The 512,666-nt window shown below is 40.7% G+C and overlaps 5 protein-coding genes and 1 long non-coding RNA gene across 11 annotated transcripts; 3 read left to right on the forward strand and 3 right to left on the reverse strand.

Moving 5' to 3' along the window:
* The first annotated feature begins 20,270 nt into the window (after positions 1-20,270).
* LOC146494951 (uncharacterized) lies at positions 20,271-21,938 on the forward strand. The gene is made up of 2 exons (XM_085147132.1): positions 20,271-20,780; positions 21,131-21,938. Exons 1-2 carry the CDS (start codon positions 20,515-20,517, stop codon positions 21,360-21,362), a joined length of 498 nt encoding a protein of 165 aa, XP_085003258.1. The 5' UTR covers positions 20,271-20,514; the 3' UTR covers positions 21,363-21,938.
* An 88-nt stretch (positions 21,939-22,026) lies between these two features.
* Positions 22,027-24,167, reverse strand: LOC146494952 (transcription factor Adf-1-like). Of its 2 annotated transcripts, XM_085147133.1 has the most exons (3): positions 23,657-24,167; positions 23,267-23,518; positions 22,027-22,673 (listed from the first exon to the last, which is right to left on the reverse strand). In XM_085147133.1, exons 1-3 carry the CDS (start codon positions 23,784-23,786, stop codon positions 22,564-22,566), a joined length of 492 nt encoding a protein of 163 aa, XP_085003259.1. In that variant the 5' UTR covers positions 23,787-24,167; the 3' UTR covers positions 22,027-22,563. The 2 variants fall into 2 exon arrangements, with proteins under 2 accessions (XP_085003259.1, XP_085003260.1); XM_085147134.1 differs by lacking the exon at positions 22,027-22,673 and having other exon boundaries at positions 22,894-23,518; positions 23,657-24,166.
* Positions 24,168-46,619: 22,452 nt separating this feature from the next.
* Positions 46,620-49,181, forward strand: LOC146494953 (uncharacterized). Its single transcript, XM_085147146.1, has 4 exons — positions 46,620-47,147; positions 47,286-47,537; positions 48,113-48,202; positions 48,375-49,181. The coding sequence occupies exons 1-4, from the start codon at positions 47,018-47,020 to the stop codon at positions 48,632-48,634; spliced, it is 732 nt and encodes a 243-aa protein (XP_085003272.1). The 5' UTR covers positions 46,620-47,017; the 3' UTR covers positions 48,635-49,181.
* Positions 49,182-49,292: 111 nt separating this feature from the next.
* Positions 49,293-50,461, reverse strand: LOC146494954 (uncharacterized). The gene is made up of 2 exons (XM_085147147.1): positions 50,109-50,461; positions 49,293-49,548 (listed from the first exon to the last, which is right to left on the reverse strand). Exons 1-2 carry the CDS (start codon positions 50,459-50,461, stop codon positions 49,422-49,424), a joined length of 480 nt encoding a protein of 159 aa, XP_085003273.1. The 3' UTR covers positions 49,293-49,421.
* A 65,050-nt stretch (positions 50,462-115,511) lies between these two features.
* LOC146494955 (uncharacterized) lies at positions 115,512-125,342 on the forward strand. 3 transcript variants are annotated; one of them, XR_014871640.1, is made up of 5 exons: positions 115,512-116,090; positions 123,572-123,645; positions 123,853-124,191; positions 124,278-124,372; positions 124,970-125,342. It is a non-coding gene; the product is annotated as an uncharacterized LOC146494955 (long non-coding RNA). The 3 variants fall into 3 exon arrangements; XR_014871641.1 differs by lacking the exon at positions 115,512-116,090 and having other exon boundaries at positions 122,883-123,645; positions 123,853-123,971; positions 124,064-124,191; XR_014871639.1 differs by lacking the exon at positions 115,512-116,090 and having other exon boundaries at positions 122,883-123,645.
* Positions 125,343-151,795: 26,453 nt separating this feature from the next.
* LOC146494956 (plexin-A1-like) lies at positions 151,796-458,058 on the reverse strand. Of its 3 annotated transcripts, none has more exons than XM_085145283.1 (33): positions 457,832-458,058; positions 412,564-413,935; positions 387,966-388,148; positions 312,844-312,975; positions 298,122-298,222; positions 294,286-294,409; positions 293,842-293,995; positions 290,159-290,258; positions 282,558-282,672; positions 259,204-259,404; positions 246,616-246,712; positions 239,608-239,831; positions 229,770-229,921; positions 227,839-227,959; positions 227,527-227,663; positions 223,986-224,153; positions 212,319-212,412; positions 210,894-211,130; positions 203,779-203,922; positions 195,538-195,772; positions 185,294-185,436; positions 179,648-179,745; positions 179,133-179,291; positions 177,216-177,282; positions 171,331-171,477; positions 170,740-170,899; positions 169,750-169,853; positions 169,549-169,645; positions 166,400-166,590; positions 163,412-163,581; positions 162,540-162,752; positions 158,019-158,169; positions 151,796-156,326 (listed from the first exon to the last, which is right to left on the reverse strand). In XM_085145283.1, the coding sequence occupies exons 2-33, from the start codon at positions 413,737-413,739 to the stop codon at positions 156,231-156,233; spliced, it is 5,691 nt and encodes a 1,896-aa protein (XP_085001409.1). In that variant the 5' UTR covers positions 413,740-413,935; positions 457,832-458,058; the 3' UTR covers positions 151,796-156,230. The 3 variants fall into 3 exon arrangements, with proteins under 3 accessions (XP_085001409.1, XP_085001406.1, XP_085001407.1); XM_085145280.1 differs by having other exon boundaries at positions 185,288-185,436; XM_085145281.1 differs by lacking the exon at positions 457,832-458,058 and adding an exon at positions 457,467-457,825 and having other exon boundaries at positions 185,288-185,436.
* Between the last annotated feature and the right edge of the window lie 54,608 nt (positions 458,059-512,666).

The following is a 512,666-nucleotide window of genomic DNA, read 5'->3' on the forward strand; positions in this document are numbered from 1 at the left end:
GTACTACGGTGGTAACCCAGTTAACATTGACAGTAAGCACAAATAACTTTAAGCAGCTGGCAGAGCTTTAAAGCTGAACTTGCCATTCTAAAGACACTTTTCTTTATCCATTTCTGTTTACTATCTACAACATTACTCATGTAATGCTTCCAGACACCCCAAACTACAGGGACAAGCCAAAGGTCAAAGACCATGTGTTAATCATGCTTCAAAAATAGTGCGTTAGAAGGAATTTAATCCCACAAAAAGCGTTATCATCATGTTAACTTTGAGAGGCCTAATGTAGAGTCTGGAACCTTCTCAAATTGTTCAAATCACATTCTTTAATACTGAAAGGTGTTTTTATAATCAAAGAAATACAAATCATTTTAGTACTTATAAAGAGATATAGATAGACATTATTTATAAAATATGAATACTCAGTTTGACAAGTATTAAACTTCTAGCATGCTAATGTAGGGTGAGGAACATTTACTCTTGGAGGAATAAATCCCATCTCCCACTCTCATGGGAGTGGTCCTTCAGACAACACCACTACAAGTGGAACTGCAGAAGCCAGCAAATGTTTGTAGAACCTGACAGAAGGAAAAAAATATGGAAGTACTGTACATGCTATTAATGCAAATAGTGCATGGGTGTGTGTAAAATTTCCGCTGTTTTTGTGACTGTATCATAGTGTCCAAGAATTCCTTTAGTTTCAGAAGTGCCAATGACTATTATGAAAGAACAGCACTCAGCTTCTTCAATTTCTGCATAAAAAACAAGAAAGATTTTCACAGGCTGTGAAACAATTGGAGGCACCTATATTTGTGTCCCTTTTTAGTAACTATTAAAAGTACAACAATTGAGCTATAAGCCAATCTATCGGATGTACATATTAAGCAAAATGAAATAATGTGCAATACTGCTATAAAATGTGAAGTCTCTGAGACCATATCCTAAGTGCATCATGGGATCTCTTCGAGTAGCTTGAGTAGCACAACAAGGGGATGGTTTGGGGTCACCTGTTCAGGCCCTAAGTATAACCTTTATCTAAAAAGAACATTTTAAGCCTAATTTTAAAAGTACAAAAGTGCCTTATTGGGACGACATGTTAATATGGAGTGCTTTAAATATTTATTCAGGACTTTGTGTCATTACTTGAAATGATGACAGGCCAAAATCCAAGTGGGTTTTTTTGTTTTGGATTTTTTTTTTTTTTTTTTGGGGGGGGGGGGGGGGGGGGGTTCTCTACAAGCAGGTGAGAGAAGAGGCTTCAACACAACACCAAATATTGCTTAGCAGGTAAAAGATGCAGCACAGTGTTGGAAACACTCAGTCTGCTGTTCAACGTCCAGCTCCACATCCATCCAATTCAGCAGTACGAATCTCCCAGGTCATGTTTTATTTATAACATTAATAAATTAGGTGAAACTTTTAAGTTATGACTCAGGATCCTCAGTATTTTCAGCAAGCAGCAATTGAGAGGTAGCAGACTGAATTTCAAGACACATTTAATAAACATTTTATATGTTCTGCTGCTATAAATACAGCTTATGTTGCTGTGCATGCTGAGCATGGTTGGCACGCAACGAGTTGGAGATTGCAATTTGGAGTTGATGTATTTTTTTTTTTGCTGAGATTTAGTGCATCTAATTTTAGAAATAATGATCTCAAACAGCAGTCTTTGAATTTTGTTGACAACAATCACGCTCATTTTATCGCACATCCTTTGTTTGTATGTATGTGACTGACCACATCATGCAGCTGTAGTAAATAATGTGTTAATATTACGTGCAACATGTGTTTCATGTCTGTGTGGCAGCGCGAGGTGAGAATAAAGTAAATACTCTTCAGTTTTAAAAGACAACGCCACTCTGGGAATTTCACCCAGAGAATAATAAGTAACACTAATCACCACGAAGGCAGTTAGGTTTGTTATACTCAGTACAGAGACGAGGTTCAATGTTAAAACAAGTTGACAATTTATTAATAATTATTTAAAACACCGTATAAAAGCACAGTCATAAAAATCCATGTACAAATATGCTTAAAAAGGTATTCAGAGCTGAGGCTTACCAGTGGAGGGGCAGGGATGCCACGCACAAACTCAAAAAAAGAGAACACACACCAAGACACAAGTGCAACACAAAATCACACACTCACACTAATAACTAAACAAGGCAGGTGTGTACACTCAAAGGATCCCACCACCAAGGCACCCTAGTCTCCTCCACGTCGGCACTCCGCATCTGAATAAAAGAAACAAAGAAAATTTTAATATATTACAACAAAACTAGTGTAGCGCTGGGGGATAACCCAACTGCAGGACCACACTGGTGATCTGCAGCTATAAAAAGGGCCTCCCACCAGTGGCGTAACAAAAATCCAAACTACAAATCAAAACAGAAAAACAACATAGAATCTGGATAAAACTTTAAAATCTGGAGCAAACGGAATCGCCGTATTACTCCAACTAGCCGTCTGCCCAACTATAAATTAATCATACGGTCCGTCAATATGTACGCCAGCTGACTCCCATAACCGGCATGCATACGGCCGCTGTCCACGCCGACGTCCACTTTAAAAAGCTGGCAGCAGCAGGAAAAGAAACTTCGCAACGGGAACAGACGGTAAAAGCCAAGCAAAGCAAAGCAGCAGCACCTCAGTTAGCGTGGCGTTGCGTAAAACTAAGGCCCACACTTCCTGCAAAGCATAATAAATAATTACTATAAAACAAACAATAAAAGGCAGGGATCGTAACGAAATTGAATTACGTACCGAGTAAACCCGCGTCATGAAACATGAGCAGGGGCTCATAGAAGGCTTCCACAGCTATGACCTAAAAACAATATCTGTTTACCACCAAGTAAGGTAATGCACACACTACAATGAGTAAAAACCTACCAGCCGCGATGGAGGCTTCCGACTGATCTCTGCAACACCAAGGGGAAGTCAGGTGACCAAAAAGGAGATCACAGGTAAGCGATCCAGGAATGCTCAAATGGCCACTATTTATACTAGCGCCCCCTAATGCGCCAGGCTGAAAGTGGGTTGAACCAAGGAATAACATTCCTCCTGCTACATCTGCATGTCCCCATGTCCATAAGATGTAATATGCAGATTAGTATCTACCTCAGTGTAGCAGTAAAGATACAACTTTTTGTATCTCTCTAACTGGTGCATGCCTGCATGCCTGCACACAGCAGCAGCATCATTTGATTCTGTTTTCAGAGAAAGTGTCTTTACCCTTGTTCATAGCTGGTACCTGCTTTTAGTGTCCAAACCAAGTCTCACTGCAGATTTTTTGGGAGAAACACCGAGAGAGAACAGACAGCGTCACTCTTGCATGAACTGGGCCTTCGTTTCTCTTTCTGGGGCAGGGAACACAGCACACAACATTTGGATAATTGTCATATCGAATCTTGTGTCCATCTAGGCACACAGCTGATTTCAGTAACTAAAGCACCCCTGTTTGGCAGCCCTGTTTCACTTCACAGTGGCTGCAGCTTCATGCTGGAGTTGTTTCTTCTTGCACACTGCCGGCAGTGAAGGTGTCAGTCACTTGCCACAACAAGGACAACCACTTGAAGAGTCCATCCATTAACCATCCATTAACCCACAGCGCACATACATACAGTCCACATCCTTTCTCATATTGCACACTGCTTTGAAAACTAGTAAGTAAAGAATTATGTTTGGTTTTTTTACTGTTATGAAGAATTACTTTAAAATATACTAGATATGACTTTTAGCATTGCTACTCAGCCTTGTGTCCACTTGAGGCAATTGTCTTCTTCTTCAGGTTGTTTCAGACTTTGACTTTCAGCTTTGTTTCCTTTCTTTTAAAGAAATCCTATAATGGCCTAAAATCCAGTTTGAAACAGTGAGTTCAATTGCTTAGAAGCACAGTGAGTATTTAGCGCAGTCTCACCAGAGTGTTAGCACACGGGCCTATAGACTGACGATTGCCTGGCAACCACTAGGAAATAATGTGTATTCCCTGACAGGTTGCTGCGTGGTTGCTGGCAGTCACTAGGTGGAACTGGCAACTTGTTTGCAAACACTTGCCAAGGACTTGCTAGAGTGCCTGAAACCAGAATGCAAACCAGATGCAAACCAGAAACAGATACCTGTTTCTGGTTTGCATCTTCAAATTAAAGGCTGCACCTTTTAAAAGATGTTGGTTACAGGTTATGGTTATGGTTGTGGCCAGTTCATTTTTTTCAGTCTTGATATTGATACCACTGCAATTCTCAAGTTACATGAAGCAAAATATTAAAAAAATATATATGTGGAAAAAAATGCTATGCTTTGCTGTCATTCAATTGTTGTCAGCTGTCCAGTGTTTGTGGTAATAAACTATTGAAAACATATGAAGAAAAACAGAGAAAAGTTGAAATACCTCCAAACTACTGACTATTTGCTGTTAGCCCCCTACTTTCCACTACACACTGAAGCACTTCTGCTGAATGCAGAAACAATGCAGCGCTACAAAGACTTGCATCTCTAGTTTGAGAGGAGTTTGCATTGTGCAGCCATGAAACAAGCTGCCAACTGTAATACATTAGTTTCAAAGCTGTGCTGACTATCACCAAATAACTCATGCTCATAAACATGTATGAATAAAGTGCTTTTTTCATGGCTAGTGAATGTTTTGCTGTGAGACCAGACTATAATGTTTCCTGCTAAACACAGACTTGTAATTATAATCTGTATTATAATCTCTTCTTATAGCCGGCATTAGAAATTACATTAATTTTTTTACAAATTAATGACAAATGCAACATTTTTCTAAACATCATTGAGTTACTTTCATGTTTGTCATTACTGATACAACTGTAACCTTCAGTGATGCTTTCCCCCTCAGAGTAAATCAGATGGGGAGAGAGACGTGTCAGACCACCGTAATCTTTCTATATTCACATCCTCAGCTCCAGTCTCTCTCACTGGGTGTTTACCTTGGCAGAGGCTGTTCTCGGATCAGCTCGGTGTTTCCTTGGCCTCTGCCCCCTCTCTCTACTCTGCCCACTCAGACTGCACTTCTGCCAACCAAACAGGCCTATACCAGTGGCACAGAGAGAGAGGGGGAGCGAGAGAGAGCCAGGATAGATGGAGGATGGAGGGCAAAAACAGCAGAAAGCAAACAACATCCGGTAGGAAAAAAGTTTTTGATTCAGTGGGAGGAAAACTCAAACTTGGGAAGATACTGGCCACGGGAAAAGTAGTTTACCCAACTAGCTCCCGTCACGCCAAGTTTGGACCAACTTTTGAAGAGTCACAAAAAATAAAATAACTGTTCTTCCCCATCTGGACAAAGCCAGTACATATTGTAGGCTTTCTGAAAAAAAGAGTAAATAACAAAAAATTCTTTCCAACAAACATATGAGTGAGAAAAGCATCTTTCAGAGGCTGATTATTATTGGCTAAGGTGTTATTTTTCAGGCTGCAGCTGCTGTTGGTTCACATTTCATGCTGCCCGAACATAAAAGAAACCCACTGGGTGACATTTTACTGTACCAACTAATGACCTTATAATAACAAATGACATCCAACTAAGGTTTCAGAAAGCAAAGACTTTGCAGCTATGAGAGAAAAACGTACATAATACACCTCCAGGAGGACACAGCTATTACTGGCAAGAATGTAAATACATTCAAATAATAATAGCTCAGTTCGAGGGAGTCGGCTTTTGTTACTGAATTTTCACACTGTGTGACTTCTTTTTTCTTTTTTTTTTAATTATAAATGTCTCATGCTGAGCTACATATTCATCCATTTATGGTATGTGCTGCTTTTCAAATGAGATCCAATTGGCTGGTGCTTACATTACACGTTTAAAGAGAAGAAATCAGAGTAATTGGTTGGTGTTGTTAAAATCATCACGAACTTGCAGCTGGAACAGTAGTTTAAAGCCACTGACTTTCCACAGTTTGAATGATGATATGTTGGATATTAACTTTTTATGACAAACAACCTGGCTTGTAAAACAGACACTGGGGCCATGCAACAACCACCTGTAAAAAAACAAAATCAGTTTTTATGCTGTTTAGTAGTGGTGCAACGGATCACGGTTGATCCGAAATCCTAACCGATCCCACTCCACGGTTCGGTACACACATGATCCGAAGATTCGAAAAAGAAAAAAAAGTATGTGTACGGTGCGCGTGGTGGGTCTGTCAAGCGATAGTTATGACCAGCGCTAGCGGTCCAAGTGGAGGAGCAGAGGAGTTTGCGGCATTTAAGCAGCCCTTTGCTGCCCAGTCCGACCGGGCTAAAGCTATTACAAAAGCTAATGGGGTGTTTAGGTGCAGACGGGAGGCTGTATTCCGTTTAGGGCTGCATATCGTCACTGATTTCTAGAATCGATTTGATTCTGATTCACAAGGTCCTGAATCAATTCGATCCACGATTCGATTCGATTCGATTTGATTTGAATCAAGGAAATTTTGCCTCAGTCAGAAATATTATAATTCAGATCAGTACATTTACATATTTTTATATCTATAAAAAGAAAGCTGACACTTTCGAGACTTTATCAAAGGTGTAAGCATCACAGCAGATGCCTTTGTGTAGCTGAAGTAGCTGAAGATAAAACACAGAAAAACATGAAGGTGATTTTCCTGACCTGGGATTTTATAAAAAATATTCCACAGTACATCAAAACGAAAGAAAACCATTAATCAACATATGAACATTACCTCTGAAGTTACAGCGGTTTTATTAGAGACACAGCTAAGCGTTTTGCATTTTGCATATTTTTAAAAAGTTTAAATTTGTTCAGAAGCCTATTGAACGGCAGAAATTAGGTTTTCTTTTCGGAAGTAAGTAAAAGGAAAAAAAAAACATCATCCGACAGCGCTGTAAATAACGGTAGACTTGTGCGTAACAAGCAAGCGAATAATGCAGAAAACAGATTTCGGGGATAGACAGGAAACTCTTCTTGAAGTATACAGAGAAAGAGAGAGAGAGAGCTGTGCATGAAGTGTGATTTTATTGGGGTGGAAGCAAAACAGCAAAAGTCAGAGTGAATTCATGACAATGTTTATGTGAAGCATAGTTTGGATCTTCTTTTGCTGCTGGTTCGGTCAATATTGTTTGGAGAGAGATAAAACTAACAGCTTTAGAATCAGTAGTGATGTGTCGTTTGCGAACGAAATGGCTCTTAGAGCCGACTCTTTGAAGTGAACGACGCAAGCCGTGAGGGTTTTTTTTCTTTCTTTCTCTCACCCTCTCTCTCGCCCTTTTTTCCGCTAAACTCCGCACGCGCGGCCTGTACTTTGCGCTGGGAAGAGGGGGGAGGGGCGTTAGTTACACTGGCAGTAGCACAGGAACAGAGCCAGAGAGAAAGAGAGCGAGGGACAACAACGTCACATTAGAAAGGTATGGTAATCATCCACTATTTTCAGTTGCAGATGATAAAGGATTCAGAAATCATGCAGACCCGTATGACAGAGAATGTGCATCTTCTTCTTTGTTTTAATATTTTAATTTATATTTAATTGTGTTGTGGTTTGCAGTGTTTTGTGTTGTTTCACATTAAATTTGTTTAAAAGGAAAAGCTGAAAATTTAAATAGTTAAAAGTTTAAAATGTAAATAGTTGTTTTTTGTATTATATGATTTATTTATTACATTTTATGTGGAGTGAATAAATAAAGTATATTTATGGTGGCCCTTAGAGACAAAGCACGTACGAACTCCAAAACACATACAAACTCCTAAGCATGTACAAACCCCGAAGCATGTACAAACTCCAAAATACGTAAAAACTCAGAAGCACGTACAAACTCAGAATCACATACAAAACACAACAGAAGTGTTCCAGAATGCTGGGCGCAGTGTTGAGCTTTTGTTACCTAGTGGCTACACAAGCCAGATTTGGTGTGTGGTAGTAACAGGTAAATGAACTTTTTTTTTTAAAATTATTTGAATAAATATGAGTGCTTGTCTATAAATACACAAACACACACATGCTTTCAATTGTGTAATTTAAGTGATCTGGGTAGCTCGGTTTTGTTAACGCTAGAAATGTGTTTTGGAGTTTGTACGTGCTTTTTGGAGTTTGTATATGCTTTAGAGTTTGTTTGTGCTTTGTCTCTAGGGGCCATATATAAACATATATAAATAAAACCACTTTTTTTACATTAGTAATTCATTTTCTGCATAATTTTATATTATTGTTAATGATAAATTAACTAAAGCAACAAAACAACCTGAAGAGCCGGTTCGGAGCCGAAAGAGCCGGCCCTTTTTAGTGATCCGAGCCGGATCTCTAAAAAGAGCCGGAAATCCCATCACTAAGAATCAGCGCAAAAAGGGCATAAACACAAAGTGCAGACCCATCAAAAGATCAGAATCAGCGAGCTGTCGGCTTTCAGCTTCGACTGTGTCCGTGCCGTCGGGTGAAAAAGGCGACATCTCACTGATTCTGATCCGTCGGCAGGTCCGCGCTTTGTGTTTACGTCTTTGTGCAGAAGCCGTGTACGTGCTCTCATTTACTGTTTTAGCTGTTTGGTGGTTGTCAAAATTTTGTGACGTTTCACCTGAGCTTCTGGATTTTCGGGCAAAATACATTTATATTAAAAAATCGATTCAGGATTTTAATGAATCGATATCAGGTTATTCAAGCCAGAATCGATTTTAATCGATGAATCGATTATTAAAACCCACCCCTAATTCCGTTGTGCAAAACAAGGAGTTTAAACTATGATGAACGTGCTTGAGCCACGCTATGATATCTCATTGCGCGTCCACTTCAGTGTGACAAGACAGTTCCAAGCATGTATGAGCAGGAAAAGTTTAAAATTATGGCTGAACTGTCCCAGGCATCTTCTGTTGCCCTAACTACAAATGGGTGCACCTCCAGGGCAAAGGAAAGCCACGTGACCGTGACTGTGACCGCTCATTATATCACAGTGGAATGGTAGATACAAAGCCCTGTACTGCCCTATAGATTACATTAGATTAGATGAAACTTTATGTATCCCTCGGGAAATTCAGTTTCAGTTACCATATATACACATATATAAATACAGAGTATACTCACTCTATTGCACAGTGAAAAGGCACTACAGCTTACTTGTTCCCCCCTCCTTTGTCCCAGTTTCCCCTCCCTCTCCCCTCCAGCCAGGAGTTAAACAGTTTGATGGCGTGTGGGACAAAGGACTTTTTAAGTCTGCTGGTCCTTGACTTTGGGAGAAGCAACCTGTCACTGAACAGACTCCTCTGGTTGTCTATGGCCATGTGCAGAGGATGCAGAGGATGATGTCCATGATGTCCATATTGCACCTTAATTTGTTTTTATATAAGTGTGTGGAATGAGTCTTCAGTTGAATGTTTTTTAATAGGCAAAAAATACTTAGATAAGTAAATGGCGAGTCGAGTTTTTGTCTTTTTTTTTTTCTATTTTTGCTGATCCGAAAATTGATCCGATCCGTGACTTAAAACCGTGATCCGATCCTAGGAGATTTTTGATCCGTTGCACCACTACTGTTTAGCATAACAAACATTTGATATCACGTCAGTTGAATTGTATTTGAGTTTAAATGTATTTGAGTCTGAAATATTAAATCATAATCTGGATTAGCTCCTCCTAGCATAGTTTTAGCTGTGACATGTAGCAATAGAGCAGCACATGCGAAAAGAAATTCAATGACAATCAGTTAAGCTTGTTTCAAATGTAGGCATGTAGACATAGTCAATTCAACCGACCATCAGAAAGGAGAAGAAAGGTGATTTAGTACTGCAGAAAATGTCACAGGCCTCCAGTCTCCTGTGACAATGTAACAATGACAGAAAATTGGACAGAGAAGCTCCAACAAAAAGAAAATGTCCAGTGAGCAGCATTTAAATGCTTTTTAAAGGGAAAATGCTTCATTGACGCCCGAGATTAGAGAACAGCCAGACTGCTTTGAGCTGATAGCAAGACACCAGGAACTCAAAAAACACATATTACAGCCAAGGTATGCAGAAAATGAAATTTGAACACATAACATTTTGAACCTGAAGCAGATGTGATACAGCTGCAGAAGACCACACGGAGTGAAACTGAGGCTATAGTGGCCTGGTCTAATGAGTCTAAATTTCTGCTGCAATGGTTGAATACTATTTGATGTAAAAAGAAAAACATGAAAGCCTAAATTCAGTCTGCCTTGTATCTTCACTTCAGGCTGGATGCTATAGCCTAATGCTGAGAGGGGTGTTTTCTTAGCACACTTTGGGCACTGTTAGCATTAGCTGAACATCACTTACACACCACAGCCCATCTCTTTATAGCCACAGTGTACCCATCTTCTGATGCTTCTACCAGGATAATGAACCATGCCATGCTCAAATCATCTCAAAAAGGTTTGTTGATGATCAAAATGCATTCACTGCATGCAAATGGCCTCCACAGCCACCTTTGGGATGTGGTTATTGAGAGTTTGACATCATGGATGTGCAGCTGAAATCCATGAATCCAAATATTTTAGGCATGTTTCTAGCATCTCTTGAGAAGAAGTGGCCCTACTTTGTGCTCCTGTGTACATTAAGCCATTTTATTGCATTTTATTCCACCCACTATACCAGAGGTCAGAGGAGAAAAGTGCCTACAACACTTTACATCACTTTAAAGCCATCTGATATCTGCTCTGTTGTTTTTACTACAGTTCAGGAAGACATTTCAAATTCTGTCTTACTTTGATTGTTGAGTTTCAGACATTTTACATAGTATAATTATATAATATTAGTACTCAGTATTTTAATAGCCAATTTTTTTTTCAGTTACTCTCAGTTGTTACTGGAATTAAAACTTCCTGCTGTCCTAACTAGCAGAGTAGCATATACACAGTATACAGAAGGCTGGATTTTTAGTGTATGTAATTATAGAGTGAGACAGACACACTGGTGCCAATTAGGCCTATTATTTTGTGACAGCAGCTTTGCTGTGTGATTGGCTTTATTCACATTAAAAACTGACACTCTGTCCATAGTCTAACAGGCAATCTTTGAACGCTGGTGAAGACTATATAAAAACACAGACAGCAGCACATCCTGTCCTCCTGGAGTGGATTCCACATCCAATATCAGCATTTATAAATGAGGAAATGGCATTTTTCTAAAACTGTGCTGATGCCTTTTTACATACGCTAAACACCAAACATGAACGAAACACAGATGCAAAGTGCTTTAAACAACATAAATGTTAAGTGTTCATAACAGATTATCAACAACTATTGCCACAAAATAAAAAGACCCATCCAAACTTCATCTCGTTAAACATGCTAGTCATAAATCTACAATTCACCATTACATTTTGTGTTCTGCATAACTGGTTTCTCATTTTTTAAAAATATTTTATATCAAATTAAATGATAAATATGTTATGAAAAAATAGCCGTTAATATCTCTTTCAGAATCCTTCAATGATCTTGTGGGATGATAAGTGCAGACACCAATGGATATGAAGACTTTTCTGGCTTAGTTGTTGCTGGCTGAGAGGTCAGTTCATTATTCAGAACAATGTGTTCACTTTTCTGTTTGTTATCTTGCCACAGTTTTAACAAAGCAACTGACAGTAATAAAAAATGGCCAACTGTCGCAGTCACAAGTTGTTTCATGTTTGATTGCTTGCCAGCTTGCTAGGGAAGAGAGTGAAAGGAGACAGCGTGAAACATTTTGGTTTGGTTTCTAACTGTCTGTTTGCTAACTTGCACGGATTGGATCCAGTGACAAGGTGACACAAGAAGATAGACCGTATATCTCTGACTCATACTTATACTAGTGGAGGATAGCTGAATTAATGAAGGTATCTGTCCACAGTGCTCAAATATCAAAATAACAGCAGCTTTATCGTTGCCTGTGATGACCAGAAAACTGAGTTACACTTTAAACGCTAGCACACACACCCACACATATCCACAGACACAAAGGACATCACTAGTGATGGCACAAAACTTGACATCAGAGGCTACAGAGCATTTTCATATTCATAAGAGTGAAATATAAATGAGCTCTGCACGCATGAATACTATGGCACAGTTACAGATTCAAATAAATTAAACATTAATATTTACATTTGCAACAAAGTGGATATTGCGCTTCCACTAACATTAAATATTGTATAAAGGGCATTTGTGCTCATGCACACATTGATTTGGTTTGAAAATGAAGGGTGTTGTTTTCAAAGGCTTTGAAATGCTGTAAAAACCTTATACTGTGAGAATAGCTGCAAGGTTTCTACTCTGATGTAGCGCAAAATGACATTCGACTGTGTACAAATGCAAATCCTCTGTTTTCTTGCTAACTGTCGTTATTGCTAGTATAGTTGATGATGCTGGCAAACAGTTTATATTGAACGTGTTTATAGTCCCGAAAATTATACATGCAAATCTTTGAACTCCTGTTAAGAAAGATCTGTCACTTGTTACACAAGATATTGTGATCACACACTGACCTTTTACTGGCAAGTTTTATGACAACCAAAAGAAGTGGCCCTACATCATTTTCACAACTGATTTCACTAGTACTTATAATAAAAATGATAATGATGCTTGAGGTTCACATCATAACTTGATAATCACAAAATCCAGATGTTTTTGCACAGTGTGTTGCACTATGAATGTAAAGTCAAATGAAGAGAATTGGCGTTTTGTTCATCAATCATGTTCCATCAATCCTTGTTTTAGATATATTAATTTTGCTGTGGTCCTTTACATTTGAGGTCAGATGCGGCTTTTTTCCTTTGATAATTACAGAGATTGTCTAAACCAGAGTAGCCTAAAAAGTAAACCAGAACCACCAGGACATGAGTTAGCAAAAGAATAAAAGAATCAGCCAAGAAACTAGTGTCATGGTTGGCTGTGTGGCAGGCAGGCAGGAGTGGTGGACCCAAAATGCAGGACTCTTTGGAGACGAGATTTAAACTGAAAACGCAGCTTTATTGCTGGGCAAACTTCTACAGAAAATAAGACTCACAAAAGCAAATAAAACTCTAAACTGAGGTGCTGGAGGACTGGAAATCATGAACACAGCAAGTTGTAGGTACGACGCAACAGGGAGCACAGGAAAACACAGGGCTTATATACACAGGGAGTAATCCGGGAATGGGCAACAGGAGGGAGACACAGCTGGGAGAAATCAGGCAAACGAGACAGGGGAGAGGTAAAACTGAACGCACTGACATGAGACATGAACTTTCAAAGTAAAACAGGAAACCAGAAACCATCACACACAGACTCAACACTGAGAGGCAGACAGAAAATAACGCATGGAACCCAAACTATACATGAGGCAACAAATCCTTAAACATGAATAAACAGAAACCTAGAATTCCATTAACAATCAAAGCACAAGAGTATCAAAGGGCAGCCCAAAAATAAACCAAAACATCAGAAACTCAAAATGCTGGGTCGAACCGACCCAGAACCGTGACAACTAGGACTATGTTTAGGGACGTGAATAAGAATCCAGACTCAAATGTTCAGAAGGTTTAACTTGGAAACTTTAATAAATGCTAGTAGAGCCTTACAATATCATCACATCACTAATTTGAGCCTAAGCTAACTTACTTTGTTACTGCTACCAAGTTTAGCCTCCTTTAGTAGACAGAGGTGTGTTAACACTATCCCTCAATACTGTATAGAAAATGCCAACTTGTCTTCTTGTCTTGGGTTAAAACTTAATAAACTATAAAAACTCTGAAAAACTCTGATTTATTACCGTTTCCTACATCTTTGACAACTTTTTTTTCTTTCCCCTGTTTGTTATTTTGTCCTTATTTTACACTTTTTCTAAAAAACTTTTTCTTCTACTTTCTTTTTGTATCAAAACAGTTGTGATTTTTATTTATTTATTTTTGTATTTTTAAAAAAAGATGCATGGCATAGAAAGCGTATCTTTGTAAAAGGGTTTTTTGATCAGGATGTTGAACGTTGTGAAAAATAGCCCGAGAGAGTCCAGACGCAGAATCAGGATCGGCATAGAGTCGAGCTCATGGGTAGATTTCAAAAGAAATTCATGATTCTTAGAATTTCCACTGAAGATTTTTGAGAAAATGTGCTTTTCGTGAGTTGATATAAAATGTAAAAAAGTCATTTTTAGATGATAACTTCATAATATGGGATGCTTACCTGAGGCATTTACAGGATTTTCTTCAGTGATATGGCAAGAAAAGAATATTTGATCACAAAAATGAATCCTCAACTACCTGATACCTAAAAAGTTGCAAAACAATTATATGCTCTGTGTGTGTGTGTGTGTGTGTGTGTGTGTGTGTGTGTGTGTGTGTGTGTGTGTGTGTTTTCCACTAATATTTTTTTTCAAGTATTTTCAAGTATTTAAGATTAAGTTTAGATTTTATTTTTTTTATGATGGTAAAATTGATTTTAGAACCTATTAATTAACAAACTGGAAAATTAACAACACAATACCTCCACAGTTGCTTGCAGCCTCTCTTTTTCACTGTTCACACTGCTCTGCCTCAGTTTGCTGCTCTGCTCCAGATTTTATTCTTTATTTGCTCAGATTACATCTCCACACTCTTGACTCTCTGCTCAGTTCAGCTGTGGTATCCCTGCTGCTCTGCACAGCCAGCAACTCTCCCAGCTCTCCATGTGTCCGTAATCCGCTCTCTCAAGGCGCAATATTCCATTCGTGACCCATTTAACCAGCAACATTTTCTTCCTTTTATCAAACTAGAGTCCTTTAGCTCATTCATTAATAGCAACAGATGGCAAATGTGGCCATTGGGTAACTCTAATCATTAAAGGCTAATGTTAACACATGCTTTGTCCAGGTAACTACTGTTAGTGAGGGCAGGAGCTGTTAGTGAGGGCAGGAGCTGTCAGTGCAACATGAAATTGTGTGTCAGCTGGAGAAGGCAAAGACAGCACTGTTTATATCAATAGATATACATGAAGGTTACATGAAGTATAAGGATGTTAAAACTGTACTTTAGTAAAGTACTTGAGTTTTTTCCAGTACGTACTTGGTTTCACTTGACTCGACTTGCTTTTGGTCATTTTCCATTACAATTGAGCAACACCTAATCTGAATGGGGTTGTTTTAGCAACACGGCCAAAAGTCCAGTGACGTCATTTGAATGCAACACAAACACAACACAACAATGGAAGACATTGAGGTGATGATATATCTTCTGCTCAGTCTACGGCTTTTTGTCAGACTTCGGGGACACCAGTGTTTTGTGTAGTCGTCATTTAAAATAATGGCGGTTTTGATTTTTGTGAAGCAATCTCACAACTCATCGAGTGATGCCACTGACTGCTCAATCAGTGGCATGGAGTCCGCTGACCACATATTTTCTGAACAACTCAGCTGGCTTGGAACCTCTGCTAAGCAGATACTAAAAAAGTACCAACTACCAGGTTCTACCACCTAATGGAAAACCCTAAAAACCGAGTCAAGTAGGCTCTGGTGGGCAATACAGTAAGTTATCTTCCACCAATGGTCACATTACTGGTATGATTAGCAGTACTGTAGTTTAGTGGCAGTGGGGCAGGACAACAGGGGCACCAATCATATTTCATGTAGGGGTCATGCTCCCCGGCCTCTGTACATGCCTCTATTATTTAAATTTTTGCTAATTATATGACATGTAATTAATTACTTTGGAATAAAGCAGAGACACTGTACCGAATAGTAAGTTCTCCATGTGGAAACTTTTGCTGCAAAAGCCCTACTTTGAAATAATGCCGCCCCAGTGGTTCCTCCCATCATGAACAAGCTGCTTGACTGTGCAGACAGATGGATGCAGTCAAAGGGGGCCTGTGAAATAAAGAAAAAAACATCGCAAGTCATATTATTCATTGCTAGAGTGGTGCCATCACTTGCTCAGTCTCAGTCTGTGAAGATGTGTGCTGGACGTCTTCTTGAGGTCATTCTGTTTGAGACAGCTCTGAAAAACGACTCTCTGCAAGGATATTGTGAAACAGCTAAAACAGCATATGATATCATTCTATTATTCTCCAAAAAGGCTTCCCCGTTTTTTTCGCCTTCTCTGGATGCTCCCTCTGGCTTCTAACATCATCCTCTGAAGATAAAGCCTGACTTCAGTAATTACAGTGATATTTTACTGCAGTTCAACTTCTTCCTTTGAAGTGCACTTATCTAGCACAACTTCATTTTCTATGAAACGACAGAATTGTCTTCATTTTGTATTCAGCAGTGGCATGCAGGCCTTCCCCTCCACGGCTCACTTCATTAATAATTAAATGAGGAAACACACTATGTGAAAAGTGATCTACAGACCAAGGGGAAACAGGCAACCTGATTCACTGGCTAAAGAGCTTCTTTTGGATGTATGTGGAGAGGCTCACGTGATATTAAAGGTTGTATTAGAATAAAATACTTTGTCCAAAGCAGGGGCGATTCTAGGATCAGAGCTTTGGGGGTGCTGAGCACCCAGAGAGATGCCCAGCCAGGCAAGATAAACTTTACATGTCACGATGAGACGTCTTCCCTGTCTCTGTTAGTCCCTGCATCCTTAAATGTCTCCAGTTGTCCCGAGTTGTCTCTGAATGTCTCCTTGGTGCTTTTAAACCCCTGTTTCTCCCTGTCCTCATCGTCTGTTATCTTTGTCTCCGCTATCAGTCATCATAATTTTACCATCTCTGTGAAAGTCTGCAAATTTCTTTATTAAATCATAAGATTCTTAAATTCATCACGTCTCTCTGTGCCTGGGTCCTCGTCACAAAACACGACATCACTGTTTTGCACATTTAAACACAATTTAACCCCCACATTTGTGAAAGAAATGCAAAACACTTTTTTGAAAAGTCTGTATCAAAACCATCAAATCTGATCAAGGTTATTTAAATGCTGCAAAAGAAGAAAGGATTGGAAGAAAAAGAATACATATCCTAACCTTAATTACTGGGGGAGAATAATGAATGATGCTCATAGTGAGTAAAAAGTAAACTGAGTGCATTTTTTGGATACAAACAAAAACACTCCCAAAACATCATAAATTATTACAAATAAATGATTACAAAAATATTAATTTAAAAAAACTCTAAAAATGGAGGCAACTTTGCCTGTGGTAGAATGTATAAAATGTTTGAAAAAATCTTTACTGCAGATGCAAATTTTACTAATTTAATAATATTAATTTTGTGTTGTAAGATTTATGACTTTCATGCTTTCATAGTGGTACTTAGGAGAGCTTGACATTATCAGGTGGTACACACTGTAAAAAGTGTGAGAAAACCACATAAGTGTATGTGTGCTTTTGGAAAACATTTAAAGCTGCTGTACAGAATCTTTGAAACAAGCTTAAAACATTTTTAGAATATAAACAGCACTCTGCTTCTCTTTACAGCTCCTCACTCCACCAGGGCTGTTTGGCAGTTTCTGATAGTGTGCAAATGTGATGTATGTACTGCGGCAGTCATGCAGACAACTGGACGGTCCAAAAGTTGGCCTACCTATTACTGGCTGAGGTTTTAGAAGAGTTGTGGCTGAACCACATAAAAAAATATCATTAATTATAATCTCCCCAATCAATTATAATGTTATGTTGGAATGTTGTTAAAGAGGTGTTAAACAGGTTTAACAGTGTTAAACCTGTCACTGTTCCCTGTCTGTTTTCTTACCTGGTTCTTCCTGACCTTGTACTTTCTCCTCACATTACCCTCTTTCCTCTCTCACTCTTTGGACTGACAATCTTACACAAATAGATTTTATTCAATTCGATGAAAAATTAAATTAATATGAAAAAACACTATTAAGATCACTAACAAAAAGTCCTCTCTCAGTGTACTTTCAACCAAAAGGCAAATAACCAAACCACATGTACATCTAATAAAAGATATAAATATTGAAACACTGATCCAATATTATCTGTGGGGGTGCTTTGATTCAAAAATGGGCGAAAATCGCCCCTGGTCCAAAGAAATGAAACACTTTTAAGGTTAAAAACATACTCGTTAGAAAAATAGACAATTAATCAGCAACACAGTTTATGTGATTATTTGGTGTTAATTTGTATTCCGCGATCTCTATAAAAGGTGACTGGACTTCATCTGAAAATCTCAGTCACAGAGTAAAAACAGCTAATGGTGGGGAAAATGGTGGTTGTATCAGGGCAACTAATTTGATTACACAGGTCACCAGGTTTAAGGCAACCTGTCTCCAAAGAACCACAGTCTGACTTGGACTGGCTACAATCACTCTTAGACAAATTGGCAAGTAACTGCTATCTAATGTATAAACAGTGACAGACTGCCAACACACTGTAATCAACCTGAGTCTGTTCAAAATGGGATTCAACTCAACAGGTTGCCAATTACTTGTCCTATACAAAAGCAATGCTGCAAATCACTTACGTCACTCTGTTGAAGTTGAATCACTGTTCTGCTGCTGCAACTACGTCAGTATTCGTGGAGGAATTTCTGATTTTCAGCTTCAGGTCTTTGAGGTTCTGGCTGGATTCTAAATGTAATTACTTCATTTGAATTTCAGTTTAATGGAACCTTCAGATTTGCAACAGATGTCAGCAGATTTTATAGCAGTTAATTGCTACAATATCACAGTTTTCATTTTATTAGCCAACTAGGCCCGATCTAAACGTGAAGTGATTTGACAGACAGGAAACTGGCTTGGTACACCAAAGTCCCTTTGACGATAACAGTGGACTGACTGATCGTTGATTGTGCATAAAATCACAATCATTTTTGGCCATACTTTCTGGTTTCCCTGGTGTAACTGTAGCAATAAACGATGCACAATAACTTTTGTACACTAACTAAAATCACTGGACACTGTTGCCAATATCTTCCACAAAACTGCCTGCTGAAAAGTTCAAACTCTGAGTGTGAGTATGCAGACAGAAAATGATTTCTGATGTAAATATTTGATCAAAGTTTGTATCAAAGAAAATTCTTAAACACTCCACACTCTTAGTAATACATGCTTATGCAGTTTAACCCAGACTGTTTGTATTTCACAGCCAAGGCTATAAAGTGAAATCTAATAAAATCATGCAGTTTAACCACTTAATGCTAAGCACTCATTGTTGTGTGAATCCTCACGTTGATTGTAAATGTTAAGGGTGAGTTCTATTCTCTAATGATAATGAAGCTGCAGCAATTAGTTGATTATAGTTGACTCACAAAAATGTCATCGCCTTTTTCACACAGTAATTTTGATCATGTTTAAAGGGGTAACATGTTTCCTCATCATCACGCAAACATTGGACTGCACAGTGTAGTGGCTGGAGAGTAATGACATCATCAGCCAACAAAGGAGGATAACACTTTTGCTTGTCCTGGTGTGTGTCAGTAATTTCCCCAGGCAGGCAAAGAAATTATGGTAATTGTTTTATAAGAACAAAAGTAACAGCATAAACTTTACTTGGCAGTGGAAAGAGAGCCATGTTGCTAGTGATGGCCCTTAGGCCACTTGCTGGTTTTTCTTTTTTTGTTTATTTGTTTGGGGGGTTGCAGTTGCATGGATGTGGTTTACTCTGAATAATGGCCGACACAGACTGAGCAGCATGGGACTGTAAGACACCCTCTCTCCTTCAGTTTAACTGGTTTAGTGAACCTTGAAAGAGGGAGAGTGACTAAAACAGGACTGAACATCTGACGGGTGTTTATCTGGACCCAAACCTAAGGCCTGAATGAGTTTAAAGCAACACTGAGTTGACAGTACTTCTGCTACATCAGTAAGTAATGGAATTTCACCTAATTATTAACCGAATACAGCCTAATAATGCAAGGTTATTAACCTGTATTAGGTTAGAAGGATTATATTCTATTGCCACCAAAAGCATAAATGCCAAAGTTTGTGTGGGTCTAGCTTCTAGCATTAGTGAGCTTTTCCATGGGTTAAATAAGTTGCATAAGCATAAGTTGAATTGTGTTCATCAAAAACACTCACAATAACCAATTAACCCCTGGTGGACTAGAGCTGCTTCTAGATCTACTGCTGTCAGCACACACTGCACAAGCACAAATCCTGCAGTCACCAACAAAGGCTGAAGACACGAACAGGAGCCGTCAGAGTCCAAGTTTCACAGTTAGTCCTATGATTAACACCTGTCTTTGAGACTGAGGCAGTTAATATCAGCCGGAGCCACAGACTGACAGTGATTGAATCAAAATCACACATCCATTGTAGATTGGCAGTGCATTAGCTTGCAAATGAGGCTTTCAGAATTTCTTTTCCGACACGGAAAAAGTTGCAGTGAGTGGCAGCAATTCTGCCTCGACATCATCTCAATATTTTTCCTCCTCTAGTGGTTTTCAAATGGTCCTGCTTAAATAAGACCTTGTGCTGCTTTATCATACTAACGGTGTGTTCACACCGAACGCGATGGACGCGAACAAAAACGCCCCAAACGCCCCTAATTTGACGCGTGCACATTCGCGTCTCAACGCGTGTCCAAGAAAAATCCAACGCGCTTCAAAATATGATATTTTGACGCGCGTGAACCGGAAATGTGGGAGGGATGTGGGAGGAAGTTGTGCCAGACCGGTATCTTTGCAAGATGGCAGCTGTCGAGTTAGCGCTTGAAGAGAGAGTCTCCCTTCTGTATGTACTGTGGAGAGCAGAGCAGCGGCGTAAAAGACGCCCTCGCTGTACCTGGGTCCATCAGGTCCTCCAGAGGCGTGAGCAGTTTGGTGAGTTTCACCATTTGCTCCAGGAGCTCCGCCTGGATGACGGCCGATTTCAGCGATATCACCGTCTTTCACTCGGCCATTGAGGACCTGCTTTCCCGCGTCGGTCCCAGAATCGCCCGCCTAGACACCAACTACAGGCGCTCAATCCCACCTGCAGAGCGCCTGTCCATCTGCCTGAGGTTAGTAAAAGTATTTAATATGGTAGTCCTTTATTGATACCTGTGCTAATATATGCTAAACTATCCATTTATACACTGCTAACGTGGATGTGCTATGCTAACAGTGAATGCTCGGTTTTTACTGAAAGCAAACTGTGGTACGGAGACGACTGTTTATAATATTTCTAGTGATACTCAGAAGGTCTCATCATGTCCCGATTTAATTCGATTTATGCTGTTATCAGTGTTTGCAATGATAGCATGGCTGTGGTGTCATATCAATGTATGCGCTCGGTGTTTGCTGATATCAAACTGGAGCATTAGGACCACTGAGTTAACCTTTGTAGTGATACTCACTCCTTTTTATTTAGACGGAGCGGAGAAGTGTGTGAAGGCAACTTGTGTTCTCCACAATTTTCTGCGCTGTGTGGACGAGAGAGGGGCACCTGCTGTGGTGGAGCCGTTGCAAGGCCTGGGTCGTATGGCAGCAAACAACTCCTCCAGAGAGGCTGTCCTGGTGAGGGAGAAATTCATGGCTCACTTCTCGGCGGAGGGAGCTGTGTCTTGGCAACCAAAGGAGTAGCCTGTTTGAAGTCCGAGTGACTTCCCCACAACGGCTCTTTTAAGAGCCACCCACAAACCTCTAAAGAGTGTTCCTGTCCTTTTAATTTTTTCTTAATAAATGGAGCTCTACTCCAAAATAAACGAACCTATTTTTACTCTCTTAAGTAACTTGTCTTCACTATGTTCCTGTATACAGTGGTGCACAAGTTTGGGCAACCTTATTAATAGTCATTATTTTCCTGTATGAATCACTGTTACAATGAAAAATGTCACTTACATATATCATATAGGAGACACACACATTGATATACACTAAATATTTATTTCATTTCTCTTTTTTTGTGTTGCCAATTTATGCACCTGCTTGATTTAAACAGTTATTGCACACTTTCTGTAAACTGCATTTCACTTCTCAAATATCACTGTGTGTGTCTCCTATATGATATTTAACTGACTATTTTTATTGTGACAACCAATGATTTGTACAAGAAAATAATTACTTTTCACAATGTTGCCCAAACTTTTGCATCCCACTGTATTAGTATGTTTTGTCATTAGTATAATATGAAATAAATTCTACTTGTGTCAAGTCGGGTGCCAATATTTGCTGTGTAGTAGAACAGAGACATTTTGTCATTATAAATGTTTATTTGAAAAAATATAAATTCATTAACAAAAACATTTATCATAAATATATGAAATGTAACTATTTACAGAGAGACAGGAATAAAAAGGACCCAGCTTGGAGTGGAAGAGCCTCAGGGAGAAGGAGGAGAAAAATAAGAACATTGTTTCTGCCCTGGAGAGCTGCTGCCTCATCAGAAAACTACTGATCATTAGGGTCCAATGTTTCCAAATTTAACACAGCTGTGCTGTTTTCAAAAACTAATTTATAAATTTGAAATTTCACGAATTCTCGTGTCTGAGGCGGCATGCTCTCCAGAGCAGGAACAAGGCCGAGGAGGAAATGTTCAGTTGGAGACGGGCGTGGCCTCTTTAGGGACTCCAGGATGGCCAGCTCCACCGCCGATGGACCGTCCTGGGACCCGTCCCTCGCCCGCCTTCGAGCTGTCCTCCGCTGTGGGCCTGTAAAACACAGCACAAAACAACACAAAGTAATGAGAAGGCTGCTACTAGATTTTCATTTTCAAAATTGAAAAAAAAAAACAGGATATAAACTGATTGGTTGTAGATATTTAGTAAAGGTGATCACAAGGGAATTCAAGCAAGTAAAAAGCTGTCAGTGCTTGATGTTCATACCTGTGGGTGCAGCAGCAGGAGCTGAGGGACCAGGGACTGGAGAGCCAGGAGAAGAGACAGCTGAGGACTCTGCTGCATGATTACTTGACTCTATGAAGACAATATTAAATGTTAATATTATTATTAATGTTAATATAGGTTGAAGACAACAGTCATAGAGAATATTATATTATTATATACTTATATACTTATTATTATATACAGTGGTCTCATTTATTGCAGCACATGAACAGTAGTCACAGTTCTCACAAGTTGATTCTCAAAGTGAAAACCTTTGTCGATTTTAAAACGTAAAAGTATTATGCCGCGCTTTTTCTCCGTCTGCGGCGCCACTTTTGTGCGCCTTTTTTGCTCCCGGTGCAGGTGTGTATTTCCGAATGAGGGTCATAGTTATGAGTGTTTTTGTGCTGTTTTTTTCTATTGGACGTGATGGTTATCAAAACCAAACATGATAAGTTTGGCAAGCGCAGGAGACACGACACGGAGGAGATTTGTCATTTGGGCTGCAGAATGCAATGCGCATCGTTGAAAGCTGTACGGTGCCATAAAAAAAATCAGCGAAAAGGCAGGCAGTGACGGATGAACAGCGGGACTACTGTATACTGTTTATTAATAAACAAAATATGTTCCTGTATGACAACACGCATAAATTAACTGCCTACATTAACTCAATGTAAACATACCTTCTGACTGACACTCCCCTGCTGCCTCTTCGGGCTGTCCCTGGTCCTCGGGGGAGAAGTTCTCCACGGTCCGCACCATATTACCGCTAGTCTCCCGCGGGGTGAGGAAGGGGTCCAGAAACCCCATGACCGCGAAGAACTTCCATTTTCTCCCCGATCCTGCTGCAGACCCACTCCTCTTCTCCTTCTCTGCCTTCTTCTCCTTATTATATGTGTCCCTGAGGCTCTTCCACTTTCTCCTGCAGATGTCCTCTGAATAAACGCATTATCTTGTTAGCGGAAAGGTATTTGTACATCAGTGGGAAAATAGCGGGACAGTAGGCGGGCTTGCTAGCTTTTGCGCGGGTTCATCGGGTCAGTCTGAAAATTAAAAAGAAGGAATGAACTTACCAGGTTGCCCGATCTCCTCACTTATGTGTCTCCAAGCTAGGTCCTTTTTATTCCTGTCTCGGTAAAAGTAGTAGCTAGCATCGTACAGCTCCGGGTGATTAGCCACGGCACTGATTAGCTTTTCCTCCATACTGAATGAAGAATGAATTCGGGCTTTGGCTGGACCTGCCCCTTTGACCTAGGTCAGAGCCACGTCACCAGGCCCCTGATTGGTTGTCGCGGCGCGATTTGACGCTGGAGTTCAGATTTTTCCAACTCGAGCGGTAGACGCGAAACGCGCGTATGCACAAAATGCAACACAAAAACTCACGCGCGTGGTTTTATTCGCGAGTCAAACGCGCCAGACGTGCTACACTGACGCGCGTTTCACGAGTTTTGGCGTTTTCGCGACGCAAATCTGCTTCCGAATTTTCGCGGGACCCGCAATCGCGCGTCATCGCGCTTTTCCATTGACTTTACATGTAAACCTGACGCTCTATTCGCGTCCATCGCGTTCGGTGTGAACACACCGTAAGTGTTGCAGTGGTGTCTGACAAGAAAGGGCATTTTCTGTTGAAGTCGCTGAGTGCTTGCCGCCAGCCAAGTCCGGTATATGTGCACAAAGCACATAAACCACGTTTGACTTTTTTCCCCGCCACAGCTGGGTTTTTTGATTTAGCGCCCAAGTGTCATCAACATGTGGCAGCTATTGTTATTCTTAAATCTCGCTTGAGCGTTCCATTAAAAATACAGGGCTGGAGCTGTCTGCTCTGTTAGGCGTCTGAATCACTAACAGGATGTCATCACTTTGTTTGGAGGAAACAAAATTCTGACACCTTCAGAGAAGAGTGGCTGCGTGCTGTCGATCTCCGGAGAGACGTTTTTCTGGAAAAAGGAAGATACTGTCAAAATGCATGCACGCGCGCGCACAGATAAACAAGATGGCTGACAATTTGGGCACACAGACAGGCTCAGAGAAACAACACATCCACACACCCACGTGGAGACACAAAAGATTTTAACAGTAGGTAAGATTCGGGCGGTGCTTTCACACCTCTCTGTCTTCTTCATGTCTCACGTCCCTCTTTTACAATGACAGCACCCACTGGGAGAATTGTGTAAAGGACATGATGGAGGGAAGCTGTTAACATGTGTGTGTGTGTGTGTGTGTGTGTGTGTGTGTGTGTGTGTGTGTGTGTGGGAAGTGCTCAGAATGTGTGTAAACCAGCACTTACTGAAAGACAATTTTTTAAAAAGACGCAGCATTTTATTTTAGAATGGGCTCATTATGCCCGTCGTTCTTACCCATGGGAACAGCACCACACATCAAGAGTGATGTCACATCCACTGGCACAAGCCCTGCTTTGGTTTCGTTTCAGCCGATCATGCATCTCTCAGTTTCCGTAACCTCACGCTGGTGCCAGGGCTAACACTACCCGGTTAAAGGCACGAGTGTATGATCATGTTGATTTTTACCACCAGTTTAATAATATATCAGTGCAGAGACTCAGTTTTGACTTCTTTGTCTCCTCCTATACCAGCACTGATGTGGAAATTTTGTATAAATGCTGACACCTATCATTCATCACTGGTAATTGGTAAATTGACTGGTTCTTATACAGTGCTTCTCTACTCTGAGCACACAAAACACTTTACACAACTTGCCTCATTCACCCATTCACACTCTTCCACGCAAGCACATTTTTCTATGCATGTGCTTTCCATCTAACATTCACACGCATTCATACTCCAGTGGATTGAATGTCATAACAAAAGCCATAACCACTCTGAACTCACACATGCACTGGTAAACACAGTTCCACACCCCCCGTTACAAGGATTTCCCTCTATAAACCACCACTGTGCAATACTTAATTCCACATGTAATAACCCAAACTGTATATACATAACTTTATTTACATATTTATTTCCTTTTGTAATTGTTTTATTTGTACATTTTATTTTTATTTTTTTCTCTAAATACTGTTCATACGTATATAGTGCTGCAGAAACTGTGCATTACCTAATGCACCTAATGCAGCAATACCAGTAGCCCAGCACAGCTAACAGCCTATCTTCCCCGTATGGAACCCTGTCCACTCCATCAGTACAGTTTGAATTCATTGATCAGTGACATCCATCTCAAAACATCAACAAACACAGAGTTCCATTTGAAGAGCTCACATGTTGCACTGCCTCAGGGTTACAGTTCAGAAGTTTGCTTTAATAACACAATAATAAACTACTATATTTAACTACTCTTTAGAATATTGCAACAAATCTGAATTATTCTTAATTTTTTTTATTTATCAGTTATGACACATAGCTCATTGTTACAGCACTATGTCCTTGAACACTTACTGTTGGTCCAACCTAGTATAACAGCAAAGCGTGTAATATACATTCTGGTCCACTGTGTGTATGTCACGCGTTGTCTCTCCAAAGAGTGATATGGACATGTATATGTATGCAGAAGCTTCAGTTTATGTCCATTTTGGTCACATATGTCCAAATGATATTTTTCTGTAAGCCTTGTATTTTTTTCAGATGCAGTTTTGCAAACCTAAGTTGTGCTGCTTACCCTTCCAAACAAGACATACTTGTTCAGCCTTTTTCTAATTGTACTCTCCAGAACTGTTTGCCCTCAGCCATATAAGCAGACCTCTGACTGGCTGAACCAGCAACTTGTTTGAGTTTGAAAGAAAGACACTATTTCTATTTGTAATATAAAGTCTAAAGGTTTCTTTCTTGATAAAGCGTAAAGTTATGGTTGGGTCAGGTGACCCTGAACCATCCCTTAGTTATGCTGTTATAAGCTCAGGCTGATGGAGAATTACTGTCACTTCTGCATGTCATGAAATTTTGTCTTCTGTCTTTGTGTTTTGCCTCGTTTGTTGTTTATGCTCGCTCCGTGCTTTCCTTTTGTCTTATTTCTTTCCCATCACACCTCGCCAGCTTGCAGATGGCCCTGAGTGGTGTTCTATGGGAGGTTTCTTCCTGTAAAGGAGTTTTTCCTCCCCACCATCACTAAGTGCTTGCTTACCGAAAATAATCTCAGCATTGTGCTTCTCTCTCTGATATTGTGGAGTCTTTACAATAAGAAGCTTGTGTTCACTGATTTTGTGAACTTGTTACACATTTTATTTGAAACGTTTTGTGATTTTTCAGTTTGTCTTATATTTGTTAGAATCTAAACTCAGAAAATCTAAATTTGGATTTTGACCAGATCCTCTGTGGTGTCCCTGCAACTGACATCCTGCTGGCTCCATCTGCTTGTGCAGCTTGATGAGGCTCCCATGAAAACTGACTAGGAGTATATTTTTAGTGGAGCAGAGTGAAGAGCAGCTTCTGCAATCCATCCCGTTGTGTCTCAGTGTTGACAGTCTTATCAATAAAGACACAGGCCTCTAATACCTGCCCACATTAGAGCTGTACGCTTATAATTAAACTGAAGAATTCAAATCCTTAAGTAAAAAAAATTCTTAACTAAAACTAAAAAGAGGAAAAACAGGAAAAAAGCCAGAGGTGATATACATTGTTTTTTAAAAATTCTTTTTTAACTGATTTTTTTTTAACTAAATTACATTTTTTGAAAAACAAATCTATATATGTGTGTTTGTCTTTTTAATAGATTTTTCAACTATCTTTATGCTAAATTTCTCAATTTTGTTGCATATTTATATTTTGCTACAAAAAAAAAGGAAATAGGTGCAGATTCATCTTAAAGCGTTAATGGAGTGTATAAGGCAAAAAGTCACCCCAATCGGTCGCAGCAGATGACCGCCCCTCCCTGAGCCTGGTTATGCTGGAGGTCTCCTCCTGTTAAAAGGGAGTTTTTCCTTCCCACTGTTGCCAAGTGCTTGCTCATAGGGGGTCATGTGATTGTTGGGTTTTTCTCAGTATGTACTATTGTAGGGTCTGCTTTACAATATAAAGCACCTTGAGGTGACTGTTGTTGTGATTTGGTGTGGATAAATACAATTTAATGTAATTTAATTGAAAGGGAGTTTTTACAATTCCAACAAGCCTGAAAGTCAAAACTTATACAATTGCCTTTATTATTTTTTTAGCACACCCTGAACTCTTCAGGAATAGTTCACTAAGCTTCCTGAAGGATGTTTAACAGCTCCTCTTTAGATGTTGATTTTTTTTTCTTGATCGCTGTTAAAATAATCCCACACTGCTTCAAAATGTTCAGGTCAGGGCTCTATGGAGGCCAATCCATGACTGATTTTTTTTTAGTGTGTGTTTTTCTATCCAGTTATGGTTTTATGGCACTGGCAGTCTGTTTGGGTTGATTATCATGCTAAAAAAAATGAAGCTGTTGCCAACGAGACACTTTCCAGATTGTCCTGGAAGGTGAATAAAATCTCTGGTGATATTTTTGTTAACAAATCCATTAGCTATGACAAGATACCCAACAGCACTGGATGAAATGTAGCCACAAACCATGACAGAGACTCCACCGTGTTTTGCAGATGGCAACAGACACTCATTCATGTACCTCTCTCCTCCATACATACTGTCAATAATTTGAACCAAAAAGAGACTCCACCATGTTGTACCTCTGCACACAGCTGATTTGAACAAAATCCAATTTCAACAAGTTCCAATTTGGAGTCATCACTTCATGAGACCTGTTGCCACTCATTTTTAGTGAGTCCTTGACTAACCTCAGCCTTTTCTGCGTTCCACAACCACACCGAGACCATTTCTAATTAGGTTTCAGTGAACAATAGATGGATTAACTGAAGGTCCTCTCTCAGGTCCTTTGTCAAGTCTGCGTGAGTGTTTGCTATTTCTCAAGGACATGACTTTCAGATATTGTTCATCGTCATAGATTTTCAGCCGTGCTATTTCTTCTTTTGTCCTCAACTTCCCACTTTCATCACATTTTGTAATGACACACTGCACATCACACATCAGGTTTTTGGCTAACAGCTCTTTGGGAATCACCTGATGTGTGCAAAAATACTATTTATGTCTGACTCTCAAACTATCTTGTCTTTGGTATTTTTCTAGAGTCAACAAAAAAAGGAGCAAATTAAGTTCCTTTTGCTAATAGGAAGTAATAAAATAAATTGTTTCTTTGCTAAGTTGTCTCTTACATGTCAACACAACATCCGGTCATCTCCTGAGATAGATGCCGTTGTTGTGCTTGAATGATTCACAGGTCAGTGTTAAGTGGCTTTACAAATAAAACAACATTCCTCTGAAAATGGTTGAGTACAAGGACTCGATAGAAAAGGAATGAAAAAACAGCCAAGGCCCAAAGAATAACTTTGAAAGATCTTCAGAAAACCCTGGAAAACTTTTTTCAATACAATTTTTTTTATCAAAAAAGAAGGGAAAAATTAAGGGTAGGGTTAGCAGTATAGTATAACATATTATTGTATTTCAATACATACATGCAGTTAAACAGGCTGGAGTCTAGCTTGATGTAGTCTTAGATCTGTATTATCTGAGTGACAACAGATATTCCTCACATGACCCTGGCCCTGAAGGGCAAGCGATCAAAATAAACTTGACTTAAAGAAAGAGTGGCCTTAAAGATGTCAGACACTGGATTAAATGAACTCTGCAGCAAGGCCCAGGCATAGATTAGGATTATTTTAAACCGTGACTCATGCAAAGCTGCTCTAGTAGAGTACAAAAACCAAAACTCTGAATCTGGAAATGAGCATAACAGATCCCCTTTTGGCAATTAGGTCTTGTTTCCTGCTCTGAATGAGTAAGTGTTTGTGTCTGTGAGGCCAAGTTCACATATTCAAGTGCACTTTCATGTTTGCACAGTGTATTTGCATCTGTATACGTGACAGGTGTCGACAGTTTAGCATTTAACACCTGTATGCCAGCGTCACCTCAGAGCCTCTCAGCCACTCACTACCTCTGCAAGACGCCACTTTCTTCAACAGGCTGAAAATAGAGTTGACTCCAGCTGAGTCCCCATGAGAGTACACACCATGGGTCTGCAGGGAGTGTATTTCAACACTCCACATGAATAATAGCAGCACTTTGTATTGAGGGAAATGTTTTTCTACCCTCCGTCTCTCACCTCTCTCTGGCTCCCCAGAGACCTTGGCAGCTTTCCGCACAGGGACATTTCTTTAAAGTAAAGATGTTGACCTTTACAAATAGAGGTGGACCACAGCCAAGACTGCTGCTCACTATCTGTGTATCACCATATGGGAAAGATGCATTTGTGCTGCAAATAGCACAGAAGGCAGGCTAAATGGATTCACATGTTGTTGTTTTTTTGGTTTAAATTTTCATCATCCTGTATTTTCCAGCAGTCTTCCTGAAAGTGGTGGAAATTGGCAAAGAGAGTTTGATGATGCACGCTCAAACTTTTCATAACGTAAACAGCAGATGATGAAAAACACTTGAGTCGTGCTTGAAATTTATAAAAAAGGGCCTTTCTATGGAGTGTGAAACTGAATAGCATTGGTAAATGTCTGCCTGATAGCGAAACTGCTGCAGAACAGCAGAGAAGCACTGCCAAGCTCCCCAAAGTGGAACATTACATAAACATTTCACAAATACGCATGGAGTTAGGCTGCATATTAATATTTAAAAATTAACCTCTGATTTAATGAAAAACAATTAAAACTCATCTGACATCTGCCTGTAATGAACCTTCTCATGCATCAAAACTTACAGGCAATAACTTTAAGTTCATGTGAGAAACATCAATGACAGGAAATAGGAGAAGACAGACAAAACTCTATGTTTACTGTAGAGATCCACAACTAGAATTAACGTTTCATTTATATGTGGGCTATGAAATATTCTCTTAGCTCTTGTGTGATGTAAGTCATCTTTTCATAAGGGATTTCCACAATCAGGAGATTTAGTGTAACAGGCAGGACATGAGGTTCAGGAGAACAGAGTAAAAGAAGAAAGCGAATGGCTTCCCCTTGGGAAATTAAACAGGAGGCCCATTAGGTTAATTTAAGTCAAAAATCATAACTCTTATCATAAGCCAGCATCATTTTGAAATAAATACACAAACTATCAAGGTGTGACTGAGCTTGAAAAATGTGTGCTGGTATGGATTGTTTCATCATCGCCATTGGTACAAGGGAAAACAAAAAGAAAAACAGAAAACAAAACACATTTTTTTCATTTACATAAAATAATGTTTAAATAATAAGTTTAAACAATAAGCGGGAGGGTAATTTTCAGTGTAAAAGTTGCAGCAAAAAAATGCCTTTTTAATTTATTGTAGCCATCTTTGATCTGTGTGAGCCCAACATGGTAATGCTCAACTGACCAATATGTCAATAAAACAATAGTTTTGGTTGCAGGGGTGTCCAGCCATGGGACTAGAGGATTGTTAATCTTACAGTCCCAGATACCGCTCGATGAGAGCACGGATAAGACCATTTCGAACCTGAGTACATTCACTCAAGTATTTCACTCAGATTGAATGTACTTTATTTCTGTACTTTCATGCACACTCTGTTTTTAATGCAATTATTGCACTTCATAAATCATACTATTTATTTTAAGGCTTTAGTTACATTTTATTTTGCCAGTTAATTGCATTATTATAGGTTAAGCAATATATACGTAATTAAAATTAATAACAGTTACAACATAAATCTGCAGCAGGCTGCAGGACTGCATATGAGCTAAAAAAAAATGGTTTGTACACAAGCTTTGACCCCTTATGAATGAAAAATTCTAATTTCCTGTACCCCAGCCTGCTGCATGGTCCTCCCTGTGCCACCCCATTTTTAAAATTCTGGAAACACCCATGGTGGGTTGTTCTATACCTTAAAGTGTACTAATATAATGTTTTTAAAAAATAAATGAATAAAAGTAATCTGTTCTTAATGAATAGAACAAACATTGCCCTAGACACCTAAAATTGGTCTAATGATCTAGTGCTGGATCCTAAATACACTGTACTACCTAAATTCATTCTCAATTGTACCACATGATGTTGGACTTTACATTTATAATGGTGAGATGAAACACTAAGAAAAGTACAGCTTGTTATGTCTTATTAGTGTACCATAGCATAAAGTTTGGCCTCCATGGACACTGTAAGTTAAGATATCACAACATGTAGACAGTGTTAAATACTGGCACATTTTGCTTCCACCTTTCAAGGCTGAGCCGACAATCATGCTCCAGCTGATGGAAAACAACTGGTGCTGTGCTCAAATGTTCCAGGAAAGCTTACAGAATTTCTGGCAGCAATTGTTTTTCTCGAGGGTGTACCAAACCAAGGAAGGACATGAAGCACATTCATCTGACTCAGTGTGAGTTACACTTGCTGATGATATCATTACCATTTTTTATTGTCAAAAAATGGAAAAAATGGAACATCTTGATGCATTCTCAATCATCCAGGAAAATAAATCTCCAAAAGTTGATTCTGTTCATCTGGACATAGCGTTTTCTGGGAGAAACGTTTCGTCACTCATCCAAGTGACTTCTTCAGTCTCAGCTGACTGCAGGTTTTCCCAATCTTATAAACAGTACATTTGCATAATGACTGAAACCAGCCCACTGAAGGAACAATGGGCTGTGAGGTCAGTTCCTTAATCATAATTATGCAAATTCTCATGACCATTGATCAACAACCACAGACCAAAACCCACTGATCAAAGACCACTGATCAATGGCCATGAGTACCATTCACAGAGAGTTGGGGGATGGCTGCAATCACAGCATTGTATGATGGCAAAAGATGGACCCTTAGGCCCCCTCCTCGATTCAGAGATGGTCTTTCCCTTTTCACAGAAATGGCCTCCTTGACTCCACGCTCAAACCAGCGTTCTTCCCTGTCCAGGATGTATACATCCATAATCACCTTTTAATTTCTTAAATATGTATTTATTCTTAAATATGTATTTATTCATTCATTTATTGATTTTAGTTTGCTTAGTCAGTATCAAAGTAGCCCAGTGTTAGCTGTATATCTGTGGGTGCATCACAAATGAATAGTGCTGTTAGCTATTAAGGTAACTACAAAGTTGTGAAATGTAAACAAATATGGAGTGCATGCTAAATAAATTAGCAGGAGGACCAGTGAGTTACTGGAGAAATTGAAGATAATTAAATTATTTTTATTTATTTATTTTTTTGAGTGACATCATGATTTCCCGTGACCCTGACGAGGATAAGCGCAAGAAATTGGATGAATGGACAACATGATTTGCCTTGAGTCTTCTTTAAGAAACCCGAATCTACTCGTGAAATTTAGGGCCCATTAGGTTTTGAAATTTTTAAACTCAGGTGATCAGCAACAAAGCATGTAATTTCAGGGCTCGCAAAATTTCAAAATCCCTGGTAGCCCTTCGGGCAGGGACTCTTCAGTTTTTGGTAGCCCAAAATAAATTTAAGTAGCCTGAATAAAAAAGAGAGCAGTTTTTTGATTGATGCTTTGTTTCCTGTTTTGCTTCCTTTACAATATTATACATTAAAGTATAATATTGTATTGTATTATACATTAAAGTATAATATTGTAATGGAAACAAAACATTAATCAAAAAATTGTTGAAACACAAATTACAACATTGTATAAAAATTACAATCATCAACTCAAATACTTGGTTCTAATCGAACAGAAATTTCTATGAACTTGTAAGAACTGTGTAGGACATGAATCAGTCTGTGTCAGATCCTGAATTTGAAATTTCCACTGAAGTCACGGGTAAGAGGCAAGTGGAACCAAGATCTAGGACATTTGCTTTTTTTTTTAAGTTTGCAAAGACTGCTAAATTTTGCCAGTGGTAGTTCACTCTTTGCAACATAGTACACTGTTCTAAACAGATTTTTCAGGTTTAATTTTAGTATGTTATTTGCAATTGGTGTTTGTTCCGGGAAAGATATTGCAGACTGAGCAATAATGCATTTCTTGCATTTCTCATGGGTTCTAATTACTGGTGCCAGTAACAAAGGCGCTTGTCGACTCAAAAATCGAGGGAAAACCAACAACACACCCGGCAGAACATTGTGTTATTTACACGGGTGCACATAAGTGGCCTGCATGTGCGCATTCGCTGTCAAAATAAAAGACGCGCACCAGATAAGAAGTTGCAACGCGCACACCAAAGAAAATCTTATGTACGCAAACACGCGTTGCAACTTCTTATCTTGTGCGCTCTTTTTATTTTGACAGCGAATGCGCACCTGCGGACCAATTATGTGCACCCCTGGTTATTTAGCTCGTCATATTGCAGCCATAGAAATTCCTTTGTCCATGAAACCATAAAGCTGCACTTTATTTTTGCCTTATAGTCTGATTTCTCATAACTTTTCCGTTTTGTGGTAAGCTTTTCTTTGGCTATCACTTCTTCACGCTGACCTGTCTTATTTGGCTCAGCAGAACTAAAATATATATCCTGCTGCTTTTACACACGCACTCACATAACGCTCAGCGATTCTCTGCGCGATCAACCTCTCACATGTTTAAGCTTGCTGCGGGAGATTTCACTTGTCATGTTTGCATAGTAAGCTAACGATTGATAAGACGTTGTCAGAGGAATTGGTGCGCAAATTATCGTCACTCACCAATCAGTACTGTCGCTCTCTATACACAGTTCACGCAAAAAACAAGTGCAAATTCTGGCTCACCGATGCCAATGACATAATTACCCAGCTACATTTCCGAAAGAATGCAAAAGCATTGACATATATTTTTCCTTTCTATGATAGCCCGATGGGCAGGGCAGAGATAGATTGTGGTAGCCCGACTGGAAAAAGCGCTAGCCCCGGGACGTCGGGCTAGCAATTTTGCGAGCCCTGAATTTCATAGTATTCCTGTGTACTAGCTCTCCAGACTTTATGTTTTTCTTTGGATATTGGCTGGTTTTTTTCACTCATTAGCCATTAGCTATTTGGAAAAAGAGCCATTTACCCAGGTTTTGGCAATGGCTCTTGGGCGTGGTATCTTGGCATGACATGCAGTGTGTGGACAAGTAAAGGACAAAAGAAGAAGCAGCAGGCCTAAGAAACTATCTACAGCCGATGAACTGTATGTGACACTCATATCCTTAAGAACTATGAAAAAAAAATATAGCAAAGACCTGACACAGGACCCAAGAGATACAGCTGGCTCTTCTATTGTTCACCAATTCCTCATCAGAAGTGGTCTCATTTGAAGGGTGGCTGTCAAGAAGCCATTGTTAAGCAAGACAAACGCTGAGGCATGCGACATGGCACAAAAACTGGACTGAAGATCAGTGGCAACGGGTCTTATGGAGTGATGAATCCAAATTCAGGAGAGAGGTACAACAGTGAACCGGTTCAGTTGTCTCGAAGCTCTGTCACAATTTAGGGCTGCATTTGAACCAGTGGTGCTGGGGTGTCATAACTCACAGACTCAAAAAAGTACCATCAGATTTTGATGCACTGTGTAATACCATCTGGGAGGCATCTTGTTAATTATTTAGCATGACAATGATCCCAAACACACTGCCAACACATAAAAAAGTCACGGATCGGTCTGGACCTCCACATTAATGAATGAAGCAGTGTGGCATCATCTTCAATGAGAATGGAACAAAAGGCAGCCAACGTCAAAGCAAGCAGGGCTTTGAATGTCCTTCAAGAAGCCTGGAGAAATATTCCTGAGAAATCTTATAGGAGGATTCAGACTGTATTAAAGACAAAAGTGTTCAAGGACTAAATATTGACTTTTAAGCTTTTTAGAATTGTAGAAATTCAGTTGTTGTTTTTTTGTTTTGTTTTTTTGCCTTATACACTGCAAATAAGGGCTGGCTCGAGACTTTTTCACAATGCTATACTTTTAGAAGCACTGAAAAAAAAGAAATTAACTGCCTCCAATAAAATCAGCAATATTCTTCTCTCTAACCTGAACTAATCTCAGGTAAATTGGAGAGAAATTGATGTTACACTAAATAACTTTTCTAGTATAGCAGTACATAAAAGTATTGAACTCTCCCTTAAGGGGTTCTGCTTTTTGGCCAAAAAGAGGTCACTAGCTGTTGCTTGAGATACAAACCAGTCGATGTTAATATGGCGGTATACGGAGAAGAGGAGAAACAAAACCACATCAAAGAGAAGGCCACTTCTCTTACCTCGACCTCTCTTTTATCTGTGTCACTCTGAAATGTTTTCTCTTTCCAGCCTGTCTCTTCTTTTGCATTCAAGATGTAGAGCACACACATTTTCACATTTCTCTTTTTATGCTTATTCTGAACACTTTTTAAAGCCCAATAGTTGATCCCCCCTTTCGTTTCTCCATTCTCTGTCCCCTTCTTTTCTTTCCATTCTTTTCTGCATTCAGCAGCGATCCCATCTTTCTCTCAGGGGAAATGGGGATAGAAGACAGTGGGCGCCTCTCCAGGGTGTCCTTTGGATTCGGGTGAACCACCTGGGCTCCCAGCACTTCACAGTAGAAAGACGAGACACACTCACCCAGACATACTAAAAGTGAGAGGAATAGGCCAGCTGGTTAGAGTGTGCGTGCGTGCGTGTGTGTGTGTGATGAGATATGCAAAGCTCCTCACGCTTTTCCCAGTGGGTTTCCTATCACAACACATTACACATTTCTACCTCTCACCTCATCTAAACCATCTTTCTCATTTAAACACACATTTTTTTAATGTGTGCACACTCATCTGCAACATCAGACCACACGCACACACACACACTCTCACGCACATACACACACTGGCCTGTGTGCTGCTGTGGCTGAGTAACTGTCATCGACAAAGTGCAGTGGGAGGTTTGGAAGCTGTCCCAGTGTTTATTGGGGAAGAGGAGCAATGCAGAGAACCCACTCTTCATCCCACATGACAACCTCTGCTCTACACACTTAAAAGGAAAGCTTTGAAGTTATGGTGTTGCGCAAAAATCTTGAGTCACCATTTATTTCTTTATATTTCGCTTCTAAGGATTCCAACTTTTTTTGGAATTTTTTTTAAGTGGTCTTAAGCTATAGTTTGCAGGTGTTCAAAGTTTTTCTTTGGACATTAGCTACTTCACTCAGTCTCAGTCCAGTCCTTGTACCTGATCATTTTCAGAGCAATGTTGTTTGTTTCTTAAGCAACTTAAAACTGATCTAGAATTCATTCAAGCATGAAAAAACACACCTGAGTGAACTTAGCAAATTGTGCACTCAGGTACTAGCAGACAGTTGCAAAAAAATCATTTGTTCCAATTTCTGTAGGTGAAGCTACAAAAAATGCCAAAGATAACATAGTTTGACAGACACAGTAATAGTATTTCTTGCACAAGCAAGCTGCTTTCCAAAGCACTATTAGCCAAAACCCTGACATAGCTACACACGGTGTGCAGCAGGTTATTAAAGAAAAAAATGAAGACACTGGATGACAGGAGGACAAATAAAGTGGCAGGCCTAAAAAGCAGATCAACAGTATCAGACTGAAAATCATCTCCTTAAGAAATAAGGAAAACAATCCAGTATAAACATTACACAGGATCTGAGAAATACACCTGCAACTTCCTCTCTTCACCAGTACATCATCAGCATGGTCTCAATGGAAGGCTGCCTGTCAAGAAGGCATTCTTAAGGGGGAGAAACAAGGAGAAAAGGCTGAGGTAAGTCACATTACACAAGAAGTGGACTGAACATCAGTGCCAACAGGTCTTATGGAGTGATAAATCCAAATCTAAACTTTCTGGTTCAAATTGTCACCAGTTTATATATATAGAGGAACCCAGGAGCGCTACAACAGTGACTGTCCTACAGCCTGATGGACAACATGTAAAGAAGAGCTTTGAATTCAAGAAGACTGGAGAGCTAGTCGTAAAGACTACTTAAAGAAATGACAAGAAAAGCTTCCCTTCAGAGTTCAGACTGTGTTGAAGAATAAAGGTCATAAACAATACTGACTTTCAGGCTTTTTAGAATTGTACACATTATGTTTTACTGTATACACTGTATATATACTGTAAGGCAAATTTATGTTTGGACATGTTTCAATAAATTACTGCACCTATTTCCCAATTTCCAACCAAAATATAAGGAAATGAGGAGGTGCTCGAGACTGTTGCACAGCGCTGTACACCTTAATGAAAGTTAAACAGAATTTCAACAAGGCTACTTAGGAGATTTTTTTTGTCTCGCTACTTATTAATTTCAGAAAACAGAAACTCTGACCTGCAGTTCATTATTTAAGGGCAGCAGAATAATTTCACATCATCTTCTGTTGATATTGAGGGAAATTCTATCATGATAATGTGATGAGTTTTGATTTAGTCTCCCATCTTTCTCTTTGGCAAGTTAATTAGAACTAGAAGCAATTCAAATTCAAATTTAGTGACTAATATGGGTTAGACATGCAAAAACTGTTTGGTGCAATGTGACTTTGTGCCCCTGATACACTACTCAATAATATTACAGTAACACTTTGAAAACACATCAGATCTCAAACGTGTTAGATATCTATATTGATATGGAGTGGGTCATGTGATAGAAACAAATGCCACATTGTTTTAAATCTAAGACACCTCAAAAATCAAAGTGAAAAAAGGATGTGGCGGCCTAGTACTTTTTAACCAAAATTTCATTATAGCAACTCAAAATGGTACTCAGTAGTTCGTATGACCCACAGATGCTTATACGTATCACTGATCCACCACCAAACCAATCATGCTTAATGACGTTACAGGCAGGATTATGCTCTCCACAGCTTCTCCAGACTGTCACATGTGCTCAGGGTGAACCTGCTCTCACCTGTGAAAAGCACAGGGTGCCAGTGGTGGACTTGCCAACTCTGTTATTCTATGGAAAATGCTAACTAAGCAGCGATGCCAGGCAGTGAGCACAGGGCCTACTAGAAGACGCTGGGCGTTGAATCCGCTATTGTAACAGTGTAAATATCTAAAAGAATATAAGGAAAGGCACGGTTGGTCCATTTCAAATAAAAATGTGCTTGAGTTCAATGTATTTTTGAATTTGTCCTAGTACAATACAAAGTAAATGTACAGCGACAGCACAAAAATAAAGCACAATATTAAAACACTACAATATTATTGAATAGAGTTTAAATAGAAATGAACCAATGACCTTCTATGAGCAAGCACTTGAGCACAGAGGGGAGCAAAAAAAAAAAAAAAACCTCAGGCAGAACCAGACTCCGGGAGAGCAGCCATCTGCTGGGACCAGTTAGGGTGCTGGGAAGGGAGAAGATGAAAAAAGAGCATAAACAGACAACAAACAATATGACACTAAACACTTGGCAGGTAGTGAGGGCCAGTAACTGCAGATCAGAAACACACAGCACAGCTCTGCACCACAGATACCTGCAGGAAGGTAAAGGGAGCAAAGACAGAGAGGACAAAGCACAAACTATGGGAATGCGAAAACATAAATGCATGAGGAGTGAAAGAGAGGAGAGAAGAGGAGAGAGGTGCTTAATGCATTATGGGAGGTCCCTCAGCAGGCTGAAGCAGAATATCTACAGGATGGATCAGGACTACATATGCTAGGTAGAGTAAAAAAAAAAACCGACATCCCACTTTCCGAATGCGGCAGACCCCCTATGCTGACACTGCATTGGTCACATGACACCCAGACACTGACGTCTGTAGTAGACAGATTACAGGACGCTGAATTCAACAAATGCAGATCATTTGTGGTAGTTATAGTTTCACAAGTTTGCGGTTTGAGTTTTTTCTTTTTTTTTTGTTTAGGACCTTGTGGGCTGGATTGAGACAGTTCACATCTTTTTCAGCCTGATGTCTTATGCCACATGTGCCACATTAAATATAGAAGTTATCAATCAGTTTCAGGATATATCAATTCTAATCAATTCCATTTTATTTATACAGCGCCAAATCACAACAACAGTCACCTCAAGGCGCTTTATATTGTAAGGTAGACCCTACACTAATACATATAGACAAAAACCCAACAATCACATGACCCCCTATGAGCAATCACTTTGGCGACAGTGGGAAGGAAAAACTCCCTTTTAACAGGAAGAAACCTCTGGCAGTGCCAGGCTCAGGGAGGGGTGGGGCCATCTGCTGCGACCGGTTGGGGCGAGAGAAGGAAGACAGGATAAAAGGCACGAACTCTGCCATCGTCACAGCTAGCTATCATACGTTTTTATTATTATAATATATACAAGATATTATTATTATGTATATATACAAGATATGGGTGGGAGCCTTTATAAGTCTTCTAGGGACAGATTTACCAACCAGGGCAAAACAGCATGTTAGTGAAGTCCCCCTGTAGGAGCGGTTAGTTTCACAGATAAATTGCAAAAGTTGTGCTGTTTTCTTAAACCCAGGTGCAGTCAAGTCATTTCAGTATGAAATGCAAAAAAGTAAGATGTGATTAAGTAAACACCATCATTGAAACTGCCCAAATACTTGAAAGGGCTGGAATAGTTTTAGAAACAATTGGCAGAAAAATATTCATGGTATTAGATATACAAGCATCTAAATATGTGAGATCCATCAAAGATGACACAAACTTCCAAAAGGAACCAGAAACGTCTCCTTTCCATTACTACTTGAGTGTTTCACAATCACATCCGTCAAAGGGTTGGTGGTTTTCAAGCGCTCTGCTAGCAACTACAGCTGTCATCCTAATGTGATTGATTTTTATGAAATGCCTCCTGCAAGATTAAGAAGAGGTACTGGAGCAGTCAAGGGCCATACACCATGGACGTCCATCTAAATTCTCCTCTGCTTTCACTCCACTTAATTTCAAACTCTTTTCAAAATTCTAATTTATGTTGATGAAGTTTGCATACACCCAGTGAAGTAGCCAAACACTGACCCACTGGTTGACCCTGATGCTTTTAATATTTCTGTAATTAATTCCAGGCATGCCCTCAGAAAGAGGAGGGCAGTGGGGGGGTTGGCTGGCTCATGTTGGGAAGAGTCATCTCACCTTAGGGCAGATCTTGGGGTTAACGTGAGGATCCCGAGTCTGACAGGGTGTCAATACAAAGCAATTTACGGGACCCCATGAAGAATCGACCCCCTAGATAACAGGCAATTTCTCTGCTCTGCTGGTCACCACGGCCTGCAGAAGACCAAATCAGAGCAGAGAGGGGTAAGCAGAGACCAAGAGAGAAAGAGAGAGGTTGGGAGAAACAAGCGAGGAGCTGTGATTAGGAGCATATACCACACAGTATCAACGCATGCCTACAGTGATGCCCCGAGTACTTCTGCTCTTATACACAACCTTTACCTAGACTTCAGCACACTCTCAGAGTGCTGCATATGCAGCGAGCGAGCAGTTGTACACAGATTAACATTTCTGCACTGACACACAAAAACTGTGGCTTGCACGCCCACACGGAGCGCAACCACCAACATCGCTGAAATGGAAACGGCTCAGAAGAGAGGGCATGGGCAAGCAGCATTATGCTATGGAGACAGAGGCGAGAACATTAAAAAAGGAGAGGCTTGCACTGATCTCTTTTTAAACTAAAAGAGAGACCAAATCATTCCAAATACATGTAACTTGCGAGGAAAAATTAACCACCTGAGTTCTTTAGTTGAGGGTTTAAATGATTTATTTCGAGTGTATATACTCTGACAATAACAAAATATTATTATGGCTCCCTTCGAATCCACTCCGTTCGGTCCGGCCTCACCTCGTATCTGCTCCTCAGTTGATTCTAAGGCCCACTTCAGGACAACTGGTTCTGACCTAGATACTTATTCTAACCATTATCAGTGTATGTGTAAGCATGCAGCAAGTCCGCTCTTTAATATTTCAATATTTCAGCCCAGTCATAGCGCCAGGTGAAGCTCATGACCCTCAAAACATGGAGCGCCAACTTGGTTATGAGCACATTTGCATTGTGTATAAATAAAATAATAAAACAGCTTTATTTAATAATTTAAATCAAAAAAAATTTCAACCCTAACAACAGCACTGTGAGTCCCCACTTTTTTTTCTTTTTTTTCATATTTTGCTTCCAAGGCCAGACTCTCGATTCACAGTTCTCCTGTGTTTTCCAAGTCTTTCAATGTTTTCTTTGGACATTTGTTACCTTTTCATTCATTTTCAGACCAGTCGTTGTACCTGACCGTTTTCAGAGGAATGTTTGCTTCTTTGAAATAGGAAAGAATCTAGCAAAGACCTAACAGAGGACCTAAACGATATTTGGATCTTCATTTGATCCATCAACCCTTTTGTCAGAAATCTTCATCAGTATGTATAGAGGAGGTCAGAGAGTTACGACAGTGTCTACAACCTTTAGTAAAGCATGGTGGAGGTACTGTCATGGTTTAGGGCTGCATTTCATCAAGTAATGTTTGGGATCTTGCCAATTCCGAATGTCCATACACATCATTCGATTTTCATCCACCGCCGAATATTATATGGAATGCGTCTGACTGGAAGCTGTTTCATTTTTCAGCATTGCAATGATCCCAAATGTCCTGCCAGTGCAGTAAAAACACACCTGTATAGAAAAACTCCCAGTGGAACACTAAGTCCCCCAGGTGAGTAAACATAAGTCATAGATTAGTCTTTCCAGAATCAAGACTTAAACATTATTGAACCAGTGTGGCAAGTATTTCGACAAAGACCAGAACAAAAGGCAGCCAACTTCCAATGAAGAGCTTTGAAGAAGCCTGGAGAACTATTACTTCAAGAAATTAGAGGAAAGCTTGCCTAAGAGAGTTCCGGCTCTAAAGTGTGGACTGTACTTCCATGTATGTTGCTGCATGTTTAAACTAACTGCGACACCTATTTCCTATTTTTCTAGCAAATTATAAAGAAATGAGAAAAGGCTCGGGACCGTTCATTGTTCCCATTGTTGCTGAATGTCATTGAATTTCAATGGTCTCTTGTTGCCACATTGCTGCTTTCAGCATGTAGGCCCCTTAATAGCCTCCATCTCATTAGCTGCAATTTCTTTTTTTCCTTTTTTTTTTTTTTGCAGTAGCTGCAGCAGAAAAAGGACCACAGTGGCCTTTGAGACAGCTCAATGACACATATGATGGCACAATACTGAATTGGCCAGCCTACAGGTACGGAGGGCATGAGATAGGAAGGGACAGCTAGCTGGGTACCAGTGACGTCACTTTCAAAATAAAACGCATAAAGCACCCTTTAAATAGAAAAAACACATTTTGGAATAGCAAGTGTTAGCCTTAGCTGCTAATACTTATGCTGATGAATACTGTTTTCAGTCTGCACACATAGGCTGTGTCCCATTTCAGGGTCTGCACGCTTGAAGTACCCACACTACGCGTACTACATACGGTGCGTACTATAAGTACGAGAAGTGTGGAAGTGAGAGGCGTGTGAAATGGGATGGTATATGCTTCATTGCGCTGTTCAGGTTGCCTAGCAACCATGATACTAACCACGAGACACGTTACATACAGCTTTGTTTTGTTGGTCAATCATTTTTGTCATGACATCACTTTGATTAGTTGAGTATCTGAGGCTGAGACCACAGGACTGTAAAACATGATTCAAGGGCTTTATTTCTGTACTGAACAGTCATTTAAGATTAGCTAGTAAATAATAATTAGTTAATGTTGTTCATGAGACTAAAGTCATCTCACTATGGTAATGTAAATATAATATGGCCAATATTATAGTATTGTCAGATTATTATGATATATATATATATATATATATATATATATATATATATATATATATATATATATATATATCACTGACTTTCAGCTTGTTGTGTTTGTGGATATATGACTGACTTTAATTATCCATAAAATCATCAGATTCTCTGTGAGATTAAGGTCTACTATATGTATATTTAGAAGTAGAGGCTTTAAAACCAAGTTAATGCTGAAAGTACAAACATCACTAGTGTCACATAACTTTGCCGACATGTGGCCAACAGCAATGTTTTAATGTTCTTCATTATTAAACATTCGCACATGAATAAGTGACGTCATATTCAGTACGTCTTTTGACAGTTCACTTTTCGGCCGCTCCCTTCTGCCGTATTTTGTGGCAAAATTATCCACACCCACCGCCGCGCTATGAACCACGAAGCGTGCACCGGACCACGCTTGATATTTGGGGAAATCGACGGCGCATTTGGAGTATGCATTTCAAGTACACTTCGAATTGGGACAGCCGTCTGTCGCGTGGCGGTGACGTAACCGCACTTAAAATGCGTACTTCAAGCGTGCAGACCCTGAAATGGGACACAGCGATAGTGTCTCTGTTTCTATGGTATCACAGTATATTTTGTTGAAACATGCTGCTCTGATTAATGTGAAATGTATCATCATGTTCCCTAAAGCATACCAGGTCTTATGATTTATTATATAAAATCACTCATTTCCTCTGATGCTGCTTTGCTTAAATCAAGGTGAGGTACCTAAACTGTATCACTCACTGTCCCCTGTGCTCAAAGCACATCCTGTAAAGAATTATTCTTGTCTAGCTTGACACCTGATCTCAACCCCCATCCAGCAGCTTTAGGATGAATTCAAATGAGCCTGGCCTTATCCTCCAACACCAGCGTTGGATCTCGCTAATGCTCTTGGGGCTGAATAGGAGCAAATCACTGCAGCCAGGTTCCAAAATCTGATACAGAGCCTTCACAGAAGAGTGGAGGCTTTGTAGCAGCATGTTTATGTCCATGGAATGATGTTCAGCAATGATATATGGGTGTAATGTTCAGGTGCTCACACACCTTTGGCTATATATTACATATAATCTGATTTACAGAGCTGCAGTGAAGAAATGATCCTCCTTCTGAGGACTACAAAGCATGAAAGTCAAGTTAAGAGTGTCCAGGATGACACAGTGAAGGTGTGTGTGTAGGAGAGAGCAAAAAAGTCTTATACACGGAAAATTACGGACAAAGCGGTGAGGGAGAGGGAGGGAAAGAAAACATACAGCATGTATATGGGCTCAAATTGTGGTCATAAATATTTTGTACTTGTAAATCAGGATTTGTACGTGTAAAAAGAATTTGTGTGTGTGTAAAAAAGATTTGTGTGTGGAGTTAGCCAAAAAATACGTGTGAAACTCTGCACGCAAGTTTTAAGTAACAAGTACGAATTTTGACCCTGTTTTTCTTCCTTTCATCTGATTGGCCAATGTCATGTCAACCACAAATTTAACTATCCAATCAGAGAACAGATGGGTTTGGCTGTCGGAGGGGCGCTTTATGGCGCTTTATATTGGGCAAACACTAGGAATAAAGAATTCTGGGTTTTCAGATTAACATCTGAACTCTGTTAGAAAGAGGATAGTAAAGCAGCTAGTCTTCCCAAAATAAATAAAAACTGTCATTTTAGCAGTTTTTCATTTTTGTTGTGCCTTTTTAAGGTGGTGGGGAGGAAATCTCCCTTTTACAAAGTTTGAAATGGCCATGAAATATCTGAGTGGGCTGACAGGATTTGTGGATCCAACACCAATGACTCGAGTCAAAAAGAAATGTGGACACTTTCTGCATTTGAAATTCCACATCCAAATTCTGTTCTGGGTAATAAAAAAAAAAAGGGGGGGGGGGGGGTAAATTCAACATACTAGCTGCTAACTGTTATGGGTGTACTTCAGTAAGCATTTGAAGAAATTGAAATTGAAATTCTGAAATTCTGACTGTGCCTGAGCCAGATTTCATGGTAATAAATCCAACAGTTCATAAAATTTCATTCAAAACATCAAATATGCCACGGTGGATAAATAGGAACTCGCAGCAGATCACCAAAATTACCAAGTTGTGTTCAGGGAGGGAAATAACTTTTTTTTAAATGGAATCATCTACCAGCCAATACCATTAATGTTCAAATGTTCAAATTTAACAACCACTCTTTGAAAATCATTATTTTTGGTCTACCAGCTCCTTATTACAAGAATTTGGCTAGTGGCCGGTGAGCATTTTTCCAATCTGGATACATCTTCAGTGACCAAAGCAGGTGTGTACGCAAACATTTGAGATCACATTTGATAAGGGGATTTTTTTATGACATGTTAGTCTGGATCAAGTTGGTAGAATGACACCCTGATATCAACGTGCACACCATTCTTAAAATTCAGAGTGCCAAATACTCACATTTTGTCTTAGTTGCTGATGTGTGTCATAGACGGGATTTATGACACCTCACCTCCAGCTCATCTAATGAAGTCACTTTTCTGAAGCCCCAGTTGTCACATTTAAACCAAATATCATGATGATTTATTTTTCAACATGCCATGAATAGTTTTCAGTGTAAATGCTTGTATTTCAACTCAAACCATAAACTTTTTCTATACCTAACCAAGTTGGTTTGATACCCAAACTGTTTATGTTTTGGTCGCTAAACCAAAGAGGGAGTTCAAACACAAGTAAAAGGAAAGGGGAAAGTAACCACAGCCTTTGGTTACACACCAATCAGTGAAAACGTTATGAGCACTAATACTGTCTGCCTTGTGTTGTCAAAACAGCCCTAACCCATTGAGGCCTCACTAGACCCCTGAAGGTGTGCTGTGGTATCTGACACCAGGATGTTAGCAACAGATTCTTTAAGTCATGTAGGACCCCATGGGTGCTCCTGAATCCATTCCTGAACCATTTTTTGCTTTGTGGCATGACGTTTCCATGAAAGGGTGTATATCAGGAGTGGGGGAAGGCCAGGCCTGAAGGGCCAGTGTGCTGCAGGTTATAGATGTGCCCTTGATCCAACACAGCTGATTCAAATTACCTCCTCAGCATGTCTTGAAGTTCTCCACGGGCCTGCTCTCCACGGGCCTGGGTCAGCACTTGATTCAGGTGCTGACCCTGAGTGATATCTAAAACATGCAGGTCACCAGGCCTTGAGACTTGGAGTTCCCCACCTGGAGTGCCAGGGAAGTGATGCACGCACACCCGGCCATTAACGTGATGTAAAAAAAAAAAAGAAGAAAAAAGAGATTCACCAGACCACCTTCTTCCATTATTCTGTGGTCCATGTCAGACGGACATGTGCCCACCCCCAACAAGATGTGATGCACTGTGTATTCTGACCAGTGTTGGGACTAACGCGTTATTAACTAACGCGTTACAGTAACTACGTTATTTTGTGGTAACGAGCACGGTAACTAGTTATTATGCCAAAATCAGGAACGCGTTACGGTGTGTTCACACCGAACGCGATGGACGCGAATAGAGCGTCAGGTTTACATGTAAAGTCAATGGAAAAGCGCGATGACGCGCGATTGCGGGTCCCGCGAAAATTCGGAAGCAGATTTGCGTCGCGAAAACGCCAAAACGCGTGAAACGCGCGTCAGTGTAGCGCGTCTGGCGCGTTTGACTCGCGAATAAAACCACGCGCGTGAGTTTTTGTGTTGCATTTTGTGCATACGCGCGTTTCGCGTCTACCGCTCGAGTTGGAAAAATCTGAACTCCAGCGTCAAATCGCGCCGCGACAACCAATCAGGAGCCTGGTGACGTGGCTCTGACCTAGGTCAAAGGGGCAGATCCAGCCAAAGCCCTTCATTCTTCATTCAGTATGGAGGAAAAGCTAATCAGTGCCGTGGCTAATCACCCGGAGCTATACGATGCTAGCTACTACTTTTACCGAGACAGGAATAAAAAGGACCTAGCTTGGAGACACATAAGTGAGGAGATCGGGCAACCTGGTAAGTTCATTCCTTCTTTTTAATTTTCAGACTGACCCGATGAACCCGCGCAAAAGCTAGCAAGCCCGCCTACTGTCCCGCTATTTTCCCACTGATGTACAAATACCTTTCCGCTAACAAGATAATGCGTTTATTCAGAGGACATCTGCAGGAGAAAGTGGAAGAGCCTCAGGGACACTTATAATAAGGAGAAGAAGGCAGAGAAGGAGAAGAGGAGTGGGTCTGCAGCAGGATCGGGGAGAAGATGGAAGTTCTTCGCGGTCATGGGGTTTCTGGACCCCTTCCTCACCCCGCGGGAGACTAGCGGTAATATGGTGCGGACCGTGGAGAACTTCTCCCCCGAGGACCAGGGACAGCCCGAAGAGGCAGCAGGGGAGTGTCAGTCAGAAGGTATGTTTACATTGAGTTAATGTAGGCAGTTAATTTATGCGTGTTGTCATACAGGAACATATTTTGTTTATTAATAAACAGTATACAGTAGTCCCGCTGTTCATCCGTCACTGCCTCGCCTTTTCGCTGAGTTTTTTTTATTGCACCGTACAGCTTTCAACAATGCGCATTGCATTCTGCAGCCCAAATGACAAATCTCCTCCATGTCGTGTCTCCTGCGCTTGCCAAACTTATCATGTTTGGTTTTGATAACCATCACGTCCAATAGAAAAAAACAGCACAAAAACACTCATAACTATGAGCCTCATTCGGAAATACACACCTGCACCGGGAGCAAAAAAGGCGCACAAAAGTGGCGCCGCAGACGGAGAAAAAGCGCGGCATAATACTTTTACGTTTTAAAATCGACAAAGGTTTTCACTTTGAGAATCAACTTGTGAGAACTGTGACTACTGTTCATGTGCTGCAATAAATGAGAGACCACTGTATATAATAATAATAATAAGTATATAATAATATAATATTGTCTATGACTATTGTCTTCAACCTGTTAACATCTAATATTGTCTTGATAGAGTCAAGTAATCATGCAGCAGAGTCCTCAGCTGTCTCTTCTCCTGGCTCCCCAGTCCCTGGTCCCTCAGCTCCTGCTGCTGCACCCACAGGTATGAACATCAAGCACTGACAGCTTTTTACTTGCTTGAATTCCCTTGTGATCACCTTTACTAAATATCTACAACCAATCTGTTTATATCATGTTTTTTTTTCAATTTTAAAAATGAAAATCTAGTAGCAGCCTTCTCATTACTTTGTGTTGTTTTGTGCTGTGTTTTACAGGCCCACAGAGGAGGACAGCTCGAAGGCGGGCGAGGGACGGGTCCCAGGACGGTCCATCGGCGGTGGAGCTGGCCATCCTGGAGTCCCTAAAGAGGCCACGCCCGTCTCCAACTGAACATTTCCTCCTCGGCCTTGTTCCTGCTCTGGAGAGCATGCCGCCTCAGACACGAGAATTCGTGAAATTTCAAATTTATAAATTAGTTTTTGAAAACAGCACAGCTGTGTTAAATTTGGAAACATTGGACCCTAATGATCAGTAGTTTTCTGATGAGGCAGCAGCTCTCCAGGGCAGAAACAATGTTCTTATTTTTCTCCTCCTTCTCCCTGAGGCTCTTCCACTCCAAGCTGGGTCCTTTTTATTCCTGTCTCTCTGTAAATAGTTACATTTCATATATTTATGATAAATGTTTTTGTTAATGAATTTATATTTTTTCAAATAAACATTTATAATGACAAAATGTCTCTGTTCTACTACACAGCAAATATTGGCACCCGACTTGACACAAGTAGAATTTATTTCATATTATACTAATGACAAAACATACTAATACAGTGGGATGCAAAAGTTTGGGCAACATTGTGAAAAGTAATTATTTTCTTGTACAAATCATTGGTTGTCACAATAAAAATAGTCAAATATATCATATAGGAGACACACACAGTGATATTTGAGAAGTGAAATGCAGTTTAGAGAAAGTGTGCAATAACTGTTTAAATCAAGCAGGTGCATAAATTGGCAACACAAAAAAAGAGAAATGAAATAAATATTTAGTGTATATCAATGTGTGTGTCTCCTATATGATATATGTAAGTGACATTTTTCATTGTAACAGCGATTCATACAGGAAAATAATGACTATTAATAAGGTTGCCCAAACTTTTGCACCACACTGTATATAGGAACATAGTGAAGACAAGTTATTTAAGAGAGTAAAAAGAGGTTAGTTTATTTTGGAGTAGAGCTCCATTTATTAAGAAAAATTTAAAAAGACAGGAACACTCTTTAGAGGTTTGTGGGTGGCTCTTAAAAGAGCCGTTGTGGGGAAGTCACTCGGACTTCAAACAGGCTACTCCTTTGGTTGCCAAGACACAGCTCCCTCCACCGAGAAGTGAGCCATGAATTTCTCCCTCACCAGGACAGCCTCTCTGGAGGAGTTGTTTGCTGGCAAGGAACCTGGACAAAATTGTTTAAAATGAGTATTATGTGTACTGCAGTTACAAAATACATTATTGAAATTCCAAAATTACAAATTGCAAAACATAAATCTTACATAAAACCTTTTGTAATTATAAGGATAATTACATGATATATATTAGATATAATCTAAAACAGTCTGCGGTGATTATATACAAATATTCAACTATCCCAGAATTAAACCAGGTCTAAATAAAAAGGAGTGAGCATCACTACAAAGGTTAACTCAGTGGTCCTAATGCTACAGTTTGATATCAGCAAACACCGAGCGCATACATTGATATGACACCACAGCCATGCTATCATTCAAACACTGATAACAGCATAAATCGAATTAAATCGGGACTTGATGAGACCTTCTGAGTATCACTAGAAATATTATAAACAGTCGTCTCCGTACCACAGTTTGCTATCAGTAAAAACCGAGAGCATTCACTGTTAGCATAGCACATCCATGTTAGCAGTGTATAAATGGATGGTTTAGCATGTATTAGCACAGGTATCAATAAAGGACTACCGTATTAAATACTTTTACTAACCTCAGGCAGATGGACAGGCGCTCTGCAGGTGGGATTGAGCGCCTGTAATTGGTGTCTAGGCGGGCGGTTCTGGGACCGACCCGGGGAAGCAGGTCCTCAAACTGGCCGAGTGAAAGACGGTGATGTCGCTGGAATCGGCCGTCATCCAGGCGCAGCTCCTGGAGCAAATGGTGAAACTCACCAAACTGCTCATGCCTCTGGAGGACCTGATGGACCCAGGTAGGGCGAGGGCGTCTTTTACGCCGCTGCTCTGCTCTCCACAGTACATAGAGAAGGGAGACTCTCTCTTCAAGCGCTAACTCGACAGCTGCCATCTTGCAAAGATACCGGTCTGGCACAACTTCCTCCCACATCCCTCCCACATTTCCGGTTCACGCGCGTCAAAATATCATATTTTGAAGCGCGATGGATTTTTCTTGGACACGCGTTGAGACGCGAATGTGCACGAGTCAAATTAGGGGCGTTTGGGGCGTTTTTGTTCACGTCCATCGCGTTCGGTGTGAACACACCGTTAGTCGTTACTGGAATTTAGATAGGGTTGTTACTCGTTACTTCGTGTGGTGGCTATCGCGGAGCTTCCACAGATTCAGTAACATTAGCAAGTGGTGGAGGCCAGCAGGTGGATGAGGGAAAGGGGACGCAGAAGGAAAAGAGACCCGAGGCGGCCGCCTGGTCCAAGTGTGAACTGAACTTCAGGTAAGAAGTTATGACCTGCAGTCTATCTGGGTCAGATATAAACCAAGTTTAGGTGGAGTTTATTTTCGTTATGCTGACTTTTTCCGTACTGCGTACTAGCTAGCATGACGGAGTTTCTATACAGCTGGGTGGGTGCTATGATGTTAACGATGTTAAACTTTATTTTGTTCATAAGTTATTAGAGTTGCCAACCGTCCTGTCTGGTATTCAGAGAAAATATTACGCGTTTGTTATTGAGGTGAAAAGGGACAGTTTGTCCCGTAATTCAGCTACAATGAAAAAGACACAAAGCTGGAGTTATTCTGTGTTTGCTGCACAGCTGCCTCTTCTTCTTTCATTCTCCCCCCTCCCTCTCCTGTTCCTACTTCAATCATGAAAACTGATCAATGATCAGCTGATCGGCTTTTCTCTCTTGTTTGTTCATCGCCAACTTTGCGCCAGAAAGAGGAAACCAGCCGATGTCGCGTTAAACATCAGCAGCATGTTTAAGCTTGATCAACTGTTGTTAGAATTTATTTAATATTAATTTCTAGTATCAGCTGATGTTTGCTGGAGCCACAGCTGCAAAAAAGCTGCTGGTCATGATGTCGGTTTGGATATGTGGTGAGAGGGAAACATGAAGATGAAACCAGGAGATGTCCTTACTGAATCATCAGAGCTGAACAGGTGATGGAGAAACAGGTTTACCTTTTAGGTGACATGAATGAGTTGAAGTTATGAACTGTTTCTGAGAGACAAATAACACCAGGATCTTTTTTTTACATAGCTGACAGCTGGTAACTGTGCAGGGGCGGATCTAGCAAAGTTTTGCCAGGGGGACCAGGTAGGGCATTAACAGGGAGAGGGGGGCACAAGGAAATACTTTTCTTTCTTATTCTCATTTAAAATGACTAGCTTTTAAAAAGTAATTATCTGAATCTTACAACAAACGATTGATAGATTGATGCATATATACCATCAAGACAGTGAACATCACTGTCACAACAGCGTTTGTTTTCATTCAAAGGCTTTATGAGTTTTCCTATAATGGTGGGCCGGTCTCTAGTCAAACTCCCCGGGCCAATTTTTTGTCCCAGTCCAGCCCAGTATGCAGCTCATCTGCAGTCTGGTGTTACCTACATCTTCCTATTCAGAAGGCAGAATTTCAGAGTTCTGAGTACAATCGAAAGCACCACGACTGCAGTTTTTGTGTTGGATGTAAAAGGCGCACGTGACGCTGTGACGTAGGCTAGAACCATGGCAGCAGTCAATGACGGTCCAGGCGTGGGATTTCTCTCGTGGAAATATGCACATTATCTTTTCCTTTCTATTGGTAGGTGGCACAGTGCACTTGTGGCAAGTAAGCAAGCTAGAAGACTGGCAAAGTTAGGGAAGCAACACATTAACAAGAGAATTCTGAGTAAAACCAAAGTTACTTTCCCTAGTAACTAGTTACTTTGAAAGTAACGAGTAACTTGAAGTAACTGAGTTACTTTTGATAGAAGTAACTAGTAATGTAACTAAGTTACTAATTTAAAGTAACTTACCCAACACTGATTCTGACACCTGTCTATCAGGACCAGCATCAACTCTTTTGACAATCTAAACTACAGCAGCTCATCTATTGGGTCAGACCACACAGGCCAGCCGTTGCTCCATGCCCATTACCCTGTTGCTGGTTCACAACTGTTCCTCCCTTCGACCCCTTTTGATTGATAGTATACTGATATTGTCAAAGTCTATTTTTGCTTTGAGGACAAAACATTCACCAGCACCCTGAAATATCCCACCCACAAACAGGTGCTATGATGAACAAACAGTCAGTATTACTCACCTATAAGTGGCCATAATGTTACACGTGATTGGTATGCACCTTTTAGCCTCTGCCTAACTTCACTCATTTCTTCTGCCTAAAATGACTGTGTAAATCAGGGGTCTCCAACTCCAGGCCTCGAGGGCCGGTGTCCTGCAGGTTTTAGATGTGTCCTTGATCCAACACAGCTGATTTAAATGGCTAAATGACCTCTTCAACATGTCTTGTAGTTCTCCAGAGGCCTGGTAATGAACTAATCATTTGATTCAGGTGTGTTGACCCAGGGTGAGATCTAAAACCTGCAGGACACCGGCCCTCGAGGCCTGGAGTTGGAGACCCCTGTTGTAAATAAATGTATGTCTCCCATAAAATAAGTTTACGGAAACTGAAGGAGCATATAACCCCAGTATTGGCCTCCCTACACTAGCTTCCTGTTACTTACAGGAATTTAAAATGTTACTTTTGTTTTTAAATAACTAAATGGCTGAGCCATGAGGTGCAGTTCAAAACTAATCTTGTGGCGACAGAGCCTTGTCTGTGGCAGGTCCAAGACTCTGGAGTAGTCAGCGTCTAAATATTACATCTGCACAGACACGGGAACATTTTAAATCTTTACTGAAGACACCTTTTTATTGACTGGCTTTTAGTACGTGTTGACCCAGACATTTTTTGATTTAACAGCCTTAGTCCTTGTTGTTGTGGGGGTTTATTTAAATTTTCTTATTGTATTACTCTTTCTCTATTATATTTTTATTGCATCACTGTTGTGCACTGTTACTTATTTTGGTTGTATTTTAGTTTGTAAAGCCCTTTGTGCAGCATGAGCTGTTGGAAATGTGCTATATAAATAAACTTGACCTTGACTTTAGAAGTGACACCGATTAAAAAAAGAACATCAGTGGCCCATGACTTGTGAAAGGTATTCAATCCATTGAGGCTAAAAGAATACATGTTACTATACGAGTGCTAAACTTTTATCATTGAAATGTTAATTATCTTTATTGAGATCCAAAGTACTCAGTGTGGGGATGTTTCTTGAGAAGACTAACCAGTAAATTCTTCATTTTCCTGAAGTAGTTCTATTTTTCTTTTCTGTTTACACAAGATTCAAATTCTTCCTATAAATCAACACCTTTAAACAGCAAGGCATCATTTTTTTCATGTTTTCAAAGAAGGCTTATTAGTAAGCAAGAGTGCAAGCAGACTAGCAGGAATAGGCAGAGTACAGCTGTCAGAATGACTGAGCTGTTGCTTTATCTTCCTCTACTTTGATCCTACTCTTACCTTTTTCATTTCTGTTATCTGTTTCTGCCCTGAACTATAAGAGTATGAAACAAAGCAGGAGCAACCAGGTGAATGTGCTGTCACTCTGTTACTATGGAGACACAGGTAGCAACTCCCAAGGTGAGGCTGTATTTAGAGACCTGCCATGCAAACAGACAAGATGTGCTTTTGATGTTACTGCACAGTCACATTGTGGCAATACTTTGATTCATAGGTGACGTGTGTGAGATAGTCCAGAAAGATTGGAGTCCAATGAAATTGTAGTCCAAAATGTAAATTTTTGGGGTTGAGTTTTTTACTTGTGGAAATTTTATGTTTTTAGTGGAATTAGTTGGGACAACATAAAGTTGGCATAGCGTTCTCAGTGTTTGCTCCCATCCTGCCTCTTTGCTGAACATCACGTTCCTCCACATCTTCAGTGTGTTGTCAACATGAGACCAGAGATTGGCTGTGTCCAGTCTGTTCCACATTGTCTGGGTAGAGTAGGACCGACTCCAGATAATGTTGCAGCTTGATGATGCAGAAAACCAATTTGAAGTCATCCTATGGACATCATAGTCCATAGAGTGACTGGTACCCAAGGTGCTGTGCTAAAGTAAACATAAAACAGTATATATACACATGAGAGCAATTAGAAGAAGCGGATACAGGAGGGTAACAAAATGCAGTTGATAATAATTAAGCACAAGAGAAAAAAGGGGACGCAAAAACACCAAACGCAAGTGACCACCAAAATAAAACAGGAAATGAGATCCATAACTAAATGGGGAAATAGGGCACATGAAAGAACTTAACATAGGAGAAGTGACACAGGAGGATAGGACATTTTCTTGGCACTTGTTGGACCCCTTAGTATCAAAGGAGCATCTGTTGTTGCCAACTAGCATTCTTTTAATTCAGCTTTAGACATATAATCAAGTGTATTAACTATGGCAAATGATTGTGAAAAGTTTTAAATATTTTAGATTCTTTCAGTTCTATCATCTATTCGATTTGAGTTTGCTTGTTCAAGCTTTTGTTCAAGCTTTTGTTCAAGCTTTCTTGTTCAAGCTCTTTCAGAAAGAGGAGCATGTTGAACTGCAACCACCATTCACTAACTGCTTTGAGAAGTTTTTGCTTTTGTGCTTCATCCCTGTTTTTTCTGAACTCATTTGGCTTTGGAGCATATCAAACTACATTAACAACAAAAAACAATCTTGTTCCTCCTCTGCATAATTGCTTGATGATGTGCTGACCTGTTATGCAGACTGAGACGAGTATTACAGCAGGCTGTTATCTCTCAACTAATTTAGCGAGATTATATGGCTATAAAAAAGATAAGGCTAAAAACAGATAATAATTTTATTTAGTCTGTGATTTTCATCCCTTTTTGGACACAACAAACAAAAACTATGAGGAACATGTCAAAGACTTATGGCTATACTGTTTTATATGAATGTAATTACTAGGGGTGCAAAGCTACACAAAATCCACGGTTCGGTTCGATACTTTGGTGTCATGGTTGGATATTTTTTCGATACAAAAAAATGTTCATGCTTTTTTAATTTGTCATTTATTAAAATTCTAAATATATATTTTAACTCAAAAGTACAGTTTTTAAATTTAGTGTTGCTGAAACAACAAAGTAATAAAAAATAAATCTATCTGATTGAGAAATCACTCATCTTTGGAAAAGAGAGTTTATTACAGAGAAATGGCTCTTTCCAAAATAAAAGCTATACTATACGCTTCTTCTGGGCTATATTCTCAGCAGCATATTAAACATATCAGGTCCCCATAAGGAGAATCATGTGCTAACGGCTGTCTAAATGACTCGGGTAAAGTTTGTAGCATGCGTGCTTGTTGTTTTTGTCTGCTTCCACTTGTCTTTGCACTAGGATGATGTCGGCGTAAATGTGCAGTCATATTCATTTTGTTCCCACTAGTGCTGTCAGCGTTATTCTGATATGATGTTAACGCAAATCTCCGTTAACAAGCTACTGCAGATCACCCCGTGCGTGGGGCTGGACGGCGTCAACACGTTAACGAGCAAACTGCGCTAACGCAGTAGTTCCCACCAATGTAATTGAGCATTGCGTGGCACATCCGTCATACTGTTTTACTTTTGTCCATGACGCGTTTACCTTACTAGACACATTACAAAAAATAAACTTGGATTTGCCTGTATGCAGCAACTGCTATAACTGAGATTTTCTGGCCTCAAAGTGGAACTATTATATTTGCTCTGAAGTTATCACATAAACTTTTTATGAGAAAACTCTGACTCTACCTCTGACTTTGAATAGAGGTATTACAATGAGCTATTCCTTTAGTAATAGCTAGTTGTAATAGTTGTGATTTAAAGAATTTAAAAGAGTAATCATAACAGGTGAGCACTGATCTTCAGATGAATGGTTTTACTGAAGCGCTTGGGTCAGGAGTGCATCGTAGCTAGTGAAGGTTATGAGTGATCTTTTGATGATTTCTGACAGCAGACTGACCTTTGTGCTTGTTCTACTAGAACTCACTACAGCATTCGTGAACAGCCACTGATCACTATTTTTTTCTGCAGAGATTAGAACATGCCATTGGTACAAAAGGAATTGCCCTTTGATGATTTAAAACATATCTGACAGATTCCAGTTTGGGCATGTAAATGGGAAGTATTCTTCAAACAAAAACGTTAGGTATGGAGTTCCACAGGGTTCTGTGCTGGGACCAGTACTCTTGTCATGATCTCACATCTGAGGAGGTAGAAAAATCATTTCACAGAGAGAAATAAGAAATATCTTACTTTAAAAAAAAAAAAAAAAAAAGTAACGTCCCCTACACAATATACTTATTACTGACTAGTTACTAGAAGAATGCATACTGGACTGGAAAATAAATGCATTAATGGAAAGTGAGCCCCTACCCATGACTGGACCGACTGTGATATGGAATATCCATTTTTGTATTTTAAACTTACAACTCTTTAACACTTTATAGTGCAACGGATCATCAATGGAAGCAAAACCAAAACCTGCCATTTTGCTTTTCCTGTGTTATTTTGATATTCACTGAGGAGTGGCGATGAAGAGGTGGGAAGAGAGAGGAAAACAGGTGAGAGCAAAAACTCCGAAATCCTTTTATAACCACTTGGATAACAATAATTTCCTCCTAACATGTTTTCACACTGCGTTGCTGTACCTACGTGAACCACAAGTGCACCTGGAGCCAAGGTCTTCCTGAAACGTACTGCTTTGTGCTTAGCTGTTGCACTAAGCACAATTAAAACAGAGCCTGAGAGTTTTAAGTTCCCAGGAAGGGATAATCCATTTACCAAACACAGTGAAGCTCAGACAGCCGGCTATGGCAGAGTCACTCTGCCAGTCAAGACGGTCAGCAGACAGAGCTGTATGCTACTCTGTTAGATTTGTCTCCTACATTGTCCTTCTTGCTGCCCCTATTCTTCTTTTCTTGCTCCTAAAATCTCTTGAAATCTGCAGTCTAATCAGGTCTTGACATATGGCTCATTAATACAGTAAGGTAAAGATATTGGATTAAAAGCAGATTAAAGATGATTAGTGCTGCATAATGAGGACTAATCTGGAGCTCCTCTGTTCCACTCTGTGTTTTAATATGTGTTTTTCTCTGCCCCTCCTCGCTGGTTGAGTCATCTGCCTCTAGATACAGCTGCTGAAATATACATGAGATGTTGGTTTACCAAAATAAACAAGATCTGTTCAAAAACACAGGGGATGTTCAAAAAGGAAGAGTTTCTTGTCTCTTAAATACAGCTGAAGTAAATTGTCAGACAATTCATTAGAGCCAAAAACCACACTACAGACTCAGATTCTTGAGTTCAAGTGACAAATAGGCGCATGCTGTTAAAATGTAATGCTTAAGTGCTTAAAGACACACAGACACTCAGTCTATGCCCTTGAACAGTGCAAGGAGAGCGAGAAGGTCACAGACAATCATTCCAGGGTCCTCTGAGGCCTCTCAGCATCCGGGACGCCACCTTTGGGAGTCCCACTCCTTCCTCGCCCCCTCTTTTCTCTCTTTCCCCCTGCCTATCACTTTCTTTATTCTCATCGTTTCTTCTCCTCTTTGCTCTATACTTCCTTGTACATATGATCAGTTTCAGGCAAATAAATAAAATAATTAATTACCTTACACATCCTATAGAATTCTGAAATTTTAAAGTGCTACAATGATAAAATCTTAATGCATTTAACTACATTTTCAATAACTTTATAAAAGCACAGGTCATTTGTTCAGGTGCCTTTAAAGTTTATAGTGAAGAAACTGTTTCTCGGTTCATCCGACTGTCAAGAGAAGGCAGCAGCAAGCAGAATTTCACGGTTTGATCCAGCATTTGAAGCTGTATCATGGCCACTTTTGTACATATTTCAGTGGGGCAGTTTGAGCTCGTGTTAGCAGAGTTTGAGCCACTTCTGAGGAGGCAGAGAAATCATTTCACAGAGAGAAATGTGTAATACCTTACTTTTTTAGCAATGTTCCCTACACTATATACTATAATACATATAATGCATACTGGACTGGAAAATATGTGCATTAAACTTAAGAGTGAGCCCCTAACCGTGACTGGACAGACTGTGATATGGGATATCCTGTTTGTATTTTTATATATTATTATTATATATTACTATTATTAAAATTACAGTCAAGACATTGGTCTTGACTGTAATTTTTTAAAGGAACATTATGGGATAAAAACTACCGAAACAACATGAAAGAGATCGTACATCAGCGGTCGTGTTTTCATAAACTTTACAATCTCACTGCAAAAGTCGCCCCCTGCTGGCTATTACAAAGAATGCAGGTGACTCTGGTTAGACCAGGAAGCTACTACTCCGTCAATCTTTTATGTATAGTAATAGTTATATAAAGTCTGTAAGTATAAACTCTCCTTTCTCTGGTTTATGTTTTGGGTTATATTCTATTGCATTCAGTATTTCTTAAATCTCTCGAGTGTCAGTGATGTTTCAGTTTCCTGCTCAGACAGCAACAAGCAGCCTGGAAACACAAAAATCAATCAGATAAACAACAGAAGTACTGAGCGCTGCCTGACAACTAAGGATTTTTAACCTGGCAGGTCAAGGGTCAGACAAGCCACTCAAAGGTCTACATTATTTTATATCATTATATAGTCTGGACGTTGACAGCAATTAAGATATTTCTGAGGACAAATATGTTTGAAAAACTTTTTTAAAAATTCTTCTGACTGATGAAACCTGTGTTGTGTCGAAGGCTGTTATTAGATGAAATATGTTGTGGCCGGATTCTTATCTTTTTAAAAGAAAGTGAAAGGATGGGTCTATTGTGATGATTTCAAATGATGGTTTTGATCAATTAGTCACTTTTTGCTTCTTTCAAGGACTGCCCTGTTATTTGCTGGAAACAGAACTTCCTAACAAAAACTCTGAAAAATCTTGATTTCATAATTGCAAGTTTTTGAATTAAATTGCCCTTTTCATTCTTCCCCCCTCCACCTTCTCTGCCCTTCCATTTCCCACTCTGCTTTATTCTCCCAAAGTCCCAATTCCACAATTCCTTCCCAATCACAGACTCTCTGAGGATTTGAGGCCCTCTCTAGTCACCGACGCCCCCACCTCCCTGCCCCCGTGAGACAAACACACACAAAAATGGCACATCCCAATTCATACTACACACTCACACTCACATAAACACCAATCTCTCTGGCTCATCCCTTTATCCTCCATCACCATCCCTATCCCAGATGTGACCCTTCCCAGGAGAGAATCCCCCATCAGCCCAAAATAATAAAATAAAATCCCAACGCCTCACCCCCCAGAACCCTCCAGCACCTTCCTGAAGGAGGGGAAGACGTGCTGATGAATGTGATGGGATAGATGTGGATGAGAGGAGAGCAATTAAAATCTTCTATGCTCTCCTTTTCTTGCCAGATCCAGAGGGAAAACTGGGAGACAGAGATTGTGTCTGGCATGAAAAAAAATCTATCTCATCTCAATCAAAGAAACCTATTTTGAAGCCTGAATAAAGACAAAGAACCAGTTGCTGGGACCCCTCACATGATGGATGGAGGACAGAATGGCATAGACACTAATGCAAAAACAAACATTTTATGGACAACTTTAGTGTACTCTTTATATACTCTTTATTTAGTGTACAATTATACACATTTGAATATTATTACTTTTACTCTTAGACATGTGTCAGGAATCAAGCACATGCTAGAACATGCTATGAATTTTGTATGGAAGTCCATGCAGAGAGTGCACACATTTAGTGTAAATTCATGCACATTGATATGATTCCGAGGGTGGGCTGATGTAGGGTTTTTCACACAATACTAATCTTTTCATCCATGCTGAGTGGTATGAGTATGACTGCTATGGATGGCAAGGCTTCAATAACGGGTAGACATCCAACTGCTCTACAAAAATAGAACCAAAATTGTGGGACGCTGTGTAAAATGTAAATAAAAACACAACACAACAATTGTCATATTTTATTCACAATAAAACAGAAAATCTTTCAAATATGTAACCTAAGACATTTTACAAAAAAATATTGTCTCATTTTGAATTTCATGGTACTTATCTGTCTCAGAAAAGTTGGGATGGGGGCAACAAAGGCTGGAAAAGTAAGTGGTAGTAAAAAGGAACAACTGGAGGAGCATTTTGCAGCTAATTAGGTTAATGCAGTGATATTTGCAAACCATTGTGTCGGTTTTAATTACATTTGACACAGCATCACAATTCTTTTTGGAGCTGGGGTTGTAAAAGGTCACAGAACAAGCAATGGATCATACAATATACTGTGCAGTCATGAAGCTAATGACATTCTCGTCAGCACTGAAATGTCACATCCTGTGCCTTTTATGTGCATGTGTGTGTAAATGAGTGGTTGTTCCAAGCATCTCAGAAAACTTGTGAAAATTCTTCTGTGGGTGTAGGGCGTTTCATCGTCTTTTGTGCCGTCCTGTAATCTCAGACTGGACCCCATGATACTAAAATCTGAGGGCTCCGAGGGGAACCTACAATCTGTTACAGGACTGCTTAGTATTCCAACTCAATTTGCAGAAACACACCCCTAACCTTGCAAAGAACATCATCTTCCCTCCACTCCTGTCTCCAGACACTCATCCTTGTAGTACTCTCCTGTCCTTTGGCAATCATGCAGCCAAATATTTCATTATCCCCATATTTCATATTGAGACTCAATCTCACTGAATATCTCTGAAAGTAATGGTTTTCTAGCAAAATGCATTACTGGGCCCAACAAGTGTCTTTAATGCATTTCCGTGTTCACACTTTGTAAACACAATATATATTAAATGTGTTTGGCCCATAGCACCACTTGTGATCAGATTAATTAATTCATTTAAAAAAAATTTAATCCACAGCAAAGCTTTAGGTTTAGCATCTACAGGGTGGGCCATTTATATGGATACACTGTAATAACATGAGAATGGTTGGAGATATTAAAGTCCTGTTTGTGGCACATTAGTATATGTGAGGGGGCAAACTCCTCAAGATGGGCGGTGACCATGGTGGCCATTTAGAAGTCGGCCATCTTGGATACAACTTTTGTTTTTTTCAATAGGAAGAGGGCCATGTGACACATCATACTTGTTGGTAATGTCACAAGAAAAACAATGGTGTGCTTGGTTTCAACGTAACTTTATTCTTTCATGAGTTATTTACAAGTTTCTCTTTGTTCACAGCCATTGACATGTCGAAGAGGTTAACACGTGAGGAGCGGACCAAAATTCTGTTGATATCTGGTGAACGCACCAACCGGGTCATTGCAGCAGATTTCAATGCAAGACACCCTACGAGACCACCCATCTCCCATGCTACAGTTAGCAAACAGCTTGTAAGACCAAATAACTGCACTGAGTTGAGTTGGGATTTTAATTTAAACATTAACCAAATCATTTCATAAATCTTTCTTTTTATGTTCACCTTTACTCATGAGTGAATTCTTTAATGCATTTATGTATACCGCTTATATTCAATTCAGTTTTATTTATATAGCACCATATTACAGTAACAGTCACCTCAAGGTAATTTATATTGTTAGGTAAAGACCCTACGATAATACAGAAAAAACTTCCAACTTCCCCCAGTGAGCAAGCAGTGGCAACAGTGGGAAGGAAAAACTCTTTTAACAGGAAGATGCTTGTTAAAGAAACCATGCTCAGGGAGGGGCAACCATCTGCTGTGACCAGCTGGGGTGTTATTAGTAAAGCATTATTATGACGCACTGACTATCCTATATTTCCACTGCCCCCCATTTGGGTTGTAGAGCGAGACGTCAGCCAAAAGCAGTTGAGAGTCAAGAACCTCCCCCAATAATTTAAAAGGAGTTCATACGTTTAAAAAAGCCTAAAACTATAAGCTCAAACAGCTTGTGAAAACAAGTCAAGATGAAATTGCATATATGCAACTATGAAGCGAAGGGGAAAAAAAATACTGAAATAGAATTGAGAGTCTACACTTTTTATTTGTTGAGGTGCACAGGCCATGATGAGTCCCACTGAAGAGACACATCCAAATTATAAAATGCACGACAAAGAAAATTACCAACAATTTCAAAGGGTTTTTATTTTTCACAAGGTATCTCTACAACACAACTCAAGCTTCTCTGAAGATCAGAAGCAAACTCATCGCTATCTCTCCCATCTGAAAAACCCAATGATATTTGCTTTTTACAATCACTTGGTGTATCATTTTTAAGTGAAGTAGCTACCACCCTCCCACATGATAAACAAACTACTGAGGCTGGGTTTTAGACAGAAACTTTATTTATGTATTTTTTTTTTAATCGAAGAACTCAGCCCAGTTCCTGGTAAATATTTGTCCGACCACATTCCATCATCTTCAAACACTCCAATCAGCGCAATCAGTCAAGACCAGTGCAATCACCATGCCCAACAAGCACAGCTAAAATGATTGGTTCAGACTGTCAGCGTCCTGCAGAATTGCTATAGTCTCAAAAGAAACTATAAAAAACAACTTCTTCTCAGTACTACTTGATTTTTATTCCACTGGCAATAGCTGGTTTCTCTGGGGTTGTAATGATACGTCTAAGATGCTGAGATGCACATTGCTTTTAAAGTTTCTAAGTTTGGATTTTCTTCAGCGGTGCTTTTGGGATGTTTGTACTTTTCAGCTTCCTCAAAAATACTTCAGTCATGTCATGCAGTTTTACGAAGGTGGAAACACTTTTTTGCAGGGGGTGAATCGACAGATTATTTCCACTGTCGGACCAATTAGTCTCATGTTATACAAGTACATACATATGTCAGAAGAAAACCATAAATGAAATGGTAATAAAATCAAATAAAATGCAAGTTTCTGGATTCTAACTGAACCCAGTTGCTCCGTCTGGTAAACGTTGGGTAATTTCATCTGTGAAGTACTTCCACATGAAGAACTTTAAACAGAAATTAATAAACCATGTAAGGAACCCAGAGTACTATACTGTCTCTATAGGATGAGCACATACTGTATGTGTGGAACCTTTAACTCAAGCAATTACAATTTTGATTAATGATGGCGGGTAAAAAAAAAATGTACAGCAAATTTGAGAGCAATTCATTAAGTAGTTGTGAAACGTCTTGCTTAGAAAATAGATGTGAACCCCACGGTGGCACTAGGAAAAACGCCATTGGGCATCTCTGCTTCTGTCCATTACCAGCTTTTTCATTTTGCACAAATCTGACCAACTCTTCCAAGTTTGTTTGTTTTTGCCCTCTCACCATCTCTTTAATATCCTTTTACTTATCATAACACTGTGTTTATGTGCTTAAAGAGAAATCATTTCCTCCTAAAATCAATTCTAACGTACGATTTCACTAACTCATCTGAATAGCAGGCGTGGCAGTTGTTTGACTTGAAACAACTTTAATCGCCACATTTGACTTTATTCTCAAAATGAGCAATAATATCTAAATTTTGCTGCATGACTAATTGTGATGTTCTTGAAGTGCTTTAGTAAAACTCAGAGGATCACCAAAGTTTGTACAATTCATCCTTTTAAAACAAATAGAAATGAGATGTTAATAGATCCAATGATGTTAATGGATGTTAATAGATTCATTCAGATGTTAATAGATTCATTATTAGCTTTATAATTAGTTAAATATCTCCACACATATCTACCCTGTGCTGATGTTTGAGAAAAAGTTAGAAGATAACTAAGGAGTGTAAAACATTTCCTTCAGGACCTGGAACATCAGTTCCAAAATCCAAGGCGAGAAGGCAAAGCGGTGGACCAACATGCAGACCGACCTCTTGTGGTGTTTATAGTATGGTGAATGGTGAATGATCAAAGATGGGGCAGTGGCTCCTAGAAGGTGACTTACTAGGTTACCAGGTTACCAGGGCGTGGCTGTCTGATTCATGACACAATCATGATTTTACACCTGCAGGGGAAGAAGTAGGTTTGTTGTGGGGTTAGAAATGTCTCTCCTTTAGTACTTTAGCTTGCTATACTATCTCTTCACTTAGTGTCTTCTTCTTTGTTGTCTATGTGCATACTTTTTCAGCTTGCCCCTCTTCCAGTTTTCTTAACAGCACTAATGGTGAAAGTCTCATTGTTCTGGAGGTGTAAAGGACGCTCTGCCCTACACTTTGCTGCATGCCGTGCTCTTTCTCCCTTCCTGCACCTCGTTCTCCCCCACAAAACAACCCTACCTCCCTCCCAGTAGGGGACTAGTGCCATGTGGTGATGAATAGTCAGATGTGAGGCAGGAGGACGCACAATGTAGGTCGAGCTCCAGGGGTTGTCGTCTACTGGTGCGTGCATGTGTATTTATATATATATATTTATATGTGTGCATGTGTCTCTGTTTTAAAGCACTTGGTGAGGCACCTGGGTGCACGCTGCTCTCCAGTGTAAGGTGGTGCTGGGTGTGGATTGGGGGGGATGAGGCGGGGGTGATGAAGAGTGCACATACCTGCTACAGAATGATATATGGGGTGTCCGTACCCCCTTATATACCTGTTCCCGTTGCCTATTCTGTCTCTGCCTGGCACACAATGATGCACACACACTTACAAACACACACCACCCCCGCACCCCCACCCCGAGACATGGTGTGGATAATCAGCTCATTTGCTATGGTGCGGTTAGATTAGTGTATGAACATATGCACGATGATGAACTGCACTGCACCAGAGCGTCAACCTTGTTCGGTGAGACCGCAAAGTCGCGCACACAGAGAAGAATGGCCTAACAAATGACAGTGAACTGAAGTTCAATGACTTTGGGGTCAGAGGAAGCTGGGATGCAGTGCGGATGTGAAGTTGGGATGTGGAAGAGGTCGCAAATTAAATGGGCTATAAGCCTGCTTGATGTCACAATTCACATCTGGTATCTGTGGTGAGCATTTTCCATGTACCTTCTAAGTACAACTTCATAAACTTAGAACAAAAAGGAAGTAGATTTGTGTATGGTGGATTATTTCTTTATTTTAACCATGCTTCTTGGCAATAATACTATTGGAATCCACAGTCAGTATAAAGAGTTGACAGCTGGCATTTGTAGAGATGATTTAGCAGTTTTTCATGGGCACGACTGAAATATTCAACCCTGCTGTTCAACCCACAAATGCATTTTCCTTACAAATGTGGGACCATTTAAGGGGAAATAAACAGGCTTTCCAGAGGTATTAGATTAATTGCCAAGAGGCATTTTTACAACAAAGAAATAACAGACCAAGCAGAAAATTTATGCTAAGTTTAGTTACGCCAGTTTTAGGGTTTGTAACAATGTAGAAACCTGTAACATCATGTATAAAAGTTTAGGAAGGGACAGACCGACTTAATCTGACATCAATAACAAGAAGCTGGTTTAGACGTCTGGATGCTTGCTCAATAATCAAAGTAAGAAAATCTCCTAAAGTTGATTCTTTTTGTGTAGATGCAGCATTTTTCAGTTGGAGGAATATTTCATCCATAAACCAAGTAACTTGTTGAGCTTCAACTGACTGCAGATCAGTTCACAATCATGAAACTGATTGTGGCACACTATTAGGCAATGATGTTAGCTTTGGTGGTTAAAAGACTAAGGGAAACCCGCAGTCAGCTTATACCGAAGTGATGAAATGAATTAGAGATTTTTTTTTATTTTGTATGAGCTATATATGTGAACTCACTGAAGAGTTTTTGTCAGATCATAGCTAGTAGGTGCTATAGTTACTCAGTGCTGAAACCAGCAAAAGTAAGTGAATCCTTTCTAAAAGTGTCAATTTACACTTCTGTGTACTGGTGTTTGAAGCACGGCTGTAAAAGTTTTCTTTTCTTTTTAAAGAAATACCATTCTATGCCTTGGTCAAGAAGTCTCTCTAAATCTTAACTGTAGAATCACCAGTTAAGCTAAGATGTATGTCTTTGCAGGAGGAAACATAAGAACCCAGAGGAAACCCATGCAGGCACAAACTCTTCCAACCTTCTAGCAGCGGTACTAGCCACTGTATGACTATGTCACCCAAAAGGAGCAAAATGTGTGTTCTTGTGCTCACTTTAAGTGAAACCGCCTTTTCCTTCTCTTTAATCTTCTTTAAATTGCTCTGAATAAAAAAATACTGGTAGCCACCAGCGCCACCCCTCAGCCTCGTAGCTGTAGGATCATTAGGTGGCACAAATCCCCTGGAGTACAAGTTCTAGAACACATAATTATTAGTCTCTGTAGATCTTAATTTGGTGCATACGAGCCTTAGTGACTTTATTCCCCATTTCTATTCAAGAGCAAGTGGCTATGGAAGTACCAGAAATAAGAAATTCTAAAATTATAATAAGTACCACAGAGACTACTGTCACTTTCTGTGAGTGCCATTATTATGGTAAGAACTATAGTTGGACCTTCCTTCACGACCATAGGGATTTTTCACTAATATTCTACTCAACTTGATAACATGTTAGCTTTTTATACTTTATATGTCATGGAAATAAGATTTTCTCCATCACAAAGATTCTGTTTGTTTGGAAGTTAAACACCTTTTTGATGCTGTTTTTGCTGGGTGGTAATATAATGAAAAGATAATGAACTTGTAACAAGATTTCCAGTAAACTCGACCTCTGACCTTTGACATAATTTGTAGTAGATTTTTAGTAGATACATCTGTGGAATCAATTTGAACATCCTAGGCAACTTCTTTCCTTAATTATCATGTTCAAAAGAATCTCGGCTGGTTCTTTAATAGCACTTTTCTACTTTACTTGAGCATTCAAAGTACTTTATACAACTGGCTTCATTCACCAACTCACATAAGTTCTTTTTTTCTATCTAACATTCACACACATCCAAAAATCAACTTGGGGTTGAGTATCTTCTCAAGGAGTATCAGGCATGTAGACTGGAGCACCCATTAATCAAACCAGTAACCTTTAGTAGATGACCTGCAATACTTCCTGAGCTAGGGCAGGAACAGGATTTTTACTTGATTTCAATTTGAAAATCCTGCATCGTCTTATTCTTGAGTTATTGTGTTCACAAACACGGGCAGACCACCCAATGGGGTGATGACAAGAGCCCAAACCTTTCAGGATGAGGGGTAAAAAAGTTACATATTAGCAAGACAACACGTGCTGCTAGGGTTAGCACTGGGCTTTGGTTTGGTTCAAAGTTTATTCTAAAGACTGAGTTTAACAAAGACCAGCTTAGCAGCACATTTATATCTTCCTGTAGACAGTGACATACTTTAATGTTCCTTTTATTATTACTCTCAGTCCAACAACAGCAAAAAAAAGACCTGCATGCAACTGCAGCGCATTCACGCTGAGTCCTCTTAGTCTTTCAGTTTTTCTTAGTCTCTCGTCACCAGCCACCACTTTTTGGCCTGGAACATTTTACAGCAGTTTGTCTTACTTTTAAGAACATCCCACACTCTTTCTCCTCGCTCTTCTTTCTATATCCCTGTTCTTAGTCAAACACAGTATTGAAACAGCAGGAATGTGCCCCAATGCCTCTTCATCTTCGCTCACTCTCTCACTCTCATCTGCCTCTCTTGTGTAACGACCTCAATCTGTCTGTCTCTGTTAGCTATCGTCTGCGACAATAATTCTGTAATACACTCAAGTGGGAAAACCTTGAAGTGGTGCCTTTTTTCTCTGCTCTCTCAGTCAATTCGCTGGGTTTTTTTTATTGGCAGAGCTGTTTATCAAAAACAATTTTGCCAAAGCAACGTTCAAAATAAGCAACGGGGGTGTGAAACAGAGTACAGACATATGCGGTATAATTTAGCAGTGATACATGCGAGCAATGTGTGTGCTCGCCTATATAAGCAACTCTGCATCTCCCAGTCCGTATTTGGTTGTGTGTCTTTTTTCTTTTATGGTTTTCACTCCAGTATCTGAGCCTCTGCCGGCCTCGCAACACAACAAAACGAAACAAAACAGAGCAGAGCAGATCTGCGCTATCATCCCCAGGCAGGCCACCGCTCCCTGTCTCTGCGCACCGTTACCTGTTGGTCCTCATATAATTACAGCAGCCACCCTCATCCATCACAGTATTGTTGTGGTGTTCGCAGGGCCCATTCTCTCTCTGGCTCAGCAGCGTTACATAAAGAAACAATAACAAAGTCTAAACAAGCACCATCCACCAAAAGGAGGGGAACAACAGAGGGAAGGACATAGTGCAGAAAAAAACACAAACACACACACAAACAGGGTTATTACAGTACAATGTTTGGTTGTTTCTTCTTCTTTTTTTTTGCCTGGTTGGAAGTTTGTGCTGACGACTGATGCACAGCGAAGTGGAGAATGAAACAGTAGATACTCTTTTTTCTGCAAAAAAGGAACCTGCACTGAATTCACTTTCAAATCTGTTTTACCGGTGAAGCTGAAACAAAGGCAGGAGACTAAAGGGGGATTTTTACTCCTACAAAGGGCTGAGGTAAGATCTGTGTAATACAGGAGGGGGACGGCGTTGGCTGTGAATATAAAGACAGATTCAAACACTAATGCTCTTTAGGGACAATTATGTTTAAGTGCTAAATTTTCAACCCGTTTTTTACCTCCATAAGCAAAGATGGAGCCAGATCGCACCCAAATCTTTTTTTTTTGTGTGTCATTCACTGTCATTCTCTATTTCCTTTTTTATTTTAATTTTTTTAATGACGCTGTTGACATATAACTTTGGCGAAATTATGAACCATTTTTTCACGCTACAACAAGCACTTTCAGTGGTTCTTTTCAGTTTGTGCAAATGACGAAGCACAGAAGTGACACAAGTGAATTTAACATAAATTCATTTTAGTGTTTAATATGAAGTCACTGAGATTATTTCTATGCAATAAACCTCTTTCAAGAATTTAATGCCCATCATATTTTTTGGTCATAAACATGGACACAATATCTTGATGCATACTCAATCATCCAGGTAAGTAAATCCCGAAAGGTTGATTCTGTTCATCTGCACTCATCCAAGTGACTTCTTCAGTCTCAGCTGACTGTGGGTTTCCCCAGCCTTATACCAGTATCTTTGCACAATGACTGAAACCAGCCCACTGAATGAACAATGGGCTGTGAGGTCAGTTCCTTGATCGTTAATATGCAAAATGCCATTGATCATTGATTGCCATTGATCAACAACCACTGATCAAAGCCCATTGAGCATGCGAGCATTACGTGAAAAGGGAAAGACCATCCCTGAATTGAGGAGGGGGCATCTTACAATGCTGTGATTGCAGCCATTCCCCAGCTCTCTGTGAATGGTACTCATGGACATTGATTAGTGGTTGTTGATCAGTGATCAAGTTTGCTGTGATGCTCTTGTTCATATATCTGTAGATGGACATAGTCTGGGTGACATCGCCCACTTGCTGGAACATAGAGTGGCCTTCTCCGAGTTTTCTCAAGTTTTTTCTTTGAAAATTGGAAACTTGTGCAATCATTTTCAGTACAGTCCTCGTACCTGACCATTTTCAGAGGTATGTTTTGTCTACCTAATTGTTTCTGTTGTTGTTGTTAAACACTGAACTACACTACACTGCTTATAGCCTGTCAGAAAAACACATCATTCATTCATTTCTTAAGATGAATCTATAAAAAATGCCAAAGATAACACAGTTTGAAAGGCATAAAACAGTATTTTTGCACCAAAAAGGTTATTCCCAAAGGTATGTCCTTAAAAACTTTAGGAAATTGGACAAGTAGAAGACAAAAAATGTAGTGGCAGACCCCCCCCCCCCCCCCCCCCCAAAAAAAAAAAAAAAAAAAACTGTCTGTAGGAGATGACCAGTATCTAAAAGTAATTTTCTTAAGAAATAGGCAAACAGTGCTGTAAAGACCTGACACAGGACCTGAGAGATGCATCTACTGTTCAGAATCAGAATCGTGTTTATTGGCCAAGTATATGCGCAGACACAAGGAATTTGGTTCCGGTAGATGGAGGCTCTCAAGCACAGCAATGTAAATCACACGCACATATAAACACACACACACGTGTCTATATATACAGTACACATGCATACACATGCATACACAAAGCTGTGTAAACAAACTATAAATAACCAATCTAAACTACATAGAATACAGAAATGAAATGAAGTGGAATGAATACTACAGAATGTACATAAGGTGCAGTTGTAGTCTGGCAGTGGGAGCAGTGTGACAGGTCAACTGTTTAGAAGGGAGATGGCGAGGGGAAAGAAACTGTTCCTATGTCGGGTGGTCCTGGTCTGGAGGCTTCTGTACCGTCTGCCAGAGGCCAGCAGATCAGGGTCCAGGGTGTGAGGGGTCTGTGATGATTTCCCCTGCCCGTTTCCTGGTTCTTGACAGGTACAGATCCTGGATGGAGGGCAGGGGGGCGCCAATGACCCTTTCTGCTGCCCGTACAGTCCGCTGCAGTCTGCTCCTGTCCTGTTTAGTGGCTGCACCATACCAGACTGTGATGGAGGAGCACAGGACGGACTCAATGTCCGCAGTGTAGAACTGGATCAGCAGCTCCTGTGGTGAAGCTTCAACACATATGGTCTCAGTGGAACAGTGGCTGTCAAGAGGAAAATCTTAAGGAAGGGAAACAGGGAAAAAAGGCTAATATATGCAAAAATCATCAAAGCAATTTGGTTTAAACTGTCATCACCATGTACAGAAGTGGTCAGGAGAGAAGTAGAGGGTGAAACAGGGTGGAGGCTCTGCAATGGTTTGGGGCTGCATTTCAGCTGGTGGTTCAGGATGGAATTACAAATACGGAAAAGTACTGCCACATTTTGACCCACTATGCAAATCTAGATTGCCAACAGCTTAATTTTTTAGTTTGACAATGACCCCAAATGCACTGCCAGTACAGTAAAAGTGGACATACAAATACACAATGGAATACTATCAGTCATGGATTGGCTTTCCACAGGCTTTTGGAATGTGCTTTCAGAAGTCTGGATAACTATTCGTAAAGACTGCTTAAATTACAAGAAGCTTCCCTAAGGCAGTTCAGCCCAAGTTGAAGAATTAAAGTGCTCATACCTAATACTGACTTTCAAACAGAAATTGCAAAATCTATTTTTGCCACATAAACTGTATTTCCTTATATGTTTGTTATATATATATTATACAATTTAGCATGAAATGTAAACTATACTTAATGAGATATTTTTATATATGTCTTTTGTATTTTGACATACATTTTAAAAATATCTCATTAAGTATAGTTTACTAAGATACATTTCATGCTATATTGTATAAGTTAGGCAGTATGTTTCATGCCTCTATGCACTCTGAGGGGATGGATAAGCCATAATATTAATATAACTGCCGCTGGACTTCATGTGGTGAACAATGATAGACAGGTAGAGAGAACAAGCCAAAGAGAAAGCTATTCCAAAAATCCCCAAATGGGTGATTTGAAATGAAATCTTTGACTTCTAGGACTTTTCGCTTCTGTACAGTAGCAATACTTTTTATTACAAAGTTTGTTATTCTTGCTTGGGGTTTTCTGTGTTCGTGTTGGTTTATACAATGTGGCAGGGTGCATGTTTTAAGCATAGCTGCCTATCAGCATGCATCCTTTCAGAAGATGACTAAAACAATCTGACATCTCACTAGTCCAACATGCCAGGGGAGAGACCTTGACTTTACCAGCAACACAAAGTATCTCCAAAAAAAATTAATAAATAAATAAACTAAATGAAAACAAGATGCGATAATCACAGAATAGTGCCCAGTGTTCTTTAACAGTATTGCAGATTTTGGTAACTATCCGACGCCAAGTAATTACAGGGCCATTATTACCAATACCAATACCAGCACCAATACTTTTAATCTATAAAGGCAGCTTATGTGAGGGAGAGCAGTGCATTTTCCCCCTAGCTAAGCTGGTGGAGAGAAAAAAATCAATCTAGGTAACCCATTTCAAACCACTCCATAGATCACTGATAACACTTTTAAAATTAATGCTTAACAATTCCATTCTCCACCTGCCCCATACCTGTATGAGCTCTTTAAGTAAATCACAGAATCTCAATACTAAAACTATGAGTTTGTGTAATTTTACCTTGTAACATTATAGGCTTGATAATAAGTTTGATAATAATTTTTCATAGTGCGTGTTTCAGGTATGTTTCTCTTTTCCCAAAGAAAAAAAATTATGTAAGACAATTCAATTAGCTACATACTGAACTTAGAGGGCAGAAACAAAGTATCGATTCTGTCTCATTAGTATCAATCCAGTACTATCATCAGCATATTTGGGAATGTTTTAATGGACAGTACGGATGTGAGGAATCATATCTGTTTCAGTGCAGATATTAGTAGGCATCATAACATATTGTTCTGTGGACTCTCATTTTAAAGGCCAAGAAATTCGGTCACTGCAACAGGAAAAGCACAGACACTACTGAGTCATATCACAGCAAGTCGCCAATTATGAGGCAGCCCTGTCCTAAAGCAGCTATAGGGCCTACACTGCTTTATCATCTTCGCTACTCTAAACGGGACAATGTCATACAAATTGAATGTCAGGACTGATATCACAAATTCAAGTGGTGCTAGTTTCAGTCACTATGCAAATGTACTGTTTATACTCAATCATCTAAGTAAGTAAATCCCGAAAGGTTGATTGAGTATGAAAAGTTTAGGGTTCTTATCATATAGGATTTTTCTTCTTTCTGTCATGGTTACGCTGAGTGGCAGGCAGAAGGAAGGACGCAAATGCAGGACTCGTACACAGAAACGTAACTTAAAACACAAGCTTTATTGGTGGGAAAAACACTCCATTAAATAAATTCATGACAAGCAAACCAAAACCCCGAACATGGAAACTAAGAATTAACACTGGGAAACTACAAACTGAAAACACTAGGAAACAGGGTGCACGGAGACAGCACACAGCATTATGAGGGTACGGCGCAACAACAAGCAGGGGAAGACTGAAGACTGAACACAGCTGGGACTAATCAGACATAAAGAGACTAGAGGAAGCAAAACTAGACACACTAACACAGCACACAAGACAAAGTAAAATAAGAAACAAGAGACAGTTACAAAGACGTGGACTAGACACTGGGACATGACTGACTGGCGAGACAGAGGGAACATGGAGACAAGTGATTAAATGTGGAACGTGGGACACGGGAAAAGTACCGAGTAAACATGGGAACACAGGCTAAGGAAGGACTCCAATCACTAAGAACATAAGAAATAAAGATAACAAAAAACCAGGAATAACAATAGTCGGAATATTAAATCAGAATCTGAAACACAGATACTGGATCTCACCTTTCTTCTTTTTTTCTTTGCAACCAAAGAATCTGCTCCCTGGTGGCCACTAGTAAGCATGCAGGTTTAAGATACTGGTGCAATGGCTTCATCATTCAGCCCATATGTTATACTGTATACAGTCTGTGCATTATATGCATTAACTTACCCTGTAAGCAATTTCAGCAGATTTTTGTAAATTCCCCTCCTACTCAGTCGACTCTCGCAGTATCACCTGAAAAGATAACTTGTCTGTTCCCGTTAAACTCACTGTGACACTGCCAGAGCAAGCAAGCTCTCTGGATTTATTCTAACTGTTAAGATATTTCCAGATCAGCCTAAATGTAGCCAGTGAAGAGTTTTTTTTAACCGATCTGAAAAAGATACAAAGAATTATTGATCTGTTTCTTTACTCATTAACTCTAAAGTTTGCATAAAGGTACAGTTATAAAGAAATACAAACAGGAGCTTTGGTGAAACACCTGTTTCACTTCTGCATTGCTTCTACTGTACGTTAATTACAACACACATACGTGCACGCACAGACACACACACAGGAGAAATTTTTGCGCCCTGGGATCTACCCCAATTTAGACCAGACATTAATAACATCCATTTTTGTTCTCTGTCAACACAGATGCTGTAATTAAAAGCAGCAGATGTATTCTGACTGAACTGAGAATGGCCATAACAATGCAGATGAAAAATGGGACAGATGAGTGGAAGGACTCAGAAGGCACAAATAAAGGGGGGAGGTTAATCGAATAAACCCTCCTTTAGACAAGCTTTAGGAATACTTTTTTTTAAAGGACATTTGTCTTATTTCTGACATCTTAATCCTATTAAAATGAATCAGATTTTTAAAATTATATAGCTTTGATAAATAATTTGGTGAAGGATGAAAATGCATGATTACATCCAAAACAGGCCACAAATGTGGAACTGCACTGTTTTATCATTCCTTGTATAGCCAGGCCTGGGGGGGCAAACAGAGTCTGCAACGGTTTCTTTTCTTCAAGTAAGTCATTGATATAGCACAAAAAGACAAGAATGACTCAATCTGATGCACTGGCTTTTGAAAAACCAGGTAATTATCATAAATGCAAGGGGTTGCAAAACCCTGTTCTGTTAACAGAGTTATTTTGCAGCAAATCTGTCATTCCAAACTCTTAAATTGCCTCATTATTTACAGAATCAAAGCTAGGGTGTACATCCTACCATTTGGGCATTTAAAATGTCATTTTATTAGGGGAACAAAAGCCTGGCAGTTGAATGTCTTCAGTCCATTTCCAGCTCATGGACTTGCTTTATTGTGCTTTGAAGAGGAGAGGAAAGATTTAGATTTTTTATGTCGGTAAAGCTAACGGTGAACAGAGAATTAGAAATTCTGAGTTTGAGCAGAATAATGAGTAATGGTATGAGGTCCTCTGTAGCCTGCAGGGCATGGTGTTTATTGTCCATCTTTTATAGTCATTGTAAATGTTGCAACATCACAGGGGGGAACATCGTAAAGAAGAAATTTCTCCAAATAAGTAACTGTTGTCTTCTTCTTTATGAATACACAGAGAGATCTCTTATATGTGGATTGTCACATGTCCACTAATGAAGTTTACCCATATTTATCCACATTTTATGTATTAATATGTCAGTTAATTCACACTGTACATAGAGCTAATAGAAAATAAACCAATAGCAATCTTAGTAATAACAGATCTTTTTTATTACTGTGCTGGCAGGTACTGAGTACGTCATTGTTTTTCCTTTTTGATATACTCTCCACTTGTTTTCATCCACCACAGACTGGGATTTCCAAGCTCACACTGGAACAGAAACAAATCAGAACAACTGTGAGCGTAGGATTTTTTTTTTTTTTTTACCTTGAATTATGCAAACAAAGCAAGTAATGAGTGGAAAATGTTATAATTATCCCAAGGAGTAAAATTCTCACTTAGCCCACAGTGGCTAATAACTATTATTTCAGCACTTTACAGAGGTGGTGATGACTTCACACAGCCGATGGAGGAAAAGGCACATTTACTATAGTTATGTGTTTGAGGCTGCTTGAGAAAGTCATGTTCACTCGCTGGGCCCACGTCCTCATTTGAGGTTTGACAACGTTTTAGTAGGTAAAGGTGAATGGCTTGGACATGAACTGAAGAGGACTGGTGGTGGCTCCCGGGCCTGGCAGATCTCCATGTACTAAATAGATGAAGAAGTTAAAGAATTGAAAAGGGAAGGGAGGGAACAGCTTGTAGAACTGGGGGAACATATATAGATGAGAGTGTGTTTGGAGGTGTGGTCCCATTCCTGAAATTCAGATAGTTTATCTCCAAATAAGTTGTGTGTACAAAAGTTTGCTGATCAATTCAGCATCTGTTTAAATGTCTAGCTAACTGAATTAATGATATACACATTTGTGGAATGCTTTTTTTTCCAAAGAGAAAATGCAAACCTTCGGATATACCACAGTATATCCACAATGTTGTAAATTTTAAGGGAATAGCAATCGCTGTTTAAGCCTCCTCTCCACATTCCTCTTAGCTCAAACATTATGTGACTTGTTTTGACATTGTTACAGGTAATCCTGATTTTCATGTGTTGTAATATTATAGTACATCTATATAGGTGATTTGTCACTTGTTATTCATAGTTCTGAATGAAGTGGGCCCTAGACTAATCCCTAAACTAACCCTATCCTGTTAAACTGCCTATGGATGAGTAGCTTGCTAACAGTAGCCTGAACGATAACAGTCAGTTGAATTTGGTTTTATTTGTATAGCACAAAATCACAACAACAGTCACCTCAAGGAGCTTAAATAATAATGATATAAATTTTACGTGATTAAAAAAAGTGATATAGCAATGCCATGCATTTACATTCCCACGCACAGCAGTCGCATATGGAAACAGGAGCAGCGTGTAAGCCACCAGTGACATTATATTACCAACAAAGCTCAATAGTTTGCAACATATGCAAGAAAACTGTATAAATGCATCAGTAAGTACAGCAAGGTTATGAAGCTACACGAACAAGCAAACAAATTACTAAACAGGGCATCGCTAGAGAACTTGGTAGATGCACTCAGTATGACAGGAAGAGTAAACAATGGATGACAATTACTGATGTGATTACATGAGGAGGGAGGACTTTAAGCATCTTTAAGCTTGATAATGTCCCAGATAGAAAACACTTAATTTCCAACTTTCTATCAGAACCAGCAGTTACTTTTTCAGTTGTTGGATCAGACCACACGGGCCAGCCTTCACTCCACACATGCTTCATTTAGCTTTGGTCACCCGTGACTGGTTCACAACTGTTTGTGGGAATAGCCCACAAGAGCTGCAGTTTTGGAGATGGTCTGACTCACTCATCCAGCCATCCCAATTTGGCCCCAAACTGGCTGAAATCCTCACGTGCCCATTTTTCCTTCTTTTAACACATCAACTTTGAGGACAAAAAGTTCACTTACATCCTAATATATCCCACCCACTAACGGGTGCTATGATGAAGAGATATTCAGCGTTCATAATCAGTGTTATTGACTTCACCTATCAGTGGTCAGAATGTTGTATCTGATCAGTATAGAGTTCTACTTAAGTTCTACCTAATTCTACTACTGAATTAGGTAGTCTGTCATCAGTGACAATAGTTCACTGGAAGAGAATGAAAAATGTCCTGCTCCAATCACAACAAATACATTGATCAGCATTATAAGCATCTCAATATGATCATTATGAGTATAATTACAGGAAATGACCTTGAAATATCACAATTTAAAGCTGCTAAAACACACACAATATGCAGATTTCATCATGGTAGCAGTGTAAGGGGAAGAATTCTCCATAAAACATTGCCAAAGCGACGACTCTGGAAGGGTCATTGCTGTTTTAAGTGGAATAAATGCAGTGGCTTCTGTCTCTGGATTGCAAGTGCCAAAAACATGCTTTTTGTTCACATTTATTTGTTTTTCTCCTTTTATAAGCTGATCAAAATGTTTCTGGATTGAAACAGATGGAAAATCGACAGGCCTGTGCTGCAGTTCCGTGGTGTTGGCCGGCGTGTTGGAACTGTGTTCTGCCCTCCAGGTCTCTGCTGCTCCTCAGCGTGCCATATTTTCTAACCACAGCAAAATGTCTGTCAAATGTGACACAGAAAATTCACATGCAATTTATTTTGTACTGGTTCTATCATGCTGCTGTAAACACTGAAGATACTATGGGTTACCAGCAATTACGGACTAATCTACATAAGTAAAGTAAAAAAGTAAACCTAAAAGAAAATCTAAAAGTAATAAAAACTTAAAAGAAGTTAGCTGTCCTCTCTAAATCATCTTTATCTTATATTTCCTAAGAAATCCATCTGTCTATAGAATAGCATTTTTCTAAGAGAGTGCTAGTGTGATGTTTCTTTTCTATATACCTTTAAAACAGGAACTGAAAAGTTGTATTCAAAGTAGACTGGCAGCCTGTCCAGGATGTACCTCGCCTCTCGCCCTATGGTAGCTGACATAGGCTCCAGCGTATGATAAGGATAAGCAGAAGAGAATGGATGGATGGAAAAACAAAAACAGTGATAAAGTGCATCTGTAACATATAGCCCAGTATGTTGGTTTTAAAACTGGCTGCACATTAAATGTGGTCAGTGAATATGGAGATAGCGAGATACATAAACTGCATGGGTGAAAAAGACAGATACATATTGGCTAATTAGTCGTAAGTAGTAGTTTTATAGTATTATAAAATGCTAGAATTCTACCGAAAACTTCTTGAACAGTCAATATCACACAGTTAGCTATAATATTAGTTATATAACTCCATTAAAATGATCCAATAGTAACTCCAGTTCAGTGACTGGCATCTGCCACAATGAGCTACAGCTGCCTGTGGCAGGACGCCTGTCAATCAAATGGCCACTCTAGCATAGAGGTAGTGAAGAAAAACTTCACTGTACTCAGAGTTTTTATGAAGGTGCAAATATCCATGGAGGCCAAAACCGTTTTTGTACCAGGCTGCAAAGATGCATTTATGCAAATATGTACATATGCTTTTTAATGCTGTAAAGTTGGACATTTCAACATGGAAGTATGTGAAAGTATCGAAACTGGACTCCTGCTAACTTATTGTGAGGTTGTACGTAGAACCGCTTGGATTTCTCCCAGCCAATCAGCAAAACATGCCAGAGAGAGACAGTATTGCATCTGACCAATTAGTAATGGCCTGGAGGACGTCAGACTTCAGTGTTCTTCCAAAATTGGGAACCTTGGGTTTTTTTCTTGCCTACCTTCAACCCCACTGGTAGACATAACATGTAAACCTGCTGAAAGTTATTATACAGTTCAATTGTTGTTCTAAATGTTGAGATATGTGTTGTCTGTGTTGGTATTTGGAGATTGCGGCATAAAACTGGTGGCACCATATTTGATCATATGCACTAAACTTCACACTAAAGCACCACCTCAAAGGGAAAACATCTGACACTATCCATTTTTGAATTAGGCTACTCATTTTGAAAGCTCTCTCAAAACTGTATATACATGTGATGGTGCTTATTTAATTCACCATATACAATTAACCTTTCTGGGGTAACCATTTTATATATATACACAGTAAATATAAAGGACTACACATCAGACTGTGTGCTTAATGTCTAATTAACTCTGTGACCTGTTTATTCTCCATTGTGCTACATGCACCTCTAGGACGGCTGCTGCATCTGCAGTTTAATAAGTAGCTAATCAACAACTCATTGAACAGGGAGAGTTCAGGATAAACCGGTGTTGTCAGCAAACAGAAGTTTCTCTTTGAAAATCTGTAATTTATTCCCCGGACAAAAAGAAAGGCATGATATGTACATGGTGTTTACTGACGGTACAGGGGTATGCATAGTCTAACCTTATGTGCATCCTGAATATCAAAGGTAAAAATCAAACATGCCACTATTACATATCCCGAGATAGAAATGGGAGAGTTGACAGTTTGATTGCTGAAGTTTCTGTAGCCCTGGCCTTTACAATAGCTGCATGCCATCATTTCAGTCTGCCTGGAATGAGCGCTGCTGTGAAGGGTGAATACAGATCAGCCTTGACTTGATGTGATTATGGAAGTGCCAACCAGAGCAGATTTTTTTTTTAAAGTCATAAATGGTAAGTGATAAACATCTCTGTAATTGCTCAACGTCTTATGTCGGGAAGTGAAAATAGGTACTTGGCAATGTCCTAGATGTCTTCACAACGCATCTAATTTCTCCCTTTTATGTGCTACAAGGGAAATAAAAATTATATCATTATAGCTGTAAGAATGTATTTGCTTAATTTACAATTTGACCTATACAAGTTCCACGTTCCCCGTGTAACGGCGACTGTCGAATCCAAGCAGGATGCAGTCATAATTTAATAAACCACATTAAGGTGTATTCATTTTCAGACAAATCTCATTGATGGTAGGATTAGGCTAAGTAGAGCACGCTCTCATCCATTTGCACCCTAATATCAGGAGGTGCTGAATTGAATCTCTGAACTTGTGATGTTCTTGATATTGTCCTTCATCTCTCTGTCTCAGTTCTTTTTTGTCAGTGTTTCTTAACCGAGCTGATAATGAACGAGTACAGCAGCCTTGAGCTCTATCTTGTCATGTTAGTCAGTTGATGTTGACTGTTTTTATTCTCAGACTTCTTTCATTTTAATAACTGATAATTGGCTGAAAGACTTCTTATTGTTTTGAAAAAAGAATTCTTTTTCTTGAAAGCACATTGATGGATTGGTTTTTAGATTATGCTGTCTGACTTATTGGTCCTTTGGGTGCATGTAAGACACATCACAGTGAGGTGAATGATGAAATGCAGAACACAATCAGCCATCACGAGAGAAGCAAGTGCATAAGTAGGCTTAGCACCCACTGCTGTTCCTTTTCATTAGGAATTGTTACTAGTTCAAAGGTTTTTGTGATTTTGGCAAAACTGAATTCCAATGAGCATGCATACTTGTGCACTACTTGTGATAATGGTTGCTTTCACCTTTGTGGGAAAGTTGTGAAAGGCCCCTTGCTTTTTTAATACTGTCAGGCTGTTTGCGTAATATTCTAGGGTCTCTTTTATAATTCCGTTTGTTTCTTCTTCTGTGTTCCTCCTCACTGTTTTGTCTACAAGAGTTTGTTTTTTCACTTTCACTTAACTTTATGTTTTATTCTCAAGGTTAACTATAAACAGTGGAGTCCTTAGTGTTTCTTTAGAATTTGCTTCATTTGTACCCTGTCTGCATCTTTGGTTGTATATTTTTGGATAATGGTAAATTGATAGTTAACTAAACTTTATTAAATATGTTTTCATTTTAACACAAAATTAAATGAATAATGCTTACAAATCAATAGTAATATTGTAACACGTGTTCGCACGTTCATACTTTGTATGATTTCAAAAAATATTTTATGTCAGAGCAGCTCAGTGTCTTATGATATATCCAATAGCACTGTGATAGTGAGATGAGTGTCAGTCGTAAGTTCTCCCACCATTGTATCTTAGTTATCAATGCATTCAATCTAATAGTATACACACAATCCACTTTTCAGGATAGTTACTGCCAAATTGTGACTGCTTTGCAATCCAGTGTCTGTTGTTTACAGGTAGAGGATGATGGGAGGTTTATCAGGTGTGAGAAAGAAAAATAAATAAACACAAAAATCCAGATTCTGGGATAGTGCCAAGAAATCACACTGTAAGTGATTCTTTCAGGAAAGACATTTCATTTTAATGAAAAATAAGATCAATTTAATATGGGATTTAAAATTATACTTACATTAAAAGATTAAAGATCCATTCCATTCAGCATTTTTTATTTTTTGCATGGAATTTAAATTTTCATTCTTTTCTCTAATTGTAATTCTGAGCATTTTACTGCTTGTGGTGTTTTAGAAAACTCTACATAATGACCAAAGGCCAATACAAATAACACATTTATTAATTAATTATTAATAATAATGGATTGAATTTATATAGCGCTTTTCTAGGCACCCAAAGCACTTTACAATTCCACTATTCATTCACACACTGGTGGAGGCAAACCACAGTTGTAGCCACAGCTGCCCTGGGGCAGACTGACAGAAGCGAGGCTGCCATATCGCGCCATCATCATCATCACCAGTAAGCGGTAGGATAAAGTGTCTTGCCCAAGTGTCTTGCACAACAACCAGGACGGAAAGAGCTGGGGGATCGAATCGGCAACCTTCCGGTTACAGATGAGCTTCCCAACCCCCTGAACCACAGTCGTCCATGACTTAGTAATACTACTAACAGTGGTAGCAATGGAAGCAGTAGTGTTATAGGGCTCATAGAGCACACTCAGCGATATTTAAGTAGCAAGCACTAACATGAAATTATACTCACTTATAAGAAATGGGCACAAGAACATCTTATTAGAGGAAAAATTGGATTTTAGGGCCAGAGACAAGTTTTAGGAACAGTTTGATGATCAAACATGTGTGATCTGTATGGCTAAGCAATAGTGTGTGTGTGGAATTGATGATGTTTGTCCATGTGTGTGTTGGTGTCAGGAAAAAGCTGTAAAGTAGCAGGATGCAATAACGTTCCTAAAAAGTCAAAAGACAGAAATGCCATGTTTGCCTCTGTTTCATGAAGCCCCAAACAGACTAATTAGCAATGTATGTGTTTCTGTGTTTCCATGCACAAACAGGAAAAACACACAGTTATTTGCTTGTTGAATTAAATGTTTTCTTCTAAATCTATTACTTGAGCATCTGTAGAAAACTGTGACATTTTGGTCTTACAGCACATTGTTTTCCTGAGGCAGCAAAGCAATTTCTTGGAGGACAAATTTGTTGACTGATAAGTTCCCAAAATGTAGGGTGAAATATTTTTCCTCCAAAACACTAAAAGTCACACCATAGAGGGTTAAGAAGTGTTACCCTTTCTCTTCACAACATCAGTTCTTAAAATTGAAATATTTAATTCTATAGACATTCCATCTCTGATGGCATCTGCTATTCGGTTGACACCTGGTCATTACCTCACAGCATGACAAACATGGCGGTGGCTTGAAGTACAAAGTTGGACTTTGGAAATACTAAGAATTGTACCCTCACAGCTAAGCTTCATGCAAAATAACCGATACACACAACAACGCAGCATCTTATATATTTATTACTCATTCATTACATTCATGTTTTGATTCTCTCACCTTAGTTGCCTCTATGTTCACCTCTTCATTGTTTATCTCCAGTGTTTCCATATGACAATCTTGGCATGACAGCATTTCCCCTTTTTCTTGCTACAGCATAGACTAGATGAGTGGGCTCTGGTGGGTGTCTAATGTCAAATAACTGAAGGGTGACCAGAGGATGTATTCAAGGGCAAAAACCATCCCCTTACCACACACAAAAATACATACATTTGTATCAGTGTTTTTGTGTGTCTCTGTATTTTTGTTTAATATCTGTTTTTAATGTGTAAATTTTGAGTTGCATCTTTATTGTACAATATAAAAAGTGATAGATAGATAAAGTTTTGATAGACTTTTTTTCATCAAACCTTTACTCAACATCATTGGATAACCATTCTGAATCCACAGGGTTTAGTATGATTTTAGCTCTTCTGGGAAGGCTTTCCAAAAGGTTTAGAAGCACTTACCCACATAGCAGACAGGTCTGGCCCGGATCTGGTGTCAAGCCAGCACTGCTGGCTGACTTCTGGCATGGTAAGTGGTATGTCATCCAGATGTGGGGCAGGCCTGGTGTAGATGGCACTGTTTATGTGATGGTATGCCACATCTGGCCCGATTGTGGTTTGGTTTATGTAGACCGGGCTCATAGAAAACAGGTTGTCCCCAGATCCGGCATCAAGCTGGCACTTCTGACTGACTGGTGTCATGGCAGGGTGTATGTCAACCAGATGTGGGCCAGATCTGGCAATATTTATGTTCCTATTTTCCTATTTTAGTTAGAAGACCCAAATGCCATGTTGAAATACTATTCTGCTATGGTTGCCAACGTTTCAAATGCAGGTTTGACAGGTACAGTGGGGCAAAAAAGTATTTAGTCAGCCACCGATTGTGCAAGTTCCCCCACTTAAAATGATGACAGAGGTCAGTAATTTGCACCAGAGGTACACTTCAACTGTGAGAGACAGAATGTGAAAAAAAAATCCATGAATTCACATGGTAGGATTTGTAAAGAATTTATTCGTAAATCAGGGTGGAAAATAAGTATTTGGTCACCTCAAACAAGGAAAATCCCTGGCTCTCACAGACCTGTAACGTCTTCTGTAAGAAGCTTTTCTGTCCCCCACTCGTTACCTGTATGAATGGCACCTGTTTGACCTCATCATCTGTATAAAAGACACCTGTCCACAGCCTCAACCAGTCAGACTCCAAACTCCGCCATGGCCAAGACCAAAGAGCTTTCGAAGGACACCAGGAAAAGAATTGTAGACCTGCACCAGACTGGGAAGAGTGAATCTACAATAGGCAAGCAGCTTGGTGTGAAAAAATCAACTGTGGGAGCAATCATCAGAAAATGGAAGACATACAAGACCACTGATAATCTCCCTCGATCTGGGGCTCCACGCAAGATCTCATCCCGTGGGGTCAAAATGATCATGAGAACGGTGAGCAAAGATCCCAGAACCACACGGGGGGACCTGGTGAATGACCTGCAGAGAGCTGGGACCAAAGTAACAAAGGTCACCATCAGTAACACACTACAACGGCAGGGAATCAAATCCCGCAGTGCCAGACGTGTTCCGCTGCTGAAGCCAGTGCATGTCCAGGCCCGTCTGAAGTTTGCCAGAGAGCACATGGATGATATAGCAGAGGATTGGGAGAATGTCATGTGGTCAGATGAAACCAAAGTAGAACTTTTTGGTATAAACTCAACTCGTCGTGTTTGGAGGAAGAAGAATACTGAGTTGCATCCCAAGAACACCATACCTACTGTGAAGCATGGGGGTGGAAACATCATGCTATGGGGCTGTTTTTCTGCCAAGGGGACAGGACAACTGATCCGTGTTAAGGACAGAATGAATGGGGCCAAGTATCGTGAGATTTTGAGCCAAAACCTCCTTCCATCAGTGAGAACTTTGAAGATGAAACGAGGCTGGGTCTTCCAACATGACAATGATCCAAAACACACCGCCCGGGCAACAAAGGAGCGGCTCCGTAAGAAGCATTTGAAAGTCCTGGAGTGGCCTAGCCAGTCTCCAGACCTCAACCCCATAGAAAATCTGTGGCGGGAGTTGAAAGTCCGTGTTGCTCGGCGACAGCCCCAAAACATCACTGCTCTTGAGAAGATCTGCATGGAGGAATGGGCCAAAATACCAGCTACTGTGTGTGCAAACCTGGTAAAGACCTATAGTAAACGTTTGACCTCTGTTATTGCCAACAAAGGTTATGTTACAAAGTATTGAGTTGTATTTTTGTTATTGACCAAATACTTATTTTCCACCCTGATTTACGAATAAATTCTTTACAAATCCTACCATGTGAATTCATGGATTTTTTTTTCACATTCTGTCTCTCACAGTTGAAGTGTACCTCTGGTGCAAATTACTGACCTCTGTCATCATTTTAAGTGGGTGAATTTGCACAATCGGTGGCTGACTAAATACTTTTTTGCCCCACTGTATGTGAGTAAAACCTAGTGAGGGTTTACTCATGTTTATCACTGGGTGGCTGTAGCTCAGGAGGTAGAGCAGGTCATCTACTGATCGGAAGGTTAGTGGTTCGATCACGTCAAGTTTAATGCATGTCAAGAGTCTGAATGTGTATGAATGTAGTTAGGAAGCACTCAGTTTAGAGAAAGTGTGTGATTGGGTGAATGTTGTATAGAGCACTTTGAGTGATCCAGGAGAGTAAAAAAAGCACTATTTAATAATCTGTCCATTCACTGTCTGAACAGAGTTTTGTCATGTTACTTTTGCACTATCTTGTTCCGGCACATGTTGTTATTACATGGCTTGATTAAAGTACACATTAGGCTGACATCTGGGGCCAGAGCTGAAACTGTTCTGGGCCAGATCAGGTTTGCCAGAGGTAATCCACACATGGGCCAGCACAGGACCACCAGTGTGTCTGCAACTGGCCTTGTGCTGGCCCATGTGTGGGCCACCTCCGGAAAACCAGATCGGGGCCACCAAAGGGCCGTCATTCTTTGCGGTATGTGGGCCATGCATAAGCACATTGTGTAGGCCAGATCCGGGCCATACCAATGTTGCTATGTGGGTATGGGATTTTTGACCATTTTTCTATAAGCACATTTGTGATGTCAGACACTGATGTTGGATGAGAGCCTGACTCACAGTCTGGACTTTATTTGATCCCGGAGGTGTTTTATCGGGTTGAGGTCAGGACTCTGTGCAGGCCAGTCAAGTTCTTCCACACCAAATTCATCCATTTCATTACGGACCTCGCTTTATGTACTGATGTGCAGTCTTGTTGGAACAGGCATGGAAGTGACTGAAACTCCTGAATTCATTTGAATGTGTATGTTTACAGCTGAATGAGAAAAAAAATAAAAATTAGAACCCAGGTTTATAAATGTTGTAAAAGAAAGGTGTACACCAGGCGGTTATGCAGTGAGGTTATGTACATGTACGATGTATGGGAATCACAAATTCAGCTCTTAGATTGTTGGATACTGAACTCTGCACTTTTTAAGCTCAGTACCGAATAATGCTGGTATTGCAGAGTACTGATTTATGCTAAATCAGTCAGTGCCAAATTCTGGAACCAGGTTACATCTGGGTTAGAAGAACAAAGAGAACACGGGAAAAATAGGTGTGGTTACACTCCCTGAGCCTGGTTCTGTCAGAGGGAGTTTTACCTTCCCACTGTCAGCAAGCACTTGCTCACAGGGGGTTGTTTGATTGTTTGGGGTTTTCGCTCTATTATTGTAGGGTTTCTATCTTACAATACATACTGTGCCTTAAGGTGGCTGCTGTTGTGTCTTTGTATAAATAACATTAAACTTAAATTGAATTGAACTGAAGCAACACTAGCTACAACATTTCCAGTGTGGAATGCCAAGGAACCCTATAAGATTAGGAATCTACAGATGATGATGCTGAAAAAAAATTATAGAAAATTGCTGCTTTACTACAGTGATGTGATGATAATCAGTCACAGTACAAGGATTAAAGCCTTTCAGTTTGATTTAAGCTATTTGTATTAAATCATTAGTAAAAGTGTACCAACCTTTTGTTGAGAACAATGTTGTAAATGTTACAGGTTATTTTTACTGGGCTTGTACAACAAGTGAAATAGCAGGATTTGTACTGGCACATCTAGACAGTTGGAAGAAATCTGACAGATTTGACTATAATGTCAGGCATGTTATGGCTATTATTATGTTACCCTACTTTCCTTCGAGTTCACTCTATTTCTCTTCTCTGGGTAGTGTGAACCCATCCAGAGACTAATTACTGAGAGGAGCTGGTGAGTATTGCTGATGACATACTGGTCTGAAAAGTGTTTTTGTTGGCCCATTTTCTGGTCTCAGACAAAACATAGCATATATCCTGACAGGAGACATTGGGTGCACACACACACGTGCACCCACACTCCAAGTCTACTGTTCCGAATTCACAATAGAAGCCATCTTTGTTCCATAATGCATAGGAAGTCTTTCATATTTTTCCTCCACATGCACTATACATTACAGCAGAGGATAGCTGATGAGGGAATAGTTACAGGATTATTTCAAGGTTACAGTTTCACACTGGCTGTCTGTGGCTCACATGTACTGATCTACACAGCACAGGGCCCCTGTGTAACCTCACTCCTGCACAGTCTGTACAGTGTGGAGGGGCTGCAGACTGATGCAGACTGAATGAAGGAGCAGGGGGGAAAAATTGAAAAGGGAATAGAAGGAGAACATGACAGCCGGCTGATGCGAGCGGTCAATAGCACAGACTTAATTATAGCAGACGGACGAGATATCTTTGGAATTAAATTTCAAGTGCTTACATTCTCATTAATTTAAAGTGATACAGGTAAATATCCTTTTTGCATTTGAAAAGAGGCCCTCCGTATTGATTCCCTGTCATTCAGCAGCCTATGGCTGATGCCATGCCATCATTTATAGACAAGGTGCACAGCTTATCATGCCCTGAAGCCACCATTACATTCAAGATTAGACTATGAATGATTAAAATGAACCAAGGTTGGGATATCGATTGAAATCAGGAAACTTAAAGCATGCTGCGTTTGCTTCAGATGCATTTATGGATTTAGCTTTGTTTTGCCCCATAGGGCACACTCAGCAAGCACCTGAGCAAGACTGCATAAAAAACCTACTCCAGCACAACTTTCAAGGAAGGATAAAAACTTACAGAAAATTAACCAACCGTAGAAAATACCTCGGTCATGCTGGAATTGCTATTTGAAGCGGCGGTTGATAACATTTTATTGTAATTAAGGCAGAACAAATGAGCTGCATAGACAACAAATCGTTTAAAGAAAGACAAAGTGTGATGAGGAGGCATTACATGGCATCAAAAATACTCAGAAATGCATGTCATAGGAAGCCGAGATTTGCTGATAGGCTTTCAAATTGCCAATCAAGGTGAGCAATTTAGCCGGGTGTCATTCAAGTGCAAATTTGTCTACGCATTGCCGTGTCAGCCAACAGGTGCAGCAGCAACATAATGTAAATGGGTAAAATGACAAACATGCTTGTAGTAAGAGATAAATTCAATTTCTCTGGCTGACAGATTGTGATTGGAATGTGTAGGTGGGTTTATTTGCAGCAACAAAACTAAGACTGCTACAACTTTGGTTCCTCTTCGGCAGGTCAGCCAGTTCAGGGCCGGGAGGACAAGTAAGAGGGGTGGATGGAGGAAAAGAGGAAGTTGAGGATAGCAAGTTCACACATGCACAGGCACTCATAATACCCAGCAGCCACACGCTGGGGAGTATCGAGCTGCTTATAAGACAGTGTAGCTAACAGTGACCCTGGTCGACTCAGTGGAAATCCAGCTGAGAGATTTAGTCTGGAGAAGAACGAAGGATATAGGAGCAAGGATATTAGTTTACAAGATTTTGTTTTGTTAAGTAATAAACTAAAATCTTTCACTTCTTAAAAATAACAAATATGTCTTTCTACATCTAACCAGCTACCAAAACCACACAAAAATGCAATTTTTTTAAAAGTAATGGAACTACATAGGTGAATATAAAATTTTACATACAAGTGCTGGTGAATGTAATTAACACTTTAAATTCAGATTGTTCTTTTTGATACACCTTCCATATTGCACACTGTCAAGGAAGACCATATGACAAACAATATTTTTTATTACTGAAAAACTAATGTATTAATTGCTTTTGATTATTTAGTCTGCTGCATGTTAACAACTTGTTAAAAATAATAACAAAAGAAAAGGTGGCTCGCCGTACTGGTTTAATACATTTCCAGGCTCCAGACATCCAGAGACCCTCAGAGCACAAGAGACCAAGGAAGACCAACAGAGGGGCAACTGTGCCACTCTTCCGGAAAGAGCTGAGGAGAGCCCCAGATGAGGGGTCACTCAGCAGCTGCGGAGCAGAAGCCAGGGGGGGTTGCAGTGATGTGCCTGTGAGCTCCGCCAGCAGCCAGCTGTGCCAGACTGACCGAGGCCCAGGCCCAGAGGATGGGGGCACCCCACTCCCCGAAGGGGCCAGAGCAAGCCCAGGCTCCAGGCCCCAACAAACAGCCACCAGGAGTGAGCCCGGTGCGTACCTGAATGCCCATCCCTGGACACCAAGAACTACCAATGCACCGATGTCTGAGGGCGATTTCTGTTACTGGAGATGATTTGATGTTAAGTTTAAATATTGAAGAATGTTATAATGTCACAGTGAAGTTGATCTTTTTCTTTCCTGTTTAGCCATTTGAAATTGTTTATTAATTAGCTAATAAATTCTTGAGTTATGCCCGATAACACATTTCATGACGTCACAGTGACATTTAAAAAAGAAATTTTGGATGACAAAAATCACATTTTTAAGTGATTTGCTTTGACAAGAACAAGGTGACTGAATAGAAGGAAAACAGTGCCTCTGGTCATGGCTGACCATGTGTAAATGTCTGTGTGTAGAAGCTAGCACCAGACAATACCTTTAAAGATCCAATTTCAAATAAATTATTTTAAATAAAAAGCAGACTAATTATTGATTATTTGAACATTTTATATTGTACATTTTGCAGTGAGGTCTATGTAACAATGTAACATAAGTACCACCAGAACATTGCATTGTAAGGACAAGATCAGTGTTATTCACTTCATTTATCAGTGGTTTTCATGTCTGTGTAATTTCCTCCTGATTAATTAATCATGTCTGTGGGAACCTTCTGCCTCATGCCACCCTCTGTTTTAGTGTTAACTGCATGCACTGACAGCCAAATAGCATTCTTGTTTATTTAGGGAATACACCAATTACCACAGTTCAGCAATGAGTAGCTAATGACATGTCTGCCCAGTTTTGGTGTACAAATATGCATTTGCAAAAACTATTTTCTGAACCCAGCTGAATTCAATTTCTGCATCAATTCGATCCATAAACAGATTACATTTAGTGGTAACTAGCATTAACTTTAATCTGTTTTCTCAACAAAGCTAAAGCTAACTTTCTTTTTGTGGTCCCATCCTGTGGTGAAATGGCTACTTTTGTCTTTTTAAGCCAAGTTCCATGTCATGTCTTGTGGTTTTTCCTTCGCATTACATTCTCTTCTATGGCGAATCCTCACAGGCTGACCACTCTGGCTTCTCTACTGTACACAGGCCTGTGCTACAGTAGAGCTACAGAGGAGACGATGGGGGTTTCAAACTAAAAAGCCGTAAATGGTTCCAGCTGTCATCATGGGAAATGTGAGATGTTGGGACAAAAAGACTGACAAGCCTGGTGAGCTGATAAGACCTAGAGAGAATACTGAGCGTAGTAAGAAGTTTTTCATGGAGAATAGATATTACCCACACTTTCCAGATCACAGTATGACTATGTGGTCATATTGTGAAAGAAAAGGAACATTAGCTGTGTAGCTAAAAAGAAATGCATGCAGAAATAACATTACAGGAAAATTACTGTGCACAATTTGGCATAAAATGCTTTCAGTATTTGAAACTCCAGAGGCTGGACATTTTTACAATGACTGTTAACAAGGTAAGACTTTATTTTTTTCAGATAACGCAAACTATGCTTGCCTTTATGAATACTCTTACTGTCAAATTATACACATTTGACCATGTTGACTTTAGTCTGAAATTCCTCAGAAGCAATGTGCATACAGGTTTACATAGCAAATAATACTGTTTGTTTCAATCTCATTTCCTGGATGGAGCCCTTACACCATTGGTAGGCAGTAATAAGTTGAAATCTCTTTATAAAACTGCTTCTGAAAACAGTAGATGTCACAATTAGGCAATGATAATGACATTTTAAATCTATTGCAGTTTTTCTTGTAGTTTAATTACTTTATCTGTAGATTTTTAATTAGGATTTTTTTTCCTTGTTCAGTTAGACATGCAGTGTGTTTAGGGTTTGAACAAATGCGTTAAAAGTTGGTGTCTGAGGTGTAAATGTGAAGGACAGTCAGATTAACAGAAAATGCAAAATAACATATATTCTGCATCTGAAAGCTGTTGAAGGTCGTTGCCTTTTCTCTCACAAAACTCTTACTGTTCTCAGGTCCTCACTTTTATTAGCACTTCACCCAGGGTGAGCCACCATCAAAATTCAAATTCTAATGTGACTTCCCACGTTATATTGTGGTGTTATTGTATATTTGCAGAATTGATGACATTCTCATCAGTGTGTCACGGGGTGGAAAGGGACAAGTTTCTAGGGTTTTTTTTAATGCATGTTTTGCCGTGTTTTACCTTTTTTAATATTTTAATATTGTACATTGGTTTATTTTTATGAGTTTTACTGCATGTTTTTATGGTATTTATTTGGTGACTTGTCCTGGAAAGACTCCGCCCCTACCTGATTACAAACCTAATCACACCTGGGAGGTCCCAGAGGCCAATAAGAGGGCCTGGCAGACCACACAAAAAGAGGCTTGAGGAACACTGCTTGGAAAGAGGCTTGGGAGACGGGCGGGCGTGAGTGGTGTCAGGCGGCGGCGCCTGCAAGCCCGGAGGGCTGGTGGAGCTTGGTGTCAGGACAGAGGAGGATACAGCGCCGGCAACCAGAGACGCAGAGCGAGCGGTCCGATTGCTGCAGCAACAGGAGGCCAGAGTACGCGTCTGCAGGGAATTGGAGGCGACGAGACGGGCCGGTGCCGAGTGGCAGTTACAAAGAAGCGGCGGGCGGAGTTGAGAGCTCTGCCCACCCGGGCGCACAGGGGCGCAGAACGTGGAGAGGAAGGCGAGGACGCCGCCGGGTTCCCCTCCTGCATCGCTCCGCTGGATTTTTAACTTTTAGTGACTCTTATATTGTGGCGGACGCCACCGGACTTTTAATGTTGTGTTTTATTGATTTTTATTGTGTTGTCCCCTGGCCAGGGTTGTTTTAATCCATTTTACATTTTTAACTATTTAAATATAATAAATATTATATTAATTTTACAGTTTTAAATTCGTGTGCTTTCCCTTGGCGGCTCCACTGCTCTGTCCGTTTTGGAGGAAGGTTTCCCCTCCTTTAAACGAACACTGTAAGAAAAACATCACCTTCGCTCCGTTACAAGTGTTTCCTGTTTTGTTTTTTTTGTGTGTGTTTTGGGCTAATTTGCAACTCAATTACAATGTCAGTGTAAGGATGATCAGTTTAACAACATCATATTAATACTGTCACTGTGAGCATGTTTGCAAGCCATAACTGGGCCTTAGCTTTGTGAGGATGACCTCGTGTCTGTTACACAGTCAAACTTCACAGCTTACTAATATTAATGAGCTCTTCCTTGTTATTAGTTATTACCAAATGTTGTAGCTGTGGGGATTTTAATGAGCTTTTACATACAAATCAGAATACAGGCACCTGTGTTTATCAGCAAATTGAAAAGCTTTCAGGAACCTACCATACATTGCCTCTGTTAATGTGCACTTTCTGTACTTCTTGTACTGCCAAGAATTACCAGCTTCTCCTGCTAAGTTGAAGCGAGACTTGTGTGCTTTTTTTCCATGCATGCATGTGCACCTGTGTGAGTGTGTATCCGTGCGTGCACACTGTCAGTACACTCACTTGTGTGTGCAGGCAGCAGGAGGAAGAGTAGTGAGCCTGATAGGCGATGAGAGGACCACCGCCAGCGAGTGTCTGACTTAACAGAGATAAGAGGTAGGGTCAGCCAGAACACCCGGGCGCCGGTAGGGAGGGGAAATGGCTGCTGGGCAGTCCCTGACCCCAGATCAGAGTCGGTGGGGCCAGCAAGAAATGAGACGTGACTAATGGAGACACTGCAGCCTGACCCCTGATCAGTCGAGAGCAGGAAGAGAAGGGGCGGCGTGCGGGTGGGAGTGCAGGAAGGACAGGGGAGGAGGAAAAGTACGTGCGCTGAATGAGGTGAAGCAGATTGAAGTTTAGAAGTGGTGGTTCAAGGTGTGCGTGCGGATGTGTGTCTGCGTGGTTTTATTTGCGGTACATATCAGATGCCACAGCTAAGATGAGATAAAGAAAAGGCTGAGGTGATGTTTGTTTGGAAATGTGTTTTTGAAGAGTGCCGTGCACGGGTTCCAGGTGTGTCAGGTCCCCTGCAGTTACAGATGCAGTTTATATTCTTTGACACAGAAGGGAAGAAAACACAAAAAGAGAGAACAGAAGCACAGAGTAAAGAGGGGCTAAGCAGGAGAAACATGGCAGCGAGGTACATGAGGTATATCACTGGGGACTGCAAGATTCCAAGCTTATAAAAACACAAAAGTAAAACTTTCTAGAGGTGACTGGATCAGCATTTAATTAGTTGATTTAACTTAATACGGACAAAGTTTGTACTGGAATTTATGTAAAAATGCACAATAATAAATAACAATAGAATATAAAGGAAAAAAGAAAGTAATAAATGAGCAATTATGGATTTACAGACACACAAAAAGCAGTACAATACAGAAGAGTCATTAGCAGAATAAGATAACTCAACATATATATCTATATAAAGTTTACAGCAGAGCAGGTGGGTACACAGTCATAAGGAAACATCTGGCTTGCATTGCAGATTACAGGGGTTTTCAGGAACAGCCTCATACTGTCATAAGCCATGGAGAGTCTGTGCAAGATGCCTTTTTTTTTTACATCACAGATGGGCCGTAAACAGGAGGTTATAAAAAGCATTAAAAGGAGTATTTCACAATCGCAGCACACCAGCTAAATTTACGAGCCAACATATTTGGTTGCGCTATAGATGTCCTTACCATCTGAAAGAGCACTGCTTATGTAATGTCCTAAATATTTAATCTCATTAACCACACCTTAAGAGCAGTACCAGACAGAAGAAAAAATTGGGAAAAAAAGGGTTTCTCCAAAATCACTTCTAAGAAACCTATTTGCATGATATGTGTTGGTACAATGTGAAACAGACTGCATGACTCAAAGACAAGTGAAGACTAGCACTACATGGAGAGAATATCATTATATCATCTAAATACGTGAGGAGATTCAAGACAACAACAACATACACCAGGTCACACATTTACAGAAAGTATCAAATATGGATGCAGCCACCATGACACTATCAAATGGTTTTCAAATCCAAATTTTTAACCCTTTGTGTTAAAAATGCTGGTTTTAAGGTGCAAGTGATTACCATGTTTTGTTAGCACTCGCTAGCTTGGTTAGCGAGCTGCATTCATAAACTGTTCAGATGAACTTCACACATGTAGATATCAGTTAATTAGTGCTAATTAGCAGACTAATAGTAGTCCACACACCAAAACAATACAAAGTATGCCATATTATTTGTCAGACATTTCCATTAAAAATCCCCCAAAAGGCATCAATAACAAAAACACCATGTGGAAGTCCAGTTCAACTGATGCTATTTAATAGTGGTGAGGCCTTGCAGACGCCAGTAAAAAGTGGCCATGACTCTGAATGACATATATTTGTGACGGAGGGGGAAACTACACAGAGGCCGAAACTGTTTTTTGTACCAGTCTGTAAATGTGCTTTTTAGTGCTGTGACGTTGAGCAGTTTAACATGACAGACTATGGCAGTGTTTCCCAAATTTTTGGAGTCACGGCACTTATTTCACATCAGAAAAATCACACGGCACACAACCAAATAAAAATGTCACAAAAAGCATATTGATAATTTTTCCCCGTGCACCAGATATACCGGAATTGGCTCGGTTTGTCCCCAGTATACCTTTTTTGCTTTCTTCTGACCACTACTCATGCTAGGGCCTTCATCTGGATTGAAATTCTCTCCAGAACCCAGGTCAGACTGACTACTTTTTCTTTTCAAATATTTATCTATTACTATTACCCGCTGCATCCTCTCACAGCATGACTATTATGTATTTTCTTCTTCGTTTTCTTCTGTTTTACTGCCAGTTGGCAACCCATTTAATTAGAGCAGGTAGTTGTACTGCCCTCTAGAGGAAGAGAATGTAATTGTTCTGCCCGTTACTTACACAGATTGCTTAGACATACTAATCAGGTGGAACCAGATAATCTTCCACGGCACACCTGATCATTTCTCAAAACACACCTATGTGCCACTGCACAGTGGTTGGGAAACACTGGACTATGGTGAGGGACTTCCTTTTGAAGGGGAACCTGCACTTCATTTTTTAGCTCTGGAGGTTGCCACTAGGTCGACTCTATATTCAAAAGTAGCATATATAAATATTAAACAATAAAAAAAAAAAGATATGCCACCCTACTTATTTCAAAATCTGGATCCATTTCTACATTGTATCGATATTTTATGATGCAAGTGATAGAAACTTCAGAAAATTCAGAAACACTTCTTAGAAAGAAATAATTAATTATTCCATCCATCCAATTCAAGGAGGCTTTCTGCCCTGTGTTGGCCTGGCAATGCTTGTTCTTGGACTTGTTACCAGTCCATCACAAAGCTAAAGCAGACAACCATTCAAAGGAAAGAAGCAAGTGTTCCAGGGGACCCTGTAAAACAAGTAGCAAACAAAATCTAATACTTTTTTTTTAATGTAAGTTATACAACTCTACTTCCAAAACTGTTGGGTTGCCATATAAAAGGTTATTGAAACTATGCACTGGTTTGCAAATCATATACAGCCCATAATAATTTAAATTAAAATAAAGCTGATGTATTCCAAACTATTTTATTGTGGATTTATTAGACATTCAATACAGACAGGATCATGTTGAGCAGTGTGTTTTATTAGTACTTCTTGAGTTTGAGAATTGCTAAGGAAATCTGTGCATGAACAGAACTTTAAAAAGAAATTGTCTGGTTGGTAGTGAATGTTTCTGTGAGGCACTATCTATTATACATGTTTACCTGTGTGTAAGCCCAACTCTGATAGCTTTTAGGTACCTGTGCCATGTGCAATAATGCTAAAAAGCTCCTTTGTAGCCCAGAGGATTTAGAGTCCAGGTTTCCAAAAAGTATTTTTAACATTTTGTTGGACTGCAGAACAGTTTTTCTTTTCACCTTATTCCACCCTAAATTTCTTTCTCTTGTTCAACTATTTTTTCTTACTTGGTTGTGGAAGAACCCAAAAACTGCAGGCATTCAATATGAGGTTTTGGCCTCTGCATACTTTACCAGATTCTCTGAATCTTTTAGTCATACATATTATGCACTGCAAATGATTAAGTCTCTCAATTATTGAAAGGCCGTGCAGTCTTTTCACAGAACAGTGACCCCCTTCCCATTGTTACTTCTGAATGACTCAGCCTCACTGTGACGGTCTTTTTATACTCAATCATGTTACTAATTGACCTAATTAATTGTTAGATGTTTCATCTGGTGTTTTATGCACAAATGAGTACACATTTAAAAAGTCAGTTTTAAAATTTGATATGTTGTCTTCGTGTTTGAATCTTTGTATTAATTTATATTTTACACACTGTCCCACATTCTTTGGAGACAAAGCGAGCTTCTATTCCACGTGCCTCATTATCACAGAAGTTTGAGAAGTTGCAAACTGCAGGCTGTTTCTCAACCACACCCTCATTTTATTCCACTGCATGTGTCACAGTTACCTCCACTATAATGTGATTCAAAATCGTGCACGATAAAAGACATTTTCCAACTGATTTTCATCTAGTTATCAAATATAAGAGCTTTAACGGAAGTTGACAACCCCTACCACTTGTGCAGTAAAAAAAAAAAAAAAGGTTTATAATAACTATTTAGGGAGTAACTTGCACAAAATATGAAGTTAAAATATATGCAAATGTCATAAAAAAAAAGAACAGAACTTAAAATTCAAAGATGTTTAAAGACAGGGCTTCAAATTTATCATTGGCTATAAAAAAGTTGTAATACCATCAAAAACATTAACCTCGACATCCCCAGAGACATTCTGTTGCAGTTTGAGTGGACCTGGTGTTCACTTTGCACCAGATCTTAAGCTCAGCTTGATGCCGGGACACTTAGTGCTTCAAGGCATTTTATCTCATTCTGTGGTTTGTAAGCACAGATGCCCACAACTACAGCCAATTTCTAGACTTTAATAAGACTGCAGTCTTTATAGATACTGTAAGAAACGGAGAACCTTTAATATATATATTTTTTTGCCTCTTTTTTTTTTTTTTTTTATCTTTTTCACCAGCAGGTAAGTTGCTCAGAGCCACCTTTGGGTGGATGTGGCATCCACACACAGTTTTTGTCATTTCATCCTAAATCCACTTTGCATTCTCCTTTTTAAAACTTGCTGTGGAAACAATAAACTTATAGATGAAATACACTGTTTCTGTTTTTTTCCTTTGAAAGCTTTACTTAGCATCTGTCGTTTCAGGTATTATCAACTTCAAGTCGGGCCAAAGCCTTTAATCTCTGAATATAGGTGTGTGTTTTGCCACAGGTGTATCAAATCAAGCCCGTAGCCATGTTTTGAGAAAGAATGGGTTGTTCTAAAGCGCTTACTGAATTCAAGTGTGGTATTGTCATAGGATGCCACCGTTGGAGTTAATATCAGAACAAGTCCATGCGCAAGGAGCGTCATGGCATGGGTATATATGGCCAAGCAGCGACTGTAGAGGTAATATATAAATGACCCAGTCCTTTTAAGCACATAGTCTTGTTCGGAGAGTTGGCATCCATTTCACTTTGTTATGAGTCGCTGTGTGGCAGGCAGGAGTTGGACCCAAAATGCAGGCACTCAGGCATGAGGTTTAAACACAAAAATCTCAGCTTTATTTGCTGGCAGGGGAAATTCATTAAAAAAAGCAAACTAAACTGGAAACTCATAAACAAAACTCACAGAGATACACAGGGAGATCCACACAGCATGAGGGACGAAGCGACACTGACTCAGAGAAACACAGGGTTTAAATACACTGGGAAGTAACGAGGGGAATGAGACACAGAAGGAGAGCACAGCTGGGGGAAATCAGAACTGACGAGACAAGGAAGCGTAAACTGAACACACTGAGATAAGACAGAGACCTTCAAAGTAAAACAGGAAACACATAACACAGACTGAACAAAAGACACAGACTCACATGCAGGCACTACAACAGAGGGAACAGAGACGTGGGACCAGGGCAGACACAGACACTGACTGGACACGGGGATATAGCGGACAGGGGAGACAGCAACTAAGGATTACACAGAGACAAACCATAAGACATAACTCTAACAAAGAAACCAAAGACTAGAATTATAAATAATATAATAAACTCAAAAACCCTGGGTCAACGACCCAGGCATCCTAACACACTTTGGATGGAGCAGCTTTCATTTCTGGCCAGATTTACTAAAAACAACCCATGACTATGAAGACCTGGAGGGCTCTCTGCAGCTTCCCTCCTCCTGCCTCCAAAACTCCATCCCCATAGAGTCTTTGTCACAGCGAAAGAATAATGCAACAACCTCAACTACACCAAAGAGTGAAACAGTTAAATGTGCACTACTAAACATTAGGTCTCTCTCCTCTAAGTCACTTTTAGTAAATGATGTAATCCTAACCCTAACCTGTTTGTAAAACCGTGAATTCATTACTTTAAGTGAATCACCACCTTAACTCTCTGAATTGAAACTGTTGCAGTTTAAAGACTTTTTGGATTCCTCCTTCAGCTGAGAAGCAGAGGTCATCCAAGTGGCTGTGGCTTCTACACTGACTAAACTAGTTAGTATGTAAATAAAAGCAAATCATCGTGTGATGCTCATTATGGTTAATAGAATCAAATTTTAAGTTTCAGACTTAAGTGCCTACTTCTTCAAAAACTTGGCAATGCATGTTTGTCTTTATAATATGGATTGTTCGCTTGTGCCCAGACAACAATTCCAGATTCTGATTTTGGACAAGCAGAGTAATTTGGTCAGGGCCTTGTAATTACAAAGGTTTGTAATATTTTTAAGGCTACAGCTTCTATTTATCACAGCGCAAATTAAGAAATCAATATCCAACCTATCATTATTTTTGTAATATAGGTTATCTATTCACTATTCACTTCAACGCTGCAATTTAAATTTGAAGCATTACTGTCAGAGATGGAAAAGAGAGAGAAAGAAAAAGAGTGCTGGGTGAGCTACACTGACTTATATCAGCAGAGATAGAGCAGTGCACTGTGCTGTAAATTCATTAACTTATCTCAAAAGATACCACCTATGCTCTCAAGGAAAAAATAAAACAGGTACAAATTTTAAGCACTGGAGTCTTTTCTCTTGGTTTTCTACTTCCAAGAGAAAAGATATTAGGGACTTCATCGCCACACTCACCAACACAGCCAGGAAAAAAACATGTCAACATCTAAATAAAAATGAAGGAAAAACCACATCCATTAATTGCAGGTGATCTGTCAGAATTCTCCCGACTGATTAGGGCTACATCCACACTAATGAGTATTTGTTTGAAAACGCATCATTTTCTCTCTGTTTTGGCCTCCCATGCACACTGAGACGGCGTTTTCACTGAAGGAAAGCGCAGCGTTTTGAAAACGCTCTCGAAAACGCATACATTTGAAAACGGTGCTTTCGCGTTGAAGTGTGGACAGCGCAAACTGAGACTTTTTGAAAACGATGACACATTTTAGTCATGTGATGCAGTCAAGTGACCAGTTAAACTAAGATAACGGAGGGCATTATACAGCAGTTGTTTTGTTTGCTCTCAATTTTGACAGCCCTATTAAAGATTAATATCAGTCTGTACACGCTCTAGATATCTTTTCTTTAAATTCTTTAATTCTCCCTCAGTTTTGCAACTTTGTACTTTTGTGTTACTTGCAGCAACAACTCCACCTCATTGTTAGTCCATTTAAAAACCATTTTGCTGCGACATTTCAAAGAGCTGGAAAGTCAATAAACGGCAGACAGAAAAGAAGCAGGTGGAATCGTCTTACTGGAACATAAGCGTTTTTGGCCGTTTCAATGTGAACGCACAACTCTGTGAAAACGACTGAAAACAATAGTGTGGACACGGAGCGTTTTCAGACAAAAACACCATTTTCAAATCTATCCGGGCTAGTGTGGGCGTAGCCTAGGTTCCCCGCCTAAAGTAAAAAGCCACGCAGGCCCAGACTCAAACTAAGTAAAACATTGTGCTCTTGTCACCAGATATGACATCCATGACCAAAGTTTCTTTATCCTCTCCTGAACAACCTTTGAACTGTAACATACTGCTCATATTTAACTGGTTTTCGTCACTGTGAAGTGGCCTTTTTTGTTAACCGATCAGAATTTTCTGAAAACCTGTCAACTCAATAAATGTTGCCTTCTACTTGTTTGGGAAGGAAAATACATTTAATTCACTGGTTCACTTAAATGTTTAGTTTTTAATTAATTGAAAATTAAACCTGAGAAAATACTTCTGGGCGCTCAGCATGGACCTGACATGGGTGGGCCCTGGCCCCTTAAACACATGTAGCTGTAAGATTTATTTCACAACCCCCCCTTAAAATGAGATTTATTTGGAGTTTAATTAAACTGCATGTTTTAATTAGGCAAGCTTAGCTTTCAATTGAAAGCTAACTTATGTCTCATATTTCCTCAGGCTGACATAAGTAAAAAAAAAATAAAAAAGGCTCATCTTCCTAAACTCCGTTCTTCTTCTTCTATCCTCTAAAAATTAGCTGTGAGTGTGTGGGCTTTTCCTGTACCACGTCTCAGTTCAGCAAAGGAGAACGTTATTAGTGAGTAGCTCCACTTCTTTTCTGTTATTTGGGATGGGCAGTCTAAACAGGTATTGAGAAGGCAAAGGCAAGAAGTTGAATTAGTGCTACTGTTACTCTAACTCACATCCACTTTATCAGTGGAATATAAATGAAATACTGCAGAGTGAATATTCAAATTGATGTTATGAGGACAAAGCTTTTTTTATATATAAAGCAATGGAAACAATGGATTCTGATTGATTGGAAGGTGTGGACTGCCGATATACAAGTGTGGGAAGACAGCCAAGCCTTGTTAAAGATGTGGAAGCTATCATTTTTGGCCCTTCCCAGTACATTGCTATTTTGTTAAGTGTAGATTTTTCTGTTCATTTTTCCTTTTCATTCACAACACAGATCAATGAAAATTGAAATTTTGAATGAAAATTTTCAGAAATTTAATTACTGTGGTTATATGTTGACAAGGAAAACAACAATTCCTTTCGTGCATTAAATATGTGTACTATTATTGGAGTCTTCTGATTGGACAAGATTTCTATAGGTTAGGATTAGCATGCAGCCTGCCATGCTATGCTATCCCTGCAATCAAAAGCATGTCAATGCATGCTCTTAATCAGTGTTGGTCAAGTTATTTGAAAAAAGTAATCAGTAACTAATTACCAATTACGTCCCAAAAAAGTAATCCCGTTACTTTACTGATTACTTATTTTCAAAAGTAATTAATTACTTAGTTACTTTTTAAAAACACGATTTACAACCTGAATAGGTGATAAAGCGATAGATCTTTCAGCCCAATTCTACTTTTTCTGCATAATCCATCATACAAAATGTAATCAAATGGAAAAGTCTCTTTTTAAAACTTGTTTTATTTGTTTTAACCTTTTAACTTTATGCATCAAGCAAAAATTTAATTATATGCAACATTCTCTGACTGGAAGAAATTTGTTTTAACATTTAAACCTATTTTCTGCACATTCCAGCACATAAAATAATTTTTTTGTGTGTTTACACTCACTCTTTCAAATAGATGCAAGTAAAACACAGCAGAAAATAAATAACATCAAAGACTAACGGTCCTGTTGCTCTATTTTCACCTGTAAAGCTGGAGTGGCGTAGGCGGAGGTTTGCCCTGGTGCAGGTGAGCCGCAGCAGTCAGTAGAAGAATCCGCGAGTTTCTCTGTGAGTTTCCCATTACGCGGTAGCGCACTCCCGGTGCTTGCTTGGAAGTTTAGGGGGGTTTTTTCGCTGTAAAAAGAAGTTTTCTTCCCACGCACAACGGACACTAATGTTTTTGTCACTTTTTATGGAAACTCAAAGTAAGGTCAGTACTTCCACGCTTTAAACGCTGCACACTCATACTCTCTCCCGCACTCGATATATTATCCATTGTTGATCTGCACACAGCTGTTGTCACAAAGGTGGCACTTGCTTACGTCACTGTCATGAGACATTCTCGCAAAAAAAATCACGGTTTTAGTAACGCAGTAATGCAGCATTCCTATGGGAAAGTAACGGTAATCTAATTACCGTTTTTGTAACGCGTTACTGCCCATCTCTGCTCTTAATAGCTTGGCACTTGACATGATTTCTTTTTTCTTTTTTTTCAAAACTAAAGTGGAAAAATTCTCATTTTAAAAAAACATCCATGTGTAGATATAGCTTTGTTTAACTAAAGAGGATCTTGTTAGTGGAAACAGGAGAATAGTAGTTTAGGTTTACAAAAAAGCAGCAGGATATCCACCCCTCCTAGAATGACATCCTCCTTACTATGAACCCTTAGCCTCAAACACCTAATATATTATTACTGCAGCTGGAGTTAGTCCCAAATAGCACATTACATTAAACCATCCTGGTTTCCTTTAAATGTGCTATAATGAGAGTTAAAACTAAAAGAGGCAATGCAGCCACTATCTACTACTATCTACTTGGCATCATTTCTAGTTGCACTGGCAGTTAAATGCAGTCTCCCTGAAGCTGTAACTTTATTTATTTGTTAATAAAAACAAAAATCTATAGACAGCTAATCTTATCAATTGATTGTTTGGAACTTTTGGCCTGTTAAGTTGAACAAAACCTGCCATTTATGTTTACTAGGCACATGTCTAGACTCTTTTTCCTCAGGAAATTTGTGTCCTTTAAGGTCAGTAAAAAAGCTTGGCATCTGAAGTTTGCACAAGGCTTTACAAAGTTTTGGAGGGTTTTTTTTTTGTTTGTATCTGAATCTGAATCTGCAGTGGGAAGCAGAGACATTATAAGTGTGCATTTAGAAAGTTAACGGCTATTTAGCTGTATTAAAAAGTTTTACTCTTTCATGAGACTTTGTGCTCACTTATTTCACTGTAACAAATGTATGAAATATGAAGTAATGTGCCATCTTTTATGAATATAGCTGAAAATGGTGAATGTGGTGCCTCTGAGGAGAAAAAATATATTAAAAAAAACAAATAAACAGCAGACTACTGTGAAATTTTGTGGTGTAACTTTTTCTTTTTTGGTCAAACTTGAGTTGACTTGATGTTGCATGGAGGCTCAGGTTATGGCCAGTTATAGGACTGTGAAATACATTGGATTATGAAATAAAAATGCCTATGATTTCATATTATGCGCTACTAGTTTTTTTCATGGTGGTGCAAAATCCACTGTTTATGGCAATATTTCTTCATTATCTGGATGACAGTTTACAATCTTACAAAGCGCCACATGGGTGCAGGCAGAAATGCAAATACCGGAATGTCGAGTGAAGGTGAAACAGAAACTGGTAGCTCCAAGCAGGAGATGGAGCAGCCACAACAAATTGAGGAGCTCATACCTAAACAAGTGGCTACATCTGTAAGAAATGAAGCTTATGTATAAGTTCACTAACACAGATCTACAGTCACACATCTGTTTTCTTCACGGGTGTTTGGTGGGTAATCTATGCCTTACATCACTTCTACTTTCCCACACTGTCCAGCTCACTGCTGACATCACAGCACTAGCCCAATTATCTTCCTGCCCACCTTCTTCAGGCCAGTCATCCTCCACTCCACAAACTTTAAATCTCACTGCTCATCTGTCGGTCTCCCTTTGTGCAACCCATGTCCGCCCCATCGCGACCTTTCCCATGTTACTCAGGCTCCACCCAAGCCTTCATCTTCATCCACAACCCCAGCGTCTAGACCACAGGTGTCGAACTCCAGGCCTCGAGGGCCGGTGTCCTGCAGGTTTTAGATGTGTCCTTGATGCAACACAGCTGATTTAAATGTCTAAATTACCTCCTCAACATGCCTTGAAGTTCTCCAGAGGCCTGGTAATGAACTAATCATTTGATTCAGGTGTGTAGACCCAGGGTGATATCCCCTGGTCTAGACTCCAGCCCTCATCCCTGTCACTGCCGGAAAACCAATCTGCTGTGACGGACCATCAGATTCTAATCACCAAATTGCTTAACTGAATTCTGTCTATCAATAAATCACGTTCAGTTCTTTCCAATGATCTCTACTTATTGAAATAATAGTAATTATAACAAATCACAACAACAGTCATCTCAAGGCCCTTTATATTGGAAGGTAAAGACTCTACAATAATTGATAGAAACCCCCAACAATCAAATGAGCAAGGACTTAGTGACAGTGTGAAGGAAAAACTCCCTTATAACAGGAAGTGGTCTTTGCAATACTAATACATACATTTCCTTAAGGATTAATAAAGTTTTCTGATTCTGACTGCTGGAGTGGAGGATGATAGGACAAAGAACATGCTGTGGAAGAGATTAGCAATAACTAATGGTGTATAAATACACAGGGAATGAAAGAAGTAGAGTGAAGAAGGAACATGTATAGAAAGCCACCGGTAGCACAACTAAGGGAGGATTCAGGGTCACCCGATCTATTCTACAGCATATACAGTCCACACAGTTCAGTATTGTATCTTTTTACAGTAGAAACTGTTGTTTTATATGCAGTTGGTTCACTAGTTCAACAGTGAATAATTAAAAGCTAGTGAATACAGATTGCTTCAATTGCTTTCTCCAATTGTTCTTTCCAAAAAACAAAGTAAAAAGACTTTTCACAAGTCAACAATTCCAAATTATACTCCCCTCTGAGAAGCAACTTCAAAGAATTGCTGACTGTAAAATATGTGTTACGCCGACGACCACTGAAAAGGAAGAAAACTAATAACAATGTAGACAAATTTAACAGGCTCAACAGGAAACTGATCCTTAAAAAGTAGACAATAATATCCGTGGTAATGTGAGTGCAACAGTGCATTGAGAAGCGAATGGTAAACAATGTTCTCATAACAAACTAATTATCCCGGGACTGAATTAGGCCTTAATATGCTGCTGAACCTTTGTTAAAAGATTAATTGAACAGACTCAGTTTGTCCTCCGTGTGTTGCCACAACCAGCTGCCATAACAAGCCAGAAGAAGGGTCGTATAGCCACTTTATCCACGTTAATTGACAGATTACCTGCGCGCAGCAATACGCAATATCACTGCCCAGTACCTAAGCATGATTCCTTATTCTTCTTTAATGATTACAAACCACAAAGTTAGAGGGTTCTGTTTATTTGAATTTCATTGCAATATTTTGTCTTTTTTCCTTTCAATATGTTATAGTAAGTAAATAAGATGAGGTACTACTTAATCGCAAAGATATGTAGGTCAAAATAATATGTTTTCAATAAGGTTTTACTAAAAAGTATCTCTAATCCTGTAATCCCAATCCATGTGCAATGTAACTTTCTGGTAAAATTGTAGTGTAGCAGCTATTATCGATAAGCTAAAGGCAGGCTGTCATGCTTTGAGTAGCTTCTTTTTAGATTCATTCAACCTAATTTTCTCCTTTCTTTCATCCACTTGAGTGTCTTTTCTGCCCTCGCTGTCTCCTCAAAATGAAACGCCATTCTGCATTAGGGAGCGAATTGGTGAGACTGATGGTTTTTGAGGGCTTCGGGAGATAGCTTAGTTGAGAGTGAAAGAATGTGTGGTGGGGCGTGCGAGATTCTGTTTGTGTGTCCGCGAAGGTGAGAGGCAAAGGGAGCGAGAGAGGCAGAGAGAGCTCGTCAGCCAACACGGGTCATGAAAAATGCATGGAGGTTGTGGTGTCAGTTTGTTGGAGCGAAAGCTGCAGAAAAAAAAAAAGAGCAGAGACAGGGTTTTCTGAACTCTGCAACTCTCGCTGTCTGGACTCTCACTCACCCAGCCAGCCAGCCTCTGCCTTTCATACCCTACAGCTTACTTCATTAGTCCTGCTCGCCTCACAGCCGCATGCACTTTATACACGCTGTCTTCAGGTTTTACTGTGCGGTTGGTGCTTGTTGTAAATATACTTTTTCTAGCCCACAATTTAATCTTTATGGAGCTGTCCCTACGTGCCTAATATATAACACAAAGAGAAAAAGATATTGTTTGCTCAGTGTTGGGATTCACTGGAAGTCTACATCTGTTTTGCCTGCACTGAAGGATTATAGGTCAATCGATCAATTGTTAAATACAAGGAACAGAGAAATCCAAAGTTTTATATGAAGAACTTTCCATGACTTTCCTGAATTAAGTGGAGCAAAAAAGGTACGTTTTTACATGCCAGTCTAAAAGTGCAAACACAGAGTAAACTGAGCAATAACTTCAGAGAACTCCAACAATCATGGTCCCGACGATGATGATGGGCAGCACATAATACGTACTTGTTGAGAGGATTCAGTCACATTTTTATTCTACCACATATTTTTGTCTGTTTCTTGGCAGGCACTAATACAGCTCGTTTAACCAGTATTTGTAAGCCAAATAGCCATAAGCCATTTTCCACACTACTGTATATGAGCTACGTAATTTTTGACTGAGCTGAATGAGAGATTAATGTAATGGTCTTCATCCTGTCAGCCAGTTGTCCAGGAGCTTCACAGCAAGTGAGTGGGCATCATGTATCCGGCCTCCTGCATGCTCTACCCAGGCCGAACTCTCATCTAAGCCAACTGATTATTTCCTCTTGTAAGAAACTGGACTCTCTCTTTAGCTGTGTGTAAAAGACAGTGCTTCTCCCTGCACTGTTTGGCACTCATTGAAAAATGGCTGCACTGTGTTGCAGAACAACAGACATAGAACTAAGCATTCATTCACTAAAGGGCTGAGCTGCACACAGTATTATTAAAATGATCAACGTGTAACAGAAAGTTGTACCAATCAAAATGGCAATAAGGGGAAATCAAAACTGGACTTCAGTCAGGACCACTGGACACACACGAGACCTCAAGAAAGACTGCTTTTTCATTCTGGAGTAATTTATATTAGACATGGCTCCAGTCTTACGTGTCAGCAGCTAGATCGGCACAGAACACAGCAGCAATCAGTAACGACAGACATGACTTTGATTAAGTCAGCACGAAAGGAAGCGAGTCTGCACTGTCACAAAAAACAGGCAGCCCCAATTGATTTCCACACAAACCCTAGTACTCACTATCTGATGAGTCAAGTGGGCCCACCGGACTCAAGGATGCAGAAATTATAATCAAGGCTTAAAACAGCTTAAACAGCATGCCCTGTATTATATTTGCCAGTTGGATATGTTGTAAACCATCTCAGTGTCAGCTCCACAGCTGATCTGACTGGACTGTGGTTGAGTTCAACGTTTTGGCCTGCATGAAGAAACACTACAAGTGGATTTAAATCCCAAATACTGCCTAATGCTGTATACCCTGGTGATATTGTGGGAAGATATGAAGGTATGAACAAAAAAGTCACCATCCAAGCCTCAGTGGGACTAATCCCACTGAAATGAGATACTACTGGTAGCGTTTAGGTGTGTCATTCTGTGTGTCTGTAAACACGATAGATAGAAGTTTCAAACAAATTCTGATTGAACTTTGTAGAGGTGTAGAATGAGGTCATGTTGACATTCAAATTTGCCTTATATCCACTGAGTTCTTCAAGGTCAACTCAGTGATTTGTTGGTCGAAAATTGAGGAAAAAAAGCCTTAAAACTTCTCACAAGTGTGGTGTGCTTTGTATAATATATAAACAGTACAGAATACATTTGGCTTTTGACCTCTGATCTCTCTATCAAGGTCAATAGAATGATCTGAAGATCTAAGTGCAAATAATGCTATTTGGAGCTATTTAAAATGACAAAAGGTTTTTCAGACTGACAAGAACATGTTGACATGAGATACGTTTTTAATGTAGTTGATTGTTTTATTTATTTATGACTTTGTTATGTACATTACAGTATCAGATTGTAACCATATAAATACATGGCAATTTGAACACATGTAAACTTAATATTTTTTTATACATTTACTGAACAATGAAAGGAGTGCTATGTGTGTATTACTCTGTATACACACATAAGAAAATAAAAAAATCAACTCAAAACAATGACAAGTACATTGAAAATTGTTTCAACAGGGCAAATAAGAAAAGCCTGCACTTTGTCTCTGCTTTTACTTCACTACAAACAAAGAAAAAAGGAAATAAAATGAATATAAACATAGTACAATACTCTTTCCTTAGAAGTAAATACTGCCCAGAGAGTGAGCTGCCTTGGCGGAGGTTTGTGTTCTCTGAGTGCTTCTTGTTAAAGGTGTGTCAGTCACTCCTCACATGACGTAAAAAACATTTAGAAATGTGGCATTTATGGTTTAATATGTTTTAATATTTGATCTGATGTTTATGTTATGGGCGATAATTGTTGGTTTAACAGGGTAACTCTATTCACGTTCACACTAATATTTGAAACATTGATAAAACGAGTAACGTAAGCAACAAATTTCCTCTTTTTATAGTCCTTGAAATGGTTTCCTTTCAAAGTGTGTTTGTCTTGATTCCATCAGCGTATCACCCAGAGTGCAGAGACGTCGGTCTGACTGACAAGGTGGGCTTTGGTATGGCATTTTTGCTTAGGACAAAAGCAGACTGAAAACAAAGAAGCATTTCCACACTAATAACAATAACAAACTGAAAAGAAAACTGAAATGAAAATGCTTTCTCTTCATTTGCCCTGCCACTCAAATCTATTATGCATCTAACCTTGTTTTGCTGCAAATTACACTCCTCAGGAGCTTTTCTTTTCACGACAAAGTTATTAATTTTCATTCCAAAATGCTGCAACATGCCCTCAACCAAGGTTGCAGTCGCCTCCTACTCGCTGCCTCGCAGAAAAGAGCAGCGGAGAACGAAAAGAAAGCTGCTGCTGTGTCTGTCAACTCGGTATACATTAAGATGGCTTTTATATGCTTGTTGACACAGCCGGGCTTAATGGACTTTGTGTGTAAAACATCATCAATGAATGGAAGCTGAACAATAAATAATTAAATATAGTCCCGTGTTGCTTTATTCAGATACAATAGCTCCCAGCATCCTGGAAGCCTGAGCTGAAGTTAGAGCCTTTACACAAAGTTCTGGCAGGAGGCCTGTCTTTGAGTATACTATGCATCAATATAGGACCTTTAACTGCAAACCCTTCTCACTGTGCACCACCTGTGGTTGGATACCTTTGTCTTTACTTGATTTAGCCCTGATTTGTGTGACCCATGGCAGCGGACAAGCATGGCAGCGAGGAATCACGCGTACCGTAGTGTTATATCTGCTTGATTCCCGCAGTGCTGTGTTTGTATACTGTATGCTGCCAGCCAGTCAGCTCCAGGCAAGAGAGGAGCTCAGCAATGAGTCAGTGTCTCTCCACACGCACTGCATATGTCACATGGAGATGCTTGTGCTTTATACATATGCATATCCTGTGTGTTTGCTGCTCAAACATCTTTATTTTTAGATATTACTTCAAACTGTAGCGTGGGTTTGGCTTAGTCTATGTATATGCGCAGAAGAGTGAAGGATTCATAAACGAGTCGAGCCGTATAGTTCCTGCCCCACTTTCATAAAATGTTTCACTTATTCTGCCACTTTGATGTTGGTGATGAACCCGTTTTGAAAGAAAAGAAATATCAAAGAGATATCAAAGCTTCTAACGTCCTTCAGCAGCAACTTATGCGAGTGGATACTTAGGTGTTGCAATGTATGTGTAACAGGTTGAGCATGGTGAAATTTTATATACATTAAGGTAAAGACCCTGCAATACTGCAGAGACAACCCCAACAATCAGACGACCCCCTGCAAAAAAGCACTTTGGCAACAGTGGAAGGAAAAAAAAAACCTTTAACAGGAAGAAACTTCTGGCAGAAAACAGGACAAAAGATACACGTCTCCTTTTCCTGAAAAAGGCCAACTGTGTGACTGAATTGAAGCACGATTTATAAACAAACAATAGAATTGTGGTTTGTCAGAAAATATGATGCATCGAGCAGAAACCGAAAGCATAAAACATTAAGAGCTGCACTGGAGATCCACGTTATCCAGAGCTTCTCACCATGGTTATAGTTTATATGCCCATCAGCTCACAGAGGCTACAGAACAGAATGACTACCATCAGCAGCTGCATCCAGGGTAGAGGTGGAATTCAGCCACAAGATGAGAGACTCACTTAAGTATCAGATGATTCATTTGCTCAGTTATTTATTCCTCGCAAAGTACTCACAAATAAAACAAAAGGAGTAACTTATTAGCCTGGATCACTATAGTAAAAAGAAGATGCGTTTTTTCAGATCAAATGCACCCCAACAGTAGTGGTACTTTTGGTTTGTATATAGGTTACATGTCAAGTTTGCATCTGGAAAATTCGAGTTCAAGTCCTCGGATCTTTCTGTGTGGAGTTTGCATGTACATATAACTGTTTTTGGTGAGACAGTAACGTGACGAAATGACAAGCTAACAGTAAACTGCTAATAGCAACAATGTAGCTACAGTATTATATGATCATCCAATTAAAATGCATACCTTAGATATTTTTCACAAGATGAATCGCTTCTTTTCAAGCATGTCTCAGAGTGATCGTTCACATCGTTCTAATAGTTATTGTCTACCCCAAAAAGCTTAACGCTGCTTTTTGTGCAAGTTTGTTTGTTTGTGCTTCCATTGTGTTTTATTAAACTTCTGTTTTGTTTTATTTTGTGTGCTTTTGCAACATTTTACTGTTTCCTGGTGTCTTCTTAAGTTGCAGTGCACTTGATTTCTCTGGGCCACCGTAGCTGTAATTGTTCTGCTCTATGAAAATGCACCTTCCCACTCTTATATAGAAAGCTGGATGCAAGGGCAGTAGCAGCCAAAACCAACGCAGAACATCAGACACAACTTTAAGTCAGATACAACATTAGAGAATAAGCTGGGTTGGAGGTGGGTTGCAAAGCGGTTTGCACAAAAGCAGCAAAAGTCTAAAGCAATTTCTACAGTGTGTTTAAAACTTAGTATGGCATCAACAGAAACAAACATTTGTATGATTTTTACTAAAGCAAGACAAAATATAGTAATTAGCATGTCTAATATAATGAAGTTAACGTTGCTTTTTTAACCATTTGCTTAAATTGTTTGGCTGGCGAGCAAGGCCACAAGCTGAGTCACCAGCAGGTGCAGGGGTGCAGCTGTTTATCTATCTCCTTACTGTTAAGGAGGGCAACATAAAAGAGACTAGAAGATAAAAATGCTTTACCTTTAGTGTCTACGTTATTTTTTTAAGGCAAATAAAATGCTCAAAGTATTTGTGCGTTTCATTGCACAAAAATATAAATTTTTGATTTGATTTTATTGATTAGCATTCAAATGTCTCAATGAATACAGAACAAAGATCTACCACAAAGCAAGAAAGCATGAGACAAGGAAGCTGAAGCATTTGCTTATTACGCCAACCCTTTTAACAAAAGATCTTTTTGCATACAGCTCCTGTACACAGGGCTCAAAGCAAAGAATAAAACAAAGCAAAGCAAAAACAAACAAACAAACAAAAAAACTTTCCACCTTAGATAAGTAACTACATCAAAGCAAAACAATCAAGAGTTTCAGTATTATTATTTTTGCTCTTTTCATTCTTGATTTATATATTTTTCTAATACTCTATTTTTAAACATGTTTTTAAACAAGGAAAATGAACTACACCTTTTTAAATCACTGTCATAACTATAGGTTAACTCCTCTAACAGAAACACATCTCTGCTTTATATTTGTCCTTATCTTGTTTATTTTTTTTTTTAAAGAAATCTGTTCCGCTTAAGTCATATTGACTCTCTCTGACTTTAAACAGCTTCTGAGTACTGCAGCAAAGCAAGTTATTTTGTGCTTTATACATTATCTGTGCCATTTTATATTCAACTAAATCATAAAATTTCAGGGTATTCACATTAATAAACAAAATGTTAGTTGGTTCTATATAGTTTACTAAACTTTATTCAGTTCAGCTAGTTAAAAACAATATATCCCTACAAGCAATCCTTCTCTTTCTCCCAACAGTATTTTGTAACACTGTGCCTTTTCCTCACACACCACAAACTGAGCTTTATTCTTTATGCCTAGGCAAGCGTAGCTTATTACTTGCAACCCTCCAAAGTAATTTCCAAATAATGTGTCACCTTCTCTGTATGTTTGTACTATACAGTTTGCCATCTACCTAACTGTCAGCATAACTTTTCCCCACCTCTCTTTCTGTCTATCTACCTACCTCGCTGTCTGCACTTTCTTTATGGAAGGAAGAATTGTCTGTCTGTCCCATGTTTAGTTTGCCTGGCTTGCATTGTGTCCTGTCAGACTTACTGTCATTACCCATAGTATCTGACAGCCACACCTGTCTGCTAAGAACTAACCAGTGTTTCTCTTGTCTATCTCTGTTTGTGTAGTTTGCAGTGCACAAGTCTGTAGAGCTGGTCGGCAGCGCTGTTGCACTGCGTCGGATAATCAATGCGACACATACAGACCCTCAGTGCCTTGACCTTGTCTAGTGCAGTGAAGCTGTCTCTAACAACATTCTCCTCTGCCCTGCTTACAGCTCTGCTGGCTGTATTTGTGAATGCACATACTCTTTGTAGATAAATGAGAGAATGATTCAAGGTTTCTGACACATATAGACTAGTTTATTTTAACAGTGAAGGCTCAAAATACAAGCTCCAATCATCCTCTGAGAGAACCGCAACAGATTTGAAGCTCAACACACTGAAATATTCTCTTTTCACCTTTACATGCAGGGCTCGCAAAATTGCTAGCCCGACGTCCCGGGGCTAGCGATTTTTCCAGTCGGGCTACCAAAATCTATCTCTGCCCTGCCCGTCGGGCTATCGTAGGAAGGAAAAATATATGTCGATGCTTTTGCATTCTTTCGGAAATGTAGCTGGGTAATTATGTCATTGGCATCGGTGAGCCAGAATTTGCGCTTGTTTTTTGCTTTCACTTTGCAATCCCGCGAACTGTGTATAGAGAGCGACAGTACTGTTATATATATATATATATACATACATATATATATATATATATATATATATATACACACATATATATATATATATATATATATGTATATATATACACACATATATATATATATACATGTATATATATATATATATATATATTAGGGGTGCAACGATACACATTCACGGTTCGGTTCGATACTTTGGTGTCACGGTTCGATATTTTTTCGATACAAAAAAATGTTCATGCCTTTTTATTAATTTGTCATTTATTAAAATTTCACGGCACATTTTGCACCACATCTCTGTGCGTTCATCATTTGTTTAAAGCCAGCTCACCTCCTGCAACCACTTTTCCGAGAATACGCGCTTCTTTTGTGGTTCGGACTCCTTCTGACATTTCTTTGGAGGTGGAGGAACATCACAGTAATTGCTTAAAGGAGCTTCTTCGACATCTTTAAGAGTTCTAAACAAATGTCTGTCCTCCTCCAGAAAATCTTATGTATGCAAACACGCGTTGCAACTTCTTATCTTGTGCGCGTTTTTTATTTTGACAGCGAATGCGCACCTGCGGACCACTTATGTGCACCCTTGGTTATTTAGCTCGTCATATTGCAGCCACAGAAATTCTTTTGTCCATGAAACCATAAAGCTGCACTTTGTTTTTGCCTTATAGTCTGATTTCTCATAACTTTTCCGTTTTGTGGTAAGCTTTTCTTTGGCTGTCACTTCTTCATCCTGACCTGTCTTATTTGGCTCAGCAGAACTAAAATATATATCCTGCTGCTTTTACACACGCACTCACATAACGCTCAGCGATTCTCTGCGCGATCAACCTCTCACATGTTTAAGCTTGCTGCAGGAGATTTCACTTGTCATGTTTGCATAGTAAGCTAACGATTGATAAGACGATGTCAGAGGAATTGGTGCGCAAATTATCGTCACTCACCAATCAGTACTGTCGCTCTCTATACACAGTTCGCACGATTGCAAAGTGAAAGCAAAAAACAAGCGCAAATTCAAACCCGATTTCAATATGTCACATATTGACAGTGGCTCACCGATGCCAATGACATAATTACCCAGCTACATTTCCGAAAGAATGCAAAAGCATTGACATATATTTTTCCTTCCTACGATAGGCCGACGGGCAGGGCTGGGCAGCCCGACTGGAAAAATCGCTAACCGGGACGTCGGGCTAGCGATTTTGCGAGCCCTGTATCTGATTGAGGAATCACTCATCTTTGGAAAAGAGAGTTTATTACAGAGAAATGGCTCTTTCCAAAATAAAAGCTATATTATACGCTTCTTCTGGGCTATATTCTCAGCAGCATATTAAACATATCAGGTCCCCATAAGGAGAATCATGTGCTAACCGCTGTCTAAATGACTCGGCTAAAGTTTGTACACTGCAAATTTCTTGTAGCTTAACAAGATTTATTGTCTTAAATTTAGCCAGATTATCTTGTCCATCTTGTTTTGAACATTACAAACTAGTTTCCAGTCTCATGTGTTAGATGATTAGACTTGTTTTAAGTATATATTCCTTTTTTTTCTTATTTAGTCTGTAAATCTAAAAATGAACCATTTCACCTTTATTTCAAGCAAAAATAGCTTTTAGATAGAGTGTAAAACAAAAAATTATCTTAAAATAAGAAACATTCACCTTTTTCCTTGAAATAAGAAAGTCAATCATTGGAAGGTATATTTAGACCTGAGACGTGTCACAGATGTATTTGTTACCATGTAAAATAAGCCACTTTACTCTAACGGCATAATGTATAGCATCTTCAATCACCAAAAACTCCATATTAGCAACCTCTGATACAGGACCTAGTCCTTTCTCATTTACAAATATTGGATGCTCAGTTCCTGCTTCACTTTGACAACACTCCAGCAGCTGATTGTGGTTTACAAGAGACTTGCACACATTCTTAAAGTTTAATTTGGCTGACCATTGTTTTTTTTTAAAAACTGCGTTTAGACTCTATTTCATACACGTATGACAAATTACAGGTCCCAGGGCAATAATCTGAGAGGGAAGATGCAGCATGTAATCTTCTATCATTTTTTTAATTTGGACACAGTTTGTAAAGACACAACTGGGGCAAAAAGTATTTTAACAATTTCAATTAAATCCAAAATAAATTTGATAAAAGAATGGCAAAATCTTGATCAATATAAGCATTTGTCCATGCTAAAGTAGCATTAAATTTTTTTTTATGAATTATAGAACATTTTTTGAGACATTTTATTAAATTCGATGAATTTATATTCCAAAATCTCTTTTTCCCAAAGTCTGTTTTTGTTTCATAATGGGGTTTTTCATAATGGTCTATTTATTTGAGGTCATTTAACAACTGAATTTCTTATTCAGGCAATCAGGGTGGGACCTGAACGCTCATTGGCTGCTGCTTGAACAGGTGCTTAAAATTAAAGTGTCTCAAAATGTTTCTATTATTACAAAAAAGAATCGTAGTGAAATAAATATTTAATAAAATATTATAAAAATACACAATGTAAAATAAAAATTTAATGACACGTTTTAACACTTTGGTGTTCCATAGTCTAGTTCATATTAAAAAGTTAAATAATGTATTAGCACTAGATTAGGTTCCTGTATTCCTCGGTACAACCATCCCACATATCACACAAAAGTCTGGACTACTGCTATGAACTGTATTAATATGGCTCAAAAGAGACTTTACTGTTAAGGCAACAAAAACAAAACAAATCCCACACCTCCAACACGCCATCTTGTTTGGGGAAAAGACCTGAAAGAAGTTCTTGGCGGGCAGAGTAGTAGAGGTCAATACCAAGTTTGAAGGGGTAGTTTATACCAAGTCTGCATTTAACTTGTGTAGTAATGTAATTGTAAAGACGACTACAACAGTCATAGTAATTGATGGGTTATTTGTTAAAATTAGTTTTTCGAATGCAGGTTCATTATGCATGTTATGTTCACGTTTTACAAGCTTTACACAGACGAAAATGTGTAACACTACCTCCCCCCTGGCTGCCCTCAAGTGGCTCTGTCCATTATCTCACTGTTTGAATCGGAGGACAAGAGGGAGCAGGTTCGGACTGGATTCTGTTGAGGTAATTAACTTTTGCTTACAAACATTTCGGGTTCTTTTAGCTTTGACTTACTGTAGTAACATCAGTCGTGGTCAAATATTAAGTTTTACCGAGGCAGTATTATCAGTTCACTACCAATGGGTAGTTAGCCAAAACTGCCAGCCAGCTAGCTAGCTTAGTTCATTCAGTATGCTGAATTGTTAGCATGCAGTGATAGTTTAAAATTATTAATGGTGCTAGTTGGGTAAATTTAGTTTCGTGTTCAATATACTTAACATAGCTATATGACAAAAGAACTACAGTTGATATCTGCCTTTGCAAAAGTCCGTTTTGTGTTTCCCACCCACGGAAAATAAAAAGCTGCAGTGTAGTTTTTTTTCCTTCTTAAGCCGTGTGCTACGGTGGCCCTGAGAGGCCAAACGGACTGCAACTTCAGAAAACACTTGCAAAAAGAAAAATGCTGCAAAAAGAAAAACACTTGCAAAAAGAAAAACACTTGCAAAAAGAAAAACACTTGCAAAAAGAAAAACGCTGCAAAAAGAAAAAACACTTGCAAAAAGAAAAGCGCTGCAAAAAGAAAAACACTTGCAAAAAGAAAAATGCTGCAAAAAGAAAAACACTTGCAAAAAGAAAAGCGCTGCAAAAAGAAAAACACTTGCAAAAAGAAAAGCGCTGCAAAAAGAAAAACACTTGCAAAAAGAAAAATGCTGCAAAAAGAAAAACACTTGCAAAAAGAAAAACACTTGCAAAAAGAAAAATGCTGCAAAAAGAAAAACACATGCAAAAAGAAAAGCGCTGCAAAAAGAAAAACACTTGCAAAAAGAAAAGCGCTGCAAAAAGAAAAGCGCTGCAAAAAGAAAAGCGCTGCAAAAGCACACACAACACAACGGAAATAGGAAAAAACACTACGGAAATGTTTCTGGGGAGACAATAACCGGACGGACCAGTTGACCAAAACATGCTAACAAGTGCACTGGGACTGGGAGACACTTCAACGAAGTGGAAGCGGAGCGGAGCGGAGCGGCCAAAGAGTAAACTTTCAAAAGTAAGTTCTGAATATTATGTCACTTATTTATGTGCAAATGTTTAATAACGAGGAACATTAAAACATTACTGTTGGCCACATGCCGGCAAAGTTATGTGACATTAGCGATGTTTGTACTTTCAGCGTTTACTTTGTTTTAAAGTCTTTACTTTATACGCCGTTAGATAGTCGACCTTAATCTTACAGAGAATGTGATGATTTTGTGGATAATTAAAGTCAGTCATATATCCACAAACACAACAGGCTGAAAGTCAGTGATGCTGCTCGGTTTGCAGTCCTGAATATCACGGCACAAGCAGGATTCACTGCACTGTTAATGTTAACTATGTTATATTGCTGCCTCTGTTCGGTGGTGTTGAGCCAAACGGACTTTAACGTGTGTTTGAACGAGCTGACGGTTCACTCACTGTAGCGACTTCCACAGTCGCTAGAGCCCGGGGATGGAGCCCGCCTATTTGCCTGACGCGCTGTCAACTTTAGCAATAATGCGAGAGGTGGAATTGTTTGCTTGTTTATTAAAGTGTTTACAGAGTAATGTCATCTCGAGATTTGGACTCTTACAACGTCACAGGCTCTAATGTAACAAGACGAAACATGTTGTGCAGCGGTCAACAAAAACTACGGCTACCCAGCCCTCCTCTCTGTCAAAATCAAAACCAGTGAATGACAGACTGACAACGCCCTCTTAATGTCACCGCTAGCACCCACGTGACTCCCATTACACATCACCATAGCAACCAAACAAATGAAAACCCAGTGATCATCAAAAAATTCAATACATTTAATTGTGGTTCCTACACTCATTAAGCTGAAAGAAAGATGCTTTAATCACAGCAGTCACACATGTGTCCACTGTACCAGCTGGGAACTCTTCTTGTTTAGCACTCGTAATAACACTAAATCCTTCTGTTTGTAGCAGTGTATACACCTGAGACTGTCACCTGTATGTCTGTCCTGCACTCTCTCTCTGTTTCTTTCTCTCTGATTGTGGAATAAAAGTATGAACATGTATTTATAAGTTACACTTGTGTTTGAATCCTGCAGCTTATCACACATTTGATTTCCATGTGTGACGACTGCAAGTGTCCAGAGTGAGGACAGACTGAGGGACCCACTGCTGCACATCATCTGTGAGGCTTTGCATCCCCAATGATCCAGCAGGACAAACTCAGCAGTGTGTGAGGAAGAGGAGGAGGAAGAGCCAGCAGCAGCTGACAGATGGAGAGAATAGACAGACTGTTCCCTGTTTGTGAATGTCTGTTAGGAAAGTTTAGAATAACTAATTGTCTGTCCTGAATCAGTCTTATTAGGTAATGTTCAAATAATTTTATCATCCCAGTGTTTGCAGTGTGGGAGAAAGTACTCAGGGCCTTCAAGTTACACACTATGAAAGGGAGCAACAAGTTTAATGTTCAGAAACCTAAAGTATGTATCAGCAGCAGAATGGAGCTAAAAATAATTGTTTGTTTCAGTTCTATGAAGCTTTGAGTATTTTGGATCAGTAGTACTGCTGTGTTTGTTGCATCATATTGCTGTAATTGTTTATATGCTTTATATATTCTGAGGTAAGTTGATCTATAGTGTTACATCATATTCTATAAGGATGTTATGTGTTTGTAGACTTTCTGCCCAGTTTGACCCATTTAGCAGAAGTCAGCCTTTTTAAGGCTCTGATATCTATTCTGTATGACTTAAAGCAGTTATGACATGGTCTGATTTTCTCACCCAATAAAGGAATATTTCATATATCAGTCTACTCTTCATTCTATCAGAAACAGTTATCACAGCTCGTACATTTGCTTCTTCTACACATATATGTAAGCATTGAGCCAAATTTAGTAATGCCAACATATTAAAAGAACAATATTTGTCTCTTATATATAATACATCTATATATACACTGTCACAGATACTTGAGTGTCTTTAAGGGAAGATTTAAGGTCATAGGAAATATAAATAAATGCAACTTGAATCTTTACTGAAGCTCAGTGTTTGACACAGAGTTCACTCACATGTGCTGTACCAGTGTACCTGCACATGTGATGTGACAATAGAAGTGATTTGATTTGAGAGTTCAAGCTCACTGCTGTAATAACTTATAATGATTAATATAATAACTATAATATTGGCCATCTCATATTTACACTGACTTTAGTCTCATGAACAACATTAGCTAATTGTTATTTACTAGCTAATCTTATATGACTGTTCAGTACAGATATGAAGCCCAACAATCATGTTTTACAGTCCTGTGGTCTCAGCCTCAGATACTTATTAAATCACACAAAGCTCGTGTAGAAACAAACAAACGAACAAAATATGTTCTCCTTCATTTCTGTCAAACAAAGCTGTATGAAACGTTTTCAGCTGTTAGTATCATGGTTGCTAGGCAACCATGATACTAAGAGCTGGAAACGTTTACATCATGCATACATCATGGTTGCTAGGCAACCTGGGCAGCGCGACGGAAGCTAGACCGTCACCTTTCAGACCCTGAATTGGGAAACAGTCCCTGAATTGCTGTATCCCAATTCAGGGTCTGCAGCCTTAAAGTACGCAGCCTCAACGGTCCTCAAGGGCCGCGTACTCAAAGACCGCTAAGGCCGGAAGTGTGAGGCTTGTGAAATGGGACGGTCTAGCCTCCGTCGCGCTGCCCAGGTTGCCTAGCAACCATGATACTAACAGCTGGAAACATATTTTGTTTGTTTGTTTGTTTCTACACGAGCTCTGTGTGATTTGATAAGTATCTGAGGCTGAGACCACAGGACTGTAAAACATGATTGTTGGGCTTCATATCTGTACTGAACAGTCATTTAAGATTAGCTAGTAAATAACAAATAGTTAATGTTGTTCATGAGACTAAAGTCAGTGTAAATATGAGATGGCCGATATTATAGTTATTATATTAATCATTATAAGTTATTACAGCAGTGAGCTTGAACTCTCAAATCAAATCACTTCTATTGTCACATCACATGTGCAGGTACACTGGTACAGCACATGTGAGTGAACTCTGTGTCAAACACTGAGCTTCAGTAAAGATTCAAGTTGCATTTATTTATATTTCCTATGACCTTAAATCTTCCCTTAAAGACACTCAAGTATCTGTGACAGTGTATATATAGATGTATTATATATAAGAGACAAATATTGTTCTTTTAATATGTTGGCATTACTAAATTTGGCTCAATGCTTACATATATGTGTGGAAGAAGCAAATTTAGGAGCTGTGATAACTGTTTCTGATAGAATGAAGAGTAGACTGATATATGAAATATTCCTTTATTGGGTGAGAAAATCAGACCATGTCATAACTGCTTTAAGTCATACAGAATAGATATCAGAGCCTTAAACAGGCTGACTTCTGCTATATGGGTCAAACTGGGCAGAAAGTCTACAAACACATAACATCCTTATAGAATATGATGTAACACTATAGATCAACTTACCTCAGAATATATAAAGCATATAAACAATTACAGCAATATGATGCAACAAACACAGCAGTACTACTGATCCAAAATACTCAAAGCTTCATAGAACTGAAACAAACAATTATTTTTAGCTCCATTCTGCTGCTGATACATACTTTAGGTTTCTGAACATTAAACTTGTTGCTCCCTTTCATAGTGTGTAACTTGAAGGCCCTGAGTACTTTCTCCCACACTGCAAACACTGGGATGATAACATTATTTGAACATTACCTAATAAGACTGATTCAGGACAGACAATTAGTTATTCTAAACTTTCCTAGCAGTCCTTCACAAACAGGGAACAGTCTGTCTATTCTCTCCATCTGTCAGCTGCTGCTGGCTCTTCCTCCTCCTCTTCCTCACACACTGCTGAGTTTCTCCTGCTGGATCATTGGGGATGCAAAGCCTCACAGATGATGTGCAGCAGTGGGTCCCTCAGTCTGTCCTCACACTGGACACTTGCAGTCGTCACACATGGAAATCAAATGTGTGATAAGCTGCAGGATTCAAACACAAGTGTAACTTATAAATACATGTTCATACTTTTATTCCACAATCAGAGAGAAAGAAACAGAGAGAGAGTGCAGGACAGACACACAGGTGACAGTCTCAGGTGTATACACTGCTACAAACAGAAGGATTTAGTGTTATTACGAGTGCTAAACAAGAAGAGTTCCCAGCTGGTACAGTGGACACATGTGTGACTGCTGTGATTAAAGCATCTTTCTTTCAGCTTAATGAGTGTAGGAACCATAATTAAATGTATTGAATTTTTTGATGATCACTGGGTTTTCATTTGTTTGGTTGCTATGGTGATGTGTAATGGGAGTCACGTGGGTGCTAGCGGTGACATTAAGAGGGCGTTGTCAGTCTGTCATTCACTGGTTTTGATTTTGACAGAGAGGAGGGCTGGGTAGCCGTAGTTTTTGTTGACCGCTGCACAACATGTTTCGTCTTGTTACATTAGAGCCTTTGACGTTATAAGAGTCCAAATCTCGAGATGACATTACTCTGTAAACACTTTAATAAACAAGCAAACAATTCCACCTCTCGCATTATTGCTAAAGTTGACAGCGCGTCAGGCAAATAGGCGGGCTCCATCCCCGGGCTCTAGCGACTGTGGAAGTCGCTACAGTGAGTGAACCGTCAGCTCGTTCAAACACACGTTAAAGTCCGTTTGGCTCAACACCACCGAACAGAGGCAGCAATATAACATAGTTAACATTAACAGTGCAGTGAATCCTGCTTGTGCCGTGATATTCAGGACTGCAAACCGAGCAGCATCACTGACTTTCAGCCTGTTGTGTTTGTGGATATATGACTGACTTTAATTATCCACAAAATCATCACATTCTCTGTAAGATTAAGGTCGACTATCTAACGGCGTATAAAGTAAAGACTTTAAAACAAAGTAAACGCTGAAAGTACAAACATCGCTAATGTCACATAACTTTGCAGGCATGTGGCCAACAGTAATGTTTTAATGTTCCTCGTTATTAAACATTTGCACATAAATAAGTGACATAATATTCAGAACTTACTTTTGAAAGTTTACTCTTTGGCCGCTCCGCTCCGCTTCCACTTCGTTGAAGTGTCTCCCAGTCCCAGTGCACTTGTTAGCATGTTTTGGTCAACTGGTCCATCCGGTTATTGTCTCCCCAGAAACATTTCCGTTGTGTTTTTTCCTATTTCCGTTGTGTTGTGTGTGCTTTTGCAGCGCTTTTCTTTTTGCAGCGCTTTTCTTTTTGCAGCGCTTTTCTTTTTGCAAGTGTTTTTCTTTTTGCAGCGCTTTTCTTTTTGCAAGTGTTTTTCTTTTTGCAGCCCTTTTCTTTTTGCAAGTGTTTTTCTTTTTGCAGCCCTTTTCTTTTTGCAAGTGTTTTTCTTTTTGCAGCGCTTTTCTTTTTGCAAGTGTTTTTCTTTTTGCAGCATTTTTCTTTTTGCAAGTGTTTTTTCTTTTTGCAGCATTTTTCTTTTTGCAAGTGTTTTTCTTTTTGCAAGTGTTTTTCTTTTTGCAAGTGTTTTTCTTTTTGCAGCATTTTTCTTTTTGCAAGTGTTTTTTCTTTTTGCAGCATTTTTCTTTTTGCAAGTGTTTTTCTTTTTGCAGGTGTTTTTCTTTTTGCAGCATTTTTCTTTTTGCAGCATTTTTCTTTTTGCAAGTGTTTTCTGAAGTTGCAGTCCGTTTGGCCTCTCAGGACACCGTAGTGTGCTCTCTGTCTGCACTGTGCTTGGTGTGTTTGTGTGTGCAACTTGGGAGGACCGATAGTGGTTTGAGACAAATCTTACAATCGTGCTCATAACTTTACAATGCTGTTTTTTGTTATGGAAAAAGACAGGGGTGTTGGACAGATCTATATTTAACTTAAATGAGGATTTACTTAAGTCATCAAGAGTTAACTGTTTTATGACCAAAATTACATTTAACCAACATGAGTTTATTCAAATTTTATTATTTTACTATTTTTTGCAAGTCCAGTTTGGGTAATGAAATTAAAGATAACACAAGGGAATAAAATAATGCACATTTATGAAAGACATCCTTACCTATAGATTTACTTTAAGCCTCATTTCCGACAGATTATGATTAATCATATAAACTTGTAAGTTGGAGAAGATGTGAACTTGCTTCCAATTATTTATGTTGTAAACTATTAATATCAATCAGGTCACTTTAACCTTGCTGAACCGAGGTAACATTTTTTCTTATGGATGAAGTGGCCTAATCTGAGCTGTGGTCATTTGTTGAATGATTTGACAAGCAGTTGGGCACTATTAGTTTTAGTTTGAAAACTAGTTTGGAATAGCCTTGTCATAAATTTTAAGTGAGCAATTTTATAAGACTTAACCATTGAATTAACACAGGCTCTACTTGGTCTGTCTTTTGCACCTTATCCATGTGTCTGATTGCATAGACTTTGGATCCATGGCAGGTGGTGTCTTGCCTCAGTTTTTCTTTTTGACCCAAACATATGTTTTTCTTTCCTCAGGGAAAAGTTCTGACAAAAGCTACACCAGTAAATCATGGAGGGTTTGGATGATTGCAGCCTTTCGGTTCTAAATGGTAGGCCAAGCATATGCATATTTATGAAAATTAATGTCTAAATGAATTTTGTGTTGCACACACTGACAGTGATCGTACATAGAATCAGTTTTATGTTGTCAGATCAATAAAATATTTAAATTACATTTAATTGTATTTGACAAAATGACAATTTGGAATTGTTGTACAACTTTTACATTTCTGAAAGTTACTGACTTTTATATACAGCTGCAGACATAGATGAGGTCTTGCTCCACACCCTCAGTAGGGACGATTTAAGGGACCTGCTTCCAGGGCCTGAAAATGTTATGAGGAGGAAACAGTTGTGGGCTCAAGTTCACAAAGAGGCAAGTTTTGCCGCTTTTGATTTAAAAACACTTAGCACGACACATTTTGTTTAGGACTCCTGTAATATAACTATTTTCGTTTTCTTATTTAGGATGAGACTAAAGAAAAGGCGTCTCATGGACATCTCACCATGTGACCAGGGAGAAGATTATGATGCAGATTCAAGTGGTGGATCAAACATGCTTTTGCCACCAAGGAGCAGTTCTGGTGACAACAGTTGTAAGTGAAAGATTACAATTATGGCAACAATATTGAATATTGAACTGAAATTTGATTTAGTTCTTTCTTTCCTGTTCTGTTCATAGCCCTGTTCAGGACACTACCAACTTTCTTCCCATCACAAGTTGCACCACCCAAGAAGATGGGACATGCCAGTGAAGCACTGATTGATGTCCTTCAGGTCTGTGTTTCTTCATATTTGTTATCAAATAATGCCCGTAAAGCCTTCACTTTAACAGTTTATTTGGCATATGGCCTTTTTATCCATGCCAAGTCCTCCAACAATGTAGTTTATATTTGGAAAAGGTGTGCAGAAATCTGAAATGGCACAAACACTGAGATAAAAAAAAATTCAATAAAAATAATAAAGAAAATCATAAAGAAATTAAAAACAAAATGGAAATAATTACATATTTAACTATCACAGGTGCAGTATCTTTGTCATTTCCTAAAGTGTGTAAAGACATAATCCTAACGGTGATGAGGCAGAATTTATTACATTTTTCAATGGCATGAATATATATATTTTTTTTTTCTTTTTTTTTTCTATACAGTATTTGTCAATCTAAAGAAAAATAACATTAATATGGTCTATAGCGCATCTGATCTATGGTTGTCATCATTCATGTATCACCCGAAGGGTGCACCCCAAAGGGATCAATAAAGTGAAGTCCAAGTCTAATACATACTTGTGGTTAAGTATTTGAACTACCCTGATAGCTTTGGAGTTTCTCCGTACATTGTACAATTTTTGTCTTTGTTTTTCTTTTGCCAACAGAAGATCCAGCGTCAGCCCCGTTCTGCTCTTTGAAGGGTCCCGTTGTCTTATTGCAGTTGGAACCACTCTCATCACCACATTTGACCACAGATGACCTTGGAGAAGGTTTGCTGTATCTTATGGCATACTACTACACCCTGCATCTCACCTATCCTAAATGTGTGGCAACACTTCTGTCTGTCATTTAGACTGAAGTGTTAAAGGACAAAATCCATGAGCAAGACACCACAGGCTCATACAAAAAAGTCATGGCAGGCTGTAGGAATGTTTATTGAAACGTAGAGCTGTTTGAGCAAGATGTAACTTAGGTCTGTGTTGGAAGGTTTGGGCCTGATAGCTTTGAAGTTGCAATTTACACTTGAATTCTTTTTTTTTATTCTTATTAATGTAATACAAAGTACTTTTTTCTTTAAACACATCTGTTCTGCAAATTGTGTTTAAAATTGCAAATGCTCTTTTTATTACATTTTATATGTTGAGTAGCTAACTGGTTTAGCACTTCTAAAAGGAACACAAAATAACAATGTTACACTTACAATGTGTCTTTAAATTTTTGTGTACTATGATTCACTGAAATGGAGAGTTTGGAGAGTTTGTTTCCAATAAAGGTCATGTACACAGTATACTTTGCCTGCTTTAATTTGGCTTTATCTTTCTTATTTTGAGAATTCTTATCAAGTGTAATTATCTTACTGCACTGGCAGATTATTTCACTGAATTTAAGAAGATTTAGACTACAATCTATTATTTTTAACTTATTTTAAGATCTTTAAAATGATTTAATGTACTAGTTTTTAGATTATTTGCCTGATTTGTTCCTTAGAATAAGTGTTTTATGCCTATTTTCAGATTTAATTTCTTCAACATTTTGCTTAGAACAAGTGGTTAAATCTTATTTTAGGTTTCAATTGCCATGATTGGTTGCTTGGAATAAGTGTGTAAGGCTTATTTTAAGATTTAACTATCTAATTGTTCCCTAGAATAAGTGGTTAAAGCTTATTTTAAGTTTCAATGTTCTGATTTGTTGCCTGGAATAAGTGTAAAATACTTATTTTTAGCTTTATTTAAATCTGGATATTGTTCTTATTTCAAGAAATCTTAATAAGAAAAAAACACTTACCCCACTGGCAGATAATTTTACTTGTTTTAAGCAAAACTTCACCAAAAATAAGTGTATTTATCTAGTATTAAGGAGGTGGGTTTTTGCAGTGTAGCATGCGTGCTTGTTGTTTTTGTCTGCTTCCACTTGTCTTTGCACTAGGATGATGTCGGCGTAAATGTGCAGTTATATTCGTTGTGTTCCCACTAGTGCTGTCAGCGTTAATCTGAAATGAGGTTAACGCCACAACACGGCAAATCTCCGTTACTGAGCTACTGAGCTTACTCCGTTACTGAGCTTGCCCCGTGCGTGGGGCTGGACGGCCAATACGTTAACGAGCTAACTGCGCTAACACACTAGTTCCCACCCATGTAATTGAGCATTGCTGGCACATCCAACATACTGTTTTACTTTAGTCCATGACGTGCTTACCTTCAGGGTCATACGTCACATGAAAACCAAAATAGTTCCAAACGCCAAATCTGAATGAGGGTGGGGGAGGTTCAATTTGACATGTTGCAAGGAGAGCTTAACTTCTGTCTCGCTAGCTTGCCCTGCGCTCAATGAATCTGTGTTTGACTACTCCGCCTAGGCTGCACTGTCGAGCGCAGATCCACTGAGCGCTCAACACAGACAGCACCGTCAGAAGGAAAGTTGCTAAAATAAATTAAAAATGCTGTATTGTTCGATACATATGCGTACCGAACCGAAAGCACTGTATCGAACGGTTCAATATCGATACGAGTATTGTTGCACCCCTAATATATATATATATATATATATATATATATATATATATATATATATATATATATATATATATACATATATATATGTATATATATATGTATGTAACTAGCGTAACTAGCATATATATATACACATATATATATATATATATATATATATACACATACATATATATATGTATATATATATATATATCTATATATACATATATACATATATACATATACATATATATATATGCTAGTTACGATAGTTACACTTTTCTACTCTTTAACCTCTTTGTTAAAACCCTGCACTAAAAAGCAAATTTGCCTCTTTCTTCTTGGTATTTTGAATTTCTTTAGAAGCAGAGAGCCTAGAAAAAGACATGAAGCACAGGCTATGAGAAAGAGAAGTATGACAAGCAATAGCAAGCCTCAGCAAGCCCTGAGGCAAAGGGCCAAACCATCCATAACACACACTTTATGTTAATGCAGTATGTACCCTAAACCAAAGGTCACCAGACAACTCAGCATCTCTGTCAAAAAGTCAAAATATTCTTTTTGGTTTTAAGCTGTTTTCTCTTTGGCTGGCATTTCATCCTCCAGAGTAAAATACATTACAAATTCTATAAATAATCCATTACTTTTACTCAAACACTGAGGGGATATTTGTGAAAAATGTGTATTCACTTATCTTTTCAGATGTCAGATCCTTTAAAAAGTGTTCTATAAGAAAGACAGCGTAATCCATTCCTGCTATACTAGCTTCAAGAAAGAAAAGGCTGTGGTGGCTGGTAGTCTGGCAGTCTTTAGTAAGTCTTTGCAATAGTTGTGTACACTGAAGATTTCATCACTCTTCCTTTTAGCTATGATTTTTTACAAAACACTAAAAGAATGGTGTCTAGGGAATCTTGTCTGGTACAAGGCTCATATGAAACTAACAGCTCATAAATGTTGGCCATGCTAGGCCAGCAGAAGCCTCAAAGCTGATCTGCAAAATTTATATTAAAATTCCCCAATGTATACAAGCTAAAGCAGAGCAAACAAAGACAGATTCTTCAAAATTACTTCACAATCCATGTGGCAGGCTTAACAGCTGGGGAAAACAAATAGCTGAAATTTTCAGCTTCACTTTAATCTCACTATTGCTGTGAGTTTAGGTGAGTAAGACACTCGGGCTTTCCTCCATGGCTGTCAACCTATTTTAGAAGGAAGCACGTAACTTATATCTAAGTTGCCAGGAAGTTGTCTTTTGGTTGGAAGTAATGGTGCCACCAACTTCCCTTCACCAGCTGTTAGCTATCATTTACTTTCTATGGGCTCTGATCGCAACATTACTGTGGCTGAGTTAGTACACAGCTTAAAGAACAGTATGGCGCCATGTGGGACACCAAATTCAGAGCACAGTGTATTGATTATCAGGATGGGTTCCATGTTACACTAAACATTTTGTTGTGTCTAAAATAAGAAAAAAAAAGAAGTCCAAATAAATACTTAATCAAACTCTTTCTATAACTACAAGGGCAGCAAAACATGACCGCATGGAAGGTTGATTACAGGGTTATTCATGTTGTGCATGTGACAGTAAGTGAATGTGATACCTACAAACAAACCATAAATAGAAGACAATGACGGCACAAGGTTCCTCAAACAAAACATTTTCTGCACCATAGTGACATTTAATGCACTAGTTTGCATTGTTTTAGTGCAGTGTTTTGCATTGGTTATAAGTGGAAGTTACTAGACGCTTTGAATGGCAAGATTTCTGCTTATGTTCAAAGCTTTTGGCATATCTGTGTTTTGGGATGTTCTTTTCTTAGATATAGTTGGGCTCACTTCAATGAATAGCTTGGACTCTAGAACCAGTCTCCTGGAAAAGGCCAGGACTCTATTCTAGTCTGGAATTGCCCCTCGTGACAGGCAGCAGGCTAAGGTGGGTATCTGAGCATCCCCTCAGCTTGCTGCCTGTGCTTTTTTCCCTGTGGATGAAAGTGTTGGTTCCCTGTGCTTTCGGGTTGGGGAATGGGTCCTGATTGTCATCTGCGCTTACTCAATGAACAACAGTTCAGAGTAACCGGCCTTCTTTGAGTCCCTGGGTGGGGTGCTCGAAGGTGCTCCACCTGAAGACTCTGTTATCCTACTGGGAGACTTCAACACTCATGTCAACAACAACGAGGTGGCGTGGCGTGATTGTATGGCTGATCTGAACCCAAGTGGAGTTTTGTTACTGATGTCCATAACCCGTCCATAACCTGTCCATAACTGATTTTGTAATCTAATCATGAGATCTGCAGCTTTATGTTCTGAACACTGGGATGAAGAGAGGGTTGAGCTGCCCGCTGACCAATGCCTGGATTAGGTGGCGGAAGAGGATGCTGGATAGACCTGGGGCACCTAAACGTATAGTGAGGGTGTGCTGGAAACACCTGGCAGAGGCCCCAGTCTTTCTTGGAGATCTTCAACTCCCACCTCTGACAGAGCTTCAACAGCATTCCGTGGGAGGCTGGGAAACTCAACTCCGGCTGGACTATGTTCAGCACCAGCATACCTGATTTAAAGCAGTCGTACTCACTGTTTACACCTATTTAGGTCTCATACACCCACTTACACCATCACACGCACCCAACAGGCCACCATTAAAGTGGGGAGTTCTTCCTATATCCCTGTTTTCTGCACCCTGTCCAGGGCGGAGTTCGGCTGATGGGGGTGCCAGTGTCATTCGAGTGTCTTGAGCATGTAACAAAAGCTCTTATTTTCCACAATGCTGTATAGACACAGGTTGTTGCACAATAATTAGGCAATGAATTGTGCCATATTTTTTTTTGTAACTCACTCTGAGTTGGGTGGTATCTGTCCTTGTCCATGTCCTTCTGAAAGTGCTGGAACTAAGTTGTAACTATGTTTAAGGATATAATGCAGCCACTGTTATTATCAGAGGGTGGCTGTAGCTCTGGTGCAGGTCATTTAATCTATATACTCTATCACCAGAAGGTTGGTGGTTCCCTGATGCTACAGCATCCAGTCTGCATGCATAAGTAGTCATCTTTCCTTGAGAAAGATACTGAACCCCAAGTTGCTCTCACACAGTCATTGGGGCATCACTGTGTGTGAATGTTAGATAGAAAGCATGAAGGATGGAAGAAAAAAGTGCCTTTAGGAATGGGCGGGAATCTGTGAATAAGGCATGTTGAATAAGCTCGAGTAGAGTAGAATCAGTCCATTTACCACTCTTCAATGCTGACAAAGTACTGAGCAGGTACCTAAAACTCTACTCCCACAGACTTGATTACCTTGTTCACTCCCTGTGTTGTTATACCACTCTACATGTCTCTTGTCCTGTCTTCCTCCCATCACCCCCAGCTGGCCCTGGCAAATGGCTGCTCCTCCCTGAGCCTAGTTCTTCTGAGGTTTCTTTCAGTTAAAAAAGAGTTTTCACTGTCACAAAGTTCTTGCTCATGAAAGGATCATCTGATTATTGGGGTTTTCTCTGTATTATTGTAGGTTAATTGAATTGCTTTCTGATGTCTGTCTATTTTTACTTCCACCTTGGTTTTATCAACTTTTTTCCTCATGCTGATGCCGCCTCTGCTGTAAAAAAAAAAAAAAAAAAAAAAAACCTCCAAAAAGCTCAAAAGCATTTTCTCAGAACAGTTTATTTTGTTTTCCTACAAGTTTCATTTCTATTTGCATAATAATATAATATTAATAGTTGATGTCCCCATATGAATATAGTATTGCTGCACAAAATATGGATTTTTTTTGCCTCACCCATAGTACATAAACAGCCATATTCTTGCTTATTATTTGAAACATTCTTGTAACAACTATTTTAAATAATAACTATAATATAATAATAATAATTAAATAATATAGACACCCATTCCTCCCTGATTAAATCTTGATAAGATGAAGGCCTAACTAATCTATAGACTTCTCCTCATAGAAATTAAAAAAAGAAAGTCTGACAAGCCACACGTTTAAAATCACTAACTTGATTAAAACAACTGTAATGTGCAATCATACTGCATAATGCATAAACCTATAATTTATCACAGCAGACTGATTGACTTGTCATAGCTGGAAAAGCGCAGCTGTTACTAAACAGCATTAACATTTGCCATCAAAGTAGGCCATGACACTGAGCCAATATACACAATACCAGCATCTTAGATGAAATGAGCTAAATAGAATTCAACCGTCATTAATTTGATGAATTAACTGTGCACTTTTTCTACTGTTAAATCCAGAAAATGAGAAATAGGAATCATTTCACATTCCAAAAATACAATCCTATTTTCACACGCCATTACTATAGTTTATTGGAAAAGTCCAAATATACACAAATATAGAAATAATCTTTGTTACCATATCCTGGATCTCTACGTCTCAACACTTTAGAGAAAAGCCTAAACATGGCAGTCTGCACTTACTGTTTAACAGAGGAGACAGATACAACTGGACATCCTAAGCACCTGTACAGTTTCAGTACAGGTGCAGCTATTTGCTGTGTTCACATGAGCAAATAAAACCAGAGTGTAATGCTACAGATGGCCCCTAATCTCATGATTTGTCCATCAACAAGCACGGAAATATATGATTAACCTGATTCCTGATTTCTTAGTTTGTTTCATATTCTGCACTTTTAAATGCTTCAGATCATTGAACAAATTTTTAATGTCAGACAACAATGATATAAGTAAATACAAAATGCAGGTTTTTAAACGATTTATTAAGGGAAAAGGGTCACCTAAGTCTACATACACCTATGTGAAAAAGTAATTGCCCGCTAAACCTAATAAGAGGTTTTCCTGCCCTTGTCATCAAGAACTGCAATCACACATTTGCAATAACTTGCAGTGAGTCTTTCACATCACTCTGGAGGAATTTTGACCCACTATTCTTTGCAAAAATGTTTTAATTCAGACAAATTACAGGGGTTGAAGATCAAATTAAGGTCATGCCAAAGAATCTCAATCAGATTTAAGTCTGGAATCAGCCAATCTAAAATCCCCCTTTTGTTTTGTTTATTGTTCTTGCTGGTGTGTTTAGGATCATTGTCCTGCTGCATAACTCAAGCACACTTGAGCTTCAGGGCATGAATTGATGGCTGGAAATTCTCCTTCAGATTTTCTGGTAGAGAGCAGAATACATGGTTCCATCCAATCATCCAGGTCTTGAAGCATCAAGCAGCCCAGATCATCACCCTACCGCCACAATATTTGCTTGTTGGTATGATGTTCTATTCATGGACTGCTTTGTTAGTTTTGTCCTAATGAAATTGGAACATTTTCCCTTTTTTTGGCAAATGTGAGATGAGCCTTCCTGCTCTTTTTGGTCAGCAGTGGTTTTCTCCTTGTAACTAGATGCCATTTTTTCCCAGTTTCTGTCTCACTGTTGAATCATGAACTCTGACCTTAAATGAGCCAAGTTAGGCCAGCAGTTATTTAAATGATGTTCTGGGTTCTTTTGTGACTTCCTGGATGAGTTGTCAATGCTCTTCGAGTAAGTTTGGTAGGCCGACCACTCCTGGGAAGGTTCACCGGGAGTTTCAAGTTTTCTCTAGTTGTGGATAATGGCTCTAGTTTTGACTTTGTAGCCCTTTCCACACTGATAGATGTCAGTGACTTTGTTTCTCTGCTATTTTTTTTAATTTGTGGCATGATGTGTTGCTTTTTAAGATCTTTTAGCCTTCTTCATTTGGTCAGAGAGACTCTATTGAAGGGATTTCTTGATTCAGTAGGTATGGCCAGCGTGAGTATAGTTAAATTAAACTCAGTTTTAAAAAGAAAAAAGTTGGGGGTTTTTTTCATTAATAAATTAAATAATTACCCAACAACCTAAGAAAACAGGAAGGGGCCAAATAATTTCCATTGGTTTATTTATAAAATAACATAATAGCGCTAATGGATAACGTTAAAGTTTACTCAGCATGTTCAGGTCTAATACTCTTCCACTGTCATGTCATAGACATGACAAAACACTTTAGTTTTTCATCAGGTCAGAATTAAATTGGCAATAAATACCCTACTGCTGTAACTGATCAAGTCTGTAAACTGTACTCTATTAGCTGCAATTCCAGCAGTGTAAAAGCGACTTGGCTGCATTAGGTTCAAGCAGAAGGACATTTATAGATCTTCTGCATTGGCAAGTTAATATATAGAAATTCTAGGGAAAGAGCAACACCAAACAGCTGTTTTTCACTCTGTTTCTTCTGCAGCGAATGTATATAGGACAAAAAGCAAAAAGTGTGAATTTTAAAAAAAAAACACAGTGACACTTGCTAAATTGTAAACCACTCTTAACATAATCTGCTGGTGACTAAGATATGTGTTAAGCATAGGCCACCACAGTGGTTTTAAACAAGTGTAGCTCTGAAAAAGCATTCTACTCCATTTTTAAGCCAGCTAGTTACATAGCTATGTAGCAAGGCCAGGGAGGCAATAAACTTAAGCCAAGTTCAATTTCATATATCTTATTAGTTATTTTTAATACCCTAGAAGCTCAAAACACAAACTGTAAATTTATACATTTTAAAAATTTTGCATTAAATCTTTATCCAAATGAATAATTAACAATTTTTTTAACAACTGCTCCTATAGTAAAGCTGATTTAAGCTACACAGATTACACATTATCTAACCAGTATCCATTATATCAATTATGCATTACCATTTAAATAAATCCATCCAGGCGCTTCATATCTGGCACCTAATTCAAGGTTCACTCAGTTGTCTCCCACACGATGAGATTATTACATTAATTTAACAAAAATTATCTTTGGCAGCAAAGACCCGACCTTGCCACTCCCTACAGTGATAAACTAAGCTTGGCACAGGAGAGACTGGGGAGTGACAATAACAACTTTGACAAATTGCCTGACATATTTCAGGGGTTGAGGTGGAACATTTAAGATTAAATATTAAAAATAGAAGAAAGGAGCTAAAGGCTACAAACGGTGTCGTACTGCTTCGAATGTCCTTTAATTGTACAGCAGGTAAAGGTGCTGTCTAACAATAGCACGCTGAAGTATTTAAAGTGACATCAAAATAACGCCTGACTGGCCAAATTAGCCCTGATTCTCACCTGCCTCTTAAACTGTATTCTAATAGTGAAGAAGCACAGAAGTCTTAATGATATTGGGACTATTCAGTGGCCCTAAAGCCTGTATATCCAGTTATGTTGACTACAGTGGTGCATAAAACTTTGCAGCTGCTTGAGTCAATTCTCACCAGCCACGGCCTCAAACGTTTTTGATGAAATACATTTGAGGTGAAAGAAAATATTGGTGTCACCTTCTGTATCTCAGGGAGCATTATCCTCAGGCAAGACGATCTCGACAGAAACTTGAAAGAATACGGGGCACAGTAGAAGTTTCCACTGTTACATATTAATGCAAGCATTTGGGAGTACGGTATATGAGCTAAAACAAAGACAGGACTTCAATTTGCCGTTTGTTTGCTTTCCATACTTTCCATTTCTCAACTCCAAATTTAAGTTAGTTCAATTTAGTCCTTTATTATAAGCATGCACCATGAATATATGAGAGGATGAGAGGAGATAGATTAAACTATTCAGTAGTCAAAGCCACAGCTCAGTGTATAATTTAATGCAATTCATCTGTGTTATAATTTACAGCCTTTAAAAAGACCATGAATTTCAAACAACACAAAATAGCTTTAAGAAAAAGTACAAAATAAAACAATCATAAAAGACAGACCTTGTTAGGGTCTTTAGCTTTAACGAAGTCTGTTTGATAAATGAGTAGTGAAATGTCTATAAATGTAAAGAAAATAAGGCAAAAAGAAAAGAAAAAAGATTAAAGATTTTTTACTAAAGTTTCAGTTTCAGTTTGGCACTGTTTAATTAAATTGAACTGAATTGTATTTTCCAATATTGTCACAATTTCTTGTTGTCAGCAGTTTAGACATGCAACCCTCCCGTCTCTATTACCCAGGTAATATCATAAAACTACTAGCCCATACAGCTAAATTCCACCAAGCAAGGGCCAATGCACAACTTAACCACATCACGAACATTTAGGTATATGAGCAGCTCAGTCAACAGTAAAGCAGCAGAGGGTGAAAGGGGTTTACTTCTTCAGTACATTAGCAGTTGCGGAATTAATCACCTTTCATTCTGATGCTTGGTTTGAACTTCAGCAGGTTGCCTTGGCCATGTCTACATACCTAAACGCACTGAGTCACTTCCATGTGATTGGCTGATTAGATATCTGCCTCAACAACCACCTGAACATGCGTACCTAACAGTGTGTACATAGTCGCAGTTGTTGAGAGACTGACCATGTGGTTGACCTTCATGAATTTTCATGAATAAAAATTGTAACCGCAGCTATAGAAACTACTCACTGAAAAGAAGAACATTTCATCAAACATGAAATAAAATTCTTGTAACTTCCATTTAGAAAACTCAGGCCAGAGTTATCAGCATTGACATCTCATTTATCTGAGGCTCCTGTCACTTTTTGGTTAGGTTTAAATAAAAGCCGTAGTTTAGTTGTTTAGCAAGTTTGGCAATTACAGAAAATTTTGTTAAAAAATACTAATTGTGTTAAAAGGGGAAGCATCAATTGGCTTGGATTGGCTCTTAAACGTAATACCTTAATACTTAGTACCAATGTGTACTTTGTACACTGTGCCAAATTATTTTATAGTCCAACTTAATTCTAGAAATATTTTAGAGCAAAGTTAGCTCAGTTGTCTTCCCTTTGACTCAAGGTGTCTGAGGCCAAGTGCTCAGCTTCCCTACTCTATCATCTGACTTTCTTTGTAAACCTTTCCAGACCAAAGTGCTAAGATGCTTTTCGGAAGCTGGGCTTAGCTCTGCTTAGTACCAGATGACTCCTCAAGCCCCATGCTGCTTCCAATACTGCAGCACTGCCTTCAGCCAAGCCATAAGTGATACAGAAAGAGAAAGGGAAAGCTGGAGCTGGAAGAAGAGAGATGGAAAGAGAGGAAGGGGGTAGATGAGAGGTCGGAAGAGATAAAAGGATGACAGGGGAAGCAGAAGAGTGACAGAAGGGTATGAAGAGGCAAGCGAGAGAGAAGAGACGGGTGGGGGGGCTGAGATGACTCGTTCGTCTAGTCAGGTTTGTTCTCCTCTGTCAGCCTTCCCAAGCATCCGTCCATCCTGCTGAGACAAAAAGAGATGAAAGTATGAGGATAGCTCAGCGGCTACTGAGAGGAAAGGTGAAGAGAGCTCCTGCAGGGATGGCAAGGAGCAAAGCAGGCAGGGGGTTAGAACTGGTGAAAATAGCCTGAGCTGAACTACAAGCTGAATCCCTAATGCCACATTTGCTTTTCATTGGCTCTGGTGGTCTGTCATCTGCCGCTTGCCAGAGAAGCACTTACAATCAGACCTCTAGTATTATAGGAACTCCCCGGTGCTATTCTGGAATTCATTGATCTGGCTTGGTGCAATGAAAGTCGATTTTACATGAGTTCAGTCTCAGAAAATAACTTTTCAGATAGTAACCGGTACAGCTGGTAGACAGTCCTTTGGTAAAATTGCACTTGCATGTTACATTTTTCATCTGCTTTAATGGTGCTAACATGCTAACACCTACACAGAAGCCAGGTAAAGAAAGCAGAATTAGCTATTACAGTAGATATTTTTACTGAAGGAAACTTAGAAATGTATAATGTACTATAATTAAAATACATTTATTTCCCATCAATACCAGAACTAATTATTTTTTAGAGAATTGTATGTTTCACTGAATGTAAAAATATGTGCTTCATGTATGCATGTAGCTAATATTATTGCTATTCATGGAGTTTTAGCCATGCTAGCATCTCTATCAAGCAATACCTTTAGCCAAATGCTAATGTCATTATGCTAACATGCAGTAAGAAGTTATAATTAAATGTTCATATTTAGCAGGTTTGAAATAGTAGGTTGGCTCAATATAAAGCTAACAGTGCTAATTAGCACTGAAGACAAAAGGCAGCTCAGGGTCATAGAATTTGGGCTGGAAGAAACTGAGTCTGGGCGTCACCAAATTTATTAAGTTTTCTCCTGGGGGGGAATACAATACCTCTACCAAGTTTTTGGCAATCCAATCGACATTTCACTCCAAACCACTTTTGTCAAAATCATAGTGAAACTGCAAGGAAAGTCAGGTGGCCTCCAAAGTCATTAGAATGTATCCTCTGGGCAAAATGGAGTTCTTTACTATTTCACTGCAGTTTATCCAGTAGCTGTTAAAAGTGCAGAAAGGAAAAGTGGTTACTATTGTGGCTGTTTGTTAATTCCAACTCCATTTCAACAAATACATTTTGAATCAACACTAAATCAAGAAGTTTCTCCTAAAATGGCAAAAGGTTAGTCCACTGGTTGATTGTCATGTGCTATCATGAGTATCACTGAACAGCGTTTTTACAAAACTAACTGATACCTTGTGAAAGAAGGAATGAGTATGGCTGTCCTTTGTTACAACAGATATCCAAAAGTATCAAGTGCAGGAAGTTTCATGAGTCACAGCTCAAATACTAACAAAACATATTGTCTAAAACTAGTAAGCCCACTTGGTTGTGCTAACGAGTTTTCATGCTTCAGATTCTATAAGTAGCAGGATCCCCACCTACACTCTTTTCTTATTTACATGAAGGAATTGGTGAAATCAGTTACGATTTCAGTTGACAAGAAAAAGAATAAGATTATTTAAGGTGGTGCATGCATGCTAGCGTCGTGATGCATTCTCAATCATCCAGGTAAGTAAATCTCCAAAAGTTGATTCTGTTCATCTGGATGTAACGCTTTCAGTGGGACAGTTTTGGAGACTGAAGAAGTCACTTGGATGAGTGATGAAATGTTTCTCCCACTGAAAACGCTACGTCCAGATGAACAGAATCAACGTAGAAAACACTAAGTCCAGATTAACAGAATCAACTTTTGGAGACATACAAAAGTTGGCCTATTTATAACTAATTTAAGCTAAGATGCTAGCAACGCAGTTGAAGGGTAGGTAACATTTACCTTTGTCTAACACAGTCATGCCTTTATTAACAAAACACAGTTGCATAATTCTGTTCATAGTGGACTGCCTCCAACAGTTCTGAGTCTAATAATAAGGTGGTGAACAGTTAATTCACAAGCTTACAATTTTTGCCATGACTTTTTTTCGCTCCAAACCTGCTGTTTTAGTAACTTAACTGTTAACTTCTTAATATTTTACAAATCAGCCCTTTTGACAGTTTGCAGTTGTCCCATATTTGTTTTCTTAGGCCACAAGGTTTCTGTGTTTATCATACAAAAGAAGATTATTGGCTTCAGGGCCGTGCAGAGAGGTTTAAAGGGGCGGGTGCTCAAAGTTAAAAAGGGGCACATTGAACCAGGCTGAATAACAACAACAGACATTCATCAAGAATCTAATATGGGAAGGGCAGGGCTGTGCTGATCTGAGACTGTAGACATTAAAAAGTCCACAGGAGAGATGGTAGCTGATTAAACAAGTGTCATGAGATAATAACAAAATGCAAAGATTGGTGACAGCGCTTGGAACCATAAGGCAACAAAAAACTGTGAGAAATAATTTAGGCTCTGCCTGTGAATCACTCTTTGCTTCTCTTCTTCCATCCCATCATCTCATATATCACTCTCCACTTGCTGTCTATCTGAGAACAAGGCACAACTTGCTATTGCAATAAACTATAATCTAATTATCCACACCTAACAACTCTTGCACTTAATCTATAATAAAATGATGACAGAAAAATGTTATAGCCCTGCCTTTAGTAGCCTCACACAGCTCTACTGTTTCCTCCTCATGTCCTTACCAGCCATGTCTGGACAATGTTATATCATGGGTAATATATTTTTTTTTTAATCTATCTAAATAAAACACACACATGCACGCACACACAGTGACATTTTAGACCTTCTTCAGAATACTGTATATACTATCATGCCATCACGGTGCTGATCCAGAATCCTTACATTATTATTTATTACTAGAGCTACAATAATAAAGCAATGAGGAGGGGGAAGTAATAAATATGAAATAATGTCATTATGATGATTCCATTTGTTTCACTATCCACTCTGTGCAGGGGCAAAGCTTATTACATTTTTAAACTGTAGAGATACAATAATTTTACTGCTGTAAAATCCAAATTTTGTCTTATTTAAAATATAAATCTAATATAATCTGCTTCTTAATGTATGTTCTTTAAAATACAGCGTGTGTTTTTTAATATATTATAATAATGCATAATTATGTGGACATGCATATTAGATTGTTTTTAGTGAAATATAATCCCTCCAGAAAGGCAGGAAAAGCCCAGAAACTTACTTCAAAACTAAATATGTTCCCTAAAACGGTGACAGAGATACAGACCCATGGCAGCCTTACACAGGTAGCCAGCAGCTATGACCAGCACTACATGTGCAGTTAATAAAAGGACAGGTAATGTTTGTCATGCTGTTGCACGCACAGCACGCTCGTTTGTTTCAGTTCAACAGTTGCAACAAGACAGCTTACCAACGTGTACATAATAAGCTAACACTCCTGTGTGCTATACACTACACTGTACGCTGTACACCTGCTTACTGGTTTTGTCGCATCAGTCTGTGTCTCTGAGTTAACTTGTGTTTCTCCTACAGCTCCGGACTACAAAAAATGCACGTGCTCTTTGTGAGCTCGTTCCCGGCTCGTGACCAGCGCGTTCTGCTGTCAAGAGCGATCATTGGTTAAATGTGATCATGTGACTGATGCAAGCCAGATCCTTTTATTTAGCAAAACTGTGATTAATAGTTAAATATTATTGTTGAGGGGCACAGACAGGACTCCGCACGCACACACACATTAAAAAAAAAAATAATAATTTAAAAAAGTTGCCTCAACAAAAGGGCACTTTGGGCACCCATCAGGAAAGGGGCGGGTGCTCAAGCCCCTCTGGCCCCCCCCCTCTGCACGTGCCTGATTGGCTTACTAGCTTTCAAGAGTGAGAAAATCTAATAAAAGTATAAAGGCATTAAGTGCGCCACATTCAGTGTTAAAAGGCAATTAAAGACTCATTAGGTCCCAAACACAACTATTTTTAGACCTTAATGCTTTCTTAATGGATCAACTATCCACGCAGGATTAAAGTGAAATGTAAGTCCCACATTTACTGTCTAAAAAGGTATGCTGCAAAAGAGGAATTTGTGTATTATCTTCTAACTTTAATCACTCAAAAGTTAATGTGGAAAGGTGTAACAGTGAGAGCTCATTCAGATTGCAGCCTTCTGAATCTTTATTCAAAACACATGGGAAATTAAAAAGAATCCACCGGTTCCCGATCACTAAATGTTAGTCATACCAGCCAAAACAACAGCTGGAGACTGCAGCAAGACCAAACTTAGTGCAGCTGCGTGGAATAAACGGGATCATGCTGTCTTTGAAATGGTTGCATTGAAGATGGGGACCAGATCTCTGGCCATCAAGACATCACATATTTGCAAAAGTGCTCGTTTTCAGAGACGTCTGTTACCCACCAGCTCAATAGCAAGCTGGGGCGAGAACAGCGAACTGCCCGCACATCGTTTTCAAACCCCCTGCGGTCTTTTGCTACTTAGGTTATGATATATATATATATTACTTATATAATTTAAAAATGGTATTGCTTGGCTTTTTTCAGTGTTTTATTTGTTCCTGAGTAAATCAGTTTGGCTGTGATTAAAGTTATAGTTTTCACACAGCTGAATAAACATCAAACAGAAAACTGATTAAACAGAAGTGTAAAATGAGCGACAATTTACGCCAGTATCCTGTTATATTTTAGATAGCAAGGAGCAGACGGCTGAGTTTATTAAATTCCACTGAGACAGTTGGTGACGCAAAACTGAAGGCTAGACCGTCCAAACAATTCCAGCCTACCCGGCCTTCAGAGGACCCAGCCCACTTAGGCCGCGAAAGCCGGGTCCTCAGGAGGATGCAGCCTATAAATTTGGACACTGTAGGTTTGCTTATAATAATCAGTCCGCTGTAACTGTATGCCAGGCGTTTGATAGCAGCCAACATGAACGTCTGTACACTCGTAACAGGAAGTACACATAACCCCCTAGAGAGAACCACAGCGACACCTGCTGGAACTCTCCATAACAGCAGCAACAGGAGGCAGTATGGACAAACATAACATTGCTGTTATCTACATCTCCCTTTTCAGTTTTTTTTTTCTTATTAGTTTTGCACTTTTCAGGCAAACCCAAATCAAACAACACCACCGTAATGGAAGAACTTATCAGGTTATGGATTACACAACAAAATGAAGGTTCAAATATCAAATGAAATTCACAGTAATCATTGTCATAACTGCGACAAGTATGCAATAACATAACACGAGATAAAACACATTTCAAAACAGAAGATACAGCACCAGCAGTGGCGGTCCTAGCCTGTTTGGCGCCCTGGGCGAACACTCCCTCTGACGCCCCCCCCCCCCCCCCCCCCCCCCCACACACACACACACACAAAAAACATATTAAGGATTGTACATTAACATAAAACTGTTGTACACACACATATGAAGAAAGAGAGAGTGCATAGTATGCAAACAGCTACCAAACAGCCATCATAATTCCTCATACAATGAGAACAGGACAAATCAACAATTGACAATGACTAATTAATATTAAAATCTGTAACATAATGTATTGTTTGGAGTTTAGTCTGTTACTGTTGCTATTTTTACCATTTCTTCTTGGAGCAACTGTAATCCACATTATTTCCTTAGGGATTAATAAAGTATTCTGATTCTGATTGTTTCAGGATGACCTGCCATTATCCAATCACACATCTGCTTACCTGCATCTTTTGCTCGTTTCTCCTCCTCTTCTTTTCTCTTTTTTCTAAACTGAGGACCTAATGGCTTTGAACTTTTCTTGTCCATCTTCCATTGGTTTGAATTTTGCACTCCAGTATGAACACCCATCCCTCAACCCGAGGATCACCACAACATAACCTAATAGACCTACACCTTAGTTCACAGATTCACTTTGTCTAGGGTGTATTTCTGAGATTTCACACAACCCAGGATTCAAATCATGAATCCATAATGGGCTTGGATTTACATCATTATAAATGAAATGTGCTCTATTTGGAAGCAGCAGGCCCCCCCCCCCTCCCCTTTCGACGGCTTGTGTGAGACTTTAAATCATCAAACTGTAAATTTTAAATTTTAAATTGTTATTGATCCCTTTACCCCGAGTCCTAAAGTGTATATTTATTTTCTTACTCTTCTTATATATATTGTTTGTTTACTTGCACTGCTTTAACTGGAGCCTCGTCGTCTCGTCTCTCTATATACTGGACTGTATGTAGCGGAGATGACAATAAAGTTTACTTTGACTTCAGCAGGCGCACTGAGGGCTCTCGCGCTCACTTTTCGCGTATAGAATTTTGAAAAAACATCGGTGCAAATTATAAGTCTGTATCATGATGTCTGGTGTTTTTGTGTTTGTTGTTTTGTTTTTATTTTGTGTTATTTTGCGAGTTGGTTATTAGACGCTGCTGTCAGAGAATCCCCCGCCGCCCCACCCTCTCCTCTCTGCGCCGCAAGCAGCAGGCGCACCTCGCAAACGGAGGGCGCCCTTACTCCCAGCAAATGGGCGATAGAAAACCGATCGGTGCTTATGACATTCCCAATATGCGCTGGCTGACGTCGGGGCAGCTTGAGTACGAGCATTTTTTTTTTTTTGCCGATGCCGGTAATGCCGCCCCCACCACGATGCCGCCCCGGGCAATCGCCCGTGTCGCCCGTATCTAAAACCGCTACTGAGCACCAGTGTGCTTTTAATCCACGTATTTGCTATTCGGTTTAGACACTCTACCAGATCTGGTTCGGTACAAGTTGTCATCAGAGCGTACTTGGCATTGTGTAGGTGTTATCACCTGTTCTGACTGTTTTGTGCCATGTTGTGGTGGGTCGAGTTGAACTTGAATTGTTACATGTTTGTTGGTTTGTGTTTCATGTGTCCAGTTCATCTTGTGTTGTAGCGAGCTTTTCGGGTTGAGGCTCGCTCACAGGCAGAAGATGTTGTCTGTTGCGCCTGTATTCTTTTCCACCCGACTCAACGACATAAGAGCGAGGTTCAGCACATACCTTACTTACAACGCCAATCTTGTCATGTCCTCTCTGTGTTTGTAATCTTACCACCTCGTTTGGTGTTAATGGACTGAGCAGCTTGCTGGACTTGTCGTAGTGCTGTTTTTGAGTTTTACGCTTTTTTGTGAGTTGAGTTTTGATAGTGGTTGTCACTTTTGCTGTTGGTGTTAGCAGTTTTTTGCATACAGGAAGGGTTGACCGCGTTCGTCTTGATAGCAGCCTCTGTGCTGGTGAGCCAAGAATGTTGTCTCGTGGCGTGTTGCGTAGATGTAACAGGTTCAAATAGAAATCAGTTCCATCTCTTTTTGATGTTTCAAGGAGTCTTTTAGCACTCCGGACAGCTCTTTCACTGAGTCCATTTGACTGAGGGAACTCAGGGCTGCTTGTGACATGTGTGAACTCCCAGTGTGTGGCAAACTCACGAAAGGTCTGGCTGGTAAACTGGGTGCCATTGTCTGAGTACAGTTTCTGTGGTATCCCATGTACTGAGAAGTGGTGTTTGAGTTTGTTAATGACTGAGGCAGATGTTACGTTTTCAAGTTTATCTATTTCAAACCATCCAGAATACGAATCCACGAGCACGAGGTAGTGGCGGTTGTCCCATTCGAATATGTCTGTGGCTGTGATGGACCAGGGAAGATCAGGAATTTGGTGTAGTTTCAGGGGTTGTTTTTTTTGGTGAGGCTTTAGACTGTTGCAAATGCTGCATGATTTGACTTTGTTCTCAATGTCAGAGTTTATTGTCAGCCAGAATACACTGTCCCTTGCTCTCCTTTTTGTAGACTCCATGCCTGGATGTCCCTTGTGTAGTTCCTGCAGATAGGTTTCATGTAGTGATGCTGGAACGATGGCTCTGTTGCCTTTCATAATGACATTGTTGTCGATGATTAGTTCATCGTGGTAGCTGAAGAATGGTTTTATTTCTATAGGCACACTACTTGCTTGTTTTGGCCACCCCTGCTGGATGTAGCGAGCAAGTGTCTGTAGGGTAGCGTCCTTCGAGGTGTGTTCGGTGAGCTCTTGTAGGCGTTTTGGTGAGATGAGCTGAAGTGACATTACCTCGAAGTCGCGCCCCTCTTCCTCTAGAGGTTGCTCATCCAGCGTTGGTGTGCGAGAGAGTGTGTCTGCGATGTAAAGGTGTTTGCCTTTCTTGTACACCAGAGTCAAGTTGAACTTTTGTAATCGTAGCATCATGCGCTGTAGCCGTGCCGGGACTGTGCGGAAAGGTTTGTTTTGGATTGTGACCAAAGGCTGGTGGTCAGTTTCAATCACCACTGCCTTCCGTAGATGTAGTCGTAAAACCTGTAACATGCGAACACTACAGCTAGTAACTCCTTCTCTATCTGAGCGTACCTTCTCTCCGTTGGAGTTAAAGTTCTTGATGCATATGCCACAGGTTTGTCGTCCTGAAGGCATGCAGCCCCTAGACCATGCTGGGAAGCGTCACATGTGAGAGTCACTGGCTTATGCATGTCATAGTATTGAAGTACTGGTGGGCTAGTGAGGCATGTTTTAAGTTTGTTGAAAGCATCCTGCTGATGTTGAGTCCAGCTCCACACCACATCCTTGTGAAGCAACTGACGAAGTGGTGCTGACAGTTCACTTAAGTTTGGGATGAACTTGCCCAGGTAGTTGATCACTCCCAGGAAACGTTGGAGAGACGTCTTGTCCTCTGGTGGTGGCATTTCATTGATCGCGGAGATTTTAGTTGGATCTGCTTTTAGTCCTTCGTCAGTGAATATGTGTCCCACGTAGCTCACTTCTTTAAGTCTGAACTTGCACTTTTTTGGATTCAGTTTGAGTTTTACTTGTCTGGCCCACTCCAGAACCTTTTTTAAATTTTTGTCATGCTCCTCTATTCCTTTGCCTCCCACTATGATGTCGTCCACAATCACTGCGCATGGATATCCCATGAATATTTGTTCCATGGCTCTCTGGAAGACTTCAGAAGCGGTGTTGATGCCAAAGGGCATCCTCAGGAATTTGAATCTGCCGAAAGGTGTTGCAAATGTAGTGAGAAGAGATGAGGCAGGATCTAGTTTGATTTGCCAGAAGGAGCTCTTTGCATCCAGAACTGAGAAGATGGTTGCTCCCGACATCTGAGCAGCTACTTCCTCCACAGTTCGCATGGGATGGTGAGGTCGCATTAGTGCCTTGTTCAGATCCCTTGGATCAATGCAGATACGAACATCATCTGTATTCTTTTTGTGTGTTGCAACCATGTTAGATACCCATTCCGTGGGCTCCTCCACTGGTTCTATTACTCCCAGGGCCTGCATTCTTTGGAGTTCCTCTTTAACTCTTTTCTGCATAGGAACAGGAACGCGTCTTAGAGGGTTGACGACAGGTGACACGTTTGGAGTGAGTTTCATTGAGTAAGTTACAGGTAAGTCACCGACTTCATCTTTAAACAGGTCTGTGTATTCATGAAACACTTTCTGCGCCAGTGTCTCATCCTGATCTGTGTCAACCTGGTAGACTTCCTTGCTGAAACTAACCAGTTTCATTCGCACGCTGTCCTTTAATCCGATGATGGGTTGCACATCGTGTTTTACAACTTGGAATTGCAGGTCATACAACTGTCCAGCTAGCTTGCACTTGAGAGTAACTGTGCCTGTGGTCTTGATCTTCGTGCCTCCGAAAGCAACGAGATTTACCTGTTTTTGTGACTTGAGTAGGGTTTCGTTGTTGCCGATCTTTCTGTAAGTGTCTAGTGAGATTACGTTGCACTTTGCCCCAGTGTCTACTTTTAGTTTGAGGGCCTTATCAAAAACTTTGACTGTGCAGTATCCTTCTTTGTTGTGATTGTTCTCGCCCTCCATTGTTAGGTGCTCAATGCAAAATGTCTCATCACTGTCTGGGTCAGCATCCTCTGAAATTTGGTTCACTTGCTTGCCTCTGTGATGTGGTTTTGCTGATCTGCATTGTTTTTTGTAATGATTGTATTTTTTGCAGACGTGACACTGTTGTCCGAAAGCAGGACATTGCTCCCGTTTGTCTGGATGCGAACCGCCACAGTTTCTGCAATTTTGAATGTTCGTTAGAAGTTTATTTGTTTTCCTTTTGAACTTGCCATGTTTAATCTGTACAGTGTCCACAATGGCAGATGTAATATGCTTTGGTGTAGAGAGGGCTTTGCTATGTTGATCTGTGAGCTCGCTTATTTGGCATATACGCGCCGCCTTGGCAAGAGTGAGTTCCGTCTCTTTAAGAAGGGAACGTCTGACGCTGTCACTGGTTATACCACATACTAATCTGTCTCTGATTAACTCGTCTTGTAGTGCACCAAAGCTGCAGGTTCTGGCCATGTTCTTTAACGTGCTCACATATGCTTCAATGGTTTCACCGGGTTTCTGTTGTCTTTTGTTAAAGTTATGCCTCTCCATTATGACATTGGTCTCTGGGTTGCAGATCTCCCTGAACTTTCTCTTTAGACATGCGGGGTCTTCCCTCGATTCCGCGGTGACTTCTACTATGCCTTCAGCTGATATGACTGCGGGGGCATACGTGAATGATCGCTCTCTTTCAATGGCCTCTGGTCCCGCCAGATTGAGGAGTATATAGGCCTTAGTCTTAGCATTTTTGTCACTGTGGGCAGCGGCGATAAAGATGTCATATTCGCGCTCGAACTTACGCCAGTTTTCAGCGACGTTGCCGTCAAAGATGAGAGGATCTGGGCGCCGGAATCCGTCCGCCATGTTGTGCGGTGATTGCTTTTTTCGTCGTCCTTACCGGCTCCCCTTTTCTTCTTGGACTGTGCAGGCTTTCTAATATATCCCACTTCTGACACCATGTAGGTTTGCTTATAATAATCAGTCCGCTGTAACTGTATGCCAGGCGTTTATTAGCAGCCAACATGAACGTCTGTACACTCGTAACAGGAAGTACACATAACCCCCTAGAGAGAACCACAGCGACACCTGCTGGAACTCTCCATAACAGCAGCAACAGGAGGCAGTATGGACAAACATAACATTGCTGTTATCTACAGACACCACTAGCCGGGGTGCTGCAGGACAATGATTTAACAGCAAAATAACACAGGCGCTCAAGCAGCCTTTGCTTTTATATAGAAACATAACCAAAATACAAGTAGTTGACAACCAGCTGAGTCAAGTCCCCTATTGCAAAAACACATCGCACACAAGTTGCACTTCAGATTGATTGCACCATAAATTTGACGTCAGTTATTTGCAAATCTTCACTCATCTGTCTGAGAGCATAAATCAAAGTCAGACCACGATCGCTTGGACATAGGTTCCTCATAGTCAGCAAGCTTGCAATCGGAAGCAGTCGTCAATAGTTTGAGGGACACTCAGATTCTGTGTATGGCAGCCATTTGGTCACCGCAACTACTTGCAGTTGGTGGCGAAATGCGACACAAATTCAATGCAGTCACTGGGCAACCACACTTTTTTCCTAGTCACAAGGAATTTGCCATCCTATTTTTATTCTATGTGACAGAGCCATAATAGACCTGCTGCTTCTGACGATGGAAGTCAGAGATAGATGCCATGGCGACGAGTGGTCACATTAGATTATTCAAGCTGACTTTGGCTACTCTTTGCTTGTGCATCGGCACATTCAGAAGTGTGCCCACGCAGCCACAATTTAGCACTGCATTTAATTCAGCTTTGACAGAGAGGAAGCAGCCAGGACAGACATGACTCTGTCTGCTACTCTGATTCTGCTCCATCATCTTATTTCCCCTGCTGGTCGTCACTTATTGGAGCTTCATAAAGACAAAATGAGTCAGATTTCAGCCTGGCAGTATTAACTGTCCGTGTGCCATCCTTCGAGAAAACCAAAGTCAACTATCTTTTTCCTGCTCTCCCTTTCTACACTTCTCCCCTTTCTACGCCCTTATTTCCACTTGTTGCTTTTTGTCTTATCTTTTCTTCCTTTGATCCTCCCTTGCTCTCTCCTTCTCTCTGGAGAAAGAGAGGAGTCTTATCGCAGTTTAATCTCCTGCTGAGAGTCGGCAGTGTGGGGCCCAAGCCAATGTGACTTTGTCGTTTATTCTGTGTCGAGGCATCTTAGCAGACGGTCGAGTGTTTGTGTTGAGAGCGGTCGGGGTGATTGAATTGCCTGAGTAGCCTCCAGGCGCAAAATAAAGGAGAGAGAGAAGAAGAAAATAAAAGAGAAAAAGAGAGGAAGAGTGATTTTTCACAACAAGCGCAATTCAAACATGGTAATCTGATGCCCTTAGATATTTGAACACATAGCCAGACAGAGGGGGCTGCAGGCAATGGGAGGTGGCGTCTACTCTCTACGTGAGTTTGTGCACCCAGTAGCTAGTCTAAGCACTGCTGTGCTCTGCCTACTGTGACAAGAGCTACAGCAGGGAATCTACATAATATGTAAGAGGCATATTAAAGTAAAGGATGGGGAGACAAAGAGGAGTGTGGGGGGGGGGGGGGGGAGCAGAGGGATCAGAGGGGCCTACAGGTGAAGGAAAATACATGAAAAAAAGAACATGTTTTAACATTAGAGGTCACTCCCGTACAGAACAAAGACCAGGTATCTGTGATATCCAGGTCAGATCCTCTCCAGAGGTCTGAATCACTCCTCTTTATGTATTCAAATTGGACTTTTTAATTTGAGTGATGGGCTACCAGTCAAATCCCAGAGTTCTCAAGGGGAGGGCTTTAAAGGGGAGAGTTTTAAATGCCACATTTTAAACTAGTAATAGGTATTCTGGATTTGAGAGATGGAAAAAAAGCACTATTTGGTCCTTTCCTGTAGGCAGAAGGATAAAAAAAATGAGGAAAGCAGTATATGTTTGCCTATCTAGATAACAAACACTCTGAGCATCAATGTCCAACTCACCAGAATATTCTTTAAGCATCCTTTTCCAACGTAAATGGTCTGGTCTATATAACATTCGGTCTCTGATAAAAGCATTAGGGAGCAAACTTGTACTTGAGTATGCTTCCAAAGAAATGAACCACCAACCGTCACAATTAATAGATAACTTGCTTTACCTCCTGAGTGTTTTCTGTCCTGTTTGGTTAGGTCACCCCTAACTGGTCACTGCAGTTGTCTTCCCCTCCTGGAGCTTGGCCATACAGGAGGTTTCTTCCTTTTAAAAGGGAGTTTTTTGTTCCCACTGTTGTCAAGTGCTTGCTCACAGGGGGTTGTCTGATTGTTATAGTTTTCACTCTGTTATTGTAGCGTCTTTACCATACAATAAAAACCAACTTGAGTGAACTGAACAAACGTAACTGGACAAACCAACTTAGTTTCAGATATGATTGTTTTGAATACTTGGATGAAAATACTTTGCAGTCCATGAATACTAGAAGTTTACAAAGCATCACCATATGCTGTGTTTGCTCCCTTGGTATTTTCTGCTAAGGATTTATTGTTCGCAGGTCTTTTTGCATTCAGCTTTGTATGTAATGATGGAAAAGTATGATCTGCGGGGGTTTAGATTAGGTGACTTGCCCATTTAATAATATTTAATTTCTTGGCTTTAAGAAACGTATAAGTTGCTCTTACAGTATGATTTGGGTCTTTATCCATTTGAGTCTGACTATGCACTTCAGAATTCAGTCTTCTATTATCAATACCAGTTACAGCCAGACAAACCCACGTCATTACAGTGGCCCCACCATGTTCAACGATTGATGTGCTGTGCTTCAGATCACAAGGTGTTTTAAACATATTGTCCTTTGTAGATTCATGATAATCTTGCCATTCAAGAAAAAAACAAAGAAGATTTATACTATAAACAAATTCAATGGCACTGGGAGATTCAAAGGCACATTTTCCACCAGGTCATTACTGCAACACAGCACTCATGTCTGACAGTGTCATTTGAGGATTCACTGGTCTGACACTCACTGGGATAATTTCAGTCTTTTCACATGAATGGGAAAGTGACTAGATATGGATGGATGGATGATTGTACTCTTGAAACTGAGCTTTGCATCTTCATGACTCACATCAGTAAGAGATTTCTGACAGTAAAGTCTGCAAAGTAAAGGCTTATCATCATCAGTTTCAATGTCCTCCTCAACATCGGTGCAGTAAAACAGAGGGGGAACGAGTCAAAGGCAGCAGTTTTTGCTCTACCAGAGTACAATAATACTGTATTTAAATCTCACATGTGCCGCTTTTGATCTTCTGTGTTCTCTCGTGACGACGAGCACTTGAGATAAACCAAAAACTTGTTACAACTTTCAAATCCGCAACTTTGAAGGTACGTAGGGATATGGAAGAGCAATAAAAACATCAGACGAGCCAGATTTAGCAAAAAACATGTTTAATCTCTCCTTGATGCGTGTCTATTTACACGTAATAAATCTGCAAAATAGGAAAGAGCAGGATATTTACACGGGCGTGAAACAGCCAAAACCTGTCACAGCAGCTTCAAGTCTGAAACTCTTAAAAAGGTATCAGAATTCATAAAGTATTAAAACTCTTTAAGGTATTTTTTTCTTTCTACCTCTCTCCTCTTTAATCTGTGTGTGAAGTTATTTTATGTCCTCTGCTCCGTCTCTCAGATGTACTTTAATCAAAGTGAACTCAGCAGGCGAGGAAGCTGGAACTGCTGGGTTGAAAAACCCACGAGTGCTGCTGTTGGGGGTTAGAAATGGCAGATGAGGGCAAGTTTAAATGTTGTGTGGCGATGTTTCGTCCAATGGAGGGTGCATCCCATATGGGCAAATAGATACATTTGACATATTTTCATAAAATGGCTGAAAAAGTACAAGAAATGAAATTGGTTCCTGGATTTTATTTTTCTAAAAAAGGCGCTGTTCTTTTCTCAATAAAATAACAGTGTTAGGTTAGAAGATTGATACCACTCTCATGTAATTTATACCAATCTTAACTTTAGCATAAAGAAGGGGAAACGTCTAGTGCGCTATAATCCTTGCATCTTTAAATCAAGGTCCTTTACACTGGCTTTTATGCCTGGACTATTAATAATGAACAGATACCCATTCTTGGCTAACAAAATCCACTAATTATATGTCATGTTGTTGTAAATATTTCGTCAAATTGGATGACGTTTTTAATGAAATGCAATCTACATTCAAAATGAAACATGAACTTAATGAACATTAAAAGTTGGAAAAACCTTTCAATAAAACTCTGAAGCTTTGCTTTTTATCATCTTTACTTAAGACAGACCCTCATATGAAGCTGGAAGATATTTCATCTTCAAATCTGTACACAAGCAAATTCAAAATAGCTGACTTCTGGTTAGACTATGGGTATAGCCACAAGTTGGGGTTTTTTATAGGCCCACACGATGGCTAATTTTGTAGGGGCCGTTATTATGCCATCTATATCTTACATCCATGCACAAGAGCCATAAAACATGAATATGTAAGTTCTGGTGTGTCTGCAAAGCTTTGTTAATTACTAATCACGTTTAGTGCTGTTGTTTGAAATAATATTTGAACAAAATCTTCATCAAGCTGTTTATATTCTAATTGGCTAGCTAGGCTACCCGTTTGTTTTATCTTATCTCTTCAGGGCTCTGTGCTAAACTAAGCTAACCATCTGCTAGCTCTGCCTTCTCATACAAAAAAGTAATGTCAAAGTTGTAATAATTCTCTCCTTAAAGTGAGAAAAACCAAGAAAGCAAATAAGCACATTTAGTCTATTACTTTGAGAAAAAGACTTTAAACAGCAACCTCAGGCTAAAAGCTGCCTACAGACATTTCATGTAATTAGCTTACTTTAATCTTGTCTTAATATTAGCATGAAAACAAACAATAGCCTCAATCAAAATAAAGCAACCCTAATAATATACATCAACAAAAGAGATGTAATTTATCATTTTAGAGGGATTTTTGTGTCAAATCTTCTTAATTACATTCACTGTTTGCTGGATACACTCCCCCCATAACACACACCCTTAGATAGCATATTATTTTCACCACACTGTCTCCAATTAAATGGATGCAGTTTTTTACATAGCCATCTTTGAGGGAGTTATCATGCCTAGTTAGCTCTTGGCTACTTTAGTATAAGCTAGGCTAGATGACACATGACTGGTATCAGTCTAGTAATCTCACATTTAAAAGGACATATATATTTACATATATTGTATTTGTTTGTCAATTTCTGACATGGACATTGAACAAAATAGGAATCATGTACATGGAAAAAAGCATATCATTTTCCATGTGGGTAGAGGCTGACAAGGCACAGCAAAAACCTATGTGTCTGTCAATCGCCAGGAGAATCTCTTTCACCACCTCTTTTCTTTTTCCACTCCACCCTCCTTTTTGACTGTGTTTTTCTACATGAAAAGAGGGGGAAAAACAACCCAGATGTGATGGAATGGACAATGAAGCGGTACCGTGGCCTTCAAAGCACTTCCTCTTCCTTGCCTGAGTCTTTTCATCTTTTACCTCAACAAGTGCTGTAGCAGAAAACAAGAAGCACAAAACTAAGAAACAAAAGCATCAAAAACCAAATGGGCCTTATCTCACCATCTCTATTTTTTTTCTTTTTTTACTCCCTACAAAATGATCCTAGGGTCACTAACAACGACTTTCAGTATCACAAAAATCATTTTTTACAAGTCTTCAACTGAGCAAGTGAACACCAGTCAATCATCAATGTAAGAGTCCACATCCTCAGATTGTTTCATTCATTCAATTTGAACAAAACGTGTTAATGAACGCCTGTACATGGAAGTAGCATTGCCTCATTCATCAAGGATAAAGACGGAGGCTGCTTTTAAATCACTAAAACTGAGCACTAAAAGTTTCTTGTGGAATAAGTGAAAACGGGAAAGAAAAGTCTCTTATCACAGAGCTGTGCTCGGGTTGCAGATGCATAAAGCTTTGGTCAGTCTCTCTGTATGTTATGTTACCCTGTGCAGATCAGTGGTTCAAGTATTTAAGAACATACAGTACGTTGTCATCCAATCCAGACGCACATTTGTGCTGTCAGATAAAAACATGGTGTGTTGGTTTGAGAGGCTAGCATTCAGATTAGAGATTCGAATGTACACTGGGCTTTTAAAGGGTCCGTGTCTTATTCTATTATTCTTTGTTTTAGAGCTTTTACTTGACAGCAGCAATATGTGTTTGGTTTGGTGGCATCTGGCTTGGTACAGGTCTGGTAATTATATGTGGGAAAAATACTTAACTCCCTGACAATATGGACAAAGGAAGAAGTCAAAAGGCTAAAGACTGGACAACTTGCACATTAGCATAAAACTTGTGCTAATGGTTTGAAGTAAAAAAAAAAAAGAGAGAGAGAGCTCACCCTTGATTTCTCTGTGAATTGATTGTTTAAGGTAGCATGTAACAAGCACGAACTAATTGCCAACAGCCGGCTCGCATGCAGCGACTGCCTCACAATAACGAGGAAACGACTGCGCCGACTTCGACTTCTTGCCAATACTTCTTTAGGATTTGTCCGTGTGACAAAGCCTTAGACTGGAAGGACTGCTGCTCAAATATAAAATCCCAAAGAGACAAATGTGTGACTGAATGCTTTAAACTTAAGTAGCTGAAACACCAGTCGCACCAAATGTGAAAGTCACACTTTCAGTTCAAGCTGTAGAACAGCTGTGACACTGAATTATCACTTGGGGAATTCATCAGTTTGCGGTCCGTCTGGTGCGTTTTAAGGTGTTCACACACTTTTTAGTCCACTAGCTGCTAATCTTCGTTCTTCACAGCTTAGGAACAAACAAAATAATTATTTCATTGTAACTTTGAATTACATTAGAGCCTCGACTGTAAATGTTCATTTTTAGATTAAACGTTTAGCAACTGGAGCACTGAAACGGCTGCGTATCGTATTTATATTACATATTAGACAGGTTTCTTTTCCAGGGTAATCTGTCACTAACATATAATATACCTAAGTAAGTGTCTTGTGCAGGTATGCATATGGTTACATTAACTTCCAGTTACGAAAGAGATTCTGGTTTGTGAGGCTCGTGATGCAACGCAAAGCTCTTCAAAGCCATCTGAACTGGTCTGAGAACCCTACTGTTATCTGGTTACAAGGTCTCCACTCGATGAAAAAAAAAAACTCTGAGGGAAGCACTGCTGAAGAGGAAGCGAACATAAGCAATTTTGATGCAACTGTTTTCTTTGAAGTTACAGTGTCCTAAATGGTGCATTTAACCCTACTCTTTTACACTATTTTTTCCCATTTATTATCAAAGCAAACACATGTAGAGAAGATTTTTTTTCAGCTCATCCGTGTGATCTGGGTGTTGATATGTCTTATCTGGTGGTCTGAAATTCATGATACGCTTTTACAGGATGAAAGAACATATATACATCACCTTGGTTTGTATCTTCTGGCCTTGATAAGTAGCTGTGTACACTCCTAGGGAAGAGGAATGTTTCTGAATGTTAACGCGGAGCAGCGCATGGTGCAAGGAGAACATTTGCACTGTTTTTTTCTCTTCTTTTTTTTTTTAACCCTACAAAACCACAGAACAAAATAAAAGAGAGAGAAAGGCCTTCAACTTGTACAAAAAAAAACCCCCACTCATATAAATCAAGCTACATTTCATTATCTTTTTTCATAAACCACATTCACATTTTCAAAAAACGGACCCTTTAGCTTTACCGTCGTCACTTCGGAGTAGAAAACAACAAAAACAAATAATAAAACCAAGAAATATTAGACAACATCTGCACAGCAAAGACTAGCCTTCATTTTTGGATGGCACACCTTATAGAAAAAAATGTGTTTCAGACAAGCGGGGAAGTCTAGAAAACAAGATCGGGAAGCTGTAAAGCACAGTGTGCCAGGGATCAGCTTAAAGGACTGCTTGGTTGCCTCTGCGGTCTGCTAACGCAGCATGAGGCTGGCTTCCACACAAGTGACTTTTGTCTCATCTAAATCAGCTGACTGGGCCTTGTGTTGTATTTGGTTTCTCTAAAAAACAAACACAAAAGCACTGCAGGTTGGTTTGCTCGTAGGCGGCCTCCAGACATCATTTGCCTTTTTGCTATCTTCAGAGCCAAAGATGTAGCACGCAATGGCCCCGAGACCTCACAAAATATAGAAAGTGTCTGCGTATGATATATTTATATATATATATATTTGCCATTTACCTATTTTTAAACTTTCAGTCACTAAGCATGACAACATTTTCATCGTAGCACGTTTCATCTAAACGGGAAAAAAAAGAAGTCTTTTCGCACTAAACAACATTCAAAGTAAAACATGGCACAGGATGACTTTTTCCTCGTGTTTTTCATAATTTTTCATCTTGGAAATATCAAATCTTCGTCTCAAACGGATCTTTTGTACATTGAAATGAAAAACAGTTTGTTTTTTTCCCCAGTATTTCATTTGTTTTAAAAACGAAAGGTTTGTATTTATATCTATCTATCTATCTATATATATATATATATATATATAGATATTCATATATCCTCTACTCTTCTCTTTTGATTTAGCTTTGTTGTGCAAATTCAGCAGTAACACAAGAAGTGGCACAGCACTGGGGAGAGTAGGCAGTTGGACGGGCAGAATCAAATGCAGTAACAAATCAAATACAGAGTTATGAAACTGACAGCATCCTTTGTTCGACTACAGTGGAATTCATGTCGATGGAGTGTTGGAAAGTCAGTACTGGAGGAAGAGTTTCCCTGCAAAGTCCTTCCTCCCGGTTGCCACTCTACCGAAGAGTCTTGAGCAACACGCTGAATCTCTACCTGTTCTGTGGCTGCTGCTCTGTAGCTGTCCCTGACCTTTGACCTCCTTGTGGAGGAGAGCAACAGTAAAGAAAGAGAAATTTCTCACAGGAATCAAGTATTCTGGATTTTTTTTTTAATTTTTTATAGGCTCAGAGTCAGAACTGCAGCTCTGGCTGTGAAAAGATACTAGCTCTGGGCTTGTTTCAGGTCCAGCTTGATGAGTTTCTGGTCACCACTGTGCATGTACCATTCCTGATTGTGGCCAAAGCTGCTCCCGTGTAACTGTAGACGTGATGAGGGACTTGATGAAAATAAACGCTCTCCTGAGCTGAGGTCCAAAATCGGCTGAGGTTGGGGACGCACTTGATTTGGTTGTTATGGCAGGCTCAGAGAAGAAGAAGAAGAAAAAGAAAGGCAATGGGGGTGGGGGTAAAAGTCAACCCGGCTGCCGGGACTTTAATTCCAAACTCTGCTGTCTCTCTCGAGTGTGCTGCTGCTTGCTGGGTGCTTGTGTTCTTGCAGTCCTTTCTGCTGCTGTAGATTGTTGTTTGTGACGGCGATGGCGACAGACTTTAAACGTCAAGGGTTAAAACGGCGAGGAATGGGGGAGAGGGGGTCAAAGTTGTCGGGGAAAGGCGTGTTGGTTAGCCAGTTCTCCTGCCAGCTGAGGCGCTCCATTGGCTGATCCTCAGCTAGATAGAGCCATGGTGTCGATGACCTGTTCCAGCTTGCCGCGTAGTCGCTGTCTGCGTGACTGTTCGTCCTTCTGTAGCGCTGACAGGATCTAGACACACGGAAGGAAACAGATTAGAGAGACGCCTTTAAAACCTCGAGCATGCGGCAGTGCAGCGTGGGCGCCGCTGTTATGCTCCTTAGCCATAAATTCACAGCTACATGAGCCAAAGGAGCACTCTGTTGCTAATTTCCCTTTTAGTGGTTAGCGACTAAAATTGCACTCAAGCTGACAACACGAGCAGGGCCGACAGGGCAGGTGTTATGGCCAGTGGAATGTCTTGTGATTGGATGTTAATGGCTACTGAGAATGACCAACTATTTTTCATGATGAGAGTGGGGAACGGAGGATGTGGTATGAGTGTGAGGACGTGTGCATTTCATCTTTATTTTTTAATGCGTCTGTCTTAGCGCATTTGTTAGACGATGGGGGCCGTGCAGCTGTCTACATCTGGATAATAGGTCATAATGAAGGGGAGCAGTTGGTTTAAATACAGCCAGCTGCAAACAGCCAGCTTAACTACCGTCATACTGCTGGTATGGAAGAATGGAAACAAGGAAAAGTGGGGGCGTAGCTCTCGCCAATTAAAAGCATACTAAAGGTTGAGGAGGGAGAGGTGTGTAGTATAGATATAAGGCTCTATTTTTAAAACAGCACATTCCATGCAAGCATATTTCAGCAGCTCACATGTTTGGAGAAGGAAATAACACAAATATAAAGAAAATGCACAGAAAAATTAACCATACATTTGTTGGCTTATTTATATATATATATATGGCCATCACCCACCGGGAACGAGTCCAACTTATTGCCGGCAATGCAAACCAAGCTCTTGCAACGGTTGTATAGGGATCGAATGGCCTGTAGCAATGGGCCAGACACCCTGTGTATAATATCATGTATTTATAGATATGCTATATTGAAAATTCCTTGGGAAAATTTTGAGAAAAACTTAATAATGTTGTCCTCATCTGTATTTGTATGAACCTGGAAGGTCAAAACTAACTGTTCCCACATGGCAGTGCAGCACGATGGCGTAGCGGTTAGATCCTCATAGGTTGTGGGTTTGAATCTGCGGGCTGTGCTGATGATGACGAGACGCCTTTTTTTAAATCTAAATGTAGCTGTCCCGGGACGTCTTATGAACATCCTGAGACGAGCCTTTTAACATTCACTTTTTTCTTCATTAAATACCGTGTGCTACTTTTTTAAGCAAAGCGTAAAATGAGTGATGATGGTGTTGGAGAACTTCTCATCAGACACACACTATGAACATGATGGCACGTGGGTATATAGGATTTAGCGGTTTAAATCCCAATAAGTGCATTTAATGTCTTGCTTGAGACTCTGCTGGTTGTTCGTAATTTGTTTTCTTAACTGTGAATGCTTATTCAATACAATGAATAAGCATCCTTAAAATGTGCCACTATTTCATTAACGCATTCTTGAGTTTTAATCAGCTGGTAGCAGCAAAGGATACTGTGCAAGCAGGTCTTTAAAAAAAAAAATCACCTAAATTCTGTTAAGCTCCATTAAGTTCATAATGTGCTGAGCTCATGCCTTAATGTGCATCCTTAATGGTGGTAATACCTTCCAGCTTGTACCGATGTGGACTGGTTATCAGTGTTATTGAATAAAAATGACCTCGTGGTATTAGTCAAAACAAGTAAAGGGAGGCAGAGCGCGAATAATTACAACATTCTTCCCTTCTTCTATATTTAGTGCTGGGCAGTGGGAGCTTACCTCATCTTTGTATTTGACGATGTAGGAGTAGATCTCGTGCAGCGCTGACATGCTGTTGAACTGGCTGAGGTGCAGCCGGGACTGCTCCGCTAGGTAGGCACTCATGTCCTGATCGCTGATGGCTGGCATGCGGGAGATATCGGAGTAATACCTAGACAAGAGTTCAGGCAGAGTTTCGTGTCATGCCACCTTTGTGTCCATTCAGACCTTGACTTACTGCCTCGATGTAAGCTTCCCATTGAAGGATTAATGCAGCTTAATACAATTTCTTTGCTGATGGTTAGCACCTTGTTAGAGCACACATTGACCTACTTTGCCATTTAATTGAAAAATAATGAGATTAGTAAAATAAGAGACGACTCAATTCAACTCAGTTTTATTTATATAGCACCTAAAGTCACCTAAGGGCGCTTCTGCTACAATAACCAAACAATTAGACAATCCCCTATGAGCAAGCACTTCGCAACAGTGGGAAGGAAAAACTCCCTTTTGAAAGGAAGAAACCTCTGCTAGAATCAATCTCAGGGACAGGCAAGCGTCTGATGGGACCGTGGGGGTGAGGGGAACACAGGAAAACAAAGCCAAATTCAGTTTTTTCAGATGCCCACCTGCTTATGTAACACGGGAATTGATGGCTTCGTTGTCATGGTTGATGTTAGGGCCCTGGGTCGTTCTTTCCCCCTTATGTAACAAAACTGCTTAGCATTCCCTTTGCAAGCCCCAGCTCCTGATCGGTGCATACACGTGCTCTTTATTTTGCCCCCCTCACCTGACTGTTTCTCCTGTCTCCCTCTTACTGCCATCTTTGACTGGTTAGGGCTGTCAGACTGTCATTCAGGGCTGATGTGATCAGTGAGTAGCCTGCTCCGTACATTCTTGCTAACTGCTACGAAAGGGTACCTGTTACTGATCCTTTTATAAAGTACCTTGCATGTATAATGTTCTGCAGGCTTCTTGCCTGCCAGCTTTTGATTATATAACCTGTTTGTTTAGTCCTGTCAGGGGCATTAAAACACTGGGATGCAGGGCCAGGAAGCAGCGATTAGCACACTCGCACAGTTAGTTGACTTCCTTTGTAAGATACTCACTTACAGACGTGCTATTTATTCTGTAATGTTTGTTTTCGAAAGGAAAGCCAGTGAGCCTAGCATTTCTTTTCTTTTCTTTTTTAAACAGAACAGTTTGATTTGGCTCTTACATTTCAGTTCTAAATCCAATTATATTTTATCCATCCTACTCTCTGTAAGCTTTTTGGTGACTACTTTGTGACTCTTTTATGGATATTGACGGGAACCTAGCTGGGTTTGTAACAGCTGATTCATCCTTTACTCATTCATATTTCATTCATATTTCATTTTTGAGATGGTGGGAGGTAAAACAGGTGATGCTCTCAGTGAAACAACAACCTTAGTATTATCGACTCAGTGTTGCTGGCTGCACTGGGAGAGTGAAAGGTCCGTAGAAAGTGAGGCAGGTAAAAACACAGTATATTAAGAAAATATCCCAATACTGAGCTGTACCTGGATCTGTGTGCACGATCCATATCTCGGCTATCTCAAGGTTTACTGCAGCAGGGCAGCGCTGGGAGGAGAGTGTAGGTTTGGAGGCATAATGGAAGCAAGGTTCAACTGCACCCAGTTAAATCTCACCTATAAATCCTTATCTCACGCTGCCTCCAAAAGTTCTGTGGAAGCTGCACTACTTCCTGCAGCATATTCAATTCAAGCTGCTTAACATAAAGAAATACACAGCGGTTTTCCCACAGATTTAGACTCTGTGGCAGGAGAGTGCACATGCATTTATGTGCAGGAAAGATTTCTTAAGTATTATTATACATTATATGTTATCAGTTTCTGCACCGCAAATATTTTTACATGTCCTGACTTTGCAACAAACAACTGAGAAGACAAGCACTCGCTCTCCACAGTCTCTCATCCAGTGGATTAACTCCAGCTCCACTATTGTGGATTGTGGCCGTCTACAGCAGGCAGTGCTGTGATCTGCTGCATCGACCATCTTGGTCCTGTGAATGAACCAGCTCGAGACCTGCTGCAGGTTCAGGTTAGAGTTTGCAGTAGATCTTCAGAGCAGAACAAAGACTAGTTTATCCAGCCACAGTTCAGGATGGCAGAGATGGATTATGTCTCACCCTGGGACAAGATTCTCTGAAGAAGGAGCTGAATAATACTGAGAAACTGCCACAACAGCTACTCACTGTAGAAACATATAAAGGAGAGCACCGGGTCTAGCTCAGCTTTCAAAAGAAAAGAAATAGGATTGCCCACTAACAAACTGATTATCGATCGTGTCATTTTTTTTTAGGGATGCACCGATACCGATACTGGTATCGGGTATCGGGGCCGATACTGTAAAATGTGGTATCGGTTAACTCGTAAAAGTTAACCGATACCATGAACCGATACTAACTTATGCCATTAATCAGAGGGTGGATTGTCATTTTTGTTGTAGATTTTTAGATTGGCCACTAGGGGGACATCCCGCGCTAAACAGGCACAGGGTTAGGCGAGTGAGACTGGCAGCTCCAGATAAAAAAGAGAGAAACTGGAGGCTGCTGTAGCTAGGCTAAACAAAATGTCAGCAGTGTGGACTGGAACAGCCAACTTTAACTCAGGTTTTGGAAAAGCGATGAAAAATGTCAAGAGAAAATCCACGGGCAGTTAAAATAACAGAGGCTCTGACTCATTTTATCGCTCTGGATGACCAGCCAATGCCGGTCGTGGAAAACATAGGATCGCACCGTCTTCTCAGCATACTCGAGCTGCGATATGAAATTCCCAGCCGCCCACACATCAGGGAGATAATGGTGCCAAAACTTTCTAAAGAGGTAAAGACAAGCAGTGTGTGCGATGTCAGTCCTTGGTTTAACGGCACAGTGGACTGATGATCCACGGGCAGATGGGGAGTTCGTTCGTCAATGCCAAATACTTTCGTTATTTTGTTTGTTTGTTTATAATATGGACACTCTGCAATAATTTAAAAGTTTATTTTATTCTCAAACCTAATTTGTATTTATTTTATTCCAAACAGAAGTGTTTATTTATTATTCTGAAAGCTCGAGACAGTGCCAATAGTTCAGTGATATTTTGTTAAATTACAATGTGGAGACTCTGCAATAATTTAACAGAAGTGCTTATTTTTCACTTGAAATTTTTTTGTGGTCATTTTTATTAAGATATTATTTATTATCAGCAGAGAATAAATAAAACCTGTCTTCCAATTCATTGCATTTGTGTGTGTGTGTGTGTGTGTGTGTGTGGTAGAAGTATCGGTTTTTGTACTCTGTATCCGCAAGTACTCAGATCCAAGTATCAGTATTGTATCGGTTTGAAAAAATTGGTATTGTTGCATCCCTAATTTTTTTAGATTTAAAAAAAAATGCTAAGTGAGATTATGAATGTACTTAGGTGGGCATTATATTTAGGCAGGTATCAAACAATGTACTCTACCAGAATGGTGTTTGTTATCAGCCCTTCTGTTTTACCATTAGCAGTGAAAAACCCGGAAATCTAAAAAGGATTAAAAATCAACATTATATATATATATATATATATACATATATATACATACACACACACACACACACACACACGTATCACCCCCATGTCATACTGTGTATGGTTGTGTGTGTGTGTGTGTGACAAATAAAATTTGAATTTGAATTTGAATATATATGTATGTAGAGGTGGTGTAATGCACGCTGCTGAGCAGCAGATAGCTGCCCCTCCCTAAGCCTGGTTCTGCTGAGGTTCCTTCCTGTTAAAAAGGAGTTTTGCCTCCCCACTGTTGCCAAGTCCGAGCTTACAGGAAATCATCTAATTCGTTTTTCTTTCTAATATTATGGGGACTTTACCTAACTAATATAATATACTAATATAAAGCACCTTAAGGTAACTGTTCTTGAGATTTGGTGCTATATAAAAAAACTAAATTGAATTGAATTCAGGTAAATTTAATTACACAAAATTTGAATGAATTGAAGGAGAAACATGAACAGAGCGCCTCTTGCCCCTAAAGTGGAACCGCAGGTGGTGCGATCACTTAAACATCCTGGAGTTGGGCAGAAGATTAAGAGGCTATGGCTGCTTTTTAGCAAAATCCAGTGAAACCTTTGTCTTCTTCTTTCTTTTTGTCTTAGAACTGATCCACATGGAGCAGCTCTCACTGTAATTTTACTCACTCTGTATAGTACACTGTATTATATAGTGATCGAGACAGCTGTAATTACTGCAGAGTGGTTTCTTTGCAGTAATTTAATCCAACTATTATGCTTTAAATGCCAGTACCAGATAAAGTTCAGCCTGTAATGTTGCTACAGTCTTACAGCTGTTTTTAGCTTAATAGTTTAATAGTGTAATTAACTTTGATTATAACGCTCCAACTCATTTTTCTCTCACAGCTCATGAGGAACTTTTAACATTTAAACTGCGGATACAAAAGGTGTCCTCCCATCAAACATAGCTGTTCTCAAAGTCTTTGCATTTGGGTTAAACTCTGACTCACCTCTCGACCCAGTTCTTGTAGTTGGGGATGTCTTTAGCGTAGAGAAGCTTATTTGAAGGCGAGTCTTTGCCTAGTTTGTGCTCCGATGTTGAACAGGAGTCCATGAAGGTCTGGGCCACCACGGACAGACAAGCATCTGTGATGCTGTTCTTATGAATGTCGAATACAAACTGTGGGTTCTTAATCACGTTCACCCAGAACCGGAGAGGGAGACTGGAGAGAAAGCAAGAGAATAAAACCCAAAAAGGTTTATTTCGATATAAACATCGTGTGATTAAGTGCTTTCCGTTACTAGCTTAATTCCACTTGTAGTTCTGTTTTTTCTGATTAGTTCACAGTGTGCATTAAAGCCAGCTTTAATGCACACAGGCAGTGCCGGGGTCCTCGGGGATCGTAGCAGCTGTGTGGCTGGAGACGAATGCTCTTCATTGCTACGGAAACGCAATGATAAAAAAAATTTTATTAAATAATTTATGAATTACAAACACTGCAAATCTAGTCTGAAGATCTTATTATAGGAAGCACCCAACACAGCATTTTTTACATTTTTCTATACATTTTGCAGACTTGGATGTATCGATTTAATTCAGTGCAGCATTGTTTACAAGGATATTTACTTTGCAGACACTGCGATTATTACTATATTTTGGCATCCATTCAAATCTCTTTGAAATGCACTTTGATTGCAGTCATTTTCAGCGAGATATAGACTCCAGCGCACATGTCACCAGGGCCAAACGTGAAAAGCGACTGAAGATCTCATTACGCTGGAGGTGAAATTTGATTGAACCCAACAGGGTTAAATCCGGTTTCGAGAACACTTTACATTTAAGGGGAATTAGTTTTTCAGCGGCTACAGATTTCTGACTCACCAGTTGCTCTTCCAGGTATGTCGTACATCATAGTCTGTGATGGAGTGTTTGTCAGCCTGCTCGTCCAGAAAGTCAAACATATACTTGATGGCCAGGGGCAACGCGCTACCTCTGTGGGCTGTGCTGAAGATGGTCTCAAACAGGTCATCCACAAACTTCTGTAATGTACCCTAAATGAAGGAAATCAAGGTGTACTTTAAAAAAGAAATGTAAGGAATATTTTAACAGTAATTTTAGCTGTAATATCAACTGTTTTAATGTTTTCGAGAGATTATTACAGACCAACAAACTGACTAAACTTCTGCTAAAATAGAGGTGCTCACACTTGCTGATGATCAAACATCTGGCTGCTACTTTTAATTTCTATGGAAACAGTAGGGATGTACTTAGTTGTTGTTTTTTTTCATTTTTCCCAACAGTTTCACTACACTGTCGGGTTGTTTTTAGTCTATAGGCAATCACTGAAAGTCTTATTTAAATGTTGCTGTGATTCCCACAATACCGGTCAAAATGGCTTAGAGGTCTTTGATATTAATGATGATTATATACAAGCATAAGCTGCACTCTTATGTTGAACAAGCATTCTGACATTTTAGTACAGGTGGTGTTCCCATATTATGGTAATCGCTCTGACCTTTTTGATATTTCTGTCAGAACCACTTTAGTCACAAGAGGACTGTTATTTTAGTGGCTGTAATTTATATATGGAAGTGTGCCTCTGTTCTGGGACCTCCTCACCGCTCTAAACTCATACACAGAAAGCCAAAAGGCAAGGAGAGCAGTGCAGCAGTCAGTAAGAGTGAACATGACTTGAAATAGAGGAGCTGGGGTGGAAGTGGCTTGCAGAGTGGGTTAATAACACTTTTCATATAAGCCATCAGCAGATCTGTATGAAGAGCTGGATCAGGTAACTCTACGCTCAATGTTTGTTTTGGGGGTTTTTTTCTAACTGATTCTCTACATATGTGTGCAATAATTTCTTAGGATTAAAAACATTCCCACATATGCTTCCCTTTCAAATCAGCCTGACTATTTCATTTCATTTCATTTCATTTATTTATTTATTTCACACTTGGTACTATTAATTAGAAAGGAGGAATATCTCAGAGCTCAGGAAGCCAGCGTCAACATAAGCAGTTTCATGGCACTGTGAAGCAGAATATAATGTACCATTTCCAGCTACTTGTATCCACAGCACCTGAATGGGCCTCGAGCGTGTACATTGTTACTATGAATGGCCCCAGTGGGAATCACAGCGATAACTCTGGCTGTGAGACTTACTTGCTCTGCTGACTAAGCGCTGCAGAATCACAAACCAGAACCCCGGCTCTTGGATTTGGATAGCGCTTTCCTCCAATGACAATGCCTCAACATAATTACCTCAAATGTAGCTAAATTAATTTCCCTAACACCACATTTGTCACCCCGACTTCTCCATCTGGCAGAATCTATTACTGAGGAAATATATGTCGGGATCATATTTAGTCAGCCGCTGCAAAATGGAGCAGGAATTATTCCTGCAACGCTTGTGAATGAAAGCAGGTAGATCTGCATAGACGAGACGCCGGGGCAAACGGGTTTGGAAAGGCAGCCATAAGAGAGACAAGGACAAGATGAGCTTCTGAATTGCATTTGCCTCTCTGTTTTTTTTTCATCATGCATCGCCAAATCTTCAATCCCTCAACAAATTACTCGTCTCCTGACACCTTGTGTATCTGCCTCCCTACCCTCTGCACCACAAGCCCACCTTTTTATTAATCTGTTTTTTCTTATTACCACTGGAAATTGAAAAGCCAGCTTGCTTGTAACTGCTGCCCATTGCTACATTTCCCTCCCCCCTCCTACAATTAGAAAGGAGAAGGTGAACTGAAAGACAATGAAGGAGAGGGGCAAAGACAGGCGGCCTGTTTTGTAATGCAAGATTCCAAGATGGAGGGAATGGTTACGAGTATGTTTAGCTTCACCGGTGACACATTTAGTCAGTACATTTCGCTTGCTTCATGTACAATAAAGGCTTTGAAGCAATCTCGCCCAATGTAAAGACTCAGAGTTATTCAGGAGAGACTACATACATGCCTACTAATATTCTATCAAAACTCTTCTCGGAAAACACTGGCGTACCACAAGGATGGGTGCTTGGTCCCCCTACTCTTGTCTGACGATACCCAGCTATTTGTACCTTCCTAACGAGCTGTCTCACAGCACACCTCAGCCCATCCAAACACCATGATGGATGACTACCTTCGGCTCAACTTCTCTAAGACTGATAGGGGACCATCTGTTCAACCCGGCGTTATGTTTTGTCTACACAGAAAGCATTTCAGCTGTGTTTTCCCCCCCCTGTTGTCTGTCTATTCTCTACTGGAACAGATAAGCTCCTATCTTAATAAATCCATCTGTCTACACAGGCTGTGTAATGTCTCAGATTTTACTCTTTACTGTATCCCCAAACCCAAAGCATATTTCCACTTTTGGAGTATATGTTCTTACTCGTTATGTGTGTAACAAGAGTGGCTGTATACTGGGTTCTCAGTGCCTCCAGACACTGATATAAGTATTCATCCCCTCGCCAACCATTGTCTCCTGCGTGGGCTTGCAAAAAGCCTTCTAATTTCCTACCTTGTGGGTCTGTTCTGTGAAGTTTGAATCTGTGAATGTAGTGGGTCTTTGACCTGATCTCCTGTGATGTCAAACCAATTGCTAGTTGCATAAATATTCTCATCAATGTCTGTGATGATGTAATTTGATAAAGATAAAGACCCCTCAAAGATGTGGGGACACGCTGTATTAGAAGCTTCCTCTCCTTTTAAATAGGTGAGGTGAATCAGTCTGCACGAAAGAGCTGAAAATGCTGAAGAAGAGTTTTACTATTAGGTTTTAGTGTCCCCCTGATGGTTTCAAGTGCTGTTTAAGAGGTTTTTCCACTCTGACTAGAATCAATATATATATAAAAAAGAAGAGAGTGCTGTTTACACCCCTGCCCCTTACTTTTGTAGCCAGCAGCCTGGTCAGGTAGATCTCAGAGACCATCTTGCTTCCCCGGTCGCCCTCCCTCTGGTCTGAGTGGTCGTGGTTTTTCACCAGGTGCCACAGTTTGGTTCCGCTCTCCAAATCGGGGGTGATCATGGGCGTTCGAGAACGTAGGCTGTCTGGACTACTGGCCGTCCTCAGCATACTCTCTAAATGAGACAAAAACAGAATTACTGTAGAATTACTGAAAATACTCATAATGCGGCAGGTAAATAATCAACTAACAGTGCATATTATGTTAGCGCGATCTGCCTTATTACAAAACCTGCCATTACTGTGTGCTGCATTTAGGTGACCATGATGAGAGAGACAGACAGAGTCTGGCTCAGATGCTGGCAGTTCTCACTGCAGTCTACCGGTAGCGTCTCCTTTCAGGCCAGGATAGACGAATGTCACCGAGCAGTGACTAAGTTTGTGGTCAAAGGCTTGCACCCATCTGCCACAGCAGATGCCCCGATTTTCGGTAAGTGAATGTGTTTAATTGTAGGCAGGGACATTACTGGATATTCTTGTGTAATTGCTACAGAATAATTTATGTTATACTTTGTTATTGTTACAGAAGAATATTTATTTTATTATTTTACATTTACAATTTTTTTCCCCGGGGACCCTGTGACACCCCATTGAAGAGACATAGGCTGGATCTCTTAAGATCTCACTGTTGGGTTTGTAAGGCCATGTTACTCCTAAATTTCTATCTTGTTCAAAGAGAAGATATAAAACAAAGTTCTAAGATAATCAACCTTAGTGTTCTCCTTTTTTTAAAAAAAATTGATAAGAGAATCGATAAAGAATCGAATCGTTAAACAGAATCGAAAATGGAATCGGAATGGTGAAAATCTTATCAATACCCATCCCTATGTGCCAGGGAGGTAAGGTGCACAATATCTGCTGAATATCTCTTGTCTCTGGGGTAGAAAGCTGGACTGGAGAGAAGAGGTGGCAAGACCAAAGATGCTGATGTGTGTAACCATCCACATGCTTGGTGAAAAGACAGTAAGGAGTGTGGATGATAGAGGAGAAGTAAATATATGGGGAGGGGGGTGACGGGGAAAAAAAGGGGGGGGGAGTGGGCGAGCGAAATGGATGGAGAGTCAAAAAGGTCAGGAGAGAGGGGTGAAATGGAGAGTAATGGGAGTGCATGGGATAGAAGAGTGAATGAGGCTGAGTGGGATGGTGTAGAGCGCTGCTGTTGCTTTTGCCAGTGGGGTGCTGAGTGGCTTTGATTCCAAGCTCATCATGACCATTGGTGGCCAACAATTTTGCCTGTTCTAATAACACCCCGCTACATGCACACATTCATGCACGAGGCACACCAACAGGATCATAATAACAAACAAAAGGGACACAGTCAAAGAGACTTTTTAACCAAACTTTTTTTCACAGTGGAGCAAAATAGCTTGCAGCAGTGTGAGATAGTTCACTACAAGAGAGGTTCAGAAATGAAACAGGTCCTCAATAATGCCATTCTCAAACAGTGTAGGTGTTGTGTGGTGCACTGATTAAACCATTTATTTTGTTCCAAGTAGAATCAATAGAAATGGGCATATTTGCAGTGAGAAAGAATTTTTAGTCTGTACTCCCGTATTTCAGTTAATCATACTTCTACTTCCATATAATATAGGCCACTTGTGCTGTTAAACCCTCGGTAATATCTATCAGCTTATCGAGTTTTGTGGTTGTGTTGATTTTCTCCATAGCTAACAGATGCTGTAAAAATGCCCTGCAAAAAACACATTTCTACACCTGCCAACATGTAGCTTTGAATAGTACTGGATTTAGAAGTTAAAGGTCAAATATTTCTATCAGCAGGTGAAGACTCTGAGCTGCAAGGAGGGTGAATATTGGACATGCATTCATCAGGTGGCAAGAAATATGACTCCAAGGAGACAGAATGCTGGTGTGTAAACAGGCAGCAGTTTTCTACTGCTATTTATTTGCCTTAAAAGCATAAAATACAATTTCAGATAAGGAGTCAGTTTAAACGACGTGTGGAATCCTGACAACAGTGTGTTTAAGTTGATGATATATTAACCTTTCAAACATACAAAATAGGCATCCCACCAGGCTCCAAACTGGGACCACTTTTTTTGATGTGACGTAAAAGGGTTACATCTTGGATAAGTTGTTATGACAGCCGGGTGAAATATATGAAGTAAATACGAAGTATGAATAAATACAATGAATGCTTCATATTAAATAATAAGAAGTTTGCTGATGCTCAATAAAATAATTGTTGGGAGTTGGGCATGAATCTTTTTTAGCTTTTTCATTTTGGAATGAGGTATGCTAGAAATACAGTTTGAGAACAGCTGTCATGGGAGAGCATTGAAAATAAACACTTTGACCAGCACAATTTTTTCTGAATGCTAGATTTGAGGGGAAAAGGACACATCTGACTTTTCCACTATTTTCAGGTCTCGCAATTGACATCAGAGTCGACATTCAGCAGAAAAACTAGCATGTCAATTTTCCATTTCCATATAAAACACACACACACACACAAAAAATAATAAAAAAATTCAAATTCTAACCTAAACATTTCATTTTTTGGCACAGGCGTTTTTGGAGAAGAGCCACACTGATTTGGGGCTACAGCAGATCAGTGGCAATGATAGCAGCTGTGCATGTGTGAGGGTTAATACCCACTCAGCATCAGATGAGGGTTCAGTTTTTTTTTCTCACCTCAGAGTAATTTATCCTCTAAATGGTTTAATTTTCCAGTGGAAAATACCATACTGTTGCTGGGGCTCTGTCTATCTGACTGCTACGTGTCCTCTCGCTCTCTCTCCATCTCTTTTTCACTCTGTCAGCTGGGGATCGAGGTGTCTACTTTAATGCCTGTCATTTATGGACTGCTTGGAAATAGCCGTGGAATAGCCTTGGCCTGCGCTGATGGCAGTGGATAAAAAGGATTGCCATTCACTCAGATGGAGGGGAAAAAAAAGGGAAAAAAAAGGACCCCAATCATGGCCATGACAAACAAAGACAAAGACTGAATGAGAGAGAGTTAGAGGCTCTGAGGGGAGGCGAGCGGTCAGAGAAATGGGGATCATTGACAGACTGATTTAAACAGGATCGAGGCACGATGGGAATGGGAGCTGTACCGTATCTGCTGAGGCTCTTGGTGAAGGTGGAGGAGTTGGAGATGTTGTAGGCAGAGTTCTGCTTTGGCACCAGGGCAATCACTGAACCATCTGTTACCTGCACAACAAAAACAATACACACACACACCACCAAAATATTCAGTGTATTACTCTTGCTGAGTAGCTGGCTCTTGATGTCTGTCCTGCTTTGTGCTCGTGTACCTGATAGTGAGCCAGCGTGTTGAGTCTTTTCCAGTCGTTGTCAATCTTAGTTGTGACATCTTCATCCTGCAGGATGATTCTGGCTATCCGACCTTGACGCCATTCTTTGAAAAGAGGAAAGCCGAGTTGATGGCAAAAAGCACAAACACAAATTGCATGTGTGTGTCATGAAACTGTGTAGCACTTGCCATCATTTTGCATTTGTGTTTTTCAATGAAAAATAGGTAGTTAGTAGGTTTATTAAATTTTACACTGCAAAATTACATTAAAGCAACTAACAATTGATCAAAAGCCTGTATCCAATGTGAGAAAAGTCCCTGGACTTAACATTCCCGAGAACAACAGAGAATTGATACTCTGTCGTTTGCCTCATTTCCACAGAGCAGTTTATTCTCTTTAAGCTTATTGTTTTTTCTTACTGAGTGGCTATTTGCAACATTAAAAGTCCAGATAATGATGCCGCATGCTTACTCTGCAGTATCATGCAGCAAGCAAGCAACGTTAGCAGCAACCCGAGTCACTGAGGGAGGGGCTAAAATGAGAGCAGGGCTCTTTATGGTAAAAGCTCGAGATATTTTAATCTGTTGGATCAATAAACTGCTGTCACACCAAAAATAATACTAACTACTGAGTTAGTCATTTTAAGTTTCCGCAAAATGGACTAGCCTGCTGGATCACTTTTATTTCCATCAAACAATGTGGCATCCTTTCATTCCTAACACATCACTAAGTCCATATACAGATATCAGTTTTTTCCCATTAAGATCTGATCTATGCATGTCTTTTATCCTGTCTTTCTTCTCTTACTCCAACCGTTCACAGCGGATGGCCCTGCCCCGCCCTGAGCTTGGTGTTGCTGGAGGTTTCTTCCTGTTAAAAGGGAATTTTTCCTTCCCGCAGTCGCCAAAGTGCTTGCTCATAGGGTTTTTTTCTCTGTATGTATTATTGTAGGGGCTACCTTACAATATAAAGTGCCTTGAGGTGACTTACCCAGGTCCATATCAGAAGCCTTTGGCCTTTGCGAATAGGGGCTGCCTTTGTAAACGGCATCGAGCAGCTTCTCTTTGACCTGAGTGATAGTGTCGCAGTTGAGACACTTGACTGTCACCTCCGGGGCGTTCTCATTCTCTGGATTTACACAGTGCAGCGTCTGGAAACATTTTTAAAAAAGCATAAAAATGGAAGAAAAATGGAAAAGACAAAAGAACACCCAGTTTGTTTACAGCAGCTCATTTTCACACATGGACACACTGGACACATCCCTCGTCTATTTAGGCAGTTTGAGAACATAATAACTCGGCATTTGCACTTGGGAGCGGACCAAAACAACTGTAGCAGACCCCGCTGATGAGTAGGTTTGCCTGCATGTTTCCAAGCTAGACCTGAATAGTTCTGTTTTGTTAACACTGGGCAGCGAATGGGACGGTCCACGGCCAACTCCCTCCAAATGCACCGCACGCTTTAACAACCCGCATTTCAGCAGCTGACTGTTTAGACTCTTATGTGACTAAAACTTAACAAATCAAATGATTCGGTCCCGAGCAGATGAAACGGGCCTCGAGACACAGTGAGTTTACTGACCAGTGTTTTGTAGTCAATCTGTTGTCTGATGAGCTTGTCCTCACTAAGGGAGTAGCGGGCTTCTCCTGTGATGGCGTCGATGGGTCCCTTCTCCATCTGCTGCTTGATGGCACAGTAAAGCATGAAAAGAGGCTCCCCGGCACACTCCTGGCGAGAGACGAGGCAGAAACAGATGAGTTATCTGGAGATCAAACAGCGCGATTTTTCTCTTTTATGTCAGAAACAGTCCTAAAGAGGGAAAACTGCCCAATAATTCAAAAATTCCCCCAAAATTTAAAATGAAAATAAACAAAACCCCTAACAGAACTTAATAAACACAGCGATTCAATTGAAATCTGGTTCCTAAGAACGTTTGCTACTCTGAAGCCACTGGGAATACTTAAATGTGTAAATTAATAACAGCGATGCAAAATGCTGTGTGTAGTAAGGCACTCACATAAATGAGTAAATGAGGTAAGTGTGTGTTTTTGCAAGTGTCTGGAGAGCAATTAAAGACAACAAAAACTGGTTAGAATTTACGCTCAGTGGCCACTTCATTAGATACACGTTCCCAGTAGTGGGTTGTTGGGGTTTTTTGGCCTACAGAACTGCCTCAATCCTTTGTGGCATACATTCAACATTCCTCAGAGATTTTGGCCCATGTTGACATGACAGCATCACACAGAATACATCCATGGTGGGAAATCTTCTATTCCACCAAATCCCAGACATTTGGGTTGAGTGGACTGATCAGGTGGACCATTCTGGACCTGAGATTGTTGTGTGGCACCAACAACCACGTCAAAGTCACTTTTCTTCCTCCTTCTGATGCTCTCTTTGAACTTTAGCAGTTTATTCTACTGTGTGACTAGCTGATTAAATATTTGTGTTAATGAGCAGCTGAAAAGGTGTACCTAATGAACACTTTTGGAATCGTGACTTATCCGTTCATCTTTCAAGAAGAGGGTGACAAAATACATGAATAATTAAAGAGCTTGACAGTGAAAACTTACAAAAAAAAACATGATTCATTTGCTCAAACTGGAGATGGAATATTTCTGTAACTGTGTGCAGAGTAACATCCAAGTTAATGCATCACGGACCGCGCTGACCGGCGACTGACATGGCTGGAAAACTGCGTGAAAAAGAATTCTTCACAGTCACGTTTCCCTCTCACTCCCCCCCTTTATAGCCTCTCTGTCCGTGTGCGTCCGATAAAACGGCACCATGGATTTTACATTTGGTTTCCCCAGACGTTCAAATTCAGATGCAATTTTCTGTGCCGTGGTGAGCAGTCAGAGGCGATAAATTAGGTGCGGCAGCTGCTTTTCTCCCTCTTTGTTGTCATACGGTTCTTCCCGTATTTTCTACCTCTGAATAAGGAATGCCTCAAAATGTTTACAGCGTGAAATCAAAAAAGCAACTTTTAGAGATTCCCCAATTATGCAAAACACACATCATCATCATCAAAAAAAAGAACTTTAGTTAAATTAGTTACTAGTGATTGAATTTCTGGCTTTCTTTAACAAATTCTGGCAATTTCTAACACTGTCAATGATCTGTAAACGAACGAGATGAAATTTCAGACCTACCCGGAATGACGTCTCAAGATGTGAAGGACACAGTAGTGTTATGTAAACATCTTTCCTTTTTTTTGTTCCAGAGGGAGGCTGAAAGCAGTGTTACGTAAATCTTTTCAGCCTTCTCTCGGAGCCGAGCTTATGCGACCAGACATAGATGTTATAAATATGTTGCCCACTCTCCGCTCCATCAAAGACACTTGCCAATCAATAGTGTCATTAGTCATCACTTGGGCCCAAGGAAAAACACTTGCGAATGAAGTAGCGGCAGTTTAGAGGAGAGAGAGAGGACACATCACAGCCAATACTCATCCTGACGAGAGTTTAATGATCGACCGCGCAGTGCTCAGGGAGACACTTCAGACTGTGTGCGCGTGTGCGTCTGCTAGAGATGCATGAGGTCCAGCTGAGAGCAGGGGAAAGTACTAATTTATCCGTCTCACCTTCAAGCACACTTAACAACTCGCTTTTTCTTTCTAGCGCATGCATTACTCCCTTGCGTCCTTTTTTCCTTCTTTTCCACCTTAATAAAAATCCTCAGTTCTTTATTGTTACACCATCTTCCTTCTTTACTTTGTCATCTATTTCCCTCATATATATTCACACATTACATTGCAAAGTCCAGTGTAAAAAATAAAAGGAATAGGAGGTTTGTCTTCAATACAGTGGCTAAAATGGCCATCGTCGTTCCACCTAATTGTGTTTTTTTACGTGGCCACATGTGTAGTACACCAAAGGTAGAGGCGAAGAGAACCGGTAGGTGTTTTAATCAGCGTCTGCACTTTCAAACTCAAGATATGAAGGATCGTACCTATGTTTTATAATCTGAGAGGCGTCCACCAAAGAAGCGAAAGAGATAACGGAACCTGCATCTGGATAAAATGCCACACATCAAGCTTCTTAAACTGAAGTCAGAGCATTAATACATGGGAATACAAATAAACATCCTTAGTTATTCCCAATACTGTCACAATTATTTACTGTCAGCAGATTAAACATGTGACCCTCCCTTCTCCAAACAGTTGCCAACTAGCCAGCTAAAACAACAACAGCTGCTTATGTTGATTGAGCGTCCAAGTCCACCAATGCTAGATCTAGCCCACTAACAGCCACTAACAGCAGCAAAAACAGCAGCGCTTACCAACAGAAAAGTTCAGAATATCCTCAACAACTCGGATCAGCATCGCTGTCATCAGACAGAATTCATATCAGAGTCCTATTACAAAGTTTTACAGCCTCCTCCAGAAACTATGACTCATAATAACATCTGACATAAACAGTCGACTAACTGATCGTGTACTTGAACTGGGAGGTACTTTAAATTCAGTTGACGGCAATCTGTGAACTACTGACATCTAGTGGTCATATTTACCACCAGTGTTGGGAAGGTTACTTTTAAAATGTATTCCATTACAGAATACAGAATACATGTCCCAAAATGTATTCTGTAACGTATTCCGTTACGTTACTCAATGAGAGTAACGTATTCTGAATACTTTGGATTACTTAATATATTATCATGCTGTTTACAACTACGTGAATGTACTATTGCTGTGATTTATTACTGTTACTGAAGGTCCGCAGCTCCGAACCGTAGTAAAGGGATCTCTGGCTAATACGGTGGGTTCTGTGTCAGGCTCATAGCTGAAAACTAGCTTTACTTTGTTGTCTGGGTCAACTTTGCTAGCGAGAGACAGAGAGAGGCGTTGAAAGGCTGCTCCAACGGGACTTATTGTTTCAGAGGAAAACACGAACACGGTGTACAGTCGAGTCTTAATAGCTTACTTACAGCTGGGCTCGTCAGGCACTCTTCTTGGCTGCAGTGGTTATTATTATATTTACATGCTTCCAGCTCCCGTTTTTGCTGGATGACAGCTTGTACTTTTCCTTTTTCTCCCTCCCTCGCTCACAAACACATAACGTGTATGGCAGTCCATTCTCCCTGCAGCACGGACTACACTGCCTATGATGCTACATTCTTTAGAGCTATACCGGTAGCATTCTGTCTATTAGCTTAGCACAACAACAACAAAAAGGCCTCTCTCACCCAGGAAACACGCAGAGCGAGAGGTCACCCTGTAACCATGGCAACCGTAACGCTGCCGCCTGGAACAACAGAACATAGCTGTCTAACAAAACCCAAACAGTCCTGACCCGCCACAATATGAAACAGGGAAGTACCGCCGTGTAATCCATTTATTTCAACAAAGTAACTGTATTCTAAATACCACCTTTTTAAACGGTAACTGTAACGGAATACAGTTACTCATATTTTGTATTTTAAATACGTAACGGCGGTACATGTATTCCGTTACTCCCCAACACTGTTTACCACACTGTACCTTTAAAGTCAGAAGCCCGCATCATTCTCTCAGTGTTACAAAAAGGTTTCAACAAGTAAGACAGACGACAATCGTGCCAGCAGCACGTGGTTCTGCAGTACTTCAATCTAAAAAAAATCCACCTCAGCATGAAGGCTGTGACAAAGCAAGCTAGAATATAACCACTCTGTGTGAGCAAAGGGCCATCATGTTCTGCTTTTGCCAGTGTCGCTAACGTTAGCCATGCTTTGCAAACTGATGTGACATGGAGTGTGTGGGATTTTATGCGTGGTTCCACATTTTGGCGATATTTGGAAGACTTTTTATAGAAGGATGTGATTCATGGCATCAAACCGGTCTTAAATACACACAAATGGTTATTGCTTAACTTAGTTCATTAGCTTGTTCTAAAATTAAACTGTTTTCTGACTGATAAGATGGGTCAGGTTTTTTGCTTCTAACTTGGACAAATTAGGAAACTAAATTATCAGTCAGCAACATCTGTACTCTTTACTCCCAATTTTCTCAGCTTTTTTTTAAAAACTTTCTTTTGCAATTTATTCTCATTTTATTCACTCGCACTTCAAAAATTTGCTCCTGCTTCCTGTCATCCTTATCTTTCATTGCTTTCCCCTTTCTCTGCCCTCTTTTCACATCTTTGCCCTGCCTTTCTCTTTAACTCCTTGCTCCTTTCTCTTCACCTCTCTATTTTCCTAACTCCTAATTGTCACCCGCAACCTCCATTCATCTCCCCTCTCTCCGCCACCTCCGATGCCCATTTCTGACCTCTCCCTCTCCTCTTCTCTCCCTCATTCCATTGCCGCACGCTTTAAGAAGCTCGTTAGCATCTGGGCCAATTAGGTGGGCAGCTGCTAACGAGACAGAGCGAGCATACATTACAGCGTTACGCTTCGGCTTTCTGCCTCCGTTGCTCAGCCGCTGCATGCTTGTCTATGAAATTTGCCTTTACTCCGCACGCTGCCTTCATTAGGGCTGCCTAATTGTATCCTGACATTTACATTTTAGGGGTATAATGACGGCTCTGGCTGTACAGGGAGAGGAAGAGGCTCACATTCCTACATTGCATTGAATGCTGTGTATTTATTAGTTTCCAGATTTAGAGATTTTATAGAAATAAAAATAATATTAATTATGATGACAATGAAAGCAGTTCAGGTAATTACGGGTGTTTGTTTTGGTAGAATTTAAGGACTTATTCCTGTAATATTCCTGTTATTGATTAATCACAATGAGAGATTAATGCGCAATTTAACACCATCTTCTACACAGTCCACCCCCTCTTTCCCAAAATTACTCAACTTTCTTTTCTGCTGTGACTCCAATAATTATCACATTGCACTCTTAATATGATTAGGATTATAATGGCATATGAGGACAGCTCCAAGTCTTCCCGTATGTAATTAAAGTGTGGAAAGGAGAAGGGGAAACCCAATGAGAAGGACGAGAGAAGCATTAAAGAAAAAAAGAAAATCGCCTCACTCGGCTGTACAATAGCGAGAGTAGGGGATGACGGACGGGAGAAGATAAAGGGAAAGGGCGACGCGCGAGGACGACGCGACCGACATCCCGCCCCCTGGTGAGGCGAACGACCTCAAGGCAGAAAGGAGACTGACAGCAGAGCAATGACAACAAGAAACGAGTCAGATGAAAGGGAGATCAGAGGAAGAGAAGATGTGAGCTAAAAGAACAACAGAAAAGATCAGTGGAGAGGATGTGTCAGCTACACGAGTAAAATTACGTGAGGGGAGAAGATCTGTGGGCTTACCAAAAGAAAAAAAAGTCATTAAAAACAGAGAAGAAAAGGGTGCTGCTTAGAGGCTTTGATGATTTACTCTTATGTGTTCTGCACTGCTGAGGGAAGAAAACATGAAGGCCAAACAAGAAAAGCTTTTAAATAAAAACACACTGAGGTAAACGGAATAAAGAATTAATATAAGTCGGGAGCATTAAATTAAGACTATTATTGCGAGTGATCATTCCTTACCTTTAGGAACTTATACAAGAGGAATGTGAACCAGTTGGTCAGCATCTTCTCAGCAACAGACTCGGTTCTGATGCAAACAGAGAAAAGAAGGCAGAAACACGATGCTTGAAAACAGACGTTTAAAGGAAACAACAACAGACCAACAGAGCTCTGATATCTCTGATAAAAGAAAAGATTCTCAGCCCTCATAAACATGAAGCAATTCTTTTATTAAAGGTTTTATTTATTCAAATAAGTAATAATTAAAGAAAATATACTCAGTGGATACTAAATGGATGTCAATCAAGTTCATTTCATTTCACCAGAGTCCATTAAAGTTAATGTGTTACATTATTACATTGTGACAAAATCACGTGGAAACTTTTCAAATCTGTACTGCAACTTAAGAAAACACCAGCAAACAGAAACACGCTGCAAAAGCATGTGAAACACTACAGAAGTTAAATAAACAAATGGAAGTTTTTCGGAAGACAATAATGTGACGGAACAGCTGCAGAAGTGACAGAAAGCAAAAGGATCGCAGCGAGACACGCTTCAAAGAAGAGGAGGATTCATCGCGTCGTGATGGAGATAAAAAGGTTGTTCGCATTATATAATATTGAGACAGTATCGTAGATCCTATAAGCCTTTAAGTTGCTTACTCTTAGCTTTTCACTTCCGCAGCTGGTCCGTCACATTATTGTCTTCCGAAAAACTTCCATTTGTTTCTTTTGTGGCATTTTTTCTGGCAGCATTTTTGTATTTGCTGTACGTTTGAACTCTCTGAAGAAAGAATGACATCATATGGTACTCATTACAAAAGCAGTATTTAAGTCTGGTTGGAGTGAAGGAGCTGCTCTTGATTTCCAAAGAATTGTCCGAAAAAACTGACATGGACATGAGGATTTTTGTCTTTTCTAAAAACAGTTTAACGAAATACAAGTATATCCCCGTAGACAATAGAGTGCTTATCAAATTGATTAGAGCATCTGTCACGGAAACAAGAAAACACAAATATTTTAGAAATTTGCGAAAAATTCATTGAAAATTGAAAACTACTCAATTCACATCTTTGTACCCAAATTTGAGCCACACTGAAACTTCTCTGAGAAGTCAGAAATTAATCAAGCATAAAGTTTAACCGGTGAAACTGATTTTCTGTTTAAGAATGCAAGTAAATATCTGTCATTTAGCATCTTAATCAAAAATGAATCATGCGTTTTTGTAAAACAGCCCATGAACATTCGTGGATCGCAGTAGTTCTATTTCAGAATGAAAAATATCACCATTTTGATAAAGAACTTGCACATACATCTGGTACACCCAGAGAACTGCCGCTCACTGAATATTTTCTTGCTTTTGGACTGTTTTCTGCAAACCCGAGAGATGCTTGTGTGGGAAAGTCCCAGCAAATCAGCAGTTTCTCAAACTCACAATCACCTTTCCTTCACATTCTGATGCTCACTTTAAACTTCTGCAGGTCGTCTCGCCCATGTCTACATGCCTAAGCGCTCTGAGCTGATCCATGTGATCAGATATTACATGTCAGCATTAATAAAGTGGTGCGTGAGTGTATAAAGCTAGCTAACCATGAGTGGTTAAAAACTACGATTTCCTGCAGGTTAAGACGTTAACCTGTGGTATTCTGCTGATTTCCAGCTTTCAGAAGGTGGACTGTCAAAACTGAACACTTAGTTCAGACATCCACAGATTTTCCTACTGTCCGTTATGCTAATATTGCTTTGCTGGAAGATGATGATGATTTTAATGAGCAAAGTGAGCAGAAATATAGATTCGGTCCATTCGCAGTCAAAGTTTGATATAAACTAATACTTGGAAATACTTAAATAAAAAAGTAAAATTAGACAAAAGAAAACAGAAACATTAAAGAGATATCCCTTTTTAAATAATATGTTTATGCTGGCTTTACTTCCTCACCTCCTTAGCAGCAGTTTGGGATGGTTTTTGCTCTCCAGGTTTCTGTCTATCAGGTCGGATAACAGCTGTTTCAGGACCCCGGTGGCATACTCCATCTCCCCCTGCAGGGCCGTCATGATCAGAGACGCCACATTGCCTCGATCCCGCATTGAAAATGACCTACAAATACATTCAATGTTTTAGAAAAGGATCCTTTACAAGTGATAGACCTTGTTTTTGTTTTGGCCCCATCTGAATTGTTCCTTGAAATACGTACGCGCCGTTAACCTCATAGCAATTCATTTAAATATTAATGCACATTTTATCTTAATTAAACTGTTTAGTCATAAAACATTTGGCTAAGTGCCTTACAGTAACTGTAGAGCTCCTAAAATGTGTTACTGCTTTCATAAACATACCTTTGCTTTTCTTTTCTTTTTTTCTTGATGCATTCATGTTTGTAAAAGCACACGTTCCCACCATATTACCAAAGATGGAAGAACACTTATGAAATAAACGAGTAAATAATGACAAACCTCTGGGCCTCCAGGGTTCGTATGAACGTCAGCAGGAAGTGCTTCTTTGTCAGCAGCTGGCCGAACAGGGTGAGCGCCTTCTCAACATTGGCAGGGACCTGGAGACGTTGGGTGTTGTAGACAGGGTTAAAGGGCTGCTTCATGAGAGGTCACTTCAAATAATGAGGTCAGAGGTATGTGAAAGTAATAGCGGTGAGGCAAAGGCTCAGGCTTCAGGATGCTCTGATTCCAAGACTTTTTAAAATGAGTAGATCTGTATGATATCAGTGAATATTCCGTATATGGTCCCAGGAACATAGCGCTGGCTGTGAGCACAGAAGCTCACAACCTACTATTTAAGTCTTGTGTTGATGAGGGGCAGCCAATCAGAAAGCAGCTGGCTTAAAAGGGAAGGGGTGCTGAAACAGCTTGTTTCAGACAGTGAATGTACTCAGGGGCTATTTTTGAATTGTGAAAGACTGAAAGCTGCTCTAGTAGTCCAAAAAGGAAAACATACAATCACCAATAAGCATAATAGGACTCCTTAAGCTTTGGATTCCTTAAACAATATCACAAAGGATTGCGATACGCACAGTACAAGTAATGAATCTATGACTCACTCTGGGCAAAGAGAGATTCCGAACACGTCTGCAAGCAGACATATGATGAGCTCAGACTGGCTTGTTAAACAGTGAGGTAAGGCTGATTGGCTACTCTCCTCTCCTGCTGTGCTGCCGTGCGGCGTGTTCCACTTCAGATGATTTCAGCGGACAATTTTGACACGATTGTCTTCTTGACATCGGGGTCTGGGGTGTGTGCGTGTGGCTCAAAGCATCCTCCAGTTGAATATCGATAAGACGAGAATTTGAATTTACGGTCCTGAGCTTTAGCCATCTTACGCGTTATCTCTGTCTGCGATGTTAGCGGTTAAACTCTACTTGTTTGGTATAATCACACCTGCTAGTGGGCTGAATGTGTTATACTACTTAAACGCCCTTAACTGAATCTTTTAATAACCCGCTGTCACATGGGGAACTCTAGCTTTTTATCAGTTTAAGGAACTTTCTTAGAATGTCGAAAGTCTAATCAGACCAGCCTGAACCAGCCGAGCATGAGAAGGAGTCCTCTGTCAAAAAGAGCGGGAGGGGAAAGATGGAGAGGAGTACAAGGAAGGATGAAGCATTAGGGCATAGCAGCATTGCGTATGTGTGTGTGTGTCAGTGTTGGGTACAGAGGTGCACCCTGCTTGTTCCACTGGCTGGCACCTGTCACTACTTATCAACAACACTGAAGATGCCTTTCTGACGCTCACTCGCTCCATCTTCCTCGTCGCTTTAATTCTCTCTCTCGCACTTATTTTTGACTGTTTCACATCATTGGGCTCTCTCTCTCTCTTGTTTTAATTTCTCCCTCTCTCTTTGGTTTTGTGTGTCATCCTTGCACACACACACACACACACACACACACACATACACACACACATCACATCTACCACTCCCCCTCTCTCTCCTACTTTCTGTCGTCATCCTTTTGTACCACTGTAACATCTATTCTTTCTCTCCTCCGACATGCAATAATAAAGTGTCTGGGCCTCTCTGTAAAGTGCTAAATGAGATTCTCGGCCTCCAGGGTGGATGGTGAGTGCGATGTGTGCGCATGTGTGTGCGTGTTGGAAAAAAGAGGGAGTGTGAGCGAGATAGAATGAGATTAGACAGATGGAGATGCATGTACTGTACATACTGCGCAGGCAGGGTCTTCACCAATTTTTCCAAGATAGATTTAAGGTTTGTAGATTCACAAATCTGCAAGACTGTGTGTGTATGCTTGGATGTGTGTGTGTAGGTGTGTCACGTGGCTGTCAAGCTTAGGGGAGAGAGCAGTCACGCAGTGCAATAAAGCTAGGAGCATTGGTTTACCCAAGTCATTGGATTACAGCGGCAACCCCTGGGGGCAATACAGACGGTTACGGAAGGAAGTCTAGACATAACAATAAAATACGTAAGCACCTTTTACCTCTGTGCCTGCCTGACACCCAAAGTTAAAGGTGTACTCACACTTTTGGGATTTTGGATTATGGAAAACAGAGTTTAAACATGTTCTGTTTGTGATGTAATCCTAAAACAATGTACAGTAAATCTAACTGCGATGAGCATACGTACACATACAAATCACATTAGGACAGCTGCTTTCAGAGAGACTGTCGGCAGGGGAAAGTTAAGTTCTTAATTTTATACAAATATAAAATTTTCCATATTCTATTGAGATCCTGGAAGCTATTGTATCCTAATATGATAATATATGCATACGGCTGATTGGTTGGTCAAACAGACTAGGCCTGTTTTTTAATGAAGAAAAATAAAATAAAACCCACAGACTGTATATAAAATATGGATTATGCCACTGATTGTCACCCATTGAGCCCACAGATGGTATAAAAACAAAGACGCAACTTCCTCGTTGGAAAAATGAAGCCAATGTGCTAGTGCCTTAAACCTGCATTCTGGCTGACCACCAGATGGCGATAGCTGTTCCAAGAAGTTGCAAAAAGACTTCTGGTTCTATAGAACCAGTGCTGTGACACATAGGTGCGCCATGAGAAATGATCAGGTGTGCCGTGAAAGATTATCCGGCTCCACCTGATTAGTACTCTAAGCGATCGGGCAGAACAATTACATTCTCCTCCACTAGAGGGCAGTACAACTACCTGCTCTAATTAAATGGGTTGTCAACTGCCAGTAAAACAGAAGAAGACAAAGAAGAAATTGCATAATAGTCATGCCGTGAGACGACGCAGTGTGTAATAGCAATAGATAAATATTTTAAAAGAAAAAGTAGTCAGTCTGACCTGAGTCCGGGACAAAATTCTGACCCAGATGAAGGCCCCAGCATGAGAATGGTCAGAAGAAAGCAAAAAAAGTATAATGGAGACAACCTGAGCCAATTCCACTACACCTGGTGCGCGGGTTAATATGGTCTTTGTGACATTTTTGTTTGGTGGTGTGCCTTGTGATTTTTCTAATGTGAAATATGTGCCGTGGCTCCAAAAGGTTGAGAAACAGTGCTATAGAGGTCCATGGGATCACAGCCCTCTGCCTTTATGGTAAATGGTAAATGGCCTGTATTTGTATAGCGCTTTACTAATCCCTAAGGACCCCAAAGCGCTTTACACATTCAGTCATTCACACACACATTCACACACTGGTGATGGCAAGCTACATTGTAGCCACAGCCGCCCTGGGGCGCACTGACAGAGGCGAGGCTGCCGGACACTGGCGCCACCGGGCCCTCTGACCACCACCAGTAGGCAACGGGTGAAGTGTCTTGCCCAAGGACACAACGACCGAGACTGTCGGAGCTGGGGCTCGAACCGGCAACCTTCTGATTACAAGATTACAATGTAAATGCTTTCCTGATGAGTTTATGGACTAACTTTTGGGAGATGTTAAAATTAAAAAAATATAAAAATGGAGGATTATCCATGGTCTAATGACTTGTTATTGAAAAGTCATTAGTTAATGGTAAATGGCCTGTATTTGTATAGCACTTTACTAGTCCCTAAGGACCCCAAAGCGCTTTACACATCCAGTCATCCACCCATTCACACACACATTCACACACATAGTTAATGAGCAAGTCGATTCACAGTCAGACCTGCCTATCTTCAACGGCAGAAATGCTCATCTTGAAGCTTCCTAACGGAACTTCAGAAAACAGCAGATGATGTCACTGTCCATCTTTTATACTCTGGTCTACGGTGAAATGTTGGCGAGAAGCCTCAAGCTGAGCACTTTTGTCATCAAGGTGTATTGCGATGGGAGGAGTGGCTCTCATATAGAAAACAAAGGACTCTACACACTCCTGTGGCAGGAACTTGTCAATCAATATGTTCACTATAATTTAGAAATGTGAGAAAGAAAATCACAAGAAAGAATGCAGGTTTTGGCATGGCCTCACTTCCAGATCTGGAGAGTCCATGAGTGAAAAATAGAAACACTGGAATATTAGCCCTTATAGTAGCAAAGTGGGTTTTCAGAAATTGCAATCTGTGTAGCGGCTCGGTTCCAATAACTGATTCCATTTTGGATCTGGTTTGCTTCCTTCAAAATACCTGGATTTATTAAGCTCTGATGAAGATAAATCTCTCATCTAACCTCACTGCCAGGGATTATGACAGTTAACGGCTGTTAATTCCATCATGGGCATAATGAAACACATTGCTGTGTCTTAATAAAATGCTCTGTTAAGCCTAAATTGAACCAAAGATAATTTCATATATTCAAATCATATATATACAGACACACACACACACACACACACACACACACACACACACACATATATATTTTTTTAATCAACATCTATGTTAGGCTGCTCTTTCAATACAAATAACACTAGGACAAAAGAAAATGATTTTCAACCTAATTAAATTTCTGACTTGGAACTAATTTAGATTTGTTAAACTGTCTTGTTAAAGAAACACAAAGGGAAAGCAAAGAAGGAAAAAAAAAGAAAGTAAGTACATTTCCATCTACTACATTCCTGTTGTTCTAGATGCTCTAAGGACTCTGTTCGTTCAGATTTAACATTATCTGTAGTTTGTAAATACAGATTGATAGTCTGCGCTCATAGCCAAAATTGTTGCCTTATAAAAATAACTCGGGGTGAATCACAGAAAGGAATAAAAAAAGAGATACCAATGACAGCTATGACACCACCCAGGGGGATTTTACTTCTAACAATATGAATCAACGTTCTGGATTAGAGCGATTAAATTAAGCTGTAAAAGGTCAAACAAATTACTCTTTGACTCCAAAAAGTCAGCGCTCCAATCAAAGCCAATGGAGCAGCACCAGATTCTACATCTTAATGATACTGCTGATTGCAAACTTGGCTCTCTGGTTTTTAGTTTTGGAGGGGAGTAGTTTATGTTGACATACTATTAATTCTCCTTCCCTTGGTCTCAGCGGTAAGATGTCTTTATAAATCAGGTTCACTATTTCAATTTGGCTGTGTTGGCAAGGAGTTTGCATATACTGGTTCATTTAATAACTTTACAGTGATTTATAATGCCAACAACAATCCTAGGAACTGTGAATCTTATTTTCTTTTTGCTTTGTTCCCTTTGCCTTTCCTGCATCTTTTTTAACGTATCTTACATAACATTCTTTTTCAGTCAATTCAAAGCAATATTTACTGTATAACTCTTTTTATCTACATCAAAAGAATAAGGTGAGTTTCTGTCCCTTGAGATCTGACTAATGATGATACTATGGCTCTTGAAAATTCATTCCCATTCATTGAGACAAGCTGAATACATTAAGACGAAGTAGGTAAAATATAGGTTATGTGATTGCTTTAAGGTGTTCAGCGTCTGGAGTTCTTGTCACATCTCAGGCTTTTTAAGAGTCCTTCCTTTGATGAAACGTGTCATGGAATAATGGCTACATAAGTTTCCAGCAGTAAAGCTAGTGGGACAGTTTTAATACCGATAAACAGAACTTTCAGAATACTTCTAGGGCAAACTTTTGTCAAACTTCTTTAAGTAAAGCAGCAGCTGTATGTGTCCATGTTTGGTGTTAGTTTGTTAGTAAAGCCTCTACTGTAGCTGATTATACATTGTTAGTTTGTTTCAGTCTCAAGTTTGGTCGGTGGTGTACTGACCCGTACCTCCATCTCCTTGAGCACAGGATGGTCCTCAATCCCAGGGAAAAGAACTCTCATTGCATAGGTCCGATAGTCTAGGAAGGGAATCCCAGCTCCATCCAGCTCCTGGGTTAGTTCATGGATGTCTGTCTGTAGCTCAGCGAAAGCTATAGATGGAGAAGAGATAATTGGTTATTATCTGTATGACTGAGCAGCAGCACTGCCTTGATGTTTCATCATGTGTTAAGTTGCCCAGTTAGCAGAACAACAAATGATCTGTCTCTGTAGCTAGTCTTAACTGCTCACTCATACTAACACTTGAGCCGGTGAAATTTACAATAAGATCACTTCATTTCATGGTAACTACCACAATGAGTGAAATAAACCCAAGCTTTTGTAAATATAATTTTGCAATGTAAAAGCAAACATTATGGAAGTGAAAAGGTTGACTTTTTATCAATCAATAAGTTTGCTTCCTCAATTAAAGGCCGTAGCATAACCTTTTTACCTATGTTGCTACAGGTTTATTTAAATATCCAGTGGGAGAATGTAAATTAGATTTCACTGTAAGGAGACAAGGGCCCTTTCTCATTTCTCAAGTACGCGAGTCCTTACTTGCTGAGAACATGAGCACGGACTCGCGATTTGTACAATTGGAACACCAGCGTACTTGATGATGTCACAGGTCCGGAGTTTTTACTGCCGTCCCCTCCTAATTTAACTGTGATTAATATGTTATGAACCTTAACTTTAATCTCCGCCAAACCGATTTACTCTATTAATAAAAATAGTGTACATGTATCCCTTAATAAAAACAAGCAGGTGAGAAATGAGAACGCTTTTATTTTTACTTTAGTAGACACTCAAAAGTTACAACAGACAGCTGCTGGAGATTGGAGGAGAACTGAACAAATATTTAAAATATAATCTGATCATTTTGAAGCAGCCTTCAGAATCTCCACGTATTAACATGCTGTTTTTGTTCCCGGTGAAAATGTTTCCTCCTGAATTGAATTACATCTCAGCCAAACCGATTTACTCAGGAACAAATAAAACACTGAAATAAACCAAAAATTAACATTTTGAAGTTATCTAAGAGACTTATATATCATGTTTAACCTGAGTAGCGAAAGACTGCGTGTGTGTGTGTGTGTGTGTGTGTGTGTGTGTGTGTGTGTGTGTGTGTGTGTGTGTGTTCAACACGATGTGCCGGGAGTCTGCTGCTCTCGCTGGCTCTAGTGATCCTCGACCTCCCCAGCTATGGAGCTGGTGGGTAACAGACGTTTGGAAATATATGATACCTTGATAAATCTAGCAGATATTTGAAGCTTACACAGCTACATTCTCGCTTGAAAATAACTTAAAAGTTTATTTCGTGACCCAGAGAGAGTAATATTTAAAAGTTTTTAGCCGCGCTCCTCTGCCATTGCCGCATTTGGGTTTTGAACGAAATGCATTCTGGGATATTTAGCTGTACCAAGTACACACAAGTACACATATTGAGACAGGCCCAAGGATTTCAGACAGCACAAATACATGTTTTGAATGAACAGTGTAAAATTCATAGTCAGAATTTATGCTGCTAATGGAAAGTCAGTTTCTTAGCCATTAGCTTAAAATGTACTTTTCAGTGGCTAATTGGTTCTGGCTTGAAACAGCTCAGGAGCTAGAGCTGTTCAACAGCAATGCCACCAAGACGATAAGCCTCATACTTTATACCACCAAATGTGAATATACTATTAATGTTAGCATCCATGATTACATGGGTATGTATTGATGTATGTGTATGTATTTTAAAGAAAACAATATTTTATTATCACGTTGCTGCTGAAGCTCAGCGAGTAGCCATTAGTAAGACTATTGTAAGAGTGAACAATCATAAAATTGATGGTTGTGAGTTATATTCATGAAAACTGTTGTAAAAGTGTATAATTTAACCTATAGCAGGATCTTCTACGAAACTTAACCTGTAGTTTGGTAGCAAGTGAAATATTGGCCCTGGCCAATGGATGAAAGTCCTTTTATCTTTTAATCAAGAACACTAATATCAGGTGATTTTCACCCACGTGTAAGGATAGTGTTACAAAACTCCCATTAGTGTTCTAGGGTAAAAACTCTGACTAACTTTACACGTGTAACAGTCTAACTGATAGAGTCATAACAGTGATCAAAAAACACTGAGTGTAAGGATAGTCACACAGATGATTCTGTGCTATAGATATCTATATATGGGTCAGATGAGGTGCCTGCCAGAGGCAAAGAAGGGAAAGCATTTCAGAAAGACAGCACAACTGCTGCAGAGATTTCAGGTAGAAACCTTAGAAAAAAGAGCCAGACATCTGGATTGAGAATTAAAAGTCAGCAATGATTTTTTTTAAAAAGATGCTTGCAAAGGAAGTAAATGAGGACCAAAATGCAGAATCACAAGAATATACAGACACTAAGTCATGATAAGACACAGACACAATCAGCAATTTAGTTATATTCAATAAAGGGCACGTTATTATGTGTGGGTGAGAAAGCATAAAATAATGGTATGATTCTATGTGTAACTAAGTGCATTCAGGTATACATAGATCTGAAGATAACACTAAACTATATATTTAACTTGCAGACAGGGCTAAAAACCTAGTTAACCAAATCCATTCCTTGGAGTCGTGGTCCTGACAATGTCAGCCTTTACTTATCCAGAAAAAAGGCCCGAAAACAATGAATCTCAAATGGAAATCCTGCTTGGGGAGAGAGAAAAGCAGAAACAGGAGACAGAAAACAAAGTTCCTGGAAAGGAAAGTCAATTAATTGCATGAGTGGATAATTATTAAGAGAGCAACGGATGAGTTTTCGTGCATAATTTCCCCCAGCTGTTATTGGACTGTTTGGTCCACAAGAGAAATAGAGAAGAGAGGAAGCAGAGAAGATGAAGGAAAGAAAGGGAAAGACGAAGAAAGATCAGGCAGTAAAGAACTGAGAATGGAAAGCAGACATTGGATTGAGGGTATAAGTAATTGGGAATAAGGGTAAAAGACAAAAAAAGGCAGCACTGGAGACACAGCATGAAAGATAAAGGCAAAGGAGAGAATGACAAGAAGACAGGGAAGGAAAATGGCTTGAAAAATAGTCAAGGAGACACAAATTAGATGTAGGTTTTCTTTCAAGTCCTCACTTCATTTTCCACTCCACTTCTTCTCTCTTCTATCTATTAATCAGGCTCTTATTTACTGGCCAAAGGGTAAATCTGCTTAAAAGCATCTTAGCAGGCAGCCCTAGCGAAAATACGCTTTCAAAAAATATCCTCCTGATCAGCTGATATAAAACAAGACATAACAAAACCTCAAGCGCAGTTCAAAGCAGGGCCATAACCTTTCCTCGGCTGCAGCCATGACCGTGAACGGCTCTTGAACTATGACGGACCCATCAGCCTGTACTGTGCAGTGTGTTTATTTCTTGTGAAATGCTCATCCTTTACACGCTAAAATGTGTGTTATACGACAAGCACAAGTAGCACAAGAGATAAAATGTCAGTGTTGCTAATAGAAATATCCCGACTCTGAATATTGTATTGGATTTTTTTTGTAAATCAGTATCGAGGATAATTTAGAAACTTTTTTTTGTTGGTTTTCACTGATGAAAATTAAAGTGCAGCATTTGTTCAGAGAGGCCACAAAGTCAAACTCAGCTGTAATCCCACCAGATCATCAAACCTAAATGGCAACCTGCCATCAGCTGATGACTTCCAGAAATCAAATCAGCAAATCTCATCTAGGGCGCTTTTTAAGATTCTTGAGCAATGACCACAGATGCAGCCCATCTGCAACATCCACCCCAGCGCCCCACTTCAACCTCTCTGACCTAATGTCATATACACTCACTGTTCACTTTATTAGGTACACGTGCTGAACTGCTCATTAAAGCAAAGATATAATCAGCTAATCACAAGGCAGCAACTCGCATTTGGGAGTGCATTCACGGTCAAGACAGCTTGTTGACGATTGGATCCATGGATCCATGATGCCTGGTATCATTGGTTCAGGATGGTATTAGTGGTGTAAAGGTGCTGGGGATGGTTTCTGCTGCTGCTGACCATGTCCATCTCCTTATGAGCACAGTGTACCCATTGTTTGATGATTGCTTCCAAGGGGATAACACACTGTGGCGGAGGTGTGGTCCCGGGTGCGGCTGCAGGGGAGGGGTGGTGCGGTGAGCTCAACGGGGCGGTGCTGGAAACGCAGGTGAAAACAGCTGATGGCGTTTTGGACTGATGATGCTTTCCTTACCCTTTATAGTGAGACGGGAGAGGAGCGGAGGTGTGCTGGAGATCAGCTGTGACCGACAGCTGTCAGACTGTGGTCGGTCATCACGAACAACAAGAAATAAAGTTGGTGTCTGAAAACAAAGACCTGTGCCTGTGTGTGCCTGTGTGTAGTGCATTCCACACACACTTTTTCACAAAGCCCAAATTATCTCAAGAGGATTTCTTGAACATGGTAATAAGTTCAGTGTACCCAAATGGTTTGCACACTCCATCAGACCTCAATTTAACAGAGCATCTTTGGGATTATGTGGAAATTTGCATTATGGAAGTGTAGCCAATAAATCGGCTACAAAAATGCATGATGCTTTCATGTCAGTATGGACCAAGATCTCTGCAGAATGATCTAGCATCTTGCTGAATGAAGAATTGAAGCTATTCTGAGAAAAGGAAAAAGGGGTATCTGACTTGGCCAGTGAGTACATCTTGTTTTTGATGCCTCCTGTACTCTGTGCTGAGTCTACCTGCTGCACTCTCTGGTTTATGTTTTCCACATATGCACATTTGGAAGGTTGAGAAGGTCCGTAAACAGAGCCATGCTGCCAAATCTAAATTAATGCAGGCAGAAATATTAATCTCCTTTTGACTGTAGTGGTCCCGACTAAACTAATTTAACCACAGGTAAAATTTTGACAACCTAAAATATAGCTTTTTGATTTGTGCTGTTTTATTATTATTATTATTAAACGTGTTGTGAGATTTTGTGACTGCAGGGTATGGTGTTCAAATAATCTGATATTTTATGTCTATATAAAAAATGCAGCTCAGTTCCAATTTTCTGCTCTGTTGCATCTAAAAGTGTATTTTTTCTGCAAGAAGACAATATTTACTGCAGCTGACAATAAATGAGGGCTTTATGCCAAAGAGAGTGCTCAGGATGTTTCACTTGATATAATGTGATGAGAAAAATGGAGAGAATATTTTTGTTTACCAACATCACACTAATATTTCAATATATTATGATCTCTATCTACAACACGAAAGGTAGCTGTAGTGTCGTCCAAATAGAGCTATCCATTGGAGCCGAAACACACCTCCATTATGCAAAACTGGAGCACTTCGCTGTCTGACTAGTAGTTTACTTGTGGTTCCTAGGGTATTTAAAAGTAGAATGGGAGGCAGAGCCTTCAGCTTTCAGGCCCCTCTTCTGTGGAACCAGCTCCCAGTTTGGATTTCAGAAACAAACACTCTGTAATTATAATTACAGTAATTATTGCAATCCGTTATTATCAGGTTGTCCTAAAAACTCCCTTCAGAAATGCTCAAAATGCTGTTGTAAGATTACTGACAGGGACTACACAGACAGCATATTTCTCCCAGCTTAGCTTATTTTCATATGGTCCCTGTTAGAATAAATTTAACCCCCCTCCTCATATAGGATGTCTTAAATAATCAGGCCCCATTTTATCTTATAGTAACACTCATAGCAGTCGTATCACTCAAGCAGAGCACTTTGCTCTCAGAATGCAGGCTTACTTGTGGTTCCTAGCGTATTTAAAAGTAGAATGGGAGGTTCAGCCTTCAGCTTTCAGGCCCCTCTTCTGTGGACCAGCTCCCAGTTTGACTTCAAGAGACAAACTCCCTCTCTACTTTTAACATTAGGCTTAAAACGTTCCTTTTTGATAAAGCTTTTAGTTAGGACTGTCTGTCTATGTCTTTCCTGGGAAAATGCTCATGTGTTTCTGATGAGTAAACACACACACACAGAAACACACACAAAAGACCCCAGTCAACACAAAGTCTGGGAAGTGAAGTGTAAAAATGCCACAGCATTGAGTGTGCTCAAAGGAGCATGTAAACAATGCCTTACCATGAATTGGTTTGAAAGTTCATTTGCATTTTCTTGCCTATATACTTTATACGGGACTCTTTAACAGATCGTTTAACCCATAGAAGTGCTGCTTCCCGGTCAGCAGTTGGGTTCGTAATGTGTGTATGCATGATGGCAAATACAGTACACTATAGCTGTGTACAGTGTGATATCCACCTCTTACAGATGACTGATCCAAAACGTCCTGCCCCCCCCCCCCCAAGACTGTTAGAAGCCTGCCTCACACATATACACTTCCTTTTGCAATCACAGCGATAGTCGACCGCCCACTTCATCTGCTCCTCCGCCCATGTGCGCTGTCTTGCCTCTATAGGCCAGCTGGGAGTGCAGCAGGCGGGGCGGGGTGCTTTCAGGGTGGGTGGGAACGAGACCATGCTTCACTTCCTAGGAAAACCAAGCGCTGTTGACTTCCCGTTGACTTCAACACTCGCCTGTCGGCCTACTGTTGTAAATAGCGGAACTTTCTCCAGTCGTGTTTCGTGAAAATCACAAATGACAACATCTTAAACTGAGGCGACGCGACAAGGAAGAAACATGTACCTGGAAATGTCACCGCAGTCAGGATTGCGTGTGCAATGATCAGCCTGAGAATGTTGCACTTTGAAAAACAACACTCGTGTAGTTTTGTTTGACAGCTGCTCCCTGGCAGGTGTTGCGACTTTGTGTCATGACCGCAGTGTAATCGTATCATAACTCTGTAGCGTGGCTGCGTGTGCCCGTGTTATTAGATTGAGTGTAAACACCTGGATTGTCCACACATCAGTCATCCACACTCTGCCGCTGACTCTCGCTCTTTTAACCCAGTTTCTGTGTGTCGGTTTCTCACTCACAATATTTTCTCACTCCTCTGCAAATAATCCCCTTGTTAGCTTGACCTCAGATAGGCCTCTCACACTATCTACTTTCCAGCCGTGTGTGTGCTCTCCATCTTTCTGACAGTCTTGCTGTTGAGTTGTGTTTTCACTCGGAGTTACGGACAGATGACTGACACGTTAGACTGTGCTCTCCACCACCATCATTATCAAAACAGGTGTCCATTCCTCCAGTGGAGACCCAGATGCCAATCCATGCCGAGAAGCACTGGAGCTGTGCTGTGAGGCTTGCGGTGGAACAACTTCTTGCTGAGATGCTTTACAGTGGTTTCCCTATAATTGACAGGCATCTGTGTGCTGTTTACAGTTTCACCTTTGAGTATCAGTAGAGCCGAACACCTCGTGCTATCCATACAGCACGATTTGCTTCTGCTTAATTGTTCTGTAAAATACTGAACATTACATCATTTTCTGTTGCCCTTCTGTGCTTCCTATTGGCATATTTCATCTCTCCCAGAACACCGTCATACCGCCAAATATAAATGACTACAGATAAAATAACAAACTTGCTTTGACCCTGGCAGAAATATCCTTTAACACTGCTCAGCATGCACATTTCCTATTATTAAACTTCAAAGCCATTTTCAGGAAGCGCTGTTGTATACTCACTCAGCTCAGCAGACTCCAACACTGTGATCAATGTCATTGCCAGTTGCTGACCTTTAAAACAAGTTTACTCAGGCAGTGAGCAGGTACAAATAGATTAAGAAAGTCTAAAGTGCTTTGAGTGGCAAATGTGTAATTTATCTAGTCTGTGACGACCATCTACTTTAACCAGATGAACGGCTTATTAGATACTTGGAAAAAATATGGAGACAAAAAATCTAAATCACTCCTCCCTCGCCTCCCATTGATTTAGTTTCTTTTTGTGGCAGTGTTTAGGGGTTTACATAATTCAATTCAAGCTTTATCAAAAAGAAAAGTTTTAAGCCTAATCTTAAAAGTAGAGAGGGTGTCTCTCTCCTTCGAATTCAGGCTCAAAGCTGAAACTCTGCCTCCCATTCTACTTTTAAATATTGTAGGACCAACAAGTAAGCCAGTGATCTGAGAGCAAAGTGCTCTATTGGGGTATTATGGTAATCCGAGGTCAATAAGATAAGATGGGGCCTGATTATTCAAGACCTTGTATATGAGGAGCAGGATTGTAAATTCAGTTCTGGATTTAACAGGGAGCCAATGAAGAGAAGCCAACATGGGAGAAATATGCTCTCTCTTTCTAGTCCCCATCTGTACTCTCGCTGCAGCATTTTGGTTCAACTGAAGGCTTTTCAGGGAGTATTTAAGATGGCCTGATAATAATGAATTACAATATTCCAGCCTAGAAGTGATAAATAAAGAATTTTCAATAATTCTTATCATTTTCAGCTTTACTTTGAGACAGGATGTTTCTAGTCAGTGGCGGTCCTAGCCTGTTTTATGAATGAAATGTGCTCTATTTGGAAGCAGCCGGCCCCCCTCCCCTTTCGACAGGTTGTGTGAGAGACTTTAAATCATCAAACTGTAAATTATAAATTTTAAATTGTTATTGATCCCTTTACCCCTGGTCCTAAAGTGTACATTTATTTTCTTACTCTTCTTATATTTATTGTTTGTTTACTTGCACTGCTGTAACTGGAGCCTCGTCGTCTCGTCTCTCTATATACTGTACTGTATGTAGCGGAGATGACAATAAAGTTTACTTTGACTTCAGCAGCGAGCAGGCGCACCGAGGGCTCTCGCGCTCACTTTTCGCGTATAGAATTTCGAAAAAACATCGGTCTGTGTCATAATGTGTGGTGTTTTCGTGTTTGCTGGTTTGTTTTTATTTTGTTTTATTTTGCAAGTTGGTTATTAGATGCTGCTCCAGCCAGCCAGAGAATCCCCCGCCACCCCGCCCTCTCCTCCCTGTACCGCAAGCAGCAGGCGCACCTCACAAACGGAGGGCGCCCTTACTCCCAGCAAATGGGCGATAGAAAACCGATCGGTGCCTATGCCAGTCCCAATATGCGCTGGCTGATGTCGGGGCAGCATGAGTACGAGCAATTTTTTATTTTTTTTTTGCCGATGCCCGTGATGCCCCCCACCACGATGCCGCCCCGGGCAACCGCCCGTGTCGCCCGTATCAAAAAACGCTACTGTTTCTAGTTTTAGAGATATTGTGCAAATGTGATAATTTTCTGCAGTAATAATTTTCTGCAAATACAAATAATCAAACTACATACTCTGCTTCACCTGCAGCGAATCTCACAGCTTGAAGATTAACTTCAATAACTTCAATAATAATATATTTTTAGACTGGCCACGATAGTCCTTGTTCTACGCTTCAGTCAAAGGGAGTTTGGAGTTCTCCATCTGCTCCAGGATATGGGAAGAATACTGCTTCAGCTCATACTAGATCCAGAGCAACAAAGGGACTAGCATAGCTAGCTGCAACCAAGGTGCTGAAATCAGAGTATGTGACACCGTGGAATGAACTCTTCTCTGGGTAAGTAGGTGAACAAAATCCTCCACAACAGCAATCTGACCAGCAATCCAACCAGTAGGGGAGACACAAGAGAGTCTAAGTTAAGAGCTAAGAAAGCAGGGAGCATTGATAGACCATAGATGTCATCTTCCTCACATATTGATAAAAACAAGTAAAATAAAAATAAACCACTAAAATAAACCAACAAATATACTTCTGACAGCTGCTAATACCACTGGACAGTACACCCAAACGCAGTTTGGGAAACACTGTACATGCTAATACACAAGCAGGAAATTAGCTTAAAATAGTAGTACTAGTAACATATAAAACATTAACCAGTATACTTTGCCTGTTTTATGATAACTGTATAGTTTCCAGGCAACCAACGGAGAAACCAGCGAGCCATGGTAGTCACGCAAGAAAATTAAACCCCCATTAAACATCTCATCTGTGCACTACAGCTTCGAGCTACTGAACAAACAAGGTAGGAAATGTTCATTTGTGAAGTTTAGAGAGCATGTAGGCAGGTTTCATTAGATACACTTTAGATAAATGCAAGCTGTATATAACTAAAATATCATACTACTCATTTATCATTCTGAAGATGATGAAACACATTGAGTTACCGTAATAAAATTTGATTTCTATTCAAATTGGAGTTTAAAAACCTTTTTAACTGTAGTGGATTATTTTATATTTTATCCTATTTCTGCTGAAAGATCCCCATCTTTTTTCTTTCTTTTTTTTGGTCTTGGTACTTTCCAATAGTGCAAGGGTAAAAGCTGGATCCACACTGCTTCTACAGCCTACCTTCTTTACACTCCAGGGCCACTCTGGACTCCAGGTTGTCCATTTGAAGCTGTAGACGTTTCAGGGTGCGGTCAGCGTCCCTCGACTTCCTCTTATAGGCTATCAGCACGGCAATGATGACCAGCAGCAGCAAGCCGCCACCCCCTCCGATGCCGATGATGGCGGGAAGCGTTAGCAGGCTGTCAGAGTAGATGTGAAGCGTCCCGGGAGAGTACTCAAACCCACCCGCACGGATCTGAACACACACAAGTGATAAGTGGTCAGAGAAAGAAACAGAAATCATCACCATGCCCCCCACTCCCTCCCACATATTGACGCTTGTTCACAAGAGAGCTGCTCAGTAAAACCTGTGTTCTTCTGGCGGCCACCAAATAGCTGCACTGTTGGAGGCGAGTGTTTAGCGCATTGCTCAAAGGTAGAGCCAAGGCAGTTGTTAAGAGCTGAGAAATTCCTACTGACTTGCTTTCCCCTACACAGTCTGGGGATTTGCACTAGCACCTCAGCGCAGAGAGCGAGAAAGAGAGAAAACAACCGGCGGTCATTTCTGCAGAAGCAGATGGCTTGAGAATAGACGAGGTGGTCTGAATAGATCAAAAGTTGCTGGTCTGATGAAAGAGAAGCTGCTTGACCCAATTTCTTCAACAACGATCATTAAAGTTTGATCCGTTCTGTACTCGGACTAAACAGTCAGATCTCTGACAGGCTTTTACTGTGGAGGCTTACATCACCATCGCTGCTCTGAACATTTCGTGTAGGAAAGGTTTTCGATTCTTGCCTTTAGGGGAGAAGCTTCAGAGGGCTTTGATAATGAAGATCTCACAAGTTAGCTCGCTCCTTTGCTTTAATGCGGCGTTATCCGCAGACTCGATGTTTGGGTTAGATATTTTGTTGTTTATGTCCTTGTTTATCACCGTAAACTTTAATAAGCTGATAGAGGTTAGAGCACATATACATCGAGACTTTTAAAGCAGCGCGGTAGTGGTTGATGCAGACAGTGTTAAAGTCACACACATCCACTCATAAAACAACCGTAACACACTTCCAGGGCCCACACACTTATATACTGCATGCGTACGCGCGCACACAGTATAAGTAATCAAACAAAGTAATCACCAGCATTTAAATCCCTCCCCAAGGAACCATGGTAATTATGGGAAGTCAAACATTTCTTTTTTTTTATGACTAACTACATTTACATAAGCACAGTGTGTCTCATTGAAAAAAAAATACATATACACACACAGGACCGGAATTCATCAAATCAAGCAATCCACCAGGGGGGTTGATAACAGATTCAAATGAGGTGCGATTATGCACTTTGAAGTTCTTGTAAGTGCACTTTCATGTTAACATTATCAAAGTGTGATAAAAAAAATAATAAAATAGAGAAGCTGTTGTATCAATAGCAGCGTAGTCAATACCCACAAATTAAATGTGCAGTAGTAAAGACAATTAGACTGGCTTTGTATAAGATTATGCGGCCCAATTAGTTGTGTGGACACGATCGGTTTGCAAAGGAGACTGAGCTAAATTAACTTAAGCAGGAGTTGGGATTAGTTACCTGGGAGAGAGAGGAGTTTAAACATATTTAATATTTTTGATAATAACAATGTGCTCCATAGTGTGACAGGAGTTAGTCAAAGTAATGAACACACAGACAATTAATAGTGCATATGTGCATTTATTCCCCTTTTGGTTCAACGGAGCATTTATTGTCTTGTTTCCAATTCTCTTTAACATTTTGATTCCTGCAGCTCTCATAACTGCTTTCCTGCACGATGGGGATTCATTTTTCTGTGGCCAAGTTCTAATGTAACTGCCCAGCACCAAACAGCAGACAGCTAAATTGGCAACCAGCTGGTGGACACAGCAAACCTGCACTATGGAGAGTGTGAATGTAATTTTTATTGCGCAATAGCAATGTTTTCACATGTCGCTACTAGCCATTAGCGGTCAATTACCATGGCTGTGAGATTAAAATAAATAAATAAATAAACTTTAGCATTTACCGGTTGGAAATTATCACCTGTAAAGACAGGTATGACTATACAGCACCTAAGGCTAACAATAAGGCCCTATTTTCTTAGCAGCTGTATGCAAGTCGATTAGGTAGCAATGGGGCAATTTTGCTTTTTGTATATTTTAAGTCAGCAGTTTAAAGTGTTGTTCCACATAATCAAAAGTGATAAAGCTAGAGCTTAAAACACTGCATTTATGGGTCAGTAGCACTAGCTCAATATTTTCAACTGGAACGCCCCCTCACATTAGGATTTGAACTCTCAATGTTGGACTCAACCCCGACTTCACAGTTGGGATTTTTAACTACCCCGGAGTTAGACTGTCAGAGCAGCAGTAGTAACCGTAACTTCACAACACGGCAGTGCAAGTAAACTGTAGCAAAACTGTAAAAGCTGTAATCCATACAGCCAATGCTGTGTGTTTGTGATTAGCTACATATGAGGAGCAGGATTCTGCCTTGCTCTTGAGCAAAAACAAAGCCTGTTTTCTTTTCTTTTCTAATTTCACAACTCTGCATGGAGTTTGCATGTTCTCCCTGTGTTTACGTGGGTTCTCTCCAGCTACTCTGGTTTCCTCCCACAGTCCAAAGACATGCAGTTAGTGGGGTTTGGTTAGTTGGTGTCTGTCTCTATGTGTTAGCCCTGCATCAGATTGCCAGCTTCCCAAGTATGACAAGTCCAAACGTCAGCTGTGAAGAAGGCCTCTAACCACAATAACAAATTCCCATAACTCTTTGAAACTGTTATTTTATGCAGCGACTTAACATAAAACTGAATCCTCCAGGACACTTAATTTAAATATTAATGACTCTTCACATGTTTATTTTGGGGAAACGGCATTGAATGCCAGTATCTTGCCAGTATATACTTTTTAGAATCTAAGACAGCTAATCTGAAATATGTGCTCATATATTTTACATCATGCTTTGAATCCAAAACGCATGAAAAATACATAAGAAACGGCTGCTCTGTTACCCTTCCAATCGTCAGCTGCTGTTATCTAATCTGAGGTCATTTGTATGTATAAAAGAATGAACCAGGATGGACCGTATCCTCAGACTACACAAATGTGGCATCAGTTTAAGCAATATTAAGGTGGTGACACATTTGCGAGGCATTTGTCTATTTTTATTCTCCTGTCAGACTGAAGGACTGGGGGAGGAACTTAGAAAGCTGAAGGCCAAAACAACAAACAAGTTTCTTCGAAAACTCAAGGGAGGCACACAGCTGCCAACACACAGCTGAGCATCTGAGGGGACACACAAAGACACACTGACGAACGCGGACGACTTTCCTTACAGTATGCCCACTCGTGCACACGCAACACACAACAAGCCCGGTAAGTCTGGACACCTACTGGGTTCCTCTGTATGTAGGTCATTCTACATGGGGAACATTATTGTGCCACAGCTGTGTCCTTCTCTGCAGCATTCCGCTGCGCGGCACGCACAAGAACAACAAGGGGGGAAAAGGGTTGATGCGCACATAAACACACCAAAAACAAGCCACTCACTGTAGTCACTCACACACGCGTGCGTGCGTGCATGGGAGAAGAGATAGGAACGGACAGCTCTATTTTTCTTCGGCTATTGTCAGACGAAGGACTAACTCCACCACCCCCCGCCAACACGTCGCATTGCTCCGAGATTCAACATGACATTTCGTTCAAAAAAGAGAAAAGGAGGGATAAAAAAGAAAAAGAAAAACCCAAGCGAGATCCACCTTGGAGCTGGCTGGTTCCATTGAGAGCTATCATATTGAATTACATGGATGTGCTGTCAGTGGCTTTCTAGGTATATTGGTTGTAGCTAGCAGGGAGTAAATGTCATAAAGATATAGTGAAATGACTGTGAAAGGACGATGGTGATAAGTTTAAAAAAGGGGTGGAAGGAGGGGAGGGCTTCTGAGTGGGTGTGCTGTCGGGATATTCAGACAAACATCCAAATATATTCGCAGTGAGTGCTGCGTCGCCTGGTTGACGTTTGACCTTCTTCCACACAGATGCTCCGGGAGCTGCGCTGTGATTCTGAAAGTCTGCTCCAGTCAGAGTGAATCAGGACTTTCAGTCTGGAGTCTGCTGACAGCTGAACGCTTTGGACAAGTAAAGCCGATGACTGCCGCAGGACGCGCTTGGAGGCGCGTTCTCAGAGTTTTCCCCGACACTTGCTTTTCTGCTGTATCATTATTCTGCAAATACGAAACACTTGAAATGAAAGTGACATCAGCAGCACTCACACCACGGCTGTTGGTGGAGAAGAAAAAAACAGTTGCGGCTTGAGACGTGACCGTGACTTTTAAAAACAAGCTGCTTTTGCTTGGATTTCCTGTTGCACCAAAATTTGCACATCAGAAAGGTTTATACACAAACAAGGTTCCTGGATTAGAGCTTAGAGACAAGCTTAATGTCTTCATATCAGCAGCATCCTGGAGAAACAATTCTATTCTTAATACTACTTTTTATGTTTTCGGCATGGCTCTGAGACTGAGCCTTGTCATGGATATAAACTGTAGCAAACTTGCATAACTTACCTAATATGTCACTTCTAGTTTAGTTTTTTTGTTGCATCCTCTAGTCACATAAAAAAACCCTCCTAATACCAGATGCTCAGATGACAGGAGTCCTCTCCTGCTCAGCAGAGCAGGACGACATACTGACAGTTACCTGACCAAGACAGCGAGCAACTCACAAAATACCTATATAGACGTACAGAGGTCCATCAGCAGTCATCAGGCGTGTGTTTTAATGGAACGCTGTGCTCTATAATGTGAGTTTATCATCCTAAAAAGCTAATTGGGCATTCAAAAACCATTTTTTCAATTATGGTGGCACAGCTGAAAACTGCTCTGCTGATTAAAGAAGCAATGCATTTGGACAACTTAATGTGTCTGGAGCATCAGACTTTATTAAAATAAATAAATACATTTCAGAGAAATGAAGGTAAGTCCATGCAGGAAGTCACCAAACCACTTTGTACAACAATGTGTGCTAGTTTCTTGACAGAGCAGTAAAAACTGGCTCTAACCGAAACAGCTGAAGAAGTGTCAGTATGAACAGTGAAGAGGTGACTAAAGGACGATTGTTATTTCCCACTGCAGTCGTGTATATTTCATAGCATGACTTCTTGGATACTCATTTGGTAACTAATTCAAGCCGTTGCAACCGATGGGCAGCCACTTTCAGATGACAGGTGATTGCACAGATTGCCTGGTTTAGGGTAACCTCTCTTCAAACATTTCCAGTCTGACTCTGAGTGCCTGCAATCACCAGACAGGTAGCCAACATGTTGGCAACTCATCTGTGACTGATCTCTTTGCAATAGGGGACTGACTTAAAAGCTTTGTAGTTGGCAATAGATTTGCAACTGATAGCAACCTTGACCGCAATAAATTGCAACGTGGATCGCAAACTGACTTCAACTTACTGCTGTTTTATCATCGTCTTGACGCACCAAAGCTGATTTGAAAATCGCAATTGACTGCACATTGTCGCAGAACCTGATCCTTGTCCTTTGAAACAGTCACTTCGAAGTAGGGCTGCCACGATTAGTCGACTAGTCACGATTACGTCGACTATCAAAATAGTCTACTAACTGATTTAATAGTCGACGCGTCGTTTGAAGCTTTGTAAGAATCACAAAAGATGCAGGGATAAGTAGTAGGATTTAAGAGTGTAATAACGGACTGGAAACAGAAGATGGCAGCACTGCATGTACAAGGATGCCAGCTGCCGTTAAACCCCCGAAGAAGAAGAAGAAGCCGTGTCCCAGAATTTCATAGCGCAGCCCAGGCTCAGTTTCCAACAATGGTGGCAGCTAGTTAGTTTTAATATTACTCTTATTATTCTTTCTGGGTCACAAAATAAACATATTTTCAGACGAGAATGTAGCTGTGTAAACCTCAAATATCTGCTCAGTTTATCAAGACACCACATATTTTCAAAAGCGCTCCGACGTTTTCGGAGACGTCTGTTACCCACCAGCTCGATAGCTAGCCGGGGGCAAGGCTCACTAGAGCCGGTGAAGAACACCGGACTCTCCGGCAATATCGTTTTCAAAAACCACACCGTCTTTCGCTACTCAGGTTAAACATGATATATAAGTCACTTAGATAACTTAAAAATGTTATTGTTTGGCTTTTTTTAGTATTTATTTGTTCCTGAGTAAATCGGTTTGGCTGAGAGATTAAAGTTATAGTTTTTACACAGCTGAATAAACGTCAAGCAGACAAACTGATTATCAGAAGTGTGAGATGCTAGAGAATATACTCCAGTGTCCCCGTTATAATTTTCGATAGCAAGGAGCAGAACGGCTGAGTTTTATTAAACTTCACCGAAACAATCTTGCAAATTTCATTAAAATTTAATAAACTATCATATTGTCCTTATTTTTAGTTAGCACATACCTCAAACACTTAAAGCTGTAAGCTAATGATAGTTATATAAGAGCAGATGCATGCTTGTGCAGTAAGCTGTACGTTTTACCTCCAATGGATGCATGATCTGATTAGTCGACTAATCGCAAAAATAATCTGTGACTAGTCGACTATCAAAATAATCATTTGTGGCAGCCCTACTTCGAAGCCAACGATACTGCAGTTTCATTGCACACAGTCGCAGTAATTTTGATCGTGCTGCAATCTCCAACCACTGTTTTTCCTAGTGTGACTTTAGCATTAGTAATTTCCTTTACATAAAAAAGTGTGAAGCTTTCACAGCTCCTGAGCAAGGCCTGCAAACTCAAGTGAGAAAGATGACTGAAGCTGACACCGTGCTGATGAGTGTTGCTTAAAGGCAGTTTTAACAGTACCTGTCAATCAGCAAACTATGAAATTAAGTCTTTTTCAGTGCAGTGACGACTATTCAGTTAGACAACAGGTAGACAATGATCCTGGCAATCTGTTCATTACTTTAGCATGTTTGGATCTGGGACAATTGTTATTATCATGTTTGGATAAAAAAAAAAACCCATAAAGACTTTTTTTGTTGGCTTTGGGAAATCACAGAGTTTTTTCAAGTGTTAATGGAGTTTTTTGAGACTAAACAACTGATAGACTGAGAACCTTCATTGTAAAAGGCTAAAAGCCAAAGTGTCTGCTGTAGAAAAAACAGACCTGTGACAGAGTTGGTGCTCTCTGTTCACCTAAGTGTGAATCCACGAAGATATGAGGAGTATGGCGCAGGAAAGATGAGTGTTGCTTTGATTAGAGATGAGTGTAGGCGGAGGACTGGCTGGCTGTGGATTTACTGCGGGTTAGGTACATTATATTCCGTGTACTATTAAATGTCTATGCCATCACAGTAAAGTGAAGCTAATAAAAAAAATACATGAAAAATGGAAAAAAGGGCACAGAGGGACTCTCAAATCTAAAGCCAGCAGCGCCTGCAGCGGAGAAGTGCTGATGCTTGCACAGCTGTTGATGTGGATACGCTTCGGTGGAGAGAAAGAAACACGGCTTTGCGTCTGCAGACACGTCTAAAGGTTCAACGTGGTCGTGTTGAGTGCATTATGTGAACAAGTGAACGACTTCCCTGTGAGCAGCACTACTTAATGGATCTGACTCAAGAGTAAAAGCACTGCAGTGGCTGAAAGCGTGCCGGTCGACGCTTTAGATTGTCACTGTTCTGGTTCTTGGGGGGTTAAAAAACAAAAAGAGTAAACTTCCACCACCTTTTTTTTTGTTTCCACCAACAGTGTAGCTGATATGAAGGCCAATAAAGATCAACATGTTAATTAAGCGTAACATATTTAACAGCAGCCTTGTTGTGCAAGCTCACCGAAGCACATCCTGGATCTGTCAGAGGAAACTGTTTAGAAAAGACACGAGGGGCTATTCACACAACTCAACAACAAGGTTAGAGTGACATTACAGGCTGAGATTGTCAGACCAGAATATTTCCATATTCATCAACAGGAATTACTGGGTCAGTGTGGACACACCAGGAACAGCTTGTTATATTTTCTGGCCTTTTTTAAAAAAAATAAATTGCTTCTTGTCAAAGAATCCTGCAACACCAAAAGCTGGCCCAGTAATTATATTAGGAAAGAAGTCTACCATGAAGGTCCCAGCCCATAATATTGAGCAACTTCCGTTTTTATATACCACCCCCCTTCGATGGCGCTGATAATGCAGGACAGAAAAGTCAAGCAATTTAGTAAACCAAAGTTGCGTCAGGTCATCGTGCCTGGCGGGGACAGAGATGAAGAGGCAGGAGCTGTGATCTGACCGTGACTTTGTGCTGTCCAGTGAGGTTGGGCCATTCACAGAGCAGCTGGCTCTCAGACAGGGTGAGGATGCAGGGAGTCTCTCCAATCAGCACCGTATAGTTCAGGCGACTGTTGCCCGGAGCCGCTGGGATCAGGTTACGGCCCTAAAAAACACACACAGGGAGAAAAGTAATGAGGACAGGCACTCGGCTCATCGTCAGGACACTTTACTTGCAGTCCCCAAAATATGATTTCTTTCTTTCAATGAACTCCAACGTGAGAAAAATGTAACCATGAGCTTTTCTTTTTACATTACTTTTATTTATCCACCCTTTCTTGACGGCTTACAATGAACTTGTTCAGAACATTTTTCTGCTAATGATATGATTTTCACATCTGATAAAAATCACTCCAGTTTCAGCATAACTGACAAGAAAGTCAGTGACAATAAATTTGCTAATTTAATATCCCTTAAAGGACAAAACTGGTGATTCGCCATACTCTTCACCTAACAAATGCCATTGACAACATGACGCATATACAAGGTCAAATATTTACAATGTCATAAAAAACACTCATCTTCAACGACAGCTAGGTCCTGCGATTTCTTGACGTTATTACTTGAAATCAAGCAAACGTGTGAAGCTGTTTCTGTTGTCTTTATCGCTGTGAAGGAACATTTAACCAAGGGAGATATAAAGGGTTAGGTTGTTGATATTTCGGCTTTTATTTCTATTTGATTTTCTGTCAAATAGGCGCCTCTAATTTCACAATACAAATCAACTGTGGACTGAGGGAGTTTCATGGAATTTGAATCATTAAATCATTAAAAAGGGTTGTTTTTGTCATCAGACAATGTGAAGCCTTTTGAAGCTTCATCATCAGTGACAAGTAAACCCCAACGCTGTGCTAATATGGGACTTTTGAGTTTTTAAAATTGCTGTTCCAATTATTGAAAGGGGTAAAAAAATCTAATAAACATAAGTTACTATGAAAAACTCACAACCCCAAAGTTTTTCTTTGGACATTGGCTGTTTTATCACTCATTTTCAATCCTGTCTTTTTATCTGACCATTTTCATTTTTAAGACACTTAACACTGACCTACCTATGAATTATTCATAAAAAAGTCACTATTAGTCAAAGGAAGAAACAGTGTTTCTACGCATAACAGACAACTGCAAAAAATGTTACACACACATTTTTTGCAAAGCACAAAGACTGTGAAAAATACCAAAGATAACAGTCGGACAGACATTAAATTATATTTCTTGTACTGACAAATTCCCAAAGAGCTATTAGCCAAAAACGTGGCATATCTCGACAGGTCATGCAGTGTGTCCTTAAAGAATTAGAAGAAAGGTGTCAAGTGGAAGACAAAAGAATAAGTGGCAGAACTAAAAAGCTGTCTGCAACGGATAAACAGCATCTGAAAGTCATGTCCTTAAGACCTGACACAAAACCATTAACTGGACTATCAACATGGACTATCATCAGCTGAAGGGCAAGCATCAAATCCTTCACCTCTGTTTACAGTTTTCCGAAGCCTCGTTAGACATAGTCTCAATGGAAGAATGGCTGAAGGAAAACAGAGAGAAAAGGCTGAGGTATGGAAAGATATCAAATTACACAAGAACTGGGCTGAAAATCAGTGGTGACAGGTCTTATGTAGTAGTTGGGTCAAATCATTGTAAATGTGTATGGAACACATCGGGACAGAGGTACAACAGTGAGGGTCTACAGCCATCTGTAAAACATGGTGGAGGCCATCTGGAAAGTGTCTGATTGGCAATGGCTTCATTTTTTAGGATTAAAAAATTACAAGCATCCTTGGATAGAAAAAAAAACAACACTATGAGTCATGGATTGGCCTCCCCAGAGCTCGGAATTCACCATTAGTGAAGAAGTGTGGGATCATCTTGTCAGAGAACAATAAAAACAGGAAGTCAACATCCAAAAAAGAGCTTTGAATGTCCTTTAAGAAGCCTGGAGATCTATCCTGAAGACTAGAAAGCTTGCCAAACAAAGTTCAGTGTTGAAGAATAACGGTGCACATACCAAATGTTGACTTTTCAATTTCCTTTCCAAATTGTAAAAAGTCTGTTTTTGCCTTATATACTGCCTTAAATCACTGCACCTTTTCCTATTTTGAAGCAAAATGTAAAGAAATGAAGGAATGGCTTAGTGGCTTTGCACATTACTGCATAAACCCAGTCATTTTTCTCCCAAATCCTTTGATTATCCTAAAAAAAACAGGTTCAGGGTTACAGTTGCTTTTCATCATTAGTAATATCTTAGACCTCACAGATTACTGCAGCAGTTTCCAAGCATGAGTTGGTGCTTGTAACTGATACTCCAGATAGAGCGCTTTTTTTTGGATAGTTCTAATTCTGTTTTTCTTGGACTTGGACATTACTTTCAAGCCAAACACTCAGGAAATAAGTGAGATATAAGTTTAGCAAACCCTACTGTATGTATACTAGAGGAAATAATATTACTGGGGAGGCATACAAACCCACACAGATTGGTTTTTTTCTTATGTCCTGTACTCAACACAAAGTCTGCACCCTCAAGGTGTGTAAATTCTAACATTTGTCAATTTCCGTTCCAGTCTTTCATTTCAATATCTAGTGCGATTTGATATACACTCTGCCTGTGATGGAAAGAGGAGGCAGTTAGTGGTGTGAAAAGAAGGAACCGTTAACAGCAAGAAAACATGGAAGAAAAAAAAACAAATACAGGGGGAGAGACGAATACAAAGAAAACAAGGCTGATAGGAAATGTGGTGAGAAAAGGCACAAGCGGAGAAAGAGATTTCGAGAGAGGTAGGAAAAGATGAAAGGGGCGCGCTCGAAAATGAGAAAGAAAGGGAACGAACGTGAAAACAGAGCGAGCGAGTCAGACAGACAGAGGACAGGAGTGAGAGAGGAGATAGCTGTGGCGTCTCCCGCTGGCTTAGCAGTGGGTCACAGAGACAGACTCCGTTTTCCAATCCCATCGTCTCTGCAGGCCGCCACCCAGCCCCGCTCTGCAACCCTGTAAACATGCATCCCATTCCATCTCGCAAACACACACACGTGCGCTCACAGCTTCCTGGCCACATACAGGCAGAGTTCATGCCAAACAAGCACTGGAGTTGCAGCCACACACAGAGCTGTTGCCACACATAAAGACAACAGGCAAGAAGCATCATGCAGGGACACGCTCTCAAAATCACACAAGCACACACATCGAAGCACTCACAAAGCACTGTGTTTATTTTTTTATTTCTCTTTCTCCTCCTTCTTCTTTCTCTCTCCGTCTCACTAACATTACCTCAGTAAAAACACACCCGACACTACAGATGAGAAATTAATTGCGTGACAGGCGCAGTGCACGCATCTGAGGAACGCTACCCCCACATCCCATCTCGCCAAATTGCATTTTTGTCCATCTCATCAGTGCTTCCAGTGGGTAGGCAGTTTCACCAACAAGCCAAGCAGGAGATTTGGCAATTACTGAGAGGCTCACTGCTAATAAATTATCATTTAAGAAATAAATTACGGCGGGTACGCCGCTTTCAATCTCTTTATGGAAATAAACAGCGTAGCGCACTCTCTCTGTGATAACATAAGAGATAGTCAAGGCACATTCGAGCCAAAGCTACAGCACATCGGCGTGACACTGATCTTTAAAGAAATGTATTCTGCTTTGTGTCTTTACAGTATGTGCGCTCTCCGTAGAGCTTACTTACGCTTTAAAGCCCATATTTTAAAGGACGGAGTGCACCTTTTGTCTCAACCCGGCTCAGTTTTTTCTCCACCGATTATTTTACTATCACAAATATATTCTCTCCGAAACAGCCGCGTTAATTCCTTTTCAGCTACTCTCGGGCTAAACATTTCAGGTGAGCTGGGTGAGATAATGCAATGAGGCATACGCACAACTCAGAAAGTCCCAATTAATTTCCCATACTTATATCCAATCACAGTTAATGAAAAAAAAAAATAAATAAATGAAAACCAATGTAATCCAAACCTCTAGGCCTGTGCGTTTCCATACTGGCCTTTCAGCTCCAAAGAATTAATTACACAAATTGAAAGAACTGCTATTTAACAGACCTCGAGGCTGTGGGCGAGGACGGTAGTCAGTGAAGCTGCTGTTACTTACTGAAGGACGGATTCTGGCCTTGGTGTGTGTGGACATTTGCTTTCACCTGTCAATTATGAATTTGTGAAGGGGTTTTTTAAAATTATTTTTACCAAAAGACACTTGAAAGTTTTTTCTTTTTTCTGTAAGAGCAAAAACAGCTTGTGAGAGCGTGTTTATGTGTGTCCCTCAAAGCTGGTTTAGCCATTATTAACAGAAGACAAGTTCAGTATGTTTGAAACTTTTGTGGTTAATATGAGAGTAAAAAACCTTGGTAAAAATGAAATGAATGGTTTAAATTAAAAAACAAAAATATAGTTCTTTGGTTTATTTTTGTGTTCTACAGAGTTCTTCCTTTACAGAAAGTAACTGTCACTCATAACACCCTCCGTCAACGCCAGTTGTCAAATCAGAGCAAAGCAATCGAGCTAGCCATGGCAGGCCTGTCAAGCTTTGAAATTCCTGCACATGAGCCTCTGGGAGACATGCTGACCTTTAACAAGCCTAGAGAGTGCCGTCCTTTGTTGACTTTCATCAACCAAAAGTATAAACACAGAAGTGTAAGATATGGCTAAAGCAAAGGCCCTCTTTAATCTGGTCTAATATAAAGCACAACCTTTAGCATACACAACCTAGTTAGCTATTTAGCTTTAGCTTGTTAGCTTACTACTTACAAAGATACCTCAAAGTTTCTGTCAGGGTTTAGTACAAATTTTAGTTTTTCTCCTTGGCTCAGAGTGATTGTTGACATGAACTTCGCCAAAAACATGGATTAATCGTTGCTCTAAAAGCCTGTTCTCCTAACATGCTAACGCGTGATAACGTGCCAATTGAAATGCTGTCATTTTAATGAAGTTAATTCTTTTGAGGCTCTTGCACTCTGTCACCTTGTAAGGGGATTTGCATGGATTTAGATCTAAATGGTGATATTTATCAAAGCTAATCAATTATCATATTTAAGTAAGTTGTGTGATAGCTTAGAACAGTGATGCCCAAAGTGTGGTGGGCCACAAAGGTACATAAGGTGGACAGAAATAACAGGATCAGTGTTGCCAACTCCGCAGTAAGGAAAATCGCTACTGGCTGTCCTAAAAGTCGCTAGAAGTCGCTGAATGACGTCATCACCTAATTTGCATAATTGGTCATGCTAATATAATTGCAACCTACGTTGTAGGAGAGAGAAATAACATCGTGGAAGACACATAAAGTGAGCAAAAAACGCCCTAAATGCATTTAGAATTTATTTAGAACTACAAATTAAATTTCTTTTAGCAATTATTGTTTTTTAATGTCACAATTCCAACCCTGCTCCTTTATCCGGGCTTCGACCGGCAAAAGTGACCCGAAATAGGCACTCTGGTGGAGTTACTTTATGTGTGTGTGTGTGTGTGTGTTTATAAGTAGTTTTAAACGTTGTGATCCACAAAACAGCATAACAGTAAAAGAAGAACTGACTGCGTTACAGTCAGTGCGGGAGCAGCGGCTTCGCCCATGCGCGATTCATTTGCAGTTTGGACGCACAGGTGTGAACATGTCCTGCAGATGGGGGAGGACTATCCTCCGCCCGTGAGTGCTTTAGCACGGGTGAGGTGCCCACGGCAGCACCCGCTGCTTGTTGAGAGTAAGAGCAACACGCTCTTTCACGTCAAAAAGTCGTCATAAATAAGTCTCCAATAACACCAGAAAAAGTCGCCAGATTTGTCGCTAGTCGCTTTTTAGAAAAAAAAGTCGCTAAGGGGGTCTGAAAACTCGCTAAATATAGCGACAAAGTCGCTAAGTTGGCAACACTGAACAGGATTTGAGTATGTATAGTTACATAGTGATATAAAGGTATCTATTTATATAAAAAGAAAACTAAAAGTGGTAACAGGAGGTAGCTGGTTTATGATATTACTATTTTTAAATGCATTGTTCTTGCACTGAAGTTTGTTTCCCAGTGGCAGGTGGGTCACACATTGGCCTTAACACTTTGTATATGACTGGGTAGCTTTAGCAATTTATAACTGACAGCCCGTGTTGTTTATGATTTTTTAATACACATTTCAAGGAAGCATATCACTTTGTCTTTTATTTTGATTGAAGTAAATATTTAAGATTGGCTGGGATTTTCTTCTGCTTGTTTTCTTTTTTCTTTCTCAACAGGTGATCCAGGTGATTGATATATGTATTTTTTTTTGTCTGCTTATTTAGTTGGTTTTTGGGTTTTTTGCCCTTTATCCCCATCCCTCTTCTCCGCTGTTTTCCCCCCCTCTTCCTTTCTCCCTTTTCTTTTCCTCATTCAAGTCTGTCCCGTATCTAGCAAGTGAAAATAAAAAATAAAATAAAATAAACAATAAAAGGTGAATCAAATAGACCATCACGGCAAGGCTGGGATGGTCAATTTGGTAAAGTAAATCCTTCTTTCCTCGCCTTTAGACAATAATTCTGATGGCAAAAGAACCAAACGGGACAGGCAAAAAAAAAGATTGGCTGGGATTTCATGGTTTTTAAGTGGGCCGCTTGACCTCGGGAATGGCTGGTTTAGAACAACAACCATCTAACAATTTTCGGTATCATACTTACAAACCAGAGTAACATACAAAGTAACGTACAGTAACATGTCATATAAGGCAACACTGTTTAAGTGTTACTAAATAAATGTTCTCTTTCTACTTCCCACTGCATGAAAGTCTTTCATATAAAGAGTCAAGTGAAAGAAAAACACCTCTTTATACACCTCCAACCAAAGAAAGCGGCAACTTTTAATTCTGTGTAGGTGTCAAAAGCCTTATTCCCATTCCACTTAAAGGTAAGTAAAAGGTGTCCAAAGGTAACATTAATGTGTACTTGAATCTCTTTTATCTTCACAGCTGCATTATGTGTATGTGTCCCTGACAAGTTAAAAAGTATATACGAAGCCTGCTAGTACAGTGCCAATGCTAGACAGTGTTAGACAAAAACCTCAGATCAAGCAGACCGAGGAAATAAGATGAATGGTACAGCCAGCTGGAGAAGTGTTCCTTTCTGACCTTGAGAATAAGTGGCGATGTGGGTTTGAGCTCCAGTATCCCAGAGGGACTCAACGGTTCAAACACCGGGTCAGGGTAGTAGCTGAATGTCTCGTTGACCACCACCAGAGCGTTCACGTTGTCCATGTAGAACCCAATCTCATCGGGACCGGTGCCAGTCTCGGAAAAACCAAGCTCAGAGTCCGCCACTGACGGAGCGAGGCACACCATGACTGAATTGTTATACACTGTGCAGTTCTGAAAGTGAGACATGAAAGAGAAATGTTTTTAGTCCTGCTGTGCAGCTACCATACACAGTCGAATCTAGATTGGGACAAATCCCAAACACTTAAATTGCTAAACACTTAAACACTAATGTTGTTCTAGTTTTATTTACAAGGTGGTTACATGCTGAGTAAAAAAAAGGCAGAATTGCCTCTTTTAGAAATAACCCGCAGGCTATAATTTTCTTTTCAAATGGATCTGTTGGGCATAATAACCCATCCTTTTTAAAGTCAATGCCCTGTGAAACTACAATGCTGTTAGGCCTATTGGAAATGTAAATTGGTTGCAAATTTATGATCAACTGTTAATAACGGGCAATGTGCGCCGTGCCTTTGCTTGTACCTGAGAGTGTATTTACACCATTGCTTTGGAGAATACATGAATACATGATGTCATGGCCGTGTTTGCATTAATTTATAAGACTGCTTGGCTACTACGGTCTTAGATGCAATACATTTTATTATTAAATGTAACAGCAAAGTTTAAATTATGCCTTTTTTCCTTGTAATGGATTGCATATCATACGTATGTCGGCAGTCTTGCAAATAGCAACCCAATCCTGGACTGGAAGTAAGAAAAATGTAACTGTGATTTGTTGTTCAAAAGTCCTTTAAGAGCAAAGCAGCGCTTTGATAAACAGCTGTTTGAGATGCATCCTGTAGGCTGTGTCCCCTCCATAAATGGCAGCTTTATCTGCAGATTGAAGTGCATTAGTGTTGTTTGTGGTTTAGTCCTTAACCCTGACAACTACAAAGACTCAACTCATACTGACAATCACTAAAGTCCTTTGCCAACATTGTTAATAGAAGGGACAAAATTCCTCAGCTCTTCAAATAAAGCATGCGTAGCCTCTGATGCTGTCTCTTTTTTTTTCTGTAAAACTCTGCACAGTGAGGTGACATTTGAAAAGCTTTATGGCCCGGGGTAGCGTTAGATGTCTGAAGCTGGAGCTGCCGAACGAGGAGTCGTGAGCAACACTCAGAGACAAACTGTCTGCCACCTTCAGCGGCACATAGAAGAAGCTTTTTGGAAATGTGCTGTTGTACACAGAGAGGTCTGTTTCAGAGTATTTGTCAGTTAATGTATGTATCTAGTTGTATATCTGAATAATGTATACTGTAAACACTCCGCAGCTGGTGTGTCAGTCACATCAGTACTCACATGAAAGGACTCTGCCTGTCCATACTTGGCCCTGATCTTTGGCTCTCGGATGGTTGCGAGGTTGGTCCCGCTCACTGTCAGCAGAGTTCCACCACTGTGAAACAAGAAGCGAGCAGATATATATTATCTGCCTCAATCACATGAAGATTACTGCAGTGAGCAGTCACGTTCATATGATTCATTGAAATGAAGTGATATATGCTGGATAGATGGATGATAGTCACCCAGAGGTTTAGACAACAGATAGAATGCTGAATGGACAGGTTCTTACATGCCGTTTTTCTATTCTATCCGAGCACTCAAAGCACTTTATACAACTTGCCTCATTCAAAAACGCACTTTTTTAATGCAAGTGCTTACTATCACATTCACAGAGCAACCAGGGTTAGTATCTTGCCTAAGGATATTTGGAATGTAGACTGGAGCAGCTAGAAATCAAACCACCAACCTTCTTCTCAGCAGATGACCTGCTCTACCTCTTGAGCTACAGACTCTCCTGGTTGAATAGTGAGAAACTTAAAGTGACTTCTGCTCTCTTAAAGCAAGACCACAATCCATAACGTTAACTATATTCTACCACAAATATGTTGTTTTGAATAGCTGCTCATTTGTTTATATTTTGCTATATAAAGAAAAATCTTGTCATTTTTAAAGTGGTCTTGATAGTATACCTGATCAGTTTACCCATTTAACTCTGTTGTATGAATAATTCAAGAATAAAAAAGGCACCTAACTCAAGGGATTAACTAACATTGTGTCTAAACATAAAAATGAGCAATTTAATTTTTAAATTATATCTTTAGCTGATTCTCTATCTACTGTTTGCTGTTGTAGCTCAGGAACAACAGCAAGGGTCCACAGCTGTGTTTAAAACACAGTGGATGCTCTGTCAGGTTTGGGGCTGCCTTTCAGCCAATGGTGTTGGACATCTTGTCAAAATCAATTGAGTTATAAAAGCAGAAAACATCAGATTTTGATCCATCAAACAATAAAATTGGAAAAGCTATCACTAAACACTATCACTCATGAATTGACCTCCACCTAATGTTGAACCCTGGACTTCATTGTTATTAAAGAAGCGCGGGATCATCTTTACAGAAGATGGAACAAAAGGCAGCTGACATCCAAAGAAAGGTCCTTTGAGAAGCGTGACGAACCACTTAAAGAAAAGATAAGGAAGCTTGCCTAAGAGAGTTCACACTGTGTTGAAGAATTGGGCCCAAACCATTGTTTGGGACTTTACTAGTTTAATGACGGTACACATTACAGTGAACACTTTACAGAGACACGGTGCAGCAAGACTGTATTTTGCTAATTGGAAGTTTAAATTATTCAACAAATGTTTTTCATGATGTTCAAAGAAAGTGTATCCCAGGCAACACACTGCTTAATCCAAAAATATATTTATTTTCACTTATTACTATGATGTTAGTCTAATTCCTTCAAGGCAAATTTGATTAACATGAAAAATTATTTAAGGAGCAGAATTAATACTGACATTTGCAGGAACATTTTTTTCCCCTCCCTTCTTAAAACGGTGCAGTTCGGCACCACTTTCCAGCTTTTTTGTTAAACACTTCGAAAGCTTTCATGAAATGTTGGAACAGTTTGACTACTTTCTATTAATTACAGAAAGTTTGCTCCAAGCTTAGGGTAGAGTACCATGGGCACCAGGGAGGATTTCGAAAAACATCTTTATAGGGGAATTTACAACACAAAATTAAAAAAGGAGAAACAGAATTTAAGATCCACTATAGCAGGGGTGGGGAACTAAAGGCCTCGAGGGCCGGTGTCCTGCAGGTTTTAGATGTGTCCTTGATCCAACACAGCTCATTTAAATGGCTAAATGACCTCCTCAACATGTCTTGAAGTTCTCCAGAGCCCTGGCAATGCCAAAACTAATCATTTGATTCAGGTGTGTTGACCCAGGGTGAGATCTAAAACCTGCAGGACACCGGCCCTTGAGGCCTGGAGTTTCCCACCCCTGTACTATACATACAAATCTATCTACAGTCACAGTGTTTGCCTTGAGCAGGTGTACTGGACTGAATACAGTAAATCGCCATGGCAGAATTTAGCTGAACTGCCAGGCGTAATTTTTGATACTGTCGGTGCAGTTTCCTGTTTAAGAAATGTTTGTTAAGTTTAAGTTATTTTAAAAATTCTTTATTTTTCGCCATGTCTGACGATGCTTGTTGGTGTCAAGCAATGTCTATCTGGTGGCCAATATTCAACTGCATCTCTTTTTGCTGTTATCCAAAGTGATTGGTGGTCTTCTCGTGATGACCCTCAATGCGAGAGAGTCATGAAGTTCATGGAAAATATAAAACCTTTATCACAGAGGGCTCTTGCCACCTGTAAAGGGAATGGAGTTAGCCTTACATTTTCACAGCTACGCTTAAATTGGATTTAGAAGGTTTTTTCAAATCTTTCTTACCTTCTCAACGCTCACCTTGTTTTGCAGTTGCAGTTTGTGCACCTGTGTGCTGTCTTCCTCTAGAAGATCAGCGCTTTCACCGCTGCTGGGCTATCTGTGCTACTGAGAGATATTTTTTCTAAGACCCACTATCATGTGTCTTTCTACAAGATTCTCACAGTCTAGAGGGGTTTGTATTGTAGTTCCTATCACTGCTGTCTGAAATAAAAGGCTGGAATAAAACCATGTATTTTGAAGAAATCACAAACATCGTATACCTCCCTAACCACACATGGATGCTAAGGTATTTTTGCAAACCCAAAAACACAGATATCCACAGGATATTTCTATACCATGGTGAATTCTCTAGTTCAACTAGCCAGTGATAAAAGTAAAAACTTCTCAGGGTCTTTTTGTGTGGCTGGCTTGTTGCAGAATCTAATACACCTAATTCTCTCACTCAGAGATTCCCAAGCCTCACTGCTGCCTCTGCTATCTACACCTAAAAGACAAGTGTTTTTCAGATTTACTCTCTGTTGCTTGGGAATATTTGGTGGTATCAACTCTGTCGGGGGAAACTGCTGAGGAAGGGATTTGCTTCATTGCCCCTACACTCTTTTCCCCCTGTTCTTCGATCTTGGAAAGATTTAACCCAAAGAACAACTTGAAACAAAGATATTTTGGTGTGTCTTGATCAGTCGTCTTTGCAGACTTATAAGCCCTGGGGTTTTAGCAGCAGATGGCCAATAAAACTGTAAGGCTTTCCCTGTTCCTTCTCCCATTACCCTTGCTATCTTACTGCAAATCTTCCATGATCCAAGGTAACGGTTGGTTTTCACAAATCCAAAGATTTTGTGAGTACTCAAGGTGATGAGCTTCTCACAATAAATATCCTTTTGACTTTTTATTATTTGACAAGAAGAGAAGGAATATATTCACTAATTTTAGCTTTTGACGGTGACTTTAAACTCTCAGTGCATGCTAAGATGACAATCTTTCCCGTCTCTGAACCAGACAACATGCAACATTTTCCATGTCCTGTGTACCCACTAAGGAAGGCAGGATCTTGTCTATCTAGATTCTTAGCCATCTAAATCATGGTAGTTTTGAGAGCTTGAAGAGAATGTAACAGGACTTCTTTAGTTTTTTGTTTGCTTTAAGACATTTCCCACTAGATGGAACGTGACTCCTAGAACTTTCTGCTATGCCTACTACAAGGTAATAGGGGTTTATTACCCTGAAGTCTCCACCAGTTGTTTTAGAACTGAAGAAGTCTCTTGAATGAGAGGTGAAGCTCTGAAGGCAGGCTCTTCCTATGTTAGTATGAACAGCAGTTCAGTGAGGGGAAGTTAAGGGCTTCCTGCAGGATTAGACAATTGATCATGGCAGCACATCCACAGGATATAATAAATACCATATAGCCAGACACAAATTCTGTCATAGTGTTACAGAATTCACTGAGGCATTGGACAAACCTTAGTCCCTCGCCTCGAGTACTTGAGTGCACGCTCCACCATGCACCAGAGCACATTTCATCTGGTGGGTTACCACATATTAACATTGATTTCTGCAATACCAAGGTGTTTTTTTCAAAGTCAGCATTAAACTGACACTTATCCAGAATGACTTGGCGTACAAGCACCAACAGCAGAATGAACAACACGGTGAAAAGAAGCAGAGACAGAACCTGTTAATATCTTAGGACGACAGTCTGGCTGGCTAACAAGAGACATTCATCTCTCACTCTAATCCAGCGAGACTTACAATAGCGGCAAACGGTAATGATAGGGTGAGACAGGGAGTAAATGATAAAGGTAGACGTACCATCTCTTGCATTGTAGGTATATAAAAGGCTTCGAGCCTGGCTATTCTTCTCAGCTTCTCAGAGTCTTTTTTTCTCTTTTGGCAGGTTGCCCATTACTCGCTTAGGATACCTGATCTCATCCATTCTTTGGATAACACTATCATGTTTAATACGCGATTATAGGTGTTATGGGAAGCATAAAGCCTCTGACTTGTATTTTGACAGCTGACAAAGGTACCAATATTTTTCTGATTGCTCACACTTTTACAAAGAATTCACATTAACTCTTTTTTTCGTAATCCAGTATTCGTGTCATTTCTTCTACAGCACTGTACTCTTCAAGAGCCAAATTCGTCTTAAGTAACTGGAAGCGAGACACTTCAATTCACTATGGATGGGTGCCATGAAACTCTGAAACTCTGCCAGTGTAGTAAAATTAATTTTGTACAAATCAAGTTTGTTCTGTTGAGCAGACTCTAATTAATGTTAAAAAATTTAAGTAGGAAACTTCCATCTAACCTATTTTAATGATTTTTTTTAATCTTCTTCATTCCACTTTGAATAGAAATTAGTTTCTGTGTCACGGCCACAGACTGATCTCTCAGCATATTGGTTTGGACAACTGCTTTACAGTTAAATGATTAATGTTGTTGTGTCATATATTAATATATTTTCTATATTATATATTTATTTATGTTTAGCTTAAGACCTCATGAATGCAAGATAGTCCAAAGCATCATAATAATCTGGGGCTCTGAAACACTGTTGCATAAGCAGTGCCCCAGTACCTTCAGTATACATTATATATAACATGAACCACGCTTAGCTAACATAAGGAACAAGTGACCTGGCATATTATTACTGTGGTCTTTACAAGGCAGATGAAGACACCTAAGAAAGGAGCCCAGAGGATATTCAAAGAAGCAGATTTTTTTAATTAGCTGTTAAAGTTTGTGCTACAAATGCAGCACAGGAGCAGACAGACTGCACTTCTGTCCTCCCCTCTCCTCTGCTGCCGTCCTCTTCAGCTTGATGTGTATTTGCTCTGAAGCCTTCTGTCCCTGTTGCTCCTATCTTTGTCTAAGTGAGTCTCTTTAGCTCAGGTACATGCTTCGGGGAACAGACAACAAGACCATCAGAATAAACTCCCACAGGTAGCTTGGGAAATCCAGCTACTGCGGTTAGTCTTTCTCTCTGCCTGTTCATCCTTCTCTTGTTTTCTCTGGACTCCTTTCCTTTTTGACTACTTTTCATTTTCTCTAGCATTTTCTGTCACTGTCCGGCAGTAAGGGGAGGATCGGAACAGTTTTTCAAGATTTTGTTTGTGCAGCAGTAAATGATTTTTTCAAACTTGTTTGCAAGTTGAAACTGAACACTGAAGCACACGTGTAAGGCTCAGTCAAGCTACTCTGTAACGGTAAGTTAACAGAGAGTCAAATGGAGAAATCTGCTAAATTTTATTGTGTTGAACAATCCATTTTTGCTAACCCTCCTATGTTGGGTAAATGTACCTGGAAAAGGTCGCCTTCGTTTACAGCAGACTGCAGTCGATGGTATACATACGCCTCTGTGCACCGTGCATGCACCTCTCAGTAAACTACAGCTTAGTGGTGATTTAGTGAGTGTTAGCCGATCAGCCTGCTTCTTCCCTGAAAACTGTGGAAATCTGTTAGTTACCAGACCAATCACAAGATTTTCAGTGCAGCACTGTATACCTCTTTGCTGCTCTTTGCCAGTTTATCCTAGTGATTGCCAGCAACCTGCAGCAACCACTGGCCAACCAGCTAAGGAATACAGCTTTCTCTAGCAACCAGTCATTTGCAGGAAGTCGCCCAATGGTCTCTGTGTGGCTGGGAAAAAATGTGCAACTGGTAGCAAATGTTACTGACTGACTAAAACACCATACAAACCCAAGAAGAAAAAGTAAAAGCAATTAAAGATCCACTGCTCCTAACTAGTATAAAATTTCAAAAGTGTGCACAATCAGTCCTACAAGAGTTTGTAGAAAATAGCAAAATAGCCTCAGGTAGCTTTCAGGATTCTGATTTTTGAGTCCTTCCAACAAGATAGTTGAGCGCTTGCACTTTTGAGAATTCCCAACAAGTGCTCTTCTTGACTTTATACACACAAGTGACATTTTACAAATGCTCACCTCGCAGCCCGGCTGCTGTGCTGGTGGCTTGGCATGGACAAACTTTGGCGTGCTACTTCCTGGTGTGACCTTTTTGCTCGTAATTAAGTTGTTGACTAAGCACACACACGTTTAGCCTTGACAGCTACCACTTTCCACAGTTACCATGAAGCAGCTATATTGGAGTAGAAGTGCTCATCAGTTTTGCTCAAAGGCACAGTGGCAGTACTCGATGAAGGAGTGGCAAGCCTCCGAGCCATCTGCTGTATTTACTCTCTGTTTGAGAAAGAAATCTGAATATTTTGTTCCAAAATTGCTTCTCTAACCTCTACCACTACCCAAATAAATCTCCCCCAGTATCCCAGATGAGTACTCATTGATTTATTTTTGAAGTGCTCTGTCTTTGTCCTAAATGGAATATCATCAGCCAAGCACAATGGTAATGCACTCTCTCTCTCTGCACCCCTGCTCTCTTTCTCTTTTATCCACTCTCGCTATCATCTCCCAAGCACAATGATAATGCTCCCCAGGCGTGCATGTAGCCGCACAAAGGCAGACAATAAGGCAGATACGAACGGATATACTATCACATCTTACTGGTTCTTTTTACTTTCTACCTAAAGCGACACGTGACGCCGATCGCTGGCTGAAATTCATCAGTCAAATTAAAGCTCCTACTGGTTGGAAGCGCCACACGCACTTTTGTCTATCGCAGTTTGCTTGCTGTTTCCGAGGTGCATGAGTTGTTTTGTGGTTTTCTGAACCAGATGGAGGAGGGATCTGGGGCCAAACATCAGGGACTCTGGGAATCAGCGGGGCGTCTGCGTGTATGTGTGCGCGCACGCCTCTTGTTTGCGTGGGATCATCACTCCTGAGTGAGCTTGCTGAAGTAGAACCCCCGTTTTGAGCTTTTACACACACATTCACAGAGGCACCCTCGCAGTGGGTGGGAAGGGCAGTGATTGGGCCTCAGCTGCTTCCTTGGCTGGCCCTACTGGGCAAAAGGGAACCGGGCAGGATTCATCAACACTTTTCTCTAACAAGCTCTGCATCTATCTCCTACAATCTGCTGATGAGTAACAACAGGGAAGGAAGGGAGGAGCACAGAAGGAGCAAGAGACAAGAACAGGTAAAAAAAAAAAAAAAAAGGGGGTAAAAAAAAAAGAAAAAAGGCATCACTGCTGCCTATTTAAATATCAAAATGAATTTCAATCAAAGAGAATGAGAAAATGTTGCTCAGCACTGACTGGACATAAAGGAACAGGGCTTTGTGAAAGGAAATAAAGTACTACCTTATAAAGTTTAACCACAGCCAAAAAACAGGTTATTTTTAACTGACCGTTTTTAACCACACAGCTCTCAGAGTTAAACTGCACAAAAACCCAGTAAGTGCCATTCATCAGTGTGTATTTCGGCTGGCGATAAAAATCGGCACAATATGCTTCCCACATAGGATTAAAAACCTGTGATTAGTTCAAGTAACACCAAACTCAAACAACCTCCCACAGAGAAATAAATCTTAGCTGTAGGGCTGCCACGATTAGTCGACTAGTGACGATTACGGCGACTATCAAAATCGTCGACGACCGATTTAATAGTTGATGCGTAGTTTGAAGCTTTGTAAGATCCAAACAAAAGACGCAGGAATAAGTAGTAGGATTTAAGAGTGTAATAACGGACTGAAACAGAAGATGGCAGCACTGCATGTACAAGGATGCCAGCTGCCGTTAAAACCCCGAAGAAGAAGAAGTAGCTCTGTCCCAGAATTCATAGCGCAGCCCAGCTCAGTTTCCAACAATGGCGGCAGCTAGTTAGTTTTAATATTACTCTTATTATTCTTTCTGGGTCACAAAATAAACATATTTGCAGGCGAGAATGTAGCTGTGTAGACCTCAAATATCTGCTCAGTTTATCAAGACACCACATATTTTCAAAAGCGCTCTGACGTTTTCGGAGACGTCTGTTACCCACTAGCTCGATAGCTAGCCGGTGGCAGATCGTTTTCAAACCCACCGCCGTCTTTTGCTACTCAGGTTAAGCATATATAAGTCACTTAGATAACTTCAAAATGGTATTGTTTGGCTTTTTTTTGGTATATTATTTGTTCCTGAGTAAATCGGTTTAGGGCTGTTCGATATAACGATATATATAAGTTTCGTATAAGTATATACGAAACTTATATCGTATATATATATATATATACGATATAAGTTCTCTCTTTCTCTTATATTTAATATAACCACACTACAGACAGACAAGCGCCTGTTTTTATGCGTTGTGGTTACTAGTGATGGGTCGTTCGCGAACGAAATGGCTCTTAGAGCCGACTCTTTGAAGTGAACGACGCGAGCCGGCTCCTTATTGGGAGCCGTGAGTTTTTTTTTTTTCTTTCTCTCACCCTCTCTCTCGCCCTTTTTTCCGCTTAACTCCGCATGCGCGGCCTGTACTTTGCGCTGGGCAGAGGGGGGGAGGGGCGTTAGTTACACTCGCAGTAGCACAGGAGCAGAGCCAGAGAGAAAGAGAGTGAGGGACAACAACGTCACATTAGAAAGGTATAGTAATCATCCACTATTTTCAGTTGCAGATGATAAAGGATTCAGAAATCATGCAGGCCCGTATGACAGAGAATGTGCATCTTCTTTTTGTTTTAATATTTTAATTTATATTTAATTGTGTTGTGGTTTGCAGTGTTTTGTGTTGTTTCACGTTAAATTTGTTTAAAAGGAAAAAGCTGAAAATTTAAATAGTTAAAAGTTTAAAATGTAAATAGTTGTTTTTTGTATTATATGATGTATTATTACATTTTATGTGGAGTGAATAAATAAAGTATATTTATGGTGGACCTTAGAGACAAAGCACGTACAAACTCCAAACACGTACAAACTCCTAAGTATGTACAAACTCCAAAATGCGTAAAAAATCCAAAACACGTAAAAACTCAGAAGCGCGTACAAACTCCAAAACACGTAAAAACTCAGAAGCACGTACAAACTCCAAAACACGTAAAAACTCAGAAGCATGTACAAACTCCAAAACATGTAAAAACTCAGAAGCACGTACAAACTCCAAAACACGTAAAAACTCAGAAGCATGTACAAACTCCAAAACATGTAAAAACTCAGAAGCACGTACAAACTCCAAAACACGTACAAATGACAACAGAAGTGCTCCAGGTTTCTAGGGTGCAGTGTTGAGGTTTTGTTACCTAGTGGCTACACAAGCCAGGAAGTATTAACAACCGGATTTGGTGTGTGGTAGTAACAGGTAAATTAACTTTTTTTGTTAAATTATTTGAATAAATATGAGTGCTTGTCTATAACTACACAAACAATACACACATGTTTTCAATTGTGTAATTTAAGTGATCTGGGTAGCTCTGTTTTGGAAGTTCAGTAAACGCTAGAAATGTGTTTTGGAGTTTGTATATGCTTTAGAGTTTGTACGTGCTTTGTCTCTAGGGGCCATATATAAACATATATAAATAAAACCACTTTTTTTACATTAGTAATTCCTTTTCTGCATAATTTTATATTATTGTTAATGATTAAATAATTAAAGCAACAAAACAACCTGAAGAGCCGGTTCGGAGCCGAAAGAGCCGGCTCTTTTTAGTGAGCCGAGCCGAAAGAGCCGGATCTCTAAAAAGAGCCGGAAATCCCATCACTAGTGGTTACTGGTTAGCAACAACGACGGTAACACCATCACGTGTCCGCTTGTTTATGTTCCACATAAACCTTTCACAATAAAGCTCAAGATCCTGTTGAGACTTTTCAAAATAAACTGAATCACGCGAAAGAGCAGATTATTTACGGATGAGAAATAAAAAAGAGCCACCAGGTGCTAAAAATAAACCTAAACTCAAACGTTAGAACAGGCTTTTCCCCGCAGCACGGCGTGTAATAAATGCTCACAAAGAAAACGGTGGCCGTTACAACTTATGTCTAAAAATGTATAATTTCATGCATCGGTTAAAACACTCGACTCCAGCTGCATGACGCGCAGCTGAAAACACTTCCCGCAAGTCGAGCTGCCAGAGATTCACAGAATTTACAGAAAATGTTACATTTTTGTGATTTATATCGTTATCAGGACGATAGATTTCTTATATCGGGATATGAGATTTTAGTCATATCGCACAGCCCTAAATGGGTTTGGTTGAGATTAAAGTTATAGTTTTTACACAGCTGAATAAACGTCAAGCAGACAACTGATTAACAGAAGTGTGAGATGCTCGAGAATATACGCCGGTTTCCAGTTATATTTTAGATAGCAAGGAGTTTATTAAACTTCACCGAAACAATCTGCAAATTTCATTAAAATTTTATAAACTATCATCTTGTCTTTATTTTTAGTTAGCACATACTAATGATAGTTATATAAGAGCAGATGCATGCTGGTGCAATAAGCTGTACGTTGTACGTCCAATGGATGAGTGATCTGATTAGTCGACTAATCGCAAAAATAATCGGTGACTAGTCGACTATCAAAATAATTGTTTGTGGCAGCCCTACTTAGCTGTAATGGAGTTCCGGAAAAACCACAAGGGTGAGAGTGAGTTGTTTCTACTAGCCTAAGTATCCATCATAAAACCCAATAAGTGCATGTGTCTGCCCCGTTTGACAGTAAATCTACTTTAATGTGAAATGGTTTGCTTGTGTGCATCTTCCCCAGCGATGCTGCTGTCATGTTCAGTGCCGAGTAGTGGAGCAGAGTCTTTATTTATTTAGCCGCTGTGTGAAAGGCTGTGGAAATCTGCGCATCGTTTGCATTACTTCTCACTCATCGTTAGCAGATAAGTATTAGACGCCACTTCAATCAACCAATCAAAATCAAGCCATTAATGACCCACTTTACACGATGAGCTTAAACTCTTCTGTTTTTAGATAAACCGTGCTGCCGCTGCCTCGCTCGAGCCAGATGAAAAACCTCCGGAGGCACCGTCAATTTACCTCCATCTAAACTAGCTGTCAGAGCTCTCATCCTGCATTTAACTCTGCTCCGACTGCTTCGAGAACACTTCCTCAAATTTGCCAGCGCGATGCTTCTGGAGCACAGGAGTAGTGCAAAAAGCCAAACTGTAATTTCTTTCAGCTGCTAGCTGCTGAGATTATCCAGCCAACATTTATTCGGGATCTGAACTAGACAAAAGTCCAGCATGAAAAAATATTTAGGATCAGTTTTATTATTAATGTCCCCACAGGACCTCTTCGGAACCACTTGGATATATTCTAGGAGCAACATCTTTGTTTCTATCCCTTGAAAAAAAAATGCTGCTTACTCAAATTGTAAACTTACAAACACAACACATTAGCTTACCTGGCAATGCTCCAGTCAGGTTCAATCTTCAGAACAGTGGGGTCTTCTGTGTAGTTAAACTTGACTTCTGGATTTCTGAGCTCTGCGTCATCGATGTCCACCAAGACTGGGGCACTGCCCGAGGCCAGTCCAGCTGGTGTAACGCATACTATCTCACGGGCATTCCTCCTGGACGGACAGAAGGAGGAAAAGCTGACGGAAATCGATTCCAGCCCAAGGACAAGTCTCAGCAAAGTAGAGAGCAAATTATATAACTAATGTCAACATGCTCAAATCAAGGGCTGTATTTTCACATTTCCATTTGCCAGGCTCTGAAAAGATAAAACCTATTTCACCAGAAAAGGTGGCAACCCTTCTTCTGACAGAATAAAGTTTCCGATTGCAGGAATTTTCTAATTAATAAAGAATTATTGGACAAGAACACATATAGAGGGAATAAAAGAGAAGTAAAATTAGGTTTGAGAAGGAAAGTATTCACATCTAACAGGGGAAAAATCTTAGCAGCACCCTAGCAAGCAGCTAGAAGTGCCTAATCACTCAGAACTATAGAATAAAGAATTGTAATAATGAAGAGGCAATGATTTCTTTCTTGTGCCAGGACATTTATTTCATACCGAGGTTCGAGCAGAAGAGATGACATATTAAATGACTTTTTCTTCTAATTACCAATGTCTGTCCTGTGAAGCCAATTAATCTCATGCTCTTTAACTCATCTTGTAAACTGCCTGATTAGATCATTCTGCTTATAACTAGAGCACTTCAGCTCACAAAATAAGCCAAGTCCTGCTGTTTGATCATCTTGACGGCCTCCTGGAACACACGAATCAGAGTTCACAACTTGAGCTTTTATGTGTGAGGCCAAGACAGAGCAAATGTATAGTTGGAACTATCTGTTGCCACTGACACAACTGGGATTAAAGACTGTATGTCAGTCTATCAAGTGGCAACCTACAGGGCTAAAAAAAAAAAAAAGCTAACACTTAAGTGTCAAAAACGACAGCTCCTTTGAGAATGGCCACTTGAGAAAAGCTCAATAAGCAGGTCAATCCGCATAGAGTCACATTACAAAAATGCCTAACTTAACAGCAGAAATTAAATAACTACAGTCTGGATAGAATAAAAATCTTTGTCTCTTTAGCTGATTTGCTAAAGACTGCATGGTTGGTGGGGGTGGTATTAAAGTTATACTTTAATACAAATAACAGACTGAGTGGGCAGGCTGAGTTATAAGTGGTTGCTGAAAGAGTCAGGCTATAGCTGCTAACTGTCTGCTAGGCCTCACCTCACTTAATCTGAGGTGTTTGTATTGTTGGAGCAGTTATTTAACTAATAACATGGCATAGGATGTGGTCTATTATTTTAACAGCACGGGTCGAAAAACTTTGTAGTGTGTCTAATTCTAGTGTTTTATTCATATGTTCTGTATGTAGCTTGCTAACATTAGCTAACTTAGCACGCCACCCTCTTATTTATGATATATTTACACTAAAGGATAAACAGTGGCTGTAAACAAAATTATTCCAAACTTGTGCAATGAACTTGTGTTCTTGTTAACTTAGAACAGCTGCTCCAAAGACTGGGACCAGATCTACGAGCACTCGCAGTCAGGTGCTGTTAAAGGTGTTGCACACTCAGCTGATCAGCTGGTTGCCGCAGCTACTTGCAGTCAATCGCCAAATGAAAGAAAAAAAAAATCTGAATAAAAAAAAAAAAATCAATGCAATTACCAGGCAACAAAGGATTTTTTTTTCTTAGTCCAGTGTCTTAAAAGGACCTGCCTTCCCGGTACATTTATCGGTAGTGGCACACCAAAACTCCAGGGTCAATTACCCAAGTCAATAAGCAGCAGTAGCACAAAACTTCTTAGTTTCCCCAATTTACTTTGTCATGCCAGCAAATATGTACCTTCATGGAAGCATAACAAGAAGGCCAAAATGTTGGCATGTTTGTTGGCATAACAAAATAAATAGCGGAAAGTGAGATTTGTCACTATATGCTGGAATATTCATAGTCAGAAGGAGGATGCTGTTCTATTTTTATTTTAATATGACAGAGCCGTTAAATATTCTCATTTGTCATTTAAAACCCCCCAAAAAACTACAACTGACATTTCAAACGGTCTACATGACTACAAAATTTGGTGATGTTATGTATGTCCATCCTTTATATACAGCCTGTCTGAAGACAGCATTTAGGTAACTGCAACAACTCTGTGAGTCCTTACCCTTGGTATTTGCACTGCTTTATTTTAGTCCTGTTGGAAATACGATCAGATCTTGTGGCTCGTGGAAGTGCAGTTGACTTCAAGCGACAAGGGAAACGATAGCACAGATAATGCCTCCATTCAGGGCGGATTTTTTTCTTCCTTCTGTGTGGACTGCACTTGTACTTGGGTGCAATCTGATCAACCACCTCCCTCATCCAGATGATACACCCAGATTTAGATTATTATTACTAGATTATTAGTAGATTATGATTATTATTATGTTTAAGACTAACTAAAGCACCTACTTTTTTTACATTTAAAAAAATGATCTCAACAATCAATAGTACCAGTGACGAACACTACAATCCAAAATATTATTTTAAAGCCAAAATAACACTTTGGATTGCAGCCTCGTGCAGTCCTCAGTAGATACATTATCTAATATGTATTTAGCACAGTTAAGCGGTGGCTGCTTTTGTACAGTACAGTACACGTGTATAAGAAAGTATGTGAGCGCACTTCAATTTGGTGTTGCAGAATCTATTGTGCCTCTTTATATCTCAGCAGCCACACAGGGAGGGAGAGTGTGAGGAAAAAGAAAAAAAAGGATAGAGAATCTACGATATCCAGTCTCCTGAGTCCCCCGGCCTGTAACCATAGCAACCCCATTCAGAAAGAACCCATGCCCCAGCAATCTTCACAAGATGCCACAAACACGGTCCCACAGTTAGGGTGTGACAGATAAAGACAGAGTTGAGGTGAGCAAACAGTCGCGGTGAAGTGGAGTCTGCGGGATTACCGTGAGGACGAAGCGACTGGTGTGACATCAAAGCTAGCGTACGCTCGCTTCAATAGAGATTAGCTATTTGAGGCTAATCCATACATTTGACATGCAAGCAACTGTGGTGATAGTTTGGACGTTTTTTTTCTCTCCATGCAGTAGATTAAGGAAAGCCTGCGTGAGCGCAGACAAAGAGCTGCTGAGTGTCTGCGAGCAACAAGCATGCACACACGCTTAATACAACACACACACACAGAAATAAACCCAGTCTGACATACTGGTTACATGTTTGCACGTGCATGTAATATCTTTATGATAATGCTATTTTTTTTTCTTTTGCAATACACCACAAAACAAATCTTCAGACAGAGAATGCTTATTTATGCACATATTTCCTTTAAGCTTTATCTGTTTGTTTTTCCCATCATCCTCAGCATTTTCAGCTCAGAGTGTAAATTTATTTTTACCACGTTAAGCATCACTCAGTTTTCCTTAGGGGGTTAGTTTAATACATTTTAAATTTATAGCAACAATAAAAAAAAAAGGAGTCTTACTTTTTGAACTGGCATGGCAGCGGTCCTATGCTGACAGATACGTAGCTGCCCGCATTGAGGTAGCTCCCCTCGATGGTGACACGAGTTCCCCCTGAAATGGGCCCCTGGGACGGCTGGATACGTGTGAAAAAGGGAGTCTGCAAAGAAGAGAGGGAAAAAAATTCAATATAAATATTCTAGTTTTTATCAACTCATTTAGTCCACTATTTAATTGTGTTTCAGCAGTGGGAGCATCTCTTAACTTGTCACGGCCCTCATGGAGCGGCTAACATAACAAAAGAGTTATTGAAGTCTCCTCGCCAGGATCCTTACCACAAAGGTGAACGGCCGCGGCGACAGGGCTCTGTAGTCGTTGACGCAGTCTCTCACACACACCTCCACCTGAGCCTCTTGGACCCTGTAGCCGGTTGCGTCGTTCAGCAGACACACTATTCTGTTCACAGAGAGAGAAGTTGAAGCAGATGCTTCTTTATTCCTCATTTTGTCACATATTCACAGTATGTAGTGCAGTGCAGTGCAAAAACAAGTGAATGGTCAGTCACGTGGTCACAGTAGGCTTTATGCAGACACCAAAATGCTTCAGACAATAGATCTCAATCTACAGTTCAGGAGTGGTGAAAGACAGTAAAAAAAGGGAAAAATGTATCTGACTAGGGAGTGGTGCAGAGATGTCAGGAATAATATGTAGAATAACTGATGTGTGTGTAATATTTGAATAGAGATGCCCTCTATCTCAACATGCATCATTTCCCAACTAACTGCACTTCAGAGAGACTGTTTGATCTGCATGAACTCAATTCCTCAGCCGTGTAGGACCCTGCAGAGGAGTAAATGTCAGTATAGAGGGATGAGAAAAATAAAGGAAAGCGCATATGTAGAGAGTAATGGAGAGGAACGACAGATGGAATTTACAAACGCAAAAAAAAAGAAAGCCTGATGTCACTATCTTTTCAGCTGCTGAACGCGGATGCACCTATACACAAATGTGTTCTGGTTGACATTTTTTCCTGTCCTTTGATTGGGCAGGATCAGAGAGGCACAAGCTGCAGCTTCCTCTTTGTGCGTGTCCTTGGAATTATGTTTGATTCTGTGAGAGAGGCATTTAGGCCGTCCGCATGCTGCAAATGTATTGATCTGTGTTTAAAGGCTTCGTGAGCTTAGTTGCACTATATTGCCAAAAGTATTCACTGGTCTGCTTTCGCACACATATGAACTTGAGCTACATTCCATTCTTAATCCACAGGGTTTAATATGATGTTGTCCCACTATTTGCAGCTATAGCAGCTTTGTGTTGTCTGGGAAGGCTTGCAGTCTCCGCTCTAATTTATCCCAAAAATGTTACATTGAGTTGAGGTCAGGAGTCTGTGCAGGCCAGTCACGTTCTTCCACACTAAACTCGCTCATCCATGTTTTTATGGCCTTTGCTTTTTGCGCTGGCAGCAGTCACGTCGGAACAAGAAAGGGCCATCCCCAAACTGTTCTCACAAAGTTGGGAGCATCAAATTGTCCAAAATGTCTTGGTATGCTGAAGCATGAAGCGTCCCTTTCACTGGAACTAAGGAGAAGAGCCTAACTCCTGAAAAACAAACCCACATCATAATTTAACCCCCCCCATCAAACTCTACACTTGCTACAATGCAGTCAGACAAGTACTGTTCTCCTGGCATCCACCAAACCATCATCCATCAGATTGCCAGACAGAGAAGCGTGATTCATTATGTCGCCAGTGCTCTAGAGTTCAGTGGTGCCGGAAACCCACTCCATGAAGCTCTCTGTGCGCTGTTCCTGAGCTGATCTGAAGGCCACATGAAGTTTGGAGGTCTGTAATGATTGACTCTGCAGAAAGTTTGCGGCCTCCATTCCTCAGCTTCTGCTGCCTCTGCTCTGTGATTTTACCTGAACTAGCACTTCGTGGCTAAGTTTCTGTCATTCTCAGTCACATCCACTTTGTTATAGTACCACTAACAGCTGGAATATGTTAGTAATGAAGAAATTTAACGACTGGACTTGTTGCACAGTTGCCGTCCCCTCATGGTACTACGCTGGAACTCACTGAGCTCCTGAGAGCGACCCATTCTTTCACACATGTTTGTAGAAGCAGTCTGCATGCCTGGTGCTTGATTTTACACTATGGTCATGAATACTTTTGGCAATATAGTGTACATGTATGCCTTTTTACACCTATTTTTGTCTGATTACGCATGCATGGTTACTGTGTGCGTGCATTCTGCCTCTCAACTTACCTTTCGGCACTCACGTACTCGTCTTCAACGGGAACACAGGGCACCTTCCCCAATTTGACGCCCGTCTGGATGTCTCTGAATTGCAGACCCAGGTTTTCTCCCCAGATGGTCACCCTGGTTCCGCCTTGTCGAGGCCCCGTCTCAGGGAATAACTGCACAGACAAGACAATGGGGGACAGATATCAGAAAGGATGAAGTGATTTTTTTTTTGTTTCTCTCCATTCTAAATTTACAATTGTCCCCAAAATGGTCCTCTAAGACTACATCAGGGCATAAATGGATATGAAAAAACCCCCACAAATATGTGCACACTTTAAACTGAGTCATCCACATCTGTGGATTTAGTTTTGATGAAGAAGAATCACCCTCTTGGCTTTGAAAAGCACAGAAAATTTGTTAAAGAGAGGGCATAAAACCCATAAACACCGGTATACAGAAGCAAACCAGCATCATCTCTGCTTAATTGAAACTTATTATAGCAGCTTGGCGCCGTCCACGGGGCTGCGGCAGTGTAACGCTCAGTCGCGTAGACGAACCGTAATGTGATTTATCTAGCCAGATTATGGCGTGTAACGGGGACAGGTGTGGTGTGACAAAACAAATATGGTGACTGATGGACGGCAGTTGTCACCGACACACACACTCACACACATCAGTAGCAGACACGCACACGCAAACCTAATCCCTAACAAGCATCACGAGGTAATTATGTGTAATCTGTCCATTGCCCGGTTCTCCTGCAGTGCTTGGCTGAGCACATAGCGCGGTGTGGAAAAGCAAACTCAGGGTACGTCATGGCTGCACGGCATTATTATACTACAAACAGTAACCGACAACAGACCTTGACAAATGGAGATTTTAGCAGCATGGGGGATGAACAATTTGTCTTCCCAGACACTTAAGATTTAATTCTAAATGTTTACATGGAGCAAATCAACTGAGATCTAAATCCTTTCTCGTACCGTTCTTCAGAAAGAAAAAAAAAAATCAGCAAATGAAAATCAAAGGCAGAACAGCTGGAGTTTAAATGCCTTGCTCAAGGGTAGCATTCCAATTATTGATGCAGGGAATTCTTTCACATTCTGTACACTTAAAGTTACTAAATTGTTCAGGGCTTGCATTAAACAACACTCAGAGAGTGAGTTGCCTTAGCAGTGGTCTGCAGTCCTGGAACGCTTCTTGTTTAATATGGCCTGAGGTGATGTGGGAAACTGGCCTGTGGTCATCTTCCACTCAAAAGTGAAATTTCAGTGGTATAGCAATGCATTAGTGTAAACACGAGGGCTCCACAACATTTACACGATTTGAAAAAATACATGTTGTCATCCAGACATCTTGTTCAGGAAACTCCTGGCTTATTTCATGAAGACGCTGCCAAACCTGTGTGGCTGTGACCTGTCACCACATAAAATCCATTCCATATTATGAAATAAAAAAATAAAACATGGGGCGCATTGAACTGGTGAGCAGCTGAGCTGATGTCCTACACAAAGAAAGAATGTAAAAATACATTCCATGTCTAAAACTACCACGGTTGGTGTCCACAGTTCCCAAAAACATACATATAGCTGTTAAATGAGATGATGCAGCTTTTTAACATGCGTTGCTTGTGTCGATCTCTTAGTTTTAAAATCTGACATACTGTTTTTTAACTAGAAACATTTAAAGTTTTGCATATGATTTTTAACTTATCACATTCTGGCTTTCCCCCAACATTTTAAAAGCCTTTCATCATTTTTTTTAAGCTAATCTAATTACCTATTGACTCTTTTAAATTAAAGATATCAGATGAAAGATAAGCAGGCAAGCCACACTTTGGAACCAAAGGGAAAATCACAATACCATTGGCAGTGTTATTCTATAATATAAAGAGACATAATCACAATGCGTAAACACACCATCAGCAAAAAATATACATTTATTGCAACTGAGATCCCGTGTTTAAGAAAAATAAACAGAATGCATCTTTATGATGACCAGAAACGGGATGATTGCATGTTTGGGTTTGTAAATGGATCCTTTACATGCTGCGAGAAAGAAACAAAAAAGTAAACTGAGGGAGTAAGAAAGAGAATATTCCCGCTGCTTACTATTTGGAAGCTTACTCATGCTGGAACCTCAGGCGCCAGCGGAGCCTCTGCACTTTGGTTCCACAAACACGAGAGCTGGTAAACACTGACCAGAGTGAGTAGCCATCAAGCTCCAGGGTATGATATGGACAACAGATGCCGGGGTGTGGAAATGGGCCTTCAGATGGTTTTGGAAGAATGGAGCTATGATACCACAAAACACAATATCAGCTAGCCACCCAGCCCTGGGATATAAACACTGGCAGGGCCACAGACAGAGAAGCAACAGAGAGAAAGAAAGAAGAGTGCTTTTAAAGGGATTTCCACCATTATGAGGGGGTGGTATTCAGAAAGGGACCAGTGATGACTATGGGGCCATATACTATGACACCGTAAACACACATAATGGTCATAATGGCCATGGCAAAAACCTTGCATGGGAACATAATTTTAACTAATAGTATCCAAGAAAGTGGTGTTCCCCCAGAATTTTCTATCTGTTTGTCTGAATTCCTCTAAAATACAGCTTTTATATGTAATAACACCTAAAGTGAAGGTGGACAGACATTCACAGTACTATATATCCATACAGAGTATGGACTTGAGTAAGAGACGCAGAGGGGGTTAGAGATAGAGCAAATCACAGCAGCTTATGCACCAATTCTGAACAATTTGCAACCACAATAGTGTAGCTGTATCTTGTAGAGGCTAATATGTATATATGTTTCCATGTGTAGCTTTATTAGTAAAGGCACTGATAGTGACGAGAACTTAAGTGAAACTTTAACCCAACTCGTCTTGGAGTTAGGAGAGAGTGTTAGGGAATCTGCATACACTGAGCTTTATGAGTTCCTCAGAAAGGAAAACATCAACAAAGCCACGGAACTGGTATACCCAGCTGTATCTAAAGCAGTGGACCAATATTGGACCGATTGTTCCATGACTTATATTCTACCATAGGCCTCTGTCGCATCGGCCTAAAGAGGGTTTGGCAACAAGCTGGGAAAGTCTCGCTGTTAGGGAAAACTATATTCCCCAACTGGTTGGCAAGTGGTTGCTGGTTGTTGCTAGGTGAAATCAGTTGCAAGTTGCACTTCCCGTGGAGTCACTTAGAGTCTGGTCTCTAAGCCTGAGTGAATTGGGCTTTAGCCATTAATTCATAGCAACTGCCAGTAACCACCTGTCAATCGTTCTGGGAAAAGAGTTTTACCCTAGCAACTGGTAGTTGCCAGATGGTCACGACTGGTTTCTACGCCTGTGTGACTGGGACCTTAGGTGCTTCATAGAACAGACTTCAGTAAGTTTAGGAGTTTTGCCTCAGATGAACTATATTAGGATATGTATATGAGTACTATACCTTTAAGCTAGTATAAATGAAAGAATGCAGTGGATCTTATATTTATTTAGTTGTCCACCGTTATAAAATTTCCTCTGACATGGAAGAATGAATTTCTATTGGAAGCTCTGAAAATATCTTAGTATAAAAGCGTGGCAACACATAAAATGATAACCAGTGCTCACTGAGCCTCTGGGCATGCAGAGATGCCACAGTGTGGAAATGGGACCTCAGGCAGATTTGGACTCATGTTTGCAGTGATTTGACACAACACGACTGCATTCAGAGGTGCATAACCCCCGGTCCCTGGGTTATGTAAAGCACAGACACCACGAAGTTGAAAACGTACCTCAGGCGTTTTGGATTCTTTAAGAAAGTAATCTGATATAACAGAACTACATTTGTGCTGTAACACACAAGCCTTAAGTCATAACTGCAAAAGACTAGCAGATGTAATTGTTCCACATGAGAAACCAGACTGAGGTTTGACTGAGATCGAGGAACACAAACACTAGAGGATGCATACTACTAAAACATAGAGTCTGCCAGCTTCTAACCACTAACCACTGAATGCTGGAGTTGGTCAGCTAATAGTCTAACATTCAATCTGAACAGCTTTGCTATGTCCCCATTATGCAGTCTGACATTGTTTCATACTGTTTGAATTTTCTCTGACTCTGAGTGGCAGCCTTGAATGGGAATGTGGAATTTGAGTTTTGACAATGATGAAAAGCATCACAGCTAATAAAGAACCATTGCATTAGACCATTATATTGCACTGTTGGTCATATAACATATTATATACTGTAACATGGATGGAAAACAATCTACTAAATCTTATTGCACATTTTTCTTCTTTTGCTTGGCCACTTCTTTTAAGTACCACTGAGCGGGAATCACTTGGTGGTAAAGTACTGGGGCATCACTCTGTGGTGATGTGACCTTTTATATTACAGGCCTAACCACAGTGTAGCCACATCAAATCATCAGTATTACAGCAGTGGTTTCCTCGTAATCTGTCATCCGGCATCTACAAACATTTTATTTGTGGGCACAATCCTGCTGTGGGCTGAATGGTAACCAATAGCACATGGGAGCCATGGAAGGGCAGATAGAAACTGGGAAAGTTATTTATGTGGTCAGAAAATGGTTCGAGAGTTCTGGTAACTAAACTGTCTGAGACAAATATTATTGAAATATTTATCATTGTTCAGCGCTTCCAAACAGAATATGAATTGTGTTCAGATTCAGATTACAATAACATTAAAAGGCTTTTATTTTTAGGGGCATCACCTTTATATTCAGAGACTTTGAACACTTACCTGGTGATACTATGAAGATGCACCAAAACACCTGCCTTAAATAGTGAAAGCAGTGTTGGTTTGGAAAGACTGATTTCTAGAATAAAGTGTTATTTTAAAATGACAGTGTGACAACTTTAGTGTTTATAATCACAGACACTAAGAAACTGTTTGACATTAAAATGCAAAAATATAAAAATCTATTTTTAACCCTCAACTGCATGAAGTTTGTGAAGCTTTGAATGTTTAAAACGCAGCTTTTGCTGTGTGTCCAATTTAACCCTTTAATAAAATATCTTGGCTATTTTTTGAAATTCCCACCTCGATAAATACAAAACTGAGCCACTGTTGAGTCAAAAATTGAATCTTAATTTTAAGATTAGACTTAACTGACTGTTACGGGGTCATTGGATCAGATTGGGTTTGCCGTGTAATCTCGCCCTTCGGTGAGCTGGGACATCGCAGAATACATGCTGTCATGCCGGCCATGCTTGCTGTCTTTTTTGAGATCTTGCAGTTCCAGCAAGAGAATGTAAACAGATGCAGGCAATCAAAGTGGTGCATATAACTACATGCTCCATTCCACTTAGCCACCCTAACAACATCTTTTTTCATATTTATGGTAGAAAAAACAAAAAAACATTTAGTGGTAAGTGTCAGTGACATTCCACGGTCTCCTTTTGCTACATAGCTGTCAGTGTCTTCTTGTGTGGTCACCCCTCCTAGACTCAGCATTGGTTTTATACTGTTAAGATTTTGTGCATGGCCCCCATCAGTGTGAAATTGTGTGATGTGAATAGAGCCATCCCCCCAAAAAATTGCTAATCAGATAGGAATCAATGCTAAAACGTAATTTTGGGTTAGACATTTATTTGCAACGGCATCCATGTCAACATCTGCTGGTAACACAGGTTAACAGGTAACACAGTTATACTACATATGTCTAAAAACTGCTATGTTGCTCGTAAAGTTCCAGAAATAAGCTGAGAAAAACTGCTAAGAAGTAGACAGGAACAGTGGCAGCCTACCTTACCAACTCTGTTTGATTAGCAACAAAGTATTGTGCCAGACCAGAAGAGAAAACAAGAGACGGAGCTAAGCACGGCTTTTTGCATAGACCATCACTGTTCTAATCTAATGAGCTTCATGTTGTATTGCAAAGAAAATATATATTTTCTTACTTCCTTTATGTGTAGTTATTAGGTTTTGTTGCACTGATGTAACCGGAGCCTTGTCGTCTCGTCTCTCTATATGCTGCACTGGATATAGCAGAGATGACAATAAGAAGTTTACTTTGACTTTGATGTTATTGATGTATTTTTTCTTGTCACCTCCGGCTGAAAACAGCTAAATAAAAGGACAGTGATCACAAAAACGTCATAGTGTTATCCTTAGTTATGCTGCAATAGGTGTAGGCTGCCGGGGGATTCCCATGATGCACTGAGCATTTCTTCTTCAGTCACCTTTCTCAATCACTATGTGTTAATAGACTTCATACTTCCACAGCATGTCTTTTGTTCTGTCTTCCTTCTCTCACCCCAACCGGTTGTAGCAGATGGCTGCCCCACCCCCCCGAGCCTGGTTGTGCCGGAGGTTTCTTTCTGTTAAAAGGGAGTTTGTCCTTCCTACTGTTGCCAAAGTCCTTGCTCATCTTTGGGATTGTTGGGTTTTTCTCTGTATGTATTATTGTAGGGTCTACAATATAAAGCGCCTTGAGGCAAATGTTGTTGTGATTCGGTGCTGTATAAATAAAACTGAATTGAACTGAGTAGAGACCAATGAACCTTTTTTACATTAAAATTATTATGACCAAAAACTTAAATCCTCTATTTATTGAAGCTTCAAGTAAGAACGGCCAGTCCACATAGCCTGTTTTCACTGACATATGTAACAATCAACTGTCATATATTGAACACTGCACGGTTTAGCTAATGAGCCGCTTTTTGCCGACGTGTTAATTACACTATTCAAGTCAACAAAATGACTTTCAGTGAGCAGAAGTAGGAATTACAATAACAGATACACCTGAAAAAAACAGAGACTCTAAAGTTATCACCCATGTTAAAAGTAATATCTGCTACAGGCAGAAAGCTTGTGTGAATGAAGAGAAATAAAGACATCTGATATTGTCTCCCTCTCTTTCCTTATCATAGAAATAACAGCGAGATATAAAAGTTTCTACTTTTATATCTTGTTAGACATTCATTAGTCTGTTTCACACAACCTGGACCATTACCATAATATGAAAACACATCACTCACGCACCCTCTCCTTCACATTTATGGCAACATAAAACAAACATGCTGTAAGCGTCCGCATTCACAAACAGGCTGACTCAAATACAGACGGAAGAATACATCCACACAGCACTAATGATGTCTGAACACACCAATTGTTACTATTAAAGTCAGACCGAGTTGTGAATGAATCATACTATAAAAACTGAAACGTTCCTCGAACTGAGACTTTAATAAGCCTCACGTCTCTGAAAACATATGCAAATAGATAATGGATGATAATGAGTTAGGGGACAAAGATTTAACAACTGATATCAAGAAAGTGTCACCAGTTTCATTTGTACTTCATAGCCATTTGAGTTTCGCACAGAAAATTCATTATTTTTGTCAAAATTAAAAGATAAGACGCATATTAACCAAACCTCCACAGTACTACATGTAACGGCAGCGGCATACAAAAAGCACCATAACTAAAAGACAGTTTTAAAAAAGAAGAAAAAGCCAAACAAAGTTTTACGTGGCTCTCTCGCGCTCTCTCTTCCTGGAGTAGCGGTTTGATGTAATAGTGAGTAATAACACCATTTCTGTGCCAAGGGCAGGCGCAAGGTCCCATCATGTGTGCGTTTTAATAGCAACACATTAAAATGGAGCAGCTTTCATTCTGGGTTCAGGACACGTAGGGCTTTCGTGACCACAGGGGCTTCAACAAAGGGAGCTGACGCAACGGCCTATCAAAGTTTGCCGTGCCTTGGATCTCCACAGGTGACACGACTGTCTTCACGAGTTGACAAGATTATGCTCAAAGAAGCCGCGCTGCTTTTATTCGCAGGCGATTTTAGAAACTGTATATCACTTGGAGGCAGTTTCAATCAGAAGACTTTCTTTTGGCTGTTGCTGGTTGCGGCTGGTTGGCATTGGAGGCTTCTCACCCCTTGTGTTTCCAGTGATGTCTCGTGCAGCACTGCGTGTGCTTATCCTTACTTACTTTGAAGCCTCACATTTGCATCGGTGGAATCAGTGGACTTAATTATCTTCAGAGCAGAGTTACATTTCAGTTCAAACAGCAAGTGAAAGATAAAAGTTTTAGTAAATGTTTTTTCGCCTACTGTACACCTCAGGAAATAACGTGAGAAACTACAGATCTCTCTGCTGCTGCTTTGACAAAAAGCATTATGACCATCAATGAGTCAAAAGTGTAGTTTCCACAGTTCCTCCCCTCAGAAGCTTTTGTCTTTAATTCTATAAAAAATGTGAAATAAGTACTTGTAATTCTAATGGATTGAAGATCATTAAAGACCGAGTGCGTTGCAAACAACACAAAATTCCGGATTTTTCCAATGCAAACTTGTTGTGTAACGTATACACACATCAAAAGCGTTGTGGGTTTTTTTTTTTCTGAATAATATCATCTCCAAGAAACACGGGGTGAAAAAATGAGTTTGAGGCAGGGACCCAACACTTTCTCACTCCCAAACCGTAACATTTTACGCTAAGTGACAAATCGTTGATATGTTACACTTCTGGGCACCCGACACGTCCATATATTACGAGATCAGAAAAATCAGGAAACAGGAAACTGCTTGGAATGAATACAGAAGAGGATTAGGGCCACTGGAAAAAAAAGTGGGAACGTCTTTTTTTTTTCTTCTTTTACAGAATTCTGAGAAAAGAGTCAGAGTTCTAGAAAAGAAGAAAAAAACTAGATGTCCCACAGTCCCATAACCCGGCGTGTAGCATAAGAACGCGGACGGTCACCTTTCGCGTTCCTCAGGAATGCCGCGGGACTAGACAAATTGTCACTGTATTACGCCTCGGGAGTGAGAACGTGCTGAGAGACCACATCTCAGGAGGTGGAGAGATCCTTTCAGAGACCCAGAGCGACGTCTACCTCTGTATCTAAGGTAAACTAGTATTATTTTACTATTGCCATATCATTGTATATTTAGCACGGGAATGTCTTGAGCCACAGCACACCTGTAAATCGCAGCGGTCTGACTGGTCAGATCTGTTTATTCCGATTGGAAAAATCAAGCTTTTTAAAAAAATTATTATATAAATTTAATAAATTATATAAATTATATAAATGCAGCAAATTTGTCCATTTAATCCAAAGATGCAAAAACAGGTGAGTTCAAAGATTATTTTAAAAACACAAACTTGCGTCCTTTTTAAGCTATAATGTATTATTTATATATTAGATTCATTAAAACACTGCTACACAATGAAAATTCAAAAATGAGGGCTAAATCATGTTATCACGCTTAAAATTCTCCTCAATTAAGGTGCTTTGATACGAGACCACAACTCAACCAGTTTAAAGAACTCACTTCTTTAATAAGGGAAAAATCATCAGAGGTGGTTTCTATTAATTTCCAATGCAGCATCATTGTTTAGTTAGTCATATTAAAAATGTTTCTGTTATTTGGAGTACACTGAGACTCATGTGAAAGGTCACCATCTCATTCCTGTCTTTCCATGAACCTGGAAACTTTTTCACATTAACTGCAGAAAATGTGACGAATGAGTCTGAGTGTGTTGCATTTTATTTCAGTTTTGATGCATTCGTGTGGGAGGGTGTCAGAAAAAAAGGCTGAATGCTTTTAATTATGTGTGTTACTCACACAGAGTGGATCAGACACCTGTAGAGTAATAGATGCCATTTACTCTCACATTCTACACTACAAAATGCTAAATGACCCAGTACTCCACAGTCAAGTACAAAGTGACAACTGTCAAAAAGCAGCTACACACAGAACAGCCGCACAAGCATCTGAAAGTATCCTAGCATGCTCTCTCACACATACACTATCTGTATATCTCAAAGCCTGTCATGTTCACAGTGGGTGGTACCAACTTTTAAGTGTGCAGCCTTAACAGGCAGACACACTTACTTACCTTGGTGATCTTGGGGTGGGTGCAGCGGCTGTTTCCAGATGTGGCGTGCATCCACCCTCCACCTTCTGCCAGCTGGAGGGGGAGGTGGGAATTGCCTCCTCCGGTGCACTCCTGCCTGAGGGAACACTTCCTGTCCTGAACACACCAACCGCACTCAAACCTGGGGTTGGCCTTCAGGCACATACCACAGCTGTCCCGCAATGCCCTGCACTTGTACAGGTGAGCTGGTGGAGAGACGGAAAGAGGCGGAGAGAGTCAACATATGCAATAGGATTTGAGCTGTAATCAAACATTATTAACAGTCATAGTAATGGCTACCTTTGCTTGGTAGGAATTAATTTATGGCTATGGCATGTAAAAGTTTACACAAATGGCATGCTAGTCACCCAGTTTCCAAAATCAGTGTGAAAATGACGTTCTGTTGTCATTTTTGCTCGTGTGTTTGAGATCATTATCTTGTTGCATGACCTACTTTAGGTAAGTGTAACTGTCAGACAGATGGCTTAACATCTGACACGAGAATACTGTGAACAGAGGGTTTATGGTCAACTCAGCAGCTGCAAGGTGCCCAGGTTCTGTGGCTGCAGAACACCACCGAGCTTGACAGAGGGTATGAGCTGTTTGTGCTGATGTGTTGTGTTTGAGTATTCAGGCCAAATATCTCCACTTTGGGCTCGCCTGTCCAATGGACGTTGTTCTAAAAGGCCTTTGGCTTTGTCAAATGCAATTTTGCAAAGTTAAGCCATGGTGACATGGTCTTTATCTTGGAAACCCCCCAGAAAAGCTAGATTTTTTGTTCTTTTTCTAATTGCGCTGTCTTGGATATTAAAATCTAAATTCTAATGAAGGCATAACCCTTCTCAGACTACAGCAACAGTTGCTTCTTTAAGATGATTGCTGATGGTAACGCATACCACAATGCTCCAGACCAGCAAACTACCAAAACTCCTTTTTATTTTTAACATACATTTGCTAGTGATTTGCACCATGTGGCTACTTAGCCTTAGACTGTAAAGATGTTTTTCTTTTTTTCTTTTCTTTTTTTTATATACACGGATATATTCCGCTTGCTTCAGCCTAACCCATTGCCTTAAAAAAAAAAACATTGACTAACAATTTTAGCTTGTTTGAATTAATAGAAAAATATCTTTTAGCGCCAAGCTAGCTCACAGCCTGGTTTACAGGCTTTTATGCTAGGCTAAGCTAACTAACCACTGCCAAATTCTTCATTTAGCAAAGGCAGTCTTTACCTAATTTTTTAATTTAAGGAGAAAGCACTCCAGCAGACTTCCAAAAACAATAAATAAATGCTTCGTTTATGTATTCAAGTACCCTACATTTATCTTATTGAGCAGGCTATCTGTCATGTTTCAAATTTTGAGAAATGTTATATTCTGCATGATGTTCATGAAATATTTGATGAACAGAAAGTTTTGTAAGTTTTTTTTTTTTTCATTTGAAAGAAAGCAGCAGTGGCAAGAAAAAAAAGCAATCAGGAGTGTCTGTGTATGAGGAAGAGAAAGAGCAAAGGAACAGCATAAATGAATGTTAATCACCCACACAACACCTAAAACCTTCAGTAGGTGATTATTACCACTCCGAGGCTGTGCCGATGAGAAAATAACTGTTTCCGCAGATAAATGGAGGGAAAAAAATTAACAAGCCACCAAGAGGGATATCACAGAAATTAATTCAACAGGTAATGTCTTCAAACGCCAATAGGGAATTGATAATTTGTTGTGTTAAAAAAAAACAACACATTCCTCCCCAAACTCTGCAGAGTGGGGAAAAAAGTCATTAAAAGTAAAACTGAATAAATAAATAGATAAATAAATAAATTAAAACCTCAAACACCTAAGAAGTTGGAGGAGAGGGAGATGAAAGGAAGCAGGGAGGAGGGGGGAGGATAAATTTTAGCTGTGCTTGTTAACAAAACAGCAACAAGGATTGTTATGAATTTAAAGATGGTGTGAGGCCCCGCGAGGCCGAGAGAATCGGAGAGAACACAGCAAGCCAAAAACAGGGAGAGGAAATGAGAGAGACCTTATTCAACAGAGAGTGTGAGAGTCCATGCAAACAAGACAGCTGAACGTACCAGAAATGTTTTTTTGGTTTTCTTTTACTTCTGTTTTGTCATCTGCTTATCACTATCATAATCATCTCAGTCGCTGCAACATTGTCAAAACCTGCCAGCAGGTTTGTTTGCCGTCACACCAGTTAAACAGATGAAGTGGGAAAACAGAGATGGGTGAGGGGGGGGAGAAAAAGCACGAGAACATGTAACAAGCTCTTCCCGCCTCCTACTTTCTGTCAGACAGACAGCAGCCGGACTTCAAAGCGAGCCTCTTCCGTATTCATCTGCCCGCCTCGGGCCTCGGCTCGGCCTAATCTGATTAGCTACGGCTCGTCTTAAAAGTAGCGCGACGCTAATTAATCTGAACCAAATGAATGATTTAATTAACATTAACATCTCCACTTTACACCGGGGCAAATCTGGGCCGGCGCCGAGCGGCTCTGCCTCAGACGAATGACACGGCTCTGATTCAGGAAGAGGAAGACGGGGATGGAACTGGGAGGGATTATTAGAGGACGGAGAGAAGAAGAAGGGAAAAAAGGAGGAGAACGCCTTTATGAAGACTGTATGAATGAGGATGGATTTAGAAAGCACGCTTTTAAGAAGCGCGCTGATGTTTGTGTTGTGTTTGAAGAGCAAACCGTTACCTTTGGATGCCTGCCTGCACGGATTCTCGCCAGGCACCACCACCTCGAAGTCGCAACAACAGGAACATTTGTGTCGAGTTCACACTGACACCTACACCGCGTCGAAGATCCTTGGATTTCACACTCTCGGAGAAAAACGCCACTCCGTGTTATGCAAAGTACTCGCTGTGGCACACAGTCCCTGGGGCCCGATTCACAAGAGTTACCTGGATAATGTTTGCCATATCCTCAAAGCTGAATAAATGGATGTCAGAAACCCTATTATGAGTTTTATTCCAGGTTAAACCTGTAGAAACTTGTTTAAAAAAAAAAGAAAAAAAGTGTGCTATGTTCATAATTTGCAAAAATGACCCCCTCCCCCCTCCAAATTCTTCACAGCTCACACCTGTGAAGTGTTTATTTTCAAAGAATCAACCGTGAGCTGTGAGGAAATGTGGGAATTAAAGCTAATAATGGATTCTGTAACAAAAGCAGAGATTCTAACCCTTAAATAGTAAAAGCAATGTTACATTTCAGTCCTTTCTATAATTGTATATATTTCCCACCACTCTAGTTTATTTCAGACTTGTGTATTTCTTCCTCTTGCTGTGGCGTTGTGGATCATGCTTTTTGCACTATAGACCTCAGTTGAAAACTGTAAACCAGGGCTAAAAAAAGCACAAGCTCCCTGCAGCACTCTAAGAAGTTATATTACATTATATTAATCATCTTTAAAAGTTTGTCTTTTCACTGACAGAAAACAGAATTTAGCCTTCGAGAAATGGACTTTTTGCTAACTGCATTAGGGATCTCCATCCGGCTACTTGCCCGCTGGCCTTGTTACCCTCTGAATTTAACCGCACACGCTGGTTTATGTGAAGCTGGACTTCTTCATTGTCATCCACTGCTGAATGATGCAGTGAAAGGAAACACACAAGCAGATTTGATTTAAGGCACCAGAAACACTGTGTACCAAAGAACCTGAAGAAGTATTTTAATCTCTCCAAAGTTTATTACCGAGGCCTTTCAAATCCAAACAGCAACAGCTGCCTAGAAAAAAACATGGAATAAAACAATATTTCTAAGAGAGGATCTGTCATACTAATTTCCAGCATCATCTTTTTACTGTGGGTGGCTGAGGCTGGCTCAGGAGGAAGAGTAGGGCATCTAATCAGGAGGTTAGTGGTTTGTTCCCTGGCAGCTCCAGTCTGCATGCCAAAGTATCCTTGGGGTAAAAAAGTGCTTGTGTGAATGAGAGACGCTGTGTAAAGCTGTTAAGCAGAGTTGAAAAATAATAACCAGTCCATTTACTCTTAGACTCAACTAGAGTTGCTTTGCATGAGGCACAGTTCTAATTATCTTTGTGTTACAGTGAGCTTTACCAGAGCCCCTCAACTCATGCCTCTCCCTGTAAGGCCAACCAGCTTTAAATCCACGTGAGCATCTACCAGTGTAAGAATATGCTGTACTAACACATCTGAAACAATTAGAACATGGTGAAGTTCATTGTTTTGTCATTTAATTCAAAAAGTTTAAAAAAAAAACCACTTTAAAAACGTATTAATAAATTCTGTAGTCTACTTTATAACTAATCAAATTCAGGCTTGTGACAATCAGAAATCCTGTAGCTTCAATTATCACAGTATATGTTATACGAATAATTCCTAAGATCAATCAATATGGGGCAGGGATAGCTCAGTAGGTAGTGTGGTCGCCCCATGATCGGAAAGCCGAGGGTTTGAAACGGCTACCCTGAGGTACCCCTGAGCAAGGTACCGTCCCTACACACTGCCCCCCGGGCGCCTGATTGGTGGCTGCCCACTTCTTCACTGAGTGAATGGGTTAAATGCAGAGAGAGTATTTTCCCCACTGGGATCAATAAAGTATACATTATTATTAAAAAAGGCCTTACAACGATGTCCATCTCCTGAAAAGTATGTTTCTGTACTTGGTTGGAGCATCAGTGCACTCCTACCTTCTTCTAAGCTCTTGAATAGACTTTATTGGAACGAAGGCTGCAGCCCTCCCTGTTGCTTGGATACCTTGCTTGGATCACATCACACTTTTAACTTCCAGTAAACTTCATATTAATATACAAATATTCATATTAATATACAAATGCACTAGTATATGACAGAAATAACAAAAAGCATACCGGATCCATTTTAGCATCTATGCAATTATATAATTGTGGCTTAAAAACATTTACAATACATTTAGAGTCAAATTTCAGGCAGCACACGCGATCAAATATTTCACCTATAACCTTCCCAAAATCATGCAACTCCAGCGGTGAATACCCAAAGGTAACAGGTAACACAAACACAAAACTCTGATAGTTTGACAAATCTTAAATACACATATTGGTTTGGCCATGCCAACAAACATGCTAACACTGCGGCCTTGCACAAACACAGAACCATCAGAGTTTTGTGTTACCTGTTACCTTTTCAATGCTGGATTTACTATCAGCCCTTAGGATACATATATTACTGTAAATTCCTAAAAAAAACAACTCATGTCCAATGCTTAAAAATGTCAAAAACTTGTGTAAAACTAAAAGTCATTAAGCAAATAATCTGAATTTATACCCAAAATTTGAGCCAGCACAGCGAAGTAAAAAAGAAATTAATCAAGCATAATGTTCAACAACTAAAACAAATTTTTCCATTCAGGAATGGAAGTAAAAAACTGTAATTTGGCATCGCAATTAAAAAATAATAATAATGTGCTTTACTATTTTACATTTACTATTTTTTTCACCGCTTTGTTGTAAAACGGCGACATTTGAAAATCCATAGATAACAACAGTAATTATATTTTAGCATTCAAAATGTAATTTCAGTTAAAGAGTGTGCTCATACTGGTGGATTAACCACGACACAAACATAACAAATTATTTTGGTGATTACCAGTACAGTTAATTTAGATTTAGATTTGGCATAACCATACATCGGTTAATACTATATCCTACAAACTCCTACTGTGTTTGACACCTCATCTTAGTTTTATTGCTGTAGTGACTGTTAGTGGTAGCAAATGTCATTATTACATTGTCTCAACAATGTTTATTATTTGATGGGGTAGCTCATTGCTCAAAGCGCAGCACCTGCAGATTCTCTGATAAATGTGGGTCTGTATTGCTTGCCTGACACTCTTCACAGTTAAAAAGTCATTAAATCTACAGTTAAAAATTACAGCAATGACTCCATCAAGCTGATTGGATAAAAATGCGATCATTTAGTTCATCGCGACAGCTACAATATTGCGCTGCACGTGCCAAACGCAGCAGGTTTAATCCCCGAGGAGGATGTCTCGGCACAGGCGGAAAACCTTAAAAGAGGAAATTTTAAACAAAAAAACATGGCACGGGCAGGAGAATTAGGTCATGACCAATATGCAGCTAATTTCCGAGCCATCTGAAAGTGAATGGCACGTCTAACATCTGTCAAAATGAGGTCAGATACAGCACAAAGGCTGCCAGATTAAAATGTGCAAGGGTGTCAGTTTTTAAGAGCGAAAACAAAACGCGAGAAAGCAACAGAGAGTAGGAAGGGTTCGTTCATCTGAGGCTGCACGTGCATCCGCAGCCAAAGACTGTATGACACACTTGAGAGCAAGACTTTTATTATCTTGTGTAATGGGACGTCTAAAATCATTAGCCTCTACCACCCAATATATTACACTTGATAAAGAATTTAGAATTGGTAATTGTTTTCCACTTCATGCACAAATAGCGATTAAAAATAATAAATCCCATCCCTCCATGTCGCTTTCTGTTTTTCTTTATCAATCCCTTTACTCACATCTACACCACCACACCCACACCCCGCCATTACGTAGCGCATTTATCAACCTGTCATCCACCCATCGCTCTTCCTCTTCATCCTTTCTTCTGCCTATTGCGTTCTCCATTTGTTTATCTTCCTCTCTAACATCCATCCCTATTAATTTCTGCGTTGGGATGTTTGTTTGTTATCATCGCTATCCATCAATCACTCCCTCTGCCCCTCTTTTCTTCTTTTAAATCCCTAACTCGTGAACAGTGTTTTGCCAAACCACTGGTACACTTTCACCTTTCTCCCTGACGGTCTGTCAAAAATGAAATTGCAGATTTCTTACGGAGGAGGACAGCTGCGCACGCTTGTTGTTGCTTCGCAGAAAATCATTACAAGCAAATAAACAAGCAGGGCCGATTCGCCTTCTCTTTTTTTTTCTTGGAGTAACAATGCTTACATGCTTCCCCGAGGGGAGATGACAATAAAGAAGGAGGCGTCAGAGAAGCACAAAGAAGAGAAAGCTCTCTACCTTGAATGTTGAACGGGTTGTCGATGACAAAGTTTCCATTCCACACCACAGACAGGTCAACCGGCAGGTCGCTGATGTCGCTGCCCTCGTAGTCGTACTGCAGGGAAGAGAAAAACAAGACCAGGAACGCGTGAGAAATTGTTCTTCTATAATGGATTGAATGCAAATTGCGAATTGTGTGGGATATAGTGTCATCTGCATAGTGATTCAGCCAGACTTGCTCGTTGCAGGCAGGGAAAGAGCGAAAGAACGCACGCGAGCGGAATTCCATATCCGCCAAAACAGACACATTTCATGGATGCACGTAGAGAAAAACAAAAAACAGATGGGTTACAGTTGAACGGGCATGGAAGAATGCAGGCGGACGAGGGGAGGGAGATAGGCGATGCGGAAAAGGAGAGGTGGTCAAAGACGGCAAGGGAGCCAGAAATCAAAGAGTGCTATGTGTGTGAGAGGACCTTATTCATTTACACATGAGCTAAGTGGTGGGATGAGGGTAAGCGAAAGATAAGATACGGAGCGGTGTAAAGTGAAATTGGCATTTCCAATTTGCTCACTGACACACTGGATTTGGTAGATGGAGCTCAGGCATGCTGTATGGGCAATGGGGCCTGAGACATGCACACACACAGACACACACACACTTGTGATACAAACTGAACTTTTCTCCACTACTGTGGAGTTGATCTGCTATTGTTGTTCACATCTGCTGTACAAAGTTAATAAACTCCTTTTTCTTAACCCCCCCAATTGGAATTGTGATTACTTTTAGCATCTGTTTTATTCCAATTCAGGACCTCATACTTGCTGTGGGAAGGAGGTTGAAGGAAATAATAATGTGATACTTGAGTGTTTTAAAATAAGAATAAAAATGCTGTTTTGTCACGAAGAGCAGTTTTTTTTTTGCTACTGTCATTTTTAAACCTTCTCAATCCCCAAAATTCTCTCCATCAAGGAAATGCTTGTCTGGGCTTCGCTCTTGATCTTGATATCTAGTGTCCTTCTTCTCCATCTCTGGCCACAGGATTCCTTTTCTTCTGCTCACTTATAGACAGTTACTCCAGTTGTTCCGCTGCCTATGACTTCATCTACTTGGGGAAAGCTGCCAGAAGTCACCAGCCTTTTTCCAGATTTGGTTGTACAACCCACTATTCACATTTGTATCCCAAGGCTGACAGAACTGCAGAGTGAAAGCAATTAAAAGCTTATGGCGAATGCGCCCTTGTTCTATAGCCACAACACTACATTGTACAGTCAATGATACAAACTTCCCTAGTGTCCATTTAAGGCAGGCTAAAGACTGTAGGCATGAATTTTGGGGTTATATGACTGCTTTACATTTACCTCTCAAAGATAATCTTTTATAAAGAGTAAAATCATTAACATACAAACATACTAACCTTTGAAATAAACAGATTTGCTTTGATAAAGTAGTCACACCTTCAGTTATGCTTCTAATGAAAAAGATGAAATACATGGACAAGTTGAGGAAAAAGACAAACACAAACACGGGGGGAAAAAATCTAAGGGAACATTGTAAGCAGCCAGAGAAGAAAAAATGTGGGATTCCTGGATCTTTATTGAGACAATATGATAACGTGATGAACAATGAACCAATGAAACCACAGGATTCTGGGAGGTCAACAGCTTCAGAGAGGAGGGCTTCAACCAGAAGCACTTCTGCCACAAAGAAAAGGCTGACTGAACGTATTCCCTTCCCACTAGTTCAATGTGACCCTGACGCACCATGCATGAGGTAGGCTGTTGACTTTATTAGTAACACTATTACATCCCACTGGTTGAAGGACTGTCTATGGAAACCCAATGAAACCACACGGCCCACTCGCACACACATCCCCACACACTACCTTTCTTCTCTCTGCGGCGTGGCCCCCATTAAACTTTAAGAGTTTCGACTTGTCCGCCTTCCCCAAAACACTGGGCAGGCTTGTTCCCTTGTCAGTCTCTGCCCACCCCGCTGCCCGCCACATCATGCTTTATTCATGCTGTCACATGATTTAAAATGCTGACACAAACCACATTGTGACACCGTGCCACCCAGTCACACTGAGCATCACCCACTGTCTAACTCGCTTCCTGGGGGACCAGAAGTGAGTTCCCAGAAAAATGGTAAGCTGATTTAACGCTGAAAAAATAAGACAGGAGGGGAGATGGAAGCCAGGGGAGAAGAGGAAACACAAAGAGACAGAAGCAGCAGTGGAGGAAGCTAAAACCACTTTAGAAATAAAGTCATTAAACAACAGGTATGCCAAGGGCCTGCAAAGCTGAAGTTCAAAAAAATTTAGTAAATCAAAATCCGATCATGCACATTTTGCAATTTTAAAAACTGCAATTTAGCATTACTCACACACCCACACTGTAAAGCTAATGTCAATCCTGATATGATGTTTACAATATGAGGTTACCATGCTCAAATAAATAATGATATTTACTCGTTAGACACTGAAGATAAAGTAGAGCTGAATTTGATGGGATTGTCATCAGGTTCACAGACACGTGTTACGGTGGAAAAGCAGTGGACCAGTTCTATTTTGGCCTGCTGATTGGACTAGATCGTTAATCAGGGGAGTTCTTAGGATTCATTGTTAGAGGAATGTAAATCAAATCAAATCAATGCTACGCTGGTCACAGCTTTTCTCTGCGGTTACGTGGCGTAACCTGACAAACTGCCACTGCGTCACGATACTACTGGGATCAAAGTTGGAACCAGTGATGTCAGTGGTTATGGGAGGGGCTACAACAGAAACTGACGCTTGTTCTATCCTTCATGATGTTCTTCCTGTAGAATACAAGCCGGGTGATGCATCGGCCTGTGTTAGCTATTTGCTGATATATCAGTAGCAACATTTATAATAGCCGATAAAATATATTTTTAAAAAGGACAGAAGAGATGTGAGAAACACCCTTCAACTTTGCTATGAATGTTGCATAGTTTATCCACCAGAGGGCACAATGCAACTTCCTTGGTGGTAACATGCATTTCATTTTCGAACACCACAAATGCAACAAGCAGCTGAGCTGGGCAGAAAGTAAATGAGTAATCGTGAATAATTGCACATATTAAATGTTGAAGGTAATCAATTTTTTTTTTAAATGCCTCCATCGAAATATCAAATACTTAAATCACCAAATATCAATATCAGTTGTAATATACTACATCACCTTGGCTCGTCTACAAAATTTATTGCCACATAATGTTTGATTGTCACTGTCTATATGTAGGCTGCCATCAAGGAAGAACTGGCAACCAGGCTGCACCACAGTAAAAACCAGTAAAAAGAATAACTTAATAAGAAATTGGTTTTATAACCTAATAAACATGTTTTTCCTCAGATAAATCAAAATGCTTGATTAACAACAAAAAAAAGAATGTCAGAAGTTAACCTGCCCTCCAAATGACTGTTTTTTACTTGTTGGCAAAACATCACATTAATTTTATCATAATTCTTACAAAAAAAATCAAAACCACATTCTTGGCTTCACGAGGAATGATTGTTGTCTTTTGTTCTCGTGGTTATCAAGTTCTCCTGAATTCAATCATTCTTTTGTGTCTTGGCCATGCTGCTCTGAAGAACTTCTTCATTCTTCAGTCTAATTTAATCACCGAGTGCAGCGATATACTTCAGACTGAAAAGTTGTCTCTTACTTAATAGAAATGTACACAGTCAGATTATTTAAGTACCATGAGATAAGGTTTAAGCATGTAGCTGACTCTTCCATCTCAGATTGGTGGTACTGCTGCTGCCAGAAACACTGGTGTACTGGTGGAACCCCATATGTGAAAGTTGCTCTTTCCCTACTGAGAGGCCCCTCTGCTGGCCTACTGTCCCGCCTTTCCTCCCCTGAGTGCACAGAGCTGCTGGAGATGAGTAATCAGACTCATTACTAAAGCCTCTGGCCAGCTCCTTCATGTCACTGCATGTAATTAATCTACCTGAGACAACTCTCAGTGTAGGTCCCCCTAGGGAGGAGAGCAGAGGAGAGGAGGCAAAAAGAGGATGTAGTAGATGAAAGTTAGGTGGATGGAGAGAAGCTAAAGAGCAGATAAGGGGAAAGTGAGAGGAGTGGTATTAGCAACGGAGAGCGGGGATTAACAAGGACACAAGGGCAGCAATGTAGAGGCAAAGAATAAAGAGAGGAAAGGCGATGAGAGTCAGTATGGGATGACAAGTAGAGGAAAAGAAGAACAGGTGGGGGAGTAAGAGGGAGAGAACAGGGGCAAAAAGAAAAAAAATTAGTAGAGGACAGTGGTGGGAAGAGAAGTTTAACCATGGAGGAGATAAGGGACAAGAGAGGCATAGAGAGGAGGATGGGCGATGAGAGGGGACAAGGGAGGGAGGGAGGGGAGGTGACAAGAGGAGAAAAAAGAAGAGGGAAGGGGAGGAGGTGTAAAAAGTACAAGGTGAGCACAAAGCCGTCCCTGGCCTCATTACAGTAACACACCAGCCTGGCTCAGGTTCATTCGTTATCTGCTTCTGCACTCATTTATTCTCTCGCTACATGAATCGTCTCCATGGATTGCATGTCTCTATGGATTGTATGAATAGATATGGGCTGTGTGTGTGTGTGTGTGTGAGAGAGAGGGAGAGAGAGAGAGGGAGACCAAGGGAGCATGCGAGCGTCTGAGGAACCGAAAAGTGCCGATGTTAACGAAACAGAGCAGCTGGCTGGTGAGGGGGGCAGAGCTAGAAAAGCAAGACATGCACACATTTATGTGTGTGTGTCTGTGTCCATGTGCAGGTCACATTCATGTAATTAGTCATGTTGAAGGATACCTGAGTATGTGTTAAAAATATACTACTAGTGCACACACACATAGACACATACACACTCAGCAAGTACTCCTTTACAGTTCTACCCAATTTAATACAGGATTATCAAATAATAATAAACTGCATATGTTTAATTTTGGCTTTTGCACCGAAGAAAATAGATACCGCATCCCCTTTAATGGATGATACAACTAATTTCCCCAGTATTAAGATCACAGAGAATGTATGGTATACAGGCTACTGTAAACACTGTGTGCATGGAAGTGCAGTTAATTAGCGTCAGCAAACACGTTTTATCACAAATGTAATGGTGACCTGATTACATGCAGAACAAGAACAAAGTAAATGTAGGCTACTTAAGAGAGAGAGAATACACAGGAACAACAGTTATACCCAGCAACCTGACAAAGAGCGAAGCAGAAAACACAGACTAAATAATCACTAAAGGAAGATGGATAATAAGGCACAGGAGAACTCAGTCAAGACCATAATGAGGGTCGGGAAAGGAACTAAGCAGGTATGTAAAAGCAAAGAGAGCCACCTTCAAAATAAAACAGGAAGAAACTGAATGACAAAGTCAGTTTAGACAAACCGTTGAATGCAGATAGTGGGATCGCAGAAGGCACTGAGAAAAAGTAACCAAAACTGTAACTCAAAGGGAGAAAAAAGCTAAGGATTATAACAGAAACTATGGATAATATCTTAGACCTTGAAAGTGAAGACTGCTCATCACTGCCTTTGTCCACTTTTAAGGCTCTGGCTGTCGGGCTACCCATGTCCATGTTGTGCTAATGTTCTTTCTGGCTCGAAATTACTTTAAATCATTCATGAGATATTTTTAAGATATTTTTGACAGATTTATGGCCAACAAGTCATTTGCAAAAGGTTAAATATGGCCAACAGTTTTTTGGCAATTACTGAAAATCACTTCATGGCACAACTATTGCTTTAACATCACGCTGGGTTCTTTGCTAGCTTTGTGTTAGCATGCTGCCTGTGCAGATGCTTGCAAATAGTTGCTGTTGTGTTAGCAGGATAACGTGGTCCTTTCTGTCATTGAGCCAGTTTGCACTTTTTTTTCATAGTTTGCTTGTTTTTTCATGCAATAAAAAAAACAAAAAACAACAGTAACATCTAGATAGCCACTCCCAAAAAGTTTAAGACCCCTCCACCATTGTTGTCCTCCCTCCACATAAACTGAAACCAGCTTGTTGTAGCCCAAGTGTGCGGGAAGGAAAAGACACTTTTGGTGTTTTTTGTTTCTTCCGACCCACTTGCCATGTAGGTAACTGTCTTGCAAGTAACGACATAATTGTAACTAAAGTGTGATTACTGAACAAAACATGTATATGTGTGTGTGTTCATATATATATATATATATATATATATATATATATATGTATGTGTGTGTGTGTGTGTGTGTGCGCATATATATATGAGGTACTGTACATATATTGAGGTTAAAATAGCGATATTACCAATATAAATTCAAGTTTGTATCCGTACAGTGAATTGTTTAGTTGTCATCTTTATTTAAAAAGTATTTCTCCTCAAAACACAAGACATTGTGCATTTTTTCTTTATCAAGGTGTTTTTATGTAGCCAAACTAAGCTTTTTAGGCATACTCGGGCAACAAACAATATGTTGTTTAATTTATTTTGTAGCAACATAATAAGTGGGAGGAACTGCCAACTAGATGAATATTTTCACTGCTTGGAACATTAACTTTTACAATAAAAACAATATTACTGAGCACAGAATCATAGTAATGTCCTGCTGTCAACTGTTATAGCCTGGAGTTTACAATACTTATTGTAGGATCCTGAGGGGTGCATATCAAGGAGGTTTGTGGGGGCTCAGTAGCCAGTCCCATGGAGCTGTGTTTTTCAGTTAAACTGCACCGTTTGTTTAATCACACAGTGCTTTACTCTTAGTTAAGCATGGACAATTGGGTGTTTTAATGTTAAATTATTTTACCTGTGACAACATGGGTGCAGTAGGTTTACAGATTGTTGGTTTACTCATTACTGAAGTGGGGGTTTTACACAAAGCCCTGCCATCTTGCTGAACTTTGTCAAGTGTAACTCTCCTCTTTATCGTTTTCATTCAAGTTGAAAGTCAGAAGTGATCCAATTTGTTTTTCACTGCATCCAGCACAATAACTTGAGCTGCAACTGCCAATTATGGATCTCACTTAATGTTATGTGAAAATTAAGAAGTTAAATAGGTGTTTGTTAAATTTGAAACTTTTGTAAGTGAAGTAGATCTAACTCCAAAAAAATAATCAGAAAAAGATTAAAAATAAAACTTTACTTGCATTTCTTTTTACTGAACCCCAAAGTGGTTTAAAATAATATAGAGATCTAAATAACAATATATAATCTGCAAAAATGAACAAACTAAGTAAGCAGTAAGTTAATCACATACAAATACTTTATTTTGGAGTACTTTATACTTATCAGTTTTAAATAGGAGGTAGTTTTTAAAAATCTTTTATTATATTCCATATACATATATGCATGTATATTCTTACTTAAAACATAGCATGTATTGTTATTGATTAGACCAGGCACTACTTGTCGAAAAATTGACTACTGTATATAAAGCAATAAGTACTGTATGGAGTGATATAATGGTATTAGCAATAATGAGACAATTTTTTCTGATATAGGACTTTTATTTTTGATTTAAGCATGTTTTACTATTTTACCTGTGTGAGATATTCAGCGCAAGTTTTTAGGTTGAAACGGTTTATTTCCATACTGCAGTATCACTACTACTAAAACACCTACTCTGCCACTCCTTATAGTCCTCTGTGAATGAAGGACACACCCATTACTTTTCCAAAATGTGATTAGCTTAGCAAATTAGTTTTTTATTTCAAAAATATTTTTATGATATACCACTGCAGGACGAAATCATTACACTACATTGCACTGCAAAGGTATTAGCTGTGCACTCTATAACAGGTTTGTGAAAGTTAGGAAAAGTCTCCCCCTCTCTTACGGCTAGCCCAATTTGTGGACCGTGAACATTCAGTTGAACACAGTCTGTCATCCTCCCAAAATTTACTGTGCTGCTCAGAACTGTGCCAGATGCATATACTTATAGCAGGAAGATAATACACACAGCTATACACACACAACATTTGATAGCCTATGTGTGTCAGTGTAATAAATCATGTAAAGCAGGTTGCTGGTTGTTGCTGATGCTACAGTCTCTGTCTGCTCCACATGATTAGGAAGAGGATCATGTGGAGAATCTCCATATGTCTGCTTCACGTTAGGCTTGCAAACCCCTGGGGAGGCTCTGTGTGTGCATGCGTGGGTGTGTGTGTGTTTGCCCATGAACAAACCAGTAGGTATCCCAGCAGCCTGCATGCGTTGCACCTGTGTGCGAATGTGCACGCCACCATGTGTTTTCCTGTGAATATTTCAATGTGCACCAACGCATACTGCAGGTCCCTCATGTATTTGAGTATGCAAGTTCAATGTTTCAGTGTTTGGTGTGGGGCTAAATAATTCACAAAGAGACAGTAAGATTGAATGGATGAGTGTACATCTACTGCTGGCTAATTTTCTCTGTGATTTATTACCCTCTACTATCCCAGTCACAGGCAGCTGTGATACATATACACAAAATCCCTACAGAGAATACTGGAGACAATGCTAGCCGGAGTGCAGGTTCTCAATCACAGATAGATCTTCTGTTTGGTGATTCTCTCTATTTATGTTTCCATTCTCATTTTTTTCTATGCAAAAAATATCACAGTAAAGTAAACCCCACACACCTGGAACAAAGACAACACCTGTGTGTTTATAAGTTATTAATCTCATGAAAGTTGTACCACGACATATTTCATTATTAAAATATATCAAATGACTTTATGTGTTGTGAAGGAAAAGCCACAGATCTCCCCAGTTATGTGCACTTTAGCTGAGCCTTTTTACTGTCTTTCAGCATGTTGTTTTAGTTCTACGCTTCTGTTTTGGTTCAGCCCCTGTGCATTAATCAGCTGTACCTTTAGTAATGAGATGGCTTGCCACTGGTGCAGTACCCTGAAACTCCTCAGTCACACAAGAAAAACAGGATAGCAACTTCTTTGCGACTAAGAAAAATCAGTGATTGCCATGCCGGTACTGCCAATGTAACACTAACAGAGGGTATTGACACTGCTTTTGCTTTGCAATGGTAATTGCAGTTTGTAAATGTGAATATCATTGTAGAACAACTGATCAATTCAATCTACACTCACATGGGAATAGACTGGATTTTGTAAAGCTATTCTAGCCTTAAAACAACTCAGAGCTCTTTCTATCTTAAATCTGGAGCTACAGTCAGTCAACTTCAAATCAATAACTAACCTAACATGCATGTCTTTGGACTGTAGGAGGAAGCCGGAGAAAACCCAGCGGGCAACTGGAGAACAAAAGGATCAGGAAGACTGAAGGCTGTCCTTTATCCCTATATCTAAGAGTGTAAGCATGCAGATATTTTACTAAGGCTATATATAGTTTGCCATACCAGTTTTGCAATGACTTATTTTGTCAAAGTGAGTTTGTGACGTTTAAACTGCCACAGCTCCTTAAACAGTTAACACAGCTGTGTGAGTACAGTACTGTTGAGCTGAATAGATATGTCTGAAAACCAGCCCTGCATGGCTGAACAACTTTGTAACCAATCCCTATTGTCCCAGATGTCCTTCCACCTTCTGCTGTTCTAGTTACTCTCAGGAGTTTCACTTTTTCACGCCTCATGATTTCCTTTTCTTTCAGAATTACTTTCTCAAACATGCACATCTTTTATATTCCAAATACATCCTGTCTCCATCTGTTTCTCCCTCATTTGTTTGTTTCCCTTTAGTCTGCGTGCTGAGCTTAGTCCTCCGTCTCTCTTTATTCTTCTCGCTCCCCTCTTTTCACTTCCTCCATCAAACTCTTTGTTGCATCGTCATTGTCTCCCCCTAATTCCCTCACCTCCTCTTTGGCTCCCTCATTCTTTGTCTTTTTGCTTCCTTCTTTTTCCGTTTGCCGGGCCGGCGCATGTGTGTTTGAGTGTGTGCGTATGTTTGTGTCCGTCAGTCTACCGCACCACTGCAATTCATCATCATTTTATCTACAGCTCCCTTAATTGGATCCTATCACAGTCCCACCTGACGAGCAGAGAGGCGGGGGGGAGGTGGAGAAATGGAGGATTCCTCACTAGGCGCGCACACACACACACACACACAGAGTTCGGCCTCCTATGTCTAGCTTCATCAACAGCTGCAAAGTTGTGTTGAGACCTGTATTTTCCTATGCTTCCTGACTCTTGCAGAGATAACATTGAGATTTTTACAACACATTAAAGTGCACCGAGGAGTGAAAAAATAAATGCATGTGGATAAGCGTTACTTGTGTGTATGTTCGCGTGTGTATATCCATGTGGTTTTGCCAGTGAATCATAGTTTTGCTGAGGAAGGTCTCTGTCCTCCAGAATCAGCAACTCTCAGCAGCAGCAGTAGTGGTGTAGTAATGAATGTATCCGAGTCTATCAAACACTAGGGATGCAAACTGCTATTTCCTGGAGTAAGTGCTGGTTTCAGAGGTGTGGGAGGCTTTCAGAACACAGAGTGAACAGAAAAACCATAACAGATATCCATCCTATTTGAACAACAAAGAGCAGCGATGTTTATTAGAGCTAAAAATGTGAAAATAGTGGGGTCAAAAGTTGAAGTGTGTACCAGGCAATTACCCAAGTACTAACCAAGTAATAGCTCGGTACATTAGGTAAAGGTAATATTAGACTGAAATTTATGTACAAATGGCCAGTAACACACGGTAACAGGGAAACAAATTTAAAGATACTAATAAGGGAAACCTGTTTAGCAACAGGATGTTACACACTAACCAGCAAAGTAATTTCATGGTGACAGCAGATAAACTCAAACATCAAAAGTCATAATCGTTATGTGAGAATACTTAAACGTTTGAAAATATATAAAGTACAAGGCCTGATTACATGTTTATATATGCTAAATACTTACATTTAATAACCATGAAACAGGCTGCAAACAATCTGTATCCACTGCATTTGATAGAAATATTATGTTCAATAAAAAAGGTAATGTAAAATGTATTTGGTGCTGTGTAAAAGTCTTGAGCCACGCCTCATTTCCTTTCCTTCCTTGGAGCCAGACTTTGTTTTGATCAATAGTTCTCCAGATTCTCTGAAGGTCCTTTGAAGGTTTTCTTTGGACACTGCCGGCTTTTTCTTTCATTTTCTTCCGTTTTTTTCTTTTGTTTTCTTTAATCACAGAACTGAACTGAAAATGAGTGGCAACAGATTTTCTAGTGAATCCAAAAATAAACGGAGGAGTTCAGGACAGAGGTACAACAGTGAGTATCTACAGGCATCTGTAAAGCACAGTGAAAGCTCTGTCCTGGTTTGTGATGCATTTCAGTTGTTGGTGTTGGGAATTTTTTTTAAATGATGGAGTTACGAATGCAGATTTTGATACCAACCAAATGTCTGGCTTAGCTACCCTAGCTCGATGTTGAATCTTGTATCATTAATCCTCTGAAAACAAATTACTGCTGTAAAAAGATATTATTTTACTTTTTATTTTTCATTAATATATTGATGACAGAATTTTGTGGGGTAATATTTATTATTTAGCTGAACATGAAAAGTAAAAATAATCACCATTATACATATAACACATTTTTAGATATAAATGTCTTATAATGTCAACAATAGAAGTCTCAACTCATTCCAAGAAATGTAAAAGTAATTTCAAAATGAATTTGAATCCAAAAGAAAGCTTCTGACATTGACCAGGTCATTTAAATATTCAAGCAGACACACAGCAATTAGTATTTTTGCTCATGCTCTATTCAATAGGCTTTCAACTATCGGGTCACCGAGGACAAATCTGCCAGAAACCAGTAATAACGACTCAAAAAGCAAAATCTAAAAGAACCTCACTTGCATGAAGCAATTATAGAGACACAAGTGACTATATAAGCGCAAATTACCTTTCCACAGCACAAAAGAACTGTAGGAGGCATCATTACGATCTGCAAATCAACTTCAATACTATACCCCAGAACTATTTTTTGTGTCACCATCCAACATCAGAGGCAGACCGATTTCCAGGATCACAGCACTGAAGCTCAATCTCTTCCCTTTGTGGAGAGAAAGTGGGCGACGCTGTATAGTTCAAAAACAGCAAGCGGCCGCAAATCAGCGTCGCGTTTCGAGCCCAGTGGCTATGGAGAAGTCGGCAAATGACCCGCAGCCGCTGACAAGTGTGTGACAGGCTGAAAAAAAGGCAGCCCCGCAAAGCTGCCAGCGCCGCACGCCCGCTCCTGCTGCCTTTTTAACGGAGAGGACTCGCTATTGGACCTATCAGCGTGAGTGAGTGAGTGCCGCGGCGAGCTCTTTGCATGTTAATCATATGTCTCGTTAAGTTAAGTCATAATTGGTGTCGTTAAAAACGCCTCCCCTCTGCCTCCTGCCCTGATTGGAGCCCGGGAAATTAACAGCACCGGAGCGGTCGCTCCCCTTTTAGTGCTGACAGTTTGACTGAAGGCTAAGAGGCTGGAGTGAGGAGTGGGAATGAAGAGAGAGTGGTTTTTGCGACAGTCAGTCCCTGTGGCCATATGCCTCAGTTCAGCTCTCTGCTCTACCAGTCTATTACTGCCAGTCTTCCTGCCCCACATCGCTGGTTTACAGCAGCACGGACTGTCCAGAAATGAGTGTTGGGAAACTTCGCCTCCCCACATGCGAATGTGCGTGTGCTTCAATGCTTACCATGGTCTTCTGACACTGTATGCTCGTGCTGTTAAACCTCAGAGCCGGGACGCTGTGCGTGTTGCCCTGGATGTGAAAGATGCACTCGTAATTTCTCTGTCCAGACTGAGGCTGGGGCAGGTTCTGGGCCAGCAGGGTGATCGGCCTCATAACTCCAGCAGGGATGTAGATCTGGGTGGAGGGCAGGATCTGAGGGCATTCCTGGAGGTGAGGAAAAAAGGAGTTACAAAGACAATAATAAGCAGAGAATGTGACAGAACATTTTAGTTAAATTGCAGATCTGGGTGAAACACATTGCTGCTGCACAGATCCAGAGAAAAAAAAAAGCTGTTAAGTAATGGCAAAAAACTCCCCAAAAACGACATACTGAACATGATCCATGATATGGAAAATTACTCTTTATTGCAATCAAAACTATGAATTAGAAATGGCATCAGGATCTGTCACAACTCCCTGATGACCGTAATTATGAAACCTTTTCTTTTTCTCGCTAAGAGCACCCAACCCCGTTAGACACGATTCCACATGCAGCCCGGCCTCCTTTGTTCTCACTGAAAATTCACCAGCCTAAAATCTCCACTTACAAATTAGCAACACTCCTGAGGATCCCTCTCCTCCTCCCACCACCACCACCACACCATTTATGAAACACAGAATATTGAACGTAGCAGTTACTTGTCATAAAGAGTACCATTTTGGAACCAACCACCATCCCCATATTAATGAGGCTTTTATGGATATTAGGCATGTGTTTTTGCCGGAAAAAGAATCCACCAAAGGATATTCTAAATCTTTCTGTGTGGACAAAATTGAGAGCCGGAGGCAGCGTCTCCCAGGAACACGGACATTACTAATTCCACCATGCTGCACTGTAAAACACACTAAGGTCTAACAGATTACAGAGGGGACATGACTGTGAGGCTGTATGTATGTATTTCAATTAGTTTTTATCGGTTTGAGTTTAAATGAGATCCAGTTATGTCGTCATATCCAAATTTGAGGACCGGTGCCACTTCATTTGCTTCTAAGCCACGTGCTCCATCACTAGGACACTTTCCTACCCGATGAAAGCAGCTTGCTAAAAATGCTAAAGTGATTCAACTATAATATACTGTTCTAACATGCTGAAAAAGCTCTGACTTGTTAAGACACTGTGTGCAGTGTGAAAGGCTAAAAAAGTGCTTTTGCAAAATCATAAAGTCTGTAATTACATTTAAAGTACTTATACCTTCTAATGTGTTCGGTATTCATCCGGCGATGGGGGTAAATAATAATAAGGCCATCCAAAAACCCAACTACAATGTCTAAATGAAATTTTATTCCAGTTTAAACGCCATCGAGCGAGCTATAATTTTCCTATTAGGATGGCAAACGTTTATATGTGCGCTGATAAATCAGTGGGAGCTGCATGCTATTTTAAACCAGGGATGAATAGTCGAAGTGAAAGCACACTGGCAGCCTCAATGTCTGTAGAGTAATCTCAGTATGAGTTTGCTCTGTGCTGGGGCACTGTCTAATGGAACACCAGTAATGACTTGCAGATTGGCCTGGGAACGACAGAGAGGATGCTGAAAGAGGAGAGAAATTTGGACATAATGGCACCAAGAGACTCTTCAGCTCCCTTCACAAAAATATGGCGCACACTCAAAGCCAGAGGTGACTCGCGCCAACTCCATACGGGCTTGTGCTGAGTGAATCTACAGCGCATTCATCGCACATGTAGTTCAAAATTCAAAAGAGTCCAAAGAGCGGATAAAACACTCAGAAGCGAACAAGAAAGCTGAACGATGCAGAAAAGAAGATGACAAGAAACGAGGAAAGCATAAAGTAATTATGACCCGCTGTACTACTTCTCAGTGTAACTCTGAAAGGCATTATGTTGTGTCGTTAATAACGCTCTTAAAGCTGCCGTAAAATTTATTTTGCAGTGAATGAAATGACTAGGTGTTATTGGGTACGTCACGCACAGCAAGAAAGTGTGTTTACATTCAAAAGCGCTGAGCTTTTAGCGGGCTGGAGCTAATTGTTTTGGTTTTTCTCCCGTACTGTAAATTACTTTCTAATCAAAGTCATCTCCAGTGACTGAAAAATGAAGCCACCACAGAAGTGCCAAAAAAGTTCTTTTAGACTGGCTCTAAAGGTTAGTCACACAAACACATGTCAACATTTCCAACACTGTTTTTACGGTTTTTACAACTAAGTTCCCCACTCATCACAACTGAACTAGGAGATTGTGATGACTATGGTATTAGGGCTTTTTGCACACTCCATCATCTAAATATTTACTTAAAGAATAATGTCACCCAGTAAACTCAAGGTTGTTATCATATACATCTTTCTCAAACTACAACAAGTAGCCATTTTAAGCAAAAACCTCTATTATCTGTGCTACATGTTCTTACTGGAGATAATTTATAATAATACAATATTAGGTACACTTATTCAACTACTTCTTGGAGATATCTTATCAGCCTATCACATGGCAGCAACATTTAGGCATGGAGACATGGTCAAGACTACCTGCTGATTGGCAGAATGAGGAAGAAAGGCGATTTAAAGGTGATTTAAATGACTTTGGTTGTTGGCTGGTCTGAGTATTTCAGAAACTGGGATTTACCTGTGCAACCATCTCTAGGGTTTACAGAGAATGAACCGAAAATATAACAATATCTAGCAGCAGTTCTCTCGAGTCCAAACGAGACTTGAACAAAAAGAAAGGTAACATGACTCAAAGAACCACTGTTGCAACCAAGGTATGTAGAAGAGTGTCTCTGAACACACAGCACATCTGACCTTAAAGCAGGTGGGCTACAGCAAGGGAACACAATATGGTGCCACACGTATCAGGTAAGAACAGGAAACTTAGGGATGAGCTCACCGGAACTTAACAATAAACAGTTGTTATTTTCTACTGCGATTTTTGGATGGCAGCGTGACAATTTGTTGTAAATAACATGAAATCATGGATCCATCCTGCCTTGGATCGGTAGTTCAGTTGCTGGTGCTGGTATAATGGAGTCAGGGGATGCAAAGGGGCACATTGTGGGTCCCTTTAGTACCAAGAGACCATGACTTAAACATTAAAGCCTATCTGTTTAATGGATAGTATCCATAGTTTTCAGTCATGTGACTGACTCCCTACCCAAGGGGCAAAACATCACTCCGTAATGGCCAATAGTGGGCAGTTGGTAGAACTGCAAGATTAGAAACTATGAATTTTGTTGACTTGTGAGTCATATTCTGCCCTGACAGCTTTATTGAAATCCCTGAAACTGGTGACGTCTTTCCCAAAGTTCCAGTTCGGTGACATCTACGTATCTCGTAGAGAACTCTTCACCATACACGGCTACATGACAGATACATTTGATCTGGATGGGTAAATAACACCGCCATGTGGGAGGCAAAGAACAAGAAATTGTTCATCGTTAAAGCAAACGCAAGTGTTACATAGCTAGATTACACAAACTACCACACTTAAATGCTAAGTTTTGTTGACTGGGACATTTAGAGTGTAGTGCCATAAAAGCTCCGGTAGCATTAATTTGTCACATTGTCTTGTGATAACAGTAAAGTTGACCAAGTATTTTTCCAATGTCAGAATAAATGAGCCACCACTGACAGCCTGGGTTGCTGTGGAGAAGCAGGGACTGGTGTGATTTGGTCTGTAAGGCAAGGTTCGAAGAATTGTGCTCACAGTTTGGTGCCATACTCTACAGCCTTCTGGCAGCTGTAAATAAATGTTGATTAGTGCATCGTGCACAGTAACTATCTGCATTTTAACTATCTGTTAAATTTGAAGATCTTCAAATGATGGCTGGAGAGCAAAGGACTCCAGTACTGTTTTTGCCCACCGGGTGGCCGTGTCCCAGTAGTTCAGATGTCATGTGTAAAGCATGAATTGCTGCTGACCATTTGTGGTCCTTTTATGGCCACAGTATCCCCATCTTGGTGTGGCTGGTTCAAACAGGATATACTACTTAAAGCCTGGCAGGAGACGGGGACGAACAGGTTTTTTTCCCCCTCCAGACAGGGAACATTTGGAAAGAAATCAGAAAGGGAGAAGACAGAGAATCTGCTATGGAGCCCAGTAAAGCAGGCTGTCATTTAGTCAGGCGGACAGTTGTAATTTTAAGCATTCATACATAGTGACTGGCTGCTAATGAACTCCTGCTCAAATCTAATAAAACTTAAAAAGAGAAAAAGGAAGTAGTGTATTTTGGGGTTGGACTAGATGAAACAAGAGTCATTGTCATCATCATAAGGATCACAATCAGGCATCTGTTCCAATCTTTACAAACACACACATAACCACACACACAAATGCATGCCACTTCACATCTGTGCCTCCCTGCTGCCCTCACTGGTCCCTATTGCTTCAGCAACACACACACACACACACACACACACACACACACACACACACACGCACACGCACACACACACACACACAAACTCTCTCTCTTGAGGTCTGTTCCTTATTGCTGATGCACCAGAGTCAGACTAAAAAGCACAGCGCAACATTTCTCTGAGGAACAGATACGCACACACATCCCTCAGCAAACATACAAAGGCATTCCCCACATAGGGTCTACATATAGAATACAAAGACGCACAATTGCACAAACCAAAAAAGAAAAAAAAGAGAGGGAAACACGCACAAAGGAGGGCGGGAATGAACAAAAGATTGGAGAGCAGAGGATTGTGGGAGCTGTTTCATTAGGAGTGGTGACAGGTGTCAGAGCTGAGTCTGCATCAGATAGCGGAGCGGTTCTACACAATGAGACACAACAATCTCTCTACCTGGGGGATTCCTCTAATCCCTCTCCTTCTCTCCTCTCTTTTCTTTCTTCCTGTCGCTCACACTTGATCTTTAGGTTCTCTGTAGCGCTCTCTCTCCCTTTGTTGCTTTGTTTCTCAGCCTTTGATTGTGTTGCTGGCGAAACGGTTGAACTGTACATCCATCAGGCAATCTTTATTTAAACCAATCACAAATGCAATTTTCAGACAAAAATTGGAGGCATAAATGGATCAGAAAACTAGGCCTAACAGCCTATAATAGGTGCTGCAAACAGACTGGAAAGTATCAGTAAATTAAGCTTTAGACGGCAGTAATTTACTGTTAACAAGCATTGAAGTTTAGATCAGTAGTTTGCGCGATAAAAATAATTACTTTAGGAATTATACGCAACCTATCATAGCCAGTGTCGAGGTTGTTAATCAGAAAAAGTAAATTATCAAGTAAGACACTGTGATACTTTATTACCAGTCAGCAACAAAAGTTTCATGCTATAGTTCTACACTGACACAAATGTGCTACTCTAATGTGGACCAGCACAGCAGCACAAAGAGTGCAACGCGGGAAACGGTTACAGGTGCAGGCTGCGACACTGCAACCCCTACTGCTCATCACTGTGGTTGTTGCCTCTTACATTGTTTCTGGACTCATTTTCACCCCACGCTGGTGTCCTTTTATAGCCAACAAATAACAAAATGAAAGTGATGTTCATGTCACCACTCATCTAAAGTTGCAGATCGATGTGCTACGTGTCTGAAAAATGGTTGGCTGATTGCTGTGCAGGAAATAGGCACGTTTGATGATTTTTCATCCATCCTCCCATCAGCACTACAGAGAAATCGAACGTGATTTACAATAATGGGTCACTTTGGGACACTCAGCACTGATAAAACACAACAACAGCTATATATATTCTGAGGACAATTATACACCTAAAATTTTAGACAATACAATGTGCAACTGTTACTTCCCCCAGTTTGCATGCGTGCTATCAAACACGAAAACTCAGAAAAGTTTTGAATGGATTCTGATAAAACCTTGCAGGGGTGTAGAGTGAGCTCATCTTAACAATCTATTAAAAATTTGGCTTACATCCACCAAGGTCTTCAAGGTCAACTTACTGATTTACTGGTTGAAAATTGACTAAAAGCCTTAACATAAAAACTATGATTCTCACAAGTGTGGTGCGTGTTGTCAATATCATCTCACATTTGACCTCTGACCTCAAATAAGGTCAAACAGTCAAATAAGATGTATTTTATCTTTACAACTGTGGTTTAAATTCCACTACCTTTGGTTGTATTGGCAACATTTCAGAAATGATACCGGCATGTGTGGATTCTCAATATCACGTCATAGCTTATATCCAAATATCATGTCACATTTGACCTTTGACCTCACTTTTACATTTAACACAAGTCTTTCCTTCAAGTTGACCCCAAAGTGCATGATCAGTGTTGTCAATTAAAATTGACAAATAACAAAAGCCTTCACTTTCCATGTGCTTTTACTGTATGTAAATATGTTTGAAAAGAACAAAGAAAATAAAATGAATATATACAAAATACAAAACTGTTCCCTTAACAGTAAATGCTGCCCAGAGAGTGAGCTGCCTTGGCAGAGGTTTGCACTGTGTCAGAGGTTCTTGTTCCTAAGGATTTCTAAATAATATCATGATATAGTTATTAAAGTTCATTACTGATGAGTGATTCAGTCCTCATTCCTAAATATTGCTGTTATTATTGCTTTGGCGTTGGTTCCATGATGCACGTGGAGCAGCAAGAGTCAAACAGTCTCATTCACACAAGCAGCCTGCATCTTTTTCTAAACCATAAGCAACTTATTTAGCCTAAATCTGACTGAATGGTGAAAGATGAAAGGACGAGGACAAACCATGTTCACAGTCTGATGGACTCACCAATCACCTGTGTCCATATACGCTCTTTAAAACAGCTTTTACACATGCGTCTTATCAGGGCTATGATAAACTAGTTCATAATCATTTACACTTTTTTTCTATAAACAGTTTAATCTTTACAGTTACACCCCAATAAATGATAAAACTAATTAAACAAAGCCAATTAGACAAGCTTTATTAATTAACTGTTGACTCTAAAACTATTAAGCAAAGTTTAATCAACTACCAAGTTACAATTTATTAATAATCCTTATTAAAAAGTGTTACTAAACTAGATCTTTTTACACGTAATGCACACTAAGAACAAGAAACAGATGAACACTGTAAAAAGTAATGTGAAGTACTTACTAGACGATTAGTACATGTTAATAATGTTAATATAATGGGCTAAAAAAAGCATTACAATGACCATCAGTGTAGTGTTGATGGATACTTGAAAGGATCAAGAAAATAAATAATGATTTAAAAAAACATGAATGAAAATGTCAAATATTTAACACTTAAAGAAAGTGTTATTTTTTTTTTAGAATATTCATAAAACTGCGTATCAGTACTAAAAAAACAACTAGAGAAATGCCTTGTTGAGATCCAAATTTACTGCACCGAAAGCCGGCGAAGAACGGTGATGCAAAGGACGAGCAGTGATAAACCACTGGATAAGAAAGGGTGAGGGAGGTGAAGTTAAAAGGAAGGAGGGGAGGAGATATGGAGGCGAGACGAGGTCTTGGGAGCCATACACTCGTTTATTAAAGTGGGAGATGAGAGTCAAGGAGGTCAAGTTCCCAGCAGAGCGAGGCAGGGGAGGAGCTCTGCAACATGGGAGTTGTACACAGCGCTTATATCTTTCCAAACTAATTCCCAGACTGGTAATACAGACACACAGAGACACAGGCTGCGTTACATCTAGATGAATATGCACTAAATACACACATACACACACATTTATCATCTCACTCACTCTCTCACACGCACAAACTGATCCAAAGCTAAATCTTGCCCTCTGGCTCTGTTCAGTAAGCTACTGCTTCGGCCTGTGGAGTGTTTTACAGTAGCCTTGGGGCCAAATACACAGATACTATGATCAAAGGTGGGAAGGTAAGCCTTCAGAAAGAAATTAATCTGAGTTCCTCTTCCATATCAACAGTGTGAAATCTCTATTACGTCTCTGTCAGCTGCATCTGTAGGCCCACAGACTTTAAATTTTCTTTTTTTTTAAAGTTGCAAAACTTATTTTAGGAAGAACATTAACCAAGTTTTTAAATATATTTGATTTAACAGGTAGACATATGGGAGGAAGTATATAGATAAAAACTAGCAGAAGTTGAAGTTTGTCCTTATTAAAGGACAAAAACCACCAATGACATCACTGCCTACATTTTACTGCCACAGCAGAAAAAGTACTGCTGTAAATAATGACGATATTGATGTCTGCCATCATTTTAGCACAGTTTATTTCGGCATTCAAGATAAAAAAAAAAAAATCGTGGCTGAAAATCATGAATAAAGGAGAGCCATCAATAAACATTTCCATGAGAATTAAAAAGCTATAACAGTCCGGGAACTGTTATGTTGTTATAACTCTAATAGTAAAGCCAAGGTTCAGTTATATAGTCCAAACTTACGTATGATAGTCTCAACGTGCTTTGATTCAATTCAGTCCATCACTTTTATTCACATAACACCAACTCACTCCAACAGATGCCTCAAGGTGCTTTATATTTTAAGGCAAAGACCCAAATCCAAAGAAAACTCCAACAATCAAACGACCCATTTTGAGCAAGCACTTGGCGACAGTAGGAAGGAAAAACTCCCTTTTAACAGGAAGAAGCCCCTCTTCCCTGAACCGGTCATCTACTGTGATTGGTTGAGGGGTGAAGAGAAGGAGGCTGGACAAGAGACACACTTCACAAAATGCATATGACAACATACTATACTTAGTCACACATAATATATTTATCCATTAAGTATAAAATTAACAACTTCCACAAACACTTTCAATTAAACTGCAATGAAAAATAGCAACATTTTAAAACTTTAAAAATTTGCAAAGACTGCAAAGTGTTAGCCGGCAAACTAAAAAGGTGTATAATTAGCAAATGCTAAAGAGCTTAGAGACAGATTTATGCAGTGTGATCACAGAGCATGAGAAGGCAGATAAGGCTGACAAAAGCCAAATATGATACGTGGTGATCTGTCATTTCAGAGGAAATACTAAATCTTCAATCAATGTAGAATCGACCAATTTGGTGGTCAAATGACCTTGACCTTTGACCACTAAATTCTACTCCAGTCAATGTGACTGTTTGTGCTAAATTTGAATAAAATCCCTGAACGTGTTCTTTAGAAATCGTGCTTAAGAATAATGAACATACCGAAAACCCCACAACTTACCTGCCGTAACGAGTGTAATTGCATAAAATACAGAAAACATTCGTAGTTTTGGTCTGAGTTGGAACTATAGATTCTGCAGAGTCTTAAGATATCACCATTTTTTCTTGGGATTTAGCTCTAGGCCCTGTATAATTAAAGCCACAAGGGTTTAGATGCACTTGTTTTATCCAAGGTCGTGTTTATTTCCCAGTGGCTTAGTCACACATCATTTTCTCTTTCAATCCCAACCCCACTATTGTCTCCTAGTCTCTTTCAACCTCACTTTCCTCTTCTGTTCCTGATATCTTCCAAGGAACTGATCCGCCCACCCGCCACTTTCTACCTGCTCTGTGGTTTATTGAAACACGATGATGCCTGCAGTCATGAACTCCAGCTGTCTACGATGCTTCGCTGCATTTTCCTATTGACTTTTCCTCTTCTCCGCAGCCTTCCTTTGCTTGTTTTCTATATACTCTGCTATCCTCTATCTGTCTCTCGCACTCCTCATTGGCTGCTGGGGTAAGATGTCTTAAGGGTGAAACACTTGGAAGATCGCGCAGGCTCCCAAAACAAACACGGTGATGTGGATACAGAGAAGAATGAGAAACACCAAGCACGTATTTATAATGTTTAATTACCCTGTTGCTTTAGAAACAGTAAAACTAAAAAAACAAAGAAGGGATGAAACCTGTAATAAAGTTGATATTTGTTTTACTATATTCAGCCCGAACAATATAGTGTGTTTCGTAAACTTTCTTTTTTTCCTCACTTCTAATTGGTTTTATCAGGATGGAAACATCTACAGTGATGTCAGAGATGAGGCGAGAGCCCCGATTGGCTGCTGGCTGTCACCAATGAGGTCACCTCTCGGAGGCGCAGACAGCCACCGAGTATGATGGATGAGGGAGCCTGTGTGTTTGTCTATGTGTGTGAGTGTTGGGAGGGGGTCATCGCGGTGTAGAGGGTCCCAGCGGATTAGCGTTACAGTCCAATGAACCATTTCAGAAAGGAAGGGGCGAGACCCCATCGACCAGCGCTCTTACACACACATACGGAAAGAAAGAAAAAGGACCTGATATGATGACCGCATGTCCCAGGGAAGGGAGAGGAAGAGTCATCTGTTGAGCAATGTCTCAGTTTTAGACACTAATATAGTTAAGTCCTTAGAGAGTAACACAAAGTAACACACTTGCTCACCAGCTGTGCAATGGATCCTGTTTGTAATCCCAACAGATCTTTTTCTATCCCACAGATGCACAAACAGTTCACGAGGCCTCATTTTGAAACTGCCACTTTCTCACTATTAACAAAGCTTTTTTTTAATGTATCTTTATCAAAAAGACAGATCAAAATGTATTCATAGAGCACACGATATACTAAGACAACCTGAGGCCACATGTGCACCGAATGCTGCAGCTCTCCTTTTGTAAAAAAACCAAAGACGAAGGTGAAACAAAGGCCAGAAACAAAATGATATCTATGGACACATCTATCAGCACAGCTGCTCTACAATACCATTCATGGGCTTTGTCACTCCAGAATAATAACGTATGCTGTGCAGATGGAGCAGGCAATTTGATTTAGTGTGTATTCTGATATGTGCAGCACCTGCATTTTTCAGCAATGTAACACTTGGACTTTTACTGTCTGCTTTATTCAGCAGTGGTATCTGGGAAATATTTGGCTAATTAATTTTGAAGATGATGTTTCTTTTTTTTTTTTTTGCACTGCACTTCCTTGTCACTAGTCACCTTAACCCCTCTTGCTCTGCTGTTCCAAACAATAGTTGATTCCCTGGAAAGGACGCAGGCAAGAGTGTGCAGCTACTGAAGCTCACATTAACTTGTGCTAACCTGGCAGGAAGCACCAAGAAGCTGTCGTTAAGAAGAAAGAAGCAGCAAAACACAAATAATCTTATTAGTCTATTATATCGTTGTAACACCTAGTGATTATTATCCCTTATAAGTCACATTAGAGAAGAAGTAGGGCAGGAACTTCCTTGAGATTATTAAATAAGTGGTTGCTGGAGACTGTATGGAGTTTTTTTCTGTATAAAAGTAGTTGCTAAGAGTTTGAGTGTGCACAGGTCACCTGGTGGGAGGCAACCTTTCTCCAAACAGTTGTGGTCCAACTTGGTTTGACTGCAATCACTCACACATAAACTTTTGAAGGTTTGCAAATAGTTTTAGTCAAGTTCATCCAAGTTCATGTGTGAATGGGTGAATAAGGCAAGTTGCATAAAGTGCTCTGAATGCTCGGCTACATAAGAACCAGTTCATTTACCATTTACAGATATTCCTGTATACTACACCAGCCACTTGGTTATACAGTGGCTTGCAAAAGTATTCGGCCCCCTTGAACTTTTCCACATTTTGTCACATTACAGCCACAAACATGAATCAATTTTATTGGAATTCCACGTGAAGGACCAATACAAAGTGGTGTACACGTGAGAAGTGGAACGAAAATCATACATGATTCCAAACATTTTTTACAAATAAATAACTGAAAAGTGAGGTGTGCGTAATTATTCAGCCCCCTGAGTCAATACTTTGTAGAACCACCTTTTGCTGAAATTACAGCTGCCAGTCTTTTAGGGTATGTCTCTACCAGCTTTGCACATCTACAGACTGAAATCCTTGCCCATTCTTCTTTGCAAAACAGCTCCAGCTCAGTCAGATTAGATGGACAGCGTTTGTGAGCAGCAGTTTTCAGAGTTTGCCACAGATTCTCGATTGGATTTAGACACCAGACAGGTCAGGGATAAAGTTATTGAGAAATTTAAAGCAGGCTTAGGCTACAAAAAGATTTCCCAAGCCTTGAACATCCCACGGAGCACTGTTCAAGCCATCATTCAGAAATGGAAGGAGTCTGGCACAACTGTAAACCTACCAAGATAAGGCCGTGCACCTAAACTCACAGGCCGAACAAGGAGAGCGCTGATCGGAAATGCAGCCAAGAGTGCCATGGTGACTCTGGACGAGCTGCAGAGATCTACAGCTCAGGTGGGGGAATCTGTCCATAGGACAACTGTTAGTCGTGCACTGCACAAAGTTGGCCTTTATGGAAGAGTGGCAAGAAGAAAGCCATTGTTAACAGCAAACCATAAGAAGTCCCGTTTGCAGTTTCCCACAAGCCATGTGGGGGACACAGCAAACATGTGGAAGAAGGTGCTCTGGTCAGATGAGACCAAAGTGGAACTTTTTGGCCAAAATGCAAAACGCTGTGTGGCAGAAAACTAACACTGCACATCACTCTGAACACACCATCCCCACTGTCAAATATGGTGGTGGCAGCATCATGCTCTGGGGTGCTTCTCTTCAGCAGGGACAGGGAAGCTGGTCAGAGTTGATGGGAAGATGGATGGAGCCAAATACAGGGCAATCTTGGAAGAAAACCTCTTGGAGTCTGCAAAAGACTTGAAACTGGGGCGGAGGTTCACCTTCCAGCAGGACAACGACCCTAAACATAAAGCCAGGGCAACAATGGAATGGTTTAAAACAAAACATATCCATGTGTTAGAATGGCCCAGTCAAAGTCCAGATCTAATTCCAATCGAGAATCTGTGGCAAGATCTGAAAACTGCTGTTCACAAACGCTGTCCATCTAATCTGACTGAGCTGGAGCTGTTTTGCAAAGAAGAATGGGATAATTACGATAATTAAGAATAATTACGCACACCCCACTTTTCAGTTATTTATTTGTAAAAAATTTTCGGAATCATGTATGATTTTCGTTCCACTTCTCACGTGTACACCACTTTGCATTGGCCTTTCACGTGGAATTCCAATAAAATTGATTCATGTTTGGGGCTGTAATGTGACAAAATGTGGGAAAGTTCAAGGGGGCCAAATACTTTTGCAAGCCACTGTATTGTTTTTGTGCTGGACTGTCTCGGGGCATCTTTGCACAGCCTACACCTGGGGTCTGGCCTCGTGTGGTAGACAGCAGCCTCTATGGATCTGCTTAGAGCTTGTTCCTCTGCTGCCATGATTGGTGCCTCTGTATTCATATATATATATGTACACATATCATTTTTTAAACTCCAGCTTGTTTTTTTTCTTCCGAAAACAAAAAACAACCTGCAGATATTGCAGCATATTGCGTTTGCTTGTAAAAGAGCTCTACCCCAGTAACTGCACAAGGCTCTTCCTCACATGTCTCCATTAGAATAGCAGTGTCCTGTGTGCTATCTCTGATGACCAAGTGTGATTGTGTGTCTATCAGGATGCTATCAAGTCCGGATGGTCAAAGAGGAGGATGTAGATGATAAGCATCAGCTAGTGGATCAATAGGAGCCTGTAAAAAAAAAGACCCACAAACTCTCTGTTTGAGTGTTTGCGCACGCGCGCGTGTGTGTGTGTGTGTGTGTGTGACACAGTGGATACATGACAGATAACAAGAAGTGATCAGGATGGCCTCACTAAGTACAGCCTTGTGTTCTCTCTCCCTCGCTGTCTCTCTCTCTTAGCCCTCAGGATCAAAATTTGATGAATTTTGTTTCATCTTATGAAAAGAAAATGACAAAGTGCTCCATGCCATGTGGGAACCAACCAAAAACTGACTTACAACCCCTTTTTTTAGACTGTGACCCAGTGAATAATAAGTGATTTCTGTGACCCATCTGAGAATCATCCAAACCTTTCAAGGTCACCAGAAAAGCCCGTGATGCAAACCTTCCTGAGAGTTTATTTCCTCCGTTTGTCTTTGGACGAGGGAATGCATTTCTCAGGTCCCCCAAGGTCCCGGGTCGGAAAAGTTTAAGCAATACACAACGCAGCAAACTTCGCAACAAAAGATACTGCGGTATCTCGTATGCAAATTCACTGGGGCCAGAAAAAGTTTTAAAAGCGATCGCTCCTCTTTGCCAGACCTGTTTCATCTTTTATTCTAGATTTGCGACTCATCCCCCTGTGCTTCATTTCAACAGGAAAACTTTTCATCTATTTTGCTCAAATGAACCAAGTTCCTCAGACGTAGTCTCAGGTGGAAGGAGGGCAGGCACTCCATCGCACCAGCCTAGGAGCTCTTCTGTTCAATAAAAGACACTTTGAACTGTGTTGGAAGCCTTTTGGTGTGTCCACCCACTCGCAGCCCTTTACTACAGGGGATATGGGGGCATGTACAGGAAGAGGTAAAAAGAAAGAGATCGACTTCACTGTTATGAAGTGAAATTCCGATACTTAAATAAATGCATGAACATAAGTCACACCTTGGGTTCATTACGGCTCCATCAATGAGGAATTTCCTAGTTTTACTTTCCCACCAAAAACCCAAAACCCAGCTGTATTACCACCTTTACCTTTAATCAAACCAACTTATTACCTCTCTCTTCTCACCTCAAGGGAAACCTGCAGTCAGACACTAAAGAGGAGTTTGTACTGCTACACTGTATTAACAGCAAATCCCGTGTAGTTTTGCTGCACAATGCGGCACACCACGGCAGAACCTTACATCCATCTTGCAAGATTAAAAGACAGACTGCTCTGAACTGGTTGAACTTGAGTGCCCTCGGGTGCGATTAGCATTACCATTCAAGACCAAGAATGTGTTCATCAGACGTTTTTTTAGTGAATGATGAAGACCTCACAGTACTGTATGACCCAAATAAAGCACATTGCTCTGCTTGTGGTTCCTAGAGTATTTAAGAGTAGAATGGGAAGCAGAGCCTTCGACTTTCAGGCCCCTCTTCTTTGAAACCAGCTCCCAGTTTGGATTCAGACACCCTCTCCACATAAAAAGGCTTAGAACTTTACTTTTTTAATAAAGATTATAGTTATTCCTGAATCAGGTGACCCATAGTTACACTGCAATAGTCCTATGATACTGGGGGCTTCCCATGATGCACTCTGTTTCTTCCTCACTCACCTCTTTTCATACATTATGTGTTTACACAGCACTCTGCATTTAATCTTTAGTTATTATTCATCTCTGGCTCTCTTCCACAGACCCTTCACCCTAAACCAATCACAGCAGATGGTTGCCCCTGCCTGAGCCTTGTTCTGCCAGAGGTTTCTTCCTGTTAAAAGGGAGTTTTTCCTTTCCACTGTTACCAAGTGCTTGTTCAGAGGGGGTCGTCCGATTGTTGGGGTTTTATCTGTATCATTGTACAATATGAAGTGCCAATTCAATTCAATTCAGTTTTATTTATATAGCGCTAAATCACAACAGTCACCTCAAGGCGCTAAATTGTAAGGTAGACCCTACAATAATACATACAGAGACAAAAAACAACAATTATATGACCCCCTATGAGCAAGCAGTTTGGCGACACTGGGAAGGAAAAACTCCCTTTTAACACGATGAAACCTCCAGCAGCACCAGGCTCAGGGAGGGGCGGGGCCATCTGCTGCGACCGGTTGGGGCAAGAGAAGGAAGACAGGACAAAAGGCATGCTATGGAAGAGAGACAGAGATTAATAACAAGTGTGATTCAGCAGAGAGAGCCTTGAGGTGACTATTGCTGTGATTTGGTGCTATATAAATAAAACTGATCTGAATCAAGTTTCTTTGAACTATGTTTGGTCCACTTTGGCAGATCTGTCAAAGGTGAAATCAATATAACCACAGGCTACCTGCTGTAAACTGGACTGCTTCTACATTAAACATGTGGCTCCCCTCGGCTAAAACCTCATTTTGAAGTTGTTTTAAAAAAGCAAAAAGATGTTTTAAAAGAATCTTTTTTTTGCTCATAGCTAAAAACGTCGGTTAGCATAGAATAATGGGACTGAACAGTAGCGATACCCCTGTTAATTGCTCTCTTTCTACTCCTCATTGCACCATTCAACAGTCTGATGGCCATTAAATTTACCCACTGAGACTGGGCACTGTCAAAATTCTTTCACAACCAATTTCGCACATGTGATTACTCGGGTGCCTTCAAAACAATAGTGGAGTGAGGTTCATTAAGCCTTTGGCATGAAGGAGTAGTGAGGTCAGATGAGAAAAAAAACAACACAGGAAAGTAGTTCAGTTTGGTTTGGACTGCAAAATAAATGAGTGCTGCAAACTGTTTATCTACTTCTCTCGCTTTGTACCCCTGTGGATTTGTCAGGCTTAGTTCATTAAACAAAATACAAAATTTAACTCGAGAAAAACAATGAGCAGACGTCAGACATGTGCCTAAGTAGCTATGAATCCTCCGTGACTTAATCAGTGACATCTCAGCATTTCCCGTTCAAGCTTTGAAGACAAACGTAAGCAAATGCTGTAAAGTTCTTACACAGTTAAGTCATTTTAAGCAGCCCAGCTTCAAGCAAAGATTAAAGTAGGCCAGAGAGATAAATGACATAGAATTATTGAGTAGATACTAAGGAGACACAAGCCATGGGTGGTGTCACGACCCTCACGTATCCTTTCATCTCCTGAATGGTTAAGCATCTCTCGCGTCGTCCTGCTCCCACTCCACTGTGTTTCTCGTCCTTTCATCGAATGCTAACGCTGCTCCTTCAGCAACGTCTGCCATTTGTGTCTTTTTCATTTTCCTTCCCTGTGCATATCTTTAACCTTCCACTTCCACTGTCCGTCTTCTTTCTTTTACCCCGCCTTTTGCAACCCAACCGAAAAACAGCCCAAAATCCCACAACACAATCCCACTGTCGACAGTTTCGCCTTGAGCAATATGGACAAATGGGATTTCTAATCTGTCATTTTTCAGGCATATCAAGACAGTTAAAACAAGCAAATACCATAACTACCTAATTAAAAGTGAATCTCACTCTAACTTCTGACCTCTTCTTCTACATCAGTCCATATTTTGAGGATTTCTCGTTCTTTCGTATTCTGTTTAGTTCACTTATGCTTGAGGGACATCCTCACACAGCTTCCAGAGGCATGACCAGAAGCAGTGTATTCCATTTATATGCAATAACTATTATGTGCTGTGAACAGGCTAATAGAATCTAGCACTAAGGAAGGTTTAGTTTTAGGTTAGGTTTTAGTTTGCATTTTTTGTCAAGTGTGCACATAATTTCTTAAATGTGGTGCTTGGTTGGATTAGAAAGCATGTTCCTTTCTCACAACTAGGCCACAGCCACACTCCCCCACTTATGTTTTATTGTGGATGCTCCACCTTTCGCTTCTCATCTCATCTGTCTCTCTCCATTAAACACGCCACCGATCAGAGAGGCATCTGGAGATGCATCTTTAAGCTTTAATACACTTTGAATAATTAACACATGTGTACATGTACACACACACACACACACACACACACACACACACACACACACACACACACACACACAAACAGTCGAGTCTCTCAGTGGCAGGCAGCTCCCCTCAGCCAGAGAGAGACCCAGAGGGAGTAGGGAGGCTTACTCAGTGCCAGCTTCAGAACCTCCGAGCTGGGCAGCTCAGAGCTGTGCACCAGCCTGAGTTTGAGCAAGCAGAAACAAAGGAAAGACAGCTGTAACCGTGACACCCTTAGCTGCGAGACAAAAAGAGATGGGTGTCTGCATCCTGCTAATTGACTTGTTGAGGGAATGAGGGAGTGGGTGAACAAGAGAAAAGAGCTTAGAGATCAAAGAGAGATACTTGTATGGAGATGGCTGCCGAGATGCATTTTTTATGCAGGAATACTATGGGAATACATGCACAGAACGGCTGGCTTATGGCTATATGCCCATATGAACCTTCATGCATGCATCCCTATTGTTGTGCTTTCTGCAGCAACGTGGAAACTTGACAGAAACATTCGACCATCTGACCAATTGACTCATCATGTTGATGCATCCGCTCATTACCGGCATGAAGGCCAACGCTGATTCACATATCTATAAACTTTTCCTACATCTGGAGCCTAAAACAACTTGCGAATAATTATCAGCCAGGCTAAAAAAAAACCCACTGGTGCACTCCCCTGGGAGACAGCGAAGCATCGTAGACTTACTGAGTTTCACTAAGCTAAAGGAGGTCAGGCTTCCAGGAAGAGGAGAAGACACGAGAGATAAGGGATGAAAGAAAAAGAAAAAAATATATACGAACAGGCAAAGGTTGTGAGTTCCAGTTGCAGAGTGACTGATGCAGAACATGACATCACTCAGGTAGCGTCTTAAGAAATACATCGGGCTTAAATTAAAATAGACTAGAAGCTACACAAAGTGTTTGTTCTCTGGTTCACATTTCCAGTAGCAGGTGGAACAGAGATGTCCTGGTTGCTCAAACTTCCTCTGGCTCCTCCTGGGGGAATCCACAGACACTCCCAGGTCAGCTGGAAGACAGAATCCCTCCAGCATCTTGTGCCCAGCTGGCTGTGCCTGGCAGAGCTGTAAAGGGAGGCAACCAGGGAGCGTCCTTTGCAAGTGCCTGAACTACTTAAATTGTTTCATTTCAGTGTGGGAGAAGCAGCGGGTCTACTTTGAGTTCTTCTTCTCTTTCCAATCTTCTCACCACATCTGAGAGAGTAAGCCTTTCCACCCTGCAGAGAAAACATCTCCAACCCACGTATATTAGGGTCATCTCCCATTACCCTACCATTACCTTTTATTACCATAGGTGCGGACAGAATCACTGTCCCGGTGAAAACTGAAGAGTTTTGACTTATAAAATAGATATAAATATAAGTAAATATAAATACAACAAGATAATGATAAACAGACTGGTTCTTACATAGTGCTTTTCTACTCTACTTGAGCACCCAAAGCACCTATTACAGCACCTTATACAGCTTGTCTCATTCACTCATTTATACGAGCATTTTTTTATATGTCTAACTGCTTCCTATCTAACATTTGTACTCACACTCCGAAAAATACACCAGGAACGACTCTGGGTTTGGTATCTTGGCTAAGGAAAGTTTGGCATACAGCCTGCACGCCAAAACTAAACCACAGGCACCTTCAAAGAGAGAGAGGACAAAAAAAGCAAAACACTGCATGGTAATAAAGGTAAATGTCTGCAGTTGTGGACGTGTGTTCAAGGTACTGGTGAGATATAAAGGAAGACGAGTGTAAAGATCCCCTGCATAGTGGTTTGTTTACTAAATGGATCAGGCATAACATTACGACCACCCACCTAATATTATCTTGGCTCAAAACAGCCCTGACCTGTCGAGGCATGGACTCCACTATACCTCTGAAGGTGCTGTGGACAGATCCTTTAAGTCATGGAAGTTGCGAGGGGGTGATGCTTTGTGGTGCATTATCCTGCTGAGAGAGCCCCACAACCAGCAGGGAATACAATAATGCTTGGGTTGGTGGTATGTTATAAATTAACATCCACGTAGATGGCAGGACCCAATGTTTTCTAGCAAAACTGTCAGGACAAGCATAACTTTATCATCAATATGAGCTACAGCAGCTTGTTTGCTGGATCCGACCGCCCACCCACAACCCTGTGGCTGGTTCCCCACCGTTCCTTTTGATAGATACTGACCACTGCAGTAGCTATCAGCTCACAAGAGGTGCAGTTTTGCACATGCTCTGTTACAGCCGTCTAGCCATCACAATTTAGCTCTTGTCCAACTCGCTCAAATCCTTACGCTAGCCCATTTTTCCTGCTTCAAAGTCATCAACTTTGAGGACAAAATGATCACTTACTTCCTAATATACCCCACCCACTAACAGGAGTCATGATGAAGAGATAATCAGTCTGATTCAATTTGCCTGTCAGTGGTAAGAATGATATGCTGAATTGCGTATATTGTGCAATGTATTATAAAAACCTTCCAACATACATGATAAGGCTGCGCGTGGCCACAATACTTGCAAATTCATAAACAGCCTGATTAGACATAAAAAAAAGCCTTTATAAGTTCAATATGAGTTTACTCATTTGTTACCCCAGTGGTGCGTGCACTGCACACATTTATGACGAATCCAACAACACAAAGCCAATAAAAAGGTATAATCAATAACGAGTACCTCGGGTCACGGCTGAGGATGAAACTGTTGTTTTATGGAGCATTTTACACACACACACAAGAGAAAGATAAGTCTCTTCCTGTCAAAGCTCCCATCAGAGGATGTTATTTGGCAGCTATTTTCTGTCTTTGCTGCCAGTCATGTACTGCATTAATTCATTTGTGGGACATGAAGTATCCTGAGTGAAAAGCACATGCAAAATGAATGAATGGCTTAATTAACAAGCGGGCAAATTGCAATCAATAAATGAATAAGAAGGCAAGCGTGTAGACAGGAAAATAAATGCAAACAAACCTGTTTTTCTATTACATTTTTTTCCATGTTCATTTTTTATTATTGTCTTATTTTTCCTGTTTTCTTGAATCGAAATGAAGTCATTTCAACCTAAACCCTGGGGCCCGGCGTCGACCCAGTCGGCTCAACCGGACCGATGCTGGGATTCATCGGAGCAGAGCAAATTTGTTTGTCTCTGTGTTTGTTTGTACTGGTGTTTGTTTCTCTCATTGTTTGTGTTTATATGCATTTCTGTTGATGGCCTTCTCAAGTGTTTCTCCAACTCTGGCAATTTTCTGCCTGGTCGCCCCTAATGTGCTTCTCTGTTTATCTGCTGTCACAACACAGCTGATTTATATATATTTACAAATCCAGGAAGTGACAGCAGAGAATTATATTTACTTTAAAGGAAATTATACATTACTGGTTATCTGTTGTGAATGTGAATTTTTTTGTGTGTGTGCGCGCGTGTGTGATTTACCTATGCCGCAGCTTCACATAACACATGCTATGACTTTTATCAGATATGAAGTCAAGTCAGCCTCAAGAAATATGACAAATGCCTTTGGGAAGATAACCAGTGTAGTGTGAATTCAATCACTTTGGCAACTGACTGCTAATGACACAGGGGGAAACTTTTCCAGGCAGCGGTGATGGGCAATATTGCTTTTAGCAGGGGCTACGAACTGGCAAATTGGAACAAAATCGTGGCTAGAAGAGATAAACACTTAACGACGGAAAAAAAAGGCGCTGTTGGCCCAAATGAGCCTATGCATTACTTCAAATTGTTACCGATCCATGAGAGAGAGAGCCAGAGAGAGGAAACATAAGGCTACGTGGTAACAAACTGATTTAAATATATAGGATTTTTCATAGTAATGTATTATCTTTGTGAATCTTTACTGACCATTTTCTAAACTTTTACGATCTATTCACCTTTTTTTTCTCTCTTTAGTATACGTGTATGACACATTTAAACTTTAATTGTCAGGGATGTGACTAATGATAGCTAGTTAATAGCTAAGGACTGCAAGCTCCTCACAACCAGTAAAAACTAATGGTTGCCCAATGATCGCGATGAATTTTTTCCACATTAGACAACTTATAGCTAGTAGTCTGGTCAACCACGTTTTATTGCAGTGGGACCGCACAAGTTTCCTCTCACCAAATAATCACGTCCGACTCAGACTGACTGCAGTCACTCTCAGACTGACTGCTCAAAGTTTACAAATGACTGCTGTCTCATTTCTAAACACAGACAGAATGCCAACATGTTGCAATCAATCAGTCTGACTGATTGACTGCGACTGATGAGTCAGTCTGAGAGCAATGCATCAATTTGCAATAGGGAACTCGACTCAACTGGTTGCTATCTGGTGGTATTCGGGCTATATTCCTATATAAAAGAAAGGTTAATGATCACCTATGTCATTCTGCAGTGCAAACACTGTCCTGCAGCAGCTACGTCACTATTTGTGGAGGAATTGCTGTTTCAGATCTATGAGATCTATCAAGTTCATTGCTCAAGTCATGATGGGTGCATGGCGGTGCTGGTCTCCAACCAACGTTATCACTCGTGTGATAGTAATATAAGTCAACATCTGCAGTAAGAAGGCATAGGCGTACTGTAAAATTGGCAAATTTAGCTGCTAGTGTTTTATTTAACAGGGTTAGGTAAGATTTCCTTACAGTGGACACCAGCACACATGCATCCCTCACAATAAAAATAAAGATGTATCTGTACTCTATGTGCTGTTAATGACAACAAAAACCCATGTAAGGATGTGGGGTTGGAACAAATGTGTGTGCATGTGTGTTTTTGTGTCTATCAAAATTCAACAAACCCCTGCTGACATTCAAAGGGCTTGGTAACCATGGCGATGCCTGCACCAAATAAAAAAAACAAGGGAAAAAGGAGTATATCAAAAGAAAAAAAAATAGGAAGAGAAGAAAAAATAAAAGATGAATTGGTGTAGCTCTGTGAAGTAGATAAGGTTGGATGTCAGCCTGGTATTTACAGGAGGGCGTAACTTGTGATGGCAGGCTGTGTGGAGTCAAGTGTTATCCTCCCCGCACCCACACCCCCGTCTCCCTTTCCACTCACTCTCCAATGCCTGAAACTGCAGCACCGTTCATACACTTAAAATTCTAATACACGATTACCTCACTGTCTTAAGTTAAAGACACACCAATATGCAGTGAAAGATTCACACAACAAACACGTTCCCTTAAAGATACATAGGTGTGTAAACCTGTGTATATCTAAATATGTGAATGTACATTATACCCATCTACGCTGTGCACACCCAGCTGAATGTTTTAGTTTTGATATGATATCCTTTCAACAACTGAGGCTTTATGAGAGGATGGAGAGAGTGATGAAGAGAGGAGCGAGAGATCAAATAAAAGGCTGAGCATGCTTGCTTCCAGCACGCAGTTACTCAGAGTAAAGAAACAAGCAAAGAAAGAAGAAAAAAAGAGGGAAAAGGTTACAAACAAGAATGAGAGGAAAAGAGTGTGGGGGGAGGGGTGCACATCAAAACTCTTTGCCTGAAATAGAGGCAAAGTTAGAGCGAAGGTGTCTGGGTGTTAAGTACAACTTTCTGAAGGCACTGAAGTTTCTTTTTTTTTGTGTGTTTGTCAGAGCGAATTTCTGCATTTGCGAGCGAGCCGGTTAGAATTAGAGGAGCTTGACAGAGACACGGGGACTGCGAGAGCGAGTCGGCTCATGGATAGATGAGGGTTTTCATGCAAATATAACATTTGGGACGTTAGTGCGCTCTGCCATTTGCATACCCATTCACCCCGACTTGTTTATAAGTGAATAAATCCAGTGCTGCTTAGAGTACAACAGCTGCTGCTGGGCCACTCTCAGCAGCACTCATTCATATACTCATATACACACACTCGGATGGCATACAGGCCACAGCTGCACCCTTGGCATTACTATGCCACCATACTTCCTTGTGTGTGTGTGTGTGTGTGTGTGTGTTTGTGTGTATGCAAATCCATTGATACTCATTAATGTATCCATGTGTTGCTTTGATAGGCCATCTTCTGAATCTGTCTTTTATAGAGGATGTATAACTACGTGTGCTCAGCAGCACTTGTGTGTGTGCACATGCTCAAAGCCATACCTCTGAGGTGTTGACTCGTCCCTCCTGGAAGGAGCAGTCGCTGGCATCCTGTGTGCACATGTGGCGATATTTGCACCAGTGGCAGGGGAAGTTTCCATTGACACAGGACAGGCACCTGCAGCAAGCCAGAACAGGAGAGAGAAAGGATGAGGTTTACATGATTTATGTATTTATTTCACTCATGTCTTTTTGTGTCTACATCCTTGAATGTCCTTTGATGGAGTTTGAGTTTCCTGATCCTGCCACAGTGGCTTCCAGGCTGACAAGCTACAATGAAGAACATAAAAAAATGTAACTGTAAAGAAGAAAAACTGAACATTTGGCATTTTAATTTACAGGTTGCTGCCCCGTGACAGACTCAACGTTGCTCCGTCTGCTAATGTAATGCTTATGAGTTCAAAATGAATATTTGCAGGCATGTGACAGACCTCAGTCTCATAATTTTGAGCTCCTATGATGCCCAAGGAAGTGGAAACAGGCAGAAACTAGGAGAAACTGTGGCCAGCGGTGAGTTATTTGGATGTGGGGAAAACCAGTGGAAAAACAAGTATATACATTATACTTTGCTTTGTCACAACATCCAGTTTACATTTAAGGATAATTGTACACCACCAGAAAGACGAATTACACTTTTATGCTATAGGTTCTAAAGATGCATAAGAAGATTTGCACTGACAGATAGATGCTAGTTCCTTACTACAATCACAGCTTTCCCTTAATGAGAGAGTGAAAGGCAAAGAAATAGAGCTGACTTTGTTGGTCGTTTCAGATACTGAAGTCTCTCATTATTTCAAGTGCCAAAAACATACCAAGGATGGTATGTACAAGGAGGGTACATTTTGATTCAATGACTTTTGACACCATGTCAGAGCCTCCACTGCAATGACGTCTTATATACAGATTGACAATTATAATTTGAAGTATATAAAAGTTCAAATTAGCCACTGAGTCTAGTTCATGCCAAGTTTGGCATATCTCAACCTTTTATCCATGTTTTCCTTCCTTAAAAATGGTGACTTGACAGCCACCTTTCCACTGAGACCATTTCTGATGAAGCTTCAGAGTGAACCATTGATGGATCAGCATGAGAGCTGGATGCATCCGTCAGCCCCAGTATCAGGTTTTTCAGCTTATCAGCTAATAGCTCTTTGGGAATCACATTGCTGGCACAAAATGATTTTATGGCATTTTTCATGGATTCCAATAAACAAAACAAAATGTGGGACAAACTATGTGATAATGCGAGAGGTGGTTAGCAACAAAGTGCCTAAAGATATCATTTAAAACTGGTTCTTTGCTATGTTTTCTGTTAGGTGTAGACACAACCCTGGTTAGGTGCATTTGTAATGCCTTAATTCATAGATCACTGTTAAGAGGCTTAACAAGAAAAAACAAACAAACATGAAAAAGAAAACAAAAAACATTCTCTAGTCAGGTACAATGACTGGACTGAAATGTAATGTCTAAAGAAAAACTTTAAAGCACCTTCACAGACTTTGGAGAACTATTGATCAAGACCAATTTTTAAAAACTGAGAAGAAAGTCTTTGAAAGGAAAAAAAAAGTGGGGTGGCTTAAGACTTTTGCACAACTGAATTTAGCAACATTTGAGCCAAAGAGACAATCCAAAATTTCTATACCGGAGAATTCTAAGCATAAAATGCACCAAAGGAAGTCCAGCTACTATGACCTGTATTCTTTGCAGATTATGGACATGTGTAGGTGCATTTGAAATATCAACACGACTTATCACACCGTGGCAGCCCAGCACTGACTTGCATCAACATAGTAGCACAAAATTTCCAAGAAGCACAACTGCAGCTTCCTTCATTAAGACTTTATTTGAGCTGTCAGCAAGGCCAGAGGGCGGGTTACTGAAAACAGCCAGGAGGAGAGAGCAGGAAGGAATCCTTGGTGATCCACTCCTCCCTTCGTATTCTCCATGCTTGGAGGCTTAAAGTTAAACTAAGCTGGCAGACCAAGATAAGCCAGTTTTTCTATAACTTTAGGAAGAAAAAAAAAGAATGCATACACATTCAAACATGGATTACCAGACAAAGACGAGGCTATCATGGTCACTACAAAGAAGCAGCGGAAGGGAAAATGCCATGGCTAGTAATGCTGTTAATATGAGAAGTTTCAAAGTTGTTCAATTACTTTTTGGCTCTGAAGTCTCTACTTGATCACTTTCCTCAAGTGATTTCACATCAGCGGTGTATTAAATTACACTCTGCTTTCTGTTAATCATCTGACACCCACAGGAGCAAAGAGAAAGTGTTCACTTCATAAACATGTTGCAGAGAGAACGCTTAAATTCAAGCTCGCTGTCAAGGAAAAATACAAAAATTAAAAAATACAGAATGACAGAAGTAGAAATGTTCAGTAAATCCCCCCCAAAAAATTCTTTCAATTAAAACAAGTCATAGCTATGCAGTCTTTACACCGCTTCTAAACTAAATGTCACTTAACTGGCTTGAGAAAAGCAAGCTCTAATTACATGTCCTGTCAGTCCTCACTCCCATATGCTGTCACTGTACTCAATCAGACCTCCGATAACACCCACATCCACCAGAGGAACTGACTGAGAACCTGCGGGGTCTTTTTTTCATTATTGTTTTTTATTTATTTAACCAGCATCTGGTTATTACTGCCACCTCCAACTTCATCGTGAAACGAGTTTCTTGATAGCGCTGTCTTTCTAAGCCTATGTTACTTTCTTGTTGTGGTTGTTCGTTATATAGAACCAAGATTTTCTGCTCAGGTATATCTTGAGCTAAAAGACCAAAACAAATAAACAAAACAAGAAATAAAAAGTAAAACATAATTAAAACGAGTATTTTATGGCACCTTTGAAGCCAAATTCACCGGGTTCACTTTAAAGGATTGGAAAGTGAAAAAAAGCTCGTACTTAGTTGGGAAAAAAGCTTCAAGAGATATAAAAACCTCAGCAGTAAAGTCAAAGGAGAAATAAATCACAATACCACCTTCTTAGTTTGACTGACAAGCGATCTTTGATAAGTCTAGTTCAAGAACACCACAGTAACGCAAACCAGGTACACCAAGCTGAAGGACAATTGTTCCGCTGACAATGCCACCCTGCTGCCGGAAACACTGACTTTAAATTGGATCTCAGCCTAATCCTCTTTCTGTCTTCGGGTCTATGTCCTTGGTTTTTTAGATTTTCGAGGGTTAACTCTTAAATCGCCCGCGCCGGAGTACCAAAGCAACGGCAAAGGCTTCATATAGCCAGAGATAAGCTGGTGAGACTAGACTGAACTGCGGCGTGAGGTTTTTAATCAATGCCAGTGGATTTCCATGGAGGGAAGGGTGGACTGAGGTTATGCTAACAGTCTGATGTTTGTTAACAGAGCTGGTGAGCCAGTTCCTCCTCACTATTAACTCCGGGCTTGATCGATTTCCCATTGCAGGTCAGTGCGCGCGCACATTCACAAGCAACGAGCGTGAGAGCTCAGACTACAACATCGAGCTAAGGCAAACTTATGCACGCAAGTCATCACCCGTGCTGACATCGAGGCATTCCTCCTGGGTCACCTGGGCAGTGGAGACTTGTCCTACAGTAGAGCTGTCAATGCCTGGACAACCGGCTTGGGTAAGTGGCGGCGCTGCTGCAGTGCAGTCAATAAAGTCCCCTGCTATTTAACAAGGCCCAGCAACAGCTCCGGGTCAAACGCCTTTTCATCTTCTCCAAGCTTTTGTTCGAGGGAGGATGGATCGATGGAACAAAGCTGTTGATGTGCGTGCAACGGCCCCGCTCAAGCATATATGAAAGGAGGGAACGATCATATCCTCATTTAAATCTGGTCAATGAGGATAAAGTCACGGATAAAACTGCAATTCTGTCTTAATTTGCAGGCTATGCCTTTATCTGCAGCTCAAACAAACATGTCAGCATGTGGTGGGCCAAAAAGCGACCCATTTGAGGCATGAAGCTGAAAGCTTTTAACGCCGTAATCAGTACTCGAAGCAGCTATAAGCGCAGCGTGATTTTGATTTAGAACCTCTGATTGGTTTGATAATGTATCTCGCAGATATCTGCCTGTGCTTCATGTGCACGGTGCTGCTTGGAACCCGGGGTAGGCTGGCTGTGCTATGTGATCTATAAATAGGCCTCTTTGTGTTTTATCCAATAAAGCTCCAAAGTGAGCGGCAATAAAATGATGCATACATCATTAAGTTATACAGCAGCACGGCAGCCAAATGAGAAGTTTAGATTTTCACCAGGGGACTCAGACTCATTATACGGTATTATTGCATCTTGTCACGGCAATGTCCAAAAGCAGTAAGTCTGCGAGTCTCAACCCTCAGTTTAATTAAACCAGGTCACATTCACTTAAAACCCAGACCAACAACTTATTGTCTTAATATCAACAAGTAATGATGTAATGACAGAAAAGTTTGACTATAAACTTTTTTTTCTAGCAGTGGATAAAGAGTGGGGCGACGGGGAATGATGGGCCTCAGAATAAGAGCCCTTTCCAGGGGCTGGAGTGTGAGCCGGTCCCCCTCCCTGGAGTGCTTCTTTTCACTGCATAGATTTTAGCCCTTTCATATTGTAATGGTCATGGTGGCCTGAGGCTGTGGCGCTAACCTTTTAGCTGTGTGGGACGCATTATTCCCGACACAATGGGCACAATTTCTGTTTCGTTCAGCAACACTCGGCTTTATCTCTCTCTCTTTTCCTCTTGAAGACTTCTTTCTCGCTCGTCTTTTCCCGTCTCCAGCTCTCCCAGAATGTGAATTTCCTTCCCCCTCCAGCACCCTGCCACCTGTTTGTTTCTATGCCTCTCTATATATTATTCCTCCTCCCGCACGCTCAATTAAACTATTCCAAACTTCTTTTTTTAATGCAAATTTCGGATATTGTATATGTAAACACCTCACAGCGCAATACACCCGCGCCAAGTACTGTGGCTTCTGTCTGCGTGCGCTCCCTCTGACTGTGCGTGCACCTGTTTTGTGTGTTTGCATGAGCGTGTGCACTGCTGGTGAAGCTGGTGCCCGCATCCAACTTTGAGCCCGTCTGGGCGCTCGCCTGCAGGCCCGCTCTGCTTGTGCATCTGTGCTGATACAGTACCACTGTTGTGCGTTTGCTGTTGTGCTTCTACGCTGGGCTTTCATCCGCCCATCGCGCCCACAAGGATGACTCGATTACAGTCCCCTGAAAGCAGCGACTTCTTTACCCCGCTCCCTGCAGGCGGAGGTGGTTGTTGGGCGGGTCAAAGATTTTGAGGTGAAAGGTGAAGAGTATTGCATGACACGCGGGTTTGTGTTACAGCTGCAGTGGCAGTAACAGCGCTGTATTTTTATTATTTAACAGTCCAGCAGAGTCCTGAGGGGGCCCTGCAAAGCCAACATCAAAGGCTTAAACAACAGCATGCCTGTTTATGCTCCAAAGAGAGCGCGACTAGGCGGGCTAGTTAATCAGGGGTACGCAGCATAAACACACACCCACACACATTAGTAAACATGTCCTGCATGCATACAAATATGCATAAATAGGCACTCTGGTGCTCTTTTTTGCAGTTACTTTGACACATCCTGCATGCTCTTTAACAAACGGAAAACTACACACACACGTATTCACAAAAAAAAAAAAAGAATCAAAGCCATTCAAGTAGGCCTGGAGGCCCCGAGAAGTGGCCCAGGTGAGCGCTCTCTCCAAGCCCACTCCATTATGACCATCTCCACACAGGCACCTCAGCTAGAGCTAATTAACGGCCTATTACTATGCAGATATATGCAGGGCCGAGAGCAGAGCGCGAGCAATAAATGGGCTTGATGAACGAGAGAGAGGCAAGGAATGGGAGGTGTGCAGGGGGCAGAAACGGGTTGGGGCCAGGCGACAGAGAGATGGGCAAAGTGATGAATGGGAGAGGAGAAGTCAAAAGGCAGACAAGAGGACAGTGGGACAGTAGGAAAGGAAAAGAGAGCTGTAGGCTGCAGGGAGTGAGGATCGGATGGTAGCGGGACAAGGACGCTTATAATGCTGGTGAATCAGTAATTAAAAGCTACTGTCATGACTTAACATATTAAACCCTCATACAGCCCACATACAGTAAAAAAAAAAAAGACAATTCTGCACATGTTTACATGTAAGAATCATTTTCAGGATGCCCCTAATTCTTTTAAAATATAAAACAGGTGTAAACACTGAGAGAGGAAGTGATTCTTCAGTCAATCATTGCCAAGAGAAACAATAAATCTACTTTAGTTATACTACAAATGCTTTTTTCATTTCAGGTTTATTGATGCAACTGGGAGTCTGTGCCAGGTGGAAGTGAATCGAATGCGAGAAAGAGAGGAAAAGTGTGTGCGAAGTCCGAGCACTGACTTCAGGGGGAGCAGCCAAGACTCATTTAGCAAATGACATTTTATTTATTTTCATTTAACCTTTATTTAACAAGGCAGGACAATTAGGAACACATTCTTTCATTCATTATCAGGATGATCTCAGTACTCTGTCACTCTCTCTAATAACCCCTAGTCCCCCCCCTTCCTGTGTACGCACAGAAAGACAAAAAAAAAGAAGAGTGTCATGTAGAAATTGTTTTTGATAGAAATTTAGTGACAAAAGAAAAAAGTTTTTCCTTCCCACTTTCGCCAAGTGCTTGCCTAAACTGAGTCAGTGATTTTGGAGGTTTTCACTGTATTATTGTAGAGTCTTTACCTTACAATATAAAGCACCTTGAGGCAACTGCTGTTGTGATTTGGCGCTGTATAAGTAAAATACAATAGAATTGAATTGAAAAGACCGTTTACCTCTCCTTGTTTCCTGTCTTGCACCTTCTTTTTAAGCAACAGACACAAACATGCATATAAAAACCTGCTTTCAGAACACTGTTGAAAAGTCTACCAGTATTCCTATACTTAAATTAGGGATAATATGTTTCCCGGGAACATGAGTGACGTCTTTTTCCTCCCAAGCTTGGCTGCTCTTCAAAGTCTTCCATGGTTAAGAATCGATTTATTATTTCACTCACCAGTAGTCCCTTCAGTGCTTTAGATTTAATTAACTAATTGATTTGTAAAAAGCTTGAACAGATTGAATACTGAATTAGAAACGGCTGCATGGTTTTCTCTTGATTCCTGTATTAAACCAGCTATTTGCAGTATTTTAGCACTTTTTTCTTTTAAAACTTCAGCCACTCGTTGATTTTCATCTTGCATCTGACCGGCAGTATGATCTTTGTATTGAGGTTTTGGAGACATCTGTCAAGTAACTGTGTGATGTTAACTTTTTGGATGTGTGACAATCATGGTGACGATGAAAGATCAAGTAAATAAAGGTCCAGTTACACAGGCCAGGACCATCTGGCACCCAGCAATCTGAATTCTGTATTTCTGGACAGGTTCTGAACCGGCAACATTCAAAAAGCACTGTCAATCAGTAAAGAAATATGCATTTTTCCCTAGCAACCAACATCCAATATGGATGACAACTCTTGAGCAATGAATGATGTCATTGAGAAACCTCAATAGCTATTTAAAAGAGTGTTAAAGCAATTTAACAGAGAAACTAAACACAAACTGATATTTTTCTCCTTTCGCCCCATCCTACTTAGCAACAAGCTCTCAACTTACGATTGGTGGACGCTGCAGTTGTAGAAGACAAAATCCACACTGGCAAACTTCTTCCCAGTTTCCTTCGACTTTAGATACAACTTTATTATGCGTCGGTCACCTACAAAGTCAAACATAACAAACACATTGTGTTTTATTAGTGTTTTTCTTTACAAAGAATGTCAAGTGGCAAAGACAAGTAAAACCCACTGCATAATAACCGATCCAAATGAAGGAATCCACATTCTTTAAATATTACGAAGGTGTGCATTAACGTTTAAAGATCTGTGGAGCTTTACAGGCACAAACTCAACAACAGTGTTTTACATTTTAGTTCTTTGAACAGGATCAAAAGGTACTCTTTCATACAACAACACTGGTATCATCACACTAGGAGCAGCAATGCATTGTACTGGTAAATTTGAATTATTAACGCCTTTTCTGCAATCTTCACATCAGTGGGCGTGATTGGACCCTCTGCTGAGACAGTTCTGACCTCCCTTCTCTATACTCCACTCTATATTTCCATAGTCCATCTATAACAGTTCGTATATGGAAAATGTTTCATGGCCCCAGGATCAACCTGGTCCTAATCAATGTATACGCTTTCACTGTTCCTGTAAAACTGCAGTTTTGGAGACAGCACTTCTGCTGGAGAGTAAAAAGAGCTCTGAGCAAAATCTATTTATTAGAGTTACTCAGTGGCAAAAACACTTACAGCTGTCTATATACATTCATGGGCTTTCAGCGGTATGTTTATAAATGTGCTCATTCTAATTTTGATAATCGAGAGGCAGTGGGTGAAGCCGAAGAGAAAAATGTCTTGTGTCTCACACAGCTGAATAAACTGTCAAATTAAGCAAACAATTCATATTTAGCATCGAGCAAAACTGTTCAGCTGAAAAGCCCGTCATGGTCTCCCCAAACAAAAGTTTGTTAGAGGGCTGAAATGTACAAATGCAAAAAGTGACACTGTGTGATCTAATAATGTATGTCCAACTGAAAGCAGGACTAAATTACTGCAGCAGATTTGAGAAAGCTTCACACAGTGAACATGACTGAAATCCTGATGTGGCGTGGGTGTGGTCACTGGCCAGCTGCAGAGGAGGGGTGACGCAGTGAGCTCCCGGGGCGGCGCAGGGGCGGGGCGAACAGGTGTGCTGGGATCTGACAGTGATTGTGTCTCTTTATATGTTGGCAGTGACAGTCGGAGGGGGAGCGGACGTGACAGCAGAGAGAGAGCGGGAGTGTCTGTGTCCCAGTCAAGAAACCACAGTATTAAATAAAAGTTCTGCTGTCAACATATTCACCCCAGCGTATGTTTCTTGGGTCCAACGTTACACCTGATATCATTTTTCTGGTCAAAACTGGTTACCATTCGACCGCAAGAACTGAACTGTAGATGGACAGATGTTGATATTGCTTTCATGGAGAACAGAGGTCTAGTCAGACAAATTCTTAGAAAGTGATAAATATAGATCAGACTATTGCAAAGGAGAAATTAAAAACATATCTTCATATAATAATAATAATAATGGATTGCATTTATATAGCGCTTTTCGAGACCCTCAAAGCGCTTTACAATACCACTATTCATTCACTCTCACATTCACACACTGGTGGAGGCAAGCTACAGTTGTAGCCACAGCTGCCCTGGGGCAGACTGACAGTAGCGAGGCTGCCGTATCGTACCATCGGCCCCTCTGGCCATCACCAGTAGGTGAAGTGTCTTGCCCAAGGACACAACGACCGAGACTGTCCAAGCCGGGGCTGGAACCGGCAACCTTCCGATTACAAGACAAACTGCCAACTCTTGAGCCACGATCGCCCCACAATATCTTTCTAACATAGCTTTTCCAAAACAAGGACAACTAATCTGGTTAATGCATGGCTATGAATAGATGGCCACACCTCTTCTAGACTAGTTTTACCGGACCAATACTTTAAAGACTGTCTCATTTGTTGCACTGTGAAGTGAATTTGTCAGACTGCTACTGTACATGCGTTGGCTTTCTACCTATGATGTTAGCATCACACATCCAGAGATGCAACTGCTTTAGAGCAGATCAGTACAAATGGTCCCAAAAGGCTGAGAACACGAGTTTGAGAAATTACCTGAGTGCATTTTTTAATTTTATGGACAGGATTTCTAGGCGCAGCCAAGTGGCAGAGGGCTTTCACTTCGGTGGCCTCAGAATCTCATCTCTGCTTTTCGTGGATGATGTGGTTCTGTTGGCTTCAACGGGTGATGGCCTCCAGCTCGCACTGGAACAGTTCGCAGCCAAGTGTGAAGCAGCGGGAATGAGGATCAGCACCTCCAAATCTGAGGCCATGGTTCTCAGCCGGAAAAGGGTGGAGTACCCACTCCAGGTGGGGGATGAGTTCCTGCCCCAAGTGGAGGAGTTCAAGTATCTTGGGGTCTTGTTTGCGAGTGATGGGAGAAGGGAGCCGGTGATCGACAGACGTACCGGTGCTGCGGCCGCAGTGTTGCGGACGCTGCACCAGTCCGTCGTGGTGAAGAGGGAGCTGAGTGTAAAAGCGAAGCTCTCAATTTACCGGTCAATCTACGTCCCTACCCTCACCTATGGTCACGAGCTGTGGGTAGTGACCGAAAGAACAACATTGCGGATACAAGCGGCAGAAATGAGCTTCCTCCGAAGGGTGGTTAGAGATAGGGTGAGAAGTTCAGCCATCTGGGAGGTGGTTCGGGCATCTGACAAGGATGCCTTCTGGGTACCTCCTGGGTGAGGTGTTCCGGGCATGTCCCACCGAGAGGAGGCCCCGGGGCAGACCCAGGACACGCTGGAGAGATTATATCTCTTGGCTGGCCTGGGAACGCCTTGGTGTTAGATGCTAGAGCTAGAGGAGGTGGCTGGGGAGAGGGAGGTCTGGGCTTCTCTGCTTAGGCTGCTGCCCCTGCGACCCGGCCCCAGATAAAGCGGAAGAAGATAGATGGATGGATGGCATTTTTTCATCTCATTGTTACTGTTCACAATATTGTATTTAATTCTACACTTACTGATAAAAAAATATTGATAAAAAAGCTTTTTTTTAATAGGGTAAAACCTTTCGCTTGGAAGGATGTCCAGGCTACATGTGTTAAACGTTAAGCCAAGAGCTGCTCACACGGGCACTTTATTACTATGAATCACTTACGTAGCCTCAGAATAGTTTAACACAGTTGTAACCCAAGCTAACAGGAGCTAGTGTCAAAATAGTAGCAGTTTTTGAATTTGCTAGCTTACAGTATATGGTTGGCTGTAAGAGGAGGAGGTCGTGAAAAATTTGTTATGTTTCAAATGCAAGTGCTGTATTTTCATGATGCAGTTTGCTGAAAAGGTAAGAAATGTGACAACTAGGTCTGTTTTTCATCTGAATAAAAGCCTTTTTTGTGTTGCTGCCCAGAATCTGTGTCAAAGTACATCAGTGGAAGAAAAAAAACCCTAAGGCAGCTACTCCCAGCTGGCATTTTCCATTACAAAAAAAATAGCTGGACTCAGACACCAGTAATGAATCTACTTTTAAAAAGTTCTCAGTTTTCTTCATGTGATAATTATGATATGAAATTACATTTCTTTTTCACTTTAACAGATAAATAAGATTATTGTTTAAATGATCTGGGCTTTCATTTTGAAAGCAAAAGCCAGACATTTGTGAAGTCTACGTGAACTCCAACGTCATATCTTTTCTGACTTATTGTCTACCTTGGTCTCGCGTGATGGGAGCGATTTCTTTCGTCGAAGGAGACAGGCAATAGATGCGTCCGCCGTAGATGCGCCCTTCCGTTTCTACGTAGTCCTCAAAGGAGCAGTTCACTCCAGCAGAAAGACTCGGCACATTCTGTGTCTGAAGCACAAGCTAGCGAGAAAAAAAGACAGAAAGCAGAAAGATGAGACACAGCAGAAATTTAAATCAATACACTTCATTAGTAATGGCCCAAAGCAGAAAATGCTGCTCAGACGTGCGGCTCAAAACGCACTTTTCAGCTCATACTCAAAATGACTGTTAGCTACAACACAAAACAAGCTTTATTTAGTCTCATTTCACATTTGCCTTATTCATTTTTCCCAGCCATTAACGACGTACAAATTCACGAAGCCTCTATAGAGTAGCTGAACAGATACACAAGGTCAGACAGTGCGCTGTACCTGCACTTCTGACATGGTGACGGAGACGGTGTCTGGCTGGATGGAAAGTCGGACACACTGTTCAACTCTGGTGGTGAAACGCTGAGGCTCTTCTGCTCGTTTGCAGCGATCCTTCCTCGAACATCTAGAGACAAAAAATATGCTCACATAAGCAATAAATGAGCAATAAATACCTGTGTTGTACATAAAATCCACACCAGTCTTGATTCCTTGTTGTGCTTGTATATGTAGAGTACATTTTACTAAGTATCACAGCTAAAGGCATTTGGTCCAAATGTGGCTTTTAAGCACTTCTCAGTTGGGAAGAGAAAAAACAGCGAGATCACTGATTTATTGGATAACCCACAGGATGTTGAGTTTCAGACACCGACTTTGTTCATTAGTGAGTGCATAGATGCATGGAAATTAGAAGTAAATTGCAAAGGGACATATAAACAACCTATGCAGTTACAAGTTTAACACAGGAGAAACAGGAGTATGCGTTAATGATAACATGACAACCACACATTCAGCACTTTCTTAATAGCAACAGAACCATAGTGTGGTCATCAGTATGCCTATTTGTACTTATAAAGCAAGCATTGAGTTAATCAGAGCTACGGTTTAGCAAAGTCTATGAGGACTGATTACCGTGAAGACTGACCATGCATAAGAGTCAAACATAAAGCCCAAAAGAGCAATAAACACATAGAGCAAGGCATTAGTTCGGGCAGAGCACTGAATGTACTTGGATTCACTGACTGGCACCAGCTGCTCATTCATGCTTCACCATCAGCGGCTCATTCATCAGCTGCTTGGCTACCAGCTGACCAGAATTTCCCAATCATATTAACACTGGTGTACATGCTGTCCTTTACAACTTAACACTTTTCACCATTGCTCCGCTGAAACCTGGATGTCAGATGTGGCACAGCTTTTTTTCTTTTTTTTTGGTTGTTTTTTAACCCCAGCATCCTCCTTATGTGCTAAACATTTGGTAATGTTGCCTTAATTAAGCTTTAATGTCAAATTACTGCACGTATTTGTGAAGGGGAATTGGATCTCCCAACCGAATCCTCACTGCCTTTTGCATTCTTTTAGTGCTCTCTTAGAGAGCAGAACCTTTTCCACTAAATCAAACAATATAATTAGCTATAAATGGTCAATTCCTATAAGCAAGTGTTTCTGACCAAATTAGCAGAACACGTTTTTAGAAAGTGGGTACTGAAGAGAAAAGGCCAATTACCTTGGGCTGCAATTATATCCTCAGAAAATGAGTTTAATATTGAAGCTAATGTAGGCTGTGGGGGGCCAGTTTGAGGATGCTGGAATCTAAAGGTCTGTTTTTGACTAGCCAGGTGGGGAAAGGTGAGAAAGTGTCAGATTTTGACTTCCTTTGCCAGATGTACAGATAATTACAACACCAGGAGTGAATGGAAGGAGAGACTCTTCAAAGCTACAATAACTTTTTTCTTCAACACATTATAGACTGTTCAAAAAAAAATATTAAAGGGACACATTTAATCAAGAGTTTAGCATCAAGTCAATTAAATTTCTGGGATATTGATCTGGTCAGTTAAGTAGACGAGAGGGTTGCTAATCAGTTTCAGCAGCAAAATGAGACAACCCCCAAAACAGGAGCGCTTTCAAAGTAGATACCACCGACATTCTTCCTTCCTCATCTCACTAGGGTCAGCATTAGTACTGGTAGTGTGAGGCGATACCTGGACCTTACAGAGGATGCACAGGTAGTCCAACTCCTCCAGGATGGCACATCAATACATGGCATTGCCAGGAGGTTTGCTGTATCTCCCAGCACAGTGTCATGATTGTGGAGGAGACTCCATAAGACAGACAGTTAATCTAGGAGAGCTGGACAGGACCGTAGAAGATCCTTAACCCATCAGCAGGACCAGTGTCTGCTCCTTTGTGCAAGGAGGAACAGGATGAGCACTGCCAAGGCTCTAAAAATGACCTCTAATAGAGATTGAAAATGTGACATCATTCAGGGGTAAACCCGCAAAGGATTCTGGGAACTCGTGGCAAGAGGTACTAGCGCACGCAGGCTTTCAATTGAAATTACATTACACAGCGATAAAAAGAAGCACAAAAAATGGCAAGAAGCTGTTGTATTATTAACTGCAATAGCCGGTCGCATGACAGCCACGGGAAGCCGACGGGTAAAGAGATCGGTTGTTATCGGATTACGTCATTGAAGAGAAATTGTTCGAGCCATGTTTCCGAAGTAACAAAGAGGCGACAGATGGCCTGGATTGCAGCCATTCAAAGACCAAATATAACGTCCCAGAACACTCCAGCACACATGTTAGTCTGCTCCAAGCATTCCCACAAAGGTCAGTGTTTTGTTGTAGTTAATACGTCATTTTTCATAACATAATTGGTGATATAGGTTACAAGCACGTCTGGCGCTGAACAGAAATGGTCGCGCTATGCTCCTTTGTTTATTGTGCATAAATAGTGAATTGTCCTGACAGAATATTGCATTTCGCTTCTGTTATTACCATGGTACATTGACAAAAAAATATACTTTTATTCACAGGATAAAACAGGTTTTTTTGTATCGCTAATTGCCCAGTAGGATTACAGCATACAATATTATTGTCACTGCTACATTTCTGTAATGCGAACCAGAAATTATTTCCCACTACTGATTAATTACCGTTGAGCTTAAAGGTCCTATTAATAAACGTGTAACGAATGTGTATTTATGAAGCCGATTTGTGAGACTGGTAAACTTTTGATACGGACGATGGTCTTTCGTTCTACACGGTGCATTTCAAGGTCCTGTACCCATCCGTCGGTAAACTGTACCTGGGGTTGTTGCAGTGACCTGAAGTTACTAAACTTCATGAGTGTATGCACTCACTCCAAGAACCGTATAATTATAAATATGAGCGTGGTGAAAGTTGGGCAGCACGCTAACGTATTTTGTCCACTCTGTGTGCTCGTAAGGGTCTGACCCTTTCACTCCTTTGATTTTTTCCTCGTATCTTTTCTTTGACTTTTCATCAAGTCTGTCTTTGTACGGACCGGCATTGTTCTCCTTCGTTTTGTACATAACTTTTTGGGGGGACAAAGAAAAAGCAAGAAGGTATTGGAACCAGAGAATGAACGTTTTGCGGTGCTGCAAATGCTTGCATTTGATGCGGTACTTGGATTGTTTTGCCACGAGTTCCCGGCATGCAATGCGCGAAAGTCACGTGGTCTGTCAATCTCTATAGGACACTGGTGTGAAAGTCTCTGACCAAACAATCAGAAACAGACTTCATGAGGGTGGCCTGAGGGCCCCACATCCTCTATTGGGCCCTGTGCTGTTCACAGATGAGAGCAGGTTCACCCTGAGCACATGTGACAGACGTGACAGGGTCTGGAGAATGTTGTAATTTGTAATATTGTTCAGTATTTACCATTACCTGTAGGTTGATAACACACTCCCCACCGAGATTTGATGTGCTTTCAAAGTGTTGCTTTATAGTAAAATAGTAAAATGAGAGCATTCATACCATGTTTATGAATAAGTCACAGGTCTAAGCCTCAGTGTAGGTGACACTGAGTGACACATTTTTGTCAATTATTGATCCAAGAAAAAACAGATACACTTATATAAATACAATTTTCAAAAGAAAGTCATTATATAAGGTGTTAAATCACGGCATTTGTTGTGTTAGAACACACTGACAAATGCAGTGCCAAAACAGGTTCACATAATGTGGTTACCATGAGCATAAACAGGCAGAACTCACAACTCTATTGAAGTGACAGACTGTAATTAAGTGCAGAACACCCACTGAGCAACCACCGGAACAACTACATACGACACAGTAAAGAGTACTTACACATTATGCAGCACACACCAGCCACAGTGAGGGTCTCCTGATCCCAGACAGGCTCCACAGGAAGTGTACTGCTCACAGCTCTCCACTGGTACACGGGTGACCTAGGAAGAAGAAGAAGAAAAAAAAAAAACACGCACATAAGCACGCATTCGGCAAACACACTTGGTTAAAGCTGCACAGAAACCCTGTTTACACCACCTTCAAACAGCTTGTACTATATAGGGTTGGTATAAACAGGATCTACTGGAGGTGTCCTGCGTCTGGAACATGAGATTAAAGGAACAAGCCCACTGTGACTATCACAGATAAACAGCTCTGAAAGTGCTGCTTACAACTCCATACTGCTGCATATAAAGGTAGCTAGAGGGAGAAAAGTAGAGGTCTACAAACATGTAAACACACCCTCTGAAGAACTTATCTCTGTAATACATATACTCTGTGCTGCCCACAGTTCTGATGCAAGCAAACAATTTATGTATTTTTAGGCATTGATAATTTCTCATTGTCGCGTGCCGAAGAATAAAACTCGGTTGCAATTTATTCAAAGCAAAAAGATCTAAGAGCACTGCGCAGATTGTATGCATCAAAAATCAGCTTAGCCCCTCAGGATTAGAGGTGCTAATCTGATCATCAAGATCAGATTCACACTCCCCATAAAGACTGCTGTTCAGCCAATGATGACGAGCTATAACTAGACACATATAGCAAGTTTAGGCACATTGCTTTGTGCAATCGTCAGTGTAGTCGTCGTTTGGTTGGGTAGTGGATTCAAGGATCAATATTGGAAGGATTGTTGTGGAATTTGACGCTAAAGGGTCTAAATCAACCTGCTGATGTGGCAATCGCATAAGAATTCCTCTAGCCTGACCAAGAGTTTCATTTTTTTGGCTTCAACTAGGATTATCTCAGCTAAAAATATTCGAAATTGCCAGTTGACAAGTTTCATATAGGGTGCACTAAGTACTCGCCTGCCTACAGTTGCTGTGCAAGCACTTTGCAAACCACATCCACCCCACCATTCCTTATCATACTGTATCTAACTCAATCAAGGTTGTATGACACATGTTGCCACTGCTCTAGAAGGGCAGTGAGGTGGGCCTTTCCTGCATTATGCTCTTTCCTATCTGGTTATGGAAAGGCAGGAAAGTCCAAGAATAAAATAAACAAGCCGGTTTTATATTTTCTGAGTCCGCTAGGGTCCTCTTGGGTCCTTGTGATGTAAATTTGAAGATCAGACAGTGAGTGCGAGGTCCACGCACACATCCGCAGAGAATTCACTTTACAATGCACCAACTATGCATACGTCCAGGCAGCAGACTTCAAAGAAGTGCAACGGTAATGACAACTCGGTCATTGGGTCTCGAGCTGTCCGTGTCTGCAGCTGAGTATAATCCAGGCTTCATTCCACCAAATATGAATTACTGTAGTAGAGAGCAATCTTCTTTTGGCTATAGTGCTCTAGACTTAAATGGGAGCTACAGAGTTTTAGTGTGTTTAAAGCAAAGAAGCAATCATGGTGAATTAGTGTAGGTTGCAGCCTTTTTTTACCTTGACCCACATTAAGTCTGTCTGTCTTTGTCTTTACTATGTTAATTTTGACGATTCTTTTCTTATTGAGTCCCTTACAACTCTCCCAAACTAATGGGTGTACATTCAAAATTAGCTAGCGTAAAGCTGTAAGGCCTTTTCTGCAGCTACATCACTTACTCCAAAAACTACATAAACCAGCTTTGTGCAGCACTCCAGTGAAAAATAAGCAATAACCAAATGCACGATACTGTGGTACTGTACTTAACACCATTAAAATAAACATCGAGGATTACTCCTTTTGTCTCCTAAATCTGTCCTAGCTGCCATTTGTGTCTCTGCATGACTGCACTAAGATGAAACCTGATCTCTTGCATAGGAACTGGGGAACCTCTCTATCAACAAGGACATCAAACAACATTGCCCAAATGTATCAGTCTCTTAAAGCGCAACTGAAGATGTATCTGAACATCAGGCCACGGTGAAACTTGCAGGAATCAACAGATGGCTGCAATTATTATTGAACATGCATGTTGTATACTGCTGCCTTCACCATCTGTTTGCAAGATAATCGGGAAGGACAAGTTACACTGGATTATACCCAAAGTGTAGAAGAAGTTGACTAATTAACCCTTGCAAAATGCTTTAATCACACCTGTGCACATTCAGGTTTAATCTTTTTCTTTTATAAATCCGTAATCTGCAGCGTATAGGAATCTGTGTATTTTATCTGAACTTATTGGATGCTGTTTGGCAGTGACAGGTAGACTGGCAGACAGGAAACTGTCTCAGGCAAGCACACGCCAGTGAGAAAGTTACTCTCTGGACTAAATTGAGAGTTTGAGACAAGTTTTCTGGGGCAGTTGTTAAATTCTTAAATACATCACTGACCACCCAGGATGCATCCACACACGAGAACGTGCACGCACACCTCCTGCTTCCTCAGATAGGCGAGGTACGACATCAATAACACTGCAGAGGCAGGAGGCACACCAGGTGAGCTGGAAGGTGGTGAGGATGAATTCTAATGGCAGCTGCAGACGCAGCAGTGGAAAAAGCTTCAAAGAAGAAACCCCACCTTCACCGCACCGTTTTTCAACTTATTAAACTTCAAATGTTGAATCATGCTCTTTTCATGTCTTATGCTTGATTGATCAGACATTGCATATGTTGGTTTTAATGTCAACATACTTTAAAGAAAAAAATCCCAATTTCCCGTACTCTCTGTTGCTCTGCTTACAGCACCTTCCGCTGCTCAAAATCTTCCCCATTCACATGATTCTCACCTCCCAAAGCAGCCTCTGATGGCCACCAGAAGAGCATTTGGGTAGGAGCTGCTCAAGTTGTAGATAGTATGGGGAAAACAGTGTGTCTGTCTCAACTTAACAATGAACTCAATCTGCTTTGATGAACCCTACATGAGTGTCAGGTCTATCCTTTAATATTGTCATGGCTACAGTAAAAATGGGACGATAACCTCCTTGCAAACTGGAGAAAAAATCTGTGGTTGCCAGGTGACTGCACTGAATTTTTTCACATTTGGTGACTGACTGCGAGTATTTGAAGCAACCAACCGGTCACCCAGAGGTTCACCATACAACACCCTTTACTTCTGGGCGACCGGTGATCTTTGCAAAAAGATCCGTCTAAATAACTGCTGCATGACTCAAACTCACTGCAACCACTCTCAGACAGATTGGTGAAGGTTTGCAAATAATTGCAGTCTAACTTATAAGTGCAGGACTGGATTAAAGTATAATGGGAAACTCCATTCCTTATATGAGCCAATTGCACATTACATCCCAAGACAGCTTTAATACAAACAGCAAATACCGCAACTAGATGTCAGTAATCCTGGCATCTCTTGCGCGGTCTGTACATATCCTCCTCCTGTGTCACTCTAATGTACAGTTGGACACAATAGCTTATGGCAGATTCATAACATGGTAATAGTAACCTGTGCCTGGTAACTATTATAATGCTACCATTACAAGGCCCAGGCCCCTTACAGGACATCAAATAGCAGCAAATTGCAGTCATTACTTGCGCCTGGACAAATACCACGCTAGTAATACAGCCTATCTGATAAAGGGAGGACGGAAAGAAAAAACATGTCATGCTCAAGCACAATAGCCAGGGAGAGAAGTTTATTCAATGGGATTTTGTGATAGTGGGCCAGATGATGTATTCCATTGGAACAGTTCAATTATTGAGTTTTAGAAAACAGATAATGGGATGGGAAACGGGAGATGCTCAGCCAAAGACTCTTTGTCTTACTGAGGTGGCTGGGGAGAATTGGCGTGTGTGTGTGTGTATGTGAGCGAGACAGTACATAAGTGAGCACCACCTATTTATATTAAATATGGCATTTTCATCCGTGGCCTATTTGCTGCTGCCGAGGGGAAACACATTCATCTGTGGACAGTGGCGGGAGGTGAGGCTGGGGGAGGACAGGGGAATTAGGAGAAGAGGTTGTGGAAGACAGAAAGAATGAGATCACGGAGGGAAAATGTCCATTTTAAACATTCATTTTAGTCTTCAAATGATAATGGACAGTGTTTGAAAGGGGGGGGGGTGGAATATCCCCAGCAGCATTCAGATGCTTTTTCTCTTTCTTTTTTGCCATGTTTCCAGAGTGGAGGGTAGAGAGAGAGCAGAGCAGAGGAGATGACTGGGGGGAGAGTTTATTACAAATAAATAACTGCTACAAATGAGCCTCTCTCATTTGGGTCATGATAGAGAGCCTCTTAATTTGCCTAGTGGCAGATGAGAGGAAGGAGGAGGGTGGCGGTTGTGGGGTGGGGGAGGTGGATTAGATGGAGGAGGGTGGAAATGAGGAATACAGGGAAGGATAGATGAGAAAGACACACAAATGTAATTGCGACTGATGTTTCATTCCACATATGGGGCCCTTTTGGTCCCAAGCTAGCTGCCGCTATAGGCCTAGCTGTAATTGCCCCATCTGTATAATATGGCGAGGAATATAAGGCGCTATCGCTACACAATAGGCTGATGGATGAGCCCAATTCTAAGACTACTGCACAAATGCACACATGTTACCAGCAACTAAGTGCATGCAAATATGCTATCTGTGGTAATGTAAGCATGCTGAGGTGCAGTGTATGAGTGTACAACTTCAAAACGCTGTTGTAAATTACACTTTAAATTATGTGCAAAGGATACACCGAAACGATGCTGGATGACTTATAAACACAAAAATAATGGACAGTCCGAATATCAGTTTCAGTAGTGCTTGTTTAAGAAAAAAAAATAAAGTCTCATAACCATCCCCCTGTTCTCTGCCTTTCTATCTTTCTGATATGCCCTCATCTGTCATGAATTTGGCTGGACAGACCAAAAACACACCAAATGAGGCCATAGATCACAAGTAGCCACTGCGAGACACAAACTTGGGCAGAAACAGGTAGAGAGAGGGGAACAATACAGAGCTTAGCAAGAAAACAACCTCTTGTAGAGTCAACCCTTTAAAAGTGCATTCTTCCTTGCATAAGTTCACGTAGTACTCACATTCCCAAGATGGCAATAAAGGGAAACACTGGGTTGAGTCTGTGTTGAGAAACTCAACACCCTACTGTTTGTACACCCTGTTTCCAGTATTTATGCTAAGCTAAGTTGATTATTTACTATTTGCAGTAGAGCGTTAGCATGTGCAAGATGAAAGAGATGAAAAGATCTATATAAATAAACCTATAAAACAAACATATTATTTTACATATATTGTCTTCTTAGCCACAGATATGATTCATGGCACCAGAAATCTGCACGAGCAATGAAACTAAAATGATCTAGTCTCTTTATCTCACGCTCTCAGTCACTGAGATTTTACAAATCAGCTGCAGTCTGTTTCTTTTTTTTTTTAAACCCAAGTCACGCTGTTGCTCCCAACCACATTAAGACTTCTCCATCGCTCTCCGTTTCACTGTCTGTCTCTTTGACTGTCTCACAAATCACATTCTGATCAGCCGATCAGTCTTCTCTCTGCCTTCGCTGACAGACAGCAAGGATGTGTGCGCATCCGTGTTTGTGTGTCGGTGAGGAGAAAGATATGTCATCTGAAAAGATCCCAGTGCAATTTTTTTAAATATGTAAATGCACGCCGTCAAGTCTTTCAGATATACAATTAAATTCAAGATTTCAAAAGTTCTCATTCATTTTTTAAAGGTTTTAGACATCAGTACTGCCATCAGTGTTCAAAAGTCTTAAGCCACACCTCTTATCTTTATATTTTCCTTCCAAGGAGCTTGACTTTATTGCCATTTCTATAGTGTTCTTGAGAAATAGGATTTCTGAAGGTCTTTCAAAGCTTTTTTATGGACATTTGCAGTTTATTCATTAATTTTAGTCCAGTCTACATGCCTGAAAAATTTGAAAGTAACATTTTTTTGTTTGTTAAACCATTTAACTCTGGCCAATCAAACATAAAAAAGGCCCCTAACACACAGGATGAACCAGTGTTGAACCAATTTTAAAGCACTTGTTTTTTTTTACTAGCCGCCAGTCGCATAATTACATAAATTGTTCCCATTTCTTGATTTGAATCAATTACCAAACATAACACCGTTTGACAAGCACAAAATAGCTTTTTTTTTGCAGCAACAAATTTATTTCAAAAACTTGCTAATAGCTAAAACCTTGGCATATCTCAGCACGGTGTGCATCATGTCCTTATAAAATGTGATTAAACGGGTAGGGTGTATTTTGAAAGAAGAAGCAGCAGGACTAAAATACTATCTACAGCAGATGAACAATGTCTGAAAGTCATGTCCTTGAGAAACAGGAGACCTGACATAAGGACCTGAGAGATATATCTGGCCCTTCAGTTGATCCATCTACCGTTTGCTAAAGTCTTACCAGAAATGGTCTCCGTAGAAGGGTCGCTGTCAAGAATCCATTCTTTCCCAAGGAAGGGAAACAGGGAGAAAAGAGTGAGATATGCTAAATTACACAAGAACTGGACTGAAAATGAGTGGAGGAGTGGAGGTCTTAACAGAGGTACAGCAGTAAGTGTCCATGGCCATCTGCAAAACATGGTGGAAGCTCTGTCGTGATGTGGGCTGTGTTTCAGCAAGTGGTGTTGGGGATCTTGCCAAAAGCGATGCCACTAGATTTGCAAAAAACTACCCTCACATTTTGATCCACCACACAATATCATCTGGAAAACATCTGATCAACAATAGCTTAATTTTTGCATGACAATGATCCGAAACATAGTGCCAATGGAGTGAAATGGATTGGCCTCCCCAGAAGCCAGAACTTAACGTTAACGAATCAATGTTGAAGCTTCTTGAACTGAACAAAAGGCAGCCAACATCCAAGAACAAGAGCTTTGAATGACCTTTAAGAAGCCTGAAGAACTATTAATGAAGACTACTTAATGAAATGACAAGAAAGACTAAATACTACTTTCATACTGACTTTCAAACTCTTTAAAATACTGTATTTCCATGCATTTTCTCTTCTTTCGCACATTTATAAAACAGGGTTTGGAGATTTAATTTTGATAGTGACGTGTACTTTCTACTTTTTAGTTTCATTACATGTCCAACCTATAACATATCCAGTGGGCTTCACGCAGACTGTTAATGAGCACAGGAGCAACCGCCATCAACACTTCGAGCAGCACTTCCTCTCCTGTTGTCAACGTTTGAAACAGTCTTTTTTTCAGCTGTATATGTGTGATGTGAAACCAATTATATGTCAAAAAAGATATTTTTTAAAAAGGGTGTTTTTTAAAAGCTTATTCATGGATAAATCCTGAAGCAATTCATAGTTTAGTTGAAGCATTACACTTGAACTTGAGAGCCCAGCACACCAGAAGGGCTTCGATGTCACACTCAGAGACAACATTTAAATAATATTCAGCATTAAAAAAATAAATAAACCTCCTTGTCACCAATTTCAATTCGCCCATGCAAACAAATGCAAAGGCATGCTCCAAAACTCAACTCAACCAATTAGCTGACAGGGCCAAGGGCATTTCTAGTAGATTTCCTCATCTCATTATTTTTCCTGTACATGTCTTCAATAACACTTTTTTAGCCACTTCAAAGTTGGAAAAACACCAGGGAAAGTGTCATAAAAGAAGCACACAGCACTCTTTTCTGCATGACCTCCAAGTACAGTAAATGCTGAGTGAATTGAATATGAACCTTGTCTGATGTGGTGCCAGGGGTAGGGTTTCTGTACTGTGCAGTACAGTACAGCTCAGTACATTTCTGTACTGTAGCAAAATCGATACACGGAGGTACATCATTGGACCGTTATGCCACTGTCTGAGAGGCTTCGCAGGGGAAGGAGGGGGCGAGGCCATTCGCTGCTAACGTGCGGCTTAATGAAGCTGTTTTACAAGCGCAATGGCGTGACCTTGCCCTTTGAGTTCAATAGTGCAAATCTGGTCATGATGTTACTACATAGCAAAGATCAGAGACTGGGTGCTGTCTGCATCAATACTAGAAGTAGATCAAAAATCCTCAGGCTGTATTTGTCCGGCTGAAAATAAAAGAATAGCTCATTATCACGGGAATTAATGAAAAGGAAGCTGCACGTTAGAATCAGGGTGGATAATTATATGATAAGTAAGTCCTTTGGCGCAAAGGTACAGTAGAAATCAATAGATTATGAGCTGTAATCCACTTAGTCACTTACTTTCAAGCAGTTAGGTGATGTCATCCATAGGGACACGCAGGGAAAAAGAAATATCTGTCTTGGTGACGTCATCGACAGAGGGTGATGACAGTATGAAAAATCTCCCTTTAGCACGCGGCTTTTATTAGATCAGAACAATTTGAACATGTAACGAGGAAACAACAGCAATGATAAAAATTGATTTAGTGCCGCTGCTTGTTTTTATGAGCACAAAAATGATGCGATATCACTGAAAAGACAGAGACGGACCCAAAGCTGGAGGCAGACAAAGATACATGGAGTGAAAGAACACCGTGAGGCTGTGTGTGTGTGCGTGTGTAGGAGTGTGTGTCTCACAAAGACACAAAAGGAGCCGTGTATAAATCCATCGCTCGCTAATCGAAAACTCTCCTCTCGCGGTGAATCAGTTTTATGTTTTTGCACTCTACATTCGCGAGCCTTCTTATATGTGACTCACTGCTGCTATACAGATATGCGGTCTATACGCTGCAGTCCAATCCACTACTTTTAATTATGTGCGAGTGAATATGGGAAAAGGTAAATTGCTCTGTCAAGCTGGGAAATGGGCTTTTTGATGTTTGAGCTCTCATCACTTGGCATTTCTATTATTCAACAAGGAGAGAAAAATGAAGGGATGAAGAGGAGGAAGAGAGGAGGAGGAGAGGACAAACAACGCCAAGGTACACCTCACTCCTGAATGCGACTGTCACAGAGTGTGCATGCACATGAGCCAGTAGGGTGGAGTATCGCTGATCATCTTGTAGCGGAAAGTTGTCTCTCATTGATGCAGATCAAGCGCACCCTATATTGCAAAAGCACTCCCATGTTTGGTTTAAATAAGTGAAAAAAACTTTCATCAAATCAAAAACACACCATGTTTCGATATAAAGGCGACTGGCTGCCAGCATATAACGACTTTACACATTGATAATGTCAGTAATTTGTTTTCAGCATGTGCTGCTCCCCTCGAGAGGCCGAAAACGCCAAAGTAAAACAATGCTGACACATATTTACATCCTCAGGCTGACTTGGACTTCTGCAGTGAATCTTTGTAGAGCCTATGTGATTATTTGCTAATTACCTTGTGGTCATGTACCGGTGTTATATAGGCAGTGCGACCATGATAGAAGTCTTTCTACTTCTTATACAGTCTCATACGGTCTCCCTCCAGGAATATACTGACATTTGGGAATCCTTATGATGATGATATGATTATTATTCCTTATATTGAGATGATTATTGGTATTTGCTCACTGATAAATTCAAAAACTGTAGGGAAAAAAGTAGCTGGAAATGCACAGGAGGAATTGACAGTACTGAACAGGCCAAACGCAATAGCTGCAAGCTGTTGCGTTTGGGTAGGTTAGGTTTCGTTATAGGGCAGGGGTGGGCAACTCCAGGCCGTGAGGGCTGGTGTCCTGCAGGTTTTAGATCTTACCCTGGGTCACCACATCTGAATCAAATAATCAGTTCATTACCAGGCTTCTGGAGAACTATTAAGATATGTTGAGGAGGTAATTTAGCCATTTAAATCAGCTGTGTTCATCAAGGATCAAGGACACATCTATAACCTGCAGGACACCGGCCCTGGAGTTGCCCACCCCTGTCATAGGGTCTCAGAGGAGCTTGCAGTTATGATATAACTATGGTGTAGATTTCCCCCTAGTTTTGGCCCAAACCGTATAAATAGGACGGCTGCATCAGGAAGGGCATCCACCATAAAAATCTGCGCCAAATCATACTGCATATTATATATGAAACAGGTGTTTGTTAAAATAATTAACAAATACAGTTTATGTCTGGCACAATAAAGTCATTACAGTGTGATTCCCCACCTTACCTCGGGATCCTACTGGACATGGACTACCATCTGGGAGTGTCTGAGTAACTTTCGAGATGCCAGAAGTCTGAATTCTAACCTGTTACTCAATCTTTGAGTAACAGTTCTATTCAGAGCCCCGGAAAAAAATACAGTTTTTCTTGGCTTGAAAAAAATGCAGAAGTTTATACATCCCAAGGCTTGGCGAGCGACCTTAAACCTTAACACATTAACTAGTGTCCAAGCACCCTCTGGCTAGGAAGAGACTCGTCATCGGCAGGCCAAGAAGGCTATGCACACACTCTGATCCTTTATTGTCTGGAACACAAGTTCACATGCAGCGGTGAGGGGCAATCCTCATTCTACTCTCTATGCTCTGTAAAGCCACCAGTGGGAGAGCAGTTACCACACAAACTCACTCTGACTAAGAGAGACTGACATGCGAACCCTAAAAGAATATTGCAAATACGAAGCAGGAAGAGTTAGACAAAGGAACAGAGCATATTCTCCAAACCAATTATATTTTCCCACCTTCTCAGCTCTCACCCACTCTCGCTCCCTCCTTTTCTGCTTCATTCTCTGGCTGGACTGTAAATTTGGTCAGTGGTGAAGCTCTGGAAGTGAAAGGCCATTATCTGCTCTCCTAGGGGTTGGTCAGTCCATTTTGTCTTCTCTGTCAATTAGTGTGATTCTGACTTTCATAGGAACAAAATTACACAGGCAGAGAATATGCAATTTAAAAAAAAAAAAATTCCACTGCGGCATCGGTCTCTAGCAAAAATGAGCTAACGCGTCATGTAATTCTGTCAACATTCAAAATGTTGACAGATGGATATGGATGGCGCTCAGTATAACTGAATGCAACATCAACAGGAAATTAGCTAAGGTTTAAACAGAGGGAAACAACAAGTGTGTCTCCCTACCAGCACCAAATTAGCATACCTTGACTGTTGTTCTTACTATGAAGTTAACCGTCATTCAACAAACTCTCCAGGAAGTCACTATGTTCCAGAAACCTCTTGTATAACTGCACCTTGTTGTTTTTGTGTTTCTGTGTGGATTTCATGAGCAAAATTACGAAAATAGAAACATAATGTACCTTTGAGATCTCCTAAAGCTAGCTTGCGCTTGCTAGCTCTTAATATTTGATATTGGAGTGGCACTAGTCATTATTTTTACTTTACCCGACCCTGGATTCGTAATAATAATCTGCTCCTCGGGTTTCAAAACAATTCCTCTTTAAAGTGCAGCAAAAAGAATCCTCCATGTGAATGCCTGCACTTCTTCACTGGCTACATTAGTAAAATGTAACGGATCAACTTGGATCGTGTCATAGAGGAAGCATTGCAAATTCAACAAGGCTTCTCTCCTAGCAGCTGACCTCCTACTGTCACTGCACTAACATGCAGCAGACATATCAGTGCTCATCAAAAATAAAACACTACCTTTAATAATTGAAAATTACTTTCTGGTAGCAATAGCAGTTGCAGATGAAAGGAATTAGAAGGGAAAATCTGCAAATGCTCTCAGCATGGACTTTCTTCATCCTGCTGAGCAGCTGCTAAGCACTGCTGGCTGAAGCAGTGAGTTGTTGGACAGAGGCCTAAAGTTGTATTTGATATCATTTAGAGTGTCTTTTCACAGATGAATATTCTTTGTAATCCTCAAGGTAACCCAGAGCAATGTATAGTGCTAAAAAATTAAGGGAACACTTGAGCAATTTTTTAACTTTGACTTTTGTGACGTTTGGTGGGATTTTGAATCCAGTCTTCAAAGGGTTGAGGATTATAGTTTCCAGTGAACGTTATTATATCATTTTGCCCTCATAAATTACATAGCTGGGCTGAGACCTGACCTACTGTACTTGTGTTACAAAGGCTCTTTAGTTATCTGAATGCTGGGTAGATAGAAAAGAAATACAGCAGCAACACAGTTTTCTTTTCTCCCTGCGTCCTCGTGCTACATTCACATAATTTCAGGCAGATGCTGTACAGCTTTTGAAGAATCAAATATTTATTTTTATTTTATTGCATGAAAGGACAAGATCACGATGGTAAAGTACAGGCTGAATCCAGAAGAGAAAAAGAACATACTATACTGTTAACAGAACTTAGGCTTTTGCAAGCGTCTGGACAGACAGCATGCTAACACAAAGCTCGCCAAGAACCCAGAGTGATATTAAAGCCAAGTGTCCCAACCCTGAGAAGTCAGGGTTGAAGCTTGAATTCTCTCTGCTGGTTCATGTTTTTGTGTCGATCACTTTGAATTCTTTTTGTCCATTTTTCCTTGTGTTGTCAGCTTTGTATTCATATGTAAGCACTAAAAGAAAGATCCTCTATGTGTCCTCTTTGGGATGATGACGTTTGTGTTGGTGTGTCGGACTGTAGCTTAAGGTTACAATTGTTAACTGGTAATTATTAGACAACGCATTTCAGGTCATTTTACAAAGTAACAAGAACGCAATGTAATGATTAGTGTAACATAATTACTTTCTCCGGGTAATTAAGTAACATATTGCATTCGATTCAAAGAAAGTAACAAGTGTAATACATTGTCTTTTTTTGAATAACAACTCCAACAGTCGACTTAATCAGCTATTTTCTAAGGCACCCTCAGTTCCCAAAACCAAACAAGCACCAAGCTGAAGGTTAAAAACAGTTCAAATTCTTTTAACTGCAATAAGGTCATCAGTATACATTTTCTGACAGGTGTCTGCATCCCTTCCATCCAGAAAAAAAAGAGGTAGACGGGTATAAACTGTTAGCAGTTAGCGAGCAAGGTAGAAAGTGAACATCTAAAATTATTCTGGTTGAGGTTATTAAAAACCATAAATGTACCAAAATGTCTTAGACAGATCAAGCCAAGCAAAAAACAAACGACGTTTGGAACATAATAATGTGCCACTGGATTATCATAGCGGTATCACAATCAATCAATCTGCTAAGGTCTAAGTGCTGTAAACGTTATAATCAGATGGTAAGCACACGTAATCGGATGAGAAAGTAAGAGGCAGACATTAATAATGAATATGTTGCTGCATGTTTTGTTTTATTTTCTATCAAAAAAGCATGCTCTTGACTCTTCTTTCTACACTAACATGTTATTCTTTTTCAGAGAGTTAGCCTAAAGATGTGCTATACTTGAACAGCACTAATAAAAATATATATAGAATAATGAGTGAATTATTGTTAAAGGACTTGTGTCTATTCAGAAAAAAATGAAATACTAAAAAGCATGTGAGCCATCTTAACAGAACAGGGCCCAGACACGGGGTTGATACATGGTTACTTTACAAGCTGCTTAGATTTTAAAAGAAATTCGTCCTTTTCCTGTGTGCAGTGTTAAAAATGTAGGCGGTCACACACATTCTGCTGCATTTAATTGTGTTAATGTTGTAACTGGACCTGGAGCATAACTATAAATAATTTGGGCACTGAAATTACATTATGAATCAACTCTATCTTCGTGTGCATACATAATTCAGCGCAAGTTTCCAAAATCAGCACGTGTGTCCCCGACTCAGTGTAATTCAATATGCATTTAGGCATTTTCCCTTTAGAGTACATTTCAGCTTCCTGGACCGATCCACGATCAGAGCGCCTTATTCCCTCCGTCACATCAACAACTACGACGTCCATTTGTATCAGTTACACTCCACGTCCTCCGCGTGCTTATTCAGACACGTGGAAGTCAATTAAGTCTAATCGCTGGTAAATTACACAGCACTTACACGCCGGTTACCATCTACGTAGCGAGGAAGTCTCGTTGAAGGTTATCACATCAAGGTCATTAACCATTATGAGATAAGAGTCGTGCAGGTAAAGAAGGGATGAGCGGGAGAGTGGCGACTGCTGTATCAAACTCTCGTGGATAAAGGCATTTCGAGATAATGACACGTACACGCCAGGATTTGATCGTGCATATCATAATGCTGTGCAGATGAGGTCAGTGTGGGAAAATGAGAGGCCACGGAGTTTAACCAATTTAACGTCACAAGCCTGTGTATAATAATACTTATCATCTTTTCAGTTCTGTTCACTTGCTGCAATGGCTAAACTGTAATTTTCTGTTGTTGATCAGGTGTTTTTTAGATGGAGAACCAAGGATTTTTGTGAGGAATATCCTGAAGTAAACATTCAAGGGTTGCGTGTAATGTGTATCCCTGGTGGAAAGAAGGTATGCACGGCTTCATCCTATATGGTGCATTTTAAAATTCATGACATTAATTAGCACCTAAAACTGTGCATGTGTGTGGAACACTGCTTAAGCTGCAAATGTGTTCATGCCCAGTATGTGGTACTATATGTGAGTAATTACCTTGATTGCTCACTCCCCCCGTGTATATTTTTAATATATTTTTCCTCATCAGCTTTTAATAGTGCTCTTCAAGTGTCTCCATTTTCTTCCTCTTCCTCTCTCTTCCCAGCCTTCACTTATTTGTGTGTGCGTGTATGTGTGTGTGTGTCTTTCAGTATGCCAGCAAGTGTACATGTACATAAAAACAGCTGTGAAGCTGTACATTATTGTTCTGTCACTTATCACTGAACCCATCCCTAAAATTGTTCCATATAAAAATGACTATTGATTTTGATTCATAATTTCCTCAGTGTGCCAATGGCAACAAAAGGCTCCTAACAGTGCTCATCTCTAGTTTAGACGTGGTCTTCTGGAGTGTTTGTGTATGTGCGTGTGTGCGCGCACGTCTCCTACCTGTTTATCAGTGAGGGCATATAAGTACTGATGATCTGGGCTGAAGAGCAAATCTCGCAGGATCGGGCTCCCGTTGCTCACCACAACATTTTCATACAACACGGCAGGCTGGGAAATGGAGTTCACCAGTATCTGTAAGAGAACAGAGGAAAACGGTAAAGCCACGCTTATAATGCAGTCATAGATGATCGTTTTACAACTGTGTGAAAAAGAGAAGCCGCGATGCTCGTCTTTGTTGCTACAAAAACGAATCCAAAGAGCTCACAGTTTTTAGTCAAGTGTAGAAATAAAAAAGTTCAGCATCTCAATCAAAGTTGCACATTCTGATTAGATGCAACGGAAGCTATTCATGGCGAGGTGGCGCCCAGAAACCTTAGAAAGTAAATAATACTTTGCAAATTTAAGAGACTACGGGAGAAATAACTATTGGCAATGAACGACTGAAGAGACTACCAGTGACAGTGATGAATACTGTTGATTGGCGTATGACTTAAAACCGTGGTCATTAGAAGAACACCTCGGCAAATGGAGCCAACAATGTCTCCTCGCGATCAGCTGACAGCTCCAATGCAATGAACGAATGTTTACGTGCCTTTAGGGTTACGATTGGAGTTGTCACAAATGATCACTTTGACCTCACAGGATTAAGCCTGTGAGTCATTACTGAGGACAACCCTTAACTGTGTTAACTGTAATGTGTACAGTTTTGTATATGTATGTGCATATTTGCATGTACATTAAATGCTATATACTCTTACATGTCTTACAATTCTTTTTTTTTAAATGTTTTCTTTCTATTTTAATTATTTTATTATATTATCCCTCTGTTCAGCACTTTGGCCGACACTTGATGTCTTTTAAATGTGCTATATAAATAAAGATGACTTGACTTGACTTGAACTCTACGCTTGGCAATCTTTGGTTCATCCAAGTTTCTAAGCCTTTCTCCATAATATAGGGTTGGTGTAGGCCTCAGCAATGATAGGTTAGACCTGATGGGGTTAAAGGATGTGCCTTTGCGCATCTATAGAGTGCTTCCAGCTTCCAGCTGCTATTTCTAAGTTGATGTATGGAACATGTGTGACTCCACCAAGTACCCCAAACTCCAAACATAAACTCCTGCCTCAAACTGACCCAATGTTCATGTTGAGAAGCATCACCATCGATGAGACCTAACAACAGTTCAAAAGTCCACAAAGTCAAACCCAAAAGTAAGCACATCAGGTTAGAAGTGCAACCAGGACAATGTTTTTTCTCCTCAACATTAACAGGGTTGTGCACCATCAAATTATCCCCCAGGGTCAAATCATTAATGTAGACATCTACCGTACCATCCTGATATAACTCCCTGCGACTTCCTGTCCTATAATTCATTTGCTGTTTGCTGTTTTGACACATGCAGGAGCTCCAATGAGCGTCAAAGAAGAAGAAGTATACGTTTTCAGACTGGGGGCAATCTAACAGTAGTGCAACACTGCCCAGACAAATGACCTTGAAGAAGACGTCATGTTCAGGATGGTTTTGACAATCTGACTATTTGACTATATCGTGCAACGCTATTATTCATTTTCTCATCCAATACGTGGAAATTAAAATGATGCATTCACTTCCACCTCATGTAACCGCAGCCTTTTCATCTAGTGAAACACTTCAGAGGTTTCCTTAAAATGTTGCCATCAGGCGAAAAAATGCTACTAAAAGCGACAGATTACAATTGAAGTATCTTTATTTCAAACTTGCAATTCTAATATTTGTTATGTTGCCACTGTACTCAGGGTGTACCAACAACATGCAGCTATATGATGGTTCTTTGGTTGCCGGTGTTTAGTCTCCTGACAAAATTACAGAGTTATGAGGGTCACTCCTCCTGCAGCAGCAAGTAAATCTTTTTCAGCTTCCCTCTTTCCTTCTATGTCTGGATCTTTCTCTTTCTAATTTCCGAGCCTCCATCTGCTCATCGATCACCTGACAGAAGTATAGTCTGCTGAAACTTTTTCTGTTTCTCTCCACTCGCTCCACCAGCTCTCTCTGTCTTTCTCTCTTTTTTTTTTTGATTTCTTTCTCCTCCTCCTCAGTCTCAACAGTCTCTGTGGTTATTATCTGCCAAATCACTACCAGAGTTTCCTTAATCTTTCTCTGAACAGAAGGTTCATTAACAGACAGGCTGTCATCGCTGTATGTGCTTTTGATGCTTAAGAGGAGGAAGCGGCTTTGGTTAAAAGTCAAGTGCTCTGGTAAATCAGCTTTGAGGAGATACTCAGTGGGATAAAAGTAGACTGAAACGGGAAATAAGAGGTAAGTCTACAGCAGTGAGAAACTGTTTTCTTGCCTAATTTTGGCGAAGCAAGTGGAATGCTATCTGCATAAGAAGCGACCTGTGTAGCAGACTGTGTCTGAGAGTTGTGATCTGATCAGAGAAATTGCAAATTGCATAACTTTTGTTGACTTTTAAAGAGCCTTCTCCCCGCTTGTGCTATTGTTGTTCTGTGTGAAGGAGGTGCATCGCACTAGTTACTGTGCAAAGGTCATTTGTTTCAGCAGCCCCCACCACCCCTGCGTCGCACCCACACGATAACGCACTAACACAAACAGACACACAAACCGTAACTTTTATTGACATCGAGCGAGCGTGGCCTTTCGTCCGCTTGTTTTTCTGGCTCTGATGATTTTCGCTCTCTCTCCCTGTCTCTTTCTGTGTGTCAACAACGGTGTAGGAAAGCACACAGTCGCACACTCGCACATTTGCACGCAGACACGGTAAGGAAAAGAGAGAGAAAGCTTATTTGATGATTCTAAAACTGCTACTCGTCCTAGGCTGCGGGATCATTCCTGATGAGCAAAGAACCGTGGCGGAACGGGGAGGGGGCAAGAGCAAAGAGCGTGCTCTGCCCTACAGCTCGGGGCAGAGGGCAGTTGGAGTGGGATTCAGGTCAGCTGGCACAGAGGAGACCGCAAACGGAAACAAGTGACTGTAGATTCTCATCGAGTCTACCAGCCCGCAGGTTCTTTTGCTCTTCTTCCGTGACCTTTGCACTCGGGAAGTTACTGTGTTCAAACAGAGACTCCATGCTGATGAAGTGGCAGCACTTAAAACCCTACAATAATCTTCCTCTGCACATTACATGGATCACTCTGCTGCACAGGTTCATGTAGAACTGATAAGAGTGGCGAGCTATTTTACAGGAGCTTCTCTAACATGGCATGTGCATACCTACATACGCATAAATTTTCTTTTCAGTGTCATCTGTGCTCAACTAAATAAATAAATAAAAGCAACACCGGGGGCATCTGGAGTTCCTTTATGGTCCTGTTTTGTCCAGTTTCTCACTTTCTGGAACTTATTATAACAGCGAGCCCCAGCTATAAGATAAAAGCAGCGTTCCTCTTAGAAAAAAAAGAAAAAGCTCCTACCTGTTTTCAAAGGCACTTATTAAATATGCTTTTACAACCACTCCCAGGATGATTATAAAAAAAAGCAACCCATAAAGCCTACTGCTTTGATGTTACTGACAGCTTATGAGTCATTAAAACAGACTGTGTAAGTGTGTCTGTGTGGTTTTTTACTGATTAGTTTACCTCTTTAGAACGAGACAATCATGCATATTTTTAAAAATCTTGCTCAGCGGTGCCATTCACCGACGCATTAATTGCTGCTATTTGCATTCTAATTATCCACCAATCAATTTGTTTTAATGCATTAAAAAAAGAAAGAATAAAGTGGCATATCAATGCGGCGACTCAAAGTGTAGCTGAAGGGCCGTGCGGAGCGGGGATTGCTGCACTGCTCAGAGGTCCATTTATATTCCAAGCATGCAGTTAATGCTCTTTTCTCAGGTGATGTACATTGAAGAAGCTGGAACAGGTTGCGCGTCGCGGTTAAGGACAGCACAATAAGACATACATCATGTCTTCGACCTTTCCGATGAGGGATGGTCTCTTTATTTTGGGTTCTGAATGGAAGTTAAAGGTGACTTTTCCTGATGAGTTTGCAGCCCACGTGCTGACTTTGGTGGCACATCCGCTACTTTTCCATCCCTTCGTGTTCCACTCTCAGACCTCAGTGTCTCTCTCTGTCCTCCTGGGATTAGACTCATTACCAAACCAATGGCGATATTAAGGACATTGTAACCCTTAAATGCACACAAACACTGCTCAGGTAGACAAAAAATACACACACTAATATTTAGAGCGTGCAAGTGAATGTCAGCGGCAGTTGTCGGTGCCATCTGAGGCCATTACAAGTGAAAGTGATTCATGATCAGATTCCAGCAGCTGCTGCTATGGTTAAAGTACCTGCCACTCACAACATCTTCACTGTGAAAAATGATGCGTGTTCAGAGTTTGATAAAAGAGTTTCTTTGGCTTCAAAGCGGATTGTTTTACTGAGCTCACCTCAGCTTACAAGGCCTGAACGTGTGACGTGGATTTATGATGTCACGAGCTAATGAAACATTTACAGAGCTGAGATGTGCAAATTTGAAAACTGAACCTGGTTCTTCCTGTTAAAAGGGAGTTTTTCCTTCTCACTGTCACCAAGTGCTCACTCTGATTGTTGGGTTTGCTCTGTATTATTGTAGGATCTTTACCTTGGTATGATCTTCAAACGAGCCTGAAGGGGAATGTTAAGCCTCATTTGGGTTCAGGCTGAACAACCTTTTTGGTTTCTGCTACAGGAAAACAAATGTGACTCTTTGAAACATGGTATGAAAATGTCAAAGCCTCATGCTTTTGTGACTGATCCACAAGGTTTTGTCTCCTATAACAGTGTCATACTTTTCTCAATTTTCAATTTCAGCGGGAGACAAAAAAAATCCAATTGCTAACAAAGGTCCTCTCCTTGAAGATCTCTGTCTCAATTTGTGTAACAACCTATAGCCAGATGTGGCAGACAAAGAGTCTCGTAGGAAATGAATCAAAGTTTTCAAGTCTTACATTTTAAATATTTAGCTAATAGTTAAAATGCCAGAGTAGAAATATCCGTTATACGGGTGATACCGTTAGCACTGCTCCCTCACAGCAAGAAGTGGGTATCTAGTGGTGTTATGCTAATTGATGATACTAATATAGGGGACTTCTTGCAGTCATGGATCCGTACAGTCTTTGTTGGTGTTGTCCAGCACAGTGTCATGCCAAAGCGTGACAACAGACCTGCTGCTGCACTGTCACATTTTCAGTGCCTTGCCTTTAATACTCTCTGCCTGCAGAGCGGGAGATATCACAACACCACTACTATGTTCCACTCCGCAATAATTTGTCAGTGTCACATTTTGCTTCGCAAAGGTATGGTAATGGAGGTTTGTTCAACAAATATATTCAACAGTCTTCTGAGTGAGCATACAGCAAACGATTTCACTGAATGCAGAACTTTAAAGCTTTCAGCATCCGACACCACCTAAAGCTTCAACTACCCATAGCTACGGGAGTGTTAACAGGCTCCTATCATTCAAAGTGTTTGTAATTTAGTTTGCTTAGACCAGATGAATGTAAGTATAATCTTTCATTTCAGTTTTAGATTTTATAATCAGCTCTAAAGGGAAATATGTTTAATTGCTTCATGTTTTCTGGTCTGCTTTTTCAGAAGGTTTTCATTGAAACTAGATGCCTGCAGTTGTAAGACAACACTGTGAGGGCAGCGAGAGTGAACCGAAACAGTAAAGGTTGCAAGTCCACAAAATCCTGAGAGTTTGTTTTTTGTTGTTCTCTCTTACAGGCAGATTAAGCCTGATGTCATATCATTAGCTGAAATAAAGACAACTAGCTGGTAACATTTTCCTGCATATTTTGATCTGTGAACCGTTTGTCAATTATTTAACGTGCTTGTGACGTCGGTCCTTTTCACAGATTACACTGTCATACTGTAGCTTTGAGAGGTCAAATGCATTAAACTTGAGAAAACACCAGCAAAGAGAAAAAGGCAGCAAAAGCACTCAAAACACAAAGGAAGTGATATAAATTTCCAATTTAATTCAATTCAATTGTATTTACATATAGCACCAAATCACAAGAGCAGTAACCTCAAAGTGCTTTATATTGTAACCTGCAATAATACAGCAACAACAATAACAATCAAATGTCCCCCTATGAGCAAGCACTTGGCGACGGTGGGAAGGAAAAACTTCCTTTTAGCAGGAAGAAACCTCCAGCAGAACCAGGGAGGGGAAGCAATTTGTTAGCATTAATAGAAAATATTTATTGACAGTATTATACAAATATTCTCCCTGACAAAAGCGATAAATCCTCTGCTTCTTTAAAGCGTGTCTTAGTGCAGTCCTTGCACACTTTGGCTTCTGTCACTTCTGTGCAGCTGTTCCATCAAATTATTGTCTCTCCAAAAATACTTCTGTTGTGTTTTGTGAGTTTTTCTTTCGGAGCTTTTGCAGCATTTTGTTTTATTTCCATTGTGCTTTCATCCATTTCTATTGTGTTCTGTGCTTTTGCAGTGTTTTTCTATTTCCTGGTGTTTTCCTAAATTGCAGTGCATTTGGCCTCACAGGGCCACCGTACCATGAGGGTTAAATATTTGATTGATTAGCACCAGGTTCGATCAATCAACAAACTGTTCTACCTGTTAATATTTTTTTAATAGCCATCAAAACTATAATCACCCAAATTGGGCAAGCTGCTACACGTTACCGTTTTGTAGCACAAGAGGAGATGCACCCACAGACTGGCTTCGGTTTGAGATGTGATGGAGACAGATAGCGCAGGGTGAAGGTGGGAGGTGTAGCGCAACAGAGAGAGGGACGCTCAGTGTGTGCGCATGCAAGTGTGTCAGGAGTGTGTAGAGGAGGACAAGGTAATAAAAGTGAACAAAGGGGAGTAATGAGGTTTGGCTGGAGTACTGCAGTGATTAATACCATGCTGGGTTCAAACACCGGTCACACCTTTGGGTCAGGTTGACTGGGAGAACACAATCACACGCTATCAATTATTCCTGTCTTCCTGTTCTCTGACCCATCTTTCATTTATTTAAAACTTCCTTTACTCTTCTTTTTTTCTTCCAGTCACTTCCTTTCCTCCATCTTCCAATTCCTTTCTCCTCCATTACTTACTTATTCCTGCTAATATTTTTCCTTGCCTCGCTTCTTTCTTCGTTCACCATACCCTGTCATTCATTTCTTCACTTCATTTCATTCCCATATCTCTCCCTCCTCACCCTGCTTCCTTCAGCTTCCTTCCCCGCTGCTTTTTGAGATTTCTCCTCTCCTTCTTTTCTCTGATTCAGGCCTTCCCCTTGTCCTTTCGGTTCCCCCACAGACACAGACCTCTCTCTCTCTCAACTGTGTGTCTGTGCAGGCGCCGGTTTGTGTCCAGACATGGCAGTGCCCTGTCCAACCTCAGCTGTTAAACATCTAGCTAATTATATGGTTGGACAAAGGCAAAGGAAGAGGAAGAAAAGGGAGAAAGGGAATCAGAGATGGGGGTGGAGGGGGCGAAAAGAGCTCAGTAACACTGTTAGCATTTCTCGCTGAAACCGAAGTCACAACGGTGCGGCGAGGACAAGCCGTAACCCACTGTCCTAAATGTTTAAGTCTCCCTTTGATGGCGCATGGAACAGAGAGAAGAGTAAAAGGCATTTCCTTAATGAAATCTACAGCAGTGAACGTGTGTGTATGTGTGAAACAGCTCCTCATTGTATTCATGATCCCTAATGAAATTGATTTTGGGCTCATCTGCTGAGAGGTTGGCCTACACACACACACACACACACACACACACACACACACACACACACACACACACACACAGAAAGACACACAAGCACACTAATAACTCTGACACCAAGGTTCTCTTTGCAAAAGAACTGCCAGCAGTCAGTGAGAGTTTGAGAAAATACTGTCAAAAAAATACAATAAAAGTAAGAAAATGAGGGATGAACTCGAGCTGGCGGGACGGATGCATACAGCAGTTGTCTCAGTTATGGAATACGTATGTGTCTGTCTGTGTGTGCGTGTCTGTGTGTGTCTGACCCTGGCTGGAGGGCATTCAACATATCACAGCACACCTGCTGACTAAACAGTCTACGTCTAGGTCTCTCTCGCGCTCTCTCTCCCACACACACACACACACACACACACACACACACACACGAGTGTGCACACAGCTTGGTAGAGTCACATAAGCGAGACAGGTTACTCGGAGTGAAATTAATCATCGTTCTTTTGTCGCACCACTGCTCTCACAACAGGAGTCCGGGCCCCAGGTGACACACACACGTGCACGCACACACAGCCACACACACAAAGAGTGACAGCCAGACAGCTGGTTGGTGACAGCATGCCACTATGAAGCTGTTTTGCTAACAGCTAACATTAGTTGGCTCTGGTTAAAAGAGAACAAACAGTGCCGAGGTGCGGTCAAGAGAACGTACAGTAGACACCGAGCGTCTTGATTTCAGTCCAATACACAATTTTTTAATTAATTTTTTAAAAAATATTAATGTGCTGTCAAATCACTTTAAATTAGAACAAAGGCCAAATGATTACGCGTAACTTTAAATTGTGGCTGGATAAAAAGGTTTGGAGGCTGATCGTGCTTCCTTGAACACTAGCACGTTTGTTGCTTCAAAATAACGGACACACGTTTTTCTCTCTTTTGATGCTTTCAACTTTGGAGAAAACTCCCCAAAAAATCTCAGAGAAGATTATTTTAAATGCCTTTCAATGGATTCCTTTAAAATGGTGAAGAGCCCTCTTAAACCACTGTCTGCTTTCTCTTATTTCATCTTTAAAGCCCAGGCATTTCCAAAAAGTGGCTCCACCCAGACACTCCATCAGCCCTTTTTTTTTTTTTAAAATGCCCACCGTTTCACCTAATATTGAACTGAGCATTCTCTTCCTGCCTGTGATAGTTGCATTATTTTAATCCAGATCAAAGGCGAAGCTTCTAAAATTTTAAATCTGTAAATGTAAAATTACTTCTCACTCTAAAAAAAAGAAAAAAAGTGTGTTAACGTTAACGTTTAACCAGGAAGTGACACTGTTAAGATGCAGAATCTATTTTGGGAGTGTCCTGGGTCCAGATACACTACATGGACAAAAGTATTAGATTAAAAATCTAATTTCCAAGACAGAGCTGACATCAGTACAATATCTAAGTCAGTATATAATACAATACCAGAGACTTTAACCTGTCAGAGACTGACAGAGAATTCCTGGATACCATGTGATGTGTAAAGTTGGGACCCATGGTAAACATTTGCTGAATAACTATTTCCATGTATTGAAGCAGCATACGCAGCACTAAGTGCTTTTGATTGGAGTCCGCTAAGGCATTATGGACAGCCCCATTGAAATCAGTGTCATGAATTGCACTGATATATTACTTCAAGTCAAACTAATACAGTTTGATAATGAAAAAAATCAAACACTCCTTTTGCCAATAACTTAAAGGCAGAGAGCAGACGGGCCTGTGTAGGTCAAACTTTGGGACCCTCGTGTCGTGAAACAAAACACAGGTTTTTTTTTTTATCAGCTGTGCAGATAGTTTAACAGCAAAAAAGGGGAAAAACTTTATAACTTCGGCTACATTTCTCTATTATGTGTGTATAGCTATGCTTATGCATAGCTGTGTAGTTTTAACATTTGTTAAAACTTTGCTTGTTCCGGTCATCTGGACAGAAAAGTAGGTTAGGGACATAAAAGCTGAATTGTTTAATTGAGTATTTAGGACATCCTGACTGAGATAAGTGAGACTGAAGTAAAATAGGATTTCTAAAAATAGGTACTATACCTGGAAAACCAAATTGGGAAAATTCCGTCTTAATTTGAGACCCAGTTTTTGTAATACGTTCCCTGACCTTCATGTGACAGTTAAGGTTTGTCTGTCGAAATTCACCTTTGTCAATACTGTGATGGCTCCAGAACTCATTAGCGTGGTGACTAAATCCAAAAAAGTGTGATCCACCTTCTAAAGAAAGAAAAAAAAAGTTTGGAACAAATTAAATCATGCAACAACTCAAAATTTAGAGCTGATTCGGAGCACCGAAATGCTCTGTGCTGGCACTTGTTTTGAGCAGCGGGGTAGCATTTTCGCTTTAATCTGCCACTACTTGCCATAAGTTGACAGGGGTGGCTAAGTAAGCAAGACCAATTAGATACTGTCACACTAAAAATAATAAAATAATAAAAAAAGGTTTTAACCTGACAACAGTTTGAATTATACTGAGTTTACGGTTGTACCCCGAAACCTTGGCACGGGTTATTAGCACTTATAGCACTGTGAGGATTTCTCATGGAGACTGCAGGCCGCTGGGAGCGTCAAAATGTCACCATATCCCTTTGACTTACATCCCAGATGGGGATCGCGTGCTATAAAGTGACACTTTATGACCAGGAGATACTAAGAGGAGATGTCTCTTTCCATTCAAGGACCACACAGATAAGAAGACTTTTTTGTCTGCTGTCTTGACTTCATTTTAAACTTCCTCCCTCAATAACATCATCTGACTGCTCTTGTAGCGAGGCAGAAATAAGCAAATAAATTATAAACGCAACAAAAAAAAAAAAGAAATCACCTGTAACTGAACTTAATCTAGCCTCATATTAAGCCTCATTTCTTTAAAACAAGTGAACAATTCTGCTAGTGGGGGTCTATAAAAGAGCCCTTAATTCAGGGATGAGTGTCATTATTATGAAACAAGGTGGAATAATGCAAATCACTCAACTGGCATGAAAAAAGACAGCATATTCGCTTAGACTGTCAATATGACTCGATTTGCATTGAAATCGCGTGGAATCACCTTGACAATGGCACTTTAAGACAAATTAAGTGACTGGCTAGGACTGTTTTTTGGAAGATTTCTCTTCCCTCACCTCTCCCATCCCTATGTGCCATGGCACCTCTGGAAGGGCTTCTGACATCACTGGGTCTGGCTGTGGCTGGCTTGTAACAGTGTGGTTTGGACCCACTGCTGAAATGTGGGTAAGGCAGACTGTTTCATATGCTTTCTGTATATGAGTAGAAATGCAATCATACAATGCTTCTAAATATTCATATCATGCCAAATCACAACAGTAACCTCAGGTTGATTTATACTGTAAGGGAAAGACCCTATAATAATACAGAGAAAGCCAACACTCAGAAAACCCAGTATGAGCAAGCACTTGTCAACAGTAGGAAGGAAAATCTCCCTTTTAACAGGAAGAAATTCCCAGCATCCATCTGGCACGACTGGATGGAGTTGAACCAGCGTATTCACGTTGCCTGAGTTCCAACAGAAGTGAGTGAACTGAATGCCGTCAGCTTACATACGCCACCTAATGCTGCCTCGAATGCCACGACTCAACAGTTCATACAATAACATGACTTAACAAGTGATATGAGTGGCATCTTCAGTACCTTTTGACTGTCACTAAGGAAACATTTGGAGTGTAGTTGATACAAAGGATAGCTCCTAGTATTTCTACCCGTCTGGGGATGCCCTCCACAAAAGCATGTGAGACTGAGGACTTCAAGGTGAAACCATGAGCTCGGGTCGATGGAGAGGAGGACGATGAGGCCAGAGAATGCATTCTTGCACCAAATATAACTGCTGGCCCTGAGCTATTGTTTTCACACTCCCACCATAATAGTTTTATCTTGACAGCTCCGAGATGAGGACAAGTGAGGACAAATCTTCATCTCTACAGCTCCATCGGTGATGTGTGTTTGTGAGTCTGTATTTGCATCGACGCAGCGTTTCACTTCTGATTTGGCACCACCGTCCCTCTCGCTCTCTCCTCAGAGCTTTAGAAACAATTTCTTTTCCCTTTTTTTTGTTTCCCTCTGCCTTTCTCTATCCATCTGTCCCTCTCTCATCCCACGCTCTCTTGTCACACTCCCTCCCTCTCTTTTGCTTCCCCTCCCTTGATGTACCAGCTCAGCTGACACACATGAGCAGCCAAGCAGAACACACCGGTGTATAGCGCAGCCTAGCAGTATGTGTAGGTGCCACTGTGTGTACGTTCGCATATATGCGTGTGTGTGCTGCCCTGCAGTGAGTAGTGAAACTACTGCTAAACTACATCAATTTGTCAAGAGCAGAGGGGTGTGGGCCTTGAGGACCGCTGCTCCACCGTCTGCAAGGTAAACAGACGAGTACGGATTTAAAAGAAAAGTATTTTAAGGCTATAAATTCCAACTGAAACTACATGTAAACTTTTTTTTACGTACACAAAAACACATTTATGTTTCCTTTGGATCAGCCTGACTGGAGCAAACACCAGGAGGATGGGACACTTCATCACTGCCACTCCTTCAGTGTGTGTGTGCCTATGTTGACTTTGACAAAGAGCGGTCAAGACCTCACTGTTGACGGTGTGTTTTATGTGCGTTGGAGTGCGTGTGTGTGTAAACAGAAGCCTGCCCCACCTCGAGAACGCAACGCCTCATTATCAAAGGGGGAGTGCGTATAAATTATCAGCTTCTGGCCCCGAATGAACTAAATAAAGAAAACAATGTCACAGCGCGGTCACGGGGCGAACGTCTACTGAACAAATGATAAATGTCTCTCTCGTTCTGTTTGCTCTCCTCTTCTGGCCTGTTGCCACGGCGATTAATTCTGGGATGCGCACACACAGAAAAAAGAGAGTGAGAGAAAGAAGGAGAGATGGGAATGACACATTTTGGACGGCATTGCTTCAAAAGCATCACGCTTATCACAGCTACACACACACAGACGCGATTAATCCAATACCCCCCGAGCACTGTCTCACTCACAAACACACACATACATGAATTCCCATGCAGCCACACCCAAAGTTACAGGTGAGTGTACGTGAAGGTGTGTGTCTGTTCGGAATTTTTAAAGGGGGTTCCTTGTGAGGTGACGGTGCATTAAGAAGAAGCAATTAAAGTGAAAGAAGAGGCGTGAATTATTAATTTGTGCCGGTAAGATAATAAAAAATGCAGGACAATATTCAAAAACAAAGTGACCTTCTTTCCTACTCTGTAATCCATCTCTGACACAGCAGCTTTCACACTCAGTTTTGATACAAAGCTTTCCCTCCTATCTCCCTCCCCCCCCCCCCCCCGTCCTCATCTTCTCCCTTTCTCACTCGGAGTGACAGCGAATCATCAAACTTACTTTAGCTGGCCTTAAATAGGATAAGAGGTGTGGGAAACCAGCAGTGACACACAGATCACCAGTGATCACATCTGCTGTCGCTGGGAAAACTGGCTTAATGAGACTTGTAAGCGCTGGCAGAATCATTTTGGAGAGGTCCTGGACAGAGACTGTATATAAAAGAAGAAATACGTCCCTGGTGTGTTTAGCCTCTCAATTGCTAGGTTCAATTTTTATTCATCATATTGCAATGTTCTTTTGTAAACTACAGAAGCATTTAGAGTAAAACAGACCTTGTGTGTATCGAGTCACTAACACATGTGTGTGTGCAAAGTCAGGAAACATCACTCCTCCCTAAGGTATCATACACCTCAGCTGGAGGATAACCTGCTGCCAAACACTTCCTGTATAACACAGTACAGCAAAGAGAGTTACAGTCCTGGGATTTGATGTTGTGGAAGTTGGAAGTTATCACTTTCTAACAACTGTAATGCACTGAGTATTATTTTAAAAATGTAAAAATGCACTGAGTAATGCACTCAAGTGTTGTGATAATATCATATCATAGGTGGCTGGTGATTCCCACCTCTACAGATTGAATGCATTTGATGGTTACTGGCATATCCACATGCCTAGCTTGAGTTTATGCTTTTCTGTTATTAACGATTGGTCACAGTCTACACAGCAAATTCAAAAGTGTTAAATGTTTTGGTGTTAGTAGTCTTAGAGTTAATTTTACTCTAAGTAGAGTCACATTCTTTTAATGTAACTCTGAGGTGTAAAATGATAGTAGTTAAAATCGAGTGTTAAAAATTAGTGTTTCTATTTCAAATCTGGAGGTGTTACAATGGAAACATTAACTCTTGACCTCTTAACTCTGAACTCCTACAGGGGATACGACACTAATAGAGTAAATTCACAGACTCCGCCCCCAGCACGGCTCCAATCGAAGCTGAAGTGAAGCCGTTTCAGAACATTTTGCTCTACATATTTGAGTTGTTTGCCATGCTTGGCAAGTCATTTTTTCAAAGATTGTTTCAATTATTATTATTAGCTTTTACTTCTGTGGCTCTTTGGAGTTGAGACAAAGCTGTGTGAAAGGCATTAGCCGTGTTGCTCGCTGATAGCATAATATTCTGTTTTAGCTAGCTAAAAGGTATTGTTTGCGGGCAAATACCACAGCCTTGAAAAAAAGCTTGCATGTGAATTTTCAGTTAAATTTTTTGGTCAAATACACCTAAAACAATGTCTAGAATGTGAAATGTTGGTATAATGGTGCTACTTGAAGCCTGAAAATGATCTCCCATAAAAAAAAAACAAAAACGAGCAAACAGCAGTAGCAGACGTCCTGACTGAGTTCTACGTTAGCACTTAGATCCCTCCAGAGTTTTGTGCACACGGTTTAGGTAAAAATGAAAAAGGTTGAGGTTTTACATTTAGTTCAGTATTACCTGTTGCCTGTGTCCTTGTCTTTTGGGAAAATACTTTACACAAGTAATGGCTCAAAGGATTCCTTTTTTTTTTTACTGTGCTGCAATTGATTTGTGCCATTAATTAGTGTCAACTAATTTTGTTTTCAATCTCCACATAGGATATGCTTGTGAAGATGGAATATGGGGGAGAGCAAGAGTGCGTTGAAGTTCCACAAAGTGATGAATGAAGGACATGCATATTGTATTTTGTATTGAAGAAATAAGTGATGAGAATGCTGTTATTTGCATTTACCAGCTCACCTATGTCAGACCTTTTGATAAACGAAATTCTAATGAAAGTGAGAACATGTACACTGTTACATCTTTCAGAAAATGTTTTGAAATTGTGGTGCACAGTTCAGAATAAATGTTTTTCAAAAACCATTGCATCTTTTTAGTAAATGTTTATTTCCAAAATAAATTTCTAGAAGTTCAGAAACAGTAAAATTCACGCTTTTTAGAATTAATTAGAAGATAACTCTTTCGTAGTTAAACTAAAATACTCTTTGAGAGTTAATATATAAACTCTTAACACCAAGTGTTAAATTATCAACTCCAGACAGATTTGGTGTTTAACACTAAATCAGAGTTAACATACCAACTCTCCAAAAACAGTTAAATTAACACTCTCTGGAGTGGACCCATATAGACACTTTGCTGTGTACATACAGCCAAGACCTTTACCTGGACCATGCCCCGCCCCCTTGAGATGACCCTTGTGGCATCATCAAGGTTAATGACTTATGAGGTCTGTTGCTGCAACACACTCTCACTCCCGAGGCGTAATATTTTACGCTAGGTGACAAATAGTCAACATGTCACGCTTTCCGGGCACCCAACACATTCCCAAATGACAAGATTGGAAGAAGGAGGAAACATGAGAACCGTTTGGAATCAATCCACATGTTTGTTCATTTTCCTCAAATTGCTTTGGAAAACACTATTTAACGTCATTAAAGTGCTGGTTAAGGATAGGGATAAGGTTATGGTTAGGGCTGGAATACATGGCTGGAATGTGTTTTACCGCAGGACCCTCATTCCACTGTATTTAACCCATGGCCTGGTGAGTACCATGAGAACGCCGAAGGTCGCCTTTGGCGTTCCTCAGGAACGCCGCGGGACGTGACAAATCGTCAGGATGTTACGGCTTGGGAGTAAGATCGGGGTCACAGGACATCTAGAACTCTCCATAGGCTTAAAGTAGTGGAATTATGCCACAGTTTGTTCATCACAGTTCATTTTATCACATTTAGCAAACTTAAAATAAGATAAATCAAAGTCATTTTGAAAAAGCAAAAACACAAAGAAAGTGAACAGTTAGCTGCACATGAAGATAGCTTAACTTTCATCAGTGAACTCAAACAAAAGCTACTCACTAACGAAGAGATGCTGTAGCTAACGAGCTTTGTTTGAGACAGATAGTGTCTGTGAGGGTTACAGAATGATTTCATTGCTATGTTCTTCCTGTTTTCCTGCATTTCATCCCTCCTCTTTCCCCACTTTCTTGTCTTGGGAGCAGAGAAGAGAAGTGGACAGTCAGATTAATGACCTCGGCCTCTAACACACTCAGTCTTCCTCTTTATGTCTATCTGCTGCTGTGCGAGAGCCTCATGACTGCACTGGGAAGAGACACACGGGAGAGAAGCTCTGGCAAAGGAACAGCGGCGCTCATATTTCTGGGCTGTCTGTTCTCCTGCCGCGCTGTCATTTATCTCCAATTTTGCATATTTGTTGCAGCTGTTGACATGAAAAGTAAAAGTCACTTCCTCCGGCAAACAGGCAGAAAGTCAGCTCACTAAAGGAGCTTTAGCGCGTTAGCACAGGTGGCAAATGTGCACGTCGACGCTTGCGCGCCTTCCCCGTGTCTGCGCATCTGTCTGCGCTTGTGTCTGCTTGTGTGTGCGCGCGTGTCTGTCGCCCTGCTCGGATCTGTAATTACAAAGGAGAGACGATAAGCCACTTTTTTCCTCTCCTGTGGGAGCTCACAGCTAATTATAGAGCCAGCGGTGCTTCAAATTGCCATTTAAAACAGCCATACGGTGGGAGACAATAACACGCACCCGCGGTGGTGTCTGCATGGAGGTATCTCAGAAGAAGAGATAGCAGTACTGGCAGTGTTGGTGGGAAGGGAAAAAAAGAAAAAGCACCCCACAGCCCTGCTGGGAAGAAAAAGACTGATTCCCTGAACAGGAAGCCATTTTTTAGCAGCTAAGAAGTCTGTGAATTTTACAGTAAAAAGCAGCTGTAGGGGCAGATTAGGAAGAGTGATTCAGGTTGATTTGAAGGGGTCAACGAGCAGGATAAGCCCATAAAGTCAAGATCATTTAACAGGTATGTGTCTTTCTTGCATTTTTATTGTTTTCTTTTATTCATTTAATGCCTGTGAACAGCTCCAAAGCCTCCATAACCAAACACACTGATTTCCACTTTAAACCATACAGCACTGTGCCAAGAGAAACCCCTAGCCACTCAGCTGAGGAAGAGTCCGAAACAGACAAAATTCTAGGCTTTAATTAATATAAAAACTAGTATGAAAAAAAAAAACCACGAGAGAAAAGAAAGGAAAGATGGAAAAGAGAAAGAAGAAAGATGCTGAGAGTTGCAGTTGCAGAAAAATGGAGAGAGGGAAAGAGAGAATGAGGAAAGCTAGAGAAAAGACAAGGAGGGATTTTGTGGTCTGCGGTGGAATGCGCTTTGAGGAAACGAACACTGCCAATACACACATGCACACACACGTGCACACAAATGAAACAATCTCCCTTTGCCTGTGGCCGTCCTCTTCACACACACACACAGGAATCCCATCATACCCTCTCTTGCTCTTTCTCACCCACATAAACAGTGAAGCCGCAAAAAATGAAGAGACCTTGCAAAAATACGTGTGCTGTACATTCCTTATAAGCATGTGCATAGCACGGAGTAATTTGTGTGCATATCCCAATTACTTGGGCTCATGTACACACACACAGAGTTGTGAATACACTCTACTTTGCTCCTGCACGTGCGGCGCACACGCACAGATGGATAATATACCTGCAGGTGGTACTGTAGCAGGATAAGATGAGAAACCACTAATGAGTCATCATTCAATTTGTGTTCATTATGAACACTATTAAAAGGGTGTGTGTGTGTGTGTGTGTGTGTGTGTGTGTGTGTGTGTGTGTGTGTGTAATGGGAGAGCAGATGCATTTGCTCTGTACATATACAGTATCTATATGAGATCACGGCTTCCTGTGGACCCGGGTGTGCATATGTGGAATCTTTATTGGCATCTTCTCTGACAACACTCCCTTGGGTTTACACAAAGCATAACTCCTGTGTCAATTAATTATCAGCTTGTGTGAATGTGAGCTAGGGTTACAGTCCATCAGCATAATGAGTGTAAGAAGAGCTGTAACCAGACACCGGTCCTATCTGTAACTAACACCAGGTTAGACACAGGCAGATATCAGTAGCAGAGGCGCAGGGTCTGCTATCCACTACGTGTTTGCAGTGACTGACATAAAGAATTATGGAAACTCGCCCAAAAACACACAATTTTGTCTTCACACAAATGTTGCTTAAGGTTATTGTAGGATGTCCTTTTTTCCTCCTCCTTCTTTCGGCCGCTCCCTTTGGGGGTTGCCACATGTGGATCATCCCCCGTTTTAGGTTGCATCCGGCCGCCAAAAATCAGAGTATTTTCCAATCCATAGCTTGTCTGTGACTATATCCTGGAGGACTTCCAAGCAATATAAAAGTAATACACAAGCAGTAACTGCTATGGTGAAAGATGAATCCAACAGTGAAACTCCAAAAGTTTCCCCACTGCCCGCATGACACAGGCTCCAATTTAAAAATGCCTAACGTCAGCGATGCAATGAACATGTTTACCTCGTTATACAACTAAACAAAACCCCTTTGGCTCCACGGCTAATGTCCCCCTTCATAATAACTGTACACACCTCATCTCTTTGGATTTTTTTAAGGCTCAAACCTGTGGGCTTAAAGTAGCTGCTGGCTAATCTAGTTCATTAGCCTTATCTGACAACCTAGTAATTTAGTCTTTTGTCCAAATATGGTCATAACCTTTGTGTGACACTGTACTAATCCTGGATACAAATCAGTGAGAGTTACATAAGATGAAACTTATCCCATCCCTGTAACCAAAGACCCAATCAACAGGTTTGCTAGAAGACATACGAACCAAAAAAGAACTCAAAGGCCTTTCTTACCAAACATTTAGGCTTTTAAAACAAGATTTGACTGCTAATATAAGGTATCATCTCACAATTCATTTAGATACATGCAACAAAATATCTCTTTTATTTGTTTATTTTGTGAGACTTTTTTTGTAGAACAACTTGCATTTATAGAAGGTTTTATGAGATTTTACGAAATTTAAAGTATGCATAAAAACTGGATGAAAGTCCATCAACTGTCTTAACTTTTAACTTCATGAATTAGCTGCCAATGGAAATCCAGTTAGACATTGTACTCAACATTACTCTGATGTAAAAGTCACAGGATGACCAAAGTCGGTAGACCTCGGTACTCTTGTGACTGAATGTCTGTACAAAAGTTCATGACAATCCAAAGTTAAGGTTCTTAAGGCATTTCAGTCTGGACTAAAGTGGCCAACCAACCAACTAATAAACTGACCCTTCCATCCACAGAACTGTGATGCTTAAAATCACCTGAGTAATCAGTCTGTCCAACCAAATATGTCGCCCAAAAGCATAAAACGGGTTCACAAGACTACACAGTCACACGCTTCCATCACCATACACTAGGAGAGCTTTTCCCATGACCTCGTTACAGTGCCTGGCAGTAACATGTACACATACCTGCCACAGCCCACTGAACTTTCTGACTCCTCACCCTCATGTTTCACGGCTGCTAGTTATACTATTAAATTAACCAACAACTCACAGGCTTTCCATCTCCATCTTACATAACGATTAAAACTTTTATGGACCGAGACAACAAACAGGACGGCAAGCCACAACAAAAGAGTTCTGAAGTGTAAAACCACACTAAACCCCAAGTGCCATTTTTAAGAGTGCAGAACAGTGTTTACTAACCTTTAACAACCTTTCCAAGATGATAAAGATTTTTACGATGTGAATTCAGAGCGAACATTATAGTGAGCAGCATCAAAGTGAAAGAAGTTATTGTAGGATGGGATTTGTTTCAGGGCCAAATATAAACCAGTGGGTTTGTGCAAATGTAATTGATTTTTGTTTATATAGCTGATTATGCCTTTAGGTCGTGCCTTAGTTTATTCACCTTTTTATGAACCACAGCATCTCTGCAGATAATGCGTGGCTGTAAATTTCAGCTCTTGTGCCACATGACTAGAGGCTATGAAAGGTCTCATCCTTCCCATTATCGCTCAAACTGTATTTATGGATATAGGCTTTTGCTTCTATAGACGACTCAGTTCAGAGCTGGTGGTTAAAGCAAAAGCCACAAAACACAAAAACAGCCACCCAGTGTACACCCATTACAAAACCAACTCTACCAAACCACGTCATCTAGCTAGCTAGCTAGCTAGCTATCCTCCCCCCCAATGACAACCTGTCATTGTACTTTTTTAGTGTACTGCTCATCTATCCTTGGTTACAGCTCTCTGTGTCTCTTCTTACCTCTGTTTTTCTTTGGATGGAAAGTCAACTACATAGCTTTAAAAGCAGAGATGTGGTTCTGAAAGACAAAACGATGTAATGATGAGAGAAGAATAAGGAGAAACGTGAGATGTGTGTAACCAAGAGTTTGGAGTATCTTCTGTCAATCAACCAATATATTTCTAGCCACCAATTACGGAGGTGGCGACAGCACCAATTTGATCTTCCATTATGTACTAATGAGATCTGGATGAATAAATGGATGATGGCATGAGGCAAAAGAGGAAGGAGAGACGTGTTTTTTTGACTGTAATATCTGCACAGGAACAAAAACTGAATTATTATTACCAGTAATAATGTTTATAGCATAACTGATACAGGATTTTTATGACCAATACAGATGCAGATGCGAGGCTCCTGACTACAGTAGACATAATGCTCCGACAATCCATGAAGCGGTGTGGCTTTGTAGCTTACCAAAGTCATACTAAAACATTTTCTGACAGATTTTTAGCGCCATGTACCACATGAAATCGGTTCAAGGTCAGTAGGCACAATCAGAATTCATACTTAAGGCGCACTGTCGATTTTTGAGATAATTAAAGGGTTTTAAGCACGCCTTATAATGCGAAAAAATACGTTATGTATTGCCAACAGGCAATTTGCAGAGCGCCTTCTGGTGCACAAACATGATCAACTCCCATCTTGTCTTTATGTTTTACATTTTCATTTATCAGTCATTATAATACACATACCTGAATGATCAGCAAACAGCTGATATCAGTCAGGCTCTAGTAAACATGTCAGTAGAGAAGCTGAAATACTTTATTACTATTAGATATTAACAGAGACAGTGCATGCTTGCTTTCTGAAGGGAAGTTAAGTGAATGGAAGAAAAGAGAATCAAATCAGAAAAAAAGAAAACTTATGTCTGAATTTTAAGTCTCCTCAGGCTGCTCTTTCTAAAAACTCCCAACACCTCCGCCATGACAGAGCCAGGGTGCTGTCTGCATCATGCCTGCTGACAGAGCACTATCCCGGGGCTGATCTCCCGTCACACCCCCAAACCTCTAATTCCTTTTCAGTTCTGGGTTGGGAATAAAAAGGTGTCACTTCAAATGTTGGCTGCTGTAGAAATGACAGCGTCATCATTTGAATGTGACCTAAGGGCCCAACCGGCAGTACGAGAGCGTTAGGTTGTGTGGGGGGTGCGGGGCAGAAAACTGTCAGCCTCAAATGTGGGGTCTGTCAATAGTCATTTGTGTGCTTGTGGGAGTACATTTGTGTTTTCAAGGAGACGAGTTTCTCTGTTTGTGTAAACTGCAGAACTGCAGCCAGCAATAAAAAAAAACACTTTTAAAACAACTTTGACAGGTTTAACCTCACTTTGAACCAAAAGAAAAACTTCAAGTCAAACTCGAGTATAGCTCTGTCAGACGGCCCACCATCGAAATGAGTGATTTTTTTTTTTTTTTTTTACAGCAGGGGAATATCTTCTGAGCTCATCGCTCCCTCCCTATACATTATAAATTTAGGGAGTGATGAGTAAATATCCCCAGGGAAGGGCAGCAATGGCACTGTTAGAGGGAGGCATGGGAAATTATGCAGTGTAAATACAGTGCCAAATAGTGAATATTATATGAGGATGGTAAGGCATGCTATGTGTGAATGACACAATGCAGCATGAGCTGACTGCTTGAACTAGATCTAGTGTGTTTTACCAGTAACCGTATGAGGTCTAAGTCATTGTTAGTGATGACCCTGACTCTAGCTCCAAACACTAAACATATCCCTATGTTTTAGAGTCAATGAAAAATGATTTTTGCAGATACAAGGTTAAGGTCATTACTGAAGGTGATAAAAAGGAAGGTCTTTCTTCCCCCCTGTACCAAGTGCTTGCTCATAGGGGGATCGTACTCTTGTTAAAGAGGCTTTACAATTCTTGAGATAATAGTTATTGTAATTTGGCATTACACAGTATCCTTGTGCACTGTAACTAGCAGTATAAGTCAAATATATGTTTGGCTCATTCTATCTATCCACTTCAATCAAATATTCTGCTTTTTTCCTTAATGCTATATGTTCAATCTCCTCCTAGCATCAGTATCTAATGCTGACGTCTGTTTTGCTGCATTCTGTCAGCTCATGCTTCTAAACTGGTAGGTACAGGCCAGATAAAGGATGCAGACAGAGGATGTGTAGGTGGCTCTGTTTACACTGCATTGGCTGTTTGCATATATGCTAGTGTAACACTATGTCTGTCAATATGCGCTGCCCAGGTGGTCCTTTGCTGACAATACCCAGACGGCAGCTTTTAAATCATGTCGACTGTACAGGCCTTCGGAATGAGAAAATTAAAATGAAGCATTGTTTCTCTGTTTGATTTTTGACAATGCTCTCAACTGGCTGTGGAACTGTATATGCTTCAAAAGGACGGTTTGTAGTTGTTTCTTTCGGGTCCTTGAGACTAAAGACACTGGGGCACAATGACGACAATTTAGTGCTTAGATTACTGTGCAAATTCAGCGCAGTACAGACATTCTCCCCACTGCTATCTGATCAGAAGCTCCACATGTGCTGATTGTTTGGAACACACCACAGACCCTTCAGATTTACTGGAATTTGGGGATCTTTTTTTTGCATTGTATAAGTTATGTGCATAATCTTTAATTTCAATATGAAGTCTGCAAGTGCGTAACTGGTTCTGAAAAGCGGTCACATGTGTTTGAATCTATGCATGGTTATACAGGGAGAACAACACATTTGTTAAACACTGTGCATGCCTATGGTAACTGTGGTTAAATGCCAATCCAGGTCAGAGGGCTCTAATCCTTCCATCCTGCCAATATTTCTTCTTCACCAGATCTTTTATTTTTCTGGCTCTCATTTTGTCTGTGTGCACGTTCCTACTGCAAGAGTGAAATTGGCAAAAAGAAACAAAGAACTGAAAAAAAGAATTCAGTGTGTGAATGAGGGAAGGTGTGTGAAGAGGTTTTGCCCTACAGAGACAGGAAGTTAAGCGCCAGCAGAGCTGAACGGAGATACAGAAAGTGCGGGCAGAAGACAGAGTGAGTAGAGATGGAAGCGACCCAGTGGAAACCATGATGTCATGATTGGTGAGGTGCGACCATCCTGCAGTCACTTTGGCACCACATGGACACTAGTGGAAACACACACACACACACTTCTCTGTCTCTAACCGATCACAGCTGCTGCTAGAAACAATGCAGCCATTGTCATACTTTAACTTCTTTATGTGCTTGCACACACACACACACACACACACACACACACACACACACACACACACACACACAGCGGATCAGTACTGAAACATTCTGATACTTCAAATCTTTCCAAAGTGTGATGTTGGTTGGCAAAACCACTGAAAGCTCCTGTGAGTAAAATACTTTTGGAAAAGTGGAAAAGATCTACATCTTACATCACCTGAACATAGCGCTGTCATAAACTGGCTTAATGCTGTAATGATGTGATCTTCTGGACAGATTTACAGGTCAAAATACTACAAAGGATTAATTTTCTTTGTATGCAACACATTAACTAAAAGCCTGAGTCAGGTTTCAGCGCACTTTTTCCATTCTATTATTAATCCTGCAGAAATACTACGCATGCTGATTAAAGCCAAAACTGGCGGCTCTGAATGAGGTATTTTCTCAGCCCCGTGGGACTCGCCGAGAAGAGAGAAAACAAGCTATGTGGGTGGGAAGACTAAACACGAGCTAACGGGCTGACGCTCGTAACTAAAGAACGACAAGTTAACTCATTAAAGATCAATTATGGGGAGGGGGTGGATGAAAAACGACGGAGAAATGAGGAGGATTATGGGAGTGGGGGGCTGGAAAAGTGGTGGAAAACATTCCGCAAGCGTCTCTGGCGAAAAGAGAAACAACTTGTATCAACTTGGTTAGCCATGCAAGCTGCAAAAGCATGAGTACTATTAGAAGACAGTGAAACAGCATGAAGGCTTGTCATAACCACATGATCTTTATCACATGAATTTCCTCAGCTGCTGAAGTCTGCCTCGGCAGGGGCTTTAATGCGCTTCCAAGTTCACCATCCTCACATTCTCAGAAATGCTGTTTTGCAACAAGCATCATTTGTAAATGGTGGTTTCGTGTAAAACGCCACTTCGTTAGAGAACAATGGCGGTCACGGCTTAAAAGAAAACAACAACAAAACCAGACGTTTTGCCGAGGCACGTGACCGCAGGTTCGCCCAACACGCCGTGACTCCCCCCATCCTCTTTAGATCTGATTTTAATGCTTGTTAGTGCACACGGTCTTTTGTTACCCTGCAAAAGAGAACCACATGCGCATTCGTGTATCGGGGCCGTGGGGGGCAAAGTATCTGATGGACCTGAACTTTAGCACATTTTGTTAAAAGCATGAATTCCCTGAGAATTAAATAAAAGCAGCCGAGGGGAAGAGCATCCCATTTGCATCAAAATTGCTTTTGTGTTAAAAGCATATTCTCATTTTCTAATATGCTGTGTCAATGAGGAGTCTGTCAGATGTTTGCATCACTGTGCATTTTTTAGTGGGAGTTAACAGATGCGGCTTCTTTTTTTATTCTGGCTGCAAAGAGGAGAGAAAAAATCCAAATACACTGAAATTTGCATCACATTTGCCTTTCATTAAAGCTCTTAATGTTTCTATATTTTTCTAATAAAATGGCCTGTTTTGATAAAACCGAGCCCTACATCAATTAGATGCTACTTAACTCGACGCATGCTGTAAAGTTGCGTTTATGGAAATTGATGCAGGTTTTAAAAGTTTGGTAAACTCTGCTGTGCGGAGTGAAAGGTGTGTAAACAGGTCACGGATCAGTGGTGCTCTCGCAGCAGCACATGCTCATTAGGACGGCTGACAGAGAAAAAGACAGCAGACCGGAAACATGTACTGACCCTCAATCTGGAGAAACAAATGAAATCCAGCATGATGGGCAGCCTGAGGAAGAGAAACTCTTTTTGAAATTACAGACAAAAATGAAAGGGTAGCATAGCCCGCTGCTATGTTTAGATGGAAGGTCCGTAACATCCCAGTGACCCATTCTCACTCCCTACTCGTCGCAGACTGATGTTCGTCACCAACAGTCCTGTGCAAAATCTTGACTCATCTTTCATTTCTTTATATTTTGCTAGAAGAATGATGCAGTGATTCAGTCAAACATATGCAAGAAAAACATATACATATCAGCCAATAAGTCTTTATGAGGCCAATCTATGACTGACCGTGTTCCATTGTGTGTTGTCCTATCCAGCTGCAGGTTTACTATTTTATTGGCAGTCATGCTGAAAATGAAGTTGTTGCCAATCAGATGCTTTGTATTGCAAAGACCATAGAAAAAAGTGCTTGTTCAAATGGGTGTGAATGGGTGAATGACGCAAGTTGTGTAAAGCACCTTGAGTGCTCAGATAGCGTGGCCCCAAAGATGACACGTTTTACAGATGGTTGTAGACACCATCCTCTGTACAGACTCATTAGAACCAAATTTGGATTCAATACTCCTTTAACATATGTTATATAACATATATTAATCCAATTCATTTCAAGTTTATTTATATAGCGCCAAATTACAACAACACTCGATAATACAGCGGCCAGTCCAGTTCTTGTGTGATTTGGCATGCCTCAGCAATTTCTCTGTTTTCCTTCCTTGAGAATGTCTTCTTGACAGCCCCCCTTCCACTGAGATCATTTCTGATGAGACTTTAGTGAACAACAGACGGATCGGCTGAAGGGCCAGATGCATCTCTCAGGTATTGTGTCAGGTTGTTGCTGGATTTCTTTTCCCTATTTCTTAAGAACATGACTTTCAGATACAGTAGAGAGTTAGAGAGCTGCCACTTCTTCTATTGTCCTCCACTTGTGGTCCAGTTTCCTCAGTTTTTTTAAGGACACACTGCACACCATGCCAAGATATGTCAAATTTTTGGGGCTAATTGCCTTTTGGCAGTCATCTTGTTGGTGTAAACATGCAATTTTACTCCTGACAAAACTGGTTCTTTGCTAATGTGGAGGCACATCTCTAAAGTTTTATAAAGCACTTTAAGTGCTCAGGTTGAGTAGAAAAGCATTATATGAGAGGCAGTCAATCTTCCATTGACTTCCATTGACACTATTTCATCCAGTGTTGTAAATGGAAAACCTCTGGATTGAAGATGAATGAAAGAACATCCAATGTCCAAAGATAGACTTTGGCAGGCCTTTAGAAAGCGTGGAGGACTATTGCTCAAGAGCACCGTTCAAGACTTTAGAAAATGAGAAGAAAGTCTGGTTCCCTGGAAGCAAAATATAAAGAAATAGATCAAGATTTTTGCACAGTACTATATGTGTCACATTGGAATTGTCATAGTTTCAATAGGACTCATGAGACTGCAGGCCAAGGTGTTCTGCCTCTGTTGTCATATCTCCCTGATAACCAGGCGAGCTTTACTGTCTTAAATAGAAGAAGTTTGCCTTTTAACATGTTTCTCACACTGTGAAAGACTGTATTTCAACCCAAACTATGATTTATTACACTGAACCTAACCAGACAGTCTTAGTGGCTAAACCAAACTAAAGAGCGACAAAAAAAACCCCAAAGCCAATAACCAAAAATAAGATAAAAGTACCAAAAAAGGAGGCTGTCCCAGGGAGGGCTTGAACTTGAGGCAGTCATGTGATTGTGTCACCCAAAAGTCTGCCACCCTTTCCTCTGTGAAGGTTTTAATTCCTTCTCATGTTGTGAAATGATTCTACTGGTGCGCTGGAAAACAACTAAAGGGGAAAATGACACTGTTCATTAAAATATGACAGCAAAGGGTTCCCGCTCGGGTTGGTAGTGAGAATGTGTTGAAAGAGTGTCCAAGCCGGTTTATAGAGATGCAGTGTGGTTGGAAGGTGGATGAAGGAGACAAAGTGAAGCAGTAATCATTGTGGTTTTGATATGTTCCTTTGTAATGAATGCAATTTCATTTTGGTCATAGTCTGTGTCAGCAAAGTGTGGACTCGCAGCGTCATGCCAATAAAGCTCCCGGTGAATTCATGTGGAAAAAAAAAAGATAGACAGAGCAAGTGAGGCAGTCTTTGTATTTTCCCATTATTCTGAAGATGAAAAAGCTGCAGCAGAGCTGTCCACCGACCGATGCCAGCACTCCTCACAGGAACACGCTCATTAATACAGGAAGCTCGACTGAGTTGAAACCTCCTGCTACTTTGTGCTAACAAACAAGAGAACCAGCCGAACACCTGCTTCATATTCTCAACGGAGTAATGAGAAATACTCAGTTGCCAGCTCGCTCGGCGTCCCTCCGTATCTCTCTCTGGTCGTTCGATTCAATCAACGTGCTGAGAGAGACAGATGAGATCAGAGCTTTGACCTCTACTCATGAGCAGTCATCTCAGAAAAACACACACACACACACACACACACACATACACATTTCAAGACAACGGCCCTATTTGAGGAAATGACATCATCATCAGCCCGTGGTGTCGCTGGGGGTCAAGGCTGGCTGGAACCTGTCTCATCACGGAGATTATCCCAGCGAGTGGTTATTACACACCATATGAGGGATTGCTACGACGAGGGTAACTACAGAGACGGCCCCGCCCCACACGCACCCTCATCCCCACCACCATCCAAGTTGGATTGATAGCGCAGCCCATTACTGATAGATGGATGAAGCAGATTACGGAACGCTCCATTAGTGTCACCTCATATAGGCGGGCAAGATGTGTGTGTCTGCAGCACACGGGGTTGTGCAGGAGAAGATGAGGTGTCTGGAACAACCTGGCACTTGTCTCTGATTGTAGTGGAGGCAGTATGGATTCTTAAAGGTTATCTGCAGCATAATCTATTGTCACGAAAGCCATCGGAATATGAATCCGAGATATTTTAAGCCAATGCAAAATTAACATTTAATGTGATGTGTAGATATATCACATGTTAAATTTGTACTTTTGTAGCAACTTAACCTTTCGCACTGGATTTATTTTATACTGGTCTTTAGAGTTACGACCAATTTTACTTATGGATCAGTCTAACGGAATTTAGACCATTTGACAACAATTAAGACAAATTTTAATGAAGAACACAAACTTTACCTTTAGCTCACAATCAAACCTCATGGCACTACTGTAACAATCACTGACTAACAATAAGGGGCTAAGTCTTAACTTTGTGTCCACAGTCAAACAGGCCAAAAAATTGGTTGGCGGTCGCCTGGCGACCATCGCCGTGAAAAAGTATGCATTCCCTGACCGATTGTGTGTCGTTGCCCAGCCCCAGTTATACTGTAAATCCCTAAAAGCGTCGTAATCCTTGGTAATCAGCAGTTTTTTGGGAAAATGTATTTTCCAGTTTATTGGTGAGTGACTGAGGGAGCTTAACTGCTGTTTCTTGATAAAATTGGTCACAATGACGTACATAGTGCTGCACTAAAAGCCTCTTTGCAGTTGCTTTGATCACCAGCAGTTGATCATGGGCACCCATAGTTTGCATAAAAGATTCCAACTTGTCTGCAAACACTTGCAAACTACTTGCAAAGCGGTTGTGAAACTGTAAAGAATGCAAGACAAAGTAAAAGTTCTGCCTTTACCACTGGAACCAACATTTTCCAAAAGGTGCAACTTTTCTTGTCAAGTAGAACAGTCACCATTTTTCGTTTTGCGTCACACTTTTTGCAGCTCCAGCAATTTGCAATCACAAGGAGATTTTTCATGCTGCACCTTGACCAATCTGACCAAGCGACAGCCAGCAATCACTGACTGGAGCCTCGGGGTTGCAGACAGGTCTCTAGGCCTGTGTGATTTTGACCTTAAGCTAAGATTTAAGGTGTAGCGTTTTAGCACCAGTTGTTGATTATGGTTCGTGCCTTATAATAGCAGAGCTGTGCTAATGGCTTCCTGGGGTAATGTTATAACATAACATGTGATAACAATTGCAATGTTAAGACTATCAATTCGTAGACTGACAATGTACAATTTTGAGTGTGTTATAAAGCTAGCCTTGGTATTAAACACAAAGTAATATTGAATAAATGGCCATTAGTTTCGTATCTATTTGGTCACAAATAAAAGTACTGAAGGACAAGATAAAAAAAAACACTATTTTCTGAGCCAAATGAACCGAATTAAGCTGTTAGTGGTTTGGTTGCCAAGAGAATTCACTAAATGCCAACAATCTCAATATTTCCATATGTAGCAGGTGGACACTATTCATACTACTACATAGTTCCTGTGAATTTTTCTAGAATACAAATTTTGGATTTCGACCATTCAAATAAAATGGACTTAATTGGCTGGCCATCCCACAGAAGAATGGATATTGAGTGGGTGGTGTTCATTAGCTGCCTGGCTGCTCCTTTATGTCACACCCGAATACAAGACAACATGCATGAATGAACACAAATACACACACACCACATGTGTACCCAATGATACACTCCAAAGACGGTGACCATGGCCCCCGTTTGCCTGTGTTTCATTATGAGCTGTCGCCACACCCACCCACCTTGACCTGAGACGACAATGATCCAGTACAAGGCTCTCTTTTTCTCCTCTTCTCTCTTCCCATCTCATTCCCTAGATGAGAGTATTATTAACCCCTATGGAACCGGCGGGAAGGTGATTCACCTCCTTTACGATAATGTCACCCATCCTCACCTCATCTGTTGGCTAATGGAGCCTGGAGGGCTGGTTGAGTTGGGCGGTGTGGATATTTAATCTTGGGACAAAATTACTCATCGTTAGAAATTAAAAAAAAGGAAAGAAACGAGTTATTTAAAGATTCAAGAAAGACTTTTTTTTATGTCCGGTTGTGTTTCATAAATTAAATAATATGCATGTTATGCTGCTAATATCTCTGTATATATTTTGATATATAAACCACAAAGCTACATTTGCATTTATGTGTGAAAAAAAAGATTATTGGAAATAACTGCATTAAATATATTTTAACTCCATAACTATAATTTATACGCTCTTAGAATTTAAATATAAGATATAATGGAGCTCATTTTATGACCTAAGGTTGCTCCTGTCATTAGTTGACGCTCTAAATGGATTGTGGGAGTTGGAGTTTTCTATCAGGGCGAGCACTGGGTCTTTTTAGCCTGTGGTGACCTGTGATCGATGGAGACCTGGCAGAGTTTTAGCCGTTAACGCTGCTGTTTTAAAGCTGCTAGCACAGACCACCCCTCTGCTTTCATCGCTCCTTTCATTCCACACTTTCTCTCTCTCTCTCTCTCCTTCTCTCTTGCCAGTGTCCCTCTGTCACATTTCTCATCTGCTCCCTAGCTCCGGCATCCACCGTTCCCTTCCTCTCTCCTGGCTCCACCATCCTCACTTCCTCTCTCTGTCTCATCCATCTGTCTGCTTTTAATCTCTCCCTCTCCCCATGTCTTCTGCTCTCCTCCCAGCTCACTTTCATCCCTCTCTCTCGCTCGGTGCTGTTGAGTGACAGCGCAGTTAAACTGTTATTGGCTTCTGCAGAGGAAGCAAAGCAGCGGCACAAAGAGAGGCAAGTGTGTTTGTATGTGCTGTTGCAAAGTCGAATATGAAAGCATACGGTTCAACGTGGTTACCTCTGAACGCTGGAAAAGTTTTAAGGAAGCGAAGGAAGGTGGTTAGAGTGGGGCGAGGAGCAGAAGAAAAATATAAGGGGCTCCAATGAAAATACAGCATACAGCAATGTTATTACAGAGCGATAGCATCACTCAGTAATTACACACAGAAGAATACAAATGTACTGTTTTCAGTTCAGCGCTGCAGCTTAACAAACACTTTGTAGGTTACTGACCCCCAGTAGTGAAATGTTCCCTAAATGTTCGGTTTCATTTCATCATGAAGTAGTTGTCTTTGGTTGTAGCCAGGATGTAATATTGCAATTAAGTACCCTGGCTTGTGTAGACTAACAGACTGCCTGGAAATGATACCAATATGTGAGAATTAAATCCATACCCAACAATGAAGCAAAGAGAGAAGTTAGCTGATATTAAAAATACTTCTTTTTTTTTTACCCCAATTTACCTATTTCAATAAAACCGGTAATTTAACACATCTTGTTACAATATATTACAGTATATCTCATACACCCTCCTAACTGCTTCTTGTTAAATTCAACAGAATACAATACCACTGTTAGGAAAATTGACAGATAAAAGAATGCTGAAGTATACTTGCTTTCAGTCTCCCACCACTTTGAATGTCAGAATGACTGCAAAGCAGCTTCAAAGATTCGGTGATTTCACAGAAATTTCAGCTTCACTTTTAGACAGCTGGTAAATAGCCACAAAGAGGAAGTCATCGCAGTTGTCCCTACTAATCAATCTGGTTGGGTGATAGTTCCATAGCTGATGCTTTTCTAGTCTGACTGTGTTGCTTTTGAGTCACAAAAAACTAAAAGAGAAGCTGCTTATCCATGTATCTATCAGTGCTTATTTAGACCAAAGTCACAAAGGCCTAGAGACCAGTTGGCAAACCCGTGGCTAGAAAAAAATATGTATTTCCCAATCAGTTGGCAAGCTGGCTGTTTCTGAAATAAATAAGTCCCCATAGCAACTTGTGGTAAAACTGTGCATTCCCTGAGCAGGGAGTAGTCAGTAACAGGTTATAGCAGGTTTTGCCTAGTCTACATGGAAGACACAAGTCTGCAAACACAATTGCCAACTGTTTGCTGAGCAACAGTGAAACTTCTTCTTTTGACTGCTTCCTTGAGGGTTGCCAAAAGGGCCCATTTGCCTTCATCTCACTCTATCCCTCAGCATGTCCTCCATGACTACATCCATAAACTTTCTCTGTGGTCTTCCTCTTTGCCTCCTGCCTGGCAGCTTCCACTATCCCTCCTCAGCACATGTCCTTAGCCTTATCTCTCTCCAAATCACTCAAACTGAGCTGTCCCTCTGATATACTCACGTCACCCCAACCGGTCATAGCAGATGGCCGCCCATCCCTGAGCCTGGTTCTACCGGATGTTTCTTCCTGTTAAAAGGGAGTTTTTCCTTCCCACTGTCGCCAAAGTGCTTGCCCACAGTGAGTCATATGACTGTTGGGTTTCTTCTCTCAATGTATTATTTTAAGGTCTACCCTACAATATAAAGCGCCTTGAGGCGACTGTTGTTGTGATTTGGCGCTGTATAAATGAAATTGAATTGAACTGAATTGAATGTCTAATCATGTCCCTCCTTTTAAAACCCCAGGGTTTTGAGCTGGCATGTTTTTCCAATGCTTGTGCTGGGTAAAGTACCTATGTTTGCACTTCTGAACCCACCACTAGTAGTTCATCCTGATTACTCAATAGCTTATGTTCTGCATTTGTTCACTATAACGGATCTTTGATATGATTGCTTCCTTTAAGTCCTTCAAACTGCTTGCTTTATACAGTAGGAAACAAAATCAATCCCAAATAGGGGATGTGTGTGGATGCTGGTACAAGTGGGTTATATGCTCCATGAATATGTCAGGAATCGTCAGTTGTTGGAGACAATAGACGTCGGTCATAAAACATGAAACATAAAAGATGTGGTTTGAATCAACCTCACCTCTCGCCTTAGCAGAGAAATTATGCTCCTTTCAAACTCTCTGTTGGCTACATTAGGTTGCAGATGCTGACATAGGCCCCCAGCTTTATGACACAGTATGAGTCAGCTCTCTGCCAGAGTGACACAGATAACACACATAAACCAACGCTCAGTCTCACTCCACTCCAAAAAGTCATGTCTGACTGAATACGCTTGCTTTCACCCGTGTCATAAATTGATACAGCGACAGGTTTATTCTCTTCCCTCCTGCACGTGTGCAAGTGTACATATCCTTGCGCACGGCAGGGCATTTTCACCATCTCGCTCCGTCACAAATTACCTCATTAAATTTCATTGCATTAAAGCCACTTTTATGAATTTAGCGTAGTCCCAGGCCCATTGTTCGCCTGCAAATGAGATTAAAGCAACATTTTCCTTTCTCCCCGCTTTCAATTATATTTCTGGAAGGACAGTTCGGGCACAGCGCCTTAATGAGGAGAGATGAAAAAAAGGGAGAGGGAGAGAGAGCGGTGCATTTATGGACATTTTCGGAATTAAGACAACAGGGCAACACATTTGGGAAATTCTAATTTTCCTTTCACTGTAGTTGCTGTTAAGGTTATTATGATTATTATTTCATTTCTTGTGTCAGTGGTTTCTGCCTTTGTCTGGAGAATCTGCTGTTTGTTGTTGTTGTCTCTAACACACAGAGCAAAAAACGGCATCTAAATAAAACGCAGCGAGTGGTTTTATCCACCCATTCAGATTAATTATGTATATCTATGTGTGTGTTTTCCTGTAATCAGCACTGTGTACCGCTGTGGTGTCTGTTATCATGTCCCCCTATAGGGATGCAGCACAATAAAGTAGAATGAGCTGAGGTTAAGCCTAAGACTCCCTTTACACAATGCAGATTACAACAAGTCCCAGCAAAAACACACACACACACACACACGCGCGCGCACACACACACACACGCAGGAGCTGATGGTCAATGGGATCATGTTGCTAGGCAACAGATTCAACTCCTGGCAGTAAAATGCTAGTTTTTGGCACTGCTGAAGAACCTTTACTCCAGGACGTATAACTTAAAATACTGGAGGCTTGAATATATTCTAAAACATCTGAGTGTGATAAGGCTTAACACCCTCAGCAACCAGAATGTCGCTGAGGTTTTATTTTCTTTTGCTTTGTACTGGCATAATCATTTATACAATTTCTAACAATCCAAGATTATAAATCTGTTGTGTGAAAAGGTACAGTGTTGTATTCTGCAGTCTAGCATGGATGCACTGTTATTCCTCATGAAACTGATAAACCTGCTGAACCACTAACATGGTACTTAGTGTACTTGAGGAAGCAATCAGCATGTGAACATAGCTGGAAACAGTAAGGCCTTTTACTACACCTGTCTCACAGTTATCACTTCAGCTGTAGCAATTAGTTGATTAACTCAAGCCTCAGTCACACAGCCCTAGAGACCAGTTAGGGACCATCTGGTGAGCATATATAGTCCCTGAATGCCTGTGAAATCAGTTGTCAGTTGCCATGAAATAGATTGCTAAATTCCCATTCAGGTCTAGAAACTGGTCCGTGACCCTCTAGCAACCACCCGTTACTAAGTAAAAAAGTCTTTTCCGTGACTGGTTGGCAAGCAATTCCTGGTTGCTGGCAGTCGCTTAAGTGAAACAGAATGAAAAAAGTATGCAGTGTTGGATTTCAAACCTCGCCATAGCTTTGTTCACTAGCACACTGCAACAGTCGCCTGTACTTTGCATAGCAGACTGTCATGGCTAGTAGTGGCAAGCAGGTATAGAAGCCAAAGGCTAGGGATGGGTACCGGTGTCCGGTGCCATGATGGCACCGGTTCTGACATAAACGGTAGTAACCAGACCGAAAAGCAGCGCACATTTCGGTGCTTTATTTCGGTGCTTTTTTTTTCCTGAGATGTGATACACTTCGAATTGTAGCCAATCATTTTACGTTTCCGGGGATAGTAGGCGGGTCCAGGTACGTACGTTCTTTTAGAGCAGAGCTACAGATTAAAAATGTCCAAGACGAAGCGGTCAGAAGTCTGGCTGTACTTCACAGCAAAATATGCAAACTCAGCAGCCTGCAACAAGTGCTTTAAGCTGATACTGTGGAAAGGAGGTAACACCTGAAATCCGATGAAACACCTGGCGACGCATAGCGTCTTTTTTTAAAAGCCGAGAAATGCGCCGTATTTGATAGCTTGCTGCGAGACCTCACACCGAGCGCATCTACTGCAGGTGTGGTGCCTGTTATCGGACCCAGAGTTAGCAACATCCCCCAAAAAGCTGAAGAGTAGAGTCCTGGCCCCTAGCCCTGCCAGTGTAGCAGAAATGATGAGGATGACGATGGCAGCAGCAGCCGTTCTTCTCTGCGTGAGTAGCTTAATGTTGTTCGTGTTTAATTTACGTTGAGTAGGCTAACCACGTTATTAAATTAATGCATGTAAGGTGAACTAGCAAACATCATCATAGCTACATGCGGCTGCCTTCTTGTTTGATGGCAGATACTCCCTTCACCCTGGCCAAAAAGGCTAAAATGACCAAAGAAAAAGTGGGAAACAGTTAAACATGAGAGGTTTTTGGACAAATTTGTGTTTTTTCCATTGTTTAAGCACTGCTTCCAGCCAAGAGTGATACCATATATGCCCTATAGCTGCAGAAAAGGCTAACATTGTTATCTTTTTACAAAAAAACAGCTGAACATGAGAGGTTTTTGGACAAAGCTTGTGTTCTCCATTCTTTAAGCACCGGTTCGAGCACCGTTTAAGCACCGGCACCGTTTCAAAAGTACCGGTTTGGCACCGGTATCAGATAAAACCTAAACGATACCCATCCCTACCAAAGGCACACCCCCGGAAACAGCATGTAAACTCAAAAACCAGCTTTATTTGCTGTATGGTGATACAGAACAAAACAAAACTAGACTGGGGAAGATATAAACTAAAAATACATAGAGCTATGAGGGACGACACCACGACGAGCAGGGGAAGACGCAGACACTAAATACAAGAGGTGAACAGGACCAAGAGGAAACAGCTGACACTGATTACACAGACGAGACGGGGGAAGAGCAAACAGAACATTACGCACACAGACCGAAGACTACCAAAGTAAAACAGGAAGTACACTGAACTTTACAGACACAGACTCATGAGCAGACACTGTGACATTGCGGACAAGTGAGGGAACACAACACAGCGAAATAATCAGAACCTAACCCATAATACAGAATCATACCAAAACATAGGAAACTCAAAATGCTGGGCCAAAATGACCCAGAACTGCGACACAGACGGCTGACTTCCAGATTCAGAAACTGAGATATGCTATATTGTTTGTAATCACACTTGGACAATGAGTGTGGGATATCACAACAGTTTCGAAGGAAGGGACTCGCATCCACCACAATCCACGATCTTTTACATGCTGGCCCAGGACTAAAGTGTCTGCACTGGGTCCCAGTCAGGTTTAGGTATCAGTTTAAAACTCTGGTTCTTACTTTCATGGGCACACTTACGTCGTTAATCTGTTAATTGCCATTCTCTACATCGGATCCTCACGTCCGCATTTAGAGTTCTAAATGTGATCTCACGTGCATGAAAACTAATATTAAAGGGATTGCGTATTCCAAACTGTAACTGTGGAGCAGCTTAACTCTGTCTTCAAGCCCTTGACTCTTTAGGATCCTTTGAAAAAAACACCTTGAAGCATAACTTTTCTGAAAGGCGATTGGTTAATGTCTTATTTGGTTCATTATGACCTGGCCATATAAATAAATTTTACCAAGTAGAATAACTGAAACTTTTTAACCTTCAAATTCTTCTGAATTTGAAGGTTGGACTGGTATGTGACAGTTCTAATGTAATAATAGATCAGGACTAGCAAATTTGCGTTGCGTTTTTCCATATTAAACATGTCACTTCTCAACTGCAGGAACTGTTTGGTTTTTTGGTGGAAAGACTGACAGCCTTACAACATGTTATCATTACACTAACCATCTAATATCAAGATAATAACTGCAGAAATTAAAAAAATCATTGAATAAAAATTTTCCAATCAGCAACGTCCCTCTCAGAATGAACGTTTGTTTTACGTCTTAAAAATGGACAATCAGCCGCGATCCACAGAAACAAAATAGTAATCCTAATTTTAACAAAATGTCCAAACCTGACTGCAGAAACCTCGGACGGCTTCTTTACAGCTTTCACTCAACTAGATTAAATGGGGGCCCTCAACTTGTCAGCCGAGTCAACAGCCACAGAAGCCAGTGAACATTGTATTGACAGAAAGGAGCTGGTGGCCAATCAGCTGACTATACAGGACAAGTGGGTTTTGTTGGCTGGTTTGAAGACTATAGCAGGTCCGATGTGAAAGCCTGTCTGAAGAGGCTTATATGGCTGATCTGCATGTGAAAAACATGAGGGCTTCACATATGCATAATACAAGGCTTTGACCCTCTCAGAGAAATGGATTCAACCCATGCACGCACAAACGCACACACAGGCACTCGAACAGCAAACAAGAGCAAAGGGAGGCGAGGAGTGAAGGGAAGGCGAGCGCTGGCCCACGATGAAAAAAAAAACAAAAAAACAAAAAAACAAGAAAGAAAGATAATCGTATTCATTGAGAGTTTGGCAACATTACACGCTAGCTCTCTTATTGATTTTCAATCCAAGGTTTCAAATTAATGAAATTAATCTGCTCATAGTTCATGCTTTTTGCAGGTCTTGACAATTTATGCAATTTCTGCAGTGCACCAGGATTAAAAAAAAGAAAAGCGGACCACCTACGGCATCAAGGACCACAATAAACAGCGAGGGAGACTTGTGCGACCATAGAATCCCAATTTGTTCTCTGTTGTTGCACCAGCCAGAGTGCTACTGATAGAGACTGCTACTATTATTGTGTGTGTGTGTGTATGTGTTTTTTTTTTCCTTTAACAGAATGGCACTGGTCCTTTTTTACATCTGCAAATTCAAACTCATCTGTATTCGTCAAGGCTGCGGTAGCTCTCGCAGCCAAATCCTACTCCTGTGGTGTTCCCTCTCAACGCCCTCCAGCTCTTTCACCAAAAATTCTTTTAAAAGGAAATAAAGAAATTCACCCGCTGCCCTTCCATTGTTCCTTAAACAATAAAATAATAATATTAACATTATTGTAAATTCTCAGTTTATATCTTTCTGTTGGTTTTGTGTCAGAATCTTCCTCATTTCTTTTTTTCAGTAAATGCTCTTTCCTCACAGCTTCTGTTGATTACCATTACCACCCCTCGCCTCATCTCTTCATTGTATTTAATGTGTAAATGTATATATGTATACACTTTGCTCTGTTTTAAATATTATATGTGAGCAGTATGTGTGTGATGCTGGCATGTGTGGGAGAGAATACGCACACCGCTCCCTGCACGTCTAGAAAGTGTGAGGCCAAGCAGGCGTCTGGGGAGTGTCAGACGTTTGTGTGTCATTTGTGCAGGTAGAAAATGTGCGAGTAAACGTGTGCATGCAGCATGCATTGGCGTCCGTATCAATATACGCGCGCATCTGCGTCTTCGTGCATGCACGTGTGTGCGTTTGATAAGGTGGAAGGATGGCAGATATGACACACCTCATCTTCCTTTTTTCTTAGGCCTCTGTTTTAATCTTCCAAAACAGCCTGTGGATGTAATGACCTTTAGAAAGGGTGAAGATAAGTAGATGAGGCTGACTGTGTGGAGTGTTGAGTTACTGTATAGAAGAGCCAGGGCTGAAATAAGGGGCCGGATGACAGAGGGAGGAAGATAAATGGATGAGGGGAAGGGATAAAAGTGGAGCATTTAAGGAGATGTGTGCAGACAGAGGGCTGGGAAATTGGGGGATGACACTTGAATCTTAAACCAAAGGGATCCAAACCTACACTTCCACATCTTCATGCAACTGGCTGCATTTCTGAAAAAGTTTATATTACTGTAGCTGACGTCTCAGTCAGCTAAACCTTTACTGCTATGAAAACCTGAGTGAAACACTTTTCATCAAGGGTTATACCCCTTATCAGAGTAACGACCACAATACTGCTGCTGCTGCTGAAATTTTCCAGCAACCAGAGAAAGACAGTTCTCCCCACACACAGACTTTACTTGGGTGGGCCTGACCTGATCACCATTTTGAAGCTGTGTCATTCTGCTCCACTGTAGCTGATGAACTCAAACTCCACCACTGTGGACTACACTGGCAATGATAGTCCTTATTTACAGTAACAAGATGAAGACCCTGCAGCACATAAAGAACTGGTTCATGTACTTCTACACTGACTTTACTAAAGCTCCAGAGGATGATACTGATGTTGAATGAGAAGGCTTCTCCTCTTATTCATCCCACAGGTGTTCTGTTGGGTTGAGGTCAGGACTCTGTGCAGGCCAGTCAAGTTCTTCCACACCAAACTCGCTCATCCATGGATTTATGCTGTCAGGGCTCTGTGTGCGGGCAGGCGGAGATGAGGATCCAAACGCAGGACTCGGACACTGGATTGCCACTCAAAAACAAAACATGAACTGAGCAATGATACTGAACACAGAAACACACAGGGTGAACGAAGTTAGACACAATGACATAAGCCATAACCCTTCAAAATAAAACAGGAAACCATTCACAAAGACGCAGACTAAGAAACGCGGACTTGCACAGAACTAAAGTTATACTAAACATGAGGGTACCAGAACAAAACCCTTAACACAACCATAGACTAAGAATAATGATAATAATAATAATCATCAACAAGACACAACCAGAGATTAAGAATAACCCATAATACAAAATCAAACCAAAACATAAGAAACTCAAAATGCTGGGTCGAAACGACCCAGGACCGTGACATATGCACTGTGCTCTGTGCACTGGTGTGCAGTCATGTTGGAACAGGAAGGAGCCATACCCAAACTGTTCCCACAAAGTCGGGAGGTTGTCTCGGTATTCTCAAGCATTAACAGTTCCTTTCACTGGAACTAAGGGGCCAACTCCTGAAAAGCAACTCCACAACATAATCCTCCCTCCACCAAACTTTACACTTGCAGTCAGACAAGTGGTAACTGCTGAACCCAGACAGAGAAGCATGATTCATCACTCCAGAGAACACGTCTCTACTGCTCTAGAATCCAGTGGCGGCTTGCTTTACACCACTGTGCCCAATGCTTTGTATTGCGCTTGGTCATGTAAGGCTTGGTTGCGGCTGGGCCATGGAAACCCATTCCAGTTCTCTACACACTGTTCTTGAGCTAATCTAAAGGCCACATGAAGTTTGGAGATCTGTAGTGATTGACTCTCCAGAAAGTTGGCAACCTCAAGTGAGGAAATTTCACAACTGGATTGGACAGGCGGCATCCTATCATGGTACCACACTGGAATTCACTGAGCTGAGAGTGACCCATTCTAGTTTGTAGAAGCGGTCTGCAAGCCCAGGTGCTTGATTTTATTCACCTGTGGCCATAGAAGTGATGGGAACACCTGAATTCAATCATTTGGATGGGTGACATTTGACATCAAAAGGGGGTTAACAGTTGCTGGTATGGAGTATAAATGACAAAAGCCTTAGTGAACGCCACTTTGTATGCACTTCTGCTATTAGGACATCAACACTGTAAACCTCCACACCTTAAAGCTGTAGTACTGCCCTACACCCAAAACCCTTTCTTGCTCTTAATTGCTTTTCCAGGTACTTTGCCTTTATCTGGTTGGTCAGTTTTCATAGGGATATCAAACTTTTCTGAGACACACGCACCCACCTACACACACACATGCACAGACAGGATGTCTAAACGTTGATATGCTCTGTATCTGAGAACTGTAGTCCACCCAGGCAATAGCTTGTAATTCCAAGCTGCTGAGTTAAATGCCTACAATGCAGAGGGTAATGATAAGGATAAGTGTAAGAGGATGAGGTCAGGGGGATGAATGGAAGTGCAGGGTGAGAACGGGGAACTGAGTGGCGGTAAAGAGATTGAGGGAAGGATAGAGGGATAAGGGGGAAAGCTTGAGAGTTCAAGGGGACTAAAGGAGGCTGAGGAGAAGGAAGGATGAGGAGGAGTATAGTGGGCCAAGAAGCAGAGGGATGATGGGATGAGGAGGTGAGACACAACAGGGGCATGAGGGGGGGGGCCCTGATTATACTAATCTTGGTGGACCCCCCTAGTAGCAGATTAGCGCCTGTACACATGCACACATACACATACACACAAAAAGCAGACACACACACCTTCTGTTACCCCAGCACATGTTTATTTGCCCCGCTCTCTGGCACCCCGTGGTTACATCCAAATCCCTCACAGACTGGGCAAAAGAAGAGCCAGGACAGAGGAGGAACGTGGTGAAGTCACAATTGCTCTCAAGCACGACATGCTTCAGCTCACAGCTTCCAATCAATTCCACAAGTTTTGTTTGACTAAAACTTTCCAAAACCTCAAACTACCTTCAAGACATCATGAATGAACTTTACCCAATTTGTGGTCACTGTGTACATTACTTTTAATTACTGTTTAAGTCATTCTACTGGATTCTACTCTACCAGAATACAGAAGAGCTGTTGCATTTAAGCACCTTTTTAGTTTACCGTTACGATGTCCTCACGTAAAGTTTTTTTTTTTTACCATGAGTCAGTTCTTTTTCTAACTTCGCTCGGTGTTTCACTATGGGAATCGCCTCAGCGTGACCAACCACGGAAGAAAGCGAGAAGAAACGTACGAAGTAATCCAAAGTATTCAGAATACGTTACTCTCATTAAGTAATGTAACAGAATACGTCACAAAATACATTTTGGGGCATGTATTCTGTAATCTGTAGTGGAATACATTTTAAAAGTAACCTTCCCAACACTGTCAGTACTGAGGTTGAAACAAAAAACAAACAAACAATACAGCTTATTAGTTGTGTTCTTCGCTTGATTGTCAAATCATCATCAATGCTTACAGTGAGAAATAATCCAGTTTAAGCCTTCCATTACTGAGGCTCTGGTTGTCTCTGCCTGAAATTAGTAGGCTAATAACAATCATTCTAAAGGTTAGCAACAATCCTCACAGTGAGTTAAGAAATGCAACCTGAGCTAGCTTATGCTTATGCTATCTTCACTTTGTGTGCTGAAACAACAGGAGTTTCTCATAGTTGTACAGAGTTCATACTTGGGCTGATTGGGACCTGATGAATGTAAAAACAAAGATTTTTTTTTTACCTGATTTTTGTTTCTGAGAAAAATGAGATCCACATATGAGGACATTCGTTTTAAATTTTGATAGAACAGTGGCACTATAATGTCCTCGTAAGGGGATATCAGGCCCTTATAGAGCAAAATTAAGTATTTTGGTCTAGATAACCCAAAATGTAATGTCCACACATGTGGACGCCAGGTCCTAGGAGGTTAAAGGTTTGAAACCTAAGCACATTAGGAAATTACGGCACAAGTGACGATCTGCATCAGCCATGTTTAAAGCATCAGCAGTCCGTGTCTCTTTGAATTGTGGGACGGGAATATTGCCTTTCCTTTTGGAAATGACGGGCATATAGAGCTTCTGCTAAAGGAGGTAAAAAAAAAAAAAAGAAGAAATGAAATAATTTTGCTTTGAGAGACTTCGACCAGCTCTTATTATGGTTTCCCGGTTAAAAGTTTTTGGTTAGTTCACTCTTTTAGGAACATTTCAAAGCAAAAAGCACTTTTTTCCTCAACCAGAACCTGGATTTACAGTATATGTAAACATGGTTCTTTTGCCTCTTTTTTCCCCCATGCCAGCTGAGCAATCAAAGCAAAATGAGCTTTTGGGCAGCAGGCTTTAAAGAGCCAGGAGCTAATGCAAAACATTACACACAGCTGCAATGTAACCTCCACAGAGTGACAAAAATCAGGTCTTTTTAACAATAAAACTAGTTTAAAATCCTCTAAAATAAAATAAAATAATAAGTGGCTATAGACTAGCATCTTTATTATGTTTACTAAATTAATTTGCACTGTAAACAATCTTGTGCTTCTGAAGTTTTGATTTCCAAGTTTCCAATTTAAGCTCCAACCAGGCACTGAACCACTTTAACTAAAGTTCTGTAGTTCACATGGCATTGCTGAAGAAAATCAGGGGGCTGTTGTATAATAGAAGATGTGTGATCAGCAAACATTTCCTGTAAAAAAAATGCAGGAGACAGATTGTGTCACAGTAAGCTACTAGTCAAGGAGGTAAAGAAGAAGGCTGAATGGCAGGATATGCTTAATGTCAGCCAGATTGCACAGTGCAGCACTTCTCACGGCAAATGACACCAAAAGGATGAAGACGGATTAGAGAACACAGCATGAAGTATGCTCAAGAAGAGTTACCGGCTAACCGAAGCAGTCTTCTAAAAGTCACGAATTTTCTGCACTGATACCCAACATCCTTTAAACACATCTACAAATCACACTCTTTGTCAGGCGTGTTTTCCCTGCAAATGTCACAGAGGATAAACAACACTTAAAGCATCTTTTTTTTCTCCTTTGAATGAATACACCCATGGATGCTTCATGCTCTCAGCCTTCCTTTACAAGTGTGACTAGCTGTAGACACAAATGTCATTGCGTGCTGTGTTTAGTCTGTTTCTCCTTCTACGTCTGTCTCCGTGTCACAGGTTAGCCGGACAAATACGGACCTCCCCGTGTTTCTCGCACACGGGTCATCCAATACTCCCTCTGCAAATATTAAATCTGCTTTAGCTTCCACTGAGGAAACAAACCGAGAGGTTGGAAAGGCTGCGGAAGACAAAGAGGTGACAGAGAGGAAGAGAGACTTGGCATGTTTTCGCCATTTTTTCAAGTTGTCTATTTTTTAGTGATAAGCGTTCATTGCTGTGGACTCTACTTTGCCCCTGAGACTAGGAGTTTATCTTGTACTTTGACATCTTTTTTCTTTGCATTTCCTTTTGAAGAGTTCACAAAGCTCAGTTATTCCTAACTGCTAAGCTGTAGGATGTATTCAGCTGGTGCTACTGAAAACAAAGCACAGTGTACTGCACTAGATGACATTTTCAAAATGAAGTTTAGGACAAAAAACAAGTCTTGAAAAACTGCGACTTTTCACATTTAACATAAAAGTTAGTTTTCGGAAGTAAAGATAAACCTGCTGTGAATTCCTCACCTGGCAAATACAGATAAAAACACTTGTATAGAATTTTTTAAATATGAGTTTAACAAAGTTAGAAGAAACTTTCAGTAACAGTGGCTAATGGCTAGCAGCAGCTAATGGCTAACAGCAGCTAACAGAGGCTAACAGTGACATTACGTGAACAGCAGCGATTACTGATTGTTTAGAATCAGTAATAGATTCTATACAATCAAAATGACATGGGTAAATAGACTGTTGAATGATAGATATTACCTTGAGGAACAGAGAAAACATTTTAAAAAGCAACGGTACTCACTGAAAATGGCCACTTTTTCCTTTTTCATCTTTTTCACAACATAAAAATGATTAGATATGAATCAAGCAAACATTATTTTTAGCTCTAACTGCCACATATAGTGGGAGTCGTGTGCTGCGTGCTAGTCAGCCTCTTCACATCTACAAAGTGCTATGATTGCATGCACACAATACAACATTCTTATTGTAATTGCTGACAACACTCAAACTAAATATGAGCATTTAAGAGTTGCTATTTCTGATCCCGTCTGCAGAGAAAAGGTTTCACTTGTGTTTTTTTAGTCTCTCTTCAGGAAACGAACAGGGTTTCAGTTTATTCAATCAAACCGACTACATGTGTATTTTTAAACCCTGATGGATTTTTTTTTTTTTTTTACAAACAAAAACTGTTTTCATCTCTGAGTGCTGTCAAATCCAGGTGAACTACAGTCAATAGTGTGCCTGAACGCAACTCATTCAGATACAGATGAAGCTGTTGCATCTCTGCCAAAGTGCTGCTCAAGCTCTGCCTACTGTCTGGATACAGCGTTACAGCCTACAGGAACCACGATGATGATCATTTAATCCCACCCACAATGTACTAATTGGTGAATTGTTTCTCCGACCGGCAAAAAAAGCAGCAGTCAGTGCAACAACCGTTCTATGCAAATGAGCGATGCAGGTGGTAATTCATAGATCTGGAACGAGATTAGGGAAGATTGGCTTAATTACAAACAACAGGGATTGGGAACTACTGCCCAGTATTTGAGCAGTGGTTTGTGCTGAAGATCAGCACTGGAACACAGAACACTCGCAGAGGAAACAACATGGGGCGAATAACAATGACATAACTTTCCTGCCCTTTATGCCATTTTTGTGCACTAATTCCCCCAAACTTGGCCTGCGTCGCATCTATTTCTCCACATTCCCCGACACACCCACAGCAACAGTGCGCAGATTTTGAACTTAAGTAGGTCATCCATACGGGAGGTAATCAGTTCGTCATCACCCACCACAGCTCCTCCATCTGCATAACATTAAAAATGTCGACATTAAACACTTTGTGGTGCCAAAAAGAAGGTTGGAAGCCCTTGGCTGGAAAAGGCAAAGGCGTTGTGTTGTGACAGAATGATAATGAGTGAAAAAAAATAAAATTCAGGAAGACACAGGTAGATTAAAAGCTTAACCACTAAGAAAATTGTTAAGGTTGCTATAAACTCACTCGTGACTAACGGAATGGTTCCAAGTCTCAGAAGGAAGCATTTTCCTTTGATCTCTAGGGAATGTCTCAGTCTGTTTATATTTTTGGGATAAAGTTCCTAAAACAGGGTTAGCAAAGTGATCCTTCAAATTCAAGTAAAAAAAAACAAGACAAACACCCCCCACGCACACACACACACACACACACACCAAACACTGTCACCACAGCTCTCAGATGCTGGCCCTCTTGCAGCCATTCCGCTCGGTGACTTTCCGTGGCTGATTGAATTAATGTTGCATCTGCTAGTGTTGACATGGGAACCCTGCAGTGATATTTTGGTGCTGTCGGATTCTGTTGGGTCTCCAAGCCAGGACACTCACAGTATCAGGCAGCGTGGCCTGGCCTGGTTTATTTTTTTGTGTATATAGCTATGTGTGCGACTGTGTGTGTGTCTGTGCGGGGAGGGCTTGTGTTAACTCCTAGGCCACATGGCTAGAGGGTAATCATGTTAGCAACTGGGTTGATAAGTTCACGTCCGCCAAGCACACACACACACGTACATACATAAACATGTTGTGGCCAGATCGCCCCGTTTCCCTCGCTGTTCACTCATCTGAACTTCCTTAAATGGATTTAATAGGAAATGTTCTTAAAGAGATTTATTCGTTGCCTCCAAGTAAAACGCTCAATCAAATTAGACCGCAGCGGAGTAAGAAGCAGGCTCTGAATACAAGATGACAAAAAATAAATACATTAAATAAATTAAAATACCAACCAACCAATTTTTATTAGACCAAACATGGGATAATGAAAATGCTACTGGGTCTTTGTTTGTCAAAAATATTATATGCAGATTATTATTCAGCATAAAGAGAATTATGAAGAAGAATCTGAAAACTCCACCAGTACTTTTTTTCCTTTTTTAAAAAACCACAAATGAATGCTTATTCAGGGCTTTAGAAAGAATTCATTGTTGTGGGGGCATTTTCAGCTTTGCGGTGCATGCTTAAAGGCTTGTTTTTCATTCTTTAGTTCAAACTCAAGATTTATCGGGCGGCGGTGACTCTCGCAGTGCTTGTAATGCTGTCAGGGTATATCACCAAATCAAATATTAATTCATCAAGCAGATTCACTCGACCAGTGCGAATCTGACTTAAAGACTTGGAAGGGAAAAAAAGCACGCATCTGTGCATCAGGAGGCAGTAAGCACAGCAGAGTGAAAAGAGGAAAGAGATCTGCAAGGGAGTCAATAAAGCTGACGGCTTTTTTCGCCAGGAAGGTAACAGACGTGTGCGGTCTGTCAGATTTGTCATAGAAACTAAAATGCATTTGTGTGGTTGTTTTCTTTACTTTTTTATTGTAAAAAAATAGTAAACCAAGCGATATTAAAGGGGACTTATTATGCTCATTTGCAGCTCCCTATTTTCATTCTTGAGCTGTGCTAAAGCAGCTTTGCATGATTCATACTGTCCAAAACAAGCCGTTGCACCCACTCCCAACTTTTGTCCGCTGGCTCGCTGTAATAAAAAGAAGGCTTTAAAATCAGATGGATGCTGACAGCAGTTGTTGTGCCTGAGACCGTATCAGGAATATTCCTTCTCTCTGACATCATCCAGAGCAAAGAAGCGAAAAAATCCGTCTGAAACGGCATCTTTTATAGCAACATGTATTCAGCAGAGAATGAAGAAAGTAATAATAGTTCCCCCGCGTTCCCCTGCTTTGTCTCCAGCTGTAAAAATCATCTCTAGTTTATGTTTAAACCCTTTTTGTTCCTCACATCACCCACAAGCTAACTAACACTGGGCTGACTGATCCAACATTTTGCATCACCTCACATCTTCATAGTTGCACTTCAACAAATGCAAGTGCTGATGGGTCGCCCGGTTAGTGGAATCAGCCTTGGAATATGGCCGATTCTGTGATGATCTGACTTTTTCTAATGTGTGATTTGTTTTCCTGATAACACTAACATTAGTTGTTGGACATTTTTCAGAGCCAGCTACTAAAACGATCAGCCCAGCTCTCTTGACACTGATTGCACAAAGAATCAGAAGCTAAGCACAGCGACACTATCGCTAACTAGTGCTTTGGAAGGCTAACAATCCATCAACACAGAAGTAAAAATGGCAGATACAGTGAATATATTGCCCTTATTGGAGGATATTTTTTTGTATTTGACAAATAATGATCAGTAAGTAAATTTAAAAGCTTTTCACATAACATCAATCGCCCACAGTATAGCATAGCCGCCCTGTCGCCCTGTTTTCGCACTCACTTGAATCTGACTTGCACAGAGTTTGTTTGGAAATGGACCGAGACACCGCTTTGAAGGCTCTCTACACACAGGCATTTTATGGCATATGGCACAGGCAAAGAGCCCAAAATGCCGAACATCAAAACAAAATACTGCACGGCGACTGAATTACAATCGGGACCTTTGTCTCCCTGGTGGATGTTGATAACAGCTCTCTCCCATCTCTCGGTCTCACACTTTCTCTCTGTCAGCCTGCATCTGTCTCCTCTCTCTTCCCCTCCAGTTTCTGCATCCGTTCTCTTCACTCTGCCTTCTTCCAGTGCACTTCAGCTAAAATCAGAACTGCTTTGCTGGCCTGGCATGAAAGGCAAAGCAGCGCAGTATTAAGGGACCTAATATTATCCACGCTGCTCTTTTTGTCTCTCCGTATCTGTCAGTCTAAAGCTTTTACACTACTGGAACTTGACATCCTATTGAGAAGAGTCTTCAAAGTGCTTTTTTTTTAAAAAAAAATGGAGCAAAAGTCAAATAAATCTCAAGTTTTAATGATGTAGTTTTAGTAGCCAAAGTTTGGTGCGCACTTTGAACGTCTGTCAGTAAACCTTGGAGTCTGGACACCAACACTGCCACAAATGTCTGGTCACAAATGTTCTTAGGTTCCTCAAGAGAAAGTGCCATCATGCTGTCTGTCTAGACACTGTTGCCTTGGAGTCGTGCCGGGGAGGGGACAGGCATCACGTGCGCTCCGATGCATGTGCAGTAGGGCCATGGGGAAAGAAAGGCGACAAGCAACCCAGCTGTAATTAGCTAGTGGTGCTAGCAGGCTTTCTGTGATGCCCACTGAATGAGAATGGAGTCAAGTTCAGGACAAGGTCACAAGTTCAGCAAGTGCCTCATACATGAATAAATTACACATGCATGCAGTTCGTACGCACAGACTCACACAGATAGTACACATTTCCTGCGATGCATATACATGTAACACACAAACAGAAAGTTGGGGTGTCTGGAGAGTGTCACTGTAGGCGAATGGAAACACTGATAGCTTTATAGCCAACTAAAGGCCTTTGTTCCTCAAAGTGGTCTCACACTGGCCTCCCTGTATACTTTCTGTAGCAAGTATTGAGCAGAAGCACTGGTCTGTACATTGGTTTACATCACCTACAGTATACAGAAACACAAAATTTGGTCATCGGTAACGTGTTTCGCTTACCAAGTCCAAATACCTTTTTTGTCCTGAATCAAATAAAACTGATCTCAGGTGGATCACAGCTGCCTGATGTCAGTTCTCTTTCACAGGGTAGACAGACACAATTGTTCAAAAAGGATAAAGACCAGATTTTTTAAAAAAGTTTTCTTTTGGTCTTTGACTAAGTTCTTTAATGACTTTAACATTTCTAAGCAACACTTCTCTAATTTCCCAGTGGTGACATTTGTCTTTTGAATTGATGAAAATGATGATGAGCACCAGTGAAAAATGTTACAATTAACAAAAAAAAAAAAACTGTAAAAACTGTGTCTGCGTCAGAGTCCAGGCATTTTGGCAAACTGGACCACAATTCAAATGTTCAAATGTTTTTAATTACTAAAAGGTTAAGTATATATGACCTTTAAATACTTTATGTATATCAGTGGGGTGCAAAGGCAAAGATCGTAGCTTTAAGTGTTTTCAAAGACAGTCGAAAGAAGTATTGAGTTGCAACAAAATCCTGCAAAATGTCACTCCACTGAACTTAAAAGCAGTTTTTATGTGAGAACTCTGATTTTGTTAAACCTGGTTCCAGGCTCCAGGTTTTGTGTTCCAGAAAGAGATTTAACTTAAACTCTGAGTCAGTTGAAGCTAACCTATATGCCTAAGCTGCTGGTGGCTTCCCAGGGTCTGTTTCTTCTTCGCTCATCTCGTTCCGCTCTCTGTGTTCATACATCGCTCTGCATTTAATTATGAGTTATTATTCATCTCTGGGTCGCTTCCACAATGCGTCTTTTGTCCCGTGTCCCTCTCCTCACCTTCAAGTGGTCCCAGCAGTGTCACAGGTGATTATTAAAATTTGTGGTACGGTCATTTCACTTCAGGATCAAGCATCTTAGGAAAAGAACTTCTTATTTATCCCACCTCTTAGAGGAAATTTTGTCACGGCAAATGCCAAATGCGTTAGCTTATCCAGCCCTATTTGTGATGTAAAAGCTACATTTTGGTTTGTTTGTTTTAAGATGAACACTGGCACATTCCGTTTTTTTATTTACCCATTGCTATGGTGAGTCTTGACGTTCCACTCATGATGGCTTTTATCATTAGTCACACATACACTTAACTCGGCATGAATATACTCAGTGTGGACTGAAGTAAGTGGAAACCCACGCTGTCTCAGAGTTACTCAGCTCGGAGCTCAAAGCTGGACTGAGTTCTCTGGGACACGGCCACCGTCGTGTTATCTGAGTGATGTGTACTGCCTTTTTATTACAGCAGCGTTTCCATGGGTAAAACATCTGATTGATCCATTGATTCATCGCAGGAAGAGAAGCAAAGCTTTGTGTATATATGTTCTAGTTCTGTAGGCAGTGAGTTGTTGTGAGTTGGCACTATAATAATAGAACTGAAGTGACTCCTAACAACTGATTATACTGATTGCAGCGTCCCGTGACATTTGTTTTTCCTCCTGTTCATTTCATGGTTTTGTTTTTTGGTTTTTTTTGGTGTGTTTTTGTGTTTTTTTCATGACGAATGAATTTGTGATTTATTGGCCTTCACCTGTCATCTCGCTCTTTTGCCATGGTTTCTGAGCCAGGATGTGACACAATAAAGATGGAGGGAAGGAAAAAAAGAAGAAGAAGAAGATGGAGGGGGAGTGACAGCTCAATGCATTCCTCAGCATCCATCCCCTCTGCAGCCATCACTCCTTACCGTCTCTATAAACATTATGCAAATGTCTGTGCTGCCGTGCAGTGCGCTATAATGTGATGTTGGCGGTAACAGTAAGCAGTAATCATGTTTAAGGAGTATGGGTGGAGAAATCAAACAAGGGTATTTATTATCCGGCGATCCCTAATCCGATAAGCTGTCATCACTTCACTCTGCAGCGATGCCTTCAAAAACGGCAGGGAAAAAACACAAGAACCATCCCTGCTGCAAAGGAAAGAGAGAGAGAGAGCCTGCCTAAACTCTCTCTCTCCCACCCTCTCTTTCCTTCGAGCCCAGACAAATCTGGATTTAGCACTGTTATTGTGTCTGTCTAGTTGTGGGTAATTAAATGTAGCTGATAATTTGATCTTTTTGTCTTCTCTCTTTTTGTTCCTTTCTCACAGTCACGGTGGGAGATTACGCTGTAGTGTGTGTGTGTGTGTGTGTGTGTGTGCGATCCGGTTTGTGATGCCATAAAGGACTGTGCGCTCCTGCTAAATGTCTCCCAGTTAGAAGGTTCAACAATGGAATGTGTTGAATAACCGCTTTATCCCGCAGGAGATAGAAAAAGAAAAGGATAGAGAGATACGGATGGACCCGACTCACACACACACACACACACACACACACACACACACACACACACACTGTAACCACTCTGTCTGATTTGCCCTTTCCTGTGTTCTGAATGATTTTATTGACACCTATCCTGAGTTTTACAACACCTCACATTACTCTGATATTGGGGATTATTTACTGCTGTGGAATAAAAGTCTTAAAGCCAGATAATTTATCAAACGGTCTGACTTGTGAGGTTTTTTTTCTCTATTTTATACACTGCTATGGCAACGTACTTTCTAATAAACAACCATTTAAGACAGTGACATGGACAGAGTAGCCCAGCAGTAGAAAGGGATGAGAGAATGGAGAGAGCAGACTGGGACAGAGACAGGAAACAATCAATCAAATGTCTTCCCGCCATTCGTATCTCACCCTCCCTTTCTTTATTAAACTTCCCTTCTGTTGACCTTTGACCCGGCTGTTCCCAGCTCTCCACGAGCTCCAAAAGTGAAGCTTTTCGCCTTTTGAACCCAGTTTACAGGCTCTGGCCCTGAGGCAAACTGATGATTTAAGAATGTTTCACAGCGCTCCTTTTTTTCCTTCTTCATCCAGAAGTAAACAATTCTCAATGGCCGATCAACCAAGGAGGAAAACTGCAGTTTGCTGCCGCCTTACAAATCAAGCTCGCTATGCACTTTTGGTCTTGTCCTTTACTTTTACAAAATAATATAGCAATAGCCGTGCACAAACCATATACAAGCAAATACAAGTGTGACCTTTAGCACAAAGTAAGTAAAGCCTGCTTTGTTTCCGTTTGGGTTACCTGCTTCACAACATCTAACTCACATGGGTTTTTCAATTTAGCTCTAAAAGTTAAAGTGAAAGCGTGAGCACTTTTTGCTCCTAGCTAAAACCATAAGAGGGGATACATGGCATAAAACTGTAGCACAGTATAAAAGGACTAATACGATATATTATTATTTTATTCAAATACTAATGTGAATATTAAATATATTACATTCATTGTCCACAGTGACACTTTTTCTTCATGATGACCAAACTATTATGAAAAAATTGAAATCAGCATAATTATCATGAAGCAATAGCTATCATTATGTTATTAGTATGGTGAGCTATAATTCATTTCTTTGTAAGACGTCTTGCTTTAGTCCAAAAACATATCTCAGAGATAATTAACATGGTTAGTGAGCTGCTTCTGCTCACCGTTAAAAATTGCCCATTAATAATAAATGTATCATTTATATCACCATCGGGATTCTGTAAGAACCATGACTACATGATACAACAGTGAATACAGCCCACAGCGTTGTGTGCAGAGTGTGATATGGTACTACATTAGAACATTTCACCAGGTTTTCGGACAAACAGCTCTGTTACATCTATTAAACATCAAAATTCAGTTAAGGACTAAGATGAATTCTAACAGGAAACAAACAACAGTTTTCTGTGTTTCCTTTACCCATCCATCCACCCCAATCTCCTCCCTCCAATGACTTTATGGCTCTGTGGCCACATCACCTCAATTACCAACACCTAATTACAATTACCACTAAAGGTCATTATCACAATGACAGTATAGTAGGACAGTCTAGGACTTTACACCCACTGGTAACAAAATAACTGCTGATAAAGGCCATACGTCTGCATTCATGCAAACATAACATAAGCTACTGTACAGAATGTAGATATAACAATACATATCGGTCTATTGCCTGTAACAATTCTGTAATTCTACACAGCAAAATACAGCATGTGTGTTTTCCACCTAAAAGGTTTATATTGTGGTAGTTTTTTGAGTTGGCATAATGCTTAAGTATTCTCATATCTCTCGCCCTCGGTCCTGCAGGGTCGATGATGTGAATCATCAACCTGCATGCTGGCAAGCCAGTGGGGTCTGGTCGAGTGTCCGTATGAGATTCAGGAATGAGTCCAGTCTCAACATCGCAGCAACGCAAGGGCACCTGCTTTGAGAGAACCTTAGCATCTGAGGCCCTAGAAATGAGGATGGGTTCCACAAACACACACACCAGCACAAAAAATCTCCAAAAGTTAACAAAGCGATGGCGTTCCAGAAGCCGTTATCCTTCCATCTCCATGAGTCTCTCCTCTCTAATCCCTCTCTCCACATTCTGTCATCAGTCTGGCAGAGAGGGGGAGAAAGAAAGAATGAGAGAGAAAGAGAGAGAGATGACGAGACTTTTGGCTGGCTTGCAAGCTGTTTGGACAGATACAGGAGGATGTGGAGAGCCCTCTCATCCCTAATCTCTCCACTTTTTTCTCCTCCGTCTCTATTTCCTCATCGACCACTTTCCATCAGTCCAGTCTAACTCAACTTCTTCCTTAGTTGCTGTGCTTTAATGAGATCTGTAATTCTCGTGCTACTCAATGAAGTAATCAAAACCTCATCTATCTAGGGTGACACAGGCCAGATATGAGTGCATGTTGGTTACTCTTCTTTAGAACCAAAATAATAGCCATAGAAAGTCCAAAGGACCTTTACATACCTTTTTAAATAGTCAAGAATATTAACTAATTTGCTGACACTAAAAATTAAGTGATACATCTGCTGCCTTTATGTACAGAATGAGAAGACTTTGCTGATGTCATATACTCTCTTATCCAGTGACTTTTCAACTGGACACTGGAGACAATAAACGGGGGGCCCTGCAAGTGCATTAGCAGACCCCCAAGGATAATGTTGTTTAACTGAGCATAAATTGTGACCATATTGTTACTCAAGGGTATCTCTGCTGTAGGCCACCCAGACAGTCCAACCCTACAGTCTCTGGCCAAATCAATAAAAGAACATGCTTCATGGTATAACCGCATGGGAAATGTAAGATAAGTACATCTTGTGCCGTTATCGTTAAAATAACAGGAGCTCGCTTTAACCGGTGTCCCATCGGGGGCTCTTGTTTCTTACTGTGTGATTAAGTCATATGGTGTGGTATTCACTGTGTGGTCCAGGGACCTGGTTAGAAGTCTCAAAGGTCTCATGACTCCATTTAGCGCTAGCGTGACTTGCTCATGGCTTAAAGGTCACAGCATGGGGTCAGCCCAAAATGTCAACACTTACCATTTAAAAGAGACCTGCCTCACCAGAGCATTTTTTTTAAATGATGTAATTTCACATCTTTTTAAATCTTACCATTTCTAACAGTTTCTTTCACCACCTGTGGCACGATCTTTAACATCAGTGCAAGTTTTACCCTGGGCACAGACCAGATTTGGCATTTTGATTAATCCTCATTCTTTCATTTATTAATACTGAAGCTAAAATGCGAATACACACTTTTCAAGGCAATCCAATTGTTCTGGAGGTGAACACAGCAGACAAATTACCTGCTATTCAAACTTTTTGTTTGCAAAGGCCACCCAATTAGAAGGAGGGGGATAAAATAGAAACAGCACACTCCAGAAGGTAGATCAGACTTTGTTTTTGGTGCATTGACTCGCTATTGGATTAATACAACTTAACAAATAAATAAAGTGCGGGGAAGGTCAAAAAGAATCACCTGATTTCAAAAGGCTATAACAGACATAGAAGCTTGCAGTGAATGTTAAAATACATGTGTAAGTATACAGTTTCATATCCAAAACTTAAAACTGCCCCCCCCCCCCCCCCCAACGCACAGCATATCTTCATATGATAGTCAAACGCAAAAGCATTTCTGAAGTCATTTAAACCACTACTGTAATGCTACTATAATACTGTAATACTATGATAAATATAAAAATGTGAAATATAAAAAACACCCTAACATATTCTAACATACATGTAAGATTATAGGAAAAAACTTTTATACTTATATATACACTCTTATATATAGATATAAGAGTAAAAAAACTGTACCTAATATTTGAAATAAGTAAATATATTATACAGCAATATAACAGCAAAAACCAGTATACATCATGATTCCATGATCCCCTTTAAACTTGCATTGTTTACTTTCGATACTTCTACCCATTTATTATTTCTCTGCCTACTGATGTGTGTTTATTCTTTAAATGAATTTATCCTCACAGTACAACTTTATCTCACTGTGTCTTTTTCCTGCTGTTTGTACTATCTGGTTAGATGTTAAACCTATATTTCACTGTAGTAGTGTTTGTGTGCTATTGCAATAAAGCCCCTATCTTATCTAATACATTCTCCTACTCTATTTCCCTGAAATGATACGGTGTTAAAACTGAGATGTATGTTTTATAGCAATAATGCTACCCAGAAGGTACTTTTTCTACATTTGGTCCCACACGAAATTACTTGTTTGTGCCCTTCTGTGTAATGAAAATGCATCAGAGGAAAAACAGGGATATTGGAGGCATTTAATTTTTAACCACTAATCTTAGTCATGTCCCTGCAAGTACAAAATTGGCCATGGCCAACCTGCTCAGTGTTTAGTGTATTTTTACTGAGAAACTAGCGGGCAAGTAGACAGCCAAAAAAAAAAGTGCTAAATCCACTTTATCAGTCCTTGATCCCTTAACTTCTATCGCGCTCCACCACCCGCCCATCCCATTATTCTAGTCGTCATCTCTTTGCCATAATCTCCCATTCAGCCTTCCCTGGTGCATTGTAATCTGCTGTAATCTGATGGATTAACCTTTCTGCTTTGGCTCATCAGCCGATGTTCTGTTCAATGCTGCGGCTTTAACCATCACTGCTCAGTTCTGCTTTTTTGCTTGTATCTGTATATGTGTGCACAGCACTGCAATGTAAACTAAATAAAAGGGAGAGGAGGTAGATGAAAGCCATGACTGCAGAGATGTAGAATATATGAAACACAGTGATACGATAAGAAGAAAAAAATACCCCAAACTGACACCAAAAAAGATAACTTAAATATATCAGAAAAATAAACTAAAGAAAAAAATAAACTCATTAGGCTAACCAAGAAAAAAAACTTATACAATGAACACAATGAATTTTGTGCTACTACCTATCGTCTATTTTTAATGCTGTGCATGTACAGCACAAAGAAACCCCTCATTATACAACGTAACTTTAACACCTCTAACAAGCAGTTTCAAGAGTTTTGGCATGAGTGTAAATGGTGCTCACAACACACATACGCAGACTCTAACTAAATGCCTGATGCTTTCAAAAGGGCTAATTGACTCGTGCTCAGCTCGGCAGGTGATCAGGAGCACAATACCAAATCCTGCGTGCACGCATACACACACACACACACACACTTTGGAAAGAGACAAGCCTGTTTGGATTAAGTCTTCTCATTTTGGAGATGGGGTGTTAATTTGTGTATGTACACGTGTGCATGTGTTACGCTGAACACCCGAAACAAAGACTGACATCATGTCCACACCTTACCACTGCAAAAAAGTCAGCAGTTGGAAAAGTGTGACACATAACTGATGGATACGGTAAAGGCACTTAGAGCCTGATTGCCACAATTTGCATCAACAGTCTTACTCTTTTAAGAAGCAAGCCTAATCCGAACACACATGAATAATACATGTATTTTAGATTGTCAATTGTCCATTGAGAATAAGCCCTCGTAGAAATCACGGGGGGAAAAATGTCCCTAATAGCTGCAGAACCTGTCTGAATCATGAAATATTTAAGTTTTGTTTAGTATCAAAGAAACGCAGCGACATTTATCTGCACACCTGTGGGAGCACCGTGAACTGACACTGCTAAGCTAGTTGAGAATGCCTTTTTGCCTCATTTTTTCAGAGGAGGGGTCCACGTCTTTGACGATGCCCATGATGACTTCATGATTATTTCATTTTGCTTTCATAAAAAAGATAAAAGCTATATCCTTATGAAATATATGCCTGAGCCATTCAGATATACTGTACATCTCCAGACATACCAAGTAATATCCAATGTTGTTCCATCAAGGATAGACTGACTGCACTGCTGGCTGTTGCACATTTTTATTCTCCTCTATCCTCCACCGCCTCCACCCATTATTCTATCTTGTTTTTCCCTCAATTTCTCTCCCATCAGTGCTTTCAACAAATCATCCATCCTTCCCTTTAAATACACCCCCTCCCATCCCTCTCTCTTTTCTTTCTCTGTCTCGTTCTCTCTCCTTCACATCCCTTCATATGACTATGTAACATCAGGCAGGCTGCCAATTCACTGTACACCTCAATTAGAGGGGAGCCCTCCACACACACACACACACACACACACACACACACACACACACACACACACACACACAAACCAACGATGGACTGCTGTCTTCTAGCTGAAGGCTTTGTATGCTACCCAGCGCAAACCAAAAGGCTCCAGAGAGAGAGAGCGAGAGAGTGAGCATGTGTGCAGGGCTGGCAGTTGGAGCGTGTCCGTGAGTGTGGCTTTGATATCAGTCTTGGTAATCTAAGTCATTCTCTCCACCGTATCAAGATACAAGAGACGTAAGCGCACAAACACATACAGACGCACGCAAACACACACCAGATGGCTGAACAACACCAGGTCTTTGTCCTCCATTCTCTCGCCATCAACCTGTCTGCTCGTCTACTTTTCTCTGTTTAATGTTTGAATGTCGGCTTTTTCCACACTTCAAAGACTTCATAATTAGATTAGTCTTTGAAAACATTAAGAAAACAAAGAAAAGAAAATTCTTTGGGCTTTTGCTCGTGCAGTGGATCAGTAAATCATTCTGTAATGATTGTAACATACGCACGTCTGTTTGTATGCTCCCATCTACTCCTAGACGAATGGACCAATCTTGATGCTTGCTGATTACTGATCAAGTTGTCGAAATAAGCTATTATAAAAAAAACCCTTAAAGTCCAGAAGTAGCACAGCAGAGCAGAAAACAACAATGCAGGGACAAGAAGACAACATTTCGGTGACCATTGTCTTGCCATGAAGCAAGAAAAAATGAAAACTTACATATCTATAACTTCCACGTACACCATATTATATAATCATATTTGCAATGTTTAACAGGATAAGGTGATGACAGTTCATGTAAGATTTTAAAATGAAAAACCGAAACGTTTGATGTGATTGCGAGTAAGAAAAAGTAATTATAGTTTTCTATAATATAATATAGATATAATATAATATATAATATAATATAGTTTGTTGACTTAACACCAAAGCGAAGACCCACCCGTAGTGCGGAGGTTTGCTAGTGGGAATAACAGGGAAAAATGAAGGAGGAATAACAGCTTGAAGAGACACAAGCAAAAAAAAAATTAACCTGCCTAACTCTGTATTAGAAGTTAGAGTTAGAAATATGGCCGTTGTCATCACAAGTGGACAAAGACTAGACAAAGACGAGACACTCCTTACACTTTGAAAATGTTGTGCACCAAATTTTCTTTGTTCTCTAAAAAAGTAAAGCATATCTGTTTGACCTCTCTTCATCTCTACATGTTCAAAATATATCTACCACTAGTTTTTTTTCCAAAAACAGCAGGTTTTATTCATATCAAGGAATGCGCATTTCAATCATGTCAACTTCAAAGTAAAATGTGCTAGATCCGAGACACATCCTTAGATAGGCACGCAAGCACGCATGTGCATGTGGGAGCTGAAGTGATGGAGACAGAGGGAGAGTTTGCAAAGAGTTAAGGGTCATTGTTCTTGATTGCAGAGGCCACTCGAGACATTAGATGTTCTTGCTGCAATCACATTGTTCACAAGTGTCCAAATCAGAAATCAGGATGCTTCTGGAGAGCAGGCAATCAATATCATAAACACCATCAAGGACAACCCTCGACTCCCGATCTCTGAGTCTCTGTCTCTCAATCTCAACCTTATTTTCTATTTCATTATATCCCCTTGACCTCAAACAACTCTCAAGGTTCTTCATCTGTCTCTTTCTACCTCATTAACATACGGTTGCAGAGCCACCCGATGTCCTTGTGCCTGGCCGGCAAGCCAGTTGGACTAAAAAAACATGCAGGGAAACCAAGAATGTAGGACAACGAATGGGCAAAAACAACAATGCACTGAACAAATGAAAGCAAACTACTAAACACACAGCAAAATGGAACAAATCTGAACCCGAAAATAAAAACGGGCAGACTCTCCTTTTAAAAAGACTTGGAAGAATTTTGATAATCACACTGAAACAGAGTGTTATGACTTTCTGGAAGAACAGCTGCAGAGCTAATCTAATATAGCACACAACTTGGCCAGTGTGATATAATTTCATACTATATAATCTTTTTAGAGCCTGACTGATGCTTTTTTGGCCTATTACAGATAAATAGGTATCAGTGTACATATACAGTTTGATGTGAGCTGATCTGAAAACTTTTATTGTAGAACAAAGTGCAGAAAAAGATGCCTGGGGTAATTTAGAAGTGATGTCACCACACAGATTACCCAGCAGAGCAGCTCCAATTCTATTATTTAAATACTCTCAGCAGTGTGAGGCAGATAAAGTGCTTTTAATAACGTGCTGTATGAATGTATGGGTAAATACTGCTTGTAGAGTAATGTGCTTTGAGTAGTCAGTAATTCTAGGAAAGTGCTCTTTAAATGCCAGTCCATTTTCATTCCCAGTTCCACTGTCTGCAGTACATGTAGCAGAGTACACATTACAGCTGAGGAGACGGTGGTGCGGAGTCAGGCAGGATCTTCATTTTAAATTGCTAACTGCATGTTAAATGCAACCAAATAAACTATGATTGAGTTTCCTTTTATAATACTACAGTATTAACAAATCGTACATAAACTCGTAATGGCCATTTCGAGTAAAAATACTATTCCATAATTTATGGAAGCTATTCAGCCTTTCTAATCAATTCTCATTACTTCCCACATGCTCTTTAATGTCTTCCCAGGAGCCTTCCCACTGGATCTACTTCAATTTTTGTTTTGTTTTTTTGCATTCCACAAAGTTTGACGGCTCTGGTAGTTTTTAGATTTGCCCATTTTGCCCATTTTTACAGCATACCTTGGCTACTGCACCACACACAATTTACCAGATGAACTCGAACAGACAAACAGGCGTATGCAAAGAAAATAGTGAAAACAGTGTCCAGTACATAAAGAATGTTGGCATGTGTAAACCTGTCCTAAATATTGGTATTGGTTCAAAAAAATCAAATATGGGTTTAGCTATAGTTCATATGCATACAGCCAGTTCTTAGTTTGAAATTAAATGGAAAATCATACAGCGCACAAGCACTCAACACCAAGGGTGGGTAAAATTATATGAAGACCTTTCAAGGAGATTTGCCATAATGATATTTATGACAAGACAGAGAACAATGTTTTATCAGTGCATGCAGCTTGTGCAGGCGGCAGCATTTATTGGTGAAAAAAATGAAGGACATTTTACATCCTTCTTTTCCAATGAGCTCCTGTCATTGGTGACAGACTACCTAATTCAAAGGGTGAATCTATTGATACGAGGTGCCAACAGCAGCAGCGGAAGCAGTAGCTTTATAGTGCAATAGTAGTGACACAGCATTATGTAGAATGAAACAGCATAATTCAAATTTAGGTAGCCTAAACAGTGTTTAGGCTACTTTGTTGAGGTTGTTGAAGTAGCTCCGCTTTTAGGTACTAAATCATGATCGGATACTGACCCACGGCTCTCCCTCTCAGACATTTTTGGGCTTCTATCATTATTGTGCACAATAGGGAATATAAACACATGCCACGGCTATATCAAATCTGCCATTTTTATCACATAATACTCATTTCAATATTATCACAGACAAAGCCAGATGGCATGACAAAGTTGGTGTGGATTTCGTGGTGAAGTGTGAAGGAATGTTTGCTCATTTCGAGAGCCATAAAAAGGTCATCTTTTAAGATACAGCTCTAATAGTCGCCTCTCATGTCTGCCCATCCACAATCAGGCGACTAAGCAGAATTCGTTGGGAAGTGAGACCCTACGTTGGAGAATGGAGACCTGATCAGACTCCTGCAGACCTTAATTAGGTCTACTGTTTGCAGTAAAAACTTCCAGCTCAAGGTCTTTGCATATTCTTTTGCCTGGCCTTGCAGACTCCAGAGTAGCAGACCATCACTTGCCCCTTGCATCCACTGAAAAAAAACGAAGACTTTGATGTCTTGGGACATCAAGTATCTGCTGTATTTCCGCGCCTTCTCAGTATCTGCCTCTGCTAGAGTGTCGATGGAGACCTCTTATTATCAATTATGAGCCCTCTAGAGCCCTTGATCATAACCAACTTCGGAACTCCCACTATACCATCCGGGCCAATCAGGTGAGGTTCCCGGTTCGACCAACCATCGACTTGCCCACTCCTGCCAAAGAGTCACAAACTTTGTTGTGACTTTTCTTTCGATTTGGTTTGAGCATTGGACATTTACCAACCAGGTGTCATGATCAACTTACATTTTTCACTAACACGTTACTGTACTAAATTTGGTAATTATAAAAATTACAATTAAATTATGTCATAACTTCCGTTACAAAGGTTCTTCGGTTATGTAAATGCTGGGCAGATAGAGAGAAGAAAAAATCCAGCAAATATGTTTTTTTTTCTTCCTGCGCACTTCCACAACAGTCAGCTGATTTCAGTTTGTGTGCAGGAGAAGGAAATTGGTGGAGCGGTACCACAAAACAGCTTTTCAGGAGCAGAGATATGGACATTACTTTTATCGATTTTTACTTATTTTTACTGTCAGGGATGTGATGGTAAAGTGCAAACTGCATCCAGGACAGAAACAACCGCATTACACTGCTATACTTTGGCCCATTGCAACCATCTGCACAGACAGCATGCTAACGCAAAACCTAGCTAAAAATCCAGAGTGAGACCTCACCCCAGCAGCCAGGAGCTGATCTTCAACAGGTAACAAACTGGTAATTATCTGTCCCGTTCAAAAACCTGATGAGGGAATATCTTTTGGTGCTTATATGTTCAGCTCCTAGAAACTTTAACTCCTTTGGCTCCATCTCTAACTCCAACTTCTACAGAAAATGAGACACACGGTGCTTCATGGTGTCATACATAGTGGACCAAAACACGCATTTTCCCCACGGAAGACATCCAAGAACAAGCATCATTGTCGTGACAGACCCTGCTGAGTGTGAAGTACGCCATGTGTGACTGATAAGACAACAGAAGGACCGTGTGTATGCATTAGTGTATGGGTGTGTGTATTAATGGATAGACAGATGGGATAGTCTAGGGGAACAGTTGATAAAGGCTTTATACTGCAGCTGCCCCTTTCTCTTCCCCTCTGCAGCGAGCACACACTCAAGAGACAACAAAAAAATCTCCACTGGCACCATTTGAGTGAGTGTGTGTGTATGTGAGAGAGTGTGTGTAAGTGCTGTGGGCTGTTTGTGTGGCAGCTGCCCTGGCATCAGGTGGGCAGCTCCTATTATACATGTAGAAAGCACAGCTGCTGTAATATGTAAACGCACATTACTTCCTACTCCAAACACAGAACGCACTGATGAAGATGAACACACACACACAGAGTGAGATTCCCTATAATCTAAGGATCAGTATCTCTCAGAGACCCACATTTACACACAAACAAATGGGAAATCGACCCTCTGCAATCTCATTACGCACACACACACACAGCCTGCATCCTTTCCTTCATGCGCCCTCTAATCAGATGCACATGTATACACACACCCACGAAGGCTGCATCTTTCCCTAGATGTGAAACAGATTAACATAACGCACAGTGAAATGTTTTTTTTGTTTCTTTTTTTTCTGCTCACTAATCAGACAAGCGCACACATCCATCCAGAAGGTATCTCCACCTTGCTGCCGAAGGTGACGAAAAAACACACCTGCTAATCTGCATCTTTTCTACATTCTGGTACAAGATGCCCGAGACTTCTGTGTGTCAAGCAAACCGGCATAGACACAAATCAAAACACACACCAGACCCACCCAACGTGCCAGTTGTTCTCCAGATGCACGCCAGATACGCAGACAAATGTCCGCCCATCACCTCCTGTATCTGTGCAGACACATGTTGTGATGTGAAGAGGTCGGCCAGCTCGAATCAGGCCACTGGCACCTGACAGCAGTCGTCAGCTCAACAGCTGTCCGAGCGCATCGCTGGCTGTTGCTGAACATCCTACATATGCGTGTGTTTGTCTGGACTCGTGGCCGTACGTGCTCTATCAGCAGGGACATTCTAAGTCAGTGCTGGGACTGGTGATGTCCCAGGGACCCTGATTTATGAGGTCAAAGGGTTAACACTGCTTTTTTTAAATCTTTTCTTTTTTTGAACTTGGTACACATTTTACATTTCCAGTCAACAGATGTTGTGTTCATACTGTGGCCACATGTGAATTACATCATAAAGGCCTTACTGGAAGAGGGAAACTGGAACACATTACTTAATTTAACTGTTTTCGTGAAATGTATTAATATTAGTAATATGTCCACCAGGTTGCAGAATTCAATTAGACGAGGCCAAGGCAGTTTGGTGGCAATTCATCTATTGATTTGTGTCCATGAGCACAGTAAGAGAAGTTTTTCCAACGTTAGAGGTCAATGGATTGTTTCGACAAAGCCAGAAACAGTCCACTAGTCCACTGAACACTAGTGTGGTTAATGGTGACATAATCATTTTGTCACTCACACCAGAGACCACAGTTTTTGTCCCTTTTTCTTGACTAACTTTAGGCCATTATTCTATTCTGAGAAAAATGATTCACAGGACAAAGAGCCAGCTAAAAACTGGAGACCCCAGGACGACAAAGTCAAACTGTGCAATGCTCCGAGAAGCTACAAATAACCCCGGAGCTACATCTTAGAATCTACAGCCCTCAGTTAGCATGTTAACATGTCTGTACAACTAGAACAAGACTGATCAAGTATTTGGTGTTTGAAAAGGTTGCCAGGAGAATGGCTCTAAAGAACATGACAGCACAGCTTAGGTTTCCAAAGGTGCATCTGAATAAACCACACGACTTGTGCAACAATGTTCTTTGGACAGATGAGACCAAAGTCGATTTATTTGGCTATAATGCACAGCATATCAGCAGAAAGACCTTGGGTACAACCAAACTGTCAACTACATTTGTGGAGGACTGAAGATTTGGGCCATGAATTCTTCTGTATTCCAAAGTATTTCAGAGTCAGACATGAGGTTGTCTATCTAACAGCTAAAAGTTGGCTGAAACAATTATGCATCAGGGCAATGATCCTAAACATAGCAGGAAATCGACATCAGAATGGCTGAAAAAAGAAAAGAAACAACATGTTGCAATGCCCCAGTCAATGTCCAGACCTCAACGCAACTGAAATGCTGTGGTGGGACTTTGAGAGAGCTGTGCATAAATGAATGCCCACAAACCTCAATAAACTGAACTCTGTAAAGAAGAGCGGTCTAAATTCCCTCTGCAACAATCTCAGACAGATAAAATCATACAGAAAAAGTTATTTGACCCAAAGCTGGCTTTACAAACTACTGGGGTGTGCTTAGTTTTTCATACAACACTTCTGCATTTTGCCTCAGTTCACATTAAATTCAGTTCAGATTTATTTATACAGCGCTAAATTACAATAACAAGGTGCTTTTTATTGTAAGGTAAAGACTCTACAATAATACAGAACCCCAACTATCAGATGACCCCCTATGACCTAACATTTGGTTACAGTGGGAAGAAAAAACTCCCTTTTAACAGGAAGAAACCTTGAGCAGAACTGGCTTCAGGGATGGGCAGCTATCTGTTGGCGGTAATAGGAGGGAGACAGTAAATAATGACACAGTGTTAATATGTCATGTGTTGTTGTTCATCTGAGACTGTATTTAAATAATTTAGTATATGCTAAGGAACAGATGATTTTTTATTTTCTATCCTCTAAACTAAAATGAATAAATAAAACACTTTTTGCAGTATAATCTCCAAAACACTAGCAATCCCCCCTCTTTCCCAGAGTGCTTTGCCACGTCAAACCAACACACACATAGCCATGCCCCACAATGGCAATCCCAATGTCAGATGCCGCAAAGACTTTATGTGAATAAAAGCCATCTCGCAGTTGATAGGTTCAGCTGTAATCTTTCCTTTTGTCTCTTGACACCCACAAAGCCTTCCCACTTATCAAAGATTCATTAGCTCACTAATATATCCATCTAGCTCTCCATGCACATCGCCCGTCCATTAATGCCGAGCCATATTCCTCCAGAGGGAATGCTGAGATAATGCCCTGCTCAAGGACATAGGGGGTAATACATATGAAGTGATAGCCCACCTGGGAATTGAACCTACAACCACAATGGCACATTAGCAGCGACTGCCTCTGATAAGTGATGCAGAACAGTATCATATCAGTCTCCGTCCCGGCAAACATCCTGCTGTTGTATTTCAGATCAGTCTGCCAGCACCAGCGTGCTTCTGGATCACTCCATCCTCATGTCATGCTGCACTGCCTTTGAAGAAAATGGTTTCTCCCCTCTATTTTTCCCCACCTATCGTCTATTTGTCTCAGGTGGAAGCCATTCTAACGCACTGTCCCATTGACTAATTTTCAAACTAATGCACCATCCTTTCAATTTGGTAGTAAAAAAAAGACAGAAAGAAGAAAGTGCTGCCTGTCTCCCTCGAAATACAGTATATAGATGGATACTGTATTTGTTATTTTGAACACTCCATTCTGTTTTCAATATCACGTCCTCTAAATATTTGGCTGGAACATCTCCATTTCTAAGTCTTCTGAAGAACTGGAAAATTGTCTAACATTTTTGATAGACTTCAAAGTTTGCCCTGTCTATTAAGTATCCTTTGTTTGCATTTAAAAATGCCTCATTTAGCTTCATTAAAACTCTTGTCTGTCAAACACATAATCCTGACCTAATCAAATGAAAACTAATACGAAAACTTGTATTAAACCTTTAATCACTCCAAAAGGAGCTGCTCTTAGCCTGACAGAATATGGTTGGGACTGAAGACTACACATTTCACAGAAACATGCTCATTTCTAACAACATATTATATATTCTTGGATGCTTTTGGCTTAATGTGATTCACGGTGCAAAATAATCCATTTCATTTCATTTATACAGCGCCAAAACACAACAATAGTCGCCTCAAGGTGCTTTATATTGTAAGTTAAAGAGTAATACAAAAAAATGCTAAATAAGATTATCACTGCTCCAGCAATAGCTATACTGTAGGCCCAAAGATGCAATAACCAGTAGTTGCATTAAAACAATTACATTTCAAATAACATCAGCTGGTGCTCGAGTTGCACTACAGACAGTGTAAGCATCAAGTTTCAGTAGTTCTACTTTGTTTTCATTATAGCTAGATGCTAAATTAATAGATATCTAATATGTTAAATGATATATATATATACTGCAAAGACATTACAAATAAAGTGTAATTCATTTAACCAGCCTGCCTTAACCTAAGCAAACACACCTCTAAAGCAGATGCACAATCAGGTCATATAAGTACGAGCTGATGTATGGCTCACTGTTTTATCAGCCTTGTATGTCTTTGAATCTATCTCTGTCTCCTGCTCATAAAAGGCACAACAGAGACAGCTTTTTTTTTCTTTTTTTTTGCAGGCTGACGTATACTAATGTACTAATGGATAGAGGAGATAGAGAGGCTGAGGGAGTGGACTGAGGGAATAGGGAGCAGAGGAGAGAAGGACACACACACACATATGCATGCACACACAGATGAGGTGGGACATTCTCATGGGAGGCAGATTTGCGGGCATCCAGCCCACCTCGGTTAGGAGAAAGAGAGCTGAAGGTGACATATAAGCAAGAAGGACAGGGAGCGGAGGGGAAGAGAAAAAGAGAGAGACGGTTGTTGTTGGCAGACAAAGCATAAGGCCCGAAGACAAGGACAGCAGGAAAGTACGGCTCGGAGAATCCAATGATAATTCACTCAAACACTAGCAGCCCTTACAGCAGTAATATTATCTCTGAAGGATTTACACACTAGTCTTCCCTCAACAGGCTCTAACAGCAGCTCCACACATGCATTTACAGGGACTAGCACACTGCAGCACAAAACACCCATGTATTGACACATTGATGTACCCTTTCATATATATCATGGCAACAAGTTCACACATACACACACACAAACCTAGAGTGTGAATACCGAACTGCTGTTTCAGAAACTCACAAATAAATCATGAATATGGATCTAAACAATGTAATTGTGTATATTTGTGCCACTTTGAGACAGTAGACGGCAGACGCTATAGATGAATGAATGAATTCTTTAACACACACACACACACACACGCACACACACGAGGCTTGAGGAAAATCCTGTTGTGTATTCTGAGAAACTAATAGGAATTTATTCCACTAACTTCTACTTAATGGGATAAAGATGGAATTAGAGTGTTCAGGTGTTGTGCTCATCTGCTCATTATGAGTTTGCATCGGAGGGAAGAGGAAAGTGTAATCCGCTCACACGCAAACGGGGGGAAAACAGACAGCGGCACGACCCGAAGATTATCAATCATCTCTACCAGCCTGGTGTTTTTGCCATTTAACCAGCCCGAGCAGCCGATGCGCTGCTTCAATCATCGTCTGCCAGTCTAAATGCTAGTGCTAATTAGCATTCACATGCTAAATTACCTCCCATCCCATGTTTCTTGATTAGGCTTAATCATTCTGACAGCTATAGTTTTACCGCTAAGCTTGAAGAGCCAATACATCCGCGGCCATCTCAAACTCTAGGAAGGGGTCCACGGTGCTCTTGTTCACTGAATGCTGGTAGGTGAAGAGCGGATAATGGGCTAACGACTTTTCCTGTGCTTTATAAACTATATTGCCAAAAGTATTCGCTCGTCTGGCTTCACACTCATATGGACTTGAGTAACATTGCATTGTTAATCCATAGGGTTTAAGATGATGTCAGCCCATCCTTTGCAGCTATAACAGCTTCAACTCTTCTGGGAAGGCTTTCCACAAGGTTTAGGAGTGTGTTTATGGGAATTTGTGACCATTTGTTCAGAAGTACATTTGTGAGGTCAGACACTGATATTGGACAAAAAGACCTGGATCACAGTCTCCACTCTGATTCATCCCAATTTGATTGGATTGAGGTCAGGACTTTGCGCAGGCCAGTCAAGTTTTTCCAAACCACTGAATGTCGCGATTGAATCACCAGAAAGTTGACGAGCTCTGTGCTCTATGCACCTCAGTATTCACCAATCCCGCACTGTGATTTTTAACACTTCACCAATCCCTTCCACGTTGTTATAATACCACTAACAGTTGACTGTGGAATATTTAGTAGTCAGAAAATTTCATGACTGTGACGTGTTGCACAGGTGCCAACCCATCACAGTACCACACTGGAATTCACTGAGCTCCTGAGAGGAACCCATTCTAGTTTGTAGAAGCAGTCTACATGCCTAGGTGCCTGATTTTATACACCTGTGGCCATGGAAATGATGGGAACACCTGAATGAAATGATTTAGATGGGTAAGTGAATACTTTGGGCAATATAATGTATGCTTGATTTAAATAGCTTAATTTAAATAGTTTAAATGTATTTTCTCCAATCACTGCTGTTTCCATAAAACACCAGCCTCCACTAAAATAATTATACAGAAAGGAAATCATTCTGCTGGGGGCTGTTCAGAATTGGAGCACTCAAGAGTCTTAAGTTGTAAAAATAATACACCAGTGTAAACACACCCCATTAAAAGACAGTTTTTCTGCATTGTTAATTTTTTGCAGAACTACTAATGATTGGTCATTCATTATCAGCTATCAGCGATTATTTGTGGGTGGCTGTGGCTCATCAGATGGAGTTGACTGCGGGTTGTAGAGGTTGGTGGTTCGCTTCCTCTTTCGAATTGTCAATGTGAAAAGACACGGTACTTAGGTTAAGAAAAGGGACTTGAATGAATGTGTGTGCTTGGGTAAATGAGACTAGCAGGAAAGTGCCATACAAGTACCAGTCCATTTACCATTGCTTATCTTTCTTTATAGCACAATTGTAAAACAATAACTAAACAATCAGTGATTCCAAAATCGTTTGGCCTTTATTTTGATAGGTTCAGTGAAGAATTGACAGAAAAGGAGAGGGAGAAAGAGGGGGGAAGACATGCAAAGGGTGGCGGGTCGGACTTGAACCTGGGCCGGCCGCTCGTAGCCATCCTGGCATGTGGTCGCCTGCTCATCGCACTGAGCTCATCTTTTTGACCTATGATCCATTTACTGTCAGAAGGTATTTCTTGGTGCCACTCCTGTTATTATAATTCACTGGTGACAGCCATGTGTGACTCACATGCAGAATTGATGATGACTGGTGCTGATGGTGGAGGATGATCTAAAAGAAGAACTGAATGATCTAAAAACAATTTAAAAAAACTGTTTCCTGGAAGGAAGACAGAAAAGCACACCTTTTCCAAAGACTTTCCAAAAGCTTTCCTAGGACTTTGGAAAGATCACAACTTTATATGAAATGTTTGAAACTTTGTTTTGTTTGTGTTGTTGTAGACATTTGGGCATATACACTCTTTGGGAATGATACCCTTTGTCTGTTTTCTGGTCTTTTTACATCTATCTTCCTAAATGTAAAAAGGAAGGCACCACTTTTTAAAGACATGATAAGTCCCACGGTTTGGAAAGCGCTTGTTATATCTTTATTAATTTATATCACAACTTTTACTATAAAACCTTGATTTGAAATTCAATACAGCTGGCACAACTACAGTGGAGAACAAAAGCACAGGGTCTTATTGAGAAATGCATTAGAGCAGAAATGTAAACTGGCACAAAGTATACAACAGCATGAAAGTAGCCTCCAGTAAAAGCTGCTTAGGATGCTGTGCAGTGTTAGCCACACTACATAAGAGATGGTGGGCAGATTATGACTCAATTCACGCAGTATACTGCTTATTTATTATCTTCTTAAAGGGTCGATGCCGTTAAGGGGGTGGAATGCTGTTAGCTGGGAGGAGTGAAAAAGTGGACAGGATAGGGTCGTGCACGGTACGTCACCGTCGCATACTGAAAGAGAGCCGAGCACCGTGGAGCATCTCGCTCTAGAGTTGCTTGGGTAATGTCTGAGTGGGACAGATGTAGGATCAAAAGAGCAATGCGGGTGAACTTCTGGTCCACCTCACCAGCTCTGAGATGCCCTGAAGCCTAACCAGTCTCACTTGTCTCCCTGTCTGAAAGCAGTGAAGTGCCAGTGTTATGTCAATCAACTGGTTGGCACAGTTGCCTCGGTAGCGCTGTACTCCAATCAGTCCTGTCACTCAGGCTATCTTCCAAGATAGAAAGGAAAAGGGAAAAGTAATTGGATTTGCTGCTAGCAAGGAAATGATGAAATGACATGAAACCATACCCCTTCACCCACCACACACGTCTGCACACCTATACATTGCTGTGAGTAAATCTCCCTCTTTCTTCCCCTCTCTCTCTCTCCATCTGTCTAGCTTCATCTTTTTGTTTCTAAAATCTGGAAATACTTCAGGCTGTAGAGAGTTTCTTTTCATCTTACCTGATGCGGCAGGAGCACCTTGTTCTCCCAGGTAGACAAAAGAGGAGACGAAATGAGAGGAATGAAAGGATTTCCAGGTTTTTACTGAGATCTGAAGACGGGGTTTTTTAGGATGTTTCTGGCAAACGACGCAGAAGGCAGCCGATAGTGCAATTTCGTGCTGTTAAAAACTCAGTGTCCCACCTACACTTTGTCTGCCAACAAAGCAATGTACAGTGGTGTTTAAAAGAAGAGGGTAATCATGTGTGGCTTTGAGGTACAGAGCAAGGACCAAGAACATATACTGCATAAACGCAGTGTGCTGCTGCTAACTGACAGGCCTGGGAGAGGTGAACAGCAGATAGCCAGACTGTCACCATAAAAAAAGACTGCCTCCTATACACAGTATTATATCGCACTGTTTGTTCTGTATCCTAAATCCCACTTTCATTGTGTATCAGACACTGTCTCTCATATCTTTCTTATTGCAACCCTGATAACATACAGTAAGTATGGCCATGGTCACTGTATAAGAGCTATGAAATCAAATGAGCATCAAATGTAATTATTGCAGTCACTTTTGTTCTTCTATGTTTTATTTAGTTTTTTACTATTATTTCATTTTACATTTTATTTTATTCTCTTCTTCAAAGTAAACCGAAGCCTGTGTTTCTTTAATGACACCGCAGTAAGTTGCATTACAGTAATCAAATCTGGGGGGTAATATCTGTGTGGATGACCTTTGCTAAAGCTGAATGAAATGAAAGAATAGTTTTAACCTCAGAGCTCAGCTTAAATTGAACAGAATAAGATGGCATGACGTATCAAAAAAAACGTGTTTATTAATTAATAAGATCAAACTGAGATCAAGTGACTGACACTGTGATGAGGGCAAGGAGGAGTAAATAAAAGGCAATAATTATTGAGGCAAGACAATATGGAAAGTGTAGTCATTCTGCTTGGCTTTAGTGAGATATGCACTCACTGGCCTCTTTGTTAGGAACATACACTTGCTGTTAAAGCACATATCTGATCAGCCAATCACATGGCAGCATCTCAATACATTTAGGTATGTAGATAGGATCAAGATAAGCTGCTTAAGTTCATCAGAATGGAGAAGAAAGGTGATTCAAGTAACCTTGTTGGTACCAGAGGTCAGAATGGGCAGACTGCTTTGAGCTGAGAGGAAGACAACAGTAACTCAAATAAATACTCGTTACAGCCAAGGTATGCAGAAGAGCATCTCTGAACACATGACACATCAAGCGTAGAAGCAGATGACCTACAGCAGGACAAGACCACGCTGGGTGCCACTGCTGTCGGCTAACAACAGTACCAACTGAGCATCATTTAAATACTGCAGCCCCCCACATCCATCTCATTGTGACCACAGTGCACACATCACAAAGCTCAATTCATCCCAAATTGGTTTCTTCACCATGACGAGTTCACTACTCAAATGACCTCCACAGTCACCAGATCTCAATCTAATAGAGCACCTTTGACATTTTGTGGAAAGGGAGATTCCTATCATGGATGTCCAACAGATAAAGCTGCAGCAACTGTGTAATGCTTTCATGTAAATATGGACCACAAATCTCCAAGGGATGTTTCCAGCACTATGTTGAATGGATGCCATAAATAATTAAGGCAGTTCTGCAGGAAAATGGGGTACTGTTTGATATTAGAGAAGTGTACCTGTGTCATCAGCGTAGCCATGGAAGTTCTTGATGTTACTTAGACCCAGTGGAAACATGGAAAACAGGAAATGACACTGGGCCCAGAATGGGTTCCTGTGGAACGCCAGATAATTCCAGGTCCTTTAGAAAAAAAGCTTTTCTGATTGTGCCAGAAGCTGAGCTAACGTGGAGAGGAGATCATTCTCAGTGCTATGAAGAGTAGCATTTAGTAAATCAGTCAAAAAAAGATATGTTTCAATAAAAACACAGCTAGTTCAGCCAGAGCCTGGTCTGAAATGACTTAATACACTCAGGCTGAGGGAGGGACCTTCAAAACATTAAGAACCTAATCACGGTCCCACAGCTCCATTAAGTATCAAAGAGAGCTTTCACTTTGACACACGGCCCTTAATCAGCGGTTCACTTCCATCAAAAATATTCTATATAAATACGTCTCAAAGGTGAAAACCGGAGTCAGCAAGGTCGGCTAATAAAGCAGAGTTAGTTCTTACAGGCACAGTCAGAACCTGTAAAGAAGAAAGCCAGCGGCCCACGAGCAAGGCTACTGTTTTTTTTTTGGTTTTTTTTACACATACATGCCACGTGTTTAGCCAGTCATGACATTTTGATTAGTTTTGCTGATGAAAGGCAGCATAGATTAACCCTGGCTTATGTCATAGCTCTCTTTCTCCCTCACACACACACAAACCTGTTCCAACGCTTATCCAATGAACTGGCTCCATTTAAGATCTACACTACTGATTATATATTCATAGATCAATCAATACAGAGTCTAGCAGCCGGGACACGTCCACGGAGGCAGACACACACACAACAACAGTCACACTGCAGGAATTTTAATGAGCAGGAGCGTGTGTGTATGTGCGTGCATGCGTGTGTGTGTGTGTGCGTGTGTGTGTGTGTACATCAATACAATGCAGCTTTACATTTCATTAGGCCAAGGAGCACAGTTTAACTTCCAATGAATAGCAATAAAACCACACGGCCTGTAACCATCTCTCTCCATCTGCTGCCTCAGCTTCGCTTTCTTTCCCTCCCTCGTTCTAATCCCAGTCCTATTCCCCTCTCCCTCGCCCCAGAATTTATTTTTGCACAAATCAAGTTCAGCCATTAAACAGCTGTTCTCCAATTTAGCCAAAAAGACCTTATTTAAACCTAAAACGAATCACTTCCTGTGCGAGGAAAGCCTTAGCGGGCACGGGCTAATGAAAAAGCCCAATAACCCGGCTGTAGCTTGAATTGCTGTTGATTTATAGTGATTGTCATCCCGTCTCGCCATTATCCCGCTCATATAGACAACAGCATTTTAATGCAGCATCTGCATTGATCTGTGTGCGAGGACACTGGCAGCCTCCACCCCGCCGTATTCACCTTCCTTCCTCCATCCCCAAAGCACAGGAAGACACGGCGGCTGAGAGGAAATGGGATTCCGATCAGCGGGATATCATCCAGGATCTGCTGATCCCCACAGTCTCAGCGCACATACAAATCATCTGTCTGCACAACCGCAGACACAGTCCAAGGGGTCAGGCTGCAAGGACTAGCGGGCTAGGTTTCAGTCGACTTAGCAAAACTCAAGTGACAGGAAGCTGTGTAAGGAGGCGTGTGTGGGTCTGTTTGAGAGTGTGCGCATAGTATCAAAGCCTATATAAAAGCAGTCGACAGCAGCGTCGCAAAGGCTGTTCCACAGGCTGCGGAAACACACAGGCCTCCTGCTTAAGCTGTCAAATATGTGTCTAAAACTGCAGCAGCTGAATCTTTAAAATATCTGAGCTGAGCTTAATGGGATGCGACAAAAAGTAAAATGCAAACTTAAAGACGTCGCCCACTGAAATAAAAGTAAAAAAATAGACATCAGCAGCTGCAAAATGATGCTTGTCTACTAAAAGAAATGTCTGAATCTTCATAAAGCTCAATGCGACGCAGAGTGAAATGCCGATCTAACATTTCTTTTCATTTACTTTGTGTGTGTATGCACTTTTTATCTTCACCTGAGTGTATTTATTCAGCCTCAGTAGTATTGGTGACACAGACGCACTCCTATGAGGAGCAGGGGGAGAAAAGAGAAAGTATAGCTAAGGCTCAGGAGCAGCTGACTGGCACACGCACCATGCAATCCACTCCACATGGGTACTTCAGGAGCACACATATTATAGACCCACAGGTGCACGCACACACGTACACAAAGAAATAGCGTGGTTCTTATGCTGAACACGGCAGGAAATTACTGCTAGCCTGTGACTGAGCACAGGCACACGCAAAGCACAGGTTTCCTTCATCCGTCCCTTCACCAGAGGTACTCAGGAGACACATAAAAATCATCTGCACCCACCTTATAGCCACTCAGACACTCTCACTGGCTTTTGACAATCCTGTGACTAGACCACAAAAGAACACTCAGCAAGATAAAAACCACACAGCTCCAGTTTGTCTAGCAGTACGAGCTCCACTCTGTACATCCTCCACAAAGACACACACACACAAACTCGCTCTGCAGGAGAAAACTCACTTCTCCAGAAACTGCTGTTTTACTTTTTTTTTTTTTTATGTATATGTCTTATTTGGTATGTCTCAAAAGAAAAATAAATAAATAAATATATATATATATATATATATATATATATATATATATATACACTGAGCGCTGATGATAAAACCATTTGTCAGCGATGCCAAAACCAATGACCACTGAAAATACATCAGAAAATGACAGAAAATTGCTTCAGAGTGAAAATGCTTTTCTATAGTCCATGAAACACGCATACTCATGCAGTATACACACACACACACACACACACACACACACACAAGCCCTGCACTCTTACCAGAGCCTTTAAATCCCCGTTTTAGTCACATTTTGTTAGTTTCCTTTCACACCACACCACTGTCAGGTGAAATGTTTGTATCTGATCGTTTTTTTTCTTTATATAGAATGCATATGTGGTGAGACCTGAAAAGCTTTGAGCCAAATCACACTGAAGCATCACTGAGTTTTGTCTTTGCGAAGAGTCTCTGTGTTAAACGGATCTGCGAGGATGCAAAAGTGCTTCGGAAACTCCAGCCTACCTTCTTTATGCGTCCGCTACGAGTGCCCGTGAACGCCACTGTGTTGCCGCGGTAATCATAAGCAGCCACGGAGGTCATGCCGTCGTCCTTGTCCACATAAAGCGGGATGCCCTCGATGGCGGTGGTGCCCCCTAGAGGCTGGTTGAAGTCCTGGCCGCAGAAGTTGTCGTTTATCTGTAACGGCTGTGCAGAGAGGGGGGGTGGAGAGGGAGAGAAAGCCATTAACTCAACCATTAACACTTTCTAAATCCCTTCTCTTGTTAAACTAACATTAATTCTTAAAGAAGGAGGAGGATTTCAATCCCTCCAGCACTTAGCAGAAATTTTATGGTTCCTGGAGTGAAGCCAAGCCATGGCAGATTTACTGAGAAAATGGTATAAAATTATTGGATGTCACTGGAGAAATTGACTCCAGTTTCCTGAACTTCTCTTTTTTTTGTTTTGAGATGTTGTTGTAAGTGGCAGACACAAGGCTGACAGGGATGTTTGTATCTCATTAAGGGCAAAAAGCCACACAAAGCCAGTTCATGCCTCTGTGTTTGGTGTGTTTCCTTCCATTACAGGCTTTGATTATTTCATTGTATGTGATGTCAAACTAAGTAATTAAGTATCTCAGTACGGCCTGAATGGATGAACAGTTGATTGCTAATGTTTAAAATATTGATCTCTTACTGCTTTGCCAGTGTTGTTTCTATCAGTAGACAAGCCAATACAACAAGTAAATCAAATGGAGTAAGCATAAACACGGAGGGGAGGGTGAATACATGAGCAGGACACTGGAGGAGGGAAATGACAGGAAGTAAATTATAGGTCAGATTAGCATATCATAATCAATGTGTCTTGTATAGCCTCGTCGCTACACTGATATGTTGATATGCCAAGCCTGATTTATGAATACGGCGCAAGTGGAAAGGTGAGTGTGTGTAACAGGCATGTCATTAAAACCATGTGTCACATCACAAGGTTCACCTTATTCTGACATGCGTAACGGTGATGATCAGCATATGCACCACTACTGTAACATCACACGCGCTGAGAAACACGCTGAGAAAGACACACACACACACACATCTAGACAGAAGTTCATCTTAAAAAAACCCACTATTCAGTTCAATTCAGTTTTATTGATAAAGCGTCAAATCACAACAACAGTCACCTCAGCGTGCTTTATACTTTATACTTGGCGACAGTGGGAACGAAGAACTCCTATATGCTGCAACTGGTGGAGGGGGAAGTAATGCTAGAAACAATGCACCAACCAAAAACATTGGTGCACTTTGGAGGAATGTAATGCAAGTATCTGGCAGCTAATAATTTTCTGTGTGGCTAAATGTATTCGTTTGTATTCCAATTACTAGCACTAATTAGTAGGTATCTGTCAGTGATGCACCTAAACTGTCTATGGATACTAACCAAGCCTGCCAATATTACCTCATTAATCTTGTTCATTTTTGACCCAATTCTTCACAGCTTCCTGTGTCTCTGAAGGGACAGCATGAATAAAAGTAAGAACATATTCGCTTTTCTTCTCTCACCCATGGGTTTGTCTTACTTTATACAAGACGCTGTTAGCTAGATCCAGGTACTCTGGCTTCCTTTCACAGTCCAAACACGTGCAGTTAGTGGAGTTAGTGGAGTTGTACTGCTGGGGACATGTCTACCGTGTACCCCCCACCCCCATGATCCTGAATTGTATAACCCTTTCACGCATAGTTGTCACTACAGTGGACAGCTATTCAAAGGCTGTTTTCTGCACATAAACCACTACATTGGACACTGATGTGTCACTCCATACCCTGCCACCCACTCCAAAGGTGATGTTGTCCACCTAATTGGACATGTAAAAAAACTCTTTGAAAAGTACATGTTTAAAAAATTAAGTTCAAAAATCTTTTTTCATGCCTAAAGATGAATAGAAATACTTAAGAAAAAAATCTGGATTGAGGTTGTCATAATTCATGCATGAAAGGGATAATTAGAAAAAAAATGGATATACGGATGTTAGCTAGTTATTTGCTTCTGCTACTTGTACATTTTTGTCCAGATAGCCAGCCTCATCAGTATCATGGATGTGCAACTGAACCACCAGGCATCTGCCCTTGACTGCCACCCAACACGCATCACACCTGAGCCCTACACCACCTCCTGTGGTTGATGAGCCCACAGAGGATGGCTGGGGAGAGGCAGGTCTGAGCTTCTCTGCTTAGGCTGCTGGACCTGCGACCTGGTCACAGGATGAGCATCAGAAAATAGGCAGATGAAAGGATGGATGTCCACTTTTGGGTACACAAAGTATAATCATTTGCCTAAAAACATGTAAAAACCTCTGGTGATATTTAAATCATCCTGCCTCAAAACACAGAGGGACATACTGACAGTGACGCACGGATGTAATGCACTGTGTACACGCACAGACCTAACTGAACACAAGAACAATAATAAAAGAGAAGAAAAAAGCAATATATCAATACATGCACAAAGAAGAACAATGCGCACACTCTCACACATAAACACACACGATGACGATTAAGCCTCCCACACCACACAAATTAACATGCCAGCTTTCTCTTGTTCATTACAAGACGTATCGTCTCTATAGAGACTAATCAATCAACCCCACCCCTCCAAAACAGCAAAGCTGTCAGGGAGCGTGCGTTTGTGTGTGAGGTAGCGAGGTTAAAAAGAAAAAAGAAAAAAGGGGGGCTGAGAAAAATGCCTGTGGCGGTCATTGTCTGCCTTCTACCAGACTTTCAAAGGCAGCCAGAAACATGGCAAAGTTTAACTTCAGTGAACAAAGACACAAAGTGACAAAGTGAGTGAGAGAAGGGAGAGAGGGAGGGACACATACAACAGCTTTGGCTTTTGTATGATTTACATAAACATGTTCTCAATTTTGGAGCTGCTCTGTGAGAAAAAGAGGGCAAAGAGAGACAAACAGGATGAAGAAAAGGGAAAAGGAAAAAAGCAAGCGAGGCGATGCAGAGAAGATGAAGACAGATATGAAGGTGCGGGAGAGAAGGAAATTAAAAAAGGAGAAGTGAATTACAGAGGGGGACAGAGGGGGAAGTGGCAGGAGGAGAGGGAAGAAGGAGAAAGAGAGAATGGACACAGACGGTCACGGCTCAGTGACAGTGTGAACCCTGGCCTTGGGTCTCTGCCACACAGTTTGCCCTGATAAAGACAGCAGAACTAGACCTCCATTCATTTCTTTCACTCACTTCCTTTTTTCCTTTTTTTCTTTTCCTCTATTCTAGTTTCTCCTCACCCTGCTTATCCTCCTCTGCTTCCCTCTTGTCCCTTATCTTCCTTCAAATACTTCGTAGCTACCCTCGTAGCTTTTCTTTTTACAGGAACTGGCCTTTGGGAAATCTTGTCTGTCTCTGAAGGATGCCCCCCCCCCCCCCCCTTCACAAGCCTGCAGCTTTTCGAGACCACATATTCTTCCTTCTTTCCTGTAACAGCATTATCAGAACGATGATCCACTGTTACAATAATTAACTGAATGCACTTGTAAAGGGTCAGAGGAATGACCTATGTGTCAGAAGCAGTGCTAGTAAATAGTAACACATATTAAAACCATCAGCTATCTTTCGCGCAAGCCCAAAGTTTAACCTGATGCCCATGTAGGAACTGTTTATCATAGCAGCTTATAATAGCATCATTTAGTCTGGATTTATTTATGCTGGGCGGCCCATACTTGTAAACTAATCTGATGAATTCCCAGTGTCTGTCAAGCTCGCGCACACAGAAGCGAGATCACCATCTTCCCAGCGCTGTTGTCGGCATGCTGAGGACGCTAATGGTTTGTTATGTTTAGCTTGACTTGCATCATTACCATAGAGTCAACAGCTCAGATTGAGGCACAGTGGAGCGTTCAGTCGACGTGTTTTCACTGCAGACAAATGTGGCCTCACACAGACCTGACATCTGCTAGCTGTTGTGTGCCTTGTAGACATGTAATTCCTATAGTCTGCCTACTTTATCATTCCTCCACAGCTACTCATTAAGGGGAAGCCGAAGCATTTCCAGCCACCAATATGAAAGTGACTTAAGAGCCTAATTAAAGCATAATAATGCGCATGTTACAACACCACGAGGGAAGAAAAAGAGAAATCCTCACACACATTTAATTATTTAGACTTCAGTCGTTAATGCTACAGAGCATACTGTGACTCCATTCATACTAAGCTAAAAGTCTCTTTAATCGATATAGTTATGTATCGGGTGTCGGTGCATCATCAGTTTTTCAAACTGTAACTAATCAAAGGTCAACAGAAATGCTAGCTTACAGGGTCTGTCCGCTATGAGGGTTTCATGGCTTCACATTATGATGGAAATGAGTCTGATGTTCATATTTAAATGATCGTCTGCTTGTACCCACCAATACATTAACAGTAGAAGCTATCAGTAAAGAGCAACACTGTGCTGCTTTGCAGCTGATGGATGCCAAGCTTATAAAAAATGCCTTTTTAAAAAGAGTGAAACACAACACAACTAAGATTGTCACTGTCCTCCATACATGCAGTGGATCTTTCATGTTTAACTTCATGTTAATTTAGGTTTAATCTGCTATCCCTACCTGGACAATTACACCACACTTTGTGTAAATCAGTGCAACGATCCTTCACTTGTGCCTAACATAAGGTGACCTGCTGTAGTCTTTTATTAGTGCGTTTATAGGCTCTGTATAGCTTGTCCCTGTTGGCCTGGTGGACCTCTGACCATGCTATTAATATTACTAGCTATAGCTCATACTCGGGACACTGTACATAGCATTATTACACACAAGCACACACCTTTGTTCTATTTCCAGGGGGTTAGACAAGGACAGAGTCCCCTGTGTTGTCCTTACCAAAGACCTCTGCTGTACACAGGCACTCGCTGGCCCCTGGCAACGCGCACACACACAGACCCCTGCCAAACTCTTGCTGCGTGAATGATGATGGGGTGAAGAGGGAAAGAGTGGAGCAAGTGAGATAAGGGGGAAAGGAAAGGAGATGGAGAGAGGGGGGAAAAGGACAGAAGAGGGAAGATAGGGAGGAGAGACATGGGGGACGGCTCAGGGGTCAACAGCACTCTTGTCGCCACTAATGAGCCTCAAGCCAGGAAGACAGACACAGAGAAAGTTTAGATTCAGCCCTGTAAACTGCCTATTAACTATGGGAGAGAGAAAAAAAATCAGCAGAGACCATACTGTGGTTCGAAAGTATGCAGCACTGGGAAGAACATGTTACCAACTTCACCACAGCTACAGTGAACCCATCCACCCCCCGACCACACACACACACACACACACACACACACACACACACACACACAATCACGAATTGTAAAACAACTATTCCACTTCTGTTTGTCGTTTGCCTTTTTTTCCTGACTCCTCACTTACAAGTACTTTGTCTGCAGACTCAAGGCTGCAGCATCTGCTTTGGCTCAAATACTTGTATTTAAAATGTGTATTTCAATGTCACACATAGTGAAAAATATCTGGCAAGCATATTTTATTTTATTTTATTTATCGATTTTGAAGATCAAACAAAAATTGATGCGGGGTGTAGGTATATTTGTTCTTTTAGGTCTGCTTCTACAGCAGCAGGTTCTGTGTAATTCACAGTGGACATAGCAGGATCACTATATGCAACATAATCAGCGCAATGTGCTTTCTCCTTCCTGAAGAAGCCTGTCCTGAAGCTTTTCCCTCAAATATGTTAGAATGAGATTCACATTGCAGTGGTAAACAGTCGGCTCTCCTATAGAGAAAATAGGGATTCTTAAAAAACTCATTTTACAACTTTTATTACTGTGCCAATGGTACTTTCAGATTCCTGATAGACTCTTGTAACAATTTACATGAATAAAAAAAGAAAAGAAAATCCATCTACTGCTTAACAAAAAGACTCTTATTACATGTCTCTTTCCTGTCTAGGTAGTAATTGGCAACAATCTTTGTTTGGATGAAAAAAAGAAACAAGTTCAAAAAGTAATATTTATCTTGTGCAGCAGACTGAGTAGTTTCTGAAATTACCTTCAGAATAACTACGTTTTGTTAAATAAACTTTAAACTGGGTTTTTCAAAAGTTGCGAGGAGAAAAAAAAAAGTATTTGCCGTTCGGAGAAATGCATGTTTATAGATTTGGAATGCTAATAAATGAGAAGCAGCAGTCAGGGTGAGCTACAGCCAACCTCTGAAGCATGGAGAACAGCTCCTTTGCTATGACTTTCCATTGATTTACTCTAAGGAAATTTTTATTCGCAGCTGGTCATTAAGTGCCGGGGGAATGTGCTGCGCTAGGCTTAGGTTTTTCTCTATTTGTGCCTGTTTGGGTTGACCAGCATTTGAATGTGTCGTCTACATAGCTGGCTCAATTTCAGCCACGTGCCGACCCTTTTAAGCTAAATCTGAAAGCAGGCGCATGGGTAATTGTTTTTCCCATAGACTGTAAATAAACAACGGACACAGCTCACTCACTGGTTAGCGAAGTCGTGTTGCAAAACGTCAAGCTGAGCGTTTTTGCCACTGAACTGACTAAAGCGACGGAGTCCTTAAGAAATGTTTCTTGATGTCATAGGTCAAGTGAGTTGTAGTATTGTTTTCCCTTTAACTTCTATATTTGTAGGCTTCTTTTTGCAACCCCACGACTGCCCTCTGCTGTCCATTACAACAATTCAGTTTTGAGGAACTTTCACATTGGATTTACTTCCCCAGAAGCGACATCCATCTTTTATATATAGTCTAATCCCGGTCTTCCAAGAATCTGTTTAAGGTGAGGAAACTTTGTTTACTGATGGTGTGTTAAATATGTGCACTAGTCTCCTCCCCACTCTCTCTCACGCTCTTTAGTTCTCTGAGTAACATACTGAGGCTATGTCCACACGTACCCGGGTATTTTTGAAAACGCAGATTTTTCTATGCGTTTGCACCTTTCGTCCACACGTAAACGGCGTTTTCGGTCACTGAAAACGGAGATTTTAAAAACTACGGCCAGGATGGATATTTTTGAAAACTCCATTTTTGCATTTACATGTGGACGAGAAAAACGGAGAAAACGCAGAAAACGCAGCATCACACTGTGCGCCACGTTATTGTTTCAGTGAAATGAATTTCTACAATACTATTACTGTTAATTGTACTCTCTGCAGTGTTTAAATGCTTACATATACACACACAGTTACTGTCCCTCCACACATACGACTCGGTTCTGCTTCTATGCCCCAGCTTTGTTTACTTTTTCCCACCGAGGCTTCTAGACTTCTGATTGGCCAACATTTCTACACGGTTTCTACACCTGTTGCTTTGGCATGTTCCTAGCAGCGTTTTCCTTCATTTCTGCCTTTACGTGTGGACGGGATTATTTTTTAAAACGAAAACAGAAAATCTCAGTTTTCAAAAATACCCGTGTACGTGTGGACGTAGCCTGAGAGTGAAAGAGTCAACCGTCTAATCAACTTAAATTGTGAGCAGATTGTCTTTTTCCAATTTGACTCATTTGCAGAGATGTAAGGGAGCACTAAAAAAATCTCATCACAACGAGAGGATAGGAGAAGGAAGTGAGCGAGGGAGAGACAGTGATTGAGGTAAACTGGAGGAGAGAAGGGAGAAAAAGAGAGAGAGAGAAAGATGTTGTCAACATGCTCTCCAGAGAGCCTAATGCCTCAAGCATCTCCTCATCCAACAGTGGCATAAACACACCGCTCCAATCCCGCGGAGAACACGCGAGTGTGTGCATGTGTTTCTGCATGTATATGTTAAACACAGTTCGTGCCTCTTTCCCATGTGAGAACGATAATGTCGAAGCGAGAGTTGTACTACAGAGACGCGCTGGCTGATGCAATGAACAACAAGACTTGCAGAGGCGAAAAGAACGCATTTAATTATGCGGGGTTAGCGTGTCTCTGTCTTTTTTAATAAAGAAAGGGGATGAGATGCGACTGCCAAACTTCGAAACCAGAAGTAAACAACACTCACACACACACACACACACACTACCCTGGCCTATATCCAGGTATTTGTTGTGACTTGGCGTTGGAAGCGGAGGACAGCAATGGTTGGCCTTTCGGTTTCCCCACTGAGCCAATATCTGCTCTCTAATTGGTTGTTAATGAGTCAGAGTGCATGTGTGTGTGTGTTTTTCAGTGCATATGACAAACAAGCAGAGAGAAAGACAGTGTGTATTCGTGTGACAGTGGAGGGGGGGGTGCAGTGGGGATCTTAAACATCTGTCTAACAGACTGGAACACTTGAAGGCTTGACCTGTTTATGCACAAATACACAGACAAAACCTATACACACATATCCTTTGTAGCTAAATGTGCATTTGTATGTGCTATAGTATGTGTTATAGTGTGTGTGTGTGTGTGTGTGTGTGTGTGTGTGTGCGCGCGCGTGCGCGCGCACGGTTGTCTTGCAGAGGCAATACGTTCCTTGCCATCACACACACACACACACACACACACAAAGTGGACTTAGTGCAGACATCTGGCAGAGCAGTCTGCTCTAATGGCAACAGAACTACGAGCATCTGCATCTCACACCCACACACACATGTGCATGCTGTCACATGCACATAAAGACGGAATATTACTGCAGTTGGTGTAACAACTAATCTAATTAGATAAGCACAAGATACCAAAGACTAATTTGTCACAAGTAGTTTTTGTGCCAATGTTCCAAAAACCCTGAGAAAACGCTGACGCTCAGCCTTGAGAATTTTTGAATGGTGTATTCTGACAACAACCTAATTTAGGGATTTAGCCATGACACTGCAATATGGAACAGTTATAAAAAAAGACACACAAATGAGTTCTCTCTATTCATCTCCCACCAAGGTATTCTTTTGGGGAAGGAGCTGGATTAATTAAGCAGCAACCTTTTGGGCAGACAAAAACTTCAGTTGCTTGAACGGCCACTTGAGGCTAGCTCCAACAGTGAGTCAGTCCCCATATAATCTAATGTAAGATAATAATGATAATGATAATCATATTTATAACTCATATTTCATTCCAACTTTGGTATTATTAAAGCCTAGCTAACATGGCTAGCTTGGCTGTGCTCTAGTTCTTGTGAGTGAAATTCTAGTATTTTACATGCATATTATTTACAGGAGACTGAAGAAGTCACTTGAATGAGGGTCAAAGTGTTTCTCCCACTGAAAACGCTACATCCGGATGAGCAGAATCAACTTTTTGGGATTTCCTCACCTGGATGATTGAGCAGGCATCCAGACGTTATTTACTGTAGCACTTTCTAGCCGCTATCCAGCTGTGCGCTCTACCCACAAAGTGTATGGATAGCACATCCTCTCAGCTTTCAGGCCTCTCCTCTGTGGAACTTCTGTGTGTTTATGCAACACTTTGCATTCAATATTTACTTATTGTTAATCTCTCACTCCCACTGTATGTGTTTTATCCTCTCATCCTCCCATCACCCTTAATCAGTCGCAGCAGGTGGCCGCCCCTCCTTGAGCCTGGTTCTGCTGGAGGTTTCTTCCTGATAAAAGGGAGTTTTTCGTTCCCACTGTCGCCAAGTGCTTGCTCACAGGGGGTCGTGTGATTGTTGGGGTTTTCCCTGTATTATTTTAGGGTCTTTATCTTACAATATAAAGCGCCTTGAGGAAGCTGTTGTTGGGATTTGGTGCTATATAAATGAAATGAATTCAATTGAACTGTTTGCAGATTTTGCTATAGTAGCCTTTGGGAAGAAATGCCAAGAAATAGAGAGATGTAAGTGAAATTGTAAATATATGTAAATATAGATGCTTCATGGCTTTAAAAATAACTGCCATCCCAAATATTTATTGAAAATTCAATTCAATTCAATTCAATTCAATTTTATTTATATAGCGCCAAATCACAACAAAAGTCGCCTCAAGGCGCTTCATAGATACAGAGAAAAGCCCAACAATCATATGACCCCCTATGAGCAAGCACTTTGGCGACAGTGGGAAGGAAAAACTCCCTTTTAACAGGAAGAAACCGGCAGAACCAGGCTCAGGGAGGGGCGGCCATCTGCTGCGACCGGTTGGGGTGAGAGAAGGAAGACAGGATAAAGACATGCTGTGGAAGAGAGACAGAGATTAATAACAGATACGATTCAATACAGAGAGGTCTGTTAATACATAGTGAGTGAGAAAGGTGACTGGAAAGGAAAAACTCAATGCATCATGGGAATCCCCCGGCAGCCTACATCTATTGCAGCATAACTAAGGGAGGATTCAGGGTCACCTGGTCCAGCCCTAACTATATGCTTTAGCAAAAAGGAAAGTTTTAAGCCTAATCTTAAAAGTAGAGATAGTGTCTGTCTCCTGAATCCAAACTGGAAGCTGGTTCCACAGAAGAGGGGCCTGAAAACTGAAGGCTCTCCCTCCCATTCTACTTTTAAATACTCTAGGAACAACAAGTAGGCCTGCAGAGCGAGAGCGAAGTGCTCTAATAGGGTGATATGGTACTACAAGGTCATTAAGATAAGATGGGGCCTGATTATTTAAGACCTTGTATGTGAGGAGCAGGATTTTGAATTCAATTCTGGATTTAACAGGAAGCCAATGAAGGGAAGCCAAAACAGGAGAAATATGCTCTCAGTCTATGGGAAAAGAACGCTGAATTCACTTGTCTTTTTTTTTGTATATACAAGCACTCACAGATGTTTAGTTAAGGGCCAGTTAAGGGTTTTTCTTTCAGGTTCAGTGATTCACTACTGGAAACTAATACAAACTAATACCACTGTAATAGATGTTGCCAGTCTTGGAAAAATAAAAAAAGGGAGAACCATTTCTGTTATCTGCCAGATTATTTGCAAAAAGCGCTCCAAACTAAACCATGCTGAGTCATCCACTACACACTAACACAGCAGCTGGAGAAAAACACGAAAAAAAAAAAACTGTTCAAAAAATGTTAACGTGTCAACGAACTGTTAACTTTAGTTTAACAAATAAAAAAAGGCAGATCATTTACATGGCATCCTCGTTATTACATCCAGAACGAGGTGTCAGTGGCTTTTTATGTGGAAAATATAAATAAATAAATTTTACAAATTAAATATGCTTTCTCTTTTTTTTCCCTCCACTATTCTGCGAGTTCACGGGTGGAGGGAAGACACTTCGACATTTCAGCATCTGTTGTTTTGGCTTGGATGAAATGAGGAGTATTAATGGAGGGATGTAGGGAGAGCCTGGCAGCATGGAGATGTGCTCTGGTGGAACGAAAAGCTGCAGGCTAAAAAGGGAGAGAGAGCGAAACTTCAGCCTCAGAGGTGAGAGTCAGTGGAATAGCTGTGATGCCAAGAGATCAACATTTATTTCACAGCTAGATTTATTCTGCACAGTTTTCTTGCACTCTGCTGGTTCATTGTTCTGCTCCTGAACTTAAATCTTGTGCGCGTCTCTTGTCGTTTTGGCTCGATTTCTTTCACCCTCAACGTCTCAACTAAAAACAGTCAAAGGAGTTGAAACATAACTCACATAAAAACACATAACACTTGACTGACCTGCGATGTGTAAACTTGTTGAAGATGTATTTGTCTGTGCATGACACTGCAGCGTGTTTTGCACTCTGTCACTCACATCAACCCCCAATTTCCCACTTCTTTATTGTATTTTTGCACTCTATTCCCCTTAAAAACAGCATCTGCACAACATGCGCAAGTATAAAAACACCATAGAGTAAATTTGGAATTATCTGAACAGCTCTTGAAATAACCCACTGTCTAACTTCCTAACTAAAGCCATCCCTTCTTCCATTTTTCCACTCCTTGGTGCAGGAATCCACGCATGTAGGATGCCTCATCGAGTTCAGTGTTTATGGCACTCAATGTACTTTAAAACGCCTTGAAACACACTTTTGGGTTAATTAGTTTTAATTGCCGACTTTCAAACGGAGAGGATGAATCACGAATGCGGGTCCTGTTGCTTTAAGTGGCGCCCTGGTGAATTCCAAAACAAGGTGGAGCACATTTGAAATCCCTGTTAGTCTCTGCAATTGTGAAGAACTGATCCCCACTGGGAAACTTTTCTGGGTCATAAATTCATGAAGGTGTGAAGCAAAACAAAACACACAAAGCAGAGAAATCCCTAGAGGCTGAGGGAAGAGAGGGCTAGAATCCAACACTTGAGTGTCAGTTGGCCATATAGGTTAATGTGCCACAGTGGAACAGCAGCTCGCTTTACCCCAGATAGCCTCTGCCATCAACTGAGCTAATTCCACATGGAAAGTTCCAGTCTGCCATGTCGGGGCTTTTTTTTCTTGGCACAGTAGATTTGTTGACAGCAGTCATACATATTTTCAACACTGCCTGCTGGAAAAATGTCTATTTTCATCTTCACATTAGTGAAATTTGTACTGTAACACAACATGTAATCATGACTTACGTTCATCTACATTAAGATTCAGAATTTTAACGAATACAGTTTTACTGTATTGAACATCAACGCTTAAAGCTATGTCTCTTAGCCGCATTTGATGTCAGAGTCCTGGACGTTTGAATTTCGTTTTTTTTATATTTTCTTTATCGTTTATTCTTTATGGCATTTTGAGTTTTGTCCTAAGCAGGTATCTCCCGGTTGGTTTCCTTATGTTATATTCTCAGGCCTTCTTAGTTTTAGTTTTGCTGTCTAGGATATCTTCACGGTTATAGTCAGTGTTGGGGGTTAATGTAATCACATTACATTTTTCAGTAATGCATTGCTGTGCTAGATTCAATAATCACTTACAGTTGGGGGTACTTGTTCCCCCCTTTTAGAGAAACTGCTGTAGTTGATACAGCGTTGAATGCCAACATCCTTTTTGAGCTTGCCATCAGCATTTTGTTGCAAAGCTGTATTCCTTCAGAACAGCAGCTTCACTCAACAACTTTAGTGACTCTAAGTCCACACACCTGAAATGAAATGACATACAGATTGTCTAAAGTCTGAAATCAAAGAGATGCTTTAAGCACTTAAGACGGTGACCGCTGGCAGATCATTTCAGCTGCTGCTAATTAGCATAAATTCTGTGGGATGTTTGTGTGCTCTGTGCAGGCAGCTGAATTTTCAGTTTCAGGAATGAAATACACCGACTTAATACTTTTGAAACATGACCTTCAACGCTTGGATCAGTAGGGTACACCTATTCTCTGTATGTGTGAGATAATAATCAATATTTCTCAAAAGTTTTCAGCACAATAATATATTTATATTCTCTCGTTTTTAAGCTTGAGACTGGGCAGGTGTACCGAGCTGTGCTGAGGTATATATAGTTTCAGGTTGGATAAGTACTGGCTGGTATCTACTGTAATATTTAAGGATTTTAAGGGCCAGAAAATTTTATTAGGACATCACAGACATCTAGACTGACACAGATACACGGATACAGAAACACTTTTGGTTTCCAGAACGCATCTGCTACTCTTGGCCTACATTTACCAAATGTAGGCAAACATCACGTCTGTGATTTTGCCAAAATGCACTTTCTATGTAACATGAGCCAGATGATGCTCTTTAAGCTATTCTGTCCATCTGAGCACTGCACACTAAAATCTGTGTAATCTGAACTAAAGCCTTCCCTGACAGCCATAATCCAATTATTACAGACCTCTACAGAAATTCACCCAAATATGAGAGGCTGTAAAATACTACGGGGCTGTACGGTGAGAGTGGCAGGCACAGAGTGACACAGAGCAACACAAGCTGAAAATACAGGCATGCAGCTTCAACTCCATGCATTCATGCACACTGCGGTGCAACCAGACTGAAATCAAATGGCATGCTATGCGCAATTTAACAGGATTACAAGTGGCTGACTTACAAAATTCACACACACATACATATATGTATTGTAAGAAAACATGTAAAAAGGTAGCACATCACAAACTTTGGAGTCAGCAAGGACGAATTACTCGCTTTGACTCAAATCATAGCAGGAATACATTTCTGCACTGCAGCACGGAGTCTTTACGTGAGCTATACAAACTGATCCAAAATGCTTTTCACAGGGACCAGTCAACAGTGCATCATTAGAAGAACTGAATACAACAACGTCTGCACTGATCATCTTGCAGATATGAGCAGAAACTACAAATACAAATACAATGCTTTATTTCCTTCACTAAAGACGTTATGTTGTTGGTAGTGTGTACGTGTGTGCGTGTCATTCTGCCTGTGAACACGATAGTTCGAAAAATCTTTGGATGATGATCGGATAAAACTTCGCAGGGTTGTACAGTGGGGTCATGTTAACAATCTATTAAAATTTGGCTTACATCCACAAAGGTCTTCAAGGTCAACTTAATTATTTATTGGTCAAAAATTGACAAAAAGCCTTAGAACTTAGAAGCTATGATTCTAGGTAAAGATAAAATAAAGATTAAATAAAGATAAAAAAAAAAATATCACATCACATTTGACCTCTGACCTCCTCTTCAAGATCAATAGAATGATCTTAAGGTTAAAGTGCTAATAATGCTACATGGAGCTATTTAAAACTATGTTTCTTACTCTGACTGACTGTATTGACAACATATAGACATATAGGGAATAATATATGGGATTTAAATAATAATAATTTAATGGGTTTTCTTTGGGAAAACATATTAAAATTGTGATTAAAGACTGATCATATTCAGGATCAGAGTTTCTCTTCAACTTGAAGTGCTGTTGTATTATACTTTATGCTGCATACAATGGGGGCTACATAAGATGCAATAATGCATTTGGGAAAAGTGACTGTTTCAGTCCTTAGCTGTGTACTAACCCTGCCCTAGTGTATATATGTAAATTAATTTTATATATCTAGCATAAACGTACTACGATGTAAACAAACCCAGAAAACAGATGCATTTGGGCCTAATTTGGGATCCGGCTGGCATTTATGCCTCAGATACGGCACTGGCAATTACTGTTCAGACCCGATGTGGCCCAAATGTTATGCGCCGGGGCTTGACACGGGTTACAGCAGGTGTTGAGTGGGCCTCATGTGACCGATAGGTCATAGGATGGCGCTGACACGAGAAGCCCCAAATGTTTGGTGTGCCAAAAGAGGCCTGGATGTCGCGTCATAGCCTCATCCTGATATCTACCACTCAAAGCTAAACGTGACACACGGAAAACTGCAGATGTCAGCCGCATCTGAGTGAAATACTGCTATCTGGGGGAAAAAGAAGGTGACTCATTGTTGACTGCAAAGTTTGTGCTGTTCAACAGTTCTTATTAGTTCCTATGTTGTCGTGCAACCTTTTTTTCTTCAACACATTGTTCCAGTGAAAAATCAAACATATTTCTAAGACATGTTGGTAGTGAAATGTTTAAGATACATAAAGTAAAAACTGAATCGCTGCAGGCAAAATGTATTTCAGACCTGCGTATGCGTATCCATATCCAGACTGAAAAAAAGAGGACGCCAAGGGACGTCTTTAAGTTTTATCTCGCCTTGCAGAGCCTGCTGAGTAGCAGGCAGGAGAACCCAAACGAAGCTGGGACAAACGTGTACATTTGCTGTAAACCTGCACATGCACGAATATACCCCTTCCATTTCCACGTACAGTATATGAATAACTGAAGGAACAAATATGCATTAATTAATGAATACGGCCGCGCTAACACACATGCGTGCACAGATCTCTGTGATAAACCCGTGCAAACACGAGAAAGCATAAACGCCCATCAATAAATAATTACACTCTTCATTAGATGCTGCAGGTCAGCATTTTGTGAATGTGCTGCATTGATTTGTGGCCTGGACGACCACCAGAGGCTCGTAGTGAAAGGGGGAGGAAGCTGTTGACTTTTTGACCCAGTTAAATAGCTAATAGGAGAATTGTTTTTCTTCTATTTGGTGAAGTTACACCAGCTCCAGACTTTTTTTTCAGCCTAATAGAGAAGGACTATTCATTTTAAAAAGCGATTCTTAAACTGCGCTCTTGCTGTTGATATTTCTGTTCAGCGTCAACTCGGAAATCTGCTGCTGAGTTTCTGAGAAAAAGGTCACTTCAGATCCAACTCAAACAGCTTTAAGGCTAAGCAGTCACAAGCTCCAAACACTCCAAATCCGTAACAAGCTCACACTCTCATGAGTGCCACTGCAGCCATTAATCCACTTTGTCATGTGGTACACTTAACAATGAACACCACTGTGCATTAAGTTTAGTTAACAGGCACCATTCCATTCATACTGGATCGGAGAATTTCCGTGTTTTGAATTAATATAAATTAGGAGATTTCGATATGAAGAGGAGGTGAGGGGGGCTTATGTGACTCACCCTGGAGCAGAAAATATCACGACACAAAAACATATGGGGAAGTATTACGGCTGAATTCATTAAAATGCCTCGAGGTATCTAACATTTCGCTGTGTCATGCATCAAAACGTCTTTAAAAGGCAGGAGCGAAAAGTGCACCTCATCAAAAAGTACTTCCCCCCCAATGGGCTGTATTCTAGACAGCATCTGACAGCAATTCACCCCTATGCTGCATGTATTTATCACAGCGCTGTAAAAGAATCTCTTTCCAAGTCACTTAGTCTCCAGCAGAGTCATAAAAAACTTGAGTTTTTTAATACAAAGGGGAAGTTCCCGCTCTAGCCTCAGATAACACAGCCTGCTTTCAGTGCTATCACCTGCTCTTTTAGAAACAGTGTCAACAGTAGCAAAATAAGGCAAGGCAATGTACAGATCATAGGTTGAGTGCCTCTTTTTTGGGGGAGAACACATTTATGCCCCATTACTTTGGAACAGCTCATAATGCAGAACTGCATTACTGTACTTCATTTATTCACTTGCAGCGCAGACACAATGGTGAACCACCTACAGTTGAAACCGTGATAAATCCTGAATCTGAATAATTTATCCATCATCAATCTTAAGTTTCTTAAGTGTAGTAGTTGCTGGCAAAAGCTGGGGTGCCACTCAGAATGAAAGTCAGACTTTTTTTTTCTTCCCTACCCATCCAACAAACGAATTAACTCTTAGTCCAATCCCTTGAAAGCAGGAAGTCCACAGTACACATAAGACATCAGGGAAAACACAAGAAAAATGAAATTCTGTGCTGTTTCTAACTGCAATCAACTATCACACACATTGCTCCTTTTCCACTCAGCAGTCACAAAGCCAAATGTTCAGCCTCTCCAGCTATGCTACAATAGTCCTACAACAGTTACAACAGCTCCCAATGAAAAGCATCTGACGAGTTAAATTTGGACAAATTTGGTCCTTTGACTTTTCTATGTAGTGGTTGCTATCACTATGACACTTTGTCTAAGCTTTCTGGGGTGGTTGTAGTTCAGGTGGTAGAGCAGGTCATATATTAATTGGGAGGTTGGTGGTTCAATCCCTGGCTGCTTCAGTCTGCATGCTGAACTTCAAGTTACTGTCCAATGTATCCAGTGTGAGTGTTAGATAGAAAACATATGGAACGAAAGTGCCGGTGAAAATGAATAAGGCATGCAGGCAGGATATAGAAGAATGGCAGTCTATGGACCTGTCAATACCTTGACATGTGAACATGTCAAGGCAAAAGACACTTGGACAGATTTGGCTGGTAACAATTGAAAGGTAGATTATAACATAATTTTAGTTTTGAGTACCTCTAAAATTTAGCTAATACAACTCTACAGCTAGTGTTATGAGTATTTCTCACCACTGTAAACTCCCATTTGAAAGCTCCCTGAAAACCCAAGTAATAAACACGATTGTAAAAAACACTGAGTATCTTTATGTGTCTTGTTTTGTGCTTTGAGCATTTTGGTTGAGTCTAGCTAGTCTCGTAGCTCTTCAACAGACTGCTGTTTAGTAGCATACTCTCTCTATGGTGCTTTGCTTGGAGCCAGTTAGCTAAATTAGCTTGAACTAGCTGGAGGCTAATTGATAAGAAAACAGTTGTGTCACAATACATGATTAATTTTAATTACTAAGGTTATTTAATTCTGCCTCATTCATCCAAAATAAACTAACGGGAATAAAATTCTGATTGCTGTATGTATTACAGATTGCTACTTAACTCTTTAGCTTTAACTCACTATTAATAGTGCACACAAGGGAATTTTTAGCTTAGTGAAGCTTTCTTTTTCAGCTAAATGCCTTCTTTGGGACTCATAGAAGTAATCTCTTTTCACGTATGTACACAGAATTCCAGGCTTTTCTAATAACATTCAGATAATAATGCCATCACCTAATTGTTTAACCAGGACCAAATCAAAGTGTTCCAAGTAAAAGAAAACCTTATTTGCTTAAAATGAATAGAACGTCTACCACTGTTAGAGTTCCCACTTCACTCCTACTGCATTGTGCTTGCGCTGATAATTGTATATTTTACTTTAAGATAAATGATCAAGCTTCTTCATCAAATATTAAGAAAATGGTAATATAAGTTCAGCCATTGAAGCCTTCAAATTCCCCACCCAGCAGGCCCAAAGAGTAATGCAATGTAGATGAGACCCATCACTAATGAGACTAAAGACACAATGGCGAGATCAGGAAAGAATGAAGTCGTGAATGGACACAAATACATATGCACGCACTTAGTCACCAGACGCCTGGAAGACAGAATACAAAATGCCACAGAAATAGACTATAATCCTGGCCAGCAGTGATCAACACTGATAAATATTAATAAACACTATTATGCTCAGAGAAAAATAGAGACAGAGCAAGCAAGAGAGGGAGAAAAGATAGAGGCAGAGTCAGGCAGAGAGAGGGAGCAGTAACAATAGAGGAATCTTCTTGCTCTCTGCAGGCAATTTTCCCACTGACGTCCACCTTGTTTTGTGCAAACAGTGCGGACTCACATGCACGAACACTTGCACGCTCTTATTATCAGGCCATTTTCCTCTGTTTGTTTTCACCGTTGTTTTGTCCTGCTTCTTTGGAGGCCAGGATAAGAGGTGGGCACACACACACACAAATGAGAAGTATACAAAGTGGGGAAGAGGCAGAAAAAAATGGAGATAAAGTGAGCCTTAAACACACACACATATATACACACAGAGGATAGTATCTCACCCATTCTCTGCCTGAATCAGTCTCATTAGTCATGCTAAGGCTGTAGTGTTGCTGGGTCGGGCTGCTCGCAGAGCTGTGGAGCTGGACTCCAGCCCACAGCCAGAGAAGGTCACCCACCACTCAGTTTAACTCCCGCAGGACCAACGCTGGCCTCTTCCTGATAATAAGCGGACATCACGATGCACGGGGAGAGACCTGCAATCCCAGACACACCTAATCTGGTGTAGAGCTATGGGACAAGACGACCCACACAAATCAGATCTTTTTAGTTTTATAATGTTGCATGATTTAAAGTTTAAAATAATTCTTGTGCATTTCTTATACCAGGCTGTGCTCGACCTGCTCTCTGAAAACAGTCATCTGAATTCCCTTCCTTTTACATTTAAGTAATGTTTCTTCTGATTGGAGTTGACCTTATCATAATTATCCATTCTCACTAACGTACAGATCCAATGGTGGCCCAATGGATCAATGGAAGCCTGACCTTTCAGCGTATAGGGATTACTTGCACATAAGCTGATCTCATTATTTGAAACTCTTATTAAAAGTCAAAGTATAACAGAAAATCACAGTAGGTCCCCTTTAAAAAAAACTGGGTGAATACAGCATTAGCCATAGAGCATAAAAATATTTTAATTAAAAAATATTAATTTCATAGAAAGAGAAAAAGTTCTAAATGGCCCTTTAAAACACATGTTTGGATGACACCCTTTTAAAGGACATGCCAAAATCATCACTGCTGCTGCCAGCAGCTTTTGGAAGCCACATAATTATTTAAATAGTGGATGGTGTGTAGTCAAGGGGGTTTTAGCTGATTGTAACATAAATATACCGATGCTATCTGAAAGGTTCGACTTTTAGTGAGCCAGTCTGGTGGAAAAATCGACACCATGAGGACAAAGGAGCACAAACTCAGCTAAAAAACAGTGATTGAAAAGCTCAGGTCAGCGCAGTGATAGAAGGACACTTCCAAGTAAGTGAACATGCCATAGAGTCCAGTTAAAGGAATCATCATAAAAACCGAAAGAGTTTGGCGCTGCTGTAAATCTGTGTTTGGAACTGGCCGGCTGATCGTCCAAGAAGAAGAGTAAAAATAGATCTGCCAACAAAGAGACCGGCATTAACTACATTCTGATAAATGTGGGTGTGTTAAGTCTTTTGTACTTCTATACTGACCACATTTTGATGTCATCACACCTACAAGGCAAAGAGGAAAGGTATACGAACTGTAGCTTCAAATGAATGGGAGTAAACATTTTGAGTCCTGCTCATTCAGAGAGGTTAACATTGATTGTACAGTTTTTCACCTTTGCTGGCAGCCTGTGAGCATCACCTGACACCTGTTTTATTTCCTCACATCACACTTCCCTGCTTCAAGTTCTCGTTCACACTGTAACCACTGAAGTATGATCGGCCCACATTAGGGAAAAAAGAAACTACTACGAAGTCTCTTTTTATATCATTTCTAAGCAATTTTAAGAATTGGGATAACATTCACTGTTACTGTTCTGGGCAGAGTTAAGAAACCTTTGTCCATCTGTCTCTCCATTGTTGTGTTTATCTCTCCCTTTCCCTATCACTGTTTTCCTAACTATGTTCCCTGATACTATATGTTCATTCTACCATTACTGACCCCCGGGCAAGCAGGCAAGCAAACTGAGCAAACAAACCTCTCTGAAATGTGGTAGGACGTTTGAGTACAAACACAGGACAGAAATTCCCTCCAGTTGGTCCTGTTGCTCTCTTAGCTTAAAGATTTCATGATCTACTTGTGCACACTATACTCTGTGCTTTAATAGACGTCCCAAATCTCTCAACTCACTGGATAAATTACATCATACAGACTCTGAAAAACAAACATCATCGATGATTACCCAAACTTTTATATTATACCACCTAAGCTGCCAGAGGAAATTTGGAAGTTTTAGAGTGTGAGGTTGGGCACATATAAAACTGTGACCTGTTTTTTTTTTTTTTGTTACAATAACCCAAAAAGTGCTTAATAGTAAGATTTCGCGTCAGACAAAGTGATTAACTTTGATAGAGTTCAGGTAGACATTACTGTTCGAATAACCTGACCTTGTCTTTTCAAATGAGCCTGTGCTGATAGTTTCCACATGACACTCACGCAAAAGCAACGAGCTGTCACCGCTCACATCAGGAAACTATGAACATGCCTGTACAAGATGATGAATTTGTCACAGCGCTATCCCAGAGCGAGCTCCACCAACACAACCTTGATCGATAGCGGGGAGAACGACAGATGGCCATAAAGGACGATCGTGTAACTGTATGCTCATTAGCATAATCGCCTGCATACCTATACAGTAAACTCACAATGGCCTTGTGAGTTTACTGTATAGGTGCGCAGCTTGCACACCACCAGCGGGCTTGTGACAGAGATGTTGTTTCTGTCTTGCACCAAGCTGTGACACTTTAAAGAAGAAAAGTCAATGACCAATTATAACATGCTCAACATAACAGGGATATTTGAAAATCTGTATTGTGTTCAAGTAAAGGCAAATTCTTTCATATCACAAGCGTGTACATTTTACTCAACATGAGTGCAAGGGTCCAGACCAAAAAACATAATAATGCAGAAACGTGGCTGCACAAACCCAAATTTCTGCAGGTCTAGTTTATGTTTTTATTATAGTCAGATAATATTAATTGGCTAAAATTGGCTGTGTGAAGCATTTATCCCTTGTAGCACCATATAAAAACAATCTACCCTTCTTTATTTCATGATAATAACATCTAATGTATCGCTACAAAAGCTGACTTACACATCGTATATTATAACGTCACCAAGTAGTTAATCAACCACCAAGAAATGGCTGAAATGAACCATTTTTAGCATTTATGGACCTCATTTTCGTTTAATGGTCAACAGCTCAAACAGACATGTACTAGCATAAATAAAGCACAATATGGTAGTGCAATGCTAAAATTGCTAATAATATTATTAGAATCAACAAATTAATTTAACATTGTGCAGCATATTTAAGTAACCTTTCTTCTCTGGGTGCAAAGTGGCACATTAATCAGCTGCCTCTGTCAACAACTGAATGTTCAATAAAGCAGGCTTACATGCTTACTGTAACAATGCTGCAAAAGTAATGCTTTCCATATATAATATTGACCACGTTAGCAATTACAGTTTAACATGTTTAGCAAGCTAACACTTACTAATTAGCCATTCTCAAAAAGCACAGCAAATACTTATGGGACTGCCAACAGTTTTGCAGTGCTAATGATTGCCACCTATAATGTGCACTATGTCAACTGTCGCAGATTAACATGTTTAGCTAATACCTGCTAATTAACCTTTCCCAAAAATTACAGATAGGGCTGATGGGAATGCAGTCTGCGTTAATCTGAATATGGGACTGAATAAGAATTCAACGAGGCGTTTATGAAGGTTTTCTTCCAATGCTAAATGAATATATGTATTTATTTATTTTATCTGCTTACAGTAAGATCAGAGGATCTGATCTTCTCTGAAGACTATATCCTTGAATGACCACAAATGTTTGCACATTTTTTGGCAATGCATCCAGCAGTTTTGCCATAATTGGACTGACTGACATATCTAGAGCTGCTAGTGTAGCTAAAAAGATCTGCTAGTTAGCCTTCTATGTCTTCTGCCTTCCTTTATCTCTAACATTTTTTAATTAATTCCTGTTCTCTACGACCAGGCTTCGGTCACACTTTTCTTCACACCTTCCCTTCTGTCTTTGCTACCTCCTTTTTTGTCTTCCTTCCTAGCAGTCCATGCGGCCACCTTCCATAAAACCCACCACTCTGACTTTCTGTCATTCTTCATCACTCTCCTCCCCTTTATCGCTGCATCGTCTGTTCTATCCGCATTGTATTTTCAGATCACATCCAGACTCTGGCTTTACACACTAAGTCACTCTATACCTCATCACTCAGAGGAAAGTCAAGGAGAGGGCAGAGAGAGATGGTGAAAGAGCAAAGGCTTGAGAAAAAGGGGAATGAGACAGAAGAAGCTGAAGGCAACCAAAAGAAACAAGATTGCAAAAAAAAAGGGAAAGTGGGGGGGTTACAGGTCAAAAATTAAAGACAAAGAAAAAAGGTCAAGAAGAAGAGTTGCGGAGGGGAATAAGAAAGAAGAAGATAAAAGAAGAAGCAGAGGGAGAGCGGGGTTAGCAAATGAAAGAAGCCCTTATGCTAATGATGGGACTAGAGTAAAGACGTAGGAGCGAAAGAGAAGATGGAATAGCAGAGAGGGGAAGAGGAAATGGAGACAGGGAGGTGGAGAGTAGTTCAGAGATTTATGGCAGGGTGTTATGGAGCACCGACTAAATAACAGAAGGTGAGACCAGGTGAATTATTCATGAGGATACTGGGCTGTGAGTGTGTGTGACATGTGGGTGACAGGAGCAGGTGAAACACACACACACACACACACACACACACACACACACACACGTGTCTCTAAGACACCCTTAGGCCAGCTCATCTATGAGTATGAGCAAAGACGAGCCATCCACTACCTGTAGATGAAATTATTTAAAAAAAAACAAAACCAACAACAACACAAAATCTCAGCAAGACAGCTGTTGTGTGCTCAGACTAAAGAAATATGGGGACATTTTAACAAAATGAAAAACTAATTTGGGATGCATGAAAGTTTTGATCCCTCTAGCTCATGCCCGTGTTGGTACTTCTCTCGGCACTTGACAACCAGAAGTCAATTCATTCTAATTTAGGTCTTTTAGTTCCACATCTGGTGCTTTCACATGGATCATTAGACACTTTATGGAAGTTTGGCTACTGTGCTGCAGGTAGACTGGATGTTCTGCTTTATAACAAACAGCTTCTTTCTTAAAAAGATCGTGTAAACACATTCTCCCACTATGTTAAAATGCTGTTCTTATAATAACATTTATTCCATGTGGCACAAAATGTGGAATTGTGCCTACACTTTGATTGCCCAAACCAAAATGGAAAACATCACTTTGCCATGTTTGAGGATATGCTGACATTCTTTTGGAGTATGGATAGGAGTATGGAGAGGAGTATGGATCTCCCTTTTTCTGGAAAAGCAGAAACCTGGCCCCTTTGACATGATACTGACACTTTAAATACTACGATAACAAGAATCCAAAAGCACTTATAATAACTATAGATGCATAATGAGTTGTTACGTTAAAGACTCTATTTACTCACATGGCTTACAGTGGTTTACCTCACTCCCTACCTCGCTCACGCCCACTAGAGGTGTGTTTTCGGGTTGTTGGTTCTTCTACCAACTTTTCCAAGTAGATGCCTCACTATGATCATGTGTTGATGATGAAAAACCTCTAATTAATCTATTAAAATCGCTTCAATGACTGGACAGAACCTTCTCAGACACGGCTGGTATTGGCACAACCTGAACCTGTGATCACTTCAGTGCTTTGGGAAAGGTGCGAGCTAATGAGGCTATCAGCCAAATAAAAGCTGTAACCAAGCTTCAATAAACAACAAAAAAGACATAATTTTTCCTTTTCCGGGGTTAAAAAATGCAAAATTCAAGGTTGCACAATCATAGGAGGAAACAATCCACACAGGTACGGATGATCACAAGCAAAGAAAACACTTCTGGGAGTTACTGTCTCAAACACTCACCGAGTTGATGCAGGCCAGCTCCTTGTTGAGCAGCCAGGGCAGGGAGAGTTTCCCCTCTCCTCTGTAGCACGACTGAATCCTCTCTTTAATCTTCTCCTTTATCTGCCTCATTGTGAACAGGCACAAAGCTGACTCCTTCGGCGGCTTGGCTCTGTTCTTCTGACCCTGCGCAAACACAGTAAATAGAACCTCCTCGTGCTCCTGAATACCAAGCGAACGTGCCAACCGGCTCCCCGGCCGGGCTAAATAAGCATCCTGAACTAGGCGGTACTCCACTCCGTCCTTGGTGCAGCCGATGGGGAACTCAACGTAGGAGTAGAACTTGGGATCGTCAACACACAGGCGGACAATCTTAGAGGTGAAGAACTGCTCGCTGGCCGCATCTGGGGAAGTGAGCTGGGTGTCGAGCTGTAAGGTGAGGTAGTACACAAACTGCTCGCTGTTGAAGCCGTAGATGTAGTAAATGTCGAACGCGGGGAACTTTGAGAGCGTGTCTGAGGGAATCTTGAGCTGGGAAGAGACAAACTCATCCTGGTACACGAAGCTGAACATGTCAGCGTTTTCCTCGTTGGACATCAGCTTGCGACTAGACAGCGTGGGGAAGTACTCAGACTTGCCATCGATAGGAGTGCCGACAAAGAGCTTCCCTCCGCCTCCAAAAATATCCGGGGAAATCACGACGCCCGACATGGTGCCCGCCTCGGCCACACTGGATAGATAATGCTCTTTGCGATGGTGGGGTTCGCCCAGCTTGAACAAATCATCCAGACGCAGGAACTGGCATATTCCCTGGGAAGTACTTCCACATGCAATCAAGCGGTTGTGGGCAGCATCGAGCAGAAGGAGTTTATTGACATTAGACGTCTGCACCAGCTCGTGGGGGCAGGACTGTACACCAGGTGGAGGGTAACAGCGAGGGTTGTCTGTGACAGGACCGGTGACGTGGCTTCGTAGCTTGGTGACGTTGCTGGAGAGCTTATAGATCCAGTTGACGGCACCCAGGTAGACCTCGCCGGTTTTGTTGTTGACCACCAAATGTGTCAGGCCTCCTTCAGGAGGGGAGAAGGAGAGAAAGGGGGACGCGGAAGGAGTAGTAGAGGTAGAAGCCATGGAGAGAGGATGTACAAGGAAGAGGATGGGGAGGATGAGAAGGGGAGGGTTAAGGTGGGAAGACATGGTGGTGAAGAGGGGAGGGGGGTGTGAATGTGTAATCCTTTACAGGGTCAGTCAATGCCTTAGAGGAGCGCGGGGTGCAAAAGATGCAAAGGAGGAGTTTCCGAGCAACTGGCTTCCCCCGTCCTTTATTCCTCCTATCTCTGCTGTCGTTTCTATAACCTCATCCCCTGATCCTCAGCCTTGTCTGCCACCATCCCTGCAAAAAAAGGAAAAACAACGAAAACTGTCAATATATAGTTGTACACTTCCAGAGAACTGCCAACAATTATTCATTTGACTACATCAAAATGACAAGCCACTAAATATTACTCTGACTCAGACTCTGAGGACCAGATGCTGCAAGCAGAAACCAAAAAAAGAAAAAAGAAAAAATACAAATGAGGGCACTATCGGCTTTGTTTTATTGACTTCTCGACTCTTGGCTCGCACCACTTGGTGGAGTGCATCTTTTAAAAGAAGACAGAGGCCGAGCATTGCTCTTCTGCTTATTGATTGTCTGGAGGTATTAAAGGATTCAGCGGACAGGGTGCACTTTCACACACATAAATACATAAACACCTCAAAACCCTGTAGATGTGCTCATAAGCAGACATATAGAAAGGAGGCTTGCTATACGTATACAAAAAAAAACCTAAACTAAAACACACACACACCCAGGGCCAGCCACTGATGTGTGATAGCAGGTAAACACCCATAAATTACAAGCAGAGCTGCATGAGAGTCCTAAAGTATATTTACTACAGGGAAACAGAGCAGAGAAATACAGGCAGCCTGCCTTCTGAAAAAGAAAGGCGGAGGGAGGAACTGGTCAAAGCAGATAAAGCAGAAGAGACGGTGAGAGGGAGAGAAGTGAAAGCTATTTGGCTTCATACCAGTGGAAGTGGAGATGACTGGAAAGATTGCTATAAATGAAAACTAGGGAAAATAGTAAGGAAAGAGAAAAGCGGATGGACCATTCATCTATATTCCATTACTTTCATTTTATATTCACTTTTATTGTTTAGGGTCATGGGAAGCTTGAGATTATCCCAAAATGCACTTTGCACTGGAGCCTACCAAGGTGACACTGGACAGGGCCAGAGACACAGCACATCCTGGATAGGGCACGCCTGCAAGCTGCACCACATCAACCAAATCAATTTCATGAAGGTGAAATTGACTTGGTAGATTTGAAGGTGAAGCATTTTTCTAACCAAAAAGATTTTGGCATATAAGCGCTAATTCATTTGGCTATAAGCAACCTCTTTTTGCTATGTGAATAAAAAGCCTTTTATTTGGGCAAAAAAGTATCCATGTCTACAAGTTAACAAACCCTGAAGCCACCAATTTAGAGCTTTCCTCTTCCTCTCTGTGTAACTTCACTGGAAATGATTGGTGTGGTTCAAGAAGGGATACGCTTGTAGTGCTTGACGGCACTGCAGAGTCAGCTTACTGCCAGTTTTGTCATAGTGGTCAAACGGGATGCTGTAAAAAAAAAAAATCCATGTTGCCCCAGCAACACTGTGCTCATACAAAATATAAGTGACATATCAAACCCTGCAAAAAGCACAGAAGCGATAGGAGAAGTGACAATTCATGGCCGCACAAAGTACAAGCAAACTGCAAAATGAAACCACAGCAGAAGTTTTAAAAAAAATTGCAAAGTTCTTCCACTGGTCAACTGAGGTTTGTTCCAAAAGGAGAAGTTTAAACGTTCTACCAAAAAACCCCCAAAAAAACCCCAACCTCAAAACAAACCCCAACATGGTTTCAGCCTGCTAGAAAACTCAATTTGGTCTCTATAGATAATTTCCCTATTAATTCACATTGTAGGAGATTAAATTTTAATGTAATTGATCAGTTTAAAATTTATTAAGGTAGCTCAAAATGTTTTGAGTTCTGATAAAACTTTGTGGTGGTCATGGGGTCATGTTAACAATCCATAAAAATTTGCCTTACATCCAAGAAAGTTCTTTAAGGTCAACTTAATAAGTTGAAACAGCCAAAAAAAGGTGTCACATGTATTTTCAACACAACACATCCATTATTTTTATTATCCATTACTACTTTTTTGCTAGCTATCTTATTAAAATCACAGTGAATCACACGGTTGCTTTGCTAACCACACTAGCTAGCTAATGCTAGCATTAGCAGGTAACTGAGCATAACCCCTCCAAGCAACGTCAGAGAAAACCCAAGATGAGGCCAGTTTAGATCCCAAGCTTGGAGCATTATAACTGTAGCCCTCAAGCCAATAAGGGGTATGGATATGGATATGCAATGTCTGTCAAACTAACCAGCACAAAAACAAAATAGCGGTTCAAAGGCTAACCACATACAGTACTGTTCAATTTTCTTTTCATTAGTTCACGCAGAGAACAAAGCGAAGGCTTGTTTCATAATGGAGTTTGGACAGCAAACTATTCTCGTCTCCTGTTTCTGCCGCTGTTCCTTATTTCTCCCTTTCATTACATTCCTCTCCCTCTCTCTCTCTTCTCTCAGACACTTCTTGTCAATATTGTCTTTCATCTCCTGCCCAGCCATGATTACAGTGGCCCAGATGACGATGCTGTTGCCTGTCCCATCAGGACAATAAACCCACTGTTAGCATCTTGGACACATAAAAAAAAAAATGTGAACATATAACACACACATACAGTACGCGGTCAAAAGCATTTCTAAACCCTATCACAGACCTCATTGACTTCATCGTGCCGCATACCCTCACACATGTAAACTTAAGTGACATAAAACGGACCTTCCCACATGCAGTCAGGCACCGCGCGTGCACTTTATCATAATACACAAACACTTTAAGAGAAAGGAGAAGACTTGGATGCTACTATGCTAATAAATGACAACATAAGAATGTGCGGTTATTGTTGAACATTTTTGTCTCACCTTCTCTGATGTACTTTACACATTCTATTAATAAGTGAAAACCACATAGCACACGTGAACCCTGTGGCCGTATTGCTTCAATAGCCCTGAGTGCTGATGATTACAGGCGCTGTTTGACTAAACTGGGACAAAGAGATGAGAGGAAAGAGGAACACATGAACTGAAAAACACAAGGTAGTGATTTGAAAGTATTTTCTTTTATGTTGGAATTAGATCAAAAGAAGAAAATAGCTGTCATTATGAGGCAAGTTTGCTAGAAATGTGAATATGGATTCACAAATGATGAAAGAAAAATGCGACAGAGTAAACTGATGTGCCTCCCAATTCACGTCTCTGTCACTCTTTTATATGGTTATTGTATTTTGTGAATGTTTATTTTTCACAGATTTTACAATTTTGATTTTTGCACTTATTTTATAGATTTAAGCTGCACATGTCTGTTTACATGTCTGACTGAAATGTTTGCCAGCATTTCAGTCAGGTTGAGGTCTGAACTTTGACTGAGCCATTGCAGCACAATGTTCCTTTTCTTTTTTAGCCATTATGTTGTAGATTTGCTGATGTGCTTAGAACCATTGTCCTGTTGGCTAGGGTAGGGCAATATGGCCCAAAATATTTATCATGATACATTTGAAAATTTGCGATAAAGATATAACTCGCACGAGACAAAATACTTTACAACTCCACAACTCTATTAGTGCAAAAAACCCATCACTTTATGCGCCTGCGCGTTTTACCCATATTCTATTGCGATATTTCATTTTGTTATCATTGCTTAAAATTGTACCGGTATTACTGTGAAAGGTATAATATGGCCCAGCCCTACCATTGACCCAATTTGGCTGAATTTGGAGCACAGAAGAGTTCATGATTCTGTGGATGGAAAACAAGCCCAAATTATTACACCTCCACCACCGTGCTTAGTAGGTAATAAAGCAGTTAGTCTGATATGCTGCATTTGGTTTTCACCAAACAGAGTTCAGTGCATTAAGGCCAAACATCTCCACTTTAGTAGCACCCAATCAAAGGACATTGTTCCAGAAGTGGTGGTTTGTTCACATGTAACGTTGCAAACCTAAGCTATGTTACTGTGTTCTTTTTAGATCTCCTGGTAACGCTGTACAGTAAATTAGTTTTAACATTTAATGTGCTTTAAGTGAAGTCGGTAGAGCCTGAGGTGCAGCTCTGGGGCTTTTTTGTATTTTCTCTGAGCATTGCACAGTCTGACCTTGGGGTAAACTTGCTGGGACATCCACACCTGGGGAAATTAAAAGCTTAAGACCAACAAACTTGTACAGAGTGTTTATCGACACTGCCTGTGCATCACTGCAGTCTGCTGGCAAAAGGCATTTGCAACTCCATACTAAAGCCCAAGCTTCTAAAGTGATGCAAAATACTATCTGGTGTTCTTGTTGTTCATCATTTAAAGCCACCTCTAATCAGGAAAATATGGCACTTGATATATCACCTGATATATCGCATCATTAATTCTTTGAAGCTGATCAGCATCTCATCTGATAAAGGCCTTCACCTCTAAACGTGCGCGCGTGTTTGTGTCAGGGCTATCCCCAAGCCCACCTGCCACGTCAGATGAAGCTGTTGAGGCATTCAGGTCTGCCCCGAGCTGATTTATTGCTGTTGGCACATCGATTGCACACACAGCCACAGACCTAAGCCAAACACTTAAGCAAATTTATACACACCACTTCTTCAGCATGGAGCTCACATTCATGCCTGCCGGCCTCGCTTGGTGCGAGTCTGTTTGTATACGTGTGAGTTTATTCTGCATCTGGTCCATCTTAATTACTTGTCAAACAGTCATCCACACGCGTCAGCTTATATGTGAACTGTACAATACGTACACAAGGCATACATAATGAAACTTTGAAAACCGCAGGCAAAGTATAAACATTTATACAGATACCGTTTCCAATTTAAACACTTTTTTTCTGGACAAAGAGCCATAGAGAAAGAAAACGTTGGAGTTGGACTGAGCTGCTTGGAAACTTGACCTACATTTATTACCTTGTTGATTAAAGGACGTGAGCCCAGAGGTTTGGATTTCAACTTATAATCACGTCACCATAATCGTGTTGCTACAGCTTAAATGGGGTTTACGTCTAACTCCAAAAAGTTTCATTCACTTTTACACCTGAAGTTATTTGGAATTTAGCTTTCATAGAGTTCGGAGCTAATCAAGACGTTTAACCTGGAGAACCTGAAGAGGACCTAATTAGGAGAGACTTTGTTCAACCTAACTCACAAATTATGAGTAGGCAACCACTTTGATGCAGGAGGAGCTGTTTTTCTGGCTTGTGGGGGGCACAGACCACAGTGTCTGGGCTAAGTGAAGAGTAGACTTTTCTTGAACAGTTTCTCATGCTAATATTCACATTAACAGATCTCAACTTGCTGCTTTAAATTTGACGAGTGAGACAACAATTGCTGCAGTAATATTACACAAGTCTGGAGGTTTCTACTGTCAAATATAGAACTTCCTATCCCATGAACACAGTTTTTCTAGTTCCCTTTCCCCATAAATGATGTAACCACAGTAATGTCACCTATTCTTTAGTAAAGTTCCTTTGTGAAACTTTGAGCGAAGGCCTGAGGAGAAACAGTGGATGCTGTTGTTAATCAAAGGATAAAACATACCCAGCTGTTTTGTTTCCCTTTGACTTTAAAGGGGGTTTAATTTTCATCTCTGATTGGATAAGACTTGAAAAAAATTGAGGCCACAAACTCAACAGAAAACTGTTTACCGTGGTCACACACAAGAGAGCTAATGTGGGAATTTTCCATTGCAATCCTAAATAACCAGCCATCCTAAGGTGTTGCCCCGTATGGGACAATAGAAATAGAACTTGTTTAAGGTATTTTTTTAAATCTCGTATATACATTTTTTGTGAAAAAGTAAGTCATTTGATGTCAGTTGTACACTTCATATATGGAGGCTGAAATGAATGATGAAAGATGCCTCATCCAAATGAGTTGCACTGCTAAGACTTGATGTAATTAATTATTAAACAATAAAATATAATGCGAGCTCCATGCAGCAAATAAAAAGATGCTAGTGATTTCACTCTGAAGTGAAATCAGATTTTATGCCAAAGCGATAGTATTTAATATAGAAGATTCCTGGTTTAATTCCAAGAGGAGACACAGAGCCAATCTCAGGAATTCATACGGTTGTGTACTCCTAGTTTCAGCCCCAAGACCGGATAAATGTGAGGGTTGTGTCAGGAAGGACAGTCGGCATAAAATCTCTGGAAAATCAAACATGTAGACACATCTGCTGTGGTGACCTCTTGTGAATAAGGGAGCCCCCTTAATAAATACCTGACAGTACTTAAAGTACTGACGATGTGAACCGGTATGTCATATGCAAAAGTCAATGGTAAGCCATCATAAATGAGCACACCAACTGATTTTCTTTTAGATATGTCAAGGTAGACACAATCAGCCTATGCTTAGAAAATCTGATGGGATCTTTTCAAGTAAAAAAACAAAAACAAAAAAACTGCAGCTTACTGCAACAGATGGTAGCAAAATTACAGTCACAGTACAGGTCAGGTAAGGACAACAGAGGAGGAGATGTGAGAAGAGGGATAGGAGACGGACACACTCGTGAACGTGAGGAGATTTCTATTTGGAATCCATTTTCCAAAAGTCGTAATATTGACAAGTACTAATACTGCAGACTGTAGTCGACTCACATCCTCCTCTCCTGGTTTTCAACAGATGAACAGATATAAAGAAAGACCAGTAGGAAGGGAGGGAGTTAGCCATGTATTCCACTGAACAGTATTTATTGGTAATGTTGTTTTCTCTCCATGTGCCACTGCTATATCTGCCAGTAATAATAACTGTGATTGCAGAAATGAAACCAAACATAGGATAAAAAGAATAAATCTCGTGTTTTGTTTCGTATGAAAAAAACAAATGGATGATGCCAAAACCAGTACTACTGTATATGTCATGATATCTAAAATATTTAGATCAAGCATTGTATTGGATGTCATTATAATACAGAATCAAATTGCTGGATTTGCCTCACAGCAAGAAAGTTCTGGATTCGAATCCACCTTTCTGTGTGAAGTTTGCATGCTCTCCCTGTGCTTTTGTGGGTTCTCTTCTTGTAAACTGGACTCAAACAGTCCAAACACATACATGTTAGAGGAAATGGTGACTCTAAATTAGTCATAGTCGTGAATGGGAACACGAATGGTTCTCTATGCGTTAGCCATATGACAGACTGGTGACCTACCAAGGGTGTACACCGGCTCTTGCTCTATTACAGGCCCACCGTGACCCTGAATTGGATAAGCGGAGAAATTGGGTGGATGGATGGATGGATGGTACTGGGCACTGGCTAATATAAGATAATCTAACTGTTCCAGGACTGCAAAACCTAGATTCATACATGAATTCCCCCAAAAGACGTGTTTGTGTGAGTATAAAGAGAATGTGGGTCAGACTCTGTGTGTGTGTATGTGCACATGTGGGCTGCTGCACCATGCAGTGGGGACACAGTGGTTCATTTACAGCCGCATTCCACAACAGACACACTGACCTCACAGACAGCTGCATGCACACACACAACACAAAATAAGGCAAACCAATAGAGAGGTAGCTTCACACTGCACACGCACATTAACATCCTTTAGTTATATAGAAATCAATTAAAAATGAAGAAAATACATCTCTGTGGTTTAACACAGTTTATTACATACGCACACACACAGAAAATTTGATTCTAACTATCTAAATGAGATGACGAGAAGGATGAAGCAGGCAGCGCAGTAATTTGACTTCATTCATAAAAAGCTGTTCACGCACACATGGAAACAGAAGCTTAGGTAAAAGTTGCATTCTAAGTATACATTTTTTTAGGGACTACACACAAACACACAGGCACACTCAGACAGACGCAGGAAGGCATAAATCTCCTGGGGAAAAAACACACACTTGCATAAACACAGCCAGAGATACAGGCAGACAAACTCCCGCTTGCACGCCCACAGATACAACGACTCGCTCACACGCGCTTATTTTTCAAGCTGACAGGTGCAGATCAGCCATCACTCTTTCAGAAAGTGCAGTGGGAATCCACAGCGAGCAGAGCTGAGTGGATGAGCCTTAATCATTCTTAATCTGACTGAGTCTCGCCTACAATACACTCGCTCTGTCTCCCCCAAGCTCACCAGAATGGAAAGGGTTTAAGGATTTTTCGAGATAAAACGAAATCCTGACAACTGTTCCACACTTTTGTTCAAAAGGAGCAAACGCGCAAATCACCTCAGATACATTTATATAAATTCTGCCCACAATAACTTGCACAAAGTTATACCTTAAACACCAAAGATTTTAAAAAAATGCTGTATGTAAGCAGAGTAATATTAAAAAGCCCTCTTTACATTTTTTTGTGGTGTGAATTTTATTTCAACCTGTGTCATTTGTGAGTGGATTGCTACTCTCACTGGGCCAGACACACACCCATTAAGGGAAGCACTCACTATTAATTTTATACATGTCAGTGGGGTGGGTGATGATGAGTGTAGCAATGCAGTGAGTGTTTTCCCAGTCAAGGGGAAAGGTGGGTCATGCCTCTCAAATTAAAACACCTATTATAAAGCTGTGAGTTGGGGGGAAAAATGTTACCTATGCTTTTTACGGTTGTTTTCTGAACATTAGTGTAACCCGATAAAGGAGAGGACATGCTCTATTGTTTTGATTAAAGTACATAATGCATTAGTTTACAGCTGGCCATAAAATTACTGCAGGCCCGGAGGGGGAAAAATGAACCGTAATGGTTGTTTGGTGACATGCAGCTCATCCATTAAAATGATTTAGAGTAAAATATGTTTTATTAAACATTGTTGAGTTTCTGATTGTCATGTCACACATCCCTCAGAAAACAATAAAAAAATAATAATAATACAAAAACACTACAATCTACTCCACTACAACAACATGAAAAGTCAATGTTTTCTTTTTTTTTTTATGGCTTCTTGCAGAAATGTCAACAGCAACTTTTTGCCCGTGGAAGGTACGAGTGTGTCGACACCTCTTTGTTGTTAAAAACATTCAGATCCATCAACTGGTACCTGATGTTTGTACGCGAGTGTTTCCCCGCACTAGTTTTCTAGTACTGTCCTTGAAACAAAAAGGTGGAGGGTAGAAGCGGAGCAGCAATTCAAACTACTTACACACAAGTACAAACAAACAAAAAAAGCAGTTTTTTTTTGGGGGGGGGGGGGGGGGGGGTTTGTTATTTTTGTGTTGATTTGTTTTTCATAGATCTCGCCTCTGTTGTTGAGGTCATGTGCATGGGCTGGATCACAAAGATAATGCATAGCTAATGAGGAGAAACTACACAGTCTTTTAAAAAAATGATAAAATCTTCCTCTAGGCTTTTAAGCATTATTATATTTTGCATAAATTACAAACCCTTTAAATTGTCTTTTCTAGTTATTACTCATACTTGGCCCCAGCGGTTAAGGTTCAGTCCAGTTCAGTTTCTCTTAAGTTAAGCAAGACAGCTGATACCACCATGTTGGTGTTGTTCCTGCAACATTAAAATAATGCTGGCTCATGATGATTGTTGCATAGCACAGCATAGAAAGACATGTCTTTGTTTACAAATAAACAAATCGTAAGCATTGCAGTTGTTTTATTTATTAATTTGTACAACATAATAAATATATGATTAAGCTAGGCTTTCTGTTAGCCAAATGTACTTTTTAATAAATTTGCTAACTTATTGGCTAATGCTAACTGAATGCTTAGATATCATTTATCAGTTGCAATGTTGATCCTGGAGGAGCATCAATATGATGATTTAGCACATATTTACACAGGGCTATTAGATCATGCCTGATACCCCGTATCTGTTGGAGGTCAGCTCTGATGGTTAGTTTGGCTTAAAAAAAATCATCTCAAACAATTAGAATATCAATGCAAAATTCTTTGTATTTTTTCATATATTCTATATTCACTGCATTTTAAAGTGAAAATGCCATTTTTGTGTTAACTTTGACGGTTATTGCTTAAACAGTATGAATATTCTGTATCTCTCACTCCATTTTATCACAAATAACCACAACATAGGTAAAACTGCTGACTTGTCGCTTGCCCAGATGGTGATCACTGACACCATCCAAAAAGGGGACATGCCGCAGGTCTTTGCTGAAAAAGGCAGGCTGTTTGCAGAGTGCTATATCGAATCAGGTTAAAAAATGTGGCAGGAAAATGTGCAGATGGGACAGGGATGACCGCAGCTTTGAGATCAACAAATCAACAAATGTTCGATTCCAGAATTTGGGAGAGCTTCACAAAAGATGGACTGAGGCTGGTGTCATTTGTCTGTGTATGTTCTTACTCATCCAGTCACGGTAGACTTAAAAGCTTGAAAAGAGATAGCAACTGGACTTCTTCAAGTTTGTGAAGATGTTTTGCCCCTCGTCCAAGAGGCTTCCTCAGTTCTAAAAGCAAAATAGTGTAGAGTCCCAGGTATTTAACCCCTGGTGGGGGTTGTCCCCTTTGGAGGTGGTCCTGAGGGTCATTGACCCACTATATCATGTTGACGCATTAACCAAAGTTTGAAAAAAGACAGGGGTCATTACCATCACCAGGGATTAAAGGTAAAACCATTGTGAGATTGACCCCACCCTATCATGTGACCTATTGAGGTCACCTAGAGTAAGATGTGAATGGAGGTTAGGTTGTCTTCAGGAAAGGGACTAAAATGGTCAGATTCCTAATATCAAAATTTAAGTCAGAAGAGCTATACCTGGGATAAGAAGAAATAGAACTGGGTTGTTTCTCAGTGGTTTAAAATTCTCTTTTCAAATGAAAGAAAACCTGGCACTTCATTTGGAAATCAAGGCTTTAGATTCAGGGTCCAAGAATCCAAGGTGTTTGAAGCCCATATGAAGTAACTGGACTCTGTGATGCTCTGTCATGTGCTGGCATTGGTGGTGGTGCAAAGTCAACGCAGTCATTTACCAGGAGATTTTAGGTCACTTCATGCTTCCATCTATGGACAACCTTTTTGGAAGAGGCGATTTCCTTTTCCAGCAGGACTTTGCACCAGTGCCAAAACTACTAACAAATGGTTTGGTGACCATGTTATTACTGTGCTTGATTATCCAGCTAAAGGCTACTATTAAAGCAACCTGGGCTTCTTTGAGGAAATGACACATCCTGTCCTTTTTGTTAAGATTACGGTCTCCTTTAATACAAAACACCAACATTTCCTCTCTTGTGAACAGAAAATAATTCTAGCATGACCTGGCATCCTACAGCAGACACACAGACTACTGTCCAGCAGCAGGGTATTAACAGATGCTTGAGTGGATAGAAATGTCAGAGAGAGCAAGAAACAGGTATTTTTATGTGCTGACAAGCCTTTAATAATAGAAAAAAGAAAAGAAAAAGAAAATAAATGACTCTGCAGTTGGATTATTCCCACGATGGGTGTTGAAATCACTGCATGGAGTGTGTGTATGTGTATGTTTATAGTCTCCAAAGAGGGGACCCTGCAGCTAAAGCCATTTAGAGGGGCTTTAAGGGCTTGAATAGGCCCAGAAACACTGTTCTTTATCAGAGAATTTGCCGCAGATAATCGAAGCTGGCTCCCAACCGCAGAACAGCAATTTTGCAGTTTAAGAAAATGAGCAGGAGGGAGCTATGAAGGATTGAGATGGGGGGAAAGAGAAAACAAAAGAAAGAAACTGCACGGGCTCAACTCTGAAAATCAGTGCACTTGAGTGTGTGTATGTGTATGTACATGCATGTAGAAATAAAGGACAGACTACAGAAACAACGGCATAAGGAAAATCGAAGAAGGAAGAAAACGTTATACAAAGTTGCTAATGGGTCTATGTATAGGGAGGCAGATGGGAAAGTATGTGCGTACTGTAGTTTTATATCCAGAGGCAAGATGGATATCACCATCCATCCTGGTTGAGAGACTTTATTTCCAAACTGCAATAGAAACCTGTTTTATTGTTGCGGCAGTGCCGTAACACCTGCAATAAACTGGGGTTGTTAGTATAAATGTTCAGTTGCCATTAGCAGGGCAGAAATGTAAACACGATGATGTGGCAACACCTGTTCTGTATGAGTCCGAGAATAATATTAATAATAATGATAACAATCATTATCAAAGTATATTTTCATTTTAAGGACTTTGAACGTAAATACTCTGATACCATTAACTATAATTACATAATGCACCAAAGCACAGGTGCAATTATTATCACAGTTATGCTATAGACGCGGTCTTTCTAGCCTATTTTGCTCAACCAGTGCATGCTTACTATATATTTATAATACTGGAATTACTGTGACAGACAGGGTTAAACATAATGTTGTTTTTGTTTCCGATCCAATAATCCCATATTAGCTGTCCTCCGAGCTCTGTTTTCGGTTTCCAGTAATATGTTAGAGTGCTGAAAGCATCCCCTCACTTCTGCAAAGCTAAGCGGAGCTGCAGTGTTAGATGGCAGATAGATTCATGAGCAAGTGTCACATTGTCCTGTTGTTTGAATATCTTCAGTTGATTCACTGCCATAAAAATCGGCATTTTAGACTCTCTTTAAACCATAACTGCGAGTATACAACCATGCTAAAGGCTCTGCACACTTAACCACAGTGGTGCTTTGAAATACATGCTATAGTCAGAAAGCTAAAATCCTCACAATGGCAAACAGGCCCATGTTAATCAGTTTTTGGGGATTGGGGGGGGGGGCAATCACATTCACCATCAACCTAAAGGTGACACTGATTATTCATAGTCTTTAGTGTGCAGGTCATAAAACACGAGTACTTGCAACTAGCTTAGCTAGCTTACTTAGCTTACAGTATTACAGTACAACTTTCAAATTCACTGAAATCTTTAGAATAAACTGTTTTTATCTCAAATGTTTGTAATGGCATATTAAATTACTAGGTGCCTGACTTTATTTACCTGTGACAATGGGACTGAAAGGGCCTAAAACATACAGAGAAGTGGCTCAGAACCTTTGTCCATGCAGTGCACTTGTTGAGACCAGAAATGTCATTGTTGGCAACCACAAATGTCCACCTGAAGCTTAATGAGAATCTAACCAGAAGTTGTTGAGACATGTCTAATAAATATACCAATCCTACAATATTACCAGCAGCTGAAGAACCAAAACCAAACTCTGTGACTGATGTAATACTGTTTGCCCAAGTGTGCACACGGTTTCTTTTAAGCTGCTGCAGTTTGATCATTTATAGGCTCTGTGACCTTAGCTGCACGCTCACTGTGACCATAGAGATGCGTTAAGCTGTCCGTTGTGTACGAGCTAATTTACAGAGAAGTCAAACTCGCACGCCGGTGCTTCTGTTTTTACTGTAAGCCTAAATTCCATCTCTCTGACAGTTCCCCTGGCATACCCCTGCAGATGATGGAGGTGGTTTCTCCAGCTCTACCTTGTCAGCTTTACTGTATCAGCACATGGTCAATCTTTCTAAATTTCCAGTGACGTCTTAAGTGTTTTGGAAAAATAATATTTTAATATGTAAAACCCCAGGACACCAACCATCCAATCTGTCAGCTCTGCATTATTGTGGCACAGCAGTCTGAGCGCACTGCTCTGCACTAAAAACTCTTACAAACATCAGTATCTATAAGTTGATCATCAATGCTGAGATTTTATACGTGAGGCTTCAAATGCAGGCGATAACAGCCTCATCTTCATGGAAATAACAGAATATGAGTGCTGTGACTTGACAGTGAACCTATCTATGGGTTCAATCATAACGTAATGGCCAATTGAAGTAGCACGTCCACTTTGCTTTCAGAGCTGCTCTGAACACAGTCAGAATGCTTCAATCATTTAAAGAGGTGCTAAGAGGTTAAAATAACTGCTGCTGCTGATAATCACGATAAAAGCCTTTTGGCTGCGAAGAATAGTTACTTGAAAAATTAACAGCAGCAATGAGCCAAATACTGGTAAATTTTGATAATTACCTACTCCATCAGCCACTCTGGCAGGTCACTAACCACCCTTTGAATGTCCTTTATGCTCCTAAAAAGAAAATCAAGCTGATGAATAAAACTGCGAAAAATAGCAGATAGATTTTGGAGATGTCCTGCAGCAGCAGCTGCTGTCCTGCAGACTAAAGAGAAAGTTTTCATATCACCGCTTTATTGTGGCTTTCTCTCTGCTTTATGGTTTTACACATAATCAGATCTGGAACCCAAACTACAGTATTTCTTTATGTTTAGGCCAAGACAAAACGCCTGTCTTATTCACCTCATGCAATACTGCACTTCTGGCTTATACCTTTTTTTAAGCAAGTCTCTTTAAGTTAGGTACTAAATTCCCTTCTGTTCTGCAGCTAACTACGACTTAAGAGCAAAAATAAGGCCAGCAAATGATTACAGTCCTGTCATGATTACACTGCTTGGCCTACTGATATTGTATAAGTCTCCATCTATAAGTTCCTTCTTAGTCTTCACTCACACAGGCCTAAAGATCAGTCAGCGACTGTTACGACCCGGCTCTGCTAGGGGACATGGGAGGTAACATAAACGACCCACACGAGGGAGATCAGTCAGGGCACAGTTTTATCTACAGGTGAAGAAAGAAAATAACAGGTTCGCGTACGAGTAGAAAATAAAGCTAGGCTCACGGGCAGTAACACAACTAAACGCTATTAAAAAAATTCCACACCTTAAACAGTTTCACAAGCAAGGCTCACAGACAGAAGCATGCGAGTCAAACTGATTGGTCCTTTTCCCTGGAGGTGCAACCCCCCGGGTCCCCAGCCAGCCAATCGTCTGTGGGTCCTGGCACGCTTGGATTTCCTTAAAGGAAGGCCGGCTGACTTCCTCCGAGGCCAGAGGCCGTAACAGCGACGTCTCTCTACCCCCACCATGGCAAATAAATATGGACCGATGCAAAGGGTAAGAAAGGACGTTCCTGGTGGTGATCGAAGCAATGGGACACAAGGCCGAATTTAACTTACATTTTCCCTTTTATTAGAGAAGTCACGAAAATTTCCGATTGCACCTTTTTAAATGATTAAGAACTTCTATCATAAGGATAGTTAATATTGCACATATCCATTCTGAAGAGCCACAATTATATACCCACGCACAGGCAGGAAATAGTGTGATCCTAACTGGTATAACGTGTCAACTACTCGCCCAAACGGAAAAGTTATTTTATTTCATTTTACACGGCACAAACAAGCCGCACACTTCATCACGTAAGAGGGCTCTCACACCCACTAACTGGAAGGAAGTTATTTGGGGATAGGTTTATGTATATGTGCGCTCTCGCTGTCATTTCTGTTGCTATTTATGATTCTAATCCTGTCTTCAAAGCCTGTATGTGTAGACAGCGAGATTTCTTTGACTGCATTCTGGTTTTTCATCTCATAATATGATCGAATGCTGCATAGGCCTACAAAAACCAGCGGAATGACAGTCATAGACTCATGAAAGAAAAAAAAAATCCTATGAGCACCACACACACCACAGGAGATAATTTATCTGCTCTTTCTGCTGCCTACACTGCAGATGCCAAGCTTAGAGAGGAGGAATATCACACTTGATTAAACACTGCCACTTGGAGCAGCCACTCACACACCTACACATACCTACACCTACACACACACCACACACACTCAAAGACATATGCATACCTTAGGGCAAAACACACTAGCAGCCACAGCCAAAGCTGTCTCCATCTGAGAATGTGGCTGTGTGTGTCTCGCTGTAGATGTTTGGCAGATGCGGACGGCAGTATGTGCGTGAACGTCATGTGTGCATGAGTGTGTCATCTATCCGTATGTCATCTCTCCTCTGATGTGACCTTTACACACAGATATTTTCTTCCCGCCCTGCCAGCAACACAGCTAACACAATTACACTAGGCTAATGAACAGAGGACCTTGATAAAGCGGTGCACACACATACACACATACACTCGCACACTTCCTCCATTGCATATCAATCTCCCTGTAAAGGCTACATTTGCATCTTTAATATAAATGAAAGTGCTTATTAAAGTGCACACAGCAGTTCAGATCAGATGGAGGAAGAGCTCATCTAAATCTAGACCGTTTAACCCCTCGCGCGCCTCCTTCGCGTTAGTAAATCCAAACTTTCATCTTCTTCCATCTGCACAAACACACACACACATACAAACACACAGACATGTCAGCATATGGCACTTTAATTGTAACTGAACCCAAAGTGGCAGATTTAAATTAGTTGCTGTGTCTTACAAAAAAAACAGTCTGAATATACAGTCTTATATACTATATGGTGGTTCTGACTTCACTGTATTCATTTTAAAAACATTACAGTAATACTGCTTCACGACCAACACTGCAACTGACCAATCACATTTCAGGGTTGTCACAGCACTGCTGCGAAAGACACCAACACTTTTATTCCACATGAGACCAAAAATAAATATGAAGTTTTTGTTTGAGTTACACTTTACTTTGGTTTAGTCCAAAAATCTGCTAAAACCCTTTTTTTGTTAGCCAGGGCAGATGGTGGATTTAAACCCAGGATCTTCTTGCTGTGAGGCAGTGGTGCAAACCACCACGCCACCCAGAAAACATTACCCAGTAAAATAGACTCTTTAACAACATAATCATGTACTGAAAAGCCTTTCTAGCCTGGCTTTCTGGCTGAAAACCCCAAAGGCAAATTGGTCCCATAAGTGGTTTATTCCCTTAAATTGCTATGACATCACAAAAACATGACTGGTCAGGCCGTGATGGTGCGGGGAGATTTATCCTAAAGTTATAGGAACAACACCAACACGGCTTTATTATGCACAACTACATCGCTGTTCTAAAAGCGTGAATTATCATTTAGCTTCTCAGGTTAATTTTTGAATGACGTTACGTTGACGTCTGGAGTATATTTTATGGAGGATATAAAAGTACTAAAAGCTATTATCAGTCATCACCCAAACTATTAATCCTACAGTATTTCCACATTTAGTAGAGCTAGTTTGAGATGCTGCAGTGTACCAACTGGCGGTCTCAAGGAGACTGAGAAGCACTTAACCTAAGATGATCCCCGTGTGACATTTTGATTAGATATCACACCAGTGTGAATACATTTGTTTCATTAGTACTACCACTCATATTTAAAGAAGGAACTCACAGTAATACAAAAAGAGGGCTGTTTAGGCTGGTTTGGAAGTTTTCCTGTTTGTTTTTTTTCCTTTCCTTTTTGCAAGCAGAGGCATTCGAGAGAGACAAAGTCGATCTCTAAATAAAAAAATCTTTAAATCCAAAGGCATTTCTTAAATCTCAAACACAAATCAATCACTACCATCGATGCTACTTCAATACAAATATTAAACAGACAGACCAATGTGGAAAGTGATGTCCAAGCTGTAAACTGAGGCGAATATTATGTCTCCCAGCTTTCTGTCCCAGTCACAAAAAAAGAAAAAATTCAAGTGGCTCCAGACAAAAAAAAAAATCATTCAGTGAATGTTTTTCTATGATTAGTGTCCACAAAGAATATTTCTAACCCGCCCTCACTTCCCGTCGTAATAAATTGCGATGCGGTGGCTGCCAAAGTGGTTCCAGTGATGCCCTGACGAGCGAGAGCCAAGGGCTCTGTGTCAGAACGGTGAAAAACTCAGCAGTGCTATAAGTGAATTCCAATTGGAAAATTGATTCTCTTCATGTGAAAATTTCCACACCACCCATCTTCTCATTTACATTTTGGACAAGCAGACAATACACTTCATTCACATTTGACACTAAATCCACAACAGACCTCTTTTCCTTGAGAGATTCCTGGGAAATAATCTCATCAAACAGAGGGCTGGGGCCTAATTTGCTTTGACTTGGAGGACTCTTACAAAGAAACACTGAAAGCGTCTGCTACAATTCCACTGCTAATCAAATCTGGAGCTACATTTCTTGACGTGAGGTTACAGTCACAGAGGAAGAGGGGCGAATTCTTGAGGCGTTGCTTTAACTTGATTGCGATTGGACGGGATCCTGGCTTGCCGAATCTGGTTCTGATTATAACGTCTAAGACCTGACAACATTCCAGCGCTGCTGCTAGGGCCACAGCTTAGCAGGGAAACAGATTAAACCATTGTGTGAACGTTCTTTTCATTCTCATTTAATTGGAAAGAACGAAAGAGGAACTGATATTGGTGTGAATGACAGTCCAGGATGACGATCTCCAGTTGAAGACTAAATCATTAAGAACCCACTGGTGAAATCGCTCCACAGCTGCTGTTCTGTAGCTGAACTTCACCTCTGACCTTTCTGCGGTTAAGTAAAATAATAATTTTCCTAAATAAAGTATCATTGTGGATATTACTGCTGTCTGATGACTGGGACAGTGAAACAAATGACAGAGAAGATATTCAAACCTAGGTCATGAGCAGTCCAAGATTTATAGCTGGAGGTTTTTACACTTACAACTGTAGATGATGTGTATCCATTTGTCTCATTAAAGTATACAGACAAACAAAAAGGGCTAAAAGAAAAAAAGAAAAAAAAAAAGTAAATGAAGAATTTAAAAATGACTCTTGGAATTTGTTACTCTTGCAACAGATTTGAACTTTGGCAGCCCGATCATACATAGCAGTCCAGCAGTACTTTCCCTTTGGGTCTTTCTTTTTAAAGTTCGTTTGTCATTTTTGTAAGATACTAATCATATTCTATAAAATGCTCAATAGCATGTTTAAATTAATTTAATTAAATTAACGTCACCTCAATTTAATTTGATTTTCTTTATATAACGCCAAATCACAACTCATCTCACAGCTCGTCTCAAGGCTCTTAATATTATAAATATTAAAGTAATAATAATAAGAAAATCCCAACAATCAGACGACCCCCTAGCAGCAAGCACTTGGTGACAGTGGGAAAGAAGAACTCCCTTTTAACAGGAAGAAACCTCGAGCAGAACCAGAGAGAGGAGGGGCAATTGGTTTGGGGTGAGAGACAGCACATCTACACACAGGCTTGTGAAATTAGGTATATTAATTGCTGCTCAGTTAGACGTCAGAAGTCATTTGTTAAATTACCATTTATTATCTGACATGCAAATATTTTGGGAGTTCAGTGGTTGCAACCTCGTCTCACGTTTTCTGTAGAGTCTGAGATGTGAACATAAACCGTCTCGGACTCCACCTGGCAAAGGTTGTCCTACTGCTCAGGAGATCCACTCTACTGTAACATAAACCTGCAGGCATGTGAGGAACTGGTTTACCTGCTGCTAGTCCAAGCCCCCACAAGTTGCAAAGCAGAATAAGTACAACTGTTGCATGTTTCTTGGCAGTATTAGACACAGAGAAGTAGATGATTTTTTTCCAGCTATTCATTTGTTACAAAGCATGTGTAATTTTTTTTCCATATTATTCAACAATTATGGTTCCACAGTGGCAGCATGCTGGCAGTCTGCTGTGACTGTGTGGACAGCCCATCTACCTGCAGAGAGAATCTACATGGTACAACCGGTGTGTGGGATACTTTTACTGCTTTTGCTGGCTGCCAAGAATGGCAGTCATAGCATACTTTTTTTCTTGCTTCTTCCATTCCTGGTGAACACCGCTACCCCTCGCTTTCCTGTTCTGGCCCACTTGTCGACCAATCAATATTCAACTGATGCACAGCATCATCTACACAGGATTTCAGAGTACTGCAAGGAAGCATGTTTGCAGTGGTTGAAACCCCCTTTCCGTACGCCATCTAAAGGGAAATACATATGCAAATGGACACAACTGCAAGTGAGCACGTGCCTCTCGCCCACCACGAATAGAATCTAAATCTGTGCGAATCACTGAATTTAGAACGTAGATTAGAATTTCAGCAGTCCAGACTGCAGATAACACTATGACTATAAAGAAATCCTTATCCTAATCGTAGCAGCACATGGACTTTACACAGTCTCACAAATGTAGTTCAAGCTCCCCTGCAACAAATTTGATTTCTCACCACAATCTGAAGTTGTTGTTGTCTTAACCCAAAGCCTCCGCGCCATCCTCTGACTGTATGTTTATCTAGAGGACCTGAAGGCCAGCAGCTTGTTGCACTTCTGTAACACAGCTATAGATATTCATGACTTGCTCCTGTTAACCTTTAAGCCATATTTTAGATTGGTGCAGCAGTGCGGCGTAGATTCTGGCAGACACAAGCCCATAGGGGTTCATAAATAATCAACCACATATGTTAGCTGCCCTCGTTGAAAGCAGCGATGTACTGGAACTCACCTTCGATTTGCTTTTCCTTTAAGTGCGGAAAACATAATTCTAGCACGCACAAACCCCCCCAAAAACACTTTCAGTCAAATTATAAGGTACAGACTGTTGTTACTGTTGCTTGCCCTTCTTTAAGCAATTATAATAATAACAAGCTTTCTTCTTTAAGCAGTTAACACAGTGATAAGTGCACATGAGACAACATAATAAAGACAGAAAGCAGAAAGGAGAGTCAAGGCAAACTTTCTAAAAGGCTTTTTCCAAAGTAATTCTAGCTTTTTGAAAGTACTGATAAAGAGGGTCAGTGTGGAAAAAACACACACACCCTAGGCACTGTTAATGTTGACCAGTTGGTACGGCTCCTGCCAGGAGCACATTGGGAAAATGAAAATAGTGTTCAGCAGCAAAATGACAGGGTTGCTCTTATCATCCATCCACAGAAAGCGACCTGCTGCTGCTGTATAAATATTCAGTCAGGCTATGTTACAGCTAGCGTCCTCGCAATACTGCTGTTAAACTGTTTTTCCTTCAGGCATGCGGAGAGGACTCCCCTGGGCCTTAGGGTCAGAGAGGGCGTGAGATCATGAAAAAGGCCTTGATGGGAGAGAGACGGGGAAGAAGGAGGAGGGTGGGGGACAGAGACTGAAGGGATTGTGTCTCGTGGACCTCCTCCAAGGGAGCAATCCAATACTGTAAACATGCCACCTACTCTTAACCTGGAAAGGACGACTCCCTGAGGCACTGAGAGACGGTTTTAACAGAGGAGTTCATGAGGTTAGAGTCCACTCGAACAAGTTGTTTTTGGAACTCTTAAAGAGATACCTAATTCTCTATAATTAGATATCTTCTTATGAATATGCAAAACCTGTAGTTAAGGGACGTTTTTGGGATCTGCGCTACCTGAAGTTTTCTTGGTTTATCAACCAATGTTGTCTGCATGTCACCATGTGGTGAAAAAGCGGGGATGGCATTTGGTGATATTTGGTCATTTGGTACATTTGGTATCTTCTGATGAGTCTCGCATGTGTTGAAAAACGACAACACAGACAACATCCCGACCTGAATCTTCCACCACTCAGGGTCAAGCTCATTTTAGCACATACAGCCATTCACACTAAAGATGAGCTAAAACTGAGGTAGGCCAACTTTAAAAAGTACAAGGAGCAGTTACTGTAGAACTTCCAAGTTCAAATTACAGCCATAACTCCACAGAGTTGCTCACATCAGGTGCAACTCAGGGTTCCACATTTTGGCCAAAGATACTTTGACTATAATAACATTTTTAAACTAGATGTCTGCCTGTAACACTTTAGCTTCCAAATTAGGTATAACTTACAGTCAGCTGAATGATTCAGTTGGACCGTTTCTTCTTTAGGACAACTTTGCCTTTGCCATATGTTTGTGCTACTGAAACCACCAATCTGGAAACAAGCATTGGTTTTATTTGCCAGGATTTCTTGGCACAGAGTGAGAGGCCATATTCCAGTTTTGAGAACATGTATCCGTTACCGGTGCCAGTGTTAGAGAAGTGATAACTTCCGTCAAAAAGCCTCACATCCCAAATTTCAAGGGCTTTGGAACATTTTCAGTCAATTCATGAAACATTTTTTTTTTTTCAGTTGCTGTAACTTGGCAATGACCAGCTATCGTCTCACAGGCTCAATTTGTTTATTTGTTTTCGCCTGGCCCCATACGCTTTTTTGAACATTTCCATCACAAAGCAGTAAGACGTTTTTAACACATTCACTTGCACATTTTTTTAATGCTAGATGAATGGCTCAGCTTCAACCCCAAAACAGTCCTGTCATAAAAATGCATGAAAATAAAAGAAAGAAGAGAAGGAAATGTAGATGTAACAGGAAGCAGAAATATGCCTATGCAAAATGTGAGCACATAAATAAGTAAAACACTGTGCAGCGTCAGTTCAGAACTCATTCATTAAAAAATGCAATCCTGATTATTATTAAAATTACTATTAGTTTGTATAGACAGTCCAAAACATGGCATGCTGAGGGGCCAGATTGTGGCTTACTGCTTTTTGAAGAACTGCTCATGCAAACATTTGTAATGGGAAAGCAAAGTCAAAAAGGTAAATTAAATGAGATAAAATCATAAAAACGATTCTGTACACTTATCCGACAATCTTTGCAAGCATTTTAGAGCACATGTGCACGTTGCACTGAGGGTTTAAGAGACACACTGATGTCAATCAATGTGGTTGCAGAGACAGCCAAACAAGCATACCTTTGTGTGTATATGCATGCCCCTGCACTACACACAGAGTGGAGCAGGCAGCAGTCAATCTACAGGGAAACACATCAGTAATGGACAAAAAAATTGAAATTTGAAATCCTTCTTCTCAGATAAAAGGTCTTGAATAAGCACCCATCTTATCCTAAAGACCTCATAATGCCATATCATCCCAACAGAGCACTTCGCTCTCAGACTGCTGATTACTTGCGGTGTTCGGGTTTCAGGCATTGCTACTGCAGAACCAGCTCCCAGAGACAGACACTCTCTCTACTTTTACAATCAGGCTTAAACCTTTCCTTTTCAATAAAGCATATAATTAGGACTGGATCAGGTGACCCTGAACCCTCCCTTAGTAAAGTAAACTCACCTCTTTTCACTCACTGTGTGCTTATACACCACTCTGCATTTAGTCATAGTTACTATTAATCTGGCTCTCAGTGTGTCTTTTGTCCTGTCTCCCTCACTTCCAGCTGGTCACAGCAGATGGCCGCCCCTCCCTGAGCTTGGTTCTGCTGGAGGTTTCTTCCTGTTAAAGGGGAGTTTTTCCTTCCCACTTCCGCCAAATGCTTGCTCATATCATGTGATTATTGGGGTTTTCTCTCCATTATATTAGGGCAGGGGTGTCCAACTCCAGGCCTCAAGGGCCGGTGTCCTGTAGGTTTTAGATATCGCCCTGGGTCAACACACCTGAATCAAATGATTAGTTCATTACCAGGCCTCTGGAGAACTTCATGTTGAGGAGGTCATTCAACCATTTAAATCAGCTGTGCTGGATCAAGGACACATCTAAAACCTGCAGGACACCGGCCCTTGAGGCCTGGAGTTGGACACCCCTGTATCAGGGTCTTTAATATAAAGCAATTTGGGGCTACATAAATAAAATGTAATTGAATAATATGTGAGCTGCTTTTCCAAACTGCATCAAACTGGGCATTGCATCCACTTACTCATGTCCCCCAAAATAAGCCCACCAAGTTTGAACAGCTCTCAAGATAGGCAAAGAACAGATGGATGGACATACAGAGATTTCTGGAATAATCGGTATTATGAAATGTTTGGATAGGAATCTCATTTTAAAGAATGACTAAAACATTTTCAGAAAAGTTAACAAACTTGTACATAATGAGTCTCTTGGTTGTGTTTCATTGGTTAATTTAGCCAGGTATCTGTGACTTTTGTTTTGCTGAAAAAGATGCACTACACTAAAACCAGAAGCATCTGTCCAAAAAGCTCTCTCCTTACACAGCAAGAGACTGTGAAAAGAGGGGGAAAAACAAGGCCCGTTCATGTGAAGCATACTAATTATGCCTGTGTGACTATGTGAAAAAGGAAGGCTTTGCAGATTGCGAAACAAGTTCCATTTGCGGTGATAAAAATCTGTTAATCTGGCTGTGTCAGCCCCTCTCTGTGCATTAGCCCCATTCATTTCCCTGAAGGACCTCTGGAGTGGGGTAACACTCAGGTCTACAGCTCACTCACACTCAGAGGGAACCAGATGTTTGAGTTGATATACTCGCTGCATTTGAGTAGTAATCCCCCTTCACCGTATCATTGTAGCTGACATCGTCTTTCGCCAGCAGGCACACATTTCGCACAAACAAAACATCAGCAACAATAAATGTAAAGCCCTAATCAACACACAAATGTCAACAATCAGGCTGCTCCAATGATTTTGTGTTGATTTTTGAATGAGATGTAACTGAAACTGTGTATTGAAAACTGACTGAAGCTGGCACATGTGCAGATGGGCAAGTGTCAACGAGAAGAGGTCAACCCAGGTCACAGGGCTTGAACAGAAATGTGTGTGTGCAGTAGTATAAAGCCCTTGCTCTGGCCCTGTAGCCTCTTTTTCCAGCCTGCAAAATGTGGAAAAAATGTGCAGAGACTCCAAGCACGTAGTGCCAGAAACACTGAACCAGGACAAACACATAAAAATCCATGGCTCCATTAGCCATGTTCAAGCTTAGCCTGGCACAACTTGGTTTGGTTGACTTTGGCAATGGAAAATGGATTTCAGTACAACAGCTGCACATAAAACAAATTCCAATTCACAGTCTCTCGTTGTTCTGTGTATTAATGTCTCCCTGTGTGTAACAGTGACAATGCACATCACGCAAAAGTTGCCTGTGAAGTGAGTTGTCTGCAAGTATGACATCACCCAAGTATCCTCTTGAAACAATTACGATGTAGTAAGGCAAGGGCTTGATTTCGGTGCAAATGCAGTCCCGCAGCTGTGACAGTTTACAGTGTAACAGTGTGAAGAGTGGATCTAATCAGAGAGGGGAGGAATGTGACATCTCACCCTAAACCATGACCTTATGCAGTCACTGTAGGGGCCTTATCTGATTGGTCTGTCTGGTACGTAATCATTTCCAGAAGCCAAACAGGGGCCGCCAAACACGGGCAAGATGGGAAAGCAGAGCGAAAAGAAAGCAAGAATGAGATGTTTGAAAGTATGATTGCCGCACAGTTGTGCAAGCTGTTAGTGGTGAAATCCCCCTCGAATCAAGCCCCAAAAATATGTGAACAATATACAGAGAATAATGCTCAATGTCTTGCAATAGTGACGGAACAACCCATACAACTCCTAAATGGTCAACTTTCCAATTAATTTTGAGCCTGTGAAAATAAAGGAAGTGTATAAAAAAAGGAGAGAAAAAAAGACTTCAATTCCTACGCGTTTAATGGAATAGTAATCACTAATGATGTTAATGTAAACAGTTTTTGTAAACCAACTTAAATAAAGCTGAAAGTTTGTGTAGAGGTGCAAAATTACACAAATTGTATTTAGTGGTGCAAATGGTCGGAGACCTCCCAGAACCCTGTATCCACACAGGACTAGTATTGCCTGGGGACTGTTAGGAATTTGTAATAACTGCAGAGCTCGTCTGATCTTAAGCCAGCTCGAATATGTCATGTCTGCAGGAGCGTGTCGGCAATATGGGGGGAGGGGGGGGGGGAGGGGGACCATGTAATACTCTATATTGTGTACTCCTTTTATTCCCAAGACCACTGCATTGGGATCTTTGTTACAAAGGTTGAGCATTTTAAGTGCAAATCGAGCAGGGCTTTATTTGCTACATAATGTGGAGTCCAATACACAGACAGAAGAAAGTTGCACATAAGCAGTTCAATTTAACGTTTGGAGGATTTTTCTGTATTTAAACAACTTACACGGTAGCCTATAATTGTATATTTAGGTCTGTTGCTTGTGTCCAAAGTTAATTCGAGTGAAAGACTTTGCTCATTCCAGGGGCATGCACAGTTTGAAACATAAGCAGCATCATGAATTTCAGATGACCCAAACTCCAAAGGCAGACTGAGCTAACAGAAAACAAACCTTTAAAATCAGGCTGATGCAGAAATCCAAGACACAAAACTCTAAAACAGGAAATCAACTGACATGAAACACTTCAAGGGAAACCCGAAAACACACAAGGAAACAGACACTCCAACACAAGACAACCTGAGTCAGGGCTATTTATACACACACTGGGGTCAATCAGAGAGAATGGCCCAAGCTAACACTATGGCAAGGAGGTAAGTCGACTCATGCGTGAAGGCTAATATTAGCCTTTGACCTCTCAGGTCCACCGTACTAAAGTCATCAATAATTTTAGATGAATTCTGAAGCCATGCTGCAGCGCTTTGTTCATAACGATCACCCCAAATCCTTTTCGACTGACTTCTTAAAAGTGATAAACAGTGAGGCTCATGGGTATTGTAGTATTTAGTAGCATCTGTGCCAACATAGCAAGAGCGAGAGAGGTCAGGGAGCATTACTTCTCAGAGTTAAAATAATCAAATTTGTTGGACTTAGCGTGAACCTGTAATACAAAGAAAGCATTATTCAGAGGGCTCTGGTGGTTGTTAATGAGCACTGAGGAATGCCCTCAAAGGAAAAATATACCCTTTTCCATACAACAAAACAACAAGATGTGTGGGGAACGTGGTTTTAATTAAGGAACGCGTCAACAGCATGAGACTGAGGAAACCATCTGTTTCTGTTGTTTTTAGGAACAACGTAATAAGCCACCACAGCTAATTTGCCAGTGGTATAACGATGTTTAAAAAGGCAACCTATTTTAAGCTGATAAAAAAAATCCATCAATAGGACATGTACGAATCCAAGCCTGTAATTTACGATAAGAGGGTGTTTTATTTTTTCAGCTTTCCAAGGTAACAAACAAAACTTGACTGCCACGGTGCTAGTGTTTGCATTTGTCATGATGAACTGAGGCTTTGCACAGTCTTCCTGCTGCGTGCTACCCTCCTAACAGCCACTAAGTCACTCTTAAACGGCACACTTGCAACAATTCCTCACTCTCCCTGTCTCGCGAGCGCTCCCTCATGCACACAAACACATCTTGCTTCTTCTCTATATATTTTTTCAGTGTGGTAATTGGGGTGTCTCTGGGGTGTCACGCTTACATACACACACTCCTTGAAAAACACACACATATCAAGAATGACAATGTGGTTCCAGTAGGTCATGGTATTTGTACATCTCTCTCACAAACACACGCACACGCGTGTACAGCAGCAGTTTGTCTGCTAGTCTTTATCACACCCTGCAATTTAACCCCTTCTAATCCCTTCAGAGCGGCAGCGCTTTATGGTCAATTCACACTCTTTCATGCTTTTTTTTTGTGTTGTATTTTCTCTCTGCGTAGCCTCAAGAGTAATCCTCTCAACTGCTGTGGCAAAACATGAGGCACGTGTGAAACACACTCATCACACACGGTGACAGTGACATGAAGAGCATGGTGATATACTGCAGTCATACAGCACCGGGTGCTGACGTGCAGTGACGTGAACAGGTGTGATTAATTTTAGCTATACCTCACATAAAAGCTTCTTTTCTTTTTAGGTTTTCCAGATACTTTTGGTTCTACGTTTAAAGCTGTTCAACAGAAAACTGCCGTGACTTAAAATGATTTTTTAACCAGTTTAGTTCTTATGTGCTTCTGTTTTATTGTAATTAGTATTTCCATCACATTTACTTCAAAAAATGTCTGCAATAATGTTTTTAAGCCTCAAATTGCAGTTCACCTTTGTTTTCTCTTCGGTGTGTTGGGTTTCAAGAGCCCAGGCATCGTGTTGCCTCCTTCTTATTTGCATACAGTTTAAGTCTAGGCTTTCCTTATGTGAATCAGGGGCATCAGCCTTGACATGAGGCAACTGGAAACTTCTAAAAAAAAATTATATGAACACTGATCAAAAATAAAAAACAATTTAAAGCTTCTTGACTTATTTCTCCCTTCAAATGTTTTCAGAAACACATTTTGAAAGTCTTCAGACAAGCTGCAAATATGCTGGTTTCACTTTAACATCCAGGAACAGACTGGCAACAAGAGGGGGTTCTTCCAGTCAGGGGCAGCTAAGTGTTTGCACTGTTGCAAAAGTAAAAGTCCGGAATTTCAGTCAAAAACAAAGATTTTCTCAGCAGCAAGCAATTGGCGACTGTAGAAAAGAAAAACCCTTTAAACAGGACAAAGAAACCTCTGGCAGAAACAGGCTCGGGGAGGGGCAGCCATTTGTCGTGACCAGCTGGGATTCGGGGGGTTGAAGACGAAAGGATCGAATGGTAGAAAAAAACTGTTGTATCTTCAGCCCGGCCACAACGTCAATTTTGGAGTGTGCTTCTGTTCTCAAAGGCAACAAATGCAGATGTAACGAGCCCTTAAGTGTCTTAATAAGGTGAGGAGTCAGTATGATGTCCCACCAGAACAGCTCCAGTGTTCAGTGGAATTGATTTTCCAAGACGCTGGAGCTCTACTGGATTAACGGAACACCATTCCTCAAACCCAAGGCACCGCTCCCATCATGACAGAAATATTTTATCATAGGATGAAGGTGATCACAGAAATCAACTTGGTAAATACCAATACAAGTGGACCACTCCAGCAGAATTCCTCTCTAGAGGACAATGACCGGAGCATCTCATTATAGCAGTCTTGATGCATGCTCAATCGATTTGCATATTAATGATCAAGGAACTGACCTCACAGCCGATTGTTCATTCAGTGGGCTGGTTTCAGTCACTGTGCAAATAAGATTGGGGAAACCTGCAGTCAGCTGAGACTGAAGAAGTCACTTGGATGAGTGCAGATGAACAGAATCAACCTTTTGGGAGTCTCATTGTAGCAGTTGAGGATTCAGCTTTTTCCTTGATTTGCCTTCTCATTATTAGCTTGGTAGCTATCTCCAATAACATAATGTGAAAGTAAATTTTAAGGATTTTCTTTTATGGGAATGCATCAGATAAAAACAGACTTGAGCTATACTTGGCATCAGTGAATGAGAAAGCAAAGACTCACCTAAGGCAGTAAAGGGGATTTTTCATAGTTTTTAACAATTAGTATAAATGATTCTTGAGTTAATTACAACAATCACTGAATGACATTTTGAGGCTCATTACCTAAATATTTATGATTGGTTTAAAAGAAAAAAGACAGAAATCCAAGAACTCTGCTAATCATAAACTGTACACACAAGGCACACACAGTTGCCGTTATACACAAAGTGAGAGGAAGAAACATGGAGCTGAATTCCTCCAGGAGCACACAGGGAAGCCAGTCAACTACATCAGCACACAGTGGGAAAATGAAATGTTGTGTTCAACAGCCACATAAACTGTTCAGTTTCCTCAGTTTCACAAGAGGAAAGAATTTGAAACAGTGTGTGGAGACGTGAGGCATGAAACACACACGCACACGTGCACACAAAACACTCAAAAACAAACCCCACAGCTACACACAGAAACACGCTGACTCAAACACACACGTAATATTTCACACGAGCAATTTCACAAAACCACATACACAAACACTCAGCTGCTCCGACTGCTTACACACAGGCAGGCGCTGGTACGAACACACACGTGCGCGCCGAACACAGATGTGCACGTTTGCAGCGAACGGCTCCATTTCTCTCATTAGGGAGAAGGAGCCGCCTGCAGCAAAGCCTTCTCTATTCAGTCTGCTGAGATCTCTAAAACCAACAGTACTAGTCAGAGAGAGGAGGGAGGAATAAAACATCTTACACGGCATCTATGTTAAAAAAAAAACAGATGAGGAGGCTGAAGGGAAGAAGAACTGCCGTCATAAGAAGGGTGGCACGAACACGCTTTGAGCAGTGTCTTCGAGGTATCTCAAATTTAACGAATTCAATTTAAAAAGTGTGACAGTTCATCTCGAATGTAATGGGCGGCCAAAGCAAAGAACAAAAAAGGAGGTTAAGATTACAAATCACTAAACCCCACCCGAAGTGCTTGCTCAAAGGAAACTGGTGGGTTTCTCTCTCTATAACACTCTGTGGTCTCAGCCGTACCATATAAAGTGCCCTGAGATGACTTATGCTGGCAGTATTTAATTCAAGACCACTATATTAAAAAAAAAGGACTGCTATTTACATTAGCAGTAATATATATTTGGCAGAATGGCTCTCTTCGGGGACCTACCTGCCTCTCCGTATGCATATGTGGGAAGCATAAGTCAGGAAGATGAGGACACCTTGCAGTATTATGTGCATAAATGGAAAGTTTGAGGCAGAAAGAAGAGCAGTGAGACCCCAAGAATTCGAGAACAAAACAGGCTGAACAGCACATCCCAGATTTGCCAGTAGGATGTGTATATCACAGCATTGTTCACTGATAAATTTCAGTGAACAATGCTGCATTAAAGTTAGCTACATGATGTCTTTTATGCTTTTTGAGCAACAGCAACCAAGATCAGGATGGGTTCATTTGCCAATCTCTGTGCCTTTTGTTTTACCTTTTAAGCAATCCAACCATTAAATTTAGTGGAACAGCTGGTAACAACATCACTGTCCACTGCTTTTAGTTATATGGAAGTGAAAAAGACATTTAGAGGTCTATTAAAACTGTTTATTTGTTAAGATTTAGGATTTTTGAGATCCATGCTTTATGCTACACATCCTATAGGATTAGGGCACAAAGATCATCAAGAGATTTTGTCAGAAAATAGACTGGGTGTCCAAAGTCCAAATGGGCGATACACCAAGTCACGAAGCTATGAGTCAGAACTCACTCACCATTGCATAAATAACCAGAGGTATGAAATCTTGCCATGTGTTTGCACATGAATCCAACTGCCTAAAACGAGGACGCTTTCTTGTGAAACATTAAAAAAGTACAATGAAAAAATGAGACATTACCTGCACTTGTACATAACACTGCAGAAGTCTTTTCACTCTCTATGTGTTTAACACCACTCTGCATTTAATCATTAACCGACCATTCGCAGTCGATGGCTGTCCTTTCCTGAGCCTGGCTCTGCTGGAGGTTTCTTCCTATTAAAAGGGAGTTTTTCCTCCCCACTGTTGCCAATTGCTTGCCCATAGAGTGTCAGCTCAGTATTATTGCAGAGTCTTTACCTTACAATATAAAGTGCCTCAAGGCAACTATTGTTGTGATTTGTTAGTATGTCTTAATTGCAGAACATCTGCACTGTTCTGCAAATAACACTGCAGAACAGTGCAGATGTTACTCGAGAACTTAAAGAATAGCGAGACTGCATACATGTTAATGTTTAGAAGGCACAAAATCAATGTCAACTGCTTTAGAGTGTCAGACGCTTGTATGTAATCAGGTTTGGAGCAACTGGTCATCTTTAAGGGGAATCTGAATGTCTGCTCCAAATTTTATAGCAAAACCGCAAGTGACAACCTCACAGCGTTGCTAGAGGACAACTTAGAGATCACTCAAGTTTTTATGAAAATTTATGCAGCAAGAATGAATGCCATTTGGTCCATTCATTTCTGTTTTTTTGCCCAATGTGGATAAGTAATAGACAGGCAGGCTGACTTAACCAACTCCAGAGCTGTGATGCTGGTGTGGCTACAAAAGTCAAGGGTACTCACACAAGACCAAAGGCCAAGACTACATGAAAGCAAGTCTCAGAAAGTTTGACAAGCATGTTGAGACAAGGCTGTAGGATTTGCAAAAAAAAAAAAAAAGTTTTAAAAGTGAAATCCAAACAAGACGTGTACAAGTCTGATGTGACTTTAGATTTCTATCTACCAGCAACCCCAAAATGAGCCTATAACACAATATAGCACCTTGATTTCAAAACACTTGGCTCTCTGATGTGATGAACAATGAGTTTGGGCTTTTTGATACCAATATACCTCCACACAGTAAAATTAGATTGTAGCTGGCGGTAAGAGCAACTCTGATCTGCATAAACGGAAAAGTGGACAAAAGCACCTGCGGCTGTGTGATGAGAAACATGAAAAGGCTTGAAATAATAGCTAACACTTAAGAATTCTCTGGGCTTTTAGAAGGCAATGTGAGCCTCCTGAATGAAAAGAAAGACAGCGCCACGCAGACAGGGGATAAAGAGACAGAGGGGGTGAGAATAACACACGAAATAAGAGCGCACAATACTTCAGCTGTGGAGAAAGGAGAGAGGAATAGAGATAGGCACAAAAACAGAAAATAACAGACAACCCCATTAGGCGGAGGTTATTGAGTAAATTCATCTCGCTAGACAAAAGCTTCTCCTGTGGTTGTGTCACTGCTGCTTCCACCGAACTCAACACTTTCTCTCCAATTTCCGTCCATTTGCAACCCCCTGCATCTGTTAAAAGCTAAATTGCCCGTCTGCACCACCTTAAAATGGTTTCCCATGCATCACCACCCTATAAAAGCAGCATACTCGATGGCCGCGGAGACGCCAGTTTCAAACAGGAAAATTCAAGGTGCCTTAAATGGATTTCAAGATGTTTTTTGACCCACGCAGTATCACCTCCTATTTTTTTGTTTGTGGTTGAGAGGAGGCATTTACTATCAATACTGCACTGTTTCTGTGTCTTATAAACCATATCCGTCTTTGCGACAGAATTCCGGGTGATTTCTAGCTGCCAGGATTGCTTTTAAGGCAAATGGAAGAAAGAAAGCCGAGCTGGATTGGCAGAACCCAAAGAGGCTTAAACCGAGAGGGGAAAGTTCACTTCTCAAACCAAGGAAGAAGTTAATCTATCACAACAAAAGCCAAGGTGGTTACATTTTGGCGTGTTTAATGTACTTCTCCTTCCTCTCTGAGTTCAGCCCAGATAAATGCCCACTCGAGATGATGGGCCCAGTAGTAAACTTGAGATCAATTGAATTTCATTGCACCACTTGGGCTCAGAGTCAATTAAACATTTCAAATTCAAAAGCAGTCAAACAACAAGATATATATGAGCCTATAGATGATACATAAAAGAAGCAAGGACGTTTGCTGGATGGCCTTGAGGAAAAATGCTGAACCTGGAAGTTACACTTTTCTCAAGATGAGAGACAGATGACGGCGCGCATTGCAAATGGTTCTCTGATCCTGTTTCTCATCACACACACACACACACACTCACACGACATTACAGCAACCCCTCCCTCACGCATTCAGGTTTGTGTTTGACCGAGCACTCAACAAAATGAGATGTGTGTGTCTGAGCGTGCACAAACAGCCATGTGTGTGATGATTCGGGGAGTGTCATTGCACTCGCTGACTCAGCATTTCTGCTGTCATTCCTGTCATTTCCTCACAGCAAAGCCAAGGGGGACCTGCCAGGATCCCTCTTGATGACTATGTCTGTTTACCTTATGTTCTCCTCCAGCTGCTAAATTGGTTTTGTTGGCTGCGTGATAAACACTCAAACACTCTTTTTCAGTCTTTATTTATTCTTTTCTTTCTTCGTGACTTGTGATAAAAATGATGTTACCGTACACTGTTTTTGGAACCGTTTAGGATAGAAATACAACTTAACACTTCAAATCATCTGGCAAAATCAATGCCATAAATTGCCAGGAAAAAGTGGCTGTCTGAAAATATTCCTCAAACTGTAGCTGCATCAGCGAGTAGTCACAATAACCGTGTTTTTCACACATAGACTATACTTAGACAGGCTGCCCAGGTATGTTGACAGTCTTCCAAGCGTATTTTGTTGTATTTTTTCAACTGTCTGACACAGCAACACAAATGAGTTACCGCTGGGCAATATCCTCACTCTTATTTTGAAAGCTCAGCTACATCCAGTCCTTACCGTCAAGTGTTTCCCTATAGGAGTACCTCAATCTACAATCTGACAGACCCCAATCCCTCCATCTTAAACAGCAGCTGGCGATGTTTGTCCCTGTTCTGCTTGGTTATTCACTGAGAGCTGTAAAGGCACTCCAGCTACAACCTGCAGCAGGTAGAGTGCCTGCTGCCACTAGAGTTAGCTCACAAAGACAGGCTACAGAGCAGAAAAGGGACAACTGATGCAACCTAAACCAAATCCAACTCTAACATGGTGGAGTTGAAGTCTGTTCATGGAGTGAGGAAGTTACTGGAGAGTCCGGGCAATTATCCCTCCATCAGATTTAGTCACAAATTAGGTCTATATATGGAATTATTTTTGTTTGCTCTTCCATCTTCAAATACAGTGTAGTTGTGTGTGAAAAACTAATTAAGACTCATGCCACTACCCCACTTTTTTATGTAAACGTCATTATCTCTTCATGCTTGACAGGTTGTTTGAGGCTCGTCCAAATCAAATGCCACAAAAAGACCAACTCAGATGAAATATTACTTACTTCTAAGCACCTCTGTACAATCACAGCTTCACCTCCTCATCAAATCCCATGTAGCACTACATCCAGCTGTAGGCTCGGACAAACGTACCATCACTCCCTGATTAGCTCGCATTCTTGTAGGAAGCGATCTTGTCTGAACTAGGCTTTCTAGTGTTGTTGCTGAACATATTCTGCACCCATTATAGTCTGTTTGTTGGTTAAGTAGAGAAATTTCTAAATGTTGTGTTCTAACTTAAAATCTTCTGAAGCTGCACTCGAGTAAAGAAGCATGAGGCCATCACAAGAAAGTGATCAGCAGACGGATACTGACTTACGACAATAAGTCTTGTGATCCAAATCACCAAAGACGGAAAAACGTGATTTATCAAATGAGTCACCCATGTCATTCTGGGCCTGTTCCAACCCATGGGCTGCATGCTCCCAATCCTGGAAGAGTGTAACTCCGTATGGTGTCACACTTGAATCTTAAAAGCTTAGATACAGATGGAAGCCTAATATCATTTCCATGTACATGTTTATTTACTCTGGAAGAAGCCGTAAAACCTTGTGAAAGGAGTCCAATATGAGTTGATCAGTCAGTGAAACTCACTTCTGTCCAGTAACAGTGATACTTGAGTGAGTTATTGTATCCTGAACTGTTCTGTTGGTAAGTGCTGCTGTTAGCCTCTGTTAGCTAGCGTTAATGAAACTTTCTTTGAAATGTGGAGTGGCTCTAACGTCGTTGAACTCAGACACTTAGCGAATAAACTCTCACAAAATGTGAGAATTTTATCAAACTGTTCGTCACAGGGAAAGTATTACTTTTTAACTCAAAGCTAACATTAGCTAGCATAATGTTAGCTTATAACCAGCTTTGTTGCTTAGAGGGATTCATGTCTAATCTGCTGACATTAAGTAATTGCGACAATATCGATAATAAATAACATGCTTGGGGAAATGTTTGTGTGTTAAAGCCCTGAGTGGATGTGTGTGAAATTACACACTCACTTTTTTCTCACTTTCTTTAAAACTCATCTGCATTTTTTTTCTCCAAGACTCTGCTCTGCTGATGCTCTGATGCTCTGTTGTTCCGCCCTCTGTAATTACTCTTCTTCTTTCCCTGATATATATATATATATATATATATATATATATATATATATATATATATATACAGTGGGGCAAAAAAGTATTTAGTCAGCCACCGATTGTGCAAGTTCCCCCACTTAAAATGATGACAGAGGTCAGTAATTTGCACCAGAGGTACACTTCAACTGTGAGAGACAGAATGTGAAAAAAAATCCATGAATTCACATGGTAGGATTTGTAAAGAATTTATTCGTAAATCAGGGTGGAAAATAAGTATTTGGTCACCTCAAACAAGGAAAATCCCTGGCTCTCACAGACCTGTAACGTCTTCTGTAAGAAGCTTTTCTGTCCCCCACTCGTTACCTGTATGAATGGCACCTGTTTGACCTCATCATCTGTATAAAAGACACCTGTCCACAGCCTCAACCAGTCAGACTCCAAACTCCGCCATGGCCAAGACCAAAGAGCTTTCGAAGGACACCAGGAAAAGAATTGTAGACCTGCACCAGACTGGGAAGAGTGAATCTACAATAGGCAAGCAGCTTGGTGTGAAAAAATCAACTGTGGGAGCAATCATCAGAAAATGGAAGACATACAAGACCACTGATAATCTCCCTCGATCTGGGGCTCCACGCAAGATCTCATCCCGTGGGGTCAAAATGATCATGAGAACGGTGAGCAAAGATCCCAGAACCACACGGGGGGACCTGGTGAATGACCTGCAGAGAGCTGGGACCAAAGTAACAAAGGTCACCATCAGTAACACACTACAACGGCAGGGAATCAAATCCCGCAGTGCCAGACGTGTTCCGCTGCTGAAGCCAGTGCATGTCCAGGCCCGTCTGAAGTTTGCCAGAGAGCACATGGATGATACAGCAGAGGATTGGGAGAATGTCATGTGGTCAGATGAAACCAAAGTAGAACTTTTTGGTATAAACTCAACTCGTCGTGTTTGGAGGAAGAAGAATACTGAGTTGCATCCCAAGAACACCATACCTACTGTGAAGCATGGGGGTGGAAACATCATGCTATGGGGCTGTTTTTCTGCCAAGGGGACAGGACGACTGATCCGTGTTAAGGACAGAATGAATGGGGCCAAGTATCGTGAGATTTTGAGCCAAAACCTCCTTCCATCAGTGAGAACTTTGAAGATGAAACGAGGCTGGGTCTTCCAACATGACAATGATCCAAAACACACCGCCCGGGCAACAAAGGAGTGGCTCCGTAAGAAGCATTTGAAAGTCCTGGAGTGGCCTAGCCAGTCTCCAGACCTCAACCCCATAGAAAATCTGTGGCGGGAGTTGAAAGTCTGTGTTGCTCGGCGACAGCCCCAAAACATCACTGCTCTTGAGAAGATCTGCATGGAGGAATGGGCCAAAATACCAGCTACTGTGTGTGCAAACCTGGTAAAGACCTATAGTAAACGTTTGACCTCTGTTATTGCCAACAAAGGTTATGTTACAAAGTATTGAGTTGTATTTTTGTTATTGACCAAATACTTATTTTCCACCCTGATTTACGAATAAATTCTTTACAAATCCTACCATGTGAATTCATGGATTTTTTTTTTTCACATTCTGTCTCTCACAGTTGAAGTGTACCTCTGGTGCAAATTACTGACCTCTGTCATCATTTTAAGTGGGGGAACTTGCACAATCGGTGGCTGACTAAATACTTTTTTGCCCCAGTGTGTGTGTGTGTGTGTGTGTGTGTATATATATATATATATATATATATATATTAGGGGTGCAACGATACACAAAATTCACGGTTCGGTTCGGTTCGATACTTTGGTGTCACGGTTCGATATTTTTTCGATACAAAAAAAATGTTCATGCCTTTTTATTAATTTGTCATTTATTAAATTTTCACGGCACATTCTGCACCACATCTCTGTGCGTTCATCATTTGTTTGAAGCCAGCTCACCTCCTGCAACCACTTTTCAGAGAATACGCGCTTCTTTTGTGGTTCGGACTCCTTCTGACATTTCTTTGGAGGTGGAGGAACATCACAGTAACTGCTTAAAGGAGCTTCTTCGACATCTTTAAGAGTTCTAAACAAATGTCTGTCCTCCTGAAAATCTTATGTACGCAAACACGCGTTGCAACTTCTTATCTTGTGCGGGTTTTTATTTTGACAGCGAATGCGCACCTGCGGACCACTTATGTGCAGCCCTGGTTATTTAGCTCGTCATATTGCAGCCACAGAAATTCTTTTGTCCATGAAACCATAAAGCTGCACTTTCTTTTTTCCTTATAGTCTGATTTGTCATAACCTTTCCGTTTTGTGGTAAGCTTTTCTTTGGCTGTCACTTCTTCACGCTGACCTGTCTTATTTGGCTCAGCAGAACTAAAATATATATCCTGCTGCTTTTACACACGCACTAACATAACGCTCAGCGATTCTCTGCGCGATCAACCTCTCACATGTTTAAGCTGCGGGAGATTTCACTTGTCATGTTTGCATAGTAAGCTAACGATTGATAAGACGATGTCAGAGGAATTGGTGCGCAAATTATCATCACTCACCAATCAGTACTGTCGCTCTCTATACACAGTTCACGCGATTGCAAAGTGAAAGCAAAAAACAAGCGCAAATTCAAACGTGATTTCAGTATGTCACATATTGACAGTGGCCGATGCCAATGACATAATTACCCAGCTACATTTCCAAAAGAATGCAAAAGCATTGACATATATTTTTCCTTCCTAGGATAGGCCGACGGGCAGGGCAGAGATAGATTTTGGTAGCCCGACTGGAAAAAAGCCCCGTCGGGCTAGCGATTTTGCGAGCCCTGTATCTGATTGAGGAATCACTCATCTTTGGAAAAGAGAGTTTATTATGGAGAAATGTCTCTTTCCAAAATAAAAGCTATACTATACGCTTCTTCTGGGCTATATTCTCAGCAGCATATTAAACATATCAGGTCCCCATAAGGAGAATCGTGTGCTAACGGCTGTCTAAATGACTCGGGTAAAGTTTGTAGCATGCTGCTTGTTGTTTTTCTCTGCTTCCACTTGTCTTTGCACTAGGATGATGTCGGAGTAAATGTGCAGTCATATTGGTTGTGTTCCCACTAGTGCTGTCAGCGTAAATCTGAAATGACATTAACGTCACAACACGGCAAATCTCCGTTAACGAGCTACCGCGGATCACCTCATGAGTGGGGCTGGAAGACGTCAACACATTAACGAGCTAACTGCGCTAACACACTAGTTCCCACCAATTGAGCATTGCTGGCACATCCAACATACTGTTTTACTTTTGTCCATGACAGGCTTACCTTCAGGGTCATACATCACATGAAAACCAAAATAGTTCCAAACGCCAGATCTGAATGAGGGTGGGGGAGGTTCAATTTGCCATGTTGCAACTAGCCTAGCTTCTGTCTCGCTAGCTTGCCCTGCGCTCAGTGAATCTGTGTTCGACTACTCCGCCTAGGCTGCACTGTCGAGCGCAGATCCACTGAGCGCTCAACACAGACAGCATCATCAGAAGGAAAGTTGATAAAATAAATTAAAAATGTTGTATCGTTCGATACATATGCGTACCGAACCGAAAGCACTGTATCGAACGGTTCGATATCGATACGAGTATCGTTGCACCCCTAATATATATATATATATATATATATATATATATATATATATATAATTTTTTTTTTTTTTTTTAAGGGGGGCAGAACAGAGTGTGCCACCAGCTATGATTCAGTGTGTTTTGAGAGTTTGCTCCATTAGATTACATACCGAGTTGAAAAGCTGCCAGACATACTTGTTCATCTTCAGACAGCATGATATATGAAGGAACAAAAACAACTTGCCTAATTTGAAAGATTCTTCAGGGCCTTGTGGCTACTTCCTCATTTCCCGGTGCTCTGCTTGAAACCCACTTTATTGTTTTCAATTTCCTCTCTGCAACTGTGAAGTGCTTTACCTGAAAATTGTCTGAAAGCAAGACAGAGAGAAGTGTAACACCCGCCGTTACCTTTGCATCTGACCTCTTCACCTCAACAACATTCTAATTTCTCCGGCCTCTTATACCCGCTTACTCCCCCCTCCCTTCACCAAGCCCCAGACGAGCACACTGTACATTACCGTTTTCACCTATCCGCTCACCTCTGCACACCTCAGTGAGCCCTCCTAAAGCCCATCCTTGTGAGCTTTTTCTCTCTCTCCTTTTTCAACAAACACTTTCATGGTGCCACTATAGCAACTTAAAAAACGAAATCGGTCCCTGCCTGCTGTTACTGATTCTCTCTGATGTCACCTACGTTCTCTTCTCTCTCCAAAGGAAGCGATAAAGCTCAAGAGCAAAATTCAAACTGCTTCATAAACACCGAGCAAGAGCTCCATGTAGGGAAAGGTGTTGTATCTGTTTTTTGGATATTTATTTTATGTCACACTGTGTGGATTGTGAGTTTCGACTTTCATATAGTACAGTTTCCTCCCACTCTGGCAAAGAAAAGGAGTACTTTATCACTAAAGCTCGCCTATTGCTGGCGGGGACGAGGGAGGGGGGGTTGATTTCAGATGAATAAGACAAACCTATAAGACAAACCCCTTCCATCTAGTTTCTCTCTTGTTTTTTTAATCACAGTGGAACCTTTTATAGCGCGTCAAGTCCTCATACTGATGTCTGTTAAAGTTAAATATTCAAGGTGCAATGCCCGAAAAGTCACAGATTTGTAGCCGCCTTATCCTTCCTTCTGTCATCCTTTTTTTCCTCTGCTCCTTTTTATCATTTCCCTGCTGTACCTTCCTCCCACACGTCCCCATAGCCCAGGGAAAGTCTAACCAGGATTACAGATAACAGAAGACAGATCTGCATCTGAAAGCCATGTACGGAAAAAACAAGAATGAAGCACTCCAACTTTGACCTTGGCCCAGCACTAAATATATACAAGGAGAGAAAGGAGGGTTAAGGGAGGATATTCAAATGTGTGTGTGTGTATTTCCCAGACACACTTTTCTGAGTATGGGAAATATGGGGATATGCTGATTGGATTGATGCTGCATAAGAACAGGAAGTTCAGGGATTTTGTTTGGCTGCACATGGAGATAGGGGTCGTGCACACCCTCACAAAGACACACACACACACACAGAGAGAGATTATTTTGCTGCCTCAACTGTTCAGACAGCACAGAACATAAGGCAGAAATTGGCCATTTGGGACAACAAATACAAGCTGCGTGGTCTGGAGCAGCAGCAGCACAAGAAATTGGGATGCTGAAATTCTTTTAATTGCTGACAAAACAGCGGCAGAACTATCCTCGCTCTCACCCGGATAGGAAATAACTTCCCCCCCGCCCACCCACTTGCCGCTCGTCTCGCTTGAAAATTCCAAACGCCGATGCTAACGACAATCAAAAAACTCCTTTGCAAGTCTTATTTTCAACTGGGGAAGCGAGCGCTTCCAATTACGCAGCGTGCGAAAGTGGCTCCCACCTCCGTCTCGCGGTTACCTGTCGCATCTGCACGGCGTCGGAGCGTCTCTTCCCCCTTACAAGAGGAACTACTTCAATCTGCCTGCCCCGTTTGATCTGCCATGGCCTTTCAGCACAGAGGCTGCATCAAAAAGATGCGGGGAACTTAAAAGCCCCATCGCTTCTCTCCATCTCTCTCTCTCTCTCTTTTGCTCCAATCGTTTCTTCTTGCATCCTTCCCAGGTCTGATTTTTTGTTGTTGTTGTTCAGCCTAAAATTGGGTGCAGTAAACACTTTGTCAGTGGCTGATAGTTAAAAAAAAAAGAAGTAAAAATACATTCTTAAATTCTTACTAAATGCTTCATATTAATGAGCACTAATCATAAAGCTTTGGCTAAACATAAACGATGAAAGCTCCTTTTTCTAATGTTCCTCTCATTCTGAGATCATTCAATCCTCTTTCTTTGAAACAGTGACTGACAGATGGGCAACCACGACCCGTCCTTCGCACGGCCACGCTGCTCTGTTCTGATCGAGAGGTTTTCAGTGGAACCACTGAACTCCACCACTCTGAAGGTGTCCTGCACTTGGTTATCTGGGCTCACACATAACAAAACAGTAAAGTTATTATTTTAAAAACAGATCTCCTTATTGGAACGACTGACAGCTAAGTATAGGCAGCAAGCGGAGGGAAAATCCCATCGTCGGCTGACTGCTTTTGGTTGTAATCAAGTATGTGACCTGGTGGGAATGTTGCTCTGATAAACCGTATTTGGCGCTCTAGTCTGTCACTGAGTTATCCGAGCCACATGCATAAGCTAAACTAGGGAGACAAACTGCCTTTCAAGCAGTGGAAGGAAAAAAATGTGTTGTTTGTTGCATTCAGACTGGTATTCTGACACACAATATCACTTTTCTTGGCAGTATAGTCATCAGCAGCTCAACAGGAGAGAGCGCGCAGCTCTAACACCGCTGGGTCGGCAATTCGGCTCCCACCGGAGCTGCACATACAGTATTTAAATGGAGATCTCTAAAAGCGACAGGAATAAAATAAAAAACAAACCGTCGGCTAAATGCCATTTTCATTGCATCATGCGGACACGTTACTATAGCCCACCCTTCCTGTGAGTGTTTGTCACACCGACTGAGTTCAGACTACTTTATCAGTCTGCTTTATTGCAGTTCTGCTCGCCCCCTCTCCCCCTGGCCTTATTTGTTAAAAGCACTCGAGGTACGGACCGCAGGGTGCACTGTCGATTGTCCGCGGCTCTCATCTCAGCCGGGATCTGAGGGTTGAGAGTAAAGACAGGGCTCCAGCAGCCCTTCCGCCACACCACCACTACCTGACCCTCCTACACACACAGATTCCCTGCGGTGGCTGCTGCTTTCACCCAAACAAAACCATCTCCGAATTACAGGCAGGCGTCTAAGATGGTTATAGTGATTCAATGTCAAGGAAGCGCCAAAAAAAGCAGAGGCATACATAATTAAGTCGCATCCACGAACCCAAAATGAGGCTGCTCATCGAAATACCCCTTATTAAAAAGTACTATGCGGTAATTACTTAATTACTTTGATTAATTTCAGTTAATTAACCTCAAAGGGATACTGCAATTTCAAAAATGAGTCCAAAGCTTTAGTATATTACAGTTTTAGCGTTTAAAAAAAGAGGTTAAAATGACAGAAAAGTACCTGCTTACAGGCACGTGTGACACATCACCCACAAAGAAAGTGTTAATTAAATGTCGAACTAACTTTTGACAAGTTTTTTTTTGTATGGAGTTGTTTTTAAAAAGCCACATGAGAAATCCTAGAAGTCCACTTCGATGCGACTACAACACTGCTTACCCACAGAACATCTATTGTAGGTAGAAACAGGATGCATAATGAGCAGGGGGAGAGAATATCATACCCTCTATGAACAATTTAATAATAAAAGACTCCAAGAATAAACCAGGTAATTAGGTTGCAAGCACCTCAAAGCACATCCAGCACCGCTGTCGCCGGAGTCTGATTGTGACTCATTTTGGCCTAAAAACCTTTGAAAAAAAAGCACAAGAACAACAAAAACCCCACTGCGTTTCTCCGGGTGCAACCAGGAACTAATATTTTCCCCAGTCACTTAGTCACATTGGATGTCACGCCTCGGCCCCGGAGTGGAAGTGATGCTTAGGGTTTCCTGCTTTATCGACGGGTCCCAGCACAGGCGCAACATGACACACAGACGCACACTTAAGAAAGGGGGTCTCTCTCTCTTTCTATTTCCCTTCATCTCTTTGCATCTCTCCACATAGCACCCAAATCATCACACACACAAACACACACTCATGCTCACAAGCTTACCCTTGAGAGAGATAAGTAGAGAGAGAGGGAGGGAGATGAGGATGGAATATGCAGAGAAGGCTGACATCTCTCTCTCTCTCTCACACACACACACACACACACACACACACACACACACACACCCTAAAGAGATATATCCCCCCTCCTTTTTCTGTGTGCTTGGCAGGCAAACTGGTGGCTTGATGCCCGTAAGTCTCTCAAAATCAGCCTGTCTGCCTCACCTACGCATTTCAAGTCAAAAATTCATAAGGTGACACAAAACTGTCAGAGCACGTTTGACGTGCCTCCAAAAATGATGACGCTATGGGCGTGCGTGTGTGTCCGCCTGGATATATATTTTTATATGTGGGAGGGTATGGGACAAACACACAGGAACACAAAATCTGCAAATCCACTCATATCTCACAAACACACACACAGCCGTGGAAGCAAACAACACCCACGAGCTCTCGGATTCATAGGTCAAACATTTACATTTTGCGTCTAGGCGCATACACAACAACCAAACATATGAGACCTTGCATGCATGCAAGCGTGCACGCGCACTCTCCGCGTGTTTCCAAGTTGATTTCGTGTCTTGAGCGACATCACAAGTTTTCAGCAAACAATCGTCATGATAAATCACAACAGGCCACGAAATAAAAAAAATTATCTTTAAAAAGTCCGGTACAATTTTCTGGTGAGCCGGCTGTGCTCAGCAGAGGTTTCGGTGACTGATCGCTCTTCTAAACGGCACCACTATTACATTGCGACAGCGTTCCTATCAGACTCCTGCCGTCCTCACTACGCACCACAGCAACATTAAAAGCTGTGACATGCTGGACATAAAACACCGCCGCGCATCTTTGCACTATAACTGCCTCATTCATGCTGCCACTTTGCATCCAAGAAAAAAAGAAAAATCCGCAGCAGCTCCTCGCCAGTGAAGTAATGTAATCATTCACCTTCAACAACTTGAGCAATCCCACCAAAAGCCAGAAAAAGAAAAGACCTTCAGATAGTCCATGTGCAACCTCAGCGTGCGTTTGGCTGCTTCCCCTCCAAAGCGCAAAAATGAGAGAAACACAAACCCCGATCCCCCCGCAGCACTGAGTGGTCCATGTGTGCTCCGGTTAGAGTGGAAGTCGGGAGAGAGGCATCGGCAAGAAGGGTACGAAGGGCGACAAGGAGAGAAGGGTCGGAGAGGGAGAAGGAATGTCACCAACATTTCGGATGTAGGAGAAGACAAAAAAAGAGAGAGAGAGGGAGAAAGGGTTCCGAGACGAGTTGAGAGATGACTATCAACCACGAAAAGTTTGGCTGTACTTACTGATCAAACCGTCCTCTGCATTCGTGCTGCATGGCATTTCTTTTTCTTTCTTTTTTAAAAAAAATGTAAATATAGATTTAGGATGTTGCAGCAGAAGATGTTTCCATTCCCGCCGGGACTGGTCACACAGCAACAGCAGCAGCAGCTGCAGCAACGGTTCCAAAAGCTCAGCTCTGCAGTTCCGTGCGCACACGAGAGCAGCGCTCAACATGAATGAGAGGAGAGCTGCAGTCAGACTCCGGCATCCCAAAGAGGAGAGAGAGAGACCGAGAGAGAGGGAGAAGGAGGGAGAGAGTCAGTGACAGGAGTGCGTCACCTGGCGGCGCAAATGCATTACAGCGGGTGTCCAGGCGCACTACTCCATGGTGTGTATAGGTGGCAGCATTGGACCCTTGTGTTCTTAATCTCATTTTGCACTGGCTGAACAGTAGGAATCAAAGGATGTACTTTAAAAAAAATAAAAATAAATTATATATATATATATATATATATATATATATATATATATATATATATATATATTTTTTTTTTTTTTTTTTTTTTTTTTTTTTTTTAGGGACCCTCACGCACACTTTGATTGATTGCTCTGCTCATCTTGGCCTCATGCAGAGGAGCACTGCTCTGTTTTCATGTCTCACTGCCCCATGTGATGTATACATGCGTGTGCACCCTTGTGTGGGAGATTTGGTATGTATTCATAGACGAGCGCTCATGAATGCATATCGGAAGCTCGGCGTGCTGGGCGCTCGTGCGTGTGCGCGCGTGCACACTTGCTTCTGTCTAATCGATGCCGTTCAATGCTGAAGGTCAGCTCCCCTGAAACTTGACAAATCATCTCTATCGGCAGTGTCGGCCTTGTATGTTACTTCAAAGACCCCTGGCTGCTGTGGCTGATTTAAAGCAGATCTTCAAACAGCAATATAAATATAATATAATAATATAATAATATGTTTTCTCCTTTTCAAATCACAAATTGCCTGAATACTTTAATACTTAAATTAAATAGTAATACAAAACAAACAATATAAAACTAATTGGCTACCTGAAGGTGAGTCTCCACAGACACAGCTTTAATTATGCGCGTCGTTGTTTGTAATATCTCAGACGATGATCATCAGGCTTTCGCAAATGATACATATGGGACACCATCATTATCCCCACCCCATCCACCACCACCGATTAAGCTCTCTCAAATGGTGACAGTTGTTGCCAGGTGACCATTTGCATGGAAAGACATGTATTTCTTTTCTAACTGACAGTCAAATCAAAGTCTTTGGGTTGTCTTCTCATGACTTGCAGCCCTGAGAGATTTGGAGTCAGGAAGTTCATTTGCACCATAAAGGAGAAAGCATAGCCGCTCTGTGCTCCAAGCATCATTTTTGTTTTATCTGCAAGAATTTTTTGCAGCATTTCTTCACCCCGGGCCCCCCTGCTCTGACCTTTGCGGTCCCCTTGTGCATATTAAATGGGATATTCCTGCCCATATTAGTGATGACTGGGGAGTTTTACAGGACGATGGATATCGGGTTCCCTCTCTCCACTCCGAGGACAAGGATGTGGTTACACAGATGATACTCTTCTGCTCCAGTTACCGCATATGTCCGTGCCTATGTGCGTACATCCTTTCTGCTAACTCTTACGGTCTTACGCAGCTTGATGTGATACTAGTGTGATACAGAGTTCATGGCTCATCCTAAGAATACCTGAGTCATTCACATCTTGTCAAGCTGTTAGCCACATCATTTTTTCCTGCTCATATTGATCGACTGTTTCTAAATGTAAAATCAGTTTTAAAGCCTTGAGGTGAAGGTTACATTTTTAAAATTTATTCGTCATAGTTTACTACCTCACTGTGTGACAAAAACAACACAATCAACAGCATGAACCAGAGGGCACACTGTGTTTTTTGGGGGGGGGTTTTTGTATTTATATGCTTTATACTACTGAATAAGAGTGACAGGTCATTAACATTCAAAATGATTTCATGCGTCACCTCCAACCTTCTTATGAATATGAAAAGGGTAGATTCACAGCAGGTAAAGATGCTGGTAAACAAATTATAGCCTTAGGAGTACAGTGAGTTACCACTGCTTTCATATAAATATGCATTTACCTTTCAAAGAATTATGTAATCCAATGACAAATACAACTTTTACAGCGTTATAGCCTGCATTAACTAGAGTGCTGAGATGAAACCCAAGCAGAAAAGATGTAGTTGTACAGATAGTGCAGTGCAAAGGTCTTTTGCATTTTCTTTATTTTTAAGAGGTCTTGATCATTAGTTCTCAAGGCTTTCTGAAGGTCACTCAGATTTATTTATTTTTTTCGACATACATGACCATTTTCACAGGAATTTTTTTTTTTGTTAAGCCACTGACATATGAACCATTCAAGCATAAAAACTGCACTCAGCTCAAAGGATGAACCAGTTTTGTGTCAACATACAACAAAAAGCTTAGCAAAGATCACCAAGGAAACTGGGCAAGTTCAGGACAAAGTATCTGAAACTCATGTTGTTAAGAAATAGGGAAAAAAGACCGGACACAGGACCTGAGATATGCATCTGGTTCTTTAATTGATCCATCTACTGTTTGACAAAGCCTCATGAGAAACGGTCTTAGTGGAATGTTGGCTGATAGAAAACCGTTCTCAAGGTTGAGGAAAATGGAGAAAATCTTAAATTATGAAATCAGTGAAAGTAAGAAATCAGTGGTAAGAGGTCTTCTAGAGTGATGAATGAAAATTTGAAATTTCTATTTTATGTTATCCCCCCCCCCCCCTCCCCAAATTGTCATGAGTATGTATTGAAGAGATCAGGAGAACCGTACAAAAGTAAATGTGTCTACAACCAAAGGTGAGTGTCAGATTTCAACCATTGTTGGGGATTTTGTCAAAATAGATGAAAATATGAATGCAAAGTTTGTGCCACCATTCAAAACCATTCAAACCGGTGCAGTGAAAACATACTTGGAAAGAAAGACACAGATTGGAACCCTGTCAGTCATGCATTGGCCTCCCCAAAGCCCAAACCTCAACATTATTAATGTAAAGGTAGCCACCATCCAAAGAAGAACTTTGAATGTCCTTTAAGATGCCCAGAGATCCATTCCTGAAGACTACCTAAAGATTTCACAAGAATGCTGTAGAAGAGAGTTCAGGCTGTGTTGAAGAATAAAGACGTTCATGCCAAAAATTGATTTTAAAGCTCATTAAAATTGTACAAACTCAGTTTTTGCCCTAGATAATGTATTTTCGCGTGGGCTTGTACAACGTTCAATAATCCTGGATCTATGTGTTATATTTTCCTATCAAAAATATATATAAAGAAATGATGGGTGTTTCACGACATTTACACACTACTATAAACATTAAAACAATGAGTTAAAAAAAAGCTGAACTTTTTCGGGGAACTGCACAGTTGGAGAATAATTCTCCTTGGTTTCATTACAACACTGAACAGCTCCGATTTAAGGATTTTATCTGCTGTGTAACACTCAGCACACAAAGCTCTTCCTCAGACAAATATAGAATGACAATCTTAAACACCCACAACAAAAACACGTGCCATCACTCAAAACATGCACAATAAGCACGTAATTCAAGGTTTAGTAATACGTCATATACAACCTATGCAAAAAGAACGCGGTGCCTTCTTTTTAATACATTTTATGAAAATCATGCAACTCTAATATTTTGCACTCCAGTAGGGCTCGTGGTGGGTTGGCTGCAATGCATACACTACATACTAGAAATGTTTATTTCTCTGTTGCTTTAGAGAGTGACACAAGTAACACTAATTCTTTGAAAAGTGTACATATATAAATAACTTTTAAAACAGTTCCCTGTTATGTGACTGGGACGCATTCACTGAATATGTATTTTAAATATGACTGATGGCAATTCACAGTGTGTTTTTGTTTATAGGGATTGTAGGTATTTAAATGCAGCTCTCTGTCTGTCAGAAAGAAGAACCTACCCAGCTAATGGATTCCTAATGGGAGCTGTTTGGTGTACGGATCAATCTGTTCTTATACCTGCTGGTTTTGTTTGTTTGAGCTTTTTTTCTTTCATCTCGGGCTCTTGCGTGATCCAGCATTACAACGTGTGCATTTTACCCCCAATTTTGACAAATGCCTGGGTTTTGCTATGTCATCACAACGCTTGATTTGCCTGGCAGTGTTGGGCGAAACAGCAGTTTCTCGGTTGAAAAACTGTCCAATGAGTGCCAGACTGTTAATTGGCCAATAACTGCCACGGGTGGGACTAACACAGATGTCACGCTGGGCAGCAAACCTGAGAAGGAGCAATAACAATGTGGACTCTACCAGCAAGTATTCTCATTACCAACCAATGTTGTACTTTATTTCTACTTTGTTCCGCTCCACTATACAAAAACAAACCCTGTTGGTATGGCTGAGCATTAGTTTACTTTAGATTTATTTGGGGTTTTGGTTCTTGGTACTTTTCCAATAATGACATTTCCTGGTGGGTTTCTTTATATATATATTCTCTGGTCTTATATTTACATCTAGTTCTGTTCATGGTCACAGTTTGGTTTATATTCAACTCCTTGACTTCCTGTCTATCCCTGCCTCCCTTGCGTGTCTTTAATATTGTACTTATTACTTCTCCCATTGTTATCTTGATCCAAGTCTCCCCTTGTCTTTTGTCACGTTGGCCCTTGCAATTGTGTGACACCTTGTTTTGAGTTTCCCTGAAGATTTTTGGGCCGTTTGGAAGATTCTGTGGATTCCTGGTCTCCTGGCCCAGGTACAGCTTCCTAATTCCTTCTGTCTTCCTAATTCGGCATTTGGGTTCACATGCTGCCTGTCACACGTTCAGTACATGACATAACCAATCCCCAAAGGAAAAACACCAACATCAAAGGCATCTCCACGAGTCGACTCTTCTGTTTCATATCAAGAAATTAGGAGGGACTTATTTCACACAGACCCACACTTTTACTGTTAATATACAATTATATAAAATGAATGAGCCCTGCCAGGAAGCCACTTTTAGTGTCCCACTGCTCAAGTTAAAATGTTGACTAAAATATAGTTGTTGTTTTGGGGGGATTTATTTATTCCTCACATTTTGCAGACGTCCTTATCATTTGTTTCCTACCATAAATTCCTTCCTCTGGTTAAGATGTGATGTGTGGGGATTTTGCCACATATTTCAGCATAACTTTGATTCCAGCTTAATGCTGCTGACTACATAGTAGCTCAGTATTTGTTTATCTCTAATTTATTTCCAACAGACTAGAAACAGAAAGCCCAGAGATCAGACGTGCAGTGCTTCACACAGCAAATGAAAGGCCTTTCATCTGCTGCCAGCAGTTGAATCATTGCATCAACTGACAATAGAAAAATAAGCAAAACTGACATTTCTGTAAAGATGTTTTGGTTTTTAAATTTTTTATTTTTTTAGGGAAAATTCTGTGGGAAGCAAGGCGGCCCCGTTTTCAGCGTGGGGTCCCGGCTCGCGTGGCTTGTCAGCAAGTAGCTGAGGATGGCGCGTTTTTGACCAGCTCCGGAATCTCTTTCCTTCCCTCGTTTGCTCGAATCTCCCTCCATCTCTACCTCCTTCCAACAGAGCCTTGATCAACAACATCCATTTTATCCCATAAACGCAGACTGATGCCAAATCATAATTAAAATCTCCTCTGAGAGCTGCCTGAAAAAAAAAGAGAAGAAGAAGCTAATTAGGCGTTAAAATAAAAACTTTTCTCCATTTATTATTTTTTTTCTTGCTTTCAGACACAAATCAAATCAGCTATCTTAACTTTTGTGCTTAAGTCAAGGTTGCTGCGCATTTGAAATGAGGCAAATTATCCTTTTTTTTCTCCTTTCATTTTTTTGTCAGTTTGTTTTGTTTCACTTACTAAGTTCTTACTATGTTTTTTTTTCCTTTCTTTTTTTTGCTTTTGATCTGTGACAAAATCAGATTCCTGCGATGTTAGACACGACTGCGAAGCAAAATGCAGCAGCAATTACGCAGAGAAAGAGGAGCGCAAAAAAGAGATGAGGACGGGGGGCGGGGATGAAGGGAGAGAGATGGGGAGTAAGTAAGGGAAAAAAAAGGATGATGGCAATCAGAGAGAGAGAGTGGGTGGCGGGTGACTTTTAAACGCAGCAGCCGCTCAAAGGATGACCGGGCTTCTTTGCTCTCCGTTTAATCCTCGCTTGATCTATATCACTCACACGCCACACGCACCCACGCTCACAACACAGGTGTAACAGCACACTGGGCTAAAAGGCCGCGCTTCTTTCGAGCTTCCTCCTTTTTTTTTGTCTGTTTCTGGAAGCATCTGTAATTACAGCCAGGGGAGCCAGCTAATGCTACGGCTAACTAGGAACTTTAGACCTTTGAAAGTTTCAGCATGTGCGTGTGTGCTCCTGTGTGTGTGTGCGCGCGCGCGCAAGCCAGTAAATGGAAGCCAGAGAACAAGCAAGGTGAAAGTGTTTTCTTCTTGTTGTGTCAAATAATTGCAGAGACACAGAGATGGGACTGTTGCTCCTGTTCATCTGCAGCGTTTCAGCTTCTCTTTCATCCCATCATTGGTTATTCTCCACACTACCCCCCACCCCAACCCCCTCTATGGCTCTTTTCACATTCATTCATTTGCTGATGTTTTGTTGAATTCACCTAGGTGGAATATAATCACTCATTGCAGAGGAATTAGAGGCCACAGTCACATTTTCTAAATAACACAGGATTAAATTATTCAGACTACATTGCTCGATAAAGGCTACACAATGTGGAACTGATTTTCTGTAAAGCTTTGATGAATTTTACAGTCTGCTTCTGCAAACCGTCTCACTTAACGTGACGTTCTCTAAATATTTCCGCTCATTGCCAAGTTTAGACCCGTTTTTGAGGTACTCGAGCTCCCATAAATTTCAACATAGCACCCCTAAAAATGACTGTAACAGTCGCAGTAGTAATGCATTTTAATATTATTTTCTGACATCGTCTTCTAATATTATATTTTTCGCCAACCTTTCCACTGAAGACAGAACAGGTTTTAATGTCTTGATGTCTTGATGTCTTGATGTCATGATGTCGCAGTGCACTCACACAGAGGCATTGTGTGCTTCCGCAGCGATGAATAAAACTTGCATTGCATAAAGTATGAAGAGGTCATTTCAGTACAGATTTACAGAACTTAAAAAGTGTACTGGAGTATATTTGCTCTCTGAATCGTGTCAAAGACATTAGCTACATCAGTTAGATCAGCGATGTCCAACGCGTTTACATCATGGGCCACATAACAAATGACATTCCCCTTTCTGTTAGCATAAAAATGTTTTGCTACACATTTAATCCCATTTAACATGAAAATAAGTGCAGTTTCAACAGTATTGTCTCTGTTTTTTTTACATGAGAGAAATGCTGCTGTAGAAAATTAAAGAAATCTGTCCATTATAAATAAATAGATAGTACTGTAATACTGTAACTTGATAGTAATAAATAGTACCTGTTATTGTTTATTGATTACTTGACTACGTTGGTGTAGCGTCACGATCTCTGACCCAGCATTTTCAGTTTACATTTTGAGTTCTTAAGTTATCCCTTTAAATATGTTGAGTAAAAGGATTATCATTTGGTTTCCTTAAGTTTAGTCTAGTTGTGTTTTACTTAGGTCTTCTGTGTTAGTCTCACATGTTTTTTGTCTTCTTGTTCATGTTGTCAAGTTTGTGTTGTCATGTCTGCATTCCATGCTGTTTTCTGTTTTATTGTGAAAGTCCCTGTCCTGTGTGCAGTGTATCTAGTTTTGCTTCCCCTTGTCTCGTTAGGTCTTATTTGTCCCAGCTGTGTTCCCACCTGTTCCCCATCCCCTTATTATCTCTCTAGCTGTGTCCCAAAACGTAGGCTGCATCCTTCGGAGGCTGCATTTGAAGGCCGATTACGTCACAGCCAGGCGACGAAGGCTGTCCCAATTTGTCGACTCCTTCAAATGCGTCCTTCATTTCCCCGAATTTGAAGGATGGGTCAGGTGTGTCCTTCGTGGCCCACCATATCCCAGAATTCATAGCCCAGCCAATTCCAGTTTCCAACAATGGTGGCCGCTACTAAGTTTTAATATTACTCTTATTAATCTTTCTGGGTCACAAAATAAACTATTAACATATTTTCAGGTGAGAAAGTAGCTGTGTAAACTTCAAATATCTGCTTGGTTTGTCAAGACATCGCATATTTGCAAAAGTACGCCGACGTTTTCGGAGACGCCTGTTACCCACCCGCTCGATAGCTAGCCGGGGGGTTCAATGGTCACTCGAGCCGGCGAGAGCAGCAGAATCCCGGCTTCATTGTTTTCAGATGCCCGCTGTCTTCGCTACTCAGGTTAAACATGATATATAAGTCACTTCGATAACTTAAAAATGTAATTGTTTGGCTTTTTTCTGTGTTTTATTTGTTCCAGAGTAAATTGGTTTGGCTGAGATCAAAGTTATTAGATTAAATAAAACTTTATTAATCCACCGGGTGGGTTCCTCCGGGATTTTCACACAGCTGAATAAACGTCAAACAGAAAACTGATTAAGCAGAAGTGTGAGATGATCGACAATTTACGCCAGTGTCCTGTTATATTTTAGATAGCAAGGAGCAGACAGCTGAATTTATTAAACTCCACCAAGACAGCGGTGACGCAAATCTGTAGGATAGACTGTCCCATTTCACAGCCTCGCACTTCCGGCCTTCTCGGTCTTCGAAGGACCCGGCCCAAGTAGACTGCGAAGGCCGGGTCCTCCGAAGGATGCGGCCTAGGTTTTGGCACACAGCTTCTGTGTACTTCTGTGAACACCCCTGAGCGAGATAACTCAAGATTTTTTTAGCAAATTTTAACCTTCTGAGCCTCTAGGCTGCTGATGTATAACTAGTTGATAGCCAAGGACTAATGTACTCTGTCTTAGTTTGTTAAAGTTTTCCTGTTCTGGTCTAATTGTCCTTCAGTGGTTGTTTACAGCTCCCAATCCAGGTAAGAGTGAGCTAAATCGACTTTACCTGTAAACTACAGCCTGTAGTATATCTTCATTTACAATATTGTTAGAAACTTTATTGGGTTGTAAAGTCTGTCCCACTGTTACTTTTACATTTGACAGTATAAAGACTCGGAGAGGAGGACAGACAGCAAAAAGAAGCAGGCAGCGATGGACATGTGGTCAACGTTAGCACCACAGTGTAAAGCCAAGGTAGCTTCTGTTTGACCACATTCACCGATAATGATTTCACATGACTGGGCAGTGTGTTATACTGTTATCAAACGTGTGGCCACAGCCTGCTATTGTAATAATAACTGAAATTACTGTTGTGCTATTTGAATACAATGTGTCTGTGTGTGAATGTCAGAACACAGAATTTTAACATGCATTTCTTACATGTTTTATGTAGCACGTTTAAAAATGTCAGTGGACACTCATTAGTGAGAATTTTGGCATTTAACAGGACTCATTGAACATGGCTTGAACATGATGGCTGGCACTACACGGACTGGTGTGCGCGATGACGTGTGTTGAGTCTGCACTGTAATGGATATAATACATGAATTTGAAAGCCTTGTAAAAGCAGCTCTCTTACCAGTTTCTTCTAGTCCAGGTGTAGGAGGTGGCAGTGTTATTGTTATGTCTGTACTGAATAATGCTACTCTAACTGGTTGATGATTCGGTGATCCTGTGCATATTTCTCCTCTTATCTGCAACAGCACAGATAGTTCTTCAGCTTACTTCTGAACAACCATCACCATTGATCCTTTGCCTCAGGTTTCATACCAAAAGCATCCACCGTAAAACTGCAGTATTATTTTGAAATCTGTGTTATTCTTCTGAATTATCCTACAATGGTTGTTCTTGAAAGCATGATTGTGACGTGTAGTTGACTTGAGGTTTACAATGGTGAAAAGGGGCTGGTAAAAGTTTGATCCTAGAATCAGAATCGCCCCTGTTTCTTTGTTCCTGATTATCATGTGTGGATTTCTTTTTTAACGTCTTCATAATGCTGGATCGATGCCGCCACTGTCATTTTTTCTTTCTAATCTTGTCCAGCCTATCCTGAGTCTGAGCGACTCAGCACCTTCACTGCAGACACATGTGTGTACTAATGTGTATAATGCTGTGGTAACTTATGAGCAGGATATTGCAAATCCCTGTAAAATCCAGTATAACAGAGACTCTAAATGGGATTCAAATCTGGGCTTTGACTAGACCCTTTCATAACCATTTCTTCTTTTTGAGCCATTCCTCGGTGGATTTGCTGTGCTTAGGACCATTATCCTATTAAAAAGGTCCACTTCCGGTCCCATACAAGCTTTTCTGTTGAAGAAATTGGTCATTATTTATGAATGAGCCTTCAACTGTTGCACTTCAATTATAATTTTACAGGTAAGATGGTGTGATAAATGTAGAGCAATACTTCCTTTTTCAATGTGACTTTGGTTTTTGTTTAAATTATGACAATGAAGATGACGTGTCATTATCTTTACTAAGAGCCACTTTCACCTAGGGTCACTTTTTTGCTTGTTCAGATACATAAAATCACAATAATTAGCGCAAGCTTAATTCGAAAACGTTTTCAGTATGAGCGACATACTGTAAAAATACTGGAAATAGATTTGCTCTCTTGTCCTTACCACAGAGGGTAGCTCCGCATGTTTGATTTGGCAGTTGGAGTTTTACACCGGATGCCCTTCCTGATGTAACCCCAAAGGGGATATTTGCCTCAGAGCATAACTTTGAATAAAGATAGATGTTTATATATGGGCTCTGCTGTTGCAGTTGGCTCAAAACACTTTCTGAGGGACACCAGAAGAACATACTCTCAGTATTTTTCCAAGTAAGTAACATCATAAGCTATCTTGTGAAGTCTCCAAGTGTCATGATAACTTGTTCTGGAAGCTAATATTTTGAAACCCACAACACTGTGATCCATCTCTTAATTGCTCCCTGTGGTGAAGGAGAGACTGGGATATGGCTTGTCAGATTGTGTAGCCTTTTTTGGCAGTTGTGATGTGTTGTGTAGCATTATCATCTGCTTTAGGTTCACAAACTTGTCCACACTTTGCTGGTAATGCACAACTCTGATTTTCTAGCCCTTCTTAAAAAAATTTTTTTTTTAGCCCTCTTTATAAAACCCGGGCCTTTTCCAAACACTCATCTATTGTAAGCTGTTTTAAACATGGAGGTCAGCTCTGAATTCTTCTCAACATTACTTGAAAAGCTACTGTCATGACTGAATTGGATCAAGAGAGTGTATATAAAAGATTCAGTTCATTTTTATTTATATAGCACTAAATCAGAAAGACAGTCTCCTCAAAGTGCTTTATATTCTAAGGTAAAGACACTACAGTAATACAGAGAAAACCCTAGCAATCAAACAACCTGTTATGAGCAGGCGCTTGGCAACAGTGGAAAGGAAAAACTCAGTTTTAACAGGAAGAAACCTCTGGAAGAAACAGGCTCTTGGAAGAGCGGTATTCTGCTGTGATGAAAAGGAAGGAAAACAAGGCGAAAAAACAAAACAGTGAGGAAGAGAGCCAGAGATTAATAATAAGTAATGATTAAATTCAGAGTGGTGTGTAAGCACAAAAGGTGAGTGAACAAGAAACATTCAGTGCATCATGGGAAGACCCCAGAAGCCTAGACCTATTGCAGCATAGTTAAGGGAGGATTCTGGGTCACCTGATCCAGCCCAAGCTATATGGGCATTGTCACTGTGACGTCCTCCATTGGTTTCCAAAGTCCCACTGTGAAACTTCAAGCTAGGTGTTTTGTTTGCTGTTGCTGTCATTTTGACCATTTTAGCATTTTGTAACCAGACATCATGAGTGTGAGCAGATCTGACTGAAACCAAGGGATATCGTACAGTCATTGGCAAGCAACTTGTCAGTCGCATATGTTATGAGCCATTGAACATAACCTCCTTTCTGACTCTAATGCTGAAACCATGCAAAATTAACTTCATGCTGTACTCAGACTTGAAACTACCATAAACTCCATAAACTCATGACGACAGTGGTCACTGAGGTCAGAATAAGGAGGCTGAGAGCAATTTTCCCATAGATGTCTACACAACTTTGTGTGCTTTTGAAGCCACAGGAGTCGCCTCCTGCTAGTCACTAAGAAAAATACGGGTTAAAGGCATTTCTGCACTGGCTTTACTTTTCACACCTGGAAGCTAAGACCATCTTTTATATAAAGTCTATGGCTGCATCCAACATTAAACCTTTTGAGCTGACAGTACTCTTAACCTTATGCTATCAGAATATGATTTTTTGGCTTTTGAAAGCTGTTCTTTTTGTTTGCAGCATATATGTTGGCTTAATAGTAACATCTACACGCAGAGAAATGTGCACGCATGATGAGAAGACGTGGAGCCCTTCAGCTGCTGCACGCGACGGTTTCATTTCTTAGCCAAGCTTGATTTGTGCAGCTAAAGCAAATGGTATGCGTTTGTACTCCAGTCCCTCATTTGGGATTCAACAACAGAAGCAGATACGGACCATCGCACAGCCACTGGTGCTTACAGCTAGCTCGCACACGCTCTCACACATACAGAAAACTTGTGTTCCACTGTATGCGGAGCTGAGTTATCAGACGCTTTGTGACAATGTCATCGCTGCCTTTAGACACATTTCAAAGCAGGCTTTAGCGTGCGTTATCAGACTAATCATACTGTCTCGCTAATGTGTTCATTCTGCTTAAGCTCCCTTGTTCCTCTGGGTGGTATATATTTTACACTGATGAGAATTCTAGTTGTTGGGATTTTTTATACTGTCCATCACATACCTGAATAAATCCATTAAAGCTATAACACGCTAATACATGTGGCAGGTTGTTGTTTTTTCTTGCTTTCAATAAGAGAGGGGGAAAAATTCACTGCTGACTTATTGCTTTCAAATTACAAATATTATTATTTTTTGCTTCACTGGAGGCAAATAACACTAGAAAATATCCAAGATAATCTATGACTTTTTCCCCCCTTTGTCTAATTTTTATAATTGCATGCAGTGGTGCATGTAAACACAAACTTCATCAGATGGATTGATTTAGTGTTTGGATAAACAGCTCATTTGGGAAGTTCACTGGAAAAATGATTCAGTAAAGTAACTGTAGCTGCATGTGCTGATAGATGTGGGTTGTCTTGTATGTAAAGTAAACACAGATAGAGCTGTGTTTTTCTTCTGTGCATCAGTTTAAAAAAAAGACACCTTTGAATGTTGGGGAGCTTCCTTTTTTTTTTTTTTTACAGCTCTGTGGCTTTTAAAAGTGGAACAGTTGCCATGATACAAATATTATAATAGAACTGTGCTGATAAGGATAGGAAGGATTCTGGAGCAAAATAAATGTGTGTAAAAGACGCAGCAGGGAAGCGGCACAATGAAAGTGTGAGGGGGGGGGATGCTGTTGATCATAATTGCTGGTGGTGAAATTGCTGGTCTGTATTTCCCCCTTAAATTTCCCCATGTGCCGCGGTCCGCAGGGGCTCCAACATGTGCAATTATTTCTACTGGAACGGTTCGGCTTGAACTTCAATATCACCTCCTCCGCCCCCCCTGTCCTAACGTTCCTCTGCCGCTCCCTCCTTCTTCCTTCCCCATTCTGACCAATTTGGGGTGGCAAGGCGATGGTTATCTAAATGCAAAGCGATGCTGTAATAGCACTCACCGAGGAGGCATAAACGACTAGCGAGACCCGGAGATGGAGGGAAGGGAGGGTGCAAAGAGGGGGTATCAGCACGAGAAAGAGGAAGATGCCGATGTCGTGTGAAAAGCAGATTCTCAGAGAGGCAGAGGAAATCAAGGAAGAGAGGAAAACTAGAAAAGAGAATGAAAATAAAATATGAATGGGGTGGGGGTGGGGGCAAAGAGGAGGCTTTTAAAAAGAGGGAAAAGACGTGTGAGAACACAGAAGAGATGGGGAAATGATGGAAAACAGATAGGAAAGAGGGATGAAGTGCAAAGAGGAAGGAGATGAGGAAAAATGATGCTGCTAAAGAAAATAAAGTGATTCTACTCAGCAGAAAAACAAAACAAAAAAAACCCACTGCTTGTTCAAATGCCAAAAACAATTTGCATCTACCTTACAAGGACCACTTTTGATGATATGAATAATTACTGCTGACTCTGACAAGCAAAGTGGTGTCGTTATAGGGCTGCAACAGCCCGGAGACAGTAGAATGGAAGAGATCCTTCTTTTCTTACAGCCAGCAGTCAGTATTATAAATTTAAAGCTGTCATAATCAATATTCATCACCCCATCAACAGATTAAATGACTGTGCATGTTAAGGACTTTATTTTTAGTGATGATAACACAGTCAAAGGCAGTTTGGTGTCTGTTAGCTCATTGTTTCTGTTTCTATGCTCGACCTGCCCGGCAATGAACAACAAAAAGATAAGCAACTGGCAAATTATGAAAGATAAGCTGAAAGTAGAAGCGCCTGGTGTTTTTTTTTTGTTCTTTTTTTTTTTTTTGCCTGTCCCATTTGGTTCTTTAGCCGTCAGAATTATTGTCTGAAGACCAACAAGGATACCCCAATGGATTTATTTTGCCAAATGGATGAACATGGCATTGCCGTATTGGTCCATTTGATCGACCTTTGTTTTTATTATTTATTTTATTTTATTTTCAGTTGTTACAGACGGGACAGACATGAGTGAGGGATAGGAAAGGGAGAAAGAAAGAGGAAGGAAAAGAAAAACAGAAGGGGAGAGGGACAGTGAGAAAGGGGGAAAAAATCTCCTGGATCACCTGTTGAGAGAGAAAGAATAGAAAACAAGCCAAAAAAACAACAACAAAGCAACATACTAAACACAACACCATCGCATTAATCTAGCTAAGTGTAAACAGCAGTAAATACTAAATATTGAATGTTGTTGTGCAGCACGCAGGACAGACAGCGCACAATGTGCTTTGAAGTAGCAGCCAAGAAAGTTGTAATTTAAGTCTACGAACAGTGAACACCCGTGTACACACCTGTGTGGATCAGCGCGCTTGTATTCAAAAGGTTTCCCCATGCAATGGTCTGCTAGAGGATGTAGAGAGCCATAGCCCTGTCCCCCAGGGCATGAAGCAGGCATGGAGGAGATCCAGGCCCCAGACATCCAGAGGCCCCAGAGTGCGAAAGCCCAAGGTGTCCGTGCCACCCTCATGGGAAGGGCTGAGGATCCCCAGATGAGGGGTCACCCAGTAGCCACCGAGCAGAAGCTAGAGGGGGCTGCACTGGCTGCACCGGCTCTGCCGGCAGCCAGCTGTGCCAGAGTGAACTGAGCCGCAGGCCCAGAGGCCAGAGGCCCGAGGGCCCCGAGGGCCCCCCGTGCCCCGGAAGAGGCCTGACCGAGCAACAGGCGCCAGGCCCCGCCAAGTAGCCACCGGGACTGAGCTGGCACATACCTGAGCGCCCAGCCCCGGACACCAAGAACCACCAATGCACCGACCCCTGAGGGCATCAGTCACCGGCAGGGAGTGTGGTGAGGGGAGATAGGCCTCCACACTTTGGAGGGCCTGGGAGTTCCCAGAGAGGTGGAGTCTAAGACCCGACCTGACATATTGGTCGTGTCCAAATTTATGGGCTGCATCCTCCTGAGGACCCGGCCTTCGCGGTCTACGTGGGCCGGGTCCTCAGAAGGTCGGGTAGGCCGGAAGTAAACGGCTGGGGAAATTGGACGGTCTAGCCTTCTGATTAGCGTCACTGCTGTCTCGGTGGAGTTGAATAAACTCAGCCGTCTGCTCCGTGCTATCTAAAATATAACAGGACACTGTCGTAAATTCTCAACCGTCTCACACTTCTGTTTAATCAGTTTTCTGTTTGACGTTTATTCAGCTGTGTGAAAATCCCGGAGGAACCCACCTGGGGGATTAATAAAGTTTTATTTTATCTAATCTAATCTAATAACTTTAATCTCAGCCAAACTGATTTACTCACGAACAAATAAAACACTGAAAAAAGCCTAACAATAACATTTTTAGGTTGTCTAAGTGACTTATATATTACGTTTAACCTGAGTAGCAAAACTCTGCCGTGATCTGAAAATGATGTGCCGGGAGTTGTGCCGTTCTTGGCGGCTTCAGTGACCCTCGAGCTCCCGGCTTGCTATCGAGCTGGTGGGTAGCAGATGCTCCGAAAACGTCGAAGCACTTTTGCAAATATGCGATATCTTGATAAATCGAGCAGATATTTGATGTTTACACAGCTACTTTCTCGCCTGAAAATATGTTAAAAGTTTATTCTGTGACCCAGAAAGATTAGTAAGAGTAATTTTAAAACTTAGTAGCGGCCGCCATTATTGGAAACTGTAGTTTGGCTGGGCCACGCTATGAATTCTGGGATATGGTAGGCTACGAAGGACACACCCGACCCATCCTTCAAATTCGGGGAAAAGGAGGACGCATTTGCCGGCTGCATTCGGAGGAGTCTATGAATTTGGACAGCCTTCAGCGCGTCACTGTGACGTAATCGGTCTACAAATGCAGCCTCAGGAGGATGCAGCCCATGAATTTGGACACGACAATAGACACAGACAAACAGGCACACACAGACACAAACATGCATTCCCACCCTCATGCACACATATACAAACACTCAGCACTCACCCAACGTAAGGATTGACATAAATTGACAGCCACCATCTCCTCCCAGCCCCCCCGCCCCGATGGCTAGTAGAGAACGGGGGTGTGTGAAGACCCCATACCTCCCTCCTCCCGCTCACGTGTAGTGTTGCTGCGTGTTGCTCTAAAGTGCATTTAAAACAAGGGAGAGCATGGTTCTGCTCACCTTTTGCGTTACTCAGGAACACTTTGGGACTTGACAAATCGTCAGTATATTACGCCTAGCACTGGTCTATGTGATCTGTGCAATATTTTGGTCTCAGTGGAATTACCATCCCCACCCTACATGACCATAGCCCCTCCACCCTTATTTATTTATTTATTATATTATATTATATAACTGCCCTTGTATACAGCCGCACAATGTTTCTATTTCAATGTTTCTTACACATACACCATGTATAAGAAACTGCACAATGACAATAAAAAGTCTCTAATGCACCCATATTAGCGTATTAGCATGACCTGATAAGTTAGGTAATGCTACATAATATTTGAAAAAAAAAGTTTCAAACCAGAACAAAGTGTTTCGTGTACAGTTGCAATCAGTCACTCCAGCTCTACTAGTCACTACTCTACATCTTTCGCATGTGTAACAGAGATAACAATAAAATATTGAAGTGCTTTGAATTAATGCCAGTGAAAGAGAATTTAACTGAAATGACAGATCTGGAGAGGCAGAGGGTGGAAAAAAACAGCCAACCAACCGAACTGTTAGTGACACCATTTTCTTGTGCATTCCACACCAGAGAAACTATTCAAATGAATAAAATGTGTGTGAATATGTGTTATTGTGTAACAGCCCTATCCTTTGTCCGTTAACTATGGGAAAACTATGATGGGAAAAGGAACACACTCACTGATCTTTCTCCTTCAATACACTGAAGGCGTCACCTCTTGACTTGTCTTCAGCCCAGTTTGTCTGTCTGTCTCCTGACCAAAGTGGCAGCATTTAGCTCATTGATTTCCTCCAGTCAGTCCCTGCGATTAATCCGAGACAGGCACCTCGCCCTGCATTCTTAAAAGCAAGTCTTCCACTGCAGAGGCTGGCAAACAGACACACATTTTCTACAATCAGGCGTACTCTCTGTGCTTTTTTTCCTTCATTTGTTGACGACAGGGATGCTTCAACAGTTAGGTTATCAAATGGGGAAATTATGGCTATTAGTCTAGATTAGCGGTGTCATGGACCAGCTCACAGTCCAGACAAATAAGGGAGACCAGACAGAGGATCGTGAATCAAAATGAGCAAAATTTATTTAACTGGATAAACAACTTTGAAATATGCTGTCAGTCGTATCAGCAGTGTGTGCGTAATGGGGGCATGGATGTGAGTGAGCGCAAATGTGTGCAAGTAACAAAGTTTATCGAAGGCAAAACAAACAAAACTCCTGCTTGCTGAGAGAAGGAAGAGAGAGTCAGGGTAGCGATCTTCAGCTGTGATCTGTGCTTTACAGTGGCTTAAAGCACAGCCGACTCATAAGACGCACAGATGAAGATTGCGGAAACCCAAAAACAAAGGGATGTATTTGTGCTTCCACGTTTTTCTCAAGGTTTTACACTCCAAACTGCACGACTATCAAAAATGTTCTGCGAGACAACAAAACACACCCAAGGCTGAAATCACATCTATTATTGCTGTCAAATTATCGATCCTGCTCCCATTGCAAACTACTTTGTAATATTCTGTTCTTTTGTGTCCTGTTCATGAAAAATCTTCCGCGTTACGTCAATGAATTTGTAGGTTGTAAAAGTCCGGAACAAACTTTAGAAACCCGTCAAGTGTTGGTGCCTGTCTGTGCACACAGAACTACACCAGATTACTTTCTTTCACGTCTCTTTCAAACCATTTTCACATGATAAACACACTCTGAGGTCTCAGAGTGTAGTTTTTTTTCCTCCTGAATATAAAGGGCCAAGGTTGCCACAGAAAGAACGAAGACCTTAAGTTTTTGTACGGCTTTTCTATGTGCTTCTGTACTGCTTTCAGAGCCTTTTCACTCTCCACCATAGAGGTTCACAATAATCCAGCTTCACTTATAATGACAGCCCTTTCTCAATAGAGGAGTCATTTTATTGAGATGGCATTCACAATCTGTGTATTTGTGTGCCTACACAGAACAAGTGCTCTTAGCGAGGAGGAGAATGTCAGGGTAAAACTGACAAAAAGATTTGTTTTCTAAAAGAAAATAATATGTCTAATAAATTGCTACACATTAAAAGCTGCCACTCAAGGCCAGGTTGCACGCTCACCTATCATCATCAACAGAATTTTAATGTCCCTGCAGCGTTTTCGGAGCCATGTTGCTCCAGAATTTGTATTGCAACAACTGAGCCTGGCACTTGCGTTTAGAGGTTAGATTCTAGGAGAAACTATTTGGGACTCCAGCTGAACATGCTGTGCAGGAAATGTTTGTGATATGATGTTCAGAATCAACTCCAAAAGGCATATATCCACTGAGACCCACATTGCTGACTTCATATTAGAGTTGAATCAACTTTTTCTTGGGTTTCCTGGGATTTCTCAAAAGCCTAAGGCGAAGTAAACAAGCAGTTTAGCACTGATGTTCTTTAACCTACAAAAATAAATGAAAGCTAGTTTCTAAGCAAAAGAAAGATAGGGATAAAGGGAAATGATGCAAATTGATGAAAATGGAAGGGAGAAGCAACTCGTAACTGACAGAAAGGGGAAAAAAACAGATGAAATTGTTAAGTCCAGCATGTAAAAGCTGTTTATAAGATGTTTTTAAAAGTATTCTGATATACAATCTGTCCAGCCACTCAACCAAGAAATATGTAGATACAATTCAAAGTACTCACCAAGTTCCCACATCCCTGGAAAAGCAGCAATTAACACGTTCTCACTCCTAAAGCGTAACATTTTACGCTAGGTGACAAATCATTGATATCTTATGATATCTTACGCTTCCGGGCACACAACACATCCTAGATTCCGAAATTGGAAAAATGAGGAAACATGAGAGCCGTTTGGAATTAATCTACACATGTACGTTTGTTTTAAGGCTATAGTTGGGCTGGAATAAATGGCTGGAATGTGTATTACAGTGGGAGCGTCATTCTACGTCATTATTTTACAACGTTGCTTCAGCATTTGTTGATGCACAGCTCTCTTTATGTCCCACCACAGCATTTCAGTCTGGTTGATGTCTGAACTTTGTGACTGGGCCATTGTAACACCTTGACCCTTTTCTTCTTCAGTCATTCTGTTGTATCTTGGCTGCTGTGCTTTGGATCATTGTTCTGTTGAATGAACCGCTTTCAGTCAAGCTTTTAGCTGTCTGACAGATGACCTCACATTTGACTCTAGGAAGCAAATGTCACTGGAGGCTCAGGGCCTGCAGTCAAATCATTACCCCTCCACTACCATGCTCGGCAGTTTTTTGTGATAAGTTGTTTCAGTTCTGCCAGATGTGGCATTCCAGCCAATCCTAGATGGTTCAAGGCCAACCTGTGCAAAGTATGCTTACAGCTATAGTCAGTTCAGTGCTTGGTTTTGCCAATATTCATGCTGTCTGATTTTATCTTTCTGGGTTTACTGTGTTTGGACAGATTTTAATTGAGCTGCAAAGTCAGCCTGATTCAGATTTTAAGGAACATATAATAATAACAAAATGAAATGAGAAAATACAGAGCAGACTACAAACACTTTAGGCTGGATAAATAGCATTATATAGAGTGAGATATGTGTAATGTGAGTACATGTGAAGGAAAAGACAGGAGGAGAAATCTAACCTGATTTTTGTGCCGAGCATGCCAGAGCATGGCAAGTTATTTATGTAAGAACCAGAAAACAATGCTGTTATCTTATTGTTGTGTAAAACTATAGAGCAGCTCTCCAAAACTGGGAATGTCAGATTAAAACCAGATGGAAAAGCAACTCTAACTTTGTTTCAAACCCCTCTAACCGTGGGGTGAGCTGACCCTTGCAGTTCAATTTCAAGTCTTGCATAAGAGATGCTTTAGAGATAATTGGACCTTTTAACAAGAACTTTAAGAACTTATCCACACTGGAAGTGTACACTGATCAGTCATAACATTATGTCCACTGAGAGGTGACATGATCTCTTTATCATGGCACCTCTTAGTGAGCGCAACATACAAGTGAACGTTGATGTGTTAGAAGCAGGAAAAATGGGCAAGTGTAAGGAAGTGAGCAAGTTTGACATGGGCCAAATCGTGATGGCTAGATGATCGGGTCAGAGCATCTCCTAAACTGCAGCTCTTGTGGGCTGTTCCCAATCTGCAGCGGTCAGTATCTATTAAAAGCAGTCCGAGGAAGGAACAATGGTGAGCCAGTGAGAGGGTCATAGGAGGCCAAGGCTCACTGATGGATGTAGGGAGCAAAGGTTGGGCCGTGTGGTCGGATCCAACAAACAAGCTACTGAGGCCAAAAAGGTTAATGCTGGTTCTGAAAGAAGGATTTCAGAAGCAAGTGCATTGTAGTTGTTCGCTTTTATTGGCAGCAAAACGGGACCGACACAATATTAGACAGGTGGTCATAATGTTGTGCCTGATTGGTGTGGTACTGGGCCACCTAGCGTAGAGGAACAACATGTGGGGGAGAAAGTCATTACACTGTGATTCAACAGCACCACATGTCTGGTAAATCTACTTCCTATGTCCTACAAATGCATTATTCTATGATTGCACAACACAGGATGTATAACATACTCACTGACTGCATTTGGGACCCTGAATACAAATCCTACTCTCTGATGTCAGTATCCTGTGTTTTGTACACCCAACCAATCCTCCACTCAGCCTCCTGTGACTTTTGGTAGTGTAATAATTTCACACCTCCTAGGTTGGATACAAATATCGCCAGTGAATGTAATCCAGGCAGAAACTACATTTCCTCCAGAAAGGTAGGAGGAAATTACAATAGTAATGCGTAATCTATTAGTATAATGTTATATTTTGTTAAGATGGGGGGGGGGGGGGGGGGGAGCGCAGAATCATCCAGGAACGTGAAGAATATGACCTTTACTTTGTGACCTGAAGCTGATTTCATCTGAATAAGTACTTCTGCTAACACTACCTGTCTATTTAAAGCTTGATGAAGGAAGAAAGTTAATGAACCTGGGAACTCTCTCCCTCCCTCGATCTCTCTCTCTCTGGCTCTCGCTGCTGTTCTTTCCTCGCTCTTCTTTTTTCTGGACATGGAATGAATGAAAGTGAGTCATGAGATTTTAGCCATTAAAAAAAAATCTCTCTGGGAATTAAAAGAAAAATCCCCTCCTGGCCGGCCCTCTGAATTGTTACACAAATTAATCCCCCTTTCCCAATTCCATCATTCGCCCCCAGCTCCCCTTTCAGAATTATCCCTTTTCAATTATTTCTCCCTCCTTTTCTAATTTCTAGTCACCATTGGAAATATCAGTGGTGATGAGAGAGGAGACGAGACGAGTGAGTGCTTTATTAATTGCTCTGATGTGGATTAGATGTGAGCATCGTGGCCACCCCTCCACCCCCTATCCTCCAATCACATTTCAATTAATAACAGTCAGCCAGGCATTGCCTCGAGATGTGCTAGCAAGATGATTGGCCTGTCAGTCAGAGCTGCTAGGCAGCATTTGCAATTTGTCACCGGTTTCCTTCTTCTTTCCCTCCTTCCACTATCGCTCACTCTTGTTTCTATCTCATAATCTTTTTTCCACTTGGCCCTTCTCTCATCTGCCTCTTCACCCAGGTATTTTTTTTCTGCCTTCAAAATCATGCGACATGTCATCCATTTATTCATTTTCCTTATGATAGCTTGGTCAGCATCGAAAAAGACTGTCTATGAGTGTGTGTGTGTGTCTGTGTGTGTGTGTCTGCTAAGAGGTTTTCTCTTCCTCCTGAGATGGCATGCAACTTAAAAAACTGTCATCTTGCACCACATTTCATATGCAGTGGGAGACAACACAGCCATTTTCTATTAAGGCCTGCATGCTCTCATGATAGCCTGATATCCAGGGCTAACTTGCAGTAATATACAGTATAAAAACACACTTCAATCTTTTCTCTTTTTGTGCCTCTATTATGGCTCTCTTTTATCTTCTATTGCACTGTGTGAGAATTGATGGCCTGATTGTTTGGTTTTGTTGTTTTGGGGTTTTCTGTTCTTGTATTTTTGACACGTGTTCATTTTTAACCATCCCAGGCATCCTACAGGTGGCATTAACAAGCACAGGCAAGCTCTCCGTGAAATAAAGACTGACAACTAACTTGGCACATGTAAATACGGTGTCCACAAATCCCATTTATACAATGTAGGAAATCCCCATCGACTCTTGTTGTTGGCTTGTAGGCAGCAAATGCAGCAGAGCTATGTGATCAGAAGTTTAAAGGTGAACTCAATAAGGGTAAAAAAAAAACCAAAACAAAACCTGCAGTTCCTCTAATGACCAGTTGAGGCTGGGAAATCAATCCCAGTAGCCTCCCATGTTAAAATGTCTAACTAAACAGCACCAAAAGACAAGTTTACAGTGTGATAAAAATACAGTTTTAGTCTCTGTGGATGGTTTGCCCTTTCATAAAAATGGTACCATGGCTGAATTTATTTTTATAGCTATACTTACATCACTTAGATACTGGCATGTCTTAAGTTTGTGCTCCAGCTTTGGCGAGAGAAATTTCACAGCTTACAATTTGACTTGCTAACCAAGCTTGCTAGCATTAGCTGATTGCTGTTACTATTTGTTACCACTTCTGGTTGCAAAAGGCATACTTCTCCATCAGTATTCTTAAAGTAAACATCAAATCTGTGGTGCTTTTTCTCAGCATGAAACCATACCGTTGTGACCTGATCATCACCTCTCTTCTTAACGCACAATCTGATATCGTCGTGTTGGTGTTGTTCCCAGATCATCATACTAAATGTTGTTCCAGGATCAACATTGCAAGTGACCAATCAGAATGTTGTGACGTCATACTTTTGCGACTTCGGGAAAAAACCGCCGTAAAACAAAAAACTGTACTTAAGCTGAGAGAAACCGCCTCTGTCCGCTGATCAACGGACCGTGACCCTAACTCTTTAATAAACGGTAAGCAGAATTAATATTGTCCTTTTCATAAATGTAGGAATGGCTTGGCGCGCAAAAGAATAACGTCACAACAATGTGATTGGTCACTTGCAATGTTAAACCTGGAACAACATTTTCATGATGATCTGGAAACAACGCCAACCCGACGATATCAGATCATCCCTTCTGAACCTAGCTTCAGCAGCTGTACTTACAACAGAGGGATAAAACTTTATCTTGAAAAACAGTTATAGTGCACTTCATCTCGATTCCTCTCCAACATTGTGTTAAACAATCAGTTTATAAGTCCACAGCTCTCTTTCCTGGTCATCTCCATACATCCACAGGTATGTTATATCCTCTTCAATTCCTGATTCGTCGACTTACCTCCATCCATACCTCTCCTACCACTCTCTCATTTTCTTCATTTGTCAGCCTCTCAACGCACTCCTTCCACCATCTCATCACACTTCCCTTGTTAGTATGTTTCCATAAGGCACATTCCCACACCCCCAATAAAGGCACTTGTTCACCATGTAATTAAACAAGCCACACTATAAAACATGGATCTAATCAACTAAAGTTTACTGTGTATAATACCTACCCAATCCATTATTTTTTACATGACATGTCCTCCACTCATCTAAAGGGCACAAGTATATCAGAGACCTTACTACTGGTTCAATTGTCATTACACTTAATTTCTCTCTAAAGTGAAATAAAAACATCAACTTTTCATCAAAAACCCAGAGGACCCCACCCCTCCCCCCCAAAAAAAGGATAACAATGCATTAGCTGTTAAGTAATCACATTAGCGTAAAGCATAAAGGATGTGGCTAAAGGATGGATCACAATTGTGCAACATTACTCTGCTCAACAGAGTAACTGACATGTATTTATATGGAAATGTTGCCGATCATATCTCAAAGCAGACAGGCAGTGCTGAAAGGTGCTTTTAGCCAAACACGACACACGTCTGTGTTAGCCTCTGTCATTTTTTATCCTGCCTTCTTAATTCATTCATTGCTTTCTCCCTGCATTTGTTTCTCCTTCCTTTTTTCCTACACAGCAAGCTTCAACAGCAATTCCCCTGGTCTTCCATCTATGATGGATAATCCAGAACAACTGGAGAAAAAAATCCAAAAGAGCTTTCAGCAATCTTTCCTGGTGTGTGTGTATGTGCGCGTATACAAATGTGCAATTTTGACAGAGAGTAAATTATTTTTCTGCCAATATTTGGAATTGTGCTACTTGTTATTGAGTCTCTGCAGATGGTTGGCAAAGTCTCCAAACCATTTTATTAAATACTATGTCTTCACTCGTGGTGCTTTGTTTTGTTTGTGTGCGTTTGATGTGAGAGCAGCTCCTGCAGGAATAAAAGCACACTAAGCCTCTGTTTCATGACCAGTGTGTCAGAGGCCAAGCAGCACCACGGAGCAGTAAGCTTAGGTCAGATGTGTTAAGGAAATCAAATCTCAGTCAGTTACAAGGGGCTGAGGTCGAAATCATGTTTATTTAGACTCCCCTTTCAGCTATTTTTAATGGTTTTTCAGCTCTGATAGAGAAATGCTTGAACCGTTTCAGTTATTTTGAGAGGGCAAAGAGTTATTCAGCACTGACATTCTAATCATCATCAACCTTTCTAAAAATTACACAACCTGACCTTACTGAGCTCCTTGCTTCTTGCAATCAGTAATTTGGTGTGACTTGGAGCTTTACTTTTATACATGCTGAAATTGCATCTTCACCAACGCACGCTTGCTGTACTCAGCTTTCCATCTGCAAAGCTACAACAGCACTCAGTGGCAGAATCCATGGAACTTGACAATACTGACATATGGTTATTCTTCCAGACAGTCGGGAAATTGATTTCTCATAGATCCCCGAATTGAAATGATGAGGGGGACAAATAAAGGTTTTTTGTTTTGTTTATTGAAACAATTGTCTTGATTTTACAGTTATGACAGATGCATTGTGGCCTCTTCGTGGCTGCAAAAAGTCACAAGGCTCCGCTGAGAGAAGAAATGGGCTGTGAAAACAAACCTGTGCAAAAGTGAATGAACAAAAAATATATTGCAGAAACATTATTGATAAAGAAGCTAATAATCTCTGACAATAGTCTCATCAAACTCCTTCTAGAAGATATCTACTACTCTGTAGCCACATCTGTGATGTTGAAACCCCCGTCTAAATGAGAGTTCAATTCAATTCAATTTTATTTATATAGTGCCAAATCACAACTGCAGTCACCTCAAGGTGCTTTATATTGTAAGGTAAAGACCCTACAATAATAAAGAGTAAACTCCAACAATCAAGCCTGCTATAAGCAAGCACTAGATGACAGTGGGAAGGAAAAACTCCCTTTTAACAGAAAGAAACCTTCGGCAGAGCCAGGCTCAGGGAAAGACGCCATCTGTTGTGACTGGTTGGAGGTGAGAGAAGGAACACAGGACAAAAGACACATTTTGGAAGAGAGCCAGAGATTAATAATAATTAATGATTAAGACTGGTGTATAAACACATGGTGAGTGAAGAAGAAACACAGTGCATCACGGGAAGTCTCCAGCAACTGAGGCGTATTGTAGTGCAACTAAGAAAGGATTCAAGGTGACCTGGCCCAGCCCTAACTATAAGCTTAATCAAACAGGAAAATTTGAAGCCTAGTCTTAAAAGTAGAAAGGGTGTCTGTGTCCAAAATCCAAACTGGGAGCTGGTTGCACAGAAGAGGGGCCTGAAAACTGAAGGCTCTGCCCATATATTGTAGGAAGTACGAGTAAACCGGCAAGAGCGACGTACTCTACTGGGCTGATATGTGGTTGCTGACATAAGATGGGGGCCGATTATGCAGGAGGAGTGAGAGGCATTCCTTTTTTTCAATGGTCACATGGGCACCAAAAATAATCTTAAACAGCATTCTTCCCTACAAGTTATTCTTCTACACATGAACAGAGATTGACTACTACTTTGTCAAGGTACGGTACACAGCTCTGGCTCATCCCATGTTAATTCATGTTATAGATGTAATAAGAGAAGAATAACAAGAAAAAAGTACACTCAGTTACATGACTAAAAATGTAACGACTGCATCACTGACTGAATCGTATTTCCCAGGCAGGTCTGCTGATGGGCTCTTTGTCACCTTAAGCATTTTTGGATTATATCCAGGCAGTTCTCTATAAATATATATATATATATATGTGCTATGTATGTCTCTTACACGGTGCTGCACCTCAAGGAGTGCCAAGTGTCAAGTAGTGCCTCTCATGTGCCAACCTACGAGTAGAGATTTTAACATTTCAACCCTCAACCAAATAACACAGAATCTTCAGTTCTGCTTCACAGCTCGGTGCCTAAAGCACTGGATCCACTCTAGAGAAAAAAGCTTCCCAAGCACGTTGCTGACCCACTGACCTACAAATGGTACTTATACTGTTCAATTCAAGTACCGAACTAGATGTAGTACCGTAGTAGAAATACAACTCTGTAAACGGCATCATTACATTATTATTCATAATTATACCTCCTTTGTGTGAATGTTTACTCGTGCTAGCTATCGCTAACAAACTTATTCAAATCCAAATGACGCTATTAACCCATGTGTCTAAAATCGAATTGCATATACATTGAGTGGAGTGAATATTGTGTTAAATCAGCCGCAGCCATGGAGCAGCAAAGGCGTTCATTGGCTTCTAGCGTCTCCAAAACTGTCTAAAAGAAATAAAAGGAGAGATAGGAAAGAAGTCTGAAAGCCCGTTTTTGAAAAGACTGAACACTCGGCTTTATCTGGAAAAGGTGTGGAATCGCACTGATTGACAACCCAGATGTCCCCTCTGGCTCCCCCACGGAACAGCAGGCACACAGCTGAGCTTAAGGAAGCAGGAATGTGAGGAGAAATGAGAAAAGCCTCGGCCTATCTCCTTCTGGCCGGGTGGCTCTGCACTGCACTGCTCTCGCTCTCTCTCGCACTCGCTCTTCTTTCTTTATTTAAAAGAAACACATGTAGTGTCGGGGCGTCCAAGTATGAAATTCAATTCTCATCCCCCAAACGGTGTTTTTATTAAAGCCTTTACTATCACGGTGAGCAGGCGGGTCTGGCCAGCTCAGCTTGGCTCGGCTCAGCTGTGTAAGTATGTACTGTACAAGGAGGGAGGGAGGGGACGGAGCACATTAGGAAAAGAAAGTGCAGGATGGAGGACGAGAGACAGAGTCTGTGAGGAAAATAGAGAGTGTGAACAGTGTGAACGAGGCAGCAAAGGATTGGGGCAGTCAGCAGCGGGGCGACAGAGGGGCTTAATTTGCCCAAAAGGCAGCTCAGCCTCTTGTGCAATTTAACCAGGACGTGCTTCACTTGAGCTTGGGTTAGCGCCCCGGCATGGCCCAGTGCACAGAATCAATTGCACATTGGACGGAGAATTATGCTGCAGTCTTGTTTGCACTGTGTATATTATTTTTCATCACTGTAATAATAATGCCCTCAATTATGACACAGAAGCAGCAAAGCAGTCATCAGAAGCAGTGTTCTGACTTTGAGAGTTTTACAGCATCGACTGACTTGACAGTTATTCTTTGTTTATGTAACCAATTAGATTATTTTGCACATGAATGTCCTTTTACAGCAGAGAAAAGGAAACATAGCCTTTGTTTCTACTTGAGCAGGACCCATTTCTTGCACTCTGCTCATATCAAACTTTTTATGTTGTAATGAAACAGCATTTCTGATTGTGCCAGTGCACAGCGCAAGATAACTAAACCAAAACGACCACTGGGACTTACCCTATTTATAGCTAGGAGTAAAGGCTAATCACACATTTGTTTCCCACTTTGGACTGAAACAGCTTGACAGCTATTGAACAGATTGCTGTGAAATTCCGTACAGACATCTTCCCCATAAGTTGAATTTTAACACCTTTAGAGGCCCCTTTGTTTTCCATCACCGATTACGCGTATTAGAAAGGTGAAAGTGAATAACACTGATTATCTCTTCGTTGTGGCACCTGTTAGTGGGTGGAATATATTAGGGAACAAGTAAACATTTTGTTTTCAAAGTTGATGTGTTAGAAGCAGGAAAAATGGGCAATTGCAAGGAAGTGAGCAGGTTTGACATGGAACAAATTGTGATGGCTAGATGACTGGGTCAGGGCATTGCCAAAATTGCAGCTCTTGTGGGCTGTTCCCTGTCTGCAGCGTATGTATGTATCAAAAGTGGTCCAAGGAAAAAACAGTGGTGAACCAGTGAGAGGGTCATAGGAGGCCAAGGCTCACTGATGTATGTAGGGAGCGAAGGTTGGGCCGTGTGGTCGGATCCAACAAACAAGCTACTGAGGCCAAAAAGGTTAATGCTGGTTCTGATCAAAATAAGTGCCATAATACACTGTGCTTCCCCTTTTGTTGTGTATGAAGCTGCATAGCAACAGAAGTCAGGGTGGCCCTATCCACTGCCAAAAGTGCCAACAATGGGCACATGAGCATCAGAACTGGACCATGGAGCAATGGAAGAAGGTGGCCTGGTCTGATGAATGTTGTGGCCATGTCGATTATTGGGTCGATTATTGTGTGTGGCATACCTGGCGAACATCTGGCACATACCACCTATCTAAGCATTGTTGCAGACCATGTACCCCCTTTCATTGAAATGGTATTCCCTGATGGTTGTGGTCTCTCTTAGGAATGGTTTGAGGTGTTGATTGGGCCTCCAAATTCCCCACATCTCAATTCAACTGTGCAAATTTTGGATGTGCTGGGCAAACAAGTTGGATCCATAGAGGCCCCACCTTGCAACTTCTAGGACAGGGGTGTCCAACTCCAGGCCTCAAGGGCTGGTGTCCTGCAGGTTTTAGATGTGTCCTTGATCCATCGCAGCAGATATAATGGCTAAATTACCACCTCAACATTTCTTGTAGTTCTCCAGAGGCCTGGTAATGAACTAATCATTTGATTCAGGTGTGTTGACCCAGGGTGATATCTAAAACCTGCAGGACACCGGCTCTTGAGGCCTGGAGTTGGCCACCTCTGTTCTAGGACTTAAAGCATCTGTTGCTAACATCTTGGTGCAGGATACCACAGCACACCCTCAGAGGTCTAGTAGAGTCCGTGCCTCAACAGGTCAGGGCTGTTTTGGCAGCAAAAGGGGAACCAACAGGGTACTCGGCATGTGGTAATAATCTCATGCTTAATCAGAGTATATGTATAAATGTCATCTAAAAATTCTTTCACTGATTTACTGCAAATGGAGACCCTTTGCCTTTAAAGTTTAAATTGCTTGTTTTGAAATATGTTGATTTCAGTTATAAGAAATAGCTTTTACTGTGAAGGCAAATATTCTCTGATTCAGTTTTTTGTCACAGCAACTGTTTGCAGACCAGTGGAAACTATTGGCAACCGCAGCAGTCTGCTAACAACAGAAACAATCACAAGGTTTTTGGTGTAGCACCCTCTTTGTAACTGATTTCACCCGGTGACTGCCAGCAACCTCCAACCACTCCCCAACCTCTTGGGGAGTGGTTGCCAGGGAACATTTTTCCCTAGCAACCAGCAGTTGCCAAGGAGTTGCTGACTTGTCTCTAGTCCTGCGGCCTGTGTAGATCCTGTAGACCAGGGGTGGGCAACTCCAGTCCACGAGGGCCGGTGTCCCTGCAGGTTTTAGATGTGTCCTTGAACCAACACAGCTGATTTAAATGGATAAATTAGCTCCTCAACATGTCCTGAAGTTCTCCAGAGGCCTGGTAACGAACTAATCATGTGATTCAGGTGTGTTGACCCAAGGTGAGATCTAAAACCTGCAGGACACTGGCCCTCGGGGCCTGGAATTGCCCACCCCTGCTGTAGACCAAACTACAGTGCTATATTGCTCACACTGGAAGCAGTCCAGAGAAATAATTTCAACATACAATGAGCCATAATGTACTTGTAATCAAACTTTCATTGATATTTTTATACATATTATAAAAACAGGCATTCAGCAGTCTGTAGTTTAATTTTATATTTTTAAAAAATGGGTTTTTTTATAATAATATAAGAAAGGGTCTAACTAGACCACTGTTGTATTTTATGTGACAATAAAGTCAACACATGTCCACATATGCTGCAATTTTGGCAGTATTACTATGATCAGATTTTTTGTTAAACTGTGTTTGAGAAGTAGTTTCGTAGAAACCAATCAGAGTGTATTTTTTAGACTACCTAATTGTGCAGAAAGATGATTCCAAAGGTTTTTACCAAATCTGCTTTAATGCTTTGTTGAAAGCTGCCTTTAAAATAGTTGTTAAGTGCAATAAACATTAAAATATTGGTATAATTATGTATTGTGCATACACAATGATTTTTGCAAATCAGGTTTACACATTCTCTTCAAACTGCATCAGTTTTAATCAAAGTATATTTCAGTGTTCGGTTTTAAGCTCAACATAAGAAAAAGTAAATAAATCAGACTTGCCCAATACTCAGTCAGAGTTTGATCTACTATAAAGCTCCCCCTCCTATTTCCTGACAGTAAATACACAGTTGGGGTCAGCTGACCCTGTCTGTGCCTCAGAGAAAACAATGCATTATGGCTAAACTATTCTGACAGGCCTGCCCTTTTAACACATGAGGAAGATGAAGAGGAAAAGAAAAATTGGTGTTGAATGGGTGGCTGGTTTATGGTTGGTAGTGGAGGGAGCAGTGTGATGGTGTGGGGGTCATAGTGGAACAATGCTAACAAGCAAGCAGCCAGAAGAGAAAGGGAGGAGACAACGATGGAGTGTCATGGTTGGCATTGAGGTTACAAGCAGGGGCATATCAGCAAAGGTGTCTGAATGGCTGATTACGTGGGAGGCTCTGCCATTGGTTGCTGAATTTCAGGCCTACATGTTGCATAGCTGACTGACTGGATTTCTCACCAACAGGCTGGCTTGTTGATTCGGTAGCCAGCTGCATGGCGGTCTGACTGGCTGACAGGGCTCTTGACAGGCGCAAAGGTTGGCTGGCTATCTCTGTGGATGGGTAGCTGGCTGTCGGTGCATTCATTATTCATCTTCTGTTTCTGATGATGTGGGTCAAGCTTAGCTCTAGCCAGCTGGGGCTGTAGACACACAGACTCTGCAGCAGGCAAGGTCTTCAGGCTACAGCCTAGAGCTACACAGCACAAGTAACATTATTGTGCAGTATCTTAATATAATGTATTTGCCATGTTTCTCTCTTTCTTTGCTTGAGCCCAGAATGTAGACTCGGCTCTTTTAATCCATGCTGACACACCACAGCACCAGTTCATCCCAGATTCATTTTTTGCATTTAAAACCAATAGATTAACATTTTGAGAACACTTCTTCAGACTTACACAACAAGATTGTTATGGTTCGTTTCTGTATGGAAAACTACTGCAAGGAGCAGTTTGCCTTATCCTTGGATGTTATAAACAGCTAGCCTGTGTCATTTATGTAACTGGGACCAGTGGCTTTTTGGAATCTTTGTTCTTAAAAAATTACAAACAACCTTTTTTCCCCATATGATTGGTTTATGAGAAAGAGTAAAACAGCCCTACGAACATGTTGGGAACTGTTTATTAAAATTAAGATGTTTATATGTAGTATTTTTCATCATTTATCATATAATTTTTTTTATCACATAAACATTATCAGTTCATTGTTGAGTACAAATTAATGTTTGTGTCTCTTGCTACAGCATTTTTGAAAATGCTGAATCGTGTCTTGGTCTCTTTCTACTGTTCACGCCAGCCAGTAGAAGAAAATACAAATGGAAAGGATTAATTGACTACACATACACACTGTTATTTATAATGGATTTTTCAGGTGAAGCGCATATGAGTGATTTTATACTGGTGCAATATACAACCTGGGTACAAATACCTAATGTAAAGATCTCATTTACCTCTGTCTCTGTGTATCCTCATTCCGTGACCTGACTATCCATTCTTGGCAGCTCAAAAACTCCCACCCTTCTCTGACATCCCGCATTAATTCCAGATGAAGTGAAGAGTTGGGATGGAGATTTCCCTTGAGGGGAGATGGAGATGCTGTGATTAATATTAGTGAAACGGTGGGCTGGAAAACAAGAAAGGGAGGGGAACTGAAAGAATGACGTTGGAAAAGACCAAAATGGGAAGGTGAGGAAGAAGATACAAGATAGGGACACTATGAACACCAGGTGAATAAAAAGATGGGAAAGTGGAGAAAAGATGAATGTTAACATTTGAAAACATGTCACCAAACACAATACACCAATTTCAGAATTTTGAAACTTGCGTGCGCTCCATGTGGCATTATTACGTAACACTTAAGAATAAAACCAGCATCTCTGTCTGCATCTACATCAAAATTTGAATTGCTGTTGCTTTCTTGTGTCCTCCACAAACCAATTAAGTTGCAATTTATCTCCATTTCTTCTTCTACCTCTGAGTGACGGCATTAGTCATGTCAATGCAACATGTCTCTTTGCAACAGGGCGCTTAACTAAGCTGGTTGCCAGCTGGAGGTATTCCTATGTGAAATCTGGCGTATTTTGCAGTTTAATTGCATCACTATTACGTCACTGTTTATCTCTTATTTTATGTTTCAAATGTATAAGGATTTGGCTGGAATGAATGAAAGTAGGAGGTGAATTTGCGTTTATGCAGACAGCAACAGATTTGCAGTTTTCACCAATTTGTCGCAGTCAATCGTTATATTATCACAAACAAAAAGAATGCCACTGCCTACTTGGTCCCAGTCGATCAGAAATAGATAGCAGACTGACTCTGTCTTATTGCTTATTGTTTTATCGCTGTCTTAGTGCACCAAAGTCACTCTGAGTGATCCCAACACTGGTCCTCGTCTTTGAAGCAACAGTTTCAGAGGAATGAAACTGCAAATTCATTGCATGGTGACAATAATTCAGTTTATCCACAGTCTCCAAACACAGTTTTCCCCATTGTGACTGGAGCATTGCAGAGTGAACAAGAGGCAGTTATCAAATAATCAGTTAATTAAGCAAATAAAATAAATGAAATGTTTTATAATCTGCAAACCTATGGGATGTATAAGCCTTAAAAGGCCTACGAATTCTCAAGTTATGGCCAAAAAAGTCCCTTAAGGTAAGAGTGAACTTAACCTTTGACTAAGAAAATCTAATTAGCTTGAAACCATGTTAGCCTTTTGCTAAATGTAAAAAAAAAAAAAAAAAATCACTCATAGCACATTATTTGATTTTAAATTAAAAATAATTGTTTCCAGTTTAGAATATATTTTTGCTATAATTCTTTGCAGGCAGCATTACCACAGCACAATTTTACAGCCAGCAGTTTACTTGGTAGGAGCGTGTCTGAAGTAAGGTTCTGGACATGCCTGTCAGTGTGAGAGTGCTCCCTCTCCCCTGTCTGCAATCCAGCTCCAGGAAAATGCCAGGTTGAGTTTTCAGCCTGAGTGCATGGGATGTGCACAGTGAAACCATCAGTGTCAGCAGAGTACAGTACCTGAAGCAGCCCCAGACACAACGCTGACAGGCTGGAGAGATGTGAAAAGGAATCATCTAGCCAGTCAACCCACAAACATAAAGTGCACATAAATTATATGAAAGAGTTTTTACTTTAAACATTTTTTTCCTATATTTCTTTTGGTTTTTACCCCACTGGACGTGTGGGTGGGCAGTGTGGACGTGCAAGTTTGTGAATGCGATAACTCGAGAACGAGGCGACTTAGGAGTTTGAAATGGATACCATAGGTGTATCTACTAAAAATCCCACACGAGTTTCAATCTGAGCGACCTCGACCTCAAGGTTTAGGTCAGAGGTCAGCTTTTCTGAAAAATCTTGTGAATGCGATAACTCAGAAAAGAAATCTGCAAGGACTGCAGAATGCAGGAGACAGAAGTTAACATCAGGCAAGCATTTAATGCTGACTAGTCCAAAGATAAACATGGTCCATTAACAGAAAGCAAGTAACCAGGAGACACTAGGAAGCACAGAGAAACCAGAGCGAGGAAACACACGGCTACGTGGGGTGATTCGACAAAGAACAAGAGGAAACTGAGGCAACAAATACAAAAAAATATGAGGCAACTTGAAACATTTGGGAAACATAACAGGAAGAAATCAGGGATGATGAGACAAGCGCAGAGGAACTAAAACGAAAGCACAAGAGAGTCCACAGAAAGTTCTGCACAAGGCAAAGGCTAAGAAAGCAACAACAATAGACTATCCAAAATCAGTCTAAGGCAGAATACTCTCTTTCAAGAGTGGGTTAGTAAATTAAAAATGCATCAAGCAGACTAGCAGAGTGCACCCTGCTGTCTGATCTGTTCACATTTATCTATTGATAAATAGACAATTCCCTCACACCAGGCTGATGCACTATATGGAACTGGGCACACCAGACCAGAGACGAAGCAGAATTAATCGTTTTTCCTTCAACTTTCACGGACTCGTGCTGCTGGTGGTTTAACTGTGAGCCTGTCTGTCGCCATTTGCTGCTCAAGAGGTAGATAACCGAGCTTTTTCCTCAGGTTTCTAATTCTTGTTTCGCAGGTAGAAGAAGTACATCTCAGCATTTTTCCTCCTCCCCATTACAACTCGTGCCTGACAAGAGATTTTGCAGATGTAGTGATTTTCTATCCATCTGCTGTTCCTCATCTTTGTCCTTTCCTCCAATGCAGTCTGACTTTTATGCCGTCTTTAAACACACTGCACATTCATTTGCTACTTTTTTTGCTTCCCTTTCCCACCTTATGTACTCTTTAATTCCTTCCTTCCTCTACTTTCTCCCCCCCGCAGTACTCAGTCTCCTTCTCCCAAAACAATAATAACAAGCTTAGCGATGCAGCTCGCTGACCGGCTCATACGCCAGAAGAAACTGAATCCCACAGCTCAACACCGACAGATAATCCTCCCCGCAAAGCCAGCTTCCCCTTCTGGAACAATGCTCTCATTTACACCAGAGTGACCCTCAACGTAGTGCAGGAAAAGGCTGAGGAGAGGGAAAGATGGAGAACACAGAGACCGACTGTGGAAAATTATTTTTTAAGAGACACCACTGGATTTTAGAAGACTGTAAAAATGACAAAAAACTTTTCACACAACTGCCTTTTTTCTCCCAAACTAAAAGAACAAAAAAGGAGGCATAGTTCGAAGACTTAAAATGACTGTCATATCCTTCTGCCAACTCCATCACCCACCGTACAGCGCTTGGACGAGTCAGGTTTAAATTTCACACACACACACACATGAAAAGCATCAAATGTGACTCTAGGATACTGGCAACCTCGTGGCACCGTGTTCGTCCTCAACCTCTGATGACTGCCAAGACAAACAACAGCAGCTGTGAGGCCCAAACAAGAGGATGTATTATTAGGCTGCTCTTCAAATACATAGCCACTAGCTGGACTCACTACTAGCTGTCAGATCACAGCGCAGCACAGATGACCCTGGTGGTGAGGTTGGTTCGAGAAGTTATCAAAGAAAAATGTGTGAAGAACGAAATAAAAGCAAGTGCAAAAATGTTAAGCCAATCCTTCATTCCTTTATCTTTTTTAAGGAAAATGGGAAAAGAGTGCTAACATACATGCAAACACAGTATATGACGCAAAAACAGAGTCGGTACAATTCTAATGAGCTTGGCATGACCACCTTTACTCTTCAGCACTGAACTCTCACTGAACTCTCACAGGCAGCTTTCTCTGAATTTCTTTAAGTAGTCTTCAGGAAAATTTTGTCTAATGTCAAGGTAAACAAACGTAAGTATACAAACTTTGTGTTTTTCAAAGGTTCCATGAAAATATCAGTCAGTTTAGTTCAGTTAGTTTGTGACTAACAATGGTTAGTTTGAAGTATTGTGCTAAAGTTTTGCATTTATTGGACTGGTAACATGGGCCTCCAGGTTACATTAAGGATCACAGATATCAATTTATATTCAAGGTGATGATGCTGATTAGATTCAATGACTGAATTCTACCTTTTATACCATCTTTATAGTGTTTAGGGATTAGAAATCAGCTCGTGTGACATGAGCTCAGATCTTATTGAATTGGCTTTGCTTAATTCACAAAGAGCGCTGAATACCCGAGTAGCAGCAAAAGTCAGCTGATTACAGCCAGAAAACAAAGAAAACATTGCAACAAATTGTTATCTGATTTATTTATAATTATTTTTCCGTGCTACACAGTCATAGGATTCCCCCGCCTTTCAGTAGGTCTTCAGCATTTACTCTTGCCTTCTCTTGTAGATTCTTACCTGAAGCACTAAAGACATCTTCCTCTGAGTGAAGTGAAGGATCTTCTCTCTTTACCTCAGTTCAAACCCACCATCAGAGCTCTTGTCTGGTAAATAAATTATGGCTGCTGTGCTTCCACCTCCTCTGGATGTTAACTTGAAAGAAACAACATTGGTAGTGTTGCTTTTCTTTTATAATTTCCAACTTTTGATCCCAAATTGCCAAAGTAATCTATCTGTTGGTTACATCATGAATCTTATTTCACAATGTAACTCAGTAGTTTAGTAGTTCATGTATTCTGTGTAGCTCTGCAGCTGAAGTATTTAATAGTATGTCTTTTGTCTTTCATGCTTCTTTAGCATTAACCATCTTGGTTCAGTATTGAAAAATTTGGAACCACTTTTTAGTCAGTAGGTGGAATACATTCTCTGTGCAGATGGCAACTTTAATGTTTCCTAGCTATCTAACACAGGCAGATGTTATTAGGAATTGATGTTGCACGTGTTGTGGCATTGCTTCATGCTTAAGTGTCTTGTCACCATCAACGTGGAACATTTTAGTATTTTATATGTCCAGAGCCTCGAGAAGTTTTAATGTTCACCAAATGCAGCAGCTAGTGTTCCAATTACAGTGTAAAAATGCTGCTACTAAGTGTGCAAGTTAGCTTGAGGCCAGCACAAAATGTTGAAATTACTTCACACTGTACTACATAGAGGTCTACTAACATAAGTACATGTAATAAACTAAGTTAGCACAGAGACTTCTTGGAAGTATAATCATCAAGCACATGTTTGCTAATCACATGCATTGTTGATATTGATATTGTCTGAGATAGAGAAGAGCAAGGTTCAAAGTGATGTTGCAGAAAGTGTTTTTTACATGTCTAGTAAAAGCTGTCTGCTCTCTATTTATTATCCACGACCGTTTACCACAGTCAGAGTCATATGGATGATCTCCGCGGAAGCTGATGGAGGAATCCAAAACACTTTAAATCAAACTGGATTCAAACACAACAGTAGTGGCAAATTCCCTTTGAAAATAATAGGAGCACATCTCATCAGCTGGCAGTTTAATGTTCAGGCTACAGAAAAGTTATTTCACTGTAACGGATCCAGGATTACATTATACTTCTTATACTCTCCCCTTCTGTGCCTGAAGAGACACCAGGAAACCCTGTTGTTTCCTCTCTACAGGCAGTAGATCTGTCAACACAATATACTGCTTGCCAAGAGTGCATAACATAGATCATAACCTGGATGTTTATGGCTTGTATTAGTGTAATTAGGTAATTTTGCACCCATGGAACGATGTCATGACTTTTGGATGGCCCATTCATGCTTTCTTTTAAATGAAGATCATACGTTAGCTCAATAAAGAAGATGATCTGTAATCATTCATCTGTCATTGTTCCTGGGTTTTCAAGCTGCTAGTCTATTCTTTATATCACTTCCACTTTCCCATGCTGTCAAACTCAATACTGAGATCATTACTCTGGTACAATCATGTTCTTGCTCACCTTCTGCGAGCCAGTCGGCCTCTGCTCTGTTTGTTTTAAATCTGAATGCGCTTGTCGTTTTACCTTTGAGTCATTGATGGAACCCACATCCTCCCAATCGCCACCTCATGTCACTCAGAGCCTCATTCAACCCCCCGTCTTCATCTTCCTAACCAACAGCATCTAGACTCAGGGGGTCTCAGTCCTGATTCCTGTCATTTGTTGAAATTCCATTCTATTTATCGCTAAGCAGCTTATCAATTAAATTTTGTATTTCAATAAATCAACTGAAATTCTTCCAAATGATCGTTAATCATTTGGAAGAATTTCAAACGAATTTAATTAAACGAATTTAGACGTGCAATGTGGGGGTATGTAATAACGACAGGAGAGGTCTCAGTGTTTCACTCCAACTTTATTAACTGACTCTCAGAACTTCACATACAGTAAGCGTCAAAATCTCCACCCCAGCACTTCCCTTCAACTTGGGTGTGAGTGGAGCCACCTGGTGGTCCGCCACCCCCCAACACACAGTTAGGTCTCTATTCAGTCCAGGACCCTGGGCCTAAGCAAACGGCCGAACGACGGTCCGAAGGTCCATCCTGTGAACGAGGCTGGTGAAGGCGAGCAGGAAAGGCAGAAGGAGGCTCAAACGCCGGTGGTCCGGGGGTAGTCCTGGGGGGAAATCCAGAGTCTGTCAACCCCATCGAAGGAGGGCGGCCACGGCGAGGGGCCTGGGCCGGCACTACATTACTGTCCGGAAGGACATGTGCAGGTTTAAGTCTGTCAACACACACAGTCTCCCTTCGACCCCCAAAATCAAAATGTTTCTGGCCCGGTTCGATAACCCTGAATGGGCCGTCATACAGCGGCCGCAGCGGTGTCCTGTGGGCATCGTGCCTGACAAAAACAAACTTAGCAGTCTCTAAAGTCTTTGGAACAAAAGTGTCAGGTACGCAATGGTGCACCGGACAAGGAACCCGAAGCGAGTGCAAAAGTGGGTTGAGAGATAGCACCGATGGATCGAAGCAGGGAGGAGGATTCTCGGGCAAGAATTCTCCAGGCACGCGGAGGGGCTGACCAATGTGGGGGTATGTAATAACGACAGGAGAGGTCTCAGTGTCTCACTCCAACTTTATTAACTGACTCTCAGAACTTCACATACAGTAAGCGCCAAAATCTCCACTCCAGCACTTCCCTTCAACTTGGGTGTGAGTGGAGCCACCTGGTGTTCCGCCACAGCACCATAAAACAGCATGTCAGTGCGAATCGTTGTAGAAAGGTCTGAAGGTCAGGATTCAGACGTTCATTGACCTCGGCATTAGCAGAATATTGAGCTAACAGCAGCATCATAAAGGTGCACTTAGCAGCTAAATATGTGAAACAAATGTAGAACGAGTACTTACTAGTGTCGCGTGGTGCTTTGATGCTGAAATGAACCGCTGTTTGTGTATTTTGTGGCTCAGCAGGTCACTCGCTCACAAAGACTTGTGTGTTTTAGCAGAGCAGATCTGAAAAACATCTGGATTTCTAGATGTTTTTGCTTGCAGAATCTGCGAAGAGCTATAGATTTTTGTTTATCCTTAGTCACTGTCTTATTAAGCTGTGTGTTGTTTTTCTTCCCCCAGTGGTTGGCTTTTAACAGCAGATCACAAGCAATTACAAAATTTCTTATCTCTTTGCTGACCTTGAGGGGTGTTCATGAAAGTGTTATCTTATTAAAATAGATGAACACCAGACAAGGCTTCCAGGAGAGCTCATTTCAGGACTCATCTGGTTCTTATTTGCGTAGACTGAGGAGACTTTCATTTTTCACCAAGGCTATCCATGCTACTACAGCTTTAATGAAGCACAGAAAAATCATTAGTTCTCAACAAGTAGCAGAAAAAAGTGAGTTCTTTCAGAATCAAAGACTATTGCCTGCAACATTTGCAATAAAAGAATTCAATTCAAATAAACTATGCTCCACAGTCAAATGTGGGTGTTGAATTCATGTAGAATCAGAAGAGAAATAAAACAAATTGAAAATCAGATCATGCCCTTAACCCATACAGGGACATGTTCGTGTTTAATTCATCATCAATCTTCATCTAAAGGGGACATTTGTTGAATATGTTGTCACGACCTGTCCTAAAGGCGTCTTTCAAATGATCTGCTCACAGTCTGTCCACCTGGCTTGTTTTCTGCGTAAAACTGATATATACCCACAACTGCATATATAAGATATACACAGCTGGGGCAGTGCAGTTATGCCAAAATAATAAACATCTTTTCTTAAACATCTTAATAAACGTCTTTTGTTGCACTGTCATGTCAACAGAACATCGCTTTCACATCTTCACTAACTTCAGGACACTTTTTGGAAGAAAAATAGAAAATATTAAAAAGAAAGAGGAAAAAATCTGCACAAAACTCAACAAACTGTCCTGATTATTTGCTTCTTCGTGAAAGCCCCTTGTCCTAAATCCAGAGTATTTGCTCTTTCCTCACCTTTTCCTGCGCCACACATTTAAACCAGTCAAACCTCAGACATCTGTGCATGGAGGTTTGTTTGTTTTTTTGTCTTTGTCCTTCCCTGATGACGTTTAAGGTTCTTAAGAGGGAAATTTGTTTCTTGATTGTTTTTTCTTTTTTTCCAGTTGGATGCATCAATTTCCCCAAACTTTTATTATCCTATAAGCCTTGATAAATTTGTACTTGTGGACATTACATCAAATTTTCACACAGATCTTTATTCTTTACTTGCTTTCAGACTGGTAAACGCCACCTGGGCTGCAACTGAAAGGGCAAAGCTTAAACTGTCTTATACACATCTCAACAATCAAACTGTGTCTTACTGATAGAGCTGTGTTACTGATAAGTCTATTAAGTTACACAGTTAGCATCTTTGCTGGGTTAAAGTAGCTCTTTTCCAGTCATACTGACCAAAGTGCTTTTATGCTAGAGTACAGTGCACTGGTGGTGAAGAGAGTGGCTGTTCTGCTAGGGACCGAGCTATAATAATGGTATTTATGAGTCATTTCCTTACTAGTTCGATTTAGTTTTTGATTTGGATCTTTAAGTTTGATATTATCAGGGTTTTTACTTTGTTTTTTTCTTGTTTGATCAATTTCCTTCCTTAACTTTTTCTTCCGTTTTGGCCAAAATAAACCCAGCTATGCTGCAAATATGCTAACACTGTAAAGGAAAAGGGGGAATAACAAGAATCTTAGCCTGCTGAACACTTTAAAGGATCTCAGTTTCTGCCTTCACTATACAGCCATCACTCACACACTTGTGTCAAACGAGGGTCATCCCTCTAACTGAGGAACACAGCTTACTCATAGGCTGGCAAGACCATAATTTATAAAAATGAACTTCATGCTTGAAACTTGAAATGAGTTTTTGAGCCTGAAATCTCATCGTCTTTACTGAGGTGACAGTGCAAAGGATAGAAAGGAATCTAGTTCACCTTTTACATACAGATTTCATTAAGGGAAAAATTAAGGGAAAGAAACCTACCTGATCCTATATAAAAAAGCAATTGCTTCTCGTTTGTCAAATCACGAATTAACTGTGATTAACCACATTTTTTGGAAAGCTGAGTTCAACTTCACTAGTCACACATAGATCTGATTGCTGCCAAACATGGTGAATCAAGAAATCATCTGAACAGAACAAGTCTGTAGGATGTGCAGTCCTCACGTGCCTCAGTGTAGGTCAGTGTTAACAAAAAGATCTGGGACAGCAGTGAGCATTCTCATGAGTGGCAAGCCTACCAAAATTATTCCAAGAGCAACGATGACTCATCCAGGAGGTCACCAAAAAAACAAACAGTATCCCAAAGATATTGGGGAAAATATTCTGTGGATGGATCAGACAAAAGTTTAACTTTTTGGAAGGTCTCAGTTACATCTGGCATTAAACTAACAGCATTTCATAAAAAGAACATCATACTGTAGCAACAGTCAAACATGGTGGTGGTGATGTGATGCTCTGGGGCTGCTTTGCCGTAACTGAAGGAGCCATAAATTGTGCTCTCAGAAAATGTAAATGTCTGGCCATCAGTTTTTGTCCTGAGGCTCAGTGCACTTGGGATCCAAAAGACACTCTGATTGCTCAACCCCCCCCCCCCCCCCCCCCCCCCCCAAAAAAAAAAACCCAAACAAAACAAAACAAACAACAGCAAGTGGCCTAGTTAAATTCTGAACTTAAATCCAATTAAGATGCTTTGCCATGACCTAAAACAGGCCGTGCATGCTCAAAAACCCTTAGTTACACTGAGGGTAACATTATAAAATGAACTACCTTTAAAAGCTGAAACAAAGGTTAGCTTCATAAGCAGCTGTTTGCTTATCTGTGTAAACATTAAACCTTCTTTCCTCTTTTTTGTCTTTTTGTGTTTTGCTGCTCAAGGTGGTGATTTCCTAAAGAGCTTTAGCCATCACTCTGTCAACAAGACCACTGAATGGGCCATGCTACTTCTTTTCTCATGGTGGACTGATGGCAGAGCGGATGCTACAGTTGTTGTTTCTTAAGGTATAAAACGGTTTCACAAGCTAGCCAGCTAACCTATAACAGGACAAGCTAGCTGGTTAGCTGATTAATTCAGTGTCTGCAACACAACACAGAATGTCTCGGACACAAAACGTAAAATTTCATTCTTGCTGATATCCTTAGCCATGTTTTTAAATGTAAGTGGTTCCTTTAAATCTGTGTACATTCATGCCAAGCACATCTGACTGTAGTGTGGACACAACTCCCCCCATCCGTCAAGTGATGTTCTCATCTTTTCTTTTCTGTACCTGCAGCAACTGACTCCATTAGGCTAAGGGTCTCTCTCTCTCTCTCTCACACACACACACACACACACACACACACACAGACACACACAGGGCTTTGACAGAGTGAGTCACAGGGATGGCCTCTGTGTGTCAATCAAACCTCCATTAGTAGCTACTTGGCTGGGTGGCTTAGGGTCCACTCCTGTGGATGTGGATGGGAGATGACAGCACTGTCTTTCTTCCTCAATACACGCATCCATCGCTTTGTATGTGTGTATGTGTTTGTGTGAGCGTTTTATAAACCTTGCCATGGCCACACATACTATACTGAACACACCAAGCACAAAGCCAAAGTCACACGTGTGACGCACCTGTAACAGTTTGTCTCATTTTTCTCACTTCTGTTCGTCCATGATGGTGAACACACGATGCTGCCCCCTCAGAGTCAAGCAGAATTTAAATTTCATGTAAAACTCTGATCTTGTTTTGTGAACTCTCTTGCGAGCACCGGGAGTGCATGTGCGCGCCTCGTACCCCGCGCCCTGAAGGCAGGTCGTCATAAATCACATCAGAGCAAATCTGCTGTTAAAAGGAAACCTCAACACTGAATGGAAAGTTCACACAAACACACACAGACGCACACACAGAGAGTGACTGGTTTGCAGCCAGCAGTAGTGAATCACAGCGGTCATCACTTGGTGTTTCATATGCGGAGCATGACAGACACAGATTAGTGGAGCATTACTTTATAGCTGGCATCTGCTCTGCTCTCCTACGCTCCCCTTTCTCTTTCTACCTCCACTATTTCAGTCTCTCACTCCTGCATCCAGCCTTTTCACGGCGACGCCTTTCTCGACACTCTTTTCTATTCTGCACGTACGTCATCTATTCTCTGCTCTTTCTTATTCTCAGAAGGGAAAATCCCCACAATTATTTTTTTGGTTTTGCACCTCCTTGCGTCACTTCCCATCTCCCTACATTTCTTATACACATTAAATAGACTACTCTTTACGTTTCTTGTGCTACACATGCTCTGCTGCACCTTTTCATCGTACAGCACTTTTAAGGTTTCGCTTCTTCTCTTTTTGGTCATGCCAGGAATTGATCAGATACCAAGTAAATACAGGGACGGTATCACTGATACCGAGTACCGATACTTAAAAGGGCAGCTTATGTAGGGAACTTTATAAAGTTAAAGCATCATCAATATGCTTAATCTGTTCTTTTTTTGGACACCTGAAATGGAAATGCTCGTGCCTGAAAAGCACTTGGGACCAACTTCTGTTGTTTTAAATCTGCCAAATAATAAAGAATGGTTTGAGGGGTTTTACAGTCAGACATTTTTATGTGTATTTTTCAGTTCTGTTAAAATAATTATTTTGACACAACTCAGTGAGCTGAATATATTATTTGAATATCTGAATGTAGTTTACAAATAATTGCTTTGCTCCAGTAACAACTGTGATGATCAATAACACTATCACTTTTACCGCTGTAGAAGCTGCCTGTATATTCTGTGCCTCTCTAACAGGACTCTGTCAGTGCGCTCTGCCTCTGTGTGCCTGTCTGAGGGATTTCCCTCCTCCTCACTTAGTTACTTTTACTGCTAGTTCCAGGAAAAGAATCGTCCTCTTTTCCCACTTCTTCAGGTGGTTCTATGAATTGGCGGTGTTGCTATAATCGAGAATTTCCTTCCACTCTTTGCAATGTTTTCCATCTACAGCTGTAAAGTATCTCCGCACGATGCTCCTCTCTCTCACTCACTGTAGTCTACATGCCTGCTCAGTGCAGCTGAGCCATGTGAATACAGAGCAACCAAACACAACGGAGGAGATGCAAAATGTGGCTGTTAGAAGAGCAGTGTTTCATCAGAGATGTATACCTTCTCATTAAACAGGGTCACTGTACTGAACTTTAAAAAGAGAAGCAAGTTATCCCGATACCAGTACCAACACTGACCTCATCAATATCTGGATCGGTTCACTCATGCTTAATTTATGGTACTGTGATTATGTCTCTGTACAGAGAGGGGATTTTAACCCACGCAAACACACTTCTTCTAAGTGAGCCAGTCCTCCAACTACATCTTGCTTAACATGGATGATGCTGTGCATCGATCAATGCTGATTGATTGACCAGTGGTCCAGAACAGGAAAGGGGTTCACGGGAATGGGAGAAGCATGAAAACGACAGCATGAAAAGCACAGACAGTCTCTGCAGCGGACACCTCATTGTTTTTAATACTTGGTTTCACTTCCACTCTTTGTATGTTAACTTCACACTTCTCTGCCGATCAGTCCACAGATGTGACCAGATGTGCCACATATTTGTGACACCGCCCCCATCTGGCTACCGATGCTCTCTGCAGGTAGATGGGCTGACTGCCAGCGGGCCACCACTGATGAACCGTTTCCCTTTTACATACTCGCCTGAATATTTAGCCTTCTTCTTTTCTGCCGTTTCTTTTACCCATTTTTCCAACTACCTTACACCTCCCCTGCTGCTTCTCCTTCTTTTCATACCATTTCCCCCTCCTCCTCTTTCTACCTCACTCCGTGTCTCCCTGCTGTCATCTCCTTTCCTGTCTTCCTCGATCTCCTTCATTACCTCCTTCTCTCTCCTCGCCTCCTTCGGCAGCCCTAGGCGCTCTTGCAGTGGACTCTTAGTCAATATGAATAATATGTAGGGGGGACAGCAGAGTGTGAATCAGATTCCACTTTACGGAAAGGTTGCAGTGTTAAAAGCAGCGTGACCAAATATAGTCAATTTGAGTTAAAAGCTAAATTCCGGAAGAAAATACCATTGAATGCTTTATTAAAATGCTTTATTCATTTCTACATGGAACTTAACCTTGTGCGATTACTCATCCTCCTGCTGCCGACAGGTTGCCTCGTAGATGCTGCAAACGCATGCCTCGCTAGTTTCAGGGTGAATTATAACTTCTGTTAACAAGCTTTGGATGAATCCTGATTCTTCTTCTTATTATTATTATTAATATTATTATTTTCTTAAGCTTAAATTATTTTAATCATTTTCAAATATTCTCTTTTGTCTCGTCGCCCCGTTTTTTTCTTCCTTCTGCTGATTTGAAGCATGAATGTTTAATGCACAAAATCAATAGAGGCTCGGCGAGCATTATACTGTCAGGCTCAGCATCGCGTGGTGTGTGTGTGTGTGTGTGTGTGTGTGTGTGTGTGTGTGTGTGTGTGTGTGTGTGAGAGAGAGTACTGTAAAGTGAAGCCAAGGCTGCCATCTATCGTTCCCATACGATCACACTCGATGCATCAAACTGGCTTCCACACACACCGAGTTTCACTACATTTTCTTTTTCAATATTTACGATACTGCAAAATATTCAAACAATCCGATGCCAATACAGATACAGATACTTTTTTTTTTTATCTATAAAGGCAGCTTATGTAGGGGAGAGCAATTTCAAAATGATCAAGTTGCAAATTCTGAACACATCTTAATTATTTTTACTTTCATTAATAATTAGTTAACATGACAAAACACACCTTCCAGCATTTCATGTATTTTCATACTGGGTTTAATGGAGACCCTTGAACGTAAATGTGCCTGTTTCTGAAGCACTTTGGGTCAGTCCCTGCTGTTGTAATGCGTTATAAATAACATAGATGTGACAGTCAAGACAAAAAGGTTCAGGTAGTGTTCATAGTGCATGTTTCAGGTATATTTTTCATTTCCAAAAAATGTATTTAAATATTATTGAACACAACAGTGGGCTACATACTATATTCAGAGGATAGAAACAAAGTATCAGTTCTATTGCGCTATAGTATCGATACCAATATCCGAAACTGATATCATCGTTGGTGCTGGATCACACGGTTACACGAGAAGTTATACAGTGTTTCATTGATTATTGTTAAAGTAGCATTCCAATGGTGCCTCTGTTTTTGATCCCGACTCACATCATGATGCTGAAAAGAAAAGCAATGCGCTTTAAATTATTAAGTAATGACAGTAAATTCTTATTAAAACTAATATGTATTTAGACAGTTTTCCCCTCCTCCACACATGTTACAAGTCTCTTTGTAAAGTGCGCTGCTGTTTCCCTGACAGCACGCCTGAAAGCGGCCGTGATCACGACAATAAGAATATGCCCGAACCGTGTTCAATATTTCAACACCGGACTGAAGCGAGGACTTTTATTCGAGTGATGATTAAAAGTTGCATGTTACCTTGGGGATAATGTGCTGTGCGCGAATACAAAAAGACAAAAAAAAGCAAAAAAAAAAAAACCCCAACAACTTTCTACCGTTATTGCTCAGATTTCTTTAACACTCTGCAGTGTAGCTGTTTGCCTACAGATCCATTATGTGCTGCAAGATCTAACCACAGAATGCAATGCGATGTTTGGCAAGTCTGAGCCTCTGAGTCAAAAACCAATATATTTCTTTACTTCTGACTCAATAAAGTTCTCCTGGAGAAAATTGCATTCCTCCGACGTGTGTTGCAGTCAGAAATTATCTGTTGGGTTTTGCTTGAATGTTGCTGGATTATGTGATGGGCTTAGTTGTAAGAAGTTGCAGCAGACTAATGGAAGAGTTCTCTCCAAATGTGTGTTTGCAGCTTTGAGCAGATAACGGCAACAAGTAAAGAGGCAGTTGCTCGGTTCGTATCTAAATTCTGGATTTTATTGCACTGACGCTGGTTGATATTGTTCTGTGCTTGCACAATGGTGTCGATGCCTAAACAAGATGTTCCAATGCAAACATTACTCACATTTGTCTGCAAAGCAACTTGTAGAAGAAATGGGAGATTTCTCACGACAGGAGAGAGTAAGAGACAAACTTGTTTTAAAGCGTTCCTACACTTTTTTCTTTTCTTTCTTTTTTTTCTTACAGACGTCGTGCCTTACAGTTCAGAAATATGTTAACAAACAAGAAAGAAATTGGATGCTCATTAGCCGATTTTAGAAGTAGGTCTCGGATCTCGAGCTTGAAAGACATTTTCTTATTTCTCCAATTGTGCTTGAGACCTCTGTTACCTACTGGCACGTTGCCATAGCAACCTCTAGTTAGGCTCGAAAAATACTACAAGGTTTTGATAAGACTTAGCCCCAATTAAGTCGGCCCACACAAATTTAGAAGGCCAGAGTGGAAATCGCAGAGCCATTCTTCCCAGAGGGGGTTTTTGTATGCCAGAAATCTAATTTTGCATATTTGCCTGAAATGGGACTTTAACAAAGTAAAGCCTAACATGATTAACTATTAGACCAGATCAAGGCAAAATCTGAAATATGTATCCTTACCTAGAGCGCTCTGTGTGTGTGTGTGTGTGTGTGTGTGTGTGTGTGTGTGTGTGTGTGTGTGTGCATGCGTGCTATTTTAGCCTCTCCTCAGTACAAATACATATAGTAGGACAGGACATATGAAACCCAAACACACACATACATGCCTTAGATGTGTTGGACATAAGGAGCATGTACAGGACCAAAACAAACAATCACTAAAAACTGTCTGAAGAGATGTACAGCAGGGGTTCCCCCCCCTCCCCCCTTCCCTTTTTTTCTTTCTATTTGGTGTTGTGTGAAGTGCTTGTCTGCCAATCAACGGACCATAGGGGGAGGCGCAGCAGACACTGTCATACATCATTAAAAAGGGTTTGGTTCGAAAGCTGGATATGGCAAGATAAAAAATGCAGTCTTGTTATAATTGGGTAAATAATGACATGTCCAGAGGGCAGTTTGGGGGAGCACTAGACTGGCTGGTAGCAAACAAAAAGATGTTTTGGCTCCTGGCTTCTTGTTAATAATTGATTTTTTTTTTTTTTGATTTTTTTGTGTGCAGGTAAGCAGAATCTATACTCTATCATCCTCTTGTTAAATTTGACCCAGCAAACCAATTTATCATATGGACTAAAATATTTTTTTCTCCTGTCCTAAAAATAAAAACAGCTTTCAGAGGTTAAAAAAGCCACATGGAGCTGTTAAACAGAAATACATTTATAAAACTGTAATGATGAAAAAAAGAGTATTGTCTGCTATGTTTTAAAACTATCAAGTTTTACTGAGAAAAAGAAGCCTGTCCTGGATTTACGTGGTTTAAAGTTGAGTTTAAAGATTATTTCCAACGGCCACTTTATTAGGGGCACCCTTTCAGTTACTCGTTAACACAAATAACTAATAATCAGCCAATCACGTGGAAGCATCCAGCGCATTTCGGCATGCAGTCATGCTGAAGTTCAAACTGTGTATCAGAACAGTGAAGAAAGGGGATTTAAGTGACTTTGAACACAGCGTGGCTTTTGGTGCCAGACAAGCTGGTCTGAGGTTCTCAGGAGCTGCTGGGATTTTCACGCACGGACATCTTTATAGCTTACAGAGGATGGTCTGAAAAAGAGACGATGCTTTGTTGATGCCGTCAGACTCCTTTAAGCTGATGCTGTAGGAAGGCAATAGTAACTCAAATAACCACTCATTACAACAAAGTATTCAGAAGAGCATCTCTGAATAGACAACAGGTTAAAGCTTGAAGCAGACTGGCTACATCAGCAGAAGACCACTCTGGGAACCACTACTATCATCTAAGAACAGGAAAGTGGGGCTCCAGTCCACACAGGCTCAGCAACGCTGGGAAATGGAGGAATGGAAAAATGTTGCCTGTCTCATGAGTCTTGATTTCTGCTGCAGCATTCCGATGGTACAGTCAGAATTTTGCTTTACAGAATTTTGCTTTTGCTTTTACCAAGCATCACATATATGTCACTGCCTCTTTAAGTATCATTACTTATCATGCCCATCCCTTTATGGTCACGGTGTACCTTATTCTGTTGGCTGCTACCATACCACCATCTTGTTAACTCAGCGTACACAAAACTCAGATCTAACTGGTTTCTTGAACATGAACATGAGTTTACCGTACTTGAATGGCTTCCACAGAGTATCATAAATATAATATCAAATTTCTTTCTAACTTTCCCGTCACCTCAATGAAACTTGAGTTTCTACAACTCTGATTTGGTTTCACTCCTCTAATCAACCCTATCGGTAGGCCAGATGTTTGAAGTACAAAAAAAAAAGAAAACAAAAAGCAACAACAACAAGAAAAAGCTCCCTAATGAACACCAACCAGGAAACAAAGATAGCAGCTAGCATTTAATAGTTAATGGCGGAGTTATTTTTATTCCTTAGCAGGGCTGAAAAGAACAGTGACAGATTGACTAAAACATCACGGCTCTAAATAAATCCCCATCTGCCACAAATTTAAATATTCAACTGCTGAATGAAGTTTCTGTTATGTCTCATTTAGAAGTTCTTTCATCTGTCTTTCTGGGAAAAAGAAACAAATCTTAATCGTTAAATTACCACATTTTAAGACAAATTAGGAGCCATTACAGATAGTTATAGTTCAGCTTCTATTACCACTAACATTTTTGAGCATCAAAAATGACAAATCTACACTGCAGCTGCAGTGATGAATGAATACACTGTATATTAATAATGTTTACACTCTCCTGTTGTCCTCTTCCAATTTAGTAATTGTGATTTCAGTTATGTTAATACGTCTGTCAGGTGTTATTACTGAAAAATCTAAAGACGTCACTTTTCCTTCAAGCTGATAATCTTTTAAATATTTTGTGTCAGATTTGTCATTCGTATGACAGCAGCACAGCCCACAGACACATGATCTGTAATGCATCAACTAGGTTTCTACACGACTGCAACTCTGGATCATACCTGGATCCAAATATGCATTTGGTGAACAAATATGACGATATTTAAGCTCATTTCATTAAAATAAACAGACATCCATCCTTATGTAAAATTTAAAAAATCTGTTCAGATCTGTTGAGTAGATGAAATCTACTACGACACAGAAAATACTTCATCTCCGCCTACCCGCAGCATTGACTTCACCGCTTTCTTAAAAAGACATTAAGGACTAAAGATGTCAAGGTTCTTGGTTGACACTTATTTAATATAGCTGTGTGGTTGCCATTAGCAACAGGTGTGACATCAGGGAATAATTTTTTTCTACCACCTTCAACTGCCTGAAAAACACCGGGAATCATATAAAACTAGTCATTAGTGACTCCGGTTGAATAGTAAGTGACATGCAGTCGGACGTGAGTTAGCTCTCTGGCTTCTACACATGAACGTGTTTAACAGAGTTCTCATTAAAAGGAAGGGAAAGAGGAGCTAAAGACAGATTTCAAGATCAAAGGTAACATCATTAAAACTGCGGACATCAAACCTTAGAGCCTTGTCTTCATAATGAAAGCTGTCCTGTAATGGAGATTTTTAGTCCAGAGTCTTCCTTATTAATGCCCTTTCTTCTTAATGATACACCTGCTTCTTATTTCCTACCTATCCTCACTGTTTCACCTTATGTTCACAGAGCCACCTCACAGGCTGCCCCCTTGTTTCTCATTCAAGACTGCAGTTAGGGAATGAATGAATTACTATAAAGTGTCATCCAACATCGCTGAAGCCATCAAGGTTTATTTTTTTCTCTTCAACGCATTCCACTTTGGACAGTCCAAACACTGCTGGAGAGTCATTGCTGACTTATTGGACCATGTCTGAACAGCTTTAGAAAAGCGCAGCTCACAAGGATAAAGAACCAAGAGTCGTGATTAGGTGTTCCCAGTAGACGCAGGAGCGCAGATTCAGTGTGAGCCTCTCTGACACAAACATTGCGTAAGTCGAGGATTTTTTCTTTTCCCTTTGCCTAGCGGGGCGAGACACGATGATGAAAACTTCCACTGTGTTTTGTTTTACATCAAACATTTGTTTGTCTCCACACTGTGGACCAAACATATGGACTGTGTTGTCTGTCTTACCTCGAAAAATATGTCTGCAAGCGTCATAAAGCAGAAGAACAAATAACAGGAATTCCTTAGGCGTATCTGGAGGGCAGAAAAACACTGGCACTAAATCTTTGGACCAATCTGATAAAGCCTCTTTAGAGAGGATGTGAGTGGTTTAATACCTTCATTTATGTCGAGAGCCATCTTCTTATTGATCTGGTAGCAATCCATGTGTCACAGAGTGTGAGTAAAGGTGTGTTGAATCTTTCTGTTATTGCATCTGAGGTAAAGACCCTCTCAGCTGGGCACAGGGTGCTTTACTGAAGGCAGGTCATTGTACATTTAGAATCATTGTTGACATAATGGTTTTTTTTCTTTCGGTTTTTAGTTCTTTTTGCGCTTGTTGTTTTGTCATGTTGCTAAGGTGGTCTCAATTCTCTTCTTTTTTGTCACCTCACAGCAAATGCCTGTCCATAATGGTTGCACCAGTTGGTGAATACAAAAGAGTTCTTCCTCCCCACTGTCCCCAAATGCTCAATCAACAATCATTTCTGTCCAATGATCCAACCAAACCAGGCAATACACATACATTTCACAGCATATTGAAAGAATGTTTCGGGGGCATTTTTGCCTTTATTTGATAGTGCTGTATCCTGTCTTCCTTCTCTCGCCCCAACTGCTCGCAGCAGATGGCCGCCCCTCCCTGAGCCTGGTTTTGCTGGAGGTTTCTTCCTGTTAAAAGGGAGTTTTTCCTTCCCACTGTCGCCAAAGTGCTTGCTCATAGGGGGTCATATGATTGTTGGTTTTTTTTCTCTGTATGCATTATTGCAGGGTCTACCTTACAATATAAAGCGCCTTGAGGCGACTGTTGTTGTGATTTGTATGAATAAAATTGAATTGCTGTAGTGAAGAGTACACAGGAAAAAGAGAGAATAGGAGAAAGCACATATTAAAGGAACTGTGTCCTCAGGTGATGAGAAAAAGCTCAGCTCTTTGACCACAGAGAAGCTGCGCATGTTTTAAAGCAGAAGGGAAGGGTGTACAACCCAAAGAACACCGTCCCCCACTGTGAAGCACCACGGTGGGAGTATTATGCTGTGGGGATGCTTCAGTGTGTCTCAACTGTGACTCTCACCAAAGTGGAAAGAATCATGAAGAAAGAAAGATAAGTGAAGATTTTACAGGTACACTGGGTGTGGGTTATCACTTTGTCTTCCAGTTCAACAAATATCCAAAACATGCGTCGGCTCCATTGCGGAACTACCCTGAGAAGACCAACATGATAGTTACCGACTGGGCTGCAGAAAGCCCTGACTTGCATTACACTGAAAATCTGTGGGGTGAACTGGAGACCAATGTCAATATCAGAAAACCTGTCAAACCTGAAAATTCTGGAGAAGTAAAATAATGTAAGCATCGAAAATAAAACTAGAATATTTGGAAAAGCTGTGTTAAAAATCGGACCACACCAATGACTGAATTAGAAATCGTAACCATTTCTTCAAAACAAACAACAAACAAAAATCTGGTGGACAGCACCGAAGTTAAAGAATCAAAGTGCAGCAGGCTTGGTCACGTCCTCTACAGCTGCCACTGTTTTAGGTTAAATGAAAGGTCATGTAAGTCAGCTCCCAACGTACCCAAGTTAAAATACTTCCTGACATTTGGACCATAGCTTGGCTTGAAGTTGGAACACAGATGAAGAGAGGCTCGAGCTGTAGTCAGGCACAATAAGTGAAAAACACCTCCCATGTGTTTTTAATCAGAGGTTTTCTTTGACAATAGGCCGCTCTGGGCTCATCAAACATTGTTAATTCAACACCACGCATCGTTCTGCATCCAAAAGCTCTAGCCAAACACGCCAACTCATCAGACACTGTTACTTCATTGCCATCTGGCTCATGCAGCTCCCCTGGTATTTGATAAGCTAATTACATGTTTCTTTTTTTTTTTTTTATCTCTCTAAAAACTTTTGTAGTTGGTTGCTTTGGTGTCTGACTGTTCATGTTTCTACTATCATTAAAAAGGTGAAGAACTGAATACAAAAAGCAACAAAAGGTTAATTAACAGTCTTTCCCCAATGAGTGTTTAAATATTCCCAGGTGATCTTGCAAAACTTTGCATTTCTTTAACAAACATCAAGACTTTTGTATAGAATTTACACTGAATTATCTTCATTTAAAATATTGGCTTCCAATGCTAATGTTCAGGTAGAGTGGGCAATAGTTACAACATGACCTGTTTTTCTTCTTGGGTTACAAGGCGTTGAATTTCTCTTTCACACATGTACACTCCAACACACGTTTAATGACAAAGTGAGAGTTAGCTCTATAATGAGGTGTACATGGGTCACCATGGTAGTCACAATCATTATCACACTTTGTCAGGTCTCGCGTTTGATTATCTCTGTGAAATCTGTACCATAGGTATAATGTTTGCTATGCTCTCCATCCTAGTTTAGCTACTTAGATAACAATTTGTAAGTAGCACTAAAAACCTAAGGCTCATTGCGATGTCATTATGTTTGCCAGCATTTGGCTATGGCTCAGGTACTGCAGGTTTTATTCTAATTGGAAGGTCAGTGGTTTGCTCCCAGGCTCCACCAGTCTGCATCTTCAAGTGTTTTTGGAATAGTTACAGAACCCATTGGAGCCACTGGTGTTTCATTGTGGGCGTTACTGGTAAAATAAAAGCATAAAAAGCAAAGTCATGTATGAAAGGTGAATGTGGCTTAATAAAAAGGGGGTTTTGTGTGCTTGACGTAGAAAAACGCTCCGCGAGTACAACTGCATGTATGACATCAGCTACCAATGAAACACACTGCATTACTGTTTAAATATGGACTCTTTGCATTCACTAAAGTGTAATATTTAGTCTGGCAGTAATGGTCACACAGGAGTAGAGAGCAGTTAGTGACCACTTGGTAACTAACATGTATTTCATTAATGGGGTGGAGGGGCGCAAACATGTATATAGTGCTGCATCAGAAACCTCCTC

The sequence above is a fragment of the Neolamprologus multifasciatus genome, chromosome 20, assembly GCF_963576455.1.
Source record: "Neolamprologus multifasciatus chromosome 20, fNeoMul1.2, whole genome shotgun sequence".
Taxonomy (NCBI): Eukaryota; Metazoa; Chordata; class Actinopteri; order Cichliformes; family Cichlidae; genus Neolamprologus; species Neolamprologus multifasciatus.

Coding starts and splice junctions, on each gene's coding strand:
- LOC146494951 (XM_085147132.1), top strand. CDS start 20,515: ATGTACTGTGGAGAGCAGAGCAGCGGCGTAAAAGACGCCCTCGCTGTA. Junction 20,781..21,130: donor CGCCTGTCCATCTGCCTGAG/GTTAGTAAAAGT, acceptor CTTTTTATTTAG/ACGGAGCGGAGAAGTGTGTG.
- LOC146494952 (XM_085147133.1), bottom strand. CDS start 23,786: ATGGAGGAAAAGCTAATCAGTGCCGTGGCTAATCACCCGGAGCTGTAC. Junction 23,519..23,656: donor TGAGGAGATCGGGCAACCTG/GTAAGTTCATTC, acceptor GCGTTTATTCAG/AGGACATCTGCAGGAGAAAG. Junction 22,674..23,266: donor AGGGGAGTGTCAGTCAGAAG/GTATGTTTACAT, acceptor TTGTCTTCATAG/AGTCAAGTAATCATGCAGCA.
- LOC146494953 (XM_085147146.1), top strand. CDS start 47,018: ATGGAGGAAAAGCTAATCAGTGCCGTGGCTAATCACCCGGAGCTATAC. Junction 47,148..47,285: donor TGAGGAGATCGGGCAACCTG/GTAAGTTCATTC, acceptor GCGTTTATTCAG/AGGACATCTGCAGGAGAAAG. Junction 47,538..48,112: donor AGGGGAGTGTCAGTCAGAAG/GTATGTTTACAT, acceptor TTGTCTTGATAG/AGTCAAGTAATCATGCAGCA.
- LOC146494954 (XM_085147147.1), bottom strand. CDS start 50,461: ATGTGGGAGGAAGTTGTGCCAGACCGGTATCTTTGCAAGATGGCAGCT. Junction 49,549..50,108: donor CGCCTGTCCATCTGCCTGAG/GTTAGTAAAAGT, acceptor AATTTTGTCCAG/GTTCCTTGCCAGCAAACAAC.
- LOC146494956 (XM_085145280.1), bottom strand. CDS start 413,739: ATGTCTTCCCACCTTAACCCTCCCCTTCTCATCCTCCCCATCCTCTTC. Junction 293,996..294,285: donor TCACCATGTCAGAAGTGCAG/GTACAGCGCACT, acceptor TTTTCTCGCTAG/CTTGTGCTTCAGACACAGAA. Junction 239,832..246,615: donor CAACCCGTTCAACATTCAAG/GTAGAGAGCTTT, acceptor TCTCTCCACCAG/CTCACCTGTACAAGTGCAGG.